The sequence below is a fragment of the Candoia aspera genome, chromosome 1, assembly GCF_035149785.1.
Source record: "Candoia aspera isolate rCanAsp1 chromosome 1, rCanAsp1.hap2, whole genome shotgun sequence".
Classification (NCBI taxonomy): Eukaryota; Metazoa; Chordata; class Lepidosauria; order Squamata; family Boidae; genus Candoia; species Candoia aspera.
In genome coordinates this window covers 45,929,784-46,506,499 of record NC_086153.1, presented here as the reverse complement: position 1 = coordinate 46,506,499, position 576,716 = coordinate 45,929,784, and the positions used below count along the sequence as shown (strand labels likewise).

The 576,716-nt window shown below is 39.7% G+C and overlaps 6 protein-coding genes, 1 long non-coding RNA gene and 1 pseudogene across 11 annotated transcripts; 3 read left to right on the top strand and 5 right to left on the bottom strand.

The window, feature by feature from the left end:
* Positions 1-18,550: 18,550 nt before the first annotated feature.
* Positions 18,551-20,124, top strand: RD3 (RD3 regulator of GUCY2D). The gene is made up of 2 exons (XM_063290091.1): positions 18,551-18,846; positions 19,827-20,124. Exons 1-2 carry the CDS (start codon positions 18,551-18,553, stop codon positions 20,122-20,124), a joined length of 594 nt encoding a protein of 197 aa, XP_063146161.1.
* Positions 20,125-31,873: 11,749 nt separating this feature from the next.
* Positions 31,874-44,866, bottom strand: LOC134497464 (protein FAM133-like). Its single transcript, XM_063303125.1, has 7 exons — positions 44,790-44,866; positions 42,126-42,197; positions 41,580-41,726; positions 39,397-39,449; positions 36,907-36,987; positions 34,338-34,430; positions 31,874-32,814 (listed from the first exon to the last, which is right to left on the bottom strand). The coding sequence occupies exons 2-7, from the start codon at positions 42,193-42,195 to the stop codon at positions 32,764-32,766; spliced, it is 495 nt and encodes a 164-aa protein (XP_063159195.1). The 5' UTR covers positions 42,196-42,197; positions 44,790-44,866; the 3' UTR covers positions 31,874-32,763.
* LOC134497473 (uncharacterized) lies at positions 33,908-34,318 on the bottom strand. Its single transcript, XR_010067917.1, has 2 exons — positions 34,126-34,318; positions 33,908-34,041 (listed from the first exon to the last, which is right to left on the bottom strand). It is a non-coding gene; the product is annotated as an uncharacterized LOC134497473 (long non-coding RNA).
* A 10,681-nt stretch (positions 44,867-55,547) lies between the features above and the next one.
* On the bottom strand, positions 55,548-72,124 carry TRAF5 (TNF receptor associated factor 5). The gene is made up of 11 exons (XM_063303116.1): positions 71,987-72,124; positions 70,957-71,184; positions 68,101-68,158; positions 67,507-67,608; positions 64,899-65,063; positions 62,705-62,782; positions 62,290-62,364; positions 61,956-62,048; positions 59,058-59,198; positions 57,925-58,093; positions 55,548-56,319 (listed from the first exon to the last, which is right to left on the bottom strand). The coding sequence occupies exons 1-11, from the start codon at positions 71,998-72,000 to the stop codon at positions 55,742-55,744; spliced, it is 1,701 nt and encodes a 566-aa protein (XP_063159186.1). The 5' UTR covers positions 72,001-72,124; the 3' UTR covers positions 55,548-55,741.
* A 16,843-nt stretch (positions 72,125-88,967) lies between these two features.
* Positions 88,968-120,564, bottom strand: RCOR3 (REST corepressor 3). Of its 3 annotated transcripts, XM_063303142.1 has the most exons (12): positions 120,254-120,553; positions 119,217-119,273; positions 111,058-111,135; positions 108,424-108,476; positions 106,693-106,854; positions 98,715-98,839; positions 97,155-97,233; positions 96,385-96,603; positions 95,084-95,161; positions 94,097-94,154; positions 92,165-92,403; positions 88,968-91,720 (listed from the first exon to the last, which is right to left on the bottom strand). In XM_063303142.1, the coding sequence occupies exons 1-12, from the start codon at positions 120,429-120,431 to the stop codon at positions 91,376-91,378; spliced, it is 1,671 nt and encodes a 556-aa protein (XP_063159212.1). In that variant the 5' UTR covers positions 120,432-120,553; the 3' UTR covers positions 88,968-91,375. The 3 variants fall into 3 exon arrangements, with proteins under 3 accessions (XP_063159212.1, XP_063159219.1, XP_063159229.1); XM_063303149.1 differs by lacking the exon at positions 108,424-108,476 and having other exon boundaries at positions 120,254-120,342; XM_063303159.1 differs by lacking the exon at positions 92,165-92,403 and having other exon boundaries at positions 91,485-91,720; positions 120,254-120,564.
* Positions 120,565-143,045: 22,481 nt separating this feature from the next.
* Positions 143,046-382,244, top strand: KCNH1 (potassium voltage-gated channel subfamily H member 1). The gene is made up of 11 exons (XM_063290081.1): positions 143,046-143,235; positions 163,028-163,151; positions 165,625-165,731; positions 172,537-172,665; positions 178,102-178,220; positions 185,529-185,921; positions 215,116-215,542; positions 263,617-263,816; positions 264,799-265,051; positions 279,886-280,082; positions 381,402-382,244. Exons 1-11 carry the CDS (start codon positions 143,163-143,165, stop codon positions 382,242-382,244), a joined length of 2,865 nt encoding a protein of 954 aa, XP_063146151.1. The 5' UTR covers positions 143,046-143,162.
* Positions 326,649-326,908, top strand: LOC134487932 (small ribosomal subunit protein eS21-like; annotated as a pseudogene).
* An 18,621-nt stretch (positions 382,245-400,865) lies between the features above and the next one.
* Positions 400,866-562,155, bottom strand: HHAT (hedgehog acyltransferase). 3 transcript variants are annotated; one of them, XM_063303092.1, is made up of 12 exons: positions 561,980-562,155; positions 560,522-560,673; positions 551,589-551,650; positions 545,692-545,805; positions 539,726-539,920; positions 535,362-535,574; positions 529,777-529,948; positions 505,038-505,188; positions 487,233-487,268; positions 445,972-446,173; positions 438,635-438,779; positions 400,866-401,361 (listed from the first exon to the last, which is right to left on the bottom strand). In XM_063303092.1, the coding sequence occupies exons 2-12, from the start codon at positions 560,628-560,630 to the stop codon at positions 401,234-401,236; spliced, it is 1,527 nt and encodes a 508-aa protein (XP_063159162.1). In that variant the 5' UTR covers positions 560,631-560,673; positions 561,980-562,155; the 3' UTR covers positions 400,866-401,233. The 3 variants fall into 3 exon arrangements, with proteins under 3 accessions (XP_063159162.1, XP_063159169.1, XP_063159176.1); XM_063303099.1 differs by lacking the exon at positions 487,233-487,268; XM_063303106.1 differs by lacking the exon at positions 535,362-535,574.
* Between the last annotated feature and the right edge of the window lie 14,561 nt (positions 562,156-576,716).

The following is a 576,716-nucleotide window of genomic DNA, read 5'->3' as shown; positions in this document are numbered from 1 at the left end:
GAATGAATAATCCTTTAATGGGTTAGTAATTAAAAAAAAACTTCCATATAAATTGAGCCAAGAACAATTACAAGAAAGATCAAAGGACCTGATTTAAAGAGCACCCAATTTAACCAATTCTTACCAGGAAGGAAAGAAGAGAGGAAAGTTCAGGAAAGATGTATTCTTTTTCATATGAATGTTCTTTGGTGCATATGAACATTCATCATCATGCATGTCTAATGTTTTACTTTGTATAGCACTCAAGGTATATGGATAAGGATCTCTCCAAAATTGTTCCAGGAACTTTGGATTGCAGAATGATAATTCAGTGACAAAGCTGGGTAGGCAGCCTATGAAGTCGACAAGTAGAAAGTGTAGGAAGTGTGGTTAAAATCTCCTGAAGGAAAGAGATTTATGAATATGTTTCTTAGCAACTGTTTGCACCTGGATAATGAAGCTAATGTTAATTTAACAGAGGGAGCAACTATTCTCATTCACACCCCTTCCTCTCTCAGAACTGACTGGAAATCAGGGTCATGTTGGCTAATGCAATTGATCAAAAGAAGCAACCAAATAAAAAACATTTCTTTATGCAAATGAAACATTAATATATTGAATTTGTTTTTCAGGTTGTGGTGAAGGCTTTGAGTGTAAATGGCTTTTAAAATAAGAAGACAACATTACAGACAGCAGATGTATTAACATGATAGCTAAAAATGGAACTTATATAGTTGCCTAATAATAGATAGAGGAGCTGGAAAGTAAAAGTTAATGTTTCTCTCAGACATTTGAACTGCCATGCCCTGTATTTGATTTTCTCTGAGGACATCAGTTTGGCCAGTGCTGCAGATAGCAATGGACTAGATGGAAATTAGTAGTTTGATAGATAGATAGATAGATAGATAGATAGATAGATAGATAGATAGATAGATAGATAGATAGTATTTAAAGAGTTTAACACGCCAATGTTTCCAACTGTTGAACAGAAAACATTGATTAATTGATTTTGTTTGCAAAAACATTTATGTTGCCTCCTCCTAGGACTCTAGGCAGCTCACAGTAAAACAATAACTATATCTTGAATGAATGGCATCAGTAACTACAGAGGGATGATTTCTTAATATTCCATATAATATGGGCTTCTGCCCATGTTCCAAGGAAATTATAGAAGATTTTATACATTATTTATTGTACTGCCCTATTTCTGCTTCAGCACATCAGCACTGGAAAATTTTTGGAGCCCCTCTTGATAGGAACATCATTTTGGCCGAATTCACATAAAATTGAATATTTAATGAATTTAAACAAGGAGACACTACTATGGAGGTTAGGAAGCATTGCACGAGCTGCTGCTAAAGAGAGATGTATCAAAAGTTCATAATGTTTTTCCATTATTTTATCTGCTGTAATAACAATGTTTTAATGTTCTTATTGATTTTTGCACATTTTAATGTATTTTATTAATGTTTGGCCACTTTTATGTAGGTTTTATCTTACTTGTTATGTCCAGTGGTCAAAATAATAAATAAATTGATTGACTGATATCTTGAATGATTATTTCTTTATGGGAAGAAAAATGCAGAAATGAGTGACAGAGATAAGGCTTCAAATGGAGGTGGTTGTCTTCTGGCCCTCTTGTGAAATACAGTGTCAAAAGCAGAGGGTGATATAAAAGTTTAGTCTGGAATCTCCCATTAAAAAGTAGCTGGTTTCCTGCTACTTTTTGTCATAGTTTTACTGTAATATGACAGACTTAGAAGTTTTCCACAGGATTTAGGTCAGGGTTAGGTAATCTTTTGATCCAATAGGCACCTTGGAAATTTTGAAAACATATTGCTTGCCTGTTCACAAATTGGCTTCTCTAGCATATGTGGCCAATCACAAAACAGGCATATGCCAGGAGGAAAACTAGAAATCTTGAATTCAGCCAGCACATCTAGTAAATAAAGATGATACTGGAGGCAATGCAGCTTGTCAGATTCCTGCTTGTTTATTTCTTTATTTTATTCGGAGAATCTTTAAGAAGTACAATAAAAAAAATCAGATGCTTAACAGGTGCCCATGAGTGCAACATTGCTTACTCTTCTTTTAGTTCATCTGGATAATATATATATGCCCTCCCTCCCCCATATACTATACAATTAACTCACTAATTTAAATAGGTTGATTATTTGAAGGAAACCCACACTTTTCACATGCAAATTATTGTATAACTGAATCATGTGCATCTTGTTTTGGACAAAACTGACCTTGCAAAGAAGTCTCCATTTCCTGTCAATAGGAAAAGATGGTATAGGTTTACTACTGCAACTGTTAGACAAATGATAAGTGACTCCATTCATGTAGTTAGCCTTTTTATGAATGTTCTAAAACTTAGTTCCAAATTGATTGGAACTGAAGAAGGCACTAAAGGATTCAAGCCATGCACTCCTCCCTCTTCTCACCACTAATATTCTCCAGCTTGCATCTGATCGGCTTGAAAAACAAAACAATTGCATGACTTGATTCAGGAGGAAGAACTCTTGATTAATACAGGAAAAAAGAGTTCTGTCAGAAGCTTTTGAATTTGACTGTTATCAAGGAATCTTCACAGACCACATTATTCCCATATAACTACTGGTTAATTTATATGCAGCCCCCAGTTGAATAAGATCAGAAGTCAGGAGATGTTGTGACTAACTATGGGGTATTCCTATGAATTGAATGTTGCTCAACTGCTTAATATTCCTGGCATTTGTTATCTTCCAGCTTCTCAAATTATTTTTCTGAGTTGATCAGAGCTAATGAGTTATTGCTGGATGGCAACCAATGGAGACTGAGTCATCTGCCACCAATTCACTTTTAATTACACACCTAGCAAGTTTATGCCAGACACCTTATATACTAACTACTATTATAATTTGATATGCAGGACAGTAGAGGTAATCTGCCAGGCTAAAGCTGAGATTTATGACGACAGAAACATAATCCTCCATGATTAATGAGGAGCTGAAAACTCCTCATTAGTTTAACTCCTTGGTTAGTCTAGTTGTATTATTTGACAAAAATGTTAAAATCCAGGGGTTTTTTTGCCTTGACAGACAATTTCAGTTACATGAAATAACAATCTGTTCTTGCTAAATCTCTTAAAATTTTTAAAATTAGACATATCTGCATTCCATTTTTTCATCCTGATATTTCCAGCCATATGTTTCCAAAAACTTCCTATACTCTGACACTGTTGCCATTTTTATATGTATTCTGTTACATAACTGGGCTTCGGATGGAGGGATTCGGTGCCTAAAGAATCTGAACTTCTCTAGTCTAACACAGCTGAGCTGTTTGGCTACCCTAAACAAATTCCCTACAGTGCTTTAATAGGAGAAGGGACAAACTAAAAACAAATGAGCAAAAAGAAATGGAAAAGAATGGAGAGGTGCAAATATCTTACCATCCTTCTTTGTCTTACTGGGCTGTGCTTAATTGGCACTTGCTTTGGCTGGAGGACTTCAATCACACCTTTGGATTGTTGAGCCCAGCAGAATTTGACAGTTCATGTGAGTATATATGAAACTGTGGACTTCTGTCTTAAATCTTATTTGAACCATTTGTTGCAAAGTTTGTACAGTGTAATTCTCCCTACCTCAAACTGAGAATTGAAGGGAGGAGGAGACTCTAGGCCAGTGTTTCTCAACTTTGGCAACTTTAAGAAGTGTGGAATTCTGGGAGTTGAAGTCCACACATCTTAAAGTTGTCAAGGCTGAGAAACACTGCTTCTAGACATTATCTCATCACTTCCTCCATCCTAATTTTTTACCAAAAAAAAAGGTTAAGGAGCACACTTGGAACAATACTTTTGATTGGAAGCCCTGCAAGCTAGACACATGGATAAACTCTTGACAACTTTTCCCAACCTGGCACCCTCCAGATGATAAATCCTTTTGATTTAATTTAATCCAGAAGTCAAAGACACTACCTCTCTGCTTCTAGAGTTAAAGTGGTGGTCATGACTTTTACCAATTTACTGCCCAACTCAGTACCTTCCAAATGTGCAAGAACTATGACTCCCAGTGTTAATGGTGACTGGGAATTCTTTTAATTTATTATCTCAACCAACCAGGCAAAAGCCAAATCTGAACTAAACAAACTCGGGCTTGATTGCCTTAAGGACTTTTTGTTTCCTAGAAATTTGCCTGGCCTCTGAGACTCTGCTCATCGCATCTTCCTCTTGGACTGTAATGGTTGTACACAAGAAAGAAGGCCACCTCAGAGGTGGTCTGCAGTTGTATGAAACATCTAGGCAGAGATGCAGCTTGCTCTCTCTCTAATGGTTTTTATACCCAGTTAAGGGATACTTATTTCAATAGATGGTTAATATGCAGTTTTCACTGCTGTGTTTTTTTTAATTGATAGTTTAGATTATACTGGGTTGTATTCACACATATTTTAGATACATCTGTCAGATTTATCCATGATTTGTTGAACAAGCCATATGTTTGTTTTATATAACACTAAGCCAAAACTCATGATTTACAGATCACAATGAATAGGGCTAAGCTGAAGCCAAATAAAGCACATAATGGCTAGTAAAATAAATGTTAAGAGCAGAGCCAAATTGAAATCAGTGGGGCAAATAAGTCATGACTGAACAGAATTAAATGGAGATTCAACTCAGTATTTTTAATTTGTATATTTCCCAGTTTTATTATTTTACAGTTGTATTGTATTTTTATTGAAGTTAGCTGATCTGGGTGCTCTATGAACAGAAGTAATATATAAACATTGGCACTGCATGGGCATCCAGAAGAGGAGGCAATTGATAAAATGTGTGTTGTGATTTTGTTATAGAAACATGGCTATGTATATGCCTGCATGTAACATAGCAAGCCAAGTGTAAAAAGGCATATCACAAAACATATTTTGTCACCAAGTTACATATATCATCACTTGCCATTGTCTTGTGGAGGCCTCTTCCATCACCCCTGTCAAGATTTAAAGCAAGAATTACAAGGAGATAAGTTTGTTAAATGTTCCCAAGAAAGTGTTTTGCAGAATTCTGATTAAAAGGATATGAAAGATGACAGTGGGCAAAACTGCAGATATGCTAGGTTGCTTTATGCTAGACAGGGGGTGGGTGGGGTATGCAGACCAGATTTTTGCTCTTCATCAGGTCACTGAGAAATGAATGAAAGCGAGAAAGATCATTGTATACTTGTTGAGTTAGAGAAAAATATTTAAATAATAGAATTGCTATTGAATTTTAAAATGTTTTTATGCTAATATAGAGTTGATGGTTGGTTGCCAGATGTGGTAAGAGCAATATATGATGGAAATATATGGCAGGGTAAGCAGTTAGCTGCGCCCCTAGAATGGCTATGTTACACCTCTGCTCCATGAGCTGCGGTGTTACCAGTTTGTTTCCAGGGCCAATTCAAGGTGCTGGTTTGAAAAGCCCTTCATGGCATGTGGCCAGGTTATTTGAGGGACCGTCTCTTCTCAATTACATCTGCCTGTCCCATCAGATTTGGCAGAAGAGGTATCTTGCACGTCCTGTCTGCTAAGGAGCTGCATCTGGCAGGATCCAGGAGATCGGTCTTTTTTTCCGTGGTGCCTGCCTTATGGAACATCATTCTCCTCAAGGTGAGGTTGGCTCCATCCCTGTAAATTTTCCATAAGTCTCTCAAAACTTGATTATGGCATTAGGTCTGGGGTTCCCAAGTGAATGGTGAGTTGCTGAGGTGGCTCCATTGCTGCTAATATAGTGTTGCCCTCTCCTTCCCTTTTAATCATAACTTCAATATTTTTACTTGTTAATTGTTTTTATATCACTGTTTTACAGTTTTTTTTATTGTATGCCTCCCAGAGTCATGTTTTTTGGGAGATAGACAGCCATATAAATATGACGAATGAATGAAGTATAGTGTTATGAGGATAAATGGAAGGGTTCACCAATGGTTCAGCACTGAATAGGGAATAAAACAAGAACGTGTGATGTCCCCTTTGTTGTTTAATGCATTTATGGAAAAATGTACAAGGATGTGAATGTATGTTTTTACAGGTAGTTGATGCCAGCTGAGAATGAAAATTATTGCAGCAAATATTACATAGATAGTATACAAATTATACAAATTAAAAATACTGAGTTGAATCTCCATTTAATCCTGTTCAGTCATGACTTATTTGCCCCACTGATTTCAATTTTGGGGCAGAAAAAAAGATTTACAACAGCATGTTTGTGCCACAATTTATTGCAAATAGGGAAAGGTCTGGACAGGCTTAAATTGCCCATAGCTGGGCCAATGTTACAGGAGTATTTTCTAGGCTGTCCATATGTCCTTGAGACAAAAATGGGACATTGGGATGGCAAAAATGGGACAGGGTTAAACTTATGTAATATTCCTTATTCATGAAAAGGTAAGACGGTAAAAAAAGTTTTAAAGAGTTTTTAAGTTCCATTTGCTGGTCCTTAAACAGATTACTGTATATATAAAAAGATTTTATATATCAATCAAGCTGCTGCTCTCCCTTGAGGCTTGCTGCGCTTGTGTCACTGAAACCCGTCCAATCACCAGTGACAGGTTCACAGGAACTTTCAAATTTTTAAGTACCGTTTTTTTAAAAAAGGGACAAAATTGACTTTTATATTAAAACAATGGGACGGTCAGGAAATGTGAAAAAAAAGGTACTGTCCCGTTTAAACGGTACATATGGTCAGCCTAGTATTTTCCCTCTTATTCCAACACCATCCAAGGACAGCCTCAAGGGCTGTTGAATCTCATAAGCTTTGTCACCCATTACCTCGGAAGGCAGTTGGACAACTGGCACTCCCTGGTAAATAAAAACAGAATAGGAATAGGCAATGGAGACAGAGAATTTCAAGTCAATTTTTTCTTGTTTTTGTTGTTTATTCGTTCAGTCGCTTCCGACTCTTCCTGACTTCATGGACCAGCCCACGCCAGAGCTTCCTGTTGGTGGTCAACACCCCCAGCTCCCCGGTCATGATTAGGTGAATAGCGTTATAATTCAGCAGCGGGGAAAAACCCATGCTAAGGCCAGCCTGCATTTACTTTTCTTCCACATGAGCACTCCACGTCCCTTCCCTCCGCTTACCACCCCGACTTTTCCCTCTCATCAGGTCCTACTACAGCTCTCTCCCGTCCTGCCACAGACCAAAGAAGCTTAGGATGGTCCCCATAGCAACAGCCAATCAGAAGCCAGGAAGGCGGGGGCTCTTCGGGGGAAAAAATAATTCCGCACGCCCTGATTATGCAGGCAAAGATAGGGACTGGCGGTGGTGAAGCAGCAGCAGCAGCAGCGCTGAGCCGGGTTACCGACGCTCGAGAGGGCGCGCAGTCTAGGAGCAGCCGCCTCGCCTTGGCAGAGAGACTCTTTTAGAGAGTTGTGCTTGGATTTGTTCCTCGGTGCGAACAAGCCACCCGGTGAGTCGAAAGGCGTCAGGGAACTTGCAGAAAGCTACACAAAGTTTGGGGAAAAGGTACGAGTAGCAAAGGTTAGCTTTCTGCTGCTTTCCGGGCGCTCTGCGTAGTGCCCCCCGCCCCCAATTAAGCGAAGCTCAGATGACGGTGCGGACACCCAGCTTGTAAATAAATGCGCCGCGTTTGTTACTGTATACAGAAAATACTTTTTGGAAGAGAGACCCGCTGGAAATCAGTGGCGCTTAATTCCAACTGAATGTGGAGCATCACTGTGCTCTGCAATGAAGTCGTTTTATTCCAAATGGACCAACGAAGGTGACGTGGGTGATACACGAAGAGTACATTCAACTCTGAAATTCTGCGCGAAGTATAGCTAATGCCCTGGGAAGTAACGCTTAATCTCCTTTTCCCCATTCGAGGCTGGTTCGAAGGCGGGAGTTTGGCCATGCCTGTATTTGCTTCCATTCCTCATCCCACTACCTTCTTCCTTTGCTTGAGTTTTAAGTGCTGTTAGGAAAGAAAGTTTAAGTTTGTATTGCTTCTTAAGGCTGTTAAATGCGAAAATCTAACGCACCCACCCCCTTTCTTAAATTTACAGATGTTAAGTAATCCCTTAATTTGTTTGTATAGAAAATAATTCTTTTTTGTCTAGCTTTCATGAAATATTCTCTTTTTATTGAAAAGTCTAATATAGACTTCTCCAGAATCTGGAACTCTCCAAACAGGTTAGAAGAACAACTGTCAGAATTCTCAGCCAGCAATAGCTCCAGTTGTGGGAAGCTGGAACATTGATGAAGGAAGTGACTGATTTTGTTCATGTTCAGTCAGAATTTAGTTCAGTGGGACTTACTCTTAGTAAGTGAAAAGTTAAGACCAGATAAATTGATACGACTAATGAGTAGAAGGAAAAGAATTCCACAATTAGGAGACTGTCATGAAAATAGTACCAAAATGTGCGTTATGCGCAAGCATCTTCCTGATCTGGTGTTCAGTGAATGGAAATAGTCTTTTGTGCATAGATTCCTGTCTAAATCATGGTATTTGCATAATAAAGAGTGCAGGAAAAGGAGGGAAATGTACATCCTGTACCAAGGTTTATAGCTGATACTAACAACTTTGGCTGTTCAGCACTCTTTGAGTAATGACTGATCCCATCTTCCTCTTCTTCCCTACTTCCATTTATTTTAGCACTGCCATCCTTTCAGAGGTTTCAGCAAGTGGAAGCACCTAGCCAAATTTGTTCTTGGAAACTAAGCAGGCTCTGGCCTGGCTAGTACCTGGAGGGGAGACTTCCAAGAAGTAAATGGGCTGTAAAGTAAACTGAAAACTTGGGGGGAAAAAAAACATCCTGGAGCAGGGTTTCTCAACCAGGGTTCCATGAGAGGTCACTAGGGGTTCCCTGGGAGATCACAATTTATTTTAAAAATTATTTCAAATACAGACAACTTCACATTAAAGAGGTAAACTTCATTCTTTATTTTTAGTTTAAGAACACTGTTGATGCATATGAAATGAATATAATGATTTTGTAACTTGTGGCCTGTATTTGAGCCTGGATGTGCAGAGGTTCCCTGAGGCCTGAAAAATATTTCAGGTCTTCCTCCAGGGTCAAAAAGCTGTCCTGGAGGAAGGGAGTGCCAAACCACTTTGGTACTGCTACAGTGATAATGACAGTTGTGTCCATGGAGTAATGAAGGAGTTGAGCTCAACCTAAAAGATACTGTTTGCTTTTTACACCCTTTAAAGCACCAGCCGTTTGTTGGGAGAAAATAACTCCCAACACAGGCATTAACCTGTACACAGATTAACCTACATGTGTGCAAAGAACCACCCTCTTAACTATCTTTGCTATTACTGTTTGAAGAGTTGAGAAGTATTCAGATAGAAAAATAATGTATTTAAGTTTATTTTATGGCAGAATGAATCTTGAAGCCACCACTCCTAGGCTAAAGACAAAGACCAACTGGAATATTGGTTCAAATTCCTCTAATTGTTTTGCGTTTTGTCTTGAATTTCATAACATTGCTTTCATACAGCAATTACATCTGGAATCTGTTAAGATTAAAAATTAGACAGTGAATTAACTTCAATTTCATTTAAACTGTAAGCGTTTTTTTTTTTTTTTGCAATTTGTTTTAAAATGAGGATTTTCAGCATTATTTTAATCATGGCTGTTTCCCCCCCCACACCCCATGGAATAGGTATTAAGCTTCAGCATCATTATTGCAAAGCTATTTATAGGAACTTGGTTCAGCCAATGCTTACTTGAGAACGTTGCAAACTAGGAATGATTCATCATGTTATCAAGCAAAACAGTTCTCACTTCATCACATGGCCTCAGAATGTCATCTACATTAAGTGTTGAATTTTAATAGTTATTTTATTTAGTGGAAAACCAAATCAGTGATTTTTTTTAAAAAGCTGTAACTGAGAATATTCTATTTTAAAAACCATTTGGTTCAAATTGATGACAGATTGGGATGGTCCTATGGTAGGTAGGTTTCCAGAGTATAAAACACAGTAATGGAACGTTTTCAGTAACTTGCAAGTGCCGACAGCCAGGCCTCTTGAAGGAGCTGATTGTTGCAGAGCTCTGGTAAATTATTTAGAGAAAGCACACATACAACACTCAGTGCAATTCCTTTCCCTAATTTCTCTAGGTGCCAATTAAAGAATCAGTTTAGAATCCTTTAGTGAGTTATGAGCACACACAATTTCAAGTATTACTAAGTTTTATTGAAATAGAACATGCATTGCATGCACTTTCACTTTTGCAGTCATTCATCCATTCATTCACCTGACTTGCAACCAGAGCTGGGCCAGTCCAAGATGGGTTCTTGATCTAGGCACAGGGCTCTGCTGTGATCTTTTCTTTCACATCTTTTATAGTTTGGCAGTTGCCGGCTAAATTGCCTTGTACAATGCTGATTTACAAGCTGCTGTTTTAGTATTTATTTCTCCAACTGGTACCCTCTTTGTTCTGGAGTTGGCTTCTTGTCCCCCCCTTTCATCTTAGTATGCCAGGTACCTGATAAGATGTGAATGTGTGTTCCTCGCTTTCAAAGAACAGCACTGGGGACTTGCTTTTCTTATATTGAAGCTGCCTCTCTCTCTTACAGAGAGTAAAAATCCTTGTTTTTATCACACTAGTTGTCATTTTCATGATGGGGGTGCAGCTAAATTATGACTCCAATAGAAGAGAGTATATGCAGCTCAGGGTTGAACTGTGGAGTCCTTGGTGCTCTCTGAGCTTGGCTGTTTGTTTGCAGATGTTTCATTACCTGACTAGGGAACATCCTCAGTGCGGGTGCATGTGGGGTTTGCTCCCTGCTTATATGCAGTAGCTTGCCCTGCCAGAGTTGGTGGGGATGTGGTTATCTCCTAGGTAGTTCCTTGATCAGGGCATTGTTTTCTGATTTATGGATTTGCTGATTAAAGAGGGTTGAATATGGGAAGAATGGCAGTATGATGTAACCTTATAAAAGGAGGAGAAATAATAAGTTTGTTAGTTAACTGCTACAAAGATTGGAAGTTGCTTCTTTATATATCTTTTCTTTTTCTGTCACTTGCACTACTTTTCACACCTTTTTATCTTTTTATTTTTTTCTTACTTTAACTTCATATTATTTCAAGTTTCTCTTATTTTTATGTAAATCCTTAATAATAACAAGACCAGAAACTACTAATGTTTATTTCTGGCCTAGGACATTTACAAGTCTGCTTGTGCCTCCATTTTCTGAAGAAGAGCAATTTAAGGGCTAGGAAGTTTGCCCAGAATTATCATTAATATTTTATATAGAAATAAATTGTATTTGTATAAAGTTGGTTTATTTTTCCATCTTCCTCTTCTGGCTCCTTTTAGTTGTAGGATGCTCCTCCAGATGTAGTTATTAAATTGTTCACATTTGTTATTTGCCTGAATTCTGTCAAGGAAATGCCACAGATTATAATGAATGTGGCTGGTGTTTTTAAGCTAAAATTTGCCACAGGCCTAATCATCAGATTATCCCCAGTGGCTTTTCTGTTCACAAGAAGGAGTTTAAACATGCAAGAGGCTTTTCAAAGTCTTGATGGAAAAGCGATTTTGCCTAAATTGCTTTTTAGATTTAAAATGTTCTTATCCCCAGTTATATATAGAGTACCTTTGTGCTGTATAATAATCTGTTCTTCCTACCATTCAGAGAAATAGCTACATATTAATCATAGCTACACACAAAGCATAATTTAGCACATAATTTATGTTAAGTACCAACAAAATCAGATGGGTTTAGACCTCAGATTTATTCCATTACTTTGGAGCTTAGTTGTGAATCTGGATGTTATTGGATGATGCCCAGAGATATTATAAATAAAAAATTATGGTAGTGTGCCATTTTAGTTACATAATGTATGAAAACCTTCAAATTCTAATCCAGTGAACAGACTTTGGCTTCCTATTAAAAGAAATGTTGCTTCTAGGTAGGTATTAAGACTTTACATCTCCAAAAGTTTCCAAGCACAGAGAAGCACAAAAGCAATGTTTCTAATCTTAGCAATTTAAGTCAGACATTTCCCTGCTTGCAGAATCTTTGAGGGAAAAAAGTGCACACATGTACATGTTCCTTCTGTTGATTAACAGTTGGACTGCATTTGTGTTACAGTCCATTAATATTTCCTCTGGAAAGTGACCTGTGACAATTCATTGTGCAGCTATTCTTTTTTGCTCCTTTGGTAATTTTTTGCAGCAAGGAAAACATACATACCCATGAAGGTCTACAAACAAATATTACAGTATCCGTCTCCCATAAAATCTATGTTCAGTGGGCAATGATTGTACCAGGTGTTCAAGGTTGTGTGACCATTGTGTGTGGCCAAAAAGGAAATGACTGCTATTATGTTTGTATCTCAGTCCCTCAAAGCCATTTGAACCTATCCCACAATTGCATTCACATCCACCATCTCAAAAAGCTAAATATGAGTAGCATACTAGGAGTCAGCTGATTGACTAATTGCTATGAAAAATTATGAGCCAGGTTGGTGTAGTAGTTAAGGCACCAGGCTAGAAACTGGGAGACCGTGAGCTCTAGTACCACTTTAGTCACGAAGCCAGCTGGGTGACCTTGGGCCACTCTCTCTCAGCCCTACGAAGCAGACAAGGGCAAATCACTTCTAAAATCTTGCCAAGAAAACTTCAGGGACTAGTCCAGGCAGTCACCAGGAGTCAAGAATGACTTGAAACAAACAAACAAGACACTAAGTTACTGCCCTGACCCCTAAGCTGTCACAGTTCCAGGGAAAACAAAAATTTCCTCCCACTCCACATGAAAGGTAAAGAAAATAAATTACTAGCAAGCCCACTCCCTATCGCCCATACATAATTTTAGTATGTATACATTTCTCTGGCCATTTGCAAAAGGAGGAAATGTATGTGCCTGGTCCAGAAGGAACCTTTTGACGGACAAAACTGCATTCCTTCTTCAAAAGTTAATGGTGCTACATTGAGCCAAAAGATAGCATTTTTCACAGCTACATGCTTTCATAATAGTTCTTTGCATAGCTGCTGTTGCAGCAGCAAAGTGTGGCTATGCAACTGACATTCTTAGAACTAGCAAGCAACAGTCCAGGCAAAGTGAGTGAGGAAAACTTACAAAGTACCACCTCTCTTTCTCCAACAACCAACAGTATTAGACAATCCCTGCCCCCCCCAAATGTTTATTGCTTTAGCTGCCCAGAAATATCCAAGTTCTGGAGGGAGTGGAGAGATTTGGCAAGGAGGGATAAAAGTTCTTGCCAGTGGGGTCCCCCTCACAGCTCAGAATTACAAGTGTTGCACACAAAATGCCAGTTTGGCTCAGCTTTAAACAGTGATAGTGTTGTAAGATTACAGAGGTCTGGAGCTGGTTTGAATTCTTCTGAACTGGCACAGAATCCTTGCATGGAGGAGCTGTGCTAGCTGGGGAATTCTAGGAGTTGAAGTCCACAAAGCTTAAAGTTCCTGAGATTGAGAAACACTGATCTAATAAAACAGTCTGGCAATTCTCAAAAGTGGGATTTCCTCCTGTTGTGTCCTAGTGCTTGCTTGAGTAACCTAATAATTCCTAATACTGATTTATCTTGTTTACTTAATTTTGTTAATTTAGCTAGTATATTTTTATACTGCTTCCCATGGAAAAACATCTTCAAACAGTTTGTTGTTGTTTATTTGTGTAGTCGCTTCCGACTCTTCGTGACTTCATGGAGCAGCCCACGCCAGAGCTTCCTGTCGGTCGTCAACACCCCCAGTTCCCCCAGGGATGAGTCCGTCACCTCTAGAATATCATCCATCCACCTTGCCCTTGGTCGGCCCCTCTTCCTTTTGCCTTCCACTCTCCCTAGCATCAGCATCTTCTCCAGGGTGTCCTGTCTTCTCATTATGTGGCCAAAGTATTTCAGTTTTGCCTTTAATATCATTCCCTCAAGTGAGCAGTCTGGCTTAATTTCCTGGAGGATGGACTGGTTTGATCTTCTTGCAGTCCAAGGCACTCTCAGAATTCTCCTCCAACACCACAGTTCAAAAGGATCGATCTTCCTTCGCTCAGCCTTCCTCATGGTCCAGCTCTCGCAGCCATATGTTACTACGGGGAACACCATCGCTTTAACTATGCGGGCCTTTGTTGTCAGTGTGATGACTCTGCTCTTAACTATTTTATCGAGATTGGTCATTGCTCTTCTCCCAAGGATTAAGCGTCTTCTGATTTCCTGACTGCAGTCAGCATCTGCAGTAATCTTCGCACCTAGAAATACAAAGTCTTTCACTGCTTCTACATTTTCTCCCTCTATTTGCCAGTTATCAATCAAGCTGGTTGCCATAATCTTGGTTTTTTTGAGATTTAGCTGCAAGCCAGCTTTTGCACTTTCTTCTTTCACCTTCATCATAAGGCTCCTCAGTTCTCTTTGTTTTCAGCCATCAAAGTGGTATTATCTGCGTATCTGAGATTGTTAATGTTTCCTCCAGCGATTTTAACTCCAGCCTTGGATTCCTCAAGCCCAGCATGTCGCATGATGTGTTCTGCATACAAGTTGAATAGGTAGGGTGAGAGTATACAGCCCAGCCGTACTCCTTTCCCAATCTTAAACCAGTCCGTTGTTCCGTGGTCTGTTCTTACTGTTGCTACTTGGTCGTTATACAGATTCTTCAGGAGGCATACAAGATGACTTGGTATCCCCATACCACTAAGAACTTGCCACAGTTTGTTATGGTCCACACAGTCAAAGGCTTTAGAATAGTCAATAAAACAGAAATAGATGTTTTTCTGAAACTCCCTGGCTTTTTCCATTATCCATCGGATATTGGCAATTTGGTCCCTAGTTCCTCTGCCTTTTCTAAACCCAGCTTGTGCATCTGGCAATTCTTGCTCCATGAATTGCTGAATTCTACCTTGCAGGATCTTGAGCATTACCTTACTGGCATGTGAAATGAGTGCCACTGTTCAATAGTTTGAACTTTCTTTAGTGTTTCCCTTCTTTGGTATGGGGATATAAGTTGATTTTTTCCAGTCTGATGGCCATTCTTGTGTTTTCCAAATTTGCTGGCATATAGCATACATTACCTTGACAGCATCATCTTGCAAGATTTTGAACAGTTCTGCTGGGATGCTGTCGTCTCCTGCTGCCTTGTTATTAGCAATGCTTCTTAAGGCCCATTCAACCTCACACTTCAGGGTGTCTGGCTCTAGCTCACTGACCACACCGTCAAAGCTATCCCCGATATTGTTATCCTTCCTATACAGGTTTTCTGTATATTCTTGCCACCTTTTCTTGATCTCTTCTTCTTCTGTTAGGTCCTTGCCATCTTTGTTTTTGATCATACCCATTTTGGCCTGGAATTTACCTCCGATGTTTCTAATTTTCTGGAAGAGGTCTCTTGTCCTTCCTATTCTATTGTCTTCTTCCACTTCCGTGGATTGCTTGTTTAAAAATAATTCCTTATCTCTTCTGCCTAACCTCTGGAATTTCGCATTTAATTGGGCATATCTCCCCCTATCACTGTTGCCTTTTGCTTTCCTTCTTTCTTGGGCTACTTCCAGTGTCTCAGCAGACAACCATTTTGCCTTCTTGGTTTTCTCTTTCTCTGGGATGTATTTTGTTGCTGCCTCCTGAACAATGTTGCGAACTTCTGTCCATAGTTTTCCTATCTACTAAGTCCAGTCCCTTAAATCGATTCTTCACCTCCACTGCATATTCCTTAGGAATATTAGCAAGCTCATATCTAGCTGATCTGTGGATCTTCCCTAATCTCTTTAGTCTGATCCTAAATTGTGCAATAAGTAGTTCGTGATCGGAACTACAGTCAGCTCCAGGTCTTGTTTTTATCGACTGTATAGATGTCCGCCACCTTTGGCTGCAAAGGATGTAGTCAATCTGATTTCAGTTTTGTCCATCTGGTGAAGTCCATGTATAAAGCCGTCTCTTAGGTTGTTGGAAGAGAGTGTTTGTAATGCAGAGTGAGTTGTCTTGGCAAAATTCTATCAGCCTATGTCCTGCTTCATTTTGTTCTCCCAGGCCACGCTTACCTGTAATTCCAGGTGTCATTTGACTGCCCACCTTAGCATTCCAGTCTCCTGTGATGAAAATAACATCTCTTTTAGGTGTGTTGTCCAGTAGGTGCTGCAGATCCTCATAGAACTGCTCTACCTCAGCTTCTTCAGCATCTGTGGTTGGGGCGTATATTTGGATCACTGTGATGTTAGATGGCTTGCCCTGGATTTGAATTGAGATCATTCTATCGTTTTTTGGATTGTATCCAAGCACTGCTGTAGCCAACTTTACTATTAATTATGAAGGCTACTCCATTTCTTCTGTGGTCCTCTTGTCCACAGTAGTAGATCTGGTGGTCATTTGATGCGAAGTGGCCCATTCCAGTCCATTTCAGTTCACTGACGCCCAGAATGTCTATCTTGAATCTTGACATCTCACCAATAACCACATCCAATTTGCCCTGGCTCATAGATCTTACATTCCAGGTTCCAATGGTGTGTTGATCCTTAGAACATCGGATTCGCCGTTCACCACCAGCACCGTCGGCCCCTAGCCATCCTTTCGGCTTTGAGCTAGCTGCGTCATCACGTCTGGGGCTAGTTGAACTCATCCTCTGTTCCTCCCCAGTAGCATTTGACCATCTTCCGACCTGGGGCTCTCATCTTCCGATGGTATACTGACATATCTCTGGTGGTACTGATCCATTTAGTTTTCATGGCCAGAATACTGGGGTGGGTTGCCATTACCTTCCCCAGGGATCGCATTTAGTCTGACCTCTCTGTCATGACCTTCCCGTCTTGGGTGGCCCTTCACGGTTTAGCTCATGGCATCATTGAGGTGCTCAAGCTCCAGCACCACGACAAGGTAACGATCCTTTGCTGAAGTGAAACGGTTTACAAATCATAATATGTAATAATAGAAAAAGTACAGTTTACAGTATAAAATCATATTAATTTAGAGGGGGAAGGAAAGAAAAACAAAAGCAAAAGCCCATCAATCATTGATCCAACATTTATATAGGGAAGACCTCGGTGAAGAAATGTGTCTTCAAGTGACCTGAGAGAACTCTTGATGGCTTCCTGTGGCTGTTACAACATTGGGAACATAATACGGTGCCATTTGTTAGAAACAGATGAAAACTGATTTGGTAAACTTACTATCATTTGTCCCTCCAGAAGCTTGTTATTTCTAACAGACATTCTTGGAAACCTTGAACTTCTTTAATTCGTAATTGTATATACTTATCCTTGTTTTTATAAATCATTAACGAGCTATCTCTAAACATCTTATTTAGGGCACACAGAAGCTTTTTCCTGATTGGGAGAGTTACACCTAGAGAAGGCCAAATACTTGCCTACCCCCTCATTTTTATCTGTTCAGAGTACTGTAGATTGCACTGTTTCATTCATTCATTCATGCCTTTTCTAAATTCAGGGTGTAGTAATCCTTGGTTTCCATTTCATTGTTTAGTGACTTAATGGTGACTTACTTAAAACTAGCTTTTTCAGGCTGGTGACCCCCAGAAGCTAGAGAAGTTCCCTTAAGTTTGAGGAAAGCTGCTTTAAAGCATATTTCATATTCCTTTTCATCTGCCTAACCTCATACTTTGGACAATGAAGAACTCATCTAGCTGAGCATTTTCAGTGCTTTACTTTATTGACTCTTGAGAAGTTTCTTAAAACAACACTGAAGAACCTCTTAACCTTGATGTTGAGAGAGTGGCTGACTACAGTGAGCTTTTCAAGTCTTTCTCCCCCAAGTTGCACTAACTGCAAGTAGCTTCCTGTTTTGTGAGGTAGCACTGAAAACTCCTGAGCAATAGGGTGAGGAAAGCCTTTTATGCAAACATCCTCATACATAAAGGAGGATGAAAATCAATATACCCACTGCTAGAAAAGGCTTTTTACTTGGGGGAAGGGGTTGAATATAGACCAATGTTTGGCATGAGAATGGCCACTTTCAAGGAGACTTCTGCTGTGAAGTGTGCCAAAGCACCTATCATTTTGTGGAAAGAGTTTGCTAGTGCAACAAAGAGTTAGGGTCCCCTCTTTTTTTTTTTTTAAGTTTCCACTTTCTGAAATATCAACGTTTATTTCTCCCTCAAAAAACTAGGGAAATTTCAACTCTACCATTGAGGATCAAGGCATCTCCAATTGGATTGGAAATGAATTCTGAGACCATGGCAACTGCTGCTAGTTCAGTATATAGTTCAGTAGATAATGCCTGAGTTGGGGAAAGAACATTAATTTGGATAAACTTGGCCAGATAGGCCTGTTCCAGTTCCTATATACCAAACCCAATGACTAAAACACTCTCTTCCAACATAGCTGATCAGATGTCCATTGGAGGTCAATAGGAGGACTATGAGTAAAGTGGTACTCTTCTACTTATGCTGATTCTATCTAGAATTCAGAGATCTGCTGCCTCTGACACAGCCTTCATGACTAAGAGTCACTGATAGCCTTGTTCTCATGTTGGTCTTTCTTGCTCACTAGAATGTGAACATTTTTGTTAACAGAAACAGCTGAGCAATATTTGTGTGTGTGTGTATGTACACACACACACACACACACACACGAATCGACATATATGATGTAAACATGAACATTTATGTTTTTATTTGCCCTTTGCAGATAAAGGAAGGAAAAAAGGAGAACATGGCATTGGCATCCTGGTTTGGGTGGAATGAACCTTCCAGTCGTATTTCTCAAAGGAGCCCAGTGGAAATGGTGACTGAAACCCTGATGATGGAGCTTGACTGGCAGATCAGAGAAGCTGGGAAACAACAGCGGGAGCGAGAAAATGAATATCGCAAGATCAAAACAGGAGTTGATTATGGCTGGCTGGTTAGCTACCCCAAGCACGGCTACGATATCAGTCCGGGGGAGCGTCTGCAGCTGGAGGATATGTGCTCCAAAATATATCCATCCTACTGTGGACCAATCATTATTAGGTATTTACTTGCAATCTGACAAATATATATAGCATGAGTATCAAGTGGCAGTAACATAATCCCAAAGACTATTCTGGCTGAGATTATGGATTCAGAAATCCATCACATTTAGAGGATGCTAGATGCAAGGAACTGGCTTGAATATCCAGCATTGAGACTTCATTTATTCCCTTCCCCGCCCCCTTGACTAGCTGAACTGGAATAAAAAAGGCAGAGTTGTTTCCTGTTTCTTAAACATGTTTATGAATGATTCATAAATGAGTCATGTTTTTCTAAATGACACTTCTACAATCAATTACTGAATGCTGATTGTGTTTGTATGTATGAAGAATTCGGCTCTGAGTACTGTGAGCCTCTTTGGAAACTCTTGGTAGAATAACTTACAGAAATATATCATGAATGCAATCAGTTGTTTCAAGTCCATATTCTGTCTTTCCATGCAAACGTTTGCAGTTGTCTCATGGGTTTTATCCAGAAGTCTGGTTATTGAAATGTTTTGCTTGGTGAAATTTGGATAGGATAACTTGCTGCCTACTACCAATTTAATCAAGTAACATCACTGCATATACTGTAATTTATACTGCAAAGTGATTCCTTTTTTTAGAGGACTCATATTTGATATAGATAGTGAAATTCAAATGATGAAAATGAGTCATGAGCTACCTTTTGTTCATTTATATTGACCACCAGGAGATAGTATGTATAAGTCAGTATAAGTAATCAGTAAAAATCAGTGTTAGTCAGTATAAGTAATCAGTACAAGTCAGTACAAGTAAAACCACCATGCAGGATATACATTGTGTAAAAATAGAGAAATGTGCCCCTCCCTCCAAGATGGATGGTGGTAGAAGTTGTGTAAAACTGATACGTGGTAGAATGACATAATGTAACATCCATCTCTTTCTGCTCCGAGGGTTTAAGTGAAGGTGGACTGTATATACCCTGCTAAGACTAGATTCTTTTGCTCACTTGTTTCTTAGATTTCGGCAACTTATTTCTGAATATGAACCAGAACCTGGGGAAATACCTCGGCTTTTCCGTTCAGTTCTGCACGATGCCACTGAGAAAATCAAAGAGGAAGAGGAAGCCAAGAAACTTGCAAGGCAATGGAACACCAAGCCCAAAACCAGCCTCTCCCTCACCACATTCAAATCCCGCACTAGGATTTCCCCCTTCAGCAGTGATATCAAGACCATTTCAGAAGATGTGGAGAGGGGCATGGATCCCACCAGAAGAATGTGGAGCATTCCTGAGTTCAGGGATACCAAGGACTACTGACTTTATTTGTAACATTAGTTTTTAGAAACAGACTATTTTATTTATTTGTGGGTCTATTTGCAAGAGGATTATTTTTGTCCTCTTTCCAATTGTCTCTCTGTTGGGGGGAAATTCACATGAACTCTTTTAATCCATGCATCTGTGCCTGAAGGTTCCTGTTTTTCTTGGGCAAGTACATAAGAAACCACTCAGGCAGATTAACCTCACCTATTACCAGCCTGGTATGCTGTGAACTTGCATGAAAAACTACATATATCTCAGCCTGGGTATTTGAAGCTTGCCTTTTGTCACCTAAAAGAGAGGCCCAGGAAGTAATAATGAAAAACATGCTTGTGTATTTGTTTTAGCTTTGTTTTGGATTTCCCTCTCAATCCTTTTGCTCATGATCACACAAAGATGGGCATACACTATACAACACCCATCCCACAAATCCCAACCAGCCATTTTCCATCATATGCAGGGATCCATAAATAAAAAGGCAGAAAGAATATCTTTTAGAGCTGTCCAGCATTAAACTTAAAAGTAAACATCACAAGATGGCAGTGGTTTCTTCTTTTTTCCATTCTGCCAAAATGCCACCAGGCACTGCTGTCAGCATCATGAACTGGAGGGATGCCAATATCTCCTATGTAGAAAGCTGAGCCTTGCAAGCTACTTTTGGCTACAAAATTTGAGTGGAGGCATAAGCAAATAATTGACTGGCAATTGAGAACAATTTTAACATCTGAAAATTCTTCCTCTTTGGCAACCAGTTGCTATATGGCCTTAGCTACTATATAGTATATCTTGACTTAATAAGCAGTGACTTCCATGGACAGTCCATATTATCTATATCCTTGCAAAAAACAGGGACCTCCATGTAGACATTTTAAGGCAAAATATTTCTTGCTATAAAACTGGAAAGAACGGGTTCCTATGCTTCTAGAGGAAAAGGGAATGCTTTGAAGCACCATTTTCAAGGTGTATCTCCAAGGCAGTGCTTTCATTTCCCCTTCCCTGGGTTGAAATCATCTAAAATATATGCAAGAAAACATACTTCATTTTTATTCTTATTGCACACATTTCTACACCACTGGCTCCAGAAGAAATGTGTTTCTGAATATCAGTCACTTGGATGTATAAAATTTATTTGGGTTTTTTTTTGATGAAAGACAATTGCTGTCATGACCACAATGGAATGGAACTCCAAAGCTGAGTCATAAATCTTACTGGGCTTATTTTGGGCTTATGTGATATTTAAAAGCCATAAACTCACTTTAAGCTTGGTCCCTTGACTTTTTGACCTTGTGTGTTTTCTTCATACCACCCAAGCCGACATGGTTAAGTCCTTTTCAATGTATTACAGCCCTAGAGAGACTGTGTATAACATTTGTGTTGAAGATGGGAGGGCTTGACTTTTTCTTACTTATGCTATAATCTCTTGTGCAAATAATACAGTGGTGCATTCCAGACATCTAGAAAACCGCTTTTCTGGTTATTGGCTATCTTGTTGATACTTGAACAGGTGGTGGTTTGGGATTAGAGCTTCAGACCAATTCTTGAAAATTAATGGAGACTTAAGAGGGTTTTGTGCTGCTTGCAGTGCACCAGTTCCAGGAACCTCTATGTGGGGGCCTCTGTTTGGGTTCTTTTATTTTGTGATGGCTGCTGCTTTATTTTAGAATGCTTTTGCTAATGTTACATTTCATGTAAATAAGCAAAGCAGAGTATGCACTGAAGAATTTTCTCCACTCTCACTTACCTTCATTCTCAGAAGTTTTTGTCAAAGACACCAGCAAACAGCATTGTTTAATACCAAATGGATTTAGGGCTTCTGTTACCAGATTATGTGAGTGGGAGCAGAGGGATGCTGAAAACTTGAGTCATAAATTTGCTATGCCATTTAAGAAAATGGTCCCCCTGTTCGGGGGGAGATGGGCAGTGATAGAAATTTGAACAATAAATAAAAAATAAAATGTATTTCATTATGGCATTTCTAAACTGTTTCTCCAGTATTGAAAGATTAGCACGTGCACATGTAACCCTAACTCTAAGGTAGCCTGGTCAAATCTCACATAGTCCAGATAGACTGGAATTACAACTCCCAGCCAGCATGCCGAGTTGTAAATCCAACACATTGGGAGGGCACAAGATTGGTCAAGGCTGATTTAAAGGGCTAACAGCGGGAACTTGCAAGCCTGGCTCCCCTCTTTCTGCTCAGGCAGCCTGGGAACGTGAGGAAGTGGCAGATGAATCCTCTCTCGTCTATGTGGGGACCTCTGTTTGATATAGCACATTTTGAACATGTAAATATTTACGTCTCTTGTACAACTGGCTCCCCCTTTGCTGTATCTAGTGCTTTGGGTGCATGCTCCTTTTTGCATTAGGGTCTAATTTGTGGGAAAAACTACAAAAATGGAAAGCCATTTCCTAACAAGTCATACAATCACTTTTGTATCCAGGAGTGAACCACTCATTGCTTTCAATTACAAAAGTGCATTCCTTAACTTTAGCTACCTCGTGGTTGATTGCGATAGATACCGATACGCTGTGTTCTGTTTAACAGCTTCAATGTTACTCTAAGAACCCAATTTGATACATCTACTAATTAGCAATGTTTTTCTACTGTTATTAAAATGTAATTCCTTGAGAAAACAAAACAGAGACCATGTGTGTTCATGAGCTGTGTAGTTAGCTGAAGGCAGTGTCCACTCTTACCTGAGACTAAGCAGTATTGAACACAACTGTGTGGTTGAAATGCATGTATGGAACCGTAATGCACAGGACTGAAAGATTTTATTTTTAACTGGAATGTATCACTCAGGTTGTAATCTGTATTCCTACCTCCCTAGGAAAACCCCGTTGAAGACAGTGGAATTGTACATCTTTATACATATAGGACTAGACAACGTGTGACCCACGGGTCATCGTTTCAGAGATATTTCCTTACCAGATTCCTCAATGCCTTCAACAATGGCACAGCTTCTAATGTGCTGCCTTCACTGGAAAAGTTCTGAAAAATTCAGGGAGATATTCAGAGATGGATCTGCCTTGAAAATAGCCCATGTCATTCATATTGAACTGTATAGCACAGTCAAACATCAGGAGTTGACCACAGGAAATGTTTTATGACATTTTGTATTACGTCATAAAATGTTTTATGATAATTTTTATGTCATAAAATGTTTTATAAAATTTGCCAAATCTCTATTCCACAGGAGGTATGGGTCCCAGATTTTGGACACAGTCTGTAAGTTAGCCCATTTGAGGTACCTTGGTTCAAAAATTGTTGCCCTACAATAAACCATTTTACCCAGTTAAAGGTTACATACGGAGAAACAGAGTTTTAGTAGTATATAGATTGCAGTGCTAATTCTAAATTAAACAACTGGAAGAAGGGTCGGTAAAGTGGAAAGAGAAGCTTTAAAATTGACAAATCTGATTTAGCAGAAAACATTAGAGCCATTCCTATTAAATAGTTAATTAAAAATAGCCATACCTATGAAACACAAAACCAGCCAGCATGCTGAAGAATTGGCATGGCTTTCACAAAAAAAAGTCAATATTGTTATCTGAATGTTCAAAAAAAAATGCGTTGGTGGGATGATCCACTGATGTAGCTGGACTTTTCAAAATATTTCAAACTTTTTCTCACTGAAAGTCTAAGCAAGTGGAATACTGTAAACACAGTAAAGAAAAGCAATGAGATCTCCCCCAAAATTTTATTGGGCCTCATGCAATAAATTATTGTCCAAGAGTCAAGCTGCTCTCTTTACCAGATACTCCTTTTAAACATTACGTTGAAGATTGTGCTAATGCCTGCATTTTTGTTTCCCTTACTGACTGATTACATTGGTTTGAAAGAAAATTATATAAAGTATTAGAATAATTATAATTTTTATTAACTAGACAACGCTGTGACCTGTTGGGTCATCCTTTGACAGAAAGGTGGTGCAGTCTGATGTGACCAGAATGAACATTAAATTTAGGCTGACCATATTTTTTTTACCCCAACACTGGACAGTCCCATGATCATCTAAGAAGAGTATATATCGTAAATAGAAAAGTAATTGTAATGGCAAATGAACTTCAATAATAAGTTAATATTTACTTACCTAAACAGATAAACAGAATGACCACAGGCAGGCAAAAAAGCAGTGGGAGCAGTGGGAGTGACTTCCAACTTCCTGCCGGCTTCCCCATTGACTTTGCTTGAGGAAAGCTGGCAGGGAGCATTGGAAATAATCACGTGACCATGGGCACGCTGCAATGGCCACAACTTTGCAAATAAAACTCGTCTGAACATTGTGGAAATTTCGATTCCACAGGAGTAATGGGTCCCAGATTTCTTACACATCCTTTAAGTTAGTGGATTTTAGGTACCTTGATTCAAAAATTGTTGCGGTTTAATGCACCATTTGGGCTAACTTGGAGGGTACAGACAAACAGATAAACACAATGAGAGTTTTAGCAGTATATAGGTTAAGTACGTATCAATGTAATGCTGCCTGGCCTTTATTCTTGACTTTGTTACAAATCACAGAAGGTGTCATTTCCCTACTGGCAGACCCGCCTTTCCAAGGGTTTCTTGGGGGGCTGGGGGGGCAGGGGGGAGAAATAAAAGCTTACAATTACTGGGTGAAGCCTTTCTACCAGGGACTCTCCCATACATATAAAAGAGTGCCAAAGCCAAATTCAGAGTTTTTAAAATAATAATAATAATAATAATAATAATAATAATAATAATAGCAGCTAATTTAAAACCCCACCCCCCAGAAAGGGTAACTATGCAACCATGCAATTCTCTGTAACAGGGAGATTTTTATGAATGTTCACTTATTCAGGTATAAAAAAAAATTATTTAAGGAAAAAGAGAGCAAAAATCACAGGGAGGATTCCAAGACCAAAATATCATGTCCAATTGATTATATGTTACCTGACAAAAATATTAGGCTTCAGGGTACATGTGGAATTCATTTCAGTGAGAATAATCTGAGAGAATCCATTTTAGCTTCCTGTTTAAATATTTTTTAAGCTAATGCAAATTGAAAGCAAAATTACCTCTATGTGAATCAGAGATAGAACCAATTTCTTAACAGATTCTTTTTTTGCCCAGCTGCAGAGTACTTTTTGTTTCTACTCAGCAAATCAGAAAATTACCTAGCATCTGAAACCAGATTCTCAGTGATGTGTTGTTTATTCGTTTAGTCGCTTCCGACTCTTTGTGACTTCATGGACCAGCCCACGCCAGAGCTTCCTGTCGGTCGTCAACACCCCCAGCTCCCCCAGGGACGAGTCCGTCACCTCTAGAATATCCATCCATCTTGCCCTTGGTTGGCCCCTCTTCCTTTTGCCTTCCACTCTCCCTAGCATCAGCATCTTCTCCAGGGTGTCCTGTCTTCTCATTATGTGGCCAAAGTATTTCAGTTTTGCCTTTAATATCATTCCCTCAGGTGAGCAGTCTGGCTTTATTTCCTGGAGGATGGACTGGTTTGATCTTCTTGCAGTCCAAGGGACTCTCAGAATTTTCCTCCAACACCACAGTTCAAAAGCATCGATCTTCCTTCTCTCAGCCTTCCTTATGGTCCAGCTCTCACAGCCATATGTTACTACGGGGAACACCATTGCTTTAACTATGTGGACCTTTGTTGTCAGTGTGATGTGTCTGCTCTTAACTATTTTATTGAGATTTGTCATTGCTCTTCTCCCAAGGATTAAGCGTCTTCTGATTTCTTGACTGCAGTCAGCATCTGCGGTAATCTTCACACCTAGGAATACAAAGTCTTTCACTGCTTCTACTTTTCTCCCTCTATTTGCCAGTTATCAATCAAGCTGGTTGCCATAATCTTGGTTTTTTTGAGGTTTAGCTGCAAGCCAGCTTTTGCACTTTCTTCTTTCACCTTCATCATAAGGCTCCTCAGTTCCTCTTTGTTTTCAGCCATCAAAGTGGTATCATCTGCATATCTGAGATTGGTAATGTTTCTTCCAGTGATTTCAACTCTAGCCTTGGATTCCTCAAGCCCAGCATGTCGCATGAAGTGTTCTGCGTACAAGTTGAATAGGTAGGGTGAGAGTATACAGCCCTGCCGTACTCCTTTCCCAATCGTAAACCAGTCCGTTGTTCCGTGGTCTGTTCTTACTGTTGCTACTTGGTCGTTATACAGATTCCTCAGGAGGCATACAAGATGACTTGGTATCCCCATACCACTAAGAACTTGCCACAATGTTATGGTCCACACAGTCAAAGGCTTTAGAATAGTCAATAAAACAGAAATAGATGTTTTTCTGAAACTCCCTGGCTTTTTCCATTATCCATCGGATATTGGCAATTTGGTCCCTAGTTCCTTTGCCTTTTCTAAACCCAGCTTGTGCATCTGGCAATTCTTGCTCCATGAATTGCTGAAGTCTACCTTGCAGGATCTTGAGCATTACCTTACTGGCATGTGAAATGAGTGCCACTGTTCGATAGTTTGAACATTCTTTAGTGTTCCCCCTTTTTGGTATGGGGATATAAGTTGATTTTTTCCAATCTGATGGCCATTCTTGTGTTTTCCAAATTTGCTGGCATATAGCATACATTACCTTGACAGCATCATCTTGCAAGACTTTGAACAGTTCAGCTGGGATGCCGTCGTCTCCTCCTGTCTTGTTATTAGCAATGCTTCTTAAGGCCCATTCAACCTCACTCTTCAGGATGTCTGGCTCTAGCTCACTGACCACACCGTCAAAGCTATCCCCAATATTGTTATCCTTCCTATACGGGTCTTCTGTATATTCTTGCCACCTTTTCTTGATCTCTTCTTCTTCTGTTAGGTCCTTGCCATCTTTGTTTTTGATCATACCCATTTTTGCCTGGAATTTACCTCCGATGTTTCTAATTTTCTGGAAGAGGTCTCTTGTCCTTCCTATTCTATTGTCTTCTTCCACTTCCGCGCATTGCTTGTTTAAAAATAATTCCTTATCTCTTCTGCCTAACCTCTGGAATTTCGCATTTAATTGGGCATATCTCCCCCTATTACTGTTGCCTTTTGCTTTCCTTCTTTCTTGGGCTACTTCCAGTGTCTCAGCAGACAGCCATTTTGCCTTCTTGGTTTTCTCTTTCTCTGGGATGTATTTTGTTGCTGCCTCCTGAACAATGTTGCGAACTTCTGTCCATAGTTTTCCGGAACCCTATCTACTAAGTCCAGTCCCTTAAATCGATTCTTCACCTCCACTGCATATTCCTTAGGAATATTAGCGAGCTCATATCTAGCTGATCTGTGGGTCTTCCCTAATCTCTTTAGTCTGATCCTAAATTGTGCAATAAGTAGTTCGTGATCGGAACTACAGTCAGCTCCAGGTCTTGTTTTTATCGACTGTATAGATGTCCGCCACCTTTGGCTGCAAAGGATGTAGTCAATCTGATTTCAGTGTTGTCCATCTGGTGAAGTCCATGTATAAAGCCGTCTCTTAGGTTGTTGGAAGAGAGTGTTTGTAATGCAGAGTGAGTTGTCTTGGCAAAATTCTATCAGCCTATGTCCTGCTTCATTTTGTTCTCCCAGGCCACACTTACCTGTAATTCCAGGTGTCATTTGACTGCCCACCTTAGCATTCCAGTCTCCTGTGATGAAAATAACATCTCTTTTAGGTGTGTTGTCCAGTAGGTGCTGCAGATCCTCATAGAACTGCTCTACCTCAGCTTCTTCAGCATCTGTGGTTGGGGCGTATATTTGGATCACTGTGATGTTAGATGGCTTGCCCTGGATTTGAATTGAGATCATTCTATCGTTTTTTGGATTGTATCCAAGCACTGCTTTAGCCACTTGACTATTAATTATGAAGGCTACTCCATTTCTTCTGTGGTCCTCTTGTCCACAGTAGTAGATCTGGTGGTCATTTGATGTGAAGTGGCCCATTCCAGTCCATTTCAGTTCACTGATGCCCAAAATGTCTATCTTGAATCTTGACATCTCACCAATAACCACATCCAATTTGCCCTGGCTCATAGATCTTACATTCCAGGTTCCGATGGTGTGTTGATCCTTAGAACATCGGATTTGCCGTTCACCACCAGCACCGTCGGCCCCTAGCCGTCCTTTCGGCTTTGAGCTAGCTGTGTCATCACGTCTGGGGCTAGTTGAAGTCATCCTCTGTTCCTCCCCAGTAGCATTTTGACCATCTTCCGACCTGGGGGTCTCATCTTCCGATGGTATACCGACATATCTCTGGTTGTACTGATCCATTGAGTTTTCACGGCAAGAATACTGGGGTGGGTTGCCATTACCTTCCCCAGGGATCGTTTTTAGTCTGACCTCTCTGTCATGACCTTCCCGTCTTGGGTGGCCCTTCACGGTTTAGCTCATGGCATCATTGAGGTGCTCAAGCTCCAGCACCACGACAAGGTAATGATCCTTTGCTGAAGATTCTCAGTGATACTACACTTGAATTACAAAAGAATTAGTCAACTCTAACAAAAGATAAAACTGCCCTAGTTCAGTTTTCTAACAGAGTCAATTTACCAGGAACTAGAGACTAGGAACACTATTGAGGTACATCAGAATATAGGGATTTTCTGTGGGGAATATAAAAAATTAAGGTACTTTAACAGCTTGGTGCAATTAGAGCTCAAAATAGGTCAGTTTGTAAAAATAAGGGTAAGCGGTAATTAGGACTATGAAATCTACGTTGCAATAGCCTCTAGGCCAGAACAACCAAAAGATGCGCAGATAAAGCAACAGTTGTATTCGTTCAGATACTCATTAAAATGTGTGTTCTAAATATTTAGGATGCATCATACAAGAATCACAGGGAGGATTCCAAGACCAAAATAATTATGTCCATTAATATTATATAGAAACTCATTGCCAATTCTGTAGAATGCAGGTACATAAACAGTGTCTGTCAATATTTTGCTGTTGCAGCCAAAATTGGCAATGAAACACTGTACTGGTTTTTGAAATTATTCATGTTAAATGTCAATCCCTAATACATTTACAGGTAGACAGGGTGCCCTCTAGTGTTGCTTTCTTTAAGGGCTGCATCAAGTGGAAACTGAAACTTTAGACATCTTGGAAGAAGCCATTGGCTTTTTCCGTAACAGCCAAGCTCAACTCAGAGATAGTACTTTTGTACTACACCTGGTTTGAATTGTGGAGAGCCAGTATGTTATAGTGGTTATGTAGTGGTTATAGGAGCAGGGAGACCCATGTTCTAGCCACATGGAAGCCAGTTAGGTGACCCTCCTTGTCATCCTAATCAATGTCAGACTCTGTAACAAGCCAGCTGAAAAATAACTCATTGCATCATGCATTGATAGCTTTGCTATGAGAACTGAAGTAAGCACAATGCAAAACAGGTGAATCTTGCAACCAAGTGGGACGAATGCTAGGGACAGCAACAACTTACTATGAATTGTAAACTTTATTCCATCAAGTACATGTTATCTGGGCAAATCACAGAAGAGTAAAAAGATTAAGAAAACTGTTGGATCAACCAAATGCCATTTAGTTCACCATGCTTATTCCTCCAGTGGTCAATCAGGGCTTCCACATGCAATTAATTAATTAATTAAGTAAGTAAGTAAGTAAGTTTTATCCCACCTTTATTATTTTTATAAATAACTCAAGGTGGCGAACATACCTAATACTCCTTCCTCCTCCTATTTTCCCCACAACAACCCTGTGAAGTGAGTTGGGCTGAGAGTGACAGTGCTGGTTGTCATCTATAAAGCCCTACATGAAATATGGTCTGGATTTGCAGGACTGCCTGTCTCCCATTGTGTCTCCCTGTCCAGTGAGATCCAACAGAATTGGCATGCTTTGAGTCCTATTAAGCAGGATCATCTTGTAGGGCCCATGAGGTCCACACAGCCCTGACCCTGCCTTGAAGACATGGCTTTTTCCACAAGTAATAGACTAGGATACTATACACACCTACCACTGAGACTGAGTTCTCTTAATGCAATGGTTTCCTTCCTCCGGTATGGCACCGAGTCATGAACAAGTAGGAGGGTATAAAAATTTCAATCATAAATATATTCCATTTTCCCTCCCACATGGCAATCATTACTGGACCTTCATTGCATCAGTAGGCTGTCATCTAGCAGTACTGTTCAATGATGCAGAATGCACCCTACTGGGGCAAGATGGGTGAGAAGAGTTCCCAATGTACAAACTGCTGTGTTAGGTTTGTAAAACATTTCACAGATAAATTCCCATTTGTTCAGATCTTATCTCCACCTTAGCAGAAAATAGTTACTTGGACAATTTCTTGAAAGGCTACTTGGAATTCTTCTGATCTTGTGGACTCTGAGAAAGTGGATAGGATAATTAGCAGCATGAGCTCTGCCACTTGTGGGCTGGATCCATACCCTATGCTGGCTCCTTAGGGCAGACAAAGATTGGGTGAATGGCAGGATTTGAGATGATCAATGCCTTTCTTCAACCTTATCTTTTTAGGGAAGGTGTTGGAGAAGATGGTGGGGCTGCAGTTCCAATGTGCCCTGGAGAAATCAGATTCTTGATTGTCTGCAGTCAGAGTTCAGACCTAAGTATGGGACAGAAACTCTTGCAATGACCTCTATCAGGACCTGGAGAGCGTGTTACCTTCTGAGTCTATTAGATCTCTCAGCAGCATCTGATACCAACAACCATGGTGTGAGGCTGGAATACATGTGAGGGTTAAGAGTTAGAAGCACTATTTTGCGATAGCAAAGGAGAGTGATTTAGCTCTTGGCCACTGATTTACGGGGTGACTCAGAGTTTTGCTCCCCCCCTTTCCTCATCTTAGTTATCATCTCTGTGAAACCAGAGTGGGTCATCCACTGATTTGGGGTGACACTGATATACAGGATGTGCCCTTACTGATGTCTAGTAACAGTAAGAGATTGGATGGGACAAGAGAAATATCTCCTGGGTTCATGGCAGATTGAGTCCAGACCTAGGAGAGCCTTTTCCCAGCTTTGGCTGGTTCATTTTGGAATGACAATCACTCACACCCTCATTACTTTATGACTGCATTTCTGCAATGCACTCTTCTTAGGTGTGACTTTGAAGACTACACAGAAACTGGTACAGAATGCAGGAGACCACGTATAGGCAGGTGAGAGCTGCTTCAGCAGTGTAACACAAATATTACAGGCATTGCCAACAGGTTCCTGGGTTCAACTCAAGGATGTTGACAATGAACTGAAAAGCCATATACAGTATGGCCTGGGTTTAGGTTACAAAATGGACTGTCTCCATCAAATAGAATCTGCCTCTGCTGACCAAGCAATCTAAGAAAAATGCTGTGGCTCCCCTCTTTAAAAAGTTAGGGGATAGGAGCTTGGAGACAGGCATTCTTGGTAGCTATCCCATCCCCGTGGAATTATCTCCCCCAGAGATCCAGATGTCCCCAACCCTGTTAATGTTTAAAAACCCCAACCCTGTTAATGTTTAAAAACTCTTTCAATGAGCATTTGGAGAGTGAATAAGAACTATGTTTTAATTATTGATAAATATACATTTTAATTCATTTAAATTATTTAAATAAATTATTATTTTAAACAGTAATGGTACTGCTACTGTTTTAGATTTTTTGTGGTATACACGCCACATATAGTTATTTCAAAAAGGGTATAATATAAATAAAGGCAAAAATGAAGATGAACTACAGATCACTAGACCTTTTTCTTATTAAGTGTTTTGGGGAAAGAAAAAACTATGTAGGAGTAGTAATAGTTCTCAACAGCGTCGTTCTAATCCTATGCTTTCAAACTTGTTTATAGTTCACTAAAACAATTTACATCACATTCAGAAGCAGTATATTTTATTGGATTTCTCTTACAAAATGAAACTTCACATATTGTGAGATCATATATCACAACCGGTCTTTTAGTTACTCTATTAGACATATCATCACACTCCACTGAAATTGATAGCCCACTGAGATTTCCATAGGGTGGACTTTGATACATGCCTCTCTGTAGGAAAGGCTTGAATACAGATCAATGATAATCATACCAAAAAAGAGAACAAAAACCAAGCAGCAGTGGGAGGTAAGCTAATTTCATAACGTTCATTTAACAGCTGTACCATGCCAGAATTTTTAAATGAAATGCCTAGCATCTCATTAAATAAACTGACCTTAGAGTGTTACTAACTTTAGAAGGAAAACACTTTACAAAAGAAAATGATTTAAAAAGTCTTACTGAATGCCTTTAAAATGTACACTACTCAGAAAGAGGTATTTTGCTGTTTGCAAATATTCTCAATACTAAAAATACCTATATACATGGGTCTGCTTCTTTTTAAAGAGCTTCTTTGCTAGTATTTGGCTTTAATTGGAAAAATGACCACGGACAACTAATGGTAAAGTTGCATTCTGCATGCAATTTGGATATTCACAGTAGGCCGAAATTTCATCACATCCTCTCACTTTAATGAATGGCTATGCCTTCATCCTAGTTTGGTTAGGTTCTCTTCAACATCAATATGGCTCTTGGTTGATAAACTGTCACCAGTTATTTATTTTGCCCTTTTTAAAGGAGCTATCAATTATCTTCATAATGGGACAATTTCAACTCCTCATGCATCAAGATGTTCTTTCATGCCTCACCCTGAGCTTGTATTTGGTGCTTTAAGGAGCAGTATGACTAAATAAGCTGACAGACTTATTGGTCCTCATATAACAGCTTTTTTACTAAAAAGTAGAGTTCAAGAAATCAAGAAGTTCTGCACGGTTTCGATCTCGCTGAAAAAAAAAAATCAGTAATTAAAACCAAAATTTAAATGATCCAAAATCCATTTTGCAGGTCATTTTCCAAGACTATCCCCCAATAAATTGTACTCCAATTACTATTTTCAAATTAGTTATTCTGCTGTCCAGTCATTCATACCTGTGAAGGTACATAAATAAGTTTTAACTGCTGCATGTGAGAGAAATTAAGCTAAGAGATTTCTATAGATACTATGACTTTGTAACTAGTGTAGAAAGGGCAAATTAGTATTCCTAAAATTGTATGCACTTACATAATGTTACAAATTAAAAGATGGAAATTATATGCAACCAATCTATATTTAATAAATAAAAACTGGGACATTTAATACATTTTATCTCATCTCCTAAGAAAGAAGTGGGAAACTGAATTTGCCCAAAGGACTAGTTCCTCTTATTTCACATATCTCTGTGGGCCACATGAAATTTTCAACAGAGGGCGCTCCCTGCCTCTTGAACAAGAGCCTAATCCTCCCTGGCCTCTCTCTCTGTAGGAAGAGAAGGGGAATGACTATTCTCTGCCTCCTCTTGTCTCTGCAAAAATATGGGCATTCTGTCCTTCTGCACAGAATTAAGTGCAAGAAATGCCTTCTCAGGAAGGGATGGGGTTCTTCTGAAAGAAGCTTCTATAGACTAGATGTGGAAGCTCCACTCCTACCCTAGGAGGAGGTCTCTAGGCAACCTGAAGCAGAACTCCTGAAGGTCTGTTCAGATATTTTCAGGTGGCGTTTCAGAGGTGGGAAGAGAGTTAAGGTCCCCCTTCCCTTTCTTTTAGTCTCAAGGACAACAGTCAGCTCTTATAGCTATATATGAGAGGGAGGAACAGCTGTGGGAACTGCATAGTTAAGAGAATAAGAGATATTCTAAATAAATATTTCTCGCCATTTTTAATAATCTAATATAATAAAAATAAATATGATGGTCCACAAACCAAACAATTAACAGAGGACATAAAGTTAATATAGCTAAAGCAAGCTGACCAATTCTATGATACGACCTTGAGAAGACTAATTACATCATTTCCATTGTTCCGCGTTACTTAATTTTGTTTCAACATGGGATTTCCAAATCACATTCCATACATATCTCACTGTTCATAACCAGATATTGAATAGACTTGCATTGTCTGCCTTTCCTCTGATACTTTTCGACTCACCCCTCAAATTTCAGTGGCATCAACATTTTGTAAACTTGCGTGTGTGTCTGCAGGTTAGAGATAGCTGTTTTAATTTACAAGTATGTATACTCTTGCCTGCTTTTGAAGTAGCCCAACTACATAGGACTGACCTTATTTTTCAGGGGCTCCATTTTCTTTCCAAATTTAAATGTGCTGAACTACCAATATATTAAATGGAACATATAAGAAACAATATAGAAATGATCTATATTTTAGGATCATTACTAAATTTGAAATCATTGATACCCTAAAAGGTAATACAGCATAAATGCAGGTAAAATCATTTTTAAACATTTTTTTATATATTGATGAGAAATAATACCTCTTTATCCTTTTTACTCTTCTTTATTTTCATCTTAATTTTCTTTCCTGTGATCATACTGTAGTTATGATTCTTCTTTTTATCTTTGAGATACTAAAACAATACAATATCATGGTCCATAAATAAATACGTACATTTTAAATTATAACAATAAGGATTCATACATTATATTTCCCTTTTTAGTGTCAAAGCAATCACAAGGAAGTGTAAATTTGTGATGAATAAAACTTGATTAAAAAGAACATGAAACCAAAGCTAACTGATGTTCCCCAAACAAAAGAACACTGTTCCCAAGGAAACAACTTAAAAAAGAGGAAAGAGAAGATTTTTTTCCACAGGAACAAGACCTCCGCCCCATTTTTTTTAACCTTAGGAAATTTTAAATAAATTTGAGAAAGTATGCATATTAAGCAGTAAGGATGGTGTTTGTGTATACACACACACACACACACACACACACAGAGTAGATATATGTATATATGTATATATTTGTGTGTGTGTGTGTGTGTATGTATCTTGATTAGCCAAAGTAATGGTATATGAATATAGGACCCCGACTGTATTTAAAGAAAGAAACTGCAACACAAAGTCATCAATCAACTAAAAGTATATTATAGCCTTTTTCTCTATTTTCTTTGGGATGGTTAAAGCAAGAGTCCTGACTTGCATGTTCACTAAGTTAACATGGATGTCTTATTAGCCCCACTTACTGACACATACAATGCTAGCAAACATTGTCACCACTAAGAAAGCCTTCTAGCTTAGCATGGAATGTAAATTAATCCAACGAAAATATTGTAATGATTTCTGCCCAGAAATCTTAAGGTGCTTGGTAGACTAATTCCACCACTCTGTGCAAGGATATCAGAACATAAAGGAACTACCTTAGGCAAAGCAATGATAGCCCCCAATAGTAGGAAAAAGAAATGGGAGAAAGGAGCAGCATTTTTCCTCTCTCTTTTTTTCCTGGGTATTTTTTGCACCACTGGAAAAAACTGGAGAACTTGAACTTAATTTACTTCGGCTGATCTTAGAAAACTAAGCAAGGTCCTACCTGGTTAGTTCTTGGATGGGGAAAATGAGGAAACACGTTATAGTTGGGCAGATTTTTGGATACCACTCCAGATTTATGAAATTGGGTAGTATAAAAATTATGATATTAATAAATAAATAAGTTGGAAAAAAATAGTGGTAAATTACTTCCATATTGTTGTCAAGAAAATCACATGGACATGTCTATGAAGTCATCAGGGTCAAGTTTGATTGAAAGGGGACTACCTATGTACCAGTGCTGATCTTAATTTCCCATACACATTTTTGGGCAGAACACAACTGGTGACAAGGGTAATCTTGAGCCTTTCAATTCTTCACCTTTTTGCCTCCCCCAGTGCCCCAGTTCCAATATAGCAGAGGCAAACATTTCAGAGATTTCCCCAGGGTTATTCTATCATCAGATCTCCCACTCCAAAAGAAGATCTCTCTGTCTCCCTCCTCAAAAGAGCTAATCTAATCTATGACTTAGATCAAATATGGTCTTGCTCTCTCAGTGATCACATAATTGGAGCTTTCCAAAACAATGTTCAAATCACAGGAAAAAACAGGGGATCTGAATATAGTCCAGGACAGAGGTAGGAAACTTGGTATCCCCTGTATTTGTTAATTTCAACTCCCATCACCTAAATACCAAGTGCTGAAGTACCTTTATGGTATATATGTAATTAACCATAATTCATTTCCATAGTCTAGAATTATAGTTAACTTTCACTGGAATAAAAATCACTAGCTCAAAGCTAATACCAAGTGACATGATGCCCTTGCCTTCCTGACATAACTGTTTTATGTAACTCAAACTGTTTTATGTAACTCAATCTGGTCATTCTTTCTGATGAAATTCATTCTGTTCTATCACATCCGACACTCTAGAGCAGAGTTTCTCCACCAGGGTTCTGTGGAACCCTAGGGTTCTGCAAGAGGTCATTAGGGGTTCCCTGGGAGATCACGATTAATTTAAAAAATTATTTCAAATTTGGGTGACTTCACATTAAAGAGGTAAGCTTCATTCTTTATTTTTAGTTTAAGAACACTGTTGATGCATCTATACAGGCCTACCCATGAAATGAATATAATAATTTTGTAACTTCTGGCCTATATTTGAACCTGAATGTCCAGGGGTTCCCTGAGGCCTGAAAAATACTTCAAGGGTTTCTCCAGGGTCAAAAGGTTGAGAAAGGCTGCCCTAGTAGTATGGTTACAGAGTCAAAGTCAGATTGATGAGTTTGGGTTGAAATCTCTAATTTAAACTTAAAGTGAATTTGAGTCAATCATTACTGATTAAGTCTAATTGCCCAAATGCTCATTTGAGGGCTCAAAGGTGGGGAATCAGGTATGCCATCCTTGAGTTACTTGGAGAAATGGGCCATAAAAAAAAATAACCATAAAATAGCATAATAGTAAGATATGGTCTGAGAATTACAGAAAACAGGTAATCAAAGTCATTCCATTCACTTTTCAGACTATCTAATTCTGAGAAGATAAAGAACAGAGGGTTTGCATTCAGTTTTGCACTTACCTTAGAAAGCTGTACAGGACCTGATTTCTCTTTCTTTTTCTTCTTTTCTTTCTTTTTTTTCATCTTTCCTTTTTTCCTTTTCTAATAAAAAATAAACAGATACCTGACAATTTGACTGGTTGATTATATGCCATCAAGTCATTTCTGACTCTTAGCAATCACATAGATAGATTGCTTGACAATCTGTCCCTAACCTGATCCTGTCCCTAACCTGGTCCTTCAGTTCTTCCAACACTGCACCACTTGCCACTGTAACAGAGTCTACCCACCTTGCTGCTGGTCGTCCTCTTCTCTTTCCTTCGATCTTCCCCAGCATCAGAGCCTTGTTCATTTGTGCCTCAAGTGAGAACTCTGGGTTGATTTGTTTGACAATCTGTTTGTTTTCTTGGCTGTCCACGGTATTCTCAGAGTGTTCTCAAATACCAATGTTCAAAAGCATCAATACTTTTCCTATTCTGCTTCTTCAAAGTCCAGCTTTTGCTTCCATAGGGAATATCATGGATTATCCATGTGGTTTTCTTGGTAAAAGTACAGGAGAGAATCAATTCTCATGTAGCATGAATTGATGCCTTTGTCACTGTCACTAAAGTGTTCATCTGCCTCCAGCATCTTCCTTTATCACTGCTGCCAGATATAGGTGCCTCCTTGCTTTAGCTGGGCAGCTGGGAAGACCTTCACACCTTTGGTGACCCTGCTGCAAATATATACTCTTGGTTCCCAATGTTCTTCACTCATCCTCCCAGGAACAACCCCTGCCATGATGAACCTGACAATTACCTTACACAAAATCTAAGTGCCTATCACCAGCCCATATCAATTTAGCTGTTTTCCTCAATTAAGGGGAAAAATGCAACTTGATGATGAGAACAATACTGTTAATATAAAGATTAAATTAGAAATTGGTCACAGAAAACTGAAATATATCTGCATAAGTTCCAGAGTTACTATATGAATCTAACAGATCAATTACTCATCTTCCAAAGACAGAACGTGGTGCAGTGGTTAAGATGATGGGTTGGTACCAGGGAGATCCAGATTCAAATCAACCCTCAGCCATAGAGCACACTAGGCAACTTATCAGAGATTTGGAAGCTACCTTGGAAGTCTTTTAGTCTAACCTAGAGCCCAGGCCAGGAATCCTCAGACCATCCCAGATAAATAGCTGCCCAACTTCTCTTTGAAAACATCCAGTGATGGAGCACCTAAGATTCCAAGAGGCAGGTGGTCAGGAAATTCCTCCTTATTTCTAGTTTGGATCTCCCTCTATAAAGCTTCCACCCACTGGTTCTTGACCTACCCTCAGGCCCTATGAAGAATAAATCCACATTCTCTTCCCTGTGACAGCCCTTCCAGTATGTCTACCCTTAGACCTCCCTCCTCCAGGTTTAATTTAAAGCCCACTAGATGACCTAAGTAAGATGTCTTCCATTCTTCCCAATCTTGCAAGGTACAGCCCTTCCTGCAGATGGTTCAGGAATCCAAGTTTTCTTGATGACACAATTCTTGAAGCCAGCAGTTCACCTCTAGAATCATCCATTCCTTCCTTAGGCCATAATCTTCAGTTGGAATTATGGATGAAAACATCACCTGTACTCCAGGCCCTTTTGTTTTCCTGCCTAGCTCCTTGTAGCCCCTTGATATTATTCCTAGGCTCTTTCTGGCATTTATTTATTCCAAAATGAAAAAAAGAAAGGGCAAATGGCTTTTAACCAGTCTCTGTTTCTCAGCCCAACATGCTTCATTGGATTGCTGTTATGGAGAAAAACAGAAGAAGGGAGTACTATGCATACCACCTTTAGCTCCTGAACAAAAGATAGATATAAATCTAACAAAAAAAAATTAACTGGGGGAATGGGGTTCTTAAGTCTCTCAATCTATAAGAAATAATAACATGATACCATTTTGGTGCTCAATATCTTCCCAGACAAGCTCTTTTAACTGTGACCTAGGTGTTAAAGGTAACCTAATTATATAAATAAAATATGGGACTTCCTTTGTCTCTCATGATACATTGTAGCGAGAAATTGCTTTCTAGAGGCCTTGTGATGGACACTGTCTATGCTAGATGCCTACTATAAGAGGCACACATCTCATATCATATGAATAACTTCAGTCGATGTAATTGGTGGACTGGCTGATTACTAAGATATTATTCCCATGAATTTGGTTATACATCATTGAGTCAGCTGAAAAGCAAATAACCATCATATGACCAAAGTGATGATGACAGCTGTTGGGGAAAGTCTGTGGAGAAAAAAGGAAGTAAGCCTGCCCCATGTGATGTTGCCAACTTCTGTTAAGAGGGAGTTGCTCCCAAGCAGTACTATCAATACATTGCTTGAGTGAAATTTATTTTCTGGCTGAATCTAAAGTAGTAATGACAAATTTTGATATAACTAATAACAACACATATGAGCTTTTCCTTTATAATGGGTATGAATCACATGTACACTACTGTTCATTTCACTGCTGTATTAATTTTAGTTTTACCTTTTTGTTGTGTTTTTCCTTTTTCCTCTTCTTTGCTTTTAATTTTGGAGAATCTAAGTATTAAAAATTTAACAAAAGCATATTAAGGCTTGAACAATATTAGATAAAGAGGAGTTTGTTATTAAAATCAAGATACAAAATTTTCAGGAATTTTATTATTGGAATATTAATGCACAGGTCCTTGCCATATACTGGAAAGGGAAGGCTATTTCTTATCTTGGATGATTCACAAAATGATGGGGATTTGTTTAGGACAAAGCTGGGTATTGCGTGAACAGTGATTAACTTAATTTGCTCTTCCCTTACTTATATGGATGTTTCTGTTTCAGGTCTGTTTGGTGTGTGTGTGTGTGTTTTCTTTTTCTTTTCCAGAAAAAGAAGGAAAGAAAATAAAAGAAAACTTTACTTGAAGTATGTGTAACATAATGGTTAATCTATTGGGCCAGGAGTGGGAAGATCCAGACACAAGTCCTCACTCAACTATGGAAACTTATTTGGTGACATTTGGCCAGCCATTATTTTTAAGTCTACCCTATTTCTTCTTGTGGGAAAAAAAATACAGAAGGAAATATTATGTACATTGCCCCAAGCTCTGATGTGAATTTAAAAAATAAACAATACTGTAATTTTGGTACATTATGCACTAGGTGGAATGGGCTGCATATTCAGATATTTCCTAACTCTTGTCATTGACAGCCTCCAGCTAGCTAAAGAATTACATCTTACTATGAAATTCACTCCAAGATAACAATGAGATTGAATTTGTTGAAACCGTTTCACCGAATTAAAAGCAATTACTATCCTAGGGTAACGGATTATTGGATTATTAGTCCTTGAGGGTACAATCTTGGAAGCTGCTGCTTATGTCAATGTGGGTTAGGTGACATTTCCCCCTAAAGTCCATTTGCAATGAATGCCCACTGCCAGCAGCAATAACAGATGAATTACCTAAGCCCACCTTTTGGCGGAGTCTGAAGACCTGGCTCTGCCCCCTCGCTTGGGGTGGAGAGGGGAATAGATCTACATGGGGATGGTTGCTATAGACCACTCCTCCCACACTTGGACTGTTTTAGACCACCTGGATTCTTTATTTTTACCTTATTTATATTATTATTGTATTTTTTTCTGTGTATTTTATTGTTTTTAATCGATTGTTGTAAACCGCCCAGAGTCCCCAGATGGGAGGAGATGGGCAGGGACAAATTAGATAAATAAAGAAATAAAAGAAATAAAGAAATAAAATGTCAGTTGATTTTCTGTACTCACCAGTAAACATCAATACATTGGCATTATTTCACTACAACAAATATTTATATTTCATTTTTTAAATATCTGCTTCGGAATAATCAATTACAGGTAGTCCTCACTTAACCATCCTAATTGGGACTGGCAACTCTGTCACTAAGTGACACAGCTGTTAAGCAAAACATCAAGCATTTTGCTCCCCTTGGCGACAGCAGTTCTGGCAGTCCTAGTTGCTGTCATTGAGCAAATCCCACACAGTTGTTAGGCGAGGACTCACCCGGATCCAAGCCATTCTTGGAAGAAGGTAAAGGACTGCCTCCACTTCAACCACCCCCACCCACCTATCTCTCCCCATCTCTGCCCTTTTGGCTGCCCACCTACCCACTGCTGCCCCTGCCCACTGCTGCTCCCACTGCACCATGTTCTACAACCAGCTGGGGCCTTCTTTCAGTCCCCCTTCTTCTGCAAAAGAAGGACACAGCCGGTGGGCGAAAGGCCCCAGATGCACTGGCATGAAAGAAGGCCCCGCAAGTAGTGTTGCTCAGTGCACAATGTGCAAGCCTGGGGGGGATTTCCACAGTGCCTCTCCCACACGTGGCCAGGATGGTGAGCCCAGCAGAGGATTGGCAGGCAAAGACAACGATGAAGGTCAGCTAGGGGTGGAGGGGGCGATGGTGGCAGGGGGAATGGTTGTAAACGTGAGTGGGCCTGAATTTTGTTCACATGACCACAGGGGTGCTGCAATGGCTGGAACTTCGAGGACCAGTCGCAAGTCCACTTTTTCAGCGCCATTGTAATTTCAAACAGTCACTGAACAAATGGACGTTAAGCAAGGACTACCTGTATTTACTTCTGCTCAGTAAACATTTGTATTGGCTATATAACACCTAAAGGTACCATCTACAAAATAAATTTTATAACTAATAAAGGAATCCTACCTCTGCTACTTGAACTGCTTCTGCTATGTGAGGCAGAAGACCTGGAAGAAGACCTTGAAGAGGAGGATGTTGAAGAACTAGAAGATGTTGAAGAAGAGATAGAGGAGGATCTGCTTCTGCTTCGCTTCCTTTTCCTTTTACCTGCCTCTAAGGAAAAAAAAAGTACAGGAAGGCTGATTAGGATTTCCCTTTTCATATGTTAGATAGTATTAGTGTTAGATACTCCTTTAAATGCTTGTCAGCTATCCTTAGCATTGAGTGACTGAAGCATGTATTAAGTAAATAACAGCTAAATAAAAAATAAGCAAATAAATACATGGATAAATTAAGTTTATTTAAGCTTAAGGGATCAAGCTTAAATAATAAATTTATTGAATGGTCAGAACACTGAAATTGGAAAATTGGTTCTACATTATTAACTTTAGTAGGTTTTAAAAAAATATTACTAAAAGTTCCACCTGGGCTAGCGTTTAGCTTGTATCAGAATCAAAACTCCAATATGATCATTACTGAAGCTACTATTACAGGGACAACAATCATTCTTACCTCTGGCTTTTGTTTTCTCTTGTGATGTTGCACACAGCATCCCATCCTTTTCTTCATCATGGTCATCCATATCTGTGAGACATTATATAAATTATATAATCACAGAGTTGCAAATATTATTTTTCCTAAAGAAATGGAAATTACCTGTTAACTCCCACTGCCTATTTCTAACTGCCAATACACTCTGCTCCTGAATTATAATCAGTAGAGCTTCCTTAAAGGTCAGTTTCAACATAACATTTTGTGGCTCTAGAAAGCATCTAGGAAAGATTTCCATAAGTACTTATGTAACAACACTGATTATTCTAATGGACCATCCATGCAACTTGCTTGTAGCCCTGACTCTACACTGCTTTAAATTTATGGCCAAATTTGCACAACACACTAAATCACAAGCTAACCAATCACATTTTAGCCTACTTACACGTACATAGTTTGGTTAATTTACAGCTTAATCACAAGAAATCAGAAAACTGGGCTAATGCAGTAATTCCATGCACACATAATCTAATTCTTTCAAGCGATAATCAACTTCATAGGTTTCTTTACAGGATAAATTTGTTATCATATTAATATAGGCAAATTTCCTTATATTTAAGGAGGAGGCTTCTGAAAAGTTGCTGTTGAATGGTAAAGAATATATACTATATAGTATAGTAATTATATATTATTTATATATATTATATATTATAGTAATTATTTTTGTGAGCTAATTGCAACAAAATTTCATTTTAATGTGCACTTGTGTACAGTGGAATGACGATAAAAGTCTATTCTATTCTATTCTATTCATATTGTGTAAGGCATTTTTGATATGAATTGTGAGTGCAGAGTTTATACAAAATTTACAGTAGTCCAAATTAATTGCCCCTTACTTCACACTTCATTCCCAATTTTTGGAACTTATACACAAGCGAAACTACTTCTAGGTTAATTCTGCATCTTTTACCAGATGTACATTGGTTGTCTACACCTAACTTGATTTATCTCACTATGGTTTTATTATTATTGTAATTTGTTTTGTTCACAAAATACAAATAATTACAAACTAACAAAAGTGGCTGAAGCTACATGAGATCAAACCATAAACTAGCTAGTCACATTAGTGAATTGTGTTGTGTGATCCCAGCTTGTATCATATAGCCAAGTACCTCCAATAACCGTATCAATCTATCATAGCAAATCCAAACAACAGTATCAAGGAATCCTAAACATATTCTTTATGGAACAGTTTTTCATTAAAGGCCACAGAGTTGCCATGTTCATAAAGTGTTGCCCTTAGTCTCATGTTTAATCAATCAATCAACACATATGCTACTTTATGAACATTTATGTATGACATTTTATGAAGAACTGTCTAAAGAAACTTTCAGATAAAGATTAAATACAACGGAAAAAGAAGAAATAGAAGTAATTAGAGGACAATTTTTAATTACTTTCAGTCATAAACACTAAAGAATGGTTATTATATTTTTGTGCCAAAACCTTTATGGAAATACTGGTTTTGAGGAGACCACTGAGAACTTCAAAGGTTGGTAGGAAATACTTGCACTGGAAACGAAACCCAATATATGACAGCCTTCCTCAGGTGCACTTAGCTTCAATTTCTATTATGAGATTTGAATTTTAATACACTGAGCACCAGGTAGGAAAAGTCTGGTATAGAGCTTAAAAGGGGCGATCATATAAAGAAGTTAAATGGTTTTGTCAGGAGATTGCTGACTGAAACCAGCGTATTAAAGGGTGAAAACAAATAATAGAGAGGATTAGATTCCTGTACCTGTGAAGTTACCAAGGAACATGGACCATTTTTTCCCCAAAGAAACAAAGAACCTCACTTTTCTAATATGGTAAAAGAAGAAACACATGCATGACAGAGATAGAATGTTTTTGTATGATTCACTAAGTCATAAATTAGCCAATTTATTTTAGTCAAACGTTGCAGAAACCCAGTCTGTGTATTTCATTTATGCTTCACTGTGTCATGTGAAGCCAGAAAATGATGCAGTAAACCCCAGTGAAAATATAGCAAGCAAGGTAAGCACCAAAGATTGTTCTAAACAGCAACTCATAACAGCTTACACTGTTTTATATCTCTTGGCCTTTGAAGTACCATGAGTCTCCTTTGTTTTCACCTTTTTCCTCTTAAAGGAAAAAATTATCCCCATGCAGGTGCATGGAAAAGACGGTTGTATTTACCCTTTATTCACAAAAGAAGAAATGATGACTGCAATCTCTCTCTTCAATAACAAGCTACGTGCAAATACCAGTGTGGTCGTGGCAAACACTCCGAACTTATTTTGCACGGGGTGCCTCTAAAGGCTCTCGGTTACAGTAGAGACATTGTGCGATTCTCTCTCCCACCACCACACCCATATACACACTTTTCCCCGCAACCAGAGTTCCTCGATCTTATTTGCGCTCGTGAGTTTCGGCTCCCATCGCCGTTTCAATCGGGAAGACGGCGCTCGTAATACTTAGGATTATGATTGCGAGTTATTATGCGTAACGCATTCCCAGAACTAGGCGTTGTGCAGATACATCGAGAGCCACAACAGATTGTCCAGCAAGCGAGAGAAGCCCACCTACAACTTCTCCTCCGGCTACTCAGGACGGGACTCTGTGGTAGACACGAAGGCGGCGGCGGCGGCGGCGGCGACTTACGAGAAGCAGCCACCGCAGCCCCGAGTTCTCCATGAACCCGGAACCACAATGAGGAGCACCGCCGCCTGCCGGGACGAGGCCGGAGCCCACATCCGGGAAATGATTGCAAGCGAATATCATCCGGCCGTGCGCGCTTCCCGCTGCCTCTAGGCAGTTGTGAACGCTGCTCACAGCAGAGGAAGAAGGGGACGAGGGAAGTGTGCGCTTGCGTCTTAAGCGGCTTGGACGGTCCTTGAAGGACGCGGCGAGCGGCAAACCACTCAACCGCCTTTTAGGCTCGTTTATGAGTGCGTAGTTTGGGTTTCGGTCTTATGAACCCTGGAAACTGGTTTGAGTAAACCATTGTTAGGCTAGCAATAAGTTGTTGTTAGTTGCCGTAGAGTCGTTTACGACTCATGGCGACCCTGTGTATAACAGAACGAAATGAGTACAATAAGTAGACGGGTGCAGTGCGACCACAAGCTGGATGTAGAGAAGCGCTGATCCTATGCACCCCCATCTCTAGCAGGCTTTGGCATAAAAACTAGGCTCCGTATTTTAGCACAAAGTCAGTGCCAATAACCTTCAAATCCGTGACTAATAGACCATTCCATGCATGGGATGTGATCTCTGATTTGCAATAATTTCAGTAGATTCTAGAGAAAATTGTGCAGAGCCATACCTTAAATCCATCTTTTGCATCTTCTTGTGTGATGCAGGCATTAAAAATTAATGGATTTGCTGCTGTTAATCGATTATTCGTGCAGGCAGATGTGATCTAAGTTGGGACAATAGTTGGATGATGGTTCCATTTAAAAATCAGAAAGATCTATGCATTAGATCTTCATTTTTGCACTGGGCTACCAAAAATATGACTATCATGAGTGCACTGATACAATTTGATTATAACTGTACGTTTGATCCCATCTAAAAATCATTACGACCATCAATTCCATCTGTAACTTTCATCAAGAGCTGAAAGATCAGCTTGAAAATTCTGAAGGCAACAGAAAATGTGGCAATTTTTCCATTCTTCATAGTTCTTAACTAAGTTTGGCTTCAAATGAAGCTGGTGAGAGACGATAGAGTACAGTATAAATAGAGACTTATAACATTTGGCTTAATTCGAAAGGATCATTCTGTTAATATCTAATGGTCAATTGGAATGTGATGGACTGGGGGCAAGCTGTTGCACTGACAGAAGCAGTGGCCTGAAGTTTTTAACAGTTTCCTTACTTAGGAGCCATATTAGAGCTGTTATGGAAGTACTTTGAGCAGCATGGTGGATATAGACTGTGTTTCCCCAATCTTGAAGCATGAGCTTCACTGTTTCATTTGCTGGTGTTAATGACTGCAGAATTCCAGTTCCATACCCTAGACGTTGCTATTATACCAAGAAAAAAATCACTATATAAGGGGCACTGACATATAAAGTTCAAGCAAATGCAGGGAGATGGTAAAATATCTCTGCACATTAGGTTTCTTGGTTAAATTTGCTGTTTGAAATTTCCTTGCAATACTTGTGAATTGCAATCCTTTCTCTTAGGTAAAAGTATGGTACTTTCAGATTTTGTTGTTGTTTATTAGTTTAGTCGCTTCCGACTCTTCATGACTTCATGGACCAGCCCACGCCAGAGCTTCCTGTTGGTCGTCAACACCCCCAGCTCCTCCAGGGACGGGTCTGTCACCTCTAGAATATCATCCATCCACCTTGCCCTTGGTCGGCCCCTTCCTTTTGCCCTCCACTCTCCCTAGCATCAGCATCTTCTCCAGGGTGTCCTGTCTTCTCATGATGTGGCCAAAGTATTTCATTTTGCCTTTAATATCATTCCCTCAAGTGAGCAGTCTGGCTTGATTTCCTGGAGGATGGACTGGTCAATCTGATTTCGGTGTTGTCCATCTGGTGAAGTCCATGCATAAAGCCGTCTCTTAGGTTGTTGGAAGAGAATGTTTGTTATGCAGAGTGAGTTGTCTTGGCAAAATTCTATCAGCCTATGTCCTGCTTCATTTTGTTCTCCCAGGCCATGCTTACCTGTAATTCCAGGTGTCATTTGACTGCCCACCTTAGCATTCCAGTCTCCCGTGATGAAAATAACATCTCTTTTAGGTGTGTTGTCCAGTAGGTGCTGCAGATCCTCATAGAACTGCTCTACCTCAGCTTCTTCAGCATCTGTGGTTGGGGCGTATATTTGGATCACTGTGATGTTAGATGGCTTGCCCTGGATTCGAATTGAGATCATTCTATCGTTTTTTGGATTGTATCCAAGCACTGCTTTAGCCACTTGACTATTAATTATGAAGGCTACTCCATTTCTTCTGTGGTCCTCTTGTCCACAGTAGTAGATCTGGTGGTCATTTGATGTGAAGTGGCCCATTCCAGTCCATTTCAGTTCACTGACGCCCAAAATGTCTATTTTGAATCTTGACATCTCACCAATAACCACATCCAATTTGCCCTGGCTCATAGATCTTACATTCCAGGTTCCAATGGTGTGTTGATCCTTAGAACATCAGATTTGCCGTTCACCACCAGCACCGTCGGCCCCTAGCCGTCCTTTCGGCTTTGAGCTAGCTGCATCATCACATCTGGGGCTAGTTGAACTCATCCTCTGTTCCTCCCCAGTAGCATTTGACCATCTTCCGACCTGGGGCTCTCATCTTCCGATGGTATACCGACATATCTCTGGTTGTTCCGATCCATTTAGTTTTCATGGCAAGAATACTGGGGTGGGTTGCCATTACCCAGGGATCGTGTTTAGTCTGACCTCTCTGTCATGACCTTCCCGTCTTGGGTGGCCCTTCACGGTTTAGCTCATGGCATCATTGAGGTGCTCAAGCTCCAGCACAACAAGGTAATGATCCTTTGCTGAAGACTTTCAGATGTAGATAATTTATAGCAGACAGCTTAAATCTACTTCCATCCTATCATTAGGCCAAAGCCAGGACAAAACAATATTAATTTTGGAACTAGAAACATTTTTCTCTTCAAAATACCTTTTAATAAAAATAAAACTTTTTTACAAACTTGCATTCTAGGGATAGATGATTTATGTATCCATTTTTTCTTTTTCTTTTCTTCTTTTATCTATTATGTGCCATCTACAGAAAGCAGAAGAGCACTAGAGGAGAGCTGGCATTCACAGCAGAATATCTGTAATCATCTCTCCTATGTCCTTAGATGTTATCTGTTCCTCCCCAATTCATTTTAGATATTTTTTTCTGTGCAGATGGACACACAGAGAAAGCATTTATGCAGGTGGCACTGTCGAAAATACTGGATACAGACCGAAAAACAAGGAAAGTTTTCCAAAAAGTTCTCTGAATTCAGGAGAAGGTTCCAACTTTGAATTGGTATACTAAAGGATGCCAATGGAGAGATAGTTACTGATTCATAGAATATCAGACCTGGAAGGAATATTTTGAAATTCTATACAGTAGGAATGTCAACATCTGAGATACCTTAGAAGATATGTTCTCTAATTACAGCAATTGGGCACTGGTAGTTGAGTGGCATATAAATTATCATCATCATCATCATCTCAAGTACTATAAGAAAATGTTAGATCAGCACTCCAGTCATTATCAAATTAGAAGGCTACAGGAATTTATGGAATATGTACAGAAATACAGCAGACAACTGAAGAAGAATCTATAAAGGTTCTAACTATGCCAGCAAATCTGGAGTGGCCAACACATTGGAAGAGGTCAGTCTACATACCAATGCTAAAGAAAGGAGACTTAACAGAGTATGTAATCTACTGTATTGTACAATAACCTTAATTTCACATGCTAGCAAAGTAATGCTTAGGGTCATCTAACTCAGATTAGAGCTCTGCATGGAAAGGGAAATGCCAGATGTTCAACCTGGCTTTAGAAAAGGGTCACTGTCATGTTCACTGTTTCAATGTGCACTGTACATCGTAACGTTTCACATGCCATGGTGCTGACACGCGTTTCTGTTGGGAGGGAGCTGCTGTGAAACATTGTGCCAAGCTCTGTATCTATGCTCATTTCAATGGAATGTGTTTGGGTTATGTGTTCTGCTCAAGGACTTTTCCCACGGACCATCAGAAGCCATTAGGAGCACCTGGGATTGTGAGCCTGAGAAGATTCTATGGGGGGAGGGATCTCATTTGTATCAACGGTTTTTTAGTTTGCATTTGGCGCGCTTTTTCCATTCTCAGCTTTCTTTGTGATCCTGCATACCATTCTTTAATAAATCAGATATCTTTATGAACCTGTTCATGAGTCTGATGATGTTTTAGGATAGGCAATCATTACATAAAGCTGAGAATCACCAAAGTTGTACCGTTAGCTCCTGCCAAGATTAGTTTCTTGTGAGGGAAAACAGTTAACGATGGCCAAAGCCAAACCCACGACCAGGAGACTCGAGGAGCCGACTAGCTTGATGCCTGAGTCATCGGTCAGGAGCGAAGAATGGAGCCTCACCCCAGAACCTTCAGCTTCACGGCAGCATTCGAGTTCCAGCCCGGAGGGAGAGGGATCCGAAGATGGGAGAGCACCAAAGCAACCGGCACCCAGCGAATCGCCCACAGAGTTGATCACCTGGGATGAAATGGGAGAACCCCAGCCAGGGACATCCCAGGCGTCCTGGAAGTATCAGTTCCCACTGGCCCCAAATGTAGAATCTACCACGGTATCAGAAGGGAGTCAGCCTAATGCACGAGGGAGGGAGGAATCTCAAACCCCAGAAAGGCTAAGAGTGGTAGAGGCCAAATTAGAATCGATGGAGTACATGCTAAAAGCCCTGTCTCTGTCATGGGGGGGGGGGGGGCAGCCGAGGCGCGAAGGAGATTCCAGCTCCACGCAATCATCCTCCATCCCCTCACCCGGACCACCGGTGGAGTGGGGCCGGAGACGAAGCCAGGATGAATCTCCACCCTGCAGAGCCCATCCATCAGTGTCCCCACCCTGAGACAGGAGAACTACTGTAACCTGGGGCCCAACCACTCAAGCAGCTGCTGATTCAGCTCCAACAGGAGCGGGGGTGAAAGACTTTTCTGTCAAGTTTGACGGGGATCCAGCTACGTTGTCTTTCTTCCTCACTAATGCTAAAAGTTATATGAAACAGTTTGGACCCTGCTTCCCTTCGGAAGAGGCTAAAATAACTGCCATTGCCACCAAGCTGAAGGGATGAGCAGCTGACTGGTATGTTCAATTAAGCAAGGCTAGCTCCCCTGAGCTTGAGGATTTCGAGGAATTTATGTGGGCGTTAAAGCTGCATTTTGAAGATCCGCTAGCCAAAGCAAGGGCTAAAAGGGCACTGAAGGATCTTATCCAGGGCCATCTGTCTGTAGCTGATTATGCCCTGGAGTTTAAGGCTTTAGCTGGGAAAATTATTGACTGGTCTCAGTCAACCTTAATAGAACGATTTAAAGAGGGACTCAACAGGGACGTCCTGCGGTGGGCGTTGTGTAGAGACGGCCCAGAGACATTGTATGAATGGATCTGTCTGGCCGGCAAGGCTGAGCACGCCCAACATACCTACATGCAAACCAAATGACCTGAAAAGCAACCAGCCACCATGAGGGGACCCCGAAGTGCCGCAACTGCTACCCGGCCAGGCTACAGAGCCTGGGAAGAGGAGAGAGATCGGTGCTATGCGAAGGGTCAGTGTCTCCGATGCGGAAAGGAAGGGCACCAAGCAGCTGATTGCCCAAAAGCCAAGGCTGGAGACCGAGCGGGCAAACTGCCGGCCAAATCGCCGCCCTCATCACGGCGGATGATGGCAGCCAAGGGGGCGACTGACACTGAAGAAGTACCCTACTTCTCGGGAGAGGTTGAAGATGACTCTAAGGAGCTGGCGGGAAACGCCAGCCACCTGCCTTGAAAAGCGCCTGCGGGCAGGTGGAGGAGGATGGGCGCGAAGATGCTATGGTGAGTGCTGACTGTCCAACTCCAGCAGTAAAAGTGAAATTGGGCTCCTGCACTAAGACTACAGAAGTCTGGGCTTTAGTTGACTCTGGGTGTTCCAGGTGTATGATTCACCCTGATCTGGTTGCTGCTTTGGACCTGCCTAGCTTTCCCCTCCAGCAGCCTTTGATCTTCACACAGTTGGATGGTTCAACGGCGGGGGGGGGGGGGGCGGCAACCCATTTCACTGGAACTGTCACGATGCAAATGGGCAGCCACCATGAGTCCTTAAAATTTGTAGTGGCACCTGTTGGCAATCCCTTGGTAATTCTGGGGATTCCCTGGTTGACCTATCGAAGCCCATATATAAACTGGGAACACAGAACTCTGACTTTTAAGGATGGGTTTTACCAAGCCCCTACAGTGGAGAGAGCTTCACGTGCGGGGGTTGGAAGGGCTGCAATTGCCACGCCGCGCCTTAGTTTGGTACATTTAGAAGGCTTGCCAGATTGATACCAAGACTTTGCAGATGTCTTTGGGGAAATGGAAGATCAGCTACCCCCCCCCCCCATCGAAAAACTGACTGTGCAATAGAGTTGGATCTCAACACTCAATTGCCCAAGCTGAAAATTTATCCAATGACTCAGAAAGAGCTTGAGGCATTGCGGGACTTTATTGACAAAAATCTGTCAAGGGGGTTTATTGAACCTGCAAATTCCCCAGTTGGGGCCCCTGTGTTTTTCCGGGAAAAGAAGGATGGCACGCTTAGACTTTGTACGGACTATCGGGGGTTAAATTCCGTCTTGATCTGCAACAAATATCCTCTGCCACTAATGAAAGACATGTTAGCCCATTTGTCCAAGGGCAAGATTTTTTCCAAGCTCGACCTTCGTGAAGCCTATTTTCGCATCCGCATACGAGCTGGAGACGAATGGAAAACTGCTTTTAATTGCCCATTGGGTTCATCTCAGTACAAAGTCCTCCCTTTTGGGTTAGCAGGGTCTTCATGCAATTGATTAATGAAGTGTTACATGACCATTTGTTTAAAGGGGTCCTGGTTTATTTAGACGATGTTCTCATTTACACTGAAACCGAGGAGGAACATGAACACCTCCTCAAACAGGTGTTAAGCAAGCTTAGAGATGCCAAACTCTATGCCAAGCTTTCCAAATGTGAATTTCACAAAACCCAACATGACTATCTAGGCTACAGGGTATCTGACAAAGGCACTGAGATGGACCCTGAAAAAATTCAGGCGATTTTAAGTTGGGAACGCCCCTGCACCCGGAGGCAATTACAAAGTTTCTTAGGGTTCAGTAATTACTATCGGCAGTTTATCCAGGGATTTGCTGAGATTGCTTTGCCCCTTACTGACTTACTACGTACCAAGGGTTTGGGAGAGACACACAAGGTGAAAAATCCTGGGGCAGTGCTGAATTGGACACCTGAATGCCAGGCAGCATTCGAAACGTTAAAAACCCTTTTCACTGCTGAGCCTATTTTACAGCACCCCGATCCTGACTGCCCCTTTGTGGTCCAAGTTGATGCTTCTGACTTCTCAATTGGGGCTATATTGTTACAGAAAGATTCTGAAAATCACTTAAAACCCTGCGCTTATCTGTCCAGAAAATTTTCTGAAACTGAACGACAGTGGCATGTTTGGGAAAAAGAGGCTTTTGCTGTAAAAGCTGCTTTAGAAGCATGGTGTCACCTCCTGGAAGGTGCTAAATGCCCTTTCGAGGTTTGGACTGATCACAGGAATTTGGAAGCCCTCTGCGCCCTCCGGCGTCTCAGTCCTAAACAAATTTGCTGGGCTCAATTTTTCAGTTGCTTTAACTTCCAGTTAAAATTTATTCCGGGAAAGAAAAACTTTCTGGCTGATGCTTTGTCACGTTTGCCTCAGGACTCTGACCACATGGCAGATATAGTTGGGACTGTTCTCACTGAACCACAACTGGGCTTGGTTGCCGTCACCCGGAGCCAGACCCGTGTGCAGGCAACCCCGTCCCCAGCTCCGTCTGGGAAGCAGAAAATGCAAGTTCCTTGTCAGTTACAAAAGGACTTTCTCCAGGCACTGAAATCTGACACTTGGTTGCTAGCTAATAGAGACAGTGTTTCTTTTGAAAACGGTCTGGTGTGGGTGGAGCACCGCATTTATGTGCCTGAAACTTTGAGGGCTGTTTTGCAGTGTTCCCATGATGACAAACTTGCTGGACACTTTGGTTTTGTCAAAGCCTTGCATTTGGTTTGCTGTCAATTTTGGTGGCTGACCTTAAGGCATGATGTAAAAGACTATGTTGCTTCCTGTCCTGTTTGTGCCATGTCAAAGCGAAAAGGGGGTAAACCACAGGGGCTTCTGCAGCCAGTGGCCAGCCCATCCCGTCCCTGGGAGGAGATTTCTATGGATTTTATTGTGGACCTGCCTCCCAGTCAGAAGAAAACTGTCATTTGGGTTGTAAAAGATTTTTTCTCCAAACAAGCCCATTTCATTCCATGTGCGTCCATCCCGTCGGCCCCGCAATTGACCCGCCTATTTCTCATCCACATCTACTGTCTCCACGGTAGCCCCTCCCTTTTGGTCAGCGACCGCAGGACACAGTTTACTTCCCAGTTTTGGAAATCATTTTTAAAATTGTTTGGCACCAAACAGGCGTTGTCCACATCGTCGCATCCTGAGACTGACGGATCTACGGAAGTTTTGAACTCTACCCTTGAACAATTCCTAAGGGCATACATAAATTACCATCAGGACAACTGGGTTGACTTGTTGCCCTTTGCTGAGGTGGCTTACAACAATGCTGTCCATCAGAGCACTGGGCATACCCCTTTTCGTGTGGTTTCTGGTCATGACTTTGTTCCCATCCCTGAGCTGCCACAAACCCCTCCCCAGTCCTGTTCTGCCTCTGATTGGGCTGTTCAGCTGGCTGATTCCTGGCCGGTGATTCAGCAGGCTTTGGTTGATGCCCAGGCTGCTTACAAATTCCAAGCCGATAAATGCCGTTCTGTGCAACATGATTTCAAAATTGGGGATCAGGTTTATCTTTCTACCAAATTCATAAAGTCCCCACAGCCCTCGAAAAACTTGCTCCCAAATTCATTGGTCCTTTCCCTATTGTTGGTATTGTCAATCCAGTTACTGTTAAGTTGGACTTGCCTCACAATTTGAAACACTTGCACCCTATTTTCCATTGCAGCCTGCTCAAGCCTGTCCACCACTCTTCCCACTGGCATCCCCAACCTCCTCCTCCTGTTCCGATCATGACTGACGGGCAACAACACTTTGAAGTCAAGGAGGTCATTGATTCTCGCAAGCTTCGAGGCACCCTCCAGTACCTGATCCGCTGGAAACACTTTCCTCATCCTGAATGGGTGCCTGCTCGCCATGTTAATGCTCCTGATTTAGTTAACCATTTCCACTTAGCTTACCCTTTGAAGCCTGCCACTTAGAGTTTTCTTTCTTTTGGGGGGGCAGTATGTCATGTTCACTGCTTCAATGTGCACTGTACATTGTAACGTTTCACATGCCATGGTGCTGACGCACGTTTCTGTTGGGAGGGAGCTGCTGTGAAACATTGTGCCAAGCTCTGTATCTGTGTTCATCTCAATGGAATGTGTTTGGGTTATGTGTTCTGCTCAAGGACTTTTCCCACAGACCATCAGGAGCCGTTAGGAGCACCTGGGATTGTGAGCCTGAGAAGATTCTACGGGGGGAGGGATCTCGTTTGTATCGAGGGTTTTTTAGTTTGCATTTGGCACGCTTTTTCCATTCTCAGCTTTCTTTGTGATCCTGCATACTATTCTTTAATAAATCAGATATCTTTATGAACCTGTCCATGAGTCTGATGGTGTTTTAGGATAGGCAATCATTACAGTGAGGAACAAGAGACATTATTGCTGATGCACCTTGGATAATTGAGAAGACCAAAGAACACCAAAAAGAAGTCAATATATGCTTCATTGATTATTGAAAGGTCTTGATTGTGTTGACCAGAACATCTCATTGGGAAAGTTTTATACAGGACAAGAAGCCACAGTGTGTAGATGGAACATGGTAAAACAGACTGGCTCCAGGTTGGTAAAGGATCTCTCCTTATTTATTCAACCTATATGCTGATTATATGTTGCAGGACACTGGATTGGAAAAAGATACAATTTTAAGGTAGAGGAAGAAACATCTATAACTTGCACTATGCTGATGATGTTACTCTGGTAGCCGTACATGCAAGTGAACTGCAAGCTCTAGTGGAAAAAATGGGCTAAGATTAAATATAAAGAAGACCAAATTAATGACAATAGGTAGAGCAACCAGTCCTAGAATTGACAGAGATCAGAATCATGCAAACAATGGTTTTCCCTGTAACATTCAATAGAAGTGAAAGTTGAACTATGAAGAATCAAGATAGAATATTAACACTTTGAACTTTGGTGTTGGAGAAGACTCCTGAAATACCACAGATAGCCAATAAAGCTAACAAATCGTAGACCAAATTAATCCAGAGTTCTCAGTCAAGGCACAAATCACCAGGCTCAAAATACTGTATTTTGGACCATATATGAAGTTCCAGCTTCCTTGAGAAGTCCATAATGCTTGGAAAAGTGGAAGGAAAGAGAAGAGGACAACCATCAGCAAGCTGGGTGGCCTCAATTACAGCAGCAATGGGTGCATCATTGGGAGACCTGAAGAACCAGGTTGGGCACAGAGTGCCCTAGAGAAGGTCTATTTGTGTGGTCAACACTGACTTGATGCCACTCAGTCAATTAATCAGTCAATGCTTTCTGAGGTATTAAACAGTAATAAAGGATTTGGAACCAATGGGTTTGGGTTCCATAGCATCCTACTGCAGTCATCTAGAAATAGTGGTTCAATTCAGAATTTTCAAATATACAAAAATAATCACAATATCAAATTTTGCTAGACATTTATAATTCACTCTGAGCCTTAAGTTTTATTAATGCAACATTGAAAAAGTACAAAAATAGAACTTGGTCTTTCAAATTGTACAAAAAACAGGTTGGTAGACCGCAGAGCAGCTTTCATGGGTCTGAAAGAATCCAGAGCTCATAAAAGTGTTCATTCTAATGTTTCGTAATGGGTACTTTCATAATTCCTCAAGATCAGTTAAATCTACCATTACTTTCAGAAAGAGTGTATCATCTTTGATGTAGGTATTCTTTGCATTTTCCAACACAGAGTGTGCAACAAACCGAGGACACCCAGAAGCAACGTTCATCTCTCCTTCTGGCCTTTTGAAGCTGCTGCTGTTAGGATCAGCTTTGAAAGTTTCACATATATGGGTTTTTTTTCCACTTTGGTCCAGAAGCATAAGTGTAACTTTTTGCTTGAAAGGCCATGGTAATATTGAATCAAATTCGCCTCTCATCACTACAAAATACAATGAAACATGAGTTCCCCGTCCTGAGCCATCTCCATTTAGATATGCTCTGGCAGACAATCTATATCCGCAGCGGCTGGTATAAAAAGGTTGGCTAAATATGGAGAGGCTATGCCCATCTATAGCCTCTTTCTTCTTAATCTTGTAATCCATAATTTTCCAGATCAGTTTTCCATTGTAACTCACTCCTTCCAAAATCTTGAACCGTTCTTCGTTTTTGTTAAGTTGTGCCCTGTGCATTTTGAAGAGAGCATCGTGTTGGGTGGCCAGGTCTTCCAGAACAGCTAGAGGAGAAAGACACACACATTTCAGGATTTGCTTTTTGTGGTTCTTTTTTGTTTTGTTTGTTTTGGATGGCGGGACTGGCTTTTTTTTTTTTAATCTGTTTAATTGTGTCCGATTCTTGGAGTCTGCCTGGACAAATCCTTGCATTTTTCTTGGCAAGGTTTTTTCAGAAATGGTTTGCCACTGCCTGCTTCCTAGGGCTGAGAGAGCGCGACTGGCCCAAGGTCACCCAGCTGGCTTTGTACCTAAAGTGGGACTAGAACTCAGGGTCTCCCGGTTTCTAGCCTGATGCCTTAACCACTCACCAAACTGGCTCTTGGGAATGGCATACAGACTTGGAAATCAGCATTTCTATTGCCTCAATATAAAATGTTTCAAATTAACATCTCATTGTTGATATTGGTTATTCAGAATCCATCACTGACCATTTTCTGTATAAAGAACATTTGCTTTTCTTGAGACCCAATCTACTTCTCTCTTGACTGGAACCAACTCTGTACTTAGAACTGGTAGTAAGTTAGCTTGTAATTTTTAATTACATATGGAAATGATCGTGCTCTGCAACTTAAAATGCTCTCTCTCGAAAAACTTTCTTAAGTTGTAGATTGTATCCCATCTGTATTTAGTGAAAAAGAAACCAGTAAAGGTAAACTCAAATTCAAGATTATCAGATTATGCTAAGCCATAGTTTGTTTACTGAATAAGCCATATTTCGTTAGCCATCCAGAGTCACAGAAGCAAGAAGGGTGGTTATATAAATTGTTTAAAGAAATAAATGACTGAGTTTACAGAAAATGGTAAGCTGTGAGTTAAAACTGCAATGATTGTGTTCAAATAACACAGAAACCAAGCAATTTTTAAACTCCAAAGGAAACATGTTGAAAGCAGATGGGCAGTAGGCTACTAACGAGCCATAACAACTCAGAGTTGTTAGCATTAGCGTTTCCATCACACAGAAAAACAGCAAGGATGGATGACCAAGGGGAAGACCTTAGGGAGTCTTTAGGGCAGAAACTGAAAAGCGATGTCATTATTACTGCCCTGTGGCTCAGTCACCAGAAAGAAAAAAAAGCACTAAGTGCTGCTCTTAGTCACAAAAAGGTTACTTGCTCCTGCTTTTTATTTATTTGTTTATACCACATGGAAATTGAGTGGGGGTGGGGTGGGATGTCTGATTTATTAGCTGTCTATCCCAATTCTCCTACAGGAGCTCAAGGGGAATACCTCACACTCCCTCCTTCAGTTTTCCCCACAACAAACCTGTTGATTAGGCTTGGCTGATCCCAAACTTGTACCTTTAAGTGAATCAGTATATAGTAAACTAGTATACTAATTATTCTGTAAAGATGTTGGCACAACCCATTTTGGCTTTCACTTTTGGTGTTAAGATGCACAAAAGTAGATCCCTTATCTACAACAGATAAATATTCCACAATCAGACAACAAAAACTGAAGAAATGAATGCCCTTCAAAATGCTTCAAGAACTGGGAACTGTCTCTGACTAATAAGCAAATGTTTGAGAGCTAATATCCCCATGATCCTCTTTACTGACTTCTACTTGGGGTTGCCAACTAGATCTATGAGAAAATAAGTCCCATAATACCTAGACGTTGATCATATGATTCCAGAAAAGCAACTTTCTGCTTTAGGTTATCAATGGTGTCCAGTAGTGTTCTCAGATCCAGTTTACTTTGCTGCTGATTCGCCTTTTGTACCAGCTGCCTTACTTGTGTTTCCAGACAGGTATTTTTATCAATGTGAATGGCCAAAGTCTTCAGTCACATGGTTGTTGGAGAGTAAGACACAATTTTAAAATAAAATGAAAATACAGCAACTAGCATTATCAATTCTTTATTAAACCTTCAATGAATGGTTAAATTAGGAACAAAATTTCCTTCCTTTTTAGACTCCTTCCAAATGATCTTTTCAGCAGAAAAGATCAGTCAACATTTTCAGTGAGCCTTTTTCAGAATATTAACTAATTGAAAACAAAAGTTCTCTACACACCAGAAGGAGATAGAGAACCATAACAGAAACTCTAGTTGTGTCGTTATGCAGAAATGGTAATGTATTATTCTACATAATAATAATTCAAGACAGTGAAAGTATGGCATTCCACATCCGAACTCTTAGAGATAGCTTGTCGATCTGTGGCTCATGAATATAACATGAGTTGAGTAGGTGGAAGTGTTACCGTTCTAACTGCTGCAACTGTTTGGAGACTTCTACAATAGCACTGTGACATGGGAACAAGGCTGTTCTTTCATGCAACTCTTTTTGGAGGCTTAGAGAATTTGAGCCTCCTGCCTTTCCTTCCACCTTATTACCTTCCTTGCTGTCACAGTTCCTTGGAGATGCAGGTAGTTGTTTGCCTACTATTTTGTTCGTTTTTAAAACTCTGAAGTTCCACGGAGATGCATAATTATAATATTTTTATTTAAAACATAAGCCTCAAACTTATCTCAACGACCATCTCAGTTCATGAAGTATGACTAGGACATGTGAGTCTTATAAAAAACACGAATTTGAAAAGACCAAAAAAGAAAAAGTAATGAAACATTACTAACTTTAAGAACTATTTGATGCTTTCAGAATGTAAGTATATAATAAAAACAAAAATACATTTAGAAAATCTCATACATCAGGCTCTGGCAAAGCTAAAATCTCCTCACAAATTGATTCTCACTGATTTTCCATCGAGGCAAGGAAGGTACTAAGGAAGGAGAACTGTTTTACCTGAGTGCTTGCCAGCAGGTTGCTGTTTTTACAAAATACCTGTGAAAACTGTCTGAACTCTCTCTCACAGTTTTTAATCATATCTGACAGTTGCAAGATTTTTATCTCTTTATATTCGAGGTTCTTATAAAGGTCAGAGATCTGCAAGGTTAAAGATAAAAAGTGTTGGCATAAGCAATTAAAAACTGAAGCGTGCTCGCTCGCTCTCTCGCTCTCTCTCTCTCTCACACACACACACACACACAATACAGCCTAAGCAAACTTCGCCAAATAATGTTCATCTTGGCTAGGAACTGTATTCAAACATTGTCTCGGCAGTTGCATGCATGCACACACATGCGCACACACACAAACACGAAGCATATACTACTTAGATCTGTTGGCTATGCCAAATAACAAGCCAACTAGTCCACATCTCTCCTAGAAAGCACAGGAAAAATTCACACAGGGAGAGACATAACATCCCCTATGGTCCTACTTTTGACTCACAGGATATTTCACACACTTCTACTCATCTGCCCCCCCCCATTCTTGCATTTTTCTGGATAGAATTATGACCCATCTTGTCACACCTTGCAGCTGTAGATGTAATAGCTTCCTGTATTGCTAACTGTCTAGCAGAGTGTTTGGAACAGAATGCCTGGAAAAAGGACTGCATTTGGCTCCTGATTCAGAAGATACAGAGACCTTTCAGTCACTATGCAAGGATATAACTCCCACTTCAATGTACTAATAAGATCTGTGACAAGATTAATTTCCAGTCACATCTTAGAAAACTGCATTGTCCAAAAAAAGTTTTCTAATGTGTGCTACAAGCACAGTAATTTTTAATAAATAGAAAAGTAAAAGCCCAATAACCAAATGCAGGTATTTCCCAGGAAGCAGTTAAATATGGATCTGACTAGTATGGAGAATTCAGAAGTAGGAATCCTATGAGTGCCCATCTGCCAAATTGTGTAAATGTCCTTATTCCTGTATTATAAATGGAACTGAAATCAATATCATGTTTATATGTTATATGGCATTATGCTTTTCCCTTTCAAAATTATTGCTAAAAATCACCTTATTCAAATAAGTACATCTTCTGAAATGTCAGGAGGTACCCATAAACCCTGATGATACACAACACCCACACTCTGTCAGAGAGAATTGTCAAACACTATAGAAATATAACCTTATGAAGAGGAACTGAAAGACAAGATTTAAATATATTATAAAAATGTGTGGCACCATATGAACTATGTGTAAAATATTCATATTTCTCCAAGTTAAGGAATAGGATTTTTTCTTTCCAACATGTAAAGAAAAATAAAGTGGGGAGGGGGAGGTCACATTTAGAAAGATCTCTGGTCTTAGAAAGTACATTATATAAATATTGCATAAAATTCCACCAAGATTCAATTCACTTTTACTAACTTGTTACTTGTTCACCCAGACTGCTTTTTTCAGTTGGACCTACTTGAAGCTCTGACAACATTCAGTGTCAAACATTTGCTATAGTTCAGAAAATCTGAAAGGAGGCAAATACTTGTATATTCACAGATACCCCAAAAAGAAGAGAATGGGAATTTTAGCTTCTTCAATGGCTCCTTAAAAAGTATGTTGGGAATGCTATCCTGGATAGGACAGCAGGTAAATTGAGGACTGTCTTATTTTGACCATTTACTATAGTCTCATTTTCCTCCTCAAAGATGCATCTCTAATCATCTTGGGGTACCACCTTGTCAAGATAACTCCATCTGGTATCATTATGGTGCTCCATATTTAAATCATTGTGGATTTTCAGCTCAGCTCAACTCTTATTTCAATGAAGGTATAAGAAAGCATCTTCGGAGATAAAGCAGCCATGTACTGGACTCTGATTTACAGAATGACTACGGTCTAGCCAACCACTATTATAAGGATAATTTATGCATTTATCTTAGCCAATGAGTTCATTAATATTTTTAAACATCTTTAACACAGAAGAGAGTTTTTGCTGGCCAGAATTAATGTTTTGCCATCTATAGTTCTGGAAAGCAGAACATCTTCCTAAAGACTGCCTCTACTGGTGTACAGAAGGATCTGCTGAATCGGTTTCTCATGTTGTCTTGTCCCACGTATCAGTTTTGGTGCTCTGGTTTAATAACATCTCTGCTATCTAAACCCTGGAAGAAGAAATGCATGCTTTCTGCCAGTGGACCTCTCTTTTGAAATAATCAGGAAAACGATGCTAAATTCTGTTCAGAAGCAATTGTTGGAAGATGTCAGTTTATGCCGGAATTGTTAATCTAGAAATTATACTATTTGATTACATTTTAAAAAATATATACTATTAATTATTCTATCCTTTTCATCATTAGAATATTTTTACCTTCAATATTTTTGGTCACTGGTCATATATAAACAATCTATCTATAGTGCTCCAAATTGATCAGGCCAACATCACTGACAGCTTTTGGGGCAAGAACTTCTGAGAGTAGAATTGGTATTTAAAAGAGATACAAAAACGTTTCATCCACCGAAACACATTAGACACCACTTCATTTTGTCAATAGGATCTGTGTCCATCCTCTGATCAAGGGAGAGAGTTGAAAATGGTTTCAAAAGAATTGCTGCATATGATCTGATGTCAATGTCAGTTTTGTACTATACGCTTCTGAAGAAACAAGATGCCATCAGCCTTCAGAAGCTAAGTCGTTTAGATCTAATCAGTAACAAGGTGGGAAACAGCTAAATTGTCCCAAGTTAGATAAAGGAAGAAACTGAAATGCAAATACACTAAAGCAAATTAAGACATTGATGATGGTACTCCATGAGATGTGAAGTCACTTTCAAAACCACATTCAACATCTATTCCCAAAATCACTTTCATTTTTAAAAACAACATTTAGGAACCCACAAGAATGTGCACTCTACCTGATCTTCCAGCTTTGAGTTCTTATCTACAATCTGTAGCATATGTTCTCTCAAGAAGTTATTTTCATGTTCTAAAAGCTTGCTTCTTTTAATCTACAAAGAAAATAGATGTGTAAATTGTATCAAATGTAATAGATTAGAAAGCACTCTTATTAATACATTTTCTTCTTAGTATGGCTTTAAAAGTAATCGAGATATAGGGAAAATCTTCGCTGTTACTCAGACTTCAGACAGGACTGGAGAAAAATATTCACTGACCAACTGGTTCCCCTTTGTGCTTTCGAATGTTTGTTTCTACTATAGTACCAATTATGATTGTCTTACAATGCAGTACCTTTGTAGGACAGCCACACTGCTTATATGGACAATCAATTTCCATTTCAGGACATACCAAGACATGATCTTCTACCTGTAAACATCACAGAATTAAGTTAGGCATTAATTAAACATTTTGGTAGTGGGAGGAGGGTTAATAAACATAAATTTTACCCAACGTCTATAAAAAGAAAAATACCATTGGAATAAGGAAATTGTCTAATGATCAATTACAATTTCAATAATAATTTTAATACTACATTGTACTTTTATGAAAATATAGACCCCAAACTTACAGAATTACTTTACTAAGATTAAAAACAGTTCTTTGCGTGCCAGGTGAAAATTAGCAAAAATAGGCATAGTTTATTCTTATAATATTGCATTATTATACTTTATAATTCTTCTCTGATGAGGCAAAAATAATCTTGTACCTCTTTCATCAGAATTATCTGCATGCAGCCGTAGGGGCAAGTCCAGGGATAATCTGGACAATCTATTTTCTCATGGGTCTGAAAATACATTGGAAGAAAGTGAGGATGACAATTAAACAAGCACAACAAAGAGATTTGGCATGTTGTGAAAATAGGTGGCATACAAATGTTTGTAAATAAATGTTTGCTTATTTATTTATTTACCACTACTCATATAAAGAGGGACGCGGTGGCGCTGCGGGTTAAACCGCTGAGCTGTCGATCGGAGGGTCGGCGGTTCGAAACCGCGCGGCGGGGTGAGCTCCCGTTGTTAATCCCAGCTCCTGCTCACCTAGCAGTTCGAAAACATGCAAATGTGAGTAGATCAATAGGTACCGCTTCGGCGGGAAGGTAACAGCGTTCCATGTCGTCATGCTGGCCACATGACCCGGAAGTGTCTATGACAACGCCGGCTCCAAGGCTTAGAAACGGAGATGAGCACCACCCCCTAGAGTCGGACTTGACTGGACTTTACGTCAAGGGAAACCTTTATCTTTACCTTACTCATATAAAACCCCAGTAGAAGCAATTATGGGCACAGTTCACAAGGACAATCCCTTACAAGAATTATTGACATAATCAGAAGGAATACAGTTGAATAACTACTTTTTCCAAAAGTTCTATCTGTGCACAACTGCTATCATTCCAGTTGAGCTTGCTGAATGGACAATAGCAGAACGTTGCAATGTGGAGTCCCTCTCAGTGCTCCAGCCAATCAGCTATGCCTTCTTCCTGGATATTCCATTTCTTTCTCCCCAAAATGCAGTTAGTATACAATGGTGATTGAGCATGCTCAGACTTCCCCCCCAACACCCACATAACCACTCACATCTAACTTGTACCGACCGTTGAAGACTGGATTGTTAAATTAATGGATGTGGCTCAAATGGCTAAATTAACAGTTTTAATAAGAGAACATTCTGTTTCTGGATTTATATCTACTTGGCAACCACTTTTAGAGTACTTGCTTGTAATGGAAAAAAATGATGTTTTGACTCTGGGTTTTAAAATGGTTTGTTGTAATAGAAATAATGTTATGATAGGTTAATTAATGGTAAGAGATTAGCTTTGTAAATTTATCTATATCTGTATTTGAGAAAGTCGGAAGTCACTTTCTGTTTCTGTTTTATTGCCACTTTTATAGTTTTTTTCTTTTTTCTTTAGCTCTGCTTTCTATCTATTCTATACTTCCTTTTTTGTATCTTAATTATACTCTGAAAAATAATAAAGCTCTATATAAAAAAAATAACCACACACATCTAGCTTGGTGGTACATTTTGCTATATAAAGATAAGCTGTCACAGAATTGATATCACAATTAGTACATTGGATACAGGCGTTTCTGAACGGCTAATCTTTCATCACTGCATTACTGTAATGATCTGTGAGAATAACATTGGGAGACAGGAGGAGGAGGACCTGCAGGCCACACAACGATCAAAGAGCAGAAGAAGTGGTCCATATTTGAAAATACAGTCAAAGAACTAGCAATATTTTTTTTTCCCAATCCATTCAAATTGTGTCCAATTGTCAAAGACTGCCTGGACAAGTCCCTGCAGTTTTCTTGACAATAAACTAATTGGTTATAAAACAGAAAACTGGTGTATATTTCTAGTTTTTTAGAATTCATTCCATAGAAATTGCAGTTTTTATTTCTCTTGCTGGTTGAAAAGCACCAAGTGTGAACTAAAAATGCTAAAAATACTCTCCCAGCCTGAAGCTGCTGTAAATGACAATGCTTTGGTACTTTAAGAAACAAAGACAAAAGCATTTCAGAAAGTTTCTTTGAAAGTTACAGCAACATGAACTCCTTCCTGCAGTTCTAACGAGCTCTGATACAGAAATGATAACATCTCACAGGTGGTAGCTATTTAGCAGCCTCTGCATCTCAACTAGTGTCCAAAATGCTTCTGATTAAAAGGAGGAAATACATGATTGAATTTTCAGAATTGTGGGGTTTATAGATTATAGCATAATTCAGAGTGCCTTCATTATTTTCAAGACTGGGATAAATCATATGGGAGACAGTAATCTGTACGAAATTTTCTCCAATGTGGCACCTTCCGGATGTGTTGATATATAATTCGTAGCATCATTAAAAAAATTATTATGTCATTTGAAATAAATAATTTTAAACATTTTAGTTGAATCTAACCTTTAAATTAACTGATATCACAGGCTGTTTGCAGTACTGGCACTGTTCTTTTCGAAAGTTACATTGTTGAATTAGGTGTTCTTTCAAATCCTTCAGAAGAATCTTTTCGTAGCAGCCTTCATTAGTACACTGCACAGTTTCAAACAGACACTGTTGCAGATGATCCTGTAAAGCAGAATGATGCACTATAGATTGTACTCACTTTAGACAGATAGCCATAATATGCAGATGAGGCAGCCACAGCCTCTAGGTTTCTACTTATGAATTACCACATCAATCCTTCTCCTTCCAAGCAAACATAAACCTCTGTTTTTTTCTTCTCACATTATCCTGCTGGTTATAAAATATGTACTTGCTTGAAATATCATAGTCAAAGAATGGAAGCTTTGTAAGTTTTGAATAAAACAAAGCAAAATAAAACCATAACCACCTCCTATTCTGCTATAAAAGACTTTTGCATAGTTGGGCCATTTCTCTTCAATTTATTCTTTGAGGAAGCTATTCTTCATATAGAACCGATGGTGCTTAATAGACTTCTCCAGATTAGTGGTACCCTCATTAATCACCCTACTCCTTCCATATATGTAGAAGGAGAGCAAATTTTTGGAGAACTTGTGCTTTGACCTTCATGTTGACTGAAAGCTTCTTCAGAATCTTCAAATATTGAGCAACCTGTAACTGTAGCGCCAATTTAGCAAGTTTAATCCATGTGCAGAAGAAGTTTCCACACATATCCCATATCTTTTACAGATATAAAACACTGACCTAAATTTAAAACAGAGTCCAGAAGACAGCCAGGAAGGCATAGAAAAGGAGAGATGAGAAATACAACAGCAAGGTTTAATAATACAACGATATGAACATGGGGGTCATTAGTTGAGATTTAAAAACAGTACAAAATTCAGACAAGCAACGCATGAATTTTGGAAGAACAGTTTAGAGTATGAACAGAACTAGAACCAGACTGTGAGGTCATGATGAAAAGTGTTAATACAAAGAATTATAAGCAGTTTTGTATTCAGACATATTCTAAACTGTTTGAAATGTTTAAACTTCTATCTATAGGAAAGGATAAGAAAATATGTATAGTTCAGTCTTACAAATAATAGGTCTAAGTGATATTTATCAACTTTCTTTTAAAAAAATCCACAGCAAAGGATTTTAAAAAGTGCTCAGAGTATTGCCAGTTTTAAAATAGAATCTAGGCAGGGTCTTTGAGAACTGTAAGATGTTCAATGAGAGACTAACAACAAAGATGTTTTTTTTTTTAACTAACAGGTTCTGCAACCTGAAGAAGTTTGAAAATCCCTGTCCTATTCTATTTTAGAGTTCTTTCACCATTTAAAACGTATGTGGATAAGAATGGTAGACATTGTTTATTTGGACTTTCACAAAAGAATTTCAAGTCAAATTCTCTTAACCAAAACACCTTGTATTCTTCTGGTAAAAACAGAAAGAACAGAAAGTAGAAATATGTGAAAATTCCTCCATATGAAGGAACATGAATACAGGGATCCCTCAAGAATATTTATTGGGAATGGTATCTTTAAAAATGTTTATATATGACATCAGTTAATAGCAAGCCCAAGGTATCAACAATTGCTGACAACACCAAAGTATTTAGAGGAAGGAAGGAAGGAAGGAAGGGAGGGAGGGATTCTCCCTGCCACCATCTTTAGCCCACTTCCTTGATATTTCTTCTACCTCAGCTTAATCTTTTTTCCCCCCTAAGCTGGAGGGGGCCTTCTTCTAAGCAAAGTGTTAGGTTGTGGCAACACATCTTGAGGGGTGGGGTCTCTATGGGGAAACCTGATGCATTATTTCAGTGTCTCTCTTTTTTTTTTTTAATTTGGGACAGAGAACCTGAGGGGCATTAAGGAAGATATCATGGGCAGCAAATTACCTTTCCTTTCAATTGCACAGTCAAAGGGGTTTCTGTACCCGAAAACTACTTAGAAGTCATGTATTCCCAAACCAGATCCCAGTATTTTATTCAAGGTCCCCCATTCTACTCTGTTTTATTTAGCATGCATCTGTTCTTGCTCAAAAAAAAACTAAAAAGTAGGCAGGACAGTGAAGTAGGGTGCTGTTCAGGACCACTATCTCACTGCATTATATATATGCAATTTGGCTCCCAGAGTCAGTGGGAAGCATAACTGCTCATTTATGGAATAAAATAAAAGCCAAACAAAGGATACTCATAGAAACAGTAAATGGCATTAAGTCCATGATTAATTCAATGGGCAAAAATCTAGCTCAATAGGACAGAATGATGTAGCTAGAACTTCAATTTCAGCACTAGTTAGGTGGAAAGGAAGGGGAACACAGAGCAGATTTCTGAAAAATGCTAGACTTTTCATGTTCTTGAGCAATAGATTTGGAAGAGCATGTTTAGGCTACCAAGCCAAACTTCTCTGTGCATCTTGAGACAGGGTTACAAAAGTTGCAATGGACAGAGAAAGAGTTGCAATTTTCTGATTATTATTTTCTTCAAAAAGATACTTGAGAAAAAGGCTGAAGAAAGCTTGGGTTTCAGTTTCTGGAAGCATATAGTTTCAACTTGCTTGAAGTTGAAACTGAATGCTAAACTAAATACAGGAGTACAAACCTGGTATCGTCCTAGAGATAATTTTGCAGTGCAGGCTGGTGAGTTTTTACAAAATACTTGCAAATTGAGTACTTCTCTTTTGCAGCAATTATCTTTGAAAACCTAAATTTTTTAAAAAAGTATAATTGTTTCAAAATACACACAAATAAAACATAGTAATTCATGACAATCCTTTTAAAATAAACCTTTAAGACAAAGTCTGGTACATTACTGAGAATTTATTACATTTCATATATTATTTATGTGTACTTTATATAAATGATGTTCCCCTCTGACAGCTGCAAGGTTATCAAGAAATGAAAGAAAAGGGAAAGAAGATATAAATATGATTTCCCATACCCGGAGACCCCCAATCGAATGGCTGCTTATAGGTCTCACTACAATCTTTATCAGAGTTAAAAATACTATTTAGCAGGGGTTATTTTCATATTTTCATAAGTACTTTTTTCCATTTTGGGTTTAATCTTCTTTTACTTTTATTATAAATTTCCATTTAGCAGTACATAAAAAAACCACCAATAAACAGATTGCCCCAAACAGCATGATACTGATTGATGTTATATGAATAAAGTCATTTAAACAATTTTTTCTTACCTCCTGAAGTTTTATTATTTCATTGTCTATGGGACAGGTAGGTACTTCATATAAGTCTCTGAAGAGATAGAAACAATTTATCGTTGGTTACAGACTTGAAACTTTTGTATTTTATATTGTTTATTTTTATATGTTTTTTCCTTTTTTGATTTATTGTTGTTTTTATGCTATATGCTGCCCAGAGTCACACTGTTTGAGTTGGGTGTCTTTATAAACCTTAAAAATAAATAAATAAAACTAACTAGTCACTCAGGCCAATATGGTGGTCTACCTTCCATAACCCCAATAGGCCATTTAAAAGAATTTCTCAGCATTTTGCATTGTAATGATATGCTGGTTTCAGCGTTCCTTTTTCTCAAGGACCGCTTATCTTACTTTTTAAAAACAATCCCAGAAACTTTTAACTTTACAACATCTCTTAAATAGAAGTCCTGCTGACATACTTTTAAGAAGAGAAAGCTAAAATGAAGTTGCCAGAGGGAATTAAATTCACAAAGTATAGATAAGAAACTTGGCAAATTAAAAAGTAGTTTGTTTATAAGTAATTTCTATGAATTTATGATAACATAAAAACTGCTAAGGTGTACAGCATAATGTCTAGAAAAATCAATTCAATCATACTGGACAGAGGTTAAAACAAAAGCCATTAGCAAATCATCCAGTAAGATCTGCTTCTTCTATTGACTATGTCTTCAAAACCCACAACAGAACTAATCTATGAACATTTGCTCATTAGGTCTGAATGTATCCAAAACGATTTACTCCCAAGTAAATATATGTAGGTTTGCCTTAACAGTCTTAGCAAGTTAGGTTTCAACTGTTTAGAAGATGAGCCACAAACATTTGAGGTCATGTTTTATATCAGAGGAATACACTCTTTGTGTCCTGAAGGCATGTGTAGAATTTTGAGAGCTATTCTCACAAAATCACTCCCAACTGAGATTTCTCTGTTTACAAAATGCTACTGTGGGAAGTTTAAACAGCTCTCCACATGATCTAAGTGAAGTAGGTCCAGGATCACAATCAAGTGAGCTCACTCAACAAAAAGAAAGAAGAAAAGATGCAGGTGAGGCCAGTATTTCCAAACCTGAGCTCTACACAGTTTAGCCTTCATTTGACTTGACATTAAGTCCAGTCATGTCTGACTCTAGGGGGCGGTGCTCATCTCCGTTTCAAAGCCGAAGAGCCGGCGTTTGTCCATAGACACTTCCGTGGTCACGTGGCCGGCATGACTAACTGGAACGCCATTACCTGCCTGCCGAAGTGGTACCTATTGATCTACTCACATTTGCATGTTTTCGACCTGCTAGGTTGGCAGGAGCTGGGACTAGCAACGGGAGCTCACCCCGTCACGCGGATTTGAACCGCCAACTTTCCGATAGGCAAGCTCAGCAGCTCAGCGGTTTAACCCATACATTCATTAATAACATCTGAGTTAGCTAATGTCACCTTGAGATAACAGCTATCCCCTACAAGTCCATTTCACTCAGAAGATACAACCAGAAGTCTCTGGACATTTCAGAAAAAGAAAACAACAAGCCTGCAAAATGAAAACTTAGTGGATCAAAATGAGGCTTTTAACAAAACAGATTTTAAGTTTCCATTTTTTTAAAAAAATATATCAATTCACTGCAAAGATATGACACCAAACCACACTTGGTTCAATCAATGTAATGTTTTTGTACTCTTAAAATCACTTGTATGATTCAAGGGCTGGAAAGAACAAAACTTCATTGGACCATATAGATATTTAAGACCTTATGTTTAAAACAGATGGGACATTTTCCCACTAGGGACTTATAGTGCCTTCATAGCACCACCCAGCCATCACTGAAGTGATATAAAGCCTGCCCACATTTCATTTATTTTGGTACAGCGATAGCTGGATGACTGTAGAACAGCCTTTCTCTATGTTTGACCCTGGAATAACCCTTGAAATATTTTTCAGGCCTCAGGAAACTCCTGCACATTCAGGCTCAGATATAGGCCATAAGTTACAAAATTACTATATTTGTTTCATGTGTAGGCCTGTATATAGGAATTAACAGAGTTCTTAAACTAAAGAATGAAACTTACCTCTCTAATGTGAAGTTGCCCAAATTTGAAATAATTTTTTAAATAAATTGTGATCTCCCAGGAAACCCCTAGTGACCTCTCATGGAACCCTAGGGTTCCACAGAACCCTGGTTGAGAAACCCTGCTCTAGAAGATGCTGTAAGTTGCTAGGGGGGAAATGACCATGAACAGTAACCAGTTAGCATTAAGCATACCTGAACTTCATTTATTTTAGGGAGCACTTAAGTACAGACTTAAAATTCATTCCAATCAGGCTTCAAAAGTTCTTAATTTTGTCTATATCATGCTTTACATTAATTAAACTGAATTAAAACAACTATACTTTAGCTTCTTGCCAATCACAACGACCTATGAAAACCGCACCTTCTCCAACCTTTCCCCAAAACCACCCTTTCCCAACCAGGCTGGGGAAGGCTATTATTAATGCTGGGGTGTAACAATCAGGACCACCAATATATAACTTGAAAGAGCTACAGAAAGCTAACTCATCGCTGCCTATTGGTCGCCTGAAGATTTGCAGCCAAGATATGGTGGCTATAACTACTATAAACTCCTTTGAAAAATATTAAAATAAAAAACGGGAAAATTCTTCACATCAAATGCTGAAGACAATTGGAATTCTACAGCATCCTCAGAAGAACAAAATGAAATCAGCATCCCTTCAAGGTTCTAGGTTACTCTCACAAATTCTATAGCTTCACAAACAGTATAGTTGTTATGAAGAAAAAGGTGACAGCACTGATTTGCACAAATGTCGTAAGAAAAAGAAACCATTCATACCTCAAAGAAACAATGCAACGCTGACAAAATCTATGTCCACATCCTGTCTGGTGCGGATTGTGGAGGACTAGGTGGCAGTGTGCACATTTGTATCGTTCATCTAAGATTTCCACAAACTGATAGTTGACTTCAGGCTCAAACTCTAGAGAAGCTGCATTTGAAGAGTTCTGTCGGGCGTAGAAATTTGGTAACTGGCCTGCAAGGTCTTCAGAGGCCATGGACCCTGAACTATGAATAAAATCACGAAGAGAGATGAAATACTTGAATAGTATCCAGATGTGTATCCTTGGTAGGGAAATTAAAATGTTATAAAACGCCAGCAATTTATCTACAAATCAAGAGTCTCAGTGTAAGTGGAGGCACATTTTCCAATTGCCTAGTGCTAGACAGAACTAGGTTGCAAAACGATGATTTAATTGCTCAAACGAATAACCAAATTCATTGATGTCAGTACATTATTAAAAGTACTAATGATATTGTTAGCCCATAGCAAAGGATACAATGCAGCCTCCAAAACATGTAGCTTTTCAAAACCCTTAATGTTCTGAACCACAGCCTTGGAGTGGGCAGGACTAATTCTTACAGTATTATTTTGCGTGGGAAGAAGGTGGGGGGTCTTTCACTTCTTTAGCCTCTCAAACATCCATCAGATTTTTCTGTTTTAGAGGTATTTAAGGGGAGACAACCTCCCCACAATACATAATAATAATAATAATCCTCAGATGCTACCTTAATAATTCTTAGGTCCTTGGTTAGGATTCGAATTATTAAGTTTTCACCAGTCTTCAACTGTAAATCTAATTGTACATAATAATAGTAATAGTAATAATAATAATAATAATAATAATGTCACTAACAACTTTCTGAGAGCCCCCCAAATTTAAGCCCCCCACTAGAAAATTGCCTACGTCTGGCTTACAGTATCCCAAGAACTCAGCCCTTTCTTTCTGCTAATCTTCTTACAGTCTTCAAACTGCAGTTTCTGTTAAGGTTTCTTTTCATTTGCATACCTAAATTATATCATCCTTACCAGGGAGGAAGCATGACAAAAGTTGACAGGAATTCTCAGTGCAGCTCAATGATTAGGAGCTTGTTATCTATTCTGGTACTCTTAGTGGTGGCCTGTTTCATCTATAGCAGTGTTTTTCAGTTTGGGGAACTGAAATCCTCTCATCTTAAAGTTGCCACGTTTGAAAAACACTGGTCTATAGGCTGGGGATGGGAAGAGGACAATGCAGCATGACCAAAACAGAAGACTGGGGTAGTTGGAACATGATGGTGCCATGTTAAACAAAATGGGCCTTTGACTCCTTTAAGATACCCTACAGTTAACAATGCTTTTTATTTAAGGTTTTCACACAGACTTCTAAGCTACTTAAGAAAGAACAGCAAAGTATTACTCAAGGGATGATTTATGATAAACAACTTACAAAATCAACATTTTCTCTCTTCCTCAATTGTTGTCAACTCTGCTTATTTTACAGATGGTCATAGAATGTCTTGTAATGTTTTCTGGGAAAAAATCCACTCCAGGGTTCACCACTAATTTGAGATGGTTTGTGTAAAATAATCCACAAGAAGTATCTTTACTATAGATTATTTTTTACAATAAGTTGGCATCTCTCTTCTCTCCTTCAGTGTTTCCTTCCTCTCCCTTCCCCAGCAATAGTTAAATGTATATCTACATTAAATCTCTCAGGATAATACTTCATGCATCTAATGGCATCAAATGAAATGGGCCAATCTACAAGAACTTAGGAAATAGTAAATGCATTTCTCTTCAAAACACGACAAAACTGTTCATTATTTTCACAGCAAGACAGAATCATGACTGTCCCTCTGGAAAATTTAAACACAATCAAAATTACCATATCCTCAATTATCCAGTTACAATTTGAATTTGAAAATACTGTGATCTAATGAGATGAAGGTTAGCTTTGGCCACATGATAGAAAACCAACATTAACTTAGCGCTAAAGTTGATAACTGGACCTGATGAACTGGATAGGTTCAGAATCTAGGCCAGTGTTTCTCAACCTCAATAACTTTAAGATATGTGAACTTCAACCCTCAGAATTCTGGGAGTTGAAGTCCACCCATTTCAAAGTTGCTGAGATTGAGAAATGCTGGTCTAGACTCCCCCATCCTGGGAGCTGAAAATTGTTTACATCTGCTTTGATCCCATTATTAGTGGGAACAGCTTTTTTTAATTACACCGAAGTAATAATAATAGTGATTACAGAACAACAAAAAATCTAAATTCTTCTTCTGATTTCATACAAAATATCAAGAAACCATATGGTCTGTATTAACATATCATTCCATCTTTTGTTTTTGTTTTCAATTAAAATCTAAAGAGGTTTCCATTCTAAACTTCAGATTCATAAAACTGCTTATTACAGTATTATTCAAATATAAAAATAGGCAGTAAATTGGGTTTAAAAACCACACAGATCCGTGGTACTTTTAAGAAAATAATGCACATTTCCTTCAGTTTGCACTTGTCAGAAACTAAATTTAAGTCCGTGAGACAGGAAGCAACTTTTATGCTTTTGTGTTTCCTGCCTCAAACCCCAGTCATATCACATGACATTTAACATTCTTACAAAATATATACTGTATCTTCTGTTTCTTCTGTTTTGTTTCTTAACTGTATTTCGCACCATCTTATTAAAATGTCCCTTATTTAGCAGTAACTGCATCACCATTCATGTATGGCTCACATCAGGCCAAATAAAATGTTTTCCCATCTTCTAATGTTTCCCAATAGCATTCAGATCATTTTGGATGGGATAGCAAACCCATTTCTATGAGCTATGTCAAATGAGTTTTGAACTAATCAGTAGAGAAGTAACTGCCCCAGTCATGGCTGGAGGTGTGTGTGTGTGTGTGTGTGTGTGTGGAATAAAAGGCAGAATAACCACAAGAGTGCCTTGCACTCAGCTACCCAATCCTTTTGCCTGAAGCCTGTGAAGTAAATCACCCCACTCAACTCTTTCACATTAGTCAGAGCAACAAACCACAGAGGTGTCTACAAGTGAAGCCCTTTAATTTCCCCCCATAACAATACGAAGTATCCTGTGACTTACTGGGAAAGTCCAGCATTAAGCAGGTTTCACAAAAGGATCTGCTCAAATTCCTTATGAGGATTCCTAGGAAGTGGCCAGGGGAAAAACCTGTGAGAATACTGTAATATTAATATAAAATACAATAATATATAATAATATGTTATATTCATATACATATACATATATATATATTAATGATATTGTTCCCTCTCCAAAAACTAGCAAGTATTTGCCTCTCAGATCAGCACCTTTGGCCTCTTATTCATCTGTGAAATGATTAGTTTCCTCCATCTTCAAATTCCATTGTAAGTGTTATATCCTGAATCCACCCTGTGAATGCATTACTGGCTATACTCTGTACTGGATCTGTTTTCAAATGTTTTGGTACTGGTTCAGGCCAAAAAAACAAACAATAACAGCTCTGCAAACATCAGAGGAGGAAGGAGTATTAGGTATGTTCACCACCTTGAGTTATTTATAAAAATAAAGGTGGGATAGAAAAATAAACAAACGTTTAGTTATAGTTCACTAATACTCTGATGCCTTTGATTTGCCTTAATGAGGATAATGAAAACCTAAAATAAATCTATTCCTTTCATCCTAGAGATCTAAGTTAGTATTTGCAGGAAACTAAAAGTTCTAAAACTACAAACAAGTGCTAAGACAAATTAAAATGTTTTTAGGTTTCTGCAGGAAAATACAGTTAATTAGCTCTCTGAAAACCTTTTTATGCTAATTAAAATTCATAATCAAATAAGGTTTCCCAATGCAAATTCAAATGAAGTACTACACTGATGTGGTATATCACTATATATTTAGTTCACAATGTATGTTAACAGAGGCCATGACTCAATTGAAAACACATTTTAAGGTGAGCTACATTTTGTGCGGCATTTTACTTAGTTTTATTCATTTCTTAATATACTCAAATATGTGCAGCTATAATCCTAATTATTAATAATAAGCTTCCATAGCAGTTTAAACTATAAACAGAATTTGTTAAATTAAAAAACCCCATAATGAAATATTTATGTAATTTCAGATTTTGTACCTGAACTTTTATTTCTTTTTGTTAAATATAAACTCTTAATGAAACGCATCATTGGCTTACAGTTCTTTGCTAAAGATGAAAACATACAGCATTAAAACTTAATTTCCAATTATGTGCATATTTACTAAGAAGCCAATCTAAAAGTAATCAATGAGTCATTGAACTGTACACAGAATTGTAACATGCTTTATGTTAACAGTCAATAGTGGTATAAAGATAAAGATATAAATATAAAATAGTATAAAGATAGGACCACACTTTACGGAGCATCTCTACCAACTTGTGTAACAGATGAAAAGATGAAATTTAGTAAACATTTTGTCTAAAGTATTGCTGAGAATGTGAAAATGGTTGTTGTAATACCTTTCGTTCTAGAAGTGGGGCATAATTTTCATTTCATACCAGAAGACAGTATGAAGCAATACAGCTTATCAAAGCATGATACGGCATGAAAACAGGAGTTCCCTTCTGCATGTCTCAAAGGGGATATGAGTGCACACAGAAATTTGCTGTGTCTGCCATGCACACATTTACGCTCAGAAAAAAATTAATTTGAATAAAGGCTTTTGTTGACTGATGATTAAAAAGATTGAAAGCCAACATATTAGCCTCAGCTATATTACTATATTTTAAGAGAAGGCAGTTGCATTTTTTAAAAGCGGCATTTTATATAAATTCTGCCGTATATCACTTTTTGCAAATGGGCTTGTGTCAAAGCTATTCAATATAGGCTGTCATGCACTTGAATTGCTGATTAATACAGGGGAAAATGAGAAAGCTCTTTTGCATGGTCATATAGTCACATAGCCAATTGCAACGTACATGGAGATTTTTATGAACAGCTGCGCAATCTCTGGCAAAATAAGAAGCCCACTTAATTGATTGCAAGTGAGAATGGTTTGTGTATATGTGAGAGAATAGCTGGTTTATGCAGATGAGGAATCGGCTATTGCTATTTTTTTTTAATACAAAAAATTTTTGGAAATCAAAAGTCATTAATTTAACTCTTTTCCCTCGGGCCTGTCTTTTTAGGAACATGGTTTCTAAGAGAGATATTATATGCATGTGTGGTGACACGTGTGAACATTTACTGGGAAGAGAGAAATTTCCAGAATTAGTTTCAGCTGAAGTTGCCCACCTTAGGGGCTGATGGGGGTAAGGTGGTCTACTCGTTTGGAGGGACTTGACTTAAACTCAGGATTGTCTTCTTTTTAGATAAATTCAACTATGTGGTACTTCCAGTTAAATCAACAATATTATTATTATTTACAATACCTGTAAATAAAATATACTTCTTCTATTTTAAGATACTTACTTGTTTTGTTGACCATTTTGTTCAGTGCCACAACTCCTTGTATTTATTTATTTATTATTCAAATTTAATTACCGCCCATCTCCCCCAAAAGAGGGAGATGTATGCATTTTTACTATGCTGTTTTAAGCATTCTTGCTTTGTTTATCTAAATTTTTAAGTTTACTCTAAGTTGAAGAGAAAAATATAAATACTTGATATAAAGGATATTGCAGCTAAGTACCACGAACAGACCTATTCTTTTTGCCACAACATGGGGTGAGATAGCAAATAACTGTATCTTAATATCTGTAGCAGAGATGAATAGCCTGGAACTTATTTATTTATTTTTCAAATTTTGTCACCGCCCATCTCCCTCAAAAGAGGGACTTGAGGGAAGTTAGGATTGGATCTACAAGGTTCTTAACCTGGATCTCCAGGCTATTCCCAGATCAATTCTCTCTCTCCCCAGTCCCACCTCAGGTTATAGTTGCTTCCCCCACAACTACACAACTCATAGGGGGAAAACTTAAACAACTTGGCAAATGAGGATGCATATATACAATAGCCTTTCCCCACCTGGCATACAAAAAAAAAAGACAAGGCCAATCCTTAAGAGCCACAGACACTGATAGCATGGGGACTTCAGCTCTTAATTGCACAAAAAATCGTTTAACAAAACAAAAATATGAAAACATTTCCCCTCCTCTGGATAATAAAGATTTCCAGACATATCAGTCAAGATCTGGGGGAGAGAGAGAGAGGGGAGGTTACCTGAAGTGGGATGAAATCCAAATATAATACTAAACTCAGATATATTTAGAAGTAAGCTATCCTAGTCAATTTCATGACCTGCAGAGCATTTTATGAAAAATGATTTTTCAAACTTGGGCATAGTAAATTATTAGTAAACTTGGGCATAGTAAATTATAATTTACTACTTGGGTAGTAAATTATTGCCATTTAGTTATTTCATCATTCTATGTACATGTCAGATTTTAACCTATATCAGTATGATGTGAGTTGATCAGGATATGTCCTTTTGAATGCCTTGTAGAGCTAATTCCCCAACTGATTCCTGAATTTTATGCATTTATTTCATGCATCTGAAATGCCCATATGCTAAGACTGCACAATTATTACTGTATATTACTTCTTGAATTATAATGGCGGTTTATAGGATTCTTTAAAATTTGGAACTCTCTAAGCTTTGAGAAAGCAATGCTAAGGATCTTTTTTCCTTTCACTTTTTCTTACAATGACTGGTTTCATGTAAATCTAGTCCCGCCTTAGGCCTGAAAGCCGGCTGGGTGACTTTAGGCCAGTCACTCTCTCTCAGCCCAGCTCACCTCACAGAGTTGTTGTTGTGGGGAAAATAGAAGGAGGGAGTATTAAGTAGATTCCCCACCATGAATTATTTATAAAAATAATAAAGGCATGATAAAAAATCTTTTAAAAAATATGGACCATATATTAAATATAAACAAGGCTTCTTTAACTCAGTACACTCAATTTGTGTTGTGACATCAACTACCCAAATGCTCAAGCAGCATGTTGTCCCAAAATATTTTTCCTCCTTTTCTTAACAGGAATAAGAAATATCTAAGTATTCATTTCAAGAGTTTGATAAATTTTCATAGTTCCTCTAAAACCTTACTGGATTGTCCTTTATTCTTAAAATCATTTCATATAATGGATTTAGTCATGGCATCTTAATTATAGGTAAATGTTTTAGCTCTTTTAAACTTCTTAAAGACTCTCACCTTGAATAAGGACAATGGGCCAGTTTCTATATTACATCTTGGCTGACTATCAGCCAATAATTATCGCTGCTCTTTAATGTACTTCCTTATCATGGTGTTCAGTAGTATATTTTAACGAAGGTAAACATTAGAAATACACAGTGCAGTATTAACTGTCAATTGTTAATGCTTTATCAAGCAAACATATTTTTAAATTATCATCTGTTCTCTTCTTTGTATAACTTTATTTTGCAGTTTTACATGGATTTATTTCAATGCATCCCACATTACAAAACTCCTTATTTTATGGCAATGTAACAAGAATTCATGATCAGTAAGCATTGATAATCCATTAATATAGGTACAAACATAATTTAAGTTTTTTTTTATTTGAAGGTACAATTTCTCAAATAACATAGTATCAAAACTTCCAAGTATTCTGTATAGCATGCAGATATCCTATGCTTAGAAGAGGGTGTGCGGAATAGAAAATAAAGAATGTAAGTTTGTAGCACCAGAACATAAATTAAATAATCTCAAAGTCTTTCTGCTCCAGATTCTTTTGTGTCGGTTCATAAATAATTACATTTTTCTAAACTACAACAGAAGGCAAAACATACTGTTTGCATTAATGGTATTTTGAAGAATTTAGGCCAAGGCTGTACATTCTAAACAACATCTCAATAAAATTATAATGCATACAAATGTTTATAGACTCTGCTCTCTTCACTTGTATTGAAACAAGCAGCACAAAGTATTTAAGGTTTCTTGACTTAATTTTTCTTCCTGTCTAGCAGTTTGTGTAACCTTCCAGACAGTTAACTTAACCAGTTCATGGTTGAACATTAAAAAATGGTTGCCCTGGAAAATTCTTATTACATGTGCAGTCATTTGGCTACTTTACAGTGTAAGAATACATTTTATACAAAAGAATAATTATATCAGTTCTTTTAGCACATACACACAAAAATGGGTGATGAAATGACACAACTTATTAAAATACAAGTAGCAAACAATGCAAAGTAGAATTTATATTTGAAGACATTCTTATAAAAATGCACAGCAATTACAGCATTGCATCCATTGATAACCTGGACATTGAAATGTTTAATAAATGGGAGAAGTGCATAAGGCAATTACCTACATTATGGTATTACCTATATTCATGAAGGCCTAATTTATATGTGCAACAACCCAAATATACTGCAAGAAAAAAAAACTCCTTCTGAAGTTTTTGAGTTGTATTTGAGTTGTAAGTTGACCTGTTGTGCAGTATTTTAATATATGCACATAAGTGCAGCATGCCTCAATCTGACATCTCTCAGTCCAGAAGAACCACTATGTTCTAGTAAGATCACTAACTTTGCTTTACAAATAAAGCAAAAAACGACTCAGACAAATTCAAACATAACTATTTCAACATCAATAGTTGATGTTGCATCAAAGACCCCATTCATTTTGAGGTAAAGCAGTGACTTATGGGGGAAAATAAAATTATTTAAATGACCATCTCTTGCTTAATGGATCAGCAGGAAGGCACATCGCTATTTTGGAATTAGGAGTGCCCACCAATGCTTAAAGTTCCTTTTCCCATATCAGTTCAGGCAGCTGCAAAAAAGCTTATGTTTAAGTAAAGTTTTAAAATCTGTTGAGTTATGCTTTTGCCAAAAAATAAAAAAGACACACTTTTCCATTATATCACTTGGAGTTTATTTTAATTGGTTATGTATTCCTCTTTCACCATAATGAAACTGCATAGCAAAATTACAAGAGTTATTGACAGAGACAGATAATAACTAATCCAAGAGCTGATAATTTTTGAATTGCAATTATTTTTAAATGTACAAAAACACATCATAATACAACACAGAAAATTTTATAAATTGTGGGTATAAATTGTATAAATACCTACCTACATACACACACACATAACTGCCTTCCTAATGGCTAATGTATTGCTTTCCTCCATTCCCCTTCTAGCTTCAAAAGAATATCATTCGATTCTAATTTGGTGTAGTATCAAAACTATAATGCAAAGACCAACTACTTCAATTTATTGAAAAGAGGGAAAAAAAAGAAATATGTGGATTATCAAGGACAATTTGGAACTGTAACAGGATCTGCAATATTGTGTCTAGCTTACCTAAAATTAGTCTTGAATTGATACATTGTTTTTTTTAACACTGATACAGCAGCTTTCATGCAAGCAAAGTCAATTTACTGCACTGATCTTATAAAGCACGGGTAATTCTCTAAAGAGAACCAGTTTGGTGTGGTGGTTAAGGCACCACACTAGTACCCAAAGCAGGCCTAGAACACCATGAGTTCTAGGCCTGCTTTGGGCACAAAGCCAGCTGGGTGACCTTGGGTCAGTCACTCTCTCTCAGCCCTAGGAAGGAGGAAAGAGCAAACCACTTCTGAAAAACCTTGCCAAGAAAACTGCAGGGACTTGTCCAGGCAGTTGCCAGGAGTCAACACTGACTCAAAAGCAAAAAAAAAAAAAAAAGAATCCTCTGAAAGTATGGGCTCTGGCACAATTTACTCTAAATTGTTATTTTGAATATGCAGAAGGGGAAAATATTAAATATATGGAAGGCAATTAAACTTAATATAATGACATTAATTTAAATTAATTCAAATGTAGTTTTTGTGTTGGCAGTGCCGACATTCTGACATATGGCAAACCCCTCAAAAGCCTGTGTACCACTTGTCCCATCCTTATGAAAATGTCTAGAAAAGTTAGCTATCTACAGAAACATTTCTCTGTCTTTTCTACTTGCTATGGCCAACTTATGTTAGGTTGTCTCACATATCACAGATGTAAAAGCCTGTTTCCAACTTAGCCTATGGGTTTTTTATAGTCTCCCAGTAGTTTTCAAGGAGTGTGATTGCTTATTTGCTCCCCAGAATGGCTGAAAATCTCATACATCCACTCTTATTCCATTAAATCATCTTATATGTGAGGGGGGGGGGATTCTTGCCTCATCCCAATGCTTACATTTATTTGAAATATTACTTCTAGAACCAACAAAGAATCTTGTGTAACTATGCCAGAAATTGGTTCTAGAAGTAATATTTCAAAGCTCTCCATGCAGGCCACAAAGGCCATAACTGCACTTCCTCAGCTGAACTCTCATCACCATGGGTATTTGATAGCTTTTTCACACCTCAGTGGTTCTTAATTAAACTGTTTGACCAAATTCCCCTTTCCTGGGTCCCGAATAATGTCATAACCTACATAAAAAAACCCAGACTGTTGTTTTACACAAGCAGCAGTCCCAAACTGGATCCTGGATTCAAAAATAAGCAATTACAAATTGCTCCATTACCCCCAGGATATCCTCAGTTTATCCCTTTCGGGGTAATTGCCCCCAGTTTAAGAACCACTGTCCTCTTTGGACAGCAGGAATAGAGCAAAGATTCTGGGAAGGTGGGTGAAGGTTACCACCACTCTCCCCAGCTATTCTGTATACAAGTCAGAAAGAGTAGTTGTACACCCACTGAAGCATAAGCTTTGGGAGAGTAGGGTCACTTTACCGACTGTCAATGGAATAGACCACAGTCTCATGCATTTGAGGACTATTGCTTTATGCACGCAATAGCTCAGTGGGACTTTTGAGGAAGGGTGTACAGCCTCCTGCTGTACATTTTCTGTTTCCTCATAGGTTACGTCACCCCTGTTTTTCGAAAGGGTCCTCCTAATTCCCTACAGCGCTTTCGAACCTTCAGAAGATTTTACACCCACGGTTTTAAAATTCAAGAGTTCGAATCCGTCATATACCCCGCAGCTGCATGTGAACGAATACGCTTGTCCTCTGAAATCGGCGCACCCAGACCCAACTCATCTGAGTGATACGAGAAGCCTTAACCCCGCTGACTTCAGTAAGATTTAATTCTGAGGCGACTGCGCTGCCAAACCAACAATCCACCGCAGGCGCGCTTCTTGGAAGGCAAGCGCGAGCAAAAGCTCAGCGGAGCTTGATTTTAAACTAAGCGCCCGTAAATCTGCAGAATTAGTCACGCTTTTATTGCCCCTTCCCCACCTAGTTACACATACTCCGCGCGGCATCCTCGTGAAGTTCACCATCCAACACCAAACTAGAGAATGAGCTACAGAGCTACGGGAGCCGCAACGGGCTTAAACAGCGCCGACTCTTGGAGCGCGCGCTGGTTACCTCACTTGGGGCGCGTCTGAGTCTCCGCGCCGGCCCCCGCCTTCGATTCCGCAGCGGCCGCCGACCTTCGAGCGGCAGAAGCGCAAGGGGTCCTCGCGGTCTTCAGAGGCGCACGTGGGAGGTAACCCGGGAAAGTGAGGAGAGAAGATTAGACTCAGCCCAGCAATGAGCTGAACGGCGCACCTCCCAGCGCTTGGGATTTTCCTTTCCATACCCGGTAAATGAGAGGCGTAGGAAAGGGCGGGGCTCGCGATACTATGGCTTTTTTTCTGGGCGCCTCCTCCCTCCAGAGCTTGGGAGCCTTATGTGGTGAAAAAGGGAGAAAGCAAAGCTTCGGGTCAGCCAATCCGCGGCATTGTTTCTCAGAAGTGTCACTGAGTTCAGTTACTCCAAGGTAAGCATGCGCAGTGTTGCGCCCAGCCTTCGCTTCTGCTTGGCAAAAGCGTACGCGCGACCCCCTTTGCCTGCCCGGTCAGGAGAGGAACCGCGTTCCGAAGCAAGCCCGACTGCGCCAGAACGAATGTGGGAGGCAGGAGTGAAAATTAAGAGGAAGTATCATAATGGTCTGCAAATATCTGAAAGCCTCTCACGTGCGGAAGAGAGCGGGTGTGTTATCTTCTGGAAGGAGAACAGGACCCAAAGGTGGAAATTAAAAGAATGGAGAGTCAGAGTTGAAAAGTGTGTGTGTGTGAGAGAGAGAGAGGCGGGCAGGGGCGAGAGGGAGAGAGGGATCAGGATGAATATTGAGAGGAATCTCCTGTCACTAAAAGTTCCCAAGTAGAGGAACAGGCTGCCTAGAACAGTGGGGAACTCCCTCTCCCTGAAGGTTTTCAAACAGGGTTTACATTGCCACCTGCTGTCAGGAATGGTTCAGTGGACTATCCCTGCACTGAACACTTGACCTCTTCCCATCTGTAGTGCAGATATAGGGAAGGCAGTTTCCTTGGGGTCTGAGGTCCCTGCTGGACTGGCCTTTCGACTGTTCGATTGCCTCTCATTTCTCATTTTTAAATGGAATCAGTTCCTGAATACATTATCTCTGCAAATCTACAGTCCCATGTGTAGAAGGTTTCAGTATAGTATTTCCATCTTTTAACTTCATTTGCCTCTATTATAACTCTTTCTTGTAGGATCTCTTAAGTAGTCCTTCTTTAGCTGTACATTTAGCTGTGATTTCTATATTCTTCTTAAAAGTGACTCTCATTTTTCTTGTTTTCCTCTATTTGTTGGCATTCATGATTCAGACATCTTTCCTGCCCTTTCTTACCTGATGCTGAAAGTCTTTGTTCAGTTGTCATGCATCCCTTTATGCCTAAAGCCTTCAGCCTCAGTTTTACCTAGGCAATCATAACTTATTCTAAAAGCCCATTGTTTTTTTTTTCATCTTTGACATTTTATGAATATTCTTTTTCTGCTTCAGTTTTCACAATGGTGTTGATTTCATAGTCAGGAAAGATATAGGAAAGACAGTACTGGGTTAACAATCAAATAATGTAAATTAGACTTCACGGACAATCTTTTAATATGACAATTATCCAAGTTTATTCTCTGACCACTGATGCCAAAGCAGTGGAGATTGAAGAGGTTTAAGGTCAAGTTTATTCTGAAATCAGAACATGCACATAAGATGTGCTGCTTGTGGTTGAAGACTGGAATGTCAGAACTGAAAATAGTAAGAAGGAAAACACAATGGCAAGCAAAAGAAGAGGACTCTTTAAAGGCTCTAACCAAACTATGCCAGCAAGTCTGGAGAATATATATTGAGGGAGACTGGATTGGAAGAAAATGAGGGTGGTTTCAAATAGAGGAAGAAACATTAGTAACCATGCATCATGCTGATGACACTGTTCTGATAGCTGAAAATGCAAATGACCAGCAAGCTCTAGTAATGAAAATCAAGGAGCACAATGAAAAAATGGGATGATTAAATATAAAGAAGACCAAACTAATGATAACAGATACAGAAACCAGCCTTAGACTTGTCAGTGAAGACACCGAAGTGGTGGATATTATTTGCTTTTCAGCAACTTTCTGTGACTGCCATGGCGAGATGATGGTCTTGCTTTGGTTGTTGTTGTTGTTTTTTATGATAAGGAGGCCTTGAAGGCTGGACATTACAGGGAGCCAGAGGATAAAGAAAATGGAACAGAAATCCTTAGTACAAACTTTTGAATATCTCTCAGCTAAGTTACTGGACAGAATGGATCAATTGCTTGAGAAACTGGACAGAATATGCTCTAATGAAGTTGTACAACAAGAACAAGTTGTAATGGATGTCTGTGAAATTAATTTGAAGGGGGATTTAAATGTAATACAAAAGAATCTGATGGATAACTTATTCCCTAAAGGAGATGAACAGATACCAAACCAGGAAACTGATTTGGTTAATTTTTTTTCTGGATATACAAAAGAGGTCTGCTAAGATTTGGAAAGACTTTGTTTTTAGAAATGACAAACAAAAGGACAAACTGTACCTAATGGACATACAAAAGAAATCTGTTAAAATTCAGAATTTTAACAGATACACAGCCTATATACACAGATGACCAGCAAATTACCTCTGGGACTTTTTTTTGAAGGGGTTATAGAGAAATTTTAAAAATTCAGGGAAGGTTTATAAGGTTGGTTTGTTTGACCAGGGCTAAAAGTGGAAAATAATTATATAGTATCTGGTTGCCCTTATTGAATTTTTACTGACAAAGAATGATTGACAAAGCATTTGGAATTTTTTTTTTAAACTAAGAGATGAGTTATGGGGAGAAGAGAGGTTATGTTTTATTTAGAGATGGTGATAAGCTACTAAAATTGTTTGTACCTGCTGGGATGAAGGGAGAAGTTAGGTCTTCCTTTTTTCATTCTACCAATCGAAGCAATTTCATTTTTTCTTTTCTCTTTTCTTTTTTTTTTCTTTTCTATACTCCCTCCCCCTTCCTTTTTTGTTTGCATATTGTAGTTTGGATTGACTTTTATTCATTTATAATTCTTAATAAAATTATTTGAAGAAAATAGTTTTCTTTTTAGGATTGTCAGCAGTAAAGGAACCAGCAATCAAGAAATATGACACAGACTAGCACTTCATAGAGTAGCAATGAAGGGCTTAGAAAAGATATTCTCTGACTTGATAGCACATAATCAATCATCCATCCAGTGATGTCCAGGCACAGAGTCTACAGCTTATGCTGCTTGAAGTAGGCTTTGGCTTAGTCCAGATCTTGGCTGTGATTAATAGTATGACACAAGTGATTATTTTAATTATTTGTTTTGTCTGAATTTTGGTCTGACTGTAACGAAGTTTGTTTACATTGTAGGTGCTCAGAAGTTTTGCAAAACTCTATTGACCTATCTCCTGCATTTGCTTACAAATGTCTTCCTGTGATCATAGGTTCTTCCATTTTATTTATTCATTAAACTTATATAGCTGCAGAAGGAACTCGAGGCAGTGAATGGAATAAAAACACAGTACTCTAAAAAGACCATTTAAAACAATAAACAACATTGAGGCCCCAATAAAATTTAACTTCATCCACCAACTACCACATGCCAATTCCATCAACATTTCCCAGCATCTGGGGGAAAAGTCATGTCTTCACCACTTTCCTGAAGGCCAACAAGATTGGGGCCCATCCATATTTATGGGGGCAGGGGGGAGGCAGTTCCATAAACCAGGTGCCATGAGAAGGTATGCTTCCAAGGCCCCACCAGGTGGCATTGTTTCACTAAGAAGACCTGGAGCATGCACACCCTGCCAGGTCTAGTATGATGGGCAGAAATCATTGGGGATAAGTGCTCCCAAAGTAACCTGGCCTCATGCCATGTAGAGCTTTAAAGGTGATAACCAGTGTCTTGAATTGCACCTGGAATCCTACTGGGAGCCAGTGCAACTAACACACCAGTGGTGAACATGGGTGTACTGTGGTGTACCCTTTACTGCCTGTACTGCTGCATTCTGGACCAGCTGAAGCTTCTGAATGCTCAAGAGCAGCCCCATGTAGAATGTATTACGATAATCCAATTGGGAGGTGACTAACCCATGAATGACCATGAGCAGTGCCCCCATTTAGGAAATGATGCAACTGGTGCACAAAATTTATTTGTGCAAAGGCTGTTCTAACCATGGCTGCTACCTGCTCTTCAATAACCCCCAGAATGCAAGCCAGCTCTGACTAGGGGAGTGTCACCCTGGCCAGAGTTAAAGATGGCAAATCCCTAGATACGAGTGACCGTAAACCCCTAGCTACTCAGTCTTGTCAGGGTTCAGCCAAAGCTGATTTTTCCCCATCCAGGCCTGTAGAGCCTCCAGGCACTGGGAAAGCACCTCAGTGGCATCACTTGGGCAGCCCAGGGCAGAGACGTACAACTGAGTATCATCAGTGTACAGTTGGTACTTAACCCTGTGCTGACAGATGACTTGACCCAGCAGTTTCATGTAGGTATTAAACAGGAGTGGGGAGAGAATTGTGATACCGCACAAAGCAGAGGCCTAGGGCTAGACCTCTCCTTCTCTACCAACACACCACTGGAACTGTCCTTGGAGGAAGGGGGAGAACCACTGAAGAAGAGTGCCTCCCATCCTGGGCCCACCAGAAGCCATCCACAAGCACAATGTTATCTCACTATATCCTGGCCTGAAACCTGACTGTAACAGGTCCAGATAATCTCTCCAACTTTTGGATTCCAATAACCCATTACTAATACTATATCCTTTCTAAATGTTGCATTTATTACAACTTGCAATTTGCTGTAGAATATTTTCTATCATTTATCTGCATCATATCTGTTGTGTAACACTGACATTCACTGGCTATTCACTAACTGTAATACAGGTAGTCCACATTTAGCAACCACAAGTGGGACCAGTAACTCAGTCATTCAGCAAAGCAGTCAACAAGCGAAACTGCAAATTTGCTTACATCTTACTTCAGTTTTCCTTTGTTTTACAAACCTGCAGAGGTTGTAAATGTGTGGATTGGTTGCAAAGTTACTTTTTCATGCTTGACTGTGAACGGTCACTAAACAAGGCAGTTGCTAAATGAGGGCTACCTCTAGTCATGAGCCCATTATTTAGTGGGTTCTAGCTGAGCACATATTTATAGACACATGCCTGAATAATTTAAAGTGGCCCATTCAGATCCACCTTTCATCCATTCCTACAATATTCAATTTAGTGTGCTTCCTTTCTGTGCTTTGCCCATTTTTAAGTTTTTCTTGATTTACAGATCTCACATTCCACATTCAAATTTTATGTATCCTTGTAAAATGAGGAACTTTTTTAATATTGTTACCATCATTGATCAGAGCAAAGTGCATTGGGAAGATGTACACATGTACTAAAGTGGTGCAGCATACTATTTTTGTCATTTTAATGGAAGTGCTACACCCTACTGACACTCAAATTTATAAAAGTGTAACTTTTGGACAATAATGTGGTGTTAGATGGATTTCCAGAACTAGTAAGTGGTCTAAAAGGATCCTTTTTTCATGGTATAGTGAAAACTCTGGCATTTCTGCAACCAGATTATTGGTAGATCATCTAATTGTCATGATTTTTGAAATGTGTATTTTAATATTGCAGTAAAATCCTACATTTTGAAGAAACCACTTTCATTTCATTCTTTACATTGGCTATACCAATCTTCAAATGTTTAATGAAGGAGGTGATCTAAGCTGAGACAGAAAGGTGAAATAACGAATTGTTCATTGCAAGGTATCTAGACTTCCAATCTTGATTTAGACTGGCATTATTAATTGTGGAAAACCATTAATGGTTGTTAATGCAGAAAGAACCTGGTAACATTCCTGGATTTCATATTCCTATGGGAGTAAAGTGCCAAGTTGTTGTTAATAAGGGTAATATAGAACATGCATTTCTTTCTCTTTTACCTAAATGAATAAACATCCAGCCATCTATCATGTTCAAAACCAGGGTTGGGAAGGAAGTATAGGAAAAATATGGAAGAAAATCCTTGATCACACATTTTTTATTATTTCAATTTTCCCTTCTCTCTCTCTCAAATCTATTTGCATAATGATCAAAGGTGATTACACTGATGGTTACCTTCAGCATCGTTGAGGAAAGGCAGAGTAAATGTAGCAAGTAAAACATGACAAAGAAATGTGTGCCCTGAATGAATTTACAAAACCCAAGATTGCCACAAGTCTTCTTTGAATGATTTTGCCAATGAAACTTAGATAGAAAGCTATTTGATAGAAGTCCTTTTCTATGCTTATGCTCCGGTTCTCACAGAAAATCTCTTGGAAGAATTCAAGATTGCTATAGTATATCCTTAACTTTCATCAATTAGCTCAACAACCTCAACATAGCTTATACTTCTTTTCTCACATCCCTGATTTTTACTATTATGTTCTTATATGTGTTATTCAAATGTGACAAATGCATCTAAGAGTAAATCTAACCGTTTCAAAATTGTGCAATCCTATATTCTAAAAGCTATACAGTATGTGCCCCGCACAACATAAAAAGCCTTACATTTTTTCTGTTTAAGAACATATTAAAACTTCCGCAATACCTATCAAGAATTTAGTGTTCCATCATTTTTAATTTATACTTAACTAAAAGTATACTACCAGGTGTATTAGTCACAAATCTCTTTTCCAACCACTTAATACTTTAGCCTATAAATATTTTCTCCAAATATACACATAGGCCTTATAGATGGCCATTCATTTAAAAGTTTTTATATTTCTTTATTGTAACTTAAAAACTGTACATAAAAAGGAGATGCAAAGTTACATTTGTAATAACCACTGTAAGAAATCAATTTCTGCCCAACTTAAAAGGGAGTGCAAACATTTTACATTTCATAAAGTGACAAAAAAAAAAAAATCCTGATGAATAGATTGTGGTTTGCAGAAATGGTACAAAGTAAAGCTAGATTTTAATAATATTGTCCAAAAAGAAAAGAAAACTCCTTTGAAATGAAAAAAATCATATAGTTTTATTTCTAATCTTTAAAAAAATATAAATGAATTTAGAAGAGAATCACAGTATAGGGCCTAAGTATCTTAAACCATTACAAGGTACATAAAAATAGACACAGATTCCTTGGAAACTTTAATTCTTTGATTAAGCAGCAAGCATTTCACTCTTCCAGGCAAAAACACTGCTTAACACAACCCCCTACCCAAAACAGGACGTGCAAGCTGTATGCACATAATCTGGAAAGCACACAATTTTTTAAAAGGACAACATTTTGCTATGTACATATTCAGTACTACAAATGCTAAACATTTTGTCACTGTGTGGCATAGCGTATGTAAAGCAGTATTATACTACATACCTATCTTACCCAAACACACAAGTGCCCAGTTATAGTTTTGATAGTCTAAAATTGCCATTTGAATGGCAGCACCCAATCTTCTGCATATTGAAGTTCTAGCAACAAGAGACAAGACAAAAGTTAGCCAAAAAAAAAAAAAAAAAGACAATACAGTCACTGGGAAACCTGATCTACATACTTAAATACTGAAAATGCATTGTTAGTAGCTTGGCATTTAGAGAGTTCTGCCAAAATGCACAAATCAGAGTATGGCAGAGTAGAAGAATTCAGTGGGTTAATATTGATCTCAGAACCAAAGGTCAAATATAGTGAAGTACCAAGAATTCTGGCAAGGGATAGTGATGCCTTTTTCCACTGAAAAGCCAGTGTTAAAATCGAACACTGTGGTTGGATACAGATAATGTACAAGAGACATCCATTGAAGGAATTTCTACTTAGTATGCTACAAATGAAATTTGATTTAAATAGGAATCTTAAAAAATTGAGAACATGAAAGTTAATGGGCAAATCCCTTTAACGCCTTAATCATGATAAGGTGTTAGTCTAAAAGTATATTTGATATCTGAGCTGTAAAATGCAGTACATAAGAGGCTAGTACAGCTTTGCTGTACATGAAATCATCCTGAATCTTAACTTTGAAAGTTAAAACACTGTTGCTTTAATAAGGAGTGGGGAAGTCAACTGTATTAAAGATATGTACATCTTTCATGAAAATAGAAGCTTTTCATTACTCAGTGTTTCTTGCCTAAAATTAAAAGAAGCGTATCACTTCAATAAAACACAGCTGAATCCCAACTAATTAAGTAAAGCATGATTTAGCATCTTTTTTGATACCAAGAAAAAAAATGAGGGGATATGCAATAGCAAGGAACAGCAAAAAGAGATTGAGATATCTCAAGAAATGAAGCAGTAAACGTCCTAATATTTGACTGTTTCACCATGCCCCTGTATGTACGGAATTCAGCAGGGCATTCCTTGCTAAATTATTGCCAGAACTTAAGTAGTAGAATAAAATTTCAGGTAAGAAGTAATACTACAAAGTTTATTAAAAAGAAGACAACTGTGACTTCACTAGCTGCATGGCTACTGGTGTTACATGCAAATGGTGGCTCATTTGCTGCCTATCACAGATTTTGCCCTAGCAAGTCAGGCTTTCAGTATCAGAAGACCACATACATAGTTGAACCTCTTTAGTACCTTAGCTTTGCAACTCTTCAAGACTTTTCCAATAAGTAGACTGAAGAAAAGTACTTTATAAAGAAATATAGAAAATACATGCCTAGAAAAATGTATGAAGTGGTGGTATCTGTCAAAATCTGAATGGCAGGCTTGTTAGTAATACTTGAGCTCCTAACATAGGAAAATGTAAAAATAATTTCCCCAGTTTATCACACTTACGGCCCACTTTGAATCTTAAGTTGAAACTCTTACACTATCAGATGGTTTATTTCCATGTAGTTGAATACAAAGAACTTTATAAAATAAATAGAGTAAAAACCAGTTGAAGTCATAGTGCAGTGAACTTTTTTTCTTTTCTTTCTTTCTTTTCCTTTTTTAAAGGAAGTTAGCTTTGTGAAAAGGCTGACTTTGTAGACATGGTTTTCTCTGCAATAATCTACTGCACTGAAGTTTCTCTCACAAAAGGTCATTCACATATTATATATCCGCTTCCACCTTCCTCTTTGTGAGTTTCAATATTGTGGAAAGCTGGCTTTCCCTCCCTTCACCCCTTCATTAGCTGAGGAAAAATAGACACTGATACTGTTTTATTTACCATAGTTCTGCCCTACTTCCTTAGTGCAGAGGGGACTGTGATTCTGTCTGGATTCCAATAAGCGAAGGTGGCTGTGGCCCGCCAGTGGAGGACAGTGCTGGTCTTGGGTTGAGGCGAGGAGGCATGGAGTTAGCTGGGCGTATGAGTGGTGGAGGGGGCTGGTTGAGGGTTGGCCTTGGCTGAATAAATCGAGCTTGTTGCTGTAGTGGTGGAGGCTGACGATGGAGAGCTGGAGCAGCCGGAAGGGTTGGACGAAGTAATGGAGGCGGCTGGTTCAGAGTTGTTACAGGGGCTGCTGGTGTTGGAGTAGACACCTGGGCTGGTGGAGAGGACCCTATGCACTGAGGGGCCTGTGGGATCTGGGCCTATAAATAAAGGGATACAGATATGTAAAAACAGCCATCCTGTCATCCTCATGCAGTTTGGGTTGCCACTACCTCCAGAGAAAGGAAAGCACTGTTAGTTTAGCCATATTTGTAGCTAAAAAACCCTTCTTTGAAAGCAACCATTTCTAAACTATTTAGCAGTGTAAGAAAAAACATTCAGTATAAAAAGGGGTGAAACTTATAATATTCAGGATTATTCAGCTATGTTTTCCATATTAGTGGTGTCACAATGAAATCTGGGAAGAGCCAGAGGCAGCCAAGATTAAAAGTGTCCCACTGAGGAGAGAGCTCTACAAATCAGAGAGCAATAACCTTCCAGCACTGGTGATTCAGCATTCCACTTCAAGTTAAATATTATATTTTACGATAAGAAATTTAATGCCATTTCTGAATTCATTTAAGATTTGGTACACAGAAACACACCTCATCTTCTTCATCTGTACTTTTTCCTGATGACACATTAGCATTTTTTGTGTCCTCCCCTAAAGCAGAAGCATCACCATTAGAAGCCAGGGTTCCTTGTTCTGCTTCCCACTCCTGCAATACCTCCTCTAAGTTAAACCGACGCCTGTAGTTTACAAAGAAGTTCTTCACTTGGCCAACAGTCTTATTGCCAATTACGTCAGCAATAGCTTGAAAATCTTTACCATATTTGCGGACACCTAAAAAAGCAAAATAAATACATCTATGAAGATTCAAGCTAATAAGCAAAAATCTGCACAATGTGTATGCCCTCTACAGATGACAGGAAACCCCAGTTTTAAAAACAGAGCTTCTGTAAAGATCTATCACAGTGGAAAACACTGTAACGTTGGTAGTTGATGTATTTTACTGATCAAATTTTAATATTGTAAATATCACTAGTTCTAAGGATCCCACAGTTCATTCACTGCATCATTTATCTGACTCAAAGCCTTTTAATTAGGTAAATCATAACCAGAATAACTGTTTATTAGTTATTTAGATAAACAGTTCTATGGGAAAAAACCTCTTCCCTCTGTTGGAAGGTCTGAGTTTTTGCATACCTTTGCAATGGAGTGTTATCATAGATTCACATAGGTCCTGATATATAAAGGAAGTCTAACAAATAACAGCAAAGTGTGGTGCTTGTTTCATTTATTTGATAAGCAAATTTATCCAACAAGCAACGTCCCTGTGTGAAAAAGCAATCAAACTAGTTCAATCAATTCAATTAAACAGATAATAGGGCCAATTGAGTAAGTATCTTAAACGATCAGGGCTAATTTGGCCAGCACTGTTCCATATAAATCTCAGAAACCTGATGCCCTTTATCACAGTAAAATTCTCACCACACAGAGTGCAGAGGCATGTCATGCCCTGCTCAAAAGACCTCCATTAAAAAGTCACTGATGCCTATCAGTTTGGAAATGATTAAAAATCCATTTCTAAAGCTCTAGTGCTCCACTAATCCACTGCAAGAGATAACGTCTTGAAATGGAGATTATTTGGGACAGAAACGTTATCATATTCAATGAAAGCGACTATTGAAATAGTTAAAAAATGAGATTCAGGATGTCCATGAAATAAGTTCACCAACCAGTACAGTTCTGAGTTCACTGGGGCTTATTACCAAGTAAGTGTATACAGAATTTCAGTCCAAGATAAATAATTTAAGGAATGGCTGTTTTGTGTATATGCAGAATTGGGACAGTATCTTCAGTATCCCAGATAAATATGTTTAAATTATACCCTAAATGAGATTAAAGCTTTCAGTGACAATTTTAGAATAATCTCTAGCAAGATTTCTTTTCAAAAGAATGTCTATACCCCAACTTTCCCCAGCTTTTCTACTGGGAAAATCATCCCTTCTTTTTTTTAAAAGTGTGTGTGTGTGTGTGTGTGTGTGTGTGTGTGTGTGGCTTCAAGATGGTGATGGGTGAGCCACTCTGAAACTATGCTTTCTATTATATTTTATCTTTCAACTTGCTAGTTTCATTTTTATATACATTTATTTTTATACACTGTAACACCTGAGAGGTTTTAAAACATTTCTGTTAATAAGACAGCATACAATAAATCCTTAATTCTATTTTAAACCAGTGACACTATGCTTATGTTTCTACAGCTGTGATTTAAGATGATGAAATTATGTCACAGTGCAAACTCCATCTTTACTTATTAGAATCCCAAAATTTGAATGCAAATATCTATGTCGTGGTTTTTGTATCATTATTATGTATTTCATCACTTGCCATTCCTTCCTGCCCCAACAGACCCAAGGGATGCTAAGGTGCTGGCCACATACTCTGTTAATGGGTGCCCATTTTTAAAAAAATTGTTTTCAGAATGTAAAGAATTTCAGCCTGAAAGAAAATATTAGTAACACTAGTGTACCTTGAACTGCAAGAAGCTGCTCTTCTGTTGTCCAACGGGCATTTATTTTTTGATTTGACTATTAAGAAATAAAGAATGACACATAGCAAACCATTAAATATCTGAAAACAACAGTGAAAATTTTAGTCACAATACCACCTTTCAATTCCATTACCTGGATTTACATTCGCCAATTTTAGTATCTCAGATGTTTTCCCCCAAACTCCATGAACAGAATTAGGAATAGGAAAATATCTTTCAAAACATTAGACTCTTGGTCTATCTCTGTTGTAGGCAAACTGATGCTTTCTAGATATTTTGAACCACAACTCATATTGGGCATGCTAGCTAAAGTAACAACAGCTGACATCCAAAACATATTGTCTAAAGCTGGCAATGATTCTCCGAAGTTTCAAACAGGATTTTTTCCAAACCTTACAGGAAAATGACAGAGACATTTGGAAGTTGGGACCCTCTGCCTGCAATGCGTGTGCTTTCCTTCTGAGCTGCAGCCCTTCCTGTAAGAAGGTGGTTTGCCCCCATTCTGTTTAATTCAGAGGACTGTTCTAGGCATGCACCTGGTAAGCACAGTCCATTCCAGAGTTGAAAAGAATGAGACAGTCCCTCATAGGGACTGGTGTGTGCACTGGAAATCTCACTGAATTTTGTATGCCAACTAATTACCACAATCTGGAGTGATAGTGTAATTGGAACAATCCTTTCATAAAGTAATTAAGCCCTGTTTAAATCTTTGTTTTATGATGGCATTAAATTTGCTTTTGAACTTTCCTTGAATGAAATGTTGTTACTCAATGAAGTATATGAAAATATTTTAGATACATTTTAAAAATGCTTTCAAACCTATATAGGGTTCCTATTAGCTTTATTTATCAGTTTAAGCAAAAATTAGTTAAAATGTCACAAATGAAAATACTTTCAGAATACTCTTCAATTCCCAGCAGAACAACAACAATACTGAAGATTCATCTACATTTCACAGTGACTCACCTCAGGAGGTTTGAATTCTTCTATTCCACCTTCAATTTTCTGCTTAAGTGCACTGTTTACTTGTTTAGCATTCTGGACCTTGTCCAATGAACAAAACAGGAATGAAAATTAGCTGTTTCAAAATGGTGTAAATATCAACTGCTAAGTGATTACCTGAAAATTAAACCAAAGGCCCTAAGCAAAAATAAAACAAAATAAAGATTCTGAAGAGATGAAACTTGTCTATGGGATCCAAGCAACTGCATCTTCCACACACAAAGCATAAACCTGGTCAATAAAATGTGTGTGATTTTCTAAATATTATCAGTATTGTTTGTTTTAATGTGGGATTAGGGTTGTGTCTTCTTTCTGTGTCTCACCTAGAATCTATATTGATTGAGGTGGCTTATAGAAACTGTAAAATAAGCAAGAAAATAAATGGTGGCTTCCAATGAGATCTTGAATTCCTGGATTAAAAGCTGAGAGAAACATCACTATCTGCTTACACATAATTAAGAATCAGGGCTACCTGCTTCAACCATTGGAGATCTTCAGAAAATCACTAACCCTACTATTGAGCTCTCATGATTATGCATCACAGAATAGGACCACCTCTTACTTTTTCTCCTTTCTCCATGTTTTACCATGCCAATGGTATTTTTTATTTATGTAAAATCATATTTCCATTTGGACATTTATATTCCAGCAAATGGGAAACATTAGAAAGAGTATACTTTTATTTATTATTTTAGACCATTTTTTTTCCAATTCAAAGGGACTGACAGTCTACCAGAAATCAAAACACTATACACACATGGTTCAAACTGCAGTGCGACATTCCTGGACACCACAGCAAACTCATAGGGGTGTTGCAGGATAACACAGTAATACTTGACATCTGTTAGACACTGTGCGAACTACAAACCTAGGAGTGTGATGAAAAAATTACTAAAATACTAAAGGTGCTGTGAACCAAGAAAGTTTGGGAATCCCAACCGTACACAATCATAAAATCTATCTAGAGAAGTTCAAAACAAGATTACGATATCGATAAAACCACACTTTAAAGCTGAGACAATCAATTTACTTATACTGAAGTCGTGAAGTTTATATCTATGCAGTCTTGAGAAAACCAACAATTATGCCAAAGTCTCAGCTCATGAACCTATTTTTAGTAACCAGAGACTCACACACTGAATGTATTTTTTAATCTACCATCTCACTTTAATAGACGTGTTTCAGATTTCCCTGTTTACTAGATCCCAAAATATTACGGGTAGGAAAAAAAAAACCCCTAGAAGCAAACCTGATAATTAAAATACCTGTCGCTTCAGAGAGATCAACTCCATATCCAGCTGCCTAAGAAGCGTATTGGCGGCATTGGGGCTACATGAAACAGCTACTACATCTTCTTGAGTTAAGTACATGCCTTTTGGAGGACGGCATTTAGAGCGCTGAGAATGATGTCGATGTTGCAAACTTTGATAATCTCTTCTACCTAATCCTATTTTGCTGGACTGCACAGGCTGCTCATTATTCCCCTGCAAAAAAAGTTTTTATTCTATAGGTTTTGCTTGACAAAAAACAGGCTGCAATGCTGACATAAGATCAGATAAGTTGGGGTTCTCAAGCTTTATGATGCCAATGACCTCTGAAAATGAAAGGCAATTTGTGTGACTTCTGCATTATTCTGTATTTGGATTAGAAGTGGGCAGGAAGTATAGTAATTATAGTTGGTAATCAATTAATTAAATTTAACTTTCTACATACCAGTATAAATATCAATATGTATTTATATGACACAGATATCCATTGTCTAAATAAATTTCAATGAATTTTCAGGAGGAAAAAAAATGAATGTTAAACCTTTGACCGACTCAGCAACTCCCGTAAAACTTAAATTCTGCCCATAAATGCGGTGTGAGGGAGAGGACGAATATCCTTGCTACAGCCCCTTAATGATGTCATAATGCCCCTGTCACCCACTGCAGCCCTGAAGACCAAAATATAGTAATAAAAATAGATCCCCCAATTATAAGATTTTTTCCCTATCTCTGGTTCATGTGAATAATTTAACTTCAGTTTGTATTACCTCTTTTTTACTTTCCTTTTTGGGATCATAATCACTATCATTTCCATCCATAGGGTGAGGTTCTTCAACATCATCATCACTGAGGACAGAAAATGATTAGTCAATATTGCCTTTCACAACTCATTTTTTGCCCTAACTACTCAAATAGCTTTTGTCTTTATTTGTATTCTGTATAATAAAATGTCACTTTTAGTTGTCTACTTGAATATTGTAACAAATATTCAAATAATATATAACAAATTATATATAATATTTGTTATATAATATAGTAATATTATATAACAAATAATATTATAACAAAGGCTTAATGTTCAGTGGGAATAATTCAGTTATTTTTAAATACACAACTAAGAAATATTCCATGTCTTAGTTGTATGAATATCAGATTTAACGTAATGTTAAACAATACATCCATACTAAGTAAATTAAAATATTTCCTGTTTATTTAAAGCATCTTAGGCCAATATTCAAGACTATTAAAAAAACCCTATTCATTTTACAGAAATATGCAATTAAGCATTCTCTTCTGCGTAAGAAATCCCTCTCTGAGAGTATTAAACATAACAAACAGGGACTTCATGCAGTCATCTAATAATTTTTTCTAGAAAAACACCTGCTTTGAAGTGGGTAGAAGATGACTGAAATACTTGGTCCATAATACAAAGTCACTGTGCCTTTTTCCCTGCTGCAATCAGAGATATTGGGATGGGTAGGAAAAGACATTTTCTTCTGCCTTGTCAAATCTAGCAAAAGGGTTGAGGGAAAATGAGTATCTGTACTACTAGTATTTCCTAAACTATGAATATGTTAAGGTTACATGTTCAGAAATCTGAACCAGGTACAAAGGAAGTCTGGCAATGAAATCTAGTGTGAAACAGAAATGTTGACTACCATTCGCTACAATCACAATCAACTGCTAGTGATTTTGTATATATGCATTTTCTTGCAAAGAAAATGTGTACTGTCTGCATGTGTGGGTTTTTAGTATACAGCCTTTTCAACGATCGAAAACAAATCCATATAATTATAGAAAGGTTCTCAACCACTGTACAGGCTCTGTAAATAAAACTTAAGGTACCCCTCCCCTTTAAGATATTTAGAATTATCTGTCCAGCAGTTTCTAACAGTAGAAGAACTGTATATGTGAGATCTCCAGGTCCAACATGTTGTATATGGCATATCATTTTATTTTCATTGGTTATAAGCACACAAAATTATCTATGGCTATCGTTAGAATAATTCCCTGCTCTGACATAAAGAAGTGGAAGGTTTTTCCATTTGCCTAGCAAAAACAGAGGTACAGAGAAACAGAACAGCTTTTCCCAACTGGATGTCCTCCAGAAGTGTTGGGAACCTTAAGTCCCAGAATTTCAGTGTTTGCCATGCTGGGACTTTCAACACACTGGGAGGCACCAAATTGGGCAAATCTGGCATAGAACATACTTCCTTGAATTAGAAACAGTCAAAGGAAAACAAACACAAACACAAACACAAACACAAACAGAAGGACTACTCTCTTTAAACAAATTACTTGTTTAAAAAAGATGTTGTGTTACTTACCTATCACCTTGATTATTTCTATTAGCTAGCTTTCTAGCCTGGCGGTCCATTAAACTTGTCCTAGAACGTGTTTTCTTCCAGGAATAGTAATATTTTACAAGGCTTGCAATAGTCTTGTCCGGAAGCTAAAACATGGTAAGAGAATGCAGACACTGGTTATAAATGCTATGAAAAGTATGGTGGCACATAGTTTGGTAAATGTGAAAAAAAGATTAAATCATAAGATGTAATTTTCTAAAGAAACTGCAAACTTAGTATTGAAGCTTAATAGTAAAACAGGAAGCTCTTCAAATATAAAGAACATTTCTCAAGTGTGAATAAAATATAAAAAATAAAATATGCATTTGAAACCCATTTGCTGCAATTACATTTCCTTATAATTAGAAACACAGATATTGGTAAAAACTGGGTGGGCTTGATAGGCAGGAGTTAAGTTCTATAAGTTAGCTGTTAAGTACAGTTTCACCATGATAGAATAAAATATTACAAGCATCTATTAAAACACAAAAGGATTGATGAAATTATATAACTGAGCTTATAAGTATTATGTCAACTTCTACCTTGAAGTTTCTTAGCTTTTGACAACTGTTTCTCCTTTCCAAGATTTTAAAGTGCTTTTTTATTTTGTCCCATATATTTACTGTTTTATGACTCTTACATGGAAACTTCAACACACTGCCATAGAGCAGTTTTTCTCAACTTTAGCAACTTTTAAGATGTGTGAACTTCAACTACCAGAATTCCCCAGTCACCATTCTGGCTGGGAATTCTGGGTACTGAAGTCCACACATCTTAAAGTTGCCAGGGTTGGGAAACACTGCCATAGAGGGTCCTCTTTTGATGGAAAATAGGAGATTTATTTATTTTATTTTTTAATCTTAGAAAGCAGGATTTACCTTAATCATTAATTCAGATGAAATAACATTAGCCTTATAAATCTATTACTGATGTATTATTATACTACATAAGTATTTTCCCTTTACTTCTAATTTTTATTTTTAAAGCTAAGGGCTTCTCAAGTTCCAACTTCTGTTCAGGGATGGAACTTGGAAGACAGATACATGTTAACTGCTAAATACAACTTCTTCACAATCGAGGAAAGGAAATTTGGAATGAATAAATATAGATCTCTTTCTTTCTGTAAATGAAAAGGAATAAATAACATGCCAAAATTTATTCCAGTAATTAGTAAGTACACTGTGTGCACAATTATTAGGCAAGTGAGTATTTTGACCATATCATTTTTATGCTTATTTTCCACCTCCAAGCTGTATAAACCTGAATGCTTATTGGATATAAGCATATCAGGTGATGCGTATTTGTGTAATGAGGGAGGGTGTGGCCTAAGGAAATCAACACCCTATATCAAGGTGTGCATAATTATTAGGCAGCTTTTCCTCAGGCAAAATGGGCCAAAAAAGAGATTTAACTGACTCTGAAAAGTCAAAAATTGTAAAAAGTCTTCCAGAGGGATGCAGCACTCTTGAAATTGCTAAGATATTGGGGCATGACCACAGAACCATCAAATGTTTTGTAGCAAATAGTCAACAGGGTCGAAAGAAACGTGTTGAGAAAAAAAGACGCAAATTAACTGCCAAAGATTTGAGAAAAATCAAACGTGAAGCTACCAGGAACCCATTATCCTCCAGTGCTGTCATATTCCAGAACTGCAACCTACCTGGAGTGCCCAGAAGTACAAGGTGTTCAGTGCTGGTACGGGCTGGTATTATTAAAGATGAGCTAGTTGGACCTTTTCGGGTTGAAGATGGACTCAAAATCAACTCCCAAACCTACTGCCAGTTTTTAGAAGACACTTTCTTCAAGCAGTGGTACAGGAAAAAGTCTGCATCTTTCAAGAAGACCATGATGTTTATGCAGGACAATGCTCCATCGCATGCATCGAAGTACTCCACTGCGTGGCTAGCCAGTAAAGGCCTCAAAGATGAAAGAATAATGACATGGCCCCCTTCCTCACCTGACCTAAACTCTATTGAGAACTTGTGGGCCCTTCTCAAACGGGAGATTTATGGTGAAGGAAAACAGTACACCTTTCTGAACAATGTCTGGGAGGCTGTGGTTACTGCTGCACAAAAAGCTGATCGTCAACAGATCAAGAAACTGACAGACTCCATGAATGGAAGGCTTATGACTGTTATTGCAAAGAAGGGTGGCTATATTGGTCACTGATTTTTTGTTTGAAATGTCAGAAATGTTTATTTGTAAATTTTGAGTTGTTTATTATTCTCACTTTAACAGATGAAAATAAACGAGTGAGATGGGGGACTTTTCGTTTTTCATTTAGTTGCATAATAATTCTGCATACTAATAGTTGCCCAATAATTGTGCACACATAGATATGCTCCTAAGAAAGCCAAAACCTCACTTTTACTTTCTTAAATATTCAGGTTTGAGGTTTATTAACATTTTGGATTGACCGAGAGCACTGTAGTTGTTCAATAATGAAATTCATCCTCAAAAATACAACTTGCCTAATAATTGTGCATGCAGTGTATACAGTTTTAATTGGCACCAAATACACAATTTAACCAGTAATAATACTTGCCTCCTGAGTGAGAGACAGGGGCGAGGAGTAGTGGTTGGTGTGCCCCCTCCTGACCAGTGGGAGAAGCCGGGGGGGGGGGGCACAGTGAATGAGTGGGTAGGCAATGGTGACGCCCTGACAATGCCGAGAGCGTGAGCTGGTGCGCTCGAAGTGTCTGCCATTGCACTGTGATCGAGTGTATGAGGGTGTGAGTGAATGTGTGCTTGGATGGAGGGATCTCTATTTTTAACCAGGGGTCTTTGGAGTCCAGGACTGGGGACTAATAGACTGCAAGACTCTGGGGATTTTAGGGCAGGACAGAAGATTGAGGTGGTGACGAGTCAGGGATGTTATGACAGGAGGGCCATCTACGGGGAAGACGCCCCCGGTGTTTATTACCGGTGGCGTGTTCCGGCCCTCTGTGCTCAAACCCAGACCCTGGTCAGCAGACCCATCAAGGCCCTGATCTGCGACTGCTGTTTTGTATCGCCAGGTCCGTTAACAAGGCCCCCCTCATTTGCAATTTGACCACGGATGAGGGGGCTGACCTGGCGTGCATTACTGAAACCTGGCTGGGCCGGAAGGAGGTGTTCCTCTTTCAGAGATGTGCCTTCGAGTATGGCACCAGCTGAGAGCTCAGGGCAGGGGAGGAGGGGTGGCTGTTGTCATCTGGGAATCTCTCGTGGCCTTCAGGGGCCATGCTCCACAAGTGACCAGGTGTGAGACCCTGTTTTTCAAGTTGGGTTCTCAAGAACAGTTGGGAGTGTTGCTAGTGTACCACCCTCCCTGCTGCATAGCAACCTCCCTGCTTGAGCTGCTGGAGGCCATCTCAGGGTTGGTGGTGGAGTTCTCCAGACTCATGGTTCTGGGGGATTTCAACCTGCCTTCCCTGGGGTATGCCTCGGAGACAGCTTGGGAGTTCATGACCGCCATGACGGCCATGGACCTGATTCAGATTATTCGAGACCCAACTCAGGACAGTGGCCTCACACCGGACTTAGGTTTCTTGTTGGAGCAATGGCAATGTGATCTGAGGGGAGAAGTACATCTCTCCCCATTGTCATGGTCAGATCATGCCCTGGTGAGCCTGAGATTCTCCTATGCCACCCCCCTCTGCAGGGAGGCAGGACCTATTTGATTGGTCCGCCCTCAGCAACTAATGTACCCGGCAGGGTTTCAGAGGGAGCTGGGGGTTATACCTGACGATCTGCTGCATGGTCCAGCGGAGGCCCTGGCTGCCACCTGGAATAGGGAAGCAGCCGGGGCCTTGGACAGGATCGCACCTGTGCGGCCTCTCTTATCCTATTGAATCTGACACTCTCCATGGTTTACGGAGGAGCTCAGGGTTCTGAAGAGGATTAAGAGACGCCTAGAGCGCCACTGGAGGAAGACAAAGACCGAATCGGACCGAACACAAGCTAGAGCCGCTATTAAGGTATACCTTGTAGCGGTTAAGAGCGGCGAAACGTCAGTATTTCTCCACTCTTATTGCATCCTCAGAATGCTGCCCGGTGGCCCTGTTTAAGATTACCCGATCCCTTTTGGGGAAAGGGGACCCAGAGATCCATCTACAGGGTCAAGCTGAGGAGTTTTCTGGGCATCAGCAGGATAAAATCGCTCAGATTCGCTCCAAGTTGGACTCTGAGCATGAGGCAGTATCTGTGGAGATGACCGGGGAACGTTCTTACTCTGTTATTAGGGAACGGTTTGATCCTGTTGAGCCTGAGGAAGTGGACAGGATCCTCCAGACTGTAAACACCATCACTTGCCAATCAGATCCATGTCCTTCCTGGCTGGTGAAGGAAGCTCGGGAGGTGACATGTGGTTGGGTCCAGTCGATGGTAAATGCATCCTTGAGAGAGGGGTTATTTCCGGCTGCCTTCAAAGAGGCGCTGGTGCGCCCCTCCTCAAAAAACCAGCGTACTGGACAACTTCCGCCCAGTCTCCCACCTCCCCTTTTTGGGGAAAGTGGTTGAGAAAGTGGTGGCGTTGCAGCTCCAGAGGATCCTGGTTGAAACGGATTATCTAGACCCCTTCCAGTCAGGTTTCAGGCCCAGTTATGGGATGGAAACAGCACTGGTGGCACTTATGGATGATCTCTGGCAGGAGCAGTATGGAGGCAGTGCATCCATCCTGGCTCTTCTTGACCTCTCAGCGGCTTTCGATACCATTGACCATGGAATCCTTTTGGGTCAGCTCAGGGAGTTGGGGGTGGGCGGCGTAGTCTTGCATTGGTTTACCTTCCTCCAGGGCTGGTCCCAGTCGGTGTTAATAGGGGAGGAGAGATCGGCCCCACGGCCCCTTCTTTGTGGAGTGCCGCAGGGATCAGTACTCTCCCCTCTCCTTTTTAACATCTACATGAAACCACTGGGCGAGATCATCCGTCACCATGGGATGAGGTACCATCAGTATGCTGATGATACTCAATTGTATATCTCCATCCCGGGTGAAGTAAGTGATGCTATGACCGCCCTCTCCAAGTGTCTGCGGGCTGTGGGGGCCTGGATGGGGAACAACAGGCTTCGACTAAACCCTGGTAAGACAGAGTGGCTGTGGATTAACAGCACCTCGCATGCCAGGAATTTGTCATCTTTAGTGCTGGATGGGGTTGCACTGCCCCAGACAGACATGGTGTGTAACTTGGGGGTCCTCTTGGACTCACAACTCTTGCTCGAAGAGCAGGTGGCAGTCGTGGCCAGGAGGGCCTTTGCGCAACTTTGTGCTGTGCGCCAGTTACGCCCCTTCCTGGACCGAGAGGCCCTTCGAACGGTCACTCATGCCCTGGTCATCTCCCATATAGATTACTGTAATGTGCTCTACATGGGGCTACCCTTGAAGAATATCCAGAAGCTTCAGCTGCTCCAGATTGCAGCCACGCGGACAATCTTGGGTGCTCCAAGATTTGCACACGTAACACCTTTGTTGCATGAGCTGCACTGGGTCCCAGTTTGCTTCCGGGTCCAATTCAAGGTGTTGGTCATCACCTTTAAAGCCCTACATGGCATGGGACCAGGATATCTGATGGACCATCTCATCCCTATTACATTGACCCACCCCACCCGGTCATGCAGGGAGGGCATGTTACGGACCCCATCTATAAAAGAATTCCATCTAGCGGGGTCTCGGAAGCGTGCCTTCTCTGCTGTAGCTCCCGCCCTTTGGAACATCCTTCCCCCAGAGGTGAGACAAGCCCCCTCGCTCCTGGACTTTCACAAAAGATTAAAGACCTGGTTTTGTCTGCAGGCTTGGAATGGGAGGGGGAATAATTACACCTGGGGATGGCTGGTTCCATAAAGTTATTCTGAGGGGCTATTACACTCAAGGACTGATTAAGATCTTTTTGCCATGTAGTTTTTATTATATTTGTACTTTTAGTGTATTTTGTATTATTAATGGTTTTGAATTTTAATCTTGTTTTATTGTAAGCTGCCCAGAATCCCCCCGTAGGGGAGAGATGGGTGGTGAATGAATGAATGAATGAATAATGAATGAATAAATAAATAAATAAATAAATAACAAACTAATTAGAATACAAGTATGTTTATAAATAGGTATGGTGTCTGTGTTTATGCATGTGCATATAGGTGTATATACTGTAGAATCTCAGTTAATCGGAACTCAAGCAACCGGCACTCTCAAGCAACCGGCAAAAAATAAAGAAATAATATGTTAAATAAAAATTTAAATAAAATATAATTTTTTATTGGAAAGATAAGTTTAAACTTGGCGTGCTGCACCGATCCAATTCCCCTCCAGCAGAAAGGCAAGCCCAAACCTGGCGTGCTGCGCTGCACCAACCCCCCCCCCCCACAGAAAGACAAGTCCAAACCCGGCACTCCGCACCACACTGACCACCCCCAGCAGAAAGGCAAGTCCAAACCCAGTGCTCCACACCGTGCTGCGCCAACCCAACCCAACCCAACCCCCCCAGCAGAAAGGCAAGTCCAAACCTGGTGCTCCGAGCCACACCACACCAACCCAACCCAACCCAACCCCCCAGCAGAAAGGCAAGTCCAAACCCAGTGCTCCATACCATGCTGCGCCAACCCGACCCAACCCCCCCCAGCAGAAAGGCAAGTCCAAACCTGGTGCTCTGAGCCACGCCACGCCACGCCACACCACACCACACCACACGCCAACCCAACCCAACCCAACCCAAACCCCCAGCAGAAAGGCAAGTCCAAACCCAGCGCTCCATACCATGCTGCGCCAACCTGACCCAACCCCCCCAGCAGAAAGGCAAGTCCAAACCTGTTGCTCCAAGCCATGCCACGCCACACCACACCACACCACACACCACACCAACCCAACCCAACCCAACCCAACCCCCCAGCAGAAAGGCAAGTCCAAACCTGGTGCTCCGCGCCACACCACACCACGCCACACCACGCCACGCCAACCCAACCCAACCCCCCAGCAGAAAGGCAAGTCCAAACCCAGCGCTCCATACCATGCTGCGCCAACCTGACCCAACCCCCCCAGCAGAAAGGCAAGTCCAAACCTGGTGCTCCGCGCCACACCACGCCACACCACACCACGCCGCGCCAACCCAACCCCCCAGCAGAAAGGCAAGTCCAAACCCAGTGCTCCGCACTGTGCTGACCTGCCCCCCCCCAGCAGAAAGGCAAGTTCAATCTCACCTTTTTAAAGGTAAGCACAAACCCACCCCTCCACTAGAATGGGACCAGCACAGCGCACTAAGCCCAAGCCCACCCCTCTGCCAGAAAAGGATTGGCCGATCCCTCTCTAGCAGAAAGGGAAGTCCAAACTTGGCACGCCTATTTTTAATAGTAACTCTCAAGCAACTGGAAACTACATTTATCTGGCATCTACCAATCCCCATGGGTGCCGGTTAACCGAGATTCTACTGTATATATTTATCTGTCTATACATACATATACACATGTATACCTGCTTTTAACAGGGTGAGTACAGCTGCATCATTTGGATTTTGCAGCTTTATGCAATGCCTTCCCCCCCAACACAGAGACAAATGCTTTCATTATCTGAATTGTTCTTTGCTAGAGCTTATTTTCCACTTCACTTCAGCTTCCTTTTCTTCTGATGCTTTTATACCCCTGAACAGGAAATATGTTTTTGGATCTTTTCATCCCTGCTTTGTTGTTATTTTTTCTTAATTTCTTTTAATCTTTGTGGATTTTTAACTTTTTTTTATTAATTTCCATATTTTACTAATTTATCTCACTTATTCTGGATAGTTATGAACGATTATCTGAGAATCTTTTAAAAGTTTAGTGCATAAGTCCACTAGACCAAAATAAAATAGATTAAATAATTTTGCATCTGGGAAAAAACATGCTTCTTAGCATGCCATAGTTTGCCTTAGCCACTGTCTTCAATCATATGCCACTTATTCTCTTGGCCTTTTTGAAATAGTCTGGGGGTGGGGTCAGCCTTTTAAGTCTATTTCCTTACCATTTGTTGGATTCTGTGAAAGCTTTTTCCATGGAAACTGAAAGCTTGTTCAAAAAGGACCTTATCTTCAACCGTCCACTCATCTGGAAAAGGAGTAAAATTCGGGAGATCTGCAAGGGATTTCTCAATGTTGTGCTTATGCCAGAACAACATGCCAAGTGCCTTTAAAAAAGAACCAAACAAATATAAGTTTCATGGTATGCCTTATTGACCTTTACTCTCTTAGGTTATGATATGATGTGCAAGACCACTTCCAGGTTTGTCAGAGGACACACTCTGGCCAAGAGAGTATCAATGTGCCCCACCCCACCTACAGTAGTTGTGCCTAATTTCTTTGATACCTTCTCCAATTTACTTAAAATAGAAAATATACTCATTTTGATGTCAAAAAAGAAATGGAAAGCTTCATGTTTTACAGTATATTGTTGCAACCAAACATCAACATAACCACCATTTAATCCCTCACTCATTGCTTTAAAATTTGTGAAAAAAACTACATCTCTTTACATGCCTGTGAATAACACAGTTTTATCTTGTTAGATAAAAGATTTTACATGTGTTCATGAGCAGTGTATTTCTTCACAAATACCAGCCTTCAGTTTTGACTCTGGAAGCAGGTTTTATGTTGAAGTTTATAATAAAATAAGCTACGGATCTAACATTTCAAATGTTTATCATACATCTGTATAGATCTTGGCCAGTGATTAGATGCCTCAAAATGATGATTACAAAGATTTGGCATATATATTTCAACTACCAAAACAAAACAAAACAAAACAAAACAGCACTTCAGCAGAAGGCTGTACTTTTGTGACAGTTTTTACAATAAATTGAATCTGTTCATGCTATAGTTTTGGAATATCTGTAAAACTACATGTTTTTTACAGGGAACAATCAAAGTGATTTAACAAGGCATTCTTATCTTTACTTTGTAATTTAAAATAGAAACAACAACTCCTTAGGGCAGCACATACCACCAGAGACTAGCAAATTGCAAATGTTTCATACTGCTTGCTTCTGCTCGTATTCTATATACTGATAACTATTACATACAGCTGCCACCTGGACTGAACTATGACCAAGTTCAAAGAGTTTACTTTAAAAACAAAAGGAATTGTGCCCTTTTCATTCAATTACTGAATTATTCTCATAAAGGAGAAGTCGCAAGTAGATTGTTGAAGAGTATCTGTTGTGTTACTCAAGTATTATTACACTTAAATAACTACACTTGTTTAAATATATAAAACTGTAAATAGGGGCCACAATATTCAGCTCCCATCATCTCTGATCATGATGGCTGGATCTGATGGGAGTTGACATCTTAATTGTCCAGAGGGCCACATGCCTTATTCATTCCCTAAACAATGTGACACTGTGGTAATTTGAAGATCTTCCCCTTTCATATTCAAATCAAGATCTGAAGTTAAACACTCTTGTTCCACTCCTTTTGGAAGTTAGGTTAATTGATGTCAGAAGTGGGACTTTTGTCAGTGACCCCTTTATTATAGAACATTTCCCTGGGGATGCTTGAATGCCGTTCCCCTTTACTTTCAGAAACAGATTAAAAGTTTTCCTTTAGAAGGTACAGAAGATGGATCATTGCTTTTTTCTCTATTTTCTAAAATAATATATACTGATATTATAAAGTAATTGTATAGTTTTTATTTATCAAAGCCCTGCAAGGAAAAATGCTAAATTGTCTTGTACTAATTAATTTTTTTAAACTCTTACCTGTTCCACATTGTATCCATGTTTTTCCTTTGCTATAGCAATGTATTCATCCACTGTGTAACAGAAGGATGCTAGAATTATTTTTCTAATATATTTACAGCAGAAAAACATTTTAGGATCATGGATTCTGATTACAGTGACCATATTAGAAAGTTCCTTTCTGATTTATTTAAATAATGAAATCAGATTAATCCACTGAAATATATTTTGTGCTCATGTTAATTATAGGTTTTATCTATCTATCTTTATATCCTGCTTCAGCTGTATGTGTCTCTAAAAAGGGTAGAAGCTAAAAATATTCCATAGGAAGGGGAAAAAGCTGTTGATCAAAGCTGCAATCCTACATAATTATTCAAGTGCAATAAGAAATCCAACAATAAGCACAAAAAGGCCCACCTTGAAGTCATTCTATGAAAAGTCTAAAATCCAACTCATTAGTACACCAGAGCTTTCTAACACCTTTTCACAAGCTGTACTTTGAGTTTTCTTCCTTCTAGCATTCTTTTCTGCTTCAGTGATATATTATGTTCAAATATGAATGCAATACAAGGAGATGGTTTCCTTTTTGCACCTATAGGCTGTTGTTCTTTGTTAAAGAACAGCTTAGGTCTGTGTGAGGTTAAATAAGGTAGCAGCAAGGAAAGACAAAGAATCAGATGAAGAAAGCTGAAAGCACAAAACTAATGTGGAGAGATAAATGTGGCAGGCTCAGAATGTCTGCTAGAAAATAGAGAGCAAGCATATTTCATTTAGAAGGATAGACTTTATTTAAGCCCTGAAGTATGCAACATGAAAATTGATACATTTGTTTATCTGATGCCATTTACTAATACTGGCACAGCTGACTTTCTGAACTGAGATGCAGATATTTAAACTTAATAGCTATTACAGCATATTCAATAATGTAGGACACAACTAAAATGTGATTCAACTGTCATTTTTTCACCATTTTTTTTTAACATTCTGTTCTTAAAATCTAACTCTTAAGAGAATTAAACTCCACAGTCATACAATTATGAATCCTCCCTCTTTTGGTAACTGGAAAATATCACAGTGGTCCTGAACATGGATTCATGAATCCATAAGGGACTGTAAGTCCCTCGAAGAGAAGGACATATAGATACACTAGTTCCATCTTACTCCTATTTTAAATACCTTCCTCCTTCAAAAATCTGTCTGTCTAAAAAGTAATATATAAAGATATATATTAGAACACACACACACACACACACACAGAAAATAGAAGCTGCTTTTCTTTTCTACCAAATCAGTTATTCCTACAGAATGCCATATTATAAGATGCTGCAGTTTATTCTCAGGAAAGTCACACGGTTATGAAACTTCTCATTACTATATGTAAGTACAAGACACAAGAACTGCTTGAATTCTACTTGCCTACTCCTCTAGCGCTTTGATTTTCAACTAATATTACACTTGAGAAAAGTTAAAAATACACTGGTTTCTGAACTGAGGTACTAGGTGTAAGGAAATAATTGGCTATATATAGCGGCATGCAAGGACACCACAGTGGATACATAAGCCTTGACCAAAAGAATATTCTTCAGTTACCATGGCAGGGATAACTGCATAAAAGTTCTAAGTATCTAGATCATAACAGTATGCACACACATATTCATGGAGGACAAGTTTATAGATTTATTTATTCTGGAAGCTAATGAAGGCTGTACCCTTCCAGAGGACCCTTGGGGATTGATTGATTGCCACCTGGAACCAGATTGATTTGGTAATTATCTATTAGGATGTTTTATTTACTGCAGTTTATTTTGATCTTGATATTGCAGCAATTTTATTTTATTTTGTTCTAAGCCATCATTAGTTGATTACAATTCAACAGCATACCAATCAATCAATCAATCAATCAATCAAAGCCTAGTCTGAAACTCCAGATTCAGAAGCATCAGAATGCTGAGCCACATACACTTTTGGTTTGATGCTGCAGGATGTTCCACAACCACCGATTATTTTATTGCTTGTCACTATGCCTGATTTTCTGTCATAATGTAAGTCTGTCAATCTGGAAAGTGTATTCACATGAAATGCAGACATGTTCCTTCAATACTTTGCCAGATTGGACTATCTATCTATCTATCTATCTATCTATCTATCTATCTATCTATCTATCTATCTATCTATCTACCTACCTACCTACCTACCTACCTACCTATTTATAAATTAATTTATTGCTAGATGTCAATTACATCCTGAAAATTTAACTTATTAATCTCATCAAGGTTAAAACACAGAACTGTAACAGCACTCAAAGATGTACTTTTTAAAAAGTAAAGTATTTTAACATTTTAAAAACATCTAATGAGATTTTTTCAGCAATAGCATTACATGCACCAGTGATGCTCCACACATTATAAAGTTCCAAGTAGCATTTCCAAATAGAAATCAATACAATATCCACACAAAGGTAGTAACTGATTTTTTAATACTGGACTGATGATATATACATTAATAGCAAAAAAACTATGCTTTCATCACCCGCACATCAGTTTCACATTAATTTGCACAACAAAAAGTTTTATATGTTACATTTTATAACCTGTGACATAATCCTTGTACATATTAATCTCCAGGATTCTATTTAATGTAGTTTATAAAACTTACATTTGGCATCAGAAATACTATGATAAGGAGACCACACAAGCATTCCTCCATTGTCTTTATCTGTATATTTTGTAGCTCCTGGAAGACAAGTTAATATGTTCAGTACTTTAAAGAACATATAATTCAGATAATAAAAAATATTAAAAAGTATTAAGTCAAAGAATAATGCATAACCTCATAATCATAAAACATGATCTATGTTTTATTGATAATATGCAATTAGATAGAACTGTCCTGCACCTTACGTCTTGTAAGTAATGAAACAGAGAAACAATGGAAAACTTGTTCAAGTAGCACAGGCTGGAATTCACCCCAACTTCTGTTCAGGTCCAGTGAGACAAACACTGTGAGAACTTTGCTTTCAAAGGTAACCAACCTTGGTACAACTAAAATAATTTCATGTGCTGAGAATCTAGAATAATAGTTAGTTCTCATCACTATTAGGAGAAAGTCTTCTTAAGGTTAAGCTCTTAACATTGTGTCAGGGAAGGCACTGTTAATTACTATGCATGTGGAAGATAGCTATACTTCATTCTTGGCATGCCTCTCTCTATAAATATGACCTATCTTGCAAAATAATTAACAAGAGAGGATGCTGTAACAGAAAAACTTAAATCTGAAATACAAACTGCACATGTCACTCGTTTTCCTATGAGGAGTTGTGGAATATATTGCATTCTTTACACTAATAAGGAATTCCTTCTCAACCACTGTCACAGCAGGTAGCAGCATCTATGATCTTGAAAAGCCACGGAGCATCACACCTGGTTAGTACTTCCATAGGAGGCCACCAGAAAATCCCAGTGCTTGAGGCTAGATTGGAAGTCAGAAACATCCCAGAAAAAGGCAACAGCAAACCACTTCTTTACTGATATCAAGAAAACAACATTGAATTTGTGAAGTCACCAGGAGTCAAATGTAATTCAAAGGAGATTTTACTAATACACATCACTAAATGCTGTGAGGAATGTCCAACCAGATACCCTGAAAAAACTTAGCTTAAAGCAAAACTTGCCAAATCTAAGATTATTCAAATCCTCTTGAAGGACTGCTATTAGTTTTCTACATCATTAATAGAAATGCTGTGAAGTGTTGGAGCTGCAGATTACCACTATCTCCAACTTTATCCTATTATAAAGTGAAAGGGAAACTGCCTAAGTGGGGAATAAAGAGCTTAGGGCCACATTAATGGGGTGAGGGAATTTTTTGGTATATCACTCATATTATTCACTAAATAAATGTTCCCATATCAGGTAACTGTCAAAATGGGAGGCTGGACAAAGAAAATGATCCAACAGATGGGCATGTCCCTCTACTAAACAGTGTCATCTTGCAGGGCTGAGCAGGCATGTCTTTTCTGTTGCATCCCTGAGACTCAGAAGGCTCTGACCCCTTCTCTGGACCTCTCAGAAGGCTATGAGGTCCTGGCTTTTCCCCAAGGCATCAGGGCCAGGATTTTAGGGCAGCTAAACTTACATTTGTCTATTTTTGTGCAACTGTTATATAGTGCCTGTTTTTCTTTTTTGCTTCGGATTATTTTTAATTTTGGTTACAGGTAGTCCTCACTTAACGACCACAATTGAGACTAGAATTTCGGTTGCTAAGCAAAGCGGTCATTAAGTGAATCAGGCCCAATTTTACCTTTTTTGCAGCAGTTAAGCAAAACACTGCAGGTGTTAAGCGAACCATGTGGTCATTAAGTGAATCACACAGTTCCCCATTGATTTTGCTTGCCAGAAGCCAGCTGGGAAGGTCAAAAAATGGTGATCACGTGACCATGGGACGCTGCAATGGTCATAAATGCGAACTGATTGCCAAGTGCCCAAATCGTGATGACATGACTTCAAAGACACTGCAATGGTCGTAAGTGTGAGAACTGGTTGTAAGTCAGTTTTTTCAGCACTGTCATAAGTCTGAACCATCACTAAACAAATGGTTGTTAAGTGAGGACTACCTGTACACAGTTTTTATATTGTTTTTGTACTGATTGTTTGCTGGCCAGAGTTATGTACTTAAAATTGATGGCCGTATAAAACGTCTAAATAAATAATTTTTTTAAAAAGACAGAAGAAATTACAGCTGAGTTCCTGACACAGTAGTCACTTAGGGGAAACAGAGGGTAGGTCTGCACATTGTTTATCCAAGCTCATTATTATGCATTCAATTTGTCTGCCTGTTTCTCCTATATGCATGGTTAAAATGCTGTCTATAGTTCATTTTGCCTAGCTTAGCATGATACGTAAACATTGGACTGTTGCATCACTAAACTAGAAGCCTGATAATGAAGCCACAGAAAGTAAAACAACAACAACAATGACTTCACTCTCTAGTTAAATGAAAACAAATGAAGTCATGGTCCTGCACTCCTACATCATGCTAAACAAGGCCCAAAATACCACCGATAGCTTACTTGCCACACTCACTCAAGGAAAGAACCAGCAGTCGCTGCTTAATCATAAACCTATATAAGCATGATGTGGCAGAAGCTGAAAAAGTCTTCCAAGGCAGAGGGAGAAGAGAGAGGTGAGAAAGCAGCAAAAACAAAACTTAGCGTGCCTAAGATGGAATATGTAGTCAACAAGACATGGGTATTACAGTCACAAGCACCTAATCTAACAGGGATAGAAGGCAGACAGCAAGGTAAATCCAAGCATTTGTGATGCCAAAAAACCATGAGTATTATGTAATCAAAGATGAAATCTTCCATCCCAGGGTGCAGATATCATGGATCATGAGAACTGTGATAATCTTTCCTCGCTAGAACACACACATCTCTTTTTCATATGCTGCTGGATATGGAAGTAATCACACTTAGGGAAGATCAACTAAAATCAGGAGGATTTGTCATGACTAAGGCGTTGCTGATTCAAATGGGTCTACCTTTAATATGACTAACTCTGAATCCAACTTGCGGCAAAGAACATAGGAATGTTTTCTAAACTGGAGATAAAAATTCATAAGTACTAATGTCTTCAAACTGAGTTAAAATCTAGAACCACCATAACTACAGAAAACATAAAGGAAGTATTTATTAAAGCTGTACATTAAATTAAATTCTTTAAATCTGACATGTTATTAGCTGCTCAGTCATGAATTTGAGATGGGCAGCCATATAAATTGAAATAAATGAATAAATGTATTGTAATAACAAAATGTATTTGCATGTATAATAAATAAATGGTTGGTATACAATAGGAATCTCAGTATGACACAGAACGAACTGATCATTTCTGTGTGAAGGCATCTAAAAATTACCATGACTGGCAATTCAGTAAATAAAATTATCATATTGATCAATGAAGAAAACCAGGAGACAAAAGTAGATACTGTATTCTAGCTGAGGAATGCATATAATATGCTTGAAGATAGCTACTGAAAGAGAAGACATGGTAAAATATCCAGCTGGGTTCTGGGCAACTACTGCTAAATTATAGCCATAACAAAAACAGGGTAATAAATTTTATAAAAAAGTAAAAATAAAATTTTGTCTTAACAGAAGAAAAAGGTAATTATTCAATAATATTACCAAAGACTAACAACCATGCAGAATTATTGCACTTTTATTGTTGTATAAAATTTAAATTAGTATTAAAAAATTCAAGAATAACATTTTACATGATATTAAAAATATTGCATAGGACTAATATAGAAATATAACAATTCCAGAAATTTCAAAGCAGCAACATTTTTACTCACATTTGAGGAAAAATAGTTTGGAAGAACTCTTCAGTTGTAAAGTTACTTTGCAAAGTATATAAAATATTCTTAGTAAATAAAACTGAAAAATATAGTTGAATCATGCAATAATTATACATTTATTGATTGAATTTACTTTAAAATATTTTTAAAATTTTTGTTGCAAATAAAACTAGCAGCTCTAGGAATTTGGCATCCTTTACTGTTTAAGAAAAAAAGACACCAAATAGTTCCTGCTGAAAACAAGGAACTTAAACCCTATACTTAAAGAAAAATGTTATATATTATGGAGTTTGTGTTCTATTGCTATATAGGGTGCTACCTAATTTTTCTGAATCTAAAATACTATCAGCAGTTTGCCTTCTTCTGAACCTTTTAAAAACTTTTATGTCACACAAATCTAAAAACTTAAGTTTTGTCTGGATTAAGTGTCACTATCCTTTCATGGTAAATTTGTTAATCTGATGTATTTCCAACCATAGTCCAATTTCTTTTTGGATCCTAATTTGAAAAGCAACTGTTAGGAAACATTTTATAACCATTTTTTTTCATTTCTTCCATTATTTAAAGGGGAAAACAACACTAAGAAAGGTGTAGTAGTAGTAGCAGTAGCTTTTGCAAAGAGAAAAAATAATTTTCCACACATATTTTGGATTCTTTTCAGGACTCTCCTACCTTTAATCTGGCCCTAGCTCTCCTGTAAACTTTCTTAGTGAAGGCTTTTATAAGTCACCAAAGAAAACACTTCAATTTCCCTTTTTTATCAAATGACAGTTTAATCCTATAGTAGCAATATATATTTTACCACCCAGATCCTGGATTTTTTTTAATCACTGATAAATTTCTTTTTGCATTTTGCTTGTGTCCTCAGGTCAGATTTTGGGCTCTTTCTCATGACAAAGTTAAAGTGCAGGTAGTCCTTGCTTAACAACCACAATTGGGACCAGAATTTTGGTTGCTAAGTGAAGTGGTCATTAAGCAAATCTGACCCGATTTTATGATTTTTTTTGCAGCAGCCGTTAAGCAAACCATGTGGTGGTTAAGCAAATCACGTGGCTCCCCACTGATTTTGCTTGCCAGAAGCTGGCCAGGAAGGTCAAAAATGGCAATCGCGTGACCACGGGGCACTACAACGGTCATAAATGTGAACCGGTTGCCAAGTGCCCAAATCGTGATCACATGACTGTGGGGGATGTTGCAATGGTCATATTTGTGAGCACTGGTTGTAAGTTGGTTTTTCCAGCACTGTTGTAAGTCTGAACCATCACTAAACAAATGGTTGTTAAGCAAGGACTACCTGTGCTATCTACTTGTCCTGGCATAAAATTTGCTGCCTCCACTGGCAATACCTCACCTGGAACAGACACAATATCTGCAAACGGTGTTCTCATGACACCCCAGATCCTTTAAAATGGGGACTGGAAGATTTCCTAAGCTCTTTTTCCCTTCCCTCCCATTAAATGTCACCAGCTGGCATGAAAACATTCCTTAACATGGGATGGTGCTAGAGCTTGAGGAGGAAGCAAGACTGGTAAGTTTAGCCTTCTGTTGAGGTTTGCTGATTCTGCACGCACATTTTATATAGGTGCATTCAAAGGAAGCTTGACTATCAACTGATACTTTTAAAAGCTGATACTTTTCAACATGGCTTTAGTGCTCTTCCAGAAGAATGCTAAATACACATTCAAAAGCAGACCAAACAACAGTTGACAGGCACAGGGAAAGTTTCACTATAAAGCAGCAGAGAGAACTTTTCTCTTTCTTGCTCTCTCCCACATCAGGTTGCAGCCTTTCTGCTTTCATTGCTGATCAGCCGCTAGTTAGGTTCATCCAAGTCGTGAAGTTGGGCTCTCCCCCCTTCCAGGGATGCAGAGGAGAGCCCAGGTTCATTGAATCAGACTCTCCTTCTGCCCAGTGCAGGATAGCTCTGAAAGATCATACCCAAAAGCTGGAGAGAAAAGGAGCTTACCCATACCCCCAATAGATACCACACTGATAGGTGTCTTTTGATAGTACTACCAGAAGAATTGGGTTGATGAAACATATCAGATTGCACCCCACAGCAAAATTGCTACACCTTATTGCCTGCTTTAAGGAGAAAGCATTACTCTAACAGTGGAAAAGCTAACACCAATTTTAAGTGCCTCAGGTATGGGTTGACATGAAGGCAATGTCATGAGAACATGGGAGAAAAAGAGAGATTGCCAGAGTATGTTCATGCCATAGATAAGTGCAAGTGGGGAACATATCTTTAGGTAGCATTTCATCCAACACAAACAGGGTGATTTTTTAATATGAAAATGTTTAGATTTTGACATTTCAAATTCCCTACTGAACAGAAAAGATGAGCAACAGAATAGTCCGACTTATACGTTTCTACTAGACACTTCTAGGGAAAGTAGATGGGGTCAAGGTAAATTTTAAATAGTAAGGAGGAATCAATTAAGGAAAGAGACTAGGTAAAATCTATGAAAACCAAATCCGTGAGTCTAACCTAGTAAGAAAGGGATAAGGAGGAAGGAGTATTAGGTATGTTCGCCACCTTGAGTTATTTATAAAAATAATAAAGGCGGGATAAAAATTAAATGAATGAATGAATGAATGAATGAATGGACTGCTCTGGAGAGAAAGTAAATTTAGGAAGAGAGAGTCCACGAGGGATCAAGACAATTCTTATGGCTTGGTACATTACAGGCACCAAATATTAACAGCAATCCATCTTTAAGATGTTCTCTAAATCTTTAATAGCACTGCTCAAGAAGCACTGTGGTATGGTAGGCAGCTCAAAATGGTAATCTTAGCAGTGGGTTTTTGAAAGATTGAGAAAAAATTTGGATGTGACAATATAAACCACCCTTTATACTACATTTCACATAAATGCTCGAGATGGTAAATTCAGCACACAGTATTCTCTCATCTGTTTTGAAATGAAAGACCCTATGATAATCCTGAAAGTTAAGCTGTTGAAGAGAAAAGCTATTAGGTTATTGTCATCTGCTGCTATTTCCTTATAAATACCCAGCTCTTTGAAATTATTAATCCTTTGACTCAAGAGCTTTTATGGCATAAAGAATCAAAGTTAGGTGATTATGAGAGGGTGCTTCACACCATTAGCAACCTATCTGATGAACTGTATACATAGATTACACTTCTCCTGTAGTTGTATCACTGATTGAGACCAAATGGAAGAATTGTAAACAAATCTGAGAGCCCCAAATTATCCACAACCATAGTAAATACTGGGGACTCTATCATCATAGAGGAACAACAGCAACTGTGAAGTGGCAAATAGGTAGCAGAACAGGCATGATTTTTGTTAAATGTCTTTTAATATCTAAATGGCATATCTCTCAAAGAAACTTCTGAGTGCAAACAGTCAGAAACACAACAAACTGAGAAGAGGCAATATTTCAACTGCAAATTCTTTTACTAGTACTGTTTAGGGTACTGTTTAATTTATATTTAATATGAAAAAGAACAAGGCACTTTCTTATCGAGAAGCCGGCCACAAATCCTGTCAACCACTCACAATATTTTAAAATATGATGAATCAACACAAAAGCCAACAGTATATATGACATGTGCAACAAAACTAGATCAGAAGCTTTTTATTGTTGAGTCTAGTTTTCTAGATATAAAATTAAATGTTTATTATCTACAAGATTTTAATAACAATAATGAAACATTTCTGAAAAGAGAAACAGTTTGCTTCTTCCTTAAAATAAAGGTTTAGGATCACCATAGAGTGAAGTAGCAGTTTCAAGAGAAGGGCACCATTATGGAAGCAGTAACCAACTGACAGAGAGAGTACAGGTCTCTCTGCTAGGAAGCAGAAGAGTCAATAGTGCTTCCTTGTAGATATAGCTAGAAATCAGACTATGTTTGGATAATGTTGATGTCCTGCTGATACATGCAAATTAAGACTGAGACAACTCAGAATCAAGAAGTGCAAGTTTGTCTATTCCTTCATCACATGGTGAACAGAAGTATTACCTATTATACTCTAAACTTCATTGCTCCCCACTTTCAAATACATTGGAAAATCAAGGAAGCATGGTTTTTCAGTATTCTCGGAATAAAATACTATTTTCAAACTATTGTAGATGCAAGACAGGTAAGTTTTTGAAAATTTATAATCCCTCATTTCTTACTTAGAAGGCAGGAGCCACCTTCTTCTCCATACACAAGGCCTGCTTATTTCAACTTGCATACAGCAAAAGCCAGCTCTGCAAACCTTCAGTGACCACGAACAAGCTGCACAAAGCCTTGGGGGAGGGGTGCCAAAGAAAATCTTACACCTTTAACCTTCACAAAAGCAACTCTCCTCCTTTCACTCTCACATAATATTCAACAGAATGCACATTCAGTTACATTCTCATTATAATCAACACATGCAATAAACTCCCGTTTTTGAAAAGAGCATATAGATATCATATAGATTTTAAATATATATATATATTTACCAGGATCAAAGTCAGGGATGCGAGCTTGATAGTCTGCTCCGACCCTCATTCCTACATCTGCAATGGAAGAAAAAATAAATGCATCTCTTAGAGGGGCGGAGGGGAAAGGACGCCTTTCTCTTCAATGATTGAAGTATAATCATTACAAATTAAAATGTGGAGATTGTGATCTAGAAGCATCACAGACAATGCAATAGAAAATTACCAATACCAACAAGCCTTGCTGTTTTGATAGCCTCAAACCCTTAGAACAAGTAGGAAGGGAAAGAGAGAGAGAGAGAGAAGGAAAAAAGAGATTACTCCCCCCACCTCATATACACCGGAAAAAGAAATGCCTACTTCCCTTTAACATTCCAGGTAGGCATTAATTTCCAGAAAGGCAACAATTATGTTAAATTTATAAAGAAACAGAAACAGTCCCTTTACTTTATTGTACTGATACAGCACAATGTTGCGTGGGTGTATGCATCGAGTGCATTCCTAGCAGGGAAAAACAGGACAGACAGAGCTGCACGTAGCTAGACCTGCGTGCACCACTCTTCATGGCAATCCTTTCATAGGCGAGACACCCACAACGTACTCGTTTGCAAGGTTATACGCCACTTAACGTGTACAGTTGTACACACACCTAAAATGCCATGCAGTACCGCGCCTGAGCTGCGGTTGCATTACACGTGTGCCCATTGTGAAAATGCACACCCACTCTCCACGGGATAGAGGGATGATGGACAGACGGACAAGCAGGCACACATAACGTGCGCGCGCCCGAGGGAAACCGAGAACGCGCGCGCGTACATGTACGCACGCGCGCCCCCACACTCACGTTATCAGCTCCCTGTAGACCCTGTCGCGCGCGCACCTTCCACACTCTTTTGCACGAGCGCGCGCACGCGCTCGCACATACACCCCAACACAGACAGAGAGACCTATAGAGGCTCGGTGCAGTCGCCGCCAGCCAGCCAGTGCACAGGGGCGACGCGACTAGGCCCAACTCTACCCGGTCGTAGAAAAATTGTGGGGGAAGATAAAGCCCGCACCGTGCTCGTCGCCGCTGTCACCGCCGCCGCCGCCGCCGCCGCCGCCGCTTTCCGGCTCGAAAAAGTGCCCGTTGGAACCGGGGCTGCTGCCGCCACCGCCGTTCTTGGTGCCGTTGGGGGCCGCCCTATTCTTGGCACCCCCGAGGAGCTCGGCTCCCTTCTCCATCATGCCCGGCATGACGGCTACCCAAGCGAGGGGCGGCCGGCGGTGGCAGCGGCTGCCGAAGGGGGGGAAAGTTAATATGGAGCCGCCATGTTGATGCCCCTTTCGCCCGCCCCCCCGCGGCTCAGGCCGCCGCGGCGCCGGCGCCTCCTTCCTTCTCCCCCCCTTTGCTCGCCTCCTCCGCCCACGGGTCGGGGATCCCTCCGCGGCAGCCCAGCCGGATCTAGCCTCGCACGTTGGGAACGTTCGGCGGCGGCGGTGGCGCTCTGCTGATCGTCTTCTGCCGCGGAACTGGCGGGGCCGGTCCCGCCGCCGCTGTCAGAGCGCCGCTCCACGGGGGCTCTTGCGGCTCCTCGGTGACGAAGCGCCGAGGCTGCTTTCCTTCAGCCCGGCGGGACCCCTCGCGCGAACCTGCTCGTGCGCATGTTGGCCTCGCCCGTACCGGAGGATATGCTCCCGTGTTAAATAGAGCTTGCACCGCCGCTTCGTACGTGCCTTTGGCGTATGAGGATTGATGTTCTCTGGCCGCTTTCATTCCGGCGCTTCTCTCATTGCTTGAAAATGTCACCTTATAGTTTTATACTTCACTGTTTTAACGGATTAGGTGTGAACTTCATCGTGATTGGGGTTATTGGCACGATGAAAGGGGAAGATGAGGATGAAACCTTCCTTTCAGGTTCCAAGGGATAGTGAAAAGAGTGGGGGCGTTAACGTTTGGGGTGGGGAGATCCTCTGTATGGGGTGAAATGGTAATTGTTAGAGCCAGCCAGTCATAAAAATACTCTGGAGTTTTTGAAGTTACGCTTAAGCAAGTGTCCTGAGTACTGTTATTTCAACTGCTGGATGTGAATCAAGTAGGAGGGGGTCCAACTGCTGTTCAGGGTAGGAATTCAAAGCATCCCAGGCAGATGCTGCCTAGCCTCTGCTAGAACCCAGCCCCAAACAGGGAACCCATCACTTTTCTTGGTAAGTGGTTCCACTGCCAAACTGCTCTTGCTACCGTATTAGGAAAGGGTTTTACTCCTAACATTCAATCTGCCTTCTTATAATTTATGCCCATTTTTCTGCATCTGCCACTCTGGGACCATTGAGAACAGGTCTTGGTGTTTTGCCTACCAGTTGACAACTCCTGGCTGACCTTGTTTAGGCTTCAAAGTTAAGCAGAATTGGGCCTACATATTACCTGCCTGGGAGATCTGGGTGACTGTGGCAACAGCAGTGATGTGCAAGCGGGGGTGAATGCGGCCTGGCTGCACTGGCAAGAACTCACTGGTGTGCTTTGTGGCAAACAAACAACCCGTCTCAAATCTAAGATCTATAAGAGGATTGTTCTCCCTGTGGCACTGAATGGAACCAAGTGTTGGGCAGCAACATAGAGAGCTGCCTCCATGTTATGGAAATGCGTACGCTCTGTTGGATATCGGGCATCTCCCTGCTTGATCATGTCACAAATGATGCCATCTGACAACAACAAGGCATGTCATTAATTACAGAGAAGATGAGAGAAAGCCGGCTTCATTGCTATGGACATGTCCTTAGAGCGGAACCTTTCACTGTTGCCAAAATAGTTTACCATCTTAAAATCGATGGCTGGTGGCCACATGGGCGACCAAAACAGAGATGGCAAGACACCATCAATAAGGACATGCAAATTGAAGGTCTGCGCCCTGAGGATGCGGATGATTGGGCAAAGTGGTGTTTCAGGATTGGAAAAGCATACCCCGCAATAGCAGGAAAATGCTAGGAAGAAGAAGAAGGGAGGAGGAGGAGGAGGAGAAGAAGAAGAGGAGGAAGATGATTACCTGCCTGCATTCCCCAGAAAGCCATAGGAAGTTTTTCCTGGGGTTTAGAACGGCCATTAAAGCCTGGCTTTTCCAGCAGGCCTTGGGAATGGTTGTGTCATGAAATGTTCCCTTTTGTGGTGTGACTTTCTGATGTGTTAACTGTACTTGTTTATTGTCAGTGGTGTGAAATTCTGAGTTGGTTATTATTAATTTAAACTTTATGTATAATTTGTAACCTTATTTTACACAATAGGGTATGTAAGCTGCTCGGAGTTGGTGATGATTGGAGCAGCATACAAGCCCAATAAATAAATACTGTTGCAAAGAAAACTTCAGGGTTCTGGCAGTTTAATCAGTATGAGTCAAACTAATTTGAAAGTAGCCTTTCTTTTTTCTAACCTTGGGATTTTCTTTGTGATACCCCTTCAGCTATTGTATCTCCCCTTCGGCTATTGTATCTTAAGGTTAAAAATGCGTAGGTTGCGATCATTTTTATATAATGGAGAGAGTACATAAATACAATAAAGCTCATGCATGAACTTTGTTTTGTTTTGTTTATAACTTTTAATGTATCTATTGACTGTTTTTAGCTTTGTTGTACACCACCAAGAATCAGTTGTTTGTGAGATGGGCAGCTATATAAATTGGTTTAATAAATAAACAAACTAATGGGACCATCCATGGTTTTTAATCTGAACATTTTGGGAAATATTGTTTTAAGAGGAAATGTAGCTTTCAGTCAGTTTGAACCATGCAGCTCTTTGGAAATAAACCAAGAGATCATTATATTAGAGAGAAAGAGTCCTTCACAGAGGTAGGACGGGTGAGATAAATGATGAAGTGCATTGTAATCATAGATTATTAACTAGAAGTATATTGAGAAGGCTACTGTCCTGATAAGCAAGCAAGAGTCATATATAATACATATTTTAGGCCATTTATAAAATAAGAATAAAGATACAATTTAGGAACTAAAATAGAGCACAATACAAACTTTCAATTAGCGTTACACAGAATTTCTTTTAAAAAATCAAATTTCAAGTGTGTGTAAAGAAGCAGAGCAACTCAGTATGATAAGGTTTGAATTTGTTCTAAGTGGACAGGAGTGTTCTTGTGATATAGTGCTCTATAGGTGCATTCACTTAATGTTCAGATCATCTTGTGCTGTACTAACTTGTACCTTGGGCAAAGCAGAGCATCTTATCCAAAAACGTTTGAGGGAAAACAACTTCCCAGTTTTCATCCTCATGAATAAATGTGTTTGCAACTGAACAGGGGAATGTAGACTGTAGTTTTTAAATATTTAAACTGAATTACTTCTAAAGCAGTTATACCTTTATAGAAGTCGAATTATCATCATATAGCAAGAAGCTTAACAGCTTTGAATAATTTGACTGCATCTATTATCCACAAATATATGTCTTCCAGTTTTAAGTCTTCCAATAGTTTAAGCAAGATTTAATTAAGAATATGTCACTGTAATCTGATCTAACCTTTCCAAGAACAGATGCAATTGCACACAACTCAGTTGTGCAAATGTTTGGGCAGTAGGAAAAGTTTGGCATCCTAATTTCAGAGCTGAATTCAGGGTATGAATGATGCAATATCTAAACAGTGAACCCAAGTTTATATTAAACTTCACTTTGATTTCTTTCATTTATTCCATTAACAATATTAATCACTAATCTGTAGCCTTCCTGAAGAGATATCTCAGCATATTACTGACACTGTATGCCGTAATCCTGGCTAGCCTGGCTGCCTGTTTCATGTAAGTATTATATTAAAGTGGAAGTCAAGGACACCTAGATCAAAGGCCAGTTTGTCAGTGAGAGTTCCACAGTATCACCTACATCCACTGCCAGGAATAGAATCACCGTACCATATTTGCAAGCACCTTCAAAGGCTGTAGTAACTAGATCCATATTCTGGAGGTGCCCTTACCAGAGCTCCACAAACACTGAATCCAGATGGTCCAGGGATGTCCTCTCAAAGGTCACATTTCTTAGTCCAGCTCAGGTTGAGACCCTAGCTCTGCCAGATCTGCTGCAAAAATTGATAACAATTGGCCAGCAGCAAAAAAAAAAAAAAAGTTTTCTGTATCTCTTTGGTAACGTCTAGTGGTAATCTGGATTTTTGCAACCCAGAAACCCTAATAAAAGCAAGACGGCTTAGGATCCAGAGGCAGAAGGATGAGAGGTATGGGAGTGCTTGGTTTGGAAACCAAGTCTCTAAAATAATTTATCTATAGAGGAGCAAATTTTTATACCTAAGAACCTCATCTGATTGTTACTTCTTTTTTATTACTTTTTAAATACAAGACTTTATTAAAGTTTCAAAGTACAGATAAAATACAAAATATAAAAGAAATTGAGGAAAGAACTAAAAGGAAAAAGACAAACTAAAAAGTGCAGAAGTCGATAGAAATACAAAAAGAATGACTTCCGACCTTCTCCAGCACAGATACATAATATATTAATCTCTTACTGTAATTCAAACCATAAACATTATTTCTGTAAGTTATAACAAACCCAATCACCAAAGCCCAAAATCAAAACTTCATTTTTTTCAGATACAAGCAAAAAGTCCAAAAGCGGTTTCCATGTAGAAACAAATCCAGCCAAATTATTTTCTCTCATCAATGCTGTCAGTTTCATCATCTCTGCCAGTTCCATTAATTGCATTATCCATTCTCCCACTGTGGGAATTAACTGATTGGTTACTTCTTGATGAACAGCTGCTGGTTTCGGATAAAGAATCTGAAGGCACAGGCATAAAAACTTTCAGTTGGACCAGAACAGCGTGGGAACAATAATTGTGTTTGTATATTGTGTCAAGCCCTGGTTTATTAAGTAATGCATAATTGGATCTGATTTTACTAACCATAAAGCATGGTTTACCAAATACAATGGCTGTATTTACTGAACATGTTAAATCAAAACTAAACTTCTTTATGATTTATGTGTACCCATTCAATGACTGTATCTTGTGATCCTGCTGTTGTATCCTGCTTGTCCCAAACCTCTTTCTGGTTACTTACTACACTCCTCTGCCTGCCTGATAATTTCTGCCTGATCATTGAGCTTACCTTGTTTCTGATTCTGGAATGCCTCTTGTTATGGCTTCTACAATGACCAGCTACAACGTTAATCTAATTTGTCTCTATGTCTTTGTTTGCTGGCTTGAGCAAGGCTTAGAACGGGGCAGTCAGCAGAACAAACACTAGCACAAACACTTCTCCAATAACTTCTCCATTATTGCAGCCAAAGCTGTTTGAATCCCATAAGCAGTTTGGAAGATGAATTGAAATGAGTCTTGATTATCTACTTCTTCCAGGGACAGCTGAAGATAAAATGCTACCACATACTCAAGATCCTAGCCTAGGAATGGAAGATTAAAAACAGTCCAGAAACATTACTACAGTGAGGTTCAGATAGCCTTTTTTGTTCAAAACAGTAGTGTTTATCATCATTCTTCAAAACAGCAGCCAAATTTTCATGTAAAGAAGGATAAAAATCTGGAAAGTGGTCCATATTCATATTTACAATTTACCTGTAGTTAAGTGCTGAACGCAATCCAATTAAACAGCATTTTTAAAAAAATCTTACCAGTCAACTGGTAGCTAGTATAGGAATTTTAGATATGTTTATGTTTTCTTCAATAGGCCTTGACAACTTAAGTCTACACTCAAACATATGCATATACATGCACATAAACATCAATTAGCATTATTTAGTGTAACTACACCTATCAGTATATATAATGTTAAAAAGTGGTTGGTTAGTCTATAGATCAGTTTGGTGGAAACAGAAGAAAAAAAACACTAGGGTTGGAAGGCAGATTAGGAAAAAAACTAGGACCATTTTTAATTGACTAAGTGTGTCAATTAAAAATAATTAGGATCAGAGAATAAATATACGAACTGCCATCATGTTGCTGTAAATTGATGGCATGAAGTATAATACGTTCTCAGTTTATAAGGTAGTCCTTTGGGGGAATGAAAAATTGTTCTTTTAGACTATAATCCCCTATATAACCCTATAAGCTCAATCAGTATTTATTCAATGGTCAGAGATTCTAGGAACTGTTCCAGAACACCTAGGTAGCATCAGGTTATCTATTCCTGATTAGATTTTTGGGGGCTTCTGACTCTCAAATAGCCTCTATTTGTTCCACACCAACATGTCTGTGCCATAAGAACATAAGAAAGATCTTGCTGGTTCATGTTAAAGCCTTTTCTAGTCACTATTCTGTATCAGTGACACTGGATGGTTCTAGGAAGCCCTCCAGCTGGTTAAGACGATAGGGTTTGTTTGTTTTTTTAATCCTATGGCACAACAGTTCAGTGTTCATGCTGCTTTTTCTTGCTGGGAAATCCTTGTGAGGTCCAGCAGCCAGATGTGTAGACTATTTAGCCGTGACAAGTCACGTTGCCCAGGGTGCACCACGAGGAGGCTAGTCTACATTGCACCGAGTTGGGCTGAGAGAAAATGACTGGCCCAGGGTCACCCAGCCGGCTTTCATGCCTAAGGCAGGACTAGAACTCACAGACTCCTGGTTTGTAGCCAGCACCTTAACCACTAGACCAAACTGGCTCTCTAAGAGGATAGTAATGCCCTCCTACTATATCCTAGTATTTTATCAGCTCTTCAAGATAGGCCAGACCACAGAACAGACAAAGCAATGATTACTAGTATTCTACTTTATTGTTATAAGGTATAGTATACTAACAGGTTCTTGAAAACCTGCCAGAGTATCCCTCTTCCCCTTCTTATACCAACAGATTCAAGGTTGGGTTATTTTGAGTTTCTTTCTCACCCTTTCTTTCCCAGGACTGAGGTGTTAGTTACTTAATGATTCTTCCATTCCTTCTTCAAGACTATCTCTGTACTCCTCTACATAATAATAGGGGGAGGAATATACAGTGTGTGTGTGTGTGTGTGTAAATTATTCCTTGATTTAATTAATCAGGGCTAGTCCACAACATTCTGGCACCCTGAGATGATTTTCCCCATGTCTCCACACCTAGGTAGAAACTTTAAAAGGTCCCAATTCAACTTTCTTTTTCTACCATTCCTGTCATGGTACCACTCTTCTCCCTATTTCAATAAAGGAAAACAAACAACTTTAAATGTTTTGTTCAAAGTTTTAAAATTTTTCAAATGCCTAATCAGCAAATGCCACTTTTCTTGTCTGCATAGTAAATATTGGCATTTTAGTTAGTTTGAAACCCAAGAGGTCCATAGTCTGGACCTGCTCATGCCCTGCTGAGAGGGTTGCAGGGCTGATGAGCCTCTCCTGTGTCATTGTGGAGCATAGATGTGTTTTTATTAACTTCAGCTTGGAGAAGCTAAGTTCTCCACTGGCAACTGTCACATGAAGTATTAATGATATGCACAGCACAACAAAGCATCTTATTCATGCACAAGTATTCCAAAACAACATTTGAAGTTGATATTACTGAAATACAGGTAGTCCTAGTTTAGCAACCACAGCTGGGACCAGCAACTTGGTCATTAAGTGAAGTAGTCTCTAAGTGAAACTGTGACTGTACTCATGATTGTACTTCAGCTTTGCTTTACAGACCTGTGAAGGTCATAAATGCAAGGATTGGTCACAAAGTTACTTTTTCATCACTGTTGTAACTGCAAACATTTGCTAAATGAGGCAGTCACTAAACAAGGACTATATCCTGAAGGGGTTATTACTTCACCCAAATCACTCACATCAGTGTTGTGCATGTCATGATGCAACAGCACTGGTTCTAGTGCCCTGCATTGTTGGTTTAGGTCTTCTTCAGATATAGTGAAGTGTTTGGGAATATTGGATAATATCCCAAATATATTACTATAATCCTTGAGCAGCATGAAAATTTCTTCAATGGAGTTGAGCACCTGGTTAAAAAATTCAACTCTGAGTTGTTGTTGGGAGTCTCTCATACGGTTATTCCATGCCTCATAATCAAAATGTCTTCTTGGTAACTCAAATATATGGGAAAATAGATTCAGTGTGAATTTTTTCACCATCTTCTCTTCAGAACATTTTTAAACTCCTTATCTGATCGGTAAGATGTTGGTGATTCTATTTCTTTGTGTCGTTCTTCTATCAAAACATTATTCTCCAGAATGATAATTATGGCATCAGGACCATTATCATAGTCCTGATCTCTCATGTCAGCTACCACAATTCCCATATCTTCCAGCTTTTCAAGAAGCACATTCGCCATTGTGTCATCAATGTCAGAAAATCTACAAAATGCTCTCTGACAGTCATCACTGCAGGGGCATTTTCACTAACTTCTCTGGTTGTAACATGCATCATTTAAGTACTTGTTCCATATGACTCCTGTCAGATTTATAGTTCAGAAGAACAGAGTAGAATCTTGCTGACTTCAGATTTGTCACAATCTTCTGTTTGATTTTTGTTGCTAGTAATTGCATGATCTCATTTTGAACTGCCTTCCAAAAGTAGTGATAGGTGTAGATTTTGGGGGTGATGGCACTTCTTAATATGCTCCTAGACTACAGCATCAAGTCAGCCATCAACACCACACTTTTTAAGGAAGTTGCCAGCACATTATATCTTGCTATCCACCTATCCACGCAGTGCTTTACCGCCCTTTCCTGACTCCCCTTAGTTGCCACTGCCACTGATGTCTTTGGTTGTTTCCTGCTTTTACACCCTCCCACCCACCTCAACCATGTCTGTATCACTCCATGTCTGTACCAAAAACACACGTCTCCGTTCAGACACAAACCACCCAACACAAGTTGTTATGTGCAAGTAATGGCTCATGCAAGAACCATTTTCCACAGCTCAGACATGCAGTATATGCCACTGCCTATTTATTTTGTCACCATCGGCACCCTAACTCTAACCCTTGGGGATTTCACACTGTAATTTGTTGGAGGGAAATTTCTGTTCTCATCGTCTTGGGGAACATGAAGTTTTTCATTTGCTGTGATCCATGCAGTACAATGAAGTCCCCCAGTTCAAGTGGGTCCGCAGACTTGAATCATCTAAATTTAAGGAACTAAACTCAGCAGTAGCGGTGTCTTGTGTCTCTATTGTACTCTGTTCTGGTCTACACTTGTAAGGCTACATTCATTTGAGGAGCAGATATGGATTCTGCACTAGCTGCCACTGCACTCTGACTGAACACCAGGAGTCTCCTCATCATTTTCATCCTCACTGGGGCTGGAAGGCTCACCAAGAACATATGCGTCTATATGTCTCAGGACATCAACTTCCTGCTCAGATAAAGAAACATACTTTGCTTTCTTTCTTTTTCTGAAGGATGCCTCAGAGGTTATTCTTCTCTTACTCCTGATTACTGTTCTCTGCCAACTATAGTGGCTTAGTTAAAAGTGACTAATAATCAGACTGGTAGCAAGGCTTGAGTGAGGAAGATAACAGCATCTTAAGAGCCTAAGACACTCCTACTAGTGTCTCCTTTGTCTCTGAGCAGTTGACTACCGGTGGTCCTCAAGAGGATTTAGGGAAGTAGCAAGCAATGGGAAGCTCCCTGAGAAGCTGGTGTTCATCGGTCCAGGCTCTTGGAAATGCTATAGAGGTAGCACTTGCTGCTTTCTATTATTTCGTTTGGTGTCTTCTCTGACCTTCTTGTTATATTTCTTGTGCCCTTTTCCCTCCAGCAGAAGCAATTTACTATCACTTGTGCTGGAGGAAATAGAGCAGAAAGAATACAAATACTCCTGTGGCAGACACAGTTCTCTATATTCTTGGTCCTAGTGACACTCGTTCCCACAGTCTGACATCTGCAATGGCCACTTCAGTTTGTCTTCTGGTAAGGCCAGACTTCTGGAACTTCTAACCGATTTCCTCTTGCTCATCAACTTTCAAAATGAAAAAGCTGCAAACAATGCAGACTTTTCTCACTGGGGAGTTGATCTAACTCATAATCATTTTGGTGATTGGTATTTTATCATCGCTGATCTGATGTGGGCTGTTTCTTAATGCTAATACTTCTGTGTTATATTAAATTGATTTCCTACAGTGATTATATTTTACATTGTTTTATTATAGTATTGAAAACTAAGAGATGCAACATCAGACCACCAGGAAGAATTTCATTCAAATTACTATAGTTTCTCTTCCCACATAGAAATAAAGACATAATATCTTCAACACAATGAACAGATCCTGATATGTCAAAAGTTCACAGATTTTTGTGATCTTTGAACTGGCATTATAAAAGTATAACAGATGGCTTGAGCAATAGGATGGAATACTGGAGGTCTCAAAACTCCTCTTCCATAAGCCTTCTGGGTCTTCACTCCCTGGGGGTAGCATCTTCACAGTTCCTGTTGCTATCACGTATCTTCAAGGGGGTGACTCATCTAGTGTCCACCACCTAACTTCAAAGTGTGACAGAGATAAGAGTCTTACCTTCTGATGATGGCAAACATTTTATAATGTGACCTCTTGACTATGTAGCATAAACACATGGTCTAGTGGATTCAGACCTTCTTTCCCAATCTCACAAGAGATAAACAAAATAGAACTTTATTTCAAAAAATAAAATGCAAAATGCAATCCTCCTTTTTCACTTTAAATGTCAGCAGGCAAACATTTGACACTAAAGGAGATAAATTACCGAATTGCCTAGATTATGACCTGCTTCCTGCAAATAAATTAAAAGAAAAAGAAAATCCAAAATAAAATGTAATGCTCTGGATAGATCACAAGATGGCTCTGGCCTACTACTACTATATTTATCTAAATTAGGTGTGTCCAACCCATGGGCCCGCAGGCTGCATGGGCCCTGAACAGCTAGTAATGCGGCCCCCCAAAATCGTAAACTTTTAACATTTTTTTGCAATTTGTTTTCGTGACTCAAGTGTGCGGTGCTTGAGCGTGGACTACATAGGTAGAAACAGTGGAATGCTGTGTAGGGGAGGGGGTAGTGCAGTGCTAACGTTGCCACCGCCCGCTACACACATCAGCTTGTGGCGACTTGGCGTTATATATAATATTTCAACCTACCTACATGTGTTCTGTGACAACAGGCATTTATTGTTATTATTATTAAGTAGACAAGTTTTCTTATTTGATTATTAAACTTTGCTTTGTTTATTTGCCTACCTAACAATTTATGATGGGCTTGTTGTGTTATTTCTTAAAAAATATATTTATTCCTAAATAAATTTATTCCAGCATGACTTCAGTGTCGTTTCAACAGAAAACAGAACCCAAAAAAGAAAATAAAAAAAGAAAAATTGTGGATGAAGGAAGAGTATTCAGCGAAAAATGGAAAGATAAATACTTTTTTGTCAAGACAAATACTAAGGCACTATGCTTAATTTGTAGGGAAAATGTGTCAGTTTTCAAAGACAACAATTTGAAAAGGCATTATATGGAAAAACTTGCTGCCAAATTCAAAGTGTATCAAGGAATTTGTCGTAAAGACAAATTAGCGGAACTGAAAAAAGTTTATCGTCTCAACAAAAATTTTTTTAAAATCACAACTCAAAAGGACTCTATTATAAAAGCTAGTTATTTGGTAGCAAATCTGATTCCAAAAAAATCAAATGATGGTGGGTTTATTAAGCACTGTATGGAAAGCATGGCAGATATAACTTGTCCTGATAAAAAAAAGTGATTTTTCTAAAATCAGTTTGTCTCACCAGGCTATAGCCAAGTGAATTGAAGAAATAGGAAAATCTATCGAAAGAGGTTTGAAGAGTAAAGCTGCTAATTTCAAATTTTGTGCTTTGGGGATGGATGAAAGTACTGATGCTACAGATACGGCTCAACTTGCCAATTTTATTAGAGGTATTGATAACGAATATAATGTCACTGAAGAAATGGCTTCTTTGGTGCCATTAAAAGACACAACTAAATCTCTTGATTTGTAAAGCAGTAAAGCAGTAAAAATGACATTAAAGCGATTTTCTTTAACTATTGTCAACATACCTGGTATATCTACTGATGGCGCCCTGGCGATGGTTGGTAAAAGCGAGGGACTTACAAAATTGATAGAAGACGATGCAAGTGCGGCCGGCAACTCATGTTTGATGAAGTATCACTGCATTCTGCATCAAGACAATTTATGCGTGAAAGCTTTAAAAATGGATAATGTCATGCAAATTGTCATCAAAGCAGTGAATTTCATAAGGGCCAAGGGATCATTGCCAATTCCAGGACTTCCTTAAAAGTATGGATGCTGATTATGGGGACATCATTTACTTTTCTGAAGTACAGTGGCTAAGTTGGGGTAAAATGGTGAAAAGATTTTATGATTTGTGAAATGAAATCAAGTTGTTTATGGAATCAAAAAGAAAATTTGTGCCAGAACTTGAGGATGAAAAATGGCTCACAGATTTAGCATTTTTGGTGGATTTGACCGCTCATTTAAATGAATTAAACACGCGTCTTCAAGGTGAAAACGAACTTATCACTGCAAAGTTTCAAACCATAACAGCATTTGAAATGAAACTTAAACTATGGCAAGCTCAAGTTATGGAAAATAATTTTATACATTTTAATAGGTTGGCTAAACATAGTCCTGTGAACAGCGAGAAATATGCAGCCTTGCTTTTCGGTTTGATACAGGAATTTGAGAACAGGTTTCAAGATTTCTGGAAAAATCATCAATATTTTGGTATATTTTCAACTCCATTTTCAAATGGAATGCATTTGAAATTACCTCCGAATTTTCAAATGGAATGGATAGAGTTGCAATCAGACATTTAACTCAAAGAAAAAAATTTGATCATGTCTCTCTACTGTCTTCTCAGAGAAAAATATACCTCGCTTCACAATCACGCCTTATTCATGACATTGCTTTTTGGCAGCATGTACATTTGTGAACAACTATTTTCAAGGATGAACCGCATGAAGAATAAAATTAGAATTAAAATTTCTGACGAGCACCTTGAGAACTCCCTGAGAATTGCAACCACTTTCATCAAACCAGACACTGATGCATTAGTTTCACAAAAACAAGGTCAAATATCTCACTAGTTTTATGTTGCCCTCTTTTTTTTAATTTTATAATAAAAATATAAAAAATAAATGAAGTTTTATTACTTATATACATTAACTATATTATATATTTTATGTGTGGCCCAAGACAATTCCTCTTCACTCAATGTGGCCCAGGGAAGCCAAAAGGTTGGACACCCATGTTCTAAATCTTGGAGCAGATACTGCATAGATTCCACATGAACACTGCAAATTATAAAATACTACAGAAATATTGTTACTTCATGGATACAGCCTGAAGGATGGACGAAGGTTGAAGTTTACACACCCAATTCTATAACTTGTACAGAGAGATATAGAGGCTTTAGTAGAACACAAAAATATAAACTAATTTTAGTACACATTCTTGAGATAACGTTTTACCTATTTCTACAATTTTTGGAAGCAAGAGCTTCTCTGCTTCATTTACCTGGACTTCCTCCAGATTCCCGGAAATGCCAAATTTTAATCAGTGATAGTAGGGAACAACAATAATCTCATATGTTTCCTAGCATCCACAGAGTTCAGTGGAGCTCTGCCCCTTTGTTTTACAACAGCCATTGCTTTTCTATCTCTAGCAGAAGGAGGGGTTCTGGAATCTAAGTCTGTGTATGATCCAGAGCATCTCTCCTGCACAGGGATAAAGACTGGCAGTCTGACATGAGGTCCTGGCAGACAGGTTACATTCACATCAACAAGTGTTGCTATAATATGAATATTTAAAATACAGTTACATTAACTAAGCTCTTTGCAGAGAATATTTACCTAGAAAAATGATAAATAGGATGCAAGAAGTATGGGTCTTCAACATCCCTTTTATGACTCCCAGAACCTCCCATAGGTGGGAAGCAAAAATGTGGATGTGGGGTTGGAAGCTTTAGGGAGAAAATGAGTGCCTTATGTCTGCAGACGTTTAAGGCAACATTTTAACCCTTAAATTCCTGAACCCTTTCCTCAAATAGGCCCTGCCTCACCTACTCTTTAGAGACCTGTCCCCAACATGTCACACTAAACCTGAAGTGGCCATCAAGTCTATGTAAATTTTCACCCATGGTTTAAAAGGTGCAAATAACCTGAAGAGAAAAAACTGAAGGAGAAAAGAGAGCATGATTATTTCCAAGCAGTGTTTGCTGTGAGGTTGGAACGAGTCGGGGATAGGAGAAGCTGAAAAGGAAAGTTGCCAGGATCCTGAGGAATGAATCTCCTGAGATAGGAGACATGATCAAACGTTGAAAGTGGACAGTGTAGTTTGGAGACAAAGTGGTACGGTGTAAGTGGTCAGAGAGTACAACCATGTGGAGCAGGAGATCAGGTAGCCTTCAATAATAGCACCCAGCATGTAGACCTTCACTTATTGGGCTACACAGACAATGCTACAATATTAAACAGTGCCTACAGCTTATTGCAGAGTTTAGAAGCTTTTGCTTGCATTTTACATTTACATCCAAACCCAATCAAACTATGTTGAGTTGAACTATGATCAACTGAACCAAGGTTATGTCTACTGTAGCATGGTTATTTAAAATAAATTTATTTCAGCTAGGATTAACCACAATTTACATAGTTGGAAATGTCCAATTTTCATATGTCTGTGTGGATGAAGGGGGCTCACTTTTACACAGCTTAATTATGGCTTAGCATTATATCTAAATATTATCAAAATCATTTTAAGTGGCTCTTTTCAAATAAGATTTTGTAGGTTATTGACTACACAGACTATCAGGAACAGTAAGTTTAATCCTTTCTAAAGATGGGTAGTTGTTGTTAGTTCAGTTCTGGATGCCTGATTTATTGAACCAGGATAAGAGTTATTTCTAGTGTTAGCCACGTGTCAAAGGCTTAATCAGGTTGTGAGCCCCATTCCATATGAGAAACTGCTACTGCTGTGCTTTTAAAGCCTCCTTTTCCCTCACCTTATCCCAGGAATAGTGCAGTGGCTGGCTGATTATCTTAGTTTTGGTCTTTATACAAGAGAATATCTGTAGCTCAGGTTGAACTCTGCAGTCCTGGGTGATTTCTGAGCTTGGTTGTTTGCTTGCAGACACTTCATTACCCAACTAGTAACATCATCAGTGCGAGTGTGGGGTCTGCTCCCTGTTTATGTACAGTAGCTTGCCCTTGCAGTGTTGGTAGGGGCATGGTTTTCTCCTTGGTAGTTTATTTTATTTATGTATTTATTAAAGTTATACACTGCCCATTTATTTATTTATTTATTATCTAATTTGTCCCCGCCCATCTCCTCAAATCGGGGGACTCTGGGCAGTTTACCACAATAGATAAAAAACAATAAAATGCACAGAATAAAATACAATAATAAATAATATAAATAAAGGTAAAAGTAAAGAATCCAGGTGGTGAAGAATCAAAAACAGTCCAAGTGTGGGAGGAGTGGTCTATAGCAACCATCCCCATGTAGATCTATTCCCCTCTCCACCCCAAGCGAGGCGGCAGAACCAGGTCTTCGGACTCTGCCAGAAGTCCGGGAGTGATGGGGCTAATCTCACCTCCGGGGGCAGCATGTTCCACAGGGCGGGAGCAACTGCAGAGAAGGCCCACTTCCTGGACCCCGCCAGATGAAATTCTCTTACAGATGGGGTCTGCAGCATGCCCTCTCTGCACAATCGGGTGGGATGGGTTGATGTAATGGGGGAGAGGCGGTCCCACAGGTAACCCATGCCATGTAGGGCTTTAAAGGTGATAACCAACACCTTGAATTGGACCCAGAAGCAAACTGGTACCCAATGCAGCTCGTGCAGCAGTGGCGTTACATGTGCCCTTCTGGGGGCACCAAAAACAGCTAGCGCAGCTGCATTCTGGACCAGCTGGAGCTTCCAGATACTTTTCAAGGATAGCCCCATGTAGAGCACATTGCAATAGTCTATATGAGAGATAACAAGGGTATGAGTGACTGTTCCAAGGGTCTCCCGGTCCAGGAAGGGGCGTAACTGGTGCACAGCATGTAGCTGCCCAAAGGCTCTCCTGGCCATGGCTGCCACCTGCTCTTCGAGCAGGAGTTGAGTCCAGGTGGACCCCCAAGTTACGCACCAGGTCTGTCTGGGGCAGTGCAACTCCATCGAGAACCAGAGATGTTAATGTCCTGGATACAGAAGAACCATTAACCCACAGCCACTCGGTCTTACCAGGGTTCAAGGGCCATGGGGCCGATTTCTCCTCCCCTATCAACACTGACTGGGATCGGCCCTGGAGGAAGGAGGTCACCTTTTACTAGCTTACTCTTTACTAGGAGGAGGGCTGCTTTTACTAGCCAGGAGGGGCACGGGTCTAGATGGCATGTGGTGGCATTTACTGTCTGTAGGATCCTGTCCACTTCCTCAGGTCCAACAGGATCAAACTGCTCCCAGATAACTGGGGATTTCACTATATAAGTGACTCTAGGTGGGTTACAATTAAAGAGAGAATAAAAACTACAAAAATATACGAAGTTAAAAAGACAGAGAGAGCATACTCAACCCACCAACCACCCCAGGGCTGCATACAACCATCAGATCCCCAAACTAGGTGGCAGAGACATGTCTTAATGCTCTTCCAGAAGGCTTGAAGAGTAGGGGCCAACCTCACCTCTGGAAGCAAGATGTTCCACAGGGCAGGGGCAACAACAGAAAAGGCTCTCCTCCTAGACCCCGCCAGTCAGAATTCTTCAGCTGATGGGGTTCCTAACATGCCTCTCCTGCTGGACCGGGTGGGACAGGTTGATGTAATTGGGACGAGATGGCTCCTCAGGTAACCTGGGCCCATGCCATGAAGGGCTTTAAAGGCCATAACCAACACCTTGAATTGGACCAGGAAGCAAACCAGCACCCGATGAAGCTCATGCAGCAGAGGAGTTATATGTGCAGGAGGCACCCATAACTGCTCATGCTGCAGCATTCTGGACCATTTGCAGCTTCCAGATACTTTTCAAGGGTAGCCCATGTAGTTGTGTTTCAATAATCCATATGGGAGATGACCAGGGCATGAGTGACTGAGAGAAGGGCTTCCTGATCCAGGAAAGGGCATAATGGGCACACAACACAAAGCTGGTCAAAGGCTCTCCAAGCCACAACTGCCACCTGCTCCTTGAGCAGGAGTTGTGAGTCCAGGAGGACCCCCAGATTACGCACTGGGCCCGTCTGGGGCAGTGCAACCCCATCTAGGACCAAAGGTGGTAAACTGCCAGATCCAGAAGGGCCCCGCACCCACTCCCACTCTGTCTTACCAGGGTTCAGTTGAAGCCTGTTGTTCCCCATCCAGACCCCCACAGCCTCCAAGCACCATGAAAGAACATCCACAGCATCACTTAGTTCACCTGGGACAGAGATGTACAATTGTACAATAGTTTCTCAATTACGGTATTGTTTTCTGGTTGATTGTTTGCCTGGTGTGAAATTCAGGTATGTGACACCTCAGCCAAGCTAGAGGTACTGCATGAATGATGGGGAAGACTAATTCTTCCCTTGCCCTATTTGTCTCAACAGAGACTTCCCATCACATTGTGTGGAATAGAAAACAAAGATACTCGCAGACTTAAGTTTTGTTACATTGGCCACCAGGAGGCACCATGTGACCAGTTTTGTTTTTATTGGGACTCCTCAGACATGGGTAGCCAGATGCTATTCCTCTACCAGAAGCTGAACTCACAGGCCTTTGCATTTATGTTTTAAAACTGTAACAAATCATTCATCTGCGTTTGGTTCACATCTGGGGCCATGGTTAAAACAAAGCTTCTGACTATGGACAAGGCTGTCCAGATTAACCATAATCTTGGCTATGATTTAGATTTGGATGTACTTAACCACGACAGGCTTCACTGTCATGTAAACCAAGTTTTTGTGATGTACTTGCAATGAAAGGGACTATTTAATTGTCCCCCACTGACTAATAAGAGAGAAGAGCAGAAAAGAGTCTTGAATTAGAGGTCTAATTTTTAATTAGGAGGCAAATTTCTGTGACCATTTACCGAGACCTTTTTTTATTCTGAGTGGAACAGGTTTTTTTAAAAAAACAGAGCCGATATCATGTTTCTAAGCCTGTGCAAAACATTTTTTATTCTGACATGAAGCTATTCTATCAAATATTAGTGTAACATTTTCTTTTTTTAATGTTATACTTTGTAGGTAGAGTGCCCCTATTTTGGGGTCAAGCTTGACTAGGAAATCGTGGGCCCTTCAGGATAGTCTATCCCATTCTAGTCCCTATCATGTGCTTTCCTAATTTCTTTACCAACAAACTCTTAACATTACTGCTCAGTCTTTATTAGGCTGCCTTGGGAGTTTATTATTTATTTATTTAATTAATTCAATTTCTATAGCTGCCCATCTCAGACAAGTGATTCGGGGTGACCATTCATAAAATCAGTTAAAACCAAATACAAACATAATAGGTAAAGGTAAAGGTTTCCCTTGACGTAAAGTCCAGTTGTGTCCGACTCTAGGGGGCGGTGCTCATCTCCGTTTCTAAGCCGTAGAGCTGGCGTTGTCCGTAGACCCGTCCGTGGTCATGTGACCGGCATGACACCACGGAACGCCGTTACCTGCCCGCTGAAGCGGTACCTATTGATCTACTCACATTTGCATGTTTTCGAACTGCTAGGTGAGCAGGAGCTGGGACTAGCAACGGGAGCTCACCCCGCCGCGCGGTTTCGAACCACCGACATTCCGATCGGCAGCTCAGCGGTTTAACCCGCAGCACCACCGCGTCCCGCCATACATAATACAAACATAATACAAATTTAAAAATTCCCTTCTCACTCCTATGGGTGGCATGTGTCTTCCTCAACCCTGGGTCCTCTGCCAGAGGCCTGGGAGTTTAGGGTCCTGCACAGTATCTTAGCTGTTCCTAGCACTGCACTCTTCTGGACAGAGAGCTTTGATGTTGCTCCTGGCATCTGTTGGAGCCACTCTCCCAGCTTAGATGTCACAGGCCTGAGTGTTTCTACCACTGTTGGGACCACTTTGGCCTTCACTTCCCACATCCTCTCTAGTTCCTCCTTCAGGCCTGGTACTTCTCTAGCTTCTCATATTCCTTCTTCCTGATGTTGCTGTCACTTGGCACCACTACATCTATCACCATCACTGTCTTCTGATTCTTGTCTACTACCACGATGTCTGGTTGATTGGCCAGTACCTGCCCGTCTGTCTGGATCTGGAAGTCTCACAGGATCTTAGCCCAGGCATTCTATGCAATCTTCTGTGGAATCTCCCATCTGGACTTGGAAGGGTCTAGCCCATACACTGTGCAGATGTTCCTGTACACAATGCCAGCTACTTGGTTGTCCCGTTCAGTGTATGCTGTTCCTGCCTGCATCTTACACCCTGCCACTATGTGTTAGACTATCTCTGAGGCCTCTCTGCATAGTCTCCACAAATATATATATTTGTGTTATGTTTGTATTTGTGGTATATGACTGTGTGTATCAGCCGAGAAAAATTAAAACCATAATTTATGCTGCCTTAAAGGAAATTTTCCCCCTTCTATGCCGACATATTTCTCAGGAGGCATGCACTGGCCCTGGCAGCTTGAGTTCACTGCTCAAAGAGTGCAACTTGCTATAACAACACATTACTATGGCTACCATCCTGAACAGCTTAAAAATATTAGACAAATTCATGGAGGATAGGATGCACCTATCAATGACTAGCAGCCACTAAGGCTAGGCAGTGCTTTAATTTTGAAGCGGAAAAGTGATTCGGTGTGCATGTGAACATGCATGAAGCATCTGTAAACAACACCTTAAAGCAGCTGCACTTTTCCTGCCACGCAATTCTGGAGAAAGATGTGTTTGATTTAAAAAGTTGTTCACAGATGCTCCCAGTCAATTTCCCCATTCAAATCTGCAGGACTGCACAGCCCTGCTAGTCATGACTATTCCATACAACTTGTACTGTCAGGGACATTTTCTTCCCAGGACCAAGGAACAGGAATTGGGGTGGTATAGCTGCATCTGTCCCCAGCTTGTGGACTTCTCAGAAGCATCAGAATGCTGGACTTGGGCCTTTGGTCCGATCCAGTTTTGGAGTGATTTGTTCTTAGGGAGAGATTTCTTTCATGTTCAATTGACCTTTCTATGTAGGCTTTGATGTATCCACTGTTTACTTTGAGCCTGTGGGAGAAGCCAAATTTAGGACCCAGCTGTGCAGTTAAAGGAAGACATCTGCTTTAGGAAACATCATGTCATGATGGTGATGATGGCAGATAAAACACATGTTCACACAGGTTCCTTGTGCCTGTTCTGAATCCGTATTCCCACAACCTCACTGGCCTTAAGAATTGAAGGCTCCCCCCCCCCCCGATTCTATATCACTATCTGAAAGGAGAACAAAGCTGGTGTCTTTTTTTGTAAGTCTACAGCTCCACAGACCTTGCAGGTGACTGGCTTCCATGGTGGCCAAAATTAGAGTGCAATATTCCAGTCCAAAAATGTGAAAAAATGCCTTGGATCTGGCACAGGTCCCCTTGTGGCAGCCATTGGCAGCTCCTTAATGGTTTGTGAAAATACCAGTTTGAGTGAAGGAGGTCTTAAGCAAGGGAGCAGGTTGCGGGAGGATTTTAGTGCAAGAGGAAAACAGCTTTTTCTCAGCTCCCTCCCCTACTTGTTGTATTTCTTTCTCCTTTTGTGTAACTTTATTAAAGACCTTTTAAAAAAAGATAAAAAATAATACAAACTAATATAAAGTGAGAAAAAGAAAAGAAGAAGAAATCGAAGAGCTAAAAGTGCAAGAAAGAAAAAAGAAAGAAAAATAGAAAAGAAAGAAAAAAGATAAAAGATAAAAGAAGTAGCTTCCAATCTTTTTTACAGCAGTTACAAGTACAATGATAAATTTACCTCTTAATCTACGGTTGCAACATAACTTTCTTCTTTCTATAATCTATCCTATCTAATCATCAAAACCATAAATCATAAGTTCATTTTTTTCATCTCCATGCAAGAAGTCCATAAGGGGTTTCCAGTCAGCAAGAAACATAGATATTGTCTTTGATCAAAGAAGTCAGTTTAGCCATCTCAGCAAGTTCTATCATCACCAATTGTTCCTCCATTGTGGGTAGTGCTGAATCTTTCCATCTTTGCATACAATAATCTTGCCACAGTTATCATGTATAAAAACAAAGTTTCATGACTTTTTTCCCAACTGTTTGTCCATCAATCCCAGAAGAAAAACCTCTGGTTTCAATTGTATATTAATCTTTAAAATCCTTTGAATCAGTGTACGTATTTGAATCCAGAATTTTCTAGCTTTTTTACACATCTACCAAATATGATAAAATGTCCCTTCTTGTTGTTCACATTTCCAACATAAATCTGAAGTGCCTTTATACATTCTAGACAATTTCTCTGGTGACATATGCCAAGAGTTTATAAAATGTATAAAAATTCTCTTTAAGATTATAACAATGTAAATTTCAATTGTTTCAGCCACATATTTTCCCATCATTCCATCTGTGTATTATAACCAAAAATTTTAGCCCACTTTACCATACATTCTTTCACTTGTTCTTCTGTTTCAAATTTCAATAACAGTTTATACATTTTAGCAATTACATGTTCAGTCTTAAAATGTTCAAAACCATAAATTCTTTTGTCTACTTTAAATCTTTCTAATAATTGTAAATAAGAAAACCACTGACAACTATATCCCTCTAATACCTGCTAATGCACCAAATTCTTTTAATTTGCCCATTATTTCAATTCCCTTTAAAGGGTCTTCCAGAACCAGCACCAAGTCATCTGCAAAAGCCCGTAACTTATAAGTCTCTTTTTAAATCTTTACTCCCACAATCCTCTCGTCATGTCTTATATCTCTATTCAATATTCCAAGAACCAGAATAAACAAGAGAGGGGACAGTGGGCATCCTTGTCTTGTTCCTTTTGTTATCTCACATGGTTTTGTTAGATTTCCATTAACAATTACTTGTGCTTTCTGTGAAGTGTAAATCATTCTTACCCATTTCATAAAGCTCTCTCCAAAATTCCTATCTTCCAAAACTTTGAACAAGAAAGCCCAGTTCAAGTTGTCAAAGGCCTTCTCTGCATCTAAGAAAATCAATGTGGCTTGTTTTTCATTATGTTGCTCCAAATATTCCAAAATGTCCAACACATTTCTAACCTGCTTGTTCTATTTCTGATGCTTCACACAATGAAGACTAATACCCAACGTGTGGATTAGGAATGGGGTGCTAGCAATTTATTTTATTTCCCTTTCATGTGGAATGATGATGATGGTGACTTGTCACTTTGGGATCTGTGGTGGTTCAGAGGATGGATCATTGCTTAGATAATTTTGCAATATACTCCTGTTGGTCAGAGAAGTGAGCCAATTGAGTTCTGGTGGTCCTCACACATTCGCAGCATTACAAGATCTGCAGAAGCTAGGATGGAGGGATTTGGAGCAGAAACCACACCTATTTTAAAGGGAAGGCCTTCGTGCTTATTCGTATGCGGGCACTTATATCTTGGGCCAGCACTCTCCAAATCCAAGGTTCAACTATTCTCGGGGAGATCTGTTCCGAGGTAAACACAGGGCACCAATGCATGGAACCGAAGATCAACCTGGAAGCGCAGCATCGCCGCAGCCCACGTCTCCCCTCCCGTTCCGCAGCTCTGGTGTGCCTGCTTTCGGCATCCAAAGGAGGGCGCTGCAGCCCACAGGCTTTGCAAAGGAGCCTCACAGCCTCACTTTCCCCACAGAATCCCACCGGCCGGTAAGCACAGCGGCCCTCCGCCGCCCCGTTCCAGCGCAAGTACATTTGGCGGGGTGGTCGCGAAGCAGCAGAGGGCGCTGCCGGACAGGTCCAGGCCCGGTGGCGCGGAGCAGCAAGAATGCAGCGCAAGGGAGGGTTGCTGATTGCTGGGCGAGCGAGAGGAGCTGATGCTGCAAAGCCGCCCGCCTTTCCCGGTGGGGACCATGAGGAGCGCTGAGCGGGAAGAAGAGTGGAGAGGCTACGCTTAGCTTCGCCGGCCCCGGTAGAGCCAGCGCGCTTGACTATGGCTGGGGGAAGGAGAGGGCTGGTGGCTCCCCAGAACACCTTCTTGGAGAATATCGTGCGGAGATCTAACGGTAAGGAGGAAGCCGGCGGTGGTGCGAGGGCGGCCCGGCGGGGGGGGGGGGGGAGCGCGGACCCACGGAGCGGAACCCGAAGTCGGGGGCTCTTCCAATGCGGGGCTGCTCTCTTGGGCTCTGCGGGCCGATTTGGAGGGGAGAGGCTGGGCGAGCCGGGCTCCGAGCGGGGTGGGGACGCGGCCAGCTTTGGGCTGAAGTGATGCCTTTGGCTGGGAAAGCTTCCCAGAGCCAGGCGTCGCCTCAAAGTCCCGCAGAAGAAAGTGCCCGAGACGTCTTGGAGGGAGAAGCCCGCGAAACGTAGCTGAACCGAAGACGGGGCGGCTTGCAGGTGCCTCCCGTGCAGGCTTATTGCTCCGGACTGGGTTGGAAATAAAAAACATCCGAACCGGTTTTTGTGCCCCGGAGCAGCGGTTGGGATGGCTGCGAAGGCAGCCTCGTTGCGGCGGGGTCCTTGGCGCCCCCCTTTCCGTGGGGACCTCTTCCCGTTTCCCTAGCCTTGCCACTTTCCCCACCCCGCTTTCTCAAGGGCTGCCCCCTCCCTTCCCACGGAGGTTTTGGCGCTATGCAGACCTGGGAAGTCTTCTTTGCAGAGGCTGTGGTGAGATCCTTGGAGAGGAAGAGAAAAGGGGGGAGGGGGCGGCGAAGTGCGGGAGACCCTCTTTCAGGTCTGTGAGCTTCCTTCCAGACTCCCCATCTCTTACAGACGGAAACTATCCGGAATGCTGTCCAGAATCATAGTTAAACGTAATTTCATTAAAAAGTGCAGGACTGAAAACAATCTGGTGATGCCCTGTTTCTCCCCCCCTCCCCTCCGCTTTGATTCAGTATAACCAACGTGATTTCTTGGTTTGCTTTATGTCATTTAAACACTTCTGCGGTGTAAGAGGAGCTTGGAATACTCTTGAAGGTGAATACCAAGAATGTATGATCTTGATGGACTAATATTAATCACTTGCTGGCCTTTCTGTCTTTATCTTCCTTTATTCACCCAAGTAAGCCATTCTTATGCATGGAGAAGCTTGCAGGTTTCAAATGAAAATCACAGAATCTGGACCATGTTAGAAGTCATATTTATTTGTCCTGGGGGAAAAGGTTGTTCTGGAGATGTGAAGTTATTCAGACACTCCAGGTGGGCTCCAGAAAAATTTTAGATAGCTCTGACCAAAAGAATTATTGGCATTGGATTAAGTTAGTGTCTAATGATGTTAAAAAATAGTTTAAAAAACACAATTAATTGCACACCTCCAAATAACTACTTTGCATTTTATCTTTGGAAGCAGAACTAGGAGATGAGAAGATTGGAATGATGAAAAAGGGACCTTGTTCTCTGATTTGGGAATGCATTTCCTCCCTCTCAATTATGTGGCATAAAGGATGATCTACAAAGCTTAATCTATTGAAACCTAGTTTAAAAGCACTGAGGAAATCGAACTATACCAATTCTCAGCTTGATTTATACAGAGTTAGGTGGGGCTGTCTCTCTGCATCAGTCTGTTTTTAAAGACTGTTAATTAAGATGGTTTATCTCCCACCTTCTTCTTTCCCTTCCCACAGTCAATAGTTTACTACAAATGTAGTGTCTTACAGAGCTTCTGGTAACTGGATGGAAAGTGGGAGGAGGGGGGTGAGGATGAGGATGCTGTACCATACTTTTATCTATTATACAGAATTTTTTAATAAGCAGCAGCTCAAGCTGCTTCCAGTCCTGAATGATAAGCTGTTCAAATTTCTCTTCTACCAATTTTTAAAGGTACAGTAACCCTTTGCCTTCACACAACTAGTTTCCTTCCTTCCTTCCTGTCTGATTAATTGCTGCTACATGAATGAATTGGGGTTCTTGGCTCAGGTATTGATGAAAGAGAGTCAGGGCTGGGATCTAAATAGGGAAGGCATGCTGCTTCTGAATTGGCTGGAAAGTATTCAACAGTGGGGTAATCAAGCAGATGAATTACTTTAATAACTTCCAGAAATACTTTGCCATGATTAAAAAAGTTACTTTCTTGGGGAAATAGACTTTTGATTGTTCTCCCTGCTAACCATAACCAATAATGTTAGCAACTTCTTACATGTCCTTTTAAAATTCACAGTATTAGTCTCTACAATCACCTTCCCAAGTGAAAGAGTTTATATGGTGGCAGAGGGAAAATATAATTAGTCATTAACTCACCAGTGGCAAATGGGTTATAGTTCCTCAGATTATTTCATTGCTTTTAGATGGACATGCCATTTAGCTAGTGCCAGCTATTTAAAAAGAAACATCCTAGTGCCTGTCTTTGGTGTTTGAATAATATTGTCATTAAAATGCTATTTTGAAGAAAGCTTTTAGAAATTGGCGTGGCTATTCTTCTAATATCCTTTTCCAATAAAAGGCTGGCTGGAAACCTATTGCCCTTAATCAAACTTCTTCAGAGACTGCCACAAAGTTTCTCAGTGGATTCTAATTCAACATATGAACATATTTATACTTAAGATCAACTGTTGTGCTTTGCCTGCAGGTGCTGTTGTCTTTAGGGACAATTAATGTAAATGTGCAAGAAAACTTTTAACAACTTCAGTGCTCCATGGGGGGAAGCCCCTATCTAAGAGCCATGCCCTCATCCAGAAGGCTTCATTCTATTTATTTCTTCTCCTGGCAGTCTGCTATACTCAGTTCTGCACATGTTCAATTTCTCTCCACCCCTGTTTAGGATTTATTCACTATAGCTGTTTTGTACTTCTGAAAATAGTTGTGTTCCTCCAAGCCAACTGATACTATTTCCTCCTTATGTGTGGGTTATACCCTTTTAGGTGCCCAAGGATCCACACACAGAAAATGAGCTCACAATTAATATATAAGATCACCAGGAGTCACTAAAGGACAGCCTGTTTTCAGTATTCTCATAATTTCATCACTTAAGGAGTGCCATCATCAGCCCTGCTGCAGAATCTTTAATCCAATGCCCCCTGCATTAAAATGGTCTTTGTTTTAGGTAGTCAGATAAGTTTTTGAAATTTTAACTAGACTACTTGTTAGCTTTCATCAATATTGTTATTATACATGGGATATTTGTATGATATACATATAAGTAAGGCATGTGATTTTCTGTATTTTCCCATAATATTAGGGGATTGGGGACTGGGCTGGTGGAAAAAGGATAGGTGGGGAGAATGAAGAGTTGGATGGGAAATCAGGTGGACCACATCCAGCTCATGGGCTTGGGAGTCCTCATCTTGATCTTAGACTTCTTTGATGACATCCTATGGTCACTATTTCTAGGCTGCAGCTCCTTCCAAAATGAAGAAATGGGAGCTATGATGGCAGTTGGCAAGTATCTACAGAAGGCTAGACAGCCATTTTTCTGAAATATTTTAATTTGGATTCCAGCACTGAGTAGGATGTTGCACTTGACCTTATTCAATTCTATGATTTTACATGCCAGTTGCTAGACAGTAGGACAAGTAGGACAGTAGGACAAGGAAATGGGGTTGAAAAGCTAGAGCTTGCTCACTTGATGATGGAAACCATCTTTGCTTGGACATAGGGAAGGTGGTGGTTCCTCTGAGGCAAAAAAATGGGGCTGTTCACCTGGAAACTGATTAGCATAAGATGAATAGAAGCAAATTACCTATCTATTTCCCACCTCCCCCCACTTCAAAACATTTTTTTTGAAAGCCTTTTGGGAGAGGAGAAAAATCTCTGGCTGAGGGGACACCATTCACCAGCAATTCATGGGCAATAGACAGCTCCTTGCCAGATTCCCAAAGCTCTTTGCAATAATTTGATCTCTGGAAAGAATGCTCTGCCTCTTTCCCACAGCCTGTTTGTATGAGGATGGAAAGATGGTGTGAGGGAGGAAGGGGATTGTGGGAAGAGAAAGAGGATGGTCCCATCCAATATTGGTTCTGGCTTTAGCTTCTGCTCATTTCTGTCCACTGGTTACCATTGGCATGTGACTTGGCTTCCATCAGATTACTCCAGCAGGAATAGAGCTTTCAATAGGAAGATGTTGTTCATTCCCACTCAGGCTTAGATCTAATGGAAAAAATGTCCCTTCCTAATGCCTGCATTGATTAGGTTGGGACATGTTTTTCCAATGAATGGGAAAACAAGAGGAACCAGCAACCAGGGGCCCATCCAGTGCCAGTGAAGCCAGAGTCACTGATTGGTGGAGCCAGATCCAATAAGGATAGAAAGTGATGAAACTGGGTGGAGTTTGCAGCATTGCAGGACTGCATAGTTCTCTCTCCCCACCCTAGGCATAGAGTCTTAGCATGTAAGAATGTAAACGTAAGAAAAGACAAATTTGTGGATTTGTTTGTATTTCAACTAAATCTCTTGGGACCAGTTAACTGATTGGCACCACAAAATCTCCCTCATAGGCTTTGATTTTTGACTCCTTGTCTCCAAAACCTTATTTCCAGATTTACTACACTTTTGTGCAGAAATGTTAATATGCCAAGGGACTGTAGGCAATCTTTTGCCTGAGTGCTTGTACTAATATTAAAAAGCCTGTGAATCAGCTTGAAGAATAAGGCAGCATGGGGGAGGGTATGTATGTGTTTGTTCCCGGTGAATAAAAACTAGAGCTAAAGAGGTGAGAGCTTGTATAAATGGCCACAAGATAGCCAGCTGGTAGGTATGGAAATTAGCTTGATTTTAAAAAGAAAAAGAACCTGAATGGCTAAATCCCAAGTAAATGCACTGGTCATATCATTATTTTGCTGAGAGTAAGCTGCATCCATCCTTGTGGAATACTTCAAGTTACGGTTGCTGTTATTTGCACTGCCATTATAAGGTACCACTTGCACTGTGGAACACTCTACGGAGTGGGGAACATTTGAATCAGTGGGCTGAGAATTAAGAGCATCGTTTATTCTGCTGAAGTTCTCCATTTCTTTTGATGCACTGAGGCATTTTTAGACAAAGAAATGAAACTATCTTGAAAAGGGCCTCCTAAAATAAGTGCTTCCCTTGGTTGATTAAACTGTAAGTTAATTGGCTATTTGCTTCAATATTTCAAAGAGGTTTTGAAGGCATGTAGGTTTGTTTAAGTGGTATTGATTACTGTATTGTATTGGCTGCAAGATGGGACTGATACTCCCAAGATGCTGCCCAAGGAAGCCATAGCATTAGTGCAACTGTGCCAAGATGCCTTCTCATCCGGGGAGCCAACTTTTCTTCTATACAGATCTGTGGAATTAGATTTCCCGTATTTCTGATTACAAGTCAGGTGGCAGGAGTGGCAAAATGCCGGTAGAGGGCCTTTGACAATTGAAGGACCAGGTCTATAGGTAGCCTGAAAGCTCATGTGGAGGGGACAAAACCATAGGGGGAAGTTACCTGTTTTTTTTTAAAGGAGAATTTGACATATAGGGGAGTCAGAAAAAAGTTTAAGGTAGACAAGGACCCTCCTGGTTCCCCCCTCCCCAGCTAAAGGCCTACTTTGGATTAAATGGAGCAATAATGTGATTTTGTTAATACAGTTTCACATGTCATATGAATTACCTGGTTAGAATACAATCCCTGCAAAGAACTGTTGTTAATGTACCAGTATTCATGTTCCATAAAAGTATCTTTGGGTCTTCCATGACAGCAATGATTGTGTGTTTTGGAGGGCTTCAGTAAATCTCAGCAAGATTTAATATCCATCTGGCATCATTGCAGTCCTTTAAAGCAATGTTTCTCAACCTTGGCAACTTGAAGATGTGTGGACTTCAATTCCCAGAATTCCTCAGCCAGTCCACACATCTTCAAGCTGCCAAGGTTGAGAAACACTGCTCTAAAGCATTTCCTTCTCTGCTCATCATGGACCTCAATATCTATTCCTGGATTTACAAGGTGGCTAGACTTGGGTTCCATAGCCAGAGCCCTTTGTAAATTGGTATGTGGATAGGCCCTCTTTTGATCTCAACATAGAGTAAAATACTGTATTTGATCCTAGCTGTTACATTTTGTAAACAATGGTTTATGGCTGAGTGCAATGTATAAATCTACCAATTGTGGCTTATTTAAAAAAACATGGATAAACAAATCATTGGTTAATATTGTTAGTTTAGCCGAAGAGTTTGGGAAAAAGCACATTTTCCACACCAAAGCATAGAGTGAAACTGTTTAGCTTATTAGCAATCTATAAGTGACATTTTGCAGTGGATTCCTAAATATCACAGTCCATTCTTACTCAGTTGATTGCAATATAGGTAAACATAGTTCATATTTACAGTTGTAGGTCTGCAGTTGTTATCCTAATTATAATAGGGTTTTTTTTGTGTTTGTGTTCTTCTCAAGTGTTGGTGTGATGATATTGGAATTGAATTTTTATTGGGAAGTTGCAGGACAAGGCTAGTCAAAAAGAAAAAGAATCAGTAAGCAGTTCACTTATTGCCTATGCCAATTTAGACCACATAATGATAGCAAAAACAAGAGAAACGCTTTAATAAGCTTTTACTCACCACAAAGAACCTATTATTAGTATATATATCTAGACTGCTCCATATCTTGCATGCAGTCAAATGGCAGAACCCTAAGAGGAGTGCTTTGTTTATGCAATTAACTTAATTGTGTTATGCAAAAAGCCAAACATGGATTATTTGTGACCTTGAGCAATTTATACTACAGTCTGAATTTAAAAAAAAAACAGCCTTTTACATCTAACATTTCCATTCTTCTTTCCATTAAAGTCGTTGTCAATGACTTACATCTTAGCTCCAATAAAATACTTGGTATTAAATTCCATTAATCATCCTGTTTAAAGCTGTTATGCTATTTGTCTGGAAGTCCTGTTGAATGAGGTTCAACTCAGTTCTGAATGAACTAAGTTCCAGCATGATTCTTAGCATTCAGAGAAGCTAAGGATCCCAGTGGCTCACATATTTTAGTCTGGCTCACACAAGCCATATTAATCTTAGTGTGAATCCAGCCACTATGGTCAGTAAAACCTTGGTCATGATTTAGCATGTAGTGTAACTCCATCCAATGTAATTTGCAACTGTTTCCTGAAATTAGAAGAAGACATTATTTTGCAAATAATCATTAGATAATCTTGCATCCTCTGAATGATTTCCACATTACTTGGGACCACAGAATTCTGGAAGTTGTAGTTTCAACAAATCTGGAAGATATCAGGTTAGCTGTTATAATAAATAGCTAAATACAGTAAAATCCCATAATTGTGTAGACAGGGGACAACAAGTCTTAGACTTAAATATAACCATTCAGTTGCCAACAACAATGAAAGCAATTTCCTTAATCAGTTTTGTATTTCTGCCTGTGAAACATCAGTTTTAACTATTTTTTGATGTGCCATTAAATGATGTGGTTGGCTAATCAGAACCTGTTACTCTGTATAAAATTTTGGAGTAAATAAATCAAGTGATACACTAAAAGCCCTTTCCTTTCTTCTCCTTCCTCATTCAAGGGCAGGGTTAAATTGAATTCAGATCACATTCAAGCCCAGACTAGACCTGACAACAACAAGCATGTTTAAAAAATGCAGATAGCTGTCTTGATAATTATTAGGATCCCAGCTAGAATGGAGGGAGTTAACTCTTTCCTGAGAGAAAAATGGCTGCTTGGAAGCTTTTTGCTTCGCTAGCCAGTGTTTTGGGCCTTTAATGTTCCCCTTCCCCCCCAAAAAAGCCCAACCGCTTTGTACTTATTTCCTCTCTCTCCTCTCCAAAAAAGCTTTATGTTCCTTCTTACTTCAGACTGGCCATCGGATATGAAAATGGATGTTCAAAGAGAGCCACTGCAGGCTCTCACCCAAATGTATACGATCTTGGAGATTCAGTGTCATTTTTGACAAGATAGTGCTGAAAGTTTCACTTATAAAGAAAATAAACTGTGTTTTCTGGTTGCAGAAAATGGATACAATCCATACTCTCAACTGTACAGTTTTTGATGGTGCCAGCTGTCAGCAAGAGCTTGGCCATTTGTATCTGAGGAGATTGGTGTGTCTAGCAAAATGCATTTCTGTACCCATAGTATACTGTTGTTGTTGCTGTTTTTAATATATAAAAGAAGAGGCAGGAAAGTGGTGCCCCCATGAAATCTGCTGCTTCAGCTGGTTTGCATTGTTTCAGGAAAAGTTGTAGGTAGGAACTCAGATGAATGAATCCGGTAAACCATAACAGCACTATTGCTTTTCAGAGTGTTATTCCCTGGCAAAATCAACACCAGGACTTTTGTAGGAAAAGCTCAGATTTTTTTTTTTTTTTTACTGGTATGCTATTCACACCTGTATAAGGAATAGACACTTTTTTAACTTAAGGAAGAATCACTGATCATTTTTTGATAAGCATTTGTCCATTATTTGGAAATATACAACACTAATTTAAATCTTTGCCTAACTGTAGAATATCTGGATGACTCTTGTGGATTTCTTCCATATGGATCCTGAAATGGTCTTACTTAATTCTGTGCTAAAAATCAGAGTTTATACATGGCAACTGCTCCATGGTACTCTACTTTTCAATTGTTAACTCTTTTTTAAAAAGGAAATTTAAATTGCGGTATTTAAAAAGAATAAAAGCAAATTGCATATCATATCTTAATTTTTTTTGGAAGGCTGCAAATTACTGTTTTATTCTGTAATATGTGTTTTGTAAATTCAGTAAGAAAATGTAACACAGAAGACTTAATGTGTGTCTTGAGTGTGCAGACACCTGACACCAAACACTAGAGGGACCTGTTTCCATGCTGCTTTGCTAAGCCCATTCTCTTTTAGCCTTATTGCAAAGGATTGAGAAGTAATGCAAAGTGTTTATGGTACGTTGTCTTTTCTGAACTGGGTTTTCTTTGGAACAGCCAAATCACAAAATAACACATTTTAAAACTAAGGCTTTTCATTCCTTTGTTTATTTATTTTAAATTTGGTATAATTCTTTTAGGTTAACTCCACTTCAATTACCTCTTTCCCAATTTTCTGTGTCAGATCTTGTTAACCAATACTGTAAAGGGAAAAGATTTCAAGGGGGGTTCTCTACTTGATATTTATCATTAGTACTCAGCTTCTCTCAGTTACTAAAGCATTAGTTATGGTCCACATGGAACTGACAGAAGGAAAGAGAGGCAGGAAGGCAAAATCCTTTAAGCCCCTCAGGCCTCCACTGTTTCTCCATCCTCCATCTAACATTGTGTTTTCCTTCCCCACCTTTGATTCACTTGTGCCTCATGGTCCCTGTGTTCGCTTCAGCCTACGGGAAGGAAATAGCTGCCATGTGTGTAGGAAGTACAAACTGACACCCTCATTACCACCCAGTTGGACTACTGCAATGTGCTCTACATGGGGCTGTCACTAAAGACCACTTAGAAGTTACAATGAGGTAGTCCAGAATGTAGGGACCCATGTACTAACTGGCACCAGATTCTGGGAAAGCAATGCTGCAGGCCTTGTTCTGGTTTCCAGTTGGCTGCCAGGTGCAGTTGAAAGTGCTTGGTTTGACCTATATAGTCCTTTATGGCTTGACACCTGGGTACCTACAGGACTGCCTGCTCCAGTGAGGAACCTATTAGGACATCTTGGGAGAAAGTACTCTTAGTTCTCACTTTTGGCAAGTAAAGAGAGCTGAGACTGCCAGAAGATCAAACCAGTCCATCCTCCAGGAAATAAAGCCAGACTGCTCACTTGAGGGAATGATATTAAAGGCAAAACTGAAATACTTTGGCCACACAATGAGAAGACAGGACACCCTGGAGAAGATGCTGATGCTAGGAAGAGTGGAGGGCAAAAGGAAGAGGGGCCGACCAAGGGCAAGGTGGATGGATGATATTCTAGAGGTGACGGACTCGTCCCTGGGGGAGCTGGGGGTGTTGACGACCGACAGGAAGCTCTGGCGTGGGCTGGTCCATGAAGTCACGAAGAGTCGGAAGCGACTGAATGAATAAACAACAACAACAAAGAGAGCTGAGGGAGGCAGAGCTGTTTTCCAGCTGTTTTGCAGAGGGTTCTACTTAGACTTGGATATCTTTTATTTTTTTATATTTCTTACTGATTAATTAGATCTTTGGGGTTTGGTTTCATTTTAATTGTTTTTAATTTTATTTTTTACTATAGATGTTTTAAAATGGTATATATCGTTTAAGTGTCGAGAATTAATTTGGATTGCAGCAGGATATGTAAATAAATGATTGGAACCAGTCGGTGAAAGGTAGTTCCATGGAACCAGTGACATAGGGACCAATCTGCTTGCTCTGCTCCAAGCTTTGTCATGATGTGGAAGCTGCCTGGCAAGAATGTGGTTCTTTGGAATTGGTAGGCACAAGGACCTACTAACATACTCTGAAAGTTCTCAGGATATGATGGTGGTCCACCCCGGCCCAGATTAATTTCTGGGTCCTGACCTGTGCTGTTAGGAGTTGTGGTGTTTGTGGCAAATCCATTTGTTGACCTGACCTGTTTTTCAGGATTGCCTGGGAACAGACTCCATCTCACTATTAACAATGGGCTTGCAAGGGAAGAACCAGGATCTATTGCTATAGACACGGAAAGAACTGCAAAAATAAAAGTCTGTACCTTCTAGGTTTGGCAGCTCCAAGAATCCTAGGACTCTTAATTTGACAGTGATTGTCTCCAGTTGTATCAGAGATATACACATACTGTGACATACTGTTGCTGCTGTTATTTTAATGCAGGTGCATGTGTCTAGAGCATGGGATTTTTTTAAAAAAAATTCTATTTTGTGGCAAATGCAAAGGATCTTCGTAGAATAAGGGCCCTTTCCTTTTCTTATTTCGCTTTCGCTTTCCAACCCTTCATAACCCCAGGAAAGTTCTTGTTAGATATTTGAGACTCATGGAGAAGTGTTTGTTATAGCAATGTACAAGAGCCAGAGTTAGGATGGTAGGATGAGCCCATGAAAACTGGTGAATGCAAATTAAGTGTGTTATTGTTCAAGCTGAGTCATACAGAAAGCTATATTTAAAAAAGCCAGTCAGAATGTTAAAAATACAACTTCCATTCTCCTTAGGCTGCATGCAGTACAACCTTGAATCTCAGTCTATCACATCCTACTTAGTTCAGAAAATCAGTTCTTAAACTGAAATCCCTGTATGCTGCTATCCCTCCTTCGAGGTAGTCCAGACAGAAACCAAAAGCATGAGTACTAATGCTACTTTCATTGTAAGCTTACAGTAACAGAATCTTGCAAATCAGAAAGCACTTCTCTCCTCCCTTGCCTTTACTTTCCAGAGAACTAGGGAGGGTCCCTTCTGAGATGCTTTCTCCACACCCATTCCTTCTGTGGGCTGAGATTCTTCTTGTTAGACTGTTGACCTGGCTGCGGTTCTTCTTCCTGTCTTCCGAGGTTCTCACATCTCATTATACCTGCTTTCCTGAGGGAGATTTTGGGCCCTCAGAAGCAATACTCAACAGCTTCGTTCCTCCTTGTTTCCTTCCATTTTTCATGCCCAACAGCCAGCCAATTTGCCAACACCTTTCTTGGTAGAGAGGTGTGTGTGTGTGTGTGTGAGAGAGAGAGAGAATGAGAGAAAGGGGATATCATAATGGTGTCTGCTACTGCAGCTTTCCCTGAGAAGCTATCTAGGAGGAGGGAATCAATCCTCCTTGTCATCATCTCTCTCCCATCAAACTGTCTGCTTAGCAAAGAAAACAGAGGATGCTGCTGCTTCTCCCAGATACATAGCCACAGGGAGCCGGTGACTGCCTGCCTATTTGAGGTCTATCTCAAGTCGTTTCTCCAAATACTCAGCCTGTCTTGTCTTTCTGGCAGTGATACGTAAGAGAAAAGGGGCAAGCCTTGTAGTTTGTAGGATTTGTTGATTCCTTCAGTCAGGCTTCATGCAGATGTTGGTAACTTATCAGGGTTATTAATACTGTTTTGTACAGCTCTTTGGCAGCATTTCTAATTCAAACCTAGTGCAGGGGTTAGGGAGGCAAGAAATAACATGGAGAATGACCTGTATTTAAGGAGACGGCAGACAATTAATTTGTCCTGCATTAGTGCAAACCAAAAAATGCACCCAATTGTTCAGTAACAAAGTGTAAGAGTATGTGGGAATGACCTTGGGAGACAGGAGGAAGAGTCGCGGACTAGACAATGGTCAGATAAGAGGCAGCTTAGCCCGCAGAAGGAATGGGGGCATGGCAAATGTCTCAGAAGGGACCCTCCCTAGTTTCTTGGACTGTAAAGGTGAGGGGAGAGAGATGTACTTGCAAGATTCTGTTAATGTAAAGTTAGAGCTAGGGTATGTTTCTTGTCTGGACTACCTCACAAGGCTGACATAAGGAGAAAAGAACCCAAAGAAAGGATGGCACCAGTAATGGAGAAGGTGGGCAGGAGTAAAGTCTTAAGGGCATCAAAATAAAAATTGTGCTGGCTTTCTTAAAGGCCTTATATTAGGCCATGGGTAAAAAAAAAAGTGTTGATTTTAAGTGGACTATTTTAGCTATTTTAGTAAGTTTTAGAACAACGTAAGAAATGGTTTGCTAGGTTGAACTAATATCTTTCTGAATATAGTGGGTTTGGAAGGAGTTCAGGGAATCCTGATTGTTTTGTAGGTTATAAGAGGTCCCTCAGCAAGTAAGACTTATAACGGGAGAATATCTGCAAACCTGTTTGCTCACCATTTTCCATGTTACTTTACAACATTGATGGGTCAATTTGTGGCAACTGGGGGCCACATTTTCTAAAAAAACCCAAAGGTATCTGAGGGCTACTGTAGACTAAGCAGTAATGTGGTAATGTCACTGAAGTAGGCAGGGTCAGAACTACTGGGGGTCATTTTGGGAGAACAGTTGGAGCATTTTGATGGCATTTTTCTCTTTTTTTCTGCTGAAAAATTATAGGAAGTTGTGCTGCTGTTTCCTGGCAGTTTGCTGCTGAAAATCTGCTTTGTGACTTCTGAGGTTTGGGGAGGACATGTGCCATTTTCAAGTTGCCCACCTTTACTATACAAAGCCAATCTCAAGGAAGTGTTCAGTGTGTCCAAGGCTACAGTCTGAGATTACTTGGGGAAGTGGTGTGACCCCAGTTCCTAAGGTAGAAGAGCACTCCAGAATATAACCCTAGGTGGTTAGCACTGGTGGTCCATGGCATTGGTGGTCCACAGCAGAAGCCAAGGCTTTCTTTTATATATAACTTCACATGGAGTGGGTTTCCTAAAGATGGAGGTAATTCTGGCCTTGGAAGAATAATCCTTGATGAATTTGTCTAATCTCATTTTATGACTGTCAAAGATATAGATATCACTATATCATGTAGTGTTAAATTCCAAATTTAACTGAACACTATGGGAAAAGCTTCCTCTTATCTCTCACCCATTGACCATGGATTGTAATACTCTAATAAAGGGAGAGCAACTTCTTCGTAATCACTTTCTCCATATTTTGCATAATTTTATACATTTCTATCATTTTCCCCCTTTACTTCCATTTTCCTAAGTTAAGTGAAGCTCCTTGAGTGCTTTTAGTTCCATGAGGACCTTGCCAAATGATGTCCAATTAATGAAAAACTCTTATCCATCTCCACATTTGAAATGAGGTTGCAAAAAACTTTGTATAGAGATCCTGTGACCTTCCCACAGCTTGAATGTTTCGACCTAGATGAAGTTGACATACTGGTGAATATTAGGAGAGAGTACAGTTTGAGCTTATACTGGCTCTTTTTACAGGTAGTCCTCGCTGAATGACCATTCATTCAGCGACCATTTGAAATTACAGTGATGCTGAACAAATGGTAGCTATGCCCGGTCCCTGAAGTTACAGCCGTTGCAGTGCCCCCACAGTCATGTGATCAAAATTCAGGTGCTTGGCAGCCTGCCCACACTTATGATCACAGGGGTGCTTCAACTCCCCCCACCTGCCTATCTCCCCCATCTCTGCTCTCAGCCCTGCCACCCCCAGCTGACCTTCACTGTTTTCTTCCTCCCACTGCTGCTGAGGCACATCTGCCCTGGCCCTTTTGGAGGCGATTGCTGGCTGCGCCAGGCCTTCTTCCCGAGGCTACGTGCGGCCTTGCCAAATTGCATGCGGCTTTCTCACGAGGCATTGGAAGGCTTCAAAGCCTTGTGAGAAGACTGCACATGATTTGGACAAGGCTGCATGCGGCCTTTGAAAGAAGGCCTGGTGTGGCCATCTGCTGCCCCATGAAGGCTAGGCATACCTCATCAGCAGCAAGAGGAAGAAGACAGCAAAGGTCAGCTGGGGGTGGCAGGGCCAGCAGGGCAAGCAGAGTGCAGGGCTGTCAGAGGTGGTGGAGTGCAAGGTGGCCAAAACAGAGATGGGGTGAGATAGACAGGTGAGGGGGAGTTGAAGAGGAGGCAGAGGAAACGGTCTTTTACCTTACCGAGGCTTGCAGCTGGGAGAGACCAAGCTGGGAATAGCTTGGATCGGGCTGGATTGGCTGGACTTGCCAATTGACCAATAAGATTCGGTTAATGAGGGCGACAGGGACTGCTGAGATTGCCATTGCTAAGTGATGCAATCACGTGACATGCTTTATGATCGCATTGCTTAGTGATGGAAATTCTGGTCCCAATTACTGTTGTAACTCAAGGATTACCTGTAGTATTGCTTTTTCACTATTCCAGTTCTTTTTACCTGTCTTAGTAGAACTGTATAGAGAGTTAATAGGAGTTTAATCATTATAGGATTTGGATTGCATGAAGACAATGAGGAGGAAATAATTTGAGGAATTAATTATAGTGAAACTTAACATACTTCATTGTTAGTGGAAAATGCTGCAACGAACTAAGCAAAAGCCAAGAGATATAACAATGCAGGTTGTGAGGAACAGTGTAGTTAAAATGTCCTGCTGTTATATTGTCATCATATTTCACACCAAAGGGAATATAAAGTTACTTCTAACAGTTGTAAATGAATTTGACCAGTGGATATGCATCACTAAAGTTGTGTTTGATTGAATCTTGCACGCTTTTTGCATGAGAAAAGCTTTTCATGGAAAGAAGGGTATTCTTGGTTTTGGGGAGAGGGACGTTTATAAATGTGAATGTTCCAATTTTCCTTATTTGTGTTTTTCTCTTAGTAAAACTGCTAATGATAGCAATAAATGTCTCATCTGACTCCATATGAGTAGCATTTTTATTTTTCAAAAAGAGAAATGGAGGAATAGCAATGTAGAACTGTACGAAAATGACATGCTTACATTTTTGTCACTATAAACATGTTAAGCCACTCCTGGGAAAGATTACAATTTTGAGTCTCAGCTCTTTTAACTTGGAAGCCCTGCCCATCTGTTTAATAAGCCATTTCAAATGTTTTATCTACATGGAACCCAATTGCTACATCAGCTGACAGCTGAAAAACAGCTCCCTGATAAATCTGTTCAAACTGCATGTTGATAGTGGGTAAAGTCTTAAGCCAAAATGAGTGTTTCCTCTTCTTCTTTCTTGCTTTGCTATCCACTTACCTTTTTCTCATCCTGATTTTTCTTTCTCTTCTTGTCTTGTTTTCCACCTAGTAGGCTTTGAGAGAGGAACATGACATTGGCCAGAGGTCTGAGCCAATCTCTTGCAGAGGGCATTTGGGATTTGGCTGAAGGCTATAAATTGCTTGAGCTGCCGATCGGAAGGTCGGCGGTTCGAAACCGCGCGGCGGGGTGAGCTCCCGTTGCTCGTCCCAGCTCCTGCTCACCTAGCAGTTCGAAAACATGCAAATGTGAGTAGATCAATAGGTACTGCTTCGGCGGGAAGGTAACGGCGTTCCGAGTCGTCATGCTGGCCACATGACCCGGAAGTGTCTATGACAACGCCGGCTCCATGGCTTGGAAACTGAGATGAGCACCGCCCCCTAGAGTCGGATTCGACTGGACTTTACGTCAAGGGAAACCTTTACCTTTACCTACCCTTAGTTCATTAAATGAAACTACCATTGTTGGTCTTAGAACTGCTTCTTAGCAGATTTAAGTGGATGGTAGTCCTACTGATCTTGGCTAAAGATTCCTTGCAGAGTTTCCACGCAGTTTTAGTATGATGCATTTAAAGACTGCTTTTTCTTCACCCCTGATTTGGGATCAGGGCTGAAAATGACTGAAAGAGATTCCCAATGTAGTGAATTTCTTAGTGGAAATCAATGCAACTATTTTTTTTAATGTAGTCTATAAAATAAAAAAAAATGTAGACTATATCTGGGAGGAGAATGTTTATAGAACCAATATGTATCTACTAGAAAATACAGCATCCATTAGACAACCATTTCTCTGATATTGCTGTACTTTGTTTACTTTTAACATAACATTTGCATGTGAAAAGATGACCCATTCCCCAACATCATGATTCATGCCATCATGAGACTTCCTGAAGGTACCACTTTGCTCCTTCTTGGTCTATTCCCCTAGATCATTTGCAACTTTCAGGCAAGGAGACATTCTTGCAAGAAGCTGGAATGCCAGGAGCTCTCATCCAGAGCTGCTGAACTAATACTGATCAGCCAGGGACACATTCATGGTTTCTGTAGAGATACATAAATGTTCCTAGGTTCAGTAGATTGTGGACATCCTCACTCTGCCTGATGCCTTAAAGCCGTTGTCAATCAGTAATACTGTCAACAATACTGAACTACATAGTCTGGTGTAGCATAATACAGCTTCTTATATTCTTATAATAGTAAAATTGTTTAGTTATCAATTTGTATGCGATCCCAATTTTAGGAATAACTCTTGCATTGCAAAGATCTCGATATCACATACATTTAAAATATAACTCCTGGCATACATAATGCATACACTGCCCACTTCTGAAACACGATCAATTGTTACATGAGCCAAGATGGTTCTGTATGTTTATGTTTATCCAAGTAATTTGTGCATATTCAGTACATATTTAACAGAAAGGTAAAGTTGTACTGATTAATTTCTGGAAGCAACATCAGCCTTCTGATATTGGAAAGCATGTTCTCACATCAAAGGTATCACCTAAAATTGTACAATGAACAAACCACAGCAAAAACAGGTTTTACAAGTCTTATTTGAGGGAAATGGTGACCTGATTTTTGGGAAGAGTTTCATATCCTTTTCTAGTGTTGTGTTGATATAATAAAATATCCCAATATATAAAGCTTTTATTTACTTTTTTCTGTCCAGAAGTAACAGTTGCCCTGCCTTTTAATAATTTTAATTTTGCCTGTTAATAATTTTCCACCTTTTCCACAAATTAATATAATTGTCTTTATACTTTGGTTTCTTTTTAATCTAAGGACCATTTGATCTTCATTTAATTGTTGATGTTGGTTAGAATTAAGCTTGCAGCAAAGTATAAGAATACTTATTTGGACTTGGGCACAGATCAATATCCCACTATCAGCAAAACCCAAAAAAGAAAAAAAAATGAAATTGTGCAATCCAGTGGTTTTTAAGCTATTAAAATATTTGGAAAGGGGGAGAAAAGAACACACTTCATTGAGAGGGGCTTCCTCCCCCTTCCTGATCCTGTGAATAAAGAAACATTTCAGAAATAAAGAATAAAGAAACATTTCATATGCAGTATATGAAAGGATATAGTGTAAGGGCATAACTTCTGTCATAATTCGTTGTTACTGCTATGTTGCACATAATGGTTCAGTGACAGAACAAGATGTGACCATGGAAAATGTGACGTCATGTGCTACATTCTGTCAATGACTTTGAAATACAAGATATTATCCCTACAGACCAACATTGCTGGTGAATATTGGTCACGCCTGATGTAGATTTTATTGCCTTTGTTTCCTGAGAAGATCATGCCACCAACACATGATTCTTCACACCAGCTGTAGAACAGGGCAAATCAGACTGCTATTAGGCAACATGCTCAGCTTAATCTGATGACAGTTGCTTTTTATAGTGATTATGGCTTTATTATAGAAGATAAAACATTCTTGCCATCAGTTGGATAAAACTTTCTGGCAGCACTTGCAAATATTTTGAGGCAAACACATGGACAGTCAAACACTGAAATAGAATTGTACTGTAATTAGGTTCAGTGGTGCAGCTGGGACTGTAGACTTAAGTGACTGATGTTAGATGGTCACACACTTCATGAATACCTGCATATCCAAGCCAACCCAGGTGCTGACACTGTGCCCCTGCCACAGCCATTGTAATTTGCTACTCTCTGAATGGTCATTTAGGGCCCTAGACTTTGAGCCTAAGTCCCAGCCCTAAAGGCATTACTCTCTTGACTCTGTGCAATATAAATTCATGCCAAAGTTGGAAGAGTAAGAACCTTGATTCAAAAACAGCCAATCTGCTAGTTCAATGTCAGATATACAGTAGTTGACAAAGTTAGCTTGGAATACGATGGTCTGAGTTTAGGGAAAGAAATTGAAAATTTATTTTCTAAGGTCAATAGGTGATTTAAGAATATCAGCTCCATTACTGCTGTTTAGATGAGACTTGCAGATAAATATTACAAGAGCAGGAAATGTAAGAGGTATTTTTTAAACAAATCGTATTTTCCTATTAACCCTATTATTCACTGAAAGATGCTGTGGTGATTACCTTGGTTAATTATCTTGTTTCAGATTTACAACGTGCTATTTTGTTGAAAATTATATTAAATTTTCACTGATGAATTAAATCATGATATGTAAACTCATAGTTCCTGTTGCTTTTATAGATCCTAGTTTTCTGTATCCTCCCTGTTTCTAATATTGCCATCCTTTTCCTATAAAAACAGATTCAGCCATCATGCAAATATATGCTTGTAATATCAGTGCACTTGCTACCCATCCTCCTTTCATTAATTTAAAATAACATATACATACATCTGCAACCAACGATGAGTATTTGTGTTGATAGACCAAGAAGAGGATGGGTATGTTTCAGAAATATTAAGCCCACAAATTAGGCCAAGAGTGTGGAAGCTATTGAGGGAGTCTCCAACTGGCCAGTAGGCTTGAAATATTTTATGTATATGTGGGTCCTCATTTCAGTTTGTAGAAATGAAAAGAATTTCTGATTCCATGCTTCCTCTAAGTTGTTGATTATAGGAGAAGACTGATTTTTGGTGGCCAGCTGTCTTTTAGAGTTTATTTTGTTTATTCTTCTTATTCTTCTTAATATTATTTACCAATCTTCCCACTGAGGAACCACTTCATAGTTTCCACAGTAACCCAGGATCTCCTGGAACAGTCTGTAAAATCAACACCCTAAATTGCTAGGGGAAAAGCTATGCTGGACAAATCAGTTTCTTGATGCATGCCCTGTTTGAGTCAACTAGTTCTTTCAGATGGGCTGCTAAGTTTTTGGTAGGCCTTTGGCCCATATCAGGAGATTCACCATGTATATTTTTTACTCAGTGGCAGGTTTTCTCATTGCACATGCCTGCACAGCACCATAAGGTGGTGAGAGCTAGATGCCAATAATATCCACAGCAGAGATATTCAAGACAAGTGAAACTACAGTGGCAATGTCAAAATATTAATTCATTATCAGTTCAGTTTGCAACAAGGACAAAATGAAACAGCCTCTGAACTGCAGATGCAAATAGCAATTTGATCAGGACGATGACAGGAATGAAAAGTGTTAATCAATCTCTGTCTTTTTCTACTCTTTGCAGTTACTCTAATGCTCTTTAAAAAAGGAAACATACGTGGTAATTGTGTTCAGGCAGTTAATGTCATATCTAATTTGGCCATTAGTTGCTGGAATGAAGGGGAGTCTGTTAGGGCAGAGAGTTGTCTTATCTCCAAGGTGGGCATATACGTATGTACGGAGAAGGGTAAGGTTACCCGATAGGTTTCTCTATCTCTTTTCTGCCACGTAATGTTTGACCTAGAGAAGGGGACAGGGAAGAGTCTATTGTGTAATAAATTTGCCACAGAGCTTCTTTGTCTAATAGAAGTATTGTTTCAAACAGATACAAATTTTGTCCTGGGTAATGCCCAGATAGTGGATTGGCCTATTGTATACAGCAACGATGGATTCTGCAAGCTCTCAGGATACCACCGAGCAGAAGTTATGCAAAAGAGCAGCACCTGCAGGTATTTCAGTGCAGGCTTCTGTTAAATATTTCTGTAAAGTAACTGGTAATGTTCCTGTGTTCGTGCTCAAACAAAATGAGTCCCTTGGAGTTTAAACTGCAGAATGGGCACTGTCAAGATCAGGGAGGGAGAGGCGTTCTGGATCCTTCCCATCTTCCAAGAAGCTTACATATAAGATGTTCCGATCTAAAGCCCAGAGTCGCTTTTATAGTAAGATGGGCGGTGTATAAATTTTCATAATAATAATAATAATAATAATAATAATAATAATAATAATAATGCAAATTGTGTATGTGCATTCAAGTGAGTTTTGACTCCTGGTGACTGCCTGGACAAGTCCCTGCAGTTTTCTTGGCAAGGTTTTTCAGAAGTGGTTTGCCATTGCTTGCTTCCTAGGGCTGAGAGAGAGGGACTGGCCCAAGGCCACCCAGCTGGGTTCATGCCTAAGGCAGGACTAGAACTCACGGTCTCCCAGTTCTAGCTTGGTGCCTTAACCACTCACCAAACTGGCTCTCAAGCAAATTAGGGTAAGATTTCATTGCTCAGCCAGAGTTTTGTAGTGAGCTACAGGGCTGAGCTAGGATTTGGATCCAAATGTTCTTAAGATACAATCTACAATGCTTCCTGATTTCCCACTAGTAAGTCATGCTCATAACCCAACCTTCAACAGCCTAGTGCCCATCATACTTTAAATCACAACACCCTACGTTCCCAGCCTTCATGGCTAATATATGTCATAAGGTTCTTACTGTATACATGTTGAGGTTATTCAGACAAACCTCTGACCCAGGGCTCTGAACAGAATTGTCATACGCTCTTCTTTCTTTCTGTACTGTGAGAACGAATGTGGCCTCCAAGTATCAAATTGTACACCTGCAATTAATTCCTACCTTAAAAAACATTGAGGAACTGCTTATGCAGTTTTGGTTTTACATTCTTATATTTTGTAAGAAATAGCCCCAGCAATGCCACATGCATGCATGCCCACGTGCCCTCTTCCCTTCAGTTTGCTGCACAGCTCCATTGTTCAGTCTAGCCCTTTACCAACTAGATTCAGATTCCACAACGGGTTTGTTAATATAAAAAAATTAAGTTTCCTCCCGTTTGCTTCTCAGTGTCTTCATGGACACATTCATGTTGCTTTCTTGGCAGCAGCCTGGAACTGGTTTGCTCTTGCTTTCTTCCAAGGTACTTTTTCAACTACCCAGACAGGTCCACAGCTATGGGACTTCTAGGTGGTTTCTCACCAAAGGGGGAGGGGAGGGGGACGGAAACCGTACCCATCCTGCTTTCACTTTCTGGGGTCAGCTAAGGTTATCTAGGTGCTGCCACTGTCAGAGCTCTAAAACAAGTTTTCTGGGAAGAGAGGAAGTGGGATATTTGCTATACTTGAAGAGACAGTGCAAAGTCAATTCCCTGTGTCTAAATAAAACACAGTATGAAATTGCTGGGCTAAACTCTCTGCCCTAGCTGACTCCTCATCTCTTTGATTCTGTCCCACCCTTCACCACAATGGGTAATTTAGCACTACTGAGCTAAACAACCATTGAATCTCCCATTTTGCACCAATCAGGTTTTTGTCCTTTCTCTTGCTATAAACTTAATGTAGTTTTATAGCATGTTAATTGCCATTACTTGTTGCCAAGAATCCTGGGGATTACACTTTTGGGAACTGCCAGCAATCCTCTATCTGAGCATTCCATAGCCTCTTGTCTTGATAATGCAATTCCTTAGTTCCCTGAGAAGAAATGGCTTCTAAGGAGTGCATGTGCAACTGCGAATACGCACGCGGAGAAATGGCACAGCAAAAAGAAGCAGTAAGAGCCAATATTTATTGTGAAATTCTCATAGGATGGTGGGTTTCAAAGAGAAGTCTCTTCTTCCAATTCAGCTGCATCTAAAGACACCCAAGCAGACTTCTGCTCACAGAATGGAATTTCATCATGCTGCCCTTCCCTCTACAGCAATGTTTCTCAACCTTGGCAACTTTAAGATGTGTGGACTAAAACCCCCAGAATTCCCCAGCCAGAAATTTGGGAGTTGAAGTTCACACATCTTAAAGTTGCCAAGGTTGAGAAACACTGCTCTACACCATTCACATCTCCTCTGAAATGTCCTCCAACCTCTGGAACAGATTGGGGGAGTTACAGGAGGAAAGGGGGATTGGTCCCACCAGCAGGATGATGTTTTGTAGCAGACAAATATCACTTGATATCCTCACTTACAACAAACAGTTGTTGTTATGGTTCTTACATTATTATTATTTTTTAAATTTTATTACTGAGCAAGGTTTGCAAGCCACAGTGCCAACTTCTGATTGGAGTGGCATATAAGACAAACAAGTGAACCCTATTCTCTGGGAAAGTGAGTTCAGTAAGATTACTCTAAGAACGCTTAAGCAAATTTAAGTCTGTTGCACCATGAGGGCTTGCTTGTGGTTCTCACCTGTCTTGTTTTGTTCATTTCCTTGCAGTTTCATGTACGGAGAGCTGACAGATAAAGACACAATTGATAAAGTTCGGCAAACATTTGAGAACTATGAGGTGAACTCCTTTGAAATCTTGATGTACAAGAAAAATAGTAAGTTAACTTTCTGGCTTCCTATTCAACAAAATACCTTGAAATGTGTTTTGCCACCGTTGTAGGAATGGCTCCGTACGTATTTCCTTGCCCTTTTGTCATGAATAGCTTTCCAGTGACATGTGCACTTCTGTCCTATCAAGGCCACAGAAAACAGCCAGGTTATATTGGAATGACTGTTAAAATGCTACCTAGATCTGTCTTACTTTTCACTTCGAGGTCAATACATTTTACCTAGGGAACCCTCTTCATACCCAGTGATAAACTGGAAAATGGAGTAACATTTGTAAGGCATGTGCCAAGACCCATCGTACCTGGAACTTGGAAGTTCCAAAAAAGATTTCCCAACAGCTTTTTCTTTGGGAAAAAGATCTATAAAGCAAACATTTGACTTCTTTCCACCAAGGTAGTGGCTTAATCATCTGTTCTTCATACTAATTCTCTAATATTCATACATAATCTCATTATGCTGTTGTTATTCTGCTCCTCCCTGCTTCCCCCCCTTGGCTAGTAGAGATATCAAAGAAACTTGTCATGGATTTCTATAGAAGCAGTTTTGCCAGAGGGTCCTGTGGTGGTATAGACTCCAGTCTCTTATCTTCCTCCAGTTAAAAATCTGCACAAAAAGCTGCTTTTTTTTTTTTTTTTAATGAAGGATGGATTTGGAAAAGAATGCATATATTTTTGAAAGTTGTGCTGCATTGTGTAAAAAAAGGAAAAGAGCTTATATGTGTATGTGTATTTTTTTAAATGCTTACGTCAGAAAAATGTCTGTAGCAAATGACATTAGGACAATTCATGTAAATCAAGGATACCTTGTGGAATTTACAGATAACTATACATTAGGAAAATTATGCTATGTTCAAAAAAGTTATAAATGAAAATAGATGAGGATCTTTTTTAAATTGCCCTTTAAAAAAAAACCTAGATAAAAATGGACTGGGATATTGCCCATAATACAGACTGTTAGATTGTCTGGATTTACCTTGATCCCTGATAGCTAACAACAACTTCAGAAAATCAATTTCTATTTGGAATTTCCCATGAGGGGAAAAAAAGTTGATTCCACTCCTCCTAAAATCCTGATCTCACCTTTTGCTAAGAAAAAGAACCAGAGAATCCAGGTCTGTTGTGCCTCTTTAATTCTCTCCATGAACTGATAACAGAGTTGATAATTTCCATGGCTGTTTATTTTAACAGAAGGCTTATCCTCACAGGCAAGTTGCCTTTCACAGTAGTGTAACCACAGTTCCTGATCTTTTGATTGAAGAACCCAGGAGATACTTCCAGAGGTTCCTGGCATTTGCTGGCATGAGGGCTACAAATTAAAAAAAAAAACTGCTAAGGGATAGGAAGAATGAGTGTACATCAGCCTTTTAGTTTAATTAGTCCTTGGCTTCCCTGCAGAGATCTCCATAAAGTCTCAGCTGTGATGTACTTATGTGAGGAACTCCAAAACAATTTACACGTGGCACTGACTGGTACTGGCAATCTGGGTGCCCTGTTAGATTTGCTTGTCAGTTTTCAAAACCCAGCACAACTCTGACAAAAACCACATAAAGACTCAGCATTGTATCATTGCCTTTGTTGTTATCTTTTATTTAATTTCAGCTTTTCTCCTTCTAGCCTATCAGGTTATAGCAATAGATGTTGCCAACTCTGAGACAGGATTCTGGTTGCAAAGTCCTATAGCAGAAACTTGTTTAGTGTCAGTCTGTAAGAAAGTCCAGGAGTATTAAGAGAAGGATTCATTTGTACTCTACAGTAATCTTCCACATCACAGTCAGCATGAAAAGCTACTGTAAATTAAGCAGGACCAAGAGAATGTGGGTTATTGCCAGATCAGAAGCATAACAAAATGGTCATCATCATCATCACATTAAAAGTGGCCTGTTGGAACACACCAAAGATATATCTAGTTCCATATTACTTTTCCAGGGTGGTCAACCAGAATCTCAGTACCGGCATACAAAAACAGACATCCTTCTGATCACATTTCCTCACAATTGATGTAATTAACTAGAAGAATATGGCTTCTAGTGGGGGTGAGATGTAGCCATCCCAGCTAGCAATCATTGATATCCTTCTGCTCTATGAATCTGTCTAATCAAAATTTAAATCTAACCAAATTGGTGACCGTCACACATCTTAGAGTAGAAAAAAATTAGTTATGTGGAAATACTTCCTTTTATTGACTTGCTTCTCCTACCATTTGGTTTTATCAGTAGATGCCACGATGTGGTGTTTTTTCCCCACACATACATATTTTTAACCCCAGTACCATTTAGAGTTAGAGCCAGTGTAGTACAGTAGATAAGGCAGGGGTATGTACAGTTATAATTTTTCTTGTCGGCTTTTGCATGGTGTGTTTGGATACAAATGCTGAAAAGTAGGTGGAGCCAGAAAAAAATAGATTGGGCCAGGATAAAAGTTTCCATTGAACCTGCAGTTTAAAATGAAATAAAAGTAAATGCAATTTATTCCAGTACTTCCCATGTATTTAAGAATTTACCTATTCCATCATATTAAAAATTACAATTTAGTGGCAGCTTTTGGAAGGCCTGTGGGCTTAACAACAGGGTTCTATATTTTGTGCATTGGACTAGGACTGGGGAACTGAGTCCCAATACATACCTAACTGTGGAAATTCGGTTTTAGTCATCTTTTCTCAGCCCACCCTACTTCATAGGATAATTATTCTGGAGAAGAATTTGCAGAGGAGAGGGTACTATCACGGGGAAGAATGTATTTGGAAGATGTCTTTCTCAGGTCATCTGGTGGGTTTTAAACTGAATCTGTAATAGAAGGGAGACAATACTCAGAGGCACCCTCAAAGCATAAGCCCGTAGTCAGTAAATCATACAACAAGGAATGAAGTAGTAAGAAAGAAGAAGTTCTCAGGAATATACCAGGAGAGCTATTAAGCAATGGAACAGCCGGCTTCTTGGAGTCATGACTGCTCCATCTATGCAGGTTTCCAAGCAAGGACTTGACAGCCATTTTTCTGGGATGGTATGAAGACTTCAGCCCTGGGTTTGGATTAGAAGACCTCCAAAGACCTTAATTCATGAGTCTGTGATTCTGCATATGTCGAACAATGAGCTCCTTAACCCTTGTACCAGCTAGCCCACAAAATGGATTCAATGGCAGATAGCATGGCATCTTTTAAGATGTCTGAAATGATATTCTTGGGACTGAAGGCATGATGCCAAGCACTAATCCCAGGAAGTCCCATACAACAGTTTTACCCTTTCCCTGCATATTCTACTTTTTTTATGCTGGAGCAGTTATTCCCCAATTGACATTCCTTGCCTTAAACACACTCAGATATCCCGGGGTGGGGATGGGGAGAGCAGTACCATGATCTACTTAACTCATCCAGGTGCAAACACCTGCTTTTCTTGCACCTTGGCAGAATATATGGGCTCCTACACTGGATGCAGTAACAAATTAAAATTGAATAGTGCCCTACTGATTGTGACAGTTTCAAAGGGCAACTCTATCTGTTATGTAACCAGCATTCAGTACTGTGCTCTACTGTGTCTATATAATTAAGAGAAATATTATACACGTTTAAGCAATTATATTTCTAGCAGGCTAGGCAGGCTAGCTGATGGTGTGTCAGTAACTAAGGCTGTAACCCTCCAGGGCTCAGAACTGTAGATTAGTATAAATGTACTCTGTTTTATTGTCCATATTAATAGTATAATATTTCAATCTACTGGGAGTAAGGAAAGGGGCAGGGAGGTTGATGGATATTTTCTTTTTAGAAAGATCCATTAAGAATATTCTTACTAATGTTGTTTATAATTTTCCTTAATATACAAAGGTTTTGTACAGAACTTTTCTCTCTCCTCTCCTCCTCTGTAACTTCTAGTTTATATACTTTTTATATGTAAATTCATTGTAATCTCTTTTAGCATAATTTCTCTGAAGTGCTTTGTTGCATAAATTTCCTCAATGTCAGCTGATTTAAATTTGTAACATCCTCTTTTTGTACACAACTTACCCATTATTTTTCAGAGGTATTTCTTACAGGTTTTTTTTTCCTTTGTGGATTTTTGACCAGAGCAAGATGGATGGTAGTGCACTGCATTCAGTGCTGACTTTGGGCAGATTTTTCAAACTGTTCCCTTTAGAATTCTATGGCAGATTTTTTTTTTTAACCATCCTTGCTAGTGGATAATCTCCATTATACTCAGCATTATGAGGTGTGGGTGCTGGAGCGTGACTTCTAAATGCAGCATTCCTGGCTTAGACCTAACATTTTGGAGCTTTCAGCTCCAAACTAGCTTAGAACAAGGTTGTTTCTTAAAATGTCAGAAATAGCTTGGTTTATTTCAGCTGCCCTGGTTCCCCAAACATCATCAAGAGTTCCTGATCTATCGTAGAGCTTGATAAATATGATTTAAAGCAAAGAGGCCTGGAGATGAGGCAGATTTGTGCATCAACAAGCCAGAAATTTATACTGGGTGTGGATCTTAATCCAAGCCAGAAAAAATATAATTGTTGGCCTCTTTCTAGAGGATTTTTTTCCAGCTTCCTAAGTTCATCTTCAATCCAATGTTTTGTTGGCATGTCTTAGCTCTCTAACTAGCAAAACAATGCCAACTGTATAGAATCAGTGGCCTAATCTAATGTTATTCAGAATCTGATTTTTGGGGCAGAGAAGAGCCTCAGTGAAGAGATTCCATTTGTTTACCACAGAATACACATAGCTCTGGCTGTTTATCTGTTTGGCTCTGTTAAAAATCTTTTTAACAGTTGTATTTCAGCAGTGGTCTTTTATGACCTGAATTTCTGCAGTTTGTGGTTGCGATTGAAGACCAGTTTTAAGAGACCTGAAAGTGGTATGACAGAAATGTGATTTCCCTTGATGAACATTCCTTCTTCTTATCTCCTATTCTAGTCTCTGATAAACAAGTTTTGCAAATTTTTGAAACCCTACAAAATCTTAATCCTTTCTTTTGCATTGATAGGCTACTTTTAGAATCAAGGAATGCAGGAAAACTGCCGGGGTCTATTTCTTTGTATCCTGCTTTGCTGTTGATCATCAGAAGGGCAGGAATATGATCCTGCTGAAAAGAGTTGTACCACTGGAAACATCTTTATATGTAGTGTCTTCAGCAAAATCTTGTAGTGTGGGTCAACTCTGTTCAGAATGCCAGCCACTGTATTTAAATTATTGACCTGATTTGATGGGGTAGCTACCTTCAGCTTTGTATGTGATAATATATATTTTTTTGCCACTCCAACAGTAAAGAGTCTTGGCTGTTTTTATGTTGGAAGTTTTTAAAAAAGCAACATGTTCTCAGTGGAGAAAACTTGCAATAGTTTTCATGAAAATAAGGTTCAAATTGATCATTCATAAAGTAGATCCATTGAAATGACTAGAATTTAACGTTAGTCACAACTTTTCTCATTTCATGGTTTTCCTGAAGCATGACTGCATGGCCACACTAAGCATGCCTACCCTATACACCCTTCCTTCAAAATCGTGTTGCCCTGGAAATTTATTTATGAATAACTTCTTGTTTACAGGAATGAAAGCTAATCTGAAAAAACAGTGGAATGAAATAATATGCCTTTTCCTGCACCATGCCATCAGAAGAACAACTGAGGGCCAGTGTGTTCTAATGGCTCAGGAGGTGGACTGGGAGGAGGGAGATGGCAAGTTCTAGTCCACCCTCAGCTCAGTGGGTCACTTAGGATCAGTCACTGCCCCTCAGCCCAATCTGCCTCAGAGGGTTGTTGTGGGGAAAAAATGGAAGAAATATGCAAGGAGAAGTCAAGCCTTAGGCTGTTTTGTTTGAGATATTAATTTATTATATGCAGAGATATTTTTTTCCATGGGAAGAAATTCTATCCTTGGCTTTCAGACTAAACTAGCACCATTCACATAAATGGTATCTTGTCCGCATTAGTCTTTTTTCCCAGGTCTGTGCTGTATGGCTTTCCTGCATGTCTGGGACATGTGATGTTTCTTCCATGATAATAAGTTTTTTTATGGTGGAAGTGATTTTAGAACTTGTTTTGGATCAAATTCCCCAGTTTCTCCTTGGTTTTATCCAACGGAGAAGAGATCTGCAAAACATTATCTTTTTTTTCCAAAGCAGTTTTTTTTTGCACTTAGCATCTATAGAATTCTGTCTCTGTAAATAACCTCATCATCTTAATATTAAAAAAAAACTGTACTCATGTACAACTGCACATGAAGTTATGGTCTTTTTGAAGAACTTGAAATAGCAGCTGAAATGGAGAGGAAATTAAAGCTGTGGAATCACTAGACCCCTTTGGAGGCTGAATTTATGCAAAATCATCTAGCACCAAACAACTTGAAATGGCAGAATTTCATTTATTATACTGCCAACTTGTGAACATGACTTCCACTGCAGCTTTATGGATAGTCTGAACATGTTCTTATGGTAAAAACATATATGACCTTTTCAGCTTTGCCTATTTCCTCTGTAGTGAAAATGCATAATGTGGCCTGTGGCGGGATACCCCAATATAGATACTGTAAACATTACACTATATTTGTTTACAGGGGCCACTATACACTAGTCATGCTCAGAAGAAAATACCAGTACACCACTTCCTCAGAAATTAAAGATAGATTTCCAGAAAGTTGGTGAATAAATTAAAGCATTCTAGATCTCTTGACATAGTGTACTAAACTGTTTTTGCTGTTATATACAGTAACTACCTTACTGTTGTTTCTTCTGTTTGCAAAAACAATGTTACAGTAGGATGCTGTACAGTTTTTATTTCATTGACCAGTATTTCTATGGTGTTTTCCTTCCAGGGACTCCTGTTTGGTTCTTTGTGAAAATTGCTCCAATTCGAAATGAACAGGACAAAGTTGTTTTGTTTCTTTGCACTTTCAGTGACATCACAGCTTTCAAACAGCCTATTGAGGATGACTCATGCAAAGGTTTGCTATTTGCTTTCTCAATTGCATATTAAAGATAATTTGTTTTGCATTTCAAAAGTGGAATAATTTTCTTTCATGGATGTTTTGGTTTTAGAAGATCTGTTAAGAAACTGAGTGAAGCTAGTGCAAACTGACTATGAAGGTTAAACGTTTTTTGAAATACATAGAACATCAGTGCTTCTGGCATGTGCTCCATATCATGATAACAAGGTTGCCAACTTTTCTGCCAACTCCATACCAACCAGGCCTCCAACAGTTGTTTTTTTTTTCTTTAGATGTTAACAGTTGATGGAATTTATGGCAAAACCATGAAAACTTTCTGATGATATTGCTTGCAGATCAAGGAACTGCAGCCAAGTTCAAAAGTTGTCATCCAAGACAACATTGCATGATCCTTTTCAAGTTACATCTGTACCTCCTGGACTTTGATATTGTTTATTGAAACCATAGAATTACATTTCCTGGTCTTTCCTACCACAGATCATACCCCAGTCTAATGCATTTCCCTTGTCACTGTTTTTCTGTTTGTTAGGCTATCCAGTCATTGAAGCCCCATATAACATGAATTTTGGCCTGCAGTTTTTTGTAAGGAGGATCTATTATGAAATCAATTGAGATCACTAGATCATTTGCTACATATGCAATGTATGCAATGTAATCTCAAATGCAGAAGGTACTAAAGAGAGGTTGAATATTTCTGGTGATGACATCCCAGTAATAGAATTCTCACAGTGTTTAATGCATTATAGTTTTTAAAAGAAATTATCAGCTATTTTAAATACAAGTTTTATTTTTGTTCAAATTTTTCATATTACTTGACCATTGTGGCTTCAGTTTTTATGACTGATTTTTAATCTGTATTTTGTTTGCCTGATTATTAAATGTATTACCATGAATGAGTAGTCTAGAAAAGTGTTCTTGTATGTGGAATATAAGTCACTGAACAAGTGAATCAAAATGAAGATGCCCCCTTTCCTCCAAAAATGCTTTTGCAGAATGGATGCACTTCTGTTCTAGATTTACTTATGGTTCGAATATAACTTATTGGGTTATTTGAATAGCCTGTTATGTATCTTATGCAATGCAGAAGCAGAATTGGATGTAGGGTTCATCTGAGAAGGGCTGGGGGTTGCCTTTTTTCTCTGGAAAATCGGTGGCAAGCTTGTGAATGGCAAGCCAGAGACTGCATGGCCAAAAGTAGGTGGAATCAGGCAAAGTATATTCTGTGATTACATTTGGTTTATTTAAATACTTTAAATCAACTAAACCAATTTAAATAGAATTAAAGTTAAATTCAATACAGTAAATATGATATGAATAATGGTGTACTTCTCCCAACCGCTTGGATCTCTTCCATCTCAGTACTTAGGGCTGGATGGTTGAACGTGGGTTAGAAGTCTTAAGCACTGCCACCAATTCATTTTAATTAAAATAGGTAATTCTCCTCCTCTATTCTGTTTGGTTTCCCATTAAAAGCACAGAAAAGCATGTTCTCTCATTTGATGCAACAAGAACTGTACATCTTAAGCACCACATTAAATGTGTGGTGAGAAGGCAGCTCTCACAAATGAACACTCAGGCACATTTTTTTTTTTACTGTAAACCATCACAATAAGGGTTAAATCCCTGTGTGTTGATACACAGAAGAGTGCTAGTTTGTAAAATGTGCTGTTGTAGGCACAGATAAGAAGTGTCCTTAAAATCCTAGCACAATAAAATATCAAGAGAAAGCAAAAAAGAAGAATGTGTATTGTCATCCCATGGCCACATAAAATAGAACAATTCTAAACCTGACTCCAAATTAGTGGTTGCCTTTTTTCTTGCAGTAAGATCTGCCACCTCTCTCAACTCCTTTCATTTTGCAAATGCAACACTTCTCTTCTGGTCATTTCCCCAAAAAACAGTTTCTAAAAACTATGCCCTCCTCACACCTCCCAGCAAAGAGTGATCCAGATGAGGTCAAATTACACTCTGCTAAAATAGGACCACCTCTATATATTTAATCTTGTTTTCTTCTGCAACATTTTTGTGAATCATATATGGCCCTAAGGCTATAGATTGGGTGTGCCCTAGCAGTAAGGCTTAGGCAATCAGGAGTTGAGTAGGGTTAGGACTTTCTGTGAGACTTAAATGGAATTATTATTGGCAGTTAGTATAAATCTATAACTTCCATAAAAATATTATAGTTGGGTATGCCTTAGATCTGTCAAAGTAGCAGCTATTTTTTTGTTGCATATGTAGATCACGAAAGTGAGACGTGATATTTGACAGAAAAGGATAGGAGCCTATTATTTAGAGATGACATGAGGAAAGGAGGGATGAAATTAGATTGCCTTCCCCCTAAAAAACCTGCTTGTTCATTCTGAGGCATTATCCATTGCAGACACAATAAAAGTCTAACATTTAAATAAATCATATGTTTCTATTTATAGTTTTTGTTGTTGTTATGTACAACATTGAATTGGTTGGCTTTAAAAAGCTGCCTAACGTGTATAATCAACTCGTAGATTGAACAATGGGCTTTTATATTTTTATCCCCCCCAAAAAAAGACCATGATAAATAAGAAAATATTGAGAGATTTCCAGCAAGAACACTGAAAGCTGAGAAGATTTGGCAAGAACTTGTAAAATTTTGGCATGCATTATTTAAAAAAATAGTGATTTGGGGATTATCATATGTGCCAAGATAACCACGGGCACCGTGTTATCAATACCTGGTTCAACATCCCACTTCAGATTCAGCTGTCTGCTCCATACTAGATGAAAACATGCTACAATCTTCTCTATAAATGCCTTGAGGATGTTCTAGGAAGAGCATTTCAGGTTTGTTTGACTTGACTTGTTTATTGCCATCTGTAGTACCACTTCCTTAAGCACGAGTGGTGAACTCAGATTGCTGAGTGCTGGCAGTAATATTGAGCTGAAGGCCAAGTGGCTGAACTTAGCAAATACTAAGTTACAGTATATGGATGAATGGTTGACTGTATATAAGGTGAATTCCTATGGTCAGAGCTGAACTAATTATTTTTGCCCAAAAGACTATGTTCAATCTGCATTGAATGACAATTCATGAATGGCTCTTCAGTGTTAAGCCTACTTAAATCAACCACTAAATATGATCAGTTCTAATGAGACACTTAGGGTAAATATGCAGGCCTTAGTGACAATGCAGAATAAGAATTAGGAAACTTAAGGTATTTTTGTTTAAGGTTGTTTATTGTCTTATTTATGACTGTTGGGTTTTTAGATTATACCATAACTATTTTAATTGTATTATTTATTCTTTGTAATCCACCAAGAATCTTTTGGATTGTGGCAGGATAGAAATATGACAAATAAATAAATAAATGGTTTATCAAGCTCAATAGTGTCCAGAATTTCTTGGAGGGATGAGGAGGATGGAGAACAAGGAACATGCTCCTCCAGATGAGCCAAGATCCTTCCCTATTGATTAGATTTTATCAAGGAATTACTGAAAACAGCTGTTTCCCAGCATTATGGATGGAAAGTCATTTTTAATTTCACAAAATGATATGCTACATTCTGGAATCCAAGTGTAGCTGAGGTTCACACAATGGATTCATGTTTGCTCCATGGAATTTCAGGCAATCTTTTATCCATAAACTACCCTGAGCCCTACCCTAAGGCATGTTATAATCTGATCTTGAAGCTCTTCGGATTCAAAAGCAATTTCTGTGTGACATGGATGGGAAAGCCTTTTTTAATTAAGAAAAATACATTACCTTGTACACTTACATAAGGACAAGTCCTATGAAACCTTGGCAGGATTTACTTCAGAATAAATATGGCCAGGATCAGGCTGTACAGTGCCCTTAAATGCATAGAAGAATTAAGTTCCATAGTTCTTTGGAACCTGGGTATGCTCTGTAACATGAGCTTATGGACCAAATCACATTTTAATGTCATCCCTCTTCTTGAATTTTTTGTTTGCTTTTAATATCATGTCTATTCCTTAAAATAAATTTCCAGATGACGTGTTTTCTTGACATTGGCTTTTCATGTCACAGCAGAAGTCCACTGCTTTTTTGTCTATCTTGCCTAACTAATGAGAATAATCAGTCCCTGTCTATTCTATGGAAGAGAGACAGCTCTCTCTCTCCTTAGGCTTCGGTACTGATGTGTTATAATAAGATTAAGAGGATATAAACAAGAATTCTGCACTCTAGGGTGCCGTGGGATATCCTCAATCCTGGTTCCATTATAAATGTTACTGATTCTGGCCTCCCCGTCGAATTTCCTCTATTCATTCCTGCTGTTTTACATCCATGATAACAATGTCTATTTTTGTTGTTCTGCAGTATCTCTTATCTAAACCAAGCAATGCTTTTCAAGGACTTAGTAGGTAAAGCACAAAGATACTATGCTGCAGGAGGGAAGCTCTTACTTTGAATATTGTCTTATATTTGCAGTTCTAGCAAATGAAGCAAAAAGGCCCTCTTAAAAATCAAAGAGGAAGCCCCCTCCCCCCTGGTGTGTGTGTATGTATGTGAGCGTATTTTGCAAATATGAAAGATTAGTATTAAAATACACTTGTTTCTCTCCACTTTTTAATTATCTTAAAATCTCATAATCCCCCCTTTAAAAAAATCATTCAAGTTAGCTGGCTTGCAAAATAAAATATACAATATAGGAAAACAGTTTACACACAACAGTGTGTAACAACTAACAATGCCTAAAACAAAAAAAAATCACAAGAAAATAGAACTAATATAACAGAGCAAAAAGAGCAGTGCAGGAACAATTTTTAAACACTACGGGAGAGAGTCAAGAAGGTACTGTATTCGTTCCAGTGCCTCAAAAAGCATTGGGTGCAATTCAGTACCATGGTCAGCACCAACAGTTACTACATGTAAAATGCTGCAACGTTCATGCTGTAGTGCCTCAGTCAGCACAATTTCATTATAATGAGTGTTGCTTGCTTATTTACTTTGTGTCTGCAGATATGCAACTAGTTTGAAAACACTGTACATTCATATATATATGTATGTATGTATGTATGTATGTATGTTCAGATATGTGGTAAGTTAGAAACTTGCAGGTTGTTCCTCATGGCAAGCAGCTCACAGGGTAACTGTCGAACTGAATTATCTTCACAGTAAGGATGACAAATTGAAATAAAAGTTTATAATTTTTCTTCATTCAAGTAATGAATGATTCACTTTAATTATGCAAAAGGAAGCATCATGAGAATGCCTATGACCAGATCTCTGCATTCAAAATATGCATACCGCCCATCCAGAGTTGCCTACTGCTGACCAGAGGAATGAATGATAAGCAATTTGGCCACTGAACTCTGCCCTTGTTAGTACTTCTCTTAGTCCAGTGTAAATTCACTGCATTGTTTTAGGTGAAAGGCTTTGTTAAATAAAATTCTGTGCAGCTGAAGTGGTAGTAACTGTTGTGCATTTTCTTTAGGCTGGGGAAAGTTTGCTCGTTTGACACGTGCACTAACAAGCAGCCGGGGAGTCCTGCAGCAGCTTGCTCCCAGTGTGCAGAAAGGAGAGAACGTTCACAAGCATTCCCGTCTAGCAGAGGTAAAGTCTGGGTCATGTTTCCATTCTATTTGAATGTTATGATAATCTAAAGAGCATCCACTCTTTTGGGACAAATAGCCTGACTGCCCTCAGAAATGTTATCTGTTGTCAGGGAATCAGCTGAGAGTTAGATGATTTCAAATCAAGGGGACTTAGAGGGTCCACAATCCCCTAACACTGATCCAACCACGACCTGCCTGGTATGGCAAGATGAACATTTTTACTCTTTACCTTGGAGCTGCAGAGAGGGTGGAGGCCGGTCTGGAAGACAGACCTGAATTCTGAGGCTCTCTGAGTGACACTAAGCCCTCTGTAACTAAGAAAGCAGTTTTTTTCTCTCTCCAGCTGCAGACTGGGCTGATTGTCCTCTTCCTCTATACTAATTCTGGAGCTGAAGAGGGGAGTTGGGAGAAGTCCCTTATCATAAATGGATGGCTGTAGATTTTAGGCTGGGTAAGACGAGGTTCCAGCATTTGATGCCCACTCATTCTTTAAACTGATGTTTTAAAACTCTGCAATAAAAGAATTGCTTAAATTCATTTCATGAATAAAAACAATCCAGATACAAATTGGATGCTGTTATAGTTCAAACATATTGGTGTATTACTCAATGCATTCTATAGGAGTGTAAGTTAAAGGAATAGACCGTGTGGGCCACATGCTATTTGCACTATAGAAGTCAGAGAAGCCTACTGTGAAATACGTGGATTTACATTTGGTTCTGCCATACGTGCTGCCCTTTCTGCCACTGAACTGACATGTTAACCTTTGGCCTGGCTGATAGAGAATACAGCTGAGTCAGAATTTCTGAGAGAGATGGGTGGTGACTGAATTTGAAATATATACATATACATACATATATACATACATATAATTTCATGTGTAGGTACAATTCCCTTTTAGGCCAGAATACTGAATTTATGAGGTTGTAGTGATATTCCATTGCCTCTCTTTTTCTTATCAAATTATTAGTCAGACTGTACTGATTCCCCCCAAGAAAGCTTTTTTATGTACAATCTTCCACAACTAACTTTTTCTACATACTTCTTTCTACCATCATGGCAGCAAGTTGCAAATACATTGCCTGCAAAGTCACTATTTGCCTCTCTGGAGAATCCTAGATCCTGCTGCAGCTGAGTGGTTCTGTACCTAGAGCTCCTGATCACTGGAATTACAATACTGTTGGAATTGAAGTTGTGATTCTTTTCTCTTTGTCCCTGGTTATTCCCTTAGCAGCTTTAATTCATGTCACTTTGGATTCACTCTGCCTAAGCTAATGAACTGAGGGTGGATTGTGTTATAGCATAAACTATGTTATGAGATATACTTTGGGCTCTTAATAGAAATATGTTCCTGCCATTTTACGTGGAAGAACGTATAGACTGCCTTCCATGATGTCAACTTGGCATTCCACCTTTGGCATCCGTTAACTGGTGCCTTCCTGCTTTGGCAAAATGTGGGTGTTATTAGTGAGCAACTTATGATAAGGGGCGCGGTGGCGCTGCGGGTTAAACCGCTGAGCTGCCGATCGGAAGGTCGGCGGTTCGAAACCGCGCGGCGGGGTGAGCTCCCGTTGCTCGTCCCAGCTCCTGCTCACCAAGCAGTTCGAAAACATGCAAATGTGAGTAGATGAATTGGTACCGCTTCGGCGGGAAGGTAACGGCGTTCCGAGTCGTCATGCTGGCCACATGACCCGGAAGTGTCCCTAGGGACAACGCCGGCTCCAAGGCTTAGAAACGGAGATGAGCACCGCCCCCTAGAGTCGGATTCGACTGGACTTTACGTCAAGGGAAACCTTTACCTTTACTTTTATGATTACCAACAGATTTTTTGGGATGTTGTTACTGTTGAAACATTGCCTCCCCTTCCCCATGATGCTTCAACTGTGCTTTTCATGATGCTGCTAGGAAAAAACTACTGACAAAAAAGTAGCCTACTTAGCTGGAGAAACATTATCATAGTTGCAGTATTTCTTTGCCTGAAATTGGTGATCTACCAATTTCCTTTACCTTTCAATGAACATAGAATTCCCTTGGGCATATGTGTGGGTTTTTGAACTGGACTTATTTACTCAGTTCAATCTGAATGCAATTAAGTCTTAGGATCTGTTGTAAATTGTTTGCATATCTGACACCTCACTTGAAGAGGCCTTTTGCTTTTTGTTTGACAACTATGTACTAGCTGGTGGTGCATTTGACAAGGCTTCATATGAATTTAAGCCAGGACAGCTGGTGAGTTAATTATAAATAATAAAGGTCAAGATTATGTTTCTGCACATATTAATTGCCAGTTAAATATTGTGCTCATTATTTCAACATCACTAAGCCAAATTCTAATACAGTTCATCAGGAATCAGCAGATGTTGCCCCCCCAAAAAAAACAATAGGGAAGAGGATATCAAAAGTAATATTGTTTAATAATAGTAATAGCAGTAATAATAATACATACCCATCATACCTTCCCTATTTTGGTTAAGAAATTTGTGCAAAATACAGAAATGAAATAAGATACAGTAAGCAAAAAAATTTAAAGGCATAAGGTAAGGGAAAGGAACATATAATATTTATAATGCTATAAATAATATTATTTATATAATATTTATAATACATATAAATATAAATATTTATTAAGATTGTTTTTATGGTACTGTTTTATTGTTTTATTGCATTTTAACTAATATTTTATTCCTATTTTATGTAAACTGCCCAGAGTTGCTCTCTGAGTGAGATAAGCGGTGAATAAATTTGATATATAAATAAAAAAAATAAATGCATTTAGTTTATAATTACTATAATGTTATAATCTAGTTTATAATGTCATTCAGTATGTTTCGCCATACTTTTCTATCCTTGCAAATCAGCTTTGATTTTACCACATCCATAAACTGATTCATTTCTTGCCTCTGTTCTTCACATTTCCCACTTTTCCTTTTTCGAGAATCTCATCAACTTCATCCATCCACAGCTTCCCTTGCCCTTGACGCCATTCACTCTTCCTTCATATATTTGTTTTTTAACTTGATCCTCGTTCATACTCCCTATGCAATCTAACTACCTCGACTACTTCTTTCCATCTGGTCGCTCACATTTGTATTTGTATTTAATATCTAATCATTCGTTGCCCTTTCTCTTCTTGTGTTACCACACACACTTCTTAAGTAACCCATTCCCATTGTTTCCATAAGCCTGAATTGAGCTCCAACTTCCTTTACTCCAGGCCAAATATATCTAACTCCTACCATCTTTGTTCGTAGGACCAACTTTCTTTTTTGGTGATCATTTTCTTTGCCTTCCCCTGAACGTATCTCTGTTTCTTTCCTCCTTGTTAAAAGGTAGCACTCAAACTGGACACAGTATTCAGAGTAAAGAATGATCTATACATGCTATTCGATTTTTTTAAAGCTGCAAACCGATCTGCAATTTTTTTAAAATGATAGTTCCCTTGAACCGAGCTTGATTCCCGATGATTTTATGGACACATCTATCCTGTCTTTAGGCTAACAGAGTTTATAGTAGAGTAGTTATATTTTCTGGTGGTCTTCCATCCAAGCACTAACTAGGAACAATTCTGTTTAGTTTCCAAGTCCAGACAAGTTATCTACCACCTGCTGAGGCCCTATCAACATACTTTGGAAATGACTTGGAAGAAGTGCTTCAGAACTCACATGGATGTGAATACAGCTTGCTCTGCTAGTCGCCAAGGCAGTCTATCTTTTTTCAGGCTTCTAAGCCAGTCATGGCTATTTTAACAGTCAGATTATGATTCAACTCCTTAAAGCAGCAGCATCTATTTTCAGGATTGTGCCGACGCCTGAACCATTTTTTTTTTAATGAATAGCAGAAAAGTGCTGTACTTGTGTGAGGTCTAAAGGATTTCTGAATCGTTTTCAAATAGTGTCCTATTTCTAATGGTGCTGAATTGGGCATCATTTGGCAATACTCCTTAATGGAAACATTCAGATGCAAAGCTGTCTTTCTCAGGTTTATAGATCTTATTAAAATCCACTCCTACTGGGATTCTCTGAAAGTTCATGTACTCATATTTCTGGGAAAATGAAATACAGCCACAAGTGACTTGATTTGCTTTATAGTTCAGCTGTAAAAAGAATGCTAGAATAAGAATAACGGCAACTCATAGAATTGGAAAATACATTATTTATTGTATATTTATAACAGATTTATGAAATTCAGTGTAGCCTTCAGAGGATGGCTGCCAACATTCACAGGGACAAGAAGGGACCCTGCTTGCAGTGCTATACCCACTCCACTCATGTGTAAAGTATTTTAGACAGTTTTAATTGCTATTGTTTAATGATATGACTCTTTCAGAATTAACATATAACAATACACAAAAAGCCAGAAATACATATCCAATATACAAATTGATTTAAGTTAAAATTCAAAATGTCCTTAATTTTTTAAGTATAGTTCCTATGCAGAGTTCTTCCGTGGTATTGTTGGTATTGTTCTGGGTTCTAGATGCAGAAATGGGATGCTTAGAATATCTGATCTCCTGGAAGGGCTACCCTCAGTGCTGGGAGACGGTGGCCAATATCCATGCACCAGACCTTGTATGTCAGTGTGCAATTTCCACACAAACCCCATCCTCCTGAGCTAGTGCCGCTAAAAATAGACAGTGAGACCCTGGATGAAAAAGAAATGGCGATTCCTGCCTCAGTGGATTCTCCAGTTGCTGTTGCCATGAACAAGGGGGGTGGGGAACATCCTAGCTCCATCTGGCTCTTTTCCACCAGACTTAGCAGTAAGTCAAACTGCTGAGTCCACCTGGTGGGTGGGAGGGGAGGAGTAATTCCCTCTTGACTTGCCTGGCCTGTCCTTGACAGTGGGAGGGAGAGTGATTCTGGCAGGGGAGGTGGTGTAGAAGAATTTAGCTCTGTCCTTTTGAAGGGTCTTCTACTACTACTACTACTACTACTACTACTACTACTACTACGTGAAATCACAGCTGCCAGTTCTTTAGCTGGTGTCGGCCTTCATTTGCATCAAGTTCCTCCCAAGAACCTAGGATATCATAATGTATCAGTGTAATATATGTGAGGATGCAAGCAGTGTGGCCTTTTGTAACTGACAGATGGAAATTTTTGTCTGCTCAGATTTTCTACGTGCTGTCCAAGGTTTTTTGGATTGGCACCCAGTGTGCTGATAACTGCTGGGACCACCATGGCTGGTTTATGCCATAATCTTTCAACTTCGATTTTCAGATCTGGATACTTTGTGATCATATGTTCATATGTTCAATTTTATTACAGTCACTGACCAGTACAAGATACAATTCTATAAACATATACACATTAGCCTTAGCCTTAAAGTATGAGCCATCTGATTTAAAAGAATTTTAAATTTGAATTTACTAGTTCCAATTAAATGTTAAAATACATTTAGATCACAATGTAAATGAGCCCCTTAATCAAATTTAAAAACAATCTTACTTTGTGATCTTCTCCAGTTCTTTGTCTTCTATGCTACTATGCACTGGTATTGCCACATCAATTATCCATACTGCCTTCTTTTCAACCACAGTTAAATCTGGTGTGTTACGCACCAAGGCTTTATCAGTTTGTATTCGGAAATCTCACAATATTTTAACCTTTTCGATTTCTACTACTTTTTCAACTATATGTTCCCACCAAGTTTTCATTACTGGCAGACAATAATCTTTACAGATGTTCCAGTGAATCATTTTGCTGACTGTTCTGTCATTGCTTATAATCAGTTTGTGTGATCTTCTTGCACGAGCTGAGTCTATGATCTACTGTTTCTTCTGCTTCTTCGCACAGTCTGCACTTTGACTCATTTGATGATTGTTCACTTCTGGCCTTGATTGCATTAGTTTGAATAGCTTGCTCTTGAGCAGCCAATATCAAGCCTTCAGTTTCTTTTTCTTAATGTTCCAGTTGAAAGCCATTGCCAAGTTTTATCTTTATCTACTTTCCCTCAATCTTTTGTAGAAGTTGACCATGTAATGCTTTTCCTTGCCAGCATCCTGTTCATGTTTTTATTACATTATTTCAATATTCACATTCTGTTTCCTGTATATTCAATGAGTACCAATTTTTAACTTGCATCAGTGCTTGTTCTTGACTGTCTTTTACATAATCAGCCAATGCATGTTTTTCTTCTTCGACAGTTTGTTTGACCTGAAGTAAACCTCTGCCTCCATTTCTGTGGGGCAGGTATAATCTATCAATATCACTATGTGGATGTAATGCATAGTGAACAGTCATGAGTTTTCTTGTTTTTTGGTCCAAACTGTCCAGTTCAGCTTGTGTCCAGTTAATAATTCCAGCAGTGTATCATATAACAAGTATGGCCCAGGTACTGATGGCTTTGATGGTGTTTCCACCATTCAATTTTGTCTTTAACAGTTTTTTCACTCTTTGGATGTATTCTTTACTGTTCAGATTTTTAACTTGTCCATGCTTGATGTTATCCAACTGAAAATGCCCAGAAATTTGTAGGCTTCATCTTGATGCTCCTGATGGTTTGGCCATTCAGCATTTCAATTCCATTACTGTTTGTGATTTTACCCTGATTTTTTTGCTACTGTAGCTCATTTCTCTAGACCAAATTCCACTGCTATATCTGTGCTAAAAATTCTTACAGTATTTGTCAATGACTGGATTCCATTTAATAATAATAATAATAATAATAATAATAATAATAATAATAATAATAATAATTTGTAGGCACCTTTTTTGAGGAGTTTCTCAGTTAAGATTGTAGCCTTAAGCTCTACATTGTTACAATTTTGTTCATGCTCTTGAACGCTAAATCTCATTTAGGTTTATATGATTTTCTTCTCTTCAGAACTGAAAAAAGACATAAATTTAAAGAGATATAATGGCAGATCTGCTTAGGTTTTAATAAACTGTTTAACCTGAATTCATTTTTTTCCAAAAAATTAACTGTAAATATGTTACAGTTCTACTGAAATCAAGGTTAGATATTAGTTTTGACATATGTTCCTGCATTCCTCTCTTTGATCTCCTCCCCCCTGTAAGCTGCCTGGAGTTGCTTGACTGAATGGCATAGAAATGTAAGTAGGTAATAATATATAAGCAGTTTCCCATATGCCCCAATCCTCCTAAAGATACTTGAATAGCACATTTCACTGGCAGAAAAATAGCAGCGCTGACAAGATAACAGGCAATCTATAGGTAAAGTAATTTTTTAGGAAAGATGGTCCACGTAAGTTAACAATACAGGAAATGAAAAAGTTTTAGGTTCTAGGTTTCAACTGGAAAATGATTTTCCTCTTTATTCATTTATTTTCACCCCATTTCTACAGGTCTTGCAGTTGGGCTCTGAAATCCTCCCGCAATACAAGCAAGAAGCACCAAAGACTCCACCACATATCATTTTACATTATTGTGTTTTCAAGACTACTTGGGACTGGGTGATTCTGATTTTAACCTTCTACACTGCAATTTTAGTCCCTTACAACGTCTCATTTAAAACCAAACAGAACAATGTGGCCTGGCTGGTAGTGGACAGCATCGTAGATGTCATTTTTCTGGTAGACATTGTGCTTAATTTCCATACCACATTTGTTGGGCCTGCTGGAGAGGTGATCTCTGATCCAAAGCTGATCCGCATGAATTACTTGAAGACATGGTTTGTAATTGATCTTCTCTCCTGTTTGCCATATGATGTGATCAATGCATTTGAGAATGTTGATGAGGTGAGTCTGTGAATTTTGCTTCCATATTTTTTTAAACCATCAACCAAAACAATGAAAAGAGACCAGTTTTCTGGATTTATATCCGCTGTTCTCCATTCACATATATGCTTACATTAATGCTATTTTGCCTTCCTATATTACAACCATTAATTTACTGGAACTTCAGTTGAATGTCAAGAAGTTCAGTTCACAACGGTACTTTGAAAAAGCACTGCTCTAGGGAGCTGGTAGGTGAGATGAACTAGCAGTATAGTTGATGATTCATGTGTGATTTATTTACTAACTGTTAGGCTCAATGGTTTTCTTTAAGTATTTTGAAATAAAGAATTTGAAATTGTAAGAAGTATAGGCAGCTTAAAAGTCACACATAACTGAATGAACATGGGAATGTTTGTGGAGCAAGAAAACACCATCTATTTTGCTAGAATGTGATAAATGACAAGGAGAACACGGAAGAAAAGGTACCTACTTAGTTTATACATAAGTTTTAAGGACTTTTTAAAACTTTAAAAACTTTTAAGGGTAAGAAAGAAAACTAATATAGGGTAAGGAAGAAAAAAGAAAAAGAAATCAAAGAGCTAAAAGTGCAAGAAAGAAAGAAAAAGAAAAATAGAAAAGAAAGAAAAAAGATACAAAGAAGTGGCTTCCGATCTTCTTTATGGCAGTTATAAGTACAATTATAAATTTATCTCTTTCTCTAAAGTTACATCATGACTCTCTTCTTTCTATAATCTATCCTATCTAATCATCAAAACCATAAATCGTAAGTTCATTTTTTTCTGTTTTATTTAAAAAGTCCATAAGGGTTTTCCAGTCAGCAATAAATGTAGATACTGTCTTTTCTCTGATCAAACAAGTCAATTTGGCCATCTCAGCAAGTTCTATCATCTTCACCAACCATTTCTCCATTGTAGGCATTGACAAATCTTCCCATCTTTGTGCATACAATAATCTTGCTGCAGTTATCATATATAAAAACCAAGTTCCATGACTTTTTTCAAACTGTTTGTCCATCAGTCCCAAGAGGAAGACTTCTGGTCTCAATTGTATATTAATATTTAAAATTCCCTGAATCAGTGTATGTATTTAAATCCAAAAATTTATAGCTTTGTTACATATCCACCAAACATGATAAAATGACCCTTCTTGTTGTTCACATTTCCAACATAAATCTGAAGTGCCTTTTTCTTCTTATACTTTTTGGTATTTTAATTCTTGTTAAATTTGCTCCATTCATCTATTTTTTCCTTTCATTATACATACATACATACATACATACATGTGTGTGTGTATATATATATATATCTCAAGTAACAATAGAATGGAGATTTTAATATTAAGTAGTTAACAATGACCAAAACCAAAGTATTATATAACAAATACTTTGATGAGAGTCACAGTGGGTTTTTTCTCTTTTCTTTTCAATGTTATACTTCACTTTGAATAAAAAAGCCAAATAATTTTAATGTTTGTAATATTGATATCCTAAATTGTAATTAATATTAATAGAATATATTTTTTCTTCTCTATTTTCAATTTCACCCAGTATATCTAAAATAAAATTATTTATATCTCCAACATGTGCCAAGCAATTTATACATTTTTTTGCAATTGGTGTAATGATATATACTGTAACTACAGATGTTCATATATAGTTTTCTAACCGAAATATTAACTTTCTGCACAAATCCTCCCACCACATCTGATAAAGTAATATTACATAGTCTTTTCCATCACACTGTAATATTTGTTCTTCTTACAATTCTGACAATATATTATACAGTATATACTTTTTGAACACAGTTTGAATAATTTATCAACATTATACAGTATATACTTTTTGAACACAGTTTGAATAATTTATCAACATGTTTAAAGGTACGTATCTTTTGGTTCTAAGAACCTTGTTTAGATAGTTATTTAAGCAAAAAAATTAGGTACTTCAGTGCACTGCTGTGTTAGGCACATAAATTCTATAATTTTATTGCCTTTCAATACTCTTTCTATTTCATCATTCTGCTTCTAAAAATTCCTGTCACAGTATTTTGTGTTCATAAGGATAAGGTGAGTTGCTCTTAAATGGTAACTACAAAACTACAAAAAGAAGTCACATTAAACATTCAGGACATATGGAAAGAACAATAAAATAAAATCTTGGTTTAGTATCAAATCAGTAGCTTTCAAAAGCCTGCTAGAATACGAAATATTGAAATATGCTCTGGAAACATCACCGGTTCAGCTTGGGTGGCTTCATAGAGCACAAAGGCTGTATAGATATTCCGTTCCTCTGTTATTTAGAAGTTTACTACATGAAGAGAAAAAATCCAGGACACCCTTAATAGGTCTCAGTGAAGACAACTAACAGGCAAAGATGTTTTTTTTAAATGTACCATCTTTTCCAATCTACATTTACATCACTCAAATAGTTCCCAAGCCTCTACCAGATAAATATTAAAATTATTTGTATTCCTGGTTCCTTGCACCAAACACACAGGCACAGTGCTAGAAAGGTCATGTCCGCAAGCCTATGATGATGTTGCATATCCTAAAACTAGTTGCAGGACTAAAACTATGTTATTGGAACATAGGTGTCACAAAATTTCATCTCAGCCAACAACTGGATCTGGATTTCAGATTTAAAGTAAAGGTGATTCGTATTCCAAATGTGTCAAGTCAACCCATTGTATTTTCATTCTCTCTTTCTTGCCTTGGAAATTTTGTGTTTCACAAGGAAGAGAACGAACATAGACCCTAATGGTCACCTGGGGAGCATCAAACCTTAATAAACAGAGCTTATTGCATCTCTCCCATTGATATGTCAGAAGTTTTAGAACATGCTGAATGAGAACGTAACATGGCTAGATCACTGCTAGATGTCCTTAGGCCGAGCCAGGAATATCTTTGTGCTCTTAAGGCATCTAGCAGAGGGGAAAGTAAAATGTCTAACTCTTCCCACTGGCTGCATCCTTATGGGAGTTTCAACAAAAAGCTTAACCCTGGGAGAACAAAACATAGTTGCTGTAGTCACATAACATACAGTACATCTCAAGGGCTGAAGAGCCATGGCCGTTCAGGAGAGTGTTTGGGGATGTGGAAGATTAGCGTTTTTTGGTGATGCAGTTATGTTCATGTATTTTTATAAGTGTTTCTTTTCTGGCTAATCGTGCTTTTATTCAATGTTAAGCCACCCAGAGTCACTTGCTGAGATGGGCGGCTATAGAAATCAATCAATCAATCAATCAATCAATCAATCAAATAAATAAATAAATGTTAATTGTGGATGTAGTTGCTCAGAGACCTTGGGAATTGGCTGGCATAGAAGCTGCAGTGAATGAATAAATATGTTGAAATAAATAAATCATTATATGGTTTAATGGGATAGTCTAGTTCATAGGACATGCTAACTGTGGTTAGATTTTCCATGACATGCTGAACCGCAACCTAGGCTAATTGGTTGTTTGAATTCTGTATATGGCTGTATATGGCTAGTGTGGACTATAAAAATGACTCTAGGTACCATAATCCACTCCAGAGCTTTGAAGGAAATATCTCTCGGAAAGATGTAGAAAATTGCAGGTTGGAGAAAACACAGATTTCAGTCATTTAAAGGGTATGAGAGAAGTCCTAGGGAGAGTTTTCTATGGGAAGAGGTTGGAAGGACAGCTGTCCAAATCCTGCATTCATGTTTGTGCATTCATGTGTGATGAAAACAGTGAATTTATTTTTTTGAATTAATTTTTGAGCAGATTCTGCTATTCCCAGTTTCTTCTGCCCAGAAGCTTCCTGTTCAGGTTCTGTAGCACTGCTAGAACCAATGCCAATAGACTCTGGGGCATAATAATAAGATAGTTGAATTAAAAATATGGTTTATTGGAAAGTCATGGGGCAGGGGAGAAAAATGTCTTTGAAAAATAAATCTGGAAGCTGCTTCTCTTAGCCATATTGTATAATACTTTTACAAAAGGAAGTTAGAACATAATATGACTAGAGGGGGAACTGACACAGGCTTCAATCATGCTAATCAAATGAGCTAAGGACCATAAAATCACACTCTGTTCCTTTTGGCTTTTTTTCTCTTGCACTTCAAGGGAACAGCAGGTGTGAGCTGAGTAATTTAGTTTGGATCTAATCATTCCCTCCTCAGGATGGATGCTAGTACAATCTTGGCCAATTGCCTTGTTTTTAGAAATGCTTCAGCATTTATAACGTACTGCAAGAACCCTGGAGTGTAAGGCATTGGGAGGGGGGGACCTCACGACTTACAAGCTCTCTTATGTAATTTGCAAACTTGGCCTCAGTATCCAGCACAGTGAGTTCAGTACTGGGTGGGGGCTGATGTCCAGTGAGGCTGATCCCTGTTGATCTCTTTTTCCTTCTTTCTTGGTAGCACACAGCTCAATCAGAAAAGTGAGCATTAGGCCTGACTACAATGATTCACCACCTTTGAGACATCTTTGGGCCCTGATGAGCACTGTAAAAAAGCTGTTCTAATTAAAAAAAATCTTTAAAGGGGGGAAATGAAAATAATGTTCATACATGCTTCTACCTGAAACTGGGAAACTAACTGAAAGGGACACCAGGGTGCTGCATGGATGTCTTAGGGACAATTCTTTCAAATGTGCCCCTAGTAACCTGCTAAGTGTCTTCAGCTTATTTCTGTCAAGATCTTTGAGTCTCTGACCTGAAAAGTTGAAATTCTTTGTGCAGATGTTCAGCAGGCAGCCATGGCATCTGGCCTGGCTGGCCCACACATTGGCCATTCATGCCTGATGACGATAGCATCATGCAACTGCAGCCTTTTTTTAGGTAGCTAATCTTTTTTCCACTTTGCAGTAATCACTCATTGATTGATCTCTTACTTCACTCAGACATACCTTTGCTGCCTTCCCATCCCCTTCTCCATCCAATGCAGTGCCTGCCTCCTGATTGTTGAAGTTCTTGATTATGTCATGTGGGATATATCCTAAATATAACTACATCTGGATCCAGCCAAGATCTAATCTCAAACCTGTATTTTTACTTTATTTGCCCTGGCATGATGACACTATTTGATGGCTTGCTGAAGTTTGCTAAATTGAGCACCATCTTTCATTCTTATTAGGCTTGGTGGCAGATAACATTTTCTTGCCCAAATAAATTAGATAAATAACTAATAATGGACTAGGAAGATTTATTAATTCATTTATAAGCTACATCAATTGTGGAAGCAACTCTGGGTGAAATACCATACATTAAAAACATTAAAACAAAGCAAAAGGCAACATATAATCTAATAACAAAAATTATACGCCACATTGGGAAAGAAAAGCACCATAAATACCAAGGGATTAAAATATATAGGATCAGGATCAATGTGGGGTCACAAAAGACTCTGCCCAAGGCCCTGCTGACAAAGCCACAAAGTTAAGGCTTTCCTAAACTACAGTAGAGAGTCAATTTGGTGTAGTGGTTAAGGCATCAGGCTAGAAACCGAGAGACCATGAGTTCTAATTTCGCCTTTAGGTACAAAGCCAGCTGGGTGATCTTGGGCCAGTCACTCTTCTCAGCCCTAGGAAGGAGGCAATGGCAAACCACTTCTGAAAAACCTTGCCAAGAAAACTGCAGGGACTTGTCCAGGCAGTCTCTGAGAATCAGACACGATTGAATGGATTAAAAAAACAACAAGGTTGAGCTATGTGCATGTTTAGCTTCCAAACAAATAACCCTAAGCAATGGGAATAAGTATTACATACTCTTTTAAGAGAGAGAGAGAGAGTTGAGCAGGGATTGAGATGTGAACAGGTTGTTGAATAAATAGTGGTAACATTAATGTGTGTTCAAAACAGCTTCAGCTACATGGCTTTGTCTAAATTGTTAATTCAATAACTCCCATTTTGGTCTATCTGTAAATATAAATTATTTCTTTTTTACTGCAGGCTGCTTTTCTTAGCCAAAATAGTTCATCTCAAAAAGATTGTGAAAATATGCCTGCTTTGGGGCATAATGGATTATATTATGTTTTGATGTCCAGAAGTACCTTTCATTAATACTAATGCAATATTACTTTGTACTCTTTAGGGTGCAAATCTTGTGAATAAATATATTGCTTTTGTGGAGGTGCTAGAGTTCCCACCAGCACCTCTGCAGTCTTGAGCATTGGGAGCATTATATCCATAAATCCACTCCCCCCCCCCCAATTTCTCTGTTATGGTGGGCAGAATGGAAAGAATTTAGCCAATTTGATTTCATTGTATTGAGCCTTCCTTCAAAGGTTATTGTATTAGCTTGTGGTGCTTTCACAGAAAAGATCCTGCTTCTTCTAAGTATCCCAATTTTGCTTTTGATGGTAATGCCTTTCAGTCTTCTTGGCAAATTATATGTAGCACAATTTAATCTTCATGTACAGCTGTTTCCCATTGCAGCAGAAGGAAACAATGGATATGATTCCATGCTCACTTAAGCAAATGATTTAAAGCAGGCCAAGGATTAGGGCCAGTTTTGTGTGTGTGTGTGTGTGTGGCTTAGCATATTAAGTGAACTGAGAAAATTGGTTAGGTCCAATTGGTTAGGCTAAGTATGTCCAGTAAGCACTACCATTGATAGCATTTGCTACTTCAGCATCAACTGATAAGGTTCCTTTGCTTTCAAAGAAGTACACTTGCTGTGACTTACCACCTGGTAGGATGAAGGTAAGCACCCTACATAATTTTCATAGACTGTTTAAAGCTGAATGAATTAAGAATTAAAATTATACCCTGGGGATAATATATGGTAATATCATTTGTCAAAGAAGTGCAATTCTTGTTGAATTGTGCATTACTCTGAAAAATGACTGTCAAAACAGCACTTTAAAGGACTAAGAGACAGATCTGTGCTTTAATAATTTGGCCTTCTGGTTGTGACATTGAGTCAACCTGAATCTGAGGACCTACTATGTAGCACACAAGCCACTGTGCCTATGGGACTGATGCAGAAAGGAACAGTATTTGCCTCTTGTCTCTGATGGGAGAGGACTGGGGGAAAGATAAAATACCCGAGATCTGGAAGGGAAGGCTTATAGTACTAGTACCTGGGTGGCCAATCTTGTATTACAGCTTAGGTTTCCCTTGACGTAAAGTCCAGTCGAGTCCGACTCTAGGGGGCGGTGCTCATCTCCGTTTCTAAGCCTTGGAGCCGGCGTTGTCATAGACACTTCCGGGTCATGTGGCCAGCATGACGACTCGGAACGCCGTTACCTTCCCGCCGAAGCGGTACCTATTGATCTACTCACATTTGCATGTTTTCGAACTGCTAGGTGGGCAGGAGCTGGGATTAACAACGGGAGCTCACCCCGCTGCGCGGTTTCGAACCGCCGACCTTCCGATCAACAGCTCAGCGGTTTAACCCGCAGCACCACCGCGTCCCTGTATTACAGCTTAGGCCAATGAAAAAAGATCCTCAGAAAAACTACGTAACTGAAAAGTTGAAAACAATTATATTAAAAGTCATTTTTAATTTTGCTTAAAAATATGATGAGAATCTAGCAATTGACAAAATGTCAATAAATAACCCAACTGCTTCCAAATCATTACGTAAGTATGAATGGTCAAGAAAGCAATGGTAAAGAGCCGGTTGGAGATCAGTTGGGCTACCAAAGACCAAGATAAGTTTGATAGGAAGATCTGGGTTCAGCACATGCTTAGTCCTGTAATAGACCTGTGGGGGTGTCTTGGGATGTTGCCCCTCAAGGGTTTTCCTGGCAGAGTTAATGTGAGAGATGAGTGGGAACAATGAAAGTAGAGAGATGAAACAGCTTCTGTTACATGCTGGAAATAGCCAACAGATAACAACAAGGTCCAAGCACAGATCCCAGTGGAGAGCATTAGGCTGAGAAGCCTGTGTTTCTATATTTTGTTTATAGAAAAAGTGGTTTGAGAATGTGAACATCGAAATGTATCATGGGCTTAACACTTTTAATTTGGCTTAAGAAATATATAGTCCTTGTCTTTTATACTTTCTTAAAATTGCTCATATTCTGTCACACGCAGAAAATATTAGGTGAGGATCTTTGTTTTGCATTTTATACAAATAAGAGTTGGGTTTTAAAAAAAGGGCTACCTTGCACATTCATTGCTTTTGGAGTGATTTATTTATTTAATTGTATTTGTATGTTCACCCATCTTGCAAAGGTGACTCCGGGCAGTTTAAAATGTCAATATAACAATAAAAAATAGAGGTATAATCAGAACAAAAGCAACAAAATGGCAACCGAAGATAAACTCATCAATATTATATGCCTACCAGTGGACTTTGCCCCAACAATAGGAGATTGACCAGTATCTCTTGTGTGTGTGTGTGTGATGCAAACAAATCCAAATCTAACTGCCCATAAGGATGGATTTCTCCAGCAAGCACAGCATTTTATATTGCTATAGTTGGCACAAGAGCAGAGCACAAGCACCTCAGGTGAGTTAATAACAATGAGAATCAACCATCTGAGTAGAATTTGGACATGTAGTAGGCAGAGTCAACTCTGAATAAGGAGCAGCAGTAATGCCATTAGAACCCATGGTGCTTCTCTAATGTTCAGAATGACATCACATGGGTCATGACATCATAATGCAAATTACGCAGTTATATAATTTGCACCACTGTGTCAAGAAACCATTGTGCAATTGACATAGTCACATCTGTGATATCATTTCTCCCTTGGATCCACCTGCAGATGCCTATGGCTGGAGGGATGGGGGCGCATAATCTCTCTTCTAAATATGGACAAATGTGTCCTCAATTCATTCCTGTCATTTCCATGTCTATTTATGAAGTCTTAAAAAATGCACATAGTTTGTATGTTATTTTGTGCATGTTTGAATGGAGAAAATTTGTTACATGTTTTTGCTTAATCTGAACTTTCTTACAAGCAGGATATTTTAAGCACTCTTTCTGATATGCACTTTCCCCTAATATTTGCATATTTTTCCTGTTTAAAATAGGTTTTAAAACTTGCTGAGAAAACTGCAGGGACTAGTCCAGGCAGTCACCAGAAGTCAACACTGACTCGAAAGCCCGCGCACGCACGCACACACACACACACACACACGTAGTCATCAGGGTAAGTACACCTTGAGGCTGTCTGCCATGCTCACCCACAACTCACTTTCACATGCTGACCTGCTCCCACACATCATGGTGACTTAGATAAATGACTAGGTTCTTCTATGGATTTATGACAGCAGACCATGATTGGGTTGATTTGGTTTAAAAACTGAAGGCCACACTAGGACTCTCTGGGCCTTCAGCCCCCAGGTTGGCCACCAGACTTGATTACACCAGTAGGTAACTATGAGGCATTAAAGGAGAAGCTAAATTTGTAAGGTTTCATAATGGTCAAAAATAGTGAGGTGAAGAGGGTCTGTATGTTCAGAGGCAAGAGTCTACCATTAAACATTTCAAAGCTCTTTTATGGTTTTATTCTCTGAATGGATAAAGCATATATTTCTACAAATAAAGAGTATAAAATTGCCTATAGATTCAGATTCACTCAGGGCTTCAAAATATATTACACAGCCAGTTATCAGTGGGAAGATAGTAACAGGAAAGATCAAATTATGATGTTGAGCAAGGTACAGTATGTCTGAGTCCTATTTAATTGTCAGATGCTCCCATCATTGAACTTGTGTGTGTGTGTGAGAGACTCCATGCATGTGTGTGTGTGTGTGTGTGTGTGTGTGTGTGTGAGTGGTTTCCCAACAAGCCAGGCTTGGATTATTTACAGCATTTGCTTGAAAAATCCCATCTAATCCATACTGATGGAAGAAGTTGTGCATGGTTTTAAACCTGGAGGAAATAACATCAATAAACTGCATTATGCTGATGCGACTATTCTGATAAATGCAAATGCAAATGAGTAGTTATGAAAGTCAAGGAACACAGTGAAGAAACAGGACCAAGATTAAATATAGAGGAAGACAAAAATAAGGAGAACAGATACAGCAACAAGCCTCAGAATTGACAGTGAAAAGTGGTAGATAGTTTTTGCCTTTTTTTGATCAACCATCAATAGTAAAGGAACTAGCTGTCAAGAAATATGCCGTAGACTAGCACTTGGTAGAGAGCAATGAAGGCCTTGGAAAAGATATTTAGATGCTGTGATGTGTTGATACCTACAAAGATCAGAATTGTGCAGCCAATCATTTTTCTTGTAACATTCTGTGGAAGCAAAACTTGGACTTTGAAAAAGCAGGATAGAAAGAATATTGGTGCTTTTGAACTTTGTTGTTGGAGAAGACTCCTGAGAATACCATGGATAGTCAAGAAAACAAACAAATGGATCATAGGACAAATCAATCCAGAGTTCTTGTTTGAAATGCAAATTACCAGGCTCAAATTATTCTATTTTGGATAATTATGCAAAGATCCATCTCTTTTTAGAATTCCATAATGCTGGGAAAGGGGGAAGGAGAATGAAAAAGAGGAGGACCAGTGGCAAGGTGGATGGATTCGATTACAATGGGTGCACTATTGGAAGATCCAGAGGACTAGATTTGGGAGATATCATCCTGGAAAAGGCTGTCTTAGTGGTTGCTAAGTATTGAAAATGACATGATAGCATCAGTCAATCCACACACATGGCATATCATAGTTGATTCAGAGGAGGGAAGTTTAACAGCCCAATCTTGCCCAAAATCTCCTGAAACTACAATATAAACAATGACCTTCTGTGCATCCATTTTGCTTTTCTGCAGCCAACAATTGGATTTTGCTCTCTCCCAGCTACATTGCTTCCACATCTGAAGATTTGGCTGAGGAGATAGAGAGTTAGGGCGAAGGTTAATTTTAATTTTTCAGAACCGGATTGTTGTTTTCCAGAAGGGGGATTGGCCATTTGGCAACCACCCCGTCCCGCAGTTAGGAGTCCAAGTATAAATCTGTCTCAAGGAGATATATTACTCACACTGAGTGATGAAGGCCTTCATTCTCTCTGGAGTTTCATCATATTTATCTGGCAAGAATCTAGGGATTGATGCAACATAGTCCCACTTACATCAACTTGTCACATCAGGTCCAGCAGAAGGGGCGTGTTGCGGGTCCCGTCGGCCAAGGAGCTTCATTTGGTGGGATCCAGAAAGAGAGCCTTTTCTGTTCTTGCAGCCACCCCCGGAACATCATTCCTCTGAGGTGTGATTGACCCTGACCCGTCTGGCCTTCTGGAAGGCCCTTAAAACTTGGATGTGCCATTGGGCTTAGGGATCCCAAGGAAGTATGGAGCCCGTTAAATGGTTATATTGTTAGTGCATTCTCTTTTGTCTTTTTATTATTGCATTTTAAATGTAGTTTTTAATTTTTAATTGTTTTTAATGGTAGAAGATTATGATTTTACTTGTGTTTTAACTTTGTATGTCACCCAGAGTCGCATGCAAGTGAGATGGATGGCCATATAAATTAAACAAACAAACAGTTGTAGGAAACTTTGTGACAACTGATAATTGCTATATCTGCCCTGACGTTTGTACCATTTGGTTCATGGTTGAGTCAAGTGGTCATTTGGGGCAGTTACCTGCTTTTGATGTTGGGTCGTGTACGTCCACTGCTGAAGCAAGGTATTAGTGACCTGTTCAGTGATCCTTGGCTTGGCAAAAGTGTTAGTGGCCATGGTTTAAGTATAGAAAACATGAAATTTGCCTCCAATATAGTGGGAGCAAGAAGTCACCAGAATTTATTCAGTCCTTTTTTGGCTGACGTGGCAAATAATGCAGGAAGTTATTTCCCAGGACATGAAGGCTCAGATAAGTAGCTTAACTGTTGCAAAATTATGAAGCAATTATGAAAGAACTCCAGGAACTGCTATGGATCAAATGCAAACTTTAGTCTTGCTATGATCAGTGTCTTGCACCTCTTGCTTAATTTCCTGTACTCTCTCCTCTCTAGGAAATAGGCCAGAGCCAAGCAAGTACAATGCTTGGCTGCTAATTGTGGGGAAAAAAACTCTTTTTATAGCAAACCATGCAATTTGCGTTAGATAACCGGGCTTCTCTTGTTTTTTTCTAGTGGCTTGCCTTTCCTGCTGTGCTTAAGGTGCTTAATGCCTGTAAACTGCTAAAAGAGGTGTTAATGAAATAATGTTGATAAGCAGTTTGCTCTCCTTGTGCTGTGTATGTTGACTGAGCATTTATTTAACTGACTGAAGACTGACTTTCTGCTCAGAACCTTGGGGAAGGGGCAGCATTCTGACTCAGTTCTTTCCTATGAGGGTTTTTTTTTTAAGTTTTCAAAATTGTTTTAAAAATACTCTCTGGATGATTTTTCTGAAAATTGATTGGCTTGTAGCAGTCAGCGTAGACTGCTACCTTTCTTATTATGTATAACAAGGGAATAAGGGACTCGTGACTCATACTGAGTTCCCATTGTTTCTAGTGGCCAGAAAATGCATTTCATTTTGACTTTTGTTCTGATTAAATATTCAGACATTGAGATGCAAGGATAAGACTGGAATTTGTGACCTGATGATACTGCATGCGTGCCATTGTGAGTTTTTGTGGCAAGTAGAGTCAGTAAAGCTAGTTGTGGTACAGACTGTGTTTTTGTTATGGCTGTTTATACCTGTTCTGGTGTTTCTGCTTGTGTGAAATTCGGGACTGAATGAAGTGGCTAAGGTCAACCTTTTCAGAAAGCAACTTTCATTCCTTTTTCTTTTTTCCTCATCTTTCTTCTGTTCTTTGATTTTTCTGTAAGTAATAAAGATTAAAAATTCTTCGTGAACCAGTAGTCTCATTCTGGAAAAGGCATTTAGCCATTAGCATACCCATTCCCACCAGGTCAGGCTGTGGAAGGAAGGGGGGGATGCCACTTATCATCTCTCCAGTAAATCAGAGGCAAAGCAGAGTTCTCTGGAGTAAAGTTGCCAGTGGCAATAAACCTAGTCAGCTCTCCCCAAGAGTTGCAGAGGGGGTGGAGCTGTATGGTGGAAGGAAGATTTGGAATTAACAGGGCTTAAGCCATCGCATCCCATATATATAGTACGTACATGCTCTAAAACTATATTAAAATTAGATACAAAACATAGTGAATGGTCAGGACAAAGAGAGAAGTATTTACCCACTGCCCGAAAGATAACACCTTGTAGTCTATATCCATTGAATATGTATCTCTGGTTTTCACCATTTCTAATTTCAGTTAGTTTGTGGGAGAAGACAGTCTACCAAGCCAGGTTTCAACCCATGATACTGGCACACTAGAGTTCAACTTGTCAGCAGAGTCACTCATCAGTATCACAAGTACCTAGTGATGGGTAGTGTCTAAAAGAACAGTAATCGTGACATGGATTTCCAGTACTGACCCAAGATTTTAAAGGCCTGACACAAGATGGTATATCCTCCTAGATAGGTTTTGATTGGACTAGCTCTTGCAGATTTCTTCAACCTTGGCCATGGGACTAGCTTTACCTGAAGGCTACAAGGTAGCTTAGGATGCACAAGGCAGACCACTTGGTCTGCAGCACCTTTTGCTATTTCCAGCTCAGGATACCTCAGACCTCAGCATAGTTATCTACAGAAATGTCCAGGTAATAGAAGTTTGGGGAACTTCATGTCAAAAAGAAGATAGATAGCCTTCCCTGAAGATAATTCAATTATATTCTTATTAATTTACTTCATTACATTTGAATTACAGCTTTCATGAAAACAACTCATGACAGTATACATGATTCACAGTGGGCTTGTAAAGTAGGTTAGGCTGATGAGAAATGATGATGGTCCCAAGCTACACAATAAGCCTTATGGTTGAGTGTAAATTGACTTCCCCAGGCTGACTATTTAATGAGTAGCTTTGACTAGGAATGATTGAGTAAGTTATATCAGCAGTAGTGAGAAACCAGAATTACATGAATCAGGAAAGCCTGTTTGTAAGGAGAAACTGTTCAGTGATTTGCTGTCTGCTTCTTTACTTTTGGACTCACCAGAACATTTTATTACTGGATTTTATTTCGTTTTTATAGCATGGTAGCAGATTCAACTTCAGAATTTGAGACCATCTGAATTCGGGACCATCTGAATTCACCATCTCCATCCCACTCTATGGCACTGTTTAATTTGGAGGGTGCAATAGGGGAAATGCAACTTAATACTTCTTGCATATTGGTATGCAAGTGAGGTAGTCCAGTTAGAGCTGGGCTTGGACAGAGGTCTACCTCTATAACGTGGAGTGTGGAAGCAGATGACCACCTGAACAATAGCAAATCGTCATGGAATCACAAATAGGGTGCTTCTACTTCCTCCTCTTGTACCTCCTTGTCCTCTTCCATTTGATGGAAATAGGTCAGCTGATGGTCAATAATTACACATGCTCATTTTATTATTTTTATTTTAAAATATTGTTTGTGTGTTTATTCCTGAGTAAGGCCTTTGGCTGTCTAAAGACAGGAGTGAGCATAAGAACCAATAAACCCAGAATCTAAAATTCCCAGCTGTTCCACAATGTGTTTGCACAAGAGTTGATCAGGGCTATTTGTAGATGGCTTGGCTAATATCTCAAGTTGTGGTTCTTCTACTGCCTTGGATTTCTTTGGGAGAAGAGCATTCTGCTTGGCACCTGGAAGGCCTCAAATGCAGTCTCTGGCATCTCCAGTCAAAATGAGAATATAACAGGTGGTAATAAAGGTTTTCAGCTGCGAATTAGTTGCCAGTCCAAGCAGGCATCATTGGCAGAGACTTCTGCTATGAACTGTAATGACCAAAAAATGATGAAATGTGCACATTTTTGTATTTGTATCTTGGCATAGAATGCAAGTATGCAAATCACAGGGATTGCATTGGGATGTCGCAACATTTTGTCACTTGTCTCTCCTTGCCTCCTCTGAAGATAGCTATGAGCACTGGGGCCACCTGATGTTCAACTATTATGATCCCAAGAGCCTTCTGTGACCAGACTGCAGAGCACAATTGCTTTAGCACTGGGGGATATACTCTCTGTTGTGGTCAGACACTTGGATGAAATCCAGAGATTGCTCATGCCACTAGTGAGGCTAATGTAATAGGAAGTAGGTGATTTCAGGACTGGAATTTAAAGTGGAAGAGGAATTCAATAATATGGTAAAGCAGTTTTATCTGTACCATTGGGAAGCTGGTTAGTGTTTAATGCACTTTTAAAAAAATTGGTTCATAGTAAATACAACTAAAGTACAACTAAGCAAAAATATTGAATTGTGGAATATCTTTCTAAATATCTACAAATTACCCTATTTTACTGACTCTTTGTTTTCCCTTTATGCTCAATTAGCTAAGACCCTGGAGGTTTTCATAGTTTATTTAAACAGCAGATAGAAACTGTGTATCCTTTTGGGGAAACGTAATTTTGATAAATTCATGAAATAAAAAGAAAAAAGTTGCATTTCTGTTTTCTAAGCAGAAAGAGGTATATATTAATAAAAAATGAAATTTTCCACTGCATTTAACAAGCCTAAACTAAAATGTTGGAGCAAATGATATTTAAGCATGACTGAACAAACTCTTCCATAAAACCTAATGACCAGAATTAAGCAATAATTTCCAAAAGTATTCATTAAAATGGGACACTTAAATTTAATTTACTTGAGGAAAGAAGCATGACTCCTACAATGTACAGTATGCTTTTGTGCTTTTAAATGTGCATATTGATTTTAAAATACCTTCAAACATTAAAAGTATTGTTGAAATTTTAAGGTAACAAGAACGCTAAATAACTAGACTTGGACCACAACTAGACTTCCTCAATATTCATCTCGGTATGCATTTTTTTAACCATTTCTCCCATCCTGTAAATCTAGAGTTATTTTCTACTCTTGCATTAAGAATTATGTTAATGTGGCAGCTACAGACTTGTACTCTGACCATTACAAGTTCCATTGTTCTAACCAAATGTGGTTAGGGAGTTGTGGCCTACCATCGGGGACAGTTGGGGAGGGTTGATGATGGGTTGGCTTCTCAATGTATATGCTTCATAATATACATATACTTGAAAATTAGCAGATCTCAGGCTTTAATTGTTTGTAATCTGATTCTTAGGCAGTGATCAAATCTTCAATTGTCTAGCACCAGCTTAACTTTATCAAGGAATAAAAAAAGCATCCTTGGTGTTTTCTGCTCATGGTTGTGGGGTACTGTCATGCGCTGCCTCCCCCTGAATAACATTCAGACACTGTTTTGCGAATCAGGCTCTGGTTTATTGCAGGGCAGGTACAGCGTTGGTAGAAAAAAGCTGAGAGTGACAGGAGCGCGCCGGTGCGGGGTTTAAATACCCCGCGCCGGTCAGCGCCCCCTCGCTCACGGTCACGTCCCCCCATGCGTTGCCCTGCCGGTGGGTGAGGGTTTCCGGGATCGCCCATCATCAGGTTTCCATTCTTCTGCTGATTGCTTTCAGCTGGGCGATCCCCGTTGTATTGCCGCTGATGGTTTGGGTGGCTCCGTGATTCATTTGGCTATTGTTTGTTGGCCGTTAGTCGTTGTAGGTTGATGGCTACTTAACTTGTACCCCTTCACCTATTTCCTTGTCATTGTCATGTGTGCCATTGCGCTGATGACTTTAGCTCAACGGCACTCATGACATACTGCCCCCTTTTCGAATAGTGTTCTCCCCCGGGTTTCTGGGTTTTCCCCGTGGAGCTGTCAAAACGCCACATTTTTTTTTTTTTTTTCAAAGTTCCCGCCGGAGTAGTTGTCGCCCCTCCCTTTGCTCCTCCCTCTACCACGTGCCTTCCCAGGGTGTGTCCATGGTGCGCATGCTCGGGTTCTGACCTGGCGTGCGCATGCTCCAACCACACCCTGTTTGTTTGGCTCAGTTCGGCGAGGCGAGAGGCGTGGCTGGTCGGGTGCTTCTCAGCTCCAGGTAGGGCCCTTCTTTTCTTATTTAGAGTGCGTCGCCTTTGTTGTGTCTCCTGGGCGTTGCCCCCAGGTTGCCCTGTTGACTTGCTTGCCACTCCCCCGCGGCCGGGGGGCGGGGGGAGGGTGCTGGCGATCGTTTGTCACCACCCCGTGGGCCCGGGGCGGGGGGAGTGAGTCCCGGGGGGGGGAAGGTCCACCCAAGTCGCGGGCTTGGGGGGGGCCCTTTCCCTTGGGGCACGGGAGGCGGGGGGGGGCCTGCGGGGGGGGGTTGGTTTTGCTGACCTTGGTTGCGGTTTGTCGGGGTATGCCCGGTGAAATGCTCTGGTCAGGTCAGGCGCGTTAACGTTTTGCGCCGCCACCCATTCCGGGTGGGGGAAGTGTTTCCACCTGACCAGGTAGTGTAGAGTTCCTCGTTGCTTGCGGGAGTCGAGGATGTCCCTTATCTCGAAGTGGTGTTGCCCGTCGATCATTAGCGGTGCGGGCTGTGGCGTGCTTGGGTGCCATCGGGAGGTGGTTGCCGGTTTTAGGAGGCTGGTATGGAACACCGGGTGGAGTCTCCGGAGGTTGTGTGGCAGGTCCAGGCGTATTGCTACCGGGTTCACTATTTGCGTGACTCGGAACGGCCCGATGTACTTAGGCCCCAGTTTTTTCGAGGGTTGGGTTGACTTTAGGAACTTGGTGGATAGATAGGCCATATCCCCCGCCTGGAACGTCGGTTGTTGGCGCCGGTGCTTGTCGGCCTGCTCTTTGTAAGCAGCCTGTGCCTCCTTCAGCGCCGCCGTGATTACTGGCCATGCTTCCGCGATCTTCCGTCCCCAGTCGCTGGCGTCCACCTGGGGTTCCGGGGGTTGAGGTAGCTCCGGTATGGGGACGAAGTCGCGCCCCGAGACTACTTCGAACGGAGTTTTCCCCGTGCTCGTGTGGACGGCGTTGTTGTATGCGACTTCGGCGAACGGGAGCAGTTCAGCCCAGTCGTCTTGGTGGTAGTTCGTATATGATCGTATAAATTGCTCTAAGGTGGCATTAAGAACCTCAGTGGCTCCGTCCGTCTGAGGATGCCAAGCCGTAGATAGGGCCTGTTGGGTCCCCGTCAGCTTCAGGAAGGCCCGCCAGAATTTGGAGGTGAACTGTGTGCCCCTGTCGGTCACCACACGTGCGGGACATCCGTGTAGCCTGTACACGTGGATGAGGAAGAGTTTGGCTAGCTGTTGTGAGGATGGGACCGACGTGCAGGGGATGAAGTGGGCCTGCTTTGAGAAGTAGTCCTTCACCACCCAAATGGCCGTTTTCTTCTGGCTGGGTGGGAGGTCCACTATAAAATCCATAGAGATTTCCTCCCATGGGCGGGAGGGTTCTGCCACCCGTTGCAATAGCCCCGCGGGTTTGCCTGGTGCCCGTTTGGCCCTAGCGCACGTTGGGCAGGACGCCACGTAGGTTTTTACGTCTCGCCTGAGCGCGGGCCACCAGAATTGGCGCCGTGTTAGGTGTAGGGTCTTGAGGAACCCAAAGTGTCCCGCTTGCTTGGCGTCGTGTGACCTATGCAAGATCGCCTGACGTTGCGAGTCCGGGACGTAGATTCTGCCTTCCCCCCATGCCAGGTCTTGCGCCATCGTTACCTTGTCGGGGTTCGCCAGGAACCAGGGGTCGGTTTTGAGGGCGGCGGCGAGGTCCGTGCGCATTCCCCCTGGTAGTTGCGGTTGGCTTCTTTCCGTCGCCGGTTGTCCCGCCGTTGGCTGCGCCGTAGCGTCGAGCTGCCTCCGTGCGCCGCTTCGGGTGGTCACGGCCATCCCCAGTTGCGAGGCGGATAGGACCGTCCCAATGGTGTCTGGGGCGGGCTCTTCGTCTTGGGGCAGTCGGGAGAGGGCGTCGGCCAGGAAGTTCTTCTTGCCCGGCATGAACTTCAGCTGGAAATCAAAGCGGCTGAAGAATTGGGCCCATCGGACCTGTTTTGGGCTAAGGCGTCTAGGCGTTCGTAGGGCCTCGAGGTTCCGGTGGTCCGTCCAGACCTCGAATGGTTGGGTGGCTCCCTCGAGTAGGTGTCGCCATGTCTCTAGTGCCGATTTCACCGCGAAGGCTTCTTTCTCCCAGACGTGCCATCGCCTCTCTGTCTCGGAGAACTTCCTTGACAGGTAGGCGCATGGTTTCAGGAGCCCCGTGGAGTCTTTCTGTAGCAGGATGGCTCCCAGGGAGAAGTCTGAGGCGTCGGCTTGGACCACGAACGGCCGTTCTGGGTCCGGGTGCGCGAGGATTGGCTCCGTAGTGAACAGCGCTTTCAGCTTGTCGAATGCGGTCTGGCACGCGGGAGTCCAATTCAGCACTGTGCCTGGGTTCTTGGCGCGTCGGGTGTCCCCCACCCCTTTGGTTTTGAGGAGGTCCGTTAAGGGGAGGGCTATCTCAGCGAACCCCCGGGCGAATGACCTGTAGAAATTCGTGAATCCCAGGAAGCTCTGTAGTTGCCGTCTGTTGCGGGGCCGCTCCCAGTTTAGCACCGCTTCGACTTTTGCGGGGTCCATTTCGATGCCGTCCCCGGAGATTCGATACCCCAAATAGTCTAGGCGCTCTTTGTGAAACTCGCACTTTGTAGGCTTCGCATAGAGCTGCGCCCTTCTGAGCTTGTCGAGGACTTGCCTGACTAAGGTTACGTGTTCCTCGTGTGTTTTTGTGTAAATAAGGACGTCGTCGATGTAGACCAGGACCCCTTTAAACAGGTGTTCATGCAGTACCTCATTGATGAGCTGCATGAACACCCCAGGGGCCCCCGCGAGTCCGAAGGGCAGTACCTTGTACTGGAAAGCGCCTAGGGGGCAGTTAAAGGCCGTCTTCCATTCGTCCCCCTCCCTGATTCGGATGCGATAGTACGCCTCGCGAAGGTCCAATTTGGAAAAGACTTTGCCCGTGGACAGGTGGGCGAGCATGTCCTTCACCAGGGGTAAGGGGTATTTGTTGGACAGGGAAGCCGCGTTTAGGCCCCGGTAGTCGGTGCAGAGCCGTAGGGTCCCGTCTTTCTTCTCCCGGAATAAGACGGGGGCTCCGACCGGTGAGCATGCTGGCTCTATGAATCCCCTGTCTAGGTTTTTATCGATGAACTCCCGGAGGGTTGCCATCTCCTTCGGGGTCATCGAATAGATTTTTGGTCGAGGTAAGGGGACGTCGGGCAGTAGGTCGATCCGGCAATCCGTCTTGCGGTGGGGGGGTAGTTGGTCAGCCTCTGCCTCTCCGAAGACCTCGGAGAAGTCGGCGTATTGTTCTGGTAGGTCTGCTGTGTTAGCGGCGTTGTCTTGTGTGGTCGCCTCCGCTCGTCCTACCGTGGGGTTGCTTTTGCCGGCTGGAACTGGTGCTCGATACTCGCCGTCGCCGAATGTGAAGGTGCGGGTCGCCCAGTTGATCCGCGGGTTGTTTGTCGCGAGCCATGGCATCCCCAGGACTGCAATGGGCCGTCCGATGTGCGTGACTACGAACGATGTGCGCTCAGTGTGAGTGCCCATTTGCAGGGTGACCGGCTCGGTTTGTAGCGTGGCTGGTTTCCCTCCCGCTGTAGAGCCGTCCAGCTGGTGGAATGCCAGCGGCGTGGGGAGGGGGAAGCAGCGGAGGTCGAGTTTGGCGACTAGGTCGGGGTGGATGAGGTTTTTTGAGCACCCCGAGTCCACTAGTGCCGCGGCCGTGGTGGCTCCGTTTCCGGTAGAGAGTTGAATTGCTGCCCATATTACGGAGCTTTTGTCGTTTCGTTGAGGTGGTCCGCGTTGCTGTCCCACCGCCTGCCTCGCCACGCGTCTCAGAGCAGGCGGGGAGCATTTCCCGCCGGCTGGTCGGGGTCGGTATTGTCCTCTTCCCCCCAGTAAGCGTCCCAGCCCTCTTTCGGTGTCGCTGTGGCCACGGTCATTCGGCGGTGAGGCGGCGGCCCCGGGTTTGGTGGTTTGGGGCTAATTTTCGGGGTGGGCTTGGGCGCGCTGGTCGGCGGTCGGTTGGCGAAGCAATCCGCCGTCTTGTGCCCTAATTTGCCACACCTCCCGCAGGGCTCCCGGTTGAACTTCTTTTTAGGGTATATGGGGCCGGCCATCCCCCCGTGTGGTGCGGGTACCTTTTTCCCGGCATCGTTTGTGTCTTCCGTAGTTGTCATGAGGAAGGTGCGGTGCGCGTGTTCGGCTTTCCCCGCGAGGTGGATCCACCCGTGTAACGTTTCTGGGTCGTCGCGGTAGAGGGCCCATTGGAGAACGTCGCGGTTGAGCCCCCTTTTGAAGATTTCCAGCAGGGTGGTCTCGGACCAGTCGCTGACCTTCCCCACGAGGGCTTTGAACTCCAGGGCGTAGTCAGGGACCGTGCGGGTGCCCTGTTTAAGTCTTTGGAGTGCGCTTTTCGCCCGTACTTTGGCTAGGGGGTCTTCGAAGTAGTTTTTCATCTCTTTGATGAAAGCAGGGAAGGTGGCGAGGGCGGGGGAGCTGGACTCGTACAGTTGGACGTACCAGTCCGCCGCCCTGTCTTGGAGTTTGATCGCCACGGCGGCGATCTTGTCGGCCTCGGAGTCATAGGAGTGTCCGTGCCTCCCCATGAACTCCCTAGCGTTGGTCACAAAAAACGAGAGTTTTGTGGGGGTCCCATCGAAGAAGATGGGGAAGTCCTTTGGGGCCCGGGCGTTTTGTGCGGCCCCGCCTCTCGCTTCTCGGGGTGTGGTGTCGGCCGCCTGTGCCGTCTGCTGGCCCTCCGCTGGCCCGTGTGGGTTCGATGCTTCGCTCGGGGTGTGGGCTTGTGCGGGGACGTCGTTGGGTGGCGCGGGGGGCATAAGCGCCTGGAGCATGGTCCGGAGTTCCGTCAGCTGAGCCCGCATGGCCGCGAGTTCAGCTCGTGCCTCCTCGTCCACAGCCCGCGCCGCCGCTGGGGCCGGTTCCGTTGGCGCGTCCTCGGGGGTGGGTTGCCGGCGGGGTTCATCGTCCCTCTGCCGCGGGTCCGCTTCCTCCGCCGTCTGATGGGTGTCTCCGTCGTCCTCCTCCGTGTCGAGCGCCGTGGGGCTGTCGCTCCACGCCCGTTGCTGGGGTGCGATGTGGGGCGCGGGGTCCTCCGCTGGTTTCGGAAGTCGTGCTGCTCCCTCCCGCGGTCGGGTTGCCTCCGTCGCCATCTCCCCTTGGGGTTGGAGCTGAGGCTCGGGTCGGGTGGGGTGGGCGTCCATGGCTCCGGGAGTCCGCGGTGCCTCTGGCCTTGGTCGGTCCTCCTCTGTCTCTTGCCGCGCGGCTCGCCCTCCTTGCCCGCGCCGTTCCGGCCTCATCTTGCTGGTCTTCTCGCCGTCTACTCCTCCCGCGGCTCGTTGTCGTCCGGTGGGGCTCGGCGAGGCTGAGTTTATGACTCTCAGCTTTATGTCATGCGCTGCCTCCCCCTGAATAACATTCAGACACTGTTTTGCGAATCAGGCTCTGGTTTATTGCAGGGCAGGTACAGCGTTGGTAGAAAAAAGCTGAGAGTGACAGGAGCGCGCCGGTGCGGGGTTTAAATACCCCGCGCCGGTCAGCGCCCCCTCGCTCACGGTCACGTCACCCCCCTTTGTCCCATGCGTTGCCCTGCCGGTGGGTGAGGGTTTCCGGGATCGCCCATCATCAGGTTTCCATTCTTCTGCTGATTGCTTTCAGCTGGGCGATCCCCGTTGTATTGCCGCTGATGGTTTGGGTGGCTCCGTGATTCATTTGGCTATTGTTTGTTGGCCGTTAGTCGTTGTAGGTTGATGGCTACTTAACTTGTACCCCTTCACCTATTTCCTTGTCATTGTCATGTGTGCCATTGCGCTGATGACTTTAGCTCAACGGCACTCATGACAGGTACGGTGCTGCTGTTTGTGAATAGTTCATGTGCTCTTCTTAGGTACAAAATGGGACCTTAAAGTCTTAGCAGTGGGTATTGAGAAATAATAGACAGGATTTATGGACAGTCCTCTCAATAATGTTCTTTCAACACTGCGATGGTCCTAAGCTATAGCCCAAAGTCGCTTTCTGCATCATACAACCAATTTCCTGGATCATGCTTAATTCCACCACAGAAAAATGATAAAGAAATGTACTTCAACAAATTACTAAGGGGCAATCCCTGTGCATGCTGAATGAACAGTTGATATAATATTGGTAGCCTAAAACTTTTCTTCTATCCCTATACAAGTAACAGATCTGGTATTTTGATTCTGCTTATTCAAAGCATGATGCGTGCCACTGAACAAGCATTTTCACAATTTATTACAACTTCATTGCATTAAGTGTGGCTTCCTGTAGCTGTGCAAGCAGTTCTGCCAGCACAGAGATGAGAAATTTTATGTGGACAGAATCTGCACTTATGAATTATTTTCTAGCGGTCAAGTATTGCAAGCCATGTAATGACCTCACTGGAGGTGTTGAGGTTAGAACTCTTGACTTATTTTTCCAACATATTAGTGATGGGCTGAAGCGAGTTTTACTTAAAGAGGTCCATTAAGTTACTGGAGGCTTAGCACTTTTTCTTTTAGAGTCCTGCTGAAAATCTTGCAGGGGCGATATGCAGCAATATGTTGCCCACTTTGTCCTAGTAATCGTTCAGCTGCTACCCGCACTTGCAAGCATTAGGAGAACAAAGCCACCTCCTGTACTACAGTATTTCTACTATTGCCCACAGGAAGTGTTAAATAAAAGTTTGGAATGTGTTTGAATGGGCCTGATGTATTATGGAGAATCCATTGCAGTCATGTGATTAGTTCCTATGCCTGTACTGTTTCCATGAGTTGAACCTCCCTTGAAGGATTAATCTCTCAGGTGGGCGCTAAATCTCATTTGAAACAAAAGTATTAGCAGTCTTTTGGAATACAGTACAATAAAACTGTACATGTGTCAGGATGTGCCAGAAAAATAGTTATCCCAGTGATGCTAAGCAACGTTTAGAATTGCAAATAAGCCAGTATCTCAGCATGTTCATGAACAAGAATTGCCAATATCTGCTGGAAACCACTTCTCCCAGCCTGACTACCTCCCTTTTGGCTTCTATGTCCTTGTCTTGTCTTAAAAGGAACTCTCTGTAACACTTGCAACCTGCTGTGCCGAGTTTGCAAAACATTTTAATGATAAAAATAATTTGCACATGTTCTGACTCAAGCTGTAAATCTGAGCATAACCTGAAAGCAAGTTTTGACAGTGGAAATCGAGATAGCTGCCTGTCCAATATGATGGATGAGTTTCACCTTGACCTGTAGATATGGGCATGCTGCTTGGAAGAACTTCTTGCCTTTTGCAGAGGTGGACTAATGAGCTAAATTATGGTGATGATTAATGCTTTCTTGGAGGCTATCCTGATCCCTTTAAAAAGGAATGTAATAAGGCAATTTTCTGAGGGGGAAAATGATCCTTGAAACCCATCACTACTGATAACTGTTCTAAGCATTTTTTTTTTACTCAGAGTTATCAGGCAAATAATAACACAACTACAGTTCTTGGATGAAGCTGATAATTTGGATCTTTTGCAAACCAGAATTTTCTTTGGCAAGTGACAATTGGTCAGGTTTGGTGACAGAAGCAACTTTGATCTTTCATTGATTGATTGATTATGTGCTATCAAGTCAGTGTCGACTTTTAGCAACCTGTAAAGGAAGAAGGAGTGGCGCTGAGGGACAGGAGGAAGAGCCGCTATCAAGACAACAATCAGATAAAAGAGGAATGAGTCTGGGGCAGGAATGTAATCTGAATAAATGTCTCAAACAAGACCCTCCCTGGTTCTCATGAAGATAAAGAAAAGGGAGGGAGGGGGAGTGCATTCAGACTTGAAAGATTCTGTTACTATAGCTTTACAATAAAAGTAGTACTGACCTACATGACATTGGATTCCTAATCTGATCTACCTTGAAAGGCTGACAAAACCATATAGATAGATTATCTCCAGGAAGATCTGTTCCCAACTTGGTCCAGGTCTTCCAATGATGCACCCATTGCTACTGTAACTGAGTTCATCCACCTTCCTGCTGATTGTCCTCTTCTTTTCTTTTCTTTTCTTTTCTTTTCTTCCACCTTTCCTAATATTATAGACTTCTCCAGAGAGCTAGGTCTTTGCATAATGTGTCTGAAGTATGAAAATGTGATCCTGGTCATTTGTGCTTGAAGTGAGAACTCTGGATTGATTTGTTCAATGACCCATTTGTTTGTTTTCTTGGGATTCTCAGGAGTCTTCTCCAAAGTTCAAAAGCAGCAATACTCTTTTTATCTTGCATCTTCAAAATCCAACTTTTCTTCCATAGAGTGTCACAGGGATAACCACTGCCTGCACAATTCTGATCTTTGTAGCTATAGACAAGTCATGGCATCTGAATATTTTTTCCATGTCCTTCATGGCTACTTTACCAAGTGCTAGTCTGCAGTCTATATTTTGACTGCTGGTTCTGCTATTGATAAGTGATCCTAAAAGGCAGAAGCTATCCATCATTTCAATATCTTCATTGTCAATTCTGAGGGTGGTTGCTGTGCATGTTGTCATTATCTTGGTCTTTATATTTAATCCTAGTCCCATTTTTCACTGTACCCCTTGACTCTCATTACTAGAGCTTGCCGATCATTTGCATTTTCAGCTATCAGAGTAATGTCATTAGCACAGTGCACATTATTGATGTTTCTTCTTCCAGTTTTAAATCCACACTCATCTTCTTCCAATCTAGCTTCCCTCAATATATATTCTGCATGTGGGCTGAATAAATAGGGGGAGAGTATACAGCCTTGTCTCACTCTTTCAGCAATCTGGAGACTGGATTACTTCTTCATATAAGCTTCCTGCTTTATAGATGCTTCCTATCAGGCTTCTCAGCTGGCAAGGCAAAACACTGCATGAGTTTCTCAGGACATGAAGACTCAGATAAGCAGATTTATTGTAGCAGAACCATGAAACTATTATGAAAGAATTCTAGTTCTGTTTATACTGCAATGAAAATCCAATTTCTTTTGCCTATTGCTCCTGCCTCCTCTATGTAAATGGCTAGACGCAATTATCTTTTATATGAAAGTACAGTTTCTTTCCATTTCTTGTTTTAGTAATGCCCTGATCTAGGATTGGGTAGTTTACTTTTGACCATGTAAGAACTAACTTTTACATCTCCATGTGTCCTACCACTACAAGAGGTTAGATCGGTGGAACATGGAATACCCTACTCTGGGGTAGCTCTTCAGTTGCAGACTTCTTCCTCAAGAGGTTAATTTTGTACTGTCTTTGTTTAGTTTGAGAAATGCTGTTGAACCCTTTTTGTTTTATTGTCAGCATGGCTTTTATGTAGTAGTATGTATTAACTCCTTTCTCTGTTTTTAATGACTACTTTTTGCCCTGTCTTAATTTGACACATGAAAAAAATGTGCAGCCCTGTTTCCCTTGAGTGCCACAGTTAATGCATGCAGCATTGCCTTAATTAGATGTTATTTAGCACAGTCTTGGCTGACATTAGGGACAGTGCCTTTTCAGTGGTGGCATCATTATTCAGGAGATCCTTTACCAGAGTATTAGTACAGATCCAACCTGTGTTGAATTTTAGCAACATGGTGAAGGTAGAATAAGCATTTGGAGAAGATAGAGTTACTTTAAAAAATGGTTACAACTTTGTTGAGATTTGGTATGTGAAATTGATTTGCTGCTATAACTTAGCATACCATACATTGTGTGTAGTGTGTGTGTGTGTTTCTGTCTGGTTTAGGTTGTAGTACCATTGGAAATAACAATTAGCATTGCTAATAACAAGGCAGCAGGAGACGACGGCATCCCAGCTGAACTGTTCAAAATCTTGCAAGATGATGCTGTCAAGGTAATGCATGCTATATGCCAGCAAATTTGGAAAACACACGCATGGCCATCAGACTGGAAAAAATCGACTTATATCCCCATACCAAAAAAGGAAAACACTAAAGAATGTTCAAACTGTTGAACGGTGGCACTCATTTCACATGCCAGTAAGGTAATGCTCAAGATCCTGCAAGGTAGACTTCAGCAATTCATGGAGCGAGAATTGCCAGATGTACAAGCTGGGTTTAGAAAAGGCAGAGGAACTAGGACAAAATTGCCAATATCCGATGGATAATGGAAAAAGCCAGGGAGTTTCAGAAAAACATCTATTTCTGTTTTATTGACTATTCTAAAGCCTTTGACTGTGTGGACCATAACAAAGTGTGGCAAGTTCTTAGCGGTATGGGGATACCAAGTCATCTTGTCTGCCTCCTGAAGAATCTGTATAACGACCAAGTAGCAACAGTAAGAATAGACCACGGAACAACGGACTGGTTTAAGATTGGGAAAGGAGTATGGCAGGGCTGTATACTCTCACCTTACCTATTCAACTTGTATGCAGAACACATCATGCGACATGCTGGGCTTGAGAAATCCAAGGCTGGAGCTAAAATGTCTGGAAGAAACATTACCAATCTCAGATATGCAGATGATACCACTTTGATGGCTGAAAGCGAAGAGGAACTGAGGAGCCTTATGATGAAGGTGAAAGAAGAAAGTGCAAAAGCTGGCTTGCAGCTAAACCTCAAAAAAACCATGATTATGGCAACCAGCTTGATTGATAACTGGCAAATATGCAGATGCTGACTGCAGTCAGGAAATCAGAAGACGCTTAATCCTTGGGAGAAGAGCAATGACCAATCTCGATAAAATAGTTAAGAGCAGAGACATCACACTGACAAAGGTCCGCATAGTTAAAGCAATGGTGTTCCCTGTAGTAACATATGGCTGCGAGAGCTGGACCATAAGGAAGGCTGAGAGAAGGAAGATCGATGCTTTTGAACTGTGGTGTTGGAGGAAAATTCTGAGAGTGCCTTGGACTGCCAGAAGATCAAACCAGTTCCATCCTCCAAGAAATAAAGCCAGACTGCTCACTTGAAGGAATGATATTAAAGGCAAAACTGAAATATTTTGGCCACATCATGAGAAGACAGGACACCCTGGAGAAGATGCTGATGCTAGGGAGAGTGGAGGGCAAAAGGAAGAGGGGCCGACCAAGGGCAAGGTGGATGGATGATATTCTAGAGGTGACGGACTCGTCCCTGGGGGAGCTGGGGGTGTTGACGACCGACAGGAAGCTCTGGCGTGGGCTGGTCCATGAAGTCATGAAGAGTCCGAAGCGACTAAATGAATAAACAACACCACCATTGGAAAATATGTCCCATGGGTCACAGTAGAATTTTCTTTTGCATAAGTATATATAGGACTGCAACTTCTAATTTATATATTTTAATGAGCTATAAAATATTCTAAAGATTTTTTGATTCTGTGGCTTGTATTTCCTTAAAAATAATCAATGAAGAAATGAAGAAGCAAGCTACAGCATTCTCTTAAAAATGCTCTCTTAATTCTGGTTTTGTTTGCCAGTTCCCATTTCATCTAAATTAAAAAGGGGCTGATAGAAAACTCAGAAAGGATTTTGTTCAAATGATTGCTGGCAAAAATGAAGCTGGTTTATATACTTAATGTGTTGTTCTTCTTTTGTTAAGCTTGCTTTAATTATTTAATTGGAATTGTTAGATTGTTGTTTGTTTGGCAGGAGTATATTGCATTTTGAAATATGTTGAGGAAGTAATATCAATTAGTCCACATAGCATTGTCTCCATTTAATGTGCAAATTATTGATTTTAAGGATATAGAGCAGACTTCTTCAATCTGGCATCATCCATCAGTTTGCATGGACAGTGACAGCACTGGTTGGAAATGTTGAGACTTACTGTGCAACATATCTGGAGGGTACCAGGTGTAACAGGTTGGAGAAGGCTAATATAGCGTTAATAATTTTACTTATTAAATTATGTTGATACTGTGAAATCATATGTATTTTAAGAGTAGATAATAGTTTTTGTTGAAAACTACTTCTAAGAGTTAAAAATTGAGGATTTTTTGATGACAGACTGATGAAATAAACTTTCTCATTAAATAAATACTTATAATATTGGTCTTTAGGATGCTTTCAAAATTAATATGGGAGGTAGCATATCCTATACAAGGACAACTCCATGACTTGTAGAACAATGTTGACTACATAATTGCCTATAAAATTCTAGAGCAATTTCTTATCATTGTTTAGTATCTCTGTCCCAATCCAAAGTAAGTATTCTTCTTAACTTCAGCTGAAACCAGTGAAGCAATTTAATTGCCAAGGAAATTAAGACATGTCAATTTTACTTTAAACTGATTGACCTAATTTTCTCTCATTTGGGACCCAACTCTTTATCTTTCTGTCCACTTATAGGATGTATTGAGGATAAAGCTGACTTTAGGTGAATTACTTATTTGGTCTGCATAGAGTTAATTTTGCAGCTATAATGGGACTTAGAACCTATGTAAATATGTAATCAAGTTATTCTTCACAAAAATATGATATTATATAATATTAAATACTAATGGGTTGTTTTGCTTTGTTCCTTTAGGGCATCAGTAGTCTGTTCAGTTCCCTTAAAGTAGTCAGGCTGCTTCGACTGGGTCGTGTGGCTCGAAAACTGGACCACTATATTGAATATGGAGCAGCTGTCTTGGTTCTTTTGGTGTGTGTCTTTGGTCTTGCAGCCCATTGGCTGGCCTGCATTTGGTACAGTATTGGGGACTATGAAGTTATCAATGAGGATAAGAACACAATACGAAATGAAAGCTGGCTCTACCAGCTAGGGGAATCCATAGGATCACCTTATCAGTTGAACACAACAACTGGAAAATGGGAAGGCGGACCAAGCAAGGATTCTGTTTATATCTCTTCATTATACTTTACAATGACTAGTCTGACAAGTGTTGGATTTGGGAACATTGCACCAACCACAGACGGAGAGAAGATCTTTGCGGTTGCTATGATGATGATTGGCTGTAAGTATCATTGGATTAATTTTCAATTATTTAGTCTTTCAAAGTGCATGATTTTCTGTACTCTGCACCAACTTTTGCTATTTTGTGGACTAGCAGTTTTCAGTTCCCCATAGACCTCCCCCCTCCAGGTCTGCTGGGGGATCTCCTGGAACAGCAAGAAGTTGGAGCTACAGGGGAGTATTAAATTTTTCCTCCCCCTTCCCCCAGGATCTTAGTCACTCTTCCCTTCATGGAACAGTGGGTTTTGATTATTCATCATTTTGTACTACCAGCGCTCCATGATATGGAATCAGTACTTTTCCCCCCAGTTGACTCATGTAATGAACAAGGAGAAGTTTATGGTGAATGTTTTATTTTGCTGCATGCTGAATGTACCATCTTTTGAAACCAAGTGGAGAGTAATGTGAATTGGTCTTACCAGATACACTTCTTAAGTGAACACTTTGCATTCTTCATATTCCAACTGGAAAAATGACTGCAGACATACTATAGAATATGGCACAGATATTTTGCATATTCTGAAACCTCATTTATAACAGAGTACTTTGAATTGTGTTTATAATAGAAACTAAAGTGGTGTTTACTGTGAAATAAATAATGGTGTCCTTCCAAAATGTTTAGATTATGTTAGATCTGTTAATGTTTTCCATTTTATTATATATGTTTTACCACTATTCTATACATATCTATTAAGAACAAACTTAATTGAGTTCAGTGGGACTTCGTTACTGCAGAATTATTGCATTATGCTTTAATCAGTGCTTAGAAATAGCAGCATTTTCATTAAGCCACTTCTAATACTTTAGGACTCATAATCCAAGTAAAAAGAATTCTTATTCATTGATTTATATTGTGGTTCCTCTAATGACCTATAGAAGTAAGATTCAGGTGTTTACATTTGTTTATGTATTTATACTGTTGCATTTATATCCTGTTTTTCTTTGAGTGTTCAAGGCAGTATATATAGTTGGCTCCTTTTTATTTTCACAACTCCATTGAACTGCGAGATATTGAGTAATCAAACCAAACTACCCAGTAAGCTCCAATCCAACACACTGTACAACCAGATCGATTGCACAGATGTTCTCCATGCTTCATTAAGTTAACTAATACTACTTGTCTAGTATCATTTTCTGTGCTAGCCTTCTTCAGCCTAAAGCCCTCAAGACAATTTTGGAGTACAACTCTAAGAATTCCCGTTAGCTAAAACTGAGGAAAGCTATTCTACCCTAATATTTAAAAGTGGAATGGAAAATCTTGTCTCATGTTTGGAAAGCAGTTTTTGAATCAACATTTTATACATCAGAACAAATGTTCTCTTCTAGATTGGATTGCTAAACCATGCTACTTTATAGGAAACATTTTTCCATCTTTATATAAAGAATATGATCAAGGAAAACAACAACAAAAGACAGGCAGCTTGTTTATGGTTTGCATCTGTGACCTACCATGTGGCAGGCTGACAGTTGATATCAGAGTATGTGAATCTAGTAAGCATACAGGAAATAATGACAGGGAAGATTGGGGCAAGGGTAAGCTGATCTTGGAATATTGCAGAATTAATTCTAGTAACCACTCTCCATCCATGGCTATGCTGTACCTTTTGAAACAGCAGGAAATATGGCTTGATATGATAAAAAAGGTCTGAAGGATAGTTGTTAGAATTAATCATGCCCATGATGGCACTGAAGGGCTAGCTGTACGATTATACACCATGAAGCAAGCTCCTCAGACAGATTTGGGGCTTCTTGAAAGAGCAGCAAATTGTTAATTGATCTGTGTTACTGCTAAATGTGTTGGGCGAGTCTTAGTTTACTGACATTAATTTAAAACTCCTCGGATATTGTTAAAGAGTCTGTATGTGCAAATATTTAGCTTGTATATACCTTATTTGAAATGATAGTGGTGATGGAAATGTATACACAGAAGACAGAATTCTTCATTTAAAAAATATTAAACAAAATGTCCAGATTGTCCTGTTAACACAGATTGCGGTAGCAATAGAATTTCTGGGCTCCGTTCCTGTAATGTGCCCTTGGGAACACGCTATAGTCTGTTCAACAAACAGTGCCATATATAAAACAACCAGGCACACATCTGTCTCGATTAAATGTGTTTGCTTTAATTCATAATCATCCTGACCTTTCCAGTTTCTGTGGCAATGTTCTGTGGCTGACAACCCCTTACTATATCAACTCCAGCCTTTTAATCAGCATTGACAAGTGAAATAACACAACTCTGAAATAATTCACTGGAGTCCATGAAGATCAGTTGTTTGTGCAATTCCAGTATGGTTAGATTTCCTTGTTCAAGAAACATGAAGGCTTCTGTGGTGTAGCAGAAAGTCAAATACAATAATGTCACGTAAGATATTTCCAGTGAAATCAAGGCAATTGACAAATAATATACATCTTTATGTATATTATTAAATAAATGTGCATAGAACTGAATCAAAGGCTTCAAAGCATTGGAGGGAATAGTTCTGATGAATGCAAATTATGGCATTTCCACTAGGAAAACAAGTTCCCTTTATCTAGTGGGCAAAACAGTGGATGTATCCTGTTAATGAAATGGCATCACAAATTATTTCAAGTGTTTTCCCTCATTCATTGCAAATGCAGTAATAGGCTATCTGTGTAAGCTACTTTGAAAGATGAATCTCATGACTCACAGAGAGAGAAAAGGGGGCATTAGCAGATAATGGTAGAGACATCATGAAAGAACTTATGCTGAAAATTAATTCAATGCGTGAGATGTTTCAGTAGTGGAACAGAATAAAAAAAAACTTGTGGAAAATTTCTAGATCATTGAAAGCAAATGTGCTTGCCAAAAGAATTATTGCCAGTTACATCTAGAAAAGCCCAAAATTCTAAAAGTGAACCCTTATGACGAAACGAAGTAGTGATGAAGCTGCAATAATCTATCTCTAGATTTGAATCTGTAGTGGTCCATAGCTGTAGGGGGTTTTTTTGGATTGCAGGTTCCAATGTTTTCTGAAAGTTTTAGGAAGCTTGACAGAGATCTGACCAGTTTATGTAGTGCCACATTACCTTTCTTAGAAACTTTATTACTGAAGTTATAAATCAGAAAACAATGCCCTAATCCAGAAACTCCCAAGGAGAAAACCACACCCCCACCAACACTGGCAGGGCAAGCTTCTGTACATAAACAGGGAGCAGACCCCACACTCACTCGCACTGATGATGTTACCTAGTTGGGTAATGAAACGTCTGCAAGCAAACAACCAAGCTCAGAGAGCACCAAGGACTCCATTGCATAAAAATGTATCCTTTTTATAACTTCAGTAATAAAGTTTCTAACATACACATTTATCTACATCCTAAAATGTAAAGATGAGGCATTTGAGAAATTTAACAGTTTTGTGACATGGGCAAATGGAAAATTCCCTAGGCCTGTATCTGCACTCCAATGTGATAGAGGAGGAGAGTACCTTTCTCGCAAATTCAAAAGGTTCCTAGCAGAAAAGGGGATAGACCAAATTATTTCTAACCCTTCACCCCTCAGCAAAATGGTGTTGCTGAAAGAAAGGGCAGAACCTTGCAAAATGCAATGGAATGCATGCTTAAAGAGTCACATTTATTTTTTATGTACTGGGGAGAGGCAATGTCCACTGCCTGTTATGTGCAAAACAGATTGTATAATTCTGTGATTCAGGACACTCCATCCCATTTGTTTTATGATGTGAAACCAAAGGTAAACCACCTGAGTGTTTGGTAGTACTGCATGGGTTCATATTCCAAAACAACAGAGAAGGAAAGGAGGCCCCACAACAAAGAAAGCCATCTTTGTTGGCTATGAACAAAGCCAAAGGAGCTACAGGTTCATAGTGGGAGAGAAATTAATAATTAGCAAAAGCGCTTCTTTTGCTGAACAAAACTGGGGGAGATTAAATTCTAGCTCTCCAGTTGATCTGACCACCACAAGAGAACAGCAAGGACTTGCTGATGGTGATCTTTTGCCTGATGAGGACATTAAACCAGAAAAGCAAACTGAAGATCTGTCTGATGAGACAGATGCTTCTCAGGAAAGTGATAGGAGTCAAAATTTAAGCCCTGTATTACCTCGCAGATCTCAGAGAAGTAATAAAGGTGTTCCTCCATCACGTTTTCAGGCTGAAACAGTAAAGGCTTTTCACATATTCACAGAACTGAGTCTTTAGAACAAGTGAATGCTTTACCGCCTGAGATTGCACAAAATTGGCATTCTGCCATGCAACAGGAGTTAGCATCCTTGAAAGAAAATAAAACATGGAAACTGGTAAATCTATCTCCCAATGAACACTGTCTAGGTTGCAGGTGGGTTTTCAAACTGAAAAGGGATGCTGATGGCAAAATCCAAAAATATAAAGCAAGGTTAGTTGCAAAAGGGTTCACTCAAAGGAAAGATTTAGACTTTGACAAGACTTTTGCACCAGTTACTAAAGGTGAATCAATTAGGTTACTGTTAAAAATTGCTGCACTCAAAGGAATGTCAGTTCACCACTATGACATTCAAACTGCATTTCTCTATGGTGATTTAGACCACAAATTATACATGCAGCAACCCCCTGGCTATGAAAAAGGGGAGAATCTAGTCTGTGAACTGCAGAAGTCAATCTATGGGTTAAAACAAGCTGCTAGATCCTGGAACCAAAAGTTAGATGAAAAACTGCAGAATTTTGGTTTTGAAAAAGGAAAAGCAGATCCATGTGTATATATGAAGACAGACAAACAAGGCTGTATGTATCTGTGCATTTATGTTGATGATTTGCTGCTGTTCACATCAAAAGAAAAAGGCTTGATTTTGAAGCCTGCATGAAAAGCCATTTCACATTAAAAAGCCTTGGAACAATAACAAATTACCTAGGCTTGGAAATACACAGGGAGAAGGATGGTAGCTTTCTGTTCAGCCAACGTAGTAAAATTCAAAAGCTCCTAGAGGATTTTAATATGCAAGACTGTAAAGCAGTGTCTACTCCGATGATAACAGATTTTCAGAAAGATATAGAAGAAACTCAACTGAGGCAGAGAAATATAGATCTGCAATTGGAAGTTTACTGTACATTGCAAATCACTCTCGCCCAGATATCTCAAATTCTGTGGCCATTTGAAGTAGACAGGTAGAGAAGCCTACATCTACTGGAAAAGCAGCATTGAAGCAGTTAATGAGGTATTTGCAAAGAACAAAGAATTATTGCCTGAAGCTAAATGCATGTGGAACAGAGAAATTGCAGGCTTTTGCTGATTCTGACTGGGGAGCAGATGTCAGTGACAGGAAATCCACTTCTGGGATTTTAATTCAACTTGCTGGGCCAAGCTTAGGCTGGCATTCTAGAAAGCAAACACTTGTTACTTTTTCCACTGCAGAAGCAGAGTTTTATTCTCTAGCACAAACCTGTAATGAGGTTATATGGTTTAAACAGTTGTTAAAAGACATAGGCATGGAAGTGAACCAGCCTATAACTGTTTATGAGGATAATCAAGCTTGCATTGCTATGGCAAAATCTGAAGCCTGCAAGAATAGGACAAAACATATCGATATTAGATATCAATATATCAAAGATATGATAGCCAAAGGGGAAATAATGTTAAAATATTGTGAATCAAAAGATATGATGGCTGACGTTTTAACCAAACCTTTTCCTCTACCAAGACGTACAGAGTTAACAAAGCAAATTGGTCTGCATCTCATTCCATAGCATAAAAAGGGGAGTGTTGGTATATTGTTTTCTGCTACAGAAATTAGGGTTACTATGGTAACAGATCATTCTGGCCGCGTGAAGAGGTCGAATTTAATTGTCCTCAGTTTAGGTGTTAATAGTTGCATTGTCTGAGGGGGAGGCAGCTTGCAGGACTTTTTAGGTTTTAGCCTTGCAGCCCAAGTGAAAAGATCACTCCTCTCTGAGTGTGTGTGAATGCACAAGCCTGTAAATATGTTTTTGTGCTTTCTGTAAATAAATTTATTTTTATAGAAATGCCTGGTGTGTGATTTTTCTGATCTCTCTGGGCCAAATGCTTTCCAGCACTCTGCAAGAATAACAAGGGGCAGGGCTTCAAGAGCAGTTACAACCACCATTTTGCCTTTTTGGACCCCTCCACGGACCTCTCTGTGCAAAAAGGTATCTTAAATGTGCTATTTTGCATAAAAGAAGATATATACATATTCACACATAAAGAGGTATCTAATATATAGGACCATTAATAATGTCTGCATATTGAATATTTAGAGTGGGTATCATATGGAGACAGCATTGGTTGCACTTGTTGATGACCTTTGGCAGAGCCGGGATGGGGGTGTTGCATCTATCCTGGTGCTCCATGATTTCTTGGTGGCTTTCAATACTATTGACCATGCTATCCTTCTGGACCAGCTGTAGTGTTTGGGAGCGGGAGGCACTGTGTTGCTGTGGTTTGCTTCTTACCTCAGTGGTCAGTCTCAATCATTGTTGACAGGGGGAGAGGTTGTGCCTATGGTCCCTCACGTGTTGGGTGCCTCAGGGCTCACCTCTCTTCCCTCTCCTGTTTAATATTTATATGAAACCACTAGGTGAGGTCATTTGTTGGTTTGGGGTTCAGTGTCATCAATATGCTGATGATACTCAACTGTACATCTCAACCCCAGACTGCATAGGTAAAGCTGCCAAAGTAATGATCCAGTGTCTGGAGGCTGTTTGGTTCTGGATGGGGCTGAACAGACTCAATCCTGACAAGACTGAGTGGCTGTGGCTCCCCCATGTTAGGGTTGTTTTCACTGTTGGTCTTGGATGGGGCAGCACTTCCCCATTTGAGACTGGTATGCACTTTGGGACTCCTTCACAGCTCCTATGGGAAGAGTAGGTGGCAGCTGTGACCAGGAGGGCTTTTGCACAGGTTCATCTTGTGCACTAGTTGTGCCCTTTCATCTATCGGAAGGCCCTACAGACTATTATTCATGCCCTGGTCACCTCATGACTGGAGTATTGCAATGCATTCTACATAGAGCTGCCCTTGAAGACCATCCAAAAGTACAAAATGCAGCAGCATGAGCAGTAATGGCCACTTCACGGTATCCCCGTGTGTCACCCCTGCTACATGAGTAGTATTGGTTGCCAGTTGGCTTCTGGGTATGATTCAAGGAGCTGGTCATTACCTATAAAGCTCTTCATGGCCTAAGGCCTGGATACCTGAGGGACTGCCTATCTTCAATCATTTCTGGCTGCCCAGTATGCTTAGGCAAAATAGGTGAGCTCCAAGTCCTCTCTATTGAATGTTGTCATTTTATGGGACCAAGGCAGCATGCCTTCTCTGTCATGGTCCCCGCCCTCTGGATCAGCATTTCCCCAGAGATACAGATGGTGCCTTCTCTCCTGGGGTTCCCAAAAGGTAGAGGGATAAGTTACTTCATACTTTCCATCCATATATACAGGATAAAGCAAAGAGATATATAAAAAACAAATGCTGCTGCTTGAAAATATTTTATTCTGCTTTTATTTTGTTGCTGAACTAAGGTATTTTTCTGGAATAATAACCTGGTAATACAAAGCTCATTCCCACACTTTTTCAGTGTTATAGAACCTAATTCCTCATCCTCCATTTGCCAAATTCTGTAATTTAATAAAAATATATTGTAGCCACCTTACGTGTGATCATCACACATGCTGTAGTGTTACACAGGCACACACATGATGGATATATACAGCATGGGATGTCATTTTAAGAGCATGCTTAATCTGAATTCATGTATTATTGGTGCTGAAGAAGTGGGGCAAATAATAGTGGATGACAAAACTTAAGTCCAGCTAGACACGTGAAGGACTTGTTCAGTATCTCTGCCAGGGAACAAGAAGCAAAAAGAAAATTAAAGAGCCATTAGCTTTGGGAAATCTTAATCATGTTTTGCCAGTCCACATGGCCATATAGTTGCAGTGACTGAGCAGGACTGATGAGTGAATGAATGATGATTACTCCGGGCTAAGGTAACATTCCTATGGTTTCTTATCTGAAAATAAATTCTGCTGAACAGAATGACATATGCAGCATTGCACTGTATGGTAAATAGCTACGGCTGGTGAGACAGTTAATGGATTTATTCATTATACTCAGCCATATTTGTTTAATTATGGTTTATTAAATAAACCACTATTACAACACTCTAAGACATAAATCATGGTTTATAAAATATTTCTGGACACAAACAACATACTAAGCAAAAACAATTGAACCCAGTCATTGTACAGGCTTATTAATATGATTATGTGCCATCAGGTCAGTGTTGACTTAGCAAGCACATAGATTTTCTCCAGGAGGATCTGTCCCCAACCTGGTCCTTCAGGTCTTCCAGTGGTGCAACCATTACCATTGTAACTGGTTGTTGTCTTCTCTTTCCTTCTACCTTTCCTAGCACCAGAGCCTTCTCTAGAGAGCTAGGTTTTTTGCATTTTGTAGTACTATCTTTGCTTTTGCAGAAACCTAGTGTCTACTTAGATACATCAATACATAGAAACTTTTTGTTAAGGCTCCCAGAGTTTTTCACTGGAAAAATAAACTGGGAAGGCAAATCATTTATAAGGCTTCTACTTACAAAGGCTGAAGTGGAAAGAATGTGGATTTCCCCCCCTTGCTTCAGAATGAAGATATAAGAAAGCTGGTCTAAGTTCAAAAACATGCATCTGGAATCTTGCACTAAATAACTAGAGCCAGAAAGACTCAGGCTGCAGATTTTTTCCCATCTTCTCGAAATCCTGAATGTCACTGGAGATGTCCATGGTGAGATACAAACATTCCGAGTATCTATGAAGTGTGAATAGAAGGTTCCCCTCTGGAAGCATAAGCATTGTGGGGAGACAATTTTCACTGGGATTGTGAGGCAGGGTTCCAGATGGGTGGTACAATATCACTGCAGTCCTGAGCACAATCCCCTTACCCATAGCTTTTATTTTCAAGTAAAGACAATCCATCCATGGCAAGAACTGCGGATTGCTGCTTTGTCTGATGAAGGGGAAAACTCCATCTTTTCAGTGGAACATAAAGGACTACTTGAAGATTCTTAGCAAAGAACCTCTCAGATTCCATGCATGAGGTTGGCTACTGGTCCTTTGGGATAAGAGTATTTTTTGCAGCAGGGTCTCCTTTGACTAATTCTGCTGGAGTTGTGGCTTGTTTTAAGCTGTAGTTCTGATTTGCTACCTGATTCTCATTGCTGTTTAATTTTAATTTCAGTTTCCCAAGTTTTGACTTGTCCAGATTGTTGTCCAAGGCTCAGCTGTGCATTTGATAAATCTCAGGTGGAAAAGAAGAAGAATATCAGGGTTAGAAGTTACCCTGATATTGATAACACTGTTAACTGCCAAGGGGTTGGTAGTGAGATGCTCAGGTTTCATGGGCTGATGACTGCCAGCTGTCAGAGGCACAGGGCCAGGCTGAGAAAGAGGGTGTAGAACCAACATCAAGGCTAGCTCTGCTAGTTGCGGGATCCAGGTGAGAACAAGGTGTAGATGGGTAGGGAACCTGGAGCATGACCTAGAAATAGTGCTCCTGAATTTCAAAGGCAAAAAGGCTGCATCTGAGGGGAGAGTTTATGGGTAGAAGTGGGAGCTTGTTTTTCCTAGCCAAGGAAGGAAGGAAGGAAGGAAGGAAGGAAGGAAGGAAGGAATTTTTTGCTTCTGAAAATTGGCTGTTTTGTTGTAGGCAGTTCCATCTCAAACTGCCCACCTGGCCACTTCTCTCTCACCTTTTTCTCTTTCTTGCTTTTAACTTACCAGACTTTCTTGACTTTGCTGACCCTGCCTAATTATTGGAGAAAAGTGTTAGTTCTTTCCTGGGTTTTGCCGGAGGACTGAATGTGGTATGCAGTTAATTGTAAGCATTGCAACAAGGTTGGCAGCTCTGAGTTAATTGGTGATGCTGGCATGCTGCAATTAACCTCATTAGGATTTGAATTACATCTAATTAAATTCTTGTCTCTGACAAGAGCCATGTAATTTTTTTTTCCTGTTGGGCTGTTTCTCAGAGAGGGGTTATTCTGAAGCCTGCTGCTTTTTTAAGTGTGAAGTCAGAATGGGAAAAGGGGGTTTGTCAGAGAGTCAAGACTAAAAGCACCACCAACTTAAGAGTTTTTTTAAAAAAATATTTCAGACTTTATGTTAAAAGTTTTGTGGGAGGTAACGTTGAAGAGCACTCTTTGAATATGTGAAACAAATACATATATATTGTTGTGTTATGTTATGTTGTATCAGGCATTGCTTTTAAAAGGTGCAATGTGTAGTGGCTAAGAAATCCTCAATTTTTGGAAGGAATATAGACTAGCTTCACCCAGTAATGTAGTTTGATTGGTTTTAACTTAGTACAATTAGCTATACAAATTAAATTAATCAATCAATAAAATGATGTGTGAATTGACCTATTGTGTCTTAGCTTGATGTGTAAACTAGGCCACTATGACTTATTCAACAAACAATGGTTTAAAAATTCTGGTTTATATAACTCTAAAAGTAAATGTCAGCTAGAATTTTGGGGATTGAAGTCCTATACATCCAGGGAAGACTCCTTTTGATCTTGTACTCTTTTCAGCACCAAATTAAAGCATTCCTGCTTGCCCCAGCATTTCAAAAAGAATTTTGGGATTATAAAGAATTTTTAAATGGAATTGGCATTTTTAATTGTTCTTTTTATTGATTGGTGTGTATTTGACGCAATATTAAGCATATGTAACTCAGGAAACTGGGAATTTGATTTTAAAATAAAAGTGTTCAGGAAGCTGCATTTATTGAGTCAGATTATTGGTCCATCTAGGATATTACTTACTTAGGTGGGCAGCAGCTTTCCAAGGTTTCACAATGAAATCTATTTCCAGCTGTGTAATGATTGCCCCAGCCCAAATACTCAGACTCACAAGAGGCTGCTATATGAAATCTGATTTATTAAGGAACTTAGGGCAAATACAGAGAAAGCTGAGAATGAGCAAAAGCGCGCCAAATACAAACTTAAACCCTTGGTGCAAACGTATCCCGCCTCCCTCGTAACAGCCCCGCTCGTCACAGGTGCTAGCAATCGTCAGAGCTGCTAGCCTGGGAAAGTAACCTTGAACGCAGTAGATAATGCAAATACATTCCAGAGCAAAGCCAAAAGATAAATACTCCCATCCTCCCGAGAAAGATGAAACACGCATCCAGCTAATGACATGCGAAACGTTACGATGTATCAAAGACATTGAAACGGCGAACATGACATACCGCCCCCCTAAAAATACCCCTAGGGACCCAGCTTAGCGGGATAAGCAGAGTGGAAACGGGCAACTAGGACAGGGGAAGCCACATCTGGTTCAGCGACCCACTCCGGATGAGGGAAATGCTTCCAACGAACTAAGTATTGCAGAGTATTGCGAAGGCGTCTAGAGTCCAAAATTTCTTTAACTTCAAAGTGTTGCTGACCGTCAATCATGATGGGGGTTGGAGGTGGAGGTTGGCGATGCCAGCGGTCAGAACGAATAGTCGGTTTGAGCAAACTGCAATGAAAAACAGGGTGTAAGCGTTTGAGGTTATGAGGCAAGTCAAGTTTAAAAGTCACAGGGTTAATTTGAGCGGTAATTGGGAAAGGACCCACAAATTTAGGAGCCAGTTTCTTGGAAGGTTGTGAGGACTTTATGAACTTAGTGGAAAGGTAAACCGAGTCCCCGACTTGAAATGCCGGCTGAGGGGCACGCTTCCGATCAGCATACTGTTTATAATCCAATTGTGCATCAGCTAGTGCCTTTTGAATCATCGGCCAGGAGTCTGCCAGTTGCGTTGCCCAATCACCCGGAGTGGTTGATCCGCCTGGAGGTTGCGGTAGATCCGGGATAGGTACAAAGTCTTTGCCTTGGGCAACACGAAATGGGGTTTGGCCGGTGCTTTGATGAACCGCATTGTTGTAAGCCACTTCAGCAAAAGGGAGGAGGTCTACCCAGTTGTCCTGCTGGTAATTCACAAAAGCTCGAAGGTACTGCTCCAGAGTAGAATTTAAAGCCTCTGTGGCCCCGTCCGTCTGGGGATGCCACGCCGTGGACAGGGCTTGCTTCGTTCCTAACAATTTGAGGAACGCCCACCAAAATTGTGAGGTAAATTGTGTGCCCCTGTCCGAAATCAAGCGGGAGGGACATCCGTGTAGCCTGTACATGTGTACCAGAAATAGGCGGGCCAATTGACGTGCCGACGGAATGGACACGCAAGGGATGAAGTGGGCTTGTTTTGAGAAATAGTCTTTGACCACCCAAATGACAGTTTTGCGTTGACTGGGTGGTAATTCAACAATAAAGTCCATGGAAATTTCATCCCAGGGGCAAGAAGGGGCAGCCACAGGCTGCAGCAGCCCCTGAGGCTTCCCCACCTTGCGCTTAGACATCGCACAAACAGTGAGGAGGCAATATAGTCCTTGACATCTTTGCGTAATGTGGGCCACCAGAACTGCCTGCGAACAAGTGTAAGGTTTTAACAAACCCGAAGTGACCCGCTAGTTTGTCATCGTGTGAACGTAATAACACCTCTTTTCTTAGGCTTTCAGGGACGTAGAGGGGTTAGATTTCCAAGCGAAGCCTTGGTCAAAAGTAACATTGTCTTTATTTGCAAGCAACCAAGTATCAGTTTTCAGCTCTTTTAGAAACTTTTGTTGCAACTGGGAAGGAATTGACAAAGCGCTCGGCTGGGCGGCGTCTGCAGCGGGTGGCTGCTGCGCGCGCATTTGGCTACGCGTCACAGCCTGCATACCCAATTGGGGCGCCGTCCACAGGGTGCTAACCACCTCTGGCGCTGCCCCAGAGTCCTGAGGTTGCCTTGACAACGCATCAGCCAGGAAATTCTTTTTCCCCGGAATAAACTTCAATTGAAAATTGAACCGATTAAAAAATTGAGCCCAACGGACTTGTTTCGGGCTCAGTTTTCGAGGGGTGCTAAGAGCCTCCAAATTTTTATGGTCAGTGCACACCTCAAAGGGATGATTCGCCCCCTCTAACAGATGCCGCCAAGCTTCTAACACGGCTTTTACTGCGAATGCCTCTTTCTCCCATACATGCCAACGTCGCTCAGTCTCGGAGAATTTGCGGGACAGGTAGGCACATGGCTTGAGGCATCCTGTCCCATCTTGTTGCATCAACAATGCCCCAATGGAATAATCGGAGGCATCAGCCTGAACCACAAAAGGTTTCAAGGGATCGGGGTGTTGCAAAATTGGCTCTTTGATAAAAGCTGCCTTGAGCCGCTCAAACGCCGTTTGACAAGCAGGCGTCCAGCGCAGCAGCGCCCCTGGATTCTTTACTCTTCGAGTGTCTCCCAAACCCTTGGTTCGGAGCAATTCGGTTAGTGGCAAGGCAATTTCAGCGAATCCCCTTATGAATAATCTGTAGTAGTTACTGAACCCCAGGAAACTTTGAAGTTGCCTGCGGGTGCAGGGACTTTCCCAGTCCATGATAGCCTGCACCTTAGCAGGGTCCATTTCAATGCCTTTATCTGAAATTCTATACCCCAAATAGTCAATTTGCGTCTGGTGAAATGCACATTTAGACAGTTTGGCATACAATTCTGGTGATCTGAGTTTACTCAGCACCCTTTTCACCAGAGAGACATGCTCTTCCATGGTTTCAGTGTAAATCAATACATCATCCAAATACACCAATACCCCCTTAAACAGATGCTCATGCAGTACTTCATTGATCAATTGCATAAATACCCCAGGGGCCCCGGCCAAACCAAAAGGTAACACCTTATACTGGAATGCACCCAGCGGGCAATTGAAGGCAGTTTTCCACTCATCGCCCTCCTTGATTCGTACACGATAATAGGCTTCTCTTAAATCGAGTTTAGAGAAGATTTTTCCCTTAGCCAGATGTGACAACATGTCCTTGATCAATGGCAGAGGATATTTATTGGAAACTGAGACGGCATTTAATCCGCGGAAATCGGTACAAAGTCTCAATGTCCCATCCATTTTTGGGCGAAAGAGAACCGGCACCCCCACTGGTGAATTCGCTGGCTCAATGAATCCGCGCGCCAAATTTTTGTCCAAAAAGTCTCTCAACAGAGTCAGTTCCTTTTGTGTCATGGAATAAATCTTTGGCTTGGGCAATTGGGTGTTGGGCACCAGTTCAATGGCACAATCCGTTTTACGATGAGGGGGCAATTGATCTGCTTCCTTTTCGCCAAACACATCAGCAAACATCCGGTACTCTGGCGGCAAGCCTTCCAGAGGAGGGGCCGGGAAATGCGGAGTCGCAGCTGCCGCAACCCCCACCATCTCCTCTGGGGCACCCTTCCCTTCTGTCGCTTGGTAAAACCCATCCCTAAACGTGATAGTCCGGTAGACCCAGTTTATTTGGGGATTCTGCTGAACCAACCAGGGCACCCCCAACACCACCAGGGGACCCCCTACTGGAGCCACGACAAAAGACAAACCTTCCCGATGGCTGCCCAGCTGCAAGGCTACCCGCCCTGTGAAATGGGTGACCGGTTTGCCCCCTGCCATGGACCCATCCAGCTGTGTAAAGGCGATGGGTCGCTGTAAAGGGAAAGTAGGTAGCTCCAGAGCCGCTACCACATCGGGGTGCATTAGACACCGGGAACACCCCGAGTCAATCATGGCCCATACTTCTACAGTCTTGGATCGGGAGCCCAACTTCAACTTCACCATGAGAATGCGGTAACTGCCACTCACCGATGAAGGCTCGCGCCCTTCTTCCACCACCTGCCCTGCGGCGCCCTTTAAAGCAGGTGGCTGGCGTTTCCCGCCAGCTGCAGTAGTTCGGGCTCACCCTCATCCTCGTAGAACATCACATCATCTCCCTCGCTTTCAGCCACCGCGGCTTTCTGCTTCCTCGGCAGGGCAGGGGACTTCGTCGGCGGCTTGCCGAGCCGTTCCTCTCCCTTTGCCTTCGGGCACGCTGCCACTTGATGCCCCTCCTTACCACATCGCAGACACAGGCCTTTTGCATACCGCTTCTCTCGCTCCTCGTCCCAGGGTCGTTGTCCTGGTCACCCCCCGGTGCTCGGTGGGTGACTGGGCTTCACCTCCCGCCCCGATTTGGCGGTCTTTCGATGGGTGAAGATCTCATGGGCATGCTCAGCCCTTCCCGCCAGCTGGATCCATTCGTACAGCGTATAGGGGTCGTCCCTCCCCAAGGACCAGCGCAGCATCTCTGTGTTCAGGCCGTCCTTGAATAACTCGATGATGGTGGCTTGGGACCAGTCATCCACCTTCCCCGCAAGCGCTTTAAACTCTAGCGCATAATCAGCCACGGATCTTGACCCCTGCTTAAGTTCTTTCAGAGCTCGCTTTGCCCTCTCTTTCGCCAGGGGATCCTCAAAGTGTTGCCTCAATGCCCAGAGAAACTCGTTGAATTTCTCCAGTTCAGGCGCTTCCGACTGGCACATCTGGACATACCAGTCTGCCGCCCTCCCTTTCAGTTTGGTGGCAATGGTGATGATCTTTGCCTTTTCCGATTGAAAAAGCGACCCCCATTCTTCCATGTAGGCTTTAGCATTCATCAGGAAAAATGAGAGTTTGGTCGGGTCCCCATCAAACTTGACAGGGAAGTCTCTCATCCCGCCCCCCGCCGGGCTGCGCCCCGCCACCGGGGCTACAGGGGTTTGCGCTTCCCGGGCTAGTGGCGGTGCGGGGCCCGGGGGCGGCCGCACCGGCGATGCTGCTATTTCCATCTGGACCGTCTGGTCCCCCTCGCGCATCCGCGCCGTCCGTCGCCGCTCCGGGGACTGCCCATGGGACGAAGGGGTCGAATGCCGTTGGCTTGATCCTTCCCGGGTTTCTCTCAACGAGGTCACATCTAAACTCAGCTGCTTCAGTATAGTTTCCAACGAGTCCATTTTTGACTCCAGCACTCGGATACGATCTGGGGTGGGGGAGCCTTCTCTTGGCTGCACCTGAACCACTGTGGGGGATAATGGGTATCTCTGCCTTCAGGATGGGCCCCCCGCCACCGAGACATCCCCTTGGGTCTCATCCCAGGTGACCAGCTCACCCGGAGAAGTTACGGTAGTCTCCGGGGCAGTTTTCATGCCCCCGGCTTCACCCTCTGACTCGGAGCTCGCCTCTTCTAGGATGGCTGACAGCTCCCCCACTTGGGACGGTCGGTCGGGTCGCCTCACGGTCGAGTCCGGTTCCCCTTCTTCCATCATCACGATGTCGGGTTCGGTCATCGCTGGCGCTCTCCCTCACAGGGTTAGACAACTTGTCTTTTCCTGGACAGGGGCCAGCGGAGTTGGGATCTTAGATTCTCAGCTTTATGTAATGATTGCCCCAGCCCAAATACTCAGACTCACAAGAGGCTGCTATATGAAATCTGATTTATTAAGGAACTTAGGGCAAATACAGAGAAAGCTGAGAATGAGCAAAAGCGCGCCAAATACAAACTTAAACCCTTGGTGCAAACGTATCCCGCCTCCCTCGTAACAGCCCCGCTCGTCACAGGTGCTAGCAATCGTCAGAGCTGCTAGCCTGGGAAAGTAACCTTGAACGCAGTAGATAATGCAAATACATTCCAGAGCAAAGCCAAAAGATAAATACTCCCATCCTCCCGAGAAAGATGAAACACGCATCCAGCTAATGACATGCGAAACGTTACGATGTATCAAAGACATTGAAACGGCGAACATGACAAGCTGTGCCTGAAAGTACTGGCAACTTAAATCAGGGCTTTTTGTATGTAGTACATATATTTAGCCATTGCAGCCTTTCCTGTCATTTATTGTAAATAATGATGATGATGGAAATAGAAATACTAAATCAAATACAAAGCAATCTGTTTTGTGAACAGAAACATACCTACACTTGTGCTGACAAACTGGAGTTTTCTTTTAGAGTGTCTGGATAGAAAAGCACAGATAAGTCACTGTTAGATGGGGTTGTGGGAAGGGGAGACATCCACGAAAGAATTTATTTTCCTTTAAAAAGTAAAAAAGGGCTCTAGCGCTTATGAGACTCCAGTGAAACAATATCACGTGATATTCATGCAGGTCTTCATGCTGTATTTGCTGATGCAAGGGACAGGGCAATTCAGAGTGCATCCCACTCCATCTTAGAAGTTGTTAAAGAGCACTTACTGTTCTATTGCCCATGGGAAAAATATATCCCAAATCCATATTGGGAAATACCTTAATTAAATGAATGGAAAGTATATACCATAACTGTAACTGGTCAAGCTCTCAGGAACGCTTCCTCAGTCAAGATGATTAAAAAATCAGGAAAAATGGGGTGAGGAGGAAAAAACACTGGCTTATATTTAAGCCACATTTGCCCCTGCACTTTTTGGTGGAGTGTTGAGTGGCTGCAGCCATGGAAATTGGGATCTCTAAGGACAAAGCTGGTATTAGATTGAACTATAGATTTGTCCAAAGCTTCCCAGGAAGAAGAAACAAGCAAGTGATAATTGGTTCTTTCTGCCTGTTGCAAGATACATACATCCCTTGAGATGAGAGATGATATAATCAGTGTTTTTATTAGCAAGACAAAGTAAGATGTACTGTAACTCTGAAGAGGGTTCAGCAACAGGGCAATGGGTGAGGCAGTGGCCTCCAGTCTCAGGAAAAGGCAGTGAAATGCTGAGCATTACAGGATGCTGTTACTAGTGATCTCAGATGAATTTTGCATTCAAGGTCAAGGATGGAGTATAACTGTTTTCTGCAGGTGCTTGCCAAAACCATGCTGAAATCATACTGAGTATACAAAAGGTGGAATTGTGGTTTTTTTTGTCCAGTTGATTTGTCTCTGACAGCGAACATTTGCCTGATACAGTGCAACCCTTGCTGTCAGCCTCATTTGATCTTACGTGTCACTCCAAGGGTGTGAGGTGACGCTGAACTGTAAATAAAGAACTAAACAGCTTGTGGCTAACAGTTCACAGAGCAGCAAAGCAACGGGGCTGGAAACAATACTGCTACCAGTGAGGAGCAGGTGATCTGCAAATAATTATCTCCTGCCTTCCTTTTGCTTGGATGGCCTAAAGAGATAGCTGCATTTGTCCTTTGAGAGATAATAAGTGTTTGGGGGATTGGGAATCCCTGTATTAAATGAAAGAATTCTGCATTTGATCCAATGCACAAAGAGAATCTTCAGGGATGTATGTTTAAATCTGTGAATGAGTATACATACATGTGTGTGCACCAATGGGGTAGAATCTGAAGTCTGACAAAATTGCCTTTGGTTTGTCATTGTTCTCTGCTGGTATGTAGACCGAAAAGTCAATCATGCAGAATGAAAAAGATCACGCCCATCTCTGCTTTTCAGCAGACATCAGATCAGGAATGAGATCTTGCCCAACTATATGCCGTTGGGAGAACTTGTTTATTTATTTTATTTATATTTTTTTATCATATTTTTCCACCTCCCATCTTGAAAATGACTCTGGGTGGTTGTTTACAGGATTTAGGCTATAAAGCATGTGAGCAGGGGCTCTTGAATCCAGTGTGCAGCACTTCAAATTAGAAGGACATCAGGTCACGATGGCTAATGGTGGTTAGGGCTCAAAAAACCTGATCGGACAAGTTTTATAAAACAGGTTCTCAGAAAGGTGGTTCTTTCTCTTTTGTTTCCTCTTTGCCTTAGCTTGGCTCTTAATAATAACTAGGAACCTTGAATACGTAACATCCCTCCATCCTTAGCTAACGTAGTGCTTTGTCCAGTGAGGGAGAACCCTTTTACAAAATGGCCTCTGGATTTGACTGGTGGATGTAGAAATTCCAGGGAATTTGCTTCTGCAGCTGCTGTAAGTACAGAACAATAACCTGGGTTACCCTGCACTAGCTCTGCTAGTTTCACAGAGATTTCACTTCCATATAAATGAGGAAGATGCTTCTGGGGGCTACCAGTCTGCTCTGAGAAAATATCTTCTTAGTTTATCAATTTGATGGTGCTGTGCTGGCCCATCTGCACATTGAACCTTGTATGACACAGGTCCAGTGATTTCTGTAATAGTGGATAGGTCCAGATCATTTTTTTTTGCAAAAACTCATTATTGTAATATAAATAACAGACTAGTGCTAATAGAACAGTATCTAGAACATGTTCATATTTACCTTGTAAGTCCTTAATTAAATCTGGACAGGTGTTAGCCATTAGTGCTTTGCAAGTCACTTAGAAAGAATCACTTCTTATTGTTGAGCAAGGAGAAACATAGTGCGCAAGTAGGAATCTGGCAAAACTGATGGTGGTCAGGCTTCTCTGACAATCTGCTTCAGGGAATCTTTGGTTGGGTGCCTCATTTGTTCAGCTGACCATTCTTTGTGATGATGGGATGCAATTGTGACAACTTGGGTAAGGCTCCTATCCACAAAATCCTCAAGCTCAAGGTTCACTGAAATTCCTAAGTTTGGATAGTCCTATCTTGGGTGATCATGGTTTGGACATCTGCTGTAATATCATCAACAGTCACTTGTTGGTATGTTTGGGCTAGATCAACTTTTGCAAAGACTTTGCTTCTGGCAAGAACATCACGCAGTTGATTAACTTCAGGCAGTGCATATGGATGCTGTACTTTGGGAAATCTGTCAATAACGTATGTTACCTAACCAGTAGTAATGGGGTGAACTCCTGGGATGTTGAACCAATTTCTCCTTAAGTCATTTCTGAGTTTCCTTTCTGAATGATGATTGAAAGCTTCCCGGTGGAGGGGGGCACAACTGTATGTACAATAGCAGTCTTTTTTTTAAAAATTGTAGTTATGAGAAAACATGATGGCATCAACATGATCAGAGAAAACTCCTGTAAAAAGATGCAATAGAAAGTATTCTTTTTTATTATGGTTACTGCAGGTCCAGAACTGACTTCCATCTCATTCTTACGACAATTAATGAACACTGTTGCAGAGGTTCCTTGTTACAGAGATTCTGAATGTGATACACCTGCTGGTCTTCATTATCAGTCAAGTTCATGTACAACTTCTTTTTAAACAAAATCTGCATTCCATATCTCTAAATCTGTTCACAGAGCACTGATACAACCCTCTGCAACCTGAAGAGGCTTAGTATACCTGCGTCTATCTGCAGAAATTATGAGGATGCATTTCTTAATTTCTGCTGACTCTGTTGTCCACTGTTCAATCTGCTTCATGTTCAATCTGCTTCATTTACATTAGTTATTCCTTCCTTGATTTTCTGAGCGACCACAAATCTCACATTTAGCTCAGACAAAAGCCTGTATTGGAGTATTTAATCATAACTCCCACATTCAAGATGATCCCTTCATCTTGTTAAGTTAGGAATTCCCCAAATTTGCAATATTGAAAAAGATTACACTGCACTCTAGATTACTGAATGCTTTTTTGTAGAATTTTAATTGTCACACAGTCAGTGACTGACAGTATTAGTGTGAAGTGAGCCTTGAGGAATTTCACAAGTTCATTAAATGTTTCAGACTTTGTCTAGGCAGAATCTGCTCAGCTTTCTGAGATTATTTATAACTGTTTACTAGAAGTACCAGAAAACAGATGTACGCTTTTTGCTGGTCTTCAGCTCTCAGCATATTCCATAGCTTTTGCCAAAACTGCTTCACTGGTTTTATGCAGTTCACAAATATATACTTTCTTCCCAATCTGCATCTAGGGTGAAGATACATGCAATGGGGTGGGCACCTTTTTTTTAACTGTGGGCCTCACTTCGGTAGTTTTTATTGTAGCTGTGGACTGTGGTGGGTAAGATAACAATATCAAGAGAAGTGGATGTATGTCACATATGAGAGCAAGATTGGGAAAGCGAAAATGGAGCCTCCGGTGAGGTCTCCTAGTTTGTTGGTGGTGGATCGTTTTGATTTTTTGAAACCAGGCTAGGCTAATACTACAGGTTTCCTGTGTTTTCATAGCTGAAACGATCGGAAACTGAAATTCAGTGATGCAGTTAGATGGGATTCCACATACCACAAAAACGGGATTTGTGGGTTGCAAATTGTCCACTCCTGCCATATAATTTGATTTCCAGTTACGGAAACAAATACTATTACGTGTTCAATAAGATTATGAATTCTAGTAAATATTTTTATATGTGTCTTTTAGTTAGCTTTTAGGAAAAATATGCTCTGCCATTGATTAAGTAAGATCAGGCCTAGAAATTGCAAAGTAAATTGCTAGTGCATTAGTACAATCAGCCTTGGTTTCAATCAATTTGGCTCATTTCTGGGACAAACATCACTAGGGTTTTTGTGATGCAGAGGATTAAAAATACTTGATAATTGAAAGGCATCAACGTAAGTTTGAGTTCTTTTGAAAATTAAGTTCTGTCTTGAAGAGACACATTCACAGCTGTGAATAGTATATGCCTTAAGTGTTGAAGAGAACAAACCTTTTAAAAATCTGTTTTTTTCATTCAGGCACTCTCTTGTGATGGTGAGTGAGGATTGGTTGCCTTGACTGTTCTTCAGCTCAAACAAAGCTTTCTTTGATACGCGGCTGAACTTTCCATACAGAGCTTCAAATATTCAAAGCCTATCTTAGTTTATTCGATATACAGCACTATATATTCTGAAGTAGGCTTTGACTTTTTTTAAAAAATCACCTGGATATCGAATTTTACAGGTGAATAACTGCCTTTTAAAATGTATCTCCCCCGCCCCGGCCTTTGGCTCTGATAATGCTGTAACATTTTATTGATCTTGACTGTTCACTAATCCTGACTTGTGCATAAGCACTAAAAGGCGAGCACAAACTGTATATTACATAAATAAATGATCTGTAGTGATTTTGAGGATATCTTTTAGGAAACAATGGTAACTTCTCTAGAACAGCACTTATCCATAGACCCCAAAGAAGAAGCTAAAAGTGGCTGAGATATTCTTTAGAAAAGTACTTTTCTTTGGGGCCCATGGATGTAAGCAGCTGTCTGTAACGAGCAGGAACCAGAAATTAGGAATTGGGGCCAAAGAACAAGGAAGGAAGTACTTGAGACTGTCAGAGAGTAAGAAAACTTGTTGTTCAAGCTGGAAAAGGTCCTGTTGGGTTGGGAGCCCTTTCTGCTTCTTTATTCCTAAAAGAATCAGTGGCTAACAGGTGAGTTAATAAGTAAAAATAGTTGTTGTTTAGGATAGTGCCTGTTGTAGCACACCATTAGTGTGAAAGTGGTGGACCTTAAAGTGGGATTTATTTTTCAACTGGAATGAGTAGATAGTAGGTAGGTAAGGTAGGATTTTAGGTATTGTGGATAGGTGGTTGATAGAAGAAGAGATCTGTCGGATGAAGGAATGGACTGCTGAATGGGATTACATATACTGGTGGAAAAGAAGAAGACATATTTGGGAAATAACATAAGGCCTGATATTGTCGAATGGCACTCAGCAGGCAATGGAGACAATTGCTAAAGAGCATTGACAGAGAAAGACAGCTGTGATACTACCTTGGTAATACCTGGTGTTGTAGACATGTTTGGTGGAGGGTCAGTGATGAAAAGGTATCTGTAATGGATGACCATATAGGCCTAGTTTGCATCACAAAGAGATGGTTGGGTAAAGATGGGGATGCAGCCCTCTGTGAAATTTGCCCACTTGTTTGCCAAGTGTTCTGTTAGCCTTGATGCCATGATGTGGTAGGAGGCATGGTGATGATTCTGTTGGATGCCCCAAATATTGTATTTGAAAGGATGGATGTCAGATTTTCTCTGCTGGTGATGTAAAAACAAAATTGAGGGGTCATTAACCTATATGATTTTTGAGTTATTGGCATCTTTTTGGAATCATATTTTAATAAATATACGTAGATTTGAGAGCCAGTTTGGTGTAGTGGTTAAGGCATCAGGGTAGAAACTGGGAGACTGAGTTCTAGTCCTGCCTTAGGCATGAACCCAGCTGGGTGACTTTGGGCCAGGCACACACTCTCAGCCCTAGGAAGGAGGCAATGGCAAACCACTTCTGAAAAACCTCACCAAGAAAACTGTAGGGACTTGTCCAGGCAGTCTCTGAGAATCGGACACAATTGAACAGATTAAAAAAAAAAGATTTACTGGGAAATCTCTTAATATTAACATTAATGTTAATGTTATGTGGAATTATGTTCCAAAAATATGGAATATGATGGCTTTCAAAGTGTGAGGAATTGTTAAGAGAATCATTTTGAGAAATTGGAGAATCACTGTATTTCAGATATTAAAGACTAGATTCAGGACATGTGTAATTTATCCATTTTTGAGAGTCAGTTTTCCCCCACTAATCAAATAATGATGCAATACATTTCAGTTTGGCACAGATTTCATGATATTTTACAACCGTTTTTCTTGTTTTCTCATTTGAAATTTTCATATAACGTTTCATACTCGATATACAGGTAATATGCCTAGATTGTTCAGGTTTTTTTTCCTTTTTTCTGTTTTGCTTGTTATTATGTTCTGTCTTTTTTTGGTTTACAGTGTGTATTTTTTGTAGTTGTGGACCTTTTTGTGTATTTTTAAAAAACGTGTAAATAAATAAATACATTAATTTGTGAGACCTTGGCTTTGACCGGAAGTGCTGCCCTACAGGTGACCAGGTGTGAATGCCTATGTATTATATTAGGATTAGGGATAGGAAGTGCTGTTGTTGATGCTGGAGAAGTGTAGCAAGCTTAGGGTAGCCCTGTATTTTGCAAACATATACTGAAATAATTTTAAAAAGAGGAATATCACACGGCTTGGGGGAGAGAACTTAATTATCTCCTGAGGACAGATCATATTCAGCGTCTGCATACAATTGAAGGTGGATGAAAAACTGAAGATGAAGAGTAGAGAGCAGGAGGAGAAGAGAGGAGAGGAGAATAGACTCACCTGGCTAGCTATGGCCATAAAAGAAGCACTCCATACGTTCTAATTGTAATTTATAACTTCTATATCTTCCCATTTTCTGAGTTATCTGAAGAGGTCTTGTTGGAAGTACCACTGTCATCTTAAAATGCAGTGTATGGATACAAGATTTATTACATTTTTAGCAGTTCCACCTTATCAATGAACTGTTTACTTTGAGAAGTCATCTTTCTCCCCAACACGATCAAAATGAAGCAGTTGAAGAAAACACTGCACCTTCAAGAATTAGCTAATTTAGCCCAGTTTAATATTCAGGAGTAATCTGCATTTGTGATTTAGGTATGCTTTTATTGATTTGTGCTGTTTTATTCAGTGTATGGTAAGTGGCAATGGAGCCCTTGATCAGGATGTGGGATTGAAACTACAAAACTACAAAAAAAAAAGTGATGCGACATAGGGTAGAGGATGGGAAGAACACAGATGTTTTGGATTTCAAGACAACCAGCATGGCCAATGACAAGGCATGGTGGAAGCTGTCCAAAATATCTGGAGGGCATCTGGTCACTTATTCTTAACATGGAGCTACTGCTCTTCTTCTTAACTTCCTTCCCTTGCTGACTTTGGAAGTAAACAGTAATATAGGAATTCCTACTCTCCTTGCCCCAAAATCTGCCTCAGAGGATTACATAACTTTTTAGATAGGATGTAAGAATGGCAGGAGGGAGGAGATAAAGGAACAAGTATATTTCTGAGCAGAAGATCTGCTTGGGTGACATTTGGTGGCCTGGATCTTTTTTGCTGTTGAACAATCATTCTGCATGCCTGCCTGGCATTTTTAAAGTGTGCTGTGCATCAGTGTATGAAACATGAGGTCAAAGCTAACTAAAGTTTCATATTAATTCAGAACAAGTTTAATTCTCCTGCTTTGGACCAATTACCCGGCCGATTTTACCAAGATAATGTAGTGCAGAATGTAATTTGTTCATTATGCAGAACTGAATCGACAAAGTGTCTTGCATGCATGAGCTTGTAAATCTTTCTCTAACATCTGTGGTAATGATAGCAGGCACCAGAGTTTACATTTTAATGGAGTCAACAGTATTTTGCCTTTTAATAGAGTCCGTGTTCTGCTTTTATTTACTGCATTTGACCTACATAAATGGAAATAGAGCAAAAGATCTCTCATATGTAGGATTTTTAAAAAAAAATGCTGATACACATTTTGGGAGAAGTTTGTAGGGCAGCTTATAGACAAAACCATAACGAGAAGTTAGTACCATTTGATAATTGTCTCATTAAGTCTTTGCAGAGTAATTTTTTCATCATTGTTGTTCCTTTCCTTTAAAGAGCAACCATTTTTCCTGGAGAAAGCAACAGAGAGACTTGTTTTTGACAAAAAAGTGAGTTAATTTGTAGTTTCTTCAGAATATTTTTTGTTCTTAAGATAAACTGTCACATAACAAAACTGTGTCAAAGGCAGTTTGAAACTGTGTAGTTCCTAGGACTGAATGAGAGAGTGAAGTGCATTTTACAGCAGGAGGGATTGCTGCCTAGCTAAAATACAGTATGTCCTAAATAAGATTAGGCCTTTTCTTACTGCTGAAGAACAATGCAGCTTTGCTGATTAGATCTCAGAACAGAGCAGAGTCAGCTGCCCCAGCATTCTGTTGGATAATGGACAGGCAACTAGGGAGAGGCTGGGTTCATACAACATATTAAGCCATATCAAACAAATCACATAATGATAACCATACTATATGAACCCAGCCATGATTGTTAAGAAAATAGGTAAGATTAACATTAAGTGCAAGTAAAACAATAATTTTGAAAAGCTTGTGAGCTTTTATCTTTAATTACATTAATACAAATTATAATTTCAAATTCTTGAATATTAACTCCCTGTAATTATACTATCTACTGAAATTCATCTACCAATTGTCTAGACACATAAAGTTTAATTCAACACAGCAAGCTGTATTTGAGACAGACTACCCACACTTTGTCTTTATTGTGCTTGAAGAAATGTTCTGTTTTAAACATGGTAATAGATCATAACATTTACTTGCACAGAAATATACAAAAAAAGTGCTAGCAGAGGACATTCTGTACAAGACGGCTTCATTTATTTAAGATAGTGCTAAAGAAAAAGGTTGTAATACAAAATACACAAGTTCTGTATTTTAGTCAACCAGCCATGTCCTCTTCAGGCATGTCCCATTCCATTCTCCCTTCCGCCTGCAGTTTTCTTCCCAACTTCTGCATGGCTGCCAGTTTGCACCAGTGGCTTAACTTTTTTGAATTAGTAGAATACCTGGAATGGTCTCAAAATTCCAGGTATTCTACTAATTCAAAAATGTTAAGGATTCCTCTCTTAGAATGCATCACTTGAAGCCTTGAAGGAGAGAATGGTCTAGCTCCTAGCTGCACACCCTCATAATTTAACAAGTCCTTTTTAGACATTACCTGAACTCATGAGTACACAAATAATATAGGACACGGTATGGAACAGAATCCCTCTCAAGGGCCAAGTCTCTTCCCAGGCTCCACAGGTGAAGAGATGCCATGAAGATGAGATAAAAATGCCACCTTTCTTACAGATGTCATCTGGCTCTTCCTGGGAAATAGCTGTCAGACTTCACACTAGTCAAGGCAAGAAATCTCAACACAATTAACTAGCAGTAAAAGCTTCATATACTCCACATGGCTAGATAAGTTGCTTTATTTAAGACAAGAAACAATTCATATTTAGGCAGAGGATCTGCCTACAGCAGAAAGCAGGAATCAATCTTTGGTGGGCCTTGAGAGTTGGAAATACCTCTTTTATATTCCATACTAATTCTGTCTGGCTTGAGAATCATTGGATTGCATCTCACCAGCTTCAGCCCTTACCGGAGCCATTTCAAAATGCCAGACACTTTTTGTAGTGGCAGAGAAGGAGCATTCTCTGCACACATGGCTAGATAATTTGACATAGAATTCTCCTGTGTTGTTTTTTAATCAATAGCCCTTTTCAGGCAATATTATTATGTAGAGATCTCAACCTGTGAAGAGCAGTGAGCAGCCTAGAGGAATGGCACACATGATATCATGCCAGAGCTAGTTTCCATGTGTACAGTGTGATTGTCTGCAGTCACCTCTCATGGAAACATTCATATTTAGAGCTAGAAGCCCCTCACTGTACTCGTGGCTGACTTGTTGTTCTCATAAGGTTGCGGCATGGCTTAAGAAAGGGGCCTCGCCACATCACGCATGTTGATTTGTGCAGCCAGACATTTCATCTCATCATCGCTTCTATGATTAGTTGACCAGATGAGGGTTTGGGGCTGATCGGGTGGATGAATGAATATGCACAGAGAATGTAATGCACAGGACTAGTGTGCACAGCCTTTTGCTCTACAGTTTGCATGCTATTCCTTTATAGCCCCTATTAATTGCTAAGTAAAAACTGGGCTTAAATAATACTTAGGGTAGGTCTATCCTAGGTACTTAAATATCTACCACAGATTCTCTTTTCTCTTCCGTAATGATTTTTTAAATATCTCCATTGAAGACCAGTTAGATAATTGTCTTCTTTTCTGTTAAGCTGCTTGTTTAAAATAATCAATATTATTTTTGATTATATTAAAGTCGCTATTAAAGCCTCAAATATTCTCCCATATAAGGTCTGAAATTCATCTCCTGGTATGGCCAACAAGATGAAATGAGACCTCACATGATGAGGGTGCAAGACAAAAGGGTGTTAATGTTGACATATTGGAATGTCCTGGAGCAACAGAGAGCAACACAACAAAATGGAGGAATAACTTTGTGCCTGCCTGCTGTTTGATTACAACAGTGGATTTGATCTAAGTACAGTAGGCTTTATAGACTCATTTTTTGGCAAACACATACACATAGATTAAACAAGAGGAAAAATGTCTTAGCAGTCAATGGAATTCTCCATCTGTCTGAGAGAGGAAAAAAATAAAATTTAGGATACATGATCTGTAACAATTTATAACCTCTTTGGCTCTTGAGTTCCAAATACCCATAAATGGTTATTGTTACAGTGTACTGTATTTCAGCTTTTAAATGGCTTTATAATTTGTTAACTTTGAAGCCAGGAAAATAATGCTATGCTGATAAACTGTGGTGGTGGTTTTGGTTTTTTTTTTGGTAAATTAAGCATATGTTTTAATTATGACCTTGGTTTTCCAGATGACTTACAGTTTTACTAAAAATATTTTTTATAGGAAAATAATAAAAGACATTTAACAGATAACACCGGAAAAATAGAAACCCAGTAAAAGCCAGTATTCTACTGTACAATCATCGTTAGTTATATTATGCTGATACCTTGCGTGATATTCCAGTTATTCCAGTTATTATATTTTGAGATACCAAAGGCCATAAACAGCCTGGGTCTGGGTCTTAGATCTTTCACCAAGGCAAAAGTGAGATCAAGAAAAAAAAAGATCAAATTGTGAGGTTATGCAGTGAGTATTATCCAGGTATTCAGTGAAAATGTACAGTTATAAGAAAAATCCACTAATATGCTAGCAAGAAAAAGGGCTCCTGGATATTTTTTTTTAAATTCTCCAGTGAAATGGGTGAGGGGAGGAAGATGGAAGAAACTTAAAACAACTGAAGTCTAAGAACGGTATGACTCAATGACTCCTGTTTCTCCATTCTACTAAATCAAAATGTAGTTAGTTTATTTTTAGCTTAACGTGACGTATGGACTTAGCCATGGCTTAGCATTATATATAAACCACACTACTTATTTGTTCAACAAATCATGATTTAAAAGAGGGTTGGGAGACCTTTGGATAGCTTGAGACTGTTTTAATATCTTATGAGAGTACAAAAGTTACACTGGGTGAGAGAATGATGCAGAGTAGTTGAGACCTTGACACACATGTGTCGGGGCCAGGATACCATTTTTCTGAATTTGTGAGGTAGTTCTGGAGTGCTGCTTTGGTTAGCTCTTCTTTTCCTTTTTTAAATGAAGCCTATTTTAAGACTGTTACAATGTTTTCTGCTTCAAAGTGACATGAAGCAGAGCCAATGATTTTCAGCATACAATACAGTAAAGGAAGTTTATGGAGTCTGCAGAAAATAGCCTTGGATCTTCAGATTGTATACTGTGTAAACTTAACAGAAGTTTTAGTTCCTTGTTTTGATTGTATAAAGGAAAGAGCTAATATACCCATACCCTGGATGGGAAATTATTTCCATGAACCTACTTTTGAGGGGGAAATGCTTTGGAAAGCAACCCAGGCCACTATCCCCCTTCTAGAGATATATGTTTTATGCTTGTGGTTCAACATCTAGGTTCTCCAGGGCTCTTGCCAAGTTGGACCACAGCAATATATTGCTAGCATTTACCATACCCTCAGCTCAGAGGCATCTGCAAGGGGAGGCAACAAAGTCAAAATGGCAGCTGTGACTGCATGATTGAAGCCCCACCCTTCACTTTGCTGGCTCATTTGGTGAACCCCCTGCCTCAGCCCATTATTTTAGCATGGCATGCATAAAAGCTATCAACTGTCTGAGCTAGATCAGTTCCCAGCACAGGGATTATTTTACTTGGGGCAGCGGTCTGGGGCAAAGCAAGATTCTTGGAGAACCATAGTAAATCTCTCTCAATATTCCAAACCATTCTGCTTTTCTAGCAAATCCTGTACGAAAGGGCTTCAGTGGCTAACCAAAACATCCTTCAGGCATTCCTGATTGTGCATAGGGCTGGGATCTGTGCAGGAAATAGAGGATAAACATGGGGAGGCGGGGCAGTGAGCAAATTTATATTAAATTTTAATAAATGAAATCACCACCACCACCACAAATTTAGAGTCTTGAAAGCATGTTGTTGATGCATTCTACCCCTCAGTTGGATTTAAGAACGTTCAGAAGGTTTTGGAATTAATAAGAAACTTACACAGTTTTAGAAATGGAAACAACACTGGTGGTAGAACTTGGAGAAATCAAAATCAAATGAAATGAATGAAAGGCTCTGGTTGAGAAAAACACAAGTAAGAGAATGTCATCTGCAAAGATGATAAGAGAAATCTATTCTATAATGTGTATATAGAGAAAAAGTTCATTGCAAAGAATAAAACATCTTTTGGAAGTGGGTGAAGAGGACTAAACGAGGAACTTCCAGCAGAGGGAATGGAATTAAAAAATAAAAGTGGTGAAATTATTTGAGGTAAAACTTAGGCGTGAGAATGTGGAAAGGTGTGCTTTAAATGCTATGAGAATGCTGTAAATAGTATGATTGGAGAAATGTTGAAAGATGAGATCTGCTTTGCTTATGGAATGGCTGTGTGAGTTGTTTAATGTGTGCATGAAGACTGTGTGTGTGGGACTAACAATTAAAAGAATGGAAATTGGGTTATTAAAAGTTCCTGGGAAAGTGTTTGAAGGATTTTGACTGAAACAGTGCAAGAAATGACAACGAAGATGTCCTTGTGACATCTGAAAATGTGTAACAAAGCCAAGGTATTTGTGTTTGACAGGAAAAGCAGTGAACAATTGGAAGTTAAACACATGTGGGGAAAAACTGGAGCAGAAAGATGAATAAGTGTAACTGAATAGTACGTTTAGTAGTGATGGATGGGAAAACAGAAAAATTTTAAGATGTGCAAATATTGTAGAATAAATATTGGTGACATAACATTCAGCTTACAGAAAACATCTTTGCTTGGAGCCACACACACACACACACACACACACACAGTACTGTGGTGGTTTTTGGACAATTGTTAGTGTTTTGGATAAAGCTTGAATTTGATCCTCAACCACCAGCAGTTGTTGAGCATTCTTCAGAAGAAAATATAATAAACATCAGTCAAGAGTAGTGTGTGCAAACATGTTGCTGCCATGGAGTAGGTTCAGGGCAGAATTGTTGCACCCCACACTTCAGAAAAATACAATCCTTAGTTTTCCTTAGTTTGCTGCAAGTCAGTGGTAAAAGACTGTAAATCACAAACAACTTCAAAATATTACTGACGGGCTGCCTCTTGATTTGATATTTTATTGCTATAAAGTGCATTTTCTCGACTTGTTTTTTCACTTTTTCTTGCAACACAATATAAGATACAATAACAGTGTTTCATTGAGAGCAAAACACAAAACATATCTTTAAATGTTAGGTCCTAATGTAAGTTTAGAAAAGAGTCAACATTTCAGACTATCCCTTTAATTCAGCATCTTGGGGAAAGTTGCAAACCAGCAGAAATTAGCAGAACAGCAGCTCTCACTGGAGATTTAATTTCAGCGATGTAATTGAAAATGGCCCATGCATTACTGTCTATAAATTGCAGAAGGGAAATGATACTCTTAAATGACTCTGACTTCATTTAAGTAGTGACCTGTTCATTAGCACTGTGAAATGGAAAAGGAAATCCATTTTAATGTTCAAGATGATTTAATTTTGTTATACATAAAATTTTGCAAGTCATACATCTTATTTTTCCATTGTGCCACTCTTTGGGAAATTTTGAACCTTACCGCCTCCTTCTCTTCATGGTGAACTCTGCACCTATAAATATACTGGCCAGCTGTATCCATGGCTTTGGATAAATTCAACTGTAAATTTAATGCATTTGTTTCTGATGATGATGACGACAACAGCCCTGTTGGCACCAGATCAAGAAGCTCTAAACAGTCCAGAGCAAAAGGCTCTGAGTTTTCAGTGGGAAAAATGTGTTAGAAATCTATAGCTTTTCAGTCTCTGAAGAACTGGAGAATTGTTTACTTATGCATTACAATATTCATATGAAAGCATGTACTCTTGTGGTGTCTGAGTTGGTCTTTGGATAGAACACTACCAGGAAATCCCAGGGCTATAGACTAGATTGGGAAGTGGAAAAAACAACAACAACCTGGAAGAAGGCAATGGAAGGAAAAATACGTGGCCATACCAGTGTATTCATCAGGAGTTGACTTAGAGTTGAGGGAGTCATTGTTTTTACTACTTTACTCAGATATTTTTCATTTATATAGTCTGGCAGTCTCAGTTTGCTTTTATTACTGAAAGTGTAAATGAAAATTGTTGATTTCAGTTATGGCTCTCAAATGCTACTTTTATTCTATTAAATTAGCTTTTTAAATCATTCTTTCTACTATATTTCTAAGCCTAGACTTTCAGGTAGTGAAAAGAACATAGAAAATGTTCTGAAGGGAAAAAGAAAGAAAGAAAAATAAAATGAAAACCAACAGAGCTAGCTTAATCATGCTTTTTCTTTTTTTTAATGTGGATAATTCCACACATCCTTCCCAACCTGGTGTCTTTCAGGGGCCTGGCACTATAACTTAAGGAAATGACAGCCCAGGTCAAGAGAGGCTGATCTAACTTTCAGTTGGCTTGCTGAATGATGGTGTGTCCTACAAGGTAGCTTTCCTGCATTGCACACACATAAACAGGCAGAAGCATTCCCTAACATATGGGTGTTCACCCAGCAGCCTCCTTAAGCCCTGAATGCAGTTCCAAGCCCGTCCAAAAGTTCTGCTGAAGTATAATTTTTAACACAAAGAAATGTGAAATTATTAAAGACATATTAATTTAATGTAAATAAAAGTAACTTGAGTTTTTGGCCCACGTCCAGCCACCCTTAGGTGTGCCCCTTCCCACCCTCGGTGATTTTGACAAGGCTAAATGGAATCACACCTGGTGGCGCTTGGATGGGAGACCACCAGGAAATCTCCACATTGTAAACTAGATTGGGAAGTTGCAAATCATCCCAATAGAATTTGCACTGGCAGATTCTTTCCAAATTCTTGCCAAGAACACAATGTGGATGCACCCATGAAGCCACCAAAAGTAAAGCTTGACTGAAGGAAAACATATTTCTTTTTACCTCCCAAGGTGATGTAGAAGAGATTCTAAGTATCCGCTTTACTCCTTTCTAGAAATTGGTGAGATTATAAATAATTTAATTCTGGAGGATTGCATTCCTGAGTTGGCAATATAAGAAGATATTATGTGAATCACCAACAACAAAAAAATCCCTGCTTCTGTTATTAGATATGGCTATGGGATTATGTAATATGTATGGGTTGAATGGAGTCAAGCTATAGTATGTTTTTCATGAGATGGATATATTTCAGATAGCTTAACTAAAGAACATTTGGAACAGTAAAGCTGTAACTATAATTTGAAAGTTATAAGTGTAACTTCCTCAAACCCACTGCTGAAGCAAATTATTGGAGCAAATTATTCTAGCTAGATGTAGATGCGATGGATGCATTCCTAAATCTGCCTTTTCTATGGTTGTGATATTGGCACCAGAATTAGAACTACAGATTGAGTGATTCCTTTTGGATTGTCAATCATGCTTTTTATTAACTTGATGTAATGGAATGATGAATGACAGTTCTAATGTTCTGTAGATTGATTTTTAATGCTCCTGTTACAAACTGGAAGGAAGGATAATTTAAAACCTTAATAGCAAACCTTCCCCAGTACAAGTTGTCTATGATAAGCTGCTGTGAGTTAGGCTGAACCTCCTGACATCCCCCTCCCTGGCCAGCTGGGGAATTCTTAGCCTTTAACCAAGGATTTCTCACTTGAATCCAACCGTAAGAAAATAGAAGGCTGCTTTAGATCTTTCTGCTTAAAGCTCAGAGATACAGAAGTTAGCCAAGCTTTTGCCAAACCTGAAATGTAGGGAATAACTATGCAATCATGCAGCCTTGCATATAGGGAAGGTTTTAATGAGAAATACCTTATGAAATCAATAAAGCCAAATCTCTAAATTTAAAAAGTTGATTGTTAATGTGGAACTGTAGGAAAAACAAGGAAAGTCAACAATCACACACAAAGAAGTCCAAATAAAATCAATCTAGTCAGCCTACTTAAATGAGATCTTGGGTTTCAGCGTACAGTCAAAGTTCATTTCAGAAAGGATAGTTGGAAAAAGTTCAGCTATATTTGATCTAACATATTACCATGTTACTAAGCACGCTAGAATAGGCTCTCTGATTGGTCACACATTTTGCACACAGAACTTTGTAAAATCGATCCACTGAATTTAAATATGGTAAAAAAAAGTGTTCTGCCTTAAACTGTGGCCAATCTATTAAAATATTTAGCAGTTATTTATGTATTTACCATATTTATTTACCATATTTATATATACCAGAGTGATCCCAGGAAGCTAGTTTCTAGTAGTTTACAGTGATCAAATAATCCAAACAATAACATATCAAACATCCTAATTTAAAAAAAAATATTTTAAAGCAATAAATAAAGTAGTAGAAACACAAAAATATGGCAGCAGCATTAAAAACAAAACAGAATAAAAATCTTGCCACTATAAGGCTGAAGTAAACAAAACAAAACAAATCTGATTAAAAAAAAGAAATAAAACAGGCCACCAAAGAGGCTGACCAAACAGATTGGCGGGAATAATTTCCTAATACTGGTGCTGCAACCAGAAAGATGCTGCGCTAGTAGATTTAAGGCAAGGTTATTTTTTTCCCTTTTATTGTAATGTTATAAATTTTGATACATTGTATTATTTCAATGCAGATTTCAGCGCAATAATATTTACGTAATAAGATTAAAATTTATGAGCATTCTATTAGTTATTGTAAACCACCCAGAGTCCCTCCTCGCGGGGAGATGGGCGGTGATAAATTTGATTAATAAATAATAAATAAAAATATTTGAAAGCTTAAAGTACTGAAAATAAGAGAAAAATGAAACATCTATTGATATTAATATTTTTGGATGCCAGTATTGCAAGGATAACATTATTTAACTTTTCATCCAAAAATGAGTATAACATAAAAAAGAACAGCTGCATTCATATCAAAGTAGTAGTTATGTGACAATAGTTTTGGTCTGAAACCAATTATTTAAGATCTCCATTGTACTGTTACTTTATGTATGTGTGTGTAGATAGATATAGAGATATAAATTTAGATATATGTACATAAAAGAAGGCAAGGTTCTTTTTGTGGCAGCACAAATAACAGGCCATTGTCCAGGGTTAATCTGTATGGGGGAAGCTGTTTCTCCAAGTAGTGGAGCCCAAACTATTAGGGATTTATATGTACTAACAAGCACCTTGAATCTACTGGGAGCCAATGCACAGATGCACCTCATCTAGTCCATAGTCCAGATCAAGCAAAAGGCAAATACAGAGTCTGGCCCACTCTATAAGGATGGAAAGGAGAAGTAGACCTGGGTGTTATCCACACAGAGATGGTACCCAGCCCCACAGCTCCTGACTATATCTCCCAGTAGCAACATATAAATGTATAATAACAAAGGGGGTAGAAAAGAACCCTGAGGCACACCACAACATGAAAGCTGTGGGTTGGACCAATAGACTCCCAGTATTACTTCTTGGCTCTAGCATGGGCTAGTCCATGAAGTCATGAAGAGTCAGAAGCGACCGGACGAATAAACAACAAAAAACAACAATTACTCCTTGGAGCCTGCCCTTGAGGTAGGAGGTGAACCACAATATGTAAAGCCATGTTAGCTGATCCAAGAAAATACTAAGGTAGACATTATCAAAATACCAATCAAAGCGAATATTTGTAGCTCAGGGTTGAACTGTGGAGTCCTTGGTGCTCTCTGAGCCTTGTTTTCTTGCAGACGTTTCATTGCCAGACTAGGCAACATCTTCAGTGCAAAGAGGGAGTGGGCCTTGCTCTCAGTTTATATACCGCGGTGTGCCCTGCTTGTGTTGGTAGGGGTCTTGTTCTCTCCTTGGGGGTTCTTTGATTGGGCTGTTGTTTGCTGCTTGGTTGATTGCCTGGGTTAATAGTTCCTTGATTAGGGTGTATTGTGCTGTTTGATGGTTCATCTGGTGTTAATCCTAGTGTTGATTTTTGCATATCTGGGTGTTGATTGCTGGCAAGGGAGTGTACTGGTCTTTTGCTTTTCTATTGTCTCCTTTGAATGCTATGTAAATGTTGTTTACCTCTATGTGTCTGTTGATGGCTGCTTTGTCTGAATGCCAGGCTTCCAGGAATTCTCTGGCATTTTTGGATTTGGCTTGGTTTAGGATGCTCACAGTTTCCCAGTTGAAACTATGGTTGTGTCTGTCCATGTGCTGTGAGATTAAGGAGTTCTTCTGACTGCTAGTTGGTGTTTGTGGATGTGCTCTGCTAATCTTCTGCCTGTCTGTCCTACATAGTGGCTGTTACAGTCTTTGCATTGTATGTTGTAAATAACTCCTGTTTTTTCTTCTTGGGCTATTGGGTCTTTTGGGTTGCTTAATATGTTTTGAAGAGTTTTAGTTGGTTTATGTGCTACGGTGATGCCATGTGGTTGTAACAATCTGTTGGTGGTTTCTGAGATGTTTCTGATGTATGGCAGTGTTATCCTTTTCATAGTTTCCATTGGTTGGGTTGTAGTGGGTTGGGTGGTGAGGCACTTTTTGATAAAGTTGAGTGGGTATCCATTTTGTTGGAAGATGCTGGGCAGATGTTCTTTTTCTTTTTTCTGGTGTTCTGGGTTGCTACAGTGTGTAAGTGCTCATCTGAATAATGTTCTTACACAGCTTCTCTTGTGGGAGGTTGGATTGTTACTGTGGTAATGGAACACTTGGTGTGGGTAGCTTATCAAAATATACTGAGATATCCAGGATCACCAACAGGGATATATTACCCCTACCAGTCCATCAGGGCAACTTGTTTGGCTTCACCCAGACTGTTATTCAAACAAGGTAGCAATTCAAAGACATACCTCTTCGATAAGCTATTTTTATTACAGATAATAGAAAAGCCATAATTTTATCAGCAACTGTATAAATATGGTAGTTTGAACTCATCCATGCATCTGTCCACATTGTCAAGGTGCACAGGTAAGAACTGATTCAACATCACACGCACTAACTGATATGATCCCATCACACATAAAAAACAGGCACAGGTTTTATTGCACCATCATAGTTGCCATCTTGACTTTTTTGACTGTACCTTGCAAATATTCATGAAGGTGATTGTAATCTATTCTTATTGAACTTTCTCTGTGGTGCCAGTTGTAGTTGTACTAATCTCATCTGACTGTTTTTTCTTCTTTGTGCCATTTCTGCTGAAATGAGAGTAGATGTGTACATACCTGTGTATATGTGTGGTTTGGAGTAAAATTGGACTTTGTATGTATGCAACAGGGTATACTCCTGATGATATATGCAGATGGAAGAACAATTAATTTATAGATTAGATATCTTGTTTTGTGGGCAATTAAACTTAAAAACCAATTGTTGCTAAGTAAAGATTAATTAGTTTTGCTCTGAGCCCTGCCCTTTTTCTGGGGTATAGCTTCTGGCAGATATATCTATAATTGACAATAAATTAACATTTATTGGAGGAGGGGAGAATCTTTAGAACTGGCTTCAGCCTGTAGGCAGAGAATAATTTGGCACAGAATAATTTTCTGTGCTTACAATTTTTTCCCCCATCTACTCTTCCTTCTTTCAGGGGGAACATCTTAAATTTGGAGTACTCTTCCATTCAGATAACTATGGCACTGTTACTTCAGAGTTTATTGTACATATTTAGTAGGTTTGTCCTAGAACAGAATAGGTTTATTTCTTTGTAGATCATACATGAGACATTGTGAACGCAGCTTGAACTCATTCTAAAAATGGCCTTTTAAAATTATGAATAAACATGACTCCACCCAACCAAGACCTACGCTCTTTACATATACGCACACAGTTTTCTTCCATTATATTCTGTTTCCTTCCCTCAGCAGCCCATTGGAAGGGACTTTGAGGAGCATTGCATCCTTTCCCTTGCTCAGTGTAGAAATAGAAACAAAAGCATCCCCAACAGATGCATTTCTGCTTCTATTATGAGTAGGTAACTCGATTCATTTCTTGCCGAGGCCAATGGGAAAAGCAGTCAGGATTCCCTTATGATCCTGGGGCTGCATTTTTCATGTCCAAGGGATTTATACTGCCTGCCAATGATGAAAGAGCTTTGAGTGAGAAAAAATAATAATCAATAAACAATATTTTAGTAACTGGGTGCTTACTGGAAAAGAAGAAAAAAAATGCAAGAAAATTAATCAGATGCCAATTTGCAAAAATAATAATTCCCAACGTATGAAATGTTGCAATCTTAGAAAAATATATATATTTGTTCATTTTCCAGCTGGTGATATGACAGCTTCATTTTTTTTCATATTGCAAATTTTTATATTATGGTAGATTAATATTTAAATACTGCACGCTAATGCTATATTTTTCTCCATTGTGTTAAGACTGGCTGTTTGTAATAACTGCCATATAATAAAATACTTTCTTTTCCCTTTTTCAGTTTGTTTTATTTTGTAGGTAGGTAATATATCACATATCAGATATTTTGGGGTATTTGGATTGACTTGATTATAGTGGTGATGGGTGCACCATTGCAAGATCTGAACAGCCAGGTTGGGCACTGATCATCCTAGAGGAGGTCTATCTACATGGTCCCTGAGCCAACACTGACTTGATGGCACATAATCAGTCAATCAGCCAATTAAGCCTTTTTTCTTTTTTGCTTCTATCCTAGTTTTTTTTTAATTGAAACTAAAAATATTTAACAAGTGGTTTTATAAATGTAGAGGACTTGAAGAAGTGGGTCACAAAGGCATGGAGCTAAAAACTTTATCCAGAAACCTTTGTCGGTCAATTTATCTTAATGTGCTGATAAGCCTTCCCTGCTCTTACAGTATCTTCAGTAGTTAATTAATGGCAAAGTAAAGATCATTCATGCAGGAATACAATGCCTCTGGGCAAGAATAATTATAATGTAGCATGTGGAATTATAATTAACAATTGGAACAAATGTTTGGAGTTCCTTGATGAAAATGAAGTATTAGGTTCAAAGTGGAAAAGGTGCTCAATTAAGCATGATTTTGCTGAAAATCATTATTACAGATTGTGTTCCAAGCCCATTAAAATCACCAGACTTAAATCTGCCTAATTTAGTGTTGGGTTCTGGCATTAACCCCCTCAAGTCCTGCTATGCTGCCTCATCATTCCTGGGAGGGATGAGTGAAGAACGTTGGGAATGTATGCCAATAGTATATATTTCAGCAGTGTCACCCAAGGCATGAAAGTCATCCCACTGCCCAGCTAAAGCAAACAGGCACCAATATTGGGCAGCAGCAATGTAGGAAGATGCTGGAGGCAGATGATCACTTTAGTGGCAATGGCAAAAGCATCAATTCATACTGTGTGGGAGGAGGCAATGGTAAACCACTCCTGTATTTTTACCAAGAAAACCACATGGATAGAAAATATAAAATGATTAATGATACAGTGCCAGATGATGGGCTTCTCAGGTTGGATGGCACTCAACATTGTTGAGATGGGCGGCTATAGAAATCAATCAAACAAACAAACAAACAAACATGCTACTGAGGAAGAGCTGAGGATCTTTCAGAGTACTGATGGTGTTTATGAGGTGGCTAGATTAAAGCCTTTGGGACATCTAGTTGCTGATGTTGCCATATAGGAAAAGAAAATCTGAAGCTGCAAAGATAGAATTACAATAGGAATGTGGAACATAAGAAGGATGAACACGGGAAAGCTCAACACAGTGAAAGATGAAATGAAACAATTACAAATTGACATCTTAGGAATCAGTAAATTGAGATGGACTACAATTGAACACTTTCAGTCAGAAGATCACATCGTTTTATTACTCAGGACATAAAAACAAAGAAGGAATGGTGTTGCTTTTTATAGTTAGGAAGGGTATAGCAAGAATAGTACTTGGATACAATGCAATCAATGACCAAATAATATTAATTAGACTTTGTGGACAACCTTTTAATATGATAATCATTCAAGTTTATGCTTCAACCACTGATGCAGAAGAGGAGATGATGAATTTTATGGTCAAGTTCAATTTGAAATTGACAGAACATGCATGCTAGATACGTAGCTTGTGATTGGAGACTGGAATGCCAAAGTTGAAAACATGAAAGTGGAAAATATAGTTGGATTGTATGGTTTAGGAAATTGAAATGAAGCAGGAGATTGACTTATCAATTTCTGCCACTCCAGTGATTTCTTCAGAGCTAACACTGTCTTCAAACAATCTAAATGACACCTCTATATATGGATGTCACCAGATGGAATATATAGAAATCAAATTGACCATATTATTGCTAAAAGGATGTGGAGAAGTTCAATTTGTAGCATCAAATACATGGCCAGGTGCTGACTGTGCTTTAGTCTGGCAAAATTCTTACATAACCTAAGGGGAAAGAACCTGGGAAAGCTCTAGGGCAGGGCTATTCTGAATCTCTTGGTTTTCCCACAACTGCCCTCTGGACCACATTTCCACTTATCTCCTTCCCCTTCTTGGAATGTGCTCCCTCCTTCCTGAGAACCAGTGGCACTGCCGAAATCCACCACATCACCTCCCCCTTCAGAGACACATTCCATAACAGAATGACACAGTGGCATGGCCGCGAGACCAGCTCGTGCTTCCTCGTCCACGATCCGCGCCGCCGCTGGGGCCGGTTATGTCGGTGTGTCGGCGGGGGTGGGTTGCCGGTGGGGTTCGGTCTCTCTCGGCCGTTGGTCCGCTTCCTCCGCCGTCTGCTGGGTGTCTCCATCGTCCTCCTCCGTGCTTACCGCCGTTGGGCTGTCGCTCCACGCCCGTTGCTGGGGTGCGATGTGGGGCGCGGGGTTCTCCGCTGGTTTCGGAAGGTATGTTGCTCCCTCCCGTGGTCGGGTTGCCTCCGTCGCCATCTCCCCTTGGGGTTGGAGCTGAGGCTCGGGTTGGGTCGGGTGGGCGTCCATGGCTCCGGGAGTCCGCGGTGCCTCTGGCCTCGGTCGGTCCTCCTCTGCTTCTTGCCGTGCGGCTCGCCCTCCTTGTCCGCGTCGCGCCGGCCTCATCTTCCTGGTCTTCTCGCCGTCTACTCCTCCCGCGGCTCGTTGTCATCCGGTGGGGCTCGGCGAGGCTGAGTTTATGACTCTCAGCTTTATGTCATGCGCTGCCTACCTCTGAATAATTCTCAGACACTGGTTCGGTGGAGCAGGCTCTGATTTATTCACAGTGTAGGTACAGTATAGGAAAAAAGCTGAGAGTGACAGGAGCGCGCCGGTGCGGGGTTTAAATACCCCGCGCCGGTCAGCGCCCCCTCACTCGCGGTTACGTCACCCCCCTTTGTCCAACACGTTGTCCTGCCGGTAGGTGAGGGGTTGCGAGGCCCCGCTGGCGTTCCAGGATCGCCCATCATCGGTTTCTCTATTCCTCCGGTGATTGCTGTCAGCTGGGCGATCTCCGTTGCGTTAGCGCTAACAGCTTGGGTGTGCCTCACGATCCGTTTAGCCATTGTTTCTTGTCCTTCAGTCTTTGTGAGTTGATGGCTACTTATCTTGAGCCCCTTCCCCTGTTTCCTTGCTATTGTCATGTGTGCCATTGCGCTGATGTCTTCAGCTCAACGGCACTCATGACAGAATGACACAGTGGCCAACAGACTGGAAGAGATCAATCTAATTCTGATTCCAAAAAAAAAGGAGACTTAACAGAATGTGGAAATTATTGTAAAATATCCTTAATTTCACATGCTAGCAAAATAATGCTTAGGATCATCACAGATTAGAGCCCTACATGGAAAAAGAGATGCCAGATGTTCAAACTGACTTTAGAAAAGGCTGAGGAACATGAGACATCACTGCTGATGCCTGCTGGATAATTGAGAAAGCCAAAGAATATCAAAAATAAGTCAGTATGTGCTTAATTGATTATAAAAAGGCCTTCAATTGTGTCGATCACGTCAAGCTGTGGAAAGTGCTCAGAAAAATGGGAATCCCAGAACATCTCATTGTCCTTGTGAAAAACTTATATATATAGGTCAGGAAGCCACAGTACAGACAGAACATGGTGAAACAAACTAGCTCCAGGTTGGCAAAGGAGTGAGACAAGGCTGTATAGTCTCCCCCTATTTTTTCTACCTACAGTATATGCCAAATATATATTAAGAGAAGCTGAATTGGAAGAAGATGAGCATGGTTTTAAAATTGGAGGGAGAAACATCAATAACCTATGTCTATACCCTGATAGCTGAATATGCAAAGGATCTGCAAGCTCTAGTAAGTCAAGGAGCATAGTGAAAAAATGGGACTAAAATTAAATATAAAGAAGACCAGACTACTGACAACAGGTACAACAACCAGCCTTAGAATTGACAATGAAGATGTTGAAGTGGTGGATAGCTTCTGAGTTTTAGGATCAACCATCAACAGTTAAGGAACAAGCAGTCAAGAAATACACTGCAAACTAGCACTTGGTAGAGCAGCCATGAAGGGCTTGGAAAAGATATTCAAATACCATGATGATCAGAAAGATATTCAAATACCATGATGATCTAGAAAGATCAGAATTGTGCAAGCCATAGTATTCCCCTTGACACTCTATGGAAGCAAAAGTTGGGCTTTGAAAATGCAGAATTTATGAAGAGTATTGATGCTTTTGAACTTCGGTGCTGGAAAAGGCTCCTGAGAATACTGTGGACAGCCAAGGGAACAGACAAATGGATCATTGAGCAAATCAACCCAGAGTTCTCATTCAAGGCACAAATGACCAGGTTCAAATTATCCTATTTTGGACACATTATGCGGAGACCCAGCTTCCTGGAGAAGGCTCTAATGCTGGGAAAGGTGGAAGGAAAGAGGAGGAGCCTTGCCACATTTTACTTTCGATGTAAGGTCAACAATCTCTTCCTCTAACCCTGGTTCCAACTGTGGAAGGCTAAATAACTTTAATGTTTAGAATTTGGTTCCTGGCAGGTGTCTTACATATCTAATACAGTTACTATATCAAGATAGTATAATGCAAGTTAGATGCAACAGAAAAGGTTCACTTACAGACAATATTGCAATGAATAAAGGAGTGAGACAAGATTGCATCCAGGCCCCTACACTATTTAACATCTATCTCAATGATCTGGAGACCACATTACTTCAGGTTGAGGGCCATTACCCATCATTAGCCAAAAGGAAAATTTGTGCTTTGTTATATGTGGATGATGCTGTTCTTCTTTCATGTACTAGATTAGAGTCTGAAACACCTACTTAAGGCACTAGTTAAGTATTGCCAAGAAAATCAATTACAAATTAACTATGATAAAACTAAAATTTTGGTTTTTGAAAAAAAAAGTTAAAAAGTATATCTGGAAAACTCAAGATCATATAATAACACAAGTAGAGAATTAGTTATCTGGGCATTTTATTTAACCATGCTCTAACCTGGCAACATCAGCATAAGGCAATATTTCTGAAAGCAAAATCTACTATCTACTATGACTGCCTTGCTTCAATTTTTACTCAAAAGGAGGAAGATTTGTTCCTACAGCAATACAAATTTTTAATGCCAAAATTGCATCTCAAATTTTATATGGAGCTCCAATATGGATCACATTTGCTAATAATGACATAGCACAATTGCAGGTGAAATTTTAAAGATCTCTTTTAAGTGTCTCAAGCTATGTTCCAAATTCTGTTACTCTCTTGGAAACTGGGCAATGCCCTTTGAAAACAAAGGCTTGGTTAAGCACTATTAAGTTTTGGTTGCAAATATAAGTTTTTAAAACAAGGAAGAATTGCTTGAGGAAATCCCAAATGAATCCTTTGTAGATATATGGTTAAAACAGGTGACTCAAAAGATTAGCCAGATTGACGTTGATCCTGATTATTTATTCTCCAGGGGTATGTCATCCAGTATTTCATTGTATCAAGCAAAGATTATGGGATAATTCAGTACAAGAATTAATGGTTAAAGCCCAAGTATCCATCTGTAACTTTTGGTATTAACTACAGATATATTTTTCAACTCTCTAAATATTTGAATAGCTTATATTTAAATACAGAATAGATTTTTCAAAAGCCAGATTAAATGTGTTGCCATCAAATATGCTATATGGTAGATTTCAAAAAATTCCCATCCCTCAAAGATTTTGTCTCTGTAATGGTACTGATCCTGAAATGGTGGATCATATTTTATTGTATTGTGAATTTCATAAGAGTCTTTGGCAGGAAGTTATCTGGCCTATATTAAAATCCAAATCAGGAAGAGATACTTCTGAGTATGTAAAAATTTTACTTGCAGATGAAAATCCTGAGATTAAAGTGGCAATAGCTGGATTTTTAACTATGGCTATAAAAACAAAGTTTTTAGTAACAAATCAATGAGTTGGGTTTTTAAGTGTATTAAGTAATATTTATTAAATATTTTATTTGTTAAACTGTTTTATCTAATGCCAAGTTTAGATTATATTTGTAAATTGCTTTGGGGCCTTTTAGCCATAAACAAAATTGATTGAGAAGAAGAGGACGATCAGCAGCAAGCTGGATAGACTCAGTTACAGTAGAAATGGGGGTGCCATTGGAAATGCTGAAGGACCAGATTAGGGACAGATCATCATGGAGAAAATCTATCTGTGTGGTTACTAAGAGTCAACAATGACTTGATGGCCGGTAATCAATCAAATCTATCTGGCCATAAATTTTATCTCCACCATTTTCTATTTCTGATTGGAATTATGAATTCTTATTTACTTGTCATTGCTGATATGTGACTCATATATATAGCAACAACCTACCTGCTTGCAATGAGATATTGCTGAGAAATAAGTATAGCCTCAGGGAGTGAATGATCATAAAAAGATTATATCCCATCCCCAGCCTGGTTGTTCAGATGGTGGTAGCTTAATGCTCAGATCACTCTCAGAAATGTTTCAGACATTTAGTGTTATCCTTCCTTCTATCCTGAACATTTCCTGAGAAACCATTTTAAAAATTGGTCAGTAGCTTTATTGAGATCTGGATTCAAACTGAGTTCACATTGAATTGATCCTTCTTTGCATCAGGACATGGCTCTTTCTCTCCAAACCACCCTGCTTTGGCTCAGCATTAAGGCTTTGTCTAAATCTAGTGTATACCCCTGGTTGCTATCTAAGAACCATTTCCTACAATTCTCTTCTTTTGTGTTTTCTTTCCCTTAACTTCAAGCATGTGAGTCTGCATGTGTAGGACCTGCAAATTATTTTATCTTACTTTATCTTCTATTATTTTTTTGACACACCATATAAATAATACTTATTATAATTGGCTGCTGAGCCCAAATCAAGATTATCTATCACTTTTTAGCTATTGTTACCTTCTTATAGTTGCCAAATCATAATGCTTCTGTGATAATACAAGTCATGGCAGGGAATTTTTCCTTTTCAAGCTTCTAAATATAGCAGTCATTTCTGGTCCATTGCTGTCTATTTATGAGTAAATTCCAGGGACAGGATACTTTAACTTAATGATCCATGCCCTCATAATTGGATTACTGCAATACACTCTATATCTTCTACCTTTGAAGATGGTCCAAAAGTTGCAGCTTGTGCAGAATGCTGCTGCCTGGTTGTTATTTGGACCAAACATGTCCTCAAATTTCAAGTGTGTCAAAAAGGAATACTAGTCTATAAAAACCAGAGTTGCTGGGAGTTGGGTAGCATATAAATTTAATTAATAATAATATTAATAATAAAGCAGTGTATGTATGAAATACTTGGAAGATTGCCTCCGCTAAAATTCTGCACTGAGATAAGTTGGGGAGGACTTGTCTAGGGTTTCATCTGGTTATAGGCACATGAAAAATAAAACTATTGCTGATGGTGCTACTGTCTGAGGTTTTGGCCTGTAGCCTGCTGACTCAAAGAAGGTTATTTTGGGCAATGATGCCCCATTTATTGAATTCTCTCCTAGGAGAAGCATGGCTGGCTTTTAGTTTTAGAAGATAATTTACAATACTCTGACTAGGACACGTGCAAAGCCGTAACTGCTTCTCAACCAAACTGCCTTTAAATTAACTGCATTAATGAACTATGTTAATAGTATACCTTAATGTTGCATTAAAAAAAATTATCAGCAATTGGGACTTTTTCCCCCTTATAATTATAGATGGTTTTAATGGTGATTTTCCTCTGTGCATTACTCTGGTGTGTTCCAGAAAAAAGAGCAATATACCCATACAATTAAATAAAGTCCATATCCCATCTTAATCCTTTCTCCATAAGTGCTTTGCTACTTTCTCTGCTAAGTGTACAAAATCCACACTTGGTCACAGCAATACTACTAAAAGGTTGAAACACTGAGTTGAAAAAATGTTTCTATCATGTAGCTAAAATCTAAAAAGACTTGGTAGGGAGTAACAGGTGGCCGACCTTGGCTCAGAAACTTAGCAGGGTTGACCCTGCTTAATATAGGATGGGAAACCACCAAGGTCTGTTGGCTAGACTGGGATGTAAAATCCTCATCATCGTTGTCATCGTCATCCTCACTCTGGACAAAAATCAAATCACTTCCATCTTTCTGCCAAGAAAAGTACATTGATGCTGGCACCAAGAGGTGAGCTCATTCAAGGGCATCTTGTACCTTCAGCCATAATAAAGTTGGCACATGCTTTATCTCAAGGGAGGAGCTTGTTCTATAGTGACAGCCTCACAACCTTCCTGATTAGTGCTAAATGAATTTCCATGGGATGTTACAGAGCCAAGATAACCGTTACTGACAATCAGAGGAATTGGACAGTTCTGTATGGGAAGAGGCATGTTAATAAGATTTTTTAAATGATTTGAATCTATTTGTTTCTGTTGAGATAATATTTAAATGCTGATAATATTTAAATGCTGGCCATTCAATCTTGCATATTTTTACCTCAGGGGTTAATTTACTTTCAAGGATCTTTTCTATTGCCTATGGTCCTTTCAACCCTGTCCAGGAAAAAAAAAGAAGAAAGATTCAAGACATTTTGATACAGATTGCTGCACTTTAAATTACTTAGAACATAGTTGCTGCATAATATACCATCCTCCCTATGAATACTGATACATGACACATGGACAACGTTTTAGAGATGCTTCAGAAACAGTTTAATATTGGCATATGACCTTGTTCTATGGGCACTTCCTCATGGAACAGTTTCTATTCTCCAACCACTCCAAAGCATTTCGAGGTGAGCTTTGCAAATATCTTCATTCCCCCTGACCTATGGGGACCCTGGATAGACAACCACAGAGATGACTTTGGAGAAGGAATCTGGCAGTTAGCAAAACAAAATTGAAGTCCAGGAAAGAAAGCAAATGTTAGAAAGAAATTTAAACTTGATTCTCTTTGATATAAGAGGGAGGGAGGGAAAATGCTGTCAGGCTTTCAACGTTCTGTTACTATGGCTTATGTCAAAAAAGTCGAGTTTTAGCACGTCTTGTGGAGTCTGTTTCCTGACCTGGCCTACCTTGAAGGGCTGACACATTGAACCCAGGAATAAACCACTGAGGTTCAATTCCTTATATTTCCAAATATGGGTGGGAAATTATGAACTAACAACCCCACATTTTCATCTTTCAGCAAAGTGGTCTGTGATGACTACCTCTCATGTGATAGCCATTTTGTACATTGGCAGGCCTCCTCCTCTGTGGCAGTCATTGCGTGAAAGCCTCCAAGACCTGCTTTCAGAATCTCAAGTTTGCCTATCAGCCCCCCCCACCCCCCCACCCCCAATGGCCTACTCATTATGCCCTGTCTGGGTTAGACGGAGCAATGGCTGGACTCGATACAGAGTGGCTTCATGAGAGGTTTGATCTGTATACAACAGCTACAGTGTTCCAAAATCTTTGGCAGAGTCTTCTCCAGCAATACTCCCTGAGATTCCTTTTTAGGTGGGGTTGCGTCTTTTACATGAAAGAATCGGACACTGTTGTTGAATACAGAGGCTTGTCTCTGGATCAGACATCTTCCTAAGTCTCAGCTTCTCCTGTTGTGGCATCCTAACTGTAACACTCTGTCTAAGCACATTTATCTGACTTTAACTTAAAATAATCTGATGTGCCAAGTGGAAAAAATCAAAGACCTTTCATGGTCAAGTTATTGAAGGCTTTTCATTGAGTCAGTTTTTTAAAATTTGTATCTGTTTATTTTTTGTACAAGACATTCTTAACTTTGTACTGGTTTTTAACTTCTGTAAGACTCCATGAACTTCTGTTTGGGAAAGGCAGGATAGAATGAGCAGCCTCCAGGGTTAGAAAGTGGTTTCCCTAATTGCACAGCTGTGGTTATCCAGTAAGTCATTTAACACAAGCTAAATTGAAAATGGCACTCTTAACTGAAACAAGAGAATTTGAATTAAGAAGAGGTACCCTTCTTTATATAGTATATGCAATTTTGAGAGGACATCTCTGAAGGCTTGTACCAATAGGCAATAAATGGCATCACTGCTGATGGTTGTAACAATTAAGTTAATTATTATTGCATTTGATGGAATTGGTGCTGCTTTCTCCTGCAAACACTCAGGGTTCTGCTCTAGTTGCCAAACCATCTGCCTCTTTCAGAGAAGGCCCAGCTTCATTTTGTTCTCCCTCTTCTTCTATTTGCAGCTCTGCTATATGCAACCATTTTTGGGAATGTGACAACCATCTTCCAGCAAATGTATGCTAATACAAACCGATATCATGAAATGTTGAACAGCGTCCGTGACTTCCTGAAGCTCTATCAAGTGCCCAAAGGCTTGAGTGAACGTGTGATGGACTACATTGTTTCTACATGGTCAATGTCCAGGGGCATTGATACTGAAAAGGTGAGGTGCCTTGAGAAACCTACCATTACATAGCTTTCTCACTGCTCTTTACTAGTAGCCTGTATTTTTACTGCCACCTTTAGTTTCTGTGATGTATAAAATCAATAAACAGAACAATTGGTTGATAAATATAGATCCCCAAATCCTCAAGCCTAGTTCTCAAGCTCTACTGATTTTGCATACATACACAAATTGAAAAATGTTACAAAATACACTTGTTATTGATTTTGTATCTATGCATCTGAGTTAGTGATAGTGCTTATAATGTTATATACCTTTCTGAGCAGCTCTGTGAAAGTTCATGTATCCCCTGAATCTCTAAACATTGAGATTTTATTTTACCTACTTTATATGCTTTAGAATGTAGAGGAAAGCTAACACAAAGAAAGGTAAGTTTGACCTTTTTATGGGTATGCATTAATTTTGCAAATATAATTCTTAACAGGTTAAAAAAAATCAATTGGAAAAAACTGTGATGATTAGTTATATAGCAACAAGCTTATTGGTGAAATGAAACAGATTTGGAACTTTACCATAATGTTGCTATTTTATTGTGTTTGTGGTTTGTACTTAATAACAAATAAATGTTTTATTTAGTTTTTTAAATTTCAAATATTTTTATAATTAATTAATCTGAGAATATGGTTGACCTAAATCATTGTTTTCTTTCTGGCCTTGTAAAACTATAATATCCCTTAATATTCAGAAGCTTCTTTAATTTATTGTTAAGTAAGATGCCCAGGTCAAACAGGCTTTGTTTTTAAATCCTTTAACAATTCCTTTCTTAACATTTACAGTGATCAACAGAAAATAATAAGCTTCCAATTCTAACTAGAATTAACTTTGTATAGCACTTGACTGTATAAAAGAATAAATTGTTTGGCAAATACATTAAGGACTAACTAATTAAGTTTCATAGAGGGTTTATCACATTCTCTAAGGCTTGTGCCTGCACACACTTATTTTGGTCCTGTTGTCCTAGGTTTTACAGATCTGTCCTAAGGACATGCGAGCAGATATCTGTGTACATCTGAATCGAAAGGTTTTTAAAGAGCACCCAGCATTCAGACTGGCTAGTGATGGGTGCCTGAGAGCTCTTGCAATGGAATTTCAGACTGTGCATTGTGCTCCTGGAGATCTCATTTACCATGCGGGTGAGAGCGTGGACAATCTTTGCTTTGTGGTTTCAGGATCCTTGGAGGTCATCCAAGATGATGAAGTTGTTGCAATTTTGGGTAAGTTCTACTATATTCTGTCTGTGAGTATATCTGTGTTGGGATACAAACTGGAATTCTGTTTACGGAAGGTTCATAACATGTTGGCAAGGTGTATGTAGTATATACAGCAATAATCAATACTGGAATTGAAGTATAAGATAAAATGTCTCCTTGTTAGATCCAGCCAGAGCATCCTTCTACTCTAATGTTCTGTTTCAAACAGCAACATTTGTTTAACGAATGATAAAGGAGTCATGGAAAGGTAGTTATTGACAGATTTATCTTTTTTATGGTGGTACCCTCTTTATGAAATATCCTCTATAGAAAAACTTGCCTGGCACCTCTACTTCCATCTTTTTTGGCCTTCCACTAAGACCTTTTAGTTTTCTCAGGAATTTTAAAAACTATCATAATGTTTTTAGAGCTTTATTGTTTTAGTGTTAATTTTATTACTGAGCTTTTTAATTATTGTTGTTGTTCCCACTGCTAAAATTTATTTTGCTCACTGTGATATCTTCTGTCTTGGTTTTGGTCTTACCTTTTTTATATCCCTTTTTAATTGATTTGTACACTATTTAAAGGATAACTATTCAGTAATCTAAAAATACAGTAAATAAATAGTAAATGAATTATCTTCCAACAATTGAACAAATCCATCAACACATTTATTTATATATTTATTTATTGCAATTATTTGGATCCCACAATTCAGGATACAAATTTTACTGTGGCAATTTTCAACTAGCATAAACTATTATAAAGGAAAACAACAAATAAATTGTGGGAGTCTTCACAAGAGACAGGTGATGGCAAAGACCTTATGGCGGAGTGGGATGGAGTGAGAGAAAGTTGGACTAACAATTGCAGTAAAATATTAGCACAAAGCTAAGAATATTTTGCCTTATCTGTTTTCATTATAATAACAGGTGAGGATAGAAATTTTATAAAGAATCATATATTAGGCAGATTAACTACTTTTTCCTTTTGTTACAGATTAGGAACTAATTTTGCTCAGAGTAGAATGTGAATGTGAAGAGCCTAGCTTAGTGCTGAAAGAAAATTTTAAATGTAGCTTTTTTCTGATGCTGGGTTTCTGAAATATTATGCATTCATGTGCCTTTGGATTTCTGCCAATGAACTTGTATGAGGCATTGGAGAAAGACATACACATATACCCATCAAGCTATTCCCTTTCAGGGTAAGCAACTTTATGCAAAGCTCAGAAAAAGACTAAGAAGGAGTAAGTAAATGAAATTAAAAGGCAGGAAATAAGAGAAAAGGAAATGAAATGTAGCTAAAAGTTTATGCCAATACTGTGTGCAGTAACTCTTCATATCTTTCTGTCCTTCCAAATCATCTTGCTTCCAGCAAATCCATACATTAATTCATTCATTACCTTTTGTTCTTTATATTTCTCATCTCTCTTTGAGGATCCCCTTAACTCCATTCAACTATGTATTCTCTATCTTTCCCTTTCTCTCATCCTATTCAGTGTTCCTTCATATAGTTCTTCCATAATTCAATCCTTATTCATTCTGCCTATATGACCAAAACTATTCATTGCACTTATTTTTGCACTGATCATTCGGTTTTACATTCTATTAAGCATCTATATATTATTGTTCCCATTTCTTTTTGGTTTACGCCACTGAGTTGTTAAGTAATCCATCCTCACTGCATTCAGGTTTTATATTTCTCCTGACATACCCAAGGTTTGCTCCCGTATAGTAAAATGGACAGAAACAGATCTTATATACAGACATTGTTTCTTTTTTGCTATCCAGTGCCTTTTTATAAGCATTTGCACAACGAAGTTTGTCCGTCCATTTCCTCATTTTTAGTAAATGTCCTATCAAGGCACACAAATTCATCTGCCACTCTAAGTATCCCAATTATTCAAATCATTAATTTTTAATGTTTAGATGTTTTTTATTATTGAATATTTACCTAATCATGTTGTATAGCAACCGATATGTTGATTATTCATTGGAAATAAAAACAAGCCATGATGCTGTTTTCTTTTAGTGTTAAATATACATAATAGGATTCCTTTAAAATTCCAGATATTGTTATATAATATAGTATGGTGGGTTATTATTACAGTTATTACATAGAAGTTTGATGAAAGAGTTATCAATACAGCCTGGTAAAAATGTACATCTGTTTTATCTTTCGCCCAAAAGGCAAAAATCACTGAAAATACACTAAACCCAAGCAAAATTTATACTTCAGCACTCTGAAAGCAAAGCAAGGACAAAAAGACATTGATACACGAAGAATGAGGCTCATCCCACCTCCAGGCCATGGGATGGCTAGAAATCCCTAGCCAGACTCAAGCCTCTAGTTCAGACTGGAGAAAAGTGGAAATGAAAAGGAAAGGAATTTAGCTCATCTAGGTATAAATAAAAATTTGGCTTATCTGGCGGTAAATAAATCTTGCCTCAGTGCTAGTGTAATGATTGCCTGTACCCAAATAAAATGCTCAGACTCAAAATCAAAGTTTAAGTTCTGATTTTATTTAGAATAGAGTGCAAACAGAAAGAAAGCTGAGAATGAGAAAAGTGCGCCTAAAGTCAAACGAAATAGCGCCGTTACAAACAGCGTCCCACCCACCCCTTCAATCATCACAACCCCACATTCCCAGGTGCTCCTAACGAGCTCTGCTGATCAACGGGCAAAAAGACCTTGACATTAAAAAGATAACCCAAACACATTCCTGCATGGCACAGAGAGATACAGCTTTCAGTACAAGGTTTATCAGCAGCACCCTCCCAGCCAGGAACGCGCGTCAACACTCTGGCATGTGAACCGTTACGATGTACAAACACATTGAAACGACGAACATGACATACCGCCCCCCCCCCAAATTAAGCAGAAGTCTTGGAAGGGTAGGCAACATGAAAACGGTGAACTAAATCAGGAGCAACCACGTCCCGAGCAGAGACCCACTCAGGATGGGGAAAGTGCTTCCAACAAACAAACTATTGCAGAGTGCCGTGAAGCTTGCAAGAGTCGAGAACCTCCTTGACCTCGAAGTGCTGCTGTCCATCAATCATGACAGGTGCAGGGGGGGAGGTTGTGGATGCCAGTGAGTGGAGTCATGGGCAGGCTTAAGCAAACTGCAATGAAAAACAGGGTGCAAACGCTTCAAATTATGGGGTAGATCCATACGAACAGTGACAGGATTAATAAGTTCAGTGACAGGAAAGGGACCAATGAACTTAGGAGCAAGCTTCTTGGACGGTTGAGGAGACTTGATGAATTTGGTAGAAAGATAGACCAGGTCTCCAACCCGAAAAGCAGGCTGCTTGGCCCTGTGCTTGTCAGCGTGAAGTTTATAAGAAGCTTGAGCATCAGTGAGAGCCCTCTTAATGACTGGCAACGAATCAGCGAGCCGAGAACCCCAATCACAGGCAGACACAGCTGGGGTAGGAGGCTGGGGAAATTCGGGAATGGGGACAAAATCCCGCCCTGAAACAACCTGAAAGGGGGTTTGGCCAGTGCTTTGGTGCACAGCATTGTTGTATGCAACCTCTGCGAAAGGGAGCAAATCAACCCAATCATCCTGGTGGTAATTAATATAAGATCTGAGAAACTGCTCAAGGGTGGCATTAAGGATCTCAGTAGATCCGTCCGTCTGGGGATGCGAAGAGGTTGGCAGTGCCTGTCCAGTCCCAATAAGTTTCAAAAAAGCCCGCCAAAACCTTGAGGTAAATTGTGTCCCTCTGTCGGTCACCAAACGAGAGGGGCATCTGTGTGGGCGGTAGACGTGCACCAGGAAGAGCTTGGCAAGCTGCTGCGCCGAGGGAATGGAGGCACAGGGAATGAAGTGGGCTTGCTTAGAGAAATAATCTTTGACCACCCAAATGACAGTTTTCTTTTGACTGGGGGGCAAATCCACAATAAAATCCATAGAAATCTCATCCCAAGGGCAAGAGGGGTCAGCCACAGGTTGAAGAAGCCCCTGGGGCTTACCAGACTGTCGTTTAGACATAGCACAGACAGGGCAAGAAGCAACATAATCCTTTACGTCCCTCCGCAAGGAGGGCCACCAAAATTGCCACCGGATTAAATGGAGGGACTTGAGAAACCCAAAATGACCAGCTTGCTTGCTGTCATGGGAACGGGCCAGTACAGCAGCCCTCTGAGATTCAGGGACGTACAAACGGTCACCAATCCAAGACAAGTCGTGCTCAACAGAAACCTTGTCAGGATTAGCAAGGAGCCAGGGATCAGATTTCAAAGCGGAGATAAAATCAGCGTGCAACCGACCAGGCATTTGCGGTTGCTTGCGCCCCGAAGGGCTCCCTGCTGGAACCGCTTGCGAGGGGGAAAGAGACTGCCCACGAGCCCGGCTCCGGGTGACCGCCACTAAACCCAATTGAGGTTCAGTGAGCACAGTGCCAATGACATCGGAGACCAGTTCCGCGTCCTGCGGCAAACAGGAGAGAGCATCAGCCAAAAAATTTTTCTTCCCTGGGAAAAATTTGAGCTGGAAATCGAAATGGCTAAAAAACTGAGCCCAGCGGATCTGTTTCAGGCTGAGACGCCTGGGCGTTCGGAGCGCCTCGAGGTTGTGTTGATCTGTCCGAACCTCAAAAGGGCAAGTCGCCCCCTCCAAAATGTGGTGCCAGGCTTCTAACACAGCCTTAACGGCAAAAGCTTCCTTCTCCCAAACATGCCAGCACCGCTCCATTTCAGAAAACTTACAGGAGAGATAGGCGCACGGCTTTAAGAGCCCGCATGAATCCTTTTGCAACAAAATTGCTCCAATAAAAAAGTCAGATGCATCAACTTGGACCACAAAGGGTCGTTCAGGGTCAGGGTGGGACAAAATGGGCTCAGTCATAAACAGAGATTTTAACTTATCAAAAGCAGCCTGACAGGCAGGAGTCCAGATGAGCACGGCCCCTGAGTTTTTAACTTTGCGCGTCTCCCCAAGCTCCTTGGTGTGCAACAAATCGGTGAGGGGCAGCGCAATCTCTGTGAACCCCTGGACAAAGGACCGGTAAAAGTTTGCGAACCCCAGAAAACTCTGAAGCTGACATCGAGTTCGAGGGCGTTCCCAGCTGAGAACGGCCTGAACCTTTGCAGGATCCATTTCAATACCCTTATCAGAGACCCTGTAGCCCAAGTAATCCAGTTGAGTCTTATGAAATTCACATTTAGAAAGCTTTGCATAAAGCTTAGCTTTCCTGAGCTTGGTCAGGACTTGTCTGACAAGCCGCTCGTGTTCCTTCTCCATTTTGGTATAGATGAGCACATCATTCAAATAAACCAAGACCCCCTTAAACAAATGATCATGTAACACTTCATTGATTAGTTGCATGAAAACACCCGGGGCCCCCGCCAAACCAAAAGGGAGGACTTTATACTGAAACGAGCCCAATGGACAGTTAAATGCTGTTTTCCACTCATCCCCCTCCCGAATGCGAATGCGGTAGTATGCTTCGCGCAGGTCAAGTTTGGAAAAGACTTTACCAGTAGACAAATGTGCTAACATGTCTTTTACAAGAGGCAAAGGGTACTTGTTGGAAATTGAGACTGAATTTAACCCATGATAGTCTGTGCAAAGTCTAAGGGTGCCATCCTTCTTTTCGCAGAACAAAATGGGAGCCCCAACCGGCGAGTTAGCCAGTTCGATGAAACCCCTTGCAAGGTTTTTATCAATGAACTCCTGTAAGGCGGCCAGTTCTTTCTGTGTCATGGCATAGATTTTTGGTCTGGGCAATGGAATGTCTGGAAGAAGTTCAATGGCACAGTCAGTCTTGCGGTGGGGGGGTAATTGGTCTGCTTCCACTTCCCCGAAGACATCCGCAAAGTCTTGGTATCTGGCAGGCAGACCTTCAATGGGCAGACTGGGAGGCTGGGGATTGACAATTTCAGCCCACCCCACCCCCACAGTGATGGACTTCCCCGGCACAGGAGCCTGGTAAAACCCATCGTCAAACGTAATAGTACGGTTTTTCCAGTTGATGTATGGATTGCGGTTAGTCAGCCAGGGGATACCCAGCACCACAAGTGGGTTACCCACTGGTGTCACAATGAATTTCAGGACTTCCATGTGACTCCCCATCTGCAGTGTTATGTCCCCAGTGAACTGGGTGGCTGTCCCCCCCGCCGTGGAACCATCCAACTGTTGAAAAACCAGCGGCTGCGAAAGGGGAAAACAAGGCAGCTCCAATGCAGCCACTAAGTCGGGGTGGATTAAACATCTGGAACACCCCAAGTCGATCAAAGCCCAGACTTTGACGGTTCTGGAGCGGGAGCCCAACTTGATCTTTACAGCTAGGATGGGGCAGTCAGCACTCACCATGTTGTTTTCGCGCCCATTCTCCACCACCTGTCCAGCGGCGCTGTTTAAGACAGGTGGAAGTCATTTCCCGCTGGTTGCTCAAGGGCAGTAAGAGCATCTCCCATGAGGTAGACATCTTCCTCCTCCTCCGCTGATGCCTTGGCCCCCGTCAGCCAATGGGGAGGGTTAGGTGTCTTCTGCGGTGCTTTCGATGGGCGTTCTGCAGTTTTGCCCTTCTGGCATTCCACAGCCCGGTGACCGGTCTTGCCACATTTGATGCATTGCCCACAGGCAAAACGCCACTGCTTTTTGTCATCCCACTCCGTGGCAGATCCCTGTCTTGGGCCCTTTCCACCTGAGGGAGGCTTGTCGCCCCTTCTGGCTTGCATATAGGTACGCTGGGCATGTTCAGCCTTACCGGCGAGACAGATCCAATCATGAAGTGAGTCCGGATCATCTCTGCCCAGCGCCCATTTCAACACCTCTTGACTGAGCCCTTCCTTAAATCTGTCCACCAGGGTAGCTTCAGACCATTCAGGTACTTTACCCGCCAATACTTTGAATTCCAGGGCATAGTCAGCAACTAACTTCTACCCCTGAATGAGCTCCTTAAGAGCTTCCTTAGCCCTAGCCTTAGCAAGGGGATCTTCAAAGTATCATCTCAAGGCGGCCAAAAAAGTGTCAAAAGCGCCAAGCGCCGGGGCTTTCGCCTCAGTTAACTGTGCATACCAGTCAGCAGCTCTGCCTTTAAGCTTCGTGGCCACCGCCGTGATTTTCGCCTTCTCTGATGTGAAGCAATGTTCAAATTGCTCCATATAGCTTGTAGCGTTGGTAAGGAAGAAGGACAACTTTGTAGAGTCACCGTCAAATTTAATGGGAAAGTCTTTGGCGACCCCCCCAGCTGGTGCAGCTCCAACCACTGGACAAACAGGTGTCCCCCTGATGCAGGTGTGGGACCATGCTGCGCTGGGGATGAATCTTGCAGCCGCCCTCGCCCTCTGGGTGCTTGTGGTGGGGGAGGGGGGATGTTGGGTGGTAGATTGGCACCTGGACTCCCCACTCCTCTTACCGGGGCCCCCACAGCTGATGAAATGGATCTCAGCATATATTCAATAGATTCGATCTTCGATTCGATGACTCTTATTCTCTCAGGTGTGATCGACTCATCCAGCCTCGGTGCCTCAGGTTGTCGGCTTGCTGTCATTGTGGTGGATTCCCTCTCGGGAGTCAGGGGGTACCGAAGCCTCCATGAGGTGTGAGACGTCCCTGGCCTGGGGTCTCCCATTGTATCCCACATCATCTCCGGGGGAGGGGTACCAGTTGTTACGGGCTGTTCCGTCTCTCCCCCTTCCATCGGTTCCCCCAACTCCGGGCTGGAGCTGGACTCTCTCGGGTAGTGTGCGAGGTGGGATGGGAGGGGTCTCGGGTCCCTGCTTGGAAATGCCGACTCAAGGAACTGTCTGGTCGCCTCCCCAAACCCCGTGGACCCTTGCCTCGATTCTGCCATCGCTAACTTCTTCTTTCGCAAGAAAAATTTCTTGGTAGAGACTAGCGAGGTTTTTCTTTAAATGATTCTCAGCTTTATGTAATGATTGCCTGTACCCAAATAAAATGCTCAGACTCAAAATCAAAGCTGAAGTTCTGATTTATTTAGAATAGAGTGCAAACAGAAAGAAAGCTGAGAATGAGAAAAGTGCACCTAAAGCCAAACGAAATAGCCCCGTTACAAACAGCGTCCCACCCACCCCTTCAATCATCACAACCCCACATTCCCAGGTGCTCCTAACGAGCTCTGCTGATCAACAGGCAAAAAGACCTTGACATTAAAAAGATAACCCAAACACATTCCTGCATGGCACAGAGAGATACAGCTTTCAGTACAAGGTTTATTAGCACCCTCCCAGCCAGGAATGCACATTAACACTCTGGCATGTGAACCGTTACGATGTACAAACACATTGAAACGAACATGACAGCTAGCTACTAGAAACATTTTTTTCTAAAAATTGCTTTGTTATGTAAAAATCACAAGAAGTATATGATATGCTGTATCTTGGATCAAACCGCATGAACTCACAAAAGCCTGGGGACACCAAAAGGGTGTAATTGACCCAGTCAGGTAATGTCAAGATGGTTAAATTAGCTCAGAACACACCAGTCATCCAAAGCATTAAATTAAATCTTCCCAGTTAAGTTGAGGGATTGTTTAATCCTACTCAGTTGACCTGTCTAGTCCTTCATAGAGAGTAAACACATGTCCCTCCAATGACTGAACTCACTACCAAAAGCTGGCAGCAGAGGACACACCTCCCAAACCCATCAGTTGCTCAGCTCCACTTACACTGTCCTCCAAAGGCAACAGTTGGACCTGTACAGCAACAGCAACAGTAAAGATCTCAGCTACACAATTAACTGACAAAATCCTGGCAAGCAAGCCCATGCACAGGCGCACACACGCACATGCACAGATCCTCAGTCAGGCTGTTTGCATTTTCATGTAGTCATAATGCTAAATGGGAAGGGAGTAATGTCTAAATAGTGAAAGCATTTCCCACATTTCCACAGACTTCCAAATATAAGCAAACAACATTACTTGGGAGAATTGCTTGCATCCCAGCATAGGTCATGGAGGGGTCTGGTATCTGCTGTGCAGTTTTCTGGAGCCAGTAATTCCTGGCTGCTTGTTTTTTTATGCTAGGGATGTGCTCTGAGATACTTATGTATGCCTCCTTCTCCCCTTTTCAGGTTGCCTGTTGGGCTGCTTGTAATCTGGGGTGCTTCTCTTTTACTCTTGGTTTTTGATCTCACAAAAGGCTTTGTTTTTCTTCTCTTGGGCTACCTTGATGATAGAGGAGAGCTGTGAGGCTTTTTAGTCCCTCTCTGCTAGCTTATCTTCTGTTTCCTCTGGTGGAGAGCAAAATAGATAGGTGTAATATATCCCTCCAAACCTGTGAGCTGAAAGCATACTTTCCCTTAGCCTTTGGATAAACTTGATTTATAGTAAAATTATTATGCAAGAGAACAAAATGTATTCAGTTAGCCAAGAACGATAAGCTAACCAAATGAAATATTGTTCTAGGAGGCACAGCTTCCTACTTTCAATATAAAGTTGGCTGCATGGCATCTATTTCATGTGAGGTGAACTGTCCTTTGTGTCTTAAAAGATATATATTTACATAGATAATACAGCTACAGAGTAATTAAAAGGCAGTTCTTTTCTTGGTTGCAAGGAGGATCTGTAGACATAATCCCTAACAAAAAAGCTATTAAAATAAAACTAAAGGAAGGACTGTATTTTTGTGAATACTGTAGGCACAGTCACACTTCACCCTAACTTTGGCTCAAAGGTGCCAGGCTAACAGTTTTTGATGGACACGTCCTCATACACAGCCTTCCTTTCATAGTCAGTGCTAAGGCCATCTGACTGGGTTTTTCTGAACCAAAGTTGAAGTGGTGTTTTCCATCTTCTCCTGAAGGAAGCCTTACTACTTTCTTAATCTGTGGCCTTTGTGGTGACTAAGCTGATGACACAGCAGGAGGTTGGGTCTGCCTAGCTTCTATTGGCTGCTTTCAGCTGGTATGCACATGCTCCCTTCCCTCTGGACATCTGCAGTAGGTGGTGGCTGCCAGGCAAGAAAGGAGCAGTGGCACTGCTTGAAGTAGGATGACAGGTCATTTGTCAAAAGTCACTTCGGCCCTCTTCCCAGCCTCAGCCCCATGTTAGGCTGAATGATTGGCAGATGCCATAGATCCATTCTTGCAAGCCAGATGACTGTCAGCATGTGGGGAGATGAGGTCTGAGGCAGCAAGTGACCTCTCACTAGTTTTCACCACTCATAGGGAGGTGGAGTTGATGTGGTGAGTAGGCTCTGCCTCATGAAAGTGGGAATGCTGTGGCAGACCAACAGGCGGACCTCCATGAACCCCACTTTGAGAATCCATGGTTTAATATATGGAAGCTGGAGTATGGATGCGTTTTGGCTTCATAATTATAGGTAGTCCTCATTTAGTGACCATAATTAGGACCAGCAATTAGATTATGTGAAGTGGTTGCTAAGTGAAACTGCAACTGTGCTTATGATCTTACTTCAGCTTTCATTTGCTTTACAGACCTGCAAAGGTCATAAATGTGAGGATTGGTCACAAAGTTACTTTTTCATCACTGTTGTAACTGCGAACGGTCGATAAATGAGTCAGTTGCTAAACAAGGACCACCTGTAATGTCTTGCAACCTGTCTTCACATACAGTCCCCTAAAAGCCTGAGTTTGCTAAAAGCCTGGTTCTTGATTCTCAACTGTACTTTCAATCTGCTGTGATCTTTTAATGCTTGCTGGAACTTGGTAATGAATTTTGGTAGATTACTGACTCTGCTATGAGCCTTTGAAGTAGTTATTAAGTTGCTTGTGCTACATCCCAGCTGCATGGTCATGCAGACTTGCCTGGGAATAAGCTGAGTGCTAAGCAGATGTCAAGTTGTACCAAGAGTTACCAGGACAGAAGGAAAAACACAACAATTTTCTCTTAAGACAGACAGGTGCCAGCAGTGATTTGAGTCTGCTTCTAGCACTAATTAAAAAAAACCAAACAGTTCCTTGCAAGAGAAGGGCCCCAAAAAGAAAACCCAAACCCACCCAAGAGCTGAATTTATAGGTAGTCCATGGTACTTTGACTTAAGTTTTTTGTTTTGCTTTATTTTTAAAAAAATTGTGAATGAACTTGTAAGTGGCTTTTAAATTAAAGGGCTTTTTAATTCTTAAAGATAAACTATATCTATAAACACTGTATAAGAATATAGAATTGGCAAGGAAGCAACACTTGAGACACTGGAGTGCTGGGGAGACTTTTTTTTTTAAATGATATTGAAACTGCTGGTGGCAGACATCCTGAGACTGAAGGAAATGGTGGGTAGAAGCTATGTGCAGAAAAGGGAAATGCTACTTTCTTAGGTACTGATGCCAAACTCAGCAAATGTCCATAGAAAATCCCTTTTCTTCCCTTCCTTTAACAGGGAGGTTATTAATCAATTGCTGTCATATAAACAGGATTTCTGTTACTCTGTATAAAACTAGATTAATACTCTAAATAATGAAACAATGACAAGTCTCCATTATTAGAATATAAGCTTCTGCTGGACTGTTTTCACACTGACACTATCCTGGACTAATGGCAGTGTGACATTTATTTTAATAAACATTGGCTTTGATCCTAAGATAAATCAAGGAAGTTCAGAGAAGGAAGGTTTCATCCTGTCTTTCACGTCAGTCCCCTGAAAGCTTCTCTGGACATCAAAGAACATTTAAATAATGTGGGATAAGCCTGGGAGAGGTAACTGGAGGAAAGGGGATAATAGCCCAGTCATATATATGTATGTATATTCAGAATTAAGACCTTGAACTTCAGTAAGGTTTACTCCCAAATATGTGTGTCAAGGATTACATCCTGGATTAGCTTGGGAGGATTGCTGGGTTTGTGTGATCCCTTGTTCCCTGAACTCCGCCACATTCTCTTCAGGAACTTCTATTTCCTTCCCCAGAAAGGCCCTCTGGGCCCAGCAGGAGATGGGAAATTTCTCTTACGTGTACTTACTGAAATTGATTTATCAGAGGAGTCAAGGCCCTGTTTCTTACCTGCTGTCCTGAAGTTCTGCTAGAGATGAACCAGCTGTGCCAGATTGGGAAACGAGTCTCTGAACATAGAACATTATGAATAAAGGAGTTATTATGGCTGTGGCATCAGCATGTATAAAAGCCTGCTTTTGTGATGCAAATCTGGGTGTTTTAACTTGTTTACTATCACCAGGGGATGGGTGGTTTCATTTATTTACTCTGATTAAGATAACACTTTGCACTGAACGCAGGCATGGATCTTGTGTCCTCAGATCTCCAGAGTAAGTTATTATTTACATAGCCATAATCCCTGAGGAAGAATTTAAGGAAAATAATGTTATTCCTATGGAGAACTTTGTGTATCTTTTGTTCTGTATGAGGAGGGTGTTAAATGGTCCATTTGCTCCAGGGAAGGAAAATCCTGCTGGTTTAATTTTATGTAATTGCCATCTTAAAGTATTCAGATAGAGTGGTTCTTGTAATGTTTATCTGAAATGGCTTTACTTTATTACTTTACCTACAAGGATTTCATTTACATAGAGGTGCCAGAGATGCTAGTTGTATCCCAGAGGGATAGATTTATAGAGAAGCACAAAAATATCTCAACCTTGCCCAGAAAAGCAAGGGATCTTGCAAATCTACAAACAGTGCTTGGAGTTTTGTCAAATCAAAAGCAAATGACTGAACAGCAATTAAATGGAAATCCTGGCTGAGTATCCTGGGAATTGAAGTCCAACATATATGGAAGGTTGGGGAAAGCAAACTGTGGAGAATATTGAATGCACCTGAATATTACTTTTCAATTATATCTTGTACAATTTTGTATTAAAAATACTGATATTATATATCAAGAAATGAATAGCGCATGCCAAATTACAGGGAGTGAACAATGTGTTGGAATTCTGCCGTTTTTCCTTGAGAGCAGAATGATTGCTGCAACCCAAGGCACACTTTTCTGGAAGTAAGCCCCACTAACCATATAAGTATACAGCATACTGTAAACTGGGACCGAACTGGGCTGTTACTATAGTCAAACTCAGCCATTTGAATTGAATAATACGTATTAATTCTATGTAGCTAGCAACCTAATAATGAGGGTCTGTGGCTTCCTTAGAAAACACTGCATGCACAACTATATCAAATCTGAGTGCAATACGGAAGTGATACAGCAAAGATCTGCAGAACAATAGAGTAATAGGGAGTGGTAATAAAAGTCCCTTAAAGGAAATGTCACTGGTTGGGGAGATGAGAGAAATGATGATGTTCAAATGGTTGTGAGCATGCAGTGCTGGACTTTCTGCAATGGAGGAAGACACACACATACTATCTAAGGACATTCTGGGAAGATAAAATGATTGTCTGGATCTGTAGGCCCTGAATCTACTAATCTGTAGCTATTTTTTTTAACTACTTTTGTTATCTTGGGAAGAATTTGGGGAGATTTCCTCTTTATACAATTTTGGACAATGGCAGCTTTGTTTTGAGGAACCACCTTATTTTAGTCTTTTTGAGGGGATTTTATTATTTATATACTTTTCCCCCTTTGGATATGCAGAATATTAGCTGCCCTTAGTGGTTGCATTCAGATCATTACCTCTTGGTTTAGAAAACTAAGTTACAAAACAGACTTTTCCCCCTTTTTGACAGTTGTAATTATTCTGAAAATTTTCAGTTAGACATAATTTCCTATTAATCTAAACTGATTTCAAAAAGGGGTTAAGATCCTGTTTTGTTTTAGATATGGTGAACATATCTATCTATTTTGCTCCCATTAGACATTAGACAAAATAAACGTTCTTTCAGATTCTGGGGGCAACATCCTTTTATTGTCTGGATCTTTTTACTAAGATACATTCTGCTCTCCAGAGGTTCTTCATGTGAAAGAAGGAAAAAAAATCAGATGTGAATGAAAGGTTTTGACAGAACTTAACAGACATGCACATGGACATAAGGAGCAGTTCTGATCTTCTTTTGGCCTAGATCCAGTTGGTCTCCTTAAAATCTGACAAAAGTATGGCTGAAGAAAGTTAAGTCTGAGACAAGAATCTCAGAGTGACTTCTTTACTTTCTCCTTTGTGCTGTGAAGCCCAGTAAAGGAAAAGAAAGAGAGCTTTGAAGCTATTAGCTAAATAGTATTTATAACTTTTCTCATATATATGTATATGTCTTTGCCAACATTAATAAAATGAATAATGAATAAATGTAATTATCTTGATACACGTTGCTTAATAAGGCTTGACACCTGGATCTTCTCAGGACCACCCCCAACTGGGTTCAACCTGTCCAAGGTGTCTCTCCATTTCCAGGAAGGGAAGGGAGTGGGCCCTGGAAGTGTTGTATCTGAGATGGCCCTGGTCCTGGAGATGAAATTGGCTACACTGATTGTAGCTCTTCTGGAAACTACTTCAAACTCCTGTGTACTTTTTGGTGAATTATGACATTATCAGGATTGTGCTATGTGCTAGTTTAATTTTAACTTTATTTTAATTTACTGTGGCTGTTTTATTGTGATATTCTATAATTCCTGTGAAGCTACAAAGGTCACAAGATATAGCTGTATATATATATATATATATCAATAAGTAAGTAAGTAAGTAAGTCTTTGTTTTAAAAAAAGAACTGGACAGTTATTCTTATAAGGAATCTTACTGACTGAATCTATATAAACTCTTGATTAGGCCTGACAGTGCTGGAAAAAAAATTCATTGGCTGCTTATTGCTTCAAAGAAGAAAGGTTGGATCCAATTTTTTGTTATAGTTAAAGGTTTCCTTTGTGTTTAATAATTAAACACAATTATTTAATACTAATAATAATTGTGTTTAATTATTAATAAAATAAGGCATGAAATTTTAATAAAAGTGGAAACTTTCTGGAATTATTTGCAGCTACATTTTGATACTTTTCTTAATATTGAAGCAATTAATTGATTGTAGAATTTTTTTTTCCTAGGCAAAGGGGATGTCTTTGGTGACGTCTTCTGGAAAGAAACAACTCTTGCCCAGTCATGTGCGAATGTAAGGGCTTTGACTTACTGTGACCTTCATGTAATTAAAAGGGATGCCTTACAGAAAGTGCTGGAGTTCTACACAGCCTTTTCCCATTCTTTCTCCAGGAATCTCATCCTGACCTACAACTTGAGAAAAAGGGTAAGGTATTAAGGAATGGATGGAAAGAAGAGCTAAGAGTTTATTGGAATTGTACTTTTAGGTGAAAAACAGTATGGATAGAAAATTCTTAGCATACTAACTGTACTACACTTTTCAGGCTAGAAATCTATCAACTGGCTTAAGAGAGCTATATTTTCCAGGTGTTCCTGGCAAGAAGGATTTATTTGTTTGTTTGTTTGGAACATTTCTATGGCTGCCCAACTTGCATGATTGGCATAGATCAGTAAAACCCAAATTAAAACCAGTGATGCCAACAAGAACCAAGCAAAAATCAACATCCCAATAGTATACAGTCAGAGCCCATCAAACACACAAAATAGGAGTAAGATTGGGTGCTTTCATAGAAGATCCCAAATGTTCTTATATCTATCCCACTGAGTATTTCAGGTCAATCATCTTGTCCTAGTACACTTTCTGTAACAATGCCACTTGAGTAGAAAGCCAAAAGGTGTAAAATTGTTTTCATTCATTGTTATTTCCCATCACAGAGCAGCAGACATCTGACATTGCTATATATGTTGAAATTATTGTTGAGAACTCTGAACTCCATGAACTAGAGAAAATAGTACTTTTAACTTAATTGTTTATCTAATGGGAAAAGCATGCACCTAGAGCCTCTGACCTTTTGGTGCTTATTGACTCTTGCTTCCAGCCTCTGACTTGCTCTTTGAAGATGTAAACAAATCAGAGGCACAGTAATTTTTGTTCCAAGGTAATCCAATTGTGTTCAACTGATTTGCATAGTGGCAAAACACCCAGCATGGTTTGAAGGTGAGAATTACTGGGAAACATCTAGAAAATGTTTCCGGGCTGCTTTTTGGTGAATTGTTTCTGGGCTGCTTTTTGGTGAATTGTTTCATGTGTTTAGATGTAAATAGCAAAATACAACAAATTGATTATCTTTCTCTTTAATTATCAACTCTGTATGTCAGGGTTTATTTTTGTCTACATATGCACATAAGTCTGAGCCAAAGGGGATCCTTTTACTAGGCCTTTCAGCAACTTCAGAAAGTGTTTCCTATTTGGATAACTTGTTTTCTTCTTTGTAGGAGGAGAGCTGTGTTAATTTGTGGTAGACAAAAATCAGAAGGAATCTGGTATTTTTGACTAAAATTATATTAAAAGGCATACACTTTCATAAGCAGTCAAGCCCACGCTCCTTCTAATCATTTATTTCTGTTTTTGACAAGAGATAGCTAGAATGTTGATGATATTGGTGTATGGAGAAATATACCCTTTCAGAGTCACTTCATCATATTCACTATGTGATTCATATTGAGCTGGGATCACCTGGGTGACCAATTCCAAGAAGCATTCTTCCCATTCTCAAATGATTTTTTTTTGCCTTTTCATCCTGTATTATATGAGTTTCCTGATTGTTTGGGATTGTCAGTGAGAAACATCTACTGTAGATACCGTAATTAGAAATGAATGGAAAAAACCATTGAAATAGAACAAATGCCAGTGAATAGGAACAGAAAACATAATCTCACAAGTTGGGAGTTGTGGAAAATAGTTTATACTTAATTTCCCTCAAAATATTTATTTTTGACTCCCAAATTAAGTATCTAAACATTCAGTGCCATTCTAGCAAGTTTCAAAAGAGCAACCCATTTAACGGATGTAGCTAAAATAAAATAAAATATGTATCTTCTATTCAGTGTGCTATCCAACATGTGGTCCATGGAGCAATGCTAGTCTGCAGAGGTTTTGTTACTGGTCCATGATAAGTACAAAATTTTAGAGTAAGTGTTTATAAACTTTTATAGCAATTTGACATTGTTACAACATCCAAGCACGTGATTACTGGACTCAGCTTATTGGACAAAGGTATAGACCAGTTGTCCAACTCATGCAGTAAGTCATGTGGCACAAACATGCTCATGTTATTATATTTTACAGAAGTATCAGTCCACAATGGATTGGAAATGTAAAAAAAAAATGGTTCTTCACCAGCAATAGTTTGAGAAGCACTACCCTATACCTTATGGTAAATGTATATCTTTATATTTCAGTATGCACACTTCTGCAAAAAATTTCATGAGCAGAGAAGGGATGTGCCAACATTGACATAAGTGTGTTCTGCTAAGTCTAAGACTATTCTTACAAATGGAAAAATGAAATATACAGTATTTTCAAGATATTTGGGCTTTTTTAATGAAATGTATCTGACAAAATTGTTGCACCCTTTTTTATACACCAAAATGGTAGGACAAATCCATGAAATCTTATATAAACTAGAAAAAGCTTTCCAAGAGTAAAGCATTTAAATAGCAATTAAAATTAGCCAGTTTGGTCTAGTGGTTAAGGTGCCAGTCACACTCCCTCAGCCCAACTCACCTCACAGGGTTGTTGTTGTAGGGAAAGGAGGAGGAGGAAGGAGTATTAGATATGTTCACCGCCTTGAGTTATTTATAAAAATAGTAAAAGCGGGATAGAAAATAAATAAATAAATAAAAAATATGCAGTGGTCATTACCTATTTTAGCAAGACATTTTATTACTATAATTTCAAATTCAGCGTGGAATTAATTATCCTGATTGTTTATAAGTTTGATTGAAACAAATTAAAATCATTACAGAATAATATATATTTTTATGTCCTGTCAGAGAAAAGCTGTTATTTATGAAAACTAAGTTGGTAGCAAGCAAAGTTAATAATGCCATTATTTTGCCTCCCTGAAAGAATGAGTACTAAATTGAGCATGGAGCAGAGCAGAGCTGAGATTCTGACACATTTCAAATAAAGTTGTTTGCTGTAACATCAGATAAACATTTTCTTCAAGGCTCAAGCACATTTTAGAAGAAGATGTATGGAGTAAATCAGCCCATGTATTACTTCTTCCCATTTGTCTTGTAATGTATACTGGGAAACTGCGTCAGCATTTCTCTGTTGCTACTTTGTTGACTGCTACTTGTAGAGTGCAAAGCAATGCACTGTCATAATCTTTTTTCTTATTTTAAATATCTGCATCTGGGGCACCCACATATCTTGCTTGTGATATTGTTTGAATCTATGAATCCAGTTCTGTATGGAGTCTGATTAGTTTCTTATGTGCTCATATATTAAAATTGTGTAAGTTTGTTCCATATCAGTTTGGAAATAATATTTAAAAAACCATTTTTGCAGCTTAACAGCAGGTAGGCAAAATGGTCATATACCCAGTGCCTGAAAATGCAAGAATTGGAAGTAATCTGGATGCAACCCTTTAATTCTTGCATGAGAACTTGTGGCATTCAACATAAAGTTTGCAAGGTAGTGCCCTTTTTCAGTACAATGCACAGATAAGCAGAAGTTAAATAGACATTTGTCAAGGATGCTTTAAATTACATTCCAGTGCCAAGCAGTAAATTAGATTCAGTGCCTAAATAGCCTTTTCCAACTTTTTTCTATTTGAATTAAACAAAAGCAATGGCAATAAGATAATAAAGACACAAAAAAGAGGACAAGTGAAAACAACAACAGTTCTTCAGACTAATTACTTCTGAGCAACAAGGCAAAAAAAAAAAGTCAAATCAAATTGGCAAATCATCAGTAGCTGTAAGTTGGTCCACTGAAGAACTTTTGTGTTCTGTGTTCAGACTGTTGTATGCTACTGTAAATACTGTGAAAAGGGAAAGAGGCAAAAGCTCTGGGGATTTGGTGCTATACCCACAAAATATGGAAGAAATAAGGAATTGTAAAATAGAAAACAAAAATAGACAACACTTGGACTATATTTTGCAGCTTTACTAAGTCCTAAAGATCTGTAGAGAAGACTCAGCTTTATTTTTTTCTCCTTTGGGTTCATATCATGATGACATTTCCCACTACCCCCCTATCCCAGATCAATATTAACAGGTTGATTCTGGAACAGTCTGGGGAATGAAGGGCTTTGGAGTTACCAGAACTAAAATAATTATTGATACCTCTTGAACACACTGTTTCAAAGCTACAACTGCTGAGAATGCCTTTCTACCCTAGGGACAGACAGCCTGTAGGCTATATTGCCCCCAAGATTCTGTTCTCATCCGTCTAAAGCCCCCCACCCCTCCGATTACACTGGTGAAAATCTCTGGCAAATTGCTGAATGGTAATGGCACACTTTTCTGTTGATTTCTGGTGGAAAAGCAAAATAGATGTGTTAATTCTCCAACAGGCTTAATGTACCTATAGAAATGTTTTGGGTTGTTTTTTTTTAGGGTGATTTCTAAGGGTGGAATCCATCTGAAAATTCCAACCTCACCTCCTGTTATGTCATAACTGTGCCCCTGTGGCTTTTGGCTGTCCCCTAGGACCTAAAAAGAATAAATACACAACTATCAGCCATGAAAAGATTGGCTGTTCCATAAAGATGGAGGTTTTTGCTAACTATGCAACACATATCTACTTACCACTGGCAAATTAGAATTTCTGCCCCCTCCTAGTCTTTTGGATTATGATTAATCTTAGTACCAGGAGTAATAATGTCAGTCCTATAAATATAATTTTCTGTGTAAAGCTTAGAGTTTCTTAATACCTGAGAAAAGCCCATTTTCCTTAGATAAGTCCTGTGCACCTCAAGAGCTCAATTAAACAGGGAAATATAAAAAGTAAAACTGGCATTTCCAAGTTCACAGCAGAACAGGGGTGGAAAGGAGAAATAAATTGGTTTATTTCAGAGTTTCTTTTAATGCTTAAAAAGTATCTCAATGGACTTATTTGAGAAGATATTTTTAAGCAGGGGAACTTTCCTCTTTTCATGTATCTCCAATAAAACGTTCATTACAGAGTCTGTAATAGCAATTTTTATCTGATTATTGAGATAATTGTTTTAATTGGATTGCAGTCAGTGATAAACTGATGCTGATGAATGATGAGAACGGTTAAATCTGACTGATATTGAGTATTTATTTATGTGAAAAGTTGTTTGCAAACTGGAATCAGTCATCCTGAATCTTCCTGGCACTTTTTGGGAAGAGTAAATAGCAGAAAATGGAAATGTTTTGCTAAGAATGTGGATGAAGCACACCAGATGGGAACTCTTAGGGGAAAAAATGGATTTGTTTTGAGAAAAGCGCTCAATTTATTACCCTGTAGGAAGCAGTAATGCGCTGTTATAAACATTTAGGTTCTCATGGTTTGAAGTCTGAAATTTTGTTTTGCTTTGAGAACAAAAGAACTGGAATATTGACTTGAGGTATCATTTAAGAATCAGCAGTCACAGGAACTCACACCTGGTCTCACAGTTTGCATAACAGGCCTGCATAGCAGATCATTGAAGAAGGGAACAGGCAACAATCTTAAGTCTTCCTTATTTCATATTTGGGTTAATTTGCTAGACAGTTCCTGTGAATGAAAACAGTAATACTGGAAGTTATTCTGAATTACTCCCCTCATATCAAATTCCCCTGAAATGTTAACCACTAAAAATATTTTATAGTTATGGAATCCAGTATATATATTTTAAATTGAAATAATAATTAAAAATAGCTTCCTTATTTCTACTGAAATATATTCTATTTTCTTTGAGTCATTCCAAAGTACTTTAGGGATTGCAAGGAAAATATGTGCCATCACATCAAATAAAGATCATTTCCTGTTCTCTTGATTTGGGCTAACTTTGACTTAGCAGCTACATGAATTAACTAAACCACCTTTAGATTGATTAATTAGCACAGTAACATTCATGTTGTAATTTTAAAAACAAGGTGTATGGAATTTACACAAGAGGCAGCATCTTAGAAGTATTCCTCCTTCTAAATAGAATACATTGTTTAGGAAAGGAAGACATGTGGAAGGGCAGGCATTTTTTACAGAATAACTGGTCTCTTCAGATAGGAAATTTGATAGCAAAATAGCAGCTTAATGGTGTTGCATTGCATTTGTTATATTTTAAAGCCATAATAACTTGGTACCACATTAAACTTTTTCTTTAAAAAATAATGTGATCAAACACACAATGAGGTTTATTTGGTCTTAGCTCAGCCCATTTTGCAAACTCAATCTTCGTGGGCACGTAACCTATTTATTTATTTTATTTTATCCAATTTGTCCCTGCCCATCTCCTCCCATCGGGGGACTCTGGGCGGTTTACAACAATCAATTAAAACAACAATCGTAAAATATACAGTATAAAATTACAATAATAAATAATATAAATAAGAGTAAAGATAAAAAAAACTATGATGTATAGCTTTAAAATATGAGGAGAGCCTTGCTGGATCAAGCCTTTGGCCCATCCAATCCAGCATTTGGTGCCGCACAATGACCAGTATTTGAGAGGTGCACAACCTGGACTGGAGGGCTTCACGCTCCTTCCTCTGTTGCTTCCCAGCAACCAGAGGGTGAGATACACTCCTTATGATTGAGGAGGTAGTCCAGAGCAATCAGTTTTAGTAACCACCAATCACCTGATTTTTCATTAACTTGTCCTTTCTCTTCTTAAACCCATCCATTACTATAACTACTGGCAGCAAATTCAGTTGAACCCAGTGCTGTGTGAAAAAGTATTTCCTTCTCTTCCTGAGTCTCTCTGTGTTTAATTTCAGTGAATGAATATTGTGAGAAGGAAAAAAACTTCTCTGTCTCCAAGGCATATCCATGCCATGCAAGATTTTATATATCTATTTCATGTCTTCCCCGACCCCCTTTGTTCTCTACAAAGTCTCAATTACTATAGTCTTTCTTTGGGAGGAGTTGCTCTAGACCCCTAAACAACTTTTGCTTTTTTTGCACTGATTCATAGTCTATAAAATCCTTTTTAAGGAGTAGCAGTGAGAATTCTGCACAATACTCAAAGTGTAATCTCACTGTATATTTGTATAAAGGCTACTATACTGACAGTTCTATTTTAAATGTCCTTCCTATGATTTCAAACATGGGCTTTGCCATTTTTACATCAGCTGAACATTAGATTGATATTTTCATCAAGCTGTCTACCATAACTCTCTTTCTTGGTCAATCACTGTCAATTTAGATTCCATTCAGAAGTTTGAAACAGTACTTACACGCATTTACCCTGAACTGCACTTCCTTTTGAAGCCCACTCAGCCTTTTATGTCTCTTTACAAACCCCTTTGGGTTTTACCTTATCCTTGAATATTTTAGTATCATCAGCACATATTTCAGTGCTCAATCATAGTTTCAGTTCATTTATATACAAATTAAAAAGCACCAGTTCCAACCCTGGTCCCTGTGAACATCTTGCAAACTGGGAATGGTATATTTATTCCTACTCTCTGTTTCCTGCTTTTTAACCAATTGCCAATCCATAAAGCACCTTTTCCCTTATCTCATAGCAATTGTATGCCCAGGAGTCTTTCCTGAAGGACTTTGCCAAATGTTCTTGTTTATTCATTTAGTCACTTCCGACTCTTCGTGACTTCATGGACCAGCCCACGCCAGAGCTTCCTGTCGGTCGTCAACACCCCCAGCTCCCCCAGGGACGGGTCCGTCACCTCTAGAATATCATCCATCCACCTTGCCCTTGGTCGGCCCCTCTTCCTTTTGCCCTCCACTCTCCCTAGCATCAGCGTCTTCTCCAGGGTGTCCTGTCTTCTCATGATGCGGCCAAAGTATTTCAGTTTTGCCTTTAATATCATTCCCTCAAGTGAGCGGTCTGGCTTGATTTCCTGGAGGATGGACTGGTTTGATCTTCTGGCAGTCCAAGGCACTCTCAGAATTTTCCTCCAACACCACAGTTCAAAAGCATCGATCTTCCTTCTCTCAGCCTTCCTTATGGTCCAGCTCTCGCAGCCATATGTTACTACGGGGAACACCATTGCTTTAACTATGCGGACCTTTGTTGTCAGTGTGATGTCTCTGCTCTTAACTATTTTATCGAGATTTGTCATTGCTCTTCTCCCAAGGATTAAGCGTCTTCTGATTTCCTGACTGCAGTCAGCATCTGCAGTAATCTTCGCACCTAGAAATACAAAGTCTTTCACTGCTTCTACATTTTCTCCTTCTATTTGCCAGTTATCAATCAAGCTGGTTGCCATAATCTTGGTTTTTTTGAGGTTTAGCTGCAAGCCAGCTTTTGCACTTTCTTCTTTCACCTTCATCATAAGGCTCCTCAGTTCCTCTTCGCTTTCAGCCATCAAAGTGGTATCATCTGCATATCTGAGATTGTTAATGTTTCCTCCAGCGATTTTAACTCCAGCCTTGGATTCCTCAAGCCCAGCATGTCGCATGATGTGTTCTGCGTACAAGTTGAAATGGTAGGGTGAGAGTATTCAGCCCTGCCATACTCCTTTCCCAATCTTAAACCAGTCCGTTGTTCCGTGGTCTGTTCTTACTGTTGCTACTTGGTCATTATACAGATTCTTCAGGAGGCATACAAGATGACTTGGTATCCCCATACCGCTAAGAACGTGCCACAATTTATTGTGGTCCACACAGTCAAAGGCTTTAGAATAGTCAATAAAACAGAAATAGATGTTTTTCTGAAACTCCCTGGCTTTTTCCATTATCTAGCGGATATTGGCAATTTGGTCCCTAGTTCCTCTGCCTTTTCTAAACCCAGCTTGTGCATCTGGCAATTCTCGCTTCATGAATTGCTGAAGTCTACCTTGCAGGATCTTGAGCATTACCTTACTGGCATGTGAAATGAGTGCCACTATTCGATAGTTTGAACATTCTTTAGTGTTTCCCTTTTTTGGTATGGGGATATAAGTTGATTTTTTCCAATCTGATGGCCATTCTTGTGTTTTCCAAATTTGCTGGCATATAGCATGCATTACCTTGACAGCATCATCTTGCAAGATTTTGAACAGTTCAGCTGGGATGCCGTCGTCTCCTGCTGCCTTGTTATTAGCAATGCTTCTTAAGGCCCATTCAACCTCACTCTTCAGGATGTCTGGCTCTAGCTCACTGACCACACCGTCAAAGCTATCCCCGATATTGTTATCCTTCCTATACACGTCCTCTGTATATTCCTGCCACCTTTTCTTGATCTCTTCTTCTTCTGTTAGGTCCTTGCCATCTTTGTTTTTGATCATGCCCATTTTTGCCTGGAATTTACCTCCAATGTTTCTAATTTTCTGGAAGAGGTCTCTTGTCCTTCCTATTCTATTGTCTTCTTCCACTTCCACACATTGCTTGTTTAAAAATAATTCCTTATCTCTTCTGGCTAACCTCTGGAATTTTGCATTTAATTGGGCATATCTCCCCTATCACTGTTGCCTTTTGCTTTCCTTCTTTCTTGGGCTACTTCTAGTGTCTCAGCAGACAGCCATTTTGCCTTCTTGGTTTTCTCTTTCTTTGGGATGTATTTTGTTGCCACCTCCTGAACAATGTTGCGAACTTCTGTCCAGAGTTCTTCCGGAACCCTATCTACTAAGTCTAGTCCCTTAAATCTATTCTTCACCTCCACTGCATATTCCTTAGAAATATTAGTGAGCTCATATCTAGCTGATCTGTGGGTCTTCCCTAATCTCTTTAGTCTGATCCTAAATTGTGCAATAAGAAGTTTGTGATCTGAACTACAGTCAGCTCCAGGTCTTGTTTTTACCGACTGTATAGATGTCCGCCACCTTTGGCTGCAAAGGATGTAGTCAATCTGATTTCTGTGTTGTCCATCTGGTGAAGTCCATGTATAAAGCCGTCTCTTAGGTTGTTGGAAGAGAGTGTTTGTTATGCAGAGTGAGTTGTCTTGGCAAAATTCTATCAGCCTATGTCTTGCTTCATTTTGTTCTCCAAGGCCATGCTTACCTGTAATTCCAGGTGTCATTTGACTGCCCACCTTAGCATTCCAGTCTCCTGTGATGAAAATAACATCTCTTTTAGGCGTGTTGTCCAGTAGGTGCTGCAGATCCTCATAGAACTGCTCTACGTCAGCTTCTTCAGCATCTGTGGTTGGGGCATATATTTGGATCACTGTGATGCTAGATGGCTTGCCCTGAATTCGAATTGAGATCATTCTATCATTTTTTGGATTGTATCCAAGCACTGCATTAGCCACTTGACTATTAATTATGAAGGCTACTCCATTTCTTCTGTGGTCCTCTTGTCCACAGGAGTAGATCTGGTGGTCATTTGATGTGAAGTGGCCCATTCCAGTCCATTTCAGTTCACTGACACCCAAAATGTTTATCTTTAATCTTGACATCTCACCAATAACCACATCCAATTTGCCCTGGCTCATAGATCTTACATTCCAGGTTCCAATGGCGTGTTGATCCTTAGAACATCGGATTCGCCATTTACCACCAGCACCATCGGCCGCTAGCCGTCCTTTCGGCTTTGAGCTAGCTGCATCATCACGTCTGGGGCTAGTTGAACTCATCCTCTGTTCCTCCCCAGTAGCATTTTGACCATCTTCCGACCTGGGGGTCTCATCTTCCGATGGTATACCAACATATCTCTGGTTGTACTGATCCATTTAGTTTTCACAGCAAGAATACTGGGGTGGGTTGCCATTGCCTTCCCCAGGGATCGCATGTAGTCTGACCTCTCTGTCATGACCTTCCCGTCTTGGGTGGCCCTTCATGGTTTAGCTCATGGCATCATTGAGGTGCTCAAGCTCCAGCACCACGACAAGGTAACGATCCTTTGCTGAAGACTTTGCCAAATGCATTTTGCAAATCCTAGTGTACCATACTTATTGGATTTCTTCTCCATATTGACCCCCCAATGCAGAAACCATGTTGGTACCTTTTCTGCAAGGCTGGTTTTCTTATGTCTTTGCTTCTTTCCCTTTTAATAATACTTTTAGCCATTTTTGCAGGAACAGATGTTAAGCTTACTGGTCTATAGTTTCCTTTATCACCCCTTGATCCATTTTTAAAAACTGGGTTCACATTTTCAGTTATTGAGAATATATCAGTGTTAAATAGAAATTGCATATAATTGTGAAAATATCAGCAAATTCATACCCTAAGTTAAAAGAACTTAGGAATTCTTGCGCGGCTACGATCTAGACTGAGGGATTTATTTATTTTTAATTTGTCTGTTTGGTTTACAGCAGTGTTTTTCAAACATGGCAATTTTAAGATGTGTGGACTTCAACTTCCAGAATTCCCCAATGAACTTCTTAAAGTTGCCACAATTGAAAAATACTGGTTTACAACACCACTATTTGTCACTTCTATTTGTGTCAACAATATGATGTGTCACCCTAGACAGTTGTGGATTATCCAACAAACTATGTTTAAACAAATAATGGTTTAGGATGATGCATTAATTCAAATCAAATGCAGTGCATTTGCAAATCAGCTGTAAGACTGTAGCTTTAATTAACTGAATTAATTCCCTTTGATTTCAATAGGACTTTATTTATAACTAAATTTTTACTGATTATTGTGAAATTGAAGGACAACTAACATTCTTTGTAGGGACAGTAATTGTGGAAGAGCTTGTACCTTTAGAAAGGTATAAAATTAAAAGAGATAATACAGCCCCTCTCAGAGAGGATGAGAATTTCCTAAATATATGTAAACATGCTTTTCTCTACCTCTTATCCTTTACCTCTAGCAGTATTTGTTTTGAGATAAGCACTTAGCTAAAATTTTCCCACTAGCTATTAAAAGTGCCCCACATTTGTTTTATAAAACATCCTGTCTCTATGCTGTTGGAACACTTTACTGGCAAATCAGCTGGTTATGAGATGGGTCCATCTTCCATTGTACATAGTAGGAGTCCACTGAAGAGGTGCAAGCCTCTCACAGCACTTTGCATGTTTTGAAAATGATTTTGAAGAACTGCTTCAGGGCTCACATGACTGCAAGCATATAGCATGTCTCTGCTATTCATTAAGCAGCCCAACTTGTTTAGGCTTTTGATGAGCTTGAGAAAAGTTGCTATTCCTTGAAAGGCTGTACTAACTTTAGTGAGTCAACTCTTTAAGGCAGCTACAACTTGGTGGGGGGGGGGGCTTGTGCAAGCTGCTTTAATGAGTAGCATCACATAACTTTTGAGTTTAACACACAGAGTTGGGTTGGTTGTGTCAACTTGTTTATATCTTCAGGAGAGCCTATCTAACTGTTACTGAATGTGTATGGCATAGTGGTCAACTGTCTACAGTAGAAGATTCCTTAATGGGAATGTTTGTTAACAAGTACTTCATTGTACTTCCTGGTTCCCTGAACCTTTGTTACTTGTGGCATATGTGAAGATACACCCATGGTGGTAACTCAAACTTTAGCCAAAGAAAAGATGTCTATAACAGATTTACCATGTAATGTCCCCTAAATTTAAGCCAGTTTGGAACTGACACTGTATTTATGAGCCTTGGTAAGATTACACAGAAAGTGCATGTTTGTTTAGAATTCTTGTTTGACTTGCAAAGTTGGTGAAATTGTTTTAATGTTGTTGAATGACTAAATATTCCTTCACAAAACCCTGGTAACTGTAGTTACCATCCCACAACACTAACTCTGGCTGCAGGTTGCTTTGAAATTTACCCTCCAAAGACCCCTGTCTGCACTCCCGCACACTCAACACACACATTTTTGAAAAAAGAGTTTTAGATCTAAAATGACAACTATATTAATTTTTGCTATGAAGAAAAGCTATGAAACAAGAGTATTGACTCAATTTTAAAAAATGCTCAAGGCACAAAAGACTGCTTGATCAGATGGTCTGGTCATATAGCGCACAGCAGTCAATGTGAATGTCAGCAAAGAACTTTTGCCCAAGTTCATACAAAGCATCATGTTTATAGCAGTCAGCTGAAACTTCAATGGGAGTAAGGAACTGACATAAAAGAACTTTTGTATTTGCAAAAGCAGCTGATTTTAGGGGCCTAGGATGCTGAGTGCCAGTCATGGATCTTGTTTGACTTTCTGAGACTTAGGAAAACATCTGGAGGAAATGACAGCCCATTTACAATTCAGCCTGAGTGTTGCGAGCCAGATATAATTATATACCAGAAACCAGATAATAACTAATTATTGCCTAACTGCTGGTGCAACCAGTGACAATAGAGGAATGTTTTAGTGCTTTTGTATGACTTGTCTTTCTGCAGTGGTGCAAATATTTCCTTGGCTGGGTATATGCTAGAGAACTTAAAAGTATTTATTCTTATAATTATTGCCCTTACTGCCAATGAACCTGATTCTTTACAGAGCATACAAGGAAGTAAAGGAGGGAAGAGGAAGGAAGCAGACATTGAAGGATATGCCATTGTTTGAGGTATATCTTTCTTTGTTTTGATTGCAGGCTCAGTGGAAGCACATGATGGGATTTCAGCTACCACTGTGTAGAGAACTATTCCTTCATTTTCTGTATGAAAAAGAAAACACATCGGAGGAGAAGCAAATGTCAGTGAAATTCTCTGGGGTGATATGTACTGGTCTATCTTGTACATTTTTAGTTAAGAGAAGGCAACCGTTGCTGGTGAACGTCCCATCATTCTCTGTACAGTCATTTCTCCAGTGGTCTACAGCCTCTCTGCCTTCCCTAGCTCCGGTTAAAACTGAAGGGAAGCCATTGGGGAAAAGGTCTTCTCGCTGGGTTTCTTCAAATGTGGTAGTATAGGTGGCCAGGGAGGTTTCAGATTGATGGAAAGATGCATCATCATCATCATAATAATATAAAAAGCAGCAGCAGTGGTGCTTCTCCCTACCTCCAACAATAAAATAAGCTGGAAGGCACCCTGAAGAATAATTTGAAAGCAATTCTCAAATACCCTGTGAATAAAGTAGAAAGAGAAGACTGTTTCACAGAGGAAAACAACAGAAAAGTAAGTATATACTTGTTGCAGAGGACATGGCAGTTGAACATTGACTAAGAAAAATATGGGCCTCAAAAAAGCTACAGTGCCAAGCGGATGTAGGTGCCCAATAGGACTCCCAATTCTGGAGTCTTTCTTAGATATGCCTTCTGAGATAAATCCAGGAATTTTACTAGATCGTCCAAGTTAAAATTATTATTTCCATGGGAAGCGTTCTTAGAAGTGCACAGAAGTTTCTGTGAGAAAATCTATCCAACTGTTGACCTTCTTCCTCTCTTTGCTCTTTCTGGCTTGGCACCCTGACAGCCACCTTGACAGTCATTAGTGGAATGCCCCTAATTGGCTCATTGGCAAAGACCTTGTTTCTTCTGCTTTAGCAAATATTTGCTTTGGTGTAACGTGCACACTTCTTGTACTCAATTGCTTTCAATTTACTTTCTCTCAGCCAGGGATGGGTGTGTTTGCTTTCTCTTGAGCAGATGCAAGTCACAGCAGACTCCATCTTATCAAAATCACAATCCTATCTCTCTGGTAGGTTCATGTCCTACCAGACAGAGAGAGTCTGCTTATTTACTGGGCCTGCATCGGCTCCTTGAAGTACTGTTTGTGCCTTAAACATTTTACTCCATCATTTAAAACTTAAGCCTTTTAGTCTGTATGAATGACTAAACTGGCTTGGAATATCAGAAAAAGGAACTACCCTTTGAATATTGGAGAAAGAAGAAAGCTCTAGCCTTTTTTCGGGTGATTGTACCACTCAGAAAAGCTAGGCAGGACTTTGTCTATAAAATACCCTATCTAATCAACATGAGTATGCATAAAACAGCATTACATGAAATGAGTGTCTGATTAATTAAGTTTATGGATTTAAAAAAAAATCTGGGAGGCAAACTTCCACATCTAAATGAAGCATGAGAATAGGAAGGACCTACATTTGTTACATTTACACTAGAAAGAGGTATATTGGTTAGATCCTCATACTAAATATACAGTTGATGACAAACTGATAACTGATCATGTCTAAAGTGTAAGTTCTATGCTGAAAATACCCTTTTTCACTGTTCATTGAATATATAGAATTGAAACAAAATCCTAATGGGAGATATACCTTCAGGTTTTTGTGTTTTGGGGATTTGCAGAGACCCTTGTAGACAGAGAGATGGGGAGCTGACTAGCACATAAGAGAAAGCAAACATTGGAGTCTCCAAAGGTGGAGTCGACCTGGTGAAGTTTATTCTCCCCAGACCTTTGAGCATTCATGGGCAAGGTTTGAAAACAAAAACAGACTCTTTGGAACCTAAGTGATCCAAACTAAGAATTCAAAGTAATGTTCAAAATAAAATGCCTGACCAAGAAGGTAAATTCTTCCGGCAGTAGCATTTAGGAACTTGCTTCTTCAGCAACAGTCTCAGTGAGCCTTCTAGCTCAGCTGTGGGCATATAAGCAACTCCTTATTTGTGTAGCTTCTGGCTTCCTTTCTTCCCTCCTGAGGAAGACTTTCCAGCTTGAGCAACCAGCTCTCTTCTCTGCCTAGACAGTAAGTTTTATCAGACCTCCCTCCAACATCTGCCACCCCGCTCAACCCTCTGCCCCAATCCCTGCATCTGCTCCATCAACATAGTAGCCTTTGTGCTCAAGTCTGCAAATACTCATTCCCTGCTGTTGTGTCTTACAAGGAGGCTGTGGTTTTCCCTTTACCATATCACATACCTTACTTAATTTTAACATTGGCCAAAAGTTTTCCATTTTGTCATTGTTCCTATAAACTGCAGCTCCCTGAAATAATTTGAGAGTGATACTATGTTTGCTTCCAAGGCATTCAAGGTACTATAGAAGCTGAGTGAGATCAACATGCAAGCTGTACTGCAAAATCATATGTGATTTGTACAACCAAGCCAATACAGGCAGTCCTCAACTTACAACCATTCATTTAGTGACCATTTAAAGTGACAACAGCACTGAAAAAGTGACTTGTAGTTGGTCCTCACACCGTTGCAGCGTCCCCATGGTCACATCATCAAAATTCAGGTGCTTTGTGGTAAGCATGTATTTATGATGGTTGCAGCATCCTGTGGTCACATGAGCGCCATTTGCGACCTTCCCAGCCAGCTTCCAACAAGCAAAATCAATGGGGAACTGTATGAGTCATTTAATGACTGGAATGATTCGCTTAACAACTGCTGTAAAATGGGGTGCAGTCCTGTGATGCCTCACCTAACGACTGTACCACTTAACAACAAATTTTCCAGTCCCTATTGTCATAAGTCAAGGATTACCTGTATTCTCCTCCTTTTTAAGACTCTCACTCCATTTCACAGCTAACATGGAATACCCTCTTTCTGCATCACTGTCCCAGTCCAGTTACTGCTCTTGAAATAGTCTGATCATGGCTTTCCTTGTGCTCCAGGATGTTCTAGGCATTGCAGTACTGAGGTTCCTGTAAGAACCCAGGACACAACTGACAGGTTCCTCAGTGGTCTGTCATATCCCTTGCCTAGTTTGAGTTTAAGTCACTACAGTGGTGCTTTGTATGTCTCCAGCCCTTGTGTAAAGTATAAAGCTTTTCATTTTATGTTAATCTGTTAAAATCTGTGTAAGGGATCATTGTCATAGATTATTTGAGATATTGTATGGTCAACAGAGGAAGCATTTTAGCATTCCTTGCCTGTCACATTCAACACAGTAATTTTCTTCTGACAATCATGTCATGATTTAGAAATGACCTTTTACCTTAACTCCTACTTTTACTTTAACCTTGCTGTAGTGCCATCGTAGATTGAAATGCTAGTGAATTATATGGTCTTGCATTTGAGAAACATGGGGCTGCATTTCTGGGTTTTAACACAAGCCATTTATCCTCCCATCACATTTTCATATGTCATGTCTCTTCTTTAAAGTTGGCAGATATGTGGTAAATTAAATGTTTGTGTAGCATTAGGTCATTTTGACATTCCTTCATGTAGCGGTGTCCATCCTGAAATTTTCGGTCAGTTATATTGTCTTCTGCTCCAAGAACTCTGTATCTGCACTGATGTATTTCCAATACTATAGAAGGTGGCTAGTATTGACAGCCCATATAGCCAATAGACTAACGGTCAGAAAATTTGCAAGAGTACCAAGGGCATCAAGACCAAACCATCATACTGGAATATGGATAGCTTAAAAATCATAGAGCTTCAAACATTTCCAGTTAAAACATGGGATATTTTATGAAAAGTCTTTGGAAGATCTGGAAGATATTATCAGGATCTGTTTTAAAAACTTAACTGGTTTTGCTAAAGGAAGAAATGGTGGAAGTAAGTGCCAAAGAATTAATTGGGCTTACTTCTGAATACACAAACAGGATTTCATCTATCTATCTATCTATCTATCTATCTATCTATCTATCTATCTATCTATCCATCTATCCAGAAGAGTGCAGTGCTAGGAACAGCCAAGATACTGTGCAGACCCCTCAAACTCCCAGGCTTCTGGTAGAGGACCCGAGGTTGAGGAAGACACATACCACCCTTAGAGGTGAGAAGGGAATTTTTTTATATATAGAATTTTTATTATTATAATAAAATCTAATACAAACTAAACTTAAAGAAAAGAGAATAGAGAGAAAAAGGAACTTCCAATCTTCATCACAAGTATAAACAAATTTAGTAACTCTTCACTCCCTCTAAAGTTACAAATGTTTATCTCTTCATCCAATGTCCCATCTCTTATCTATAAACAAATCCATAAAACATCATCTTTTCAGTTCTGGCGTCAGCAGAAAGTCCATAAGGGCAGCCAGAAGTAACAACATATCTCGCTTTAACCTTGATCAAATAAACCAACTTTATATTCCTTCCTTTTATTTCTAACAGTCTTAACCTTTAGTTCATTCAAATATTGTTGTAGGATTTGATTTCTCTTCATCTCTTCTTTGTCCCATTGCACAGACATCTTCAAGGCTTTAACAAGCCTCTTTTGTAAATCTAATAGGAAACAATTATCCAGGTCACTCTTTTGGTTTGTCATTTGTATTTCCCTTTTAAATTTTAAAACCTCAACCAGTTTCTTTTGTAGATCCAGTGAAAACATCCTTTTCTAAGTCATTCTCTTGACCTCTCAGTTGTAAATCCACTCTCTATACCATCTCTGTCTTGTCAGATAAAATTTGTTCTACATCTGTCATTTCTTCAATAACATCTGTCCACAAAAGCAGACATCATTACAGATATTGTTGATATTGTGGCTCCTATTTTCTGATTTCATTCTTCAAAAGTCTCCTTTGGAATTTTTATTGTTATAACATTTTGCATCATTTTATAGGCTTGTATATCTCTCTTCTACCTAAAATCTTTAGTCCTTTCTAGTGTCCAGTTTTTGAAATCATGAAATTGCTTATCTATGCTGTTTTGTAAAAAGCAAAACAGAGTCTATTTCCAACAAGAAGCTTTTGTTCTTTATAATTAATTCCAAAATCTTATTGTAAAAGTTTCAATATTCCAATTTTATCTTGATCCTTAGTCCATTTATAACTTTCTAGAATCAAAATCTTATTTAGCTTTTTGCTCTTTATTTCAGATTCTTTAAATTCTTAAGCTTATGATTAAAATTTTCATTCAGGGTTCAAGGCAGACTCACTTGGCATTTTCCAACTTGTCATTCTGAAAGTCTCTAATAGCTTAAAAGTAGTTAATGAGCAATTTCTGCAAGTGATTAGGAAGTGAAGTTTGCAAACTTAGTGTCCTTTAAAAGTCTCCACCATGGTTGTGAGCAAGATGGTTAATCCCATCATCTCCTGGCACTCAAACCCATGGAAAACCACTGTCCTGTGGTCTCCTCACGAGGAGCAGCCATCCAGAGCATATGTGGGCAATCTCCTGTCCTCTCTTTATCCAAGGAACTGGTCTACTCCCCTGGAAGCCCCAATATAAGTATAGGATTTCCAATTAACACAAGAATTTCAAACTTACTAGTATTTCATGGGCATACCCTTGATTTTTCAGAACAAGAACTGAATAACTTCAGACATATAAATCTTTAGAAAGCCTCTGTAGTGAAAGAAGAACTGATTTATATAAATCAAGCATATTAAAACATTAGCAGAGCAACTTGCAGAAATGGAAAAGAACATTTTTATTGTTCCTGTGGTTTCCAGAATTATCATTAGGAAGTGCTCTTGAAAACTGATGAAACAGATTGCTTAGACAATCTAATAACATTATGAAAATCCAACCTAGCAAAAATAACTTTTTCCTCATCTTGAAAAGGAGCATATCCCCAAGATTCCATATTTCTGAAAGAATGGAGAGATATGTATCATTCCCAAGTTGAAAAGGCCCCATATTTATAATGTCTGACAGATCCATATTTACAATAAGATTACCAATCCCTGATATATAACATATATCGGTAAACAATTGAAGCTGAATAACTTGCAATAGTTTTTTAGAAGCAAGCAGTGTATTTATTATCATAAATGTCATTTTTAGTCTCAAAAAAATCAATGCAATGTATTACAAAATAAGCTGTACCCCTGTGATATCTACAATGGCCAGGTAGCTTCTTTATTCAGTCCTTTGATACCAATCTTCCATCAGCTTCATTGACTTGTATTGTTGCTTAGCCTGATTCACTCTTTAATTTATTTTTAATTAGAATTTTTAAATACAATAAAAGTATAAAGAATCAAAGGAAGGATAAGAAAAAGTAAAGGAAAAAAAGTTAATATAAAATTATGACTTTCGCCCTTCTTTCTATTGAGTAGTTACCATCTTACTCTCCCCCCCCCCTCTTTTTTTTTGTAGCTCCTAAGCCTGATTCAGAGTGCTGGTTTCTCCTTTTAAAATTCTTGGGGTTTAGAACTATGATGGATCATCTCCTACCACATGAGCCTGTTTCTAAACTGCAGCAGTTAGAGGAGGCTCTAGTATGGGAAAGTATAACAGGTTTTATTTACTGGCAAATTAAGCTGTGGAATTAATGCTTCTTGAGACAGACATGAGAAATTAAAGTTTTAACCACATTTAGACTTCAGATAAATACAATTTTCTCTTTGTTTAGCTTTGTTCTCTGGATCAGATATGCAACCATCCCCAAACCAGTGGCTTCCAGAATTACTGGGATTACTATAGACCAGCTTTCCCAAACAGGTATTTTATAGATATGTTGGAACTTCCATAATTTCCAGTCAGTGCCTGATAGGGATAGTAGACCATAGTGGCTGGGAATAATGAAAGTTGTGGTCCCAAGTGACCTTGAAGGCACTAGGAAGGGGAAAACTGGTCTTCTACCCCATACTGTGTATGCCATAGTGTATTTGGCCTAATGTAGACTTGTGTACATATATGTATGAATGCATTTGTGTACTTACTCTGGTGGAGCAGTATGTGCTCATCAAGTGATTTATCATTTGATGATCTTCACTTGTGACCCAAAACTATTTGCCATGTGATCATCTATGCCAAGATTATTCAGAGGGAGAAGGGACCATCTGGTTTTGGCATTATGGCATGTAAGAAAATTGGATGTGACATTACTTTCCCTCTGGACCATTTGCCCAATACCTCTCCACCACAGCCAACTTCAGTGCCAAGATATACTGTTTGCTACAGTGCTAGCTTTGGGAACAAGTAGTTGTTAAGGGAAAATTGCAAGGTCTCTATCTAGAGTGTTCATAGATAATTATGCGGCAAACATGCCATCTAATCTAGATCCGAATGTTTGAACTGCCTCCCATCTGCTTTAGAATGCTAGTTTGATCCATGGTGGAATTGATTCATGTCTCTGAGCTTCAACAAAACGAGGTACATTCAGAACTTTTTGTCGTATAATGGTGACATTTATGCACATACATCATCATTGCAGTTACTGTTGTAATTATGGTCTATCTCAGTCAATTGTATAGAAGAGGAAAAGCAGACTCTGTTATCATACAGGTTGATATATTTTGTCAGGATGTGTGTGCACAGACACAATTTATTTTAAAAATGTGAACATATCCAGAGAAGTGTTTTTTTAAAGTATAGTTTAAGCTTCAAAGCTTTTTGTTTGATTAATGCCATAGGCTGTTATGTATTTGCTTCCAGTATGATTAATGTGAAATGCAGTTCTCTAAATTCATCTGGAGGCTGGGCCATATAATCTTCATGGGATGTAAGTGAAGAGAGAATAAGGTAAAAAATGGCCCGATGACCCAAACTCAATTTTGATGTAGTAAGTCAAGATCTTGTTGGATGCCTGAAAAATAAATATTCCTACAGCTGTGCTCTGCAGCTGCCATATGATTCCAGGAAAAGATGTGGACACTTTAAAGAGATCCTCTGTGTACCTTAAAATGGCTTTTTTGAGTGAAATCCAAAATGTTACATAGCCCTACTGTTTTCTCATCTGAATACTACCATTTTGATATATCCACACCTTATCTCCGTCTCTCCCTCAAAAGCCTTAAGGATAAAATTTTTTATTGTTACTATGGTTAGCTTTGTCTGTAGGATGGTAGGTGTTCCTAGATAGGTTTATTACCTTTTTATTCTACCCTTCCTCAAATGTATTCAGAAGGTTGTGTTATCCTTACAACAGTCCTGCCAATTAGATTGACTGAGAGACAGTGCTTGATCCCAGGCCATCTAACAAGTGTTTTAGCTGAGTGGAAATTTGAGTGAAAGTTTCCCTGGTCTGATTCTCAACTTTCTTCAGGTTGATGCTCTGCAGATATGCACTCTAAAAGAGATATTCCATATTTCTCAGCCAGCATCCTGGTTAGACTTAATTTCAGAAACTAAATGGCTATTGCTATCTCTGTGTGTCTTTTAGATTTGTAGAAGAAAACAACTGTCTGGTTTCTAAACATATGGGTGTAACTATATAAAATGGAGTGACTAACTTCTGGGTCACAAATCTTTTTTCTGGTTTCTGAGAGGGTGGCTGGAACCTGTCTGATGAAGGAATGACAGCACTGGGATAAAGCTGAAACTGTTCAGGTTCTTTTCCTCCTGGTTTTTGGCCTGGGGTTTAAAAAATAAGTCAAGCTTAACATGCTTATTTTTATATTTTGGAGGCAAAATAAGATGAGAAACCATGCTACCCAAAATCTATGGGTTTGCCTTTGAAATCCATGTAGCTTTTTGTTGGTAAACTCCAACAGTAAGAGAATATAAATAATTAAGCCTAATATTTGCTGATTGTTTTAGATGGAGAGACTGAAGGATTTGGGGGAGGTACATTCACTCAGATATATTCTTATTTCTGTTGTCATGGTCAGATTGAGTCTGTTTGAAATCTGAATTAAACAGGTGGGCAAGGTTTTTAAGCTGAAAATAACTTTTGGCTTTGAATGGCATGCCTAGGGCAACACTCCAAAAATGTAGGTAATCGGATTTAATTTAAGAACACTAGATCTATCATTATTGTAAACAATTGTATTATGTTTGCTCCAAATAAAACTAGACTAAGGAAGCGACCTCAGCAGGAAGAATTTAAACCTTTAGTCCTGTATATACTTTCCAGGGAGTAAACCTCATTAAAATAACTAACAAAATTTAAATAAAGGATTCCATCATTCAAAAGCTTCCTTTCCATAGTAATGGCTTTATGTGTCCAAGGAGGAAGTGGTAATACTTTTGAGGATAGGAAGAATTTGGTTTAGTTTCCAATGTTTAAAATACTGTTTGCCAGACTTTGTCCCAGAGCCTTCTATTTCTAGAAAACTGAATTGTTCTGAAGAATTATTGTTTGTTCAGTTACAGGATTTGCTTCCACCTTCCTGATCTTTGGTCAAGAAATGGCTACTAAGGTATTTATTGTGAATCAAATTAAAAGATGACTTTCACAGCTGGCCAATCTACTTGCCAGACAGTCACAGATATAGAATCACCATCTTCATAAGGAAAGATGCTGTTTGTCACACAGACACAGAATGACATCCCAGTCCTTCCCTCTTGGAGACAGAAAGTTTAAATCCATTTTTTAAAGAGTGAACTCCAAAGGCAGAATTGGAAGAGGAATTGGAGGTTTATGTTAGTATTTTTATTTATTGGTTTTAAATGCTTGTACTATTGTGTAAGCCACAGAATATGAGTGGGATATACTGTAGATAGTAGTAAATAAATAAATAACATTCATAAAGGGTTGGTATTTCTGTAGAATCTTGTATTTTAATAAACTGAATTCCACTCCAATCTCCTTAAAGGAAGGGTTTTGTTTCCATTTGACATAGATCAGCACATCTTTATGGTCTTCCTGGAGCATCTCTTTTGCATTTTCTTTTCTGTGGATTTTCTGTTTAGTTCCTGATACTGGTCAAGGCCACTCTATATTTATCTCATTTGACATGGACAGTTTGAACCCTAGTGTCTCAAGTTAAAAAGAATTTCAGATATTCCTTGCAGAGCCTTTTCTTCGGCTACTATCTTCCTACGTTTCTGGTTTGTTCGAATAAAGAGAACAGAAGAAGTAACAACAGAGTAAGTTCATAGGCATATGCCTAAGGCAGTCTGAAATGACTGCATTTCAGATTGTACTACTTGGAATTGATTTTGAATCATTTCATGCATGATGTAGAAGAAAGGTTGGATTTGCAAAAACCAATCTAGTCTTTCTGAATGGAAAATGCATATTATATGCTTGTATAAACATACATCTATGACATTGACGCTTTATCAATTTAGAAACACATTAAAGTACACATAATATCTGAAGAACATAACCCTTAATGGATGGAGTTATTTGTCTGGAGCCTTAAGCACTTTTGGAGTTTTATGAGCTGGCTTACTCACAAAACATTTGCCATGTGGGCTGTCAGTAGTCACAAGACAGCCATTGATTTGAAGGCAAATGGGTGAGCTTGCTTGCTACTATCTATTCTTGTCTCCAGTATATGTTCCCTACTACCCCAAACTTACTTGTCTTTTTTTTTTTCTGGGCAGGTCAGCATACTTATAAACAACACACCAAGTTGTTGCCACTCACCATTTTCAAATCAAAAAGACCAGTAATGCCCACCATTTTTATTTTCTTAGACTGCCTCCATTGAGCTCAGAAGCATTTGTAAATGGATATGCTGGAGGTTGGTACTTTGCTTTGCAGTAGCATCCAGCTTCTCCTCCTTTTTATTAAAAGTATCAGAGAAAGAGATTTAGAGTAGGCTGCCTCATGGCTCCAAGAGAAGTATCTGCAGGTATCCTTGTGCACAGAGATCATCTTGCCTATCCTTGGTCTGGAAATTTGAGACATATTAGGTTTTATTTGCTACTCTAAAGTGCATGTTATATACTCTTGGGTGACTAAACCACAACTTGTCGTTTAAGACACAAAATATACTTTATTGCCCGTTGTCCCATTTGTGACAGCATTGCTCAAAGACAGGTGGAAATGTTCAGTGTTTGCTAATGGTAGCAAACAGTCTGCTGTGAGATCTTGTAACAGCTGGAGGACTAGAAGATTAATTTCAGTTAAGGGGCTGGGCAATGATCAGCCCCCACATCTATTTTTTAGCCTTTGCAGATAAAGCCTTAAGTGCCTGAAGTGATGGAAGATTTAGATAGGAAATAGTCCTTGGCTATGGTGCCCTGAAATGGGATTCAAGCATGCGTGTGCCTATGTTTCAAAGCTATTCCAACTTTTTCTGCACAAAAAGCATATAATTCTCTCTCATACCCAACATTAAATTATGTTGCTCAATACATTCTCTTTGCTGTGATAGCATTGACTAGTCTGCCACCTACTGGCAAACAGATTTGAACTGGGAAAATGCCTATACTGTAGTTCAGTGTTTCCCAAATTTGGCAACTTCCAGGGGTGTTGACTTTAACTCCCAGAATTCTCATGAATGATTATACTGGCTGTGGAATTCTGGGATCTGAAATCTACCCATCTGGAAATGATTAAGGATGGGAAACAATGCTTTAGTTGTTTCTTATTCTGCTGTATATTTTCAATTCTTTCAGCAGCTTAATTCAGAGAAGCTGGCAGTGCTGCTGCCTTGAATTAAACCAGATAATTCTCATAGCTTGTGCACAGTACACTTAAACTGAATCCCACTTTTCATCTTTAACTCGCCTTCTCATCATTCTTTAGTCTTTACCCTTATCATCAATATTTTTCTCCTGGTGTAAATTTGGCTATTTGATTCTATTAATAATGTGAACAGCTGTAGGGAAATCACTTGAAGTCCTCACTTTGCCAGTTCTTACTAAAACAGCTGTTCTTCCCTGAAATGTGAATTCACCTTCAATCTATGAGACACATTATCATTCTTCATGCTGTCTATTAGAAAGGAAGTCTTTACATACTCATCACACTGCTCTGTTTTGGTTAAGCAACGTTATCTAAAGCACAGCAAAGAAGTGAAAAATAAGAAGCCAAAGAAGTGAAGGCATGAGATACCGAAAGGAAAAGAAATAAAACTAAATCTACTTTAGGCGAAAACCATTCACTCTACCTCTCCATTTTTTTCTATCCTTGCAAACCATCCTAGGGATAAGCAGCTATTCAGATCTGAAGTGGAAAAGGCAGAATGAATGTCAAATAAAGCTAAATTGGCTGTATAGAATTGCTTACTACATATTATGGGAATGTTTGGTTTCTCAAGAAACAAGAAAGGAAGTTGAATGCAGTGGGAAGGAGGTACTGAATGTAATGAAAATAAGAAATAGTGTCAAGAATGAAAGGGCATTAAATTAATCTGGACTGAATACAGTACAATGTTCATTGCTATCATTTGTTAGACCCTTCTTCCAGAATTTTGAGACTTAATTGCATTCCCACCAAAGATGGAAAAAAGTCCTTTTTTTATTACAAACCCCACAGCATCTTGTATAGTAATTATGTATTACATTTGAAATTTGTACAGGGGTTAAATGCCAGTGATAAAAGATTCCTGCACTGAGGCAGATAAGAATTCCCCAGCTCTCCACAAGGGTTGTCATATTGTGTCATCCAATTGCTTGCCTAAATTTGACGTACCAACTTGTTTCAAACATGTGCAAGAGTACCTATATTTCCAACAAGTATGAGTAAATATTTTATATTAACCCTTTGGATTGCACAAAATAATTAATCATTAATTTCTTATAATTGGACAGTGGGCAGTTAACAAGAACTCCCTACTCCTTAGTTCCCAACAAATGATATCTGCAGCTATGTTTTTTCTGAAGAGGAAAACTTTATATATCTCCCATGAAGATATAAGCTTTATTGCTTATATCACATGACAGATTTAGCATTCTGAATTTGTTTGGTTGCGTTTAAAATCATCTGAGTGACCAATGTGGTACCTGTGGATATTATTCTAGCTCTAATGTTGCTAAGAATCTTTATAAATAACTTGGAGGAACGAATAGAGAAGTTACTGGACCAGGTGGGGTAGCTTATACTCAACCAACCAGGATTTACTATGGTTTTGACAGGATAGGATAAATTTCCCCAAATAAAAGTCGGTAAACTTTTGCATTTAGGTAGGAAGAATCTGTTTCACAAATACAGGATGGATAATACTTTGCTTGACAGCATTACATATAAAAATAATCTAGTAGCTTTAGCTGATTTAACAAAACATGAGTCAGCAGTAATATGTATCTGTTAAAAAGGATTATGGAATTCTAAGCTGTTTCAACAAAAATGTAATGTTCAATTTGTTAGAAGTTAGAATTGCACTCCATTCTGGTTTGGTTACACTTCATCTGGAATACCATGACCCCTACAGTTTAAGAAGGATCTTCAAACTAAGTGCAAGAAAGGTACTGGAGATGGTGAGGAGTCTACAGACCAAGAACAATGTGGAAACAAATATAACAGTTATATTTTGTTTAGATAAATAAGGCTATTTAAGAATCATATTGAATTATATAATCAGTGCCATCTAGATAATTGAACTCATTTATTGTGCTCTGAAAAATAGAAAAAAAAAGGTTATAGGTTAGACTAACAAGAATTTTCTGTTGGTATAAATTTTTCAGCTCTAGCACAAAGGCTTCAGAATGCCTCTTTTGTTTAAGGTTTCTTAGCAGAGGCTGAAAGAACATCAGTCAAGGATGTTTCATTAGCAGATTTCCAACATGGGCAGCGGTTGGACCAGATGATCTTTGAGTTGCCTTCTAACTCTGTGATTCCATAAGCCAAGCAACTATGCAACAATCTACAAATGCACTGACTTTGTACATTGATTTTCATTTTAAAATTACTACCATAGTAGCTTGATTTAAATTATGCTTTACCAACGCAATCAATATAGAAAGGGAACAGTGCCATCTAAAAATGGAAGATCATGTATTCCATCAGGGATCAGAAAGTTTAACTTGCCTTTTATTGCTGCTCTTCTGTCTCCAAGCATTTAAGTGCCAAGCTTTGTAGTAATTAATGAGGCTGAATAAAAATCTTTGCCTCTACATTTTAGTATAAAAAACTCCTCTCTTGATCACCAGTCCCATTGCCAAAATCAGCTTGGGAGATAATTCTTCTGTTTAAAAAGTTACTGGTATTCCATAATTTATATTGCTTCTTCCTATGAGAGGCTGAATGCTCTGATAAATTCACTTGCTAAATCAGATCAAAGTTCCTTCTGTCCTAGTATTCTGTCTCCAAAGTGTGACCAACAGTATGACATCAAAAGGCAGTTTTTTGGCATTTGGATACAGATATAATATTCACACTGCACTTTTATGTATTTCAACTTAAGAACTAAAATTATGGTTCTACTTAGGCATTGCTCCTGATGTTTTTTCCCTGTAAAAATAGTTATAGTACCTTTCATTGTGCTGAAAAATCTTACAAGAAAACTTCGTACCATTAACACCACCTCAAGCTTGAGATTCTTTTTTAAAACTGACAACAATTTTAGAGGTGCTTCTCTATATAAAATTCTGGAGAGGAAGTATTGATTTGCAAAAAATCTTTTCTTAAAAAATCAGCTTAATAATAGAATTGTGTTGGATATGATTTTTGTACATACGGTTTCAAGAATTACCTGTCATAGTCTACGTATAATTGGTTAAGTCTTCAGGTAGAGCTCAACCGTCTCCTGGTGGCTTTCTGGACACAACCATGTTGCTTTCTTAAGAGCGCTACTGAAGGGGTCTACTACTTGCCATCTTCTGGGATATGTTTTCATCTTTCACTCTAGTTGATAGCCCTGGTATTCCCTGGAAGTCTCCCATTCAACTGTTAACCAAGCCCAATTCTGCTTTGCTTTCGAACCCAGAGGAGGTTGGCCAAGTGCTGCTACCTGCTGAGACTGAATGGGCGATAGATTATTGTTTACTTATAAGGTTGATATATTGCTTCTAACAGGAGGTCTCTAACAGGTATAAAATGAAATTACACAATAAATAATAAACACAATCAGCAATAAAGCCAAAATTGTAATGTCAAATGGGCAATAGAAATCTGGCACCATATCTCACCCAGACCAAAATCAAATCCCAAAGGACTCTCAGAGAAGCCCCTTCTCAGCAAATCTCTATAGGACCATGAGGGTAGGAGAGTAACTCCACAGAGAATGTCCACCTCAAGATAAGTGGGGGACTTTTATCAGCCATTCTTTGTTTGCCCATATTTACCAGGCACAATCTACCAGGACAAGCAGTTTCAAAGATACAGGCACCAAGCTACAGTGGGCGTTATTATTTATTTGTTTGTTTGCTTATATTATATTATTTATTTAGCCACCCATCTCACACAAGTGACTCTAGGTAGCTTACAAAGATTAAAACATAAAAAACCATAAAAAATTTAACCCCTGAGGCCCAAGGATAGACAATCCTATTCACTGAAAAAACACGTCAATAACAAGAGACCTCTTCTACCCACCTGACCCAAATGCCTGGAGAAATAACCAGCCAGGTGTTGAATACTTTGCAAAAAGCTAACAGGGTAATAACCAACACCTTGAACTGCACTTGGAAACAAAGTGGTAGCCGGTGCAGCTCCCAAAGGAGAAATGTCACAAAGCAATATTGAGTCTGATCAGTAAGGACGTGTGCAGCCACATTAACCCCAGCTGATGTTTTCCAGTAATTTTCAACAGCAGCCCCACACAGAGTAAATTACAGTAATCCAATTAGATAACCTGTGGAAGACAGGAAGGTTTTCTTCAGCATGCTACCTTGTATTGCTCCGTCGTCCAATCTGAGAGCTTTTGACTGCCTGCTTACAGCTTTACCATGCTAAATTATTATTAACATTTACAAGGCTATCTACTGAAGCATCAAATTAGGTGTATGAAATATTCCCTATCCATTTTTAAAGCCAAAGGCAGCTTTGGAAAGTGATAAGTAGGAGTGGAAGAGTAGTGGAAGGATTTTGTGTGTGTGTTTTCCAATCCCAGTCAGACCTCGAATAGCTCTTCTTTTGGTTCTAAAGAGGCAGCCATTTTCCATGTTTCCAAACAAGCAGGGAACCTCACCGGAGGAAGAGAATAGTAGATCTGTGGTTCCCACTGCCACTTTCCAGAAGCTGCTCCCAACGTTGCCTAGCCATTTTGTCCACATTATAGATCAACCTTCCCCATCCTAGCACCATTGGACTATTTATTTATTGCCAAATTAGACTATTTGGGCTATTTATTTCCAAAAACTTCTGGATTCTAATAAAATAATCTCTACAACCACAATGATTTCCCAGGCAGCATAGCCAGGTTGTAATGGTATGTGGGAAAGACCTTGGGAGACTGAGCGAAGAGATGCTGCCTAGGGAATGATCAGATAAGAGACAGCATAGCCCACAGCTGCATAGTGGCTAGAGCAAGGGGCTCAGAAGGGACCCTCCCTAAGTTCTTGGGGTATAAAGGTGATAGTGGGAGAACTGTACTTTCAGACTTGCAAGATTCTGTTAATGTAGCTTTACAATAAATTAGAATTAGCTTATCTGGTTGTGTTTTCTGTCTGGTCTACCTCGTAAGGCTGACATAGGTTGAAGGAAGTTGTTCTAGATAATTTAGATATAAATGAAGTACAGCTATCCTGAATTCATTTTTACAATCTTTTGCTTTCCATTTCTGATTGGAATGTGATACATTAAAGAGCCTATATTCTTGTTTGCTCCCCACAAAATGTTTCCCTTTACTCCATCAAAACTGTATTTATTTAAGAGCCTTTGGCAGAGGACTTGATCAAAGCCTTAGGATACCAACCCCTTCTCTACATATTTAACAGCTGGTCAATTATTTAGGCATTTCTCAAGTATAATGGGGCCATTATGTATTTTATGCGGCCCGCTGATAACATAGCAAATAAGTTTTCGTTTGAATCTCAAATGAGAGAGAAAAAAATCTCTTTAATGTTTGGCTTAATGTTTACCTTCTGTTTGGGTAAGGCATTAACATAGAAAAAAATTGCCTGTTTGAGTTTTCCACACCTTCATCTTTAGCTTTTACTATAATATGCATTTTGCAATCTTTTATCCTGGTGTAGTTCCCCAAATGTGGGATTGACAAGTTGTCTTCTGCAACTTAAGCATGGGTTGGATATATGCAGCTCTGATGAATAAGTCTGAAAGCCTGCCCAAATCCATTAGACGGCCACACCTTTCCATTAGCACACATTCCTTCTCTTGAAAATGCATTTTTAGACCATAAAAGTGAATTGCTTAACTCGTGTACAAGAATGCACAAAAGTCCTGATGGGATTTTGTTAAGTCTGCTTTTACATTCATTTACTTTGTGTGCTATTAGACACGATCATCTCAAATCATCAATTCTAGTGTTTTCATTTTGTTGTTTAGATTTTTAAAAATGTCCTACAGGTGTGTTTTTCAAATTAAGACATAGTATATTATCATAGTTAAATGTTGGATTAGGACAGGTTCAAAGTCATAAAGCACCAGCGATTATTTCTCATGCTGGCCTGTCTCACAGAAAGTGGTGATTTATTATATTTGGCTCTTGGAAGAAAAACGGGATATAAATATAACACATAAATATAAAAATAAAATTATATCACTACCTAGTCTTTTCATGAAAGATATCTTCACTGATTTATTTGGTACATGACAAGAAAGCTGCATATGCAAAAGGGTATATTTCAAACACAGATACACACAACTTTAAGGTAGTTGAGAATCTCTGATTTGGACATAAATGGTGTTTTGTATGATATATGTATTTTACATGACTATTAAAATTATGTCTCCTTAATCTCATATTATCTAAAGCTGGATTCTTACCCCTTAATGTCTAGAAAAATATCTTGACAGCTAAAATAACAGTCTAATTTTGCTCTGTGCCACAGTCACAATGCCTTTTATTGCACCTTGAGAATTTGCAAGAAGTCTAAAGATCTTTTATGAAGCCTGTGGAACTTTTTCCTTTAGTGCTAGTCTTTATTTTTGCTTGGGGGAAAACGAGAAATTACTCAGTAATAGCAGAATAGAGTATCCGTCTGAGTCAAAGTAGAGAATAACCATGGCCCTTGACATCACACCATTTCATTCTGGAAAACGAATCCACAGTATAACAAACTAATCAGATTGTCCTGTTATTCTTTTTAATGGATATGGACTTTACAATATGATAAGAGTTCTCTCACTCGTCCCAGTGTAGTTTGAAATATAAAGAATACATTACATGATTAAATTTTTCTGCAAAAATAATATAATGTTAATAGATATGCACTTGTAGTCAAAGAGAGAGTTTGCCAGTACTCACTGGGAATGATCTCAGAACTAAATGTCCACAGGACTGGGCTATAGAGTTCATTTAAACAAGTCACAGCTAACTCCCTTTTTATTTGCAAGAGGATTCAATTATTAGGATTCTTGACTAGATTGCTACAGTTTTATGCAGTTTGTAGAAAACTGCATGGTTATGTTCATTGGATTGAAATCCTATTGGATAAGATTGAATTATTGTTGTTTCATCAATAGAAAGAACTCTCTGGAACAGCTTGCTTGGAAGTTTTTTCTTTGCCTATTTATGGAAGAAAGACTAATTCAGATGTTGATAAAAACAATCTCAAGAAACCACAGCTTCAAATTAGGGATACATTTAACTTTCCAGTTTTATGTCATAATTCTTTTGGCCATCCCCCACATGTGCAATATCTGTAATTCTTGATGTCTTGATAGATTCCAATTACTGGGAATACAGTCAAGCCAAACTGCTTAACCAGCAGTGATCTAAAGTCACATTAACAATCCCGTGGAGTTAATGTCCCAATTTTTGAATTGCATTGCCAGCAGCAAGGTGTTTGTATCCAATCCTTATTAAACATTCTCTGAGGTGTCCAATATGCACAGAGCAAAATTTTCTGTTATGTTAACCTCATTTTAAGATCACAGGAGACTAATGTCCTTTAAAGCAGTTGTCCACTGATGTACAAGATGAGAACGATCAAACTCATTATTCCAAAGACTGTGTAAATAATTCATTTCAATTGCATCTGATCCCTTCAACTTGTTATAAAATACATTACTGGTTTTGGGCCTTCAACTGAGTTCTCTGGGTTGGTCCAAAGTAATATTACAAGTGGAGCAGTTATCCTCCAAACAGATTTTCCAGCTCTGGAGTTATCTATAATGTGAGATTTTTTGAGTTTAAAAATTGTACCTACAGCTCATTATTTTATGTAAGTATTTTGCAGCATTAAATAGGTGCACTGATCCTTGCACAAACAAGATCTCAGTGCTTACCAGGATTTTAATAGGATGGTGCTTTCAAAGTGAGCTAAAAGAGGTCTTGAATTCTGAAATGTCTAGCTCAATCTAGTAACTGAAATTAAATTAATACCCATTTAAAAGCCTGAAAGAGAATAAAGTTAAATCCATTATTTCCCAATAGGCAGTTCTAATTTATACAGTAAAAATATTGAAAGATGCCCCTGTGAAGGAAAGTTATTCAGTAGTATATAAATTTGCTTGAAATAATGGAAAGGAATGTAAGTATAAATATATCTTAAAATATAAACCACTTTCAGAATTAAATGCATCTCAGTCATGCATCATAGATCCTGATTTGATTGATTGATTGATTGATTGATGTACCATCAAGTCATTGTTGACTCTTAGCAGCCACATTGATAAATTTTCTCCATGACAATCTGTCCCTAACCTGGTCTTTCAGGATACTGAAGAAATGTGTGGTAAAACAAGGAGAAATAGGGTCAAGAATGAATGTGTAATGAATGGACGTGGATGGAATAAAAAAGCGTGTGACCAGTATGAAGGCGAGCCTTCTCTGCAGTGGCGCCTGCCCTTTGGAACATCTTGCCCCCGAAGGTGAGGCGGGCGCCTTTGCTCCCAGACTTCCGGAAGAACTTAAAAATCTGGTTCTGCCGCCTTGCTTGGGATGGGAAGGGCAATAGCTCTTCCTGGGGGTGGTTGGCGCTGTAGTGCCCTCCCCACTGAATGAGAGCTTTCTGCCACAAGGGTCATATATTTATCTATTTATAATGATATTTTGTATTGCAATCTATGTTTTATGGTTTTAATTTTTTTATTGTGTTGTAAACCGCCCAGAGTCCCCCTTTGGGGGAGATGGGCGGTGACAGAAATTCGATAAATAAATAAATAAATAAATAAATTGAGGTTATTTGGTTTATATAGAGAATGAATGAGATATGATACAAATCGCTCCTCCTCACTGGTCCTCTATCTACTTCTTTGTATATGGAGTGACATTTTGTCTTCGTTCAAAACTCCATTTCGTTCTTCTATCCGCTCAAGTCATATTTGTCTCTCTGTGAAAGCATTTCTCCTAACAATAGTCTGTGGTCAATTACTTCCTGCTTTTTTGCAACGTACCTGCACAATCTATAGGAGAAATTGGAGATGAGCAAAAATAGGTCATAGACTTTTTGTACTTTTTGCAAAATTATGTCAATGCAAATAACTGTAAAGAATGAGTGCTGAGCTGCAGGTATCAGTTCAACTCCTCCTTTCTGTGCTTTGTAATGTAGTGGTACGAGAGCACTTTAAACCTTATGTAGGGGCTTTTAGGTCTTTACCAAACTCTGTTCTCTTGCAATACAATGACAAACCAATATGTTGAATTAGATGAAGAGCAACTGAATTCCAGCCTTTCTTCCTGATAGATTTGTATTGTATAACTAAAACAATAAAATGGGGTTACATATTTTAATGACAAGTTCTTTTTGTATTGTAAAATACAAAGCTCAAAACCTGATGTGTGCCATCTGATATACCACTGAAGCTTTATGCTGCTATTTTCCATAGGATTTTCCTTCATTTCTTTTTCATGAGTAGGCCATCCACCCAAGAGATTCCTTTTACCAGCTTCTCGACATTTCTTCACAGCCCTGTCAAATTAATATAAGCAGTTGCTAGCCAGAGTAAAGGAAACATAATGTCCTCAGCTGTGGAGTTCTGTAAAGCTCAGAGTGGTTGGAAATTATTCATTCTTATGCTGTGTATCTGTCTGACTCATTTGTATTTTAGGAAATCAGTATTTGGATATAATCACATGAAACTGGGTTTTGAACAGTATATATGGGCAGAAGCGTTTTGCTGCATACTGATGAGTCCCCCCTAATGTTTTTTCACTGCCTTCTGTATTCATTCTTCCTTGATGACCCTAAAGCAGCAACCAGTGTTTCTTATTACCAAGCAGTCTCTCAAGACCAGAGTTTTTGTTTTGTTGATGTGAGAAGGTATAGATCATGGTAAACAGATATCTTCACAGGTCTGAATTAGAGATTTGCCTTTTTGTGTAAAATGTGCAACTGTTCACTAATTTATAAGGCGAAGCTGTATTAATAATGCATGCATGAAAGACAACCAATGTTTGATTAGTATAACTTTTGTTTTAGTATACCTGAAGCTTATTGCATGCTTGAGATTAAGGAACCAGGATCTATACTATAGGTTGGGGTTAGGTTGTAAATATATGTTTACACTGTCAGTCCTTTGCTGTTCCATCTAACCTCAGTATCCAGGAATCGTCTTTGTTTTGGTACTCCATCTCCTTGCCTATGTGCATTATTTTAGCTGAGAACTGCATCATAACATGTAGACAAACTTGCAATCTCAAGGACTAAACCTAGAAACATGAATTTGAATGAATGAAATTCTTCAGCATCCCAAATACAATCTTTCTTGAAGAGCAATACCTCTGCATCAACACGAAATGATGTCTGTGCTGATTAATTTGTAATGGTTTGATCAATTTTATGTGCATCAAATCAAAAACAATCTGGTCTTCCAAACACATTTATTTTCCAACTTTATTACCTTTATCTATGTCAATAGTAAGATAATCAAAATATACAGTTTATACTGCCTTTTAACCAATGGTCAGTTCTGAGATTCAGTTTCCCTTTTCTATGCACTGTGTGGTGCTTCTTGAACAGCTACTTTCTATTCTGCTATTTCTGGAACTATTCAGTGTTCTGCTTAGAACTAATATGCCATTCAAGCTGTCAGCAAATGTTCCAGCTGAATTCAGCAGGAGTTTTATAAAATAACTCTCCTGTGAATACAAAAAATTCTCCAACAGCCCTGAATGCATCATGAAGACTGGCAGCCATAGACCATTGGAATGATGACTCTGATCAGATAAAGAATATATAAGTGGAAATATATTTTGTCATGGTGTTCTTCCTGTCTATTTTGTTGTAATGACCCTGTGATACAAGCTTATTGAATTAGATATTTGTGTTGCAACTATGTGTGTTATTTTTTCCATGCATCTCAGTATATGGCAGCACCTGGCTATCCTTCTCTGGGCTCTGTAGCTAAGCAAGGTTGAACCTGGTTAAAACTTGGATGGAGAAATCCCAGAAGAACGCAATGGCAAACTCTTAGCATACTATTGCTAGGAAAGTTGGGTCAATATGTCCATTTCATTTAGTTACTGTATTAGTTGCAATTAATATATTCAAGATATGTACAGTATTTCTTTCATGTTGTGTTCATGGCATAGGTTTATAATTATGATTTAGTAATGAGTTGATATAAAAACTCTTGATTTCAAATCTTCTGGATTATACTGTACTTAAGGCATGTATGTTGCCACTCCAGACAAATAGTTCTAAATTTTCCAAAGAGATAAGCTTTCTGTGTTTAGGTTAATACCTCTAATAATGGAAATTGGAGTGCATTAAAAATTCCTAATCTAAGCATTCAAAACAACTTTCCACAGCTCCAACCTTAGAGTGCTAACCTTGCCTTCACCACATCTCAGTTTTTTCCAGATTCAAGTATTTATTCATTCAGCACTAATCCTCCTAGGTTTGAAATGTCTGTTGGATTCCCATGGTGGCCATGTGGAGCATCCAAATCAAACCAATGATTGGGCACTGTTCCATAAAAATTCCATATCATGTGGCCCTATATAATTTCATTTAGCCATAATCATCTTGATGTACTTGTGGAAGAAAAAGAATGCATAATTATCTGGGAATACAGCTTTTCACACCTCTGCAGTCGACTAAAATGTCCAGTTGGACAAAGGTAATTAGGCTCCAGGAGAACCAAATAAATCTCTGCATTAGTTGGAAAGCAGATAATTACTTTGGCAACCTGCAGTGATCTTAAGAACTTCACTGCTTATATTTTTCATTGCCAGCTTCAAACAAAAATAAAGCAAATTCCTAGTTAGAAAGGAGTAATATTATTTTGCAGATATATTTTTGGGATCATTAGATGATGGCAGCAGAGGGTTTTTATGGCTTGCTAATTATGTTGTAAAGATAATCTCCACAATTTTTCCTTTCCTAAATTCCATTATAAGGGCAGAGCAGCTGTTGCTAATTGGTGAGTAAGCATGGCATTGCAATGACAGATGGACTTTTGAAATTGAAGGATATTTTCTTGTTTTCTCTGATTATCAGATTTGGTATGGTAAAAAGAGCAGGCTGTCATTTGATGTCACTTGGTCATGAAGTTTATATCATTTGCTTCTTTATCTATCATAAGCACCAAAAGGAACTCTTGAGCACCAAAATTGGTTCTGTTATGCAGCAAGGTGAAACAGACTGCTTAGATGGTAGAATTTTGGACTGGGGGAGAATAATTGAAAACTGGAACTGATGCCTATGTAATGCAGCAATACTTAGAATGTTTGCCCATCAGCATTAAGAGTGGGCATGCATTGTGCTTGTCATTGGGCAGCAAAATATCTTGAGCCAACATTTTTGAAAGTGGAATTATATGTTTGGAAGCAATAAAAGGTTTCCAGCTGTTTGCCTCTACTATACAGCACAATAATGGGAAGGAAATTTTCAAGAGAAAATTTATGAAATACTTTAAGAAATGCTCTTTTTGAGTGCTGTGCTCAGTCTTAGTGGTTTATCCATTCTACCTAAAAGCTGCTTTTCCTCTGTGACACCTCCTGTCACTCTCTTCTTCTTACTTCACATGAGACCCTAAGACCAAATCTTCACTAGAAGGAGGGCTTGCAGAAGAAAAGTCACTTGTAAGACACCTCTTCCATGCAAAAATCCTCAATATAATGACAGTCATATCAGTCTCTGTTCCCCTGTTTCCCAAATAAATGATATTAGACTGACTTGTTCTGGTGTGTTAAAATGTCTTTCCATTTTAGAATCCTTTTATCACTGGGATCAAAACAGAAGCAGCTAAACCAGAATGGTTCAGCTATAAAACTTATAGTGGTGGTATGGGCCATTGTTGCTTAAATACAGAGATAATCTGTAGTATCCAAGCACAGTAAACTAATTGTGCAATTTTTCCCTAAGTACAGCTCAGACTCCAGATTGAATCCAACATATCTGTATAGTCAGCAGAAGCATTAGCAGGGAACCCAGTTAAGATCACATGTAGAAAAACCCTGGATATGAAAGAGCCAAAAGAATGTGATCCATCCTGATAGAACCATGTACACAGTTATGGCCAGCAAGACACCAACCCTATTCCTGTTTGTCACATGGCTTTTTAATCACTGACATCCAGATCTCATGGGATACACAGTCCATACACAATATGGCCAGTTCTTTCCCAGAAGCTCTTTAAAAGAAAGCGGAAAGCCATTTTTATGTTCATTTCCAATGAATGGGAAATGAAGCCATTGGGGAACCTAGGGGTCAAATTAAGTATTACTGTATTCATTCTGGATGAAAATCAACCACACTGAGCAATGGTTTGAAATATCTTCTGAGGCAAATAGCAGCTAGACATGAGATTTTTGATGGGAAACTTGTAAAAGTCCAGATCTGAATGAGGAACATGTTATTTAGTCACCATTTGTTCCTTCAAAATACAAGTAGCAGTTCAAACATGCTATCAAAAGAATATGGGTAACATGGCAGGTATTTCAGCTTTAAATGTACATGGTGATAATTGATGCACCATATGCCTTGTCATGTCCGACCCTTTGTGACCCTATGGACCATAGCACACCAGGCCTTCCTGTCCTCCACTGTCTCCCAGAGTTTGCTCAAATTCATGTTCACTGCATTGGTGATGCTATCTAACCATCTCATCCTCTGCCATCCCCTTCTCCTTTTGCCTTCAGTCAGTGAGTCCTCTCTTTGCATTAGGTGGCCAAAGCATTTGAGCTTCAGCTTCAGTATCTGTCCTTCCAATGAGCAGCCAGGGTTGATTTCCTGTAGGATTGACTGATTTGACCTCATTGCAGTCCAAGGGACTCTCAAGAGTCTTCTCCAGCACCACAGTTCAAAAGCATCAATTCTTCAGTGCTCAGCCTTCCCTTATAGTCCAACTCTTACAGCCATACATCACTACTGGGAAAACCATAGCTTTGATTATACGGACCTTTGTCAGCAAGGTGATGTCTCTGCTTTTTAATATGCTGTCTAGGTTTGCCATAGCTTTCCTCCCAAGGAGCAAGTGTCTTTTAATTTCATGGCTGCAGTCACTGTCTGTGGTGATCTTGGAGCCCAAGAAAATAAAATCTGCCACTGTTTCCATTTCTTCCCCTTCTATTTGCCAGGAAGTGATAGGACTAGATGCCATGATCTTAAGTTTTTTTAATGTTGAGTTTCAAGCCAGCTTTTGCACTCTCCTCTTTTAGCCTCATCAAGAGGGTCTTTAGTTCCTCTTCACTTTCTGCCATTAGGGTGGTATTGTCCGCATATCTGAGGTTGTTGATATTTCTCCCAGCAATCTTAATTCTGGCTTGTGATTCATCCAGCCCGGCATTTCTCATGATGTAGTCTGCATATAAGTTAAATAAGCAGGGTGACAAAATACAGCCTTGTCGTACTCCTTTCCCAATTTTGAACCAATCGGTTGTTCCATGTCCGGTTCTAACTGTTGCTTCCTGAACTGCATACAGGTTTCTCAGGAGACAGGTAAGGTGGTCTGGTACTCCTATCTCTTTAAGAATTTGCCACAGTTTGTTGTGATCCACACCATCAAAGGCTTTAGCATAGTCAATGAAGCAGAAGTGCTGTAGATGTTTTTCTGGAATTCTCTTGCTTTCTCCATGATCCAGCAAATCAACCATATGCCTAGAGAGAGAGCCTAATACATTTTGAGTTAAATTGTACTTTTGGTAATGTTTAATACAGTTTAATACATGTTTCCCTGTAGTAGCAAGCTTACTTCCTACTTAGTACTCAATAAGCTATTGTGTTCTTTTAGTCCAAAGGTTTTTAAAAAAATATTACCCTTGGCTATTAAGGAAAATTTTCTGAAAGATCCTTTAAATGACCCTTCCCACCTGAAGCCTAATGGGAAATGAGCTGTGATGGGGTAGTCAGTTCTCATATTTAAACATATGTTAACCTGATGTACAGTTGTCTTAAAAATGTTTAAATAGACACCTTAACATCACATTTCTTTTTCTCCATTTTCTACCTCCATGACTGCTTTGAAAAACACATTATTACTAAATTTAAAATTGAGCAAGCTATGCATGGGTTGGTGGTGGGATTCCCCAAGCTTATGATATTGCAGGACTTCCTTCCTTGGCTCGGGGGTTCATGGCCACTATGCTAACTGTGGACCTAACACAAATCTCAGTGGGTGTCACACATTAGACCTGTTTTGTTTTGTTTTTTTTATCTCAGGGCAATGGTAAGATGATCTGGAATTGGAGAATGTTGCCATTAATCCCTGTCATGTAAGATCATTTCCTGTTAGCCTTGGAGTTCCCAGTGGCTCCACCTTGCTGCAGGGAGGTAAGACCAATTTGATCGGTCTGCCCCAGGCACTTGATGGATTTTATTGGGTTTCAGAGGGAACTTGGGGTTGTCCCTGAGGCTCTGGTCAATGGTTTGACCAAGGCCTTACTTGCTGTGTGGAATGAAAGGTTGACAGCTTGGATCCCAGTGAGCACCCTGGTTTTCAGAGAACTCCAGGTGGAGAAGTGGCATAAGTAACACATTTATAATGCTGCTGGAAGAAAACAAATGGTGAACTTGATCCAGCAAGGGTAAGAGCCTTTCTTAAGGCTTGTGATGATAAAAGTGACAAAATGCCCATTTTTGGATCAGGAGGTCCTACTCAGAGTCAGTTGTGCCTTAGTCACCTCCTGTTTGGACTACTGTAATGCATTGTACACAGGACTACCCTTGAAGAGCATTTGGAAGCTGCAACTGGGGCAGCACAGGCATTTTGGGCATGTCACAATGTGCTCATGTAACATCACCTCGCAGTAAGTTTCTCATAGGTTATTGCCTATAAACCTCCTGTCTCCAACTATTTTTGCTTACTCTACCAAATCTGACAGGGTAGCCATGCTCTGGGTCCCTTCTATTAAGCAGTGCCATCTTGTGGGATCCAGGAGACATGACTTCTTGTTTGCATGGCCCTCCATTTGGAACAGCATCCCCCTGAGATCTGGATGGCAATGACCCTGTGGCCCACCAAGCACTGGGACCAGATGTTAGGTGAGCCCTGTTTGGTTTTGCTGCTTGGCTGTTTTGTACTGACTTGTAAGACAGAAGGCAGTTATTGGACTTCTGGTGCATTGTATATTGCCTGTGGCTGTAATTCTTTCTGATTATGTGGATTGTTGTTGTCTTTTGGTTTTATTTACTATTAGCTGCCCAGAGTCAAAGTAGTGACATGGAGGGCCATAGAGATTGTTTAAATGAAATAAACTAATTGTATTTCAACTCTGCAAGGTTATTTACTGAATATGTAGATATATAGAATTATATCTGGATACATAAAGGGTACAGGGATGACCTTGGAGAAAGATGCAGTGACTATTAGTAAAATATGAGCTTAGTCCAGGAAAAGAATAAAACATTGTCAGGCTTTCAAGTTTCTGTTACTAAAGCCGGTATCAATAAAATAGAGTTCTAGTATGTCTTGTGTCTATTTCCTGACCTGGCCTACCTCGAAGGTCTGACAATATATACTGTAAAATCAGGTTTCATAATAATTTAGTTAAAGGCATGTCCATTTTTCCCCCCAATATAAAGAGGAAATCTAAGATCATTATAGAATATCAAATGCCAGTTGTTTAGGGCATTAAGTTCTGAGAAATCATTTTGAGTCTATTAAATGTATACTCTCAGGTCTTTAGGAGAAATCATTGCATTCAACTGTTTTGTGAATCTAGCTCCTAGTTGCTCCATTATGTATTGCTTCTAACTATGCTATAGTTTGGCAGGCTCTTATGATAAATTATTAGAATGTTCTTACTTGTTTCATTTTGTCAGTGACCTTTATAGTAAGGTAGGATAAAAATGATTTACATAAACAGAAAAATAATAACTTCTGCATTTGTTTTTTATCCTTGTTTTATGGCTTTCATGTTTAAATATGTTAGTTTTGTCTGATTATTACTACTGGATTCTATTTATACATCAGGCTAAGCAACAGTTAAATAAACCACACTTGTTTCATAACATGAGTTATAAATGATGGTTACCAAACCCCAGTGATTGGTTTTGGCATTGATATTTAACCTAAAGTAAAGCAAACCAATTATGGAATAGCAAATTGTATGAGCTAAGCATTATTTCATGCTACTAGATATTGATGAGTGGGCTGTGATGTTTCGTTAATAAGGAAATATTGGTCTTCTTCCTCTTTCTCCTCTTCTTTTTATACAATGCCCATCTCATTATAAAAGTGACTCTGGGTGGCTTACAAATAAAAATTATAAAACCATTATAAAAATAGAAAGTACAAAAAATAGAAGATAAAAGAGGGAAACTAAAAGGCAGAGAGAGCATCTTAAGCCACCAACCACTCCCAGGGCTGCATACAACTATTGGATCCCCAAGCTAGTTGGCAGAGTCAGGTCTTAAAGCTCTTCCTGAAGGCCAGAAGAGTGGGGGCCAACCTCACCTCTTATGTTCCTGTGCTGATTAACTGAGAATGAATCAAAACTCAACTCACTTTCAAATTAAGCACCTTATATACAGCATATGCTTTTTCTTTGATCACAAAATACACAAATGATGAATTTGCCCAATTTACAACCTGACCAAAAGTAATTAGGTTTTTTTTTACAGCTTTGCAAATTGACTTGCTTTCCCACTTCATGCTCATGATAAGTAATAATAATATTACTATAATAATATAACTCTGTAAATTGTGCCTCCTCAGAAGTTGCTATTATTGGGGAATAGCTAACCCCAGCCATGAATAACTTTCAGATTCTTTTAAATGTGTACTAACTGGAGCAGAAGCTATCACTGTTTTCTTCTCCACTTTTTCAGAGAATATATGTTAACCCCTTCAAAATAATGTATGTGATTTAACCAGAAAGCTACTTTATGTAAAACAACACAACCAGTTATTCTGTTATCCAGCTCCAATTTATCTCAAGAAGTTGTATCTAGTTCCACCAGTGGGTCATCATACAGAATCCCAGATGTGAAATAATCCTATGCCCATGCTTGGACCTATTGTCAATTGATGGCTAGTTGTGCTGACTCATGCACAGCTTGCCCATTATCATATGCAGGTTGAACTTTTCTCAGCAAAAGACTTCACAAACTTTTGTACTGAATTAGTGCCAAAATGCAAAACTGGGAAATGATTAAGCCACCTAGACCAAAATGAAATACCTGATTTCCATTGCTGTCCTGTGTATGCACTTCATGAAAATGTTCGCCAACAACTGTCATTTTCAATTCACTTCCCTGCAAATGAAATGTGATGCTCCTAACAAAGGCAATTTGTATATTTTCAGGGATGTTGATTAGATACCTATTACAGGATGTATGACTACTTTACTACTGATAAATGCTGTCACTGACATTTAATTAGCACTGCCTAGAAAAGCACCATAGACTTGCCACAAGAAGCAGCTTCTCCTGCATCCTCCTCAAACCTGGTACTCTCCAGATATGTTCACTGGGATTTCTCTAAAGTGTAGTCTCAACACATCTGGAGAATACTGTGTTGAGGAAGACTGTCTCAGCATTTCTCTTCCTTGATTTATTTAAAGGGAGAAATTGTATTAACTCTTTTTAAACTATGGAATATCGTTAGTGACTTTTGTTGAGTGTTTGGCCCAAGATCAATAATCCAGAAAAGGAACTGCCATTGTTCCACTTGGTGTGCCTTCTTTTCTGGCCCCTATTGTGCGTCTATCGCAGATTCATAGTTGGACGAGACCAACCTCCCTTGCACTGCCTAGGCTCTACTTAAGTACACCACCTTTCTGGATAATTGTATCCACCTTCACACTGCTCTTAATGTTATTTTTAGCATAATAACATCTCATTATAATGGAGATGTTGATGTTTTTATCAGTTTTCTGCAACTATATTTATTTGCTACCACAATTGTTTTGATACCTAATTTGTAATACACTCAGAATAAAATACATTTCCATGGATACTGTATCTCCTAATTGGTCACATGGACATTGGTTGTTATGTAGGCAGTTATGTACATCTGCTTGAGAATCAAAACAAAGCTGAACACAGTATTGGTGTGGGTCAAAGTTGCTGGCAGTTTTATAAGTGAAAACAAACTGATTTGTGCTACTTTAATTTCAGCTGCTTACATGGAAAGTTGAATAGACTGGCTGGGGAATTCTGGGAGTTGAAGTCCACATGCCTTAAAGTTGCAGAGTTTGAGAAGTACTGATAGAGGACAGCAATAGGAGGCTGTCTCCTTGACTTATTGTTCATTCAGCAATCTGTATGTGCAAACTGCGTGTGTGTAGGATCAGCTATATATTCAGGAAGTTCTCAAATGTGTAGAGCCCATACGGAAGTTTCATGTTACCTGTGGAAATTCATACTTTTTGGTTATGAAAGCTTCTCATTTGATTAGAAAAATTCTTATTATGCTTTGCTCTGAAGTTTACTTTCTGAGCAAAAATAGGAGCTATTTTTATTTTTGACTAATTATTTTGCAGTCTCACCAAAACCTGTACTGGCTCCCATTGTTTCTTTCAAAGGGTTTGTAGCCTTAGCAGGTGGCAATTCCTAACAAACCTAAGCTAAGCAGTGTCAGCCCTGGTTAATACTTAAAAACCAGGAAATTTCAGAGCTACAGTATAGGCTAAACTGGAAAGTTGAAAAAGCACCCCAGAAAGCAGTAGTGGCAAACTGCTTGTTTCTAAGAAAACTACTGTGATGACTGCCCTACTCAGCTTCCCATTAAATTTGATTCATACGTGGTTAAAGTAGAAATCTCTTTAATGGAGTGTAGCATGCAGTACAGTGAAAAAGTTGCAAATAGAAATTCCCGCACCTTCCCCAGGTTAAACAGTCCAATGAAACCAACCCCTCCACTTTCAGTATTCAGCCCCCCTTTCCCGTGCTAGTTTGTTCAGCTCCGTGCAGATTTCTCCAACAGCTCTCGGCAGTCTGACCTTGAATGCCAGAGATAGTCCAAACAAGATGGTTTCACACTCCTGGTTCGTGCCCCTCCCACTTCCAGCAATTTGCAAGGTTTGACACGTGTTGATTCTATTCGTGCATGCAAGTTTGATCAGGTATTCTGGGAACGTTTGATCGGGAAGCATGACACTACACAGATAGGTTCATGGAGACACCAGGAGGTGAACTTGAATCTTTGCTACGTAAGTCTGTCTGAGCTGGATTAAGTCATTGGAGGAATCTTAATGTCTGCTGGATCCTTTGTTTGACTGGCAAACAGCCCTTTTTATTACATTTTCATGCAAGAATAACATGCAATCAATATTTATCATGTTTACAACTGCTTTTTAAAAACCTTCCTTGAAAGGTTTTCCAAAGCAATCTGTCAGCTACCTTTCTCCCAATGACATTTATCTAACCCAGTGTTTCTCAACTTTGCCAACTTTATGATGTGCAGACTTCAGCGAAGAAACACTGATTTAACCCTTCCACCCATCATCCCAAAACATCAGGGCTCACTTACTCACATTTTTCTGTGTGTGGGTGTTCAGAATGTGTAGAAGACACCTTGTGCATCAATCTAGAGCTCGGTTACTCCCAAAATAGTCCCACTTAATTTACTGTTGGCATCCAGAATAAATGAAGTATTTAATTCTCCATAGTCTAGCATGGAATAAATACAAATAGCTGTTTACTTGTTCTCACCAGAATAGGTAGAAATTTGCTATCCCATAAGTTTTTAGAAGTTTTTATGTTTTGTGTAAATTTATTGTTTTGAAGCAGAATATGATAAAATTTTCAGTGATAATTGCAGAACCCACCAATGCCAAAATTCAGGCAAATATATTGAGTGAGTTTTTTGCAAAGGCAAGGGTTTTCATAAATGATTATGCTGTTTCTATATGCAGAGGAGCAGATTGTTGAGGGCTGAAATGGAAGTACATGGGATTAACTCAGTGGCCTTTTCCAGAAAATAAATCCATCTCTCAGCAGTGCCAGCTAGCTAATGTGATTTGGAAGGCATTATTGCATAACCATTCAGGATGGGAGGTTAGGCAACAATTAATTGAAGTTTATGACAGAAGTTGAGAGACAGATGTAGTTTTAAGATCTACCACCACTTTCCAGATGCTGTAGTGGTTACAGTTACAAGGATTGCTCTGATGTGAGGGTTGATGCCAGTCACTAAATTAAATACTTCCCTTCTGCATAATAGTATTTTATGAGAATGGCAAAATGGTACATTCTTTGCAACATAGTGGAATTCCAGAAAAACAGATTGGTAACAACTTAATGGAGTCTGCAGCTGGAAAAGAGCCTGTTCATACGTCTCTACTACACTCTGGCTAAATGAACTCTATTCTGAATTTTCCTGCTCCATCTTGGTTGGATCCAGAGCCCAATTATAATTTAGATATTGCCTTAAGGGACATATAGGATTCTTATCATGGTCAGTGCATCATTGTTGTTGTTGTTATATTTTTATCCTACACACACACACACACACACGTATGTTAACTCAAGGCAGCAAACATACCTAATACTCCTGCCTCCTATTTTCCCCACAACAGCAACCCTGTGAGGTGAGTTGGACTGAGAGAGAGAGTGACTGGCCCCAGGTCACCCAGCCGGCTTTCATGCCTAAGGCGGGACTAGAACTCTCAGTCTCCTGGTGTCTAGGCCAGCACCTTAACCATTGCAACATAATTACAATAGGTAATATAAATATACAATACAAAATCAGTTTTAAAATGGCAAATTATATAATTATAAACAATAAAACTAACAGTAACAAGTTAAACTTTTTTTAAGATAATGCCAATTTAGCAAGTTCTTTTTATGTCCAGATTAGTTGGTGAGAAATTGTTAGGTATGCTTTATTTTTTTTGAGGAGTGGGGTAGCAGATTGGGAAGGGGCGAGATAAGAGAATATTACTGAAAGTATTAGAAAGATTGAGAAGGTGAAAGTGAAAGTAGAAATGGAGGAAAAGAAGATGGTTTGGATGTTGTGCAGTTGAGGGGAAAGGCTACAGTAATGAGAAAAGGATAAAGAAGACTGGAGGAAGATGGAGAAAGACATAGGTGGAGAAATGATTGGAAAGGAGGTTTGGGCACAGAGGAAATGAGCTGAACTGGTTCTGATCTTACTTTTGCCCATGCATGGAAGCTATACTGAGCCTCCTTTGAGTACCATAGAACCTATCCAGCCTGGGCTTGTGGCATATGAGGAACTGCATCCCATTTGAGGCAAGTAACAAAAGCAGAATGCAGAATGATGCTGAGGAAATTGTAAATCTCTATGCGCTTGCAAATGTTCTGCTAGCAATCAGATAATTGGTGCTAAAGACCATGCTTCTATTCAAATAAATGTTGCAGAGGTTGACAAAGTAATAGGCAGAATTAATGGCCAATTCAAAGCATATTGTGCAGTATGTAATTTGTGGAGCAATTCATAGGATGGAGGAACCTGAGGTCTCAATTCTGTGGCTGGCAAAAACGATGGAATTGTTTCCAATAATTTCTAATTGAAGTGCATAATATGGGGTTCCCTAAAAAATAAACTATTGGTAAACAAACAGCCCTCCCTCAAGTTGATGTAGAATGGATCCATGGGGGTTACCACTAAAACAGCTCACTGGAGAAAGGAAAAGACCTGTGGCAACAACATTGAGAAGGACAACAAAAGCTGAGGATGGCAATGAAAGCCTTCTCTGTAGTGTTACACCAAGATCCCTTCTACCCTCAATGTGACAGAACTGCACACTGAGGATGAACAGGGAGATTGCTCTAATAAGGGGGACAGGTTGCCAAAGAACAAGGCAGACCTGCTGCAGTCACCATTTTCACTTGGTATGGCCTCAGATAGAGCAATCAAACAAGGAGCTGAAAATAAAAGCACAGTTCATCGGGACATGCAGCTAAGCAAGAAACTGTGAGAGTTTCACTTAGTGCTGGGAAATATAAGAACTGGTTATCCTTGAGGCAAGAGCACACGTGCCAAATTTCAGACTAGAAGCTGGTGAGAGACCTTTGTCAGGACATAGACGGGGGAATGCATTCCTCTTGGTGCCTCTCAGTAGCATTCAATGCCACTGACCATGGTATCCTCCTGGCCCCTTGCCAGGGAAGGGAGTGGTGGTTCTGCCCCTTCTGGGTGATGAACAAAAGAATAAACAGTACAATTAACACCACCACCACTATATTAACATTGCTATTAAAAATCATCATGACAAGGGACATAATGGGATAAGATCTTTTTAACCTGCCAATAAAATGCCACGGGGGTGTGAGATGCATTTATCACCAGGAGTAGTCAACCAAACTGGAGTCTACTATTGAGAAGGTCTGCTGCCATGTTCATGACCTATGCTCCTCAGAAAGGTAGAAGACTCTCACAAGACTCCCCATGACAACTGAACCAGGTGGGCAGTTTCGATTCTGGCAAGGTATTGCCTGATGTAGGGTTTTAAAGGTAATAACCAGGAGTTTTAATTGAGCCTTGAAGCTTCTGGGTCACCTCCAAAGGCAATCCCATGTATGTTGCATTAGTTCAGCCAAGTGGTTATTAAGATGTAAGTCACTGTTGTCAGGGCATCCTAGTCCATGTATGGCCATAGCTGGTACACTATTGAAGCTGGGTAAAGTTTTTCCCCCAGCTGTGACTTTCATGTACTATTTAAGCAGTAGTCATAAATCCAGAAACATTCACAAGTCACAGACCAACTCGTTGGGGGGAGAGTGACAACAAGAACCATTGCTGTTTGGTGCCACAGTTCCTTGTTGATGAACAGCAGTTTCATCTTGAAATCTGAACTTGTCGCACCCCATCCAGATTCTCACAGCTTCCAGGCACCTCTTCAGGGCATTCAGGACATCTCCAGCTTAGCTCAGTATAGTAATGTACAACTGGGTGTCATCTACTATACATATATTAGTGAATCCCACCCCAGTCAACAGATGACCTCCATTAGTGATTTCATGTAGACATTAAACAAGATAGGGAACAGCCCTGAGCAATCCTGCATTGGATCCATGCACCACCAACTAGTATCATCCTCTCAGGTAGAGTCAGCTGGGACTGGGTGGTCTATAAATATTAATAAATAACTTAAAAACTTGTATCACTTTCAAATTAATCGTCAAAATGGATGAATACTACCAGGTGTTTTAAGAGCATAAAAGAGGCTTGTTAGCAGCCTGAAAGCAACTTCTGGAACTCCAGCTGCAGACAGTCCTGCAGCTGGAGTTTAAGAAGTTGCTTTCAGGCTGCTAACAAGCCTCTTTTATGCTCTTAAAACACCTGGTGGTATACAAGATCTTATTCCATATTGCTCTCTCTAATCAATTGAGACTTTTGCTCTGTTCACTTGCAAGTGTAAGAGTACAATTGGTTTAATTGCTCATAAAAATACTGTGTTCTTTGTAGTAATATTTACAAGATTCCTGCCTATTTTTCAACAAAAGGAATAGAAAACCATATATCTTTGCAGCATATTTTAGTTTTTCTCTCTATAGCTTCCTTGGACACAATAACATGAGGACAGAAGAGGGAGGCTTATTTGGACTTGTACTGTTCTGCCCAAAGCTGGGTTTTTTATATCCTTCCTTGTTACCATCAGATTCTGGCTTTAGCTTTTGAGTCAGGTCTCTGGCTTACATAACAAGATATCCTTCCTGCATTTGCCCTCCATCACTCTTGAATTATTACATACAATATAGCTCATTTACAAATTGCCTTATTCTACTTAGAGTTGTAATTGCATTCACAAATAATAGTCAATTTGAGCACAATCCTTTTTGGCTGTATTATGCAATACAAGGGATTCTGTGAATCACCAGAATGATGCTGTAGTTCAAACATTACCTTTGCAAATGAGACATCTTGCCTGCACAGTGGTGATATGACAGCACCACCATTTGGGTATATTTATCTATCTCATAAGCTGTCTCATAATGCAGTTGCATTAAGCTGCAACCAGAAAAAAAGGGAGCTTGATCTGTAAGTCTATCAGAAGAAGTTAAGTGTGAAGTGTATCTTTTAAAGAAAGCCCAATGTATATTTTACCTGCCCTTTTTATTGGCAACTAATCAAATCTAACCTGTCCTAGAAAGTTTCTCAGGATTCTAACAAATTATCCCAGGGCTGTTTGATCTCGGATGGGACACCAAGGCAAAAAGATGAACTTGGCCTAAATTCTAGAACAGGGTTGCCTTTCCAATAGCCTCACCAGCAAATCTGTCTACATTTAGTGCTCTTTCTATTCAAGCCTCTTAGTTTATAAATTCAATTTTCAGTCTGATAGAATATCACAATCAAGCCTCTGAAGCTGTGCAGCCTGTTCCATCTTATCTGCTATTGTACTTGAAACTGTTCTATCATTGCAAGGAATCCATTGCTTGCAAGCATTAGCAGATTTGTTTGCATGTGAGAACCTCTGTGCCTGCAAGAAGAGCTAGATTACCTTTACTATTTTCAGCAAAATTGCTGCCAATTATATTCTTCATTTAACTGAAAAGATTTCATCTTTCCAAAATGGAGGTTCCTTTCCCTTCCCTCCTTGTGATGTACATCTTGATTTACATGCAATGTGAGAGCTGTCTTCAACTACTGCTTATCTGCAGTGATAGCACATTTATTAATTCTGTTGAAATTTGTTCTGACTTGCAAAGGGCATGTGAAATGCTGAGATAGATCAGATCAAAAGCCCATTTAATTTAGCTTTCTGATCCCATTTCAGCTGGCCTTTGCCTTTGGGATGCCCACAAGCAGAATACAAAAACAATAGGACTCACAGAGTGACTGGTATTCAGGGGCATAAAATTTCCAGTACTGTAAGTTTTAAGCTAGCTAACATAAGCCTTATGAGAGTCAGCTTGGTGTAGAGGTTAAGGCACCAGGCTAGAAACTGAGAGACTGAGAGTTCTAGTCCATCCTCAGGCACCGAGGCATCTGAGTGACCTTGGGCCAGTCATTTTTTCTCATTCCTAGGAAGAAGGCATTGGCAAGCCACTTCCAAAAATATTGCCAAGGAAACTACAGGGACAAGTCCAGGCAGTTTGCCAGGATTCAATGCTGACTTGAAGGCACAATCTCCCCCCCACAAAGCATAAGCAGTAGCCATTGATAGGGTTATTCTCCACAAATGTTATTCTCCACATCTTTTAAAGCTACTGAAGTTTGTGATAGTAAAGTCCAAAGTTTAATAATGTCAAACAATCATTTCTGTAGATCACAAACCACTGAAAAAAATGGTTTGTTGACAGAGTTTGGTTGTTGACAGAATTGGCTTTGAGGTGAATAGAATTTGGGAGGCGATTATTTATTATTTATCGTATGGCACATTCACATCGCAGTTCAGTAGAATAAAAACACAGGAGATAAAATACAAGATACAAAATATAGAATATAAAATTATAGACATATGTCTAGATTACAAATATAACTTTTTGCTTCACTTGTCACAGCCAGGAAATCGGCAAAATCTCCGTTATAGGCTCTGTTTTGGCACTCTGTCACTATATGTTGGATAGTTTGTTTCTCAGCCCCACAGTCACAATTCGGTGATGTCATTTTGCCCCACTTATAAAGGGCATCAGCACGGCCCGTGTGGATTCTGTTCAATGTTGTCCATATCGCACGGGGCTGATCAAATCCCGATGGTTCCTCTGAGATGCAGGGTAAGCTTCGACATTATGGAGGACAATTTTCTAGCCAATTCTGTTTCCACATATTGTGGATGTTGAAGTCATCTTCTACAAGTGATTTAGCAATTGGAATGGCTGGATGTCTAGATCTCAGCCTATTTCTTTCCAGGCAGGTTACATCACTCAATATTGGCAGCTGGGGGTTATCAGTAACCTTCCGGTATTCTTGAAGGAGGGCATCTTTCCGTCATACATCCAGGGGTGGTATATGACTCAGAACAGGCAGCCAGTATGTGGGAGTATATCGTATTGTCCCACTGACGATGCACATTGACTCATGCAGCTGTGCATCCATCCTACTTGTGTGTGGACTGTTAAGCCACACTGGGGCACAATACTCTGCTGCTGAATACACCAAGCTGAGTGCAGACACTCGCAATGTGGCTGCTGCCAAACCCCAACTAGTCCCACATAATTTATGTAAGATGTTATTTCTGCTTCTCAGTTTGGCGACAGACTTCATCAGATGTTCTTTATAGGAAAGAGTGGAAAGCAATATTCAGAACTGAGGAAATAGTGGTATACAGGGACTATGATCATTCAAAGTTACAAATGGCACTGAACGAATGGTGATTACGACCGGTCCTTGGAGTTGCAGCCATCCCAGCACCCGTGCGGTCACGTGATCATGATCTGGGCACTTGGCAACTGGTTCGCACTTAAGATGGGTTGCAGCACCCTGCTATCCCATGATCGCCATTTGCAACCTACTCTGCTGGCTTCCCCAAAAAGTCAGTGGGGAAGCTGGCAGGGAAGGTTACAAGTCGCTACGGTAAATCTTCCCCACCCACATGCCCTCCCCTAGCCCCCCCTGCACTTGCACCACGCTGGCCACTCATGCACCCCTGTGCACCCTCCCTGACTTGCACAGGAAGTTGCCTCGCCTAACAACCATGGGATTCAGTTAATGAGGGCAACCAAGACTGCAGGGATTGCTGTTGCTAAGTGATGCGGTTACATTTTATGACTACATCACTTAGTGATGGAAATTCTGGTCCCAATTGCCATCATAAGTTGAGGACTACCTGTATGTTTATTTATTTATTTATTTATTTATTTATTTATTCGATTTTTATGGCCGCCCATCTCAGACAAGTGACTCTCAGTGGTAAACAATCATAAAATCAATGATGATGTTCAAGTTTTATAAAAGCCCCGAAGGAGGAGGAATTCTTTATAGATATGCTGCTTTCCTTATTTCAAAATAAACTACATGTCCTAAACAAAATAAACTACAGTGAGACACACGCTGAGACGAGGAGTAGTACTCTAATGTTTATTACTGCTACATAAACAGAATCCTAACAAACTGAAGAAGCGTGGGAAAAACCCAGACAGATAAACCCCAGAGGCTAAGGCGGGCCTGATCTGTGTCTCTTTGAATGGCCGCCTAATTCCTCAGTGCTACGCATGCGCTTGACAGCCTGGATGGGAGCCCCCTGCTCGCCATCCTCACTCATGACACTACACACTGTTTTAAGAAGAACTTCATCCTTGTGTCTTGGATCCTCTCACTCTCACTGTGTGGTGACACAGGCAATATTTTGAGTTAATTAGTAAGAAGTGAAGGCCTCATTTTGGGATTCTGTCCTTTTTAATAATCATGTGAGCTGGGCTTTTGGGCAGTTAATCTTTCACTTACCATTCTTCTCCAATTAAAGGCATGCTTGTCCTGGTGAATTATGAACCAAGACATGCTCTGTATCAAACAGTATGAGCAATCTTTGCTTCCTGACTCAACCAGTAATGCTTTGTTGCAGCTGTAATCTAACTAAGCTCAAGAGAATGTGATAATGAATCGATAATTAAAATTAATTAGTATTAATACAGACATTTGCCATGGAACTGTAGTTCAGCATCTCTGAATTTATAAGGAAAAGGTCTGACTAGAAGGAAGGCATGTAATATAGAGATCTGACTCTGAGTAGAGAAAATATTCTAAGTGAAGAAGTTAGTATGTGGATAGAAGGGGAGGGGCGACATGAATGAAAATTAGATGAGAGCTGTCCACTTTTCCACTGGGAAATATTCAGTGCAGGGAAAAGAGACAAAGTAGCTACTTACATTTTAGTCAGTGATGCAAATTCTTTAGAGCTACTCTGCTTAACTAGTGAACCATCATTAAATAAATGAAGGCTCAATTTAAGAACCTGAGTTCATGATTTTTAAGTGATTTACTAGGGTTTTTTTTAATGACAGATCATTAAAGAATCCCTGTTAGACATCAGTCACCAGGAGAGAGAACCATATTTTGCAACTTCTCTATAACGTTCATCCATTGCAATTTATTACCATTTACTCTGCCCAACTGCAGAAATAATGTTTATCAATCTCTGCCCTTAATATCACTGAATGGCTGGAGGAAACATGATCTTCTTCAGTGGCCTCACAGATTTTTTTTTCTCTGAAAAACTTTTTGCCTAGTTTCTGACCGATTCTGAACCAAACTGAGATTTCACTTCACTCACCACCACAAGAGAAGAGTTACACATGCAATAAAGGACCCAGGCCTGGAGATTTTATTTAACTGAAGTGAACAGTACAGTATTTTTTCAGGGTGGAAAACGCCACGTGCATCCATGCTTGCAGCAGATTGCTGCATCAGAATGGTATTACTGCTTTTGGCAAGTGTAAATTCCTAGCCATAAACAGAAGCATAATGCATTTGGTGGGGAGGGATTTGCTCAGAACACCGTTGAAGGCAAGATCTCATCATAAACAAATAAACTCCAGTCATTAAGCATCCATTAAATTCACAGATTTTTCATGCTGTCTAGAAACTAACGCTAACCTATTGAGGCCTGTCAACAGTCAGGCAAACTATGTGCACTGGGCTAGATGCTGACTGCATTCAGATCTGCCTTCTGAAGGTTACAGCTGGGAGAAGGCGGGCAGCATTAGTGCGTTCCACTTCACTAAGCAGCAGTGTAAAGACAGCTACAGGCAAAGAGCTTTGAAGGGGCAGAAGCTGTATAAAGCATCACTTTATTTCAATTCTTGATGCCTCGTCCAATATGTCTCCAGACAGACTTTTTCAAGTGCAGATAAACCATGTCTCTGACAGGGAACAACTAAATTTCTTAACAGTGATATGACAGGTATGGGTCTGCCACAAAAGGTGGCACCATAATGTGTTGTTTATTCGTTTAGTTGCTTCCGACTCTTCGTGACTTCATGGACCAGCCCACGCCAGAGCTTCCTGTCGGTCGTCAACACCCCCAGCTCCCCCAGGGACGAGTCCGTCACCTCTAGAATATCATCCATCCATCTTGCCCTTGGTCGGCCCCTCTTCCTTTTGCCTTCCACTCTCCCTAGCATCAGCATCTTCTCCAGGGTGTCCTGTCTTCTCATTATGTGGCCAAAGTATTTCAGTTTTGCCTTTAATATCATTCCCTCAAGTGAGCAGTCTGGCTTTATTTCCTGGAGGATGGACTGGTTGGATCTTCTTGCAGTCCAAGGCACTCTCAGAATTTTCCTCCAACACCACAGTTCAAAAGCATCGATCTTCCTTCTCTCAGCCTTCCTTATGGTCCAGCTCTCGCAGCCATATGTTACTACAGGGAACACCATTGCTTTAACTATGCGGGCCTTTGTTGTCAGTGTGATGTCTCTGCTCTTAACTATTTTATCGAGATTTGTCATTGCTCTTCTTCCAAGGATTAAGCGTCTTCTGATTTCCTGACTGCAGTCAGCATCTGCAGTAATCTTTGCACCTAGGAATACAAAGTCTTTCACTGCTTCTACATTTTCTCCCTCTATTTGCCAGTTATCAATCAAGCTGGTTGCCATAATCTTGGTTTTTTTGAGGTTTAGCTGCAAACCAGCTTTTGCACTTTCTTCTTTCACCTTCATCATAAGGCTCCTCAGTTCCTCTTCACTTTCAGCCATCAAAGTGGTATCATCTGCATATCTGAGATTGTTAATGTTTCTTCCAGAGATTTTAACTCCAGCCTTGGATTCCTCAAGGCCAGCTTGTCGCATGATGTGTTCTGCATACAAGTTGAATAGGTAGGGTGAGAGTATACAGCCCTGCCGTACTCCTTTCCCAATCTTAAACCAGTCTGTTGTTCCGTGGTCTGTTCTTACTGTTGCTACTTGGTCGTTATACAGATTCTTCAGGAGGCATACAAGATGACTTGGTATCCCCATACCACTAAGAACTTGCCACAATTTGTTATGGTCCACACAGTCAAAGGCTTTAGAATAGTCAATAAAACAGAAATAGATGTTTTTCTGAAACTCCCTGGCTTTTTCCATTATCCAGCGGATATTGGCAATTTGGTCTCTAGTTCCTCTGCCTTTTCTAAACCCAGCTTGTACATCTGGCAATTCTCGCTCCATGAACTGCTGAAGTCTACCTTGCAGGATCTTGAGCATTACCTTACTGGCATGTGAAATGAGTGCCACTGTTCGATAGTTTGAACATTCTTTAGTGTTTCCCTTTTTTGGTATGGGGATATAAGTTGATTTTTTCCAGTCTGATGGCCATTCTTGTGTTTTCCAAATTTGCTGGCATATAGCATGCATTACCTTGACAGCATCATCTTGCAAGATTTTGAACAGTTCAGCTGGGATGCCGTTGTCTCCTGTTGCCTTGTTATTAGCAATGCTTCTTAAGGCCCACTCAACCTCACTCTTCAGGATGTCTGGCTCTATCTCACCGACCACACCGTCAAAGCTATCCCCGATATTGTTATCCTTCCTATACAGGTTTTCTGTATATTCTTGCCACCTTTTCTTGATCTCTTCTTCTTCTGTTAGGTCCTTGCCATCTTTGTTTTTGATCATACCCATTTTTGCCTGGAATTTACCTCCAATGTTTCTAATTTTCTGGAAGAGGTCTCTTGTCCTTCCTATTCTATTGTCTTCTTCCACTTCCGCGCATTGCTTGTTTAAAAATAATTCCTTATCTCTTCTGGCTAACCTCTGGAATTTTGCATTTAATTGGGCATATCTCCCCCTATCACTGTTGCCTTTTGCTTTCCTTCTTTCTTGGGCTATTTCTAGTGTCTCAGCAGACAGCCATTTTGCCTTCTTGGTTTTCTCTTTCTTTGGGATGTATTTTGTTGCCGCCTCCTGAACAATGCTGCCAACTTCTGTCCAGAGTTCTTCCGGGACCCTATCTACTAAGTCCAGTCCCTTAAATCTATTCTTCACCTCCACTGCATATTCCTTAGGAATATTAGTGAGCTCATATCTAGCTGATCTGTGGGTCTTCCCTAATCTCTTTAGTCTGATCCTAAATCGTGCAAGAAGAAGTTCGTGATCTGAACTACAGTCAGCTCCAGGCCTTGTTTTTACCGACTGTACAGATGTCCGCCACCTTTGGCTGCAAAGGATGTAGTCAATCTGATTTCAGTGTTGTCCATCTGGTGAAGTCCATGTATAAAGCCGTCTCTTAGGTTGTTGGAAGAGAGTGTTTGTTATGCAGAGTGAATTGTCTTGGCAAAATTCTATCAGCCTGTGTCCTGCTTCGTTTTGTTCTCCCAGGCCATACTTACCTGTAATTCGAGGTGTCATTTGACTGCCCACCTTAGCATTCCAGTCTCCTGTGATGAAAATAACATCTCTTTTAGGCGTGTTGTCCAGTAGATGCTGCAGATCCTCATAGAACTGCTCTACTTCAGCTTCTTCAGCATTTGTGGTTGGGGCGTATATTTGGATCACTGTGATGTTAGATGGCTTGCCCTGAATTCGAATTGAGATCATTCTGTCGTTTTTTGGGTTGTATCCAAGCACTGCATTAGCCACTTTACTATTAATTATGAAGGCTACTCCATTTCTTCTGTGGTCCTCTTGTCCGCAGTAGTAGATCTGGTGGTCATTTGATGTGAAGTGGCCCATTCCAGTCCATTTCAGTTCACTGACGCCCAGAATGTCTATCTTTAATCTTGACATCTCACCAATAACCACATCCAATTTGCCCTGGCTCATAGATCTTACATTCCAGGTTCCGATGGTGTGTTGATCCTTAGAACATCGGATTCGCCGTTCACCACCAGCACCGTCGGCCGCTAGCCGTCCTTTCGGCTTTGAGCTAGCTGCGTCATCACGTCTGGGGCTAGTTGAGCTCATCCTCTGTTCCTCCCCAGTAGCATTTTGACCATCTTCCGACCTGGGGGTCTCATCTTCCGATGGTATACCGACATATCTCTGGTTGTACTGATCCATTTAGTTTTCACAGCAAGAATACTGAGGTGGGTTGCCATTACCTTCCCCAGGGATCGCATTTAGTCTGACCTCTCTGTCATGACCTTCCCGTCTTGGGTGGCCCTTCACGGTTTAGCTCATGGCATCATTGAGGTGCTCAAGCTCCAGCACCACGACAAGGTAACGATCCTTTGCTGAAGGGCACCATAATGCCAGGGCCTAAATGGAATGTCCCTGGGGGAGGAGCCTTGTACTGCTGTTACAGCTAACAGGGCAAGGTGGCATTTTAGGGGATGTTCCTAATGTAGATCCTGCCCTACAGAGGAAGAAGGGCAAGAGCAATTTCTAGGTCCACAACACACATCCCTATTTAGTTCCTCCTTTTCAAGCTTTTACTAGGTATTAGGGGCTGAAGCAGGCCAATTTTCTTTCTCTCTCTCTCTTTTCTCCCCCATATATTTCCTAGATTTCTTTGTAATTGATAAACACTTCATGTGTTCTCTACATGGGTCTCTACGTGTACGCACTCTACATGGGGCTGCTTTTGAAGAGTATCCGGAAGCTTCAGCTGGTACAGAATGCAGCAGTGTGGGCAGTTTTGTCTGCCCCTAGGAGGACACACATCACACCTCTGCTCCGTAAGCTGCAGTGATTACCAGTTTGCTTCTGGGTGCAATTCAAGGTGCTGTTTTTGACCTTTAAAGCTCTACATGGCATAGGGCAAGGTTATTTTGAGAGATTGCCTCTCCCTGATTACATTTACCCATCCCATCAGATCCGGCAGGAGAGGCATGTTGCAGGTCCTGTTTGCTAAGAAGTTCCATCTGACAGGACCCAGGAGACAAGCCTTTTCTGCCGTGGCACCTGCCCTCTGGAACATCATCCCCCTGAGGTGAGGTTGGCCCCAATCCTTACGACCTTCTGGAAAGCCCTCAAAATGTGGTTTTTTTCATCAGGCCTGGGGATCCCCTGGCAGCAGGGAGCCTGCACATTGGCTGCACCACGTATAACATTCTGAATTTAATCCTCTTGTGATCTTGTTTGTATTTATGTTTAATTATTTAAGTGTTTTAAGTGGTTTTATCATATGTTTTAATTGTTGGTTTTATTGTATGCTGCCCAGAGTCACCTTGGGTGGGTGGCCATATAAATTTGATAAATAAAATAAATAATCCCACAGATTCTTCTTGAGCTATTTTAAAATTTCACTTATTTGTTAAATTGTTGTTCTTTTAACTTACAAATGAGTATGTTTCTGCTTAACCATTATGTTCACAATATCTAACAAAGTTGCTACCTACTTGATAACTCTTCTTTGCCCCCGCACTGATTTTGCATCCATCATTAGAGAAACATGATCCCTTATCTGGAATAATATCTGTCCCGCTATTTAAAGAATATTATCCTTAATTACTGGCTTTGCTTCTTTTAAAGAGCTTGAACCAAAGAAACATTATCAAATCATAGCTATTTTTGAAAAGTTACAATGCCATTAGAGGATGATGACTTTGTGTTTTGATGTACAATCAAAACAGCAGCAAGTTGGGATTTACTAATTATCTTTCTAGCAATTAGCCTTGTTAGCTTTTGGTCAGGATTCAGGAAACTGCTCCTGGAAGGAAAACCTGACTTGGCATAATTAGAATAGACCTTTTTTTATTGATCACACAGGCTTGCTGCAAATCACTGAAGCTGACAAGTTGGTGAAAGGAAATTGAATGAAATAAATTTTTAAGCAATTTTCTGGACAATTATATATTCTTAAATACTGCTGAAATTGGTGAGACAAGGCTACAGGTTTTGCTGTCTTTGGATCAATTTTGTGATAGCAAATGATACATACAGGTAGTCCTCATTTAGCGACTGCCTCAGACAGAGACCATTTGCAGTTATGATGGTGATGCAAAAGTAACTTTACGACCAGTGGCCACATTTACAACCCTTGCAGCATCTCTCTCTCAATCACGTGTTCGCCATTATGTTTAGTTAGTATGCATTGACCTGTGCCTGACCCATTTTTTTCTCCCTCCCACTTCACAGAGCAGGGAGGTTGCCTAAACAAGCCATCTCTTCCTGAGCTGTTTTTCTCCACAGCACAGCAGGTCCTTAAAAAGTGCTAGTTTGCAAGTTAACAAGCTCAGCTCTGTGACCTTAATTAGATGATTAGAACCCTCCCACCAGCTCCCACTGCTGCCTGACACTGACAAGACCCTAATCAGTTTCACATTGAAGGCTTTTGTTTGCTTAGTAGGCAGTGAAGGTTCACAGCCAGGAGCGCACTAGGCAAACAGCTGGTGCCAGCACATTCCTCTCGATATGTATGCCCCATTGTGTGCCTGCTTACTCTCTTGTAATCCCTTCCTCTCCAATGAATGTAAATGCAAACATTTTACTATTTTACCATTTTGTGTTTGGTTCTTAATTTTTAGCTTGATAAAAAGTATGTCTACCTGCTATAGCCAGTTCTTTAAAAAATATGCAACAAGTTCCATATCCTAAATATTTTGTTTGGAGATCAGGGCAGGGGGGGTGGGCGTTGGAAAGGACTGGAGTAACCCAATATGGCCAAAGCTTATTCCGGAGCCTAGCCTGTCCTATGTGTGTTATGGTAAGAATAACTTTTTCCCCAAACAAATGGAAACAACATGAGCTAATTGGCACTTCTAGTATTGCCAGGGACATGGTGGTAGACAAATAACAGCTATTGGCAGTGTAAGTCTTGGCCTATTATTTTGGTGTCTCGATGCTGCTGCTATCATAGAAATCCAGAGAAGTGATATTCATGGTAATAAACAATTTGGTAATGGTAATAAACAATCCATTGCCAAGTGCAACATTTATGTTGTCAACTGCAGCCTCTCTTAAGCTTACCCACTCACATGCATCTGAATTCACGAGGAGAAACCAATACACTGCGCAGAGTCACTTTTTTGTGAGATGAATGGCCATACAAATTTGATAAACAGACAAACTGTACTAGTAGTTTTTATATTCACAGTCCACCTGCTTTTCTTTTGAAGGTCATGCACAAACAAAAACTCACACACATGAAGAGCAGTTTTCCCGTGGCAGTGTTTATAAAGAACAGGAGTGGCTTATGTTCTGGACGATTGGACAATGGCGTGATGGCTAGAAGAAGAGTCAAGTCCAGAGTGATTCTCTCACTTGCAATGTGTTCTTCAAAATGCCTGCCGCTTCACTTGGGAACTCCATCTCACATTCCCCCACCCAGCTGAAGCCAAGAGCAACAGGCACATGGCCTCTCTTTCCTGCTGTTATGTCCCAGGAGAAAACTTTCAAATGGTAACACTGTGGTTGCAAGGGGCAGGACGACACACATACATACACTAATATGGGAACATTTATTGACATTATAAACAATTACTTCTGATAAAATGGAGGGAAACTGGTATAATTTTTCAACCGTCTCAGTTTGTTTACCTTCAGTGATTGTCTGCAGTAGCTTTGTCCTTGAATATAAAATCTGGAGAAAGTGAGATTTACAAATGGCAGTGTAAATAAACTGGTTAAATGCAGACCATAATCCTAATGTCTTCTGCCCAGTGCCTGATTTTGTTTTTGTTTTTTTATTGTAGTCTTCAGTGGTCAGTGGATGGGCAAAACTCAAGCATATCTCATAGTGATAAAAAGACTAATCAGAGAAATCTAATGTTGGGTGGATTTGGTTAATGGATAGTGTCAGGATTTCACTAGCTCTTGGTGGATTTCTTTAAAAGCACGCTTGCCATTTTCCCCCCACAGAACATAAAGCCATTTGCTGCTTCCAGCTTTTGGGCTAAAAGCATTTCATTATTTTAAAGGGAATATCTTGTCATCCCGAACACTGTCACATCTAACCTAATATAATGCATGTGTACACTTCAGCATGTGTCCCAAGAGTTAATTAGATGTAACAGAATGCAACAGAACATTAAATCAAAGTCATGGATTCCTCCTATTCTACCCCTGAGATAAGCGTAGTTTTATGACCCTGTCATTTTTACCCCATCCAGGTTTTATAGCTCACCAAGGGGCAAACTGCAGTAATCAAAGCAGGCACACGGTCCATGTATGTTTCTTTGTCATTTGAGTTATTTTGCTGATCAGCTACATATTGCCTAGCATGTTCTTAAACATTATGAGAGAAGGTTAGGAATGGCAAGTGGTTCAATTTTGATTTTGCTCCACTCATTTTTTTCAACATTGTCAATTTCAGCCTGTTTTCACATCAGTTTGTAAATTTTTAAAATTGAAGACTATACTGAAATTGATTTCTGATAAGAAAGTCATGTCAGTCTATTGAAAAATAAACAAATCCATGTAAGAGTTGGTATGCATCCTTGTGTGCAGTTCTACTAATAAATGCATTTTTACTCATACTTCACCCTATTGTATATATTTGTGCAAATTTCTGAGATATGAACAGAATCTTAAAATTCTGTAAAGTGCTGATTTTGTTGCAGAAGTGAATTAACAAGTAGTTCCAAAGCACAACACATCCCTAACACTCCGTAACACTTGAACTCAGAAAAAAGATTTGAAGCTGCTGTAGAATCTTTGTTGATGATGTCAAACTCGCTGGTCTATACTTTTCTGGATTTTCCCTTTGCTCCTTTTTGAAGGTAGGGACAATATTTTATCTGGACCCTGAATTTTAAGCAGGGACTCCAGAGAACTGGGATTGGGGGGAAATGGAATTAGAGGCTCTGGGGAATTTAGGGCGGGCTGTCAGGTGGTGACAGGGTGGAGATGTCATGATGGGAGTCAGAGGGTGGGCCATCTTTGGGGAAGATGCCACGGATGTTTGATACTGGTGGCATGTTCCGGCCCTCTTACTCAGACCCAGGTCCTGGACAGCAGACTCGTGGGGGCCCTGGCTTGCGGCTGTTGCTCCTTAATGCCAGGTCGGTTAACCACAAGGCCCCCTTCATATGTGATCTGATCTGGCATGTATTACCAGGACCTGGTTGGCCCTGAAGGGGGTTGCCCCTTTTGGAAATGTGTCCAGCTGGGTTTACAGTATGGCACCAATTGAGACCCCAGGGCAGAGGAAGAGGGGTGGCTGTTGTCATCTGGGGATCTCTGGTGCCATTCTGTAGGGGCCCATTCAGGGGCCCTGCCCCACAAGTGGTTGGTTGTGAGACCATGTTTTTGAAGTTGGGTTCCCGAGAAGAGTAGGGATTGTTGCTACTGTACCAGCCTCCCTGCCACATAGCAGCCTCCCTGCTAGAGGCCATCTCAGGGTTGGCCATGGAGTTCCCCAGACTTATGGTTCTGGGGGACTTCAATCTGCTGCCCCTGGGGCGTGCCTTGGAGGAGGCTCGGGAGTTCATGGCTACCATGGCAGCCATGGGCCTGTCCCAGATCATTTGGAACCCAACTCAGTACAGTGGCCTCACACCAAACTTGGTTTTCTTGTCAGAGGAGTGGCAAGCTGATGCAAAGGGAGAGTTACATCTGTCCCCTCTGTCATGGTCAGATCACATCCTGGTGGCCTTGAGTTTTTCCTGTGCTTCCCCCCTCCACAGGGAGGCAGGACCTATTTAATTGGTCCGCTCCCAGCAACTGATGGACCCAATGGGGTTCCAAAGGAAGTTGGGAGCTATACCTGAGGATCTGCTGCATGGTCCAGCAGAGGCCCTGGCTGTGGCCTGGAATAGGGAGGTGACCGGGGCCTTGGACCTCTCTTGCCTCATCAAACCCGATACTCCCCATGGTTTACAGAGGATCTGAGTGTTCTGAAGGGGATTAAGAGACATATAGAACACTGCTAGAGGAAGACAAGGACCAAACCTGACCAAACACAAGTCAGAACCACTATTAAGGCCTACCTTGTGGCGGTAAGAGTGGTGAAACGTCAATACTTCTCTGCTCTTATTGCATCCACAGAATGCTGCCTATCAGCCCTGTTTAAGATCATTCAATCTCTTTTGGGAAAGGTGGGCCCAGCGACCCACCTTCAGGGCCACACAGAGGAGTTTTCTGGGCATCTGCAGGATAAAATTGCTTGGATCCATTCCAAGTTGGATTCCAAGCATAAGGTATGGCCTGTGGAGATTCCTGGGGAACATACTTACCCAATTATCTGGGAATAGTTTGACCCTGTTGGGCCAAGGAAGTGGACAGGGTCTTCCAAACTGTAAATGTCGCCACTTGTCAATTAGGTCCATGTCCCTCCTGGCTGTGAAGGCATCCCGGGAGGTGATGTATGGTTGGATCCAGGCGATGGTGAATTCATCCTTGTGGGAGGGGATGTTTCCAGCTGCCTTTAAGGAGGCGCTGGTGCGCCCCCTCCTCAAGAAACCGTCACTGGATGCATCTTGCTGGACAATTTCTGTCCAGTCTCCCACCTCCCCCCTTTAGGGAAGGTGGTTGAGAAAGTGGTGGCATTGCAACTCCAGAGGATTCTGGATGAATGGATTATCTAGACCCCTTCCAGTCAGGTTTCAGGCCCGGATATGGGATGGAAACAGCATTGGTCACACTTTTGGGTGATCTCTGGCAGGAGCGGGAAGCGGGCAGTGCATCCATCCTTGCTCTTCTTGACCTTTCAGCAGCTTTCGATACCATCAACCCTGGTATCCTTTTGGGTTGGCTTAGAGAGTTGGGGGTGGATGGCACAGTGTTGTGGTGCTTCACCTCCTTCCTCCAGGGCCGGTCCTAATCGGTGTTGATAGGGAGTGAGAGAGATGGCCCGTGGCCTTTGCGGGGTACCGCAGGGCTCAGTACTCTCCCCGCTCTACATGAAACCACTGGGTGAGATTATCCATCACCATGGGATGAGGTATCATCAATATGCAGATGATACCCAACTATACACCTTCATCCTGGGTGATATAAGTGATGCTGTGACTACCCTCTCTCGGTACCTGGAGGCTGTAAGGGTCTGGATGGGGAACAACAGGTTTCAGCTGAACCCTGGTAAGATGGAGTGGCTGTGGGCTTCTCCTCTGTATCTGGGAACTGGATGGGGTTGCACTGTCCCAGACTGACCCGGTGAGTAATCTGGGGGTCCTCCTGGACTCATGACTCCTGCTCGAAGAGCAGGTGGCAGTCGTGGCCAGGAGGGCCTTTGCTCAACTTCGTGTTGTGTACCAGTTATGCCCTTTCCTGGATCAAGAGGCCCTCTGGTCAGTTACTCATGCCCTAGTCATCTCCTGTATAGACTATTGCAACACGCTTTACATAGGGCTACCCTTGAAGAGTATCTGGAAGCTACAGCTGGTTCAGAATGTGGCTGCGCAAGCAGTTTTGGGTGCCCCAAGGATTGTGCATGTAACACCTTTGCTGCAGGAGCTGCATTGGGTGCCAGTTTGCTTCTGGGTCCAATTCAAGGTGTTGGTTATCACCTTTAATACATGGCATGGGTCCAGGGACCATCTCATTCCCATTACATCGACCTGTCCCACCCGGTCAGGTAGAGGAGGCATGTTACGGACCCCATCCATGAGAGATTGTCGACTGGCGGGACCCAGGGAGCCAGCCTTCTCTGCTGTGGCTCCCGCCCTGTGGAACACTCTTCCCCCAGAGGTGAGGCAGAACCCCTCTCTCCTGGCCTTCGGGAAATGGTTAAAGACCCTGCTCTGCCATCTTGCTTGGGGCAGGAAAGGGGGGAGTCAATCCTGGGAGTGGCTAGCGCCTTAAAGTGGTTCCTGTGTACTTATGAATTTAAATCAGAATGTTTAATATTGCCATCTTGGATGCTATTTTATATTTATATTTTTATTTAAGATATCTTGTTTTTATTGTATTTTAATCTTTTTTAACTTTACTGTAAACCACCCAGAGTCCCTCTTTTGAGGGAGATGGGCAGTGACTAAATTTGATAAATAAATAAATAAATAAATCTTCTCTAATCATCTGGCATTTTGCTAGTTCTCCAGAATTTCTTGAGGATAATTCCTTTGATCCTGTTAAGCTCATTCAAAATACAGGTCTTCGCTGATCGTGTTTTCTATCAATCTCAAGGTTCAGTTCTGCACTTTCATCGTGCCCCAGCACTTCACAATTTCTTGGTGGAACACATAGGGGGTTTTGTTGAACAAGAATGAACCAAAGTAGGAGTTGGATAGCTCTCCCTTTTCTTTATTATCTATCAGCATTTTACCTTCTTCACTGAGTGCTGCTGTGTGGATTTTTCCTTTTTATTTTGAAAGGAAATAAAGCCTTTTTTTCTTATTCTTGGTGTCCTTTGCTACCCTCAGCTGATTCTGAGCTTTTGCTTTCCTGATGCTAACTGTACAGTTCCCACCTATAAAAAATGGAAAGCTTTAAGGTGAATCCTGTGGGGATTGGAGATGAAAATCCTGAACAGATAAAGCTTTGTGTACTGTAGTGGAGATGATACTTTAATGGAGTGCATTAAACTATTGAGTGAAAAATCAGAAAGACAGTTGTTTCCTACAATTTGTGACCTTTCGTGTCTTTAGACTAATGTTCAGCGTATGAAAATAAACAAGAGGAGATTGAGCTCTCAGTATAAAAAAGCAAATATTAGGGGTGTGCAAATATTAGGGATGCTTCATGAAGTACATTCAAGCAAATAGAACACACCCCCTCCAACACTGAGGCAGCCACATTCTCCAGAAGTCTCAGTACACTTGCTTCCAAGTCTTTCCCAGTTATCTGCACATGCACAGATGACTCTTCCCCTGGAGCTGCTGGTAAAGGAAGCTAGCAAAGCCAGTGTAGTTGAATTTGCATCTGTGATTTTAAAAAGGGGTCACTGTTTTATCTTTTCAAGCACCATCTCTTAGTTAGAAAACCAACATTAAAGTTTCTCATCTGAGAGCAGAATCAAATGGGGTGGGATGGGGAAGAATCAATGGGTACCTGATTGCTAGTGTATTTGCTTCAAGGAAAAACAAGTGTAAATAAAAAAAGACTATAACCAAGAAGACTATACTGTGATGAAACACAAATGCGCAAACTGCCAAAAGGTATCATGAGGCTATTTCACATCTGATTGCTTTTGATTTCCTAGCCTAATGGACCAGATTGTGGGATATAAAGAAGGCTTACAGGTCCTTAATGATGTGGGTGCAAGTTTCATTCATTCTGTGTTTCAAATGGCTCCATACTAGTTGCTAGTCATCCATTATCTCTCTCAGACACTCTTTGAATTTGGCCCAGAAATAACTAAAAGGCTCTCAGTGCTTGGATGGCTTCTGAATTTAAAAACCAAATGAATGGACAAACTATATTGGGGGCATTCCAGCACTGAAGCCATTCTGTGTTCAGTTAGAATAACTAAAAAAGAAAGATCTGGGAATGCATGTGAGATATTACAAGGGAGCACATGAAATTTGAAACTTAACTTGCATGGAAAATGTAGGTGAGAGTTAGAATCAAATAAAAGCTTCCGTATGGAAAAAAAAATAGGGTTGTCAGTACCATTTTTCAGTAAGTGGCAGTGATGCAACATGGGTATTTGCAAAACTGATGAGAAGATTATCAATAAATAAAACAAAGTAGGATGAGAAGGAAGAAAAGGTATAAAAATATTAGCTTTTCAGCAATCCCACCCCACCCCCGCATTCACAACTGTAAGAAGAAAAATCTGATTTAAAATTACTGTCAGAATGTAAATACATAAAAAGGAAGAATGTATAAACTAAACATACATGATGGAAAAGAAAGTAAGAGCAGAATCGGGAGAAAATGTGGCTATGTCTTTTAGGAACGTTACATAAGAAGCAGACACAGATATGAAGAATGAAGAGGAAAAATGAGATTATATATACAGCATATGTGTGTGTGCGCATTCACAGAAAACCAGACATCTTAATGTTTTACTAAACCAGTTTTAATTTTAATTTTGCTTTTTTGGTTTTTTGCCTTGTCAGAAAAGCACATATGATGAGTGAGGTATGGTGGGTGTGATGAAATGTGAGGGTGACCTTGGAAGACGGGAGGAAGAGATGCCACCTAGGAAATGATCTGTCCTAACAGTCAGGAACCACGCTGAGACAAGGAATAGGTCTCTAGTGTTTTATTACTGCTACATTAGACAGAAAATCCTAACAAACTGAAGAAGCGTGGGAAACACCCAGACAGATAAACCCCAAAGTCAAGGCAGGTCTGATCTGTGTCTCTTTGAATGGCTGCTCAAATCCTCGCTACTACACATGCATTTTCCCCCCTGGATAGGGGCCCCCTCCTGCTCACCATCAGTACTCATGACATGATCAGATAAAAGAGAAAGGAGCCCACAGAAGAGTAACGACCAAATAAAGAGATTCAGGAAGGACCTGCCTTAACTACAGAAGGCAAGAGATTTGTATGTTCAGACTTGCAAGAGTCTGTTAATGTAGCCTTACAATAAAGTAGAACTAGCTCATCTGGTCATGTTTCCTGCCTGGTTTACCAGGGAGGGCTGACAGTGGGGCACTGCATTGGCAGGAGGTTGATTTTGGCACTCTTTTTGGCCAGCTGGAGTGACTGCTGGATGGTTCTGGTCAGTGTTCATAACAGTTCTGATAACAACTGTAAGTCATTGCAAGACTGAATTTAATTGGAAGTACTGAGGAGAACAGCTAGTGATATAACCCTGACCCCAACCCCTGAATGTCTGCTCATGTAACAGTACTGCCCTGTTGTCCTCATATGGATCAAGATCCTGCTCTGGATGATTCCACAACTAGATGAAGCAGATAATAGGGAAGGGTGGAGAGCTTCATGAGCAATCCATACTATTGTCCCCTTTTCCCATAATACTTAAACTCAGGTTCAAGGTCTATGCTGCTGGACAATAGAGTTAGAATGGGCAAAGTTAAATATTTATTTATACAATTTATTTCTAGAAGTTACGAAGGTGGACAATTTTTACATAAGTAAGGATTAAAACCCACAGAAACAATGGTGACTCACAAAGTCAGCTATCTAAACCCCGAGTGCATAATCAAATAAAATCACTTTACTTGCAGAAGGCTAATGAGGGTGCCAGGCAAACCTCTGGGGCCAAGATATTCCAAAGCGTGTGGTGGCCATTACAGAGAAGGATTGCCTTCAGGCCCACAGTGCTTTGTATTCATGCAGGTATAGGACCCTATATGTAGGGATGAAGGAGTGAGCCAGCTTGGTCTAATGCTTAAGACTCCAGGCTAGAAACTAGGAGACTGTGAGTTCTAGTCCTGCCTTAGGCATGAAAGCTGGTTGGGTGACTTTGGGCCAGTCACTCTCTCTCAGCCCACAATGTCAGGCTTGGGCAACAAGCCGGCAGGTTTATTCCTGCCACAACCAGTGGAGCAACATTCGGTTGATCTGAAAAGAGCAGACCCTGCACTTCCGTGAAAAACACTAGGAAGAAAAAAAAATGTAGGGATGAAGGAATTTTCTCCTAAAAAAGTACTGTTGGACTCCATACTATCAATCTTTAGCCAACTAATTCAACCTTTTAATTTTGGCAGGCATTTGGCTTGTGCTGAATCCCCAGTCCTCTCCTGTGATGTTTGGGGCTTTAATATTCTGCCTCCTGGCTATTTTTATTTTCTTTGTGTTTCATAGTTTCACTTATAAAATGTATATCTATATGATAAACTGTTCTAAGAGACTTACTGGGATCAAAAGGTGGAATTTTGCATTAAAAAGTATGAAAACAATTGAGTTGACGCTGAAGTTATTCATGTCATGTCCCTGAGATATTATTTGCTCAGAATTAATAACTTCAGTGCCATAAGTGATGATGGCTGTGATGTAGATGTGTATAAAAGTGGATTACATAAATTAAGGAAGGAAATGGTAGGTTATTCATCCTATTTAGAGTGGTCCTAAGCCATATGTGATGATGCAGATCAGCTTAGGAGAAGGCCTTTCCTTCTGCCTCAAGGAAATAACAAAGTAGGTTCTTGATCTGGTTCAGTAAAATTGTTAGATTCATGTTAAAGGACTTTGCCAATCCAAGCACAACATAAAATACTTATTTGTGGAATAGTGATTAATGTGCACATCATTTCTATAGCCTATTTAAAAAAAACTGAAAAACAGAAAATTTGAAAATCTGAAATATAAATATTGGGTGTAGAGCAATGGCTCCATACAAGATACTGCTACTTGCAATAATCTTTAAATCAGTGACTAGAACCATTTCTTTTGTTTCCTAACTAGAAGAAATTTGTGAACATGACAATAGAGTTGGCATCCAATCATGCCTTGCTAATTTATACTTTTAACTGAAATGTATTTCAAGACTTCTGGGGAAGGTATGGCGAACTGAAGATGGCTTTGTCTAAGTGGAGCCAACAGCCATAGCAAAGACTAAGGAACTGATGAGTAGACCGGTCCCTTGGAACCTCTCTGGATAAGGAGAAGATGGGAGATTGTCCATATGTGCTCCAAACAGTTGCTCCTCATGAGGGGACTGCAGGACAGTGGTTTTCCATGGGTTTGAGCGCTGACAGACGACAGGATTAGCCATCTTGCTCACAACCACAGCAAAGACTTTTAAAGGACACTAAGTTCACAAATCTCACTTTCTAATCACTTTTGGAAATTGCTCATTAACTACTTTTAAGCTATTAAAGACCTTCAGAACAACAAGTTGGAAAATGCCAGGTGAATCTGCCTTCAATCCTGAACTAAAGAAAATGTTAATCATAAGCTTAAGAATTTAAAGAATCTGAAATAAAGAGCAAAAAGCTAAATAAGATTTTGATCTTAGAAAGTTATAAACAGATCAAGGGTCCAGATAAAAGTAGAAAACTGAAACTTTTACAATAAGATTTTGGAATTAATTATAAAGAACAAACAGCTTCTTGTTGGAAACAGATTCTGTTTTGGATTTTATCAGACATAATAAAGATAAGCAATTTCATGATTTCAAAAACTGGACACTAGAGGGGACTACAGTTTTTAGGTAGAGGAAAGATTTACAAACCTGTAAAATGTTGCAAAATGTTATAACAATAAAAATACTGAAGGAGACTTTTGAAGAATGGAATCAGAAAATAGTAGCCACAATATCAACAATGTCAGTAATGATGTCTGCTTCTATGGATAGACTATGTCCAAAAGATGCTATTGAAGAAATGACAGACATAGAACAAATTTTATCTGACAAGACAGAGATGGTATCAAAAGTGGATTTACAACTGATAGGACAAGAGAATGACATAGAAAAGGATGTTTCACTGGATCTACAAAAGTAACTGGCTGAGATTTTAAAATTTAAAGGGGAAATACAAATGACAAACCATAAGTGTGGCCTGGATAATTTTTTCCTATTGGATTTACAAAAGAGGCTTGTTAAAGCCTTGAAGATCTATGTGCGATGGGACAAAGAAGAAATGAAGAGAAATCAAATCCTACACAATATTTGAATGAACTAAAGATTAAGGCTGTTAGAAATAAAAGGAAGGAATATAAAGTTGGTTTATTTGATCAAGATTAAAACAAGGTATTACTTCTGGCTACCTTTTATGGACTTTCTGCTGACACCAGGACTGAAAAACACGATGTTTTATGGATTTGTTTATAGATAAGAGATGGAACATGGGATGAAGAGATAAATGTTTGTAACCTTAGGGGTGGTGAAGAGTCACTAAATTTCTTTATACTTGTGATGAATGTTGGAAGTCACTTCTTTATATATTTCTTTTCTCTTTATTATATTTTCTTTTCTCTTTCTTTTTTCCTTTTCCTTGCACTTTTTACTCCTTTCTATTCTCATTTCTTTAAGTTTAGTTTGTATTAGATTTTACTATTAGAATCAAAATTCTTAATAAAAATTATATACCATATATAAAAAATGAAGTGTATTTCTGGATCAGTGAATGTCAAAAAGAGTTGGAGGATAAAGCATCTGATTCCATCAAGTATTTTCTATTTGCTCTGCTCTCCATTCTCCTTTAATGAATGGATCCTGAAGCCAGTATCATAGAGCTGCAAAAGCAGGAGTTGGGGAGATTACATAGTGTTCTCATCTCTTTCATTAAAATAGGCTTTGGCACTGGGAGGGTAGATAACATTATTGAGAACAAGAGGGGTTATTGCAATGGATTTATCTAGCAGGAAAGTTTGTGAGCCAAATGTTTTCCATCTGAATATAAGGTACATCTTGCAACACTTCTGGAAATGCATTATTTGTGTATTACCTATTCCTGTCTATGGTATTTTCTTTAACTTAAAAAAAATGTTCAAAAATATAGTTAAACCGTTCCTTTTGATTGTGACCACCTGGGTTATCTGGTTACTAGTAATTCGATCAACAGCCAATATCAATCAATACGACTGAATTCAGATTTTAAAGAGGCCTGAAATCACTGGAATGAGTGCATCCATTCATTCAGTTGATCAAGTGTTAACTCACATGAATGCAGCAAGTATCTCAGTTCAAACAGCAAAGCCTTCATATTTATTTATTTATATCTCACCATTAAACTGAACACATTCTGCTAGAAAACTAAGCATTTCCCAAAACTGCCAATTAAGAATTCTTTAAAACTCTGACAGCACTGGTTTCTGTAGAAATGTATTTTGGATCTATTTCCCTCTTTGGTAGCAATTTTATAGCAAACTGAGATAAGACTTTATCAAGACTTTTTGGTGCCCTCTGAGCTTGTTTCCTCTAGCTATTTCTGTCTATTCTTTGTTTTTTTAATTTTTGTTTTTTCCTCTGCTGTTTAATGAATTTTGCCTAACTGTTGTCTAGTGAGTTTTAATGGTTAGTTTTAGTATTGCTTTGTTTTTAGCCACCATTAGAGTCTGTCTCAGCCAGAAGGACCAACATTTCTTTACGGGTAGAACAATACTATTGGAAAGGAAATTGCTATCACCCTGTTGTTAGCTGAGAGCCTGAATTATTTGCAGTGAATGTTAAATAACTTGTATGATGCAACAAAGAGTATTGATCTGAAAATTAATGTTTCCAAGACCAAAGTAGTTATATTTGACAGGATAAAATGACTGATCCAGGTTATACATAAATGCAGAAAAAATAGAGCAAGTAGTTGAATTTGTACACTTTGGTAGATATTTACTGAAGTTGGGAAAATGGATGTAGACATTTTAAGACTTGCAAAAGTTGGTAGAAAGGCAATGAATAAGATGTGATGTGTTGCAAGGAATAAATGTTGAAAGAACAAGTGAGTATCAAAGCAAGCTTCTGCCCAGTTTGTTATGTAAGTGAGAGTTGGATATGTCAGGAGAAACTTGAAAAGAAGTTGAATGCAGTGGGAATCAGGTGCTTTGGTTTGTCATAAACAAGAAGAGATAGAGTCAGGAACATATGGTGCTCAAGTAATGTGGGCTGAATACAAAAGTGAGTTAACAATATGAAAGAAGTACATTAAAGTGGTTTGGCCATATAAAGAGAGTGAATGAAGAGGAAAACATGAAACAAATACACAACGGAAGAATTAATGGATTGAGGGGAAGGGGAAGACTGAGAAAGCTGTGATTGGGCAGAATTGATGACATCATGAAAAGGGGAGAGGTGAGAAGTTCAAAGAACAAAAAGCAAAGTATGAAGTGGCATGTAGTAGAAACAAAGATGGTGTGGAAGGAGAGAAAAATATGGTGAGGAATCTATAGGTATCTAATAAGAGCAGAAAGCTTCAGGGAAAATTAAACCCAGATAAATTAAAACACTGTTGAGAAAATGAAAAGATCCACAAGAGGGGGAAAAAAAGATGGTAAAGGGGACATACTGTATACATCCAGCATGACATTTTCAAGGGTTTTACGCTTTACCGCCCCCCCCCCCGCCATCTTTGTGAGAACTAGAGAGGGTCAAATCTGAGATGGTTTCTCAAATTACATTTCTGCTCCAGACTCCGATTTCTTTTATATGACAGTTGTCTTGGTTGTAGCTCTTCCTCCTGTTCCTCAAGGATATTCCTTCTTCCCATTACAATTTGTTTTGTAATTCCTATGAAAAATGGCTATTTATTACTTAAATGTTTTATAACCATCCAGACTCTGGGCAGCATACAAAACCAAAAAACAGTAAAAAACAATTAAAAACATGAAACCACACATACAGCCCGGACTAAAACAATAATAAAAATAGCAAGAAACCACAGCAAGAGCTTCCCAGAACCTCAGGAGAGAGGTACTGTCTGTATCTCTGGGGGGATGCTGTTCCAGAGGGCAGGGGGCCATGACAGAGAAGGCCTGCTCCCTCAGTCCTGCAAGATGACAACATTTAATGGGGTGCGCCTGCTCTGCCACAACGTACTGGGCTGGTAGAAATGATTGGAGGCAGTCCCTCAGATATCCAGGCCCTATGCCATGCAGGGCTTTACATTTAGGTAATGACCAGCACCTTGAATTGCACTTGGAAGACGACAGGCAACCAATGCAGCTTGCATGGCGCAGTGACACATGGGCATATACATATACATCTGTTACTGCTCATGCCACTGCATTTTTGAACCAGCTGTACCGTCCAGGTAGTCTTCAAGGGCAGCTCCATGTAAAATGCATTGCAATAATCCAGTTGTGAGGTGACCAGGGCATGAGTAACTATCTGTAGGGCCTCCTGAATAAGGAAAGGGTGCAAGTGGTGCACAAAATAAACCTGTGCAAAGACCATCCCAGCCACAGCTGCCAATTACTCTTCAAGGAGTTGCTGTGAGTCCAGAAGGACCCCCAAGTTGTGCACCAGTCTCAAACAAGGCAGTGCTGCCCCATCCAAGATGATAATGTTCTTAACCCTGGGGGCCTAACAGCCACAGCCACTCAGTCTTGTCAGGACTGAGCTGAAGTCTGTTCTGTGCATCCAGAACTAAACAGCCTCCAGATACTGGATTGGTACATTGACAGCTTCACCTGTCGGGCTTGGGGTTGAGGTGTAAAGCCAGGTATCATCAGCATAACAATGATACCCAGGGCACAGAGAGAAGCCACATAGGAGCAGGCCAGTCCAGGGCCTTCGTCTTAGTTTCTTGGTTTTAGTTTTGGCTTTGCCATAAGAAATAATGTCTGAAAAAAATGCCCAGAACTCACTCTCTTTTTAAAAAATTCAGGCCTTATTATACTACTGCAGGAGAATGTATGTAGGACAGATTATGACCTAATTCAAATTTAATTTTCCTTTCCTTTCCCCTGTTTCCCATGCCTCTTTTCAATCCTGTATTATCCCCTTTCTTGTTTTTCTCAAAAGTAAGTTCCACTGTATTAAGATGAACATACTGAGATAAGCTGGTTAGGTTATTCACTAACATTGTGTAAGATGCATTCTTGTATGCATTCTTGTATTTTTTGTTTGTTTGTTTATTTCAAATGCAGTACAGCATCTGGCCACAAACATACTTTTTACTCTGAAAGATGATACAAGTGAGTTGAATTTAACAGTATTTTCTCTTTCAAAATGCAAAGCCTTTCTCCAGTGTAATTAATCAATGATGTGGGAGTGCATTTATTCCAACTCAAAATAATAAATTATAAGTAAACTTTTATCCAGCATACTGCGGCCATTATTTTATTTATTTATTTATTTATTTAATTTGTCCCCTCCCATTGGGGGACTTATAAAAGAATACCTCTGAATTATAAAAAGAAATGCATATAGCCTCATTCATATTCTCAGTGATCACTTACTTTTAGCTAATGATAAGTGCCAAAAACTTTGAAAGTATTATCTTTGATCATAGGACTCAGTGGATATAGTTGATTCTAACTAAATGTAGAATCTGTCATTTTCTTGATACGGTTACATTTTTTTAATGAATATGTGGTATGAGGGGATTTTTTTCCCCCTAAGCTGTGACTGTTTTTTGAGCAGTAATGGTAAGAGACTTTTAAATAAAATTCTATTAACTTTTCACACGTGGCATTAAAAAGAGAAAGATACCATAGCAAAAAAATTAATTTTGGGTCACAGAGGATTTAACTCTATTTATGTTTGCCATATATCTTCTCTCAAAATATCTGTTTATCAACATGATGTAATGGATAGTGTGTTGGCTTGGACTCAAGTCCTCAAAGGGAAAACAGGGCAGATGATGTCAAAAATATCATGGCATCATGCAAATGATACAAGTTACATACTTTATGTCATTTGCACATTTACATAATTATAGCTTATATTGGACACCTTTGCTCACAGGTATATTTTCCAGTATGCCATTTTTAGTTCCTTGGAGAGTGGGTAGGATATACATTAGACAAATAATAAAATTCAGATTTAAATACAAATAAATTATTTTTTTATTCAGCTGTGATCCTCATTCCTCTCTTTCATAGAAGAGATCCATCCTTCATGTCTTCTCCCCAAGTTCTCATATTAGACATCTGAAGAGGGGGAATGACATAGGTTTTACCTATGAGGATTTATGTAATTCATTCTTCAGTCAGTGCATCTATAATTTTAAAGTAAATTCATATTTCATCAGTAATAATTTGGCATACACGTAAGTAGAAAGAGACACAAAAGAAAATTTAAACACGAAAACACAAAGGAAAATTTAAATTGCATGTCGTATATAATATGAAGTTATTTTTTATGTGTGAGCAATAAAATTACGTAATGTTTCTTTCTGATAAAGTTGAGAACTATCCTATCATTAAAAAAAGATTAATTTATCAGTGCTTTATGCCTTAACAGAAAACTGATTTATCAGGCTGAGTGGAAAATTATTCTCATTTGATAACTTGGAGCTCAATTAAGATTGTGTAAATCAGGCAATAAATATCCCTTTTGTTGGTAAACTATTATTATGAAATAATCTACAGTATCTTAGTTGTTGTTGGCATGTATATCCCACTGAGCAAAACATCCTGGCTACCTGTAGTGAAAAACTATACATGTTTCTTTATTTTCTTCCATAATTTCTGCCCTTTTTGTCTTTCTTTCTGTCATTTAATGTATCACTGAACAAAATTATGTTAATGATTCATCTCCTTTTTCAAACATTAAGCAACACTAGAGGCATCCTTGTCTGAGTATTTAAAATAAGCCAGATCTGCTCTCTCTAAATTAAGTGCAAGCAGCAGTTCCCAGATGGATTGGAGATGGAATTTTGACATCATTCTTTCTACAATTGGAACAGGCTTCTGGGAAAAAATAGATTAATACAGAGTTGTTATATTTTAAGTGAATAAGATTCCCAGAGTGTGAACTCTGTGTGTGTGTGTGTGTGTGTAAAAATACTATATCAAATTACAACTAAATGTGAACAACTTTTGCCCAAAACTGGCATCCTGTGGAATCTCTCCTGAGTCGCACACTGAGACGGCCTGTGTCTGGTGGAAGAGGAATTTTCTTTTCTAATCTGGGTTCTGTTTCTTTCCATGTTGTATGAACTTCTGACTGGTTCCAGCTTGGAGTGTCTCCACTTGCTCTTCCTGTCATTCAGTATTTTACTGGGCTAGTGAATACCTTCACCATTACAGCCTCATTTCATGTTCTTTCTTTTATTCTCCTCATTCCCATCTTGGTTGAGCAGCAATTTTTTAAATGGCCCCAAATACGTTTATGGTAAGCTATTGTAACTATATATTCTTCTTATGGGAGTTGTCAAACAAAATTCTCTCCTGGCTTGTAATCACTTTAAACAATCATTAAATTTGTTAGGGATGATGTAGATTTTGTTAGAATGGTTTTCTTTTACTCCTGAAAGGTTTTACTCCAATGATGTACTCATGGGCATCTGGGGGGGCGGGGAGCGAGAATGGTGTGGGGGAGGGCAAATGGCAGAATGTACATTGTGACATTGCAACCCAAATTCCATCCCTTTCATATGTGCATCACAATATCACACTCATATACGAATGGGGTTGAACTTGCACATTTCACCATCTAGTGGATGACCTGAGTACAGTTAAAACTTACTATTTGTATTAGGTGTAAGGTGGCTTCTTTCCTTTCCTCTATCTCTTTCATTTAGATGCAAAACCTTTCTCTCAATTCCGTTTATTTGTTGTTGTTTTGTTCTGCACCTGATGTTCATTTGATCTGTGTCATTGGCTACAATAAAAGGAATACAAGGGGATGGCAAGGAACATTTATTCCACAGCCTTGTTCATTTATAAGTGCAGTATATTTCTGTCTTATAGAAAGAGACTTTTCTTTTGTAGGGTGATGAAAAGGTGAAAGGTCCCCTGTGCAAGCACCGAGTCATGCCTGACTCTTTGGGGGGAAGTCGCTTTCGCAACGTCTCCTTGGCAGACTATAGAGCAGGGTGGTTTGCCATTGCCTTCCCCAGTCGTCACCTTCCCCAGCAAGCTGGGTATTCGTTTTACCGACCTCGGAAGGATGGAAGGCTGAGTCGACCTGAGCCGGCTACCCGAGAATCCAGCTCCCGTTGGGATCAAACTCGGGGCATGGGAAGAGTTTCGGTTGCAATACTGCCGCCTACCACTCTGGGCCACACAAGGCTCCTTTGTAGGGTATATGCACCATTTTCTACTGTGGTACAAGGTACACAGGTACTTAAAGAGTGGAAAATTGGTAAGGAATCAAGTTAAGAGAATTTTGGAAACTTCAATCCTTACAAGTTTTCTTACCTTATTAATACAATCTGGTTAAAACTGCTATTCATATAAACAGAATATTAAAAAACATAGGAGGAAACATGAAAAAATGGAGTATAAATACCCTAACATTTAAAGATGTATCTATGAGGAAACAGTCATCCACTTTTCTTGTCCAACCCCCACCCAAAGTAGGAATCCTCATCCCATCCCAGATGAACAACTATCCAACCTTTGTTTGAAAACCAGTGATGGAGCACTCACAACTCCAGGAGGTAAGCTGTTCCACTTCTTAATAGTTAGGCAATTTCTCCTTATTTCAAGTTGGGATCTCCCTCTGCTTCTTGTTCTATTGAATAGAATAATGTATAGAAAATAAATCCACATCCTTTTCCTTGTGAGAACCTTTCAAGTAATGGAAGACTGCTATCAAGTCTCCGCTTAAAGGAGATATCATTTCTGAAACACACTGTCCATTTCTGATCATTTTTCCTGTGTTCCTAAAACTTACTAAGTCAAAAAGTGAGGAAGATAGGGTGTTAAAAACATGCTACATGTTTTTTAAAGTTTTTAAAAGTACCTATACAAAAAAGTATCATTTCACTTTTCAGGACCAGGAATCAATTGGAATATCAAGATTTGTTTGTTATGTTTTAAATTATATTATCTCTATAGAGTCCTCTCAAAATTCAGGATATCATCATCATTACCATTAATTAAAACCATGGTTGGTTCAGTTGAGTATTTGACTTACTCCGTCCATAGACCTTATTAAATGCTTCTATCTTATTTGAGTAACTTTGATGCATTTGCTCATGGATATTAAGCATAGAAAACTGGTGTACAGAAATTTGTGCCAGCTATGAGGGGCTCAGGATTGTTTGGCTGTTTGTGTAGTGTATGGGAGGTTTGGGAATTGCCAGAATGGCACTTACTGATCTCCTAGAAGGCCTGGAATCCTTGTGGCCTTGGTTGCAACCTCATTCTTAGTGAGCACTGATGGAGATAGTGGAGAGCCAGCAGAGATGGTGGATCAAGGAACCATTGTGAAGGTCAGTGCAGAGACTGATGCAATGTAAAGAGGTCTGCAGCTCAGCACATCATGTTTTCCCTTACACCTGGAAGCAGTGAGGCTTGTGGCCTGGTGTGGACTCTGCCACTCCCCTGGAGTTTTCCTGGACCAGTGTGGACTTTTGGTTGTGGTGGCTAATGGCTATTTCCTGGATCCCTGGGGTGCTTTTTGCCTAACAAGGAACTAAAGTGGGGCAGGAGGGAGATAAAGGCAGCAGAAGCAATGTCAGATCAGGGTTTGCTTACTTTGATCAGAGTTCTGCAGCTGCTCTGGGTTGTTGCTCCCTAAACTTTGGCCTGAGCTGAGACCTTTCTGTCAGACCTGGGAACCTGGAGTTTTGTTAGTCTGCCAACCATCTGGTTTTTTAACTCACTGCAGTTGAGTTGCAGGGGTGCATGAGGAATGGTGGTTATGTTTGGTGGAGCTTGCTAAAACAGTGAAAAACCACACAGACTGCTCACTGTCTTGAGGCAAGAGGAGTCTGGGAGGTTGCTGGATCTGGCTGTGAGGGGCAAGGGTGATTGGTAGCTGGTGCGAGTATGAGTTATATGAGTGGAGTACATGAGTGCCTTGGCCTGAAAGGGGCAGCTATGGGTACAATGAAACTGGATTAAAAAGAGAGGACGGGCAGTATATCAAAGTCACAATAGGTAGAGAAGGTATGGCAGGATTTGAGGGTAAGCCATATTCAGGGACATTCAGGAGGCAGTTTTAGAACTATTCATCCATGCAGTCCTCATCATTCACCCCTGAAATTAGGTTGCTGGATCCTTGATGGTCATGACAGATTGTGAATGAGATTTATTATAAAACAATGTAATCATGGATGAGGCAGCCAAACTAGCATGTATAACTGAGACCTAGGTAGTTCTGTGGGGTGGTGTCATGATCACCGTTGCGATGCTTGTGACATCGCAACGGCTCGCATGACAATACAGGGAAATGGGTCCCTGGCGGATTAAGGCAAAGGCAACTATGAAACACAAAGGAAAGCAACAGGTGCAGGAAACTAAGTAACAACCGAGACCAGCGGCGCGGAAGACAGTAATACAAAGTTGCCAACAAGCAATTGACTAAACAACAAGAGAGGTGCGCCCGAGCTGTCAAAGGATTAAGAGCCTGATCGCCCGGCAATGAATCATTACCGTTCAGAAAGGCGATCGAGGCGACACCCGGGGCGCAGGGGGGCTTAACGACCTCTCACCTGACAGGGACAAAACTGGTGGGACTCGTGGGACGCACCTGGAATAAGGCGGGGTGGAGCGCTGACCGGCGTGGGCTATTTAAATCCCGTTCCGGCGCGCTCCCCTCACTCTCAGCTTTTTAAAGGCATGCACTCTGTTCCTCAATAAAGCCAGAACCTAAGCCTACGCTAGCGTCTGTGTCTTTACTGGATCGCAGGCAGAGCCTGACAGATGGGGTGGGGTGTTGAGACATGCCTGCTTGGCATCAGCCATAAATGCAGGGCAGAGGGGTGGGTATTATAATCTGGGAGTTGTTGATTGCTCTCAGAAGCTCTGTACCACAGATAACTGGAAACCCTCTGGTTGACCTTATGGACTTCATTGCTTGGTTGGCAGTGGAAAGCTCAAGGCTGTTCTTGGGATTTCATGGGATTTCAACTTGTCACTGGGTGATGTTGAATCTTGGGCAGCTCAGGAGTTCATGACTACCATGGCAATCATGGATCTACCCTAAGTAATACTAATATTTGCACACTAGATCTGGTTTTTGTCTTGGGGCAGTTATAATGTAATCTAATAGTGAAGGAGATTATCATCAATCCTTTCCTATGGTCAGATCACTCTTTGATTGCTTTACCGCTTGCCAGCACTAACTTCTCTGAAGAGAGGCAGGGCCCATTAAATCATTCTACCTCTGGGGACTTATGCCGGGTTCCAAAGGGAACTTGGGGTTTTCCTGAGGACCTGGTGGGTAATTCATCCAAGGCCTTATTCATAGTCTGGAATGGGCAAGTGGTGGAGGCCCTGTACCATTGTGCTTCTATGAAGCCTCTCTCTGTGCACCAATTTCAGAGTGTTCCTTGGTTCGTCAAGAAGCTCCAGGAGATGAAGCACCAGAAGAGATGCCTAGAGTGCCCTGGACAAAGATAAAGCAAATCCAACCAAACATAAATAAAAGCTCATATTCAGGATTATATCATGCTGATAAGGATGGCAAAATACAGTTATTTCTCCACTCTTATTATAACCATAGATATATACATTATTATAGCTGTCCATTGGCCAGTTTAGGGTTACTTGATTCTTGTTGGGGAAGGACAAGTCAAAGGATCCTCTGCAGAGCTGCTGTAAGGAATATTCTAGCTATCTGGTAGATAATGTTGCTTGGAGTAATGCTGGGTAATGTCATTTGTGAGTTCAAGGTCTGGTACTATCAGTATGCTGATGATACCCAATTATACAGCTGAACTCTGGGCCACCCAAGCGATGGACTCAATGTCTTGTCCCAGTGTCTGGAGGCTGTGAGGGTCTGGACTGGGAGGGACAGATTCTGAGCCAGTGTCATGTTCACTGTTCCAATGTGCACTGTACATCATAACGTTTCACATGCCATGTTGCTGACCTTGTGCCAAGCTCTATGTATCTATGTTCATGTTAATGGAATGTGTTTGGGTTATGTGCTCGGCTCAAGGACTTTCCACCGCAACGTCAAGAGCCGGTAGAAGCACCTGGGATTGTGAGCCTGGGAAGAGTCTATGGGGGGAAGGATCTGGTTTGTACCGAGGGGTTTTTAGTTTGCATTTGGCGCACTTTTCTCATTCTCAGCTTTCTTTGTACTTGCATACTATTCTTAAATAAACCAGATTTTATTCAGCTTCTGCTTGTGAGTCTGAGAATATTTTAGGATAGGCAAACGTTACATAAAGCTGAGAATCTTCCAAAGTATACCGCTAGCTCCTACCAAGATCAATTCTTGTGGGGGAAATAGTTAGCGATCACCGAGTCGAGAATAGGGTCCGGGGAGCTCGAGGAGTCAGCTAACCCATTGCCCAAGTCGACAAGTCAGAGTGGAGAGCCGAGCCCCCCCCCCCCGAACTTTCATATTACCAGAAGGAGTCAAGTTCCAGCCCGGAGCTGGGGGGATCTAGCGATGGGGGAGAGCTAGAGCAACCGGCACCGCGTGGATCACCCGCGGAGCTGATCAGCTGGGAGACGATGGGAGAGCCCCAGCCAGGAACATCCCAGGCATTGTAGAAGCACCGTTTCCCGCTGACTCCAGATGTGGAATCTACCATGGTAGCAACAGGGAGGCAGCCTGGCGTGCGATAGAGGAAGGAATCTCAAACCCCTGAGAGGCTGAGAGTACTTGAGGTGAAAATGGAATCAGTGGAGTATCTGCTAAAAAACCTGTCCTTGGCGATGGGCAGCCAGGTGAGAGACGATGGAAGTCCTAGCTTCACGCGTCCATCACCCATCCTCCCTCTTGAACCACCGGCGGAGCGGGGCCGCAGATGACTCCGGGATAGATCTCTGCCCCGAAGAGGAACCACTACCGTGTCCTGGGGTCCCACCACTCGACCTGCTGCCAGTTCTACTCCAGCCGGAGGGGCGGTAAAGGACTTTTCCATCAAATTTGATGGGGATCCTAACAAGCTATCCTTTTTCCTAACTAATGCGAAGAGCTACATGGAGCAATTCGAGCCATGCTTCCCTTCAGAGAAGGCTAAGATAACGGCAGTGGCCACTAAGCTAAAAGGCAGAGCGGCAGACTGGTATATCCAACTAACGGAGGCTGACGCCCCTGAGCTAGACTCTTTTGAAGACTTCTTGTGGGCACTAAAACTGCATTTTGAAGGTCCCCTGGCCGAGACAAGAGCTAAGGAGGCGCTAAAGGATCTCATCCAGGGCTCCAAGTCGGTAGGCGACTATGCCCTGGAATTTAAAGCCTTGGCAGGCAAGGTCCCCGATTGGTCTCAGTCAACCTTAGTAGAAAGGTTCAAAGACGGACTCAGCAGTGAGGTCCTAAAATGGGCACTATGCAGAGATGACCCAGAGTCATTGCACGAATGGATCTGTGTCATGAGTGCCGTTGAGCTGAAGACATCAGCACAACGGCACACATGACAATACCGAGGAAGCAGAGGAAGGGACTTAAGATAAGCATAGCACGCACAACAACAGACACAGACCCCGGCCGGATGATTCAGCCATCAGGACACAAAAGAGGAAGAAGGAAAGACAAAGTCAGGGCGGATCACGAGGCACACCTAAGCTGTTAGCAAAAGCGCAACGGAGATCGCCCAGCTGACAGCAATCACCGGCTGAAGGAAGAAACAGATTATGGGCAATCCCGGGGCACCAGCTGGGGCCCCGCAACCCTTCACCTACCGGCACGAAAGCATGCAGGACAAAGGGGGGATGACGCAACCCAAGGTGAGGGGGCGCTGACCGGTGCGGGGTATTTAAACCCCGCACCGGCACGCTCCCTTCACTCTCAGCTTTTTTCGCGTCTAGCTCTACGTTTGAATAAACCTGAACCTGCTCTTCTCTGAATCAGCGTCTGTGTTTTACTCAGCGGTAGGCAGCGCACGACATAAAGCTGAGAGTCACAAACTCAGCCTCGCCGAGCCCCACCGGACAACAACGAGCTGCGGGAGGAATAGTCAGCGAGAAGAACACGAGCGATGGGGCCGACGCGTCGCGGCCAAGGCGGGCGAACCGCACGGCAAGAAGCGGAGGAGGACCGATCGAGGCCAGAGGCACCGTGGACCCCAGGAGCCACGGACACCCTCCTGGCCCACCCCGAGCCTCAGCTCCAACCCCAGAGGGAGGCGGAGGCGGAGGCGACCCGGCCACGGGAGGGAGCAACATACCTCCCGAGACCCGCGGAGACCCCCCCGCCCCACATCGCACCCCAGCCACAGGCGTGGAGCATCAGCCCAACTGCGGCAAGCACGGTGGACGGAGAGGCAACCCAGCCGATTCACTTCCAAATGGAGGAAGCTGACCAGCGGACGGGAACGCCTGAACCCCACCGGCGGCTCAACCCTGTGGAAACACCGACAGATCCGACCCCAGCCGCGGCGCGGATCTCGGACGGGGAAACACAAGCCAGACTCGCGGCCATGGAGGCCCAGCTAAGGGACCTCAGGACCATGCTGCAATCGCTGATGTCCCCCACGCCTCACAACTACGTTCCCGTGCAGGTACACACCCCGATCCACACCCCGAGCGGGTCGTCGCACCCCCATGGGCCAAATGCTAACCAACAAGCGTCCCAGGCGGACGAAGCCATGGGTCAGGAAGCGAGAAGAGGGGACTCACCGAACGCCCAGGCCCCAAAGGACTTCCCCATTTTCTTCGACGGGAACCCCGCGAAACTGTCGTTCTTCATCACGAACACCAGGGAGTTCATGGGGCGGCACGGACACTCCTTTAACTCAGAAGCGGACAAGATCGCAGCCGTGGCGATCAAACTACAAGACAGGGCGGCGGACTGGTACGTCCAAATGTACGAGTCCAACTCCCCCGCCCTCTCTGACTTCCATGCCTTCATCACCGAGATGAAGCACTACTTTGAGGACCCGCTAGCCAAAGAGAGGGCTAAAAGTGCACTCCAAAGCCTCAAATAGGGCGCACGAACTGTCCCGGACTACGCTCTCGAATTTAAAGCCCTCGCAGGGAAGATCAACGACTGGTCCGAGACCACCTTGCTAGAAATGTTCAAAAGGGGTCTCAACCGCGAGGTACTCCAATGGGCTCTCTACCGGGACGACCCGGAGACTCTGCAAGGCTGGATCCACCTCGCGGGGAGAGCGGAACACGCGCACCGCACCTTCCTAATGGCGACAACAGAAGACAAAACCAACACCAGCCCAAAGGTACCAGCGCCACACTTGGGGCCGGCCGGTCCCACATATCAAAGGAAGAAATTTACTCGCGGGCCCTGCGGGAGGTGCGGAAAAATGGGGCACAAAACGGCAGATTGCTTCTCCAACCGAACCCTAGCTAGCGCTCCCAAACCTGCACTGAAACCTAGCCTCAAGCCAACGAACCCGCCGCCGCCCCCCCACCGCCGAATGACCGGAGCCACAGCGACACCGGACGAAGGCTGGGACGCTTACTTGGGGGGAGAGGACGCCGAAGACCCAGACCAGCCGGCGGGAAACGCTCCCCGCCTGCCCTAAAACGCGCCGCGAGGCAGGTGGTGGGACAGAGGCGCGAACCACTTCGACAGAGTGACGAAAGCTCCATAATAATGGCGGCAATCAAGCTCTCCGTGGGCAACAGAGCCACCACGGCCGCGGCACTAGTGGACTCGGGGTGCTCGAAAAACCTGATCCACCCCGACATAGTCGCCAAGCTCGACCTACGCTGCCTCCCCCTCCCCACGCCGCTGGCATTCCACCAGCTGGACGGCTCAACAGCGGGAGGGAAACCAGCCACGATGCAGACCGAGCCAGTCACCCTACAAATGAGCACCCACACCGAACGAACATCGTTCGTGGTAACCCACATAGGGCGGCCCATCGTAGTCTTGGGAATACCATGGCTCGCGACAAACAACCCGCGCATCAACTGGAAGACCCGTACCTTCCAATTCGACGACGGCACGTACCGGGCGCCAGTTCCGGCGGGCAGGACCAACCCCACTGTGGGACGGGCAGAGGCGGCGACCCAGGACAACATAACTACCCCAGAAGACTTACCTGAGCAATATGCTGACTTCTCAGAGGTCTTCGGAGAGGTGGAAGCTGATCAACTACCCCCCCACCGCAAGACGGACTGTAGGATTGACCTGCTGCCCGATGTCCCCTTACCTAGGCCGAAGATTTACTCGATGACCCGAAGGAGATGACAACCCTCCAGGAGTTCATCGACAAAAACCTGGAGAGGGGCTTCATAGAGCCGGCATGCTCACCGGTCGGAGCGCCCGTCTTATTCCGGGAGAAAAAAGACGGCACCCTACGGCTCTGCACCGACTACCGGGGCCTCAACGCAGCTTCCCTATCCAATAAATACCCCTTACCCCTCATGAAAGACATGCTCGCCCACCTGTCCACGGGCAGAGTATTCTCCAAGCTGGACCTTCGCGAGGCGTACTACCGAATCCGAATCAGGGAGGGGGACGAATGGAAAACTGCGTTCAACTGCCCCCTAGGTGCCTTTCAGTACAAAGTGCTGCCATTCGGACTAGCAGGGGCCCCGGGGGTGTTCATGCAGCTCATCAATGAGGTTCTGCATGAACACCTGTTCAAAGGGGTCCTGGTCTACATAGACGACATCCTCATCTACTCCAAGACGCACGAGGAACACGTGACCCTAGTCAGACAAGTCCTCGAGAAGCTAAAAAGGGCGAAACTCTATGCCAAACCCTCAAAGTGCGAATTCCATAAAGCACGCCTAGACTACCTGGGGTACCGAATCTCTGGGGAAGGCATAGAGATGGACCCCGCAAAAGTCGAGGCGGTGGTGAATTGGGAACGCCCCCGTAACAGGCGCCAACTCCAGAGCTTCCTCGGCTTCGCGAATTTCTACAGGTCATTCGCACGGGGGTTCGCGGAGATAGCCCTCCCCCTAACAGACCTCCTCAAAACTAAAGGGGTGGGGGACACACGACGCGCCAAGAACCCGGGGACAGTACTAAATTGGACTCCCGCGTGCCAAACCGCATTCAACAGGCTGAAAGCGCTGTTCACCACGGAGCCAATCCTCGCGCACCCGGACCCAGAACGGCCGTTCGTGGTCCAAGCCGACGCCTCAGACTTCTCCCTGGGGGCCATCCTACTCCAAAAGGACCCCACAGGAGTCCTGAAACCATGCGCCTACCTGTCGAGGAAATTCTCAGAGACAGAAAGGCATTGGCACGTCTGGGAGAAGGAAGCCATCGCAGTAAAATCGGCGCTAGAAACATGGAGGCACCTACTGGAAGGAGCCACCCAACCATTCGAGGTCTGGACAGACCACCGGAACCTCGAGGCCCTCCAGACGCCCAGACGCCTCAGCCCAAAACAGGTCAGATGGGCCCAATTCTTCAGCCGCTTTAACTTTCAGCTGAAGTTCATGCCGGGCAAAAAGAACTTCCTGGCTGACACCCTCTCCCGACTGCCCCAAGACGAAGAGCCCGCCCCAGATATGATCGGGACGGTCCTATCCGCTTCCCAGCTGGGGATGGCTGTGACCACCCGGAGCGGCGCTCGGAGGCAGCCCAACCCCACGGCGCAACCGACGGTGGGGCAACCAGTGACCAGACGGCGCCAACCGCAACTGCCAGGGGGGATACGCGCGGACCTCACCGCCGCCCTCAAAACCAACCCCTGGCTACTAGCAAACCCCGACAAGGTGACGATGGCACAGGACCTGGCATGGGGGGAAGGCAGAATATATGTCCCGGACTCGCAACGCCAGGCGATCTTGCGCAGATCCCACGACACCAAGCAAGCGGGACACTTCGGGTTCCTAAAGACCCTGCATCTAACACGACGTCAATTCTGGTGGCCCGCGCTGAGATGGGACATGAAGGCCTATGTAGCGTCCTGCCCGACATGCGCCAGGGCCAAACGGGCACCAGGTAAGCCCCCGGGACTTTTACAAACGGTGGCGGAGCCCTCCCGCCCATGGGAGGAAATCTCCATGGATTTCATAGTAGATCTCCCACCCAGCCAGAAGAAAACGGCCATTTGGGTGGTGAAAGACTACTTTTCGAAACAGGCCCACTTCATCCCCTGCTCATCGGTCCCGTCCGCCCAGCAACTAGCCAAACTCTTCCTTATACACGTGTACAGGTTACACGGATGTCCCGCACACGTGGTGACCGACAGGGGCACACAATTCACCTCGAAATTCTGGCGGGCCTTCCTAAAGCTGACGGGGACCCAACAAGCCCTATCCACGGCCTGGCACCCCCAGACGGACGGAGCCACAGAGGTCCTCAATGCCACCCTGGAACAATTCATACGCTCATACACCAACTACCACCAAGACGACTGGGTCGAACTGCTCCCGTTCACAGAAGTCGCATACAATAACGCCGTCCACACGAGCACGGGGAAAACCCCGTTCGAAGTAGTCTCTGGGTGCGACTTCATACCCATACCGGAGCTACCACAACCCCCGGGACCCCAAGTGGACGCTAGTGACTGGGGATGGAAGATAGCGGAATCGTGGCCAGTAATCACGGCAGCGCTGAAGGAAGCACAGGCGGCCTACAAAGAGCAGGCCGACAAGCACCGGCGCCAGCAACTGACGTTCCAGGCAGGGGATATGGTCTACCTATCCACCAAATTCCTGAAGTCACCGCAACCCTCGAAAAAACTGGGGCCTAAGTATATCGGGCCGCTTCGAGTGACACAGGTAGTGAACCCAGTGGCAATACGCCTGGACCTGCCGCACAATCTACGGAGACTCCACCCGGTATTTCACACCAGCCTCCTGAAACCTGCAACCACCTCTCGATGGCACCCAAGCACGGCACTGCCCTCCCCAGTGATGATCGACGGCCAACAACATTTCGAAGTAAGAGACATACTCGACTCTCGCCGTCAACGGGGAACACTACACTACCTAGTAAGGTGGAAACACTTCCCCCACCCAGAATGGGTGGCGGCGCAACACGTCAAGGCGCCAGACCTGACCCGGGCATTCCACAGGACGTACCCCGACAAGCCAAAGGGTCGCCAAGCCGAACCGGCCCCTGAACACCCTTTCCCCCGCGGGCCTCCCCCTACCACCCGCTGCGCCCCCAGGGGAAAGGGCCCCCCAAGCCCGCGACTTGAGTAGACCTCCTCCCCCCCGGGACTCACCCTCCCCCCGCCCCGAGCCCACGAGGGAGTGACGATTGGTCACCAGTGCATGCCTGGGGGCAACGCCCAGGATGCACACATACAATGGCGATCGCACAATGCAAAAGATAAGGTTCCTACCTGGAGCTGAAAAGCACCCGACCAGCCACGCCTCTTCCCTTGACGAACTGAGCCAAACAAGCAGGGTGTGGCCGGGGCATGCGCACTCGGAACACACCCTAAAGATGGACACGAGGTAGAGGGCGGAACAGAGGGAGGGGCGAAAACACTCCGGCGGGAAATTTAAAAAAAAAACAAAAAACCCTTTTTGACAGCTCTCCTAGAGAAAACCGGAAGGCCGGGGGGGGGCACTATTTGGACGAGGGGCAGTATGTCATGAGTGCCGTTGAGCTGAAGACATCAGCACAATGGCACACATGACAATACCGAGGAAGCAGAGGAAGGGACTTAAGATAAGCATAGCACGCACAACAACAGACACAGACCCCGGCCAGATGATTCAGCCATCAGGACACAAAAGAGGAAGAAGGAAAGACAAAGACAGGGCGGATCACGAGGCACACCTAAGCTGTTAGCAAAAGCGCAACGGAGATCGCCCAGCTGACAGCAATCACCGGCTGAAGGAAGAAACAGATTATGGGCAATCCCGGGGCACCAGCTGGGGCCCCGCAACCCTTCACCTACCGGCACGAAAGCATGCAGGACAAAGGGGGGATGACGCAACCCAAGGTGAGGGGGCGCTGACCGGCGCGGGGTATTTAAACCCCGCACCGGCACGCTCCCTTCACTCTCAGCTTTTTTCGCGTCTAGCTCTACGTTTGAATAAACCTGAACCTGCTCTTCTCTGAATCAGCATCTGTGTTTTACTCAGCGGTAGGCAGCGCACGACAATCTGTCTGGCCGGGAAGGCAGAGCATGCTCAATGCACCTACCTGCAGGCCAGAAGGCATGAGAAGCAGCCAGCCATGATGCGGGGGCCCTGAACCAGGGTAGCGGCTACCCCATTTGGCCACCGAATGTGGGACGAGGAGAGACAGCGACGCTACCCGCGAGGCCAGTGTATCCGATGTGGAAAGGTCAGACATCGAGCTGCAGACTGCCCAAAACCCAAGGTTGGAGATCGAGTGACTAAAGCCAGACATTGCAGCCAGAGACAAAACTGAGTGGCTGTGGATATTTGAGCCTATCAATTCTGAAAACTTTCCATCTCTAGTTTTGGATGGAGTTGTACTTCTTCATTCAAGACAGGTGCACAATCTGGGGTTTTTCTTGGACTTACACCTCCTGCTTGAAGAGCAGTGGCCAGGAAGGCCTTTGCCTAGATCTTGTGCACCAGTTGTGTCCCTTCCAAGACCAGGAGAATCTCCAGACAATCATGTATGCCTTACTCACCTCACCAGTGGACTTTTGCAGTGCGCTGTATATTGGGCTACCCTTGAAGACTACTTGGAAGCTACAGCCTTGGTATACCAAGCCTTGGTATGCCCATGTGACATTGTTGCTTTGTGAGCTGTGCTGGTTGCCAAATGGCTTCCAGGTGCAGTTCAAGGTGTTGATTACAGCCTATAAAGCCCTTCATTGGATAGGCCCCAGCTGTTTGAGGGATTGCCTATCTCCAGTAGTTTCTCCACATCCGGTGTGATCAGGTACAGTGGGTGTGCTGCAGTTCCTTCCAATTAAGCAGTGTCATCCATCAGGACCCAGGAAGCATGCCTTTTCTGCCACAGCCCTCAGCATCCCCCAGAGATTAGTATGGCTCCCATCCTATGATGTTTAAGAAGTCTTTGACAACTTCACTGTTCCTCAGGCCTTGGGCTAGGGTGGATGCTGAGCCCCTTTAGAATTCTGTTTGTTTCTGGGTCTGTTCCACCACCCCCACTCTTTCCAGACATGTGTGACTTGTGTTTTTATTGTTCCACTGTTTTATATTTTTTTAAGATTGTAGGCCACTCTTCTTCAGCAAAGGATCATTATCTTGTGGTGCTGGAGCTTGAGCACCTCAATGATGCCATGAGCTAAACCGTGAAGGGCCACCCAAGATGGGAAGGTCATGACAGAGAGGTCAGACTAAATGCGATCCCTGGGGAAGGTAATGGCAACCCACCCCAGTATTCTTGCCATGAAAACGAAATGGATCAGTACAACCAGAGATATGTCGGTATACCATCGGAAGATGAGACCCCCAGGTCGGAAGATGGTCAAAATGCTACTGGGGAGGAACAGAGGATGAGCTCAACTAGCCCCAGACGTGATGACGCAGCTAGCTCAAAGCCGAAAGGACGGCTAGTGGCCGACGGTGCTGGTGGTGAACGGCGAATCCGATGTTCTAAGGATCAACACACCACTGGAACCTGGAATGTAAGATCTATGAGCCAGGGCAAATTGGATGTGGTTATTGGTGAGATGTCAAGATTCAAGATAGACATTTTGGGCGTCAGTGAACTGAAATGGACTGGAATGGGCCACTTCACATCAAATGACCACCAGATCTACTCCTGTGGACAAGAGGACCACAGAAGAAATGGAGTAGCCTTCATAATTAATAGTCAAGTGGCTAAAGCAGTGCTTGGATACAATCCAAAAAACGATAGAACGATCTCAATTCGAATTCAGGGCAAGCCATCTAACATCACAGTGATCCAAATATACGCCCCAACCACAGATGCTGAAGAAGCTGAAGTAGAGCAGTTCTACGAGGATCTGCAGCACCTACTGGACAACATGCCTAAAAGAGATGTTATTTTCATCACAGGAGACTGGAATGCTAAGGTGGGCAGTCAAATGACACCTGGAATTACAGGTAAGCATGGCCTGGGAGAACAAAACAAAGGAGGACATAGGCTGATAGAATTTTGCCAAGACAATTCACTCTGCATAACAAACACTCTCTTCCAACAACCTAAGAGACGGCTTTATACATGGACTTCACCAGATGGACAACACCGAAATCAGATTGACTACATCCTTTGCAGCCAAAGGTGGCAGACATCTATACAGTTGGTCTAACACCTAATGCTCAAGATCCTGCAAGGTAGACTTCAGCAATTCATGGAGCGAGAATTGCCAGATGTACAAGCTGGGTTTAGAAAAGGCAGAGGAACTAGGGACCAAATTGCCAATATCCGATGGATAATGGAAAAAGCCAGGGAGTTTCAGAAAAACATCTATTTCTGTTTTATTGACTATTCTAAAGCCTTTGACTGTGTGGACCATAACAAATTGTGGCAAGTTCTTAGTGGTATGGGGATACCAAGTCATCTTGTCTGCCTCCTGAAGAATCTGTATAACGACCAAGTAGCAACAGTAAGAACAGACCACGGAACAACGGACTGGTTTAAGTTTGGGAAAGGAGTATGGCAGGGCTGTATACTCTCACCCGACCTATTCAACTTGTATGCAGAACACATCATGCGACAAGATGGGCTTGAGGCATCCAAGGCTGGAGTTAAAATCGCTGGAGGAAACATTAACAATCTCAGATATGCAGATGATACCACTTTGATGGCTGAAAGCGAAGAGGAACTGAGGAGCCTTATGATGAAGGTGAAAGAAGAAAGTGCAAAAGCTGGCTTGCAGCTAAACCTCAAAAAAACCATGATTATGGCAACCAGCTTGATTGATAACTGGCAAATAGAGGGAGAAAATATAGAAGCCGTGAAAGACTTTGTATTTCTAGGTGCGAAGATTACTGCAGATGCTGATGCAGTCAGGAAATCAGAAGACGCTTAATCCTTGGGAGAAGAGCAATGACAAATCTCGATAAAATAGTTAAGAGCAGAGACATCACACTGACAACAAAGGTCCGCATAGTTAAAGCAATGGTGTTCCCCGTAGTAACATATGGCTGCGAGAGCTGGACCATAAGGAAGGCTGAGAGAAGGAAGATCGATGCTTTTGAACTGTGGTGTTGGAGGAAAATTCTGAGAATCCCTTGGACTGCAAGAAGATCAAACCAGTCCATCCTCCAGGAAATAAAGCCAGACTGCTCACTTGAGGGAACGATATTAAAGGCAAAACTGAAATACTTTGGCCACATAATGAGAAGACAGGACACCTTGGAGAAGATGCTGATGCTAGGGAGAGTGGAAGGCAAAAGGAAGAGGGGCCGACCAAGGGCAAGATGGATAGATGATATTCTAGAGGTGACGGACTCATCCCTGGGGGAGCTAGGGGTGTTGACAACTGAAAGGAAGCTCTGGCGTGGGCTGGTCCATGAAGTCATGAAGAGTCAGAAGCGACTAAACGAATAAACAACAAAGGCCACTCTTAGAGAACCAGTTTGGTGTAGTGGTTAAGGGATCAGGCTAGAGACCAGGAGTTCTAGTCCTGCCTGAGGCCCAAAGACACCCAGCTGCCTTTGGGCCAGTCACTCTCTCTCAGCCCTGGAAGAAAGCAATGGCAAACCACTTTTGAAATCATGCCAAGAAAAGTAGAGGGACTTGTCCAGGCAGTCACCAGGAGTCAAGACTGACTCAAAGGCATTCCCCCAAAAAAGGCCACTTAGAGTCTTATGGACTTGGGCCCCCTCTAAATATCTTAAATAAATAAATCTATAAAGTTAATTTGTCCACAAATGCAGAGAGATACATTATCAGTTCTGGAATTATGCTAATTGGGAACATGGGGGAAACCAACTTTGAGCTGCAAGGAAATGGTATAGAGTTTTTTATCCTGATAATTTTGTGCAGTATAAATAGTTATCTAGCAAATGCATTACAATCCTTTTCAGACATAGAATATAGAACGAAACCATTCTTCGGGTGGGGAGAGAGGGAGAAATACTGATAAAAAGGTCAGCATAACAGATTAATGATGGATGGGGCAAAATTTGTGGTGGCAATTTCATCCATTTCTTATGTCTGTTGCATATTGTAAATATGTTAGCAATTCAGGGAGAAAGAGAGAGAATGATAGGTAGGTAGGTGGGTGGGTGGGTGGGTGGGAGGGTGGATGGATGGATGTAGATATTTTCCTATCATGATTTGAGCTTGCAGAAAAGCCAACTTACTTAGAGGTGTATATGAAAAGGCCTCCTTCGTACAGACATTGGCACAGTACAATATCACAGTTGTGACATGCTGTGGCCAGGCTTGTCCCTACAGTTTGTATGGTGAGTGTCACTGGTTTGGAAACACCTGAATATAGCTAAAGTGGGAAATAAATAAAATATGGTTGCTGGATTGATTCAGTAAAGATTTGTGAACTTAAATTAGACAAATGTAGCTGCTCAGCTAGACTGGACTTAAGTGCATCAGGTAATCACACTTATGCACAGCCACCATCTTTTTCATCCTAGGGGACCAGGTGTTAAATAGCTCCTGTTCAAGGCTGCCTCACCCACAGTCCATTATATGCCTAATGTTTGAGGAGTCTGTGGGGTTAGAGGCAGTGCATTAGTGCATTTAAAGTGAAAGGTATAAATAATGCATGCCGCGTAGCTATTTCCAACCATATAATAGCTTCAGTCTTTGTCTACAATGTGATGCTTGTGCCAAGCGAAAGTGTCAGAGAGTAGCTGCAAGCTAAATGATATCCCCCTGAGGATGTTGGGGGCGGGGGTTGCTCAAGGAGGGCTAATGCAACTGAACTTATGAATCTTCATATTTTCCTGCTCGACACATTTTAATTTGGAGACTTTAAAGCATGCCATGGTTTCAGTCTAGAATCTGCACTTGAAATTAGTTGTTATAATGCAGACACTAATCCACAACATAAATCATTTAATAATATTTGACAATTGAATTTCTGTATATGTGTGCTTTTATGGATGCATGAACACACAAAACAATTTTAATGAATGGAACATACTGCAATAGATATGCCGTTATAAGACCCTGGTCTCTGGATTCTGGACTTGGAAACCTTCTATCAATCTTTTGCTGACAGGCTGGGCTCTGAAAATTGTATAAGACTGTTGTTAACAAGCTTGGCTCCCAGGTCTGATATTAACCATCAGAGCTTCTATAGAAAACAAGAGAGATGCACTTGTTCATTCACCCTCAGAGTTCTAGCTCCTGTTCATATGATTATACCTAGAAGGTTGTGCCTTTTTCCTACCATGAACACCTGGAAATAAGTTATTTAATATTTGTACCAAAGAGGGTTTTTTTTTGCAATTCAGTCCTACTTTTATTTCTATATGCCATTTTATCTAATTGGTCCACTAGGATCTAAATGTACCTTATATATCATAATATTTTCTGTTATAAGCCTTTTGTGGCTGCTTAAGCCCTTTCCCTTCCAGCTATTTTTTTCCTACTCAAGCACTTTCTCTAGGAAATATTGTTGTTGTTCTTTGGTTTTTGTTTTGCTTGATGACATGTGCCATTTTAGCAACCCTTGATACAAGAAAGCTATAAATAATCACAGTGTCATATGACGCCAAATCCCATTAATACATTTCCAAAGAAAAAGGTTTTATTCCAACATTCTTGTCCTCTTCTTTTTCCCTTCCAATTTCTCCTGGTCGCTTCCATTTTTCAGGGATCTTCAGAGTGATCAGGGCAGCCAGAAGGACACTCAGTAAAATTGATGGTTGACTGATGATTTGGACCCAACCCTTAACAACTCCATTGCATTGGTTTTGCTTTTTTTATTTGCTCCATTATGCTGAATTTGAGATTGATCAGAAAAGAGGGAGGCAGACCAATCTCTCAAGAAGGTTGATTCTGTCAATTTGGGTTTGAATCAAGGTTTCTTATCCCACAACCATAGAATAAAGGCATTTCAACAATGCTCAAACAACCAGCTGTTATTATATCTCCACTTAGTTTATTTTAATCTTCTTGCAGGGGAAACTTTTTACATTTCATTGTCATGTGATTACCAACCTGTCTGCATGCATGTGCACATAAACAAGTTTGCAAACTGAGGATTTCATGCATCTGATCATCTATGAAAATTGTCCCTTAATAAAACTGTCTGTTGGTTGCTACGCCAGTCTCTTTTTGAAGAAGGCTTACCTCTTTTTACTCTAGGCTACTTACCTCTTTTTCATCTAGGCTAGTTCCATTATGAACACTTACTGAAGTGATTTTTCTGGCAAGAAGCTCCAGTATTAATCCATTGCTCACTTATGAAACAGAAACATACCATTCTTTGACTATATGATTTGGATGAAGTGGTGACAACAGCAGTGCTAGTATGTAATGTTTTAATTAGTGAAGACTGTAAGCTAAAAATATTTTTTCTCACCCTCTCAGAAATACCAATTAACTTCTCATTACAAAAGCAAAGAATTTTGCTACGAAATATTACTTTATGTCAAGTAGCCAAGTACCCACATTAATGGATAGAACAGTACTGCCTTGGGCAAGGAATATTTTTAAAGCCACAGAACTAGGTCCATGTGATGAAAATTGGAAACTTGTCATGCATTATGAAATGGTAAGAACTAAATGAGTTAAAGAATTCAAGTTAATTCTAGTTAATTGCAATGTGTTATGAAAGCCCTTGATGGAAGACTAAGAAGTGAATATGCATTTGTTGCTCTAACTGAAGGACCACTGGTCATTTGAGATCTATGAAATTCTGCGCAGAAGCAGTACCTTACATAACAAAAATAGGAGAGTTCCATGGCCCCTTAAATTTTTTACAAATTTATTATGAAATAAGATCCCATGGGTCATCAAGGTATACTTCATTTGTTTATTCATTGTTGCAGTGAATTCAGGGACCTAACTATTTAGAAGTGTATTACACTGACTTCAGTGGGACTTAACAACCGTATGTATGATTTGTTACAACTGATATGACAAAATTAATATCTCTGGATTTTTCTACAGTGAAAAATGACCTTGTACTTGATGGGTACTTATGGAAGATATACTGGGCAACAATAACAGCATGGGTCGTTTGCTGTCTTGAAGGCTAACTCATTTATTACAGCATAAGTCATTGTGGACTATGCTTTATCAGATTCATGGAAATCTTAGAGAGGAGTATTGCATATAAACTTATGTGAGTGGAGAAAATAATTAAGGAAAGATCAGAGGAAAATGAAACACAAGATATGTAGACAGGAATAATGACCATTCACAGATCAGTTATTGGGTGACAGCAAGTTGCTTGATCAGTTGATTAGCACATGCAGTGTCATGGAAAATTTTGGCCATTTTTCAATGCTGATATCCAAGGGCATCTGTGGGGGCGGTAGTCAACAACATCAAAATGGTGGGCATAATCAGGCAATCAAAACTGTCCCATTTTTTACATGTGTGCAGTCTCTGCAAGGCATGTTAAAAGAAGGTGGGGCTTTGATCACTTGGTTGTGTCAGCCATTCTGATATTGTTGAACATCCCTGCTGACAATCTTGATAAGGTAGGTTTTCTTCAGATGGAGACATTTAACCATGTTCAGGTAGATGGGAGTATGGCCCCTTGAAACCCTTGGTGTTTCATGTGCAAATATTTGCATGAGAATAGCAGGTAGAATTTGTGGTGTGCTCTGGTCTCCACCAAACATTTAACTCTCATGTGTTGAAGTAGGTTGAACTTTTTAAAAGGAATAACAGAGAAGGCTTATATGGTTTCATTAATGTTATAAAGGGGAGCATTAGCTAAAAAAAAGTAATTGGGGTATACATCCATTGGGAAACTTCCGTTGCTCCCTGTTTTGATGCATAAGATTTCAGCCATGACAGTGACAAGTAATCTGACATTTCTTATATTTATATTTCTTAAAACTGTCCTGTTTGGATAATGACAGGGGAATTGTTGAAATAGAGATCTATGACAGTGAGAGAATGGGTCTTTTGGGATGCCAAAAGCTAACATAAAACGTTGAAAGAGAGGGAGCTTTTGAAATGCAAAGGAAAGTATGTTTATGGCATGTGCTGCTATTTGAAGTATGTAATGTATTTATTTAAATAATAAAACAATTCCTGAGTCCATCTCATAAAGGACTTCATGGCACTTGGAAGATGATTGAGGATTTAGAGTATCTTTCCTAACTGGAAATGCTAAAGGATTTGATGGGTTTCAAATAAATATAACTAAGGGAAATATAACAGCCATTTATAACACATGGAATGTCAGGGAGGAAGAAAGGTTATTGCCCATCTCTTATAACTCAAAAATCCAGGCAAAGTGGCATACTCAGTTGTAGGCTCATGACTTTAAAAAGAAAATGTTGTTTTTCCCCCAGTAAAGAACTAATTTATGACATTTGTTGCATAAGGTGTGGTGAAGTTTCTCTAGCTTATACATCAAAAGGGTTCCAAGAGGAAAAATCTATCAGCAGTTTTTTGCCCTGATATCACAATGGAATCGATACCTTCAGGAGTCCTAGATCTCTAAATCCAAAATATTGAGAGGTGGAAACTGTGAATAGACAGTGCCTCTTCTTATCCATCATCAGCCACATCTGACTGACTACTGCAATAACTCTGTTCCTATTCCTGGAGGCACAGCAGGCCAGCTCCACTTCTAGAAATAGGGTCAGCAGAATGGCCCCTTTGAAGACCTCCATTGATCACTGCTAGAATCCATGACTTTCATTTGCAAATGTCCTTTTAATTTAAAAGAGGATGGAAGCTGGCCTGCAAGCAGAAGTCTCTGGTTTTACCACACAGAAGCACAAACTGAAGTCTCAGGCCTGCGTTTGGCTCTCAAAAGCCTTTGGTATGATTCTTGGATGTCTCCAACCTTAACTCTTGGTCACTTCTTTGATATGTCTCTGTAGTTCATTTGTTAACAGTGCAAAGTGGCTTAGTTTTCTACCGAGAGGCTTTTTCAACTTCCCATTAGAGTCAACAGCTCTGGATTTCCTGGTGGTTGCAGGAAATTAACCAATATTTTATTTTATTTTATTGATTGATTTTTATTCTGCCTTTTTGTATATATATTTGGTTAACTCAAGGCGGCAAACATACCTAATACTGCTATTTTCCCCACAACAACAACCCTGTGAGGTGGGTTGGGCTGAGAAAGAATGACTATATAAGTGTACAGAAGCTTTCCAAAGAGTTACATTGTGGTACATCCAGTTTTTAAAGTATTATCATAATTAATTATGACACTTTAATTAACATTATACTAAATGTTAATATTAATATCACATTAAATATTAATATTAAATGTTAAATATTAAATGTAATATTAACTTGTTAACATTTAATATTTTAAAAAAATACTACAAGATTTAAAAAAAACCCAAGCCAACAGATTGGACAAAACTGGTCTAGAAAAAGAAATCAACAGGCTAGATCTAAGGCTAATGAGTAGAGTCATCTTTCCATCTCATTAGCAAGATCTAGCAAGGGCTTAAGGGATGTAAGAAATCTCTTGAAATCATATAGTAGATTTTACAGCTTTCCTCTTCTGACTTTCCCTGAAAATCCTTTTGAGCAGGAGTTTCCCAATTCTCTTGGTGCTTCATTTGTGTCAAACTTGGGATAACAGCTCTAATACATGTGTCTGATAGTTTATTAAAGGTAATGTAATTGGAACTGGGAGCTCACTTTCACACATGTATGCAGAAGGAGGACTAAACTAGCAAATAACTTAATAGAAACAGACTTGAGAAACATTGGCAGCTTGTATGTCTGTAATATTTTGTGGTGATTAGTGATTATGGAGTTTTTACTGGGCCTCAACTTGTTTTTCATTTGATTTTAATGTAATGTTTCTGCTATGTTCACCATTTCTTATTGCTTTTTGTGGAGGATTGATTTCTTATCATTGCGTACCTGTAGCCTTCCTATAGTTACTTATTGTCATCTCTGCAAAAGGTAATATCAAACAAAACTTTAAGTTTGTGTTGCATCAGGCATTCAGTGTAGATTTTTAGTGAAAAGGGTTTGGTCTAGTGGTTAAGGTTCTGGGCTAGAAACCAGGAAACTAAAAGTTCTAAAAACCTTGGGCATGAAAGCCAGCTGGGTGACCTTGGGCCAGTCACTCTCTCTCAGCCCAACTCACCGCACAGGGTTGTTGTGAGGAAAATAGGAGGATGAAGGAGTATTAGGTATGTTTGCCACCTTGAGTTATTTATAAAAATAATAAAGGTGGGATAAAAATTAATTAAATAAATAAATAAAATATAAAATGTGCCTTCTTTTTTCAGAACTTGTATTTTCTTCCATCTCTGTTAGCATCTTTCCCTTGTAGCATCATAAACAAACAGAGCCAGTTCATTTGCAACAGATTTCAAATCCTGTATTGTAGGATTTGCTACTGGTGATAGCCATCTTCTTTTGGCTAAGAGTCAAACTGAATTGGTGTCACAGTTTTGCCTAACTGAGCAAACTGCCTATATGTCCCATACCCATTGTTCTTCTTATCCTCATCTGCCTCCATGCTGAAATTTAGATTGTAAATTTAGATCTACTTTATAAAGTAAAATATGAATGGCAGCTGCCTCCTGGGATATCTATAGCTGGGCAGAATGGTGCTTGCTTTAGCATCCAACAAAAGTTAATTGCAGCTAATGAGTTTAGATGCTTTTGAACTTAGCCATAATTAATCAACTGATCAACTAGAATTTAGGTACTGGCAGAGACAGAAACTACATAGGAAAACTGACTATGAAACTTCCTTCAGAACCTGTGCTGCATCTCTTGCTGCTGCTGCTACATTATGGGTAGGGTTCTCATTGATATGTGAAAATAAAATGTATCTGATTTCCCATTTGGCAGCTTTTGCATGATTCTTGCCAAATGTCTCTAAAGAACAGAAAGTAACAAAGCTCTATGTTTTGTGTGCTGGTTCAGCATAGAGAAGAATATCAAACAGATTTAGCATTGTCAGGAAACATAAAATCTTATTATTTTGTGTATTCGCTTTAACTTTCTTCACAGAGATGCCTCTTTGACATCTGGGCAAATGTATTTATCTCTTTAGACTGTTTGCTTTATAATTAACATTTGAAACATGTAGGGTATTTTCTACTGACTTATTAGCATTTTTGTAGACTATACGGTTGGTTGTTGTGTGTGATCCTGAGGATCAGCAGTGGAATTTCAGAAGAGCTTTGCCATTGAGAGAGATCAAATAATCAAGCCAGCAACTTCAACAAATATAAACTGTATTTACAAAATAGAGAGTAAAATCATTTTTACAGTTCTGCCTCTCCACGCAGGGAGATAAACAGTTTCAAGCAGACTTACAGTAGCTGCATTTGAAAAGCAAAACGCAGAAGCAGAGAGCAAGAAGCCAGAGAGCAGGAGAACACTGACCTTTATCTAGGCTACTAACCATTAGTTACCATAGTAACTATTAGCATATCAGTTTGCAGGACAAAGGATTTGACTTTTTGACCTGGCACACACAGACTTTTTGGCTCCAGCAAGAACCCACCAGAACTTTTTGTTTTCTTAATTCCTAAGCCGTATAAAAGATGAAATAACAACATATATTACAGAAAAGTAGACATTATGATCCTAACAAGCAATGATTAATTGGGTGCCCATTTATGATGGAGTTAGCACTAGTTCAGAAAAGAATATGAAGATCTTAGTTTGCCTCAGAAAACAACTGAACATAAGAAAGTTTGCTACTATAGACAGTCATCTACTGTCAGTGATGACTGTCTATAGTAGCAAACTCTCTTATGTTCAGTTGTTTTCTGAGGCAAACTAAGATCTTCATATTCTTTTCTGAACTATCAGCCTTGGGAAGCTGGTGATAAATAGATACTCTGTAACTACTTGAGCTATGAATGTTCATTTGTTCATCTGATACTAGCATTGATGTGAATTCATGCATTCCAGTGGCTACCGCAGTGTTGTTTTCTTATATTGTCCTGTTGTGCATAGGGTTGTGCTAGATGTAACCCACATGTGGAAAGTTTGGTACTTTTGAGTAATAGGAAAACATACTTTGATCTGAATATGAGGCATCTGTGAAACAGCAGTCATATGTATCAGTTCAAATCACAGGAATGGATATCCTATTTTGTCATTTTTTTTCTCTACAGATTGTATTCCGGAAGATCAGTGATGTAAAACGAGAAGAAGAAGAGAGGATGAAAAGGAAGAATGAAGCCCCTTTGGTCCTGCCACCTGACCATCCAGTCCGTCGGCTTTTCCAAAGATTTCGGCAGCAGAAGGAGGCCCGACTAGCTGCAGAAAGGGGAGGCAGAGATGACCTAGATGTTGAAAGGGGCAACATTTTAGGAGATCACTCTTCCCACACAGTTGTCAAAGCCAGCATTGTCACAGTAAGGGAAAGCCCTGCAACGCCAATTGCCTACCAGTCCGCTTCAACATCGGGTGCTTCTGATCAGGCCAAACTACAAGCTCCAGTCTCAGACTATGTTGCTGGGAAAGCAGCAGGGGATTATCCAAAGCGTAAAGGCTGGGCAAAATTCAAAGATGCTTGTGCCAAAGGAGAGGACTGGAACAAAGTTTCCAAAGCCGAGTCCATGGAAACTTTGCCAGAAAGAACAAAAGCAACGGGTGAAGCTACTTTGAAGAAGACGGACTCTTGTGACAGTGGCATCACAAAAAGTGACCTGCGCTTGGACAATGTGGGGGAAGCACGAAGTCCTCAGGATCGAAGTCCCATCCTAGCAGAAGTTAAACACTCTTTCTACCCTATACCTGAACAGACACTCCAGGCAACTATGCTGGAAGTGAAACATGAGCTGAAGGAGGACATCAAAGCTTTAAACACAAAAATGACCAATATAGAAAAACAGCTTGCTGAGATACTAAGGATATTAGCCTCTCGAAGAAGCTCTCAGACACCACAGGAGCTGTATGAAATATCAAGACCCCAATCTCCAGAATCAGAAAAGGATATGTTTGGAGCAAGCTGAGTGGTTCTTTAAACAGAAGTGATTTGAATATCCCTACAAACCCTATCCAACACCCACTTAACGTGTTTAAGGAAACGGAATATTTAATCTTTTTTTGACGATCACTATTTGAGGGGCCAGCCTATTAACCATGTCCCCTCTCTCTTAATGGTACAGTGACAAGAGTTGCAACCTCATGTCAAGATGGCAGCTGACTCTGAAGTCTTTTTGACAGCAAGGGTACAGTTTATAATGTTTTTCCTATTTCATTAGTGCATCCTTTTCCACTCAAAGTTATTTTTGACAGAAACATAACTAGAGAACTGAAGTTCAAGTGCTAGCTGCTGTTCATATACTTACCAAGTTTGTAGAACCTCTTCACATGGAATGTGTGTGAGTCAATTCTCCCTGCCCATAAGATAATATCTGCAGAAGGGCTCCACAAAAAAGCAAAGACTCCGTTTGTGAAAACTTTGATCCTTATTGAGTGGGTTTCATGTCAGATGTTAAATTGTGTGTGTGGTGGAAGAGATTTCCTCCACTCCTCTTTAAAAAGATTTAGTCTTAGGTAACTGGACCAGGGAAATTCAGCTGTGTCCTTTGCAAGATTCAGGTTGCTAACATGTCTTTACATCATTTGATTATGTTGGTGGGTAGCTGAATAAGTTCTTGCCTGGTGAAATGAACTTATTTAGCCATTTTTTTCCCCTCTTCATCAGAAATGTTAGGGTTTCCTGTTGTCGTAATCAAGAAAAGACCCAGAAAGGGGGTGACATTTATGGAATTTGTTATCAAAAAGCATTGTTTTTAATTTCAGGGCATGATTCATGGCAGGTGTTATCACTTATCACATAGTTGGCAATATCTATTTACAAAAATAGAATACTAACAGGCCAAGAAACTCAGCTATCCAAAATATTGAAGCTTTTTCAAACAAAGTCTTGCTACCTACAGTTGTGTTAATGACAAGAAAAATGGCCTTCTCGCCCACACTAAATATTTACCACATTTTGTATTTACTACATTTTAAAAAAACTATTCATTTTATCTTTGGGTTTCTTTTAGCACTGTAAACACCAAAGGATGTTGAAATATTTATACATTAGAACCAATGATGCATTAACAACAAGCAAACCATTTCAATGTATTTTCTCATTGTAATGGTCTCCAGTACCTCATGAAGAAGTGTTGTGGTATTTATTCTTATTCCCAAAGCTCTGATTATTCTCTGATCTTTCCTTAAAATAATCTGACTAGGGCACCAGTGGAACATAATGGAGAAGATGTGCAAGTGTTCTGATACCAAGGAGAAATAGAATGTGCTTGACAAAGACAGAATGGTTGATGATTCAGCAAGATTTCTCTCAGATTTCAAAACTATTTTTATAATCAGACTGTGGTGGATTCAACAATACTAAACCATAATGTGGTTTGTTTGTTTTATAGGTTTTAGCTGAGGTACTCACCCATTATGGCTTAGTGTTATGAGCAAAATAATCCACAATGACTTAATCAACCAATCATGATTTAAAGTTCCTGGCTTAGCATTAGACATGAGGAAAAATCATGGGCTGGTGGTTGTTGGGATGAATACCTGACCTGTGTCATCTGTAGAATACTGTAAGATGGTTTCAAAGCCAACTGATGCAACTTACAGTATTGGTTTTTTAAGAGCAGGGGTGGTGCTCAACTGGATCAAACCACAGTACTGAAATAGTGTATCTTGAGATATTTCATCCTGCAGCAGTTTCAGGAAGAGGGATAATATGGCTGTGCTGTAGTACATTGAAGACCCATAGCTTCAATTTCAATGCCAGCTGGGTATATTTAAGGCAGTGATATGTTTGCTTTCTTTTCTATACACTTGTATTGGCATGGTCCATGGCATGGTTGGACATAATGTCCTTAGTTTCCTGGATCAGATACATAACACTGTACATGCCTTTTCAATTTATTTTTATGTGTTTTTTTCTGAGGCTAGGGGGTTCAGTCAAGAAATAGTTCTCTCCAAATTAAACTGGGAATTTGTGTCTAAAATTTCACATCCAGCACCCAATTAAATTCAGTGACACTGTTGTATCATTGGTCAGAAACAAGGTTCCCATAAAAACACACTTGACTGAATGCAGATGTAATGTTGGCCCCCTGCATACCATGATTTGAAAACTAGGAGCCAACTTTAAGATTTGTCCCCCACTCTGCTTCCACAGTGCAACACTCCTCTTCCTTGCTCTGTCTACCTAAATCAGAGTTTAGCAGCACATCTGCTCTGACAGTAACCATGGGTTAGGCTAAATACATATCCAGTGTATCCTAGTTAACATCAGTGCATTTGTAATCTTAAACCATGGTTAAGGCAAACATGGGAGTGGGAAGAAACTGAAGGGCAGAGAGCAGGAATGCTCAGGAATGTTCGTGGATTTCTAATTGTGGCTTGTAGGATTTGTGCTGATCTTTGGATATGGAAGAGAGGTGCAGAACCTTTTCTGGAGAAGGGACAAAAAACAAATCTGATTTTATTCTACATTTAGATTTCATTAACATGAAAAGCGGTAATATATTACTACTTTTGGAGGTCCCTGAGCACTGCACTCAAGTCTTTCAGAGCTCTCATGTTGGCACAGCTCTCATCTCTGTGGTGGAAAGTAACAGTTCTGTATTCTGCATGGGCACATGAAGTTGATGATGATGGGGGAAAAAGTGGATCCCAGTTGACCTGTGGCGTAATGCTTTTCTCATAGCTGTTGTCACAAAGAGTTGTTTATTCATTACCATCTGACAATATAGATTTCCCTATATATTGACCAGATCGAATAACAACACCTTCTACTATGCACCCCAAACTCCCCACTACAAGCCATTCTAATTTCACCCTTACCTTCCCATGCTGTGTGAGTAGCTGCTTCTGAAGAATGACAGCTGGGTTTAAGAGATCCTGTACATCTAACGGGGCTCTTTGAATCCCAGCCAGATCTTTGTAGAAGGATTTGATTGCTCTTCAACTGCAAGGATGCAGAAAGAGCTTTTGCTCTCATCTTCATAATTATTAGAGACAAAAATAGAAAGTGATTCCGATAATATACAGCACATAACCCTCAGCAGTCAGTAACTCTGTTGCAGTCCTGGGAAGTAACTGTGGAGGATGTTAGTTCCTTAAGATTAATGTCTTCTGTATAGATACGATCATGAAGTTTTGTGCAAAAACTAGTGCCGTTTTGCTGAATTTATCTTGCATGGCATTTATAGCTTGCACTGACAAGTTCTAGAACTGCAGTGTTTAGTTGGCTAATCAGTTAGAAAAAAATGCTGTAATTCAAGGCCTTTTAACATGTTTTAAAAGGCATTTCCACTTAATAGGACAGACATCTTTTTTGAAAAAAAAAAAAAAAGCTTGGACCCAGCGGTGTATGAGTAGGGGTCTTCCCATGGATTGGAGCATATCTGCTGCTGTCTTCCTATCCAGGCCTCTTGTGTTTTCAGAGCATCAAAATACCCTCTGGAAAAGTGTGGGGTCCAGCTGGAAGAAGGAATAAAAGTTTCTCCGGTTCACACAGAAGTTTATTTTGGTGATGCAATAAGAGCTTTGGATCCCTGCTAATGCAGTTAGTTTGAATGTCTGTATTTACAAAAACTATTGAGGGGAGCATCCATCTTAGGAGACAAATTGCTCCTTCTCTCCAACCAGGTAAAGATGCCATATTTCTAATAGCCTTAACGCGGACATATAGGAAGCCACCCAAAATAAGACAGACTTTGGGGTTCTCGGGGTTCTCTGAGCTTGGATGTTTTTCTGCAGACCTTGCACTGATGATATTGCCTAGTCTTGTAACGAAAACTCTGCAGGACAACAAGCAAACTCAGAGAACCCCAAGAACCCAACAGTTCAACCCTAAGTTACATATATTCTGCATTATTGAAAATAGGCTTTCTTCCCTTCAAATTATCATTTATCCATAAGCAAAATTATGTAGCTTTAAGTTTATTAATCTGTTTATCAGTGTAAAGCCATATAATTAATAGTTTAAGATGTGTACAACTGGGAGATGGCCCTAGCAAATTATTCTTGCACTATGTACCAAAGGCATGAGTAGAAAAAAATTAATCAAGAAGTTTTTTTTTCCCCCTTGGCTTGGCATTCTGGAGCCATTCATAAGAAAGGAAGATGGGGAAGAGAAAAATTTCGTAGATTGGTCATATAGAGTAAGGTATCTTAGGAAATGTAATTAATATATTATTAAGACTTTATAAGTACTATGCTTTAATTAAACGCCTTGTATCTTCTACTTTTAATGGTGTGTGTGTGTGTGTGAGAGAGAGAGAGAGAGAGAGAGAAAATATGTAATACTGTCCAGCTTTGTGACTGAAAAAAATACTGGTGCAGCTTAATATTCTTGAAATAGAATGCCCTCTGCACTGCAGAATGTGAGCATAACAAAAAAACCTCTAAAACTAGTTTCCCTCTCTAGTGCAGCAGGTGATGGTGGCGTGGCAAGCAGGTCCCAGGTCTTCACAGGGTGCTTGTGGAGCCAGCAAGGCTACTGCTGCTGCTCATCACAATATTCTTTTGAAACTTTTTTTTAGGAAAGATATAGTTTGTGGGTGGCAGTAGGGCATAATTTTAAGTGATCATTTTATTATTTGATAATCCATAGGTGGAGGGTGGGCATATATTGGTGCTCATTTATCTTTCTACTTTAAAATGTTTAATTCTTTTCAGCCACAAAATGGTGCTTATTCCTGATAAGACACATGGCCATCTAAACATGGTTCCTAGAGGCTCTTAAGTCCAGAGTCTAACAGTACTGAGAGGCACACTGATTACTGAAGGATCATGGTCACTGAGAGGGACATTGCTAGATTATGATACATTGTCGTTTAATAGCCACATGAACTCTGGTTTGACTTACTGCATTTCTGGTTGGTTACTGAACAGCAATTTCTAGGGCTAAATACCCTAATGGGGAAGAACACAGTTGCAGTTTGTTCTGTTCTCTGAACAGTGCATCAGCCAAGATTTTGAATTTGAATATATTCCATGTAGTGAATTTAAGCAAAGAGGTTGGGTTGAATTAAATCAGACCATCCCAGCTTAGGCTCCGTTGGCCCCTGTTGTCTATAATGTGCCTTCCAGTGACCTTTAAACTATGGAAGACTGCAAAAGCAGGGCATTGACAGGCTGATATATTTTGTGGGAGAAGGTTAACTGGATAATCTGCCGGTTCTGCAGAGCAGCATTAATAATACAGGAAGACAATGCACTGAAATTCTAAGCATTTTTTTAGGTCCAACCCTAAAGCCGGTTTGGTTCAGGAATGCCTGAGCACAAGCTTTGCTATATAGCAAATGGGGTGTTTTCTCCATACACTTTCTACAGAAAAAAAATACTCAACTGGCAATGCTACATAAGGCCATTTCTATCCTCCTTTCCATTCCTAGTCCCCATTAATGCAGCTGTGCCCTACAAGGGGAAATGGAATATAACTGAGATCAATATGCGGGTGGTTTTTATGCACTGACAATAGCAACTTGCAGGATCAGGTATGAGACCAGACTTTTTTTTTTCCTATTGTCCTGGGTCTTGAAATGTGTAAGAGGCTTATATAATTTCATTATAAGGATATGAGTACACTACACAAGGTTTTTGGAGGTCCTAAGTGTGTTGTGTTAATGTTTGAAGTTTGTTGATCACAGGCCTGGAGACACTGGAGCCAAGAACCTCTTGTCAGCTAAGTCATGGGGTTATTTCAGTGGATGGCACCTCCTTTCCCCCTCTCCCATATGTATAATTTTTGCAACACAAACTATAAGTAAAAGGCATTTTGTTGACTCCCATATAGGTAGCCATCACTGACATCCTAGGTTACACAGGTCTGTCCGCAGGAACATTTAGTGGGCTTTGTTTCCTGCTTTTCTATCTTTTGTCTACATTCTGATGCTATTAATGCTTTCACCGATGCTATTATCAAAATACCACAAATTCCATCTGCTCAGGGAAAAAGGGAAAAGCCTTGTAACACAGAATGCCTGCAGTTACAAACAAAAGGAGTGGCTGAGGATAGTCCTTGATGAATCCCCGTAATGACAAGAATTTCAGCATGATGATGAAAAATGATGAAAAATTCAGCAAAGAGAATTGATTTCAGTCTTATTGTTTCAATGGGTCTTTAAGTATGATTAAGACTTGGTCCAGCCTCATGTATATGAGAGATTACTCACTAGCCCATTGTAAGTACTGACCCCATGTGGGCAATATAGGGCATTGTCAGGACTTACAGAATAGTCATAATCCTAAAACTCATAATGGTAAAAAGATGCTTACTGTGACAAACTATATTTTGAAATTTTCTTGGAGGTTTTCAAATAGAATACTTGATTTTTGTTTGAATTGCAGGCTTAGTAAAGAAAATAGTTCCATAAAATGATACAACTTCTTAGAATCATGTTTTTAAAAAGCCCTTTGTGTCTTTGGAATATATGTATTTGTATCTAAGATTATAATGTGCAATATTAAAAACACACTTCTTGCTTTAAATTTCATTTACAGCGCTGTCCTGATTTTCCAGAGAACATCCAGTTTAACAGCTACGAAGGTGATGTTCTACTCCTACAGTACCTCACTGTAAGGACTCGAAAGAGCAATTTGCCGTGAACTTCCTGGCTGATTTTTGTTCTCTTGTTTTGACTGAGCGGAGACTTTGGCATGAAACCACATAAGAAAACATTTTTATATTAACAAATGAGTGACATAGGATTTTGCAGGTGCGTCACACACATATAGGTATTAGTTCAGTTTAGAATAGGTGCTTTTCGACAAATAACATAATCTCCATCCATTGGTGTATCAAAAACAAAAGGCATTTTTCCTTCCGTAGATAATAGATGGTTTTCGACCAGTTGAGTACAAGGATCAAAGTTATTTCCAATGGCGTGTAGGATTTCTCTTTGTTGGTATTGTTCAAATTTGTATTATAAACTTTGGGTTATAATTATGCGGTTGGAATATGACCCGACACATTTCAATACAATTAGAACACATGTGCAGATATCATTGAAGTGTATTATGATAATTCAGCATAAGTATGAAAGTGGATCATACTCAACCACTGAGAGAAAAAAGCAGAGACTTCTGAGGTCCACCTTCAGGAGAGATTCAAATGTCAATATATGATAGCAAGCATACAGCATGAGACCAAAGAATAGCATCTTTAGTATTGTCGTAAGTCAGCACTGCACAGTGAAGATCAGAGGCTGCAAGTGGGTTTGGGTTGATGTGTTTGCCTCATAATCTGATTGTTGATGTCCTTTTGTTGATATGGAAGGGAACATGCATATTCACCTGATGCCATGAATTGTTGCATGTGGTATCAACTGGACAGGAGTGTTTGATTATCAAAAGTGTACACACTTAATTCAGATAGCTTCAGTATTTAAAAGTTCTGATTTTCCAAGCTGATGTTCCAAAACTTTCCATGCCAGGCATATATCAGAAACTGCAGTGAGAAAGCTACTAAAATGTGTGTGTGTGTTTGTGTGTCTGTGTATGCCATAGCAAGGATTTTATACAACCATGGATAAGGAAGAAGACAGCCAGGTGAAACCTTTGCCTTCACCTAAAAATATCATGTACTGATTATTTGGAAAAACAAAACAGTCAAGACAGATACACAGATACCATATTGGTTCCTTTTGGCCTTTGAGAACTACATATTTGGCTTTTATTGATGTGATGCATGTGTGCAGAGCAGAGCTGAAGAGAGCTGGAGTGCTCTGTCGGTAAGTGTACATGCCCTCCTGACCCTGCAGTAAGTTCCTGCTTTTCGCTTTTTCTCCAAGCTCTTTGCTGCATGGGTGGCATTGTCATAACTCACACGAATGTCAGCTAGAATTGTAGGGCTTGTGTTGGCACATTAGGGAACACTTGTGCAACATTTTACAATATTGCTATCACCCCAAATTAACTGCCAGTAACATTTCTCTCCCTACTGTGTGGTTCAAATGCTTGTTTTGGACTCCCCAAATTATCAGTTGCAGTTTGTAAATGTAAATCGTTGCCCAACAACTAGGAACTGAAAGGAGGATAGAAGAACATGAAAAAATTAGTGGACACAATGCACAATAGTTAGGCTGCAACCTAATATGCATTTACCAGGGATTAAGATTCATTAAACTCTCTCTTCTGAAAAAACAGGCACAGGAGTGCATTCTAAATGGGCACTGTGGAATCAAGACTGTATTTCCTTATGGCAATCCTTCAGTGCTAAAGAAAGTCTAGTAATGGAAGCTTATCTTACTTCACTATTCTCAACTGGCCATGGTCACTCAGTTGGAGAAAACTTACTTACACAGTTTCTGATCAGCATTTGCTAAACTTTAGTGCTAAATCACACTTCACATATTTAGATACTTGATCATTATTCATTATACTTATTTAAATACTTGTGGAAGAGTGTTGCTTAACTGGAAATACAGCTTTCAATGTGCTAAGTAGACCAGTGGACACAAGAACAACTTTAAGTTTCATGAGTGAAAATGTCTTTAGTAACTTCAAGAATGGCTTGCTCTCCATCTTTGACTGAAATGTGCCAATATAATCAGGTGATATTCTGTATGTTTTTCATTGGGATTTCTAATTTTCACAGAGGGGCTGTCATGTTATGTTGATTCCCACTGTATTTCTGTAATGCCCAGTTGGTCTGTGAACAAAACATCTGTATCTCTATTGAGGGAGGATGCTTTCTCACTGTCAGGAGTCATCCCAAGGTGCTTATTATTACTGCGGTTTCCACAGAACAGTCTTTCTGGGTGCTGCTATTTTCAGGCATCCCTCTCTGCAGTCTTCCCCAGCTCCTGGTGTCCTCATGTTGCACTGGGGCTACAGCTTGTAGGAGTTCCAGGCAGCATAATCAGCTGCCTGGGGGTTGTCCTCCAAACACATTTGGGGGTACTAAAAATTGAGGGACACTGCTTCAGTGCTGCATTTCCCTGCCTTTGTGCCACAGTTGCTGATGTGTACTCAGTGGAAGCCCGTTAGGGAAGGCAGCCCCCAGGGGTCACCAAGGCAGTGACCAGGCACCAACATTCAAAGTAATAATAAGCATTTCGAAGAGAGGAAGACTCGCTGGGATGCCTCCAAGCATTCAAAGTGAGTTACATAAGACACACTGTCATTAGTACCGTTTCTTTGATCTGTGGGTTTTTTTTTCCAAACTACCCTCTTGTGGTGATGATTTATTCAAGCTAAGTAGAAACCAAGCTTCCTGCAATAAGATATTTTAACATTTAGCCTTAAGAGCCTTTCCATAAGTGATAGAACTGAAACTGTGATGCTGTTGTGGACTCCCTTTATAATGTTTTGTACAGTGCTGATCACTACAGTGTTGCCTCAAGATATAACGCACTTTGATTAGATTTCTTAAAGTCTAATGAGATTCACTTGTCAGTAATTGTATAGATTTTTCCACATACTGCCTTCGCACTAGTTTTGCTGTAGCCTTTTCCCTTTTCCCCAAAGAGAAACCCTTGATCATCTCATCATAGACACTTTCATAGGCTGGGGACTTGACTTGGTGTGTTGATCAAAGCCTCTTCCCCCACCCCACCATGTCATTATCTCTTGACCACGTAGCTATGTCTCTCTGCTGCTGTAACCGGTTCTTTCCACATGACTCTTGAATGTTGTACAAAACTATTTGATGTGAGAAATCCCACCGTATTATTGTAACTGGATTTGGGATGCCCCATGTGGGGAGGATTTTTTAAGAGTGAAATTTTAAAGGGCAATGATCCCTTCCCCCCACACCTTGGTACAATTCCTACTTAACTTTAAAATGAGTAATTTTTGAAAATAATCATTTGAATAATAGGTAGTATGTTTCAATAATCTTGTATCAGGATGAACTGCTCAATGAAGTAATATGACTTTTCATAATGAATGTGTTATATTATTGTATCTTCATATGCTCTGTATTTTTTTCCTTGGCTGGAAACAGGTCAAACCCTTCCACCGCCACCACTGCATGGACACTTGATGAATGAACTGTAATGCAGTTGTTCTGGCACTTTACAAATGTATGTCACTTATTTTCATTTTTTCCAGAATCCCATCTCTTTTGATTATTTCTTTGCATTTGTCACTTTGTCTTTTCAAGCATGAATAAAGCAAAATAAATAAGTAGAAACTATTTTTGTGGTCAGCCATGAAGCTGCCAATAGAGAGAAGTCTATATCTTTTGTTTTGGAATGTTCTGATGAAATTGCCATCACCAACATTAATATTCCCTTACTGACATTTTTAAACAAGCACAAAGAATATTTGTAAAGACAAAATTTAATTTTATTTATTATAGTAATAAACTATTTTATACATTACCATGCCTTTCCTCTGCAGTGTGTGCTTTCCTGTCTGAAGAAATGATTGCATTTTTACTGTTTCGTTCCAAAAGGCTGCGTGGATGAGCTTAAAAACAATTGCTCCATCACTTTTGACATTTGCTTTCAGTTTTAAGGAAGGCACTTCTTATGATGTCTCTGTGATTTATAAACAATGATTGCTCAGTAGTAGGCCAGGGCTGAGAAGTTTACAAGTGATCCCTTTTCCAGGTTCACGACAGGCAGAGTTCAAAGCCCTCTGAAGTTTAGATTTGACTACAGTGGTCTTTTACATGAACTGCAGCCTCCTTTTCCTACTTACTTGGCTGTGAGCACAGCAATTGATTATGCAAGGATTTGGGGAAATGACTTTTCCCAGCAATCTTAGAAGAAATGGAAAATTGGGCATCTCCTGTATGCAAAAAAAAAAAAAAAGAGAGACATGGAAACACATGGAGAAATGAAATGCTGCCTTCAGTGATGTTGCTGGTAGTGTGGCTAGAACCAAACATCAGAGGGGCCTACAAAATAATATAATTGAGAAAGGTTAAAGTAGGTCAGCATAATTAGTTGACTGCAAACTCAAATGGGAATCACTTGACCATCATTATTTATAAAATACCATCACAGTTTATGTTGAGGTGTCATTTAGAAATCACACAAGTTTAATTAGTTGATGCAAAATACTTTAGGGAATCACCAAGCAGCTGTTCATCACAAAGCTGATTGCTCCTGGTTGCACTACTTACATGATACTACCAAAATAGACATCATTATTATACTATGTGGAATTTATTGCAGAAGAGAACAAAATGCATTTCAAAGATCTTTGACAATTGGAGCTAGGATGATGATAGAATGAAAGGCAGCCATTCATTTATATAGGGAAAATACGAGTGTATCAGGATCTCCACTAATGCAGAGTGAGAGCTATATACTTCAACAATTCCATCCACTAAGACATAGCCAGTCCCACCTGGGTACCACTTGGAATCACTTTTCTTTCATTTATTTGAACAGTGGATTTGTCACATAGAGAAAATCCAATACAGTAGTGAATTTAGCATATCATCTTACAATATTAAACAACGTATTCCACATTCACATGTTTGGGAATTGAAGTCTCACTCTTTTAAAAAATAGCTTGAACTCTAACTGCTTGTCTATTCATATTCATTCCATTCATTTCCACCCCCACCCCCAGTCAAAACTGGTATCATTGTTGGAGCTTATTATAGGCAGAAGATACTCTTGAGGCCCTCCTGCATTAGATGACCAGTCTTTAACAGAAGTATGCAATAGTGATAATGGGAGATTTCAATTATGGTATCTGTTGGGAATCTAATTTCCAAGAGTCAGAAGTCCAACAGTTTCTTCCTCTCTCACTGACAACTTAATTTGTCAGAAGGTGGAAGAAATAACAAGGGAATGTCTGTCCTGGATCAAATCCTCAAGAAGAGGGAAGAATTGGTTGAAGAAGTAAAGGTAACTGACATCTTGGGAAAAAGTAATCATATTATCTTTGAATTTGTGATATCCAGAGGAAGAGGAATGAAGAAGAATCAGACCTGAATCCACAGCTTCAGAGGAGGAATTCCAAGAGAAGGTAAGTCCAATTGCATGGCTTAAAATTTTTCAGGAGAAAAGTGTCCAGGAAGGCTGGGAAATTCTATGAAATTGAATTGAATGACACTGAAAATGGAGTCACAAACAATTCCTCTTAGGAAGGAAGCATTGGGAAGATCTAAAGAGGCTAGCATGGATATACACAGAGCTCTCTAAGATACTGAACAGAAACTTGTATAAGAAATGGAAGCAAATGAACATAACTAAAGAAGAATCAAAGGTGGTCTCCAGAAACTAGGAACTTTGCTGCTCCCCTGCCTCCAAAAAGTTAAAGCTCAGAATGAGTGGAGGCTTCAAGAAATATCAGTAATATCAAAACAACACAAAACTACATTAAAATAACATGAAAGCGAAAGAGTATAAGTCCATTGCAGAGAGAAAGTGGTGAAATAATAATGTGTGAGGGTGAGAAGGCAGAACTTCTTAACTTTTTTTTTAATGCCTTCTTTCAGAAGGGAAATGGAGATTAGCCACTGGTTATGCCATGGGGGAAAGGAGTCCCCCTTTTAGGGGGAGATGGGCGGTGATAGAAATGTGAATGAATGAATGAATGAATGAATGAATGAATGAATAAATAAATAAATAAATAAATAAACGTGTATCTATGCATTTTATTTTATGCGTTTATATATATATTTTTATGTGAAAGGAAATCCTAGGTTTTACCAGACTCTCAAGGGGGTCCATGGCACAAACAGGTTAAGAATCTTCATCTAGATCTTTTTGAATCTTCTTGCTTACATCTTAAATATCAGGCTCCTGTTATTACAGACATAACTACCCCCTTAATTCCCTCATAAATAATTATTAATAAAAATGTTGAACAATAGAGGGCCTAGGATACAGACCTGTGACCCTCCACCTGATACTTCTCTCCAAGTTGAAGTAGAGCCATTAATGAACACTCTGTTGCTATGGTTATTCAGCCAAGTCTGAGTCCATCTGACCAGAGTATCATCTGGCCCATATTTTACTATTTAATGAAGGAAAATAATCATGTGGCACACTGCTGATGGTTTTGCTGAGGTCTAGGTATACCATATCTGTGGCATTCTTCTGGCCTACTAAACTAGTAAGTCTTTCAAAGAAAGTCTGGCATGCTGGCTCCTTTTAATTGTGGCACATCTATCCAACTGCTAACAACGTGGTGTTTAATAAACTGAGGACCTTGTCTAGTATAGATGTCGAGTTGAAATGCCTGGAAGTCCTCTTCATTCTCCTTTTTGAAGATGATGATGACAGTTCCCTTCCTCCAGTTCCTCAGTTCTCAAAGACTACTGAAAGCAGTTCTGATATCTGCTCTATAAGTTCCTTCAGGATCCTAGGATGTAATCCATCTGGCCCTAGAGACTTGAATTTGTTTAAATCAGCTACATTCTCTCTTACCTGCTCCTTTTGTGTTCTAAATTGCAGCTCCCTCCCTCCTCCCTCCTCCCTCCACTGGCATAATAGTGAGCAGCTAGGGATTTTTTTCTTCTGAGACAAGACAGATCAAAATAGGAGTTAAATTCACTATCGCCATCAGCATCATTTTCTCCTTGCAACAAGATGTATACTCTCTTTGACTTTCCTTTTGTTTCCAATGTACTCAAAGGACTCTTTGTTGTTCTTTTTGGAATCTCCTGCAAACTTCAATCTATTGTGAGGTTTGCCTTTCTTACATTTTATAATGTTCTTTTGTTATGCTCCCCTTCTATTTCCTATACATGTCCCTTTTTCTCTTCAGCATGTTAGAGTTCTGCATGTATCCATGCTGGTTTCTTTAGAATTCTTCTATTTTTTCCTTCTTGTAGGAATCATCTGTCTCAGTATCACTCTCAGTATCTCCCATCTTTCCTGAATATTTTGTCTTTCAGGATTTCAAGTAATGCATCTGAACTACCTTCCCTTGGAATTCTTCAGAATCCATTCCTCCTCAAGATCCATTCTTCCTTGGGACTTCCAGGGAAGACATGGTGAACTGAAGACAGCTCCACTAAAAGCAGGATGAAGAGCCAACAAGTAGGCTGTAATTCCTTCCTGGACAATGTCATGTTCACTGATTCAATGTAATGTATACATTGTAACGTTTCACATGCCATGGTGCTGATGCTCGTTTCTGTTTGGGAGGGAGCTGCTATGAGACCTTGTACCAAGCTCTGTATATGGTATCAGTACAATGGAATGTGTTTGGGATTATGTTATCTGTTCAAGGCCTTTTCCCGCAGACCATCAGAAACCTTTAGGGGCACCTGGGATTATGAACTTGAGAAGATTCCACGGGGGGAGGGATTTCATTTGCACCAAGGGTTTTTACTTTGAATTTGGCGCGCTTTAATCATTCTCAGCTTTCTCTGTGATCCTGCATACTATTCTTTAATAAATCAGATATCTTTGAATTCCTGCTCACGAGTCTGATGGTGTTTTAGAATAGGCAATCATTACAGACAAGGAGAGGACTTGAGATCACCCACAAGTACTCCGGACAGTTGCTTCTCATGAGGAGACTGCAAGTCATCATTTTATCCTTCAATTCATGATATCTAGGGCAGGAGGAGCTGAAAACAACTGACCTGTACACTGGATTTCAGGAAGAATGGATTTTGCCAAATAATAATTTTATTAAAAATTACAATTGCAAAGATAAAAATGAATACAAACTAAAAAAGAGAAAAGAAAAAGAAAAAAGAAGGTGCAGAAAAGATTAAACAGTAGAAAGAAAAATAGAAAAGAAAAAAATAATGTAGTAAAGAAAAAGAAAAAAAATATATAAAGAAATGCCTTCCCCCTTCATCACAACAAATATAAACATTTTTAGTAATTTATCACCTTCTCTTAAAATACAACAAATGATCTTTTCTTCCCATATCCCATCTCTTATCTATAAACAAATCCTTAAGCCTTGTCATTTCAGTCCTGAAATGGACTTCAGCAAAACTCCATTAAGGTTTATGAGAGATAATAACATCTCTATTTTAATCTTGATCAAATAAATCAAATTTATATTCCTTTTACTTTTAACAATCTTGATCTTTAGTCCCTTCAAATAATGTCCTAAAACTTGGTTTCTTTTCGCTTTTTCTTTGTCCCTTCTCATAAAATTCTTCAAAGCTTTAACAAACCTCTTTTGTAAATCCAATATAGAAAAATTATCCAGGTCACTCTCTTTGTTTGTTTATCCCTTTTAATTATTAAGACATCAGCCAATTTCTTTTGTATGTCCAGTGTAACATCTTTTTCCATGCCATTCTTGTAGCCTCTCATTTTTAAATCCACTTTCAAATCAGTCTCAGTCTTGTCAGGTAAAACTTGTTCCTCTTCCATAACATCTTTTAAACACAGTCCATCTATAGAGGCAGACACTCTTAAAATTAACTTCTGAGCCCATTGTTCAAAAATATCCTTCAGTATATCCAATGTTAAAATATTTTGCTTCATTCTGTATTTGGAAGTCAAATTTAAGTGTTCTCCTTTAATTGTAATCTTTATTCCTTCTAGTTCCCTCCAGTGTCCAATTTTTAGTCTTATCTTATGTTTCTTTAAAAGAAGAATTCAAAACAAAAGCATCTTTTCATGGGAAGGATTCTTATAATTAATTCCAGTTCAGTCTAGTGCTTAAGGCAACGGGCTAGAAACCAGGAGTCTGTGAGTTCTAGTCCTGCAAGCTGGCTGGGTGACCTTGGGCCAGTCACTCTCTCTCAGCCCAACCCACCTCACAGGGTTGTTGTTGTGGGGAAAAGAGGAGGAGGAAAGAGTATTAGGTATGTTTGCTGCCTTGAGTTATTTATAAGAATAATAAAGGCAGGATAAAAATTAAATAAATAAAGTAAAATAAATTATCAAAAGTAACTATCTCTTACTGAAGAAAGATAAGATTCTCTTTTAATTTAATAAAAAATCCCTGTAGTTCGATTTCAGCTCCTCAAAAATTTCTTAGTATGGTAAGAAACAGCTGTTTTCAACTCAATTTTTCCTTTTGTTCTTGTATGTTTGTTTTCAAGGGTTGGATTATTTTAATTTCTCCCTCAAGGATTGTTTCATGTAAACAAAAATTGGTAGTTGGACTTACCATGAAGTATCATTCTGATTATTGAAAGATGGACCCAACAGGAAAGAGTTCAGTTCACCTCTTCTACTTAGAAGACTGGGCTTAAGATTCCTCCTGTCCTTTAAGTGAAACCTCTCCCTACTAATTTCAGCTGAGAGTAGTTCTTCCTTACTGCCTAAATTACTACAACAAAGAGGCTTGCCACAAGCAAAAAAAAAAAAAGAGAGAGGAACAAATTAAAGAACAATGGGTAACAGTTAACATAGGTATTTAGCCTGAGTCTGATATCTACTAGAACAGTGTTTCTCAACCTCAGCAACTTTAAGTTGGGTGGACTTCAACTGCCAGAACCCCCCAGCCAGCCTTGTCCACACAAGTTGTCTTACAAGAGACAAGTAAACTATGTCCATAAACTAGCTTCTGCCACATGCCTTCTATAGAGCTGGAAAAGGTCTGGGCAGAAATTGGGAAGTACAATTTCTGGTGCTTGGTGGAATATGAAATTGACCTTGAGCTTGAAACAAACACCGTTTTAGCCCCATCTTGTCTTGATGGAATATACATCAATCCCTTCTCACCAAGAAAGGTCCTAGTTCCTCAGTGCTCTTACCAGGGGTTGGAACAATCATAGCAAGTGCTGCCCCCTGCAGTTCAGCTGTGGTAGGATTCAGGACTTCCTGCCCAGGAGAGGAAAAAGTCTTAAGCTCTGCCTTCTAATTAATTTTATGTTGGCTCCATTATTTGTGAATGAGAATTACTTTAAGAGTATAGAAACATGGAAGCGCATTGATGTCACACTGAGTTGCAAACACATATAGTTTTTGTGAGAACCACGCAGCTATGGTTGATTGGACTGGAATATGAGAGAAGTCATGTTTAGAAGTCACAATAAAGAAACCACAGAAGGAACTTGTGGCTTGTTCGTCTACTCCTATTAGCAGAAGGAGCTAAGTGGCATCAACTGACAGTGGGCATCTACTCATTGCTCATTCTTGGCTAACCTTGAACTCTGAAGAAGTGTTATTGTTGTACATGATTGCAATCAAGTTATGCATTTTGTTTATTTCTAAAACCCTATTTCCTATTTATTATCTAATGTGAAATTGGTTATTTAAAAACAATATTCCTGATGTTTCATAGCTTTGGAACATCTGTTTGAAGATATTATATATAGGAACCAAACATCTGTAAAATATTTTAAGGGCCCACCTACAATACTGCAGTGCACTGATTGAAATGGCTTCCTCCTCTCCTGGTAGTCGTCAGTCTATAGACTTCCCCTTCTTCTTTTTTGGCAGAGAACTCCTTCAGAAGGAGGTGTGAGGCTGGCTATGAATGTGTGGGCTACCATTAACAGAAATATAAGCAAATCCTTCCAAAGAACTATATCAAGGACATATTACTGTTACTGAAGACTTATTGCCAAATTGCTGGATATGTCCACATTTGAATCCAACAGGTATATAGAATGATCCTTGACTTTTCCAATCTTGATGGTGATACTGACCTATTCCTCTGATGGTCCAATTACTCTTTCTAGGACTTCCATGAATATTTTTGCTTGGGGAGTGACAATGCCACTCAAATTTTTGGATACATACTACACTGTCATGTGAGAAGGTTCACATACCAAAAGAATAAATGGCTACTTCCAGATAAATTATTTCTGTCTCAGAAGAAAAGGCTGTCCTGAAGTTCCACTAGGCCAGACTATGGAGCCTGTCTGAACCAAGGTTTGGTAATTTTGTTCCATGGAATGAGATTACTTGTTTATGCTTTACAGAAGAGATTGACTTGTTTTGAAATAATCTTATAACAGGTTTTTAATTAAAAATAATAATTTGTTAAAGTTTGTTTGTTTCCCTTCACATTATCCTCTTAGTTCCAATCATATTTTGGGTTGTCAACAACATAATTATTCATTCATACATACATACATATACTTGCAACATGAACAAACAGGTAAGCATAAGATTTTTTTAAAAAAAGAAAAACTAAATACATTCAGCACCTTAAAAACATATGTAAAATTATGACTTAACAAAGGTAACTAGACCCAAACATATTCTCTCCAACATTTCTAAAACAAAGGGTGAAATCCAGTGGAATACTTCCACTGCTAGAATTTTTATCAGAGCAATAAGGTTTGTGTGTAGTAGAGAGAGGACAAGTGATTGTGTTCTCTCCTCTAAATTCTCCCACACCTTCAATACGTGCTTTGGAGGACTGGGGAAACCACCCAAAAAGATTTGAACTGATGGATGGGGAGCCAAAAAGGGAAACCTCTGTTACGTGTAATTTTGGATTTCACTGAAAGTTCTTGGTAAAAGGTGAAAGGTCCCCTGTGCAAGCACCGAGTCATATCTGATTCTTTGGGGGGATGCCGCTTTCGTGACGTTTTCTTGGGAGACTATAGTGGGGTGGTTTGCCACTGCCTTCCCCAGCAAGCTGGATACTCATTTTACTGACCTCGGAAGGATGGAAGGCTGAATTGACCTGAGCCGGCTACCCAAAAATCCAGCTTCTGCTGGGATCGAACTCAGGTCGTGGGGAGAGTTTCGGTTGCAATATTGCCACCTACCACTCTGTGCCACACGAGGTTCATTGAAGTAAGAAAGTTCTTACTTCATGGTAATTGCTTCTGGGACTTTTTTGAGGGCGGGGCGGGGGGAGACAATTGCTAAAGATTCATTGCTATTGCTTTTCATCATTGTGACTAAATTACAGTATTTTCCTGAATACACATCACTTTACTACAAACACAGCTTCATTATACATAGAAACTTTGGAAACAAATATATTTAAAATCAGTTGTATTTTAGAGAATGGTTGTAAAATCAAATAATATTACAATAGCTTCTAGAAATCAGAAAGGTCCTTATTTTATTTTGTCTGGTTTTACTTGTTGTGAGATTCATACACTACCAGACACTGATTCTCTTGAAACACTGAAATGTTATTGTGCTGATGGAGAAATGAATGTTATGTGTCAAAATTCCACAATCCTTTCTTTTAAGACAGCATTATTAACCTTGGAACGTGTGTGTTGCCACTCAATCCCAACATGAGCGTAGCAATATAAGACTCCAACCACAGAAAATGTTGCCCAGGGCCAGCCTGTGGGAAAAAAAAAATAGATTAGCAATGCATACTGTCCATATTTGAAATAAAAGGCACAGCTGGTCAACATAATTGAGCTAATACCTGTATCTACATAACATGAATCAGGTGAGGCTTCATTTGATCCTTAGGTATGAAAGGTAGTTAATGTACTATTAATTGACCTTCAAAATCTTTTTAAAAATCAATATTCATTACAGCTGCCAAATGGCTTCTCTAAAAGGGGCTGCAATTAAACAGTAAATCTACATGACATGCAGAAGCTGCCTGATATTGCCTCTGGAAATCCATCATACGTGCCTTCCTTTGGGTCAGATTCTTCAGAAGCAAGTTGGATGTCCTTTACAGTATGTTCTTGTCTCTGAAAAACTCTTCCTAGGAGGCTTCCCTGGAATTCAGCTTACTGTCACTTCAGTAGCTGGCCTTTTAAGATCAAACTTGTAGATCTCAAATATGTATCTGATTTGTAGTTTTTAATTTTGGCTTCTGTTTTCTACTGCTGCTAATCATTCATTAAACTCTGTTTTAAAATCTGTAAGATGCGTTGAGAGTCCTTTGGACTATAAATGGTTTAAATAAATATTTTTATTATTTCCAATTTAATAATCTTGTCTAGCAAGTCAAGGCAAGGCAAAACTTCTGCACATCCCTACTGCCAGAGTTGATAATATGCCCAGGCTGGCTTTAATGCTAGGCAGAATGAAGTTGCAGAGGACAAATGTTTGAGTGCTTCAATATTTTGTAACTAATATGGTCATAGTTAAGTAAAGGTTAAAATTGCTTCATGGCTGCCTACTCAGAAGTAGGCAATTTTTAACTAAAAACTGCCATTTGCCTTTGAGTAGGGAAAGAACAAACCTGAATTCAATTTGATTTAATTTAAAAGCAATTGAAGTTATGTTGATCAAGTGTAGTCAATATTAGTCCTGCCACAGTCTATCTGGGGCACCTTTTGGAGGAGGTCTTCAGGCTACCCCTAAAGCTATAGGAAACTGCAAGAAGCCATGAGCTGTGCATCCCTTACCAAACACTCTACCTCCTAAAGGATGTGATGAAAGAAAAAACAGCCAAGATCATCTTTCCTGCTTTCAAATTCATATTCTAATTATAGCCAAGATTACAAAGATCTTTTATTTTCCTGGAGTACTAAAATAATGTTTAAAAAGAAATGTGTATAAAGGGGGTATGTGAGCTGCTATGCACTAACTGCTGCAAATGTGCTGTTCTATTCACTTCCCAAAGCCCCTATGCAAGTTTGATAGAAAACTGATTTTGAGTCCAGACTGAAATAATCAACTGCTAGACAAAGGATGAAAACAAACTCTAAGCCTGTATCCAGTTGCTTCCTTTCCAGCATTCCTTCCCTTCAAGGCTGTAGCAAAAAATCCCACATATTAGCTAGAGTTTGAAAGGCCTTTCAAAAGCTGTTGACCAAAATGTTTCTCAAAAACCATTAAAAAGGGTTAGGAGTCAAGGCAGAAGGGGAGAAGCCTTTTGATGGCTCTGTACCTGGTTAAAAAAATAGGAAATAGAGAGTAGGAGTAAATGCTTTTTCACCCTGAGAGAAATAAACAGTGGGGTTCCCCCAAAATGTTTTGGGTTGAGTTTTTTTAACTTGTTTATCAATGAACTAAAATTAGTACTAAAATAAAGAGATGGCCAAGGTTGCTTCTCCTACCAAATTGTTCAGGGTTATAAAAATAAAAGTTTGTAAAACACTACAAGGATCTCTCCAAAAAGGGTTATTCATCCCTTGATGAATGTAGCAATCTATGTATGCAAAAAAGACAAGGGTTAAACCTACCAGTTTAGCAATTGGCAGCATCCCATCAGCTGATAGGATTGGGCCATTAGGCTTATTTACGTAAGTGAATTGACATAAGATCAATCCATCAGACATACTACTTCACAGCCTTGATTCAGTTCAATCTCTTTCATCTTCCTCTGAATGGAAAATATCATCATCCAAAAAAGTTTAAGTGTGGAGTAACTTTTTTTTAATCAATCAGGTGACTTTTCTGACTTTGGCAACACTAGGACTTTAGAAGGAAGTTAAGCAAAATCAACTGTTCTTTCATTTAAGCACCCTCTGGAGTGTGCCTGGGTGAAAGAGTGGGAGAGGATGCAAAAAAAGGACGTGGTCTCAAATAGCAGTATGATAAATGTTGTTCCATTTAGACTAATATATCATTATAGGTTTGTTTGCCCAGATATGCAAGGACTAAATGTTTAAGTATGGCAAAAACACTCTTAAAATAACAGCTGCTGATGCATGGGTCGTGCGTTCTTATGATCTGATTATAAAGAAAGGTACATGACATCACACAGAACATCACTGATAAATTAATGCTTTGGAGAAATCATCTAAGCCTATTATTTTTCCTTCTCGATACGTTATGTCTCCTGTTCTTCCTTCAAACTTACAAAGCATTTTTCCCACCTGAAATTGTAAAGTTTTCACTTGCAAAATCCAAATGAAACACCTGTACCTTAAGAAAAAGTATGCTGTAGGTGGTCTGCTTAATGTATAATATACCTGCAGGTGAGGTGGTGTCAGATTGTGTTTTGCAGGGTGTTTTGTCTGGATGTGTTCACTGACTGATTGGGGCTCTACAGTAGAGATGACAGATGGAATATATATATTTAAAAACAAAAAATAATTCCAGGTTTCATAATAGCCATTTGTACCTCTTCCCCTTGAATGATACTGAAAGGTTGGTGAGCATGCTAGGAGGCTAGGTAGCAGGAAGGAGAAAGTAACAAAATCAGCACATAAAAAGACCTAAGTCTTGGAAAGGCAGAGGAGGAACAGAGGTCTTGCCTTGTTCTGAGTAAGACAACTGTTCCATTTAGCACAATATTTTCAATTGACTGACAGAGCTCTTTAAAGTTTTGGATCTGAATTTTCCCAATCCTACTTGGATATGCCAGAGATTGAACTTGAGACCTGCTTGTAAAGCAAAGGCTCTCATCACTGAGCTATGTCAGGCATGCTAATTTCACTTGGTGCAATTTCTCTTTCTTGGCTTCCCCAGCCAAAAACAAAAAGTATGACAGCAAGAAAGTAGGTCTTTGTTCATTTAAAAGCCTGAAGAATCATACCCTCTATCAGGTAAGCAGGTAGGACATTGGGGAAAAAAACCCTTTTCACCTCTAAGAAGTATGAATCTGATTCTCCTAGCTGATCTGGAATATGGGCTCAGGGCAATGGGGCTTATTTGCTCAGTATCTGAGAGACAAACAACACAAATGTATATGTTTAGTTATAAATTAAGTTCCAGATTTATTCCCATAAAAGTCTGTAGAAGGCTGCAGTCCAAGTGTTCTACTCTAAGGTCTGCAGTAGTGTTCTCAAGTTTGACTTTAACAAGATGATGTGTATTCATATCTAGAAGAGATTATCTGTGTCTGGAAACAAATAGTGGAACACAAATTACTGTTCACATCTAGGCCAAATTAGCAGAATAACAGCCTCCCCCCAGTAGAGAGCACAAGACCACACATTGCACAACATTTTCTAAAATAAATTAATATAGTTTTCTCCCTATTCCAAAAAATGATCAGGCCAGTCAGAGTCAATGGCACAGATCATCTGTTCAGAAAAAAGTACTTCTATACTTATACAGACATTTCTGCACAAGGGGACCCTAAGACTGTAGAATATGAAGGCAGTGCAAACAAATGAGCCAAGCCAGGTGACATACTCTATGTTGATAAAAACTTTAGTATTTTTGTTAATTTGCTTGAACAAAAATGGCAAGCAAAACAAACAAACCTGAAGATGGACAAAAGTTGCAGCCTGTGACATCTCCCTAGCTATTGGCTTAAAGAAATCTTTGTATTATTTAAGTTAACACCTTACATTCATATCAAGTGCTGCTATATTATGGAAATCTAGTAATGTTCCATTATAAGGAGCTGGGAGGGAGATAGGAAGGAAAAAGCACAGCGCACCAAACAGGAACAATGTGCCGTAGAGGAGGGTGTAGTGCCAGGCATTCTGATTAATACAGGAATGTATAGTTCTGGTTCATTTATGAAGCTGCTTTATACTGAACCAATATACTAGTTACTGACCTAACTCAGTCTGTCTACTCAGATGGGTACAGGATATCCAATCTCTTCAAAGAAATTTTTCCCAGGACCTTGTGATTCCTTAAGTGGAGATGCTGGGGACAGAAGCAGGGCCCAGAGCCCATATCTAGAAATATGCTGACCCATTAACTCTTCTATGAAATCAGTTATTTCTGATTACTATTATTATTACTATTACATTATTATAATAGACTATATTATCACTATTATTATTATTATTGTCCCAAAATTCAAGTAATAAAAACACTGACAAGATAATTCAGATATCCCTGTTCTGTTTGCCTATTAATGCTAATCTTTTTGTGGAACACAAAAGAACTTGTCATTGTGCCATGCAGTTAACAATGGAAAAGCACTGCTGAGATGGAGAGTCACAATTCTCATTCAAATGCAATGGGCAGAGAATTTATGGCATTTGAATGAGAGCTTTGAATTTTCCTGCACTGCAGCATCTTTGGAACAAATACATACAAGGGTATTCTGCTCTAATTGTTTTAACAGATATTCTGTCTAATTGTGTTTCTCCCATCTCTCCCTCAAGATTTCTGGGCTATTCAATAAAAGGCAGATGGAAAAAACAGATTAAAAAAACTGTTCTCACTTGGACCCATCAAGCTCAATAGCAATGTTCAGTAGGAGTATGTAATCTTTTTTTTAACAAAAAAGAAAAGAACAGTGAAAAAAGGCTTTTTCTAAGAAATGGAGGGGCAATTTATGTTGTTCTCTAAACATCTCCTAATGTTCTTCAATAAATGCTCCCTCATTCCAATATTGCCTGTTCTTGCACTGATTCTCCAAGGCCTCAGGCTGAAATCATTGCATCACCAGTGATCTAATCTTAACTGGTGATGTTGGTCTACCACTGAGCTACAATACCTTTGAACTAGTTTAGCAGCTACTTTAGTTCCTGGATTAAACAATTAGCAGAGTAATCCTCTCTAACATCAGAGTTCTGACATTTCCAGAAGCCTTGCTGGCAAGAGACCAGCTGAGTGAAAGCAGGAAAGTCTGCACAAAATTGTTGTCTTTCAGGCTACATATTGTTTCCCATATTGGCTTTCTGCCCTGCATTGACAAAGCCATATCTCTGATCTCAGAGGGAGAGACTAAAACTTCTGCAGGGAGCCATAGGACTGCAATTTAAAAGGTTGATTAATTGGTAGGATCCATTTTAAAATTATTTGCTATAATAGTATAGCATTGTATAACTTTATTAATTAGTTGACCATATCAAGAAGTGATGGGCATCAGCTGCAATAAAATAGAATAAAATAAGATAAAGTAAATGTAAGTAAGATGAGATAGAGTAAGATAAGATAAAGCTAAAAGAATCAGATAAAATAGTGTAAGATAAAATAAACATAAGATGAATACTAAAATACAAAACAGCATATCTTTAGATGAATGTGTCACCTTTACATGCAGCCTCAATGTGTTCTATAAAATGTGTTCTCAGTTGAACAGCCCTGACTATAAACTTGGCAGTTCTAATTACTCCGTATGTGCTTGTGCCCTGAAGGAACTAAGTTAATCTTTTGTTATGGTCCCAATGTGTAGTTCTGTTAAGTAGTGTCTGTAAGTACTGAGCCTTTGCTGGAACATATAACTGGCCTTGAATAGGATGTGTGCAATGTCTTCTATTTCTGGTGCTCCGCAAACACATGTTCTCTCAGTATACCGCACTTGGTAGAATTACCTGTATTTAACCATAAAATCCAGCTGTGCAAATCTTGTTCTGGTAATGGCTAACCTATGGTATTGACTCAGACCCTTTGCAGGTATATTTCTGTTCGAAGAGACATTTTATTTTTGGCCAGCCATTTCAAAGACCTGATATTTGCAAGTGACTCAATGGCAGTTTGGGTGTTAATGTCCACAATGCATTGTTTGAATATTGCCATGGCCTGAGTTCCAACTGAGAGCAGATATTGTGTTGAGAAGCCAAGCTGTGACATGATTTTGAGAAGTTGATTCATCCATGTGGTGGGCTGAAGTGTATATATAATAGGTATATACGTGTTTACATCAAGGGGACAAATGAATAACAACTGAAACTACAGTAATTTTACTGAGTTTACTCAAAGAAGGTTACATTCACATCAAATGATTCATTTAGCCCATTTTCGGGGTTTGCTCAATAAACTAACTTAACCTAACAGGTTGGGTTGGGTTAAGTTCCACAAAGGTTAAAACTAATGTTAGCATGTACAGATGCAGCAAAGAGGTTTTAAGCATGCCATGGACACAGCCACACAGAGGTAGTTTTGGATACTAAAATGAAAGTTATTTCCAGAAAATTACACATAAACTGAATTATGCCTGTTTACATTTACTCCTTAAATCAATAGATTAATCAAACAAGGTTAATTCCAGCAATATTTCAAGAAGTACAATATAGAAAGAGGAAGAACTCTCCAAGAGGCTGCTCAAAGACTGTAAGGCATGGGTAGAGAGAAATTAGTTTGGGCCCATTGACAGAAAGAAAAAAAATGCAACGGAGGCATAAATGCCATTCTGCATCAGCAACCATACAGAGGAGCAAAGGACAATCCATTATGGCATTTTGCAACAGCAGTAAGTCTATTGGTTTTATTCCAAAGAAAATCTAAGATCAGAGCATTAAAAATGATGGGATGCCATGTCTTTCAGGCACTTTATACTTAATATTGCAGACAGATGTAGATGTTTTTCCATCTTACTAGTATTCACTGCAATTTTTAATATGAAGAATTTTTATTAGAGTTTATGTTAAATCATACACACACACACAGACACAATATCTCATATTCTATTTATGGATGGTGGTGGGCTTCGACCCGGAAATACCACACTGTCGTATCTTGTGCATAAACTGCCACTTATTCTTCACGTAAAAAACAGTGGATTTTTTTTTTGCTAAACTCAAATAATCTATTTCTCATGCTGCTGCTCAAATGCTAAAAATGGCATTTGACTCCAAAGTTTATTTTCTCATTTTAATGCTCCACACAATAAAAAGCCATGCGTCAAAGTATATAAGCGATCAAAGATGTGTGTGCCACTGCCAAAGCTAGAAGCAGTCCAGTAATTGAAAACAACCATTTCCTGCAGTGAATCGATGTTGCAAAAGTTGGAGCAGGATTTTCTCCTCCCCTTTTTAGTGACAGACAATAGATCTTCAGGAAGGTTTAAGGCAGGAAGCACTTCAGAAACAGCTGGCATGAAATCCAGCACTCAGCTTGCCCCCAAATCAGTTTTGTGCTTTGTCAGAGAGCTAAGCTGCTAGGAGAAGATTTCTTGAAAGAACAATGTCTTGCTGTCATTATTTTTCTTTTCCAGCCTTCAGAGGTATGTGCAAATTAATGCAAGATGGACTGCAGAGCAAGTGGGATGCAGAGTACAAAGCTTAGAGGTTTCCATTAAAATTTCCAGAGCTTTTTGATAAAGCTCAGGTTTAAACAGCTGCTGGGATAAATTGATTTATGGAAGAGAGGAGATCATTTCCAGTCAGCCTGTTATCAATAATGGTTTTTCTGCAGAACGAGAAGGTTCCAGAAAATGCTGTGTGTGTGTGTGTGTGTTAACAATGGGTGGTATGCAGTTGCCTTAAAATTTGTTTTTTGATTTGCATTTGTTGTAATATTCAAGTGAATTCATGAAGATTTAAATCTCACTGCCCAAAAGATATCACCAGTTTTCATTTGCTCCATTTGCTTCTGACATTTTTAAACTTAATTTTAGTTCAAATATTTTCAAAGGCAGAGCCAAAAGAGATGAGATTTATAACATTATGCAGCCAAGAGTTCAAACTGTCTACATCAAAGAAAGAGACAAGCATATAATCAAATACTAATAACACTAATTATTCAATATTAATAAAGCTATTAAACTGAAGAGCTAGGCTAAAGATTGCAGAAACCATTGGCAGGATAGATGCTATTTGGCAGCATGCTGGACACCTAAGGTATGGCCTTGCCCCAAATGGCATCAAGCTTGGCATGGATCTGAGCACACTGACTATGAAGATCTCCAGTTTGCACTGCCTCCATCAAACCGAGGGGCAGCCAATATATGTATGAAGGAAGGTGTGGAGGTCCCCTTTCATAGTGACGCAATCTACTTGCTAGTCAAGGTCCATATTCCTGTGAGGGAGCTCTGCACAAGTCCATCTCTAAGAGCCTTTTTGAGACTGATATCAAGGATGTGTTAGCGGGGACAATGAGGCCATGACAGTGAGGGAAAACTAGCCCACTATTGTATGCAACTCTCTTGTGTTCGTATCCATGGAAAGACCAGGGAAGCCAGATGAGATGTTTATGACAAGATATATTCAAGTTTATACGGTCAAACAAGCAGCTTTAGAACAAGTTTGTGATTATTTCTTTAAAGACTCCTTGTAACAACATATTATAAAGCAAGAATATCCAGATGAGAACTGGTCTGTTTGGCAAGCATGCCAAATCACAAAACTCTGTAGAAAATTTTATTGAAGTGCAGAAATAGCAACCTTGTCATAATCACCACAGCTGTACTGTATTTGCAGAGAGCAAACAGGTAAGAGATGCAGACACCTTTGGAGGTCTGAAATGTCTAAGAAGCTCTTGTCCTCTTGAAATGAAATCCTTCTCTTTGTTACCTCAGACTTCTCTCTCCAAGCAAGATCTTGTTCTCAGTTTGAGAATGTTCACTTACTGTGGCCACATTCAGGGTGGAAATTGCAATTTCAAAGCTGCTTTGATGTACAGGTTTTCTGGGTTTTGAACAACATAATATTTCTAACTTCTCAGTTATTGGCATCTTCTCTCCAGGTTGTGCTAAAAAGGAATAAAGCCATGTCTATAGCAAAAGTGTGCTGACTCCTTTCTCCTTTCCTCATAATGTTTTATTTGCTATTCAGTGTGTATGCATAATGCAGGTATTTGAATGAAACAAGAACCTACTGAAGACTGTCCATGAGGTCACCGATCAGATAAATCTTAATAATTTGGGTTGTCTTTACCGGTTTTGAATTGCTCTCTCTTTCTCTCTCTCTAGTCTGTACACAACCCACCTCACAGGGTTGTTGTTGTGGGGAAAATAGGAGGAGGAAGGAGTATTAGGTACGTTCACCGCCCTGAGTTATTTATAAAAATAATACAGGCAGGATAGAAAATAAATAAATAAATGTACACACACCAATAGAATGTGTATTTCTTGTAATTATAAAACACCTATGTTCAGCTTTAATGTAAAAATCTCACAAACACATTTGTGTACTCATACATATCATATAGACTTTCCACATCAAAATAACAGATGATACAGAATCATTTCGTCATTGCTCATCCTTTATTCTCTTTAAGAGTGCCTAAAGAGGGCTAAAATATTGTGTACCACTTAATCCTTTACTGCCTTCCAAAGAGACAATTTTGGAGCATGGTGATCAGTTTATTTGTGGGGTAGCCAATAAGTCTACCAACCGCTATTTTGCATTCCTATTCTATCATGATTTCCATTACATTTAATTTTTGTCATGCTGTCACTGAAATACTGAGTACAGTATGTTTTTATAACATTGAAACCTATTTCTATCCTGGACAGGGATTATGGGATTTGAACTTAAATATATCTGGAAAGCATAACATTGGGGAAAAATGTTAAAAGCATTTATTTCTGAATGAACTCCAATTAATATGGGAGGCTTAGTTCTCAATAAACAAGCACAGGACTATGCTGTTAATGTTATACTATAATAATTTGATTTCTTGGTATATTGGAAGCCCCCACCATTTTTTTTAAATAAAGCCCATATTGACTTACTTGAAGCAAGATTATAACTACTTCTGTAGTTATCAAATCTCAATCATACCTTTTATCAATATAAATACTGACAAATACTAATCTCAAGCATATATTTATCAAGATTTTCAAATACTGCCATTTTATTACAAGTTTCAATCTTTTATTCACATTAAGTTCTATTATGATGGGGCACAAGTCATAGAAAGTCCATTTTTGCTTTTTAAAAGATCTAGGAAATATTTCTTAATCCAGATGGAGTAGGAAAAAACAAGAACATCTAATTATTTCTTGCAGTGTTTACACTCTTGCATGGACCAGTGTTATCCAAAATATACTATCAATCACCCACCATAAATTCTAATGACTTAAAGGAAGTGTAAGGATCAGTGTAAATACAAAATCAGTATCATTCTCCTTGATAATGGCAGGATCTCTCTTTGCAGTCAACAGTGATCATTTCACTAAAGTCCTTATAATTTAATGTACTATCATGCATGAAACTGAATTGTCAAAATAGATTTAGAGAGAATGCAGAGTTTTGGTATTTCATTAATGTGAGCCTGAGATCTCTGTTTCTTTATTTGCCTTTGAAAACAAGTAGGCCTTATACATTCTGATTCTAATAAACCTTGGCAACCAGTAAACATTCAAAGCAAAGTATAACTTGCCATTGTTATGACTGGAATCTCAAATCTCAGGAAATGCTTAGCCAAAGCACTTCACTGAGGAAAATGTATGGTGACGTATCAGATCATACTGAGAAACCAAGAATGGAAAGGGGTTGGAGCAACATAAATGAGTTGAAATGTAAACCACAAGATGATAGTTTTTCTATGCCCAGATGACTGACTAGCTCCTGTAAAAGTACATTGGTTCTGAGGTATGAGTCCACAATAAAAGCTTCCAAGCTACTCTTCCATTTTTATTTTTTTTTTGCCCCCTGATCAAGGTATAGTTCAGAGCTAGTTTTATCATGTTTACTTAATTCACATGGAGAAAATTCTGGGGATTCTTGAGCTATTTCTGCAGTACCTATGTCAGGCTCCCTTTGCACACCTGCCATAAAGCACTGCTACATGTATCAGCCTGCTACATGTATCAGCCGAGGGAGAACAAACCCGTGTCAGCTTTGCAGATTTGCAGCTTCGCACACAGAGAGAATGCTTCAGCACATTCCTTCACAAACTGTTAGAGCCAAGGTCGAGCTGATAAGACACCTGGACTAGGAGAGGGAGATCAGGAGTGAGAAAGAACTTGTTTGTCAGACAGGGAGGAGGGATGATGTCACAGAGAAGGGATTACTTTGAATGCTTTGGCACCAAAATGTTATTCAGAGCTTTGCAAATGTCCTGTGTCTAATCAGATTTTAATAAATGGATTCTTTAAGCTTCTAATGAATTGTCTGGAGAATTCCTTAAGTTAAGATGCTGGTACTGGGACCATCACAATCAGTTTATTTGCAAACACTCAGGAAGAGTAAATAGGTAGCAAGTAGGCTGTAAAGTTTACTGTTTGACTTTTGCTGGTCTCATCCATCAAACAAGGGTTGTTTGATTGTTAAGTACCAATTTCTTTTTTCTTGTTTTTCTTCTTTGTTCTGCCACATTTGAAATGTGTCCTTTCTTTTCTGCTCTCACCCTGCAGGTAGATTTGGATTAAAGCATCTTCCTTAATTAATTTTTTGATAAATAATAGTACCCAGGCTGAATTTTCATCATAGGCCTATCTTGCTATTGAATTGTCTCATTGTCTCGGTTTGGACAGTATAGTGAACCATAACTTCACTGAATCAGTTGTGTATTGCATAGCATGTTGAGCCACAAAAGCTAAGCATAGTAAGATACTAACCAAGCTTAGCACATTGTGCAATGCAGTCAACTTGTCTTTATAAGATTTTAGGACAAACAGCATCTATCATTTTTTTCTTCCTAGTACTAAATTCCAGAGAGTTACATTTTCAGGTTCCTATGTGGTACTTAGATGTTTGCTTCTGAACAGCTGAAGTGGGTAACATCTACAAAGGGGGCGTTTTCATTTACAGTGCACCACTATGACAATGACCCACTCAGCCACTTATCCAGTCAGAACTCCTGTTGGTTCCCACAGCACATGATCAAACTAACTGGGTCAAAAATCACCCTTTGGGGAATACAAAGTCCCCACTTACTTTCTGCAGGAAGATATCATTATATCCTTCTTTCCTGGCAAGCTGGCAGCAGTAGTCACAACTTAGCCCCTGCAGTTAATTGGTACTGGAAAGTATATTCTAAGTTGCCAGGCTCTGGCAATTAATTCTCTAACAGAGGGGTCTGTTTTTTTAGATGTGTTTTCTCTGTAGTTTGTTTTTTTGGAAAACAGGTCATTTGAGCAGGTTTAGGTATTCCCATGACATAACTGACTGGGTAGAGACTGTGTCACTTTGAGGCTAAATGTAATCTGATTGGGGTTAACTGATTTGTCAATTGACACCCTTTTGGTGTTCCCACATTACTCTATCCCTCCTTAAGGATGTTGTAGAAATAAGGCCAATGAATTTTTCATATAGTGTATGTGCATACTTCAATTGTGATTAGAGTTTAGGAAAACCTAAGAGAGTTAAAGTTCTGATGCAGAGATCTCTAACAAGAACTTGCCATAAAGTCACATTTCTTACCGAAATCAGAGAACAAGGATCCCTGGAAATGGGATAGGGTAAATAGCAGGTACTTATTAGCAGGATAGGGTAAATAGCAGGTATTTATCACTGCAGCCAAAAAAAGACACAGGTAGAACATCAGAGGTAGAGATTTCCCAAGCAGTCAAGATGCAGAAGCGTGGTAAACTGAAACAGAAACCTTAGGAAGGAGGCTATAAAAGGGGTAAATGATGTGTGTAGGGACAGCAGTTAGCCAAAAAGGTAAAGGAGCCTTGGCATAAACGAAACAAAGGAAAGGAATCTAGAGAAAAGATTCAGGGAGATTGAAGAAGTAAGGAGTTTAGAATGTTTAAAGCAGTGCTTCTCAACCTTGTCAACTTCAAGCTGTGTGGATTTCAACTCCCAGAATTCCTCAGCCAGGCCTGAAGATCCACACAGCAGGAAGGATCAGGAGAAAAGTGGGGAGCTATTTTCCCTTTTGGCAGCAGCAGTAAATAAAAAGGAGGAATGAAGTACAGGTTTTCCCCCTTATAGCAATGTTTGCTCAGCAGGGATTCCATTTTCTACTGAAATAGGCAGGAGGGCCAATCTGGGAGTGCAAGAAAATAAGGAGTTTTGGTTGGCAGCAAATAGATCAATGGAGAAAGCAGCTGGAAGAGACAAAAAGAGCCTGGTTGGTCCTGACCTGAAGAACTGGGATGAGGAACAGAATCAAAGAAGCCAGTGGGGGTGGAGCAGGGACAAAAGAAAGAAGAACTTGGTTATTCACCCAGGGGAGGTGAGTGACCTGTTTAATATATACTGTGCCTTCCATACTGACAATTTGCGGTAGTGACCTTCAAAGGCCACTCTAGAAAAGAAAGCCAATTTGGAGTGTTGTGCGTGCACACACAAGGAAAGGACGTAGTCTGAATGCCAGTTCTGCAGAATAAGTTCCTGCTTTAGAGGATGGCATTGATTTCTAATGAAGGTTAAAGCAGACAAACCAATGCCAATGTTAAAAGGGGTGCTCTGTTTAACAATTTGTAATAATATTGGTAGTAAATCTCTTTATTCTTCACAACCAAGGAATGGCTTTTTAATGTGGATTTACAAGGGAAGGGGAAGGAAAATAGTTTTTCATATGAACTTCTCTCCCTTCCCATCCCAGAGAACTGAGTGAATTTTGCTTAAAGGGAGAGTGCAAAGGAACTGGGAAGAATTCAGTGGGAGTTACAAAACCCAGTTCCCAAACTCATGAGCGCTCTCAAGATGAGGGCCACCTCTGCAATAGCTGTTCTACTGCTACACATTGTAATGGTTGCCCAGCCCAAATACTCAGACTCACAAGAGGTTGCTAAATGAAATCTGATTTATTAGGGAACTTAGGACAAATACAGAGAAAGCTGAGAATGACAGAAAGCGCGCCAAATACAAACTTAAACCCTTCGTTGCACACGTAACCCCGCCTCCCTACCAGCAGAGCCGCCCGTCCCAGGTGCTGGCAACTGTCAGATCTCCTAGCCTGGGAAAGTAACCTTGAACACAGGGGAGATAACCCAAATACATTCCAAAAGCACAGCCAAGAGATAAATCCCTCCCAACAGGAACCATCCTCCCGTCAAAGATGAAACACGCACCCAGCTAATGACATGCGAAACGTTACGATGTATCAAACACATTGAAACGGCGAACATGACACACATTAAACATGGTAAAATAGGTGTCTTACCTATAACACAATATGTAAACTTTCAAGTGTGAGAGAACTGGAAGAGTTCTGCAGGCTGTGTGTGTTTCTCACTTTTGATTAGAAGCAGTACTATCATGGACCAACTGATAAAAAAAACCCTGCACGTACATCAGCATCCAATTGTTCCTGAATCTTATACTTCCCAAATATCTAGAAAATTAAGGATCTCCTAGTGCCCCCATGGCTTGTCATCTTCCTCCAAACATCTGAAATAAAGCTTTGCTACAGGATAGATCTGCTTTGTTGAAAAAAATATGGAAATTCCATATAACTGTGTAGAAGTGCTAGAATGAAAGATTGAGAAATTAATTAATTCTACATTAAAACCAAAGGAACCTTCAATAGATCATCACCACTGCTGAACGTGCAGGACAACCATAAATTTCCAAACAGGAAAATACTGTAATCTAATGTGGCAGTAAATCCTCAGAACATTAGTTATATACTGAGTTAGCACACATTCAAATCAATAATGCCAAAAAGGTTAAAAACTATAAGACCAGCCCAGAAGTTAAAGTCATTTATTCCCTGATAAATGACAATACTGTCAGATCTAAAAGTACTTGGGAAAAATAGCAAAACACTTTGAACTGTGTCGTAAAATTTATCTGAAAAAAAGAATGAGATGAAATAATATTTAGATTTATACTATGTGCCAGGCCTGCTACTGAAAAGTTGCAAGTTAGACTAGCATTAAAAAATTGCTAATACAGATTATCCCAGCACTTACAAGCTATAGAAAAAATACTAGAGAAACTACTTTATATACTTAGAAGTCTTAAATACATCTGCTTCTTTCATTTTGATCTGGCTGTCCCTAGAAGTAGCTCGATGCAGTAAGTGAACCTTACTTATTTAGTAGATTTATACCCCACCTTTATACCCCACTATTCTCCATGACAAAGCTGCAAGTGAGATAACTGGCTACTCTGGCAGTATCCCATCAAGTCAGTGTTGAAATCCGGGCAGCTTTGTGTCAGCAAAATAGCTGCATCACATACCTTCTCCTTTTCCACATCACTGTGGAGTTGAGTATGTCAAGCTCAAGAGTAGATGCTGAGATCCCCAATCTCTGTATATCAATCTATGTGTATTCACTGGGGCAGCCCTAACAAAAATATAGAAGATTGGGGAAAATATTTCCTGCCTATATCCTTCCTCTTCAATTGTTTTTCCCACATATAGTCAGGTTTTTTTTCCTGGTCTTTTGAGTTTTGCTGTGAAACAAAAGCGGCAGATGAAAATTCAAGAACTCCCATTGCTCATATCCCTGGTTCAAAAATCAACTGTTCCAAAAAAAAAAGTAACAAAGAAATCAAATCTGTATTGGTAATTACTGCTCTAATCTTATTTAAGTATGTGCAATTCACACTAGAAGCTCAGAATCAGGCATAAGCCAGAGCAGTGTGAACACTAGTGGATAACACTCTTGTTCTTCAAAATTAGGTGATACTAGAAAGCCAACCAGTACTTCTGAAAGATTACCTCAAAATCCATAGATTGCTAAAGATCTCAGCTCAACCCTATACTGGGGGAAGAGGGGAATAGGTATACCTCACCTCACCTGGCACAGTGCTTTATCCTATCTCAGATTATTTTTAATTAACATTTTAATTTCTGACAGGACAATGATAATCTTTTATTATTTAAATGGAGATTATTTCAATTGAATTACAACTAAACAACTAAACAACTAAACTTTGCTTGCTCAAATTTCCCCGAGCTTCCTTGTGATTTTTCATATCACAGTCATACCATATGGTTATTAAGAGATGAGGAACCACCAGCTAGTCGGCTGAATATGCCCCTGCAGATTCCCATTCAAATTATCATGTTCTTCCCAAGCAACCCTTCTCCTCCATCTTGAAAATACCCCCTATCAATGTCTTTGTATGAAACTCTAGAACCTAATGACTTTATTGCAGGACAATTCTGAAGGGGATTGCTATTGGGGAGGGAAAGACTAACATTTCACTCCCCTAATACTGCAATTCAAAGTTATTCATAATTCTTTTAATTATGAATTAAATAATTGAATCATAATAGCATCAATTCTATACTTGAATAATGAATACTTGAATCATAATTGCTAAGAGAATTCAGGGAATGGGGGTCGGTAACAGTTAATGATGAAAAAAAATGAAACAATCCTAATGAAAACACCAATATGCATAGTAGAATTAATTAGCTGGAAACTTAATCTAAACTCAGCCTGCATTTCTAGATTTTGCTGTGCACCTAAGTGTCATGTAGAAAAAAACTTTGTTCCCAAATGATTCCCAGTCATTCTGAAGTTATGAGGTAGCCAATAGTATGTGTGAATGTTCTATCTTTCCTTGTACAACTGCCTCTCTGTAATCTGCAGCCTTCCTGGTTCAATTAAATTTAGTGGGAACACATGAGAAAACTCCTCTCGCTGTGTTTTTTCAGACTGGGATATGATGGTGGAAGCTTCAGAATGATGGAAGGATGTATCCCAAGCAATCACCCATTCCACCATCTTCAACAATAAAGTAAGCTCCAAATCTTCAGGAGAAGATCCATAGAAATCTTAATTATCTTCTCTTCTGTCGGTGTCTTTTTTACTAGAGCTTAGTGACCATCAGTATTACTTGTTCCCTTGAAGCTACTGCCCAAAACAAGGACACTATATTTTTGTCCAATAATATTCATAGATCTTTCAGCAAGGATATGGTCATTTTCTAGAGCTGCATTCACCTTGAATCTTTCCCAGTAACTAATTAATTGAAATAGCTGGTATTTCTCGTTCCATACCATGTGTCCTAAATATTCCAATTTGCTTTTTTTGAGGATATTCACAATTTTCCTGTCTCTGCACATTCTTTGGAGCGCTGTCTCATTTCAACCACATTCCAGCCATGATATTTTAACTAATCATCTGTAAATCTACATTTCAAAGGCTTTTATTCTCCCGATTGCCATTTGGGTCACAGTCCCTACTTCTACTCCATACAAATGAACTGGCAAGACATAACAGCACATAATTTGCATTAGAACAGAATCATCTTAAAATTGAAAGGAAGAAGATGACTTATCTTTCACAGGAGAACAAACTAATGCTGCACCCATGGAAGATTGGGTACAGCATTAATGAACATGACAAAACTTACTCTGGAGTTTGAGGCATACAAAAATCTTCTAAAAACCAGTAAACAATTAATTTGCATTCCACAGAATGGCAATCAATAAAAAGTAAGTTTTCCTTGGTAACTTCGTGGGAAGAAAGTATAACAACAGCACAGGAGGAGGAAAAGCATAGAAGAAAGAAACAAAGGCTGATTTTAGGCACATTTTATTTCACTTCAGCTGCCAATTTCATTACAACTTAACAGCAGTTGTATTTGATCTCTGTCCTTTCATACTTATATTCAAAATGATAGGATCTCTTGAAAAAATTGAAAAAAAAGACTCTGGGAAGATAATATGGAATTTAAATATGATCTCCCTCTTTGCAGCATAGAATTCCTTTGAAGTCTATCTATTTCAGCAAGTGAAATAGAAATGTTAATGGCATTACAAGAAAATTGACACATATTATAATCATTGGTACAATGTCCAATTAGCCAATCCTTTTGGCTGAATGTTTCTGAACAAACTGGGAAAATCAACCAACAGTTTTTTGTAATGAATCCTGCTATTGGTTTATTGGCTATGCTTCCTAAGGCTTATGAACTGATGCAATGTAAGATACGGATTCAATTCCTGCTCTTAGCTGCCAATTTTCCTGCTGCAAAATGGAAAAACAAAATATAGATTACTCTGGGTCACTAATATTTAGAAGTGTGAGAAATTGCTTTAACTGAAAAAAATGACAAAACATAAATATGTATTCAGATATATTGTTCAAATTTCAAAAAAAATCACTGCATTGGCTTTGTTTTTTCATTGATTTATTTTCCTTTTCAGTTATGTACTTTTTCATGTTTGTCAACTATTAGAGTAACCCTGTGCTCCTGAGGATTTGTTTAGCCTAAGGATCTCTAATAAAATTGCAGCTGTCAGATCTTGTCTTGAAAGAGATACAGCTATGGTTGTACTGATGCTGAGCACTATATGCACTGTTGCAACTTGGTGTTTCTGCTGGATTGTCAAGACATGAGATGCTGGTCAGATCAGCTGACATATATATTTTTAAAACACAGCAGCTACTTAAAAATAAGTATTAGGCACTGTATCCCTAATATCTGAAGTGCTTAACCCTGGGGAAAACATGTTCTGGCACACATGGAAAAGCAGATAAAACATTCACTCTACTTTTCTCTTGTCATATTAATGATACTAATTGTGCATTCAAGAGGATTTTAATATGTGCCAAACCAAAAAGAATTTGTAATGATTGTAATTAGTCTTCCTTCCAAATGCCCTATAAACATGATAAATGAAAATGGCGAAACTGATTTACAATTATTTGCCTCTTGGTGTGTTTCCTCTTCTCTTTTAAAATTGGTGGTAAGGAACAGACAGATAGTACTCCATAAAACTCCAATTTCTCTAAGTCAGTGACAATGATATTATTTTATGGTAAAATAACAAGATTAATTAGAGATCAACTATTTTCATATTTTGTATCCACTGTTCATGTGCACATGCTGATACGTTAATTGAAAAAATGTCATTTTGGGGGAAGGGATGGCCTGGGAATGATTCTTTGCAAACCAAATGACATCACCATTAATATACTGTCATACACTTTAAAAAGCTTGATTATCTTAAATTAGGCTGGTGATGTTGGTAGCATGCATGATCAAAGCAAAGGTTACCAAATGAAAAGAAGTGTTGTGGTTGTGTCAGTAAGTGTTTCTGGGATTGGTAAATGCTGGATGAATACTCATTTGCTTCCTTGCAAATAAAGATGTATTTTGAGAATGTATATGCATCAATTATAGCTTTCAACTGGTAAAAGTTTAATAAAACCACCCAATGGTGGCAACAAAGGCAATTAAAACTGTTTTTGGAAAAAGACCATTACTTGATGCATATAAGTTGAATAAAAAAATAGCAGTGGATCCTATAGTCCCTCATCATTGGAAATGCTAGCTGGAATTAATATAAATTGAAGTCCAAAACATTTGGAAAGAACATTTAGATGCTCTCAGTGTTACTTCCCTGGTCTGATTATCTCTTGTCCTATAGATGCCTGGTAAATGTTGATACTGCCACCACAGAAGGACAAAATCCAACTTACAAGTAAACAGGCTTATTTCTGAGGAAGCAAGCATCAACTGTGCTGGAAATTTATCTATGTGAATTCCATCTTTAAAAAGAAACTTTTAAAAATAAACAAAAAATATTAAAGATGATGTATAGTAGCATCTATGCCAACCTTCTGCAAGATGTGTTGGATCTAGAGCTCCTCGAATTTTTCACCCAGCTGGTGGTACAATGCCTTCTTTGAGGTAAGATTGTAAGAGTAAAGCTGAAACTGAGAAACTAACACTTGAAAGTGAAGAAAATTAATTCTTCATATGACATGTCAATTTTTTTTCACTAGAAAACGATTTCCAAATTTGATTTCTTTGTATTAAGTCTTGACAATAGTTGCAATATTGTGTTGTTTTGTTTATTCCAAAAATGCTCCACTCATTGCCTATGAAGACCGGCTGATAAAATTTATGGTCCAAAGTCCATAATAGCGTCCTAACATACTCACGTATATAAAAACGTTAGTGCGACATTTTTTCCCACACAGCAGAGTTGCATTCTTAAATTCCTCTTCAATCAAATCCTTTGACTAAAGTGTTAACTTTCCTCCCTAAAAAATGAGCTGGGTGCTGCAGACTTCCTGAATATCTGAAATGTGTTTCCCAGAAAATTCTTCACTAGAGAGAGATTCTGTGTAAGAGAGCGGTCCATACACGTCTCCTTTAAAAATCTACCAAAGAAAGCAAAAACGCAAGGCTCCCTCACCTTTGCAGACAGCCACAGGAGAGAACGTGTCCACATGTTGCCTGGCTCCCTGTCAGCTGCTCAGGGCTTCCTAATCCCTGCCAAGGCCTTTCTCTGGCTCTTCATTTATGGCACCTACTCCCCTCAGCCACAGCAAGACACATGGCCTGGCCACAGGACTAACCGCTTGGCCAGACTTTGCACAACCAGCTTCAGCACCACCACCACCAGCAGCATAATTGGCAGCAGGATCTGGAACTGTCCGTGACTGATGCAATTTAATACGGCAGGAACTTCCCTGCAAGACAGCACTGTAGCACTTTCATCTCTCTTCATACCCAGAAGCTGCCAGACTCTTGCATCTGGACAGACAATGGTGGCAGGGAATCTTTACCAACAATTCTCATGAAGAATTGGCAGTGGGTGAAATATAGAGTAATTGCATACACAGAGGATAATACTTTCTATTATTCCCTGTTTAATCTATGTGGGGGGGGGGGAAACCCAGTGTAATTGGTTACTGGGAAGCAAGAAAGAGAAAAACTCGTCTGCGCTATTTGAAGAGGAAAGATACTGCCCTGCTACCTAGTGCAACATCTTCACTTCAAATGCATTTGAAGGGGTCGCCTGCCCATAGTTTTTTTTTTAAGTACCACAGAATTACATAATATGCAGTCCCAGGACTGCAATGGCTAATAGTTGTAGTAATTTTATTTATCATGTTCCTGTAACTTAGCAGAGTACAGACATTTGTACTTCTGTTCCTCATATTGATCAATGACAGCAATAAAGAACCAAACAAGATATATTTTTGTTTTGCTGACCATTCTTTTTTTGCATAAACTTTGTAAAAAGAATCCCAGCTACAGCAAATGCTGATGGATTAAAAAAACAACAACCACTTACTGGTAAACAGGAGATCAATCTGATCCCTTCCACAGGACCAAGAAGGCACAACTAGAGCAACTTTGCTTCCCTTTGCCCTACCAGAGAGAATGCAGAGCCAATTGTCCACAGATGGTGAAGAACTGGAAAAGCATAATATAGCAATATTTCTGCTACTAGAAAGGGGAACAAGATAGCTCAGCAACTTAGAAATATCTCTTTAGAGCAAGACCATCAACAAGAAAAGATTGGTATGTCCTCAAACTGGACATGTAAATTATGAATGTTTGTAAATATACTACCCCCTTTGTAAATATAACACTATATTCTAAGGTTTCATAAAAAAATAATCAGCAGGGGAAGGATTCCCAGAAAACAAATAACCATAGCTTGTGAAATAAGCCATAAATTACACATACTCCTACTCCATTAACATGGATCCATTTACCACAATGGCTGGAACCATATCATATAATACGCCAAAAGAAAACAAATCTCATTATGACTAAGACTATGTTTTGAACCACATAAACTGGGGGTGGGTGGTGGGTGGTGAGGTATTTATTGTCATGGAAAAAAGCCAAATTTAAGCAAATCTATAAAGCTGGTTTGGCTTGTTTTAATTAAACACAGTTAAGATTAAGCATAATTAATCATAGGTACTTCCCCTGAAAGAAATGTGGCTATGTTCTCCTGGACTCTCCTGTTCATGCCCTGGAACTGAAGGTAACCTTGTTAGTTGCTGTTACAACTGTAGAATAGGGTCAGAGGCAGCATTAAATCTTTATGCAAATATTGTCATGTCTTTAGCATCTTATTTATCCCTTAACAGAGATAAGCTTTTTAAAAAGAGCATAAGATACTTCCCTGTTTCTCTCCAGAACATTTGGTGTCATTTATTATACATGGACATCTTTTTAATTCAAGATTTCAGGCAAAAAAAACCCCTTGATCCTCATCATCACCCCTCAATGGTTTCTTTCAAAGACATCAGTTACATGCTGTACAGATACATACTGAAAATGAAAAGAGCTTGCTGATAAGAAAAGCTGGAGGGGTCAGTCTTCAAATGTCCATGACATATTTTTCATGCATATCACTATCATTTTAATTTCTAATATTTCCTTTTTACAAGGATGGCACCACTTTAACTTCCTGTTTCACAAAACACCTTTGAATATCTGCACATACGTGCACAGACATGCACACCCAGGCCTGATACATGACAGGATTGCTCTTCAGGTTGCCAAATGTAATGCAAGCTTCTCCTCCATTTTGTTTTCATTCAGAGGGGAGATCAGAAGTAAAAGGGGTAGGCAATTCTAAAGTTACCATACCTCCAATATGTAGAAACATACAAAGGAGGAAGAAAATGGAGGGAGGTTTTACAATATGAAGAGTGCATTTCTTACTTCCACACTGGAACTGGTTGTATGGATTTTAGGTTAAAGAGTTATCTACTACCATGACTTAAATGACCTTCTGATTCCAGTTTCAAGGCAAACATGTTTGCCTAATTTGGAAATAATCATTATAGTTACTACAAAGCAAAAAAGAAGAACATACAAGCATGCAGCACCTTCTTGAAAATCAAGCCATTCTCTGTAATGTCTGAATCAGGTTGGGGTTTCTAAACTGACTTTTACAAAAATCCTGGAACTTTTGATTTGCTTGTTTAATTTAAATCCTTATATAAACTTTTGTCGTTTTTTAGATTTCGGCATTTAAGTATAATGAGTAAATTACAACAGAATAATAAAGTTGTAAAATATATGAAAATAAGTTTTCAACAGTTGAAAAAGGATTTGGCAATGAAAGCTTAGCAATTTTTCTTTCTTGAGAAAGGACCAGGCACAGAACATCTGCATGTTTCTTCTACCAGTTCTCATTCAAATGGATCAAACAGAATTTGATTTCACATTCAAAGGAAAAAATGAAATTGGACAAATTCTCATAGGGGGATTACAATATTTTTGTACTTGATGTGTATGTGTGAATATCTTTTTTTTCACTATACAATAATTTTCCTGGGGTCACCATTTAAATCCCAAGGGAAGATGTGATAGGGGAAAATTTCCCATGAATTTTTTCAGGCTACCGTCAGCACCATTGCTCTTCAGAAAATAATGAAGTTCTCCTTGCATTAGAGAAATTGTCCATCAATTTCTCTACAAACAAAGTTGGTGGAAGATTTCAAAAATCTAATTCTGTTAGATTAATATCAGAAATAATGATCCTTCAGGAACATTGCTTTTGGTTCATCTAGTGTTTTAGGGGATGGAAATTCTATAATCCTCTAAATGTTGCTGCAGCACAAATCCTAGCAGAGTTACTTACACAGTGGGCAAATAATGCCTACCCTCATTCAACAGTGTCAAAATGAAATTAAAATAGTTTTACATGCAGCCGAACAAAGCAATATACCAAAGAATTAGTAAATAAATTACATTAAATATTACAGAACTTGATTATATCAATAGGCTTGACAGAATATTATTTTTATTTAACAGTTCTGGGAATAGGGAATCAATCCCTCTGTTCAGTCTTTGGACGGGGCTTTCTAGCATCTTTCTCTGCCCTCAATCACGCTTCCCAAATCCAAATTGTTAATAATATGGAGAGATTTATTCATCAATCCAACCACTCTTTAGTCTTCTTTGTTCTCTTCTCATTTAAGAATCTATCCAGAATGAAATCAGTTTCCAACCCATGTGAATTTATTTATGTTTATATTTATATTGTGTTGTAATCAAAAGGTCAATTCCTGGTGGTTTATAATATAAAATAAAAACATAAAAATATACCACAAAATTCTGAAAACAACCAAAGAGAACTATCAATACCAACACACTGTCAGTTAATGAAAAATCGATAACCAAAACTTTATAAAAGTTATTTGCACAGCTTTCCAAAAGAGTATTAGGGTAGGGGGTTTCCAAATTTCCATGAAGTGGTGTCATAACAAAAATACGGTATATGGACCCCCATCACTCTCACATCAAAAATTTGGGGAATTTTGAGTTTCCCCAACTGACCTGAGTGAACAAGCCAGAATTGTTTCCATGTGAAGAAGACAGCCTTGAAGATTCTTCTACAATTCTTCTACAACTGGTGCCCCATGACCTTTTCAGGAGATGGGACAAGAGGGAAGGCCTCTTCAAAATGAACAACCTTCTCTCATCAGGTGTTGACCATGTCCTGGCTACATCTACTGATTCCTCACCTCACCCCCAGCTATCTGAAGGAGCCACAAAAAGTAAGTATCCAGGCCATAGGTAGCAGAATTCATGTCACATAGAATGCTATCCTCTTTATCAGAGTCTACAAACTGAAATTATCATGCTGGAATACTGATTTTTATTTTGAAATAACTGTGTAGTTTCAAATAGGGTGATTAAGCAAATAGAAAGCTTTGTTAACAGAGACACTTCAGAGGCAGTTATTCAAGCACCTACCCTCTAACACTAATCTTATTCAACCCTGAGAAATGAAAGAAATATTTTGTTCCCTTACATCTCACATTTCCTGACACTTTTCTAATTACTAGTGATTTATTCAAGTTTGGCTTAGATTACATTTACCAAACTACATTGTTCCCTACCATCCTCTAGTCTAATAAGGTTGTCTGGCAACAAGAAAAAAACTGATTTAATGAGGGACAGCAGGGATATCCTATTGAAGCCTGGAAAGAAAATTCATATTAATATTTGCAGTACTAAGCACTGAACACTCTTCACTTCCTTCTCCTTAATTTGCATAATTAAAGAAGGGAAGAAAAAACCTCAGATATTTCCATTGAAAAATAATTCAAAAAATAGTCTCCATATGGAGAAATGGGTGTGTATGGCATTGGGTACCTTTTTAAACAGAAGATGAGTATCTCTAGGGCAGCAATATGTTCTGTTCATGAGGGCTTAATGTTTGGGCATATGCCTCCTTATCTAGAGGTGACTTCATCAGAAGTTGACAGAAAACAAAAATATTTCTGTTGCCAAGAGGCAAGAACAGCAGTGAATACTTGTTCAGGAGTCTTTTTCTGTAATGTGAAAATACCATCTGGCAGCTTTTCATGGTAATAGCCAAGTTTGGAGTCAAGCAACACTGGAGGTCAGGAGGAGGAGAATTGACTCATGTTAAACCAGAGACTTCAAAGAGTGCCACCATCCCAATTCCAGGCATTACTGATAAAGCCAGTTACCTAAACCCATTTTAATTCAAATTAGGCCAATCTTTGTTACTGGAAAAGTCTTGGTAATTGTCATGGAAGACTACAAGGAGATGGGCCAACCAACTGATTCAGAAGCTTTTGATATAATAAACTATACTATATTATGACGAAACCTCACTAGGTTGGAAGACATTGCAATAGTGCCTCCAGTTTGCTCCCATCTCCAAAGCATTTACATAACCAGGGATTTTGAGATCCAGGGATTTTGAGTGAGGTGGCTATCGGTATGTAATTCAAATTGTCTTTTATCATCAGAGTCTAGCGAGACTATGCAAGGGCCAAACAGGTATTATTGGCTGGATGAAGGTCTATAAACTGAAGTTGAACCCTGACACAGACACTGACATAGCAGATTAGTAGTTCCTGAGTTCCCTAAATACGTGGCACATTAAACTATTTAGAGGGGTTACACTCCTGCTGAAGGTCATTCTGCTTGAGGTGCTCCTTACTCAAACATCTTCATCAATGGCCTCTGTTGTAAGAAGTATTTATTTCATTAGTTCATAGTTTATGGCCTTCTTGGATAGAGATAGCCTGGCCAGGGTAATATATGCTCTGGAGATTTCCAGAAGCTGTCTTTGAAAACAGTTGGGAAGCTTAAATTCATACAGAATTCAGCTACTAGAATTTCTGATTAACAGTTGTGTCAACATTAATTTTGAAGAAATTACTTCAGCTACTTGTTTGCCAACAACCAAAATTCAAGATGATGATGTTTACTTTTAAAGCCAAGGCTCAACTATCTGCAGGAGTATCTTCTTCTATACCAACCTGCTTCTCTTCTAAAATTGTCAGAGAGGGGCTATTTCCAAATTCTGACTATAGTTGAAGCACATGATGGAAATTCAAAATTAAAAGCCTTCTCTGTAATGTTGCCTAATTCTGAAATATCTTCCTAATGGAGGCATTATTTTCTATGCTAGGTTAAAGCATTATTTGCCCAGGCATTGTAAATTAGTGCATTTTAGTAGCATTTCTGTTTAATAATACTTTAGGGTTATATTAAGAGAACACTGTTCTGAGAAACACACTGTTTTCATTTAGTCCAAATTTACAATTGCCATTATTTAATCTCCAAGTCTGGGTTTTACCCAAAATATATATTCCAGCAATAGCATCATAACAATTTCATTTCTTCTTCTTTTTAATGAGAAAGTGAAATGGGTGTGGAGGGAAAAGATGACAGACAGAAGACGGTGGAGAAGAAGAAAAAAGTATGCACACATACATGTTCATCCTCAACAGATGGTAGCATCTAGCCAACCTTGGCTAATTTCAGAAGCTAAGCAGAGTTGGTCCTGGTAAATATCTGAGTGGGGAACCAACTGGAAATTCCAGTGCTGGTAGCTAGGCAGGGAAGTCAAAACACTGCCTGGAAGAAGGTAGTGCCAACTCACTGGCATAATACCACCAAGAAAACTATAGCAACCAGTAGTCAAGCTTGACGACTTCCCTGACAAGGCATGGTCAGGTCTGGATTGTAACCACGTGGGAAATCACCAAGGAACACTAGCATTATTGAAAAACATAGTTGAGTTGCTGCTAAGAAATTATACTGGTACACCCATGAAGTCAGTAAGAACTAAACACATCTTGTAGGAGACTTTACAATATACAGTTTATTTTTAAAATAAAAATAGGCCATATGGTGCAGGTGAGACATAAAGAATGGACAGACATCAAACAAAGTTGTTCTCTCAGTATTTGATAACTTCATAAACTTTGTCCACAGGCTATGGTGCTGACGCTTATAGGTGTTTTAGTCCAGGGATAGTTTGTCTATCCCTGTGTAGATAAATTTGATTACAGGAAAGAGTATTACTTCTTTTCACTTTGAAATGAGTAAATTAACTCAAGAAATGTTTGTCTCTATGAACAGTCATATAGGAAGGAAGGAAGGTTGTATGGCTGCCCAATTCACAAAATGTGACTCTGGATGGTGTAGACCAATAAAAACAAAATCACAATATCCCAACAACGAGGCACCCCATTTCCCAGGATGAGCTCACCTAACATCTTGGCCCCAGTGCTTGAGGAAATAGCCAAGTCACCAAATCTTCCTGAAGGCTAACAGTTGAATCTCGGGAGGAGAGATCATTCCATACAGCAGGCACCACAATTGAATTATAAGCAAGGATTAGTTCCAAATCCCATTTGCTAGAAACTTAGTGAGGGACCATTTAGAGTGTTAGGCTGCTGTCTTAGATTACTGAATGAAATCACTGCTGTGACAAATGTCTATCTACTGAACAGATGAAGAATGGCTGCTAAGAACATTTTTCTGGAAATCCAGACAGGTATTATCTTTTCTTCCCAAACATGCATTTTAAGTTAATCCCTTTTTCATTATGACATATTTGTTCTAAATTAGCTGATTCTTATAAAATGTAAGGTAAAAAATGTTTTAAGGATGAATAATTTTCTAGGCAGAAATGGAGATTCTTTCACGCTTGGTTTAAAAACACCATCTCTATCAAGAAACTGTTTTTTACTAGCTGGAAACTCCAGTAAACTAATGAAGAGTCACCTGAACATTTTGTTTCTTGAGCCTATCCAGCAAGAAATACATACATGTTGAATTTATTTAATGGATATATATAGCCGCCCATCTCACAACAATGACTCTGGGTGGCTGTAAACGTTACGAGGAACCATAAACATCGGAACGGGAACATGACAGTGGCATACAAAAGTTAAAACCCAACAATTAAAACAACAACCCATGGTGCCCCAAGTAAATGATACCTTCCAATCATAAAAAGACATCAACAGCAGGGCTAGCCTAATGCCCTGGCCTGAATGCCTGGGGAAACAGACTTTTTTGCATGGAACTTAGCACATGCTCTAAAACTAAGGATCTAATCAAATAAATTGATCTTACTGACTTTAGTTGGAAATTTATGTCTACGTTTATGACTCCCTTATTCCTCTTTTCCATTGTTCCCCACCTTGTTTCTATTTGGTAGTTTAGCTACATCATCTGAAGAGAGTTTTCTTTCTAACTATAATCTTCCCTATGAGTTAAGCCTGAATGGTTATGTAACTCTTTGTATTCTGAGAACAAATCACAAGGTTTTAGAAGATTTGATTATTACTAAGATAATCCAATTAACTTCTTTTGCTAACTCCATAAGGAAAACTGGGAGCTAGGCAATCTATCCCCAGTTCCCACAGTCCCTTGTGCAACTTTAAAAACTGCTCCAAACATTTGAGAAATATTTCACAACAGATTGTGGTGGTGCAACAGAGAAGATAGTTAGAACATTCAAGTGAGACTGAGGAAACCCAGGTTTGAGTCCACTCCAGCCATGGAAGCTCACTGGGTGACTTTGGGCAATTCCCATTGAAGCCAAAATAAGAGGCGGTCCTGTGTATACTACCTTGGTTAAATGACTAATTATTTCCACCCAACTTTTTTGGGTGGGTGTTGTATTTTATGCAGCAGAACCAAAGGCAATTAACTTAAAATCTCTCCAAGCAATAGAACAGCCTTGAGTTCTGATGAGTTCAGATGATCAACACAGCAACAGCTGTTTAATAATTCTCTTTTAGGAAATACACAAAAAGAAGTTGCCAAAAGGCAAATTATGCTTCTCCCAGTAGGACAGTTCATCATGGTTCTGGTAAAGCAAGTTTAGTTTTGGAAGATGGAGAATTGGGCTCTACAGGCAGTGGCTAACTCAGGCTTCAGTTTCTACCCCAAAAATGAACATCTCTTTTTAAAGAAAGCAAGACCAGCACAGAGTCTGCTGTGGGTTCAACATCAATTTATCCTATACTGTATATCCTGAATATTAAGAACACCACAAGGCAGATACATAACTGAGAGAAAATCATTTTTCATTTAAGATTACTTAGATTTTTTTCCCCCAATTCTTTTCTTTCAGAGGTGAACAGAGCCAAAGCTGACATTGATTTTCTGTTCCTCTGTATAACTTCCAAACTGTTGTTTAAAGAAGCTGACAGATGTTGCCAGAGAACTTCAGAAAGTTCCCTAGATAGCGTGCCCTGGGAGACTTCAATGGCATACTGACAAGAACTCAGATCCTTGGGCTGAAGTTTACGTGGAAGGTTTGTTATCTCCAGCCAAATATGATCAGTGGATGGATTGTCCCATGCTAAGTCAGTCAAGAGTTAAAGCTAGGATCTATGTTGAAGGCTCTGCAAAGAGAGGGACACAAGCTGAGAAACAGTGTAAATCAGTTCTCTCTGGCTTTTCATTTTAGTGCTTGTAAATCCAAACTCCCTGTTGGAGTCACTCGTTTGAAGCCAGTTTATTGCCTCTGCTTTTAAGACAATGTTAGGCTTTGTAAAGGTTGATTACTGAGCTTGTTTTTATGCTTATCTTCAAATTAAATATACTCAAACAGAAGAATAAGGAATTCAGACTTAATGAAACCATCACCCAAACATCTTCCAAAAGATTATCTTACATGTCTTTTTCAGTTGTGATCTACAGAATTGCTCTTTAAGAAAAATCTGAAAATTGTCCCACACAAAAAGCATGTGTGCGCCCTAATAGATGGATGTCATCAACTGTTTCCCCAAAAGTCATGTTCTGCAAGGCCAAACTTGTGTCAGGGGAGAGACAAACTGAATAATTATCATCATCCTATGTTCTAAAAATGAACTTTCTGTGTAGATCCTTATGCAGCCAAAATGGCACCATTTATCACCAGGTTTGAGGAAACCCAACGTTTACAGTAGTGTCTATGGTTGTATACTCACTCACACACACACCCCTTTAGAAAAAAAGCTTAAGAACTGGTGAGGGGAAAGCCAGAGTACATAAATGAGCATTGGACGGGATCACTGGCCCCAAAATGATGGCTGACTGGAAGGAAAGAAATAGAAAATTAGGAAAGTGGGGTGAATGTTAATAGCATTTCCTGGTGGCCCCTGGAATGGAAGGGCAGCTGAGGCTTTGGATCGGATCACACCTGAGCGGCCTTTCTGTACCCAAGGATCCCAGAACTCTCTCTGGTTTACAGACAAGTTGAGGGATATGAAGCGGGTGAAGAGATGCCTAGAGTACCACCGGCAGACGACAAGCAGCTAACTCAACCAAACACAGGCTACCGCCACTGTTAAGAGCTTATCTTGTGGCGGTAGGGGTGGAAAAATGTAATTATTTCTCCACCCTTACCGCATCTGCAGAGAACTGTCTGGTGGCCCTATTTCAGGTAACCCAGACCCTCCTTGGAGGGAGTAATTCTGAGGTAAATCTACAGGGTTGCTGTGTGTAATACGCTAGGCATCGGACAGATAAAGTTGCTTCAATTCACTCTGCATTGGATTCCGGCCTTGAAGCAGAGCCAGTGATGGCCATGGTGGCTAAGTCTTGCATGATTATCTGGGAAGCCTTTGATCCTGTTGAGCCTGAGGACGTGGACTGTTAGCTCAGCCATCTCTGTATTAGATCCATGCCCCTCATGGCTGGTCAAGGCCGCCTGGGAGAGGATGTAGGATTGGGTTTGGGCAGTGGTTAATTCCTCCTTGAGGGAGGCGGTGGTTCTGCTGGTTCTTAAGGTGGTAGTGGTGCACTCCCTGCTCAAGGGCCATCACTTGACTCAACCAGTTTGGACAGTTTTCATCCAGTTTCCAACCTTCCTTTTCTAGGGAAGGTGGTGGCACTGCAGCTTCAGTGGGCTCTGGATGAAATGGATCATCTAGAACCCTTTCAGTCAGACCAGAGTATGGGAGGGAGACAGCATTGGTTGCACTCTTGGATGACTTCTGGCGAGTGTGATGGGGGTAGTGCATCCATCCTTGCTGTTCTTGACCTCTCAGCAGCTTTCAATACCATCAATCATGGTATCCTTCTGGACCGGCTCCAGGAGTTGGGGATGGGCAGTATCCATCTCTGGCTGCCTGAGTGATAGCATGGATGTCCTGTCCCAGTGTCTAGAGGCTGTGGGAGCCTGGATGGGGCTCAACAGGCTTCGGGTCAATCCAAGCAAGACTGAGTGGCTTTGGGTGTTTGGACCTTCTGGTGCTGGGAACCTTCCATCGTTGGTCTTGGATGGGGTGGCATTGCCTCAGACAGATGCAGTAGATAATCTGGGGTCCTCCTGGACTCATGGCTCCTGCTAAAAGAGCAGGTGGCAGCTGTGGCTAGGAAGGCTTTTCCACACCTTTGGGTTATGCACCAGCTGCACCTGTTCCTGGACTGGGGGCCCCTGCTCACTGTCACTCATGCCCTTGGGACCTCTCATCTGGACTACTGCAATGTGCTCTACATGGGGCTACCCTTGAAGAGCATTTGGAAGTTTCAATTGGTGCAAAATGCAGCAGCACAGGTAGTAAATGGTGCCAGTTATTCTGCACATGTCACACCACTACTCTGTGAGCTGCATTGGTTGCCAGTGTGCTTCCAGGTGCAATTCAAGGTCCTGGTTGTCACCTTTAAAGTCCTTCATGGCTTGGGGCCAGGGTACCTGAGGGATCGTCTCTCCCTATCCAATCTGGCCAGGCAGAATGGGCATGCTCTGGGTCCCATCAGCTACAGAATGTCAGTTGGCGGGGCCTAGAAGACATGCCTTTTCAGCTGTAGTGCTCAGCTTGTGAAACATTCTACCACCAGAGATCAGGATGGCCCCAACCCTGCTGGCCTTTCATAAGGCTCTGAAGACTTGATTCTGTGCCAGGGCCTGAGGGTGTGCAGGGACTGGCTTCTTGGTAATGTTAGTGATTTGGGTTGATGTTGCTCGGCCACTGTGTATTTTAACTTTGGTAATATTTATAATTGTTTTTTATCTTATTTTAACTGTTCACCACCCAGAATCACTTGTTGAGATGGATGGCCATATAAATTGGATGGATGGATGGATGGATGGATGGATGGATAGATAGATAAATAAAAAGGCACGATTGGCTTGGAGAACCATTCCCTCTAGTTTGTTACAAGTCTTACTCAACAATACTCCCTAATTTTTTTTTAAAGCAGTATTATATATTCACTGTGATTCAACAGCCAATCAGACATAAATTTTGGATGGGGCAGATTGAAGATGCATGACAGTTGCTCCAATTAGACTAACTGAAGGTGTCAAATACTACGGAAGAGAAATATGATTTTTAAAGGAATATGTGAAAATGGTTGGAATAGGTCAGTCTTGACAGAGACTTGCAATATTAATCATATCCAAAACTTTATATATGTATCTCAAATTCATTCAGTAGCACAGCTCCATAAAATGGAGATGAATATAAAATAGTGATGGCAAAGTCCACAATTCCCTATTAGAAACATTTGCACAGTACTTTACTCTAAATCTATTGCCCACCTCCCTTTGCAGTATCCTAATTCTGCTAATTCATCCTTCACTGGTCAAACTTATTCTTCCTCCATCTAAAAAATCTTCAAGCTTCATCTTAACACCAGCCTTGCAAGAATGAATTAGTCATTCTTGAATGCATAAATTATTTCTGGCCTGGTTGTAGTGATAAACAATGGCATGGAAAGAAGCTTTGAATTAATGTGTAGTTCAAGATTATGCCATGCTGAAAAAGAACACATAGTCTTGCAAATAATGTATCTAATGTACTTTAATTACTCCTTATTAGCTGCAGTGTGAACATAAAATAAATTATATAGTGTAGAAAAATAACCCATGAATAAATATTGTTACAAAATATAAGCATACATAAAATGTCCAAATGAAATATAATTTCAAAATTCTTGGGAGCTAAATTGCTTGCAAGAGTCCATGACTGAATTATTATCCACTGATAAATGTTCTGTTACCACCCTCTTGTCTCAGAGTGGTAGTAGAATATAATGTGAAGGAGATGATCCACAATTCTACTGAATCCAACAGGACTTGACAGACATATATATTAGGAACTGTCAATCTTTTCAGGCCTTGTGTATTCATGCACTCTCATATGATGATCCAACACCTGTAAGGGTCTTTTTCCCCCTAACAAGGATCATCTTTTACTTCATAAATTCATTTCAAACAGTTTAAACGTTTTAGTAAATTAATGAGGTTACCTATCTCTTAGCTGTTGAAAAAGCCTTGGATAAAAGGTCCCCATAAAGAAGCGAATTGAATCAACATACAACTCTTAGGAATCTGTACCTAAAATTTACACCTGATTTACTTTAGAGAAGAAAATGTCTAAATAAGAAAATGTTAAAGAAAATCCTATTCGTGAATAATCCCTTCTTCCTCGAGCCACTTGATTAAAAATCATTCATTCCCTGTGTGAATTATTGGGAAATTCTACCTAATGTCAGTTAGCCATCTCTGATTATTTTAAGTACCCATGGAGCAGTTTCCTGCTGTTCAAAAGACTTGAATTCTACAGTTTGATTTACAGATTACCCCATCCAATTTTAATTCTGATTTCACCCAAGTGATAGGCATTTATTAAGCTCAGCTATCTATGAGATCTTTTCAGAACTTTATATTCTTCATTCACATCAGTTGAATGTCTAATTTATTACTTTTTTAATTTAAGAAGCTTAAAGGGAAAATGCTAGCTTTTACACAAACCATACACAGAACCTTCTTTTGGGCCTTTTACTGCTATTCCTCAGCACAATAACTAGTATGAGTATTTCTAGCACTTCCACATCTATACATTTATGTGAAAGTGTCCAAGTATAGATTTCAAATGACAAATACTTAAAAAAAGTTCTTACATGTTAACTGACAACTGCTTTCCATTTTACTGGTGCTAACATCTACCTCTTAGAGGCTGCTGTCATATTCTCTCTAATGTATGGACCAGCCCAGGACAGAGTCACTTCCACAATGATAACCCTTGAAATGCCTCATTTGATCATCATGGCTGTTTAAGAACTGATGCTTTAATTCTCATGCTTTTAAAAATGGGTTCAGATTAAAAAAAAACCTGAAATAGAGCAGAACTAATGATAATATTTTGAGTAAGTGTTTCTATTGCTGGATAGAACACTGGGGATTTCTTACTAATCTTATTAATGCTATTACATCAGCCTATTTCACTAGATGTTACAATTCTAAACTGTAAATTATGGTTTATGGTCCTCCTGCAGTTGTTGAACTTCAACCTCCATACATCTTAGCTGCATGACCTCTGTTGGGGGATGATAGGACCTGTGCTCCAATATAATCTGCTCCAGCTCCTAGAATTGAATAGGACAGTCTCAAAGCTTCCCTAACCACAACTTATTCAATGAAAATAATAGATGACTAATTGACTAGGCTACATGCTATAGGATCAAGGTCACTTGCATACTTAACTCACCCATTCATATTTTATTCAACTCTTTTTAAATATTCAAAGAGTTAATTTTGTTTCCTTTCTAGTCTTCTCACAGTACTTGAGCAGCTTAGACACAATGGATGGCAAAATATTTAATATCTTGCTATGGCTTTTATATATATTAGTTTTCAGCTATGAGGCTTCATAGAACAAAGAAAGCCAAATCTGAGGTAAAAATGGAAGGCAGCTATTCCAGAACTTTTGCAGATTTCAGGTCAACTAATCCCACTGCAGAATCAGAGTCTATAAATATACATTAAGGTACATGCCTATAAATCTATACTGCTTTCCTTGATTTAAAATTGCAGTCTTCCAGATCAGTTGTAAATACAATGCCTGTCCAAAATAATTTCATTCAACAGAAGCCTGAACAGCCAAGACAATCTGGTAATCTTGGAGGAAATCATGCTTTCATGTCTTACTTCTAAAAATAGTTTGTAAATTATTTTTAAAATATTCTTATTTTACCATGAAAATGACTGATTTTCTATTTTTATTCAAAGAATCAAAACAAAGAGTAAGTTACATGTGGCTATGTGACAAGATTGAGGGATACACCATTTTCTTTCCCGTGCATGTCAATGTCACATTCATACACAAGCTTATTCTGTTTTGTTCACACAAGCTTATTCTGTTTTGTTTTCTATTAAACTGTGACTTTAAAAAGTGTCAAGAATGGTAAGAAATGCATATATGTGGAAGTGTTTCAAAATATTCAGTTGTAAAAGCCTTTCCTCTGGAAGTAAACCATTCCAAATGTATTTTATTCTATAATATTACCTTCATTCTCATGTTTAAACAACTGAACACTACATTGCAACATTATGAAAACTGTAAAATCATAATCCTAATGGGAGGTAAACAGCAGGCTGGTTTGTATTAAAACTTCTAAAATGCCATATAGCAGAATCAAGCAATAAATAAGTATAATAGTATGTTCATCCAGTATTGGTTTTACACATGCACATGGACTTGAGTGTACAAACACAGAAAGGTAAGAACTCATAGCATGGAGTAACGTAACATGGGAATTCTTTGATCAAGCAATCACCCTTATTTTCAGGTTCCTTCAAGGAACAATAATTGCTCTTGACCAATTCACTAACTGCATCCATTCTAACTGGACTCAAATTTGGCTTAAAATGAAATATCTGAATATGAATGGCTCTGTCTGCCAAAATTTAGAGATAAACTTTGTAAAAAGCAAGGCCAGGTTTGACAGGGCTGGTAAAATTTCTCAGAGGTTCAAGCCCAATTTGGGACTGAAGGAAATAAGTTGTCCTACTTGACTTGGCTCTGCATATCATACACTGTATGTATCCCAACACTCAATGTTCTGCTGAGATTTTTAACAGATGAAGAACCTCTTCATGTGAGGCAAAACTGTATAGGGGACTCCATACATGGCATTCTTGGGTTCAGATTGCTGTGCAGAATCTTGTCATATGCCTAATTATATGGAAAGCAGACATCTGCTCTTGAATGTTAAAGTGAATTGCCACTGCAATTTAAGGCCTGAAGAAAAAAAGAGTGCTCAAGTGAAAATTCAGAGTTGTGCTGAGATTCAAACACATCACACAAAGACACACACAGCACATACACATGTTGGACCAGAATTATTTAGGGCCCTCCTGAAGGACAACAAGGGGGACAGATTTAGTTTCTTGGAATAAAAGATACGGGAACATCTCCAGTTAATCTAATAGCATTCAGTGTAGTTTGAACAGGAATCTATGGAGCAGCCATGACAGCTGAACACAGTGGGAATTGTAGCCCTGTTATCTGGAAGCAAGTGAGTGTATGCTGTCTATCAGTTAACCTGGTACCAAACTGTTTATGCCAAGCACGTATAAGTCTACTTAAGGCTTGTTCAGCATAATAATTGTTATTCCTTGAAATAAAAATTCTAAAGAAGTCCACAACTTTTTAAAAAACTGGTAATAAAATTCATTATATACAGAAATTAAGAAAGAATAAAATGCAGTAAATAAAATAAAGAATTAAAGAATGTTATCCTTTTCCCTTAATCAGTGGTTTACAGGAATTTAATTATCCCAATATTGTATATTGGGCTGGGCAATGCTTTATTCCAAAAAAGTGCTGTGGAGCATGTGGGAATGTAAACCTTGCACCCGTGTGCAGCTCTTCAAAGTAGCTGCATCTTCTCTCAGGATGGCAGAGCAACTGCAGGGGCAGCTAAGAAATCCTGAGAAAAGCTTTACCTACTATACACAGCTGCAGATGTGTTGCTGTGTGCTCTCACTTGCTCCTAATTATTTCCAGAGTGCTGTACAGCCCTACTCTGTTTGGCTTTCTGAATCTTCAGTGTTATAATTCCAAAAGACTATAAAAAGTCTCTATACAATCCTTCAGTATGATTATGTAAAATGGAAATTTGCAGTTTGATAAATTCACTAAAATAAATCCAAATTGCATTAAGCAGTATTTATTACTGTTTTTACTGTCAGGACACTCTGACAGTAAAATACATCTAAAATCAAACAAAATAAAAACAAAGTTTAGTCTGAAAGCCAACAAGCCGAATGAGAGTTATTATTGTTGTTATAATATCAAGATCAAGATGCACTAGCAATATGTCCATACAGGAATCTTTATTTTTTTTTTTTTTTTTAATAATAATAATATAATTCTTATGTTAAAATATTTTTATAATTTTAAGTATTTTTATAAATATATAATTTGTTATAAAATATTTTATAATAATAAAATTATTAATAATTTCTAAAGAAGAATTCAGATTGATTTAACTTGCCTTCTTTGAAGATCTTGTTCCAATAAATTCTGCCTACGTCATTTCCACCAAGAAAGATAAGGTTGGAAAAAATTAAGAATGTGGTGGATACGGCTGCCATCGCTGCATGGAACCGACGAATCCCTCTTGGGGATAAAACCCAGTTCTGAAAAGATAAAAATTTAAAAACAGCTTAAAATAAAGGCTAGCACTATTTTAATGCAGGATTAACTGAAGTCTATTTGTTGTTGCCAGACTAAATATTACTGGGGTGGGGGGCAGCTTGTTAAAATATTCCAGGAATAATTTTCAGGTGAAGTGTTAAATAATCCTCAAAGTACACTGGTTTTGTGAATTATATTTAAAAGGCACTAATTCTGAAAGTCGTCTTTAAAGTAGGCTGAACACAAATTCATCCAAGTCAACCACTGTTTTCCTATATGTAGCTTGAAGTCTGGAACTCTGTGCACAACCAGACCTGTGCTGAAAAGTTTATTCTTTTCCCCTTTCTCTGTTTCTTTCCTTCTTCAATTCAGAAACTCTTGATTTTATTCTCCATTCCTAAGCAAAGCCCCTAAAGCTGTGCCTAGTGCAAAACTCTTGATTTTATTCTCCATTCCTAAGCAAAGACCCTAAAGCCCTGCCTAGTGCAAAATAGGCTCCTCAGCACATTGTGGGTGTATGTGCACTACATGTTATGTGAGTGCTACATCTTATACATTTCTTTCTTCTTTGTTTGGCAGGAAGCTTAAAAAATTCTAGCTTTCTTTGTTGCAGCAAGAGTCTTATTTGGCTTTTTCTGCCTTTCACTGAACTGAATGTATTATTTTTTAAGAGATTATTATTTATTTATCTATCAAATTTATCACCGCCCATCTCCTCCGAGCGGAGGAACTTTGGATGGTTTACAATATAAAACAATAAATATATAATAAAATTCCAGTATAGAACACATCATAAAACAATTTCACAGAGGTACCAAATATAATAAAATCGAGATGGCTAAGGTCTCATTCAGTTATTGTATAGGAGGGGCACTTCAAGGTACTACTCAGCCCCAAGTATGACTATTCTCCTCCCTGCCCCAGGCCCGGTGGCAGAGCCAGGTCTTCAACTTCCTCCGGAAGGCTAGGAGCGATGGGGCTAATCTCACCTCTGGGGGCAAGATGTTCCAGAGGGCGGGTGCTACTACAGAGAAGGCCCGCCTCCTGGACCCCGCCAAATGGAATTCTCTTATTGACAGGGTCCATAGCATACCCTCTCTGCATGATTGGGTGGGGCAGGCTGATGAAACGGGGAAGAGGCGGTCCCTCAGGTAACCTGGTCCCATGCCATGTAGGGCTTTATAGGTGATAACCAACACTTGAATTGGACCTGGAAGCAGACTGGTATCCAATGCAGCTCGCTAGCAAAGTGTTATGTGCGCCCTTCTAGGGGCGACAAAAATAGCCCGCGCAGCCGCATTCTGGACCAGCTAAAGCTTCCGGATACTCTTCAAGAGTAGTCCCATGTAGAGCGCATTGCAGTGGTCTATATGGGAGATAACAAGGGCATGAGTGACTGTTCGAAGGGCCTCCCAATTCAGGAAAGGGTGTAACTGGTGCACAACATGAAGCTGTGCAAAGGCCCTTCTGGCCACGGCTGCCACCTGCTCTTTGAGCAGGAGCCGTGAGTCCACGAGGACCCCCAAGTTACGCACCGAGTGTCTTGGGCAGTGCAACCCCATCCAGGACCAAAGATGACAAAGTCCCGGATACGGAAGAGCTTTTGACCCACAGCCACTCTGTCTTACCAGGGTTCAGCTGAAGCCTGTTGTTCCCCATCCAGGCCCCTACAGCCCCCAGGCACCTGAAAAGAGCAGCTATGGCATCACTTACCTCACCTGGGATGGAGATATACAACTGAATATCGTCAGCATACTGATGATACCTCATCCCATGGTGAAGGATGATCTCCCCCAGCAGTTTCATGTAGATGTTGAATAGGAGAGGAGAGAGAAGCGAACCCTGCGGCACCCCACAAAGGAGGGGTCGAGGGTTGGATCTCTCACTCCCTATCACCACCGATTGGGACAGGCCCTGGAGGAAGGAGGTGAACCAACGTAGAACCACACCACCCACCCCCAACTCCCTGAGCCGACCCAAAAGGATACCATGGTTGATGGTATCGAAAGCCACTGAGAGGTCAAGAAGATCAAGGATGGATGTACTCCCTCCATCCTGCTCCTGCCAGAGATCATCCGTAAGTGCGACCAATGCCGTTTCCATCCCATATTAACTTATTTGATTGCCCTGTATACTATTATCCTCAAATATTCTTTGTATTATATCCCCTAAATTGTCAACTGCTTATGATCTGATTACCTGATATGCTATAAGTCTATGTTTTAATAATTTGTACTGGTTATTAAATATAATTTCATTTTGGACTTTCAGAATGCATAAGCATGTTTCTAACCTATGGATGTTTGGGTGACAAGGGTCAGATAGCAAGATACTCACTATGTTTTGCCTGTAACTCTCCCATGATTTCTGCCTGCTTGGTAAAAGCTGGCCAAGTTGATGTGCTCTGGGTCCCCTCAATTAAACAATGCCATCTATCAGAACCCAGGAAGCCTGCCTTCCCTGTTTTAGCCTCTGGTGTGAGATCCTTGCATAGATCTATGTGGCTCCCACCCTCAGAAGGCCCTGAAAACTGGGCTATTCTCCCAGGCCCTGGAGTAGGATGGATGTGGCCCCCTTAATAGATATGTTTTTGTATATATAGTATATTGTTGGATGGATGCTATCTGTTTAATTAGGTTGTCATGTGTATTTTTATATTGTTTGTTTTAAACTGTGAGTTACCCAGAGTAATTCTGGAGTCAGGTGGCGCCTAACTCTAATGAGATAGATGATAGACAGACAGACAAATATTAAGGTCGTAACAGAACTGGCATTATGAGAGGCTCCATATGCAGTAATGAACTATTTATTCATGTTTAAATATTAACAGATAATTTAATTTAGGCCAATTTTAATAATTGCCTCTAGGATAAAAAGTTTATATATACTCTTTGTGTTTATATATACTCTTTATATATACTCTTGCAGATAAAAACTGCAAAGAGCACAAATAGCTGTCGTAAATAAACATATATTTTGAATTGTCATGAAAATGGAAGACTTAAGATTTCTTAGGAAAGAAATACATGCGTATAATACCACCATCATAACTTGCTTCAAATGTGGCATACGCTGAATGTCTGCCATTCTTGGAAGTGTGACTCAGCACTGCTGAGGTGAGAAATGGTAGTGAATATTTGGCTATGAACCCTTCTCTTCAAAACAAACTGAATGCAACATGGATTTTAAGCAAAGGTTGTGCCTGACTGGAAGAAAAGATGCTGCATATAAATTTCATCTGCCAACTTCTGAGAAGGGGCTCAGGAGGGCCACCCTCAATGAAATGCTGGAATACAAATTCCTTCCATAGTTTCCCTGGAACTCCATGAACTGCAGACAAGGCAGCTTCTGAGGAAAAATATGATTTCATGTGTTCTTTAAAAATCAAGTTCTAAAATGAAAAATGAATGACAACCAGGCTGTGGTACTCTTGTGAGTGAAAACAATACATTAATCTCTCTCTCTCTCTCCTATGCCCAGTATTGTTATGATACCATCCATATCTTTGGGGATATTGGTTATTCCCATGTATGAATATTTTAATCCCCAGCAACCACTAACAAGGAAAAGAGAAGACAAAGCCAGGCATCTGTTAACAGCTCCTGCTGAATACTAGCCAGGAAGGGAGAAGCAGCCCAGCTTACGTAGGAGGGCTGTGCAGTATCTTGCCACATTAGTCACCTGAGGATATGGCCATTCATTCATCCCAGGATGCCTCACTTCAGAAGTTAAGTGCATAAATGGAGTCTTAGTTCTGCTGACATGGCCCGTTCTTGAATCCAGTGTTTGTTTTTGTGTCTTTACAGAGCAATTACATTAATTAGTACATGGATAGCAATCTGCATCAGTACAATGCCACTGGGCTTTCACTGTACTGGCAAAATATCGTGACCATGAAAATTACAGTTGTGCAACAACACCAATCCTACCTGCTTTTGCTTTGCACAACAACTGTAATAGCATGGTATTAGTGGAAAATTGCATATCTAAATCATTGTCCTAAATTTAGCTGAGTTTCTCCACCTGCAGGTTTCAAATACACATATCGATTTCCCTTCCAAACTCTGGAACAGATATTTATAACTACATTGATTTAGCTGAAGTGCTAAATACAGTCAATGTTTTTAAAAATTGCAAAAAGAAAAATGTCTTGTGACATCCAATTATAGTAGGCAATTTTTAATTAATTCTCAAAGGCCCTTCAACTTAACTTCTAGGATTCCATATTTCATACATGACAAGCATAAAAATATTTGGAATTAATTGAACACTATTTCTGCCTATCCTACCAAAGAGGAAGTACTAACTGACCAGTAACTAGGGATTATTGGTCACTAGAACCAAAAGCAAAACTCTTTGTGTTTTAAGAGTCTACAATCCCTTTGTTCATTTCAATGGGAAGTTTGTCAAAACCAAAACTACTACAAATATTGTTTGTACTACTTTGCCTCTCAGATGATCGAGCCCAATGCAGAAAGGGCAAAGGAAGTACAGAAAGATGTTTAGCATCTTAATCACCTGTTGTGCTAAATTTTCACTGCAAAAGCTGCCATTTGAGGAGCATGAACTTTGTCTGTGTGGAAGAGAGGGCTATCATCCATTAGCATAAATACTTATATTATTAGACCCATCAATTCTTGGTGTGCTTTTTGATAAACAGTCCTCTGATAAGATAGTACCAGTTTCAAATCTTATTGTTAAACTTACTACATTACTGACATAGCACATAGCTCAGCTTGGCTGAGCTCAAAAGGCTAAGCACATAAGACCAGTTTAGGATTTGGATGGGAGACCAACAGGAATCCCATGTCTGTAGACTATCCTCAGAACTCAAATAAGCATCTCAGAAGAAGGCAATGGTAAACCACATATATATATTTTTGCCAAGAAAACTACATGGATCTCTCCAAGAAATCACCATGAGTTGAACTCAACCTGAAGAAAAGTTTATTTTATAATACACATAACTCATTACAGTACACAATTGTTGAGGAGGGACTCCTGAGAATAATTTAAAAAAAGGAGGGGGGTTGAATTGAAGCATGCAAGGTTCAGTCACTGAAGCTCTTGAAAAAAACAAGCAGTGATATACATCAAGAATATCATACAGGAAACAACAGACAAAGGATTAGCAGTTGTATCTCTACCAGATATGTAATTTCAGCAAATTATTTCATCGTAATAGAAGTATTCTGTGAAGTTTTGACATGTTTTTCTTTGTTTAACCAAACATGCTTAGATGATAAATTATCAAGTTGGTTAAAGACATATTATAATGAAATATAGTAATGATATACTTGTAAAACTACCATTTTAGTCCGTTACTGGCATGAACTACTACCAAAAGTGGTGGGGGCAGGGGAGGCCCTGCTTGAGCTTACAAAGAAAGCTTTCCCCACAATTACCTTCTCTGATCCAGAAATTGACCAATTCCTGCATCTGTAGCTATTGGAGGAGAAGGGCTTAGCTTTTTCTCTAAAACAGAAATCATGAAGTTTACCACTAGGGAATTTTCAGCTGAGATGAATTTCAGCCAACCCTTACATAACTCATTTTAATGCAGCTTTGCTTGTTGCTCACTTTTTATATAACTTTGTAGGCAACTCATCAGTTGCAGAATTTCTTTAGTCAGTGGGCACAAAAGGAGCCAATTCTCCCTCCCACCTGTAATTCCCCACCATGCTTGCTGGAAGTCTGGTAGGCTTCTCTACCCAAACTCTCAAAGCTTCTTTCAACAGCAGATAGAATGGCTATGGGTGAAAAGAGAATGGTTATTTCTTGATTCTGCTGAGAAAAGAAGTGCAAAAACAGCACAGAATTCCATCCTTGGGTATCATTTGTGGGCTCTCTTTTCCTAGCCCGCTTGATACTTTACAGTGATATATTCCTTCTCTTTCCTAGTTCCCACTTCCATCTAGTCTCACCTCATCTCCAGCTTTTCACTCACTATCCAAGAAATTTTAACACGTACTGCATGTAGTGCCTGGCAGTGTTTTTTCTTCTCATCTAAGCCAGGATTAAGCAGTTAACAGCACAGAAATGGGGGATAAGAAGGAAGACCTAACCCATCACCATAGGCCAAACATCAGATTTCCCACTAATACTTGCTGCCTTTTCCTTTCACAAGATGATGATCACCTACACCATAAGTTATTAAGCAGATCTACAAGTTTTAAAGTTATTAAACAGAGATCCATTTTACATCCTTCCAAACATTTAAAGAGCAAAATAAATTATTGCTATAATTTATTATTCATCGTCTTTCTCAATGGCTGTGATCATATACCATGACTGACAGAATCAGCCATTTCCATTCAATAGACTGATTGTGGTTGTCTAGTATCACATGATCAATGTGGTGAAGCCAATAACCCAGGCAACTTAGATGTAGCCATTTTCAAAGTCCTCCAATTACCTCTAAGGAGTCTGGGAGGCTCTCATATCCTGCCTTTTTTCATCCAACAAACTGCCCCCCACCCCAAACCCACCTTTAGTAGTTTGACAGAGTCAGCCCCACTGAGGATAGAACTGGGGGAGGGGGTTACACATTCTTCTCATTCAAACTACTACAGGCAGTCCTTGTATAGTGATCAGTGATCACAGTTGGGACTAGCAACTCAGTTGTTAAGTGAAGCGGTCACCAAATGAAACTGCAACTGTGCTTATGATCTTACTTCAGCTTTCCTTTGCTTTACAGGACCCGTGAAGGTCGTAAATGTGAGGATTGCTCTTGAAGTTACTTCTTCATCACTTTCATAATTGCAAATGATCGCTAAACAAGACAGTCACTAAACAAGGACTACCTGTATTTCAGAAGCCAGGAGAGAGAATTAATGTTCCATTAACTCTCTCAATCTTACTCAGACAATGTAACTGACTGAGAGAAATTAGTTTAAATCCAAAGACCTGGGGCTGTTTCAGGCTATAACTAATTGCTTTTGGGTTAATTCCCAGGGTTAGTACGTTGAGTTTTGGTTGGTATGGCACCCTAAACCTCACTCGCCAGTTAAACATACTCAGTCCCTTTAACTTTAGGGGCAATATAGTGCTAGTGTCACATCTGAGTTCTGTGGTTAGGAGACAAGCAGTTCTAAAAAACACTCAACCCACTCAGGATGCTTTCAGAAAGCACACTTCAGATCTAATCCTAAACTCAAATAGGATCCTTAGCAACATGAAAAAGAATTAACTTACAATAAAATTATGGACAACTGGAAAAGAAACCATTCTCTTCACTCCATTTTCAGCTGTTACTCCAAGCCAATTAAGCACAGCCCAGGACCAAAGGTAGCTATGGCTTCCATGCCAATAGCTTACAAAAGCAAATGTGATGGCGGTCGAAAACAACGTCTTAAACATGCTGCAGTGAGATCCTCCCATTGGAATATAAATATACCTGCCAGAGAAATTAAAAATAGAAGTAATTAGGACTTCACTGAAACCTCAGAGATACAAGCTCCTCCAAGGTTGTTTATTTTTATTAATGCTAAAGTTTTGCCTTGACTAATTAATTACCTGGCATATTATATTTCCAACCCACTCTAGTTTCTTAAGCAGAGTGGATCGTAACATTTTTAACAAATGCCAAAACATTTTCCTCCTGTGGAAGATGTACCAACCAACCCATGTGCTAGATCACATTCAACAGATCTACAATTTGCTTCTCAGCTTGCTTCAAGAACCACTACTCGCTTCTCTGGAAAAGTGGAGATAAAATCCAGTCTTTGTTCTGTGAAATTGTATGAGAAAAGCTTTTTTAAGTATAATTTCTCATTTTCAACGAAGGCTTATACTCAAAGTGCCACTAGCAAAAGTAGCAGCAGCCACTTTCTCTTGTTTGTTGGCAATTTCTGCCTGTTTTCAAACACCTCTCATCTCTAAAGCATCCTGCTGTTTTACATGAACATTCCAATGCAAATGAATTCTTTTTATCCAAGTCTTAGAAATTATACAATCTCTATCATTAATTACAAGTAATTCAAACACTTGTTAAATGGATTTTTAAAATATTATTTTTCACTAGCACTGTGTGTATATCTCTTATTTGGACTAGATTATGAAAATGCAGAATTAAGGTTTTTCTCTTTTCTTTAACTCATCAAGTAACATGGCATTTTACATTTTCTTAGTTGGAAAGCACATTTATTTATCACATTTATTTATTTATATTCCCATCGGCATGGGAAGTGGTAAAAGTGGGATAACTACATAGCACCATGACTATAGGATACAGGGCAAGGAAAGTGAAATGGTGACACAAGCATACCATATTTGCAATGCATACTCCTTTTCTTTTTAGAGCAGAAAATTAACCATATTTATGGTTATTACAGTTCCATAGAATTTAGATGGAAAATGAAGGTCCTTTTCTAGTTTATTTTTAAATATGGAACAAATTGTATAGAATCAGAGAGATACAGACTTAACTGAAGAAAGATCTAATCTGAACTGCATAATTTATTCACAAATGCTTCTGACAACATGAAATAATCAATGGTCTTCATGTTTGAGTTTGGTAGCAGTCTTTCTGTACAAAAAGTTAAGTGGCAATCTTTAAAATGCTTTATAGAAAACTGAAGCTTCATAAATCGGTTACCCATCTTTCAATGCCACAGAAATAATTTTTCTATCTCCTGTCGCATACAATAGTTTCCTGAGTCAGTTTCTGTGTCACGGAACAGCCCCAGCATCCATTATCCACTATCTACAATGTTTCTGTGTACTGCAAGATGGTAATGAAATCTTTTCTACAGTTCCTCCCTCCCCATGACTGTACATCCCCCATTCCTAATTTACTATGGTAGCAAAAATTCTCTACAGTTCTCAGAAAAAAGATACTGTACAAATGTATAAATCTATTATACAAATCTATACAGCTCTATATAACAAGAGTGATAGTACTGCTGTTCCACTGCAGCTTCATCGCATCCCTCCTGTTTTGAACATTGAGAAATGCATAAATCACCTGGGAGAATGGGATCACAAGGAGCAATCTCTCTCTCATATGTACTTCCCCCTCTGGGCTTGCAACTCTACCATACTTCTTAAATTCTACTATTTTGAAAGCAGGGTGGAATGGTGAAAAGGGAAACATCTCCAATGTAAAAAAGAAAAACTGTATATAGGGCTAGATCAGGGAAGGCAAACTTTTGGGTCATGGGCACTTTTAGAATTTGTTGGTGGGTATATTCACAAAATGACTACCATGGTGGGCATGGCCAGTCATAAAACATCCATTTACCAGTGCAAGTTAGCCTGACCAGGATATTCTCTATCTCCTAAGTGAGAGGTGGAGTCCAAAGCATAGCTGCAAGTAAATATAATTCCAATGGCTGCTGCTTTGCAAGATGCCTGGGTCATGTTTAATTTTTAAAAATGAAAATAGTTTTTTTTACAAGTGGGGCAAGAAGCCTGGTCAGCAGCAAGAAAGATATCCATTAAGACATTATGGCATGTATGGTTGCCTACACTTGAGAAGGTACTACTGTAATGCTGCCCTAATTATTTACAATAGTAGATGCGTCTTTTCAAGGCCACACATTAATAGTTTTCCCTCTGCAGTATTGGAGGGCAGATATAAGAAGATTCCATACTTAGAAGACTCCGTCAGTGTGGAAAGTGGGAAATCAATGGCTCACATTCTTCTAAGCTGCCCTTTCTATGAGCAAGCCAGTCACTGAAAGATAACTCCACGTATTAAAAGGTTTAAAGGGCAGTCTACAGAACTTTACCTCTACCCATTGTTGAAGGATACAGCTTCTAATATTGCAGCACAAGTTGCAAGATTTGCTCTGAAGCCATACAGCAGGCTTATCAAGGCAAAATTCTATCTTTTGTCCAACTTTAATATTGTATACTATAAAGTTATTTACCTCCTCTATTTTATTTCCCTGTATTTTATTCCTACATGCACCCAACCAAAGACTGTAAAGTAGCAAATAGAGTAGATCAGTTTTACAAAGAATAGTTTTTTTTATGGATTTATTTAACTAGATCAGCTAATCAGGTTTTATGTACCAAAATTTTATGCTATTTAAATTTACCTAAATTACCTATATGTATATGGATATTTTACTGTATTTCCCTTTTTGCACTGGTTACTGGCTGTAATAAAGTCTGCTATGTTCTATTCCTACACCTAAGTCAAAAGTAAAATATGAATATCAAGCTCTCCCATTGATGGTCCAACTAATTTCCTCTCAAATTGAGGAAGAGCAGATCCTTCCTGAAGTATGGCAATATATTTGAAAAGTAAGTAAGTACAGTGCTATGTGTTTTTGCATCAGTGTGGGGATTTAAAGCCTGTTAAGGTCAATGGAAGTCTTTTAATGCTACTAGCCAGTAGGGTAAATCCCCCAGAGCATAATCTTGGCTCTTAAACGATTGTTCACGTTCATTATTCTCCATGAAAATGTCTTCTAACTATAGAAAGAATTAGCCTGCTTAACATCAGAGAACACCACTGCTATTTGTGCACTGATGAGACTATACCCAGGAATAGGCTAAAAATGTCAGTTTTAATTAAAAGCTTGTGTTTTCAATTATGATCCAGTTTACATGAGATTGACTAGTTCTCCCCCAGTGACTTCTTAGAGGAAAAGGGATTCCATTTTCAGACTTTTATCATCTAGTATAAGCAGTTGGTTAATTGTGCAGGCTTAATTTTAGTTTGCTTAAAAATGCAGAGGTAAATCTTGGGGGGGACATGAGTAAACTATTGCCAAGAGCCACATGATAAATAAGTGCCATTAGATTATGAATAAAAACTGATAAAGGACTGGATCCAGGCTAAAGACGCTGACAGCAAATTTTGCATAGCTTGTCCACTCAGAGGAATTAACTTAATCTAGCTTCAGATTTAGTCTTAATAATTCTTACCCAAGTTATCAGAAAAATATGCATTTCTCTATCAACAAATGGTATACACATGATACAGTCTAGAAACTAAAATGGGTTCACACATAAATTCAGCAAGTCAAAGTCACAACATTTGCAATATAATTCCATATACCATAGTGAACCTTTTCTGGGGATATGTTTAATTCTGTCTATATATTTTTATTTATTTATGAAAATCATACACAGTCTTAATCTGGTCAGATTCTAGGAAGTTTACAAGTATAAAAAGGTAAAGCTCTCCGTTTAGTCATATCCGACACTAGGGGGTGGTGCTCATCTCCGTTTCATGGCTGAAGAGCCAGTCCGAAGACACTTCCGCGGTCATGTGGCTAGCATGACAGTCACGGAATGCTGTTACCTTCCCGCTGAAGCAGTACCTATTTATCTATTTGCATTTTGCATGCTTTCGAATTGCTAGGTTGTATATATACTTGTAAATATATACTTCATTTTATACACACACATACAATATATATATTTTTTTCATGATGAGCTTCATTGAAAGGACAAATAGATTTTGAAGTCTAATATTATGACTACTAAGCAACAACATTTGAAAGTACAAGCCAATTCTTCCAAGAGTTATGAAGGCAAAGTGTGTGATATTGTAAGATAAAGTGCTGTAAACAATTGAACTGTGATGATAATGGTACAGAAAGTATATTGTTCATACAAATGTATGAGTAAAGACTAGAGTTCATATACACACATACGTGCACCCATACCCACATATTCTTTGACTGTTTGAGAGTCATCAAGCCAGTGTTGACACTTAGTGACCACATACATAGATTTTCTCCATGATGATCTGTCTCTAACCTGGTCTTTCAGGTCTTCCACCAGTGCACTCGTCGCCACTGTGACTGAGTCCATCCACTTTCCTGCCACCTTTTCCAGCATTTGAGCCTTCTCCAGGGAGCTAGGTCTTTGCATAATGTGAGCAAAACCCACATATTCCTACCTATCTAAATAAAAGCCATGATGCCAATTTAAAATGTAATTGTAATGCCTCTTTTAGGGACGTGAAAATAATAAACATTTTAAAGTGTTAATTGAAAATGAGACTAGAATTGGTGCCGAAAGCATAGAACATGGAACTTTTTTACAACTATATTGCTTCTTTTTCAAAACTGGACAGCTTTTTAAGTCATCTTATCTCCTTCCAGCAAGCTGTTCTATTTAAACAGCACATCATAGTTTTAACTCACTAGATGCCCATTACAGAATTGGACAGATTATGTAAATATTACCCTTCAAATCCCTGCTGTATCACAAACTTAATTTCTGAAAGAGTTAAGAATGACATTAAATGAAAACCTGCACGTTCAATGACCACTTCCAATTTCTTACGAACTCCAGGAAGGAAGAATAAAATCAGCAACAGCATAACATCAAAACTCTTGGAAGAATTTGCTTGTACTTTCAAACTTTGTTGCTTAATAGCTATAATATTAGGATTCACAATCTACCATTCTCTCAATGAAGCTCACTATGAAGTATTGTGCATTCTTGTAATTTGGCTAAACTTTGATTGTTTTGCTCTCAACCCTCATTACCCAACTGCATACCCAAATACACAACTGCATCCTTGTGTATTTTAATGCTCTTCAGTTGGCACTTCAATCCACCATAGGAGAAGTGGTCTCCTCACTTATAATGCAACTGTCAACATCATAAAGTCTCATTTGCCTGCAACTGTTTTTATGTGGGCAGATACTGAAGGTTTCCAGCTCACATAAAAGCATTTACATGTACAAAAAGGTTCCATTCACTGTAAGTGTAGGAACTAGTTTTTCACCTACATCATCACATGACAAGGAGAGAGAGGGTCTGCACACTACTTTTCCCATATTCAGTAGATGCCTGCCTGCCTTCACCCGCTCCAGCCAGCTTCAGCCTAACTGATTAGATCTAGCAGGGAGACTGCTGCAAATCCCACACTTTCAGGTGAGGTGGCTCAGATGGCAGATGCAAGGAGGCGTTTTTCTGTTGCAGCATTGAAATTGTGGAACAGCCTCTCTCTTTGCTAATCTTCTGAAAGCTTGTAAAGACCGCCATTTTGGAGAGCCTTGTCCTGATTTGATTTGATGTTGCCATTTTTTATTCCCTTTGTATTATAGCAGTGTTCTTATGCTTTTATTTTTGTATGGAACTTGTTTTACATCGTATTTTTTCTGTGTGAGCCACTGAGAGTTGCTTTAATTATGGTGGAATAAAAATATGTTTAATACATACATATATACACATCGAACACATTAAGGTAACACCAGAACATGGCTACTGATAGAATTCAAGGAAGTATTTATGTATTCTTTACAAGCTAATTCAAAGTGCTGTATATCTGATTATAGTACAAGTGAAGGGCAGTGAGCCCATGTAGGATATGAAAGGACACAAATTAATGGTATATGTCCAGATCTAAGTGTGGTTGTGCATACAAGTGAAAATTGTTAATCTAAGGCAAATCTTAGATGAGATGTGTAATAGGATTGTATTAGCAATTAAGTATGGCTCAATCATATAAATAATATTTCCAGCTTAGAGATTCTACTATCAGATACAATGTGAGGCAGAATGATAAATGATACATGAAAACTTTCAGGGCTTTTAACTGAATGAAGCATTTTTTAAATATGACAGGACAATTCAGAATTTCAATATACAGATAAGTGCACTGCTGAAGGCCAAGTAAGCAGAAATCAAAATGGATTTCAAAATTCAGGGAAAACATTTATAACTCTTTAAATGGTAAGATGGCCCCCAGTTAAAATCATTCAATGATTAAAAAACTTTAAATGAATACATATTAATGAGCCATTGGATATCTCTCCTTGCCTCCCTTAGCCTTTTTATTCAGGAGAGGGAAGATGAGGAATTCAGAGGAGGGGAGATGAAGAGAGGAGAGATGAATGGAGATCAGCATGCCCTATACTTGCATGTAGAGTGAGGCCCCTCCTGCAATAACTTGAAAAAAAATGCCTGTTCAGTTGACCAAACAGTACTGTTCTTAAGGTCATACAATAATTGTTTATGAAGCTGGATTGGAAGATGATGCTACACTGACAGCAAAAACTGCAAATGATTTGGAAGCTCTAGTATTGAAAGTCAAGGAATGCAGTGAAAAAATGGGACTAAGATTAAATATAAATAAATCCAAACTAATGACAAGAGGTACAGCAACCAGCCTTAGAATTGATAATGAAGATACAGTATTGAAGTGATTAACAGCTTTGGCTTTTAGGATTGGCTATCAGCAGTACAGTAAAGAATCAGCAGTCAGGAAATACATTGCAGACTATGGCTGTAGAAAAAATATAAGATGTCATGATGTGTCTACACCAGAAAGATCATAATTGGGCAGGCAATGGTTTGCCCTATGACACCATGGAAGTGAAAGTTGGACTTCGAAGAAGCAGGATGGAAAGAGTATTGACATTTTTGGACTTTGGTGTTGAAGAAGACTCCTGCAAATACCATAGATAGCCAAGGAGACAAACCAATGGATCACTGAAGAAATCAACCCACAGTTCTCTCTTGAGCACAAATGACCAAGCTAAAATTATTTATACATTATATAAAGACCTAGTCCTCTCAAGAAGTCTATAATGCTGATAAAGGTGGAAGGAAAGAGAAGAGGACCAGAGCAAAGTGGATAGACTCAGTTACAGAGGTGACGGGTGTACTATTGGAAGACCAGAAAGACTAGAATAGAAAAAGATGATCCAGGATAAGTTCTATCTATGTGGTTGCTAAGTCAACTAGGACTTGATGGCACATACTCGGTATAATGATTTAATATTACTGGAACTCTTCACAAATCCCCACAGTGGAAGAATGGATGGGCAAATTAATGGAATTGGCTCAAATGGCAAAGTTAACAGTGTTGATAACAGAAAATACCGTGTCTGGATTTGTCTCTACTTGGCAACTACTTTTGGATTATTTACTTATGTCTGAAAAAATAAAGTTTTGATTTTGGGTTCTGATGGTTAAATAGTTTGATTTTATAGAAATAATGGTACTAAGGTTTAATTAATGGTAAGAGATTATACCTATATAATATGCATATATATCTGTATTGGAGAAGGTCGGAAGTCACTCTTTTTCTGTTTTCTGCCTAATTTTGCACCCTTTATAGTTTTTATTTTTTCTTTAGTTCTGTATTCTATCTTATCTATATTCTAGATAAAATTTTGTATTTTAACTGTACTTTGAAAATTAATAAAGTTTTTAAAGTATATATTACAGGAAACTCTTAACTAAATTAACTAAAAACCTGCTAAAAGTACTTTTCTCTGAAGCCATTTGCAAATATTCAATCTGTGAACACAATTTAAAGGTTTAGAAAATATTAATGATGTATCAGATTATTAAATGGATTTCTTAAAATATAACTAAGAAAATACCTGCTCCATGAGTAGCAGTGACTTTTCAATATATTAAGATGGAGTATATTTCCTCTATCTCGGAATACATTTTGGAACCCACTGAGTTTATAAGCAAATGTTCTCAAGGGATCAAATAGTTAACTCTTAATTGGATGATTATGTTTATGACCTGTAATAGACATTTTCTATTTTATTCTGTAGATGGCAATATCCTCAAGCCAAGTTCTTCAAAGTCTAAGCACATAACTTCTTTGTTTCAAAGTCCGTATTTTTTTTAAGGAAGATGAAAGGTTTTAAAAACCTGTGCAGTTTAGACTGGATTTCTGCTGCAGACAGTTACGAAGTTTTTACTTTTACCTTTTACTCAATCCATCTGCCTCCGATGTGCATTCAGAGCTATGCCTACTTTGTAAGTGACAAAAATAAAGGGGATTTTGATAGCTTTCTTCTCCACTATGCCCTACAGAGAAATCACAGTTGGCCTAAGGGGAATGGATTTCTTCCCTTAACCCATCAGGCACACAACTGTTTATGAAGCTCCATTTAGCTCAAGCCTATACAAGTCCTTGGAAGATGATCTGCAAGCATGTAAAGAATAATTTGCAGATAATAAGGTGGCAAAGTTATTTATCTCTCAAGATCAACTGTAACAATTAGTTATAATGAACCTTCATATCATAATCAGACTGTGTTCCATGGTTCTTTCTTTTCCTCTTGGTATTTGACAGCCGTGTTATAATCCACTCTCAAATCCAGTCCCATAAGAGAGGATTACTTAAAGACAACTAACCTAATGCATTTAAGCTAGTTCTCAGTATCTGTGTAGCTATCAAACTACTTCTGAATGCAAATGCACAGGAATAATGTTTAAGAACAATTCTGTTCCTAACTCACCAATGTAAACATTAATGTAACCTAATTAATGATGCAGAGATACTGCTTGTAAGGAAGAACCAACTTGTTTGTCAACAGCACAGAACAGCAGTCACTATATGTATAAAAAGAAGCCTAGGCCAAGCCACTTCAATGTTGCTTTGTCCTTCTTTCTTAGAGTATATCAGTATTCCATCGTTCGCTTTCCTTTATTCTTTCACAGTTCATCTGCTCTCAAGCACTTTAGTCTAATGTGTTCCGTCACCTAATCTAGGAGGCACCATTATGTGGCTTTTTAATGCATTTTAATGTATTTATACATTTTTGGGTTCCACAGCTTAAAGAAACCAATCCACACAGACTATTTGAATTTGTTTTCTATTTGTTCAGGGGACTTCCTGACACAAAATTATTGTTTCTGCTTAGTAAAATATTCATATTCTGGCTACTACATTATTTGTTAATTATACACAGTGTTGTAGATTGAGAAGAGGCAGATACTATAATAGTCCAACTGTCTTTAGGTAGTCATGTTCAATTTTTTTAAAGAAAACAATTGGTTCTATGTGTTCCTTTTCTCTTACTTACTGAATCATACTAGCTTTCAGGAACATTCTCTGTAGGAGTGCTGGATTTGGGGAGATAACCCATCTGGCTTCTGAGCTAGCTTTAAGGGGCTTTATAGAGTTTGTAGTTACCATGGCTGTCAGAATCAGTTCAAGTTGTCTATTCCATCCACTTAACTTCTAATCTGAAGACCAAGAAATAGCCTAGCACCAGAAATCAACCCCAGTATAAACTTAGTACATGGTTTGTATGCCAGCCCTGTGCTAAATGAAACCTGTACCAGTTACATGGAAACCAGACCACTTTTTAAAAATATGTGTGCTTACTACTTCTTTCTTTCTTTTAGTGGCAACAAGCAGGAAAGGCAAGATATTCCAGGGGTGGAATCAAGTGCAGAGATACAATTTTTAATTAAGATAGTGTCTTTGACTGCCTCAGCAAAGTTATAAGGAAGCACTTGAATAATTCAGCATGCAAAGCAGCTTCAGGAGTTAACAGCATATGGTCTCCATTACTGAATGATTTCCCATATCAAAATGTAAAGCTCAGTTTTTATAGCACAAAAAACAAATGTTTCCTCAAGAAACATTTATGTGACCCATCAAACCCTGAGTGCTTTTCATGTGTTTCTGTATGTTTGTTCGTGTGCACATTCCATCAATACCTAGTATACAGAAGGTCACAAATACTGGTTGTCCAATTCCTGAGGTTGCTTAACCACACTCACCTGTCTAAGCAAGCACAGCCTTAGCGTGCAATTCCTTTGTGTGATCTCAAAAAACATCCTCCAGACCAAGTGATAAATAACAACCCATCATAGCATAGTCCCAATCACATGGGCTAGGTAAAGGGCGCTTCTAATGGCTTGATCAAACTTGAGAACTGCAGTTTCAGCAAGGTTTAAGGTTTCCTGAGAATTTCCTGGGGAATATGTAGTTCCCTGGAGCCTTAAAAATCTGTCAACATATTATGTAGATACTGGGGGAGATGAATTTGAGAGGGATTTGCATGCGACTGAAAATTGTGATTTTGGTTGATGATGAAGGTAGTTAGAGTAAAACAGTGCTTTAACTGATTGGAAAATCTGTATCCTTGTATCTATGCATTTTAACTGTAGAATATTATTAATAACACATATATGTCCAACATTTGGCAATAGAGAGCCAGTACGGACAAACGCCGGCTCTTCGGCTTTGGAACGGAGATGAGCACCGCCCCCTAGAGTTGGACACGACTGGACTTAATGTCAAGGGAAACCTTTACCCTTTACTATACCTATACAACAAAATATATAAAAGGTGGGATGAGATGCTGCAGTGGGTCCTGGGTTTCATAAGAGAAATACCCATTCATGGAATAGAGGATTCTGAAAATACTCTGAGGAGTTGGGGAAAATGCAGATCAAAGTAGGAGTGAGGGAGCTACAGGGGAATTGATAAAAGAACTTCCACTTTTTGTTTCCAGAATGCTCCCAAGACTTTTCTTCAAAAAATACATCTGGATATGAGCTAAGATCTTTGTGTTTTTTAATTAGGGGCTTCTGGATTCGAAACAAGTTTAAATAGAGATGGATAAAACATTTGTTCTTTTCAAATTTTAATTAACCCTCATGGAAGCCGGAAGACACTTAGCAATGCAATCAACAACTCAAAATTGTGCAAATAGTATTCTTATTAAAGAAATTAAGGAAATACATTATATCAAGGAAAAAACAAGTAGTAGGAAAAATACCATCAAAAAGGTGCATCTTAGGAAGAAAGTTTTATTAAAATGGATCTATTAGAAAAATGCATGTGAGAAAACATACCAATATCTGTGCTTTTTAAAAAAAAATCATATGGCATAGCAGTTCGGTGTTCATGCTGGGAAATCCTTGTGAGGTCCAGCAGCCAGATGTGTAGACTATTTAGCCGTGACAAGTCATGTTGCCCAGGGTGCACCATGAGGAAGCTAGTCTACAGTACATTGCACCGAGTTGGGCTGAGAGAGAGTGATATATTTGTGATGATTAAAAAAACACACTAATTTGGAAGCTAGATGGAATGGACCTGGAAAAAAAAACAGATTGAGAAAAAACAGATGTGACAGATTTTTCCATCTCTAGCCTTAATTATTTGAGCTACCATGCTCTGTGTAGAGGTTGATCAGAAAGTCTCTTTGGGAATCAGGGACTGGCCTTGTGAGCACAGGAAACTCAATGTTTCCATGAGGAAACACGCTGAAACATAATCACAACCTCAGCATGAATGTAGCCACAGAATGTATATTTGTACATATGGAAGACTTTGGAAGCAGAGACTGATAATGCATTTTGATTCTAAATTAGTTGTTCTGTTTTTGTATTTTAAATTGAGATGTAATTATTGTTTTAGATTTGCAGAGCTATTCTGCTGCACAAAATATCATGGACCTCTTGCTATTTTTTGGAAAATGGGAAAAAAATTAATATGAGACAGAGGACTTGAGCCCTCAGCTGACACATATTCCACTTGGTGGCTGTATCCACTTAATCTCCACTACCTGAGGCTAGCACGCCAAGAAACACTGGAAAAGAAATACAAGTCACTTCAAAGAGCAAAGTGGAATCATGACATCCCAAAGGGGGAGAAATATTACACAGGAAACATTAGAAAAGAAAAAGAAAAGGCAATCTCTAAAGGTGAAAGAAAGTAAGTTTGAAGATCTACTGGTAATACTACAGATAAACTAGTAGATTAGATGATAAAGTCTAAAACAGGAAGAAGAGAGTTGGCTGGTTTCTAAATTTGAAAATTGTTTTGTTCAATAGAAGCATTTATACTGAAATTTCAGTTTGGTTAGGTTTCGTGATTAAGGCAACGGGCTGGAAACCAGGAGTCTGGGAGTTCTAGTCCCGCCTTAGGCATGAAAGCCAGCTGGGTGACCTTGGGCCAGTCACCCTCTCTCAGCCCAACTCACTCACAGGGTGGTTGTTGTGGGGAAAATAATAGGAGGAAGAGTACTAGGTATGTTCACCACCTTGAGTTATTTATATAAATAATGAAGGCAGGATAAAAAATAAGCACTTAGAAGGGAAAAAAACTGGCAATGTTTGAGGATGCTAATAATTTCCTGCATTTGGTACACTTGCTTATTCCCTCTGCCTTTTAAGACATGATGCCTATACAACCAAATGAAATTTATACTATCTGTATTTTGCTACATGCGCATCTGTTTCTCTATAAACGTACATTCATATGTCCTTAACATTCTGAACAAAACTGTACTCAACACTTTCATCCAAAAGAAGATAGACTTGGATTATAAACTGCTGAGACTGAAATGTTTTGATATATTTAATGAGTTAAAATGCCAAGTTCGATGTATGTAATTTGACAATTGTGATTTCTATTCTGCTGAATAAAATCTTAAACTCCACTGTCATGAAAATATAGTAGTAGAGGGGTATGACAAAAATATTTTAGACAAATAAAAGTGAATAAATGTATCATTCGTATTGTCCATTTTAGGACAAGCTGTGACCTAATTGCCAGTTTAGCAGCCATTATATTTAAAGGAATTTGGAACCCAAGCAAGGGACTGGTGGCTCCAAACAATAATAAATCTTGGGCCAGAAATTACACCACTTTCCTGTCACTTGAAGGCTTTCAAAATCCAAAACAGAATGCAATACAACATACAAAGAACAAGAGATAAGAGCAAATGAAGGGAAAATGGCATGTAAATGACATGTAAAAAGATGCATAAATTCTTCCTTTGCATCTTTCACCTTTAACATGGCCCATTTTGTCTGGAAATAAAGACTACTTTAAACCAACAGAGGCTAACAGGAATGGAATGGAATGAAAAAGTGGAAAGAAAAGAGAGATTAGCTGCTTACATTAGCTATGCCACCTCACAGATAAGCTCAACTGAATAAATCAGTTGATGGTAATTAATGTTCTAGTGGGTTTTTAGAGCAAATATTTATTGAGAATATGAAATCCTAGCTCTTGCACACAACAGAACAAATGTGTTACATCAACTCAGTTGAGCTAATAAAAAGTGGTCTGAACAGCAGAAGCTGGTGTTATCTTTGAATGTACAAATATTATATTTAAGATGTATTTTCCATATTGAATCAGTACAGATAATATTAGATATTCCAAGGAATCAGATATGGATTTAAAATACAGGAAGGCAATTTTATAATTAAATATTTAGAGAAAAATTTTCTGTTATGAGGGCAGTTCAGCAATGGAACACAACTGCCAAAAGAACAACAAAACTGCCAAAAGAAGCTACTAAACCTCCTTGCTTGCAGAGTTTTCAAGCAAAAGCAACGCAAACATTAGAATCCTGTCTTTCAGATTTTCTACAGTATTATGATTCAGAAGACTGCACTCACTGGCAATGGAAAGACAGTGTGTCATAAGCAACACTGATTTGTGAGCCTTTCCAAAGCCTACAAAAAAGAATTATCGCAAGCTCTACTGCTCGCATCTGCTGGTGCTTCTTGTGCCTTTATAACAGCTTGACATGCAGGAACATGGTCTATCAAGAAGTTGGCATCTTGAGTAGCAGCCTGATCACAAACCACTGGCAATTAATGATAGACAAAGACAAACAGAAATAGTTATCCTGCTATACTAATTTCTTATTGAATTGCTGAAGTATTAGTAGCAGTGACACTTTCTATACCACTATTAAGAGTCTCAAGAAGCTAACACTGTTTGATGTCCATGACACAACCTATGCTACTTCCATTTTGGTTTTGATTCTCCAGATGGCTTTATTAAATATATTGGTTCTGTAATTCTTTGAAGGAAAAGTCTGAACTTCTTGTATTGATCATTAGAACAAGGGGTAAGCATTTTCATGACTCAAGCAATACCAAAATTTTGTATGCTTACTACAGTAGTCTTACTAAATTCTCAAGATGTACTTCAATCCCAAACTGTCCCATACTTCCAGAATACACATGGGTACATAGGAAACCAAGGGCACGTTTTATTTTTAGATAATTTATTCTGTCACAATAAACTATTCTTGCTAAGTAGTAGTAGAAGCAAAAATAACTGCTATTTAGGAGAGCCAGTGAAAATGCAGCCAAAAAAAGACTGAAAAATCAGAATTGAATCTTAACTTTAAATCACTACTGTATGAAATTGAAGTTGGCTTTACCCCATAAAGCATTTGATGTTATAGCTGTTATTGACAGCACAGGATGAGATCCTGTCTTAGACTGGATTCCTTCATGCCAAGCCAGTTTAACCACAGATTTGCAACTAGTTTAACAGTAGTTTTAAATGCTACAGTTTTAACACTAAGCCAAAAATATTTGTTTTATTATTATTAAACTTCTATTCCTGTTGTTTTCAAATCACAATGGGTATGTTCACACATCAAGTCTCTGCACTGAAATCTAAAACACATTATCTTTCTATCAGTTCTTATTATTTATCCCTTTACCCAGGGAAAAAACTTATTAGGGGGGAAAAGTCCTTAATTAGGGTTGAGAAAATAGCCATAGCTGGCCAAAGAAGGCAAAACAGCTTCTTTGGAACAAGTAACAATTTCAGTTATCCCATCATCTGGATTTATTCTTTCTCAACAAAAAGTGTTTCAGTAGATGTTTTTCCACGTTATATTTCTTGTGATAGCAAGGATGCAAGGTCAAAGAAATGGAGGAAAAATAGAAAGCAAGTGACCACAGAAAAGGCTGGCATGAAAGTGACCCAGGTACAAGACCTATAAAAAGATGCTGCTCCTGCTGGGCCTAATCTGAATTGTCAACATGAAAGAGAAAATAATTTATCCTATCATCAATTGCTGCATTCCATTCTTAAGTGGTCTGCCGGGTCTGCCCAAATACATTTCACTTCATTATAGATCTAGTCTTGGGTCACTCTAGGAAGTGGGATACATAAGAGGACCTCCAGTGATTTTGGACAAGTACAAATGGAAGGGGGATGTCTTCTAGGTATTCTAGCTTTCAAACTTTACAATTAGTCTTAAAAACCAACAGGAACCCAACAATGCTGTTTCAAGATGGGCACTACTTGTTCATACGACACTGAAGTCAGGTCACCAACATTTCTATTAATAATGATTTCTAAGTATTTTTAAGAGGATCTCTATGTAGAATATAGTACAGTAATCTAAATGGGAAGTGACACAGGCACAGATTATTGTGATGGGTTATTATTCTCCATGAATGGGTGAAGTCACACATATCAACCAAAGCTGGCCTTTAGAACTTTTGATCACCACTGACCAATTCAAGCGGATTTTCAGCCATCTGTAGTACTAATACTGATGGGGGATATATCAATAAAGCAAATGTTTATTCTTATTTATCAAGAAAAATATAAGATTCTGATATAATTAATGAAACCAGGAAGAATTAGAAGGCCATTTCACCATGGGTTGAATTTAACTGAGGACAAGTGAAGTACCTGCTATACACATTCTTAAGATCCTGATGGCACTGGCCATCAACAAATATATTTTGGGGTGGGAACAATATACATAACTCCTTAGATAAGCTTAACACGATTAAAATTAAAATAAAGGAAGCCCTTCAAAATTTTCCCCAAAATAGATAAAGTGAAGGTGAGAGATGATAGGAGTTATAGCTCAGCAACAACTGAAGGACCCTAAATGTCCCACACTTGATATAAAGTAAGTATCAAAGCAATTGCATAACTGGGTGTATCCCTTCTTAGCAATGCAAGCCATTCAAAATGTAAGATACTGTGGCATAACAGCTAGTGCCTCAAAACACACACACAGAGTCAGGCCCCAAAGAAGACCAAGCCAAACTGAAGTGAGGCCAAAGCTACCCATCAGTAAAAGCCATACAATACTGTAGCTGCCTCAGCCTGGTAAACTAACAATTTTCAAACTAAAAAGGATTAGAAGAAGAAGAGAATTACTTTGCTGCATCCAACCAGAATTCATTTAGCCCATCTGGATGGTTAGGAACATCACAGAAAATACTCACAGAGCCACGCAACCTACGACATAACTACTTATACATAAGTCCCTGTGGCAGGACAGGTTATGCCCATATTGCAAGCACCTGGGATTGCTTTCCTCCCTTTGTTACTCCTACGTCCCTCAGCGTAAGGACGGCAGGGCTTCTGTTAAAAAGCCCTGTGTTTGGAACAGCTGTGTGTGTGTGTGGGAGAGAAGAAGGAGGTAAGAGGCAGCAAGGGAAAAAGCAGTAAAGGTTTACAGAAACACGAGAGAGAAAGAACAAGAGATTCTGGCCTCAGAAAGGAATGTTGTATTCCAGAACAGAATTGTAGTAGACGTGTTAGTGCGTAGCAGCTATTGCAGTGGAGTTTAGTAGTTATAGTAATAGGGTATTAAAGAAACAGTCATAGTTTAGTGATATAATGTATTAGTTAGGAATAAGCACTGCTTAAAGTAGTTGTAGTAATAGAAATACAGGTCAGGAGATAGGAAATCATGTAACATTAGTTGGTCACTTAGATAGGCAGAGCACTTTTATACTACAAATATTCGCTTCGATTGATACTACAAATAGTGGTTACAAGTAAAGTACCCCCAATATAAAAGGGGAGAACCAAAGTTCTCATGTACAGTTTCTTATTGGGGAATGTCTTGGGGTGAGTCTGAATAAACAATCCCTTGGGTATCAAACGAACCTGTGACAGTCCCTTTAAGTTCAACAAATTAATTGTGAGACTGCAGCCCTAATGTCATTACGGAGATTCCAAATGAATGAACTTGAGGTTCTCCAGTACAATATGGAGTCAGAAACCTGAAGTATCTGGTCCACATTTTAGTCTTCTGAGGAGTTGTGCCTGATCTACCCAGCCAACCTCTTCAGTTTGCTCTCTCCTTATCACTATCCAAAAATAAAAACTGCATTCCGAGGCAATATTTAGGAAAAGCAGAGAAACATCCATTTTGTTCTCTTCTCCCCAGTGTTTCAGATTAGATACTATTTCTCATGAACATACATACAGTGAAAAGTAATCATAACAATAAAAAAGCAACAAAAAGTCATCTGGGATTCTGTTTCCTATTTAATCTCGAGTTTACCCAAGGCAAGCCTCAAACCTTGACCCATATCTTACCTTACCAAAATCTGAAAAGATAATCCTGAACACAATGGCCAAGGTATTGGATTTGAACAATGGAAAGTCTTGTTCAAATCACTGAAAAGCTGTATTTCCCCAATTTCTTGTAGGACACTTATTCTATTTAATATAGTTAATAAAATATGTTAAACTATAAAAATAATTCATGTTCTTTTAATATAACAACAATCATATAAGGTAATGGGAGCATTTGAAACACTTGGAATATTTTTTAAAAATTCCCCTCACATGCACCTTCAAATTTCTGTAACTAATTTTCAATGTCTTAACTCTGTGATTAAGCTCTAGACAATATTTGTAAACACTGTCCCACATTTGCAAGTTAATGTAGCAAAAAAGGGAAGGGAAGGGAAGAATGGAAGAATATAAAGCAAGCCTGTAGACCCTGGCACCTAGTCAACCAGTATATAGCATGACTTCCAAAGAAATATGGCAATCTTGTCTTTGTAATCCCAGGTTGGAAAAGAAAAAGGGACATAACTGCATTGCTTTGTTTAGCATTTATAAAAGGTTGTACTGGTTTGACTTCTCTGTGGAATCAATTTAATGGCCTCCCTAAGGAGGTTACCATGATGGTATTGAAAATATTTTTTTTAAAAAACTTAGTTTTGAATAATGTTTAATTCTTCAAGGACAAGTTTTATTGTTACAATATTCAGAGAATACTTCTATATGGAAAGGATTTTTTCAAGTATATTTATAACACACCATTTGATTATTTCCTTGAGGAAACAAATGTGATCATCCAAGCATGTCTTACCAATAGAAGAGAAGGAACTACCTTCTACCTTCTACTACTAATCAAGGAACTACCAACTCAGACAAACAATCAAGCAGTAAACAACAGCCTAATCAAGGAACTACTAAGGAGAAAAGAACACCTCCACCAACACTGACAGGGCAAGGTACTGTATAAAAACGGAGAGCAAACCCCACTCCCTTCTTGCACTGAAGACATTATCTAGTCAGGTAACAAAGCATCTGCAAGAAAACAACCAAGCTCAGAGAACACCAAGGACTCCAAAGCATTTCTTAATATTCGTTTAATATGTACATGGTGCTTCATAACCATCACAGAGCATATACAAAATGGTGACACAAAACACAAAAGCTTTGCACTGTACAAAAAGCTCTTATATTTAACTCATGTAGTAACAATCACATTAAGAGGATCTAAAAAGCTAAGTTAAGAGGGATGGTCTTATGGTAGAATCTGAATTACTGTAGATGATTTGGTTTGGACACTAAAATTCCCATCTGGGATATTACAAAAGACACTCAAGATTAACTCTGCCACTTCTTAGCAATAATTTGGAAGCTGTTCTCCCTCAATTTCCCCTTCTTTTTTACCAAGCACAATTGTTCTCATGACCAGTATTCTTTAGTTGACCTAAAAAAGGAGAAAACTTTAAGCCTATTTGAATTTTGCCAGGTATGTAAGTCTCTGATATATGCAACAGGAATCTAAGTCTGTAAACAGACACTCTGCAATACTATTGGATATAATTGGGCACCAGGAAGTCCTGGGAATCAAGATCCCTCTTCTCTCAAATCTGTACAATTATCTGGATTTTTGAATCAAGGAAGAAATTCTGAAGCCCTTCAAAAATCAAAGAACTTCTAAGTGTCAGCAAAGGAAATCATCATCTTTGCTTACATACAAGGAGTGGCCCAACATTAGAACGTCCTTAAAATGTGCTTCCTATAAATAACCTCTTTTTGTGGAACAGTTTTGCAACATTTCCATTCCTGTTCCCAATATGAATATTTTAACTTTGACATTTTAATGCCATCTGCCACTTAAAAAGCCCAATCAGTTAAACTGTCAACATTTATTCCAAATTCTATATACATCAGCCAAGTCACTTGATTATCCTGTCATGATTTGAGGCCAGGGGGTGAGGAAGCTTAACTTTTCCTCTGCTTCACATCCCATGTAATAGCTTATACCTGCCTGGTAGGGGTATCATCTAATTAGAAGCAGCATTTTACACCCACTTTATTCACATGATAAGGATTACAAATAGTAAGAACATAAAAATAACTAGAGTACAGGGTGTGAATATTGCCACACTGCATTTGTTTACAAAGCTCCACCTACACAAGTATTTACAGACCTGTATTCTTGTTGCATATATCAGAGACTTACTGTATGTACCTGGCAAAACTTTTCACAAAGCAACACAGCATTTGAAATTAACTTATTGTGGGACACCACGCACATATATAAATATGCACTGATAAACATTTATCATTGTCTCCAATCAGGAAGGTGGAAAGAAATTTAATTGACTTTTGCATTTTTCCCCACTGGTACAAAATAATGAAACCTTCAATCTTGGGGAAAGATATGTGGTAAGATCATAACCATAGGAGGCCTTCATGACCTAGAAGGAGAGTGGGGAAAAGGAGCAAGACATTTGACCCAATTAAGGTAAGTGCCAAAACACTGTACTTTGCCATCCGAACATTCACGGATGGAAAAGCAGGAAAAGGAAGTTCCTGGAATGGCCACTGTGAGAAGCAAAGAGAGTCCAACAAACAATTATTTATACAGTTCTTTCTCATACAACTTAAAGCAACTCTAGCACATTTCATTTCACTTTGAAGAGCAAGCCTAGAAAAAAAATACATAATATGGCAGATGTATTGATCCACTTCTCCTGTTATTTTTCATATGGATTATTCATCTAGCAATCACTCTGCTCAATCTAACTTACTTCAATGTGGTAAAACACCTATTCTTATAAGCGAAAGGAACATTAACATAATATCTGCCCTGTGTGTTTCATAATGGATAATTCTGTCTATGCAAAAAAGTTGTCAATATTACATCTTCTTTTATAATTTTCTAAATGTGTTATGCATGCATCTATATGGGAGAGCAAAGGAGTACTCCCCGCCCCACTGACAGTAGCAGTATTTGTTTTCTGGTAAATGGGTGTTTTGTAATGGACCACATCTATCACAGCAGCCTTCCCATACAAACACTCCTAAAATTGCTGGCATCTTTTACTAATAAACATGAGTTGTTAATATTGAAGTATCAACACTTACTAATCACCTGTATGACTCTTTTTAAAATACGATTGCTGATCATGATTATAATTTCTGCGTATTTCTGGAATTCTCTAAATTCATAATAAATATATTGCACTACAAAAACACATCTTAAAAGAAGCAGCATTATCCTTCATTTTGTGCATTGCAAGGATTATTAGCTGGACCACAAGTCAACAACAACAACAAAAATCTTGCCATAAATGATTCAATATCTTGATATCTCTTTTCTGCAGGAAGAAAACAACATCCTCAAATAAACGTAGTTGGGACGCGGTGGCGCTGCGGGTTAAACCGCTGAGCTGCCGATCGGAAGGTCGGCAGTTCGAAACCGCGCGGCGGGGTGAGCTCCCGTTGCTAGTCCCAGCTCCTGCTCACCTAGCAGTTCGAAAACATGCAAATATGAGTAGATCAATAGGTACCGCTTCGGCGGGAAGGTAACGGCGTTCCGTGTCGTCATGCTGGCCACATGACCCGGAAGTGTCTACGGACAGCGCCGGCTCTAAGGCTTAGAAACGGAGATGAGCACCGCCCCCTAGAGTCGGACACGACTGGACTTTACGTCAAGGGAAACCTTTACCTTTACCTTTACCAAATAAACATTCCATAACTGTTATAGTGCTCCGTTGACAGTAGTGAATGACAGGTAGAGTTATGTGGTCCCAACAGGACCACAAGGTTCTTCCAAAATGCCCCACTATCTTCTTGCTATTAGGTACAGCTGCCAAGGCATGAACACCTTCCTGAAATTGGCAAGTGTGTAATTCCAAGATGCCAGGTGCTTTAATATCAATATTTAATTAATACCTTTTTGTTTTGCAGCAATAGCTCCAAGTCACAGAAGGAATGAACTGAAACTCAAATTATACATAAATGTTTTATGGAGAAAGAAAAAGAGATGGTACATGCAAGATTTCTATCATGTCTTTAACAAAAGGAAGCAAGCAACATCTTCTCTATAGCTCCATTTTCAGCATCATTTGTATGCAGAAAGGCTCAAGAATTCGGAAATGTTTGTCAAATAACAGTTTTCCATATCATTTTGCTTGGCAAAATTGTGGATGAATTTGCAAATCAGCAAACCAACGAAACAGGAGGAAGCTTTTGCCTTGTGTCAGGTATACAGGTCTAAACAGACAATGGAGCAACTTCGGAAACAATCTCTATTGATTGGCTGGGTCCCAACCAATGAAGCTGATCTAGCTAGTCAAATTAGATCATTCCTTAGCACCTGGCAGCTCCAGGTGTGACCTTATGCAGAACTGGTCTCTTTCCCTTTCCTATTATTAAGGAATGAAGACTCTCTTTAATTCACAGGAAGAGATTGAATACATCAAAAATTACATTGCTTTGAATGTGGTTATAAAGGGCTGACAAATTTAAATAAGAAGCAAATTCATTACACTTTTCTAAAATGATTGGCTTATGCAATCGTATCTTATTTTTCAATTTTAAAAAAATGTATGAGGCATATTCAAATGAACACGAGTCATAAATCATGTCAGCAGACTTATCAGCTTTGCTTAAATATAAGTTTACAGCTCATCTAATGCCTTAGAATTTCAGAAACTTTTAATATTATAAAAAACTATAATGTTTTAAATTTATAAAACAATATATATTCAATATTTCAAAACTTGAGGAAAAGCAGCTTTACAAAATAAGAAATCCACAAACAAGGGCCAAACAAAAGATTATTTTTGTCTACAAAAGGTCCCTGCGTTTGGGGGCATTTTATTATGTGGAAAAGTCACCATCAGTATCTGCATATATCATTCTTATTTTTAGTGCTGTAGATAGTTATAGATGATATACATACAGACACAGGTATATAGATACTGATATAGATATATGATTAGATCAATATTTTCCCAAAACCACTGGCAGGAATTTGAATGTAACTGAGCGGAGGGACAGCTTAACTTTCCCTAGTATTTGTAATAGCCCAATAATATTATAAAGCTCAGCAAATGAAATTTCCCAAGAAGTAGAAATTAATATTACTTCCTTTGGTAGGTGACACACTGATTTCTAGTATGCTGATTCAATAAGTAATCTAATTCATATTACTTATTTGATTGCAAATATTAAGACTGAGTCAATCCACTTACAAAAATACAGATAGGACGATGCATATTTAACCATCACTCTTTGCTTATAACAATGCACTTCTGTTATACCAGACACATTTTTTTAAAGCAATAGTCTGTCAGTTAAAACTGTGTGTGACAAATAATCACCAGAATTTCTCAAATATAAGGAGATAAACATGCATGGTGTGGGTGAGATCCAACTGTATTATTTACAGCAGGGAAAGCAGTCTGCTCTGATGAAATAACAAAATTAACTCTCTTTTCCCCCTATAGCTCCACGCAGTCTCAGAATCATGGGGTTCCCCAGCTCACCAATGCAGATTTTGAGGGAGCCGAAATTTATTACTCCAGAATAAATCACTGTGGCAAAACTAAGTTAAATATTTCAAAACTTGAGGAAAAGCAGCCTTACAAAACAAGAAATCCACAAATACTGTAAGGGCCAAGCAAAATATTATTTTTGTCTACAGAATGTGGAGTCTAAAAAGGTCCCTACGTTTGGGGGCATTTTATGATGTGGCAGAGTCGACATTAGTACCTGCATATAACTATCAGCCAAAACCAAGGCAAGTTAAATGCCAAGGTTCAAGATCCTGAAACTTATCTAAGCTCCCAAATTCAGCCCCTTTCACAATCCAGCATATGTATTCCAGGTATTTTGGGGTTACAATTTACCAAATTTCCAGTGAAAATAACTAATGAAGTCCCAAGCCATCACAAGAGCTTAAGTCTGAGGAATGCCGCTCCAAGTTCTGATAAATAAATAGGTAGGAAAACCAGTCTGAACTGGCGTATACGGAGATGATTAAAAAGAGGCAAGTGGAAGATTATAGAAAAGGTATTCAATCAGTAGATAGGCTCCTGAGGTGCTGCTGCTCCTAACGAAAGTCCCTTTGCCCGCCCTCCACCCAAAAAGGAACAGGTTTTCTGAGGACAGAAAGGAATACAGATAGAGTACGGGACATCCGTTACGGGACCCGGCTGTATAACGCACCAGTCTCCCAACAACCGAAAAGCCAAGATATTTGATGATACCATTAGTTTTTGTCAACAAAGATCCACTTAGTCTAGAGACAAGAGCTCAGGTTTAAAATAATAACAACTGTCAGTCCTGAAAGGGCAAGAAGTCTTTTTGTTGCTATTGCTGCAACGAACTATTACACAGCAGCCCTCTGGATATAGTTGTGTGTGTGTGTGTGTGTATTTGTGTGTATCCATTTTTGTTTTCTTCAGGTATTTAAAAGCATAACCATGAAGGAAGATAAAAACATTATGTTATTATTTTGCTAAGCCTTTTGTAAGACTGTAACCACCTTTCTATTGTGCTTTGTCTTTGCTATGCAGAAAAATCAGAGAGGGGGAGTGCTGTTAAATTAACATACACAAACATACGCACACACACATATCTATTTGAATAAAAATTTGAAATTTGAAATAAATATTAATAGCTTATTTTACGCTTTTAAAATGTGGGACAGACTGAAAGAGATGAATGAAGACAGTTTGAGCGTTTGCTCCATCATTGTTTGTGTTTCACATCAAATATGTTCTTCAGAAAGTTAAACATTAATTGCAGCACTGATAGCTTTCATTTCTATGCATATTGCACTCAGTTTCATAGAGACGTTTTCTACTGCACTGGAGTTTTAGGCTAACAGAGGAGAAGGAGTTGAAACAGAAAATATAGCAGTCATTTTTTATTGAACCCCTCTCATTCCATTGTATCTATCAGACAACACTATTTCTCCAGTGAGAAAACAGGGAAGATCGCAAGTTGCTCCGGTATGTCTCCCCCACCCGTGCACTGTCCCCCAGCCCCTCTGCGTTCGCGCCATGCTAGCCACCCGCACACCCCTTCGCTCCCTCTCCCACCCAGCAGCAGCTACTTACCTGCCTGCTGGCGAGCCACCTGGGACTTGCAACTTCCTGCTGGCTTCCCCACTGGCTTTGGTTGTTGGAAGCTGGCAGGAAGTTACAAGGGGCTGCTAGCTTTATGACCCACAATCCTCACTTAGCGACAGCAATGGGGACTGCAGGGATTGTTGCTAAGCAATGCAGTCACATGATATCATGCTTTACAACCACATTGCTTAGCGATGGAAATTCTGGTTCCAATTGCCGTCATAACTCGAGGACTACGTGTAACCCTGTTTGTACATTGACATAAATAATCTCAAGAAAAGTTCTATCTCAAAGTGGTAATATAATTTAAAATAACATACTTCGATCACAATGGCCTAAATGGACTAAAATTACTACTATATTAGAAGTAAGGAATAGCAACCCATTTTTTTTTATAAGGATACCTGAGTTCCACAATGTAAGTATTTTAAAATACTTTAAAAGCAGGATAAGAAGAGTAATTGAGCTTTTGAACTTTGGTGTTGGAGAAGACTCCTGAGAATACTGTGGGCAGCCAAGAAAACAAATCAATCGATCATCAAACAAATCATACCAGAGTTCTCATTCAAGGTACAAATGACCAGGCTCAAATTATCCTACTTCGGACATGTTATGTGAAGACCGAGCTCCCTAGAAAAGGCTGTAATGCTGGAAAAGGTGGAAGAAAAGAGAAGAGGATGACCAGCAGGGAGGTGGGTGGATTCAGTTACAGTAGTGATGAGTACACCACTGGAAGATCTGAAAGACCAGGTTAGGGACATATCATCATGGAGAAAATCTATCAATACGGTTGCTAGGAGTCAAAAACAACTTCAAGGCATATAATCAATCAATGATTCAATCAAGTATTTAACAACTTGAAGGCACATAATCAATCAATCATTTTAAATGATCAGTATTAAATGACAGTATTGATTGTGACTATAACAAAATTGTACATCATAGTTTCTGAATTGCATATTTATTTTAATAATTGAACCATCTATACAAATTTCTCCCAGAGAGGTGCTTTTGCCTATTAACTAAATAAAACATTAGACTGCATAAGATGAAATCTTCTGGAAAAAGATTTGGCAATTGTCTAAGGTAAACAGGTAATATTTATGCTGATAATCCCTGTCATTTGGCCACAACAGCCATTTTGAACCCATTAGTATTTTTTTCTATTTCTGTCAGCTGGGGGTTTATTTATTTATTTTTCAAATTTTGCTACCGCCCAACTCCCTCAAAAGAGGGACTCTGGGTGGTTTACAATAAAATTAAAACTATAATAATAAACAATTAAAATCCCATAAAAACAAAACAATTTACAAATATAAAATACAATATAAATAAGTGTAAAATCCAAGAGGCTAAAAAATTCTAATCAGGTGGGAGGGACTCTAAGGCACGAGCCACCCCCACGACTGGCTACCTACCTTCCCGCCCCACGTGAGATGGCAGAACCAAGTTTTCAGGGCCCTCCTGAAGGTCGGAAGTGAAGGGGCCTGCCTCACCTCTGGGGGCAAGATGTTCCAAAGGGTGGGGGCTACTGCGGAGATGGCCCGCTTCCTGGACCCCACCAGATGAAGTTCTCTTACAGACGGGGTCCATAACATGCCCTCTCTGCCTGATCAGGTGTGGCTGGTCGATGTTGTGGGGATGAGATGGTCCCTCAGGTAACCTGGCCCCATGCCATGTAGGGCTTTAAAGGTGATAACCAACACCTTGAATTGGACCTGGAAGCAAACTGGCTCGCAGTGCAGCTCGCTCAGTAAAGGTGTTATATATGCCGATCTAGGGGCACCAAAAATAATCCGCCTGGCTGCCTTCTGGACCAGCTGAAGCTTCCGGATACTCTTCAAGGGTAGCCCCATGTAGAGCGCATTGCAGTAGTCTACATGGGAGATGACAAGGGCATGAGTGACCGTTCGGAGGGCCTCTCGCTCCATTATTTATAATAATGACATACAGAAGAATTGTATAAATACTCATATGTATCATTCTCATATTCCTGTATCAGAGTATCATATCCTAATTTGGCCTTCTACCTGATGCCCCAGATGTGTTGGAACTGTAACTTCCAAAATGAAACTCCTTTCAAAGAATTCTGGGAGTTTCAGTCCAATAGTCTGAAGAGCACAAACTCAGGGACAACTGTTCTGCATTTCATTCACGGTCTTTTCACTCTTTTCAACCAACTTCTAAGTACTTATATTGATCTCATTCTGAAGGAGATTCTTTCCTGACATACTAAAGGCTGTTTGAGAGAACAGTCCTTTACTGCTGTGGAAGAAAAAGTACTGAACAAATTAGACCTCATCTTGCAAGGTATGTCTTTAGTACTAACTTTTATATAGAGAGCTTCAGTATAAACAACACAGCTTATGGAATATGCTATCATATTTTCACAACTCAGAGGGTCTTAAGAAAGGTACAAAACACTGGAACTTGTTTAGTCTTGAGAAAAATAACTTGGTTTTGCTGTATATAGAAAACAAAGTCTGCAATAAGTTAAAGTTGTAGGGTTAGCTATAATCTGGTACAGTTGCTTTGAGGTCTTTGTCTGTCTAGTGAAAACTAAGCTTCTCTCTACAGGAATAAATTAGACCTTTCATTTCTCAATTCTTGTAAAATTGGGGACATGCTGCTGAGTCAGTTTTTTCCAACTTTGCAAGCCCATAGTAGCAAAGTTCATGACAGCTCCATCCTATGCATCAATAACTCATGCTTCACCCATGACATTAATTTTCCTGATACCTAAGACACAGAAGATATCACAAAGATGGAAAGGTGATGGCTGGCCCCTGGGTAATCTTATGTGCTTCATGGTTGAGTGGGTCTTTGAATCTATCTTCCTGGTCCAAAATTCTATGGTGACTTATACCAACAGGGATATAGCCATCAGCTACAGAAAAAAATGTAAATATTCAGTGTACTTTCAAATATTACAGATGTTTTGTTAACTGAAGGGAAACTTAAAGACAGATGATGGTGTAACATGCATATGATGGCAAAATATTATTCAACTACAATTAAAGATTTAAGTCTGCAGTTTCAACAAAAGCTATCAGAAAAGTTTCTGTTTTACATGTAAACTATTTATATTAAATTCTGATTCTTGCTAAAAGATATTATAATTGAACACTTTTTTATCCATCATGGGAAAAATCCCAAATATAATTCTACATTTTATAATTTCAAAATTCAATTAAACCAGAATAAATCGAATGCACTGAGTTTTACCATATTCCTGTGTGTGTGTTTTTGCCCAGAGAGGTTAATGTGACTCAGCACTAAAGCAAGGAGTGCTGAGAGGAGCAGATGGCTGCTCACTGAATTGTTACATCAAGGAAAACCAGACCAGCTGAGCTTCTGCCTGTCACACTGCTCTCAACTGTCTTCTTGCAATTCAGAAAGGGGGAAAAAAAGACAATATTCAGTTTCTGTCATGCTTCCATAAGCTTGATGCAACTTCATCAAAGGAAAGACCTCATGAGCCTATTTTTATGAAGTGGAACAGTCAATGATCTCTGTGGAACTACTGATTACTTTTAGATGCTCAGCTGGTACGTGTATCTATAAAATATTCTCACAGCACCCAATTCCTAGAAACTTAGAAGTAACTTTTATGATTGCCTCAGAAGAAAGAAGAGAGGTGAATTTAGGCAATAGCCCAAAGCCATTTACTTCAAACGTATACTGCTTTCTGTACCTCTGAGGCAGATCACACACGCACTCAGAACATTTAGCACTGATTCAACCTCCCAAGAAATTGTATGATTGAGAAGGTAAGTACTGACATAAAAATTCTTCCTCTGGTGGTTGATAATGCATCATTTATACATACTGTTGCAGTGATCAAAATATAGACAGATGAAATCATTTTATTTTTTCTCTTCACTTCTAATATTTTTTGTTTTCCTTTATTCCAAAAATTGATTTTGAAAAACATCCGCAGAGAGGGAATCAAGTTGTACCAGAAAAAAAAAGCAAAGGCTTAAATGAATTGTAATCAAGCCACAAGACAGTTTATGTGTTTGTTGGGAGGAAAGAAACAAACGACACACTGGTTATATGTAATATGAAAATGAAATAAATAATCACTATTTTCTTCAGCCTCTGCAAACAACAGTTAGGAAGAAGATTGTAGTTAGCCTATCAATGCTGACTTCTTCTTCACTATCTACAGTCTCTATCTAGAGAAAAGGCAGGAAAATAGAGAAGGGTTCAGCCATAATACCCTTCAGCTATATTTTATAGTTATACAGATCTAATTCTAGATACAGCCAAGGTAGCAGAATAAATTGGTATGCAATATAGCTAACTTTCATGTAGGTTAAAGGCACAATGTTCCAAAACAAGGAGTTGCATGGGAAAAGCAAAGCTTTGAGTAACTGGATGTCTCCCTCTGTGTCAGGTGTCCCAATGCAGCTGCTGAAGACCTATTAAGCAGTTCCCTAAAATATTAATACAAGGTGTCCCTCTAGTGACAGCTAAGTTGTTGCACAGCTGAAGCTATCTCACATACACTATATGATGAAGACAGTATGGCAACCTTCAATTTATCACTTATCCACAACTTTTAGAATTATTGTTGCTCAGGAACAAGCTGTCTCTATTCTGATTCATAAATACAACTGTCCCTTATCTCCAATCTTCTTTTTTTTAAGGAATGTTATAATGCAAATAGTCACTCAGCAACCAGAGATATTGCCAAAGAATTGGAAATAGATTGAAGGCATAATAGCTGACCTTCTAAGAACTATGAGTGTTTATATGTGATCATCAACCTGTCCCACCCGATTGTGCAGAGAGGGCATGCTACGGACCCCGTCTGTAAAAGAATTTCATCTGGCGGGGTCCAGGAAGCGGGCCTTCTCCGCAGTAGCTCCCCCCCTGTGGAACATGCTGCCCCCGGAGGTGAGATTGGCCCCATCGCTCCTGGCCTTTCGGCGGAGTCTGAAGACCTGGTTCTGCCACCTCGCTTGGGGTGGAGAGGGGAATAGAGTTACATGGGGATGGTTGTTACAGACCACTCCTCCCACACTTGGACTGTTTTAGATCTTTCATCGCTTGGATTTTTATTCTTTATTTTTATTTCTATTTATAGTATTTTTATAGTATTTTATTATTCTGATGGTTTTAATCACTTGTTGTAAACCGCCCAGAGGCCTCCGATGGGAGGAGATGGGCGGGGATAAATTAGATAGATAGATAGATAGACAGACAGACAGATCACAGTGATTCAAAGGCACTTTTACCCCACCTTTACCCATGAGTGTAAAAGCCAAGTTACATGGGGACTTGTCCTAATTTTATCCCCAGAACAACCCTGTGAGCTAGGCTGAGCTGGGAGAGTGTTTCACCCAATGGTGTAAGTCCAACATTCAAACCACTATGCTACTATATTATACTACTACAGGTCATGACCATTAAGAAATCTTTAGTACCACAGACAGCAGATTAAGAAATTAAGAAAACTAGGCTTATTAAACCTGGAGAAAAAAAATTATGTCATTACTACCTGTTATAGGATGCTGTTCTGCTACTCTCACTAGACTTCAAATCTTCTGTATTTCATGAGCCAATTCTGCCCTATGAAACAGCTGAAGGAATCTTTCCATTTCAGGACTTTAACTTAATATTGGAATGAAGAGATGCAATAAGCTTTTCCTTTGAAGAGAGGAGAAGTACTGTGCTGCCAAAAAGAAAGAAGTCTGTAAGAAACAGTGGATCAGCTGCTGATGGAATATCTTAATCTGGATATCTCCATTTGTCAGTATGCTACTTATAATGCCAAGATGTGAATTGCGCCCCACAAAGCACCAGCACTCTGGTTTCCCACAAGATAAGCAGTAAATAGGACTGTAATGCCTTCACTCAATAAAGTATCAGCAAATATAAGAGTTTCCTTACATTCTATTGACCTGATAAAACAATAAAATGCAGCATGAAATAACTAAAAAGGTCACACATAAAGCATAGAAAGTGGAGTATAATGGAGCATAAAAGAAGATTATACTGCAGTTGTTAACAAAGAGATACAGAGGAACAAATCCCAGATAGGTAGACAGACACACAGACATGCTCAGACACAAAAGTATACTACAATCATTGTGGAACGTGATCTTTTCTTTTGACATTTTCTTTCTCCTTATGTCCAGATCTAACCATCCCCAACAGATGATGGTGCAACTATGACGAGCTGCTTTTTAAAGCCCACAGAAAACACAAGCATCTCTGCTTATGGAATAATTGGGAAACCAATTGCCTGGTTTGACAGCATAGTAATGAGCTTTATGCCAATTGAATCCTAATTGTTTGGAAATGCAAGCTGCCTTCCAGCCAGCCAAGTAAGAGACAGAGGTGTATGAAATAAAATGAAAGGCACAGAAAGCACTACACAGAGAAGCAATTGAAAACAATTTATTTGGACCTGATACTGTTTTCAGATGGCACCAACTTAACTACCTGCATGAGAGGAGCTAGGTGACTTCCAAATAAATGATGCTATTAACTTTTCCACCATGAGACACAGGTACTCTTTATCCTGCCAAAGGCTATGTTCATACATCTTTAATTTTTGCCACCAAAGTTTGCCAGCATAATGAATTATATAAATTAAACATACTTCCACATAATATGAAGCTTTTGGTTGCAAAACATCCTGGTATTCATTTTAAGAAAAACACGGACATGTTGAAAAGCAAAGAAACAAGACAGTCAATATGTGAACATCGTAATGGTATTCAGGGATCATATAGGAAGAATTAAGATATAGAACAGAAACCATTCCTTATGTTTTCAATGATTCTTTGCTCTGGTTTTGTATGTCTTCTTTTTAAATGTAAAAGACAGAATGTTCAAGAAGCTGAAACATAACCAGACTAAAACAATTCTTTCAAGATCTCTTATGTACAAAGGGTTATTCTACCCCCTAGTTATTTCTCTAAGGAAGTAGCTGGTTAGTCCGTTCCTACCCTTTAAAAGTTGATTCATGCTGACAGAGTTGTTTCAATGAAGTCAATAAAACATTTCCCCCTCCCTTTGATCAATAAGACATTTTCCCCTCTAGTTGGGAAAAAGAGAGATGTTATTTTAGCTATATGCCTTTTAGGATTGTCACTAAGTGCAAAAAGGCCTTTAGATACAACATCATCTAAGTGAATACAAAATATAATACTTCATGATAATTGCAAATATTTAACAATATGATCCCATGCATATTTATCTGAAAGTAAATTAAATCAATTTAATGGGATGTAGTCTCATTCAATCAGTTCAATGGGATGTAGTCCCAATAATGTGCAGGTAAAATATACAAGAATGTATAGGTAAAAAAGTAAAGATACATCAGATTGAATTTATATTCTGCTAACTTCATAGTCATGACCATGTCCTCCTCCTAGCAAGAATCTAGAAATGTGCTGTACCATTACCTTCTTCAGGATTTGTTTTTCCTTCCTCCAGCCTACTGTCCTGGGATTTCTTAGTAGTCTTCTGTTCAAAACCAACTAGTCTAGATCCCACTAAGCTTTTGAGCCCACCTGCCACCACTTGCTGATGTAGTGTGTATGGGACTGTGGCTGAATTGTTTCAAAACATATAAGTACCACTTGGAACAGAAATCTGAATTAAAAATTGAAACCACACTCAAAAAACAGGGAAAACAATCTGCCCTTAAGACAAATGAAGCTGTAAGACTCTATAGTTCAAGGGAATACCTTCCCTATTCAATATCATCTGCAACTACAATTTACTAATATATGCCACCAATTCAAGAAAAGGTTAAAATGTGAAATTTACTCAGCAAGGCTCTTAAACTTTGTTATAATTCAAAATTCTTAGCAGAAGAATACAGATGTACTATGCTCTACTTCAGAGCTAGAAAATAAAAAAACAAAGCTCAGATCAAAAACAATTCCTACCTCCTTTTCTGCTTTGCTTTCTTGAATGTGCTCTAGCTCACCAAAATCATAACAATGAAAACACAGTAGAGGTTACTAGTCCCATCAAAATTAGTGAATCAAATGTATTTCACATTACTCACTATATGAATAAAGTACTGACCTGCATCCATCACATAACAGATGCCGGAAATACTACAAATTATTGGTTTCAGACAATATCATCCATTAACAGGTTTCTTTAAACAGGCTACAGTTAAATTGTTTTTAACTGAATTAATTCTCTGCCCCACAATCACAAGCCATGGATACACACAAGTAGGCCAATATCTGCATCTTTCTTAATCTTGACATTGCCCCTCCACTATTTTTAAAAGTTAAAATGCCATATCTACATACATTTTCATAAAGATGAGTTTGTGTTTATACAGGAACATTACATTAATTTTTACAACATAGTAGCTAACTCGCTTAGCTTCTTTAAAATTCTGATTTAACTTCTCTACAATTCTGATTTCAATTTAATTATCTAAGGCTCGTAAAGAGAAATTGGAAAGGAAAGGAAATTTACTGTATCCTTTGTTGTTTTCTAGATACAAATTTCATTTATATTTAAACACTACATTCTTGCAAGAAATATGCAAATCTCAGCTGAGAGTAGCTTTAATACAGTCTACAGCATGTTTAAATATCTATGGGCAGAAAGGACCAAGGTCTTCCATCCAAATTCTTATAGCCAAGATGATCTTATATTTTATCTTATTATACTATTACTGACATACCCAAACTATGACAATTTATAAAAGTACAAAAGGAATATCTAATTGTATATATGGCAATTCAAATATTTGTAAATACAGTATTGTCAGACTCCCTGCTCAGATGTTCACAGAACACCTTTTCGGATCGCATCCATCTTCATCAAATCCATCTCAGCAGACTGAGAGTTGCCAGCAGGGAGGGGGAGCCGGACTGGAGTGTGAAACACGTTTAGGCTAAACCTTTACTGCACAAGGTCATCTGGCCATATACCATCCAAGCTATCTGCTGGAGCAGGGAGGGGTACATACCTTTGTGAGTGGAAAGGGGGGAATTAGGGGTTTTGAGTTTAAACTGTAGAATGCGCGGGAAAAAGCTCATTCACAACTTTGAATGTAGATTGGATGCTTCGCTTCATTAAAGCAGTTAAAAGAGCCCAGGCCTCTAGATTGTCATTGTGTGACTGCTCAAGCACCCAGGTCCTTACAAGTATATTATAAATTGTTAGGTCTACACATTACACCATACCATAATAAACATTTGGCTTAGTATAATCTATGGACACATGCCTTGAGGTTATAATATGGTTAAAATAAATACGGTTTAGTTCAATGTGTGAATCAAGTTTTTCCTTTCTATGACATCCAGCAAAACACTCAATGGACTCTCATCCAGGAATCAGCATCAACTTTGGTCAGAAACTTATCTTTTCCTGTATATTTTTCTACTGGAGATTGTTCTAAGAAACTATCTGTAATTTGAACAGCCATTTATTTTTATTACCCCTGTACCCCTGTTTGTTTTGCATGTATACCACTCAAAAGTTAAAAAGACATTTTTACATTTTGTCAGCCTCTCTAGGTAGACCAGACCATGAAATGAGCTCCACAGGATATCTACAGATAGACCTTGTTTACCAACTGCCTTGTTCATAACAATTTCATTTGAAGTTATGACAGTGCTGAAAAAATAACTTTATGACCAATGCCCACATTTACGACCTTTGCAGTGTCCCTCAGTCACAGGATTGCCATTACAATCAGTACAAGTTGTCCTGTGCCTGACCTGTTCTTCTTTTTTTCCCTCCTTGCAGAGAGGAGAGATTGGAGAGGAAGGGATTACAAGAGAGTAAGCAGGCACACAATGGGGAATACACATAGAAAACAATGTGGTGGCACTGCAGCCCTGAGGGTGCTCTGGGCTGGGAGCCATGAGCTTGCTACGCAAACAGCCAGTGTATTCCCCATTGTGTGCCTGCTTACTCTCTTGTGATCCCTTCCTCTCCAATGAATATAAATACAAATATTACTTCCCTTCTTGCTAATTCTCCCAGCACTAGGGTGAGTATTCCAAAGGGCAAGGGAGTGGGGAAAAGGGGAAGCTGAAGTAAAATCATTAGCAGACAAACAAAAGCTGAAGGTGTGAAACTAATTAGTCTTGTAGTTTTGAGCTGGCTATCTCAGCACTACCGGGATGAGCATTCCAAAGAGCAGGGGAGTGGGGAAAAGGAAAGCACAGTCGTGGTAATGTGATTTCCCACTTAGCAACTGCTTCACTTAACAACAGAGCTGCTGGTCCCGATTGTGGTTGCTAAAGAGGACTACCTGTACTATTACTTTTATTGTATGTATGCTTTCAAATCAATTTTTGACTCCTGGCAACTGCCTGGACTAGTCCCTGTAGTTTTCTTTGCAAGGTTTTTTGGAAGTGGTTTGTCATTGCCTCCTTCCTAGGGCTGAGAGTGATTGGCCAAGGTCACCATCCTGGTTTTGTACCCAAGGCTGGACTAGAACTCATGGATTCCTGGTTTCTAGCCTGATACCTCAACCACCACACCAAACCGTCTCTCTACTTTTATTCAATTTGGCTATAATAACAGAACCTTGCAAGTCTGATTTTGCTGTTACCTCCTCCTGATCCTTCTTACGGTTCAGTGAATTAGGGAGGCATCCACCTGAGCCACTTCTGAATGTTATCTTGTTCTGTACTTTAAAAATGCTTTAATCGTTGCTTGGCAATGGAGTCAAGGTCATCTCCCTTACTCTCTACATCTTCTCTCTTCTCCTTTTTAAAATAAATTTTTATTCTATTTAAGTTTATCTCCCCACAAATAAGGAGGGGAAAGAGGGGCTGACTTCTATAGCCACACGAGACTTACAGGGTCAAGAGGTGGCATTATATAACTTCTTTTCTTTTTATCATTTTTCCCTTTTACTTGCCAGAAGGACACCCAGGCTGTGGGAGTATTATCTCTCTTACCCAACAGTTAGTGAGGAGGGTGCTTGGAATATAGTTGTTGGCAATGAGAACTACAATCCTAAAAGCCATGGTTTGGAAGTTTAGGAACAAGCCGCCAACTTGAATGTCACTTTTTCCTTGTGTTCACACAGCTTCATCAATTATTTCATATATTCTCTCTCTCTCTTTTTCACTCTCTCTCTCTCTCCCTTAACCAAACCATGATTTAGGCTATCAAACATGATTTTAAATTAACTGTACAAACAAGGGAAAGGAATAAGGGGAGAAGAGGCTGCTACCACAATCACTAAATTGTCATTGCCTGAGTGGACTGTTGCAAGAGACAATGAATTCTTTTCTACTGTGAAGCTGCAAATATGCAAATCCTTATATACAGTACAGGAAGAGGAAAATCAAACTAATTAAGGGGTTACAGCAGTTCCCCAAAGAAGAAAAGCAATAAGATTTAGGGCTTTTCACCTCAGAAGGAAGAGAGGTCATGGGGGATATAATAAAATATTTTAAATGGTGTGTGGAATGTGGATAAAGTGTTAATATTAGAACTTCTCACTTCCTAAAGATAAATGCAGGGAACTTAAGAACCTATTACACAAAGTACTTCATAATATAACATGCAGCTACTGTGGAATGCACTGCCATCAAATGTATGAAGGTCACAAATTCAGTCTGTACTAAAATGAGACTGAACATATTCATGGAGGACTGGGGTATTAATGCTTTAATACACAAAGGCAGCAAAAGTTAAATTCTATTTGACAGGAAGCCACAGTGGAAGAGGACTATCCCAATTACGCCCTGCTTGTTAGGTTTCTGGATGCATCTGGTCAATCACTATTTTCTACAGAATGTTGGACTCACTGGGTCTTTGGCCTGATCCAGCAAAGCTCTTCTATTTCAACAAGGGCATAACAGTTTTAACTATACTGAACTCACAGCAATATCCTTTTTCTGACGAGACAGGAGGATACAGTGCTGACAGCCAGCGTCTCCTTCTTCACCACCTTTGCCAGTTTCAGACACAAAGCACACAGTAACCCAATAGATGGTTCATTATCCAAATTCTGTTAGTCTTTGGATAGTACTGGAATAGGCAGGACCCTGTGGGAGTGCTGATCCCAAACACAAAGAATGTCAAAATAGGATAACTAGGCTGGAACAAACTCCCATTTGTATCTTCTGACTTTAATGGCTAAGGGAAAAATATACTTTCTACACAGTCTTTTCTCTACAGGCTAAATCGTACATTTATCTGCAGATGCAATATTCTTATTCAGAGGCAAAGACAATACTGAGTTAAGAAAACTTTTTGTGCTATTATTTTCCTTTTGACATTGTTAAAAGGAAACAAACAGAACAACAAGCAGCAAACAGACAAAAAAGCACAATTTCATATCTCACAATTCTTAAAGCAGTTGTAAATGGAAGAATGAAGTGCATAACAACTGGACTTAGTGAATTGTTTGGGAATACCCAATGCTATAGCAGTGCTGCAGCTAAGGAGAAATGGACCTGATTCATAATCCAGAACAGTGAACAAATGCAAAATCATCATCTAAAATATTAAAACACATTACTGAGACTAACAAGGTTGCATGTGAGAGCATGATAGAAATTTTTTAAAAAATGAGTAATTCAGCACTTTTAACAGAATCTCCTTGTGGAACCTGTCTCTTTACACCTCTTGGGAACTTGAGTCACACCAGGAAACTGTCAATGTACATTATTTAGGCAAGAACAGAAGACAGCAAACCTATCTTCTGCAAGATTTTTCTAGTTAAACTGGTTTTCAGCAACTTGCTGATAAGAACTTGACAGCAAGTTCAAACACACACACACACACACACACACACACACAGAGGTATGCCTATCAACCAGTAGTGGCAAAGGGTGGTTAGTTGTCAGCATGAGGAAATTGACTGCGGCAGACAACTGAGCTATAATCAGAAAGCAAGCCTGAATGGTTGCATGCATGCATATATATCCATATCCATATCCATATCTATAATATTATTTTTTGCAGAATATGGCTTATCAGAAAAGGAATAAGAAATAGTGAACCAAAGAAATTAAAGGCATGCAAAAAGAAAAAGGAGCATAGTTAAAATTAGTTTACAACACCACCATGCACCACTCTTCCCCATGTCTTTCTATCCTGGCAAACCATTCCTGTTTCTACCCCACTAATGCAATGCTTTTTACATTGCCTCTTGTTTTTTAAACATTTCACTTCTTTATTTTTCAGGATCTCATCAGCTCCATCCAGCCATGACTTTCTCAGTCTTCCCTTTCCTCTTGACTCCTTCTTCACTGATTTGTTTTGAGATTTGATCCTTATTCATTCTCTTCATATGATCAAACCACCACAATGTACTTCTTTCGTATTGTTCATCCACTTTTGTATTTCAGCACCCATGCATTCTTTACCCTATCTCTTATGGTTTATCACATACTTCTTAAGTAGCCCATTCCCACACCATTACATTGTTTACGTGTCTCCTGATGCATGCAGCTCTTACTTCCTTAACAAGGTTGGAAGGAAATAGATTCTTTTACACTGCCATTTTAACTTCTTTCACCATTCTTTGCAACAGACCACATATTATCTACCATCTTTCTACCAGTATTGCACGTTTTAAAATTTCTTCACCCGTTTCCTCCTTTATAGTAAACGTTCTATTGGAGTACACAAATTCATCTACTTGCTCTATTTTTTGCCATTTATGCATAACTATTTACCCTATCAAACACAACTATATTTGTCTTTGATACATAGATTTTCAGTTCCATGTCACTGCATCATGCAACCTAACATTCACTGAATATCATCAGCCACCAATTCAGTAACCTCTGCAAACAAAGGTGCATTCGCACTCCCAGACAACGTACTTCTACTATCACCACAAACATTCCATATATATGTGTCCAAAAACACATTAAAAAGCTTTAAAAACTTGGCTTTGGGCCAGGTTGTGAGGTGAGCCTCACCATATGGTGGTAGGATATAAGGGTTGTTTTGAAAACCTTGGCTGCATCGTATTAACATTATTGTTGTGACTGTTTTTATTTGAATTTTGGGGTTGATTGTTATGGTTTTAATTACTGTTAACTGCCCAGAGTCACAGAAGCAAGATGGGTGGCCATATAAATTGCTGAAGTGAAGTGAAGTGAAGTGAAGTGAAGAAATGTCTTGTAACTGGATTCTTCCCCCCTCTGCTGAATTCTGCAGCCTAAAGCTGCTCTAAACATATACTGTATGTTTGCAAGACATGCTTTTAGCTTAGTGTATGTATACCACTATATGTTTCTAAATACTTTAAATTACTACTATCTAGAATTAAGAACAGTCTTAAAAATACTGGCTAGCAATTTCCCTTTGTCAGTCAGTTTAGCAACTGACTTCTTCTGGCTGGTAAAGCCTCTTTATCTTCCATCATCCTCAACTTTCACCAGTGGTCACCTGCAAAGGGTAGACAGGATCTCAAAACCTCTCCTCCTCTTTGTTTCTCCACTTCTCCAGATTGTGCTCTGAAGGTTTTAAGCTCCCCTCAAACCAGCCTCCCAGGACCAAAACAAAGCTTTAGCAGTCCTGTTTAGGCTTACCTGCCTCTATGTGATTTCTTAAAACCATCCATTTTCATCAGCTACTGCTGTGTAGATCCATCTTATTTGCCAGCCTTTATACACCTCCACCAAGTGGTTTCTCTTCCCATAGCTCCTCTATTTTAAGACATCACCTCCAATGCCAGTCCAATAACCCTTCCTCCTTCTATGAGAATATTTTCCTATGGAAAATGAAACTAACTCCTTATCGCAGCTTCTCTGATTGGCGGGCTAGCACAAGGTGTGTGTTTGGGTTTCTGCATGGATATGTGAACAGCCAGCATGAAGCCATGGCTGAATGCAGGCAATCATATATAAAATTGGAAAGTAAGAACTAAATACTGCTAAATAGATAGCTGTAAGCTATCAAAGGCCAGCTATATACCACATGAGTCATATATTTATTTCATTCACATACTGCCCCATTTTTATAACTGAGAGACACCAATACTCTGATTAGTCACAATCTGCTACCTGAAACTCTGTTATAGTATTCTTAAACAAAAATATGTCTGGGTTGTTTTTCTCACATACTTACCGAGTGATACCACACTTCCCACAAAATGAAAGTACCTGAGAACTGTGGTTCCAGCCACCATTTGCCAAAGTGATATAAATTGATGTATTAATTAACGTTAACAGACTCAGCCATTGGCTGTTATATCATAGCAAAGTATACACTATATCCTCTAAATGATGAACATGTAAACATGAGCTAGATTTTTAAAAAAATCTATAAAACAGCTGCTTTATCTTACAGTCTTAACAAAAGCGATTCTATAGCATCATTTTCCAGATATGAAGAATGTGCATTATCTCAAAAGCAAAATATACCCTGGCACTTCTTCCTGTTCCTCTTTTTTCTCCAACAACAGCAAAATAGTGCTTTCAAGAAGACACAGTTTTGCATTAGATGAGCAAATAACCTTACAGAGTTAAGAACTCATTTCCAGGGCTTTTTTTAAGAATGTATTTGCATATGAATCTCTGGGGGGGAAAAAATAACTTTGCAGTCACCCGAACCTCTTAAACATCAAAACAATGAAGTGTCTTCTTTCCTGATGAAACTATTCCCACAAATCCCATTATCATGAAGGTATAATGATAATAATGCAAACAGAAGCAAGATTGCAAATCACCAATCTCTCTTCTCATTAGCAAAAAGCTTTCCCATATAGCAGTTTAATGAAACAGCAACATATCAGAGATTCTCTCAAGTACCTGCCATTTTCTTATTCAGCATATTAATATTTTTACATATATCATTAAAAATCTGTCCCGTTTTTTATTGTTATCCAGTTGTCTACTAATGTTTTCATATCATATTTATTTTACTTCTTGACTAATAAATATTAAAAGGAACCTAATTTGGCCATAATTGCTTCTTCTTTTTGCCCCCTCTTCTGGAAAACTGAGAAGTTATATTTACATTGAGGGAAAATCACTTTTCCACATTTACCCCATCAGTCTGCCAATGAAATTGGGTCCTTCTCTCTAGTACTTAGCATCAAATAATGCTTAAATGAATAAATCATAGCCTGAGAATTGCATTGTAGGGCCTGTAAATTAATTTGCTGTCTGGTAGAGAATGCTAAACAATTTGTATTCAAGTCCTGTTTTCAAGTTCTATTACTAAATCATTCTACATGTTTCTTGACACAGAGGGTGAAATGTTTCTGCCGAACAAACCCTTCTATCAGCAGAACTGGGGGCCGGGAATAAGTGATTTATTTTCTGTTCTATAGTCAAGAACTTTGAAAGTCTACTCGAGAGCATTCTCCATCCTACCAGGACCATTTTGAGGCTAGAGGGAGCAGAAGCCTGCTCATAAAACCTTGGGTTTTAATCCATCCTATTTGTTAAGATAGAAATCCCTCCATAACGTTAGCAGAGTTGTTTGGAGTTGGGCAGTGCTGAAATCAAATCAAGTCAATAAAACAAAACTCAAGTACCACTGGATAACCTTAGACCAGTACAAACCATCAGAAGAAGTATAATAAAAAGAAGAAATAACTCACTGGATTGTAGACCTTATTCAGGACTAATACACAATAACAACACATTTCAACTTACCTGATAAGAAACTTATGCAATCCAACATCAAAACTTCTGTGGAAGGAAGGGAAGGGGAAGGAAGGGGAGGAGAAAGAAGGAAAGAAAATTATAATGTGTATGAGAAGCAGATTAGAAAACACGATCAAATCATGATAATGAAAACTTATTCTAATTGGTAATCCAGTTAATACCAATCAGTTCCTTGGTCAGATGAAATGAAAAACTACAATTAAGCAAAAATCAGGAAAAATATTTATTTAAAAAATAAATAGAAATTAAATTATGCTACCCATCTAAAAATAGGTATAGACCCAAAAGGCCTATGCAATGACTTTACTCAGACCTGCCCACGCTTCTCAGCTTCTCCTGTCTTCCACAAAAAAACAAAAAAAACAAAAACTAATTTTGGCAGTTTGGTGACCTTTTTGACTACTCCAATTCCTAAAAGAATATTAAGAATGAGAAAATTTTGAAAGACCTCAGGATATGTGTGGATGCATAGAGGCATGGATTTCTGTACCTTGTCTTCTTGTATGCGAATATTTATTTCCAAGGTCTGCCATTACGGCTCTCAACACCTAAGTACCTAAAACCCAGTTTAACATTCAGCACGCATTCCAATACAAAATCTTCATACACACACTCGTACACACACACAGTAGAAGTCTGAAAAAATATACCAAGGCAAAAAGCTAAATCTCAGCTGGCAGAAGAACCCATTCAATAAGAAAGTTTGTAACACCAAACTGCAAGCAAAATAAAAAGATTCAAAGGTTTTGCTTACATCTGAAAGCCAAACTCATGCAAAACCTGTTAGTTTTCAAATAAAGTCAGCGGAAATTATGGGTCAGATCCTAAGCCAGCGATTTTCAACTGCTGAGCCCCGGCACATTTGTGTGCCACAAAAGATCTGCAGAGAAGCCACATCGGTGAGCCACAAGTAAGTGAGGGAAGTGCTGCACAGCGAGAACCCTGCCTCTGTGGCATCACCAGGGGTGGACTGACTCTATCTCTACTCCTGAAGAATATCCCATCATCACAAAGATGGTAATTAAAGCACTTCTTCCTTTCTTAACATCTTAGCTATATGAGGCTGGTTTCTCTGTTATGAACACAATGAAGAGCAACAACAAGTTGGGGCTTCAAACACTAGAGGACTTGAGGGTATGCTTGTCAACCATCCGCCCTTGGACAGGGACATCATGAAACGTCACTAAGCACAGATTTCCCACAAATTAATTTATTTTTTAAAGTAACACAATGATTAAAACTTTAGTTATTGGACATTAAAAAAATCTTACTATGAGTCCTTAAAAAACCGATGGTGTGCCCTTGAGAATCTTAGCACCTTGTTAGTGTGCCATGAGATGAAAAAGGTTGAGAACCGCTGTCTATGGTATCACAGATGCCCTGAAGTTATTTGCCAACAGGTCTTATTCCACCAGCAGCATTTCTTTTTCAGCATGGCTATTTTGAAAGGAGCCTTGATTTGACACTGTTACTGCCTGACCACGCAGCTTATAAAACAGAATGTGGGCTGTACCATGCTTATTACAGGTCAGGCCCTAATTGGCATAAACAGACAGAACTCCATTATGTCAGATTATATCACTTCAAACTGCCCAGGAGGCTTTCTCTTCATCATTTATTTACTGAAGCAATTTAGGTCAGAAGAGAAGGGGCTGCACGTTCACTAAAGAAGACAAAGGGTAGGGAGAAGATCTTCTAGAGGCAATCTTATTTACAAAGCAAACAATTTAATACCAGGGTAGTCAAAACATGCTCTGCTCTCTAGATGTCACTGGATTTCATCATCACAAATCAACATGGCCGAGATGGCTGATACACATGATGCACTTGGTTTTCCTTCTAACTTATCCTCACAATCTTGTGAAGATTTTAAACCAGCAAACTGCCTTTCCTCATCTTTTTGCAAAGGTAATTCTTTAAGGGAAAACTGAAGCTAGTAATCGCCAAGAACTCCTGGATCCCTAGATCAGACACCAGCAAGCTACCCATCAACAGTCCAGTGATCTAGTCAGTATGAGTGTGATGGCCAGGTTTTCTAAAAAGGCTTCAGGTTTGCCTTTTGTTCTACTTTACTGAAATAACATTTGTCGCCAGGCAGAGCAGTGGAATATGGTGTTGGCAGAGACCATTCCTTCTTGCTGACATAAATGAATGGTGATCAGCTCCCAGAATTTATTGGGAAGATGGCAGCACATTATGGAGGAAAAATGTTGTGCTCTAAAGCAACAGACTGCAGTCAGCATTACAACATGGCTCCTCAACTACCTAACTACCTCTCCAGTTATCATGCAATTTTCAGGCTTCCTACCCAATGTCCATGCGAAAATAAATCAGAAAGAAAGTGGAGGACAATGTCTGTGTATGTGTGTGAGAGAGAGAATCCTCCAGTTCTGGCTGGATACTGGATGGATTTCAGTAAGGATTTCCCTCAAGTCTTGTGTGAGGAACTGCATCAGCTCATCAGTGTGGTACATTGTTTAATTCACATATTGTTCATTTGAGGAAAGGATAGTTTATGGACAGAACATATCACCTAAAGCATTTTACATGATGTATATTAGTCATGAGAGTAAAAATCTAAATGTTTCATTTAATAGGAAGCCATCCCAGAAAGCAAAGAGGATGGGATGGGAGACATCAAACTTTTAGTAACTTAAAAGGCCAACGCAACTGTTGTACTAACAGCCAATAAACAGTTGAATTTAAAGCCGTGTCGCCAATCAGCTGAGAACACCACCCCAATTAATACGTTCATAATCTAGTATTCAACATGTATACATTCTAGGTAATACCACTGGTACCCTCATTCTCAGGATTTCTGCAGAAGGAAAGCCTATATATGTGTGGCTTTTTACCTACAGATAGTCATGCAAAACAGGTGGACCTCTGTAGAATTCCCACATGAGAAGATTATCTGGCATGACCACAGATTGAGCTGAACATATACCTACCTACAGAAAAGCCCACTTCGTTGGAGCAAAGGGAGGGGGAGGAAGGGGATAGGACTTAACATGAGCTCTCATATAGTAAGGGTTCCAATTTTAAGTTCCTACGTACATGGGGCTTTGGCTTGGAGGGAAGAAAACGATAAGGCCTCTGATTTTAAGCTCCTACCTACATGGGGCTTTGGTTTGGAGGGAAGAAAACGGTAAGGGTTCCAATTTTAAGCACCTACGTACATGGGGCTTTGGTTTGGAAGGAAGAAAACGGTAAGGGCTCTGATTTTAAGCTCCTACGTACATGGGCCTTTGGTTTGGAGGGAAAAAAACATAAGAGGAAGAAAGAGCAGCTGAGGGAAGAGACACAGTGTCATGAGTAAGCATGGCGAGCAGGGGGCTCCCATCCAGGCTGTAAAGCGCATGCGTAGTACTGAGGAATTAAGCAACCATTCAAAGAGACACAGATCAGGCCCGCCTTAGCCTTTGGGGTTTATATATCTGGGTTTTTCCCACGCTTATTCAGTTTGTTAGGATTCTGTTTATGTAGCAGTAATAAACATTAGAGTACTACTCCTCGTCTCAGCGTGTGTCTCACTGTTAGGACACACAGCAGGAGATTTGAAAATAATAGTTGGAGGAGTCAGGTCGTCCTTGAGATGAAGGAAGAAAAAGGGCTTAAAACCTGTCAATAAAAGGCTTGAAAAGCAATGTGGATCGGGTCAAGCAAAGTTCCTTCACAGCAAATTGGCTCAAGAACCTGAAATGACAGTTCAGAGAAATTTTTGGGGAGGGAGTTTGTTTTGTTTTTCTGTTTTTATTTGAACAAACAAAATATATAAAAAAGAAAATAGCTGAAAAGGAAAAATAAATCAATAATGAAAACAAAAGCAAAGAGAAACACAATTAAACTTTGGAGTTTGTGTTCCTGTGTTTTGTGATGTTAAGGAATAATACAAACAATTTAAACATCAATATTCAATATTTCCATCCAGAAGGGCATTTGTGCAGATGGTGAGGCATTTGTAAAAAAAGGCCACATCTCTGTGTCAATACTATTATTGCTATGAATAAATAAACCTTTCCTATCAGAAAGTGTGAATCTTTCCTTCCCTCTATTGGGAAAGAATAATATATGATAAAAGAACAATCTGTCTTATGGGCTAGAATTTGACAAAACATCTCACAATGAGTAAGTGAAATTTGGCTTCTACTTCTTGTGGAACTTTGCAAACATCGGAATCCTTTGTGATAGGATGTCTAAGAAATGTGAAATCCCTTTGTGGAGATTCAGGAAGGATGAGGACGCAGAGCATAGCAAAACATGGAACCCCAATCTGTTTTTCTGCACTGGTTTCTTGACTGACTGACTGACTGACTGACTGACACACACAGTGTTTGGGGTGTCATCATCATCTTCATCATCACAGAGGAGAACCTAAAGAGTCAACAATGTGTTTATACAGATTCTCTCCACTGCATGATTTCTGAACCCCTCCCCAATTCTTTTCTTCTCACACAGAGGACCCCTTTCTATTTATTCTGAGAAGGGGATGCCTATTTATAAGACAAAGCATGGGGGAGGGGAAATGAAAGAGAGAGGGAAGGAGGGAGGGAGAGAGAGAGAAAGAGAGAGAGAGGAGAAAGAAACTGAGTGAGGGGTAAACCATTTTTTATCCTAATATCATTTTCCTGGGCTTCCAGAAAAATAAGAATTCTATTAATTGCTCTGAGCACGTCCCTCCTTGCACTTTGGACTCACTATCTAAAAATTGCTTCTTTCTGTTTCTTTTGCTGTGTATTGAAGTTTATATTACTTAATTGCAGAGGAGTAGAAAAAGGGGGATCCCATGGATTGATTTTTAATGTGAAGATTATCCATCCTACCATTTCTTTTCTGGGCAATCAATAGTTCCTGTAGAATTAAAAGACTGCATTGCATGTTATTGTGTAGATTTCCCTTCATCCTGCCAACCAAATTATTATTTTTGTGGACTACATTTCTAACACTGAATTTATTTATTTATTTATTTATTTATTTATTTATTCATGCATGCATGCATGCACGCACGCACGCATGCACTTTTATCCTGCTCTTTAGCCTAAAATTCTCCAAGTGTGGCTGGCAAAATCAGCAATAACATGGTTTCTTTTTTCAGGTTTGCAACTATAAAAAATTTAACATATAAGGAAAGAAGAAGGAAAAAGTTTACTTTAATTCTGAAAGCCATGGGGGTAAATTCTTTGTTAAAGTAATTAACAGAAGGGAGACTAAGGATTATTCTAACACTAGTGGTAGCTGCATTATTGTTCTTCCTGATGTAAAACCCAGTTTGAAAACACCCAGTTCTTATGAAACATTCTCTGATTCAAGTAGGTAACATCAGGCTTTTAAGATTAGATTTCGGAAGCGGGTTGTTGTTGTTTTTTACTGAAGGAATAAACCCCTATGATCAGAGTATCTTAGCACCATGGGCAGTTCCTAAATGTAGGCAAATTTCCCAGACACTAACCCTCAGGAATAATTCAGTTATTAAATTCGATCTAATCTGTGTAGGAGGGGAAAGGCATGTAAAATAGTTTAGTGAACCATATTTACAGTACTAAAATTATCTTTACAATTAGCTCATTTTTATTCGACAGGCTGACCAAGGTTTTAATGCCCTTGATTAAAATTCATTTAGCACAAAGGAGCTAAAAGATCTTCAGAAGCTGGCTCACAGAGGAAAAGAATATGTCAGCTCGTCTGCCCTTTCATTGCTTTCAGGCTTCAGCTGCTGAACAATGTCTCAGAGGTGAAAGAATCGCTGTTGGTTAGATATCAGGGAATAGAGACATGGCAGATAAGGGGCTAACCCCAATTAGAAGCAATTGGAACTATGAATTGCACATCAGTGGAACACCAGCACAGACATAGTTTTAGTTTCCATTTTTTTTACAAAGTGTCATTCATAAGTCTTTTTCCCACAGAGATACAGGCAGGGGGTATCAGGTTGTGGACTATATGCCCTGGCAGTGGGTAAGGCTGCGGGCAAGTGGGCAGGCCGGGATATCCCTCTAGTATTTGTGCTCTCACACTCATGCACACATTTGTACAAACAGACACACAAAGCATTTTTCTCCAACCACTAATCTCATTCACACATCGCACCAAGCCAAAGCTTGCTTAAATGTGGTTTACTGAACTAAGAAAAATGGCTGATTTCATGCCAGTAATGAATTGCTTAACTTGATTTGTAGATTCAGTCTCTCTCTCTCTTTCTCAAACACACACACACACACACACACACACACCCTTCCCAGCTCAGTACACAAAGAAGTGGAGGAATACATTTCCATCTCCCTATGCTTCAAAAACCCACAACTCCCCCCAAACTTTCTGCTCTTCAGTTGTTTGCAACACTAAGCAACTGACCATGGAGAGCAGTGAGCTACACAGTGGAATGCTGGCAATCCTGTTTCTTCTCCCTCCCATCCTGTTCATTGCTGGAAAGAACAGCTGGTTGGCAGACCCCTTGCTATTTCCAACTTCAATCTAGCCAGCAGCAGGATGGCATCTTCTGGCTCACCTTAAAGTCAGCTAAGCCTATTCATTATTCTTTCACCTTTTATCCAAATCAATTGGATCCAGGCTGTTTGTATGTGTTTAGCATTACAACTGAACCATTCAGGACTTCCAGGAAGAAATGGTAAAGTGAAGACACAGCAGACAACCACGGCAGAATGAAGAGCTGGTGAGTAGACGGGCTCTTCATAATTCCTCTCTGGATAAGGAGAGGACATGAGATCACCCACAAGTGCTCCAGACAGTTGCTCCTTTTGAGGAGACTGCAAGACAACGGTCTCCAGCAGGTTTAGAGCTCTGGGAGTTGAGGGAATAGCCACCTTGCTCAAATCACAGCTGGCACCTTCAAAAGGACACTGAGTTCACATACTTCCTTTTCTAATAACTTTTGGAAATTGCCTGTTTACTGCTTTTTAGCTATTAGGAACTTTTGGATCAACAAGCTTTACAGCACTGGATGAGTTTCCTTCAATCCTTAGTGAAAGAAGTTTTAAATAAAAGTTTAAGGACTTAAAAAAAAATTTTTTAATAAACAGAAAAAGGGTGATTAGAACTTTGATTTTGGAAGGTTACAAATGGGCTAAGGGTCCAGATGAATTTGAAATATGATTTTGGAATTAATTATAAGAATCCTTCCCATGGGAAATTGCTTTTGTTTTGAATTCTCTTAAAAAACATGATAGGATGGGACTTTGAAGGTTGGACTTTAGAGGGAACTAAAAGAGAAGAGCACTTAAATTTGACTTACTAATACACATTTGTTAAAATGGAGCAAAATATTTTAACATTGGACATACTGAAGGATATTTTTGAACAAAGGACCCAGAAGTTAATTTTAACTGCCTCTATAGATAGACTATGTTTAAAAGATGTTATGGAAGAGGAACAAGTTTTATCAGACCAGACTGAGACTGATTTGAAAGTGGATTTAAAAATGAGAGGCTACAAGAATGATATGGAAAAAGATGCTATACTGGATATACAAATGAAACCAGTTGATGTCTTGATAATTAAAAGGGATGTACAAATAACAAACCAAAAGAGCAACCAGGCTTGTTAAAGCTTTGAAGAATTTTGTGAGAAGGGACAAAATAAAAATGAGAATAAATCAAGTTCTAGGACATTATTTGAAGCCACTAAAGATCAAAATTGTTAATTTGATTGGTTTATTTGATCAAGGTTAAAATAGATATGTTGTTATCTCTGGTAACCCTTAATAAGCTTTTGCTGGTCAGGACTGAAATGACAAGGTTTTAAAGACTTGTTTATAGATAAGAGATGGGATATGGGAAGAAGAGATCATTTGTTGTATTTTAAGAAAAGGTGATAAATTAGTAAAACTGTATTTGTTGTGATGAATGGGGATGTCATTTCTTTATATATTTCTTTTCTTTTTCTTTACTATATTCTTATTTTTTCTTTTTTTTTTCTATTTTCTTTTTTTCCTGCACCTATTTTTTCTTCTTTTTTCTTTTCTTTTTTAGCTTGTATTAGTTTTTTATTGTTGTAATTTTTAATAAGATTACTACTAAAAAAAATAACTGAACCATTCAACCAATGTGTTGGAGTAGACTAAAGGCCTTTCCTCACTGCAGTCTTCAGCTGCTTGTCTCCCATGGATAACCTAACTGGAAATGATTGTGGCTGAAGAAATCTTTTTCTAAGTTTCAGCCCTTTCCTCCACTTTGGCTTCAGTGATGACCAGGTATTCTGCCTAGACCACATAACCCTTGTTTGGTGGATTCCTTGCTCCCTCCTCCACCACCCCCATGCCAGGAAAGCAAATGCCAATTGTTTTCCCTTCTGTAAGCATGTTTTTTGAGCACTGGTGGGGAGGAAAATAAAGTATATCGATTTTACAGTTCTTCCAATCACTTGAGCTCGAAGGCACTTGGCAGAATTCTTGCCAAATTAATGCATAAAAAAAAAAAGAGGACAGCATTTCACCATCTTCCACTAAACTTAAAAACAAGCAGACAAAACACCAGAGTTTTATGGTTCTTCCAGGAGGGAAAACTTGGGCCAAACTCTTGTCAATGTCTCCCAATTAAAAAAAAAAAAACCCAAAACAAAGGACCAACGTTTCACTCTTCCACTGTTGAACATTTTGAAAAACAAATAAATGGCCAGCGTCACACTGTTGCACTACTGAGCACACACCCCCAACCCCCAAATCTCTGGCCTTTTATGGCAGACAGACCAGCAGCTCAATATGAAATGGCCATCAAAAGCAGAGAATGGGGACTTGGGGACCTACCCATCAGAGCATACACTTGCCAACTGGAATGGAGGAAGATGTGTAAGTATTGTATGAATTGCAAACATACCTAATATTCCTTCCTCCTCCTATTTTCCCCACAACAACCACCCTGTGAGGTGAGTTGGGCTGAGAGAGGGGGACTGGCCCCAGGTCACCCAGCCGGCTTTCATGCCTAAGGCGAGACTAGAACACACAGACTCCTGGTTTCTAGCTGAGCACCTTAACCGTTAGACCAAACTGGCTCGGAGTATTAGTTATTTATAAAAATAATAAAGGCAGGATAAAAATTAAATAAATAAATAAATAAAAATGAATTGAATGAATTGCAAATCTAGCAACTTCAATAGTGCTCACAAATGTACTATAAGATTAATTCTGGGAACACCCAAGTATACACTTGCTTGTTTCTCGGGACTAGAAAATGATACCTATTTATGGGTCCATCTTTTACCAACTAGTCTCCAATTATCTCCTAAAACTCAAAGAGATGCCTGCATGTCACCTTCCTACAATGAGCCTAGAAGAGCAATTAACCCTGAGTTTGTATAAAGGCCACACCAAGTATGTAATGCTGTTGCTGCAGAAAATTGCTCTGGTATTTATTTTGTAGGTTTGGAAAGGATGAATGCCAATGTGAAATCACAACTCAGGTCCAGGATATTTTAATGCAAAATGGCTTTGCCCAAAACCACAAAAATGCACCAGTTTAAGCTCCTAAAGTTTAGAGTAGGTCTGTAACGCTATTTGAAGGAAGTGGACTGATTCAGTTTCAGGAGAGAACTAATGCTAATTACATTTAATGCAGTTTTGGAAGAGAGGACAACAGGAATTCCATATGAGCGAAAGCTTCATTCTTGTGGATCAGTCAGCAGAGAGTCATCTCCCAAGATCTTCTGGGAGGGATAACTATGCTGCAGACTTCACTCAATCACAGTCATGCTAACCAGACCTGCAGAGGATCAGCTTCATGCTTTTTTAAATACAGATCTGAAGGTTGTTAGGAGTCTCCACCTTCTTCCCAGCATTATCTACACAGTGGGAAAGGATAGTTAAAACTAGTTTACCTTAATTTTCTATTCTGAAGACAGAGCAGAATAGGTCACAGCCATAGTAACAGACACAGATTCAACCATTACTCTTGGTTGTGTATCTTAGTTGGTTGATTGTTAGAGGTTCAAGGCAGTTCAATATTATGCACAAATTTGTTTAGTTTCCTACATAACTAGGCTATGTTTATTACATTTTAACGATTTTGGAAATGTGGAATCTGGGGCTTTATACACAGTCAGCGTAAATGGTATCTTAGTGTTGTAACTGAATTTTGCATCTGTGATAGCCTATTGATCTCTTTATTCTTTTATTCTGATTGGTAAGGCTTGTGATCAGATCAATGTGTGTGACTTTTTAGAAACACTTTTTTGCTTCAAGACATTTGAATAACATGTTATCAGCACTTGCCCTGAAACCTAAGCCTTAGATTCATTATCAAGTCTGCACTCCTGCACATGTTAATAGGATTAAACCATTTTCAGTGAAGGTTGCTTTTGAGTAGGCACGAACAGGATCATGCTGTAATAAAAGCAACAACAATATCATTGTGGGAATAATCACTGGAAAATCTGTCACTATTCAGTGTAAAGCCTCCTTTGAGCCAAACATAATGATTTCACGAATAGGTCCATGTTCTCTTGTCAACAGAACAAAAGTATCTTGCCACAGCCACCTTCTGGGATTCTTTTTTTTAAACTTCCCATCCAGTGTATAGCCCTGGTGTTTCCCCATACAAGTATTAGCCAGGTCCAGCCTTGCTTAGCTGATCTTGGCAAGCTGAGTGCTGCCATCTAGCTGGACACTGTATATTACCACAACAAAGACAGCTTCTCTTTCACATCGTTATGAACCTGAGAGTCAGAACAGGAGAAAGCTAATGGATCCAGAAGTTAGCCAAGTTTTTGGGCATCCCACTGACAGATCTGAAAGACACACAATTATCCTCTCCCTTCCCTCACAGCTCCCCCCTCCACATCCAGATTTGGAAGACAGTTTTCCATAGGAAAAGGGATGAGGAAAAAATGTGGCTGTACAGGTAACCACTCCATTCCAATGTGATGTATTTCCCCTATCTTCTATCCACTTATTTTTGGAGTGACTGATGGATGATTGCTCTTCTCAGTGAGTTAGACATGCCTTGAATTCTTTTCTTCCAACTAAATGTGTACCTTATGTGCTTTTATGCTGAAATGATCTAACTGGTATGCTGTCTTCCTTTGATAGCACTCTAGAATATGGTTGAAAATAACACATTTACTGTTCTGTACATTGGCTCACTTTTCTGTTGCAAAGAGATAAAATAATTGCACAAGGTTGCCACAAACTAGGCATAATCTCCACAGAAGATTCTTGAATGAACAGCACAAGGTAACTTTCTGTCAACCCCTCTTAAAGCAGCCTGCTACTTATACTAGGGTTGTGTAGTGCTTCAGATTCACTTGAGAAGATGCACTTTTGGAGACACAGAAGTACCAATACTGCTCCTGCCTACAGGTCATTAGAACTACAAGCTTTTCTAGGACCGCTGGGCTGCTATGGGGAGGCATCTGCTGCATTCACACAGATGGAAGCAGATGCTTTACTGAATTAGAGGGCTGTTGCGTTCATGCCCCTACACATTCTGAAGCCCCTTGTCTCAGCTAAATCCAAAGCACTGCACAGACTGACTTTGACACACCCAATATATACTTTGTTTCTGCCTTCCGCACAGATGGCAATATTCCTACAGAAGGCAGGGAATAAATAAGCTCGCTCTCTCAACCCCATGGGTAACTGTGATTCATTATTTTAACTGTAAAGGCATGAAGGAGTCATAACTCAAGGGATGTGGAGGGCAAGCTCAGTAAGGTTTTCAGATAATTGAAATTGACCCATAATTCACCACCAGCCTTGGGGAAATTCTGCTCCTGCCTAACTTTCATAACACAGAAATATAGACACAAGTTCCATATGCACCAAGATAATATTTATTTATTCTTTCCAGATACAGTGCACTATAGTAAATGAGCAAAAGAGAAAAAAGTATCTTCATGTGAGTTAGCTGCCAGAAAATGAATACTGAAGACATTTTTTTCCATAGAGAACTGAAGGCTGTTGCCATTTACTGGTGGGGATTGTCCCAAGGGGAAGAGACTGGGGGCAAGAAGTTAGAAAGACAGAGGCTATCACCACTGTTGACAATAAACTTTCCCCAAGCCAACACATGACTTACATGATACTATGAAGAACATTATCTTCTATTTTCCGGCATGGAAATGCCTCTGGTTTTTTATCTCCAAGGGATGTGTAAAATGTTTTGACCTGAAATGACCATTTCAAGTGTTCCAAGTGGCACCCTTTCCAGTGTTCCCATCGTTCTAGGAATAGTGACTGGGCTGCTGTCCCGTGGTTTGTGACTGAGCTGATCATTTGCTCTTTTTTGAAATTTATTTATTCGAGCCAGGACAGCAGCAGGGACCAGCTACATCTCTGCTGTTATCGAGAACTAGAGGGAGTGATGTGGGAGTGGAGTGTTAAAACAGCTCTTAATAACATGACCAAACAGAAGAAGATCACTCACAGCTATACGTCTCTGAGTCTACCTATCAGGTATGACTGATCCTTTAAAAAAGGGTTCTTATGGGTAAGTTAGAGTTCCTGTGGTTTATGGGATCACAATTAGAGTTTTTGAGGGTTTGCATGTGTTGGGCTGTGCTTTATTTCACAGGCAAATAATACAAAGCTGTCTGGGTAGGTGCTCTGCTATGAATCACAAAAATGCTCCTACTGTTTTAAAGATCGTGCAAATCCAAATGGGTTGGATAGTAGTTCTGGTGGGCATTATAGACTCTGTACATATACCCACTCCTTGTTTAGTGACTACCTTGGTTAGTGGCCATTCACAAATATAATGGTAATAAAAAAATCATTTTCTGACCAATGTGCGCATTTATGTCCAAATTTTGGGCGCCTGACAATTCATGCCGGAGTGAGAGTAACATTGGCGTAGCTGTACGAGAGAACTTTATCTGACTGAGACGGCAGCAACCAGTGATCTTCGCAGTGTCTCTCTGTCTCAGTCGCTTATTCCTTGTTATATATCTTATATATATACTTACTTGTCAATTGATATATATGTATATTTATATTCACTTACTTTTAAAGTTTTATATCATTGTTTTCTGACTTTATGGCTGTAATAAAGTTATTTGCAATTTGGAAACCAGTATAAACTGAAAGTGATTTGCCATAAGAAACAAGGCAATAACTTGGAGACTATGAATTTGTGTGGCCAGGTTTGTAATTAGCCAGAGACAACACAGAAGAAAGATGATGTATGGGCAAACAAAGGGAGATAGAGATCACAGGATGAGATAAAGAGGTTCTTGACAGGCAGCCAGGAGTCTACAAGGAAATATGTACCAGGTGCTTCCAGTGGGAGTGGGAGGTCATTCATAGAGGAAGAAACAAAACCCAGAGTTTGGAAAGGGTATTAAAAGGAGTGGAGATATGGGGTGCAAGAAATACAGGCCAAGACATAGATCGAGAGACTCTGGTTCATGCAGACAAACTTGACACAAAGAAGCCAAGCTTGGAGCAACAGCTAGAAAAAGAAAAAAGTGGTTAGCTTAGTGAAGTTACCTAAGGAAATAAATATGAGTCACAGATTTAAAGTAAAACAGGAAGATTATTCAAGAGTAAAGGAGAAAAGAGGAAAGCTTTTCAGTAAGACAAAGAGTACTGGTGAGTCAGAGCTAAGATGACAAAAGAGAGATAAGAGACAAAACATTCCTGTTAGGAGAGTGATAGGTTACTTGTGAGCAAGAGTTAAATGGGAAAAGCACAAGGCTTTCTCCCAATGGTGTGCCCTGCTCACATGCCAGGCTGCAGTTCTGGTTCTAGTAATGGGGATCGCAGAGCAGGCTCCACCCATTAAGGAAATAAACCAGGCTGGCAGCTAGAATGGGAACTGAGCAAGGGGCACACCTGGTGTGTCAGCTAGGCAAGTGGATCATATTGGGAAGAACCCACGAAGAGTTTACTTGGGTTTGGATCAAACAAGGAGGTGGGGCAAGAGGAACTGAGCCAAGAGTTAAGAGGGGAGGACAGGAAACTGTGTCATGAGAGCTTTGCAAAAACTAAGGTTGTTGAACTGTATATATATATTTGGGTCTGAAATGTACTGGAGTTTTAAACAGCCTGCCTAGCTGTTGGGTGAGAGAGAGAAAGGACGTGCATTCTTCTAAGCAAGACTCTCAGGACTGAGGGGGGTGGATTTATTCCCACTGAGTTCAGTTGCTACTGTTGTGTACAGTTATTCTTGTATGCATGTAAATTGGTGGAAGATCAATATGGTTATTGTTTTAATGCAAGTAGTAAAGCAGAGCTGTTCTCAGCCTTTGATTATGAAACGCAGGAAAGTAAAGATACGTTGTCTGTTCATAACTGAGTCTTATTGGATCTAGGGAGATGGGGAAGAATGTCCCAATGTAGTCATTTAGCTTCCCAACCCTAAATTTCCCCAAATTCCCTGAAAACAACAAGGTTGCATTTACTTGAATTGCAGAGAAGTATTAGGTTGCAAATCACTGGGTGAATGATAGCACGACCAAAGACAGGGGTCTCACACACAAATGTGTTCTTGTAATTGGGGCAAACAGGAGAACCTCATACTCGAACCATGAGAACTTTACCAAGTTTTTCTTTTCCTTTAGGAAAACAATGAAAGCATTGTTCCCACCAAACTGAATGAGAATAGTTGAAAAACAAACAGAAAAAAAATAGCATCATATTATGATGTGACAAATCTGTACCCAATTTGGCTAGCCATCTTTCAACTTTTTTTTAACCTAAAGAAGCCTCTCTTAATTGTTTAAAATTCTGTTAAAACTACTTTCTGCCTCTAGTTGAAAGTTGCCTTCAGACAATATAGATAGATTTCCCTGTAGCTAAATGCTTTACATTTTTGTAAAATCCTCACATTTTGAAACCATCTCTTTTGTGCTCTGCCAGCCAAACCAATTTTAGATCAATCTATACTTCTGCTACTTTTCAATCAGAAGAATGTATAGATTAATAACTGGCACAGAAAGCACACAGAAATATTTTGTAAGTAGTGATGGGGCTCAAATATTACTAACCCTACAGGTATACATGCATGCACACAAGCAAGCAAATAAATAATAAATAAATCACTATCAGCTCAAAGTTTCTTTTGATGTGCATCCTTCCAAACAAATTCATTGTCTACAGGCTGGCAAATACCAGTTGGGATGCCACAAGGGGAGAAGAACACTCATGCTCATGAGAAGCAAGTGCAAGATTTAGTCTATTCATGGACTGTGTTCAATTTGCGATTGGGCAATCAAAGGAAAGTTTGGTAGAAATTACTTTCAGCTGAAATAAGTACACAAATATAACTGAGAATGTCATAATGGAGAATTTAATTCAAATGGGACAATTGTTAAGAACTCTAATTATTCTCTCTTCTAGAATGTATTACTTCATTTGTTTCTTAAAAAGAGGGGGGGGAAGCAAAAATGGAAGGGAAAAAACCATTTTCACCCTTTATTAGTTTTCCGTATAGTATCTTAAAGGCAAGCAATCAGTGAACAAGGAATCAACTCCGACTGCATCGTGCTGCTCAAAGAAGCAAATATCAAATGCTTCACAAATATTACTCTCTTTGAAACCGAAATACGAATACCAGTGGAGAAAGGTGTAAAGCAAGGTGATATGATCTCACCTAAACTTTTCAATGCTTATTTGGAAAATATCATGCGCAAAATGAAATGGGAAGACGGAATTGATATAAACGGAGAGAAGATAAACCATCTCAGATTTGCGGACAACGTTGTACTGATCGCAAAGGATGCTCGAAAGCTGCAAAAAATGCTTCGACAACTTGACGCCGAAAGCAGAAAGGTGGGTCTAAAGATGAACCGCACTAAAACAAAATATACAGAGACAGGGAACCTTCCAAAATTCCACATGAGGCTTCAGAATGAACTTATTGAAGAGGTTGGCCACTATGTCTACCTGGGACAGCTAATCAAAATGAACAATGATCAAAGAGAAGAACCGGTCAGAAGAAAGAAAGCTGGATGGGCTAGATACAACTCCATTAGGGAAGTCTTGCAGAGTGAGAAGATTGATGGAAAACTGCATGCTAATCTTTTTAATTCGACTGTCTTATCAGCAGTGCTATATGGAAGTGAAACATGGTCGCTAACAAAGGCAGAAGAGGAGGAGCTTTCAAGAGTAGTAAGGATTATGGAAAGATCCATGTGGAAAGTTCCTCTCCGAGACCACATCCCAAGCAGCCAGATTAGAACAGTAAGTGGAATAAATGATGTCATCGTCGAATATCAAAAACGGAAGCTACTCTGGGCAGGACACATCACGTGCATGGTTGGATGGCCGTTGGACAGCAGTTGCTGAATGGTATCCAAGAGAAGTAAAAAGACTTATTGGCCAACCTCCAAAGAGATGGGAAGATCCAACAGTCAAGGACTTTGGCTGAACCTGGAGAAGAAAAGCCAGGATTTGAGATGAATGAAAAGCGAGTTGAGACCAGCAGGACTCTGTCCGGCGACAGTCTGGTGAATCAAGGTGAATCTTAAAGGGAAATGGAAACAATGCCACACTTTGGGTCCTGTTAATTAAACAATGACACTTAACAGGACCCAGGAAGTAGGCTTTTTCTGTCATGGTTCCTGCCTCTGGAACAATATCTCCCCCAAGATCCATATGGCTGCCACCCTATTGTCTTTGAAAACTTGGCTTTTCCCCCATGCCTTGGGTTAGGGTGGGTGGCAAAACTCTTAGGATTTTATATACTATTTGCATGTTTCCTTCCAAGAGAGGATTTGTCTCATGTATGCTATATACAGATACAAAAGAAGTCTGTGCAGTTTACGTATATCCTGGTAGAAAAGGTCCTGAAACAAATGAGATGAATCTCAATTTTAGTGCAAAACTGCACTAGAAATAGTTAACATGATAGTGGACATGAATGGCTGACAGAGGAAAATGGAGTTTTGTTCAGTTTTGTATTCATATCTATTACCTTATGGACATAATGCACTGGGCCCATCAACAGCATACTGTACCAGCCAAAGCTCTAGAACAGTTTTAAAAAACAATCCCATTGTAAGGCTCATTACAAAGAGGTTACCAATCGCACAAATATGGTGGAAAGCTTGATGCCACCTGGAAGACTATGAAATTGACAAAACAAATGTTGATGATAGAAAGCATTCCTGGGAATAGCTGCTAAATCCAGGCTAGGAAGAGCAGACTAAGTAGCTAAGCAGATGTTTACTTAACAGGTTAGCCCCTTTCTCTATACAGCAAAAGTAGATTGTCATCTGTATATTCTTGTCCACAATAGCAGAAATAGCCTTCTAAAACAATGAAAACCCAAAGGTACACCAAATTCAATCAAATTTTTAGACCTCCAAAGTGACTCTGAAGTTACTTCTTCCATTACCTTTAACTTGGCACAGAAGAAATTATCCTCAGTACTGTCCCTATAGGATTACCTAATCAAATTTTACTTCACCGACTGCATGAATTTGCTAGACAAAGTGCCTTTTTCAGGGGGACAATAATGGAAAATGAATCATATTTCATAAAGAACTAAATAGGGAAATAATTCTCAGATTAGTGTCACTTAGCTCAACAACATCCCAAAAGCAGGTTTGACTTCATCTCTGCATTAGGGGAAAGTGATTATTAAATAGAAGGATATTCTAAAGACAGAAGGCATTAGTAATGAGAATGCTATGAAATTATCAGTGTGCAAACTTTCTTGTAGAGATAATGCAACAACTAATAATATCCACAAAGTCACAGCCTTGACTATAGGAACTCTGGGAATTGCAGCCCAACAAACCTGGAGAACAGCAGTATGCAAAGACTACTGTAGCACATGCACACCCAATTGCCATTTCATAAAAAAAGGCTCCCATAATAAACATCAGCAATCAAACAAAGCTAACCTCCACATTCCAGAAAAACTGTACATGGTGCTTACACAGCGAGGTAAATCAGGAGGCTTGAGTCCATCCATGCGAACAACAAGTGCTGGAACACCAAAAAGTACAAGGTATTTCACATAAAAAAATAGGACTTGAGCCAGTGCAAGGCCACCTGTAAGAATGCAAGAGAAAAATGTTCCACTTTAGTACATTATTGTAGTATTTACAGTCCTCTTTTTTCAAAATAAGGTTGCTACTGCACTTTTACAAATGCACCTTATTAAGGCATACGGTACATATTCTTTCCTACCTGCATCAAATATGCACAAAACCGTACCTCTTAGATCCAGGATGGACTTCTTTGGAATGGTTGGAAGAGTTTGGCTAATTCATAGTGAAACTGAAGAACTGGTTCACATGTAGGATTTCCACAGAATGTAGATAAATGTATGTCATTTCACAATGCATCCTGGAAAATTACATCCCATTTCACAATACATTTGGCTTTTAAAAATAAGGGGGCCTACTCACAGAAAGCCACCAGCATGGTGAAAGGTGAGGGGACATGAATCACATTTCACAAGTTGTGTCTAGAAGACCCAAACTTCTCCATCTACTTTGCAGTACTTTCCAAGTCTCGTTCTTATCAATCCTGCGTTTTCAGAAAAAAATTACCTGTCTGAAAATATTTATTCTGTCATTTTGGGAACGGCTGCTGCAGCCCTCATTTGCCTAGCTACTGCTTTTTTAAAGCTCTTTTTCTACAATAGCAACTGTGACATTTTATTTAGGGAACAGTATGTGATCTTGAAATCTTCAATGCAAAAGCTGTAATAGGCATCAGCTTTTAATAACTCTTCATTCTCTCACTCTTTGTTATGGAGTCCAGCAACTATAAGAATACAGCAAGAGTACCACACTTCCATAACCTAGCTGGGATTTCTAGATTGGAAGGGGTATAATAAGCAAATATTGATTTTCATCTCAGTGTAAATCAAGACATGGATCTGAGAGATAAATATTTACCCTCCAAGAACTATAAATCTTCATGTCTCCTAAATATTAAGTCAATACTTCATATGTTCAGGGTTATTACAGATACTGTTTTACTTGTGCACCAACATTTCTTTTAGCCTTTAATATTGCACTGCTTCAGAGATATGTGACCACAGGGAAAAAAAAAAAAGGACAGGATAGACTTGCCAATTGAATTGTATTTCAAAATACAATAAATAAGAGTCTCCAAAATATTCAGCTATATTCCCTTTTCAGTGCATTCTCGTAGACAGTAACCTGCAGTCTTTGAGGTTGGTCTGCAACATCTATCAATTTTTATCAATGTTCATGACAGCAAAGGCTAAAAAATGGAGTTCAACAGCAGTTGGGGATGCCCCCTTCCTATTTACTTAAACTTGACTAACTCGTTTCTTCATATATGAGCCATGTATATTCGACAAGTTGCAACGACAGGCATGACTGTCAGCCATTTGCGTCCTTCTACAGTCCTTCTATGCATTTGTATGAGTGAAACATTTTGATAGATATATAGGTCATGAAAACAAAGCAGTGGGACTGTGTATTCTGCTTTGCTCATTTGCCTTACAGAAAATATTGGCGCGCTGGTTATACTGTTATACCCCTAACAGGGAATAGGAAGTGCAAAACCTCTTTAAAACAGTGCTCAGCAGTTTTGGACAGTATGTATGTATGTATTTCTCAAATTTATACATCGCCCATCTCACTATGGAAGTGACTCTGGGCGGTTTACAAATAAAAGATCATAAAAACCATTATAAAAAGTACAAAAAATACAAGTTAAACGAGAGAAACTAAAAAGGTAGAGTTAGCGTCTTCAAACCACTCTCTACCAGGTCCAGCATTTTCCAAGGGAAAAGCCATCAGCCTCATTTCCTAAAAGCATACAGAATGCTTTCAGGCAGTGGTAGCAAATACAACACTTATTTATGGGAAGGCTAAGTAATACATGAAACATGCACTGTAGGCTGGATATGAAGTATCTTAAAATATTATAAGTTTGTAATGAATTGGATGGCTTTTCTTTCTGAGATGCATAAGCCAGTTAGACCTTTCCAAAGATATTTCTACGTGCTGCTTGGAATGAATGAGAATCGCTTCCATGTATTAAGTGTGATAATTATGACAACATGCCCAAACACCCTTATTTTGTTTACAGATCGCATTGGACTTGTTTCGTGTTCTCAGAAAAGCCTTGGAAATCAGACAGACAGACAGATTCTCCCCACCTGAAAGAAACACAAGCTGTTGGAAGTCGCTGCCCAAAATTGCTCAGAAAGCCTTGGGAGCCTGACGACTAACTCTCTTATTGCCACTTGCCTTTTCTGTTTGGAGTAGGTAAGATCTATGGCAGGTGCTGGGGCTGGGCAGGTATTGCTGATTTGACCTTTCAGTGGATAAAGCTCTTTGTGTAGAACAGAACCTTGTTTACTACTTTAGGAAGTTGCATGGATCATTATCCAACAGCTTGACCAATTCCATCTCTCTCTGCAGTTTCAAAGTTCAGAGGAAGCCTGATGGTTCATCTCAATGACAAGATAACTCAAACTCAGGCCTTTGGGGAACTTCCCTTCAGAATGGAATTTAGAGTAGAGGACCATAACCTTTTAGTTATGTGCTAAAAACAGGGAGGAGAAAACCAACAATTGTAAGGCAGCCTACTTTCAAGCATTGTTCACTGACTCAGTAATCTTTTGAGAATTTAAAAAAAAAAATTTTTTACTTTATGTTAACACTTTACAAGAGTAACATTTCACTAATTTGAATCAATTCATTTTCAACATTTTACAAAAAGCAAGGCACTACATACATATATTCTATTCACAAAAGTTTTATCTTTCACAGACTGTTGCATTCTCATAATGTCATACAGGTAGTTGATTTCTTTTTTAAAAATTTAGGGTTAGAGTTACCAGAAGCCACTACTAAAAGCATTAATGATGTCTTACTTCTCAGAATTATATTCTTACCAGAAAATAATTATTATTTGTACTTCTTTTGTTAGGTATGAAATGTTCACTGGAATGAATATGTATTTATTTAAAATGAATATGTATTTATTTAAAAGACTTATATGGCCACCCATCTTATATACAGTACAGCCTGAGCAGCTCACCACAGCAACCAATAAAAACGTAAAAAATAAACAATAATCCTGCACTGCACAAAATGAGGTGCCAACAATATAAAATCTTTAAGTATGTTTCCTACAAAGTTATTGAAGGGGAACCTAGGAATGGATTTTTCCACACTCATTTCTATTCTCCTTCTAGTATTTCTCTCCCAAAATCAAATTCCTATATCATTTTCATAAACTTTTCATTTCCAATTTTTGACGGTATTAGTATCTTATACATTTTTGAAGACTATACTTTTGTACCATTGTAATATGTATTAAGTGCACATTCAGATTCAGTAAGTGATCTATTGCCTTGAGTAAAACCTTTCAATTTTTCAAAAAAGTCTCAATCTACATTCACCATGTCCAATTAATTCAGTTTTTAATATCTCTTAAAACCAACTTTAATTAGAAAAGTAGAATTTCTATAGAACTGTTTAATATAATATAACCCTTTCCAAGCAATATATTGTTTCTTTCTGTTTATAATGAAAAAATAGAGGATATATTAGTATAGGAGTAAGAGGAGATATATTCAGCATTAAAAGATTCCTATGTGACTTCATACCTTAAACAAACATTGAGTAAGTCTATTAGTTATGTTTTACAGACTGCAAAGCTTTCCTTAAAATATTATTTTATTTAAAGTCTTACCAGTAACTTTAATATTTCTAATTTTGCCCAGTGTCTATTTTAATCTTCCATTATTAAAAGATATTATGTATTTAACCTGAAATGTGCGAAGATACTAATAATAAATAGTACTAAAATAACAAATGATTTTCTGCAACCTCCTTTACTGTTGATTTTTAGCAGAATCAAATTTCTGTAATGATCAGTACGACAGCAATTAGGAAGTGTATCTGACAAGTCACTATCATGTTTCTTGACCAGAAATTCTCCAGCTACATGCAAAGTCTCATTGGTTGCTGACATTGGGATTGATGGCTGCAGGGCAGACACTATAAAAACTACTTTATTCAGACCAACCAATCCATGTTTCATTTGAGTCACTGCTCTGCCCAGTTGTCATGTTCGCCGTTGCAATGTTTCTTACATCGTAACGGTTCGCATGCCAGTGTGTTGACGCGCGTTCCTGGCTGGGAGGGTGCTGCTGATAAACCTTGCACGGGGAGATGTATCGGGCTGTGCCATGGAGAAATGTGTTTGGGTTATCTCTTTAATGTCAAGGTCTTTTTGCCCGTTGATCAGCAGAGCTCGTTAGGAGCACCTGGGAATGTGGGATTGTTATGAATGCAGGGGGGGGGGGGCGGGACGCTGTTTGAAACGGAGCTTAGTTTGACTTTAGCCGCGTTTTTCTCATTCTCAGCTTTCTTTCTGTTTGCACTCTATTCTAAATAAAATCAGAACCTAAACTTTGATTTGGAGTCTGAGTGTTTTATTTAGGTTCAGGCATTCATCACATAAAGCTGAGAATCATTTCACGAAAAAACCTCGCTAGTCTTTACCAAGAAATTTTCTTGTGAAAGAAGAAGTTAGCGATGGCAGAATCAAGGAAAGAGTCCACAGGGTTTGGAGAGTCGACCAGACAGTTCCTGGAGTCAGCATTCCCAAGCAGGTACCCAAACCCCCTCCCAACCCACCTCGCACCCCATTCCAGGGAATCAAGCTCCAGCCCAGAGTTGAGGGACCCGACGGAAGAGGGGGTCACGGAACAGATGATGTGGGATGCCATGGCAGACCCCTGGCCGGGAACGTCTCATACCACATGGAAGCTGCGGTGCCCCTTGACTCCTGAGAGGGAGTCCACCAAAGTGTCGGCGAGTCAGCAGCCTGAGGTGCCAGGGCTGGAGGACTCCGTCACGCCTGACAGGATCAGAGTCATTGAGTCCAAGATCGAGTCTATGGAGTATATGCTAAGATCCATTTCGACCGCAGTGGGGGACTTGGTGAGGATTGTGGGAAGTCAGGGTGCAACGATGGGACCCAGCATCCCACCTACCCCATCGCCGGCACCGAGGGGCCGGGGCTGGCCATGGGACTCCTCGTCAGGTCTCCGTGGTCCCACTCCGGTATTAGGGACCCCAGCTCGTCCACCGGTTGGGGCTGCTCCAGTTGGCGGGGTTGCTAAGGACTTTCCGGTGAAGTTTGATGGTGACCCCACGAATTTGTCCTTTTTCCTTACCAACGCGGCAAATTATATGCAACAATATGGACACTGCTTCACCTCGGAAGGGGCTAAAATCACGGCAATTGCCACGAAACTGAAGGGCAGAGCTGCAGATTGGTATGTACAGTTATCCGAGGCAAAAGCCCCAGTGCTTGGTGCCTTTGACACCTTTCTAGCCACTTTGAAACGCTATTTTGAGGATCCCCTTGCTAAGGAGAGGGCTAAGGACACCCTAAAGGAACTTTCTCAGGGGCAAAAGCTAGTTGCTGATTATGCCCTGGAATTCAAGGTGTTGGCAGGAAAAGTTCCTGAATGGTCTGAAGCTACATTGATCGATAGATTTAAGGATGGCCTCAATCGAGAGGTGTTGCGGTGGGCGCTGTGCAGAGACGATCCGGACTCGCTTCATGATTGGATTTGTCTGGCCGGGAAGGCTGAGCATGCCCAGCGCACCTATATGCAAGCTACTAAGGGTGACAAGCCTCCTTCCACTGGTAAGGGTTTGAGACTGCAGTCTGGCTCAGGGTGGGATGACGAGAAACAACGCCGTTTTGCCTGTGGGCAATGCATCAAGTGTGGTAAGGCTGGTCACTGCGTGGCGGACTGTCTCAAGACTAAGACGGCGGATCGTCCCTCTAAGCCATCGCAGAAGGCACTACAGAAGGCATCCAACCCTCCCCGTCGGCTGGCGGGGGCAAAGGCAACCACTGACAAAGAGGACGATGCCTACCTTGCGGGGGACGCTTTTGCTGCCCTTGAACAGCTGGTGGAAAACGACTTCCACCTGCCGTAAACAGCACCACTGGGCAGGTGGTGGAGAATGGGCGCAATACCAACATGGTGAGTGCTGACTGCCCCATCCTAGCTGTGAGGATCGAGTTGGGCTCCTGCTCCAAGACCGTAGAGGTCTGGGCTTTGATTGACTCAGGGTGTTTCAGATGTTTGATCCACCCCGACCTAGTTGCTGCATTGGATTTGCCATGCTTTCCCCTCCCAAAACCACTGATTTTTCAGCAACTAGATGGTTCCACAGTGGGGGGGGGGGCGGCCACTCAGTTTACTGGGGATGTCACGTTGCAAATGGGGACGCAGGTTCATTGTTACCCAGTGGGCAATCCGCTGGTAGTTTTGGGGGTTCCCTGGCTCACTAGCCACAATCCGTACATCAATTGGAAGACCCGTACTATTACATTTGAGGATGGGTTCTACCAGGCTCCTATGATGGGAAGATCCCTCACTGTGGCTGCGAGGAGGGCTGAGGTTGTCGACCCTCTGGTTCACGCTCTCCCCATTGAAGGGCTGCCAGCAAGGTACTCTGAATTTGCTGACGTCTTCAGGGAGGAGGAGGCTGACCAGTCGCCCCCCCCCCTCGCAAGACTGACTGCGCCATTGAACTTCTTCCAGACGTCCCCTTACCCAAGCCGAAGATTTATCCTATGACCAAAAAGGAACTGGGCGCGTTACGGGACTTCATTGACAAAAACCTTGCTAGGGGATTCATTGAACCAGCTAATTCCCCAGTTGGGGCTCCTGTTTTGTTCTGCGAGAAGAAAGAAGGTACTCTTAGATTGTGCACAGACTATCGCGGGTTAAATTCCGCCTCCCTGTCAAATAAGTACCCACTGCCTCTTGTAAAAGACATGTTAGCACATTTGTGTACTGGTAAAGTCTTTTCCAAGCTTGACCTCCGCGAAGCCTACTATCGCATTCGCATTCAGGAGGGGGATGAGTGGAAAACTGCTTTTAACTGCCCCTTGGGTTCCTTTCAGTATAAGGTCCTTCCTTTTGGTCTGGCTGGGGCCCCTGGGGTTTTCATGCAACTGATCAATGAGGTGTTACATGACCATTTGTTTAAAGGTGTTTTGGTTTATCTGGATGATGTCCTCATCTACACAAAAACTGAAAAGGAACACAAGAGGCTTGTCAAACAAGTTCCAACCAAGCTCAGAAAAGCTAAGCTTTATGCTAAGCTTTCTAAATGTGAATTCCATAAGTCTCGCTTGGATTACTTGGGCTACAGAGTTTCTGCTAAGGGGATTGAAATGGACCCTGCAAAGGTTCAGGCTGTTCTCAGCTGGGAACGCCCGCGAACCCGGTGTCAACTTCAACGTTTTCTGGGGTTCGCCAATTTTTACAGGTCTTTTGTCCAGGGATTCGCAGAGATTGCTCTGCCCCTGACTGATTTGTTGCGCACCAAGGGGGTCGGGGAGACACGCAAAGTGAAGAACCCGGGGGCCGTGCTCAACTGGACTTCTGCCTGTCAGGCTGCCTTTGATCAGTTGAAGGCTCTTTTTACTGCTGAGCCCATTTTATCCCACCCTGACCCTGAACGGCCTTTTGTTGTTCAGGTTGATGCCTCTGACTTTTCTATCGGAGCTATTTTGTTGCAGAGGGATTCTACCGGGCTCTTGAAGCCTTGTGCCTATCTCTCCCGTAAGTTTTCTGAGACGGAGAGGCGCTGGCATGGTTTGGGAAAAGGAGGCTTTTGCTGTTAAGGCTGCATTGGAGGCTTGGCGTCACCTCTTAGAAGGGTCGACTTGCCCTTTTGAGGTTTGGACGGATCACCGCAACCTCGAGGCTCTCCGAACGCCCAGGCATCTCAGCCCTAAGCAGATCCGCTGGGCTCAATTTTTTAGCCGTTTTAACTTCCAACTGAAATTTGTTTCAGGGAAGAATTTTTTGGCTGATGCACTTTCCTGTTTGCCCCAAGAAGCAGAGCCAGTCTCAGAGGTGTTTGGGACTGTGCTCACAGAGCCTCAATTGGGATTGGTAGCAGTCACCCGGAGCCGCGCTCGGGGGCAGCCTCCTCCCCCACCAACGGGTCCGACGCAGCGCTCCCGGACTTCCAGGCAACCTCAATTGCCTGGTAGCTTGCGTGCTGATTTTGTCTCTGCTTTGAAATCTGATCCCTGGCTCCTTGCTCACCCTGACAAGGTTTCAATTGAGCATGACCTGGCTTGGGTGGGAGGGCGTTTGTATGTGCCTGACTCTCAACAGTCTGAAATTCTTGCCCGTTCCCATGACAGTAAGCAGGCTGGGCATTTTGGTTTTCTCAAGTCTCTCCATTTGGTCCGCTGGCAATTTTGGTGGCCCTCCTTAAGGAAGGATGTCAAGGATTATGTCGCTTCCTGCCCCATCTGCACTACGTCTAAGCGGCAGTCAGGCAAACCCCAGGGGCTTCTGCAACCCGTGGCTGATCCTTCTCACCCTTGGGATGAAATCTCTATGGATTTCATTGTTGACTTGCCCCCTAGTCAAAAGAAAACTGTCATCTGGGTGGTCAAAGACTATTTTTCTAAGCAGGCCCATTTTGTTCCTTGTGCGTCCATTGCATCAGCACAGCAGCTGGCAAAACTATTTTTGGTACACGTGTACCGCCCTCACGGATGCCCCTCTCGTTTGGTGACCGATAGGGGCACAGAGTTTACCTCACGGTTTTGGCGGGCTTTTTTTAAGCTAATTGGCACCGAACAAGCGTTGTCAACCTCTTGGCATCCCCAGACTGACGGATCTACTGAGGTCCTTAATGCCACCCTGGAGCAGTTTCTCCGGTCTTATATTAATTATCACCAGGATGACTGGGTTGTTTTGCTCCCTTTCGCTGAGGTCGCTTATAACAATGTTGTGCACCAGACCACTGGTCAAACCCCCTTTTGGGTGGTTTCGGGTCGGGATTTTGTTCTCATTCCCGAATTTCCCCAGCCTCCTACACCAGCTGTGGCGGCCTGTGATTGGGGTTCTAAACTCGCTGAATCCTGGCCTGTCATTAAGAACGCTCTCACTGAAGCTCAAGCTTCCTACAAACTGCACGCTGACAGGCACCGACGCAAGCAGCCGGTTTTTCGCATTGGAGACCTTGTCTATCTCAACCCTCCAAGAAACTAGCCCCTAAATTTATTGGCCCCTTTACTGTCACAGACATTATGAATCCTGTCACGGTGCGTTTGGATTTGCCTCATAATTTGAAGCGTTTGCACCCTGTTTTTCATTGCAGTTTGCTTAAGCCTGCCCATGACTCCTCTCATTGGCATCCACGACCTCCTCCCCCTCCGCCTGTCATGATTGATGGACAGCAGCACTTCGAGGTCAAGGAGGTTCTCGATTCTCACAAGCTTTGTGGCTCTCTGCAATATTTAGTTCGCTGGAAGCATTTTCCCCATCCTGAGTGGGTTGCTGCTCGCGATGTCTTGGCTCCTTAGTTCGCAATTTTCATGTTGCCTATCCTTCCAAGCCCTCTGTGTGATTTTTGTTAGGGGGGCGGTATGTCATGTTCGCCATTGCAATGTTTCTTACATTGTAACGGTTCGCATGCCAGTGTGTTGACGCGCGTTCCTGGCTGGGAGGGTGCTGCTGATAAACCTTGCACGGGGAGATGTATCAGGCTGTGCCATGGAGAAATGTGTTTGGGTTATCTCTTTAATGTCAAGGTCTTTTTGCCTGTTGATCAGCAGAGCTCGTTAGGAGCACCTGGAAATGTGGGATTGTTATGAATGCAGGGGGAGGGGGCGGGACGCTGTTTGAAACGGAGCTATTTAGTTTGACTTTAGCCACGTTTTTCTCATTCTCAGCTTTCTTTCTGTTTGCACTCTATTCTAAATAAAATCAGAACCTAAACTTTGATTTGGAGTCTGAGTGTTTTATTTAGGTTCAGGCATTCATCACACCAGTGTTGTGAAGAACACATTCATTCTGAACTGGCCCTCTGCAAAGAGCCTTTGATAATTACAAATGTCATCCTGAAATTTCACTGTTGGGACATATTGGCTTCAAATTCCTTAGATATATCCCATGCTTGGGCCATTGCTTCAGCCCCAGTGCACAAAATGTTGTACCAACTTCAGGCATTTTGAAAATTATTGAGAGAGTCTGAAAAAGCCCATCAGATTTGCTTAGGTCAGTTTGTGGTGACCTAAATAATTCTGAAATGCAGTTCAAAAGTTCCAAGTTTTGTGAGCAGTACAGTAAAAAATATGAATGGGAGCTTTTGAGGGTTTAGATCTCAAGAGTGTGTTATCCTATCCCTCCTTCTCAGGAATGATCTCAGCACTTTGTGGATATCTTTGAAGCAGAAACAAAAAGACACGAGTGCTTCATAAAATGCTGGCCATCTTGTGGCACACAAAGCCTTTAGCATAATTTTGGATATAGACATCTAACACTGAGAGAAAATGACACTGATTTGATATTCAGTATAAATTAATTCTAAATACATTCTACAATTCTAAAGATGTTTCTCACTTCTGGAATAAATGACAGCATATATTCAAGATTAAATCATAGCTGTGAGATACACTATGGACATAGTTAGTTCTTGGCTGGAACTCCATCATAGCCTTGGCCTCTTAACTAGTCTATTACTTTTCAGTCCACTATTTTCAATGGTGTTTAACACACTGTGCATCAAACCAGCTGCTGATCAATTTACTTCCAAAAAGCCCCAAAAGATTCTTGCATTTTTAAGCTCAGGATTTCATTCACTTTGTTATCAGTAGATAAACAGCAAACTGCCGAGCTGAACTGATTTTTCTTGGGCTGAAGCTATAGCCTTTTCTTGGCATGTTCTTTATATCTGTTATGATTCCATCTCTGACATAATCAGAAAAAATGCTAATGAATTCATATTGTCAGGATTCTGGTAATTTACTGCTTGGTCTTTCATATTCAACAGCATGTCTATTCTTGTATTTTTGCAAGAATGTTGCTAACAGAGAAAAAGTTTCTATGGGATCCACTTGAATATACCCCATGCTGTCTTGGGTCTGTACAGAGAACCAAGGTCTGCGTGACTTTGACTATTTTTTTAAGCACCTGCCTCCATCTGCCTTATCTCTCTTGGGACAGCCCCTCACAATCTTGTATTGGTATATTCTGTGAGTGGCCCCACTCAAGCAGTGCTGGAGATAGGCACGAAGAGAAGCTGATAGGGACTAGACAATGCAAAATAGACAGTTATTGATGGAGGAGCCAGCAGTCCTGGCGTTGGCTACAGCTGCTATAGAGAGGAACCTTTCTTTCTTCTCTGTTTAAAATCAGGCAGGAAAGACTTTGATCCCTTAATGGATGATTTCCATTAATTCAGCACAGACCTGAGGATCTTCTGCAGGTGGGAATAAATCTAATCTGATTGATGAGAGAGCTACCAGACAATTTTGGGATGCGATAGGAAGATTGGAGAAGGAAAGTGGACTACGGTGTCAAGCCACATGTTGCAGGTGGAACCAGGGAAGCAAGAATAACATCAATTTCAGGAAGGTCTCTTTAATGCTAGTCTTGGGTAAAAGAAGACTCTTGAAAACTAAGATCAAATTCCCAACCCTAATTATAATGAGTAAATTAAAGTGGAGTCTCTTTGAAAAGTCCTTTCTCATGTCTCTAGCATCTGGACTGTGTTGTCTCTTCTCACATAAACCAAACTCCTCAACCCCCACTTTCCACAGTTTCTCACAAATAGCTTCAGAATCTGTCCTCAAAGCTTGTCTGCAGTGAGTGGCTTGCAAATGAAAAGAATGATTGCAACAAGTCTGTTTAATAAGTGCCTGCAGAGCTTACCAAAGTCTATAATGTGACCTTTTCCAATGGAGAAAGGACACACTCTCTCCACCCAGGGTGGAGAGAAAAGTTTGCTCCCGCAACATTGGCCCTTAAAGATACCTGTGATGGTTGGAGGAGGTGTCCTGACAAACAAGTCAAAGAGTTTTGAAGACAATTAAAGCAATTACAATAAAAAAATTTAAGTGTTTGTATGTAAAATACTTGCTCGGTGTATTACTAAATATTATTAAACATTAAAAAAACAATAATAAAGCAGAAGGACGATCAGCTCAAGGACAAATATGCTAAAGCTATGGTAGTCAGAACAGAGCTACAGGCATTTGGTGGGAGCCTGCCTAGTCGCACTGTTCATAGTGGAGACAGAGCTCCCACTAAACAATTCTATAAGCTTTAGAAAATTGCAGGTGCATGAGTCACCTAAGTGAATCAGAGGCCACAATGAATAAGACCACAGAGACCACAATGACAAGCAACAAGCTTGTCTGAATTCACTTCAGTTTTACTAGGAAAAGGAATCTTATTCTTGCAAATGCAAGCTTGACACATCCTATTGCCTTCCTTCACACAGGTGCTCTTAACTGAGGGGACCCCCTGCTGACTTCATTTACCGTCATGTGATTGGGTTTTTTTTGCTATTAGCCCAACAAAGGTAGAAGACAGAACTGTCCATGGAGAATTCTACAAAGTACATGAAAAAATACACTGAGCATGTATTTCACATGCCAACATTGTTCCAAAGACATATTTAATCAAGGCTGTCACAGAGCTAAGAAAAAAATATTTTTCAAAATATAACAATAACAAAAGTGTGGGGTACCTAACTATCTTAATATACCTAAAAGTCAGGGGAGATCTGACTATAAGAACAGCAGAGGAGAAATATGTTACTGTCCACTTCAGAAACCTTTTGTTCAGTTGCCAGCCACTACCAGTTGGTCACTAAACTACTGGATTTAATAAAGAAATTACAATTTGGATTCATCTATACGTAAATAAAATTGGTTAAGAAAAAGCATCCAGCAAATAATCTTTTTTCATTTCTAATTAGGTCCCTGCAGCATTAATAATAACTGCTTCATCACTAGTAGATGTTCCACAACTTTCCATATATCTGCAGGGTGCAGACTGAAAACAGTCTAGAAACTCAGCTTTTGGCAGCATTAAGCAACTGTACTTCAGTCATGAAATCTGCTTATCCCAAGCACAATACAATACAGATAAAGAGGGATTTTGCTGATGCTCCCATGATCTGTCCTTCAGGCTTCAATACTTTAAGAAAAAGAGAGCATTATTAATACAATACAGTAAAAAAATATAATTGTATCCTTTACTTTTCATTACAAGCAAGTTACATTTCTCAAGAAGCATTAATTGGAATTCCAATTTCACCAAACTGGGCACTGATCATAGTCCTGAGACTAAGCCTCAGTGAGACTTCTCTCAAAACCTTGCTCTACCTATAAAACAGAGTAAAATGATGGAAAATAATGTTTCATATTTTAAATGAGCAATAACACGTTTAAATACTCTCTGTATTAAAGAACAAGTATATATTTTATTTTTATAAGCCTAGCCACTGCAAGTTCACAAGATACAGAAGAATGGCTGTGGGAAAGGAAAGAGGCAGGTCCAACTCCAACTGCCACAGGACCACTCGGTTCCACCCACATCTCCGAGCTATAACTCTAAATATATTGGATAGGACTGATGAGTAGGGTTTGTTTTTACAAAGCAACCATGATATTCTACTCTAAGGATTTTTATAGCCCTTAGGTAAAAAGTACTTGCATAGTACTTGAACTGCACATTGGTTATTGTTGCCATATTCCACTATATCTCATTAAACATCTTGTACCACAGTTCATATTTTCCTGTTTCCAAATATTACTTGCGCAGTATTATTTGAACAATAGAAGCAAACAAATTCCTTTGTCAACAGTCCACTAGAATGTCAATGAATGCTGAGACACCAAAACCTTCCACTAAAAAAAAAAAGACTAGAAGCTTTAAGACTGAATTTAAAAATAATTTGCTGGGTTATTAGTCAATAAATTAAAGATACCAGCCAGAGCATTTCATATTAATTCTGAATCAAGAAGGATTATTCTTCAATTTTTAACCATAAAAATTAATAGTACTATTTAGTGCTTGAAAGGGTACCAATCAATGATATACATCATCATTTTCTCAATATCCTTACAACCAAAGTGTAATGCAAATTCATGCTTTCTTACTCCACAGGGCTACAGTAGATGTGGCATCTAATATAGATTTTTTAAAAATGCAAATCACTATCAACCAGCTGTGCTAATCACTTCTGGATGTACAACAAATGTAGACTGAGGCATGTTTATTCATGCTTCAATCCCATAAAACTAAATTACATGAAGCTGCCTATGAAAGTACAAGTAGAACTAGCTGAAAAGACAGCTGCTAAATTAGTGCTTGGGACAAACTACGAGGAACACATGATGACAATTTCAAAAATAATAATGAATTTTCAACGTAATGTTGATGCTGGCATTAAGCTCAAGGCACATGTGGGGAACTGGAGCTCATCCAAAGACCAAATTCAATTCTCTCCCCCAGCTTCTACATCACACCAGGAGATGTTAGAGAGCAAAGCAAGTCTGAACCAATGGAAGCTCTACCTAGAGATGTCACTCATTTCCCCAGATGCTACCTAGAGCAGTGTCATGTTCACTGTTTCAATGTGCACTGTACATCGTAACGTTTCACATGCCATGGCGCTGATGCGCGTTTCTGTTTGGGAGGGAGCTGCTGTGAAACCTTGTGCCAAGCTCTGTATCTATGTTCATTTCAATGGAATGTGTTTGGGTTATGTGCTCTGCTCAAGGACTTTTCCCGTGGACCATCAGAAGCCGTTAGGAGCACCTGGGATTGTGAGCCTGGGGGGAGGGATCTCATTTGTACCGAGGGTTTTTAGTTTGCATTTGGCGTGCTTTTTCCATTCTCAGATTTCTTTGTGTTCCTGCATACTATTCTTTAATAAATCAGATATCTTTGTGATCCTGCTTATGAGTCTGATGGTGTTTTAGAATAGGCAATCCTTACAAGCAGTGCATAATTCACCCCATGTTCTGCTTCCCAAAGGAGAACTAAAACACATGACCAGTGAATCAATATAGGAGCAATCTCACATCTGCTCTGGCTAGGAAATGTGCAAGATAATTCTTGGAGAAATCAGTACTTCACCCCTGCAGCACCTTTCCCCCTTGAAGGCACAGGCAAAGCCGAGCTCATCTTGCTGGAACCCCTGAAGAAACTTTAGTGGGGTTGACGTCTACTTGTTTTGCCATGCTTCCTGTGCTCCCCTCAAAGGGAAAGTCAAGACATGAGTAGAGCAGAAAGGTGGGCCTAACAATGGAAGAGAGGGTTCTCGTTCAGGTTTCCCATAGGACAGTTGGGTCAACCTGATAGGCCAAATAATATCCATGGTCCCCAAATTCTTGATCTCTCTTGAAGGCTGTGAATATTCATGACCCAAATTGACTAAAAGCCTTCTTTCTCCAGATGAATCTACCTATTAAGATCAACTACATACACTTCTTACAACAGTAACAGTAGTATTTACATAAGATAACCTAGTTCTTTTGTCTTACTGGTTAGTGTCACTAGTCAAAAAGGGAACAAATGAATATCACTACAAATTGATGACTTCAAACTGGTAAGTAGTAACAAGTTTAAAATGTAGTAAAAGGTTTCATCATATTTGCACTGGTCAGAAGCAATTTAACTTAACTAGCCTACCACTAGCTATATTTCTAAAGTTGTCCTCACTGCTGAAAAAGCTGCTTACTTTGCTAGAAAACAATTGAGTATCAATTCAAAAAGCTAAATCATTATATCTCAAGCTGCATTTGTATATATACAATTATCCCCTCATGATTTCTATAAAGATATACATTAACTAATAAGCAATGCAGTGATGGTTTTACTACAACACTCCCAAGAATGATTTCCAAAATAGCTCTTATGAGGAAGGTTTTGCTGAGAGACAGTAACTGGTAGAAAGTCAATCAGTGACCTTTCATGGCTCAAAGTGGGCTTGAACTTGGCTCTCCCCCAGGTGCAACTACAGTGTTGCAACTACAACACTGAAATTAGAGTTCTAGTACTAAATTGAACAGTTCTGTATTTCAGAGGATCTATTACATATCACATAAAAGAACTGAGATATTCCCTTACTGTGTAATGGGCAGAAGGAATAACATTGAGGAACAGGAAGAAGAGCCACAACCAACAATAGTCAGATAAAAGAAATCTGAGTCTCGGCCAGAACTGAGAAAGCGTCTCAGACAAGGCCCTCCCTAGTCCTCACTAAGATGAAAGGAGTGAGGAGGGAAGAGCATTCAGAGTTGCAAGATTCTGTTACTATAACCTTATAATAAAAGTAGTATAACTATGCATGACTTTGATTTCCTAGTCTGGTCTACCTGAAGGGCTGACATACTATCTTGGCAATGTATTTTGTACCAACTCCTATTCACTATTAAGAAATCTCCTGTCTGAAGAACAATCCCAGTTGCTCCCCCTCACCTTTTGATTTATTCCATTGTTTCTACTATGTTTAATGAGTGAATATAATTGATGCACCTGTAATAAATGTGGCTAAGCAACTTCAAGGTTTAGTGGTGGTGGTGGTGGTGGTTTCTAGAAATCCTTTCTTTACCATATCTGCACACATAAAAACTTGTGCAAAGTGGGAAATCAGCCAGATTTTCTAGGACCCAAGTTGGAAGTGGAGAGGGAAGAGAGAAAGATGGAAGAGATCCTTTTTTAGATGGCTCTGTCCTGTCTTCATTTGGTCTCCACCCAAACTGCTTTTATTTCCTTTAGATTGCTCCTGAATGCCAAGACTGTAGCTTGTCTTGAGCATCACCTCTCACTTGGAATACCTTAGTGTAGGCAAACCTACTCCCTGATCCATTCAGCAACTAAAGTAACAGGACCAATACTATGGCGATTCAATAAAAGTAATTCATTTTACAACTTCGATTAGGTGCATTTTCTTTCTTTTATCATAAAGCAGGGTTTTGCTCTATTTGTTATGAACATTAAGCAATACCTATTGTTTTTCCCTCCTCCGTTATAAGTATTATGCATATAAGGTAAATGATGAAGCAAAACTAAAACACTGCTGTCTAATTATATCAACTCCCACGGACACACGGAGCTTAGTTCCATAATTCCTTGGATGCCCAGCGTTTAAGGGAGGAAAGCAGAATTAATTCTGTGTTATCTCTTTTACTTCAAACTGTAGAAAAGTGACATTATTTTTTGGAAATATATTTGCATCACTCATAGTGGCTTGCAATAATTAAGAACAAAGGAATCTCATTAAAGAAATAAAGTAGCAGCCTCAAATCGGAAGCAATCTCAGCAGCTAAAACATAAAAGGAGCATGTGCCATATCAGAAGCATCTGCTTGGAAAGACAAACAGGAAACCTTGAATCAGTTGGCAAAAAAAGAAAAAGAAAAGCACTAAGAGAAAGAGCCTGATGGATCCCAGAAAATAAAAGATTCCACAGTCTGGAAGTCGCTACTCATTCATATAGGGAGGGCTGGATCACTATACTTCACACCAATTCTTCCCAGACATCAATTTATTCTTTAGGATAAGAAATTATCAACAATACACTGACTTTTACTTTACATTAATAAGGTAACATATCACATTATTTATCTTTCCTTCATAATGGTCACTGAACAGATACCCAAATTTCCAAATCTATAAATACAGTTCTATCTAGCACCAATTACTAGCATAAGCAAAAATGAGGATCACTCATTTTTGACTGAAGATCTGTTTTTGACAAAAGCGATGGTGAATTGATTAATTTACCAAAGTGAACATAGTAAACAAGACTATTTTTTATATCTACGAAAGAGTAAGAACAGATGAAAATGGCATGGACATAATTTTTGGTACTCCTTAGAAGTTAAAAAATATGACTGGACTAGTGATCTCTCAAGCAGAATATTTACTTGAATTAGTATCACAGATGTCTTCAATCTCATAATCAGTCCCTCAGCCTATCAGAATAGAGAAAAGTACTCACTCAGGCATTTTGGACCAGAGAAAGAAAACCAGAGTTGTCAAAGGAGGAAAGGAAGAAGGTAATAGCCACGCATGGTAAAAGGTAAAGGATACTAAACCATCTCTGAATAACTTCATGATTCTGTGACCATAGTTGCTAATATTATCAAGAAGTTTAAGGTACATGGGACTGTAGCCCACCTCCAAGGACATGGCTGCAAGAGGAAAATTGACCCCCGATTGAACAGAAGGATAGTTTTAGTGCTGGAGAAAGAACCAAGGAAATTTCAAAACAGATCCTGGCTGACCTCCAAAATCAAGGTACAACAATATCAAGTCACACCATCCATCACTGTCTGACTGAAAGTGGTCTCCATGGTAGAAGAACCAGGAAGACCCCACTTCTAAAAGACAGACACAAAAAAGCCAGACTGGAGTCTGTTAAAATGCATGTTGACAAGTCCTTCTGGGAGAATGTCCTTTGGACAGATGAAACAAAATTAGAGCTTTTTGGTAAATCATAGTAGCTCTATGTTAACAGAAGGAAAAACGATGCCTTTAAAGAAAAGAACATCATCCCTACTGTGAAACATGAGGTTCCATAATGCTATGTGGTTACTTTGCTGCCTCTCGCACAGGATTTTATTTTATTTATTTTTTATTTATAAATTTATTCACCGCCCATCTCCACCTCATGGGTTGATGCCTTGAATCTGAGCAGGACACAATGAAATCAGATTATCAAGGCGTTCTAGAGCAAACATAAAGCCCAATGTTAGAATGCTCTGTCTCAGTTGCAGATCACAGGTCCTCCAGCAGGATAATGACCCAAAATATGCATCTAGAACCCAAGAATGGTTGAAAAGCAAACACTGAACTGTTCTGAAGTGGCCTGCTATGAGTCCTGATTTGAATCCGATATAACATCTATGGAAAGAGATGAAACTCACAATTGGGAGAAAAATCCATCAAACCTAAGAAAACTGGAGCGGTTTGTTCAAGAAGAGTGGGACAAATTGCCAGTTGAGAAGTGTAGAAGTCTTATTCAGAGCTGCAGAAAGTGCCTGGTTGCAGTTATTGCCTCAAAAGTATGTGTTATGGAATATTAGGTTAGGGGCACCAATAATTATGTCCATGCCATTTCCATTTGTGTTATTATTTACAAGACTATGTTAAGTCATACATCAAAAGCAAAGTCTCTGCTCTATGGACCATGGAATACAGAACGCTGGATGCCATTTACTTGTGTCAGTTTCAACTTATTTCATAACAAATTGGGGTTCTTTGGGGGAAAATGGAGAGGTACCAATACCTTTGGCCAATCCTTTGGCCACATTTGTATTCCCAAGGCATGAAGGTAATCCCAGCTGCCTAGCTAAAGCAAGCAGGCACCTAAATTGGTCAGCAGTGATATAGCAAGATGCTGGAGGCAGATGATCACTTTAGTGACAATGGAAAAGGCATCATTTCATACTGTTGGGAGAAGGGAATGGTAAACCACTCCTATATTTTACCAAGAAAGCCACATGGATATGAAATATAGAGTGATTGATGATATAGTGCCAGATGAAGGGCCTCTCAGGTTGGATGGCACTTAACATGCTACTGAGGAAGAGCTGAGGATCTTTCAGAGTACTAATGGCATATATGACATGGCTAAATTAAAGCCTTCGGGTTGTCTAGCTGTTGATGGAAAAGAAAATCTGAAGCTACAAAGAAAAAATTACAGTGGGAACTTGGAACAAATATGGGAAAGCTCAACACTTTGAGAGATGAAATAAACTGACTACACATCGACACACTACAAATTGAAACGGACTAGAATTGGACTTTTTAAATCACAATATCTTACTGTTCTTCAGGACACAGTATCTTACTAATCACGGTATCTTACTTATCTTTTTCAGGACATGAAAAATAAAGAAGTAACAGTATTGTTTTCATAGTCAGGAAGGATATAACACAGACACTACTTGGAAGCAATGCAGTCAATGACCAAATATTATCAATTAGACTTTGTGGACAACCATTTAATATGATTACCCAAGTATATGCTGCAAACATTGATGCAGAAGAAGAGGAGACTGATTAATTTTATGGTCAAGTTCAATCTGAAATTGATAGAACGTGCAAGAAGATGTGCTCCTTGTGGCTGGAGACTAGAATACCAAAGTTATTAAGGAGGAAAACACGGTAGGAATGCATGGCCTAGGAATCCAAAATGAAGCAAGAAAATTACTTCTGCTCATCCAGTGATTTCTTCATCATTCACAGAATCTTCCAGCACCCAAAATGGCACCTATACACATGGGCACTGCCAGATGGAGTACACAGAAATCAAACTGATATTATTGCTAGAAGGAGTTGGAAGAGCTCGTTTATGACTGGAAAGATATGACCAGGGGCTGATTGTGGAACAGATCACAAACTGCTGGTGTGCAAGTTCCAAGTCAAATTAACATGGAAGAAGAAAGCCAGTGTCCTGTTCAGACTATGAGGCGGCCGGACAGCAGTATTATCAAACTCTTTATTAAAAACAACTATTTACAACAGTAAAGTCTGTGAATGATTAAACAAGCAATTTTAATCAGAACCACCTAGGCAATGGCGGATGAACAGGCAATGCTATGGTGTCAGACTGAGGCAGAACCGCAAGGCAGAATTCAGCTAACTCTCTGATTGAAGCTGTCAGACTTGGTGATGCTAGAGTGCAAGGCAAGGAGGAAACAGAAGGCAATGTTCCATGGACTGGCACACAGGAAGAATAAGACTGGAGCGTGGAGGCTAGGCAAGACTGGGCTGGAACCTTTAGATGAGGCTTGGCTCTGGAGGCTAGGCTGAACTGGGCTGGAGAGTCAAGGCAACACTGATCTCTGGAAACAAGGCTGGGCTGGGGAGCCTGGGCAAGGCTGAGAGCTAGAAGCAAGACTGGACTGGAGATTCGAGGCAAGGCTGAGAGCTGGGAGCCAGACTGGACTGGGCTGGAGATTCTAGGCAAGGCTGAGAGCTAGAAGCAAGGCTGGACTGGACTGGAAATTCTAGGCAAGGCTGTGAGGTGGAATCAAGACTGGACAGGGCTGGAGATCAAGGCTGAGAGCTAAAGGCAAGGCTGGATGCACACCTGGATCGCGCTGGAACATGGCGACGAGGTCCGGAGCTAGACGTGAGGCTGTGCTCAGCAGGGATGACAAGGAGAGGCTCGACTGGAGCAGCTTGTGCAGAAGGCGGTTCTGTGGAGGTAGAAGAGTGGTTCCACTCTGGCTACAGGCAAGGCATCCGACACAGGTAAGGACTCTTCCGCAAGGGCTGTGAGCTTGAAGGATCGGTTGTCTCCAGCAGCTTGCTCTTTGCGCATCTGCCTTTTAAGACGATCCTTTCTGTGCCTTTTCTCTCCAGCAGCCAATCAAGCTGCTTTCTGATTCGCACGCTTCTCTGCTCCCCTGTCTCAAGTGCTGATTGGAGAGTTCAAATCCCCCTCCAGAGTTTGTCGAATCCACGTTTGCAAATTCTCCCACTCTGCTGAGTCACTTCCTGGTTCAGCTTCTCCAACTCTCTCCTGATGAGTTTCATTTTCCCCTTCTGACTCTGGGTAAGTTTCGTTTCCAGAGTCAGAAGTGGGCTGAAACCTCACAGCCAGTCAGTTTCTAAGATATTTATTTATTTAATTTATCCCCACCCATCTCCTCCCATCGGATATTCCCACAATTTTCAAGGAGAACATCAGGAATCACTCTGAAACCCTGAACCTTATTGACAGGGAACCAGAGAAACTGTGGAACGAAATTAAAGAAATTCTTAAGGATGAATGTGAAAGAGACTACCAAAGATCAAGGAACAGAAGAAAGCAAACAGTGGAAATTGTCAAGAAGAGAAGAGGCACCAAAGCCAAAAACAAAAAGATCTTGGGAAGGAACTTAACAAAAAATCTCAGAGAACTGTTAGAAAAGACAAGAAGCACTATTACAATGACATCTGTAAGGACATCCAAGAATTAGATAACCACTCCAGTCATAGTAAGTCAGACTGCTACAGGAATTGATGAAATAGTTACAGAAATATGGCAGGCAACAGAAGAAGAATTAGTAAAGGTTCTAACCAAACAAACGCCACAAATCTGGAGAACAACACAATGGCCAACAGATGGAAAGAGGTCAGACTATATACCAATATCAAAGAGGGGAGACTTATCAGAGTATGCAAACTATCCTACAATATCCTTAATTTCACACGCTAGCAAAATAATGTGATTATTGCTGGTGGATGCTAGATAATTGAAAAAGTCAATGACTTTCAAAAAGAAATCAATATGAGCTTGATTTCATATAGAAAGACCTTTGATTGTACCAAACATATCAATCTATGGAATATCCTCAGGAAAATGGGAATCCCAGAACATCTCATTGTCCCCATGAGAAACCTATACACAGGTCAGAAGCCACAGTCTGGATGTAACATGACAAAGCAGACTGGATTCTGAGAAAAGACTTTAAATTCTCTCCTTATTTATTCAACTTATATGCTGACTATATCAAGGGAAGCTGGATTGGAAGAAGATGAGTATGGTTTTAAAACTGGAGAAAGACTCATCAAAACCTGCAGTATGCTAATGATGCTACTCTGAAAGCTGAAAATGCAAATTATCTGGAAGCTCTAGTAATAAAAATCAAGCAGCACAGAAAAAAAAAGGACTAGGAGTAAATATAAAGAAGGCTAAACTCATGACAACAGGTAGAACAACCAGCCTTAGAATTGACAGTGAATATATAGAAGTGGTAGGTAACTTCTGCTTTTTAGGCTTGACAGTAAAAGGACCAGCAATCAAGAAACACACCACAGATTAGCACTTGGTAGGGTAGCAATGAAGGCCTTGAAAAAGATATTCAGATGCCATAGCAAATCTATGCCTACAAAAACCCAGCTCCCTTGAGAAGTCTGTAGGGCTAGGAAAAATGGAAGAGTAGAAGAGGATGACCATCAGCAAGGTGGATGGACTTGATTACATCAGCAATGGGTGCACCGATAGAAGACCTGAAGGGCCAGGTTGGGAATAGATCATCCTGGAGAAAATCGATCAACACAATCACTAAGAATCAACACTGACTTGATGGCACATAATCAAAATAATGCAGAATCCTCATTGTGAGAATAAACAGCGTCACGATTTTTGCTTTCTGAAGTCAGAGAGAATACCCCACCCAGGCTAGAACCTTGGTGTTAAATAATTATCTACCGGAAAGAAAAGAAAAGGCAGAGGACAAATTAAATTACTATGTAGTTAACAAAACAAGAACTCCCGTCTACTTTTCTCTCTTTCCACCCAGCTCCTCACATCCAACATGAATGCTAAAAAATCTGGCTGGTCTCCCAATTTTAGTAAAAACTATTTACATGTATGGAAGTGGTCAAGGAATTTAATACGAGCATACCTGCTATAAAACATCTTCTTCTCTACAGAACAGAATGAATAGTCAGGCCCTCAAACACTAAACTAAAAATGCTAACAAAAATGGAGCCAAAAGAGATTTAAAAAAAAAGGAAGAGAGAAAATGAAAACAAAGAAACTACAGGGTAGTGGATGTAGGTTGGCTTGGAAGTATTGGCTGAGTATAACTCTGAGCAGAAGCACTACTCTTACGTGGCCAAACTGCAACATTTTATTATCACTCCTTTAATACATGCTGGAACAATACCTTGACTATTAAGCGACAAAATATGGAATGGCACATAGAACTTGACCAAACTTACAGCATCCATGTTTGAACAAAAAGTAATGTACATGAATATATTGAGTGCATGACTAACAATCAGCTTAATAAAAATTCCCACCAGAACTTACAAACATGACTAATGAAAGTTGTGCAAAAACGCACAGGAAGACATTCCATTCCAGACCAGAATTTTTGTATCACAGATGGGCATAGAGTGGCTGGGAACTGGTAAGAAATGAAGCCCAACAACCAGCAGATAAACTGCCCATTCTAATGACTGAAGATACTAACTCAAAACTGCTGGTCCGAGTTCAACATATTGTTCTGCTTAGTAATATAAAAAAGAAGCAAGGGAGCTAGTAAATTCAACTGTTCATTGGTTGTGTCTTGCTGGTATGTGTGATGCATGTACTGTATGCATGAGAACAGAAGACAAGATGGGAACTACAGCCACAGGGACCACTGGTAGTCCACAAAGGATGCCAATGGTCCTCAGTGTGAACACCAATCCACATATACACATATAATAGGATTTGCTGTGTTGGGAGGGGGAGGAGAGACAAACTTCATGATAGAAGATCTACTGCAGTTCTGCTGAGGTACCACTGGTGGCTTGCCCACACTGGCTTTACAATGTAATGATCCAAGAACTGGAGTAGTCACGTGGGCCATTCTTTGAGTGGCAAATTACATTTACCCAAGCACTACACTAGGTGGAGGGAGAGTATAAATGGATGAAAAACGGTGAGGGTGATTAAATATTTTTGTTCCATTTGTCTCGGAACTGTCCTTACTTTCTCCTATTCTAACCTATACTAACCTAGGCCTGCAGCCTCCCTAAATGGGAAGCCAAATAGAACTCACTCATATCGTCCAACAAGGACATAGATACATTACTGCTTACCTTAGTGAGAAAGCAGTGTTAATCACATGTGTATATCTCTAATTAGTTGTGTTGGAACCAAGTCACGTGCAACAAAGGCAGTTATTTTGGAATCCTGAATCAATAAACATTTGCAATTGTTGATGAAACACATTCTGTTGCCTTCTCTTGTTGGTGAGCCCACTGGGGACAAAGAGCCTACATTGGGTTAGGACTAGCCAGTCCAAGAACACATAACAGTCAGTTCCACACATAAAGAAATACACTCACCTAATGTCCAGTAAGTTACAGCTTCCAGGTGTGAAAGGCTACTGTAGATAGCATGCATATACATAAAATGAATCATCAATTCTGCCAACCACCACCAAATCAAAATACGAATGGCTCCCCAGATGAAAAGAGACAGACTGGACTTCCAATTGCAGGTTTGCTGTTTGTTCATCTGTATTAGAATAAATTAAAGATTACCACTATATAGAATTAGATTTTGATTGACTACTGAGTCAAGCAGTCTTCTCTTTCCTTTTTAATTCCAATAAGAATCTTTATTTAACCTTTATGTTTGAAAATTAAAATTGTAAACAATATAAAATATATCATGCTGGCAGATAGTCTTGGATTTTTGTAATCTGAAGATTGTATGCATTTAAGTGTAATACAGCAGTTATTAATATAAGGAAATTTTTAAAATGACAAAATGATACTACCAAAACAACAGTATATAGAGCAGCCTTCCCCAATCTGCTGTCCACCAGATGTGTCAAACAACTCCCAGAAATCTCTGTGAGCATGGCCTAAGATCATGCTGCTGAAGAAAGGCTGACAGTGACCATCATGTGAAGATCATACATATGGTATTTTGCTATCCATATGTGAATGTTGCTATCATACTGTGAATGGTGTAATCCAGTGATTCCTAATCTTCGATCCAGGGACCACTGGTAGTCCTCGAAGGATGCAAATGGTTCTCAGTGTGAACCAATCCACATATACATACATACTATGTGCAAGCCAATATAATGGCCACAATGTTGTAAGAACACTAAATCTCACAAGATGGTAGTATTCTCACCAAAACTCTCATGTGGAACATTGAAATTTTATAAGAATTGGCAATCCCTTCAGGTTACAAACTTTTAAAAAGATTAAATTTATTTTTAAAAATAAATTATTTAATTTTGGGATTCCACAACCACCACCTGGAAGGAGGTATCATGTGTGTCATGTTGCTCACAGAAGCCATGTTGCCCATCCCGACTTTATGTGGTGGCTCTCCAAAGTTTTCAGTGATAATTTTTCCACATAAAAAAAATGGGAACCTATTCCAACGATCAGTTTACTACATAATTACTTTCCTTAAAGGAAATATATTTCTAACACCCTCTTGTGCAAAAACATATGTAAACTGAATTAGTTTCAGTTGAGTGTACCTATAAACTGAAGAGCAGACTTATGGGTACCACTGCAAAGGTTCCTTTTCTGATCTCAAAGACCAGATTTTTTTTAAAAAAATTGCCAGTTCAAACACTGAAGTCACCTACCATTATTAATTCTTTTTTAAAATATTTCTGTGTGTACTTTTAATTCTCAGTTACAGGGCATGATGAGTTGCATGATTTTTTGGTCACATAAAAATTAATTCATCTAGCATTTTTATCATAAGAATTCTCTTGCCTCAAGCATTTTGATGATGATACTGTATATAGCAGTTATCCTTCTGGTTATATGGATATGCTCCCCCCTCCAAAAAAAAACCTTTGACCATTTAAAAAAAAAATAAACATCTTACTTTATACTACCAGTGAATTAAGTTTGATCATTCTATAACATTTCATTCAACCTGTAATAGCTAGAAGAATTAATTCCAAAAAGAAGTATCCTGGATTTGAATATCCTCAATATTCAAGCTTTTATCACCCATTGGGATAATTGTTTCTGAAACAAGCTTTTTGTTCTCTGACTTATCAGGAAAAACATAATGAGGTGAGAAATTCTGACTGAATAAAGGCAATTAATTCAAAATAAATGTGTTTATTCTCCTTTGCTTTCTTAAGAATGGTTTTAGGCAGCACAGCAAAATATTTTGGCCATTGTTTAAAATGGCTATTTGTTTTGTAATATTAAACTGTGGAAAATTTTGACCAGTCCAACAATACAGCTAAATATTTAATCAGAACCCCATTTGGGGAGTTATATTTTTTAACATATGACTTTTTTTATTACTGTAAGCTGCCTTGAGATAGAAAGATGGGTATATATTCAATAATAAATATATACATAAATACATACATACATACATACATACATAAGAGCAATGGTTAAAATAATATTTTCGCTTCTCATCTTGAAGAGAAACTTTAACATTAAATTCTGCTTAATGTAAACAGAAAAAACAAGTGTAACTGTGTTCGCCCAGTTCATTAAATCAAACTTTGTTGAACAATGTCTTACTATACAGTCACAACTGATTTCATACAACGCACTAAGCTAGAAATCATGATTTACACACCACAATGGCTGAGTTCATACAATATTTTTACACAAAAGCAAACCATCCATATTATCAATGAATGGAATCAGCAACTCTAGCCTAGAACATTATATTATACTCCACATAGCGTAGCAGCCTCCTAACAACAAACAATATCAAGAAAGCTATTTTGGCTGCAGTGCTAACTGTAGAACATAAATGTCAGATTTTCCTTTAACTTGCAACATCTCCAGCAACTATTTTTCCAGCCAAGGTCTAAAATGTTAAACCTGCAGATGTGACAACATCTGACTTTCTGTTCAATCATATTTTCTGTTGGTTATTTATTTGTTCAGGCTGTTTCAATTAATACGAAGGCAGCTTTTTCTAATTCTATGCTTTGCTTTCTCTACTTTACTCTGAAATAGAATCGTGTGATGGACACGAATGTATGTGCTGTAATTCAGAAAGCATTCTAAGAGATTCACAATTCAACTTGATTATCAAGTGGTCCAAATCACATGTTCTGGATATGACTACAAAGAGAAGCAACAGACGGGGAAATAATCAGATCTTCTAGGATATCAATGTCTTTTGTTAGTGTGATATACCAACTTCATCAAAATATATACTTTTTTGCGGTTTTTTAAGTTGTGGATTATCTTGATCTTACGATTTTTACAAAATGTAAAACATTTTTAACAATTACCATACAGATTTTTATATCAAAGTTGAGTTCCAATAGCATTTAACGTCTACTGTTAATCCATTAAAGTTGAAGCTCCTCTTGGCTGTTTTGATTTTCATTACATCACAGCTTACTTCTTAAGACTTGCTTAGAATGGCAAGTAGCTGATTAAGTTGACCATTACTGTAAGATACTTCCTGGTTCTACAGTATATCCTAAACAAGCAAAGCAAATTACAGGTATTTGCAAATTAAACATGGAATCAAAATGATACAAATCCAATAATTTATGTTCTGAGAAAATATAACCAACACTGCTTTTTATTTATTTATTTGGAACCTGCACTGGAAATGTCTATGGTTACAAAATATATGGGTATACAGACCTTGCAGTTAGTAGGGCAAAAAAAATCCAGATCTTGTATAAAACTTCAGCATAAATTTTGGATGGAGACCATATTTCATAGTTAAGCTAACTGAGAGATGAACCTCAGCTTCGACAGGAGCAATTTGATTTGGCTCCTCTGCTTTGTATTTAAATCAGCTCTTCTGATCACTTAGAGAGACCTGGGGTGGGGAGGGTGTTTGGATTAGATATATCGATTTTATATTTCTGGCAGCATCTATGAAATCATCTGATAGGATTACTGATCTCCTCCTTCCATAAGATTATTGTAGTTTTTTGTTCCTTTAAATATAAAGTAGAATTATGAAGGTTTATTTAGGAAGTTATTTCCTCAGTTGTTACAGAAAGAGGAATGAGGAAACACCTCATTCAGCCAACTTCCAATTTCTTTACTTGATTTTTCCCCCTATCTTTCCTCTGTCACTGCTAGGAAGAGATTACACAGATGATTGGCTTATTCTCCGTAAAGAATAGAAGATTGCTTAATGACTCTTATTACATCTTTCAGCAAGCTTGCTGGATGCTTTCACTATACTGACTCATCTTTAATGACATCTCACTATCTGCAAGTACTTTGAAGAAACTACTATCTTTTAAAGTACTGAGGAGGGAAGAGAAAGGAAATTTCTACAATGTCAATTCAGTTATGATGCATGCCAATCAGACTTCAATAGGCATGTAGACACACCTGTTTCCTGTTATATATCCAACATTAAAATAAAGTATTGAATTAGGTGTATCAGGTGAGATGTTTAAGGCCACTGAGTGGTTAATTTCATTGCAAAGTAAGTAGCAACATAATGAAAATCTGTTTTCAATATCATTTTTTTTAATTTATGGAACTGGCACATCAGACAAAACATGTGATGGCAATATCTACTGATCCTAATTCAGATGATATGATAACTGCTACAGGTCTTAGAAAAAGGAAATGTATCATTCTAGCACTGCTGGGAATTGCTAACCACTACACCACCTGGGTTACTCCAGTGCTATACTTTTCCCAGCTCCCCTCTGGAGAGATCATTGCCATTTAAAATAAATTATGGAAATAGGCCAATACTTAAAACATTATCCATTTAAAAATCTCATCAACATGAATTTTTCAAGTAAGAAAAGTACAGTTAAAACAGATTATGAGAATAATCATCTAGTATAAATTCAAAAGGAATTTTCTAGCTTGAATTCCCAAAGGGACTTATACCATCTCTCTTTGAATGCACAAGAATCTAATTTTCTCTCCAGGCCCCCACCCCTGACATCCAATACTTATAATCAGCTCTATACAGACACCTTTCATGTCTCATATGTTCAGAGTTATTTTTGAGAAAATTGGGCTAAATCTAACAGCTAAAAAAGCAAGTTTTTTCCAAACTCAATAGCCAATTCTAAAAATCACCATAGCTTCAGTTTACATTTTCACAGACTAACAGAATTAGAAGGAAAGGGCTTGGCATAATAACTTAGCTGTTCGGTGCAGGAAATCTAGAGTAAGTGTATTCCCAAAAGATGTTCAGGTCTACTTCCATGACAGCCAACTCTACTCTTTATAATTGGCTCCCACCATCAAGCTACACTTCTCAAGATTCAGCTAAATAAATGCTCAACTGAAACTAAGCTTTCTGGAACTGAAACCTAATAGATTTAGCCCTGCTCTGGGGACTGCACAGACCAAGTCTTTGTGATCCCCAATGTATTTGAAAAATGTGGTCATATCCCCACTCATTTTTCTAGGCCAATATACCAACTTTTTCAATGCTCCTGACTATCTCTGTAGCCCTCTTCTGAACCTGTTTGAATTGTCTGCATAATTTTTAGAAGCACTCATTTCAATATAGTATTTCAAAATGACATGCAGCTTACACAGAAAAAAATTCAAATTATTACTTTTCATGATCTGAAAACTATGGTTCTATTACTGAAGAATAAAATCACATCAGAGTTTTTTTGCAGCAACATCACATTGCTAACTGATGCTAGACATCTAATCAACTGCATTCCTAACATTCCTAACATCTGAATTGTTGTCAACCAATATTTCCCATCCTAATTCTGTATGTTTTAATACTTTAGTATTTAGTATTTTTCCCCTCTAGTCTAAATGCAGACATCTGCATTTATTTACAATGAATTGTTTTGCTTTCATGTAGATTTATTTTGGTTGCTATCACTTTCTCCAACATCAAGAAAGATGTATTGAATATTACATATTAAAAGGTGGCTTCAGAAGCAATAATTATGAGCAGTACAAACATATATTGCCAACAACAAAGCAATCCAAAGTGTTGTTACCTGTTTATAAAATTCATCAAAGGTGATAACAGGTCCGTTGTGAAACACAGGATAATAGAACGTATATGACAACATCCAAAGGAATGAATGCTGTATCGTCTCAGTAGTCCTATCCCAACAGTATTCTAGACTGAAGCTTGTATAATAGAGACAGCGGACAATCAGGGTGAAAACTAGCAGATAATACTCATTTTCACTGGCATACCAGCCTCTCTGAAAAAATAAAACCAATTTGAAGATTACCTGAAAAGTCACATAGCTATTAAAAGGAATATTCCATAGGCAGAAGCATGAGATCTGCATGTCTAGAGGTTTATAAAAGAAAGACTCCAGAATTGCTTCAGATTATTCAAACGCTTCCTACAGGTTTTACTGGTGAATTAGACAAACCTGGAATAGATCCAACAAATTTATTCCATCCCAATTATTTCATTGAATCTACTCTAAGTCAGCCTAAATTTGGAATTCACCCCCTGCATTTAAGGAATGAATCTTCCAGGAAGCAAAAGGAAAGTATTATATTATCCAAAACTCCCTTTGCTGAGCAACTTTGCAGGCCCGCACTGCAAAGTAATGTTTACGTCTTTTTACACATATATATGTATATACATTCATACATATATGTATATATGCATACATACACATGCTGCTGCAGATTCTCAATTATATTTTATTTCAAGTAAGCAAAGCTGGTTCCATCTGGTATGGGACCCACTTAAAGCCTTTCCTCCAGTCCTGTTCAAAAGCTTGCCTGCATCACAGGAAGGGTACTGTTATTTGGGGTTTTTTTGTGGGGGGAGGGATTGGTTTGTAGAAAAGCTCCACTGGAAGCATGGGGCGGGTTCAGTTTATCTGTGGCACGAGAAGCAAATTCTATTCAGGATCGAGTTAACACTTTATTAAGTATTAAGCTGCAGTGTAAATGTAAAACAGTTTTAATACTGTAGAAAAATTATTCTAGAGCAGTGTTTCTTAAACTTTTTTCTTTCTTTCCCACTTTTAAAAATTATGGAGGATCCCCAAAAACCTTTTGTTTGTACAGTATGGGTTATTTATTGATGTTGTTGTTTATTCATGTAGTCGCTTCCAACTCTTCATGACTTTATGGGCCAGCCCATGCCAGAGCTTCCTGTCGGCCGTCAACACCCCCAGCTCCCCCAGGGAAGAGTCCGTCACCTCTAGAATATCATCCATCCACCTTGCCCTTGGTCGGCCCCTCTTCCTTTTGCCCTCCACTCTCCCTAGCATCAGCACCTTCTCCAGGGTGCCCTGTCTTCTCATTATGTGGCCAAAGTATTTCAGTTTTGCCTTTAATATCATTCCCTCAAGTGAGCAGTCTGGCTTTATTTCCTGGAGTATGGACTGGTTTGATCTTCTTGCAGTCCAAGCCACTCTCAGAATTTTCCTCCAACACCACAGTTCAAAAGCATCGATCTTCCTTCTCTCAGCCTTCCTTATGGTCCAGCTTTCGCAGCCATATGTTACTACGGGGAATACCATTGCTTTAACTATGCGGACTTTTGTTGTCAGTGTGATGTCTCTGCTCTTAACTATTTTATCGAAATTGGTCATTGCTCTTCTCCCAAGGATTAAGTGTCTTCTGATTTCCTGACTGCAGTCAGCATCTGCAGTAATCTTCGCACCTAGAAATACAAAGTCTTTCACTGCTTCTACATTTTCTCCCTCTATTTGCCAGTTATCAATCAAGCCAGTTGCCATAATCTTGGTTTTTTTGAGGTTTAGCTGCAAGTCAGCTTTTGCACTTTCTTCTTTCACCGTCATCATAAGGCTCCTCAGTTCTTCTTCACTTTCAGCCATCAAAGTGGTATCAACTGCATATCTGAGATTGCTAATGTTTCCTCCAGCGATTTTAACTCCAGCCTTGGATTCCTCAAGCCCAACTTGTCTCATGATGTGTTCTGTGTACAAGTTGAATAGGTAGGGTGAGAGTATACAGCCCTGCTGTACTCCTTTCCCAATCTTAATCCAGTCTGTTGTTCCGTGGTCTGTTCTTACTGTTGCTACTTGGTCGTTATACAGATTTCTCAGGAGGCATACAAGATGACTTGGTATCCCCATACCACTAAGAACTTGCCACAATTTGTTATGGTCCACACAGTCAAAGGCTTTAGAATAGTCAATGAAACAGAAATAGATGTTTTTCTGAAACTCCCTGGCTTTTTCCATTATCCAGCGGATATTGGCAATTTTGTCCTAGTTCCTCTGCCTTTTCTAAACCCAGCTTGTACATCTGGCAATTCTCACTCCATGAATTGCTGAAGTCTACCTTGCAGGATCTTGAGCATTGCCTTACTGGCATGTGAAATGAGTACCACTGTTCGGTAGTTTGAACATTCTTTAGTGTTTCCCTTTTTTGGTATAGGGATATAAGTTGCTTTTTTCCAATCTGATGGCCATTCTTGCGTTTTCCAAATTTGCTGGCATATAGCATGCATTACCTTGACAGCATCATCTCGCAAGATTTTGAACAGTTCAGCTGGGATGCCGTCGTCTCCTGCTGCCTTGTTATTAGCAATGCTTCTTAAGGCCCATTCAACCTCACTCTTCAGGATGTCTGGCTCTAGCTCACTGACCACACCGTCAAAGCTATCCCCGATATTGTTAGCCTTCCTATACGGGTCTTCTGTATATTCTTGCCACCTTTTCTTGATCTCTTCTTCTTCTGTTAGGTCCTTGCCATTTTGTTTTTGATCATACCCATTTTTGCCTGGAATTTACCTCCAATGTTTCTAATTTTCTGGAAGAGGTCTCTTGTCCTTTCTATTCTACTGTCTTCTTCCACTTGCGCGCATTGCTTGTTTAAAAATAATTCCTTATCTCTTCTGGCTAACCTCTGGAATTTTGCATTTAATTGGGCATATCTCCCCCTATCGCTGTTGCCTTTTGCTTTCCTTCTTTCTTGGGCTACTTCTAGTGTCTCAGCAAACAGCCATTTTGCCTTCTTGGTTTTCTCTTTCTTTGGAATGTATTTTGTTGCCGCCTCCTGAACAACATTGCGAACTTCTGTCCAGAGTTCTTCCGGGACCCTATCTACTAAGTCCAGTCCCTTAAATCTATTCTTCACCTCCACTGCATATTCCTTAGGAATATTAGTGAGCTCATATCTAGCTGATCTGTGGGTCTTCCCTAATCTCTTTAGTCTGATCCTAAATTGTGCAAGAAGAAGTTCGTGATCTAAACTACAGTCAGCTCCAGGTCTTGTTTTTATCGACTGTATAGATGTCCGCCACCTTTGGCTGCAAAGGATGTAGCCAATCTGATTTCGGTGTTGTCCATCTGGTGAAGTCCATGTATAAAGCCGTCTCTTAGGTTGTTGGAAGAGAGTGTTTGTTATGCAGAGTGAGTTGTCTTGGCAAAATTCTATCAGCCTACGTCCTGCTTCGTTTTGTTCTCCCAGGCCATGCTTGGATATTTATTGATATTTACCAATATCTACTGTATTAAAAATTAAAATTGACACATTTGCTGCCACTACTGCTTCTCACAATTGTTTGATGGGATTTTAAAATTGTATTATTTTTCAACATAGGCTGGCAAATAATTTTGATTTCGTGGACACCCAAGAGCATCTTGGTGGACCCCCAGGGATCCTCGGACCACACTTCGAGGAATGCTGTTTAAGAGTGACTACTGTTACAAAAGATAACCATATATAAAAATCCAGATGAAGTGTTGCTTCCAACTGCACTGCAGTAATTTGTATTTACATACTGAAAATAGTAGATATATTAACTGGCATATTGCTGCCACTTCAGAAGCATTTGAAATCCATCTGGCCTACTCTGTGCCAACTTTTCTACAGGATATTTTGAAACACTTCATCTCCTTCACACTATGCTTTACTACCAGCCTCAGACAAGAAGTCTGAACTTTAATCAGTGGACATTGTTCATGGACTGTTGGAGGCAATTTAGCTATCAGGATTTCTGGCACTGTATTTCAGTTGAACATTTTATATATGCTTATGTTTTATAACAGTAGTTATTCTTGAGTAAATTTTCTACAGTATTTAAACTGTTCTATGTTTACACTGCAGCTCATAAGGAGTCAACCCAATTCTTGCTTTGGTGTTTAAAATATTTATCAGGTTTTAGCAACTTTGTTTTTGTTTTCCATTTGTAAAGTAAAAATAAGGTGAAATCCAAATTAGCTAAAACAATTCACATGAAAACACAAATCAAACTTTCTATCTTCATTAACGCACATATATACATCCTCTAAGGAGGATACATTCTAAGAATACTATAACATACTCTGTCATTTCTCTAAATTCTTCAAAACCCCAAACCTTTACAAAGTAACTTACTTAAACATACACAAAATAATACCACAAATGTAATTACCTTCACTTCTTCTATGGCAGATAGTTGCAGAGTTGACAAGAGTAGCAAGGAAGTCAACCATGTAAGGACTGGATTTTTCAATTGGGCTACTAAATACGAGACACTGACATGTAGAAAAATCATAGTCAGTCCTTTGGACCCCAGCAGAAACCAACAAGCAGCAATTCCATAGACCATCAGAAACCAAGGTTTGTACTGAAATATCAGAGAAAATGGATGACAAAATGTCATATATGAATAAAGGAACATTTCATCTATCACCTATACATCCCACACTTTCAAAGGAGCTCGAATACCGTATGTGTGTGTATGTGGGGGGGAAGTGGTCAACACGTTCCAGCTTAAGAACAACTCTGTGAAATATCTTAAGCTGAGAAGACCTGATTACCCAGTGTAATGTATGACTAAACAGTAATGTGAACCAAGATCACTTAAACCTAAATTCAACATTTTACATCTGAGGATTATTTTAATATTTTTGCTCCCTGAGATTAAACAAATTCTGCATATTACATGTTCCATACTTTAACACTGGTTTATATGATGCTAAGACATCAACCCACCCCCCAGCTGCAACACAATTTATGTAATCATCCACAGAGAGAAAAAGAATCTATACAGACTATTAAAAGTAAATGGAATTAAGTATTTAAATAGTGTTTTCTAACTCAGACATGATTATGTTAGCTACCATCCTGACAGTGAACCAACTTGCTACCTTACTCTTACCAATTCTAGCCATTCAGTAGTCTATAGGCCTTCAGAGGGAACGTATGACTGGCATAACAAGTTTTTCAACTGCAGATTAATGCAGTATGGTGCCCTATCTTTCATATGTCTTAATGATATCTGAAGTGAAGACCAGCTCTGGCCTTCTACACAGACATCAATACCAGGGAAGTACTGTGTTTCAGATCCAAAGCCAAAAAATTGCTTTAGTGTGGGCATGGATATATATTCCATACTTGTTGGTACCTCTTTAAAGAAGCTGTGTGTTTTGCTGTGCTCCAACGATAGCTACACAATCCCAAGAAATTTCACACTTGAGTTAGGGAGGCACTGAACAAATACTTGCACCTGCTGCGAAGAACCAGGAGAACATAGGAAAAGACAGCCTTTTTTAAGGTGGCACCAATAGATGCAGCATGTGTGCTGCCCATGCCTGCTCCAAAGCACCTTTGGAGCTTCGGAACCGAAGTACAACATATCTCTAATCAACAGATGCCAGAAAACAGCGACCAGAATGACTCCTCCTTCCTTTTTGCTATTCCAAATGCTTGGATACTTAACGGAATTAGTACTGCGATGTAACTAGTATACAAAGGTTCTTGAAAGGTGAAAGGTCCCCTGTGCAAGCACCAAGTCATGTCTGATCCTTTGGGGGGATGGCGCTTTCATGACGTTTCCTTGGCAGACTATAGAGCGGGGTGGTTTGCTATTGCCTTCCCCAGTCATCACCTTCCCCAGCAAGCTGGGTACTCATTTTACCAACCTCAGAAGGATGGAAGGCTGAGTCGACCTGAGCTGGATACCCAAGAATCCAGCTTCCACTGGGATCAAGCTCGGGTTGTGGGGAGAGTTTTCGGTTGCAATACTGCCACCTACCACTCTGCGCCACAAGAGGCTGAAGGTTCTTAGCCATTCATATGTCAAGTCCCATCAAACATTATCAAAGACTCTGAGTCTTACCAGATAGAAACAATAAAACCCTATAGGTGGTCACCTATAAAACCCTTCATGGCTCAGGTCCTGGTTGCCTATGGGACTGTTTTTCTCTTGTTGTTTCTGCCTGACTGATACATTTCTAGAAGAGTTGGCATACTCCAGGTTTAAAGCACTGTAATCTTGTGGGACCAAGGAGACACATCTTCTGGGTAGCTGTACCTGCCCTGTGGATCAATATGCCCCTGAAATCCATATAGCCCTGACCTTGTTGGGCTTCCATAAAGCTGTAAAAACCTGGCTCTTTTATCAGATTCTGGGGTGGGATGCAGTGGTCTACTCCCCAATGATAGTTTGTGGGGGTTTATACTGTTACTTTCCCCAGTGTGTATGATATGCTCTGTGGATGGTTTTGCTTGCTTTCAGTTATTATTTACTTGATGTTTAAATCTTATTGTGTAAGTTGCCTCAAGGCACTCTATGACTAAGGTGACATACAAGCTGACAAATAAATAAAAATATATACAGTTTATATATTATTCATATATATATATATATATATATATATATATATATATATATATTCATATACAGTTAACTCATCTTTGAATTAAGGATTGTCCTATCACCACCACATACAGTTTTTTCCTGTACTTAGAAAAGCTCTGGCATCAAGAAGAGTCAAGGGACACTAAGAGAACCTTTAGCTAAGAGTATCATTCCAGATACTGTTCAGTGTACATCAACTGCCTGTTCAAGCTCATCAATTGTCCTGTCCAAGTGTCTGTCTTTGAAGGCAGAAGGAATTATTGAAGCCATTCTAACTATAGAACAAAATACTCTACAGCAGACTCTTAAAACAACTGGAAAATGTTAGACAAACAATGTGCATAAACATATTATTATCTGACGCAAATCTGAAGTGGGAAGAAGAACTTTGCTTTTCTGAAAAAACATATCTGCAAAGGCAAAGCAAAGAAACTTGTTGTTCGGGAACAAATGAAAATAAGTTCTCCCCTAGGCCTCATGAATTCATCTCCTATCTAAAATTGAATACATAGCTTTCTTTTTTCTTTCTTGACTTTTTTTACTGCCATAGTTCAATAATTTTCCCCCTCAAGTTTTAATAATCTTATAGCACAGCATCCATCCAGTACTGCTCAGCATGGAATTCATTAGAAGTGAACAATGAAGGAAGACGTAGGAGACTCTGCCAGCTTACTCCCACTGCTGCACAACTTGAAGATAATTACCATTTTCCAAAAATGGTGGGATGAGATGCCCAGGATGGAAAGCACATCTAAGCTGAAGTAAGTGCTATATAAAGGGCACAAGATTAATAGACAGAGAGGAGGGAGTGAAGAGTAAAAGCTAAAAGTCTGAGTTTCCACAAGAAATAATCCTATTTTCAGTCCTAAAATTCTAAGGAAGAAGGTAACAGGGGTTCAAAGATCTTTCAATCAGAAAAGGCCATATGGACTTTAGCATGTCTCTACAGTTACTTTAGACCAAACATGTCAGATGGGAGTGGCCCACAAGCACTTTCAACAAGCCAGGGAGATAGAACTAAAAGATGAAACCTAAGAAATAGCTATCCCTAGTAGATAGAGCAATCAGGGGACTCACAGTAGATTGACTGCTATATATTTGGAAACCTGGCCTTCTTCCAGGTTCATGGATTTTTTAAAGAAAGGTTCTGAAATCTTCCTTCAAATCTGTCTGATGTCTTACATAGGCATTCCATGATTGCCATCAACACATCTCCGTTAGTAGGTTATACAATATGCCAAAACATGGAATGGAAAGAAAAATAGTTGGTTTAACGCTAGAGAATCTTGCCTCATTAGCTCACTCTTATTTATCATATTTGTGTCCTACTCAGGCCAGCATACATGATGTTACCCTGTTTTGGGCCCAGAACCACAGAGCAGTGTGATTAAACGGGAATCTGAGAATCAGCCAAACACTCTATGCCATAAAGCTGGAATATCTCCCATACTTCTGCGACATCAGGTTTGTAATATAATACGACATGCTGCTGTGGACAAGCAAAAACACTGTAGGTAGAAGCTGTGTTTCCTTCCAATACAGATCCTCTGAACCAAAAACACTACAGTCAATTTTGTACGAGTGAGGCCATTCATTTGGACCAAAAAAAACAACCTTTCAGATGAAACTGAGGAAATACAAGAACTCTGTCTTTCACAATGACATGAAAGTAATGCTCTTATTAAAACAGATAAAACTATGTGCAGGTCTTGCTTAATTAAGAAGATCAAAAGGAACTACTATATACTATTGACTTAAAAATCAATTTGGCAATATTAGCTTCAAATCAATGAACTAAAACAATTATTTCTGTTTGAAAAATGGTAAGTACAAAATTGTTAGCATTATAATTACAGTAACATTTTACCTATTACTTGTAACTCCCCCCCAGGAGTCCACAAGGTATTTTTAAAATGTCCACAGATAGACTTATTATATTTAGATTGCTGTCCTACACTGTCAAAGAGAATGCAGATAGTCCTTGCTTAATGACCATTTGTTCAGCAACCGTTTGAAGTTACATCAGCACTGAACGAACGGTACTTATGCCCAGTCCTTGAAGTTATGGCTGTTGCAGTGCCCCCGCAGTCAGGTGATCACCATTCGGGTGCTTCGCAGCCCCCTCGCACTTACAGCCACAGGGTGCACTTCGACTCCCTCCACTTGCCCATCTCCCCCCATCTCCGCCCTTTTAGCTGGCCTGCACTCTGCCACTCCTGCCACCCTGTTCCCCCTGCCGCCCCACACTCCACTGTCCATGCTACTCTGCGCTCCATAAAATCCCTGCCCTCTTCCTCCTGCTGCTGATGAGGTGCTAACCCTAACCCTAACCCTCACAAAGGCAGGGGTGACAAGGGCAGCAGAGCGCAGGGTGGCAGGGACAGTGGAGTGCCAGGTGGCGGGGCGGCAGAGTGCAGGGCGGACCATATGGTGGAAGGGGTGGCAGTGCACTGTGGTGGCATGGGTAGCAGGGGTGGTGGAGCACAGGGCAGCAAGGGCGGAGGAGTGCAAGGTGGCAGAGCAGCAGGGACAGCAGAGTACAGGGCAGCACAAAGGGCAGAGATGGGGAAGAGATAGGTGGGTGGGGACTTGAAGTGGAGGCGAGTGCACCAGGGCAGGACAAGTGTGAGGTCCTGGCTTAATGACTGCAACTGGGACTACCAAAACTGCTGCCGCTAAGCAGTGCAGTCACGTGATGTTTCGCCTAACAACTGTATTGCTTAGCAATGGAAATTCCAGCCCCAATTAGCGTCGTCAAGCAAGGACCACATGTATGGTTTATTGAACGTAATGGCCCCACTTCATATGAGATTCTGCTATCCAATCTTTGTTTCAGGCAAATACAATATTAGATACACAACCCCATATGACAGGACCATCCTGGAAAGTGTAATTAGAAATAAAATGAAACTGAAATTATCATTAAGCCCTCCTCCACCAAACTGCAATTAACAAATTCCTTTATGAATGTCACATTTTCTAACAGAATATTTTTTGCTTCCTCCTAAAAAAACCTCAGTTTCTGTTTCTATACTACCAACATACCATGCAAATAAAATACAGCATTTCTTTTAAGAAACACTATAATATCATGGCTACTGCCTACGGGAAACTCAGTGCAGTGATGTTACATATATCACATTTATTTTTACCAACAAATAAATAATACAAATAAAAACAGTAATTGGGGAGAGAGAGAGAAGAAATGAGGGATATCAGTCAAACCCTTCTCATATTGTCTTCCCTTTAAAATGTAACCCCCTCCACATATTTTCTAGTGTGAAAGGCCTCGGCGTGATTCAAGGGCAACAAGGCTGGGCTACTGGGTCCTGCGTGCTGAAGGAAAGAGTGAAGGGTCTCAGGTTTGCACTCCTGGATGTTTCTCCATATGATCATGAGCCTCAACTGTTTGGGGCTACTGATTTCACCGTGGAGTATCCACAGGCATTGCTGGATCCCCTTCAATCTTTGCTGAACACAAGCAGCATAACATTCGGAGGGGCCAATACTGTACTCCCAAGAAGGCCTTTCACATAAGTAATGTAAAAAGGAGAAGAAACATCTGTCTCAGCTTTATCCCACCTTCCATACTGTTGCCAAGCTGAAGCACCACTGAAGGAAGGGAAGATACAAATACAACAGCAACAACAAAAACTAACAAACTATATTATTTAAGCATTTTATACTCTAAACTGGCAAATTGTTACAGATTATTATACTTTCAGTAGAAAACAGATGAGTTCAAAATAGCATACCTTTTCCATGTAAATGCTGGATACTAGTGATACCACCAAGTGACCAAAAAGAAGCCACAGTATATATCTTTTGCCCCATTCCATCCAAAAACTCCATTCAAAATCAACTGGATCCTAGGCATAAATGGAACCAAACCATCATTAAACTGGTTTGAAATATGCTAACATATAAAGAAACTGAACATACTGTATAAGACATAATTCCCTGGGCTAGCATTTTGTTAATGCCTTGGACTGAAATTCCTATCATCTTCAGCATGTTGCCATATTAGCTGGAGATGAAGGGTACACATTGTAGAGACCCAAATTGGAAAAGCTCATACCACATTACTGTAATATTTAATGCTGGGAACCAGGAAAAATACAGGACGGTAACACAAATGGGTTTATTACATAGAACACAACAGTAAGACTTAGCTAGGCTGTTAGTGAGAGATCTATGAGCCTTTACCCATTTACTCAGTTGTTTCTTTGTTTTTCAGTTACAAGCATTCCATAGATAGCCTGTAAGTGATGATTTCAATGAGACCCAGCTTGGTGTAGGGGTTAAGGCAGCAGGCTAGAAACCAGGAGACCATGAGCAATATTCCCAACTTCAGTACAAAGCCAGCTTGATGACTTTGGGCCAGTCAATTTCTCTCAGTGACGGTCTAGAAGGCAACAGCAAACCACTTCTTGTCAAGAAAACTACAGGGACTAATCCAGGCAGTCACCAGGAGTCAAGACTGACTCAAATGCACAAAACAACAACAACATCATTCAATATAATACTTTATAGAAACCTTGGACATTAACAGAAAATGTGGTAGTATAACACAACATACTAGTGATGGCACTGAAGAGTCAATCTCTATAGTTATAGTCTGGCTGCCAGCTTCCTTGCTTGCTTATTGCCACTACATTGTGCACTCAGATATGAGCACTTCACAGTGTGGGAGCTGCATTCATTTATTTTCTTATTTATTTCCACTATATGCAGTCGAGAGAACTGTAGCTCAATGAACTTGCCAGTTTCTGCTATACTCTAGTTTTTGGGGCTTCAGTATGTCTCCTGCTTCTTTCTGAACGAGTCTTTTCACAGTAATACAAAGCTCACCACAGGGGCATTTCCACATAGGTTCAATGATGTTGGTGAAAGCCAGCTTTGGTGGCTGGTTGTCAGGCACTCTCACATGGTTGATCCACTTCCATTGCCTGATATTTTTTAAGTCCAAGGTGTCCACTACTTTACAGTTCCTGCAGACTTCTTCATATCACATCATTACTGGAAATCTGATACCAAGGATCGATCTGTCTGTCTGTCTGTCTGTCTGTCTGTCTGTCTATCGTCCCAATTCCTGGAGGAAGAATCAGGACTTCATGGCCTTTTGAAAGGCTAGTAAGATTGGGGTCTATTGGGAGGAGGCTGTTCCATAGGGCAGGCACCCTTCCTGGGACCCACCAGGTGACATTGCCTCACCAAGGGGACCTGAAGCACGCCCACTCCACTGGACCTGATGGGATGGGCAGAAATCACTGGGGAGAGGCAGTCCCACAAGGATGTGATGTAGACAATAATGGTCAAAACATCTGTATTTTAGTCTCAGAATCTAGCAGCCCAGGTCTCATAGCCATTAAGAAGAGTTGGCTATATTGTTGTACAGTTTCTTTGGATTTTGTGCTGTGCTGTATGTATTTTTGTTTCCAGAGGTGGCTGCCAGCAGCAGGGAACGTTCCTATTCCCATAGAGGCTTCCACATCTGGGGGAAGCCAGGGTCCCAGGTCACATGGAAGCTTTTGCACAGGGAGCTCAGCTCCCACCGCAATCAGTTATACATCCCAGTCAATTGTGCTGCATCCATGGACCACTGGCTGTTGTGTGATGTCATGATACAACTTAACAAGGGAAAGAGCTGCCCACCACTACCCCTTTGTCCAGATTTTCACACAAACATTATCACCTAGGCAGGAGGAGGGAGATGATGTGAGAATGGCCCTTCCCAAAAGATGTTATTCAGCTCTGGACAGAAGCTGCTGCTGACACCAATGGCTATCCTCACTCTGACTTTCCCAGAAAATCTCCCTTGCCAAGCCACTGTGGCTGCTACTTAAAAAGAGATGTTCAGTGCATTTATATATTTAGTATATAAACAAGACAATTTATGCATTTAATGGACAAAGCAGAAAGAGAGCAAAAAAAAAAAAAAACAGTAAATGGGCCCCTTCCAAAATGATGACTTCAACTAATTGCCATTCCGCTGGTGAAATTGTCTCCATGAGTAGCCTTTCCAGAATATTGCATCAGAGAGGGGAGCAAAACCTTTTATTAGTTTAGCTATGACAAACTGCCATTTAGTAGCTGCATTTACTTATCTTTTTTCTTCTTTAGGCCCCCATTTTATTGTAAGTCACTATTTCAAATTGCAGACTCTCGACAGAAAGGCAGTAGATAACATGCAGTAAATAAACAAAACGATTGCTTTTTGTCTTCTGATGTCTCCCTTGCACTGTGCAAGGCAGCATTCACTTTTGGAATCTATTCACAGGAAACCTGCCAAGAACAATACATCCTTTGCACAGTGTTGATCAAAAAGAATTTCCAAATTAGAACAGAAAGCAGACAACCATCACTGTCTGCGTTTATGCTTCCATTCCTTGAGGAGCATGATACAGATTTCAAATATATGCCCCAAGAACTGCTTTCTTGCTTTAAACTCAATATATACTACCAGAAAATCTCTAATGCAACAAGTAGCTTTAGGCTTCTCAACACCTGCAGTCCAGTAATATGAGAAAAGAAAATTAATGTCCAACTCCTAATGGCCCTTTCATATTATATTCAAAATGTGTGTATGCTATGGGATTTTCATTTAAGTATATGATTCCCTCTACCAATCAGAAGGAAGCAGGTAGCCAGAAGGATCACAAGCTAAGCTATCATAAAGACCATTAATTACCATTGGCTGAGCTATCCTAATCCTAACAATTTCTGACCATGATTACAAGTAGTCCTTTGTTTAGCAGCTGCCTTGTACAGTGACCATTCACAGTTAAGATGGTGATAGAAGTAAGATTGTAAGCACAGTTGTGGTTTCACTTAGCAACTGTGTCGCTTAACAACTGAGTTGCTGTTCCCATTTGTGGTCACTAAACAAGGACTACCTGTACTGTGCCATTCAGCTTCTAAAAAGGAAGGAGCACAAAAATATACAAAGTTCAATACTGTAACAAGAAACATGCTGAGCCTTGGAAATGCATAGGCATTTGAGAAATCAGCACGCCACAGTAAACACAGAAGCCAAAGGAAGAGAAACAGCAAGTGAATGGCCCAAAAAGTCAACTGGAACAGAGAAGAAAGCCTGAAAAATAGACTCAGAGGAAAAGTATACATAGGTGTGAGCTGCAGAAATATGGAATGAAGTTCACAGGTGGGTTTGAAATAACTAACCAAGTCTTGGGACTCAGTTAAAGCCACACATTCTGCAATTTTGCAAGAATTGAGTGTGCTACATAACAGGTAAAATACAAATAGATTGAGCTGAATGAGGGAGAAATACCTTAAAGGACTTTACAGTTTCTTTAGTTGATTTAAGGTGATTGTGGTCAATCATATAGTAATTATATTTTTGAGATTTGTTATCTTATAGCTTTATTTGTCATTCTATACCAACTGAAACAGTAACTTGAAAGCAACAGATAGGAAAACAAGCACCAATGCCCTGTCTCCATTTTTCTCTTTTTAAAGAGGGTTTTTGAGAAGGTGATTGCGTTGCAGCTTCAGAGGGCCCTAGATGAAGGGGGTTATCTGGACCCCTTCCAGCTGGGTTTTAGGCTAGGGAATGGGACTGAAAGAGAGCCAGTTTGGTGTAGTGGTTAAGGCACCAGGCTAGAACTGGGAGATGGTGAGTTCTAGTCCTGCCTTAGACACAAAGCCAGCTGGGTAACCTTAGGCCAGTCACTTTCTCTCAGCCCTAGGAAGGAGGCAATGGCAAACCACTTCTGAAAAACCTTGCCAAGAAAATTGCAGGGACTTGTCCAGGCAGTCTCCGAGAATCGGATACAATTGGATTTTTTTTTTAAAAAATGGGACTGAAATGGCATTGGTTGCACTTGTTGATAATCTCTGGAGGGAGCAGGATGGGGGAAGTGCATCCACCCTTGCTCTCCTTGACCTTTCAGCAGCCTTCAGTACCATTGACCATGGTAACTTTCTGGACTGGCTCCAGGGATTAGGAGTTGGGGACACAATGTTATGCTAGTTCGTCCCTTCCTCTGGGGTTGGTTCCAAGCTGTGTTGAGGAGGGGGGGAAGGTTTGCCCCACAGCCTTTCTTATGTAGGGTGCCTCCAGGCTCGACTCTCTCTCCACTAACATCTAAGTCAGGTCATTTCAACGGCATGGGGTGAAGTATTACCAATATGCTGATGATGCTCAGCTGTATATCTCTGCCCCTGGCTGGCCAAGCAATGCTGCGGAGGTTCTGCCTCAGCACCTGAAGGCAGAACAAGTATGGATGGGGAAGAAAAAGCTTCAGCTCAATCCTAGCAAGACAGGGTGGCTTTGCATATTAGGTCCTCCTGGACCTGGTGATTTTCCATCATTTGTTCTGGATGGGGTTGTGCTACCCCAGACAGAATCAGTATGTCATTTGGGGGTCCTTTTTCACTCATGGCTCCTGTGCAAAGAGCAGGTGACAGTCGTGGCCAGGGGGACCTTTGAAGAGCTTCATGTTGTGCACTAATTGCATCCCCTTCCTGGATCAGGAGGCAGTGCTTTGGTTACCTCTTGAGTGGATTACTGCAATGTGCTCTACATGGGGCTTCCCATGAAGAACATCCAGAAGCTTCAACTGGTCCAGAATGCAGTGGCATGGAAAATTAGGGATGTGGCTCATTGTGCCATGTTATAACTTTGCTGCATAAACTGCACTGGCTCTCAGTTTGCCTCTGGGTGCAATTCAAGGTACTGGTTATTACCTATAAAACCTTACACAGCATGGGGCCAGGGTAGTTGAAGGACCTCATTACTCCCATTGTCCCATTAGGTTGGGCCGGATGAGCATGTTCCAAGTCCCATCAATCAGAGATCGGGATTCAGAAAGTGCGCCTTTTCCACAGCTGCACTTGCCTTCTGGAACATGATACTGCTCACGGTTTGGATGGCCCTGACTCTGCTCACCTTTTAGAAAGCTTTAAAGACCTGGCTGTTTCCACAGGCACAGGGGCTTTTTCATTCCTCCATCCCTCAAGTATCCCAAACACCCAAATGTATGGGTATGTTTTCAGATATAAGGCAACACAATATAAAATAAATCCAATCTGAGACTTTTTTGCCTAGTAAATATTCAATATTTGTGGTACCCCACCAAAATACAAACAATAACTTTACTTTACTTTCCTAACAATTTTAGCTCACATTAAGAAAGTAGTATGCAATAATTGTAACAGTCTGCAAAAACTGCAGTTGTTTGCACTCTCGAGCATCAGTACCCACAGTGGGAGTCAAAACAGGCTATCCATTTTGTATGACATCAATGTTGCATACATGTACAAAAGGACAGGGCTTCATTCACGATGCTGCAACCACCATGTCGCCTCTTTTGACCCACCCTGCAGACAACAATGCACTCACAGCTACACAGCAACAAATATGCAAAATTTAACATAGTGCTAATTCTATTTCTCTTTCAAGGACATACTACAGGCCATTTTAATTGACAAGTACTATCATGACAATCTGACAAGCCATTTGGCACTGGATGGAAAGAAGTTTGACGATAATTTGAACCAAAATGCTCTACCTTCATCCTGAACACAATTTAATACACTAGGCCTCAAAGCTAAGCACGGCTTACTGTCATTCAATCTCCGTCACATTTCAATGCATATTCAAACTAATAAGTAATCTCATTGACCTTACCTTCCTCAACCCCAGTGTATTTTTCTCCAGTTCAAATTCTCTATCAAGTTCTTCCTCATATTCTGGAGAAATAAGAAATCTTTAGTCAAACAACAATAGCACAATACTATTAGCTCCTTTTACAGAGAGGAGACATAAGAAAAACTAAATTCCAAGTACTGGTATTAGGAATGAAACCCTACTAAGGATAGCAAGTCTCTTTTCTAAGGGAAGTAAAAGTTATTACAGAATACATTAATATATTAGAAATTGTGAACTGTTAGATGAGATCTCTGACCCTCACAACCTGTCCAGTTTTATCAAGATGTCACACAGAAAGTACAGTTTCCAATTTGTAGAGAAGGGAAAATCTGAACAAAGAGAAATTTTTCTATGTTGAGAACTGCAACAACTCTCATTTACTAAAATTCCATCTTCTGTAGCCTTGTAATATAAGCAAGTTAGCCATCACTCCTCAGAATGCTCTACCTTTAAAAGTTCACACCCAGCAGCAACAGTATAATATGAATGAGACTTTTTTAAATGACATCAGGACTGTTCTAAGAAGAACGAGTATCAGTTGCATGAAGGCTCCACATAAACATATTAAGCAAAAAGTAAGTTAAAAAGAAAGGTGACAATCTGCAGTACAGCATCTTGTAATAATGTTTATTATATTTCATTTCATTTCATTTATTTATTTATCAAATTTTTCACCACCCATCTCCTCTCACCAGAGGGACTCTGGGCGGTTTACAACAAGAGTAATCAATTAATAAATAAATAAATACAACATATAAAAATATAAACACCATTAATAAAAACTATGAAGATAGGAGTAAAAATAAAGTCCAAGTGGGAAGATATAACATGGACCATGTATGCAAGGAGCGCTCTAGGATGCCAGCCATCCCCACGCGGAGCTACTCCCTTCTCCGCCCCAAGCAAGACGGCAGAGCCAAGTCTTCAGGTTCCTCCGGAAGGTCAGGAGCAATGGGGCCAACCTCACCTCCAGGGGCAGCATGTTCCACAGGGCAGGAGCTACTGCAGAGAAGGCATTTTATTTATTTCTCTCTTATATGGAACTTTATTCAAATTTAATCAGCTAAAAAGCAAATCAGCTAATAATTGCTTAATTGATCAATAATTCTAATAACTGTATATATACATTTCTATTGCCTACAGCTACTGACCACTAAATACCAACAGAGTCAGCTAGAAAAGGGAACGTAATAAATGCTTTACAAACATTTCCTATGTCTAATCTTTGGGTATTAAATAGATTCTTTCCAGCAATTACTCCTTAACAAAAACCAATAAATTTCCATTTTGGGGTCTGACCAGAGAAGCCTCAAAGGTTCAAGCCATAAGCATAAGCATAGCTTAGAAGGAAAGCAGCTTTCAAAATGAGGAGCTAAACTCTTGATTTATCACCTTTGGTTTTCTGAGTGGATTCTTAATATCTACCTGAAGAAATTCATCTCTCAAAAGAATGAGTTTTCTCTCTTACTTTTTGATGCCCAAAATAAATTTTAGGGGCAGGACATCATCTTCTCTGAGAATGTTTTTCTTTTCTTTTTTTTAGCTTGGTTACCCAGCAGCCTCTCTTGATCCAGAGCCACTGTCTCGCAGAAAACAACTAAAAGATGCAGAATCAGACATATTTTATTCCAAAAATACTGAACTTTAATTAATTAATTAATTTCATTTGGATGTAGAGGCAGCCCGACTCCCAGATGACCCTGGGCAGCTTACATTTTAAAAGTAAAAACCATAAAATGAAAATGAAATTATTTACCTTTGGGATTATTTACAGCATGCAAAATTTTATCAGGCTGACTCTGAAACATGAATGGCCGTTTCTGCCTAGTATTCCAGCCACTGACTGGATTAATTAAGCAAAGGCTTCAAATACTATTGAATGTGTGCTTGAAATTCAACTGATTCCAGTTACCAAGGGACACGATGACCTTCATGGAGTATATTCCAACAGAGATGGGACAACCCCCTGACAGATCAGTTTAAGGATTACTATTTTGTTCTGCATTTCTGCAGCACATTTTTCCCAACTAGAAAGAACATCTAAGAACAACCTTCATTAATCTGCAGTTTACAATTCCCACAGTCCCAAACCAGCATGATCATCTCAAAGACATCAGGCTTAGGAAGGCTGATCTGCAACCTCAAACAAGATTGAAACCCTTTTCAGGGAATGAGTATCATTAAGCCCAGTGGGATTTCTAAGATGTCTACATATGCACTGTAGTACAGATTAACTCAGGAACTGAAAGAGACCACAAATCAACAGAAAGACTGCTTTCATTGACTTGCATTTGCTTATTTAATGTAGAAAACTTTTAAAAGTTTGAATCTAAAACAAACTCAGGCAAGAAGCACATAAAACCTAAATAAAATCAGAGGCTGAGTGTAAATTAATGATCTGAAAAGTGTAACTAACGTATCTAAAGTTGGAAAGGCTACACAGACCACAGTGTTGGTTTCAGGTAAGCCTCTCTGAGGAAGACATTCCACAATTGTGGAGCAACAACTCAGAAGAATCTCTGTCTTGTAGTTATTTTGTGGGGAGGGGGGCATCTGAAGGAGAACCATGAGTGAGGACACCCATTATAAAAAAAATGGCAGAAGGAAACAATCCTGCAAGTTAACTGCCCCCAGGCTACTTAGGGAGTTAAAGGATTAATACCAGTATCTGGAAATCTATCTTTGGAGAGGAGAGCGGAAGACCAAGTTCATAGCACCAATTACTAAAGATCAGTATCTCTAATTATACATCCTTTTGTCTGGATTTAATTGTTAATTGTAAGTTTCTTTCATAGCCATTCCTAGTTGAAAATTGCAGCAGGGTGCTTGTTATGTGAAATAAATCATCATCAGGAAAATGAGAGGGATAAAAGCACATAAAGTCAAATAAAGACTCCAAGTCATTTCATCTTACAAAACACTGACCTACCAATTTGCTATGCAACATGACAGAGAGGAAGATGACTTCCATTCAAACTCCACCAAAATTACTGGTAATTTTCTAAATTGTGTGTAGATGTTGGCTGGTGTGTAAAAAGCTTAATATGCCTCCTCCTCTCTATCGCAGGAGACATAATATTGTTTCCCTTATTTGGCAATTAGATCTAGCTAGCATGATTAGAATTTTGAAACATTTCTAGGTTCCAGGAATTAAATAATTACAATAAAAAGTGCCCATCCTAATATCTAATCTAGAAATGTGGATTCTACACTAGGACTATACAGCTGCAGATGCATTTGATTTAAACAGCGCCAACAGCATCCACACATGTTCTAAATCTTCTTTCTCTCTTTGAATCCAGATAGTTCGAATTTGCAATGCTGGGGAGAATGTTTTTTGAAAACCTCTCTGTATAGATTCTGTTGCCACTTCAGATATGCTCATAAAGATTATTACAGAATGATCTGTTTTGAAGACAATGCCTTCATAAACAGTACAGTGCTGAAAAATGAGCATAAATATCTGAGAACATTAACATCAGCAATAAGAATCATAAGGACAGGCATTTATGATATTTTATGGGTGCCACCAATCCTAGGATAGGCTGAGGAAAGAAACAACTAATGTCTATCTGCTAAATTAACCGTTCTCCAAATGTGTTGCTGAGACAAAATTCTACTACATAGTCATCCACAGACTGTTTACTTTTTTTTAGTATTTTCTACTATGCCTACTAAGCACCATTTTCAAGAAGCTACTTATAACTGCTCATTCAGTATAAACATTCTTGAACTGTGCATCTGGAAAGGTCCATTCAACATTATGAACTATCCTGGAACAAAATTGCATTGCTATTATCAAAGTCCACGCCTGGTAATTTTTAAGACAGCAGCAATAATAGAATCCTTCTGATGCTAGAAATATTATTGTTGAAGACTTATGTTGAGTTTCAGATTACTCAAAACCAGTCTTAAATTCAATCTGTTCCAACAAATTACAAATTTCTTGTGATGACTGAGGTCTCAGTTTAAATATGAGGATATTTAAATAATGAAGGATATCATTATTACCTTTATTTTGTTTTCTGCACATAAAGATAGATTGTTAGAGGTTAAAACATGTAACATCCTGATGATAATTGTTTATATAAACCATCTTGTTACTTGTTACATTACTTATTATTTCAACATTCTAAAAACTGTTTTGCTATCTCCTCCTAGTGGAAAAATGAAGAGCAGCAAGAGTCACTTTACAGTGGTAATTTTATATATTTGTTAGATTCATATCCTATATTTTATTTAAGAGCTCAGGGTGGCATACATAACACTCCCTCCTCCTATTTTCCTTACCATCACAACCATGAGAGGTGGGTTGGAGTGAGCGTAAGTAACTGGCCCAAACCCCTAGCCATAATATATTAAATCAGATACAGATAACATTTATTCTTTTACATATAATGTACAACTAAGATTATTTCAGACACATTCAGCCACCCAATTCTGACTCTAAAAAAGCCACCCAGAGGAGAAAACATATACATTAAAGAATTAGCACACATCTCAGGTTACTGAACTGGTAAGTGACAATATACGTGTCTGATCATTAAATAGAAACATGCAAAGTTTTTGTTCTGTTCTTCAGCAACCAAGGGCCTTAAGGGACAGGGCAGTAGCATAGTGATATCTGACTCAGGAAAGAATTTTCTACTTCTATTTTCTCCATTAAAGGGACAGGAATTCTAGGAGCATTAAGCCAATCCAAGGCTTGTACGCCATTTTTCCTTGATTTCTCACTGAAAATTGGCAGAAACCTGCACTGCCAATTTTCAGTACTTTTAATCAATCTTTTTGCAACATGACCTCAGGGTCTCTGGGACTCCAGGAAAAGGGGCTGCAGGTAAAGGGGCAACTTACACTGTGCAGCTATTCAAACCTGTCACAGGTTATGCAAAGAGGATCTTTAGGTAGCTGAGATGTTGTTGAAGTAGGAAGGTATATTCTGAATTATATGACGCAGTGGCAGATACCTCTTATTATGCTACCCCAACCTTTTCAAGTGGGGTAACCTCCAAATATGTGAACTAATTTCTAGAAGTTTCAGAAACAGCCATAATGGTTGAGGAATTCTAAGAGTTGAAGCCCAGTTTGGGGAAGAATGTACTACATATTACACAGAAGTTACCAAAGGGGTAATTTTAAAAAAAATCTTCACAATTTTTAGTCTTTTTAGAGAAAGCTTAACTTGAAAGTTCTAGATTTTACCTTCTTAATTCACTATCTAAATTGGCTTCCAGGACCTCAGAGATATACTTCTGTACCTCACTGTTGCCCATGAGCACCACAACAGATGACATTTTCCCAGATATGTGGCTAAGAATCAAGACAATCTGATGGCACCTAATCAATTAAATCAACCAGTCAAAGCATGAAATAAGATATCCTTCCACCAGATATGCCAGCCTACACAATCATCACAAACTCATTTATTCTTATACAGATTATTTTATGTTGCTTTTTGGATCTTCCTTTGCTGTTGCACATATGAATTACAGAGAATCTTATATCTACTTGCTGTTCTAAGACCATAATAAAGTTAGTCACATCTTGCTTCTAAATTATCAGTTTGAACTGCAATTGGAACTAGGCCTGGGCAAATCATTCTATAAAGCAGTGTTTCTGAACCTCGGCAAGTTAGAGATGTGTGAGCTTCAACTCCCAGAATTCCCCAGGCAGCATGACTGGCTGTGGAATTCTGGGAGTTGAAGTCCACACATCTTAACCTTCCCGAGGTTGAGAAACATTGCGATAAGGGGACCATTTTCCTCTCTTTTAGTGTGACACCTTCCTTTCCCAAGACTCTAAACCTCCATGACAACAAATAAGCTGTTATCCTGGGAGTGTGATAATATTCTGTTCCCAAATACCGTCAGTCAACAGTTCTGCTTCTCTCAGATCATCAGTCTCAGATTCTTCTGAGAGCTAAGAGCTCACTGTGCAAACCCATGACTTCTAGTTAGGCAAAGAGTTGTACATGTGACAAGACATTAAATAGGTCATACACAACTATTTATTTTTAAATAGTGGCAATGGGAGGTGATGAATTGAGAACAAGTCAGAATAGACTACCTCCAGGCTGACATGAAGCAGGTCAGACTATTTCTAGAGCTCAGTATCCAGCTACAAAATGGGTTGGGCAGTCCCTACATAGCCCTATTGAGATGTGCAAGATCAAAAAAAGAGACTCATCCAGCTTCCTTAGCCTGTTGCTAAACTTTTGCAGACCCATAACATGCCTGTCTCCTCAAGCATTTCTTCCCTTTTCATTTATTTTATTTATGAGCTGGAGTTCCCCTTGTGCTCACAGGGCAGGCATTCCCCCACAAACACACCTTACTTTTATTCTCCTGGCTACATCTGCTGCAGCCACTTACTGTAGCAGGGCTTTTAAAAACAAGGATGTGTGAGTTAATAATTAGGTTGCACTAGAGGAAATTTAGGTCAGCTGTGTCCCCCGAGAATGGTGATTTTTATCCAGGGATGGTGAATGGTGATTAAAGAGTAAATATGAGCAATTTAAGGCTGAAGAAATGCCAAGTAATGGTCTAGCTAATTTAAGTAATAAAGTAATAAAAAGTACTTAAAATAATTTAAGAATACTAGGAAATATTAACTTACTATGGGTTTGGCTTTGTGTGCTAGCTGCTAAAGCAGAAAGTCATTGAAGATGAATATTACATTCAGAGAAATAGAATCATGGCAGAACCAATTGGAGCAACAATTCTTTAAAAAAGCATCTCAATGATAGACTTGCTGGCTTGGAATTCTGGGAGTTCTAGTCCCAAGACTTTGTGACAGCATCAGGTCAGGAGAGCACAATCTGAAGCAGAGATTGATGAAGCATCTTTCAAAATGTACTTAATTAAAAAGATAATGAAGCCATCAGTTAAGCTGATAAATGTAAGACTGTAACAGAGAACTAGCAACCATTGACTAAGACTACTTGAATGAATTAAAGGTGGTTTGTGCCCAGGAGGATCCCCACACTCTTGGCTCCAAATGAAGCTGCAGTTGGGAGCTGTGGCCAGGGGGGCTTTGTCCTGCTTCAGCTGATGTGCCGCTTGTGGCCCTACTTGGGCCAGGATATGCTGGCAACACTAACTCGTATCCTAATCACCACGCAACTGAACTACCATAATACAATATACGTATTGGGGCTGTCTTTGGAGATGACCTAGAAACTACAGTCGATACAAAACATGGTGACTAGACTATTGGTGGGACAACCGTACTGTGCAGAAGACCATTTATTTTAAAATCATTCTACTGGTTCCGGTAGGCTTCCCGGCTTACTTCAGAGCACTGGTTGTTACCCTCAAAGTACTTCACAGAAGAGCACTGGGCTGTATCAAGCAATATCTTGCCAGAAGCAAATCCAGAGCATCTAGAATGGGCCCACTAAGAATTCCCCCTCCCCATAAGTAAGTAGGATGTAGATGAGATAACAGGCCTTCTCTGGGCTAGCTCGTTTTGTAAAGCACTCTCTCCTCAGAGATACGTGCAGGACTTACCCTCCATGCCTTTCATAAGTAAGTAAAAACAACATCCTCTTTCATCATGACTTTGGTCCAAGCTTTAAAAAAATACCGACCTGGCTTTGGGGAGGGAGAAGGGAGCAATACATCATTAATGGAGGAGAAAAGAGAACTTAGACCTGAGAAAGTAGAAGGAAACTCAAAATAACCTTGCCTTGATTTTGTTTGGTCTAAGATGGGACAAAGAAAAACTCTGGCTGGCTTTCAAGATTCTGTTATTCTACCCTACAATAATAAAGAACACAAATGTTTCAACAGCTGTGATTTATGCAAAATCACAATTAAATGTAGGTAGCACCTGCCAGATGAAATCTTGACCCCTGTATAGATTTCAATCTGTGCTCAAATGGTTTATATAAAGATAGTTTGGTTTATCACCTGCTTTTAGACTAATTAAATTTAGCAATTTGCATAATGCAACTCTACACAAACAATACGCAATATTTTTGGGTGGGAAACAAAAGAAAGCTTTAGAGTCACACATTAAGCCATGTGATCTGGAAGTTTGCACTTTAGCAGCATGCAATGTGAACCCAGCCCACAGATATATTTATTAAAAGGGAAATACCCTTTTTTCCATTCTTCTTAAAGAGCCTTCTTTAATTGGTTCTTTAGTTCAATCTGTTGGTTGGGTTTAGTTTTTTATAAGAGCAGCATGACTATAAAAGTAACTTATTTCCCCGCTTCTCCTCAGTCCAAAAAGAGTAGCTTGGAGTGAGCAGGAGAAATTCAGGTTAGAGAGGAGGCATATGAGACAGGGATACAATAGACTACTCCAAAAGACAGCATCGCTCTGATCAGAATGAGTCTCATCTCCCCACAAACACTTTACTATTTAAAAACGTATCTACTCTCCCTCAATAATCCACTTTGGCTTTCAGTCTTAAAATATGTTTATTTTAAAAGCTGTTGGCTTTATCAGCACCTTTCTCTGTTAAGAAAATGCATTAAACATTGGCCATACTGTACAAAACTTTCCACTACACAAGAAAAATATTCTATAGGATAATTTTTTAAAAGGAAAAATGCATTTTCATTGTCCTTCCCTCAAAAATACATTCAAAAGCCACTATTCAGATCAGTTTTGCCTCTTTCAGATAAAAAGTGTCAAATTATCATTTCTAGTGGTTTCTTCCTAGGTAAAGCACAGGCCTTGAATTAAAAGAAGGCACTTAACTTATACCCTGTTCCACAAGGACTTCTCTGGAGCTCTTTGCTCACACAAAAAAGCATATGCACAAGCAAAATGACTCAGTGCAATACCCTCCTTGGGACTGTAGGAAAGCAGTTAGCTTTGTCATATTTTTTTACTTCAGTTTACTGAGAACTACAAAAGCAAAAGATAATATTTAAGATAATGGGCCTGCAGCTGAGACTTACCTTGAGAAGTTTGGAAGACTTCATAGAAAGAATAAAAATGAAAGCCAAAAGAAAGAAACAAGTAAAGATACAGTTCCCATCTAGGCAAAATCTCTGACTGGAAGAACATTGTTAGGCTTCTCAACACTTAGGAGGACATCCTAGTAATACACCTACAAACAATGAGATAATATGTTTAGTTAGTCCCGTATGGAAACATCAGAACAGTATAAGACCACAGAAATTTGAGGAAGGATTTCAACATTTATTTTTGGAATTTTTTTCTCCTTTCCTTCATCTTGTAGACAAAGAAGGATGGAAGGGGAAGAGCTTAGGGTTATAGTTAGGGTTTGTTACTTTGCGTTTCTAAGTATCTAAGATGAGATGTTGGAGAGTAAAAATAGAAGGCATGTACATACTGTATAACAAAGATAGACAGACAAAAAATCTACAAAAGATAACAGACTTCCTTTTTCACTCCAACCCAAATTCCAGGCCAAAATCAGGCTCCCACCCTCGAACATTTCTTCTGCTTTGATTTCCCATTCCTGAATGGGCAAAGTAGAAGCAGAACAATCTGGCATTTCCTAGAACTGTCTGGAACTGTGAAAAGCCAACATGGCCACTGTGAATACACATCAGTGAAGAAGACAGAATCATGGTCTGATTTGATATACGGCAGCTTCTTGTGTCTGAACGACAGCTAAGAAACCAGTTTCCCCATTTGGAGAAAGAGGAAATTTATGAATGCAACAAATGGGGGAGAGGCACAGGAATGTATAATAGTATGTTCCTAGTTGCTGGATCACAACTAAGGAGTGGGTCCTATGGCAGGAATGGGGAAGCATGGCATCCTAGCTACTACTGGACCTCAGCCCTCAGCATCCTTGATCATCAATCATGTTGGCTAAGGCTACTGGTGATTCAGCAACTTCAGGAAGGTCATAGGTTCCACATCCCTACCCTATAGAGTTAAGAGTGATACTAAAAGAGAAACATTAAATTTTTAGGCTGTAATCTGATGCCCACTTTCCTGAGAGTAAACTCTTTTGTATTCAGCTGATTACCGTTCAACAAATTTTTGACTAAATATGTACAGGTCCGCTGCATGGCTATCAAACTGATCATCCATCAGCTCTTTGAAGTAGTCCAGACCAGGAAACCAGAACTCTGAGTACTAATACTATCTTTATTGTAAGGTTACGGTAACAGAATCTAGCAAGGCTATAGAAATTGAATAAATAAATAAATAAGCAAACCACAAACCACTTATTATACGCCTGTTAAACATCTTTGAAAGAATTTGCTTCCAAGAAAAGTCAGAGTGTGAACTGTTTAACTTTAAAAAACAATTACAAGAAACAAATAGCAGAATCTCTGCAAATTTTTTCCTCTTTCACCCTCCCCCCCCCTTTTTATATCTCATGTTTTTAAACAATATGCTTAGAAGCAAGAAGCAAGGCTTGTCCTACTACTGACCTTTATAAGCCATTCTGGAAAATCGTTTTGGCAAACAGTGGAACCCAAATGTTATATATAAGTAAATGAAGTGCAGAGGTTTCTTCTATAAATACACCAAGATTTAAAAGCAACTATTTATCTCCTGCTTACCCATTCACTGCAGCTTGAAGACAGATCTTCGTTCTTTTTCTGAAAAAGCCATCTGAAACATTCATAAAACATTTTGCCCTTAGATCTTTTAACAGCATAGTCAAAGAACTGTCAGGATTGATTCTGAATTAGTCTGCTTCCTTCTGCTGTTTCTATTCTTGGCATGTAAAAAAACCACTAATATAGCTGCTCAGAATATGTTCGATTTGCTCACTGAATTCAACAAAGCTTACCTCTCCATATATGTGCATGGGAGGAGGGCAGAACCCTTTTCTTCTCAAAGGTCATATTCTGAACTAAGGTTGTGTGGTGCTAAGGGTGGACCAATAGTATGCCAAGATATCCCCACCACTAGCCAGCAGGCTACCAGGCCACAGACAGGCAGTCTGCGACCACATAACAGGCTACGAGAACAGCCTTGACAGACAGGGGGAAGAGCCACAGCCTACACAACAGTCTGATAAATCGGAGTCCAAAGCAGGAATGTGGACTGGGAAAGGGTCTCACAAGGGACCCCCCCTAGTTCTCTGGAACATAAAGGCAGGGGAGGGGGAAGCACTTTCAGACTTGCAAGATTCTGTTACTGTAAGGTAAAGGTTTCCCTTGACATTAAGTCCAGTCGTGTCCGACTCTAGGGGGCGGTGCTCATCTCCGTTTCAAAGCCGAAGAGCCAGCGTTTGTCCGTAGACACTTCCGTGGTCATGTGGCTGGCATGACTACACGGAACGCTGTTACCTGCCTGCCAAAGCGGTACCTATTGATCTACTCACATTTGCATGTTTTCGAACTGCTAGGTTAGCAGGAGCTGGGACTAGCAACAGGAGCTCACCCCGTCACACGGATTCGAACCGCCGACCTAGTATTAGTACTCAGAGTTTTGGTTTCCTGGTCTGGACTACTTCAGTGGGCTGATGGATGATCAGTTGGTGGTGGATCAGTTAATATCTTTTAAAAAAACAGCAGCCGCCATCCTCCTTAATGGGCAAAAAACTATTTTTTCAACACTACGTCTTTAAAAATACATTGTAAGAACAACAGGCATATGTATTCTGCTTTTACATTACTTTCTACTAACCAACTAGAAGAACATTCCGACTAGCTGATGAACCTGAATGCAGGTTGCATTTGAACCGGGGACCGATTACACCACCAGAAGCCACATGAAGATGCCAGAGGTTAGTCCACTGTGGCACAGGCTGATCCTGCAAGAGGAAACAGGAGTCCGTGAACACATGGACTCACTTCTAAACAGACTTGGTTAGTGTGCCAAATTAAGCACATTTACTTTGACTCACGCAACGAGCGGGCAGAGTCTTGCCTACAGAAACTGAAGCCCTTATAATGTGCGCAGCAGCTCCGGTACTTTTCGTGGATTTTTTGCCCCTGCGCAGAAACAACGTATCTTTTACAATGTTTCTTTGTATTTCATTCGGCTCGAAGCACCGGGGCCTTTCCAAGCCTCAGGGCACGAATTCAGTCAAGCATTCGTTCTCCCCGACAAAAAGCCTTTTAGAGCAGAAACCAGCATCTGTGCCAGAGACACGCAGATCGTTGCTAACAGCCTTCAACTAACTACCAACGAGGAACAAACAAACGCACTGACCTGCGACGGGGCAAACACCGCCCGCCTCCTTGCGCGGGATGAGCCAGCTTGTCACGCTTCCGGCTCCGGCCCAATAGGCCCGGGCTCCGCCTCTTCTTCGCTAAGGGAGAGGCGTTCTTGTGCTCCGAGCTGCGGGAGTTGAACTGCAGGTTTACTTGGGCACAGACGGGGTGGAACTCAGTAGCCCTTCTTTCCCTCCGTGTAGTTAGTCTGCAGGGATGCTCAGGAGCAGCACCTCAAAACTGCATTTCGCCCGTTTGTGCTGTGCAGTCAGTCTCATAGTCTGTTTTCCTCTTTAGTATCTGGCAAGCAACGAGCTGGAGCGAGATAGCCTATTTGCATTGTAAGAGCGATGGGTGCTGCAACCCGCAGTCCTAACCAGCTTTTACCGGCGGGCAAGCCAAGAGCTTTGTTTGAGACTGCTAAAACCGGAAGTAGCATTTGAAGATAAGAAATCTGCTGCTTACGTCCATCTATTTTTCCCTCCCTGTTTTAACTGGTACACTAAAATCAATAATCGGACAAACGAGTGGGTGGGGAACTCAAAAATACTAAACCTCTGGGAATTAAATTTTAACTGATTCGTTCTGCTGTTTTGAAGTTCATAAAATCTCAAACTCGGAAGCTGAACCTTGTTTTGGATGGAGCACCTTTCATTCCTGGGGTCTGAAGCAATCCCCACCCCTCAGTAACCTCCCTAGACCGCAGTAGACTTCCAAGTGATATTTAGGCATGGGTTGTATTAACCAGCTTGTGCAAAAAAACCCGTGTCAAAGATTGGGGAGGGGGCAATGGGAGCATGGGCCTAACACAGGTAAAGGTAAAGGTTTCCCTTGACGTAAAGTCCAGTCGAATCCGACTCTAGGGGGCGGTGCTCATCTCTGTTTCTAAGCCTTGGAGCCGGCGTTGTCATAGACACTTCCCGGTCATGTGGCCAGCATGACTCGGAACGCCGTTACCTTCCCGCCGAAGCGGTACCTATTGATCTACTCACATTTGCATGTTTTCGAACTGCTAGGTGAGCAGGAGCTGGGATTAACAACGGGAGCTCACCCCGCCGCGCGGTTTCGAACCGCCGACCTTCCGATCGACAGCTCAGCGGTTTAACCCGCAGCGCCACCGCGTCCCTGCCTAACACAAATGAAGTATAAATTTGAGGAAGATTGCTATAATCAATGAATAGTATTCTGGACCATCTCCATGAATGGGAGTTCAGTGCTATACTCCTATTTGCGTTTGTGGTGTTAGAGAGTAGCATTGGTTAACTCTTGTGTGCACCCTGCTCATTCCACTGTGGAATGCCACAAGGCACGGTTGTATACTCAGTCCAATTTACAACTGTATAAAACTGCTGGGAGCAATCATCAGGAGTATTAGGGCTAGGTGGCATCAGCATGTTGATGACATTCAGCTCTGCTTCTCTGTAGCATCTGGATCAGGAGAGGCTTTGCATACTGTAAACCAATGACTGGATGTACCAATGAGATAATTTCATCCATCAAACCAAGGCTGAATCCTGAGAAGATGGAGTCTGGTAGATCGATGGATCCTGGGTCCAGAGTGGTGATGGCTGCCAGGGCCAGAGAAAGGAGGAGTCTGAAAGCCACTGTGTGGAATCATAAGGACCCAGGACAAGGAGGAGGAAGCCAGCACAAGAGGGATTCCTGCATTCACCCAAAGGAGAGTTCCCACACAGAGTCTGTTGGGAGCCTGGTCAAGGCTGAGAGGGTGGAATGCTTTTCATCACTGGAAGAATGGCTTCTATTCTAGTGTGAGCAGCAACATCAGACTCAAAGCCCTGAAGGAAGAAGCTGGAAGAAGCAAACTCTGGGGAAAGAGGGAGGAGGGGCAGTAAAAGCTATTAAAGTCTAAGAGATAAGTTGTAAAACAATAATGGTCAACAAAGCATTCACCACATAGATAATGGAGGATTGAGAACAGGAGGGGTGAAGTGAAGAATTTATCGTTTAGGCAGAGCAAGATGTTACATACAGAGAAAGTTTCAAAACTAAAACTAAGTCACCTAATAGAATTAAGTTAAAATAATGAAAAAGAACAAACCCTTAGAAATGTAAAGGGATAGGGTTTAAAAGTGACACAAAAAGGAAACCACTGTCCTTAGTATGGGAACATCAGATCAATGTTTCTCAACCTTGGCAACTTTAAGATTTGTGGACTTCAACTCCCAGAATTCCCCAGCCAACCCATGCTGGCTGGGGAATTCTGGGAGTTGAAGTCCACAAATCTTAAAGTTGCCAAGGTTGAGAAACACTGATCTAGAGTATTTTGTATACATTTGTACAGTAAAGCCCTTTTGGAATAAAGGTCTGATCTCTGCCTCGCTGCCATCATCCATTACAATAAACAAAAACAAAACCCACAACAACTTACCATTTTATCCAGGCCTTCCATTAATAATATTGGGTGAATGACTTCTGTTTTCTCTCCCATCTTTTTAAAGGGATATTTTTAATATAGTGCTTTAATAATTGTTTTATGTAACCATATCATTGTACAGTAAACCACTTCAAGATGCAGTTGTATGGTGAGCAGTATAGAAATATATGTAAAAACTAAATAAAAAACATAATTGTTTTCCATGTGGTAAAAAGGAGGGAACCAAGGCTGTAGAACTATGACCATCCCAGAACTCTGGGTGAAGTAGAAACTTTTTCTTCCTCGGACATCAAGCTTCTGTTCTTCACCTCTTCCAAGACACAGAGAGGCATACATCAACTACAACTCAATTTGGATGGACATGGCTGGATTGTGTTATCCATATACTGATTATCTCCCATTTAGACTATTATATTGCTCTTACATGGCACTGTTTATGTAGTTCAGAAACTATTGCTCCCGAAAGGCCATTTTGATCACATTATACCCCTAGGCATCCAATCCAAGCCACAACATCACTGACCCTTCACTGCAGACACCTGTGATTATACTCAAGTGTTGTTGCTGCCCTGCTTTCAATTTGCTTCCAAGCTCAGTTCAAAGAGACAGTTGAATTACCACACAGCTTGGGACTAGGTTACTGGATGGCTGCTTTTTCTTCAGATTGACATCTTAGTGGTAGCTCCCTGGTTATGGAATAGCTTTTCCCAAAGAGCTTTGCCTGCTGCCATCTCTATGGATTTTCCCACACCAGGTTTTATCTCATTTTATTTTAAATGAAGTATGACATTTAGTCTGAGCCTCAGCCTCTTAAAAGCTCTCTTTCAATTATTTCGTAGTTTTAACAGAGTTGATTTGGTATACACTGGATTTTAACATTACCTTTGTGAACTACTCAGAGAATGGTAAGTAAATATTGATAAATTGGCAAACACAAGAGTTCAGTGCAGTTTATTTTACAAGCAACTTCAACTAGAGTGCATGACAGCTACCAAATGCTGTGTGATGCCATCTATGGTGCTGCTATCAATGTTCATTTTCCTAGGGGAGAACTGTAGCAATTGAATACAATTTCCGCTAGATGGCTGCAGAATACAAAGAGTGTGCCCTGTAGAAGTCATGTCTTCCCAAGATTAAGGCAGTGTTGCTGTACTAAAAGAGGCATGGTCAGCTGATACATATGGGAAGAAATTGCTGGGGAAATCATGCATATTTATTATACTGATGTCAGCCACCATTTTCCAATAGGTAAAGAGGTACTGTCAAGTTAAGTAGGTCAGTACATTGATCATCCTTGACAGTGATCTCATCCGGAAGAGCTGACTCCCTTGGTGTCTCAGGGTAGAATTGCTTTTCCCTCTCTGTTCAACCTGACTTTCCTTACACACACACACACACACACACACACACACACACAGAAGAAAGAGACAGATTACCTAGAGCTTGGTTTATCAGGCTGCCACCAAAGTCAGTCTGTAGCCTGGGTCGACTCAGATTTTCCATATATCCTAATTGCAGTATTTTTGACTTAGACAAATACCAAGTTCTGCATATATTTTTAATGTCAAATCAGTATGAGAGCAGAACTTCTTTTCTGTCTGAATTTCCTTGACAGGTGATTTTTTTTCATGTCTGCTCATTCTCTCTCCCTGTCTTTTGTTCACTCTTGGGTATCTCCTGTCTTTTTTTTCTTATTATCCTTTTGGATCACTCCTTTTTTTTTATACTCAGCATTTACTTTATTTGGCTTATTTTCTGTTACATATGTGTATCAAAGTTCCAGAATCTTGAATTATATGGACTTTTATTTTAAATATGCCTTTTCTCCTTTTCTTGAAAAGCACTTTAAAACATCTAATGCTCCTAGTGTTATAGCAGATGTTTAGATTACAAAATTGGTGGGTCAACATTAAGGTCATTCATCTCAGAATTAACACATAAGAAACATGTCTATTTTGAAGCACAAAGTCTGTGCTTTTAATAACTGTATTTTTACAATGTTGTTATTGTTTGGATGTATATTCCAACATTTGGATGTATATTCCAACATTTGTTCACAAGCTCAATGAAGTACACATGGAACGCTGTGTCTGGTCTTGCCTGTATTGACTGGGTAGAGAATACTGGATGTTAAAGTTCAATGATAATTTAAAAAATATATTAAAGCAGAGTTTATGGACAAATATTCCACAGAAACTAGAATGACTAGTCCTATCAATATCCATTGGCATATTTTTAGTATATTTTAGTCATTTATACAGTAACCAAACTTAGCAGAGGATATGTGGATGAGATAGGATGGGATCAGCCATGCCCTCCTTTTTAAAAAAAAATGTACTGTGTTTTGTATTGAAAATACCAAATGAACAAGATAGGAAAAATATACACTGAAAGGTGTGGCATTTACCAAAAGAGCTAGTTTAGCTGCCAAGTTAAATACAATTCAGTCAAGGCTAACTTGCAATTCCTTTCAGAGTATCCAAACATAGGGCTGTGACTACCAAGTGGAAAATATTCAGTTTCATCACACTATGAATCCTTCCATCTGCTCCTTGTTTGACTTGGCTTTTCTGGAGCTAATATTTCATTAACTAGTCTGGTTTTGAGGACAATTGTATCTCCACCCTGAGTATTTTCTCCTAATCTAGCTAGCTGTGCATGAAGTAACGATTTTCATGTACTATGGGCCCAAGACCCAAATCTATTTTTGGGGATCCCAGATTGCTTTCTCAGAATTCTGAGTCTCCATTGCTGCCATTAGGGTTGTCCAGAGAACTATAGCTCTGGAGGGAAGGGTAAACCACACAACACTGCAATCACCCTGCATGATACCCATGTTGGAATAGAGGTATCCAAGACAGGGGTTGGGAAGATATTTTGATCATGGAATTAAGATTAATTGCCATGCAGGTCTGATTTCCAGGAGAATAGTTGGGGAGGGAAGAATTCTCAGAAGCATTCTGTGAACCCTGAATATTCTCCACCAATGTGGCACTTAAATTTTAATTTTAAAAAGCTAATCCATTTTCTTGTAGGGCAAATTAATAGTATGAGATTGATCTTCCTTAAGATGAAATGTGAGAAGAGAGGGGAAAAGAGATATTGTTGGAGATCCAAATCTAATAGCACTGATTCTTCAGCACCTCATGACTTACTGACCACAAAAGGACAGCGGGGTGTACTCTGTGCTCCCTATTTGTCTATCACTCTGCCTGCTCTGTAACTAAGGAAGCACTAATCTGAGGTCACTTCCTTCTGCATTGTTTCCAAACACACACACATACAGAGCACATGCTCTGACTCTTCTCCTGGTAGGATATAGTTAGCTAGGGGCTAGGTTTAGCCTATTGGTATAATGTATTTCCAGTAAATATATCTCTGCTACAGATATAAAACCTGTTTCACTAATCTTTGTTCCAGATAGATTCCTGCTGTCAGGAACACTCATACAGTACCTGCTTCAACCTCCAAAAGATATGAAGAAGAAAGAGAAAAATCAGTTTATTCTCTTTTGGCACCTCCTTGTCCCACCAGAATTTTAACATTTAAAAATTACAAATGGCAAGTTTCCATGCTGGAAAATCTCTAGTATCATCTTCAGTTCCAAGAATGGTCTCTGGACTCCAAATAATTTCTAGCAAGTGATTTGTTTGGAAGGGTGCCCAATTGCCCAGAGAAAAGACAATGGTAAGCAAAGCAGGACAGACAGGAAGTTGGTCAGAGAGTTGATTCTGAGCTGATTCTCAGATTGATAAAAAGTCTAGTAGCTGTTTCCAAAACAGACCACAGATGCAGCCTGCCATCCTTCATAAAAGAAACAAGACTTCTCCCCTTTACAAAGATCCCTTGCCTAGAAGATCTAGGTCTTGGAATGGTATTTGTGTATGGTATGGCTCCTTTGATGCTGAACTGCTTAGTTTGGAGCTTCCTGGTCTGCTTTGGCTGTGCATCCATGTGCGTGCGTGTGTGCGTGCGTGTGTTGCAAGATAGGAGACAGCCACAAATTCCATCATATAAGGAAACATCCTGGCAACTGAAGAAAAGGAGGGAAGGGCCACCACCAGCAGCACCATCTTACCTCTGCCTTCTCTCCCCCTTTTCTTTCAAGCTTTCTGTTTCTTCCATTCTATCCACATCAGGGGTAGTCAGCATTTTTCAGCCTGATAGCTGCAATTTTTTCAGTTCTCTTTCAGGAAGGCTCTAAGGATTGCAGGTGTCATATGCAATGGTGTAGTGATATCTCTGGATAGCTAGAGCAGAGAAGGCTTAGACTTTTTCGTAGGCTAGGATGTTTTACAGATGGTCATAGATGTGTTTTGCCTCACAGAGATCTAACACATCTATTTGCAGTTGGGTTTTGCTTAAATGTAACAGAAATTAAGATTCTGAAAATCACTGGCTAAATTTCAGGGCATAATTTGAGGGGGGATATTTGGGGAGCTATATAATGGGGCTGGGGTTTGCATGCAAGCTGGAGGTTGCCCACCTCAGCCTAGATTTTGCTCCATTCTTCTTTGTGATCCTTGACCTAAATACTTCCCCCCTCCCTCCCTCCCTCCCTCCTTCCTTCCTTCCTTCCTTCCTTCCTTCCTTCCTTCCTTCCTTCCTTCCTTCCCCTCTGTACTCTTTTCTAAGTTTAACCACACCTGGTTTCTATTCCCACTGCTTCATTTTTAGCCATCGCTCTTCCCACCACCCCAAAACAATTTCTTTACCTCCAGTGATATTATTTTAATTGTAACTGAAGAGGACCTATTGATTTCATATGATCTAGTGCCAAAGTGCAAATCAGCACATGAATTATGGGTAAACATGTACATCATTTATAATTTTATATGAATTGTATTTAACATATAAGTCATATATTAGCATATGAACATATTGTGCTGACTTGTGTCCCCATACTATTTAATATCTACAAGAAGAAAGCTCATCAATGACTGAGTTTTGCCACTTCTTTGTATTTTCTTTTTCTTCCACATAGCAGAGCAAAAGTGAGCCATTGGGTAGTTGCTGTAAATCTGGTAAGGGTCCTGTTACATGTATGCTTCTTAAGGATTTAGAAAATGAACTACAGACAAAAGCAAAACATCTGGTTAGCATCACTGAGTAGCTGAGCAGCTCATTTTTGAATGCTTACTTGAAACCGTGGCTGATTCATCTTATACATGCCAACTAATCATACTGTACAAAGGCTTCTTAAAAATATCGATTTGAACATCTGTGGTTATTTTTCCAAAACTGAGTTTTTCCCTAGCAACACTCATTTTGTCTTTGAAAAATTATTATTAGGATGCATTTGCTTGTTTTTAAACAAGACGTTGCTTGGCCTCAGGTCAGACAGTCCTGTCCAGTATTGCCCATTGTTCAGCATTGTCTGCTTTGACTGGTGAGAGCTTTGGGGTCATAGAGAGGGTCTTTCCTATTACCTGCTCCCAAGCCTCTCTGTTCTTTCCCTACTGAAACTGCAGATTCAGTTGCACTGCGGGCTGAACCAGATGACCAGCTTGCAGCAGCACTAGTACAGGCTGTTGATCTTTTCTCAAGGAATGCTTGATTTCTACCTGCCCCCGTCCCACCAGGAAGGCAAACCCTGCCTCTCTTCTTCTGTTACATGTCAAAAGCTGCGTTGCCGGACTTGCACTTCATTTCATTGTAGTCAAATACCTCCAATCCTACTGGTTCACCGGTGGAATGGTGAAAAGCTGGGTTTGGTTTTTTAGAGGTTCATGGATGAAACAATGAAAACATGAACTTCTTTGTTTGCTTGTTTTTACAAGTTCCATGATGGAATGTTGGAACAGTGAAAGGATGGATCTATCTTTGTTTTTTGTTTATTTTTCAACTAGGTGAATTCTGTCACTTTCCCCTTCTACTCCAAGTGACAGGAAAAATGGTAAAATTGTGTTGTTGCTCCTGCTGTTGCTGTAGTTGTTGTTTTGATAATGCAGAAGAAGTAAAGAAGAAGGGGAATGTGCCAGTCAGGGCTTATAGTAAATGTAGTCCAGACAGAACATCATGCCATCACCAAAACCAAAGAAGAGGACAGAGTGGAAATCTGGAAAGGGGGCTCTAAAGCTGACTTCATTTTCAGCCAGCTTACACAAGGGAGTCCAGTAGCTTAAAGCAGCAGCGTGGAACAGCCCAACGATTGCAGAATTCAGCTTGGCCTGGCACATAATTTAGAGTATTTTGCAAAAGAATTAACTTTCTAAGCACAAACGCTGCTTTAGTGCTGAATGGTCAAATTATCATCTATATAAGTGTGCAAGTATAACACGCTCAATGTCCAGTGTTTACCAGCTCATGGAGGAAGAGATGTTAGTTACCTAATTAGTCACAAAAAGTCAGTACAGTTACTGTGTTTTATCATGCGATGTTCCTAAAATACATCTTCTGCTCCAGTCTTAATATCTGTGCAGTAAAGATACTTATGGGAATATTTTGCATAACAATAATGTGCCTTTCTTCATCTCCCCCATCCAAAATCATCTCTCACATTGTCTTTTGATGTGCAGGGTAATAAGTACTGGGAATTTGAGGCATTATATGTGGGAAATTAAATCCTTAGGCATTTGATCTTTAGACATAATTACATAATACAATGTAGTACGCAAGTGTTCAGAGCAGCTATTAATATTAATCTGAGCATCTACACAGTATTTTTCTCCCATCTTCCAAGTGCTTTCCTTCCATTTCCAGTAACCCTTGTAATATTTGGGGGGTTCTCACTAGTAAATAAGTGAATATTATTACCATTATACTCATGTGTGGTGTGTGTGTGTGTATGTATAGATGCTAGATGATAGAAGCTTAGAGAGAGAGAGAGAGAGAGAGATGATAGAAGATAGAGAGATAGAGAGATAATGTACCTGGGGTCTTTCTTCCCTGCTGAGTGGAAACTGCTATCCACATTTCTTGTGTCAGAAGAAACTTATTTGGGACCCAGTGGCATCTGCAAGGAGAAGGTTAAAAAAGACAAGGTGGTAGATGTGATGTTGTGATGCAAATCCTGTCCTTTTGATACATGCATCAATATTGTGTGCATGCTCAAATGTGGCAGGGCTCATACTGCAACATCACACATGCAATCTTGCCTTTTCTGACACACACACATACATGTAATGTAGTTGGGACCATTAAGAAATTGTTTGAAAAATGGGTGGAAGAAATGCTGAAAGTCAGCACTGGAGATCTATTGGAAATCCTTAACTAAAGTAATGAAAGTAAAAGGGTTCAAGAAATTGGAAATTAAATAGTACATTAATCCCAGGTGGATTTAGGAAGCAATTCTATTGGCTCCAGAAGGCATACCAGTAGCCATAGATGCACCATAGGACCATAAGATGAGTAGGATGACCATCCTTGGCAGCTCAGTCTGAGTAGACTGAAAAAGGGTTTCAGTGCTGGATTTGTGAAGGCCCAGATTCTGCAGGATGATAGATCCAAAGTGGGTTGCATGCTTTATTTCTAATCATTGGAAGAGCATAATTAGAAGAAGAGGAAAAACAGCTCTTTCTTCCCCTTTGTTCCCACAAGCCTGGCATGCATTAGGTGGTTTATTTACCATGGATTCTAATTCCCACCCCTCTTACCTCTACAGTGTATTCAATCATAAACAAGCAGAGTATCTTCCATTCACATACATGTAGCACAGGGCCTGTCTTGGAGAAGAGCAACAAAGATTCTCTAGCTGGCTAACAGACGAAAACAAAGGTTGAATTTGTACAGTACAACAGATGTAGTGTGCTGAAGCAGTTAAGGTATTGGACTAGTATCTACATTCAAGTCCCCTTTTAACCATAGAAACCCACTGGGTGACTTTGGGTTAGTCCATCTCTCTCAGCCAGTGGTGTGCTGCTAAATATTTAACAACCAACTCTGCCAGCTCCATTCCCACCATTCTCCATGACTGGTGCCCTAGACATCACCTCTGCTGTCAACGGCTTACAAAATTCCAGCAAATTTACCAATTGGTTCTCGTGAGCTGGTGCAAGCTAGCTCCAGCATACCACTGCTTTCAGCCCAGCCTATGTCATGGGATTGGGGATAAAATGGAGAGAAAGCCCCATGTAAGCCACCCAGAGCTGTTGGAGGAAAGGTTAGCTGTCAGTTTATAAATAAAATAATGTGGTTGGCTAGTTTGTGGTGCAATCTGTTGAATTGAGTCCAGCCAATATGGTAGTTTATAATTCACTGTGTTGTGTGAACCCAAGCAACTGTATTATTCCAATAAATTATAACTCAAAGGACCATGAATTAGCATGGTGTAGGAATACAGGCAGTGTCATGAGTAAGGATGGCGAGCAGGGGGCTCCCATCCAGACTGTAAAGCGCATGCATAGCACTGAGGAATTAGGTAGCCATTCCAAGAGACACAGATCGAGCCCGCCTTAACCTTTGGGGTTTATATGTCTGGGTTTTTCCCACGCTTCTTCAGTTTGTTAGGATTTTCCTGTTATGTAGCAGCAATAAAACACTAGAGACCTGTTCCTTGTCTCAGCGTGGTTCCTGGCTGTTAGGACAGGCAGTTTGATATAGTGATTAAGGCATCAGGCTAGAAACCGGGAGACAATGAGTTCTAGTCCTGCCTTAGGCACAAAGCCAGCTGGGTGACCTTGGGCCAGTCCCTCTTTCTCAGCCCTAGGAAGGAGGCAATGGCAACCACTTCTGAATCTTGCCAAGAAAACTGCAGGGACTTGTCCAGGCAATCGCCAGGAGTCAATGCTGACTTGAAGGCACAAAAAACAAAAAGGAATACAGGAACCCTGAAAACACTGGATTTTTGTAGTATTGGAAGACAAGGACAGATGATAGGAAGGCAACAATTCAAACAAAACAGCAACAGTGAACGTTATGGAGTACCAGCCTATAAGCAATGGAAGGAATGCTAAGCACTTACTATGAACTGAAATTAGGGAAGGAAGAGTAAATTAATTTGTTTCTGTCAGATGGAGCTAATAAAGGGGACAAGTACTGTAACGTGTATTTGAAGTAAAGCAGGTTGCCTATGTGCACTGATCCCTCTCCTTGCACAGAAGAAAAGGGTATTAGCAATCAAAATATTAATAAAAAAGCAGTGGATTGGAGCATCACATGCACTCACAGCCCAAGGCTGAATCCACATGTTTAGTAGAATAAAGTAGTAGAAAATGGGATGTGATGAAATTAACTGTTCCACTTCTAACAGTAATTGAGAAATGCCAACTTTGACCCATGAAAATAATATTCCTATATGTAGAAAACTTAATGCATCAGGAGAGTTCTTTAGCATCTTATATATGCACTTCTATATGCATGATTTTTTTGCTCTTGCAGTACTTTCAAAATGTAATCTCCTTACTAACTGTCTGAAGTGCTGCAAAGACTATAATTTAATTCAGTTGCACAAGTAAGCCAAGCACCCCAAGACAATTTGTTGTCTCAACCATCTCTGCACAAATCAATGGGATTCATTAACTTCTATGGAAAAAATATTAAAGGATTGCAGCCATGGACATTGCTATGATAAAATGTTCTAAACTGTATTCACAAAATGAGAAAATGAGAAGAAAAAAAGGAAAAGGGAAACTACATATTTCTCATGTACGAAACAGAACTAGTTAGAGAGAAGAGAGAGGGAGAGAAACAGTGTGGTGTAGAGGATAAGGTATTAAACTGACACCAGGGAAAGCCAGGCTGAAGTCCACTCTTAGCCACAGAAGCTCACTGGTTACAGATTTGAAAGATCTGCAATTTGCTTTTGGAAAGCACCACCCGTGTCTTCTCCTTCATTGGATGGGAGAAGATTGCTGTTATTTATTCCTTCACTATTCTAACACGTGAGCTCTCCCATATTGCCAGACTCATTCACTTGGATTTCTAAGCAGGAATGGATATTTTTCACATATAGTACACACCTACAGTACAACTCTCCTTCCTTTCTTTTGCTATTCTATGTCAGCAGTCCATTCAGGTAACCCAAAACATGGTCCCAGAAAACAACTGTCTTCCACACAGCCAGTCACTGATTTCCAGTATTGTTCTTTCCTTTCCCAGTCCTCTTCCAAGGATCAAAGAAATAAATGAGAACACTATTTGAATTCCCCGGTTCTTGCACTTCTTGCTTAGAATGTCAAAGTCAAAGGTGATAGGCTTGTATGCGTTCTTTGTGGTGCATTTGTCCCCACGTGGATTAACAAGATGGGATTATTGAAGCTATAAGTCATTCTGTCAAATCCCTGAACCATGCTCCTGGCAGATGGCACACTTCACAGGTTGATAGGTCCAGTTGGCATACATTTGCTTCAGTTCCTTGTGGTAGTTAACTATTTGTCTTCTTGCAGGGGCCTGAAAGTTGTTTTTGAGTTCCAGCCATACAGAATAACTTCTAAGTCTCTTCTCTCTTTGATTCTTTTCCTTGTGGAGAGTTGCTTCTTCTGCCAGCTCCTTTTGTTTCTTAACATATCACTAGCGGAAGATGTTACTTCCTTCTAAAGCTTTCAGTTTTCAAGTACATACTGTTTACATACAGCAGCGTTTCTCAACCTCAGCAACTTTAACATGCGTGGACTTAAACTCCCAGAATTCCCCAGAATTCTCCCAGAACTCCCCAGAATTCCCCAC

Excerpts from the sequence above, each read along its gene's own strand:
- RD3 (XM_063290091.1), top strand. The coding sequence starts at position 18,551 with ATGGCATTGGCATCCTGGTTTGGGTGGAATGAACCTTCCAGTCGTATT. Across the intron at positions 18,847-19,826 it reads TGTGGACCAATCATTATTAG|ATTTCGGCAACTTATTTCTG; the intron begins GTATTTACTTGC and ends CTTGTTTCTTAG.
- LOC134497464 (XM_063303125.1), bottom strand. The coding sequence starts at position 42,195 with ATGGATGACCATGATGAAGAAAAGGATGGGATGCTGTGTGCAACATCA. Across the intron at positions 36,988-39,396 it reads AGGAAAAACACAACAAAAAG|AAAAGGAAAAAAGGAAAGAT; the intron begins GTAAAACTAAAA and ends ATTTTTTATTAG. Across the intron at positions 32,815-34,337 it reads AGAGTAAAAAGGATAAAGAG|CGAGATCGAAACCGTGCAGA; the intron begins GTATTATTTCTC and ends TTTTTTTTTCAG.
- TRAF5 (XM_063303116.1), bottom strand. Across the intron at positions 62,783-64,898 it reads TGATATCAGTTAATTTAAAG|ACCCATGAGAAAATAGATTG; the intron begins GTTAGATTCAAC and ends ATGTATTTTCAG. Across the intron at positions 56,320-57,924 it reads ATCATATGATCAACGTCTAG|CTGTTCTGGAAGACCTGGCC; the intron begins GTATTATGGGAC and ends TTTCTCCTCTAG.
- RCOR3 (XM_063303142.1), bottom strand. The coding sequence starts at position 120,431 with ATGCCGGGCATGATGGAGAAGGGAGCCGAGCTCCTCGGGGGTGCCAAG. Across the intron at positions 97,234-98,714 it reads AGAAATAATCAAGGTGATAG|TGATGATGATGTTGAAGAAC; the intron begins GTAAGTAACACA and ends TTCTGTCCTCAG. Across the intron at positions 92,404-94,096 it reads GCAGCTTCTTGCAGTTCAAG|GTGTCCGCAAATATGGTAAA; the intron begins GTACACTAGTGT and ends TTGCTTTTTTAG.
- KCNH1 (XM_063290081.1), top strand. The coding sequence starts at position 143,163 with ATGGCTGGGGGAAGGAGAGGGCTGGTGGCTCCCCAGAACACCTTCTTG. Across the intron at positions 215,543-263,616 it reads TGCTATGATGATGATTGGCT|CTCTGCTATATGCAACCATT; the intron begins GTAAGTATCATT and ends TTCTATTTGCAG. Across the intron at positions 280,083-381,401 it reads CCTACAACTTGAGAAAAAGG|ATTGTATTCCGGAAGATCAG; the intron begins GTAAGGTATTAA and ends TTTTCTCTACAG.
- HHAT (XM_063303092.1), bottom strand. The coding sequence starts at position 560,630 with ATGTTCTTCCAGTCAGAGATTTTGCCTAGATGGGAACTGTATCTTTAC. Across the intron at positions 535,575-539,725 it reads CTGCCATAGAAGAAGTGAAG|AGAGGCTGGTATGCCAGTGA; the intron begins GTAATTACATTT and ends TTATTTTTTCAG. Across the intron at positions 529,949-535,361 it reads TTGATGAATTTTATAAACAG|ATGAACAAACAGCAAACCTG; the intron begins GTAACAACACTT and ends ATTCTAATACAG.